The sequence below is a fragment of the Erpetoichthys calabaricus genome, chromosome 8, assembly GCF_900747795.2.
Source record: "Erpetoichthys calabaricus chromosome 8, fErpCal1.3, whole genome shotgun sequence".
Lineage (NCBI taxonomy): Eukaryota > Metazoa > Chordata > Cladistia > Polypteriformes > Polypteridae > Erpetoichthys > Erpetoichthys calabaricus.
The window spans coordinates 77,671,414-78,248,129 of NC_041401.2; the positions used below are offsets into that span (position 1 = coordinate 77,671,414).

Sequence of the window (576,716 nt, forward strand, 5' to 3'; positions counted from 1 at the left end):
CCACTTTTATAGTTATCTGTGATGTTCCCTTCTTGCTCATCACCATTAATTTAGAAAATTGTTCTGATGTTCTATAAAAATACTACAAAAGACACTTGTCACTGTACTGCATAATAAAGAAAAAAGTTTAACCTTTAACACAATCCACCTAAATAAATCCACATGAACTACACAGCCTATTAGGACATTTATCTTTGAAGCCACTTTTTCAAATACCTATTTACAGTTTCCCCACATGATGGAAAGCCCACCCCTGTTTCACTCATACTGGTCCACTTTACCGTTACCAATCCTACAATCACAGGGCCAATTCATGAACACAAATCAGTCTGACACACTATATCTGGAATGAGGGAGGAAGCGGTTGTCAATCCTAAAAGCATACTTTGCATGTATAGTCAGTCAGGAGTAGATTAGATTCTTAAATCTGTCCATTCAGACACATTCCCCTCTCTTGTGTATTTTAAGTGCTTCATTTGTTTCAAATTTATGGCTGGTATGTTACCTATCTTTTTTAATTCTTGTTTGTAAATAATCAAAAAAAATCCCATTAGTCCCTCACATATTATTACTTTTTGGTGACACAGTGGGAGTCTGTTATCATGTACAAACCTTGTTAATTATATCATTAGTTGGGCCTGTCATTTTACAGAAATTATGTGTTGGGCTGTTTTAATAATGTGGACAACACGTAAGAAACAAAGTGCACATATTCACAGGCCTCATTATTGGGACGTGTACAGTACAACTCAATTGACTGAAGTAGCATGAAGTGCAATCTGTTTGGTAATCAATTTACATTTTCAGTTTTTAAGATTTTGTTATTTGAATGTTGTCACACAAGTCTCACATTTAAGTCTTGGAATCAGCTAGCCCACTAATAAATTAGATAATTGGTGTAAAGTGCAAAGCAACCACCGTTATAAACACTGTGTCCCTACTATCATCATAAGCCATCAAACACCCAACCTTTCTATAGTTTAAAATCATAAAACATATCCTACTAAGGTAAAAAAAAATATGCACATTTTTAAAAGGAATTATTTTCTTACAATGTGTCAAAATAATGATTTGCCTAGCCAGTGGATAGGAAGGGTTATTTTGCCACTCAGCAATAATGTGAAGGAAGTTCTTGGACCTTCTTACATTATTAAAGGCAAAGTGCACAAGGATGACGGACTGCTTGGAGCAACCTGCAGTGACATGTCTGCTGCGTGATAAACGCACGCACAGCAGGCTGCTCGGCTCAAGTACTAATCTGCCTGATGCCATCTGCTTCAGTCAGAGTTGTGATTTTGTCAAAGAAGCAGCAGATTGTGGCACATAAGACAAGTCAGTAAACTCCTGCCAGTCTGACTTACTGGGAGCAGACCAATCCATAGTTTCTGCTCTCATTTGGCTCCCTCAGAGACTAATTTAACCTTCCATGAGAAATGCTTCCCAGAACACCCAAGGTTTCTTTTTTTTGCACTGCTGATATATGTGAATTTAGTACCACTTCATGAATGCACCCTAGCCTTTAAATAAAAGGGTCGTCTTCGTCAATGATCTGCATGGCAATATGCCAGTCTGCTGTACCTGCAGGAATTAGACAGCCAGATGGCTCAATGGGAAACCTATAATCTCATTACTTAAGTCTTTTGGTCTTCCACCAAATGGGGATGGGGGAGTGGGGACGCTGGCGTGCATCTTCAGTCTCACAAGCCCTTTTTACCACCAAACCAAACTGGACACCTTGAGAAATACACAATATACAGCAGCTCTATCCACAATCATTTTCTTCATCTTTCTCTAGCTTCACTATTACTTATTCTTTAGTAAGTTTTCCAAAACCATTTATCCAGATCAGGTTTATAGATCTGAAATCTAGCCTAGTAATGTACAACGCAGGAATGCATTTTAGATGTGAATTTCCCCTTGGGATTAATAAAGTATCTATCTATCTAGATGGCTTGGCACACTATTTCTGGATAGATGCAAAAAAATTCAAATTGATCCAACAAGATTCTTTGAAGTTGCTCAGGCAAATCAACAGTCACATCAGGAATATACACAAATGTAATGTGTTTGTTCTTATTTAATTCTGATTTATGTACCATAATTATATAAGATGAGTTACAAACAAAAAAAGTAGCAAAACCAACAGGTAAATTAGGTACTAACAGAAGCTCAACTGCTGTGCCATCTAGAAATTAACCACCTAAGCTCTAGTGACATCTTGTGGACAGCTTGAAAAACAACAGTAGTGCCACTGTATTTCAATGATTCTTAATGTAAGGATGTATTCTACAGGTTACTCATTATCTGCCCTATACAACCCCGTTTTGCTGGACTGGATACTGTACAAAGGTAAAATGTAATATATAATTAGGTTAATGTACTGAACAGTTCACATCCCCTTAAAGTGACTGAAAATATAGCATTTACTTACAATAAAAATCATTGACAACCACGCAGGCCAAAGGTAATTCAAAGATACTGATATGGCTGAGGTAGAGATATAAAAGCCAAGTTGTGACGACATTAAAGAAAGAAAAAAAAAAAAGACATACACACTTGTCATAAAATGTTGATTTTCTTTAAATGAATTAGTGGGAGGAAAAAAAAAAATACAGCAGTATTCTTGTCAGTTAAATATAGGAATAGACTAAATGCTGAAGAGCACATCTGCTTGACCAGGGTTGAGTCATTAATGACCGCCAACTAATCGGGATAACTTGTTTTTCAGGTAAGTGCACAGCTGGTTCATCAGATCTCTGTTCTGCCCTTCCACCCAGTGCATTTCTACTATAAAATCATTTCCTTCCTCTTTTATAGTTAAAAGACACTTGAAGAGGAAGTGTTGTCCATTACTGTTGCTTCCCACTCCCCCAGAGGTTGTTGTGCTGGACAGCTTTTCTGTCTCAGGTAAATTTGAATCCCCTACCTTCACTCGCTGATTGTCTGTATTAAGAGTTTGCTTGTTAGATTCTGTGTTGTCAAAATTGACTGAAGCTTCCTCACTACACTCCTTTGTCTGCATGTGTTCTGCAATTTCAGTTTTTGAGCTTTTATCCATTTCCACACTGTCCATCTCTGGCACAGTCAGGCAGTTTTCCTCATGAGCCTGAACATGACTTCCATTTGCATCAATGGGTGCTCTTGGAAGTTCCCTGAGTTGACGCCCTCTGTCTCTGCGTTTTTGCCGAATGTGGATCCAGCAGTTCTCAATTGCTGTAAGGAAGAGACTCACTTCTGTTTTGCCACAAGGAACCCGCTTGTGCAGAACCTAGATTGAGAGAAATAGATGATCATGGTAAGTCAAATGATCAATCAATTCAACTTTTCAAGTCAATTGGGTACAGATATTGTTAATATCTATGAGGCAACAAGAGTGAAAAAAATAGCAAAGTTCCAATGTTTAAGTTTAGCAGAAGCACTGTAGATCATCATTAAAGATCACTTATTCAAGGAGTGGCACAAATTCAGAAATATCCACTCACCCGAAGGTCAGACAAGCTCTTCTCTAACCAAGACGCAATCACATGGATGCTGGCAGTTGAGTCAATGGAGGTAATGTTAGCTGTCAACTCCTTCACAATGACACTTGGAACACAGAAGGTGATGGGCTTGCGAACTTTCTCCATCTTACGCTTCTTTGATGGTGGAGACTGTGCAAGAGAAATAGCATGCATCAGATGTCTGCCTCAAATTCCCCTCATATTATACAGTTGTGCTTGAAAGTTTGTGAACCCTTTAGAATTTTCTGTATTTCTGCATAAATATGACCTAAAGCATCATCAGATTTTCATTCAAGTCCTAAAAGTAGATAAAGAGAAACCAGTTAAACAAATGAGACAAAAATATTATACTTGGTCATTTATTTATTGAGGAAAATGATCGAATATTACATATTTGTGAGTGGCAAAAGTATATGAACCTCTAGGATTAGCAGTTAGTTTGAAGGTGAAATTAGAGTCAGGTGTTTTCAATCAATGGGATGACACTCAGGTGTGAGTGGGCACCCTGTGTTATTTAAAGAACAGGGATCTATCAAAGTCTGCTCTTCACAACACATGTTTGTGGAAGTGTATCATGGCACGAACAAAGCAGATTTCTGAGGACCTCAGAAAAACAGTTGTTGATGCTCATCAGGCTGGTAAAGGTTACAAAACCATCTCTAAAGTGTTTGGACTCCACCAATCCACAGTCAGACAGATTGTGTACAAATGGAGGAAATTCAAGACCATTGTTACCCTCCCCTGGAGTAGTCGACCAACAAAGATCACTCCAAGAGCAAGGCGTGTAATAGTCAGCGAGGTCACAACCCCAGGGTATCCTCTAAGCAACTGAAGGCCTCTCTCACATAGGCTAATGTTTATGTTCATGAGTCCACCATCAGGAGAACACTGAACAACAATGGTGTGCATGGCAGGGTTGCAAGGAGAAAGCCACTGCTCTCCACAAAAAACTTTGCTGCTCGTCTGCAGTTTGCTAAAGATCACGTGGACAAACCAGAAGGCTATTGGAAGAATGTTTTGTGGACGGATGAGACCAAAATAGAAATTTTTGTTTTAAATGAAGAGCGTTATGTTTGGTGAAAGGAAAACACTGCATTCCAGCATAAGAACCTTATCCCATCTGTGAAACGTGGTGGTGGTAGTATCATGGTTTGGGCCTGTTTTGCTGCATCTGGGCCAGGACGGCTTGCCTTCATTGATGGGACAATGAATTCTGAATTATATCAGAGAATTCTAAAGGAAAATGTCAGGACATCTGTCCATGAACTGAATCTCAAGAAAAGGTGGGTCATGCAGCAAGACAACGACCCTAAGCACACAAGTCGTTCTACCAAAGAATGGTTAAAGAAGAATAAAGTTAATGTTTTGGAATGGCCAAGTCAAAGTCCTGACCTTAATCCAATTGAAATATTGTGGAAGGACCCGAAGCGAGCAGTTAATGTGAGGAAACCCACCAACATCCCAGAGTTGAAGCTGTTCTGTACGGAGGAATGGGCTAAAATTCCTCCAAGCCGGTGTGCAGGACTGATCAACAGTTACTGGAAACGTTTAGTTGCAGTTATTGCTGTAAAGGGGGGGTCACACCAGATACTGAAGCAAAGGTTCACATACTTTTGCCACTCACAAATATGTAATATTCCATCATTTTCCTTAATAAATAAATGACCAAGTATAATATTTTTGTTTAACTGGCTTCTCTTTATCTACTTTTAGGACTTGAGTGAAAATCTGATAATGTTTTAGGTCATATATATGCAGAAATACAGAAAATTCTAAAGGGTTCACAAACTTTCAAGCACAACTGTATGTGACATCCGCCATCCCTTTTTTAACACTAAAAGAAATTGAGAGAAATTCAAGTTATCACAAAGCATGTTTCTTTTCACATAATATTCTAAAACAATCAATGATATATACTATTAAATGCTTCTTCACTTTTAGTCTCTTAGTACCTTTTTAACAAGTTCAATGGAAAATCAGAAATTTCCCCAAAACATTTGTTGTATATAAATTAAAGTTCATGAAATTAAAAAAAAAAACATTTTAGTTACATAACTATTTTTTCAAAATGTACAAAATAATTATAGACTTCTTTTGTCAAAAAGTGTCATACTGCTATTTAAAAAGGGCATTATCCTGCAAGACAAAATGTATGTACAGTATATGGTATCCAAAGTCAGATACAGCTCTCTTGGGATAACATAATATTTAAGAAAAGCAGCAAGCACTCAAAATAGATATGCTCATTAAACTGCTGGGACAGGTGGCAAGTAGGCCTAACTGTAATATATCACATCATACAAACAAAAACATTGACACACTCCGTGAATATAGTCATTGGTCTTTAAATACACTGCATTTGCACACAATCTACTTTTACGCACAGTACTTTTAAAATATGTCGGGTTTGAATTTTCAGCAAAAGTTACATTTTAATGTAGGCTTCCCTCTTCTGACCACTAGATGGACCCCTACAGCAATCCTTGCAAAGCCCAACTTACTTGCCCGATTTTCTTCCTATATTTTACTGCCCTCTGAAAACAGGCAGTGGTCTGTTTACATATACAACACCAATCATACTAAACAGTCCTAAATATTATTCTGTGGCTTTGTGTACTGAGAAAAGCGCTATATAAATGTAATGAATTATTGTTATTATTATTATTAAGAATACAGCACATATCAACTGACGGGCAACTGCATTCATTATTCAATATTCATCCCTTGCCATACAGCAGACGGGCTCCTAAAGTCTCTTGCATTTGTTACTTCCTCTGAGCTGGCAAAAAACAAACAGGCTGCTAACACGACACTTGGTAGCTTATCTCCAAACGATTTATGCTACTAGCCCCTTGATTAATTAGCACAGCTCAGCAAGGTGAACACTGTATTCTGCTGAAAACCAACTGCAAAAGACTTTGGCACCATAATGACCCCATCTCCTGCTGACTCCAACTGTGTATGTTCCAGGACACCATTGGTTCCCGTAATAACCATATTATGATCATGCCTGCACCTGGGGACATTATCTGCTTAAACTCATTAAGGGATGGATTAACTGCATGTGGGTGTTATCAGTAGTGCTCCACCCCCACTATAACCAAGCAGGGGGAGCAAAACAACCAATTCCACAGAGCTAGTATTCCTAACACTTGACTGTGTGCTGCTTTCCCAGACATAAAAGGCTTAAGCAGATTTTGGATACAAACTGAGTGAAACAGCTAATATGTTCAACAATATCCATATAAAACATAGAATTATGCACCAATAAGGACCATGTTGAGATCTATAGGTATATGGAGTACAAAGGATACATTTCATAGTTATTGCCATACACTGCTCAAGTCTGCATTAGTCACAAAGGAGTATGTTGGACACCTACTGGCTTCCAGCTAGGAGAAACCACATAAGCTTACAGCTCGCAAAGCCCTGTGCAGACACATGTAGCCCTCCTCACAAGGCATTGAGAACTCGGCATAAAAGACCCCTTCAGCATCTAGACTGAAACGAGCCAAATTTACAGCAGTGTCTGTAGCCAAAACATATAAGCAAAGATAGAACAAGAGATAGCAAAATTAGGAACCACTACCCTAATTTTTAAACCAGGTTAAGTGCTTCTGATGAACAATGGCTTGTCTATTATTTATGGACTGCAAGCAGAGCAGCAGAGGAAACTGGGACATTGCATTTACAAGTGCCGTGTGTGGAAAGTAAAAGCATATTGGCAGTTTCTCTCCAAAACACAAATCTAGTTTAGGAAATAAAAGGAAAGAATAGTTACAAAACACAAAGGAACATATGATTGATTCTATTAAGACATTATGAACTAATATAGTAGGGCCAATTACATTACGCTTGATAGGTTGTAGTATTATATTTGAATTATAGTCACAAAAGTCTTCAGTTTTTACCATCTCTGTCAGTTTAATTTCAGTGTGGTTTTCAATGCTCCACGGTAGGGCTGATGCCTTTTGTATGCTCATTTTCATTCATCTATCCAATTTTCTAAACCATCTAGTCCAACCATCTGGAAGAATAAGCCTATCCCTGACAACAACATGCACACAACAGAAACTATGTATGGAAGGGATGCCAGTTAACTGCAAGCTACGCTGAAAGAATTTGGCAATTTAAAGTATGCAGTCAACTAAAGTCTCTGGGAGTAAGAAAGGAACTTGGAATCCTTTGAGAGACCAGAGCATGTTATGTTTCCTGAAGAAACCCTGTGACTGCATATTTTCTTTGCAAAATATTTGGTAATAGGAAACCGATTTTTACAATTAATAGGGTGCCACTGCCCTCCAGTGCACTCTGCAAGATTACAAGTTAGTGTCTGTAACAATCTAACTCTCTGCAACAATCCAACAAGTATCACTCAACCATCCTCTAATAATTTTATTGTCTAAAAAATGTTGCTCTTTAACACTAGTTACTTTATTCCAAACAAAGAGTACTTTTTACTCTGTAGAATTTGAGCTCAGTATGCAGTAGATATCTCTGTGCCATCTTGCTCTGTACTCAATGTGTAACACTTACAGGAGCCGTGACATCTTCATAGTAGCTCCATGCTAGAGCCCAACGCATTGTACGTCCCTGACAAAATTCTGTGTGGGTCACTTTTGGGACCTGTAAGAAGAAACCAAGATAGTTAATGTCTAACTAACTAACTAACTGCTTCTATACAACTATGCAGTTCCTCACATTTGTTTTAGAAAGTTCAAATTACGGCCACCTTTGATGTCTGAAATATGATATTTGAGTTTGTTAATGAAAAAGAAAAGTGAGATTTGGTAATTGATGTTAACTTACAAATAGTAAAATTTAAGCAGCTAGAAAATAGATCAAATTAGGTTGCAGGTTGGGAGAATTTGAGCCTAATCCAATATGTCGATTGAGACAGTGAGCATTGCTGCTTCCCTGAATCTCTTTTACTTTTCCAGCTATTAATGTGTGATGCCAAGAAACATAAAACTGCTTTAGTGGGTGTACACTTAGTACCATGCCACTCCAAATGAGGCAGCGCATAATGATTCAGGCCTGCAGCAAAATTAGTAAATTAACTACAGAATCAGCCCCGTGGGTGTGATTTAGTGGCATTTGATTTGTTTCTCTGTCCAGTTTCAAACTAGAATATTAAGTGTACCAATCACACTCTGCATTGAAAATTGTCAATACAGGTAATTTTAGTTATGTGCACAAAAGAGACTTTATGAAAGAACCGGCAAGCAGTACTCTTGCTATAGCAAAACCATACAAAAATTGCTTCAACTCATACCAAAGATTCAAATAACAACAGACTTGACTTGGGCTGGTGAAAGATGTGAACTTCATGCACAACTGAATCAGTGACGTCATAAAAGTTGCTTGGCATTCCAATCTGTTCTTACCCCTTGCTTTCGCAGCTCTTCCTTCAGAGGTGTCAAACTGCACTTTTTTCCTAGCATGCAACTGTACCACCTGTGGTTTGTAGAAGAAATAAACAAAAATGGTAGATGCACATTTCTTTGCAACAGGCCTGGAAAATGTATTCAAACCTTCAGTAAATTTTAATATCTTTTTTGGGTTCATTATGTATCACTCAAATATTACAATAATACAAAAGTAATGAAAGATGGCCACCTCTACTAGCTATGCCACTGTCTGAAGAGATAAAAATATATTAATGTTAAAACTTACTAGCGTATGATATTTCATAAATGTTACAAAATTGTTACATTTCTTAATTGAAGTTCTACTGCATTTTGAAATTCAGGAAAGCTTTTTTGATGACACCTTATTCTAAAGGAATATTCAATCAATAACAAAGACAAAAAACAAAGCATTAAAGACAAAACATAGAAATGCTTAGGCTAAGAAGGGACCTTTAAAAGAAACAAGACAAAGTCATAAATAGAAAAAGGAACAGAATCAGAAAAAATGCCTTAAAATTAGACTTATTCAGCAATACCTTCTGATCACTTGAGCATACTGATCTCTCTCACTATCCAAAAACACCTAAAATACAAAATTCTGTGCTAATTATGTTCCATAAGATGGGGGGGAAACACTGCTGCTCTCTGGGGGATTTGCCCAAATGAGCTGCCTACAAAAGTGGCATGTCACTCAGATCCTGCTCATCACTGTTAGTGCTTTCTGTCTCATCTGGGAGGTGTCCTTGTTTAAAATGCAGGTGGGCCACCACACTTTCATCTGAGCCACCCAGCAGGAAGCCCAGGTGTGTCAACTCTAATCATGTCTAATCATAGTTGCACCCCTCCAATATACCATGTCTGTCTCACTCCACTGAGTTCCTGACAGCTTCTGGCAGCTATGACAGTAAGCACACATCTGTTCCCGTAGGGGCTCTGAATGCAATGATGGTAATTGTTTACCATGTCTGGAAATTAATTAAACAAACTTGGGTTTAGAGGAAAAAAAGCCATCTGCCTCAATGTTGGGAGGAAGCCTCTGCTCAGATGGCACATTCCTTCCCAACATGAAATGCATTGGGAAAGGTTTTGCATCTCAAAAATGCAAACCAATTTTCAGAAAACTGCTCATCTGACTAGATTTCCAAGACATTCGTTGCTGACACAGTTGTGCATATTTGCATCCATTTTAGTGGTTCCAAATCACTGCCTCCAAGCATGTGGCTGCTTTTGTGTTACTTTTTTCCCTTTATAAATATACAAAACACCTGATTGCTACAAAGTGGTTTCTTGCTGTGCTTCTAGCTGTCAGTAATCAGAATTTTTAATAGTAACAGTAGTAGTAATAGTAGTTAAATTTTCCTGACAAACAACAAGAAGTTCATAGCTCCTTATCACTGCACTAATAGCCACCTTTTGTTTTTCAAATGTGTAGATTAGCAGAACGCAGCCTGCTGCACCCCGCCTGCCCCCCCAACTCTCCCCATTCAGGAAGATGATGGCATCACCCTGCTGCAATCCTCACGGTTCAGTTTTGTGTTGAAGGGTTTATCTGGCGATGCTTTTGTTAGGTAATGAAATACAGTGATTTGAAATACATACATTTCATGTGTGTACCATGCCTACAACGATCTGTGTAAATATAGAATGATAGAGGAAATGTAAGAAAAGAAATGCTGAACACAGCATTTCACTCAGTGTAAACCACAAAAGCTTTTTTGCATGTAATTGATTATTTTAATAACCTGAAATAGATTTTCTAAAATGGTCTTACCGAAGACTCTTCTTCAGCTGCAAACTATCATGGATTATCCTCTTTACAAATTCCAACTCTCCCCCTTCAGCCATGATCTCTGTCACACCCCCAGTATTCACAGAACTGGGAGGTGGGCGTCGGGCATTGCGGGAGTTCACACCCTGTAAGAATACATTGGATGAACATTTTGACATGGTCTGAAAGGGCTCCATTAAAACACTGTGTAGGCATAGGAAGACTAAATGCAAAATCAGTTTGTTCACCAATACCTTAAAGAACCAAAGAATGATAAAAAATCTGCATACAAAAAGACTGCAAGCCTGCTTTTACTTTTTTTAATGAGTACATGGTATTGCACTATAACATCATCTCAGAAATAGAGGTCTGCAGTGGTCTTCTATACCCACACACCAACGTATATAAAAGTAAACTCATCATACATCCCTGGAAATTATGTAATTGGTCTCCAAAATGTCATGAGTTAGTAGGGGCAGCAGGTTAAAAAAAAAAAAAAAAAAGTCAGCCCAGTCTATAGCATAACAAGAGATGTTTTACCTCTTATTATAAACTTATTACCCAGTTTAGTTACCTTTGCCTCCATCTGATTTGCGAAGAATGGTGGATTACACATGCAGAAGTCATAAACAATTCCTGACTCCTCTTTCAAAGCATCCATTAGCAAAGTCTTTTGTGGGACCTTTACCACTGAAAAGAGCACATGACAATAAGCACAGAATCACTACAAGTGACTAAGTTTGGACTTCAGTATTGAGACCTAGCCAAACTTCAGTCAAATGCAGCCACAGAATAGGGTAAAAACTACAAAGAACCAAGCAGAGGCCTACCTTTCTGGAATCTAAAGCACATTCACACTAGTTGAGACTATTCCATGCTCACCTCCTCTCATCACTGAACATACATGACACAAATCATGAAGTTTCTTCTCACCCTTGATAAGGTCATACAAGTTATTCTGTTCCACATTTTTCTTAGCATAGTTATAACAAATGTTATCCACTTCTGTTGCCAGGAAATACCACCCATTCATGGTAGCCCCCAATAAGGGGTAGATGCAGGAGGCTCCTGTGCCTAAAATAATAAAAAGATAGAAGCACGGTTGTAGAAGCACGGTTTAATAATGCAACTGACCATGCAACTGAATATCAGTTTATTTTTATAGTACAGCAGATACTTTCTAAGCACATCAACAGCTTATTAGTTTTATCACCAGATATATTTGTATCATTATTCAAAGAAAAACAAAGAGCTAAGGCTCATTATTCAATTTCAGAGTGGAACTACAGGGGCTTCTTTAATATTGTGCTATACCAGTGTGAGCAAGTGGTTGTAAAATTTCTAAATTATATCATATCAGTAGCATTGCACATTACAAGATTTCCAAAAGAAACTTCAGCACTACACATGACTAAATATACTAGATCCTACACTAGTACTAGCAACATAAAATGACATTTGGCTACAGAGAATTAGTACATTCTAAGCTATTGCAAAAATTATCAATATCAACTACAAAGAAAATGAATTCACTCCACTAAAAATGTTAAAGGTATGTTTCTTTATTTAAAACAAGTTAAGCCAAGAATAAGCAATAGGATACACAACAGTTACTTTATCTGCCTCATAGGTACAGGAAGTGTTAATTTCACATTTGTAAATTCTTGTCATGTATTTTTTTCCCTGAGTACTCCAAATCCTTTCATATGCCAAAAAACAAATCATTTAACTAGCTGTCAAAATTGGCTAGGTATAAGAGTTTGTGTGTGTATGCTAGTATATCCACCAATAAACAGGCAGGTTGTGCTATTGGGATAGTTTCAGTCAAACTTCACTATTCAGTCTGCTCTGAACTAGCTTAATCAAAGACAGGATCATGGAGTGATGAGGACTGTTGTTGCAAAAGGCAGAAGCCAACCAGACAAGACAAGAGGACAGTCTATTAGAGAAGCACCCTCCCCCCAGAGCCCCCCCCCTCCCCCTCCCCACACACACACACAGCAGGCCCAGATTGATCTATCAGTGTCTTTAGTGTGCAGGAGAGGATTGGGAAAAAAGAGCAACAAACTTGAATAACTAAAATAGTCTTTGTTAGGAGTTGTCAATACTGGTCTTGGGAGGAGAACAATAGGGCTTTTATGTCAACTGTCCGTATTCAAATATAATTTGAATTAATTGAGTTTTACTTTAAAATTTTAGTCTATATTGTTTGTTAACGTAGTAGTTTCTTGAAAAACACTCATTTTGACTTTTTGAAAAAAGGCACTTGCTATAAATAATAAACATTATAATGAGTGGGAAATACAAATCATCACAATGCAAAATTTAGAACATTTCTTTGTTTCATTTGTAAAGCTGATAAAAGGCTTAGTGTATATTAATATACTCTAAGAGAAAGATGGTCAAAAAACATTCTAAATAACTACATTTAGCATATTTGGGCAATTTTAAGTGTTTTTGTCTGGATTTCAAATGTGCATTAAAGCTTGAGCGAGGCAGTCGGAATTGTTCCCCATTCTATGTTCTTTTTCATTATGTTCTTTTGTTCATCAAAAGAACATATTTTTGGTGAAAGGTTTACCAGTGTCACATTCATTTGAAAGCTCACTCCTGTGTGGGGGTTGCACGGTATACTGGTACTGAAATCAGACCAGAAACATTATAGAAATTAATGTTTTGCACATACTTCCTTATACCCAAAATTTAAGGAAAACAAACATTATAAGTCTTTGTTTTGGTGTACATTTGTGTATTTTCAAATGTCTCAAATTTTACCATGTTGTGATGGCTGTTGCTTAAAATATCAGTAACTTCTGTTCTTGTTACTCCTTTATTGATTGAAAAAAATGTGATCTAGACAGGTGTCACACCTTGTGTTGGGCTCGAGACAGACCTTTTTTTTTTTTTTTTTTAAACCATCATTTGCCATCTGCACCATTTCAGTTTTCTCTTTAGTATTCCAAATGTTTGGAAAGTTAAAGTCACCCATGACCACTACGTCCACTTTGTTGCACACGCATCTTATTTGATTAAATAATATGTTATTATCTAAGGTATCATCAAACTCCAATAACCAGATCTCTGTCTTTCTTCATTACTAGCTTAATCCACAGTAATTGTGATTTGTTTCCTTCTTCCATCTTGAAGATGTGGGCATGAATATTATTTTTCACATATAGCACCACACTGCTGACTGGTGAGTTTCTGGAGGAGTTTTTCAAGAGCAGAAAGCTTTATGGTTAGGTTATTAGGCTATTTTCACCTAGTTACCACATATGTAGTCTAATGTGGTGGGATCTTTAATAACAGTCCACGTATTACATGTATTGCAGGTGATGGGCTTGAGAACCATTTTTCTGCATCTTAACAATAGATTCATCTTTTAATCTTTTATGTTGGTCATTTTGATATTGCTATTATTTGGATTCAGTAGTACTGTGGGAAAATACTCCACACTCTTTTTGCAATGGAGCTGCTGCCCCACAACTCCTTAAATAGTCTGTTACGGATACAATGCTAAGTACCCCCAGTTAATAAGCAATCAGCTCTACTTGGCTGCTAGTCTACAAACAAAGAACCTTTGATGTGCCCCTGAATTGACCTGCAATGGACTTCAATTAAGCAACAGTACTTGCTAAAAAAAGCAAACTAAAACTCCATTAGTAACAACTGAAAACAAATTCAAACAGTTCTACCTCAACTTACTCTGTCTTGTTACTACTTCCTGGCATACCTTATTTATAAACCTCACCCTCATGAGGTCTTCTTTCGACAAATTAGACATCTTTGTTTTGGTGGACATTTGTGCAAATATGATGTCAGATTTTTTTTTTTACAATGTTAGTGATCACTGTTGCTAAAAGTATCAGTAACGTCTGTTATTACTACTCTGTCTTTATTGTTGGAAAAAATGAGATCTAGACAAGGCACCAAGTGTTGGACTTGAAACAAATTGGGTGAGGAAAAAAAGTCATGCCATTGGCACCACTTTGGTTTCCTCTTTTGTATTTCCAATACAGGAATTGACCTACGACTTACTTTAATTAAGCAGTAGTACTTAACAAAAATGCAAAATAAAACGCTTCTTGTAACAACTGAAAGCAAAAGCAAACAATCCCAACCTAACATACTCTTGCTAGTTCCTGGCATACCTTCTTTCAAACTGGACTATACTCTGCCCTACAGCTCCTTAAATACTGTGTTAGTGCTTTTATGCTAACTACCCCCAATTAGCAGGCATACCGCCCTACCTGGCCAAAAAAGCAGGAACAAAAAAAACATTGCTGTATCCCTACTCTAACATACATTTTCTCCATTTTGCATGGAAACATGAGATTAACTTTTTTTTCTGTGCCATTACATTATATTACATGGGGAAACATACAGTATAAAAAAAAATATCAGTTTTGGGTAGAACATCCCTTTAAGTAACACTTAACACAATTTAAGAATGCCACTAAAAACATATGTCTAAGCGCTCAATTGTAGCTATTAGGGTAATCGTGAAACAAAAGACGGAAGTCACTATTTGCAGGTAGAGGAGTTGCTGCAAGAAAGCAAGGATGAGGGAATAAAAAGAGGTATATATGGAAGGAGAGACGCAAATTTACATTCTGCCACAGCTGTGAACCTCAAGCACCTATCAGTGTTTCTATAGGAAATGTTTAATAACACCCAAAGAAAATTAATCTTTATACAGTAGGGTGGGAATTGCTACTACCATCATTGGAAAACATGGATGTGTCTGGTATTGAGAATGCTTCATATTACAATTCCATAATTTGTGTTGCTGGTATGAGCAGTGATGCACTGATATGGAAATTCTGGTTGATACCAATGACCAGTATGTTTTTGTCCACCTTTGCCAATACAGATAACATAACTGATATTTTTTTTTTACTTCAGGTTTGAATTAACACTTTTTTATTAAGTTGCCGACTTTTACTTTCTTCTTTACTATAGATCTAAGCAGCCAGTACTTTCTGTGGGGGAAAAAGCAAGATATGGCCCGTGTCTACAGCAAAAATATTCCAGGTCATGTACAAAAATCTGCTTAATATACACATTTGGGCAAATTAAGCACATCAAGACATCGGCAATGGATATATAAACAAAAAAAGGAATGCTTATTCTTTGTGCCACAATCAGACATATATTACTTTAAGTAAAAATAAATGAAAAGTACAATGAGGCCAGTAACCCTGGGCTTAACTTGGCTTCTTTAAAAGCGCAAATGGTAGGTTGTCTTAACAGAAAAAAACATTTCTGCCTTTTCACCAGCAAGTCTGTTTCTCTTTTCATTTAGTATATTTGACACAGCTGAAAAAAGGTATTCACTGTCTACGCTGGTACAAGGTGCTGATTGGTACTTGATCTCTGCCTTGGTCAAGGTGGGGAAATGGGCTGCATTGTTTTTCCAATACTGAAGGGCGCAGTTATTTCTGGAGATAGGGGGCTCACTGAGATAGTTATTCAGCTGAAAGAAATAAAAACAAAAATGACCTATATAATAATCAAAAAATAAATTATCAATAGGTTGACCAGATTTGTAGCACAGAAAAACAGGACAATACCCGGTACATTCCACCATCATTAATAAAACCTGGCGTTTTAAGGTTGGGAGTAAGTGCCTCACTGCTCCCACCACGACAAACCACCAGACTGGGACCTGAGTGCAGCCATGTAACGGGCGACACCTCAGCATCACATTGGAACAGTGCAAGTTTTTTTTTTTTTTTTTTGAAATGGTGGCTAGAGTACCAATCCTGCCATCGACCCCCACCTTTTCCCTGTAAACTGGAGGACCTGCTTGCAGGAACTACAAACAGATAGATCTCACACCCAGGACGAAGCAATTGCAGGTTAAGGGCCTTCCTCAAGGGCCCAATGGAGTAGAGTCACTTCTGGTGTTCCTTTCGATTGCCAGAGCAGATCCCTAGCCTCAGAGCCACCACTCTGTTTAAAGCATGAAGTATAATGATTTGAGTCATATAATGGCCATTCTGTGTAAAGTGTGATGTCGAATCACTTTTAAGAACTGCAACACAAGCTGTTTAACAATGAAACATTTGTAAGCAAATGTGCCTTGAAGTTTTGTGAGAATGTTGTATATTTCAGGGTGATTTTGTTTTAAAGTAACACTTATATTAAAACTGGAATCGATCTTGTTTAAAATCTTTTACAGTTTAGATGCGAGGGTGGGGGTACGTCTTTCACAAGGTACAAAACTTGAAGCTGTACTTACTTTTTGTTAAGTGTCCACTATATTAAAATGTTTCATTGTTTTACCACAGCGACTGACTGTCCAAAATGGAAAAACCCTGAAACAATGCCGCTGCAACACAAGTTTTGTAGGCAATCTGGCAAACAAATTGTAAAAACCTAACGAAAAGGCGAGTCAATGCCTTTAACGTGCTCCTTTTCGTCTCAGCTAATGTTTGCAGAGCAGTTTGCCCTGTGCTCTTAAGTAATGCATGATCCCAGCAGGCTGCCTCATAGAGCCAACTGTGATTTACTGGCAAATGCACAATGATACTTGCTTGGATATTTGGAAGTTGCAGTGAGTGATTTTTTTTTTTTTTTTTTAAATTTGGGATGTTTGGTCTACCACATTACTATGATTATTATTATTAATCATTTTATGATTTAGTTATTTTACCTTGGCAGCAGTTGAATGTTGTTTTACAGCCATATACAGATTTTCTTCAACTATTTATTCATACATCTCAAACAACAAAGCTGCATCATCTTTCTGAGTGTAAATCCTTTTCTCTTGTGGTTCGCCGAAGCCCTCTGCATCTACTTCACCAGCTGGTTACCTGACCAATTGTTTCTCAAGTGCTTCTTATGCTTGGTTTTTGGTATCTTGGTCAAAAAAAGCAGACAGTGGCTCAGAGAATGCGCCACTCTTAAGCGTTTTAGAACCGCCTCTAAACGTGTGTTTCTTGCTGTCTGAACTCTGGAATCTGTCTTGCCACAATTGCTGAGGAGGCATTTAAGAGCTTCAACAGACAGAATCACATCGACAGTTGTAGACGAATGTGCGCTTATGTCTTTAGCAAGTTGCTAGAATGCTTCAAGCAGAGTAATCAGGTCTTCCACAAGTCCCCACTGATGCGCCATGAGAGAGACAGGAAAGCTCTTATTCAGCACCTTACTTACACAGCAAGAGTGGGTTCTGATTAACCAGACTTTTCGGCATATTATACATACTGTTCCAATCAGTAGAGACGTCTTGCTGAAGCATTCTTGTTGGGGTACCTAGGTCTGTTTGTATTTTTCTCAGCTGCAAAATTGCGAGCTGTGAGTGCTTAAAATGACTTAGCAATTCGTCTCCCAATGGCAATGCAGCCGGTGATGCTTCTCTGGCTCAATACGCCTTCATTTACAGCAACCTGAAAAGTGTGAGCCATGCAGCCTAAACTTTTAATGCCACTTTCTTCCATAGCTTTAGCAGGTACAGCAGATAGCATCTCTGTTGTCTTCCTTTTTCATAGAAAATATGATCACTTGGCTGACATGCTACCTGCCCAACGAATAAACAACATATGCAGAGCTCCTGTCAGGAAAACTAGGAAGCCCTGTGTTTTTTGTGTGTGTGTGTGTGTGTGTGTGTGTGAGCGCAAGGGTGGTGTGTGCTTGAATGCTTGTTTTTCTGCAGCTAAACATCTGGCTTACTGAACAATGAAAAAAAATTATTTAAATTATTTAGTGAACTGACAAGGTTGGCAAGCCTGAATTACATTAGTCAGCAGTACTGGTTAAAAGTTACACATCTGACTGATTCCAATGTCATCATTTTTAATGAACATCGGCTAATAACAATACGATTCCTGATATATCTCTACTTATGAATCTCATTAAAGATGCAGTTCCTGAAGAACTTTTCTGAAAATAAATTGGAAGAAGCATTCCAAAAGCTGGATATGCAATTAGAAAACCTTCATTACAATATGTCTTATTATTGTTTTATAGCTGCAGCATGGTTACCCAACTAGCTACATGTTATAGAGCACCCTGACAGAGCTACTCACAGGCTTCACAATGTGTATTTTGAAATAGTCTGCTACACTACAGTGTAATTTCTTGTACTACTGGTGTTCAATCCGAGTGCTATTAGTAATATTATCAATGGGATAGAATGAAAGTAAAAGCACACAATTTTTTCCTTTGCATTTACATATGGACCTGTGCACTTAACCCTAATTTTAGCTGTTTTCGCTATTGTTAAATTGCTACAGATGCATACATTATTTTCAGATTACTAATGAATTCCTATAATGGAGTTTGTTATTGTTCCCAATTTTTCTTTGTTGCTATAAGCATGCTTGTGAAAAACAGAGCATTACCACTTCAAAGTTGACATATCTGGTACATTTTAAGGCTTTTGTTACTCATCTGCTCTAGGTTCTATTCGCTATGACTGTAAGCTGCTCAATGACACTAAAACTGCTCCCACGTAAAGAAGTTATTAAATCCAGAGACATTATAAATTTAACTGTGGCACATTTAAAGTTAACAGTAGTAATGATAAATATCTACAAAAGCAATGTTGTCTTCATGTGTGTTTTCTGTGCCTGTCCTTAGTGTGTTGCTTTTGGTGAAAAATTATTCCTATTGTATTGACATTTGTTAAGATTTCTGCAGTGCACACTAAGGATAGGCAGCTTTTTAAAGGTAACTCCAAGGATAGTGAGAATGATTGGTACTTACTAATCTACACGATTTGCCTTAATGATACATGACTGCGACATGACTCGTTTTGTATTTATTTATTTATTTTTGGTGACGCTTTCCAAAGACATCTGACCCCTAGCTGTAACACATTTGTCACTGTATCTGTAGGCTACCAGTGAAGAACAAAAACTTGAATCAACAGTAAAATATTCAGGGGTTTGGTACTTTTTCTTTCCTGTATAAATACAAAACTGCTCAGCAGTGTGATGGTGTGGGTCATCTCCATGCTCCCACTTCTGTTTTGGGAGTCTGTTGAACCCAACAACGTTGATAACATAACCAGATGAGCCAGCAGACAAGGATACAACATGAAGTAAGGGGTAGGTGATGAAGTGCAAAAGTGCTTTAATTAAAAAAAAAAAAACAAGTCGAAACAGTGTTCAATCATTAATAAATAAATAACCCATAAAAAAATAGAGTGCTAGTGGAGGTTAAAAGCCAATAAATAAATCCATTAAAATGAGGTCAAAACAACTGCAAGAATTGACCATTAAAACATGAGCCCTGTTACAATCCTTTCAAACTCAGCTTATCCTGACTGGACCCTGCAGCTAAGGAGATGCTTACCTGACAGAAACAGCATTCTATCCAACTACTACAGGTATGGGTCCCTGCCATTTCCATGGCTCAACTACATGGCTCCCAATCCGGACCCAGGGTCAGCTCCTTCCTGTCCATGAACATAGAAAGGCTCCCCATTACGAACCTATTTCGCCCACTCCTCCTGCTTTCCCGGACTTATGCAGTGAACAGCACACCACCTGGTCGCTCCAGCTCTCTGAATTGCTCAGCTGGAGCGATCCACCACCACAGCTCGCAGTGTCGACCATACTCTCTTCTCCATGGCTCTTTGCTTTCTCTTACACTTGAGCTCTCTCTTGTTTGCTCCTGCCTCCTTCACCCTCCTTCCTTTATCCTCCAATCTCCCTTTCATTCTTCTCCTGGTTTTCCTTTTTTCCCCCCATAACACTTGCGCTTCCCTTTTAAAGCGTGGGTGAGGCTCAGCTGCAGTAATTACGGATCCGGCACTAATTAGGTCATGGGCACTCCTGCACATGTGCACAAAGTGCAGGACCGTCCACTCCCATGTCCCGCGCTGGAACCGCTCCTGCCACGCTACCATGCTCCACCCGAAGATGTGAGTGTAAATTATTATTTAAAATGGGCTTCTGATTCTTAAGCCATGGACCAGCCCTTCCACGTACAGGTCAATCAGGAAATATACATGAGGTTTTACATTTTTTTTCTTGGTCTGCATATCCATGTACCATATATTGCAACTCATGCACTTATAAGAACGTTGGAACATTAGAACAATCTAGATGAGACCAATCAACCAAACAAAGCTCACCATTCCTATCCACATAATTGCTTCAAAACAACATCAAGTCTAGTTTTGAAAGTCCCACGGTCTACTACTTTTAACTGCTATCCTTATGTTACTGTTGCTGCTCTAACAACAGTGGATAAATCCATATATATTCTACACAGTGTCTGAGATATAGAGATATTTGCATGAAGACAGCACTATTGGTCACAGTCCTAGTGTAATTTGTGAGTACTCCCAAATATGGTCCTCATAAGAAACAGTCTTTCTTAATCAATCGTATTATCATAAAAACATTTACAAGACATAACTCAACCTTTAGGGCATCAACAGCCCATAAAGAATCAGCTACGGGTGCAAAGTGACAGTTGGGTTTTACGCATAGAAAAAATATTGATCAGCACACCTTAGAAGAATACCTTTTTTTATCTAGCTTGTATTTGGCATAAACATAGAATATTCAAGATCTGATGTATGTGCACATCATATTCATTATATATATGTGTATATATATATATATATATGTGTGTGTGTGTGTGTGTGTGTACCAACAATGGTGAAAAAAGTAGTTAAAAAGCGGGATTATCCTCTCGTAAGATGTATGCATGTACAGAAGCCATCAAGCTATTATGTGCGCTGGTGCTCGATTAGCCTGTCCACCAAACAATGATCAATTTGTACACAGTATCACTATCCTCATGACACTGCCAATAAAAACAGCAGGTCAAAAATCAATATAACCTTACAGCACCAGCCTCCAGCACAACAGCTTAGAGACCAAGCATTTCCCAGAAGGTAGAGCAGTAATACTTTGGCATGCGGCAAAAGCTGGGTGCAACACCTCCTAGTCATCCTGCTAACCCAGAATAAAGATTGCTGGCACTTCAAAGTGAGAGTCTTTTTAGACATAACATTTTCAGGTAGTAAATATAAATTTATAAAATATGTACAGGATATAACATAATATGGCTCAGCAGCAAAATAAAGCAATGCAATTAGTTTTAAAAGTTCATAAGTGTAAACACTCTATGACCAGGTTTGTCATAGTAATGGTGATTTTATAAAGATTTGTCCTCAGGGGCATGTACCTCTACTGGTTTCTTGTTGAATTTGAGGCTGTGAACTGTACATCATGTACCAATAATATATGTTATATATTATTCCTACAGTTCTGCTAAATATTATGCCATTTTATATTAAATAAATGTTAGAGATAAAGGATTAAAGTCATACATTTTATCAGTTTCTCAAATTTTGAGAGGGCTTTGAAATAAAATCACATTTTACATTTATTACAACTGTATATGACGAACTTTATAAATTTCAGCTGATTTTGAGTCTAAAGTGTAACAAAGAAGATTAAACACAAGAGTACATAAATATAGAAATATGCCTATATTAAATAAGAGTATATTGCATAGATGGTCAACCCTTCATCTCATTCTAGCTGGAAGAATTAACGTTGTTAAGATGAATATTCTTCCTAAGCTTCTCTTTTTTATTTCAAAACATTCCAATATACATCAATAAATCATTTTTTAAGCAGTTAGATTCAACAATAACCTCATTTATTTGGAACTCAAAACATCCACGTATCCAAAGAGCGACCCTACAAAGACCTAAGGCAGAAGGTGGCATGGCTCTACCTAACTTTCAGTTTTATTACTGGGCAGCAAACATACAAGCTATAAAAACCTGGACACAAATAGATGAACACACACAGGCCTGGTCCACAATATAAGTAAAATCCTGCAGTACTTCTTTATATTCCCTGCTTTGTGCCCCAATAAATGCAAGGTATCGGCAATATATGAATAACTCAATTGTGCTTCACTCACTCAGAATATGGAACCAATGTAGAAAACATTTTAAGATGGAGAAGCTTTTATCTGTGGTACCTCTGCAAGAGAACTACCTCTTTCAACCCTCACAAACATACCGTAGATACTCGCGTATTAGTCGAAAAATGTATGCCTTAAAATTCATTAAAAAAAACGGGTCGACTTATCCGCGGGGCAACACAATTTAATAATTATAAGCCAGCAATGGGTCTTTTTATTTCTGGTACATGCTTCCTCAGTTGGTTTGCCCAGTTGATTTCATACAAGGGACGCTATTGGCGGATGGCTGAGGAGCTACCCAATTAGACCAAGCAGTTAAGTTCCTGTGTGCTGAATGGCTCAGCGACGGAGCGGCAAATTCAATTCCGCTGCATTAACCAGGAAGTCTCGTTCTCGCTCATTCAGCATCAAAGTGTTTCGCTGTGTAAAGAGTTAACTTTTGTGCTCTTTTGTGTTTATCTTTGTGCATAGTTAAGCCCTTCGTTATGGCTGCAAATCGATCTGCTCCTGCTACTGCTTCAGAGGCCGTGCCCAAGCGCCAACGGAAGATGCGAACGATTGCCATAATTATCCATCCATCCATCCATTTGCCAACCCGCTGAATCCGAACACAGGGTCACGGGGGTCTGCTGGAGCCAATCCCAGCCAACACAGGGCACAAGGCAGGAACCAATCCCGGGCAGGGTGCCAACCTACCGCAGGACACACACAAACACACCCACACACCAAGCACACACTAGGGCCAATTTAGAATCGCCAATCCACCTAACCTGCATGTCTTTGGACTGTGGGAGGAAACCGGAGCGCCAGGAGGAAACCCACGCAGACACGGGGAGAACATGCAAACTCCACGCAGGGAGGACCCAGGAAGCGATCCCAGGTCCCCAGGTCTCCCAACTGCAAGGCAGCAGCGCTACCCACTGCGCCACCGTGCCGCCTGCCATAATTATAATTATTTATAATTAGTTTTACCCACGACTTATACGTGGGTCATAACAAATTTAGTAATTTTCGGCTTAAAAAATACACTCGACTTATCTGCGAGATCGACTAATACGCGAGTATCTACGGTATGCAGTTTTTTATATCTGGAAAAAATTTGGGATTAAATTGCTCAGAGATCTTTATATAGACAACATCTTTGCATCCTACGAACAGTTACATTCCAAATTTAACTTTCCAGCTACACATTTCTTTCACTATCTTCAAATTAGGAACTTTGTTAAACAGAACCTGCCTGATTTTCCTCATCTTACACCCTCATCCATGCTGGAAAAAATATTGTTCAACTTCAAGGACTTAGATACCATCTCTGCAATATATAAAATTATTTTACAGTCTCTCCCTTTCAAAGATCCGAGAGGACAATGGGAAAAAGATCTCTTAATCAATATATCAGAAAGGGAGTGGAAAATAGCAATGCAGAAACTTCACTTGAGCTCCATATGTGCAAAGCATGCAATTATTCAACTCAAAATTATATATTGAGCACATCTGTCTCACCTAAAACTGTCCATTTTAATTCTTTGGATTTTTGTTTATCATTGGCTGAGCTTTCAAAGTAGCAACTTCCTTTTAATATATATGACATGCCTTATGGAAACAGTAGTATTTCAGCAGTGACATTAAGTTTATTGGATTAACAGAAAATATGCAATATGCATCATAACAAAATTAGACAGGTGCATAAATTTGGGCACCCCAACAGAGATACTGCATCAATACTTAGTTGAGCCTCTTTTCGCAAATATAACAGCCTCTAGACGCCTCCTATAGCCTTTGATGAGTGTCTGGATTCTGGATGGAGGTATTTTTGACCATTCTTCCATACAAAATCTCTCCAGTTCAGTTAAATTTGATGGCTGCCGAGCATGGACAGCCTGCTTCAAATCATCCCATAGATTTTCAATGATATTCAAGTCAGAGGACTGTGATCGCCATTCCAGAACATTGTACTTCTCCCTCTGCATGAATGCCTTTTTATATTTCGAACTGTGTTTTGGGTCATTGTCTTGTTGGAGAATCCAACCCCTGCATAACATCAACTTTGTGACTGATTCTTGAACATTATCCTGAAGATTTTGTTGATATTGGGTTGAATTCATCGAGACCCTCGACTTTAACAAAGGCCCCAGTCCCTGAACTAGCCACACGGCCCCACAGCATGATGGAACCTCCACCAAATTTGACAATAGGTAGCAGGTGTTTTTTTCTTGGAATGCGGTGCTCTTCTTCCATCATGCAAAGCGCTTTTTGTTATGACCAAATAACTCAATTTTTGTCTCTTCAGTCCAAAGCACTTTGTTCCAAAATGAATCTGGCTTGTCTAAATGAGCATTTGCATACAACAAGCGACTCTGTTTGTGGCGTGAGTGCAGAAAGGGCTTCTTTCTCATCACCCTGCCATACAGATGTTCTTTGTGCAAATTGCGCTGAATTGTAGAACGATGTACAGATACACCATCTGCAGCAATATGTCCTTGCAGGTCTTTGCAGGTGATCTGTGGGTTGTCTGTAACCATTCTCACAATCCTGCGCATATGCCGCTCCTATATTTTTCTTGGCCTGCCAGACCTGGGTTTAACAGCAACTGTGCCTGTGGCCTTCCATTTCCTGATTACATTCCTTACAGTTGAAACTGACAGTTTAAACCTCTGAGATAGCTTTTTGTAGCCTTCCCCTATACCATGATACTGAACAATCTTTGTTTTCAGATCTTTTGAGAGTTGCTTTGCGGATCCCATGCTGTCACTCTTCAGAGAAGAGTCAAAGGGAAGCACAACTTGCAATAGACCATCTTAAATACCTTTTCTCATGATTGGACACACCTGTCTGTGAAGTTCAAGGCTTAACGAGCTAATCCAACCAATTTGGTGTTGCAAGTAATCCGTATTGAGCAGTTCCATGCATCCAAATCAGCAAAATTACAAGGGTACCCAAATTTTTGCACAGCCAGTTTTTCACATTTGATTTGATTTCATACAACTAAATACTGCTTCACTAAAAATCTTTGTTCGGAAAACACCTCAGTACTCAGATGTTCCTAGGAAATAAAAGACGTACCACTGTTATCTTTTTTGTTAAAAGTAGAGTAAATTATTATGCAGGCTGAGAAGGGTTCCCAAACTTTTTCATATAACTGTATTAGGCTTTATTAATGCTGGCAGTTTTCATAAATGTTAGCCATCTCACATCTGTACATCTCTCATGTGTCTTATGTTGGTTTCTCACATTCATGTCACAGTGATCCATACATATAACCATACTGCACATGCCATTACGATAGTTCATTTAAGAATTTATTAATCCATTTTTTATACTCTCAAATCTAGTTGAAAATGGCAGGATGCCAAGGCCTTGACTAACAATTTATCAAGCAACTGGCCGTGGCCAATGCAGCAGTAAACTGCAGTATACACTGAAATACACTCTCCCATTTAGTGATAATTAACTGTACATGTACATCTTTTGGAAATGGGAGGGGAAAAAGAAAAAAAATACTCCCCCTAGACCAGCCAGAGATTCCAACCCAATTTCCTGGAGATGTGAGGCAGCAGCATTAAGAACTTCAATATTGTATTGGCATTCAATAACTAATTGTCAAGTTCTACTTTTTGTTACAATTACTGACAACCCAATTCTATATCAACATTATCAAAAACTGATATGGCTTTACTACAAAACGTCTAACATGAAAATGTTCATTTTATACTAGGGATGTCAAGACACCAGAACTTTTGTACTCAAAACCAGTAATGGTGAAATTTTACAATATCTGACACGGACTTGAAATCCCAATCCACATGGTTTTTATTTAAATATTTCCAGTATTCAAATAAAAAATACTGTGACAGTTTCTGTATCAGAATAAAAAGAAATATAAATTCGCACAATGACACAAGATTTAAAATACTGGTAAAGCCATCAAGCTTTCATCCAACTTTTAATTAAATAAATTAGTAGTGGCATTAATAAAAATCAAAATATAATGCAGGGCTTGAACTGTAATGTGTGATGAACATGGGGATTTCCCCAGTGTAATGAGGGGTATAGGGTTTACAAAGAATGATATCATCAAGAACTACCAGATATATCTTACCTAGGGCTAGGCAATATGGCAAAAAGTAAAACCTCAATTAAAAAAAATGTGTGGATGCTTTATTTAAATATTTTAACATAGAAATCACTTTCATCTACTCTTGTAAAGAAAATAAAAGAAAACATTAGATTGTCCACATTTTGCAAATTGAAAATACAAATGTATTCTTCTAAGTAATACAAAAACATATACACCGTCATTGAGGAAAGGTGCAAAATGATAAAACTTCTTTCTGTGCAGACTTTTCTGTAAATTTTTGCATTTAAATTTTTTTTTTTATATAAACATTTGCAGTTCTCCTTCCTTCTCCTAATGGCCTCCACGCTCCTTACGCAACACTTACAATCAACTTTCCTTAAACTATGTAGTTTTCTCAACAACTTTCTCTGTTTTTGCAACCCTCACTGCTCTTCCTAACCCTCCAACTGCCCACTACAGGCAGGCTGCTTGTTCCTCTCACCAACATAGCTTCAGTGTTTTCTCCCACCGGCTGCCAGCCAAGGAGCACTCTCTTCCAAACATAATCATGCTGTCTAATGGGATATATAATAGGGAGCATAACTTGTTTGGTATATGCTGAAGCAGGGAGAAGAATACACCAAAGATGGTGGACAAGTTGTATCTTTCTTTCTATGCTTTCTCACTTTCATTTCATTCTGCTGGGTATTTTGATCTTAAGTGCTAAAATAAACAAGATGTGATGCCACTTTAAACTGCCATTGTCATTTTATAAACTTTGCATTTTACATTAGTTTGTTCGACATCCGAACTTTCATATCGGAACCAACTGCAGACGAATTAAAGTTACAGTTTTTCTTTGCAACAACCTAATTTTTTAGAGAAATAGTGTTCGTCTTTATCTTGGCACTGTTTTGTTGAGTGTGTGTACACATACTCAGCTGATCAAACTTTGGTGCATGGTAGCCTGACCTTTTTCCTTTGTTGGCATAAACATTGTTTGCTCAACTGTTTAACTGTACCAGTTGATGCTTAAAAAGAATATCTTCATTTCTGAATTTCATGGCCTCTCATGGACCCCGTGATCATCAGAGGTGACTGTGTGCAGAGGGTGCAGACCTAAAAATACCTGGGAGTGCAGCTGGATGATAAATTGGAATAGACTGCCAATACTGATGCTCTGTGCAAAAGAGGACAGAGCTGACTATACTTCCTTAGAAGGCTGCAGTCTTTCAACATCTGCAATATGATGCTGCAGATGTTCTATTTGACGGTTGTGGCGAACGCCCTCTTCTAAGCAGTGGTGTGCTGGGGAGGCAGCATAAAGAAGAGGGACTCCTCACGCCTGGACAAACTGGTGAGGAAGGCAGGCTCTACTGTAAGCACGGAGCTGAACAGTTTGATATCTGTGGCAGAGCGATGGGCGCTGAGCAGGCTCCTGTCAATCATGGAGAATCCACTCCATCCACTGAACAGTATCATCTCCAGACAGAGGAGCAGCTTCAGCGACAGACTGCTGTCAATGTCCTGCTCCACTGACAGACTGAGCAGATCGTTCCTCCCCCACACTATGCGACTCTTCAATTCCACTCGGGGGGGTAAACATTAATATTATACAAAGTTATTGTCTGTTATACCTGCAATTTTATCACTCTTTAATATTGTTTTTTTTTATCAATATGCTGCTGCTGGAATATGTGAATTTCCTCTTGGGATTAATAAAGTATCTATCTAGCTATCAATCATTTTAAATGTTCACTTGAAATAAATAATATAAAAACATTACTCAGCCATAATCTTACCATGTGTGTATCCTAAACTTATTCTTTGACATTTTCCCTAGTGGTAACTGAAAAATACTGCTTTAAAATCAATACTAAAAATAAAAATGTAAACATTATTACAGTATATTGGTACTGCTGAATTAGTGAGTTTCAAGATAATTCAGGATATTTTCATTTAAACCAACTCTCTAAAGCTGTTTTTCTAACAACATTCTTTTAAAATCTGGTTTGTCAGTGAATCACTGTGTTTGTAATATCTGTTTTTGTTAAGATTTATGTTTGCATCACTAGCAGGTTAAAAAAAACAAAAAAAAAAACAACTCACTAACAGTAATATTTAAAGGATGAGCCAAACTAATTCAAATTTCACATATCACAAACTCATGTTGCTTTAGTTATCCAAATCTATCCTTTCCTTTACATTATTGTCAAAATTTCAAGATGTCCTGTATGAAATTAAATTGTTAGTTTTACATTAACCCATTATTTTAGAACTCTTGTAAAACATTTTTGTTGTGCTTTTTTTGAAGTATCTTGAATATAAGTAAAAAGATTTTATTTCTCATGTATAAATGCAGAATGAGAACATTAACTGGACTGACGTTACCCCAGTGAAATAATCTTAACAGTTCAAATACTGTATATAAGATATGTGCTTTTATTAAGTTCAAAATATTTTAGGGCTTATAATAATGAACATTAGTTTGCTTTATATAAAAAAAAAAAAACAAAAACAAATTTAGCACTGAAGTACACCATTTTGCCCACCTCTTTGATTATGCATTGCAATTAACACAGTACATGTTGTATTAATAGCGAGATGTGCTTTGTGCTTCAAAGCACTAAAACAGTAAATTATTATTTTACTTTGGTGTCAACAAAGAGAGAGAGTAGCTTATTTCAACACTGGTGTTGACAAGCCAAATAATTACTTAGATTGAAACTTGACTCAGCAGTTGTTAGCATTGCCAGTGTATAGTTTTTCCCACATTCCACAGTCCTATATATGAAATTGCCATTTAGAAAATGGATAGATACTTAGACGGGCATGCATAGATGTGCTCATTGCAATCAAAGGAGGAATGTGAAAACTCTGTTCCTTTATTGGGACTATGCAGCACACTGTATTAAAAAGCAAATTATTTAATCAGCATTTCATCTCTTACAAATGTGATACTAGAAGTTAAAACAATCTCAACTCACATCTGATCAATCACATTAATTTTCTCGCAAAGCATGTATGAATGTACTGCTGAACTCCATGAGATAAAAGTGGCAATAAGGTGAGTTTTGAAGTTTTAATTATGTTTTAATATAATGAACACAATTCACACAATCACATACTGAAATTCATCACATGCAGTAGTCCTGTCTGGAAACTGTTTCCTTTTTCTACTTGTGTTGACGAGGTGCCATATTATCATTAAGTATTTTTATATGTAGTTTTTACTCATTCATCTTATTGTGCCTTCCAAAGTAATTTGTCTACTTGCAGTCACAAGTGCAGTACCAGCATTCATTTGGTACTACTGATACGTTAAAAAAAAAGTACCATTATGTTTTCAGAATTTTGGTATCAACTTGGTACTGAAATATTTGTTCTTGTAACATCCCTATTTCACATCATACATTTTGCACAGGAACAGTTACATTTAAAAAACGATTTATGTTGATGAGCTTCAGTTGTGCTGTCAGGAAATTATTGTTACAATATGTTGTTTAACTGAAATAAATATGCTTATTTTTAGCATGGCATCATGGCTGCATTTTTATTCAGTAAATACTATTAGCAATACTAGGTGATGATACTTGATACACAAAAGTTATGAAACAAAGTAATAATTCATTACTAATAGCATTAACTTATATTAATTTATAACTCCTTACATAACTTAATGTACAACAATGGGAGACAAAATATATGACTTAATAAATCCTTCTCTTGTATCAGATCATGTTACATGCTAAGTATACAATTTTCTCTATTATTTAGTTATTACTTGTGAGATAGCTGAATAATGTAAACAAATATGCTCTGGTTTGGATTTGTGGATAAGGCATTGAACTTAAAAAAAAATAAATAAAAAAATAAGGATGCTTATTTAATTATTGCCTCAAGTCATAGTATTACTCTGATGGAGTCACTTAACTTGCCTGTGCTCAAAATGTTAAAAAATGAAATTTGTAAACAATTTTACATAAATATGTATTTAAAAGCTAATTGGGTTTGTGTTAATTAAAGAAATCACTATGAACAGTCAAAAGTTATCTACTAATGTAAAGAATTGAAAAAACACCAAGCTCATGTTTGTCCTTAAAATGAAATTATGAACATAACATAAACAGAACTGCTTGGAGTTTTTTTTTTTTTTTTTTTATAAACAATCACATTTTGGTTCTGGTGTCCTCATGCTTCACCACAAGTGAATGTTAGAGTTTAGCTTCCTTGAAAACTGTAGGGAATATCTCTTTAATGTAGTGCAATAGGAGACTGCAGTGTAATGCAAAAGTCAAGAGATCACGAAGGGCTTTTGTTGCCTCAGGGAGGAATCTTAGAGGGAAAGGAGCAAGTGAAATGACAAGTTAACTGCAGAGGAGACTTGCAGTTAAAAAACCTGGTTGGCCACTCTTCTCTTGTTTTAAAGGACAGGGTAAACATCCAAAGTCACACAATTCCTCACTCATGTATCCAGACCAAAAAAAATTTATGCACCCTTTGTTCTCGACTACATCACAAAAATGAAATTCCAGGAACATGACATTTCTTCTGTTTACAAGTTAGGAAGGTTTCTTTTGACAAAGTTCATTACTTCCATAATCTTCCATCAATACCTATGCTTGAATATATTTTAACTAGCTGTGAACAGAATATTGATAGTATTTCTGGAGTGTATCAACAGTGTGCAATATTGGACGATTTTAGATGAGAAAGGTAACAGTCAGTCAATATTCTGACAGGAATTCATAATACAGTAATCCCTCCTCCATCGCGGGGGTTGCGTTCCAGAGCCACCCGCGAAATAGGAAAATCCGCGAAGTAGAAACCATATGTTTATATGGTTATTTTTAGAATGTCATGCTTGGGTCACAGATTTGCGCAGAAACACAGGAGGTTGTAGAGAGACAGGAACGTTATTCAAACACTGCAAACAAACATTTGTCTCTTTTTCAAAAGTTTAAACTGTGCTCCATGACAAGACAGAGATGACAGTTCTGTCTCACAATTAAAAGAATGCAAACATATCTTCCTTTTCAAAGGAGTGCAAAGCAAGCAGTCAAAAAAAAAATCAATAGGGCTTTTTGGCTTTTAAGTATGCGAAGCACCGCCGGTACAAAGCTGTTGAAGGCGGCAGCTCACACCCCCTCTGTCAGGAGCAGGAAGAGAGAGAGAGAGAGAGAGAGAGAGAGAGAGAGAAAGCCACAGAAAAACAAAGTCAAAAATCAATACGTGCCCTTTGAGCTTTTAAGTATGCGAAGCACCGGTGCAGCATGTCCTTCAGGAAGCAGCTGCACACAGCCCCCCTGCTCACACCCCCCTACGTCAGCGCAAGAGAGAGAGAGAGAGAGAGAGAGAAAGAAAGTAAGTTGGGTAGCTTCTCAGCCATCTGCCAATAGCGTCCCTTGTATGAAATCAACTGGGCAAACCAACTGAGGAAGCATGTACCAGAAATTAAAAGACCCATTGTCCGCAGAAACCCGCGAAGCAGCGAAAAATCCGCGATATATATTTAAATATGCTTACATATAAAATCCGCGATGGAGTGAAGCCGCGAAAGGCGAAGCGCGATATAGCGAGGGATCACTGTATACCCTATTCATCAGTCAAAGCACGGTGCAATTCAACTCAACACATCTTTCAAGATTAAAATTTTCCTAAATATATAATGAACTTTTAATGATGTCATCAAGTACTGGCCACACGACTTCATGTTTTCAGATTTCCCCAAATTAAAAACATTCTGGGTCAAAACTGTGAACCACCCAATCTCACTGACACTTCTGTGATCTTCACTAAGTCAATGGAAGCTCTGATTGGGGCTCTCGAGGGACTGAGCAAGGAGTCTTGAGTGTCTGGGCTTGCGAGTATCCTGGATAAAAAACCCAAGATCCAGGCCTTTAATGACCTCTTAGGCACAGCTATCAGCAGTGTATCTGTCTGCAGAGAGAGTGTCAACCTTGAGGAGAGGTTTACTTACCCCAGCAGTGACATTCATGTCTCTGGTGACTCTTTCTATGAAGTCAGCAGATGGATTGCGACAGCATGGGGGGGTCATGAGGTTGTTGGAAAGGGGTGTGTAGCACTCCCAATATCTATGCAAAAGGATGAAGGTCCAAGTCTATAGAGTCCTGGACTCTTTTGGTACTCGGTCTCTTTGGAGAATCCTTGGGTACCGCTGGATTGACTTTGTGTCGAATGAGTGGTTGCTCATGGAGTCCCGAATGAGGCACATTACCTGCATTACCTTGTGAGGAAGCTTCACTTACGGCACTACGGCCATGTGGCGTGACTCCCCAAAGGTGATCCAGCTTACAGGATGCTCATTGTTGAGGATTCGAATGGCTGGACCAGACCAAGAGGACGCCCACGTAACACCTGGCTGCAGCAGACAGAGGGTCATTTTTGGAGGATGAGACTGGACCACGTGTCTGCCTGGGGGGGTTGCCAACCAGGATCCCGAGCTGTTTCATCGTGTGATGGGTGCGGCAATGCACTATATCAGTGCGTGCTCCCCAACCTAACCTGACCTGATCGGATCTGATCTGGGTCAAAATATTCCTCTGTCAAATTCTGTTAGACTCACAATTATTCATAGTTCTTTAATAGCACAGCTCACCAATACACAATCTTATCCAATACAGTGCAACAATAAATTAACTGTGATTTCCTACAATATTCTGTTTGCTCATTTACTTATTTTTCTTAACTAAAAGAATCCTAACCCAACTTAAACAACTCAATAGGAAAGTTATGCCGTATATTACCTAAATTTGAAAGAAAATGACTTTTTTGTTTATGAAGAGAGGTGCCAAGCTTTTTCAGTATTTGGCAAGAATCTGTCAGTGCTGTTTTTTAAATGAGTCTGCAGGGCCTTTGCTCTGTTCCATTTTCCTTTGGATATTTTAATAACAACAACAGCAACATTTATTTATATGGCACATTTTCATACAAAAAAGTAGCTCAAAGTGCTTTACATAATGAAGAAAAGGAAATAAAAATAAAAGACAAAATAAGAAATTAAAATTAGACAACATTAGTTAACATAGAAAAAGAGTAAGGTCCGATGGCCAGGGGGGACAGAAAAAACAAAAAAAAAAAAACTCCAGGCGGCTGGAGAAAAAAAAAAAATCTGCAGGGGTTCCAGGCCACGAGACCGCCCAGTCCCCTCTGGGCACTCTACCTAACATAAATGATCAGTCCTCTTTGTATTTAGGGTTCTCATATATTTTATATTGTGAGCTGCGAAGCTAATCGTACCCCCAAAAGATACAGACGCCCCTGGGAAAACCCCTAGGAAACATAGACAGACTACCTTCACATTTCTCCTTTCCTTTCTGGCTGGCTCTGTCGCGTAATGTGCCTCTCGCGCGGTGCTCTGCCTTCTCAAAAAGCCTGCACGGGCTTCTTTCACTTTGTTAAATTGATTATCTGCTTCTTTCTCTCTCTCTCTCAGACCTCTCCTGCTCCTGGCTTGTATTCCTCCTCCTCCTCCGAAGTCCTTGGTTGCTTTTAAATGACAAGCGGAGGTGTTAACTCTTTTCAAGGAGCACGTTTGAAACCCTTTTAAAAGATACATGTTTGTTTGCAGTGTTTGAATAAAATTCCAGTCTCTTCAACTTCCTCTGGTCTTCTGTGCAATTTTGTAACCCAAGCGTGACAAGTGGTACCAGGAGTGGTTGCACAGATGGATGTGCAGTTGGAAGCCGAATACCTTTTTCAAGTCGCCCAGAATGTTCCACTCCCATACGATCCAGAAGACTATTTAGATTCCGAGCGTCCTCCAAGTGTTCAACCTCCGAGTGTCCGACGAAGAGATACCCAACAGTATGTTCAGCCTCCAAGAGCTACTCCAATCCCTCAACGTTATGTTCCGCCTCCACCACCACCAACTCCTGCGCAAGTTGCTAGACGAGTTGTTCCTCTGCCTCCGCTTCCGGACAATGCTAAGAATGTGCTGACGAAGATGGGTCCATCTGATGACCCGGTGATGTTTCTTTTGGCTTTTGAACAAGTGGCAACTTTGTTAGGATGGGACAAACGTCACTGGGCTGTTATCGTCACCCCGTTCTTATCTGGTGACGCCCTTCTTTCATTACGAAATGTACCTGCCGAAAAGCTTGGCGATTATGGTTTTTTGAAGGATCAAATTGTTTTGCGGAAAGCCACGACCTTTTTGTCGAAAGGTTTTGCACTTTACAACTGGAGGCTGGATATGGACAGTTCCATCCATGCACAAATACAAGATTTGATTCATAAAGTGCATTGCTGGTTTGAGGGAGATAAGATAGAGCGCATCGTGGAAAAGGTTGTTATGAACATAGTGCTGTTTGGAATACCTGCACCCATCCGAAATTAGTTTCTTCGTCACAATCCTGAATCACTGGATGTTATTTCCCAACGTTTAGAAGGCTCACAGACCGCTTTGAGAACAAGCGGTGGCTTCGGTACTCCATATCCTGTATTACAACCTATAAGGGATCACCCAGAGTATCCTCTTCAACTTGACCGTGAACCGGAACGTCATCAACCGTCAGCAACTGATTATCGGATGTCGTCGGCTAGGCCTCCAGGGAACGCAGTTGGTGCAATCACGAATGAGATGCCTGCTTCTGGAGAAAGAGGTCGTGGTCGTGGACGTCGCCGACTCAGTGGCGCTGAATGAAGATGTTTCCGGTGCGATCAACCCAGTCACTTGGTGAGAGATTGTCGCCTGTCTCCAGCTCGTTCAGTGGTAGTTGGCATAGCGGAGGTTTGTTGCTCGAATATTCCGGACCCGTCGAAAAAGAAAGATGGCTTATTTTTCTCGGTGAAGTTCGGGGGCCGAGAGGTGACAGCGTTGTTGGACTCAGGCAGTGACCTTTGTGTTGTCAGACGCGACTGTCTTGACGACAGTTACCATAGTAATACTGAGACTGTAAAAATACGCTGTGTACATGGAGATGTTAAAAACTATGAGACATTACTTCTTCCTTTAACTTATAAGGGTCGTCACTTTAAAGTGTGGTCTGCTGTTTCTGACTCATGCCCTTGGCCTTTGCTGATAGGCAGAAGGAATGCTCTTTTTCCCAGATTAATGGCTGAACATCACTCGCCAGTTGATTCGCCTGTTGAACCTATTCGGGGGGAGGGAGACAGGGAACTGGTGGCAGTTGGGAACAATTTAGATCCCCAATTACATATTGAACCAGATCTCTCTAGTGAGTCTGAGGAAGACACCCCTCACAATTTCTCAGATTGGCAAGGCCCTTCCACATCCTCTCAGATTGTAAATGTCTCGGAACCCAAACCGAGTACTAGCGAGCTGCCGGGTTTTGTGCGCTTGCAGCGTGCTGATGGCACATTGGAATATGCATTTAAACAGGCTTACACTGCTAGTGACTCCTATTACCAAGACCGCAATAGCGGGAGCTTGAAAACACCACATTTTCTGGAAAATGACGGTTGTCTTTTCAGAGTGATTACAGACCATTTGTTGGGGGAATTTATTGAGCTGTTAGTAGTACCTGAGGGACATAAGGAAATTCTTTTACAGCTGGCCCACTCTCACATCTTGGGGGGGCCACCTGGGGGCTGATAAAACCAGAGAGTGGTTATCGAAACGATTTTATTGGCTGAATATGGGAAAAGATGTTGAACGGTTCTGCAATTCATGTCCTGACTGTCAAATCGTCTCCGCTTATAAGCCTCCTCGGGCTCCCCTTTGCCCTGTGCCTATTTTGGATGTCCCCTTTCAGAGGGTGGGATTGGATATTGTAGGACCTTTGCCTAAAACTAAAAATGGTTTCCAGTATATGCTGGTGTTAGTTGACTATGCAACGCGATATCCAGAAGTAGCTGCTTTGAAAAAGGCCAACTCCTCCTCTGTAGCCAAAGCTCTCTGTGTGATGTTTACTCGTATTGGCATTCCTATGGAAATTTTAACTGACCAAGGCACACCTTTCACTTCTCGTGTGATGAAACAATTATGTAAACGGTTCGCTATTAAGAAATTGGGCACCACCATTTACGATCCACAAACTAATGGTTTGACTGAACGATTTAACAAAACCTTAAAACAAATGATCAGAAGAGTTGCTCATAATGATCCTACAACATGGGACACTGTCCTGCCTTTTGTTTTATTCGCTGTACGAGAATCGCTGCAGGCATCCACTGGTTTGAGACCCTTCGAGCTGTTATTTGGCAGGCGCCCAAGAGGCGTCCTAGATGTTGTACGAGAAGAATAGATAGGACATGAAACAACTTTGCTTGGGGAGGGTTTTGCAGAGCAAGTAGTTTCCTTACAAGAAAGAATTTCCATACTTTCCTCTTTTGCTTTGGAACATCAACAACGGGAACAGGAAACACAAAAACGTCTTTACGATAGACGCAGTCAGCTTCGCAAACTCAAACCGGGTGATCGTGTTTTAGTACTGGTACCGACTGACCCACACAAATTCCTAGCTAAATGGCAGGGCCCAGCAGTTATTGAGGAGCGTATGGGACCAGTAAATTACAAGGTTAGAATACCAGGCCGGCGAAAACCATTCCAAATTTTGCACATTAATCTCTTAAAGAAATGGCACGACCGACAAGAGGTTCACACTTCCTTGACTGCTGTTTCTCAGACTGATGTTGTCATTGGCAACGATTTGACTGATTCACAAAAGACAGAGTTATTAAACTTAATAGAACAGAGCACTGATGTTTTTTCAGACTTGCCAGGCGTCACTAGTTTAGCAGAACATAAAATCACCACTGAACCCGGTGTTCGGGTGCAGATGCAGCCATTTCGAATCCCGGAAGCACGAAGAAATATTGTGCGCGAAGAAGTCAAAAAGATGCTGGAGCTAGGTGTGATTCGTTAAAGCAAAAGTGACTGGTGTAGTCCGGTCGTGTTAGTTCCCAAGTCAGACGGTTCGGTTCGCTTTTGTATCGATTTTAGGCGCTTGAATAAGGTGTCTAAATTCGATGCTTACCCAATGCCCCAGGTAGACGAACTCTTGGAAAAACTGGGTCAGGCGACCTATATTTCCACGCTAGACCTCACAGAGGGTTATTGGCAGGTGCCTCTAGAGGCTAACAGTTGTGAGAAAATAGCATTTGCAACCACTGATGGACTTTATTAATTTACAAGACTCCCGTTTGGTCTTCATGGGGCCCCTTTAACGTTTCAGCGAATGATGGATCAGATACTGCGTCCACATTCTGAATATTCTGGGGCGTATCTTGATGACATGGTGATTTTTAGCAATGATTGGCATTCGCATTTAAAACGTCTCCAGGCTGTACTTGATAGCCTGAAACAAGCTGGATTAACTGCTAACCCTAAGAAATGTAAACTAGGTATGTCTGAGACTCATTATCTAGGTTACTCCATGGGCAGGGGTTTACTTCGTCCACAATTAAGGAAAATACAGGAGGTGCTCGCTTATCCACATCCTAAAACGCAAAAACAGGTGCGCGCTTTTCTTGGACTAGCTGGTTACTACAGAAGATTCATCCCTGACTTCGCAAATAGGGCTGCTCCTCTCTCAGAGCTTACTAAAGGAAAAAAAAAAACGCCCTATTATTTGGACAGAACCTTGCGAACGTTCCTTTTCAGATTTAAAAAAAGCTTTGTCTTCTTATCCAGTGCTACGAAATCCCGATTTCTCTAAAGATTTTATTCTACAAACAGACACTAGTGCATTCGGAGTAGGCGCGGTCCTTTCCCAGGTATTTGATGGTGAAGAACACCCTATCACATACTTGAGTAGGAAATTACTCCCCAGAGAACGCAATTATTCAACTATTGAGAAAGAATGTTTGGCGATTAAATGGGCTATAGAAGCACTACGCTATTACTTATGGGGACGAAAGTTCAGTAACTGATCATGCTCCACTTCAATGGTTATACCGTCAAAAAGATACAAACTCCTGTCTCATGAGGTGGTTCTTAGGTTTACAACCTTACAGTTTTGAAGTCAGGCATCGACCTGGCTCTGAGCACATTAATGCTGATGTCCTGTCATGTCTGTTTGAACCTGGTCTGGAGAATCGCTTGATTCACGAAAACGTGAATAAAGCTGAGGGAGGGGGTGTGAGCTGTGAAGCTAATCGTACCCCCAAAAGATACAGACGCCCCTGGGAAAACCCCTAGGAAACATAGACAGACTACCTTCACATTTCTCCTTTCCTTTCTGGCCGGCTCTGTCGCGTAATGTGCCTCTCGCGCGGTGCTCCGCCTTCTCAAAAAGCCTGCACGGGCTTCTTTCACTTTGTTAAATTGATTATCTGCTTCTTTCTCTCTCTCAGACCTCTCCTGCTCCTGGCTCTTATTCCTCCTCCTCCTCCGAAGTCCTTGGTTGCTTTTAAATGACAAGCGGAGGTGTTAACTCTTTTCAAGGAGCACGTTTGAAACCCTTTTAAAAGATAAATGTTTGTTTGCAGTGTTTGAATAAAATTCCAGTCTCTTCAACTTCCTCTGGTCTTCTGTGCAATTTTGTAACCCAAGCGTGACAATATATAGGGTTCTAATATATACATGGAACTATTTAACAATACAGTAACAATGCCTATCAAACTGTGTAGCAGTGCAGCGTTAAGTGTTGATTCACAACTGTCTGAAGAAAATGCTATATTGTTTGTATTTTTCATTGAATATAATGCAAGCTGAAGGATCATTATAGTACTGTCTGTGACTAGTCAACTGGCATTAAAAAGAAAAAGGTAGGTAAGGATTGTTGTGGCATGTCAGATACATTGCTTCTAAGAGTTGGACATGTGATTGTGGCTGTTGTAAAATAACAGCGATAGGAAGAACATAGAAGAGAACCCACTATATTTAATCCTACAATATACAGTGGTAGCAAAAACAACAACAACAACAATAATTTCAAAATGTTTCAATTTCCAACATGTTCAAGACAGCATGTGAGTTGGCACAGCTCCTGCTGGCTTCTTGTGCCTCTGTCCAGATGGCAACCAATAATAACAAATTTTGAGCCAGGCTGAGCAAGGATTAATTTATGGCAGCTTATTTCTAGGTTATCATTAAATGAGAGTTATTCACATGTCAGAGTATATAAACATCTCAGAAGTGAAAAGGGAACAAACCCCAGAAGTACAAGGTATGCATATACTGATATACTGAAACAGAAAAGACAGAATTTATGTATAGCACTTACCAATGTCAATGCCCCGACAGGGAGTCTGCCTCCCAACTAGGTCCTCCACCCAGTGGATGTAGTTGAGCCGAAGAGGTACAGTAGGAATGAGCCTTTCCAGTGGGATCTCAATCGTTAGTCCAAAATCCTCCTTAAGAAGGGTGCATGTCAAGGCCCTTACTGCCTCAGGATCTCGGAAGTTTAGGCTGGTAGATAAAACAGAAAACATGCATTACCAAAATAACCAAAATGAAGATTACACAAATCTAAGATGGGTGCCGAGACACCAAACAGCTCTGATGAAATTGTGGAAATATTTCTCATTCCAAACTTTCAAAAGCTATGGGGCTGTAGTTCCCAGCTATCATTCTGTTTTGGTTTTTCAAATCTTTAAAAAGCTGACTAAAAATAAACTGTATAATTGTATTGTACTAATACAGAAGCTGAGAAACACACTTCTACCAGAAACTCCTCTAACTGTGGTGGTGTTCTCCTGCAGAGAGGCTTCACCACTGTCTCTATAGAAACCACCTTAAACTCTGCTAAATCAGTAATGGTGCTACTGATCTGACACATGTCACAGCTGGGGAGATGTCTCAGCTTCATCTAAATGTTGGCAGTTATAAAGGACAGAGAGCAGCACACCCCCACAGGAAGATGTCTTGCTAATACTCAAAGAATTCCAATTTATTTTTGTCACTTTTGCTGTCTCCCTTGTTTGCAACTCCTCCCATCTGATTATTAATGTGGAGTACAGGCTGTAACATGTTTTTTGCAATGTGATATGAACTCACCTCAGTGATCCTACTAATTCAATACAGATCGGACTTCAGTGATTCTGACAATTCAATACAGATCAGACTTCAGCCTACAATACTACTACTACATATATTCAATGAGTATAATCAGTATCTTGCATGTGGCTGCTACATACAGTACTTAGGCCAATCCAAAGTCATGTATCCAAAGCTGTAGAAAAAATTTACTAGCTCCTCGCCCACCAAAAGAAAGAATGCTTGCAAATGGTCCAAAACACTACTGCTTCAGTTTACTCTACTTTAACCAAATTTGAGCTTGATTTAACACTGCTCCCAATCACGAAGCAGATCAAATGTAGCAGTAACAGGAGCAGAGAACTACTTGCAGTTCACCTTAACTTTCTCAGCCTAATTAGTCACCCAGCTCTCCTAAAATCTTTGCAGTCGGGTGAGGCGTTCATGTTATTTGCAATAGTACATTAATGTTTTGGCTTCTAATCGCAAGACTTTGTACCTTACTTCACAGGCCCCTGTGTTATGGACATTGCACAGATGACCCGGTCATTTTTTGAGAAGCACTAGACCAGAGACAGGCATTCTGGCATGAATGACATTTGATATTGCTACTTGGAAGGACCATAGCCACTAAAGTCTTCATCCTTGGTCCGCTGCCGATGAGAAGATCCGACAAGGGTTACAGCAGATCCCTATCTCTGAACAACTGGCTGAGACACTTGACCTTGTAGTAAAATATAATAAATATCAAATGATTTCCCTAAAGAGATACATCATCAAATTTCCCCCTGGGGACAAAGTTATATCTGTCTCACATATCAAGCCTATAATTGGGAATTAACACTAGAATCCCTGAAGCTTACGATTTTTTTTCGTTGTCTCATACCTCCTTAAATTTTCCTGACATGCGCCAAGAAGCTCACAGCTCCTTATCACTGCACTAATAGCCCGCTTTTGTTTTGCAGATGTGTAGATTTGCAGAACGCAGCTTGCTACACCCCCCCACCCCCTATTCAGTAAGATGAAGGCATTGCCCTGCTGCAATCCTCAAAGCTTAAGTCTGTGATGAAGAATTTATCTGGTATATAGCAAGGGATTACTGTACATACACTTCATGTGTGTTCTGTGTGTCACACAAGTGTGATTAGGAGGCAGCTAAAGGGCCTGAATAATTGTAGTTCCACGCCAGACCAGGGGGTGGCGAGGTGCACTGACTTTCTCTCTCAATCCTCTGCAGACCATGTATGGGAAATCCAGCACTGTTCCGGCACCATTGATGACATCACTTCCGGTCCCGATGATGTCACTAACAATCTGTGTAAATATAGAATGACAGAGAAAATGTGGGGCAAGAAATGCTGAACACAGAGCTAAAACAGAAAATGTTTTATGTTATAGTAATAACATAATTTTGAGGTGAAGTGTAGGATGTGTGAAGCTCAAATATACAAGAAACACTTTCACAAAAGGTGTAATAAAACAAATATGTTTTTATTCAAGAATAAAAATCGAAGAAAAAGAAATTGCTCAACTGACATGTTGCTAAAGCCCAACTATCATTTGGTACAAAATTAAAGAAATTCGCATACGTATGTGCACGTTTTATTTTCAACCAGTTGTCATAGTGGTGAAGCTGCTCCGTCACGAATCTGAGGAGGCGGCACAGTGGATAACCTACAGTTTAGCAATGGCGAGGTAATAGGTTCAAATCCCACAACTTCTCTGTATTTAGCGCTTTGAGTAGTGAACTGCTATTATTATTATCACATGATAAAAAACAAACATTTGATGCGAGTCTGTAACATCCGGTGTACTATTTTAAAAGATGTTACTTTTTCTCGCACATGGACATTTATATCAACATGTCATGTGAATGATTTTTTTATGCTGTTTTATTCTTGAATTCTTGAGTAGAAAAATAGTTCAAATGACATGCTGATGTGAAAGTCTGTGTGCAAGGAAAAGTAACATCCACCATAAACACTGTGGTGTCTATTTGCTTTTATCCCTTCAGCACTAACTTTTACAAGTACCATAAATTTACACTGGCTGTTATAAGACTCAAATATAATAAAAACATAGTTTTGATTATATAATAGTAACAATAATAGCAACTCACTACTCAAAACGATAAATGTGAGGACGACCCGGGATCTAACCCGCAATCTCGATTATAAGGCTGCAGTCTTTACATCTGCCCCAATCAAACGGACATGTCTATTTCATATCAATTGATAGTTAGGCTTCAGTTTTTACACATTGCCAGTAACATGTAAATAAAGTAATTTGTTTCTTTGGTTATATTCTTGAATAAAAGCACACTTGTTTTATTATACCTTTTGTGAAAGTGTTTATTTGATCTTTAGTCTTCACACATTACATGCGTCAAATATTTTGTCAATTATTACTATAACATCAAAAAAGTTTGTTTTAGTTATGTGTTCAACATTTCTTGCCTTACATTTCCTGTCATCCTACATTTACACAGATCACTGTATTCCAAATAACGATTTATGATTTACCCTATACAATTCCAGACACCTTACTCCCAGCTCTGAAAATTTTGCATCTGACTTGACTTCAGCTGCCTTGTTGGGGGATGGGATAGCACGCTGCTTGCTGCCAGTGCTGATTGACACATTTGCAAAACAAAGATGCTGCTGACTTGGTGTGGGGGAATTTAAGGTGGCCCAGCATTACGAATATTTGCGTAGGCTTCAGGGATTCTAATGTTAACGGAGTACCATATACCCTTTTCCTAGTTATTTAGCAACCAAAAAATATAGTGCCTCACTTATTTATGAAATTTTGGTTTTATTGTTTGATATAGTAACTAATTAAGACAACTTTGGAATAGTAGATGATATCAACTTTCACATAATCATTGAAATCCCAAAGCTATAAAATTTATGCATCTTTTGAATGCTTTCAATTTCAATAAACAGATCTCCTAGTCTACATGTAAGGGGGGCACACATAATAGATCGGGTCATTTTGTGAAGGCTTACATTGAAGCCACTCAGATAGTGGATACTAAGATATCCAATCATTACTGCTACATTCTTTAACATAACAATGCTTTCTAAGATTTTGTCACCACAGCTGCTTCTTTCTTTTCTATTACTCTAGTACCTACTTTAAAACAGTCACCATCATAAATGCTATGGTAGGGAATTTTAATGCAAAACTCAATTCAGTGGCCGAAATTGTAACCCCTAAATGACCCGAAAAAAGAAAAAAAATTACCACAACTGCAATACCATGAAAAACAAAAGCAGTTTGGAAACTTGAAAGAAAATGCCATATGATTAAGGTAAAAGGTGAAAATCTAAATTAACAACCCACTATAAAATACTTAAGTTACATTAATAAATGTAATATTATAATTTGATCAGAGATGGCTCTGTTTCTCCAAAATTATAAACAATAGTGCAAGAAATTCAAGAATCTTATTTTTAACCATTGACTGCCTTCTGTACCCAGCTCAGTCTGTGGAATACATGTTTAAACCACTTAGTGTGAGGCTTTTGCAGCACTATTTTCATACAAAATACAGGTAAAATTCCATTATAACAAATATCATTACAACGAAGTATTTTTATGGTCCGACAGCTTCCCCATATGACATGAGTCTATAGAAATCTCATTACTACGAAGTACATTGAGCAGATGCTTTCATTATAACGAAGTGCACAAAAGACCTTGAAATGCCTGAATGAATCATCCACAGAGCAGTTAGTTCTGTGGCCACAGCTCAGTTGTGCACAACGATCCCCAAACAGAAACACTAATTTTTTTTTTCTTTCTTTTTTTTTATTGCCTTTTTTGTTTCCTGCGGTTTTCAGTGATACCTTTTATTTATTGCTCATTAACATTTGAAAAACATCCATTGGAATTTAACTCACTGTCACCCTCCTATAGAAACGGCAGACACAGAAAAACGATAACAGTTCACATTAGAAAAAAAATCCAATTTTTTGCAGCTCTCGATTGCTGCAAAAAGAAAAAGACGTTGCCAGTGAATTCAGAATTTCGCCATCGACACTGTCAACTTTCTTGAAAGACAGAGCAAAAAAAAAAAGAAAAATCTCGGGTTGCAAACGTATGTGAACTGCTGCATTTGAAGACGTCGAAAAAGCAGTTTTTATGTGGTGCAGTGATGCTCGTTCAAGAAATATTCCTATTAATGGGGCACTCATTCAAGAAAATGTGAGGTTTGTAAACTCTCTTGGGACCGCCCCCAACTAGACAGCAAGCCAAACAGCATCCTGAAGTGCGATCTCCGCATCTGGATGGGGCAATAGCAGGATGACAGATATGCTGCATTTCTCCGCCAAAGTAAACAGGAAAGATCTCGATGGGTGATGCAAGGTTAGGAACATGTAAATTGTAAATGCAGATTCTGTAACAGGATTACTTGATCACTGACCTGGCCATGATCCTGCCTGACTGCTATGTCTGTGTATAGCAGAGTGGCAGATCACGCTACAATAAATAATTGTGCCATTCCTGTTTCAAGCTGAATAAAGCTGGTTTTGCTGAAGTACTGAGACTAAGCCTTGTGTTTTGGGGTGCAAGACAGGGACTTATAGCGACCCCGATCTTTTATGATTTGCTTCTGTGGCGCTTCACTGCAGCAATGTGAGCCTCCTATTGCCCTGCCCCAGCAACAGACAAACAATCTTCCACAGACACTGCAATCGCGCTTCAGGACGCACTGCAGCGTGTCATTCTCGTTGGGTAGGGAGTGGGGGGTCTCAAAAGAGTTCAGAAACCTCACAATATGAAGAAGAAATAATGATTCGGCTCCTGACTGATAACTGTGCTGCCCACAACATGCTTCCACATTCAGATAATGTTCGCTTTGAATACCTCCCACCCAATTGCACGGTAGCACTTCAGCTATTGGATTTGGGCATCATTCGCACCCTGAAAGGAAGGAAATGCTGAGAAAAATTCTCATCAGCATAACTTGTAGGCAGGAGGAGATTAAAAGAAACGCGAAAGAAGCTATTGAAATGACTGTAAACGCCTGGATACGAGTTAAAGAAAGCACTATAGTAACAAATACAGAATCTCATTACAACAAAATATTTTTTAGGTCCCTGGGAATTCGTTATAACGGAATTTTACCTGTATATCAATTAAGATGTTTTTTTTACCAATTATAAACAATCCTAGCTGAACTTCAAAATAGTGAGCAAACTGAATGAAACTCAGTTACTATTATACCTAACTGATATTCACAAAATAATTACTCTACTAATACTGTCAATATGTCACTGATCTAGTCCCAAACTTTTTTTTTTTTTTTTTTTTTTAAGAAGTCTCTACTTGCTTAGAGACAGTGTATTTGATATAGTTATTTGTATTCTGATTCTCTGAAAACTGCAGCAGCACTTTAGCTGCTACTAAACAGAAATAATTTTGACATTTTTTTCTGACATTTTTACTCCCACCTCTAACCTGCTTTTGTAAGAAAAATTTTATGGTGTGCCATGGGCATCTATTTTGGGCCCCTAATTATTCTCAATCTACACGCTCTCATTAAGCCTGATCATATTGAAAAAAAAGTGACTTAACCACAGCTATGTAGACAACACAGAGATGTACTGTATATTATTAATAGTACTGAATGACTATGATCCAGTATCTTACTAGCATCACCAAATGGGTAAGTAATAAATTCCATAATCTTAGCAAATTAACAAATAAGGCCAGTAAAGCCTCTGTGTGAAGTAAAGAATCTGTGTGTCATTTTAGAGTCAGAGGTAAACTTCAAAGCACACATTAAACATTACTAAGACTGTGTTCTTTCACTTAAAAAACATAACACGAGTTAAATCTCTTATATCATTGCAAAATGCTGAGAAGTAGACAGCCAAGGACAAAAGCGTGTCTCAGCACAACTAGATATCATTAAAGAATGATATTTTCATTATAATCATTTTCATTATCATTTAAGAATGATATTTGTAAAATACTTTTAACTGTATATAAGGTCCTAAACAATCTACCACCTTCTTATATTTTGGGGCACTTTGTTTTTACACACCAAAATACTCTGGAATACGAACAACTAACAATCCATTTCTTTAAATTTTTTTTTATACTTCCTCTCTGAAAAAATTACTAGCATCACTAATTGGTTCTTTGCATAAAATGTAATTGTATTTGTTGTTTTATAGACTGCTCACTAATTACAAATTTTTCATTTTTTTTCTTTTTTTGCCCCCAACACTTCAGCTCATCTTTTCTTTGATTCTAAACCTTCACTATGTTCAAACAATCCACAGATCAAAAGCCAACCACCATTTCAGCTCTTTATTCTATATCGGATATTGTGTCTGTGACTCTCACTGGTGCTGTGGGCACAAGACATCACATTCGGTGGTAGCGGTGGGCAACCAGTGTGGGGTAACTGAATTTTTTTGGGAGAATATACAGACAAAGGTAGTGCACTATGACTTCCATAGAACCTTCTTGGGGTTAATAAACAAGACTGAATTCATGATGAAGATCTACATGAAGCACATGCACAAGAAGATAACAGTTTAGGAGTTGTTTAAGCCTTGGGGTGAATATATAGACTATTTTTTTTTTTTCAGTACAAGAGATCAAAGGCCAGCACGTGGAACAGTGCTGGAAATACTTTTAACCCACAAAGCTGACTTGTAGTTTGAAATTGACAAGAGCGCCCAAGAGTCAGATCCAATTTTTCCCGGTACTAAAGGGGATGTACCGGCAGTCCTATCCAGATTTTTCTATGCACATGGGCGTAAAGAATTATGCTGGTTAATCTTTCCAACCATGTGATCTAGAATTTTAACTATTTAATCGACAGAGTGATATAGTGTAAGTAGTTAAGAGTGTGTGCAATTACCTTGAGGGTGGTGGTGTAGTGTGTTGAACCATGAGGTGCATAGTAGTGAGCTTTGGTTACCCAGCGCTAGTTTGTCACATCATGGGGGCACAGCAGCAACAGTCAGTGACAGAGAGAAAGCAGCTGGTCCAGAGTGATTTTAGAAATTCACTACAGTGTGAAGAGAGTATATGTACACAAATGCGAGTACAAGAGAGACTGTTTAGAGGTGTTGTGTACTGGTGAAAAGCACACTGGATTGCTTGCATACCAGTGTGTATGGTAACTGGAGAAGACAATAATATTGTATTAGCTGGGATGGGTTGTAATTTCATCGAGCCAGAGCCAAATACAAAAAGAGGGTTTGTAGATTTTCTTGACGTACAAATCATTGTCAGACCTGCTAAGCATATTAGAGAAAGCTATGAAGATAGAGGGTTTGGCAAATCAACGTTCGGTTGGCCTAAGTATGCAGCAGCCACATGTGATGCAGGAAAGATGAAAAAAAGGCTCCACAAAGGTATAATTTTTCATTGACTTACTCGTCTATTCCATAGTTTAAAATTCAAATCAAACAATTCAGATGAGATTAAAGTACACATTGCAGACTTCAATATAAGGCTATTTGAACACATTATGTAGAAATTACATTTTTTCTACATGATCCCCCCATTTCAGGGCATCATAATGTTTGGGACAAAGCAATGGTAGGTATATTAAAGCAGTCCTATTTAGTACTGTACTTTAACTATCCCTTGCATGCAATAACTGCTTGAAGTCCAAGATTCATTGACATCACCAGATTCCTCATGCATAACACTGTGCGTAGAATTCGCACTAAAACATGGTGTACAGACAAAAGTTGAGATGTGCTTATGCACTAAAAAAATTCAGATGCACAAAACCGTGCGTAAGCCAACTTCCACACACTTCCGCTACATAAATCCTGGTCTGCATGAAATAACGCTCGTGCACGTGCCTGCCGCCCGTCTCCTCTCAGAATTACGCCTCTTTGAATACGCAAATCAATATAAATGTTCCCTTACTGTAAGTACAGCGTTCTGTAAAAAGACCATGGCAAAAGCACGGGGGAAAAAGAAGAATTTCAGCGAATGCCAAGTGGAGGTAATGAAAAACGTACTATTTGTTGGTTTAAGCAGTTGTATAAACAACAAAATGAAGCTGATCGAAAGTTCAAGATCAGAAGGTGACCAAAATAAAAAAAAGTTGTCAGATATCAAAGTTGCCATGAAAAGGCGAATCATAGCCCACCATCTGAGTGTCATACGAAAATTTATTAGTGTACAGTGGGGAGGAAAAAAAAAAGACACACTGGGGGGAAAAAAAGCTTGAAATGTCAAATTTAATCTTGAAAATTTCCACTTTAATCACATAGTTTATTGTGTCATTAAAGTAGAACCTCATAAACTTCACCCTAAAATCTTTTGATTTACTAGTTTCTCAAATCCCATAGTAACTAAAATAGCATGTTAAATGCTTCGTATTCTATGTACTCTGTGTGTGAATCACTACTTGCTTCTTATTAAACGGGCATTCTCTTATACCAACAGGACACAGAATACATTACATTCATGATATTACAGCTCTCTCAACAATTTAAATACTAAAATGTATGCTTGATGATATTTTCATGATGAAATGAATTAAAGTATGTATTAAACATAAGGCCACAGTGGCACAGGGGTAGTGATAAGCTGGCGCCTTGTTCAGAGATTGTCCTTGCCTCCTGCAAGATGCTTGCTGTGCCGTGCTCAACTCTCGATGAAATAATTTATTGCAGCAGTACTGTCTCTTTCAAACGTACTAACCCCCAATTCCTGTCCTTCCTTTTCTTTCTCCAAGTAACCAATTGCCACACAATCAGCTCTTTAATAAAAGTCAAGCCATCTGTAACCTTAGAACACAGATTCTTCAAAACTTTTAAGGAACATCGAAATGTCTTCGCCGTACATATTGAATTATTCCATCCCTCTATTCATCCTGGGTCGCGCCAGTCTCAGTTAGCATAGAGCCTGGCGAGGCAGGAACAATCCCTGAACGGGGGCGCCAGTTCATTGCTAGTGTTTGTCCACTGTGTCCAGGCGTTTAATTATGTAAATAATGTATAATGTAGGCTACTGTTCTTAAAGTTAAAAATGTATCTGTATAATGTAGGGCTGCAACAATTAGTCAACGTAATCGATGACGTTGACTACAAAAAAAACGTTGACGCGTCATAAACAGAACCTTCAATAGAAGGTGCCGCCACTTTGCAACACTGAGCCGAAAACGTGTGCACACAATGGTTTAACTTAGCGTGAGAATGTGCGTGGCTTTACACCATATTTAGTTTTTATACATCACGATGTGAGCGTTGAAATGGGCATACGCAACATTTGTGTGCATAAGTACTGTTTATACATGAGGCCCCGGTGCCGTGTATCATATCTCTGGTGATGCTCTGCCAAACCACTAATGAAGCCAACTTCACCTTCTGTTTATTTTGGGGGCTTCACTCCATAAGTTTTGTCTTCAGTATATGAAGACATGCTCAGTTGGATTTAAATCTGTTGACTACCTTGGCCATTCAAGAATTTTCCATTTTTTAGCTTTGAAAAACTCCTGTGTTGCCTTAGCAGTATGTTTGGCATCATTATTTAGATGAAACACCATTCAATGAGTTTGTAGGCATTTACTGGAACTTGAGCAGATAAGAGATTTCTATACATGTCAGAATTGATTGTAAAACTGCTGTCAGCTGGTACATCATTACTGAAATGTGCCAGTACTTGTGGCAGCCATACATAACCAAGCCATAACATCCCCAACACCATGTTTAACAGATGAGTTGGTATGCTTTAGAACTTGGGAAGTTTCCTTTTCATCTGCACACTCTGCTCTTGCAGTCACTCTGAAACAGGTTTATCTCTGTTTCATCTGTCCACAAGATCTTTTTTCTAGAATTCTGCACACTCTTTTAAGTACTTTTTTGCAAACTCGTCAGTATTTATCTTAGCTTACTCTGTTCACAGAGTAAAACTGCACAGACTGGTTCAGAGTGCAAGTGCTTATTTTACAAAAGCACTGGTACTGCTGTATTTCTAAAAGTATGACAAGTACTTCGAAAGTGATATTACAGTCACAATAAAAGAACTATTACTTTGGCCATAAGCCTGAAAATAACAGTAATGTTCTTAAACTCATTACCACTTTGGGGACAATGTATAAATGTTTTTCTATGGCTAAAGCAGTGCAATTTGCTCTGTGCTGCTATCCTTCACTGAATCAGAAAAAAGGGGTCACCCCCTGCTGGTTCAGCATGCAAGCTATTCTCTCATTAGAACTGTTATAATCTTGATGTTCATAACATAATACTCCACAAAAATATGCAATCTTAACAAAACTACTTTCTAAAACTGAGCTAATAAAATAGACTTTATTATGCATCACATTCCTGTGAAAACAATACTTATGGAAAGGTGTAGGCTGCATCTTAAGAGTGCATCTTTTAAATTGACTTTTTATAAAATGCAATTTCAAACTAAAATACACAACTAGGCTCTAATTGGGAATGTCACAACTGGTTTAAAATAGCACACTGCACCAATAGCTACAAAAACAAATTGTGAAACCTGGAAATGATTAGTAATGGCATTTCCCTATATATTCAATAATAACAAGTGGGAATAATCCGTTATGTTGGCAAAAAACAAAAATCAAAAACTTGTGCACTGCACCCATCAAACATTTTAAAAATAATTAGCATTCTTGTCCAGGGTACAAATGCAAGATAGTAAATAATACCAATTTTCATTTAATCAGAAAATCCTATCCTAATTTCATAATTTTCTCTTCAAACTCTTACTGTTTTTGACTCAAATACAGTAGAACTGCTCCATCTGCCATTAGCACAACTTTACAAACTATGTTAATGAAATGTCCCTAAAAAGCCTCGCATCGATTAACTTTCTCCTATATTCACTTAAAGTGAGATCAAGTATTTTTAAAGATAAAACGTGCTTTCATTCTAATAAATTTGTTAAAAAGAAATGTTTAAGTTTGTACTACTACTTTGTTTTCCTAAAACATAGGTGTCAGAAATACAGGGCCAAACTAGCATTTCAAGAAAGGCAAACAAAAGTAAATTTTCAATTAAATTTTATTTATGTAAATACATGTATTTGGGTTTATCATTATATCATTGTATTTGAAAGATATTTTATAAGTTAATCCATGAAAGGAAACCTTTAATCATTCATTTCCATGGGAAAGATTAACTGCCATATCCAAAGAAAAATGTTTGATTCTCACAATCTAACCCTAACATAACCAAAAGTGGATGTATGTCAATCTTGTACCTGCACACTGTGAGGAAGAGAGAAGAAATTTGAATGTTTGCATCCTTTGGTCATAAGTATCCAAAACAATAATAAAAACAGAAAAATTATGACAATAAGCTATTTGGAAGGATTGCCAGATGACAAACATGACAACAATAGAGAACTGAAGTAGGCAGAAGTTCTCCAAATGCCACAAACACTGATTAGAACTGGGAACTATGATCAGATATGACCAAAACTGATACTTGATCACTATCTATCAATTTGGTGGCAGATGCATACACAGAAAACAACCTCATGTGGAGACACACTTCTGACACTGACCCTGTGATTCTGAATCTCTCTCTCTCTCAACATGTTTCAAATCATAACAAACATTACAGGGTAAGTAGTTTTGCTGTAACCTGTTTAATAGTAGGTCATATGCAAACCAGGAAAACCATCATCTAATAATTTTATCAGCCACATTTTTAATGATTACACTACACTCATGATACCAACATTAATAATTAATATTAAATTATAAATAAAAGGCATACAAAAAAAAAAAAAACCAAAACCAAGTTCTGAATTGGGGATGGACAGTTTGACAATCAAACACTAAGCATGCTAAAAGCTTTAACATTTTAATTTGTTTATACTTTTTGAATGAATAAAGAAAACAATTATTTCTTAACAAAACTGGCATTGTATTATGCACCAAATATTCTTTATACATTTAATACTACAGAACTTTGCATCAAATACCTTGAAGCTTTATTTGTATTCTTGAATTTTATTTTAATTTGAAAATCTGTATATTTCACACATAAAATTTATAAACATTACCTAGGCTCCATTGCCTTATATTTATTAGAATATATTTAAAATGTGGGTAAAACTTCTGTAAGATAAGGACACATTTTCTTATAAAAACAACAAGGAAATTAATAAGATTTTCATTATAAAGCATTGCTTAACTTGTCATAGATTTTTCAAGCTGTAATTCCCCCAAAGTTTGCTTTTCAATATCAATAACACAACTCCATTGTCCTCCATGTCAATTACCCAATTGGAAGAGGAGAAAAAGGAAAAACACATGCAGTAGAATATCTTATACTAAATAAACTTGTTTGAATTTGACTTTACACAGAGTGACAGTGGAATATATACAAGTAATGGAAAAAAAAAGAATGAAATTTAAATTCACACTGTGTATGGTATCCCTCTTTTCCGTTTGTACAGTGCAAAACCCACACTATGTGCTTCTGCTCTGTCTTACCATGGTGCACAATGTAGACCTGTACATAGAAGTCAAGTCACCTGCAAACATATAATAATTATGAACATTTGCATATCAATTGCTTTAAATACAATGCACATGTATTAAGTTACTTATATACTGTATATACATATTAGGCATATTGCTTTCTGTTGAACTTTTAAAGGCAATGTTGACAAAAAAAAATCTAGGAATATTTTATGCAATTTTTCACTATTATACAGTAGTAGGATAGTATCACTCTTACAAGACGACGCTCAACTGTACATCCTTTGATGCTCTGGCAGCTAACATGCTGTAAGTATACACTTAGGAATGGAGTCTAGATTTGCAGCTTCACGAATATTCACCTTTATCAGAGGTCACAAGATGAAAGCATGATTCAGCTGGCTTTCTTGTGTTGTCGAATGAAAAATGAGCATAGAAAGTGAAAAAAATCATCTTGCAAGGACGCATTATAATGTTAAACTGCCTGAATATCTTGTCATATACTCCATAGGTGTAAGTTGCTACTGAAATAGTTTTCAAATTTATTTATATTTTTTTTGTAGTTTCAATGTCATCTTCAAGGGTTCTCTTGGCTGCCTGTTACCAGATTTAAATGCGCCATGATGCACTTTGAACAGAGATAACACTTTACCATTACTGACGCCTCCTGAATAGAGTGATATTATTTCTCTGGTAAATACTAAATCATTAGCACATTTTATGATGTAAACAGTTACTGATGACGCATGATATTCTATTATTTTGTGTCTCCACTGTAGTTGGTGCTTCAAACATACTTCAGTCAATGCAACAGAAAGAGTTCCAAAGAACAGTTTGTACCCTCACCTTGCAACAGTTTCGCTCTTCTTACCGTAAATTTAATTCAGTTCAGAATGTGTCTATATGCAGGAAGTATGACAAACAAGATAAAGTCTATATCTCCAAGGAACATAGTTTTTAAGTGTCACATATGTTTGCATATATGTGATCCAAAATTTTCTCTATCTGGGAAAAACATGTTAATGAAGTTTAGAGATAACTGACATAAAATTTGTTTGATTAAATTTACAATGATAATGACTCGTAGGGGTGGGCGGTATGACCAAAATTCTATATCACGGTATTTTTCTAAATTATCCCGGTTTCACGGTATTCGACAGTATTTTTTTCCCCATGCATGAGTGGATGTTAACCACATTTTCCACTGTAATTACTGGCTAAGAATAACCTATTCCACTGTCAAGAGTATTGTACATTGTACAAAAAAAAAACATTTCAATGTGCACACAATTATTAATACAGTTTTACATTGCCCCATAAAGTGATAGTTTTCAAGGGGGTGGCACTAATGGAGAAGGTATCACATTGCATGACAGATGCAGTCAAAAAATAGAACCTTTTTATTGAACAAATTTTGCAAAAACAAACTAATTTTGACAACATATTTTCAACCATACAAAGAGGCATTTAGACTTAGTAAAATATCCGGAAGTGCTTGTCAAATATTGTATTGCACCGAATATGTCTTAGAAAAGGAATAAATAGTAAATATTTTTTGTAAACCAACTACACTTTCTGTTAATGTTAACAATCTCTGTCCACTGACACGTAAAAGTGACTTTTTAAACAACTTTATCATCATTAAACTGCATAATATTTAAACTAATAAATAATAACAATAAAATAAATAATAGTATTATTACTGATAGTTGCACTATTACTTCAAGACTTCAAGCCCAGGTGCATTACACAGTATTCACCAAATTAAAATAAAATACAACAAGTGCAACTTGGTGATGACATCTTTACCAGCTGAACCATCATTTAGGCAAACTGCATTAATATGGACCTTGCTTCAAGCTAAGCTATACAGGGAAGAAAAAAACAAACTATATGTCGAAAACAAAGTCGACATTTCCACTTTATTCTCGCCGTTTATGTTGAGATTAAAGTCGACATTTCCACTTTATTCTCATAGCTTACTTAATAATTAAAACAGAATGTCGTAAACTAAACTTCTTCCTAAAATCAATGTTTAATCAATTACTTAATTTACCCCGTCATAAATTAATGCTGCACATTAAATGCTTTGTGTTACGTTCCCCAACCCAGTGGTTAATCACTACGCTTCTTAAACTGACTTCCTCCGCACTAAGAGAAGACAGCGATCACCATACAGAATCCATTCACTTCATGATATTCCTGCTTTCTGAAAATTTAGAATGCTAAGATAAATACTTGATATCATTTTCATGATGAAATGCATTAAAGCAGGTATTACACATGCACGGTAGTGAGGTGGTAGTGCTGCTCCCTCGCAGTAAGGGGTCCCCAGGTGTATGTGCAGTGTAGAGAACTTTATGGCAGGTGTGACGAGGCTCCAAAAAACTGGATGTATGAATGGCTATCGCACAGGTTTAACTTAAATATTGTGTAAATGTTGGGTTTGTGATCTGCTGGTCGGAGACACGAACACAGAATTCAATGCATGTTCTTCTGAGCGGGCTATCTTTATTGCATGCATGCTGTCTCTATCTGACGTAGGCTACCAAAACCCCAGTTCCTATCCTTCCTTTTTCTTTCACCACATAACCAATCACCAAACGATAAACGTCTTTGTGAAATTAAAACTAGTTATAAACTTAGCCCACAGAGTGTTCAGAACTTTAAAAATATCTTCGTTATACATGTTTAATTATGCCATCCATTCAGAGTTGCGCCCATCTCTGAACGAATCACTTAACACAAAGCATTTAATGTGCTATATAACTTATGACGGGGTTTGAGAAAATCTAGTAAATTAAATATTCATTTTATGATGAAGTTTAGTTTACGATGTTCTACTTTAATGACAAATTACGAGAATAAAGTCAACATGTCGACTTTATTCTCGTCATAAGCGTCAAAATTAAAGTGGAAATGTCGAGAATAAAGTCAAAATGTCGTCACACTATTACACAGTACCCAGGTACATTACACTGTATTGAAAACAAATAAAACAAGTACAACTTGGCTTGCAGTATTATCCAGTAGTATAGAAACAGTATTTACACATCTGACCTTTTAAAACTAAAGCATCTCCAGGCGACAGACGTGACTGCTTTTTTTCGGCTCTCTGTCCATTTTCACCGCGCGGCATACCTATGCTACCGCCCACTATTTGGTGGTGTAGCAGTGAAAAAGAGCCCTAGTGCAACAAATCTGTATTTAGCGGTGTAGCAGTGAAAAAGGTCCCCACTTGAACAGTTTCCCGCTGCGCTACGTTCCGAACGTTGTTTAGGCAATTTAAACCGGTGTTGCGGTATAAGAAAAATCCATATCATAAAAAAAAATAAAAAACGTTTTTTGGTATGAACCGGTATACCGCCCAGCACTAATGACTCGTTCTGAACATGAGCACTTGTTTGCTAATTGCAAATGACAGCAGTTTCATCACCTGTTAAGCATTTGGCATGAACAGGAACGTGAAGAGCAGCAATTAAGATTATAGCAAACTGTCTAAACAGGAAGACGGGCCGGTATTTAATCATGGAAGGTTTCAACTTGGGTGAACAGCAAACTGTTGCAATTACTATTTTTGTATTTTTTCTTCTATGTTTTTACTAGACATGCAAATCGTATCAAAAAATTAGAGAAGGCGTCCAGTTGAGGAATGTAAAACAAGTGATATCTAGTTATAAATTGATAAGTACTTTGTATGTCTTTATTTCTAATGCTAAAGAGTCAAGAAGCAGGATACACAACCTGGTTTCTATACCCAATTTTATAGTTTAACTAGCAAAATACCTGCGCTTCGCAGCAGAGAAGTAGTGTGTTAAAGAGGTTATGTAAACATATATATACATATACATATAAACATATATATACATATCTACACATACACATATCTACATATAAATATATACATCCACATATCACATATACACATATCAACATATATATATACACATACATATACACACATACATAAACACACACATATACATATATACATAGTGCGTTGTAACACGGGCTGTGATTGTTACATGGGAGGGAGACGACAAATCACTGCTTCCCGCTTTCTAATTGGGCCTGTGATTGGTGGTTTGACTGATGCCTAGATCCCACAGTATGTCCCCTTAGGAGAGGCGTTAGGCAAGTGTAATTGAATAGTGGTGCTACAAGTTTAGCTTTACAGTGATCCCTCGCTATATCGCGCTTCGCCTTTCGCGGCTTCACTCCATCGCGGATTTTATATGTAAGCATATTTAAATATATATCGCGGATTTTTCGCTGCTTCGTGGGTTTCTGCGGACAATGGGTCTTTTAATTTCTGGTACATGCTTCCTCAGTTGGTTTGCCCAGTTGATTTCATACAAGGGACGCTATTGGCAGATGGCTGAGAAGCTACCCAACTTACTTTCTCTCTCTCTCTCTCTCTCTCTCTCTCTCTCTTGCGCTGACGTAGGGGGGTGTGAGCAGGGGGGATGTGTGCAGCTGCTTCCTGAAGGACATGCTGCACTGTGCTTCGCATACTTAAAAGCTCAAAGGGTACGTATTGATTTTTGACTTTTTCTGTGGCTGTCTCTCTCTCTCTTCCTGCTCCTGAGAGAGGGGGTGTGAGCTGCCGCCTTCAACAGCTTTGTACCGGCGGTGCTTCGCATACTTAAAAGCCAAAAAGCCCTATTGATTTTTTTTTTGACTGCTTGCTTTGCACTCCTTTGAAAAGGAAGATATGTTTGCATTCTTTTAATTGTGAGACAGAACTGTCATCTCTGTCTTGTCATGGAGCACAGTTTAAACTTTTGAAAAAGAGACAAATGTTTGTTTGCAGTGTTTGAATAACGTTCCTGTCTCTCTACAACCTCCTGTGTTTCTGTGACCCAAGCATGACATTCTAAAAATAACCATATAAACATATGGTTTCTACTTCGCGGATTTTCCTATTTCGCGGGTGGCTCTGGAACGCAACCCCCGCGATGGAGGAGGGATTACTGTACACCTGTTTTTAAGGCTTATTGACCTAAAGGGGCTTTCATGAAAAAACTTAGGGCTTTGCTACAGGATACACCCTCCACAAGTTAAGGAAGTAAAAATAAAGGTATATATTTCTGTTTTATTTAAACCTTTTAAGTTTGTATGCAGGCAGCATGGTGGCGCAGTGAAAGGTGCCAGTTAGGAGACCCAGGTTCACTTCCCTGCGTGGAGTTTGAATGTTCTCCCCGTGTCTGTCTGGGTTTCCTCCGGGTACTCCGGTTTCCTCCCACAGTCCAAAGACATGCAGGTTAGGTGCATTGGCGATTCTAAATTGTCTCGTGTGGGTGTGTGCGCCCTGCGGTGGGCTGGCACCTTGCCCGGGATTTGTTTCCTGCCTTGTGTCCTGTGTTGGCAGGGATTGGCTCCTGTATTTAGGATATAGCGGGTTGGATAATGGATGGATGGACATTTGTATGCATAGCCCCATTTGCCCATTTTCATTTTTTTTCTTTCTTCAGTAATATTTCAGCAAACCCGGAGCTTGTCAGTTCAAATCCTGGTACTGACACCACTGTGTGACCCTGAGGAAGTCACTTCACCTGCCTGTGCTGCAAAAAACAAAAGTAATGTAACAAATTGTACCTCAGATGTTGCAAGTTGCTGGAATAAAGGCATAAGTAAAATAGATAAATATGTATTATACACATAGGAACTATTCATTTATTTTCAGTTAAGTCATCTGCAGCAAACCTTTATAAATGAGGGTTTCTCCTTTTTAGATAGTGCAAACTGTTTCTTCTTCATTGAGGTTTTCTCTTGGAGAGCTTTTTTCATTTCATTGAAAATTAAACCAGCAGCTGACAAAATATGTAGCTTTCTTATTAATTTTTCAACATTGTGTAAAATAAATGTATAAAGTAACATAAAAGGTCTAAATACTGGTTATCCTTTTACACTAAAATATTACTAAAGAGATACAAAAAAAGTAAAATGCACATGTTCTTTTTCTTTAAGGAGATTAAATATTACTGAAGAAAGAAAAAAAAAACTAAAACAGCCAAATGGGGCTATGCATACGAACTTAAAAGGTTTAAATAAAACAGAAATATATACCTTTTATTTTTACTTCCTTAACTTGTGGAGGGTGTATCCTGTAGCAAAGCCCTAACTTTTTTCGTGAAAGCCCGTTTCAGTCAATAAGTCTTAAAAACAGGTGTAAAGATATTGACAATAAGCTACGCAAACCCACCAAGACATGGAATCGTTTAAATCAAGTATCATTACATCTTCCTTTCTTAAAGAGAAGTAAGGCAGTACTTATAAGCTTAGTAATGTTATACATTTCAAATGCTACTTTGATAAACTTTATCACTTCAAACAACTGAACTATCCAGAACATTTCAGGCATACATCCAGCATTCAAACTATGTATAAAAAGCACAACTGTTAAAGGAATTCAGCATTTCTTAATTGAAAATGTTCCTTTAATCCTCAACATGTCTCAATGAGTCGTCCTGGTGGTTTTACTTGATGTTTTGATCTTCTGGTTAATTGTGTTTGCAGTTGAGATGTTCTTTCCTGATTTATACTTGTTTTCTCGTTAATATTTGTTTCGCTGGTGTTAGTGTTCTGATTAGAGGTTATTGGTCCTTTGATGTCTTGACGGTTTCTTCTTAGAACGGCTCCTATTACGCAATTCCGTCACATACTGGTCTATTGTTTCGCCGCTTTTCTGGAAACGTAAAAAACTTGTGCCGCTCAAACGTCACATTGCGCTTTGGGTTGCAATACGCTTAGAATTTTTCAACTATTTTGTTCAATTTCATATTGTCTCCATCTTCTTCAAACTGAAAATTGTTATACACCTCTAGCGCCTCTTCGCCAATTACATGTAGAAGCATAGCCGCTTTCATTTTTTCACTTTTCCTATCTGCTTCAATTGCAGCAAGATACAACTCGAATCTCTGTTTAAATCTTTTCCAATTTTCAGCTACATTTCCCTTTAACTGGAGATTTGGTGGGGGCTATAATCCTTCCATATTTTTTTTTCTCTTTTGCTAGAACGTCTTAGCGCTTTCTGACCACGTTTTCGGGTTACTCTCAGACACGAGACTCGTTCAAAAGCTGAACCTCTTCTTCACATTCCTCTTCCAATCCACCACTTCTGACACCATGTAGTGATCTTGTTAGGTTCGTAGTTTAATCAATACACAGGATTGAAAGATATAATAACTTTTTAATAGACAGACTTTAGAGACATTTACTGTACATGTTACTACTCGTTCTTTAGTTCACGCCCATTCTCCTACTTGCATCGGCATTCACAGGCATTACTAATCATTCTGTAAGTATCCCTTAATAGACCTTACTAATCAACTATCATTACAAAATCCAACGTGGTTTGTGCCCTTCAGAATGAAAACAGTTTGCATTTACTTTTTTAATAAAAGGCGAGCTTTTAAGCCTGAGAAATCACCCCGTAAATGCACACGTTTAATTGAACATCTATCTATCTATCTATCTCTGTATATATCTCTATCTAACTATCTCCATATATATAGTGAAAATATACCAATAACAATTTGTTAAGGATCTGTTTTTTTGTGAAGCTGACTTCACACAGCCTCTTCGCTGTTTTATAAACGAACGTCATATAAGGTCTTCCTTTTTCGTTGCTTTGCCAATGGAAGCAGCCTTTTTATTTAATCCTGTTTTTACGATTGTTCTGTTTGTATATCACGTTGTCAGTTCAGCACTCCGGTTGTAATATGACCAAGGCGTGCAAGCACACTCTTGAGAATGCAACGTATAGTTGTACAGGAGAAAAGCAATCTTGCCTGAAATCAATGGCAACCTTTTGTAGGTCTATGAACTTAATTTAAACTTTAGGTTTACACGGTGCTTTCTTTCCGAAGTACCTGCACTCATGAATATGTCTGTATGCGTCGGTCGCTCAAATCTCCGCGGTTCGCACCGGCGAAGTTCTGCTTTTAAATTTTTATTAAGAAGAAAAGAAAACCTTTTAAAATTGAGGGAAAATATACCAATAACAGTTTGTTAAGGATCTGTTTTTTTTGTGAAGCTGCCTTCACTCGAGTGATCAGTTTGAGCTTTAAGCCTGAGAAATCACCCCGTAAATGCACACGTTTAATTACACATCTGTTAATATGTATGCTTACAAAGTATTAAAAGACACTCAACAATTACACAGTATTAAAAGACACTCAACAATTAACGTCATTTACCTTCGTTCCCGCGTCTGACTCGTGCTGTAAATCTCTTCCTTGTTTTCACTTCACGTGATTACATAGGAGGCGTAATACGTGATGACTCGATACGTGACTCCGCCTCCTCCATTACAGTATATGGACAAAAAACAGGTTCCAGTTATGACCATTACGCGTAGAATTTCGAAATGAAACCTGCCTAACTTTTGTAAGTAAGCTATAAGGAATGAGCCTGCCAAATTTCAGCCTTCCACCTACACGGGAAGTTGGAGAATTAGTGATGAGTGAGTCAGTCAGTGAGGGCTTTGCCTTTTATTAATTAGTAAAGATAGTTTCCTTTCTTGCTTGTTAGGAACTACAGAAAATGCTAGACTGGGGGGATTCAGCTCGCTTCATCTGTTTCATTCATGAACAGCCTAGGAACGAGGTGTGTGTGTGTGTGTGTGTGTGTGTATGTCAGGAGCTGCAGAGGGACAATAAAGAGGGAGAGTTCCAAAGGTATACTCTCTCTGAAGAGAGCAGACCAGATGATGACCTGAAAAGAACTGACTAGAAATAATCTGTTGAGAAAGAATAAAGAGTGTCTACAAGTTTATGTGCCGTCTGAAACTACAAATCTAGCATTATCAGGTGGTATGGTTTCGATTATAACCAACACTCATATTGTACTATGTTTCCTTATAATTTGGGAATAGCATCAATGATGTATACAGTGGCATGCAAAAGTTTGAACACCCTGATCAAAATTTCTGTTAATGTGAATATCTAAACAATAAAACATGACCTACTTTCCAAAAAGCATTAAGTTACAGATTACATGTTTCTTTAATATTTTCAGCAAAAGTACTTTAATTCCATCATTTACAGTTTCAAAATATCAAAAAATAGGAAATGGGTCCGAAGCAAAAGTTTGGCAATCTGCATGATCACTACTTAGTAACACCCACATTGGCAAGTATCATAGCTTATCCAGTGCCTTTCAAAGGTATTCAACCCCCTCAATGTTTGCCTTGTCGCATTATATCCCAAGATTAAAATGGATTTTTGGAGGGTTAGAACCATTTTATTTACACAACATGCCAACCACTTTGAAGGTACAAAGTATTTTTCATTGTGACACAAACAATAATTAAGACAAAAAAACAAAATTACACAGGTCTATTTATACAGACATCAAGTGAGAGATCATGTGACATTTTGATTGCACACAATTGGACCCTAATCAACTAATTATGCAACTTTAGATGATAATTATTTGGACCACATCTTATTTAAGGGTTTCATGGAAAGTGGGATGAATACATATGCACTCACAACATTTCAGCTTTTACTTGTTTTTTTTAATGTGAGGTATTTCATTTTCATTCCACTTCTACAATTTGGGTTATACCGTTAAGTCCATTACATAAAGTCCAAAAGAAAACCAATTTTAATTCAAGATTGTAATGCGACAAAACAGGACAAACACAGGGTGGTGAATACTTTTGCAAGGCACTGTGAACGTTTTTTGTAGCCAGCTAACAGTTTTTTAATTCTTGGGGTTTTTTCACCCATTTGTCCTTCCAAAACACTTCTAGTTCTGCAAGATTCTTGGGTTGTCTTGCATGCACTGTTCTTATGAGGTTTACCAACAGATTTCCAAAGATGTTTAAATCGGGAGACTGTAAAGTCCATGCCAAATGTTTTCAGCTTGCAAATCTTGAGGTATTCCATTGTCTTGGAGGTGTGCTTCATTACCCTGCTGTTAAAGCCATCTTCTTTTCAATCTTAAGCTTTTTAAAAAGAGGTTATGTTTACTTCCAGAATTTGCTGGTATTTATTTGCATCCATCCTTCCCTCTACTAGTGAAATCTTCTGAGCCACTAGCTACAATACAAACCCAAAGCATGATCGATATACCCCCATGCTTAACAATTGGAGAGGTGTTCTTTTCATTGAATTCTGTCCCCTTTTCCTCCAAACATAATGTTGCACATTGTGGCCAAAAAGTTATTTTTTGACTTCATCAGTCCACAGGAGTTGTTTCGATGCTAAATTTGACATTCATTTCAAAACTTCTGACACTGAACTTTGTGGCACGGATGCAGGTAACGTTTTCTTTTGACGAGTCTTCCAGTAGAACAATGCACCACCATTCCAGAGTCTGGTAAATCTTCCTGAAGGTCTTTTGCAATTAATTGGGGGGTCTGATTTGCCATTATAGCAACCCTATGAGCAGTTCTCTCAGAAAACTCTTTGCTGTCTTCTTATAGCCTTCTCCGGTTTTATGGGCATCTATTTTATTTTTCAGAGGCAGCTGCTTAGAAGAGTCCATCGCCACTAATTATTGGGACAAGGTTTGAGGAGTCAGAGTATTTATACAGCTTTGAAATTCGCATTAGCCGGCTTTTCCTATCAATGACTGTGAACAAGCCATAGCCCGAATGTGCTAATTAAGGTCTGACACCTCAAATCTCTTGGGGTGCACAAACATTTGCATGGCGTCCCATTTATTTTTGTCATTCTACAATTGGACAAAAAATAATGAAACACTAATCTTACATAAATGATAAAAAAATGCTCAAATGTTGATGAGCAATAAGCAAAAGTTATCACTGAAAACAAAAATAGCAAAAAAAAAAACAAAAAAAAAAAAAAACAACAGTACAAGGAAAGTTCGAAGAAAGAAAAAAAAAAAATGACAGCGTTTCTGTTTGGGGATCGTTGTGCACAACTGAGCTGCGGCCACAGAACTAACTGCTCTGTGGATGATTCATTCAGGCATTTCAAGGTCTTTTGTGCACTTCGTTGTAATGAAAGTATCTGCTGAATGTACTTCGTAGTAACAAGATTTCTATAGATTCGGTCATATGGGGAAGCTGTTGGGACCATAAACATAAAAATTTCGTTGTAATGGAATTTTACCTGTATTACTATTTCTAAGTATTTATTTGGGATTACATTTAGGAACATACATGTGAAGATTATTTATGATGCCTTACAAATACCAAGTAATGTATGAAAAATAGTTGATATGTTAGTGCTGGGCGGTATACTGGTTCATACCAAAAACAGTTTTTTATTTTTGTTACGATATGGATTTTTCTTATTCCGCAACACCAGTTTAAATTGGCTAAACAACGTTCGGAACGTGGCGCTGCGGGAAACTGTTTAAGGGGGACCTTTTCACTGCTACATGGAGGCTCTTTTTCACTGCTACACCGCTAAACAGGCGTGCAACGGAGTACATGCGGTAGTGGAGGAATTGCGCTGTGAAAATGGACAGAGAACATTCCGAAACTGAAGCTGTAGCAAACGATAAAATTGAAAATGATGACACAGAAGAACTTCTGCTGGAAAAAGGAGTCACGTCTGTTGTCTGGAGATACTTTGGATTTAAAAGGTCGGATGTGGGCCATTATGTTCAAATGTGTGAATACTGTTTCTATACTACTGCATAATACTGCAAGCCAAGCTGTACTTGTTTTATTTTTTTCAATACTGTGTAATGTACTTGGGTACTGTGTAATAGTGTGATGACATGTTGACTTTACTCTCGACATTTCCACTTTAATCTTGATGCTTATGACGATAATAAAGTCGATATGTTGACTTTATTCTCAACATTTCTACTTTGTTCTCGCCATTTGTCGAGATTAAAGTCGACATGTTGACTTTATTCTCGTAATTTGTTATTAAAGTAGAGCATCGTAAACTAAACTTCATCTTAAAATGAATATTTAACTTACTAGATTTTCTCAAACCCTGTCATAAGTTATGTAACACATTAAATGCTTTGTTTTAAGTGTCTTAAACGGACTTCCTCTTGCACTAAGAGGAGGTGCAGGCAGCACACAGAATACATTAATTTCATGATATTCCTTCTCCCTGAACATTTAGAATGCTAAGATAAATACTTGATATAATTTTCATGATGAAATGCATTAAAGCATGTATTAATCATGTGGTGGCACGGTGGCATGGAGGTTGCACTGCTGCCTTGCAGCAATGGGGTCCCGGTTGTTCCTTGCTTTGAATTTACGTGTTTTTCTGGTGGGTTTACTCGGCATGCTTCAGCTTCCTTTCAAATTCATGTAGGATGTGGGGTTTTGTTATGCTATATTAACCCTGCTATTGTATGTATTGCTCGTATTCGCCCTGCGATGTGCTGGCGCCATGTTCAGGATTTGCTCCTGCCTCACACACAATGCTTACTGGGATGGGCGCAACCCTGAATGGATGGCATAATTAAACATGTATAACGAAGATTTTTTTAAAGTTCTGAACACTCCGTGGTCTAAGTTTATAACTACGTTTAATTCCACAAAAACGTTTATCGTGTGGTGATTGGTTATGTGGAGAAAGAAAAAGGAAAGATATGAACTGCGGGTTTGGTACATCAGACCAATACTATTAGTGTAGAGGAAGTCAGTTTAAGAAGCGCATACAGTGATTAACAACTGGGTCGGGGAACACTTAACACAAAGCATTTAATGTGCTACATTAACTTATGACGGGATTTGAGAAAATCTAGTAAATTAAACATTGATTTTAGGATGAAGGTTAGTTTACAACATTCTACTTTAATTACAAAATAAACTGAGAATAAAGTGGAAATGTCGACTTTAATCTCGACATATAGTTTTTTTTCTTCACTGTGGCCCTAATACACTTCCGTAGGGCTATACCACAAATAGCATTATAAATGCAAGTTGCAGTTTTATTATTTATGTATATACCTTAAGCAAGGTCCATATTAATGCAGTTTGCCTCAGTTGGTAAAGATGTCATCACCAAGTTGCACTTGTTTTATTTTATTTTAATTTGGTGAATACTGTGTAATGCACCTGGGCTTTGAAGTCTTGGAAGTAACAGTATTACTGGAAGTTGCACTATTATTTATTGTATTGTTGTTATTTATTAGTTTAAATATTATGCAGTTTAATGATGGTAAAGTTGTTTAAAAAGTCACTTTAACGTGTCAGTGGACAGAGATTGTTAACATTAACAGAAAGTGTAGTTGGTTTACAAAAACTATTTAATATTTATTCCTTTTCTAAGACATGTTCAGTGCAATACAACTTTTGACAAGCACCTCTGGATATTTTACTAAGTCTAAATGCCTCTCTGGATGGTTGAAAATATGTTGTCAAAATTTTAGTTTAAGTTGTTTGCAAAATTTGTTCAATAAAAAGGCTCTATATTTTGACTGCATCTGTCATGCAACGTGATTCCTTCTCTTCATTAGTGCCACCATCTTGAAAATTATCACTTTATGGGGCCATGCAAACCTGTATTAATATTTGCGTGCACATTAAAATGTTTTTTTGTACAATGTACAATTCTCATGACAGTGGAATAGGTTATTCTTAGCCAGTAATTGCAGTGGAAAATGTGGTTAACATCCACTCATGCATGGGGAAAAAAATACAGCCCAATACCGTGAAACCGGTATAGTTTTGAAAAATACCGTGATATAGACTTTTGGTTATACCGCCCAGCACTAATGTAAGTAAATAAAAGTAAACAAAATTGAGAACTGTTCATTAACAATTGATAAATGATGAGTACCACGGCCACAAATATACTGTTAATACTAGTATAGGATTACCAGTTCAAAATGATAAATACCACCACATGATACATGTCTCAAAACACAAAATAAGTCACGTTCATTCATATATTTCTTTCACAATTACTCACTTTTTATTGCATTGAATACTCATCATTTCCTGAAATTTGGCATCACTAAGATTGCACCTCTCAGACCTAAATATTTTGCCAACAATACTGAACACATGTTCCACAGGAGATGATGAAGCAGGAATAGCTAGATACTGACATCTAATTTGATGAAGCAGGAATAGCTATATAATGACATCGAATTTTAGCCAAATAGGGGAACTGGTTCTCTTGTATTTCTTTTATAGGTTTGTGATTTTTATGATTCATTCTATTTAATGTACTGTAAAACTATTTAGCAAATCAAGTCAAACTATCTTTGAAAGTGGAAGTTTATTTGAATTCAATTCTGTTTCCTGACATTCCAATTTAATTTCAATTCCATTCTATTCCCTTCAAATCTAATCCCAATTCCAGGAAGTAAATCGAAATTTACCATGAATTTCAATTCAATTCACAAATGGCCCCAACCCTGGTATGCAGAAAGGTGCCAGAAATGTTATATCAATCCATAGTAGCCAGTGTGGTGTTCTATGCTGTACTATCCTGGGGAAGCAACTTCAGCTCAAAAGAAGCACAATGCCTGAATAAACTGATCAGGAAAGCCTGCGCCATCACAAGGACAAACCCTAGACACATTGGAAGCTATTGTAGAAAAGAGGATGATGGCAACATTTGATGCTATCATGAAAAATCCCCTCCATTCCCTCCAGGAGGTGCTCTCTTGGAGCGCCTCTGGGTTTCTTTTCTGCCCACTGTTATCACACATTTCAATGCTTCCTCTCAGGGCAGTCAATAAGACTTATTTACACATGTATATTTATTTTCATTTACAGACTAGCTGTCCCCCACGGCTCCACCTGCATAGTAGTGAAACAGGACAAACTTTAAAAATCAATAAACAAACAGGTAATGCTAGCTAAGCGGAGGCAAGGTACACTCCAAAATGTGGCCAGAGGCAGACCAATTTGAATGGAGACTGTCGAGTGAGTGAGTGAGTGAGGAGGGTCGCGCTCAGCTCCCTACTTCTGATGTCATGCTTCCCCCTCCACTCAGACCGCAGCCTCTGTCTTGGATTAGCAGGAATATATCGCTCCTGCTAGTGAACTATGATACTTAGCACGATGAGAGAAGTCGCAAAATCAACTGGAATGTTCAAGTAAATTTATATATAAAAAAAACAAAAAAAAAAAAAACAACAATCTAAACACATTAAGTAGTTCTCTCGTTTGCTAGCTAAGTGGTATGCTCCGAGGCTGGCGCATGACTGAGGAGGCCCCGGCCCGGCTCCCCACTTCTGACACCACGCTCCCCCCCCCCCCCCGGCTCCCCACTTCTAAAATCGTGCTTCCCCCCCCTTTCCCCTGGCCCGCAGCCTCTGTCTCGGATTTGCGCGAATATCACTCCTGCAAGCGAACTATGATACTTAGCACGATAACAGAAGTTGCACAATCAATCAGAATGTTCAAGCAAATTATATATAAAAAAAAAAAATCTAAATCTGTTAAATTGTTCTCTTGTGAGAAGTGGACAGACATATGTTAGATTTTATATTTATTAAATAAAAAAATCTTGGGTCGAGACGTGATCATCTCGGAGAGACACTTTGACATCACACAAGACTAGACATTACAAACTTAGGAAGGAAGACCCGTGAGACGGTGACTTTTGCACGTCACGCCCTATTTTAAAAAAGTTCATGGACATCTAACCTCGCAGTTGTTGGAATCCTTTTGGCAGACACACTTCATGTGCTCCCAGCTCTTAAAAATGTTATACGTTCAAGATGGCACGTGAATGACTAAGCAAAGAAGAAAGAGCAGCGCGTTGAAAAAAGACACGAAAGCGTTGGGAGAGAAAAGAAGGAAAAAAAGGATGCACAAGAGAACAATAATAATCTATGTGCAAATTCAGAAAATAAGGAGAGTAATAATCAGCCCAGACGTCCTGCGAGAGACACTTTGACGTCCCATGAGAGACACTTTAAAGTCCTGCAAGACAAAGCAGTGAGAGAAAAGGACAGCTGCTGTACAGGCTTTTAAATGATCAACGTGCAGCGTGACAAGCAGAACATGCAGCACGCCAGCAGTAGAAAGACAGCAGCTGATCCATCTGAATCTCTTTAGCGTACGTTTAGACTCGTGTGTGTATGTATAGAGAGAGAGAGATTAATAAATTGATTGGCTGTATTATTTGTCCTATGAGTGTATCCTTGTCTTTATATGTTTCTGCTGCTGTATGCATAGGAATTTCCCTACAGGATTAATAAAGTTGATCTAATCAAACATAAGGGTTCAATCAAAAACATGAAAATATCTGGGGGACCCCATATTTTGACTGGTTCTGTATAGTGATTAAATAAAAAATACATGAGTCAGAGGTACCATAAATTGACGAGTTGGAGTCCCTTCAAAATGTCAAGGTAAAAAAATGATCTGATTGGGACCAATCATGAGGTGTTTGAAGGACAGAAGCTACCAAAGCTGTTGGTAAGTGCAGCAACAAAGGTTTTTCAGGTACTCAATGCATATGCAGGACACAAGCTTTTGTAATCTTTTGCTATTAAATAAATTTTACTCTTGCACAGAAATAAAACTCTTACTCTTCTATTAACCATCTACAAGGAAAATGAAACAGAACTAGATAACTATACTCATTAACTACAGTACTTTACTTGGCTTGAGTATCAATACTAGTTAACATTTAACACACAAGCAGCAGCAAAAGGCATAGAAAACAGGGCAACATTAGATCTTGAGCCTCACATAAACTAATAAAACTACAAAACAGACACACCACTTGCTCATGCTAAATTAAATTATTCTAGCTGCCTTCAGGTGCCTTACTGTACAAACTGGACAGCAGAGGCAAATTAGGTTGCAAAAATCATGCAATGAGGCAAGATGTAGTACCTGTTTTATAACTTTGCCATTTTTATATTAAATACAAATTCATCCTGTTAAGAATTAGCAATATCACGCTAAGCACTTTCATGCTAGAAAGAGAAGTGTGTTCAAGCAAATTTCGAGCTATGAAAACTGGACCCTTGACCAATACATTTTTCAGGGACCCAGTTCTTCAATCTAAAACCTTAAATTGACCGGAATGCAATTCACTTTCATGCATTACTCTCATGTTTAACAATGTTTAAAAAAAGAAATAAAATGTATGTTTTTGCCATTGTGAGCATAAGACTGGAAAACTGACATGTAGATTATGTAACATGAATAACTTCATGGTTTTTCATTATGACACTAATCTTGTTTGTGCTTGTTCACGATTGGCTCTTGCCTGCCCCTACTGAAGTATACTGCATCAGAAATATTTTTATTTCTGTTATCTGTGAAGATATGAGATTAAATATTTTCTTTGACCATCAGTACAAACAACACATGGCAAGTAAATAAAAAAATGTTCATTTTTGGATGGAGTATTCTGTTAACATTGGATTGTGCTCTTTAAAATGTTTTTGGACTTGGCCATTCCATCAAAAGGTCTCCTATTTGACCAGAAGTTAGAGGGAACAGTGTTAAGGCCACAGAACTAAATCAAAAAAGTGTATATATTTAATGTAGGTAAGACCACATTTTTAAGTATTTACACTTGTATTAAAATTGTCCGTTAAGTCAATTCTTCTCAAAAATAAGACACTGACACACAAAAATCAAAATGTACCCAGTATTCAGGTTTCAGTGCCTACACAATGGTCTGACACACTAACATTTAAATTACTAAAAAACTGCATGCTTGCTGCATAGAATCAAAACCTACACCTTCAAGTTAAGTTGCCTTAGAAGAAAACAAATACCCAGAGCTCTAATTAAACATTCCCCAGTGAAGCAGCTTGTTATGACTTACAAAAAAGCTCTTTGCTTCATTGCACTATGGGTCATGATTGCTGTGTGACATGATGCACACAGGAGTATGCTCTGCTGCAAATAAAGCATCTTGGGACAGAAGCTCTGCAGCAAGAACAGTCAAGAACATCAACCCAAAACTACTGAGACACCATTTATATGAAAATGGCATTTCAAACACAGAGGTGTACATAAATAGGCACTTCAGCTGCACATTTAAGGTGGTCCATACGTGAGCATGCTAAAGGAGGATGGATCCATTCTGATACATTTAAAACTGACTGGTTCTCAAGTTTGATCTTTCTCCCTTAGGCAACAGTTTCGTTCAGATTCTTTTCACAGACTTAATTACCCCTCTTGAACGTATTAGTCATGAGCTTCAGTTAAGCTTTACATTTTAACTTAAATGATTTATGAGATACTTCTGCTAGCCTTTGTTTTTCAGCAATAAACAGTGGATGTACAATTGTTCTACGGTATGCTCATTCAAAGTAATGTTAAATTTAGTACCACTACAGGAGAACAACATTTATTCGTATAGCATATTTTCATTCAAAAGTGTAGCTCAAAGTGCTTTACAAATATATACAGAAAAAAAAATAAAATTAGAAAATCCAAAAAGATAGAAATGGAAGGATTAGTAACAGAAGTGAAAGTAGCTTAAATTACAATTCAACAGTCAAATATCCCAAGGCCAGCCTTATTGATTAAGTGACCCAATAAGATCATTATGGACTGATGATTATATGAAACAGAGAATAAAATATACTATTGTTATTAAAAAACAAAACAATACATTTGTTAACTTATGTATTGGTATAAAAAGTGTTAAAACTACACCTACAAATATGTCTTTCTTGCTTTCTGTTTTGCAAACTCTCTCAAAATATTCCTTGGGTTTTTTGCATCTTCATATACTAAGAATGAAATTACAAGGCTGTTACGTCTACTAGGGCTGGGCATTATGACCAAAATTCTATATCACGGTATTTTTCAAATTTATACCAGTTTCACGGTATTCAACGGTATTTTTTTCCCCATGCATGAGTGGAAGTTAACCACATTTTCCACTGCAATTACTGCAATAGACTGGCTAAGCATAACCTATTCCACTGTCATGAGAATTGTAAATTGTACAAAAAATTTTTTAATGTGCACACAAGTATTAATACAGGTTTGCATGGCCCCATAAAGTGATATTTTTCAAGATGGTGGCACTAAGAGAAGGAATCACATTGCATTACAGTCAAAATATAGAACCATTATTGAACAAATTTTGCAAACAACTTAAACTGTAATTTTGACAACATATTTTCAACCATCCAAAGAGGTATTTAGACTTAGTAAAATATTCAGAGGTGCTTGTCAAAAGTTGTATTGCACTGAACATGTCTTAGAAAAGGAATAAAGAGTAAATATTTTTTGTAAACCAACTACACTTTCTGTTAATGTTAACAATCTCTGTCCACTGACACGTTAGCTATATGGATTGTAATGGCGTTGGTTATCTTGATCCACCGCTTGCTTTTTTTGTCGTAGGCAGTGCTCTAGCAAATGCGTCTACAAGCAACGTCTGACTTGAGTGTCGTCTAGCTTTTTCAGTTTTACCCGAGGATGTGGAGGGTGCCAATCTTAGTTCCATACATTCATGGTACTCCAAAGCATGTTTGCAGCTAAGGTGGTGCAGCAAATTGCTTGTGTTACCGCCTCCGGCGACAACTTTAGCTTGACAGCATTTGCAGTAAATAGTTGTTTGGTCCACATCCGACCTTTTAAAAACAAAATCTCCAGACAACAGATGCGGCTCCTTTTTCGGCAAAAGTTCTTCTGTGTCATCATGTTAAACTTTATCGTCTGCTACAGCTTCAGTTTCAGAATGTTCTCTGTCCATTTTCACCGCTCAATACCTCCACTAATGCATGTACTCCATTGCATGCATGTTTAGCGGTGTAGAAGTGAAAAAAGTCCCCCCTTAAACAGTTTCCTGCTGTGCCACGTTCCGAATGTTGTTTACGCTATTTAAACAACGGTATTGCAGTATAAGAAAAATCCATATCATAATAAAAATAAAAAACGGTTTTTGGTATGAACCGGTGTAACTCCCAGCACTAGCGTCTACCTTGAAACATGATTGATCTCATGATAAGATCAATCAATCCTATTCTCACTGCCTCCAAAAACTCCTTATCCCTGATGTTACTTTAACTGAAAATTGTCAAAAAATATGGACAGTCATAAAAAAAAAAAATTAAAAATCTAGTAGCTTTTCCATTCAAGAGAAGCAACTCCAGGATTTTCAAAGACTAAGAAATATTAAAGAATAATAATTAGCTCTACAGACCTGACAAATATGTCATCTTGGATGAGCTTGATATCAGTTACCTTGTTGACAGACCTAGTTAGGTCCATAAATATTTGGACAGAGACAACTTTTTTCTAATTTTGGTTCTGTAAATTACCACAATGAATTTTAAATGAAACAACTCAGATGCAGTTGAAGTCCAGACTTTCAGCTTTAATTCAGTGGGGTGAACAAAACGATTGCATAAAAATGTGAGGCAACTAAAGCATTTTTTTAACACAATCCCTTCATTTCAGGGGCTCAAAAGTAATTGGACAATTGACTCAAAGGCTATTTCATGGGCGGGTGTGGGCAAGTCCGTCGTTATGTCATTATCAATTAAGCAGATAAAAGGCCTGGAGTTGATTTGAGGTGTGGTGTTTCCATGTGGAAGATTTTGCTGTGAACAGACAACATGCAGTCAAAGGAGCTCTCCATGCAGGTGAAAGAAGCCATCCTTAAGCTGCAAAAACAGAAAAAACCCATCTGAGAAATTGCTACAATATTACGAGTGGCAAAATCTACAGTTTGGTACATCCTGAGAAAGAAAGCAAGCACTGGTGAACTCAGCAACGCAAAAAGACCTGGACGTCCATGGAAGAAAACAGGTGGATGATCGCAGAATCATTTCCATGGTGAAGAGAAACCCCTTCACAACAGCCAACCAAGTGAACAACACTCTCCAGGGGGTAGGCGTATCGATATCCAAGTCTACCATAAAGAGAAGACTGCATGAAAGTAAATACAGAGGGTGCACTGCAAGTGTAGCCTCAAGAATAGAAAGGCTAGATTGGACTTTGCTAAAGAACATCTAAAAAAAAGCCAGCACAGTTCTGAAAAAACATTCTTTGGACAGATGAAACCAAAATCAACCTCTACCAGAATTATGGCAAGAAAAAAGCATGGAGAAGGCGTGGAACAGCTCATTATCCAAAGCATACCACATCATCTGTAAAACACGGTGGATGCAGTGTGATGGCTTGGGCATGCATGGCTGCCAGTGGCACTGGGACACTAGTGTTTATTGATGATGTGACACAGGACAGAAGCAGCCGAATGAATTCTGAGGTGTTCAGCGACATACTGTCTGCTCAAATCCAGCTAAATGCAGTCAAATTGATTGGGCGGCGTTTCATGATACAGATGGACAATGACCAAAACATACAGCCAAAGCAACCCAGGAGTTTATTAAAGCAAAGAAGTGGAAAATTCTTGAATGGCCAAGTCAGTCACCTGATCTTAACACAATTGAGCATGCATTTCACTTGTTGAAGACTAAACTTCAGACAGAAAGGCCCACAAACAAACAGCAACTGAAAGCCGCTGCAGTAAAGGCCTGGCAGAGCATTAAAAAGGAAGAAACCCAGCATCTGGTGATGTCCATGAGTTCAAGACTTCAGGCTGTCATTGACAGCAAAGGGTTTTCAACCAAGTATTAGAAATGAACATTTTATTTCCAGTTATTTAATTTGTCGAATTACTTTTGAGCCCCTGAAATGAAGGGATTGTATTAAAAAAATGCTTTAGTTGTCTCACATTTTTATGCAATCGTTTTGTTCACCCCACTGAATTAAAGCTGAAAGTCTGCACTTCAACTGCATCTGAGTTGTTTAATTTAAAATTCATTGTGGTAATTTACAGAACCAAAATTAGAAAAAAGTTGTCTCTGTCCAAATATTTATGGACCCAACTGTACTTTTTGATGGAAGGAAAATTGTAAAAATTGAAAGAATCTGGATACAGAAGAGAAAGTGTGTTCCAGATTTTAGAGGCCAATGTGATTTTAATGTACCTACATTGTTCTTGCTAGGAGATAGTAGAGCAATTAACTTTTTAGTTACAAAAGTATATATTTTTTTCTCTGCCCCCTTCCACATACCCATCCTTTTCAATAGTGTACAGTAATCCCTCCTCCATCGCGGGGGTTGCGTTCCAGAGCCACCCGCGAAATAAGAAAATCCGCGAAGTAGAAACCATATGTTTATATGGTTATTTTTATATTGTCATGCTTGGGTCACAGATTTGCGCAGAAACACAGGAGGTTGTAGAGAGACAGGAACGTTATTCAAACACTGCAAACAAACATTTGTCTCTTTTTCAAAAGTTTAAACTGTGCTCCATGACAAGACGGAGATGACAGTTCTGTCTCACAATTAAAAGAATGCAAACATATCTTCCTCTTCAAAGGAAACAGAGAGTAAAGCAAACAAATCAATAGGGCTGTTTGGCTCTTAAGTATGCGAAGCACCGCCGGTACAAAGCTGTTGAAGGCGGCAGCTCACACCCCCTTCGTCAGGAGCAGGGAGAGAGAGAGAGAGAGAGAGAAACAAAGTCAAAAATCAATACGTGCCCTTTGAGCTTTTAAGTATGCGAAGCACCGTACAGCATACTTAAAAGCTGCACACAGAAGGTAGCAACGTGAAGATAATCTTTCAGCATTTTTAGACGAGCGTCCATATCGTCTAGGTGTGCGAACAGCCCCCCTGCTCACACCCCCTACGTCAGGATCACAGATAGTGCAAGAGAGAGAGAAAGAAAAGTAAGTTGGGTAGCTTCTCGGCCATCTGCCAATAGCGCCCCTTGTATGAAATCAACTGGGCAAACCAACTGAGGAAGCATGTACCAGAAATTAAAAGACCTATTGTCCGCAGAAATCCGCGAACCAGCAAAAAATCCGCGATATATATTTAAATATGCTTACATATAAAATCCGCGATAGAGTGAAGCCGCGAAAGGCGAAGCGCGATATAGCGAGGGATCACTGTATTCCTTATTTTTCAAAGTTGAAAGTGCCAACTCTAGCACAAGGCCCACTCTGGGTGCAGGACCCCATCTGGTCAAAGAGGTTCACCTGCCCTGAGGCGAGCGCTGGTTCAATCCATAAACAGAAGTGAAGTCCCTGATAATTATGCCATAGCATTATAAAAACAAAGATGTATCAGCCTATAAAATAAAAATTTTTACAACTGCATTAAGTGTCCTTCCAGCTTTACACGACGCAGTTTGCAGCTAACAGCAAACTAAAAGTTAAAATTACCTTACAGCCATTTTTTTTTTTAACTGTAGAGGGTGCTCTCAAACATTTTTTTTTATATTACATATACCACTTTTACAGTAGCTTCCATGTGCAGTCCATTAGTTTGAGGCTAATAGATTTGTCTGTTGAATACTAAAATCTTTCATTGAAAGTTCTATGAAAATTGCTGTGCTATATGCACTTTGTGTAACAAAAATCAGTTTGTTAGGTGGCACAACAAAACTACCAAAGCAAAGGACAAAGCCTCAGGTTTACTTATGCAGATGTGCTTAGCAAGCACCAATGAGATTTATCTTTTCATTTTATTCTTACCGCACAGTTTTAGCAACTTAACTGGTGCAGGTAGATGCTTTATCCCTCCAACTTTAACTGTTGTGCATGCAGTTTTCCTTTCAAGACAATAACTGTTCCACTTCTAGGAATGCTTCTGCTATTACTAGTGGCACTCATGCAGCTTATGTTACGTAGTGGTGATACTAATCTAGTTTTGAAAGATTGTGTGACTAATTTATCATTGGTCATTCCATGTCAAATCAACCAATGGCCCACGCACTTCAAACTCAAAAAATTCTGGAAAAATTACCAGTTGTGCCCATGTTAATCAGGAGACACCCTGTAAACTTTTTTTGATATAAGATCAATACTTTCCAAGATACAGCCAGTTTACCGAGGGGAGGGGTGTTGATTTTATCCAGCCTCATGTTTTCATCAAATTTCACAAGTCCATAGCACAAGAACTAAACCACCAAGCAGGCTCAGACTTTGCACGCTGGTACATTAATTGATATAATATATGACAAAATTAAAACATTTGGTCCAGATCACTCAACATGGTCAAAGCATTCCCTTCAAACTGACCAAAATTTAATTTTGAATTTTTGGCTTAGCTATGTTTAGGCCTCAGAAACACATATTTGTAACCAACACAGACTTCTGAATTTTTTTTTTCTTATTCAGATAACTATATAGGCTTTCTGAAAAAGCAACAAACAGAAAAGTAACTGTATATCAGAGTTTGAACAGTAAACCTCTCAAATCCAAAAAATCATTTTGGATTTCATTTTCAGAGCACCCTAAAGGCATGTGGGAATGTGCAGATAATTTTTTAAAAAATATTTCATTTATTTTACATTGTTACTTCTTTCTTAAAACACAAACTTTTTTCTTATGCAAATGTGTCATGTTTATTTCCCATACTAAACATAGACTGAATGTGCCATGTGTCAATAATGGTAATCATTTAATTTAATATCAACTTTTTTCATATCAAATGATGATGTCCTATCTCATGTTGCTGAAAACAGCATACGATTCTCCATGGCCAAAAGAGTACCTTGTACTCGAGAATACCACTGCTACATCTCTAAGTCAGCCAGGAGTCTCGTGAAGACAGTCAACTGACTTTCCGAATATTCACCACTGAAGCAGCAGCTGAGATCCTGCCCTCTCACAATCACACTCCTGATGGGTCAAATGCATCCCTCACATTAGACCAATGTCCTACTGCAGGCTATGCTGGGTGCATGTATGATGAAAAATGTTGGATTGGTGTGATTCGTGACAAGAGTGAAGTGGAATCAGACATCCCGATATGTTTCATGCGTCCAAACTATCCTACACAGTCTTTCCATTGGCCACCTAGAGACAATATTTGTTGGGTGCCATTACAGTGTGTCAATGAACTGCTTAGTGCACCTACAATGGTCAGTGGGATGCAGTACCATCTTGATCTCATAGACAAAGACGCCCTACACTCTGCACTTCAATTGAAACTGAAATGAAATGGGTCACATTCGTGCTGCTGCAATACCAAGATGTTTTTCTATGATACATTTGGGTATGTTTTCAACATCATATTAGGATGTACATACACAAATTATTTTACATTCCTGTTCTTAGTACTGATAAATAACATGTTCATGAATCACTTACCCTATTCTGCCAGTGAGGCTGGTGTGGACGTGCTGCTGAAACTCAGGGTACTTAGAAGCAAGATAAGCAAAGTCTGGAGGCTTGTCTTTATACCGGTTTCTCGGATGCATCGACTTGTTAAGAGCCATTCTGAAAGGTGAAAAATAGTAAACATAAGACTGAATCCGCAACTACAAGAACACAAGATTAGTATTCACCCTGTTTTCAAAGGAATAATTCTCTCAAATATTAACATTGTATATTCTACACATTACCTCTATGTACAAGAGGGAAATCTATGTTTTTAATGTTGAAAAATTGATTTTCAATATTTTCTAGGTTTTTAATGATGCTTTTCAAATGTGAATCACTGGCTCTTGTTAGCACCATGCAAACAGAATAGCAACTGTCTACAAAGGACCTTTAAAACAAAGACACTCAAAAACATACATTATGAACATACAAACTGTCTTACATGTTTTCATATATTTAAATGAAAACAAATGTAAATGTTATTTTGCTCACTAATGTCTTGTATTAACTTTTTATTTGTAAATGTGCAAAATAAAAGTAGGAAAAGAAAAATGTATTTAAATAAAATTAAATCTCTACTTGTATGAAGCAGAACACTGTAGTTGTAGAAATTTTGAAACTAGGAACATTTAAATATTTTCTCAATTTACGCAAAGTGTGTCCTAAAATGCACTGTCACCCTATCCAGCACAGGTTTCTGCCTTTTGCCTGGCACTGAATTAAAAGGGTTCAGACTGAACATTTTACAAGTGGTACAGCCACTGAGGTGCCATAAAGATAAGGAAGAAGAATACTAATGATATACAGTATACGTTTGAGGTTAAATGGAGAAAAATGTAAAATCTAAACAAAGACATCTGCACAGTTCAACCTGCTGTAGGAACATGTTTTTTTAGCATTTTATAATATGTAATTAAAAAAGTGCTCAAAATAGGCTTTTGGTAGATGAAAAAGCTTTCATAGACTCCACGCTCTGACTCAAACAGATGTGAAAAATTGCATTTTTGTGCTGTTATTTTGTTAGTTGATGACTGTAGAAGGTTTAGGGCTAACTGTTGTTCATGTTTCTTAAACGTAATTTTTCACAGAAGTGCCCAGTGGAGAGTTAAAATGTATGTTGAAGTCTCAACTCAAGAGTGTTGGGTACAAATGGCCAGGGCGACTAGCAAGTCACTGTGGTTCTTTGCCAATGAACCTACACTGTCAGAAAAATATATAATCTACAGACAATGCCGCACAAAGTTTTTTTGTTTTTTTTTTTGTGTTTGTGTGTAACGTAGATGCTTAGTATACATTTGTTTGATGTATTTAAAACAACTTACAGAGCCGCAATTAGAAAGCTGCTTTCGTCTTCTATTCCTCTTTAACAATTTAAGCAAGTTTTTGCTTTACCTGCTTGAATTTTAGCTTGTATGGTTACAAAGTGACTTTATCTTATCTGTTCCACTTCACATCACAGGAGAAACATGTTGGTGTGGCAGAGATTTACACAAGCAGCTTGTATTGGCGAATAGTTTTGCCATCAGGAGCTGCTATCAGAAGCATAAAAGAGGAAGAAAAATATGCAAACTGAAATAACATCAATCAATAACTATGATCATACAGAATGTTCCTCTGCTCATAAAAATTATTCAATGTTTTATATATTTTTTTCTTTTTCCAATTTAAAATTTTTTTTTTTTGTTTTGTTTTTTTTGTTCTTTATTTCGCCTTATACAATTTCTTGTATTAGGAATTTGGTAGTTTTCACCTACCCCTTGGGGTCATAGCGCACGGTCAGCCATTGTACAGCGCCCCTGGAGCAATTACAGGTTAAGGGCCTTGCTCAAGGGCCCAGCAGAGCAGGATCTCTTTTGGCAGTGACGGGGATTCGAACCGGCAACCTTCGGGATACCAGCACAGATCCTTAGCCTCAGAGCCACCACTCCGCCCGAAAATTTGTACAGCATGCCCGATTCGGATTATCTCAATGAAAATTCACCTTCACTCATATATTTCTCTGAAGAACAAGTGTTCGAAATTTCAAACTGGTCTACTGGCAGCCAAGTTGTTTAATGTGGACACATGAATTATGCCAACACAGCGAGGAAGAAATCACACAATTTTAAATGAAACTGAAAATAACATTAATAAACAGCAAAGTGATTTTTGTTTGGTAGCACTGGATTTTTAGCTTCTCCTCAGCTAAGACCAGAAGTTCAAATCTTGGAATGGATTGGAAAAAGTATATTTAAATGTCTAGTACAAATAAATGTATGTGCTTCAGCAGGGAAAACAAGCAGCTTGAAGTGAGTAAGTTCAGTTCAGATGTCAGAATTAAAGTTGCACTAATGCTATGATTTTTCATGTTATACTTTTAAATGATTAACTATCTTTTCTGTTTAATATGAAATCGTTTTAGGCACTATCGGGGTAATTACAGTGTTATTTTTACTCAAGCAAACTGATAGCTGAATTGAAAATTCAAAAAATCTTAAGGCAAAGAAGATGAAATGCCACTTTTATGTTTTCCAAAATGAATAATGCATGTATCAGTATCTGAGAAAAATGGGACCTGGAACGCCATAATCCTTATGGAAAAATGTTTTTTTTTTTTTTTTATATAAATGTACTTGTGGAAACAGGCAGAGGGACTATATATATTTAAAAGAAAAAAAAGAGAAGACTTCACTGGAAAAACTTTTTGTAACTAGTGTGAAACTATTATTTTGAAATCACTTTCTCAGGAAATTGTCTTTTAAAGTCACCCCCACATCTCTGTAGGATTTCCTTTCCACATCCCCAAAGACATGCATATTAAATTAATTGGCACTTTCAAATCGCCCCGTGTGAGTAAGGATGTATGAGTTAGAAGTCGTGCAATGGATTGGTGTATTGTCCAGGGCTATTTCTGCCTTGTACTATATGGTGCTGGGATGGGCTCCAGACCCTGTAACTCTAAATCGATTTAAGCAGATTTGACGACATCATGATACATTTTAGAATTTAATGCGTTTTAAATTTACCTACCTTTTCTGCGGGTACACCTCACATTCAAAAGAACTTAAATGCCTTCAAGTGTTAAAAAATGTTACACATGTTGAACTACACATCACAAATGCTGAATTGAATACTTGCACTGAAAAGCTGCATCATGTTTGTTGCATTATAATTTGAATTAACAGCAACACCTCCTCTTTTTGTAACAAACTCTTATTTTAAAGGCAACAATTAACATTTGATTATACAATCTACATGCAACTCTTTTTAATGCCTAAACAAATGCTGCTTATGAAAAGATCAGTATACGTATACATTTCTTTTTGATTGCACCTTGACCTTACATGCTAAGATTTACAGTAATCATACATTTTAATTTCCCATTTCTCTTGAAGGTACATTACTCCCAAAACTGCATATTCTTCTTTCCGCGTTTAATACGCACATTAGACACAAGAAAGTTTAATGCGGTTCTCAAACTGGAGTAAGTGTCAATCATCTAGGATTTATTTCATCATTTCAATATTTTTCATTTTAACATCTACATTACACTTGTCCAAAGAAGTCTTAAAAGGAATTTAATTATTCCCTGCTATAATTTTTGTTAATTTTGTTTAGTAAAACCCTGATGGTGACCAAGAGCGGTTTTTCTACTGTTTTCACTACTTTAAGACTACACTGAATCATTCAATATATTTATTTCACTTAAAAATACATTTTGACACTAAAGATACTACACAGCCAACAGTTTATTAACTACCACTCAACACCGAGTGTTCGCATCGGTGTCACTTCATCACCAAAAAAGCCAAGTTCAAATTATTCGCTTCAAAATGAGGAAACTGAAAACAATGTTACAATCTAGAATAAAACGGCATAGCATTATTTAAGTGGTCCAAGACGGTACTCTTCCAACACTTTAAAAAAAAAATATCCAGACCTCAGATCATCAGGCTCGACGTTCGCAGGGCCAAAAAGCTCCATGCCAAACCTCTCTGATACCTAGGCAAACACTAGTTCAAGTGCTTCGGTACTTTCGGCTTTAGAGTTTAACATTAATCTGTCAATATTTAGAAAAGAAGTCCAAAGTGGCGAACGACAGACCAAAATTACAGAAACACACCTGCAAGACACAAATCGTTCACCGAACGTCTCAAAGTAGCCCACGAGTCCCGGGGGCGTGTGCGCGTCAACTTTTCGTCAGCATGTACGACAAGACGCAAAAAGTGATCATGTGCTACAACACGCAGGCGCGTCCTGCTCCTGAGTGAGGTCATCTCTTGGCGTCAGTGGTTGGCGGTGGGAGGGTCGTGCCTTGAAAGTTAATTCAGTGATTGATGGTTGCAATTATCTTGGAAAACTGTCTTTTCAACTTTAATTTTCATAAAATGCATCCAAGCAAATGTTAATTGTGTTTTTGCTGCCAGAATTCAAATATAGAAGTGACGATAATTTTACGTCTGACAAATCGTTCTGAACCAATAAATGGCAGACGTCTTTTGCTTTCAGACATCTCGGCTGAATTATAGCAAACGGTGAAGAAAAAAGGGTAGGGATGAGGGTGAAGCTCGAGATTCAGCTCATTAAATGATTGTAGGTTGCAAGAATTGGTGCTGCAGAAAAAGGACGAGCACATAGAATATTTTTTGATTGCATTCAGCAGTGGGTAGTGACTAGGCACAAATAGATTCAGACGTGAAGAATTTGGTGTGCAAGATGTGGGACGTTTACAATGTCATGGAATTAAAGAATTCAGAATAATGTAGGGAACCGGGAAATTGTTTTTAAAAAGGGTTCTTTTTTCAGAGTGTATCTAATTTAAAACAATCAGCCAACCATAAAATAAATTAGCAAAATAGTGCATTTAAGTATAATATACATTGTCCATTGCACAGTGTATGGGGAAACACCAGCCTTCACACATCAGGAAGGTGAAGCAGTAAGTGGCTTGTGTGTTACCATCACATATTGGTAAAAGAACTGGGAAACTGACATACAACTTTCTAATGATGGGTGGTTTGGAGCTGTAATACTTGTAAAAATATTCTTTTGAGGAAGTTAAATAGGGCTGATAGTACTGGATCTGGCAAAATGATGGAAGTATTGGTAGTATCTCCAAAGGACAGTTTTACTGGTTGGTGGTAAATTAGAACAGAATTGACACAACACAGGGGACAGGATGGTGCAAATGCAGTGTCCCATTTACCTCATAAGATGGATGTCAATGTCACACCCAAGTTGACAACCTTCCAGTAAAACACTCAGAAAATCAATATGGATGCATCCAGGATAACCATTGTTGTGCTTGCTCCATTGGAATAAACAGCAGTTGATAACACATTATGTGGTATTGTGCGTATCCAAACACCATAGCAATATGTACAGAGACAGAAGCTGGACAGTACTGTGTGTATAAATGATTTAATGACACTCAAATAGGCAGAAGTACTAACAATCAGTATAATACTGTAGCTTTCACTAAAGTTTACAGTGTACATCACTATTTTGGAATGAAGATATGATGTGAAGTCGGACAAACTGACCTGACAGACCAGCCCCATGTTTTGCAGTTGGAAGTCTGACTTAAGGGGTTATTCCAGTTGAAAATTCTGACTTATCATTGCAAATGGAACACCGCAAAGGTCACAAGCCAGAATTCAATAGACACAAGAGAATTATGCTGGTTGGGTGCTATGGTTCCTAACAAGGAAGGAACATATGCTTGCAAATTTTGAGGAAGTCTTTCATTAATGGTGAATGAAGAGCTAGTGCATAAAGTGTCCATTCCCTTTCTGTTGTTGACATACAGTGCAGTGAAAAAATATTTTTGCTTATTCACAAAACTTAATTGTTTCTGATCTCCAAACATTACAAACAAGATTACATCTTGTCTGAAGAAGGGGCCTGAGTTGCCTCAAAAGCTTGCATATTGTAATCTTTTTAGTTAGCCAATAAAATGTGTAATTTTGCTTGGCTTTTCTCTACATTCATAATGGCTAACATGGTACAACACCCTAGTACTCTGATCTCCAAAGAAACTTAGTATAATACAAAAGACAATCTGGGTAAGCACAACAGTTTTTAAATGATAATTTGATTTATTGAAGTAAAAAAGTTCACTAACACCTGTATCACTCATGTGACAAAGTTTCGCTCCCTTAGTCACTCAATAAAGCAATGAACCAAATTTAAATAAGTTAAACTAGACTGGACACCTCCAAGGCTGATTGCTGCCAGCCCTATTGAGTCTAAACATCATTTAAATTGAACCTTCCTAGCAAAGTGAAGTTGGCTTAAAGGTCTCAAAAAGCAGCACATAATTCCTTGATCAAAAGACATTCCAGAAGAAGTGAGAAAGTAAGTTACTGAAATGTATCAGATGGTAAAATGTTACAAAGTAATTTCTAAAACGGAACTCCAGTGAACCAGAGAGCCTTTATATCAAAATGGAGAAAATCTGGACAGTGGTAAATCTGCCTAGAAGTGAAGAGCCTAACAAAATTATTCCAAGAGTGCATTGAAACCTTATCTAATAAGTCACAGAATAACTCGGACAAATATCTAAGGAACTCCTGGCCTCCCATGTTCAGCTAATGTCAGCGTTCATGGTTCCACCATTAAAAATACACTGGTCAAAAATGGTATCGAAGGGAGAGTTGCATAGTGAAGAACACTGCTAAACAATAGGAGACTCATCTAACATTTGCCAAAAAATATCTTGATTAGCCCTAAAATGTTCGGGATAACATTCTGTGGACTGACAAATCAAAAGTGGAACGTTTTGGAAGATAGGGGTCCCATTACTTCTGGTGAAACGGTAACACAGCTTTCCAGAAGAAGAACGTAATACCCACAGTCCAACATTTTGGTGGTCTTGTTATGGTGTGGGGATGCTTTCCTGCTTCAGGCCCTGGGCAACTTGCCATAATTGAGGGAAGCATGAATCCAGCTCTCTACCAGAAAATACTAAAGGAAAATGTTTCATCATCAGTCAGTGTGATCTGAAGCTTAAGCTCAATTGTTTTATGCAGCAGGACAACGATCCAAACCACAAGAGCAAGTCCACCTTTGAATGGCTGGGGAAAATAAAACAAAACTTGAACTCCATTGAGATGTGGTGGCTGAACCTTAAATAGGCAGTTGAAAACCCTCCTATGTGGCTGAATTAAAACAATTCTGTAGGAAAGACAAGGCCAAAATTTCTCCACAGTGATTACAAAGATTCATCTTCTGTTACTAGAAATGTCTGATTGCAGTTTTTGCTACTAAAGGTGGCACAACCAAGTATTAAGTTTAGGAGAGCAATTAGTTTTTCATATGGGTGATTGGTGTGTCACTTATTGTTTGGGGAACATATCCATCCATCCATCTTCCAACCTGCTGAATCCGAACACAGGGTCACGGGGGTCTACTGGAGCCAATCACACAAGGCAAGAACCAATCCCGGGCAGAGTGCCAACCCACCGCAGGACACACACAAACACACCCACCCACACACCAAGCATACACTAGGGCCAATTTAGAATCGCCAATCCACCTAACCAGCATGTCTTTGGACTGTGGGAGGAAACCGGAGCGCCCGGAGGAAACCCACGCAGACACAGGGAGAACATGCAAACTCCACGCAGGGAGGACCCGGGAAGCGGAACCAGGTCCCCAAACTGCGAGGCAGCAGTGCTACCCGCTGCACCACCGTGCCGCCCTTGGAGAACATTTTCCTCAATAAATCAAATGATCATTATAAAAACGGGGCGGCGCAGTGGTAGTGCTGCTGCCTCACAGAAAAGGGACCCGGTTTGCTTCCCGGGTCCTCCCTGCGTAAGAGTTTGCATGTTCTCCCCATGTCTGCGTGGGTTTCCTCCGGGTGCTCTGGTTTCCTCTCACAGTCCAAAGACATGCAGGTTACGTGGATTGGCAATCCTAAATTGTCCCTATTGTGTGCTGGGTGTGTGGGTGTGTGTGTGTCCTGCTGTGGGTTGGCGCCCTGCCCGGGATTGGTTCCTACCTTGCGCCCTGTGTTAGGGTAGAGTGGGTTGGAAAATGGATGGATGGATTATAAAAACTGTTTATTGTGTTTATTCAGGATGTATTTTGTATTATACGAAATTTGTTTGCAGATCAGAAACAAGTATTACGAATTAGCAAAAGCTGAGGAAATCAGGAAATATACAGTATCATGAAAAAGAATTTGCCTATCAGATTCATTATTTTGTCACAGCCAATAACACTGTAGCTAGTAATTTTTATTTTACTAATCCTTTAATAACTTGTCACTGAATTTTATCAGGCACACTATGTAATCACAGCAACCTTCAGACATCTCTCTAATAATGTCAGGAAAAAATACATCAAACATTTCTTTCATATAAGAAAAGGATTCAGATGTAAAAATTTAAGGTCAATAAGATGACTTTCTAATTAACACTCTGTAAGCCAAATTTGTCTTCCGAAGGCAGCTGCTTCTTAATTAAAATAAGAGGAAAAAGCAGAGTTGTGGACGTGCTAATGTGAAACGTATTCAATGAATTATGCATGAATTTGACAGAATCTCTTTAAAGAGACAGCAGCACATTTGCTCGCTGTAGTGAGTGAGTGACTGAATGGGTTCAAAGGTTAGTAGGCATTCAAAAGTTCATTGCTAGTGGAAAGTGATTTAAAAACATAGTGAAATGTTTACCACTGTAATACTTTGACCTTCAATCTGCAATATGCTGACACCCTTCCAAACCAGTGTACTAATGTAAGTAGATATTTATGGTGCTAGAATGAATTGTTACACAGAATATGTGTTAGTGGATGAAAGTACTAGCTCATGTGTTTCTTGTTCACATAGGAAACTCAGCTTAGTTAATTTTACTGGAATTTTGCCATTATGTACAGTTTGTGTCTTACCTGGACATAATTTTGTGTTTAAGAGTTTCATCATTAAAATGACTGATTTTCATTCTAATTTTCCAACTGTTCTGATTACTTAACCTGTCATTTACACACTAACAGTTTGAGCTTATCTTAGCAGCATTTACCACCATTCCATCACAGATCACAATAATGCACATACCCAAACTTGAACCAGGGCAATTCAGAGTCACAAATTAACCTAACACATGTCTCTGAAACATACCCTCCAGATGCTGGGACAATGTGAAAATGGCATACAGATTGTGACCATGTCTGGGAATTCAAATTTGCTGGAGGCATAAGGAAGCATTGTACCCTCAGTGCTCTACTTGCCTTTTGACCAAAGGTATACAGTGTCTCTTTGATAACTCACTGTCAAAACTAACTTCTGAGTAGCTTCCCAATACCATTGTCACCCAACAAGGATGTATAGAAGGCAAGACAGCTCTACATAGTGGGGTAATAGATATTTGACTACATTGAGCTTCAAGAGATGTTTAATGCCTTTTAAAGGGTTTTGTATCATTCCTCACACTTAACCTTACCTAGAAGCAAATATATGACTTTCTTAAAATTATCTTATTTTATTTTATACCATATTATGAATTTTAAGTGTGACAGTGTATGCATCCTTTCAAATTAATTTAAACAGGTAATCAATTATTTCACATACAGAAAAATCCATCAACAAATTATACAAATTGTATAAATAATGTGTTGTGCAGTTACAGATTGATGAATTCTTTCTTAATATTATGATTTGCTTTTCAGTTAATGCAAACATTTAGGTTAATGACATTTTCCATTTACATGGTATTGTGTGGAAAACATTGCACATCAATACAGAAAACAATCCTGATTTCATGAATATCACATTCTATACTCCATCTATGTATATGGGTAGCTTGTGGCAAATCATATAGTGATAAAACTTCATTAGTCCCTGATTCTGTTTTGGAGTGGAGTTATCTTCTTTGTGACATTTGTGTGTTCCTACAATCCTCAAGCAAGTTTCCTCTGATAGGCTGATATTTAGGTGTCTAATGTTCTTTTTTGACATTCTTTCATGAAATAGTTTATTTCTTTAATATGTGCAGACATTGGAAACTGCACAATGTAATCAACTAAAAATAATAAACAATCCTCTTAAATATATTATATTAGTTCCACTATATTGAACTTGTTCACTGAAAGATTCTTTATCTCTTTCTGTAATACTACTTATAAACACTACCATTATAAGCATGGTACCAGCATCAGGTATGCTCCAAGCTATTCATTTGTAGTAGGTAATACATTGTTTTCCGCGTAATTGTCATATGATTAAGGATCAGAGGTCCTCATAACCAGTGCTGCTTCCAGTTAAATCCTTTGCATACAATTGTGTTTGTAAATAAATGTTTTACTCTGAGCATGCTTGCTTTCCTTTATGATAAATTTCTTCAGTTTTTTTGTAGTTGACCTGTAATTCTAAATAGAAAACTAACCATCCTCTGGTGTCTCAAAATTGGATGAGAATTATATCTTACTCTTTGCTTATACCTTTACTTTTGAAGATCCATCCATCCATCTTCTAACCTGCTTATCCTGTTCATGTTCATAGGGTACCGGTGTCTGTTCCATAAGCATTTAGCACAAAATAAAAAAACATTCTTTGGATGGAATACCAGTCCATCATTGTGCACACTTCTACACACACGTATACATATAATGCTTGGAGACGTTAACATCCAGAAACATAATCACTGAAAAATATCAGATAAACTTATATGAAAATTTTTATAAAGTATTCAGAGCATTGGCGGATGTAAAAATCGAGGACAGACATATGGTTCCATTAAAACAACATGCCTCAATATTTTAAAAGTCAAAATAAATTGCAACATATTAAACAGCTCTGAAAATATGCTGATACCAAGGGGATTAATAATCATTATATCTGAAATATTTCCTTACAGGGTTAATTACTTGAGCTTTACAATATGCAATCAGCAACTTAACTTTGATCAGCTGATAGTGTTTTTACTTTCTGGATCTGTACAATTTAACAACTAACTGACAACTAAAAGCCTTTCAGTTGCAAGTGAATTGGTGAGCTTTTATATTGTAATGTGTGAACTTATTGTGTTGTACTAACTGAATGTATTTAATGTTTCTTTCAAACAAGACATATTGGTGAACTATTTAAAATATATTGTATGTAATCATCAATAATATAGTGATCTTCTAATGATAAACCTTGCAAAATATAATTCATTTATAGTAACATTTTGAGATTGGGTGATAGTGTCCTTAGCCCAGTTACGTATGGATCCTCCTTACTGTGTTAAATCTTGCAATCTGGTTACTGTCTGTGTGGAGTTTGCATGTTCCCCCTAGATCTGTGTAGATTTTTTTTCTATGTAAACAGGTATTCCTTCACAACCCTGAAGATATGCATGCTCAATAAATTGGTTATTCCCCTGTGTTGAAGTAGTGCCTGTTATGGATTGGTACCTAGTTTAGGGTTGCTTTCTGTATTTTTGTAGGATGCTATTCGAAAAGGCTACAATCTTCTGTAATTCTGTATTCATTAAGTGGGTTTGAGAATCTTATGTATATTATATTTGGACTTTATGATTGAAATAGAATCACAGTGAGAAGTGTTTCAACCTTGAAACCAATGAGACATGTTCATTTTTGAGCTGGTGTGTCTCTTCTCTCTGCACTTTTCATGTCCCCCTGGATAAGTGTAGGTTTCCTCCATGGAATCTGTAGTATTTTCTTCTCACAGTCTAAAGTGATAATGACTCAACATGTCTGAACTGCCCCAGAGAGAATGTGTGCATGTGAAGAAATGGCATCCTATCCGATTTTTTGCCTTTTACACTAAAGTATATTTTAACTTGGTTCTGTTTAACCTTCAATTCGACAGGGAAATGATTACATTATAAGGGCACATTTTAATTTGACAATAGATCTCTTCTGAGATCTTCACTTTCATTACTGATTTTCAAATGTGAAAATTTAAATGTTGAAACTTCAGTGCAACAATATCATAAATGTTATGCATTCACATAGCGACAGAAAGTGTGGCCTAGTGATATTGCTCTATGGGCCACAAAAGCATGTTTTATCTCTCTCTCCTCTGTCCTTATTTTTTTCACAGTTTTACAGCCTCTTGCACCATTAACCACTCCCTGCTTATCTTTTCCCTTCAAAAACATGGAAATGGAATTTCTGTGTTGGATTAGTTCAAGTCCTATGTTTATGGCCATTCATTCTGTGTATCACGACCTAACTCTCTGTGATCTAAGAAACTCTCAACAGGTTCATTTTAAGGATCAGTGCTGGGCCATTTTCCTCTGTTTCTTTTTCTACATTCACTCCCTGGGCATATTGGTTTCTTCTCATTGTTTCCCCCACCACCAATATGCTGATGCATAGACTCTCCTTAAATTTCCTTCATTTATCCCATGTTCACACATAGAGCCGTAAACACTTGTAACAAGTTAACAAGTAGTGTGGTAAACAGTAGGACGTTAGGGAGTTTCAAAACTAGACTTGATGTTATTTTGGAAGAATTACGTTGACAGGATGGCGAGCTTTGTTCGGCTGAATGGCCTGTTCTCATGTTGATTGTTCCAAAGTCCTAATGTGTTTCAACCAACTTTCTCTCTGTCATATTTTCTTGGATGAATAAACATCATCCTAAACTTTGCCTACCCACATCCATTATCTTTTTCTTACCTTCTGCTTCCACAAGTATTTCTTTAAGCATGGTTCTTGATAATGTCACCATCTTAACTTTGGCTTACTGTCAGGAATCTTGATTTGATTCTGAATGATTCTCTCTTTTGCTCTCATTCCAATTAACTTATTGAATGAACCAGTTCTGTATCTTTCTTAAGAATATGACTTGACCCTTCCTCAAAACCTATGCCATTTAAACTAATTGTTCAAGCTCTTGTTCTTTCTTAACTGGGCCTCTGCAACTCCTTCCTGGCAGGGCTCCCAGCAAATGTTTTCCTGTCTGGTATACTCACTCTATCCCTTATTATACTCACCATACCCTTCAGCTTCATTCTTTTCTATTAGCTTCCAGTTGCAGCAAGGATTCAATTTAAAACTCTTCCCTTGACCTACAAGTATGTCCAATATTCTGCTTTTCTATGCCTTCAGTCTCTGATCTTCCCATTTATTCCTAAAAGAAGCCTTCATTATGCTATGGTATGACTGTGGCTGTCCCTCATTTCTCCAGACATATAAAAGCTAGACGATGTTTCTTAGTTCTCACTCAGAAAACTTTTTATGATGCATCTTTGCACTGCTTAGACCTTCCCCCTTCTACTTCCCTAATAAATCAGATGTGGTACCCACTTACTTAATTGTTAAGCAGCTTTCTTATTGTTTATATTCTTGTTTCTCATTTATCATAATGACTAGCTGTGGAATTCACTTTCTTTGCGTATCTTTGGATTTTGTTGTTTCTTTCTTGCTAACTTTTGCATCTGTTATCACTAAAATTTAATGTATTTGCTTGTGTAACTCACTTTGGCTAATAGCATCTGCTAAATAAAGAATATATAATTTAACTTGAAATAAAAAGATCAGAAGTTCACACTCCATCTCTAGGAGATAGCTTGACTAACAGCAGGTTGCATAACTTTCCCTGGCATTAATTAAAAGAATGTGTACTGTGAACATTGCCCTTTAAAGAATATGAAATAATTTCAGAATGGCATCTGTGATTAAATGAATTACAGGAAAAGCAATAAATACTGATTCATGAGTTTAACACACCCATACATTTACACTCCAGGTCTCTGTAAGCCCTGTTATGGAAAAACTAAGTTCAGAAAATGAATGGATATACTGTAAAAGACAAGACATTATACTTTTTACAATAAAAAGTTTTTCTATTTACTCACTTCCATTTCTGCTGGAAAGAAGTGAACTGACAGCCACATATCCATATTCATTGCAGTGATATTTATCACCACTTTGAAACTGAACTAATGCATTCTCTTGTGAGCATCAATAAATCTAGTAGTTCTGCTTCTGTGCATTTAGATGTTTTTAGTTATACAATTAAAAGAAAAATGAACTAAAGAATTATAGCCTTGAAGTTTCCAATGTTCTCAGGATCGATATTGCCACATGTATGGAGTACAGTGAAATTCTTATTTTAATGTGCTAATCAACATGCACTACATGGCATCCCCCAGCACCATAATTAATACATTATTATTCCCATCATAAACACCCATCTATCAATATGTACAGTATATATGCAAACTTTATAAAGGTGTCACAGACTAATATTTGCATTTTTGCAGCAAGCTTACTGGGGGAGTAATACGGTATCCAGAGTTCTAGTAATTTTTGTATTTATCTTTTCAATTCAATTCAATTTATTTTTATATAGCACTCTCTACTGGGAACAGACTTATAGTGCGGTAACAAGTTCATAGGTAAAATACAATTACAAACATGCACACACACACATAAAAATACAGATTAGTCAAAAAACACAGTAAAATAAAACATTTTCAAGCAAAATGATGTGAAAGGATCCTAACAACATGTGACCTTCAATATTATTGTTCAAATATGGTCAGTTGTCAATGGAGCAGGCAATCTGCCAACTGCACATTATGTTTCTAAAACAAATCCACTAGGGAAAAAAAATGAGAAAATGAGAGTATTATATTATATGCTGCCTTTGTTACTTCAAGTCTTACCCAAAAGATGAATACCCACTGATGCTTTGAATAATTAAAAAACACATTTGCCATAATATGAATTATTTCACATATAGAAGTAGTCTATCCAGTAATTGATTTCTGGAGGTGGGGTGACTTGTTCCATGATTCGTAGCTCTATTTTTAATGTGTGCTGATTAATTCAAGACATAAATTTAAGTGAATTCTTTTCAAGAAGCCAGCATCTATGATGCTATGAGCTTCTTCATGCAAATGATGATCTCACATGTGCAACTCCAAAGTGAGTAAACATTTCATTCTAATAATATAATGTCACTCACTGTCTGTAACATGGACTGGCAAAAGCCCCCTAATACCGAAAGATGAATATGGTTTACTTATAAAAACTACCTTACTGATAGCAAGTTATGTGAGGTCCATGAGACTAGAACAAGTATACCATTCTTCTTGATAAATTTCTACATTTAAGTCTTCTTTAAAATGCACCTTATTAGTTCTGTTCTTAACTCTGCATGCCATATGTATGGCCATGTGCCACCATTAAGGTGAATTAGGCATTTGCCTACAGAGCAGATCATTGGGTGGGGGGGGGGGGGAATCCAGATGCAAATATTCGGTTGGAGCACTAATAAGCACAGCCTAGGGTGCAAAATAACCTAGCATCAGCACTGACCACAAGAACCAACTAAGGTCAATAAAGCCTATCTTCCTGTTAAATCATTTTTTTTAACTAGGCCAATATAGAAAGTATTCTATGCCATGCCCCACTATTTCAGTGCCTTTTATAAAATGCACAGAAAAGCAAAGTGTTATTCATATACTGTACAAAATATTGATAATATATTAAAGCTTAGACAAAATATTGATAATATATTAAAGCTTAGACAACAATTCTGGGTTGCACCAGGATATTAAGTTTTATTATGTCTTGCTAATATTACACAGATTGAGACAACACATAATTGAACATGATATATATACATTTCTGCAAATTAACAGAAACATAATCTACTATTCTATCTCATATAGAAACTCCTATATTAGAAAACATATTGGGAAAGTTGATAAGTAAATTGTGGGCGCTTAGATAGTCCTAACCACTTTAAAATATTCTACTTGAACAATTTTAACATGCCTACTTAGTCCAATTCAGGGTGGCACGGATGGAGAATTTTGATGAACGCAAATATATATATTCATTTTTTTAAACGTTTATAATAATTAAAGTTATCAGAAACTGTATTGTAAACCCTGGTGTTATTTATTTTATTGATTTAAACATGATCAATATTAATTTTATACATTCAGGTAATAATTCAAAATATAGAAGTTGGAAGTAATACATTTTTTAAGAAAATTAATATATAAAACATTTTCACATACCATAATGTTACATGTTCGTTAATTAGCGGGGCAAAGAATTTATACACCAGCCTCCCTCTATATTTATTTGCATGAATTATATACTAGAAAAGTAAACGCTACCCTGCACCTGTCCAAATGCGATGACCTCAATACCTGCAGAGGAAAGGCCTCCGCCTTGCTGAAACATCAGCAGGCCTCCACGGCGCCGCGCCTCCCCACCCATCGCTACTGCGCAAGCGCGCTTCCGGAATGGCGGCACTGTTGACGTTTGATGTCATAGGTCGGTCAGCGGTGCCGCGCACACGAGCATGAATCAGGAAATAACGCCTTGCGTCACTGTTAGTAGGCTGCAAACTGATGGGTATAGACTGAAGCGTGCGCGCTCCCTTTTCTCCACAGTGTGAGAACCGGGTTGGTGACGTGCGCGAAGCCGACTCCCCGTGCGCGTTCCCAAGACCAAAGGCGAATGCGGTATTGAAAACAAGGATCGGAGGAGAGAGAGAGAGAGAGAGAGACAAGGAGATAGACTGAGAAACCTGGGACTGTCGTTTGATATTTAATATTGTAATAACTGAGGAGCTTTGTATGCGTGCCACGCCAGGCTGAGGATTCGGGAGGTATTTGTTAAAGGTAAGTCCGTTTTGCCTTGCCTTCCGGCAAACCTTTTATTGCACGAGAGCACAGCCGAGTTTGTCAGACTGACGATGTGGCTGGATTTTTTGCGCCTCCTTTTTTTCAGTCGGTGTCTCAAAATGGCGGACAGGGCCGTTGGAGTAGTGGAAGAGGCAGCGGTTAAAAGAAGGAAAAACATAAGGAACGTAAGCGAAAGAGTTGAGTAATTGGCAGGATGTGTTCTTTGGGAGGATTAGGATGTAGTCAGTCAACGGCGCACTTCACCTTCTATGTATTTTCTGTGATCGCAGCCGGCTTCGTACCTTACGGAGCCGGGTTCTTAGGTTTTAACTTGATTTATTTTTCGCGTGATAACCAAAGTCGTTTTTGAATAAGCGGGTGTAAATAAACAGATAACGCGGCGAAACGCATTTGTACATCCAAGCGAACATAACCCCTTGTGGAATATTTAGAGATGCTGACGTTTTTCTTTCCTTTTTTTGCACAATTTAGGTCAACAGCTATAAACGCTTTCTGAGTTTCAGTTGGTTGTCCAAAGTTTTTGAGTATAATTTCGGTTAATTGTCATGTTTATTTCGTAAGTTTCTCTCGTTATTTATACAGCCATGTTTCTAAAATGTGATGTTTTCTGTCATGATAGTGTGGCCAATGTTGATGCATTTATCTCGAATCTATTTGTTCATTCGTTTCTCTTAGTAAATAACGTTATTTCTGTCAACCAATTAGATCATCTTCATTCTTACTGGATGTATTGCTGGGGATAGATTGAAAGCATGACATGGGTAATAAATAATAATTCACGAATGACTTCTGCAGTGGTATGGACACATCAGGAGCGAGTCCTTTGGGGGTCACTTGTATTTTCACTCCTGTTGCAACAGCAATGCTTCTAGAGTCCCGGTGTAACGGGAACAAGGGCTTTTTGTCAGTAATTCGTCTACATTGAGACGGATGAATGTAAAAATTCCTCCCCGTAATCTCAGTAAGAAATTGTTTGTTTGCTCTCTATTTTGATTATGGCCTTTATCGGATCTGTTCTGATGTTTCGGTTTTGGGGGCCTTATTAGAAAGAGGTGAAAAAATCAGTCGACCTTGACAAGTCTTGGTCTCTGTTGTTTTTTTTTGTATTCATTTAGTGATGTCGTGCACGCGAGTATTATTTTACACATCCGTAATTGGTAAAATATTAGATGCTTCACGATATTAAAAACGTAATCCGGTTTCTCATCATTTTTGGTATTGCTTTTAAAATATTTGTATAGTCGGTACATAACAATGGTGGTGTTAAGTGTGTTTTTTTTTTTGACAACCAAAGCTTTTTGTGCAAGGCTTGTGCGTACATCAGTACGTACGCGTGAGTAAAGAAGGCCTTGCCTCCCCAACCAAAAGGCAGCAGATTAACTGTGGACGGCTTGTTGCCACATCCTCTACATCCTTTGTTGATTTCAGTTATAGCCTTCTCTATTAGGTGAGAAAAAAATAGGAATTTGTGTGTGTGTGTTCGTGTGCGCCTTATGTTAGAATCAAATATATTGGGATATTGCACTTCTACAACCTCTCTTTCTCTCATCCCCATGACAGGGTGGGACAGGGTGGAGCAAAAGTAAGCCGGAGATTGTAGGATGCGACTATCTGATGCTGCGCGCGCTGTTTTGCAGACTGCTAGTCCACATGGTCTCGCAGTAGTCTTCAGGTTCAAGTGCACTGACAAAGCTCCCATGGTAAAGGGTCCGGGGCAATGCAGCTTCCTTCCTGAAATTTGTTGGCATATGTCAGTTAGACGTTTTGGGTTGTAATCACGAGCTTCTTAACCGTTTTTACAAGTAGACCTTTCGCCGAAGATAATTAATTTCGGATGCTCTTGCTGATAGCTGGACACTGTTGCCTGTTCATTTCTGAGAGTTCATTTTATATGTTTTCGTTACTGGGATTCAGTTATGTTACGTACAAACAAATTTTATACAGGTGTCTACAAGAAATAGTTGGTTAATTTCATAATAAACGATCAAATATAGACGCACCATTTCAACGGTATCGACTTAGTCTGGCTTGTTTTTACGCATATCATTTATTTTATTTAATACTTAGACATCAAAATAATTCCTGTTGAAAATCTAGGATGGTTTCAATTCCCAATTAAGGTTTTGTTAATGCGTGGTATATCCATGTGCCATTTGTGGTTTCTGTTTTACACATGCCCAGTTAAACAGTTTAAAACGGAGGAACCTATATTTAAACAGTATTGTGGTGAAATGTATTTTTTGTTATTGGTTTTTACACACTATACAATTCCATTTTCCTTAACTTAATGTGCATTTTGTATTTTACTAGATAATGAACCCTGCCCAACTAGTTATTTGATTTAATGGTGTTGATAAAGTTATGGTAAAAATTGACACTGATTTCTAGTTGCTTATTCACTGGAAGATTTTTTTCCATACAGCACAGGCTGAATTTTGTATTTGAATGCATTTATTTCTATCACAGACAATGCAAATAATCCCATTTTATGCTGACTCTTATTTAGATTAAAATAACTTAACCTTCACATTAATGTGTGTCTGTCAGTCAGTGGTTAATAGGAATCCCTTTTTTTAATGTTAGTTTGCTTTTAGTTATCTTAATCCAAACTAGCATATACTGTATATATTTATTATATTTGTAACATTTGTGGAAGGGTTCAGTAAGCAGCATTGTGTATTGCTGGTCAGTGCTTGTGGGTTTTGATACTAATAAGCAGTTTTAGGTTTAATAATTCTTAAACATGGAGTGTTTAACAACTCTTTACTGTTTTGGGTTGGAAGTTCTTATGTACATATTGTTTATTTTTCCATATTGCCACCTTGGTTTCTGAGTATTTAAGGAAGTCAATGGTTTTTTTTTTCCCCGCCTCACTTTCTGAATTTTATACTATGGTTTTCCAGGCATGTTATGCATTTGTTTGTTTTGGAATGTTTTTCTTTATTAAACTTTATGCTTACTGATTATCGCATCTAATTTGTTTAACATGGCATTATCATTTGTACATTAACTTCTGTTCTCCATATGCATAGGTGCAAGAATATATCCTACTCTTAAGTATAAGAAACATAACAAATTTGACAAATGATGTATTTTAGATGGTAATTAATTTTTTCTGCACTCTTTTTGATTTAACAAAGCTTGTGTTTTGAACAGAAGCATAAAGTACAGTTTAAGCTCTAATTTCTGAGATAACAAAAAATGCACATGGGAGAAAATGTAATTTATTTAGTCCTATTAAAAGCAGTGTAGGGTATGACGTGTTTTTATGAGACAATTGTATCTTGTTTTTTTTTTTTAGTGCTTGGTAGCTTACAGACACTAAAGCAAATTGAGATACTGTGCAGATCCTGGTACTTTAGGCAGTCTTGCACTTTGAGCAGGCAGTATTATAATGTGTGACTAAGCCACTCCTCCTTGTTTTCAGTATTGCTGCCCACTGAATTGATGTGTGAAGACTTGACGGCATCAGTGTTACAACCTAGATTTTTGCATCTGCTGTGATGAAAGTTGGTTAGAAACTGTAAGAAGGTTAATGTGTCTGAACAGTTTTGTGCAACATATGACATTTGTAATGGCTTATGATGTTCATAGGCGTTGCTTTGCAATGTGGAAGAAGGATTCATTTGGTGCACATGTGTGCGTTATCTAAATGTCCTTAAATATTAATTCACCTTGAGTATCATCACTTCCAGAAATGTAAGTAAGTAAGGCTAAAGGAGTGTGATACTGTTTTATGATAATACGACTGGCCATTTGTTGTCTGGAATAATGGAAAGTAATTACAGACTAATTGTGCAGAGTTATATAAGTTGCATTAAATTTTTATGTATTTTAATATGTTTTACCAAGTGAGACCCCCCACCCCCTGTTTACATTGCATGATGCATTTGTGAATTGGTTTTTGCTTTACCCTTCTTGGATCGAGGCCTTGCCGTGGCAGAAGAGCTTGCACGGTCTAGTGATCCTCAGAGCTATGTTGTCAGGAGATACATGCTCCTGGTAGGGCTTCCCAAGGCAAACAGGTCTGAGGTGAGGATCCAGACTAACTCGATCCCGAGACCCCATATGGAGTTAAACCAAGGATCGGCATTTCCCTTGCCCGGGAAAGGGTACTTGGGGCACCACCCTGGAGCCAGGCCTGGGAGAGGGGCTCGCTGGCGAGCGCCTGGTGGCTGGACCTTCGACCATGGGGCCCAGCCAGGCTTAGCCTCGAAGGAGTGGTAGCCGAAGGCGGGAACTCTGGCGTTCCGACCCTCGGTTACCGAAACTGGCTCTTGGGACATGGAATGTTACCTCTCTGGCGGGGAAGGAGCCTGAACTGGTGCGAGAGGTTGAGTGGTACTGGCTAGATATAGTCCAGCTCACCTCTACGCATTGGTCTGGGCTCTGGAACCATTCCTCTTGAGAGAGGCTGGATTTGTTTCACTCTGGAGTTGCTGTGGGTGAGAGGCGTCGGGCAGGGGTGGGATTGCTTATGGCCCCCTGGCTCGAGGCCTGTACGTTGGGGTTCTCCCCGTTGGACGAGAGGGAGCCTTCGAGTTGGGGGAAGGACTCTGACTGTTGTTTGCACTTATGCGCCGAACAGCAGTTCAGAGTACCCAGCCTTCTTGGAGTCCCTGGAAGAGGCGCTGTGAGGCTCAGCTCCTGGGGACTCTATCGTCCTGCTGGGAGACTTAAACGCTCACGTCGGCAACGACAGTGAAACCTGGAGAGGTGTGATTGGGAGGAACGGCCTCCCTGATCTAAACTCGAGTGGTGTTCAGTTGTTGGACTTCTGTGCTGGCCATGGATTGTCCATAACGAACACTGTTCGAGTTTAAGGGTGTCCATAAGTGCACTTGGCGCCAGGATGCCCAAGGTCGCAGCTCAATGATCGACTTTGTAATCGTGTCATCGGATCTGTGACCTTATGTCTTGGATACTCTGGTGAAGAGAGGGGCTGAGCTGTCAACTGATCACCACCTGGTGGTAAGTTGGATCAGATGACGGGAGAGGCTGCTGGACAGACCAGGCAGACCCAAACATATAATGAGGGTCTGCTGGGAACATCTGGTGGAGGAACCGGTCAGAAAGATCTTTAACTGCCACCTCCGGCAGAACTTCAACCTCAATCCGAGGGAGGCGAAGGACATTGAGTCTGAATGGGCCATGTTCCGAGCCTCCATTGTCGAAGCAGCAGAACGGAGATGTGGCCACAAGGTTGTCGGTGCCTCTCGTGGTGGCAATCCACGAACCTGGTGGTGGACACCTAAGGTTCGAGAGGCCGTCAAGCTGAAGAGTCCTATCGGGTCTGGTTGACCAGTGGGACTTCAGAGGCAGCTGAGGGGTATCGGTGGGCCAAGCGTGTGGCGGCATCGGCTTGGGAGGAGTTTGGGAAAGCCATGGAAAACGACTTTCAGTCGGCACCAAGAAGGTTCCGGCAAACCGTCCGGCGCCTCAGGAGTGGAAAGCAGTGCTCCACCAATACTGTGTACAGTGGAAATGGGGCCCTGCTGACTTCAACTGCAGACGTCATTGACCGGTGGAAGGAATACTTCGAGGATCTTCTCAATCCCACCAGCATGTCTTCCTTAGAGGAAGCAGAGCTGGAGGACTCCCAGGGGGGCCCATCCATAACAGGGGCTGAGGTCACCGAGTAAGTTAAAAAGCTCCGAGGTGGCGGGGCCCCTGGGGTTGACGAGGTTCACCCTGGGTTCCTCAAGGCTCTGGATGTTGTGGGGTTATCCTGGTTGACACGTCTCTACAACATTGCATGGACATCGGGGGGCAGTACCTCTGGATTGGCAAACCGGTGTGGTGGTCCCCCTTTTTAAGAAGGGTGACCAGAGGATGTACTCCATCTATAGGGGATCGTACTCCTCAGCCTCCCCGGTAAGGTCTATTCAGGGGTGCTGGAGAAGAGAGTTCGGTCGATGGTCGAATCTCGGATTCAAGAAGAACAATGCAGATTCCGTCCCAGTTGTGGAACACTGGAGCAGCGCTACACCCTGGTCAGGATCCTGGAGGGGGCATGGGAGTTTGCCCAACCAGTCCATGTGTGTTTTGTGGATTTGGAGAAGGCATTCGACCGTGTCCCTCGAAGCATCCTGTGGGGTGTGCTCCAAGAGTACGGGGTACAAGGCTTGTTGTTACAAGCCATTCAGTCCCTGTACAAGAGGAGCACGAGCTTGGTCCGCATTGCCGGTAATAAGTTGGACTCGTTTCCTGTTGAGGTTGGACTCCACCAGGGCTGCCCTTTGTCACCGATTCTGTTCATAAGTTATATGGACAGAATTTCTAGGTGCAGCCAAGGGACGGAGGGGGTCTTGTTCAGTGACATCAGAATCTCGTCTCTGCTATTTGCGGATGACGTGGTTCTGTTGGCTTCATTGGACAGTGACCTCCAGCTCTCACTGGAGTGGTTCGCAGCCGAGTGTGAAGCGGCGGGGATGAGAGTCAGCACCTCTAAATCCGAGGCCATGGTTCTCAGCTGGAAGAGGGTGGAAGAATAGAGCGGGAGGTCGACAGACGGATCGGTACGGCATCCGCAGTAATGCGGGCTCTGCAACAGTCCGTCGTGGTGAAGAGAGAGCTGAGCCAAAAGGTGAGGCTGTCGATTTACCAGTCGATCTAAGTTTCTACCCCCACCTATGGCCATGGGTAGTGACCAAAAGAGCAAGATCGCGGATACAAGCGGCTGAAATGAGTTTTCTCCGCAGGGTGGCTGGACTTTCCCTTAGAGAGAGGGCGAGGAGTTCAGTTATCTGGGAGAGACTCGGAGTAGAGTCGCTGCTCCTCCGCATTGAGAAGAGTCAGTTGAGGTGGTTTGGGCATCTGGTTAGAATGCCCCCTGGACACCTCTCTGGGGGGGTGTTTCGGGCATGCCCCACTGGGAGAAGGCCGCGGTGCAGACCCAGGACATGCTGGAGGGATTATATCTCCCTGCTGGCCTTGGAACGCTTCGGGGTCCTCCCAGAGGAGCTGGAGGAGGTGGCCAGGGAGAAGGAGGTCTATGCTTCCCTGCTTAGGCTGCTGCCTCCGCGACCCAACCTCGGATTAGCGGTGAATAATGGATGGATGGTTTTTGCTTTGTGTAAAGGTTATTATGGTAACTTTTACATTATTTTTGATCTTTAATATATACCTGGAGATTTTGTCAGAACTGATTTAAGATGTCTACAACGTTTTATGTTTTTTTGTCTTCAGTTCAGATTAATATGTAATGTTTTTACATGTATATATATCATACACGTGTTTCGTAATAAGCTGGTATATTTTCAGTGGCAGCTACAATATTAAAAAACATGATTTTTTTTTTTTTTTTTGCCACAATGTAAAATGAGTAAAGGTAGGTGAAATAAAGTTGCTTGATGATTGATAAAGTTGAAGACTGGTACGAATGACTAACAAGTGAAATTAAAATTCTTCGTTAGTGAATACAGTAATCCCTCCTCCATCGCGGGGGTTGCGTTCCAGAACCCCCCGCGAAAGGTGAAAATCCGCGAAGTAGAAACCATATGTTTATATGGTTATTTTTATATTGTTATGCTTGGGTCACAGATTTGCACAGAAACACAGGAGGTTGTAGAGAGACAGGAACTTTATTCAAACACTGCAAACAAACATTTGTCTCTGTTTCAAAAGTTTAAACTGTGCTCCATGACAAGACAGAGATGACAGTTCCGTCTCACAATTAAAAGAATGCAAACATATCTTCCTCTTCAAAGGAGTGCTCGTCAGGAGCACAGAATGTCAGAAAGAGAGAGAAAAGCAAACAAATCAATAGGGCTGTTTGGCTTTTAAGTATGCGAAGCACCGTGGCACAAAGCAGTTGAAGGTGGCAGCTCACACCCCCTCTATCAGGAGCAGAGAAAGAGAGAGACAGAGAAAAACAAACAATCAAAAATCAATACGTGCCCTTCGAGCTTTTAAGTATGCGAAGCACCGTGCAGCATGTCGCTTCACGAAGCAGCTGCACAGAAGGGAGCAACATGAAGATAATCTTTCAGCATTTTTAGACGAGCGTCCGTATCGTCTAGGTGTGCGAACAGTCCCCCTGCTCAATCCCCCTACGTCAGGATCAGAGAATGTCAGCGCAAGAGAGGAAGAGAGAGAGAAAAGTAAGTTGGGTAGCTTCTCAGCCATCTGCCAATAGCGTCCCTTGTATGAAATCAACTGGGCAAACCAACTGAGGAAGCATGTACCAGAAATTAAAAGACCCAGTGTCCGCAGAAATCCGCGAACCAGCAAAAAATCCGCGATATATATTTAAATATGCTTACATATAAAATCCGCAATAGAGTGAAGCCGTGAAAGGCGAAGCACGATATAGCGAGGGATTACTGTAGGTTGATATTGGAGGTTTTGTGTTTATGCATATCTGGAAATATTGTTAAAACATTTCTTTAATGTCATCAAATGAAAACTAAAGCACTCTAATTTGTATTTTGAGTAAACAGTAAAAGTTGCAGTCTTGTTTTTCATCAGCTTTAGGTCATGTTAAATAAAATGTGTGCAGTTGATTTTCCTGTTAGTTGTGCAAGATATTTTAATCACAATGTATTTCATAGTATAGTCTGTCTTATCAGTTTATGCTTTTGTTGTTTTCATGTTTTCCATATCTCTTTACGTAATACATTTGTTATGGGTTTTAAGCAAGCTGATGACTTGTTCAAATAGTGGAAGCTGTCTTACCTATATACAAGTTTCACAGCCACTTTTTTCTGCTTGTTTTATTTATTTTATCAGTGGACTGCATTATGTGCAGACACTCCTTTTAACCTATTATATTTTATAAATTTTTTTTTTTTTTTTAACACTGCCAAGAATGTTAGTTATCATTTACAAAGTAGCTAATTAATTGAAGCCTTTTTTTTTTTTTTAAGTTGCAAATATTTTGATTATTCATGTTTGCTTTCTTTTCTAATTTATTTTTACAATTTTAGAAGTATGTCTCTATAGCTTATTTCATATACTTCTGTTTATTACATGTTTGGATGAGAAATCTTTAATATAGTATTAGTACTCTTACTGGTAGTAGTATTTTAAGAAGATTGCAAACCATGCTTATTCTGGTAATTCATATTGGTGCCTGTGATTATTATGGAGGATATGCAATTTATGAACTCACTGGTGAAATTGACCAAGCTTCAGTTCATTCTGTAAAAAGAGTTGTTCACCCCAAAAATCTAAATTACACAACCATTTTGTTACCTAGAGAAATTCCAGTGGTATGAAGAGTCAATAATGTTTTTGGTGAGGTTATGTTCTGTTTTTCCTCAACAAATAAAATTCCATGGACCATTAAATTCCACAGTAAATATTCAGCAGTGTAGTTAACGTAGGGTGGTGCAGGTTAGCAATGTACAAATGTTTTTCACATTAAAAAAATTAATAAAATGGGTTGGAGGGATTAGGTAGTGGTAATGATTTCAGTTACCAAATTTGACCAAGTATATCAAAGACCTTTTTTTTCTGAATACTGGCATTAAGTCAATCCTGCATCAGGATATTTCCATTTTTCCACTAACACTAGGAACCAGGACCAAGCTTGTGGCCTAGTTTGAGTATTTTCTATTATAAGCAAGAATGCTAAAGGAGGCACGTGTCCTATAGTGATTATGTCAGATGTAAGTGGTGATTATTTGTGCACTTGACCACACAGAAAATAAACTGGAAATCACGGTAGTGGTAATTGTTCTTTTTGCTTTTATTTCAAGTTGCCTTGAATACTCGCATTAACTCAACATGTAATAAGTGTTTCTTCTTCTGTAGTTCATTGTACTTGTGACATGATTTAGAACAAAAAAATATATCGTTTATCTTGTGAAACGCTTAAGTCAGCAAAGTGAATGTTCAAACACTATTCTCCAACAATAGCGTTTGAGGTAGTCTTGTAGTGAATGATTTAACATGGTAGAAGCAATTGATTGTTATTGCAGAGTTTTACAAGATTTTATATGCTAAATAACAGCTGAGCTGGCTGTAGAGTTTCACAATTGAAAACCTGCAGTAATCTTGAGATGTTTATTTTTTCTGGGTTTACATGGACAAACAACAGATCACACTCCGGTATAATTCAACAGGCATGCTCCAAGCCCCAAGGCCTTAATTTATAATTGAGTTGCAACTTTGCTTCAAGAAATGCTTTGACTTTCAGTCTATTTGCTTCAAATATATGTACACCAATATGATCAATGGGCATGTGTGTTTTGATTTGGAATTTACTGTCATTTTAGGTGTACTAAAGTACATATAATCATGAAGTCGAAAAATGACTGCTTCACATGCATCATTTATGTGAACCAAGAAAATGGGATTAAAAAATCTTATGAAAATTTTAATGCAGTTGTTAATTGGTTTGATGAAAATACTACGTGAAAAGTTAAATTATGTAACGACCAGTTGAGATTGTATGTGGATATTCACCATTGGATAGTAAAATACTCATTAACTCCAAGTTATTGATTTTAAAAGAACTAAGCTCTTATTAAATGCACAGATTAAAAAAAACAGTCTCAAATTATTAGTAAACTATAATAACATATATAGATTTTGTCACTAAGTTTGTGACAGTTTGTAATCTGTAATTTGGCAGGGTGGGTTGATGTTTCAGGTCTTCATATCAGAATGGAAAGAAACTACACAGTGTGGCCTATTTATTACTTGCATTTTTTCTGTTATCAGATTGCCATCTCTGGGTGTCAACTAAAATGCACTCCTCATCCTTTTGTGTAGTCTAATTCAATTTAAAATTATACCTAACACATTTACTGGATTATCCAAAATGTACCCAGGTCAAAATTGTGAACAATGTCATTGGGTACCTGCCTTGCTATATCTCACATTTTCAGTGCTTAGATTGCATTAGAATACTATTTTTGCTTATTTACCAGAGAACACTGCAAGTTTAAAACTGTCCAGCAGTCCTATTTGGGTAATTAATTCCAGATCACTACTAATTGACACTTCTTTGTAATATTGTACTCTGATGTTTTAGCATGCCACATTGTCTTGCTCATCTGGAAGAATTCTGACACATTATACCATAATCCGGTGAAAAAAGGATGTCTTGTTTTACCTAAAATTAAAAACAGAAATTCATTTTGCAAGGAACTATCCAAAACCTTGTAGAATTTGGCAGATATTTATAAATATCCTCTTTAGTTAAATGTGCCAAACTTCTGCTAACCATTAGAGTACCTCAGTAACTTTGAATACTTCATACTTAATACAGTGTGACAGATAGGGGTCACTATCGCTCCCTTGAACTCTCGGACACCACGCCAGACACCAGATAAAATCCAAAATATTTAATTTATTATTAATAGTGCACAAAGCACCCTCCTCCCCACAATACTCAAATAAATAACAACAATAAACAATCCTCCATTCTCCCAGACGCATTGCCACCCTTCCACCCAGCTCAGCTCGTCCGTCTGGGATTTCCCAGAGTCCTTTATAGACCTTGAACCGGAAGTGCTTCTGAATCCTCAGTCCATGTGATTTCCTAGCACCTCCGGGTCAGGTAAAAACTTCTCTTTTTTCTTCAGCCCGGAAGTATATCATTTCTTCCGTTCCCGTGACTTGGAAATACTTCCGGGCTATACGGAAAATATAAATCCCTGGGCCTCCCTGCAGCGACTCCTTAAAACTCCAATGTCCTTGAGGCCCTGCTGGAATTCGGGGCACCTCCATGTTGCAGGGAGGGCTCCATCTGGCGGCCAGGATGAACAGCCGGCCATATCCCACAACAGGTATAATCATATTATAAAGAAACGGGACCATAAAAATATTTAGTTATAATGGAAATTTCATTATATGAAATTTGGGGAAAATACGTATAGTATTGTGACCAGGGCCGCCGGAGATTCACGATGTCTAACAGCAGTGGCGCACAAGGGTAAAGCAATTGGTTTTCCTCTGCAGGATCAGAGTTATTGTGTACCGTGCTTGTTGACGTAATGCTTAACATTTAACACTGGGTGTTGATCTGTTCTCCTGATCTGTCTTCTCCTGACCACATCTGCCACAGCGTGATTCCAAACCGGTGGTGCTCTTCTAATCTGAAGATGGGATGTAAAGCAGGATGATCACCTAATAAAATCTACCTTTGTCTCACCAACTTGTAATTAATATATTATACCCTTTTTATATATACTTGTTTTATAAATCAAGTCTAGTCAATTTGTCCAAAAGAGGATGTGACTTAGAGTTAAATCTAAAAATAAGAGAGTTATGTGATAGGTTAGGTTATGTAAAATAAAATGTTGATTAGTTACTGGTGAAAGTAGATGAAAGGCTGTGTGTCAGTGTGCCAGCCATCTTTCTAGTGAATGTATTGTGAAAATTGAGCACGTGCCATTTTCCATGAAATGTATTGTCTGCTTTGACTTTTTGAGTAATGTTTATTTTATTATGATTCATTTGTTTGCCTTCCACTGACACACCCCTCATTTGTATATAGTGATGGCATTTCTTGCTCCAAACCTCCTTCCCCTAACACCAAAAATAAAATCCACAACCTTCTCATAATTACAGTGGGTATAGAAAAGAATCACCCCTTTGAAATATTCCTTCTTTTTTTTTTTGCTTTACAGCCTTAAATGAAAACACACAAACCAATATTTTTCCAGCTTTACTTACTCAATGCAATCTATAACAACCAAGTGAAAGATATCACAGCTACAGTTCAAAAGAATTTTAAAAAATAAACAAGAATTACTGAGATTAATAAATGATCACCAACCTCCTAAACAATATTTGTAAACTCAATCGGGTATAAGTAACCACCAATTCCATTGTAGACCATGATTACTACACCTGTGATCAATTGTAATTAGTGTGATTAGTGAAGCATAAAAGCAGCTGTTCCTGGAGCATTCCCTTGCTTGGTAGTGCAACTGACAGCAAACCACTGACAATGGGTGGCAAGCCACTTTCTAAATCGGGGATAGAGTTGTGGACACACAAGGCAGGAGATGGATACAGAAAAATCTCAAAGGCTTTATCAATCCCAAGGAGCACAGTAAAGTCCATAATAAAGACGTGGCATGTGTTTGGTACTACTAGGACCCTCCCTAGATCCAGCCATCCCTCCATACTGGATGGAAGAGCAAGGAGGAAACTGATAAGAGAGGCCACCAAGAGACCAATGGCCACTTTGAAGAAGTTACAGGATTTTATGGCAAAGAGTGGTCATTGTGTGCATGTGACATCAATTTCACAAGCACTCCACAATTGTGGCTTGTTTGGGAGGGTCTCAAGGAAATAACACTTCTCAAGAAAGGCCACATTAAGGCTCATTTGAGCTTTGCCAGAATACAACTTGTAGATTCTGATGCCAAGTGGAAAAAGGTCTTATGGTCCGATGAGACCAAAATCAAACTATTTGGCCTCCATACCAAACGGTACACATCACCTGGCAGAAATCCAATGCAGCTCACCATCCACAACACACCGTACCTACAGTAAAGCATGGAGGTGGCAGCATCCTGTTGTGGGGGTGTTTCTCTGCCGCAGGGCCTGGGGCTCTCATTAGGGTAGAAGGAAAAATGGAAGGGGGCATAATTTTTGAGGAAAGCCTGCTACTCTCTGCCAGAAAGTTGAAGATGGGCAGAATGTTCACCTTTCAACACAACAACCCGAAGCATACAGCAAAATTGACCACACAGTGGCTGAAGGAGAAAAAAGTGAATGTTCTTGTGTGACCCAGTCAGAGCCCAGACCTAAATCCCATTGAAAATCTGTGGAAAAGTTTGAAGATAGCAGTCCACCAATGCTCACCAATTTGACCGAACTTGAACAGATGATATTTATTTACCTTAATAAATGGAGGTACTTTTATAAAAAGACATGGAATGGGATTTCTGTTTTTGCAGTTGTATTGAGTATAATACATTTTCACTGGCAAATACAAAAATCCTGCCCTCATGACATCTCAAATTATATGTTTATTAGCACAACCTTTGGCTGAAAAGAATGTTTTGGAATATGTGAAATACAGATATGTCATATAAAATTCATATACTGTATATAATTTCTCTTTTAAAGCAATTTCATATGAGAGCCCTATTTAAGTATTGGTATTGGTCTGTATCTAGTTAAGGCATTATTAATGCATACTTCAAAATCAGTAAGTGCTGTTAGTAAAATAAATTTATTCAGGCTGTTTATTGTGAAATTGTAAATTTTGGTTGCTTCATGTTCAGTTATGCAAGTACATGTCATACTAGTTTATTAAAAAAAATAATTAATGTATTGTTAATTTAAAGATTCTGGTAATTTATATGAATTTTTTTACAAACATTCTTGTATGACAGACTGCAAGAATTTTTATATAATTATAGGCAAATTTTTCAGTTATATACAACTTAGTCTTTTTTTGTACCCTACAAAGGTGGTGACATCAAGGATTGTTTTTTGTTATTTATTAACCTGAATTGATTGCTTTTGTTTCTATAGTGTCTGCAAGGAATTCTTTCTTTGAATACTATATGGGGTTGTCAGATTAAGTAAAAATTATGATTTAAATATATAGATAAAATTAATATATTTGAGTGTAGTTTTAAGATTCTGTGTGTTCTATATGGGCCATTAGGGACATTTTGCAAAATGTACAAATTAATACTTTGCCTTTATTAGAATATTGTAAGTGACTATTTAATCTCATCAACAGCATAAAAATTATAAATTAAGCAATGTATACATTCAATTTCTTTTCTTTTTTATTGAATAAAGGTCAACATAAGCAATATATCGATCCAGCCAAAGGAAATCTTGCCTAATCTGTCGGGCTTAAAGTGTTTCTGACTACTGGTGAATTTTCTAAAGTCAATGTCCTTGTTACAATAACCAAATTTAATTTAATGAAATTATTTATGTAAATTCTATTTCATTGTTGCCAGATCTATATTTTAAAGCCTCTGAATTTCTGTTGTGATCTGTAAAAACCCCTGCACCAAGAAGGTGGTACAGCAATGGGCAGCCTGATAGTAGAGATGCTGCAAGCATCACTGGTAGCATAGAACAGAAAGAGCGCAGTGACCACAGTTGAACGCCTTAGGCTGATTTCAAAGTGAATTTAAAGGGAGTATTGTGTAGTTAATAGGGCTCTGCGATGCCTTAAAAGTTCACATCTTCATTTCGCAACATCAGCTATGTATGATACCATTGCCTTGGGTGGAGAGAGTGAGACATGCTAGTGTCTTATAAGTATTTAGCTGCTGTACCTTTGTACTACAGAAAGCATCTACACACAATGGTGTGTAGGCGTTTTTGGTCGTAAAGCAGTTGTTTTGTTGTCTCACAGATTGCTGCAACTCAATGCACATAGCGATTTTCGGTAATAGAGCAAATCACCTTTGAATTATTACAGTAATAAGTTCATTTAAAATTAGTACTAATTGCGATGGTGTATTGGCACTAAATTCTTTAATTCTGCCTCATTATTAAATTAATTTCAATAAATGTCTATCAATAGGATACTAGAAGATTTTGGGGTGGGGGTACAAGCTAGAAGATACTAATTACTTTTATTCACTCAAACATGATGCCCACAGTTCTCTTCCTACCATCTTCTAGAAAAAAAAAGGACTCTGTGTGTGTTATAGAAGAAAAATTGTGCTTTTGTTCTGTTTGATCATTCTTATCATGCTTTTTTTGCATTTTCTTACCATATGCGGAAATGTCATTGTGCAAAAAAAGTGCATAAAGCCAAGTGGTGTTTGGTATTCTGAGCTTGCAATGTATGATGTTTTTGCGGGAGGACAATGGCACACCCTTTAAAAGAAAAACGTAAGGCAGTACCATCCATCCATCCATTCTCTTCCGCTTATCCGAGGTCGGGTCACGGGGGCAGCAGCTTGAGCAGAGATGCCCAGACTTCCCTGTCCCCGGATAAGGCAGTGCTTTGATACATATTCTGTTTATTTCAGAATATATCATAAGTACAGTACAATTACATTCCTGTTTGCTCGCAATCAGTCCATGAAATAGAACCAAATTACTTACAGTACTGTTTAGTCAATGCCCACAGTGAGGTGGGGAAGGTCCCCCTCTTGAAGTCAGATCGCATGTATTTATATTATTGATTGGCAGTAGGGTCGTCTTGAAGCTTTGAGTGCTACTGGTACCGACCCATTTCAAGCACTGCCTACAAGACCAAACAAGCACCGCCATGCCTCCACTTTTCTGGCGCTCGAATCTCACTGGATACAAGTACCTTTGTTCTTACCATTCGATCATTCAACATGACGCACTGATCAGACTGCCTTCAACTAACAACAGGGAGATTCCATGCCTCCTACTGAGAATAAAGGTTCCTGAAAGATTTCTTGTGAGGTGTGCAAGATTTTTAAAAAGTGCAGGCATTTTGGCTCCAAGAATTTACACAAATTTCCTCAATCAGCATTGTTTATTTACATTGATGTGTTGCCGATGGGTGGTAACATCGACCGTTGGCTCAGCCCTACCGTGTAGTGTCCAATAAAGGTTAGTCTAGAGAGCGACTGAGCTTGTGGAACTATCAAACAAAAGAAGCAGAGGGGGCGATTTCAATAAGCAAACAGGAGCAGAATTTGTTTCTATAGTACTAGAATGCAGCAGGTTTCTACCTACAGTGCATCCGTAAAGTATTCACAGCTCATCACTTTTTCCACATTTTGTTATGTTACAGCCTTATTCCAAAATGGATTAAATTCATTTTTTCATAATGACAAATTCATAATGACAACGTGAAAAAAGTTTTACTTGAGGTTTTTGCAAATTTATTAAAAATAAAAAAACTGAGAAATCACATGTACATAAGTATTCACAACCTTTGCTCAATACTTTGTCGGTGCACCTTTGGCAGCAGTTCCAGCCTCAAGTCTTTTTGAATATGATGCCACAAGCTTGGCATACCTATCCTTGGCCAGTTTCGCCCATTCCTCTTTGCAGCACCTCTCAAGCTCCATCAGGTTGGATGGGAAGCGTCGGTGCACAGCCATTTTAAGATCTCTCCAGAGATGTTCAATCGGATTCAAGTCTGGGCTCTGGCTGGGCCACTCGAGGACATTCACAGAGTTGTCCCGAAGCCACTCCTTTGGTATTTTGGCTGTGTGCTTAGGGTCGTTGTCCTGCTGAAAGATGAACCGTCGCCCCAGTCTGAGGTCAAGAGTGCTCTGGAGCAGGTTTTCATCCAGGATGTCTATGTACATTGCTACAGTCATCTTTCCCTTTATCCTGACTAGTCTCCCAGTCCCTGTCGCTGAAAAACATCCCCACAGCATGATGCTGCCACCACCATGCTTCACTGTAGGGATGGTATTGGCCTGGTGATGAGCGGTGCCTGGTTTCCTCCAAACGTGACGCCTGGCATTCACACCAAAGAGTTCAATCTTTGTCTCATCAGACCAGAGAATTTTCTTTCTCATGGTCTGAGAGTCCTTCAGGTGCCTTTTGGCAAACTCCAGGCAGGCTGCCATGTGCCTTTTACTAACGAGTGGCTTTCGTCTGGCCACTCTACTATACAGGCCTGATTGGTGGATTGCTGCAGAGATGGTTGAGCTTCTGGAAGGTTCTCCTCTCTCCACAGAGGACCTCTGGAGCTCTGACAGAGTGACCATCGGGTTCTTGGTCACCTTCCTGACTAAGGCCCTTCTCCCCCGATCGCTTGGTTTAGATGGCCGGCCAGCTCTAGGAAGAGTCCTGGTGGTTTTGAACTTCTTCCACTTATAGATGATGCTCATTGGGACCTTCAAAGCAGCAGACATTTTTCTGTAACCTTCCCCAGATTTGTGCCTCGAAACAATCCTGTCTCGGAGGTCTACAGACAATTCCTTTGACTTCATGCTTGGTTTGTGCTCTGACATGAACTGTCAACTGTGGGACCTTATATAGACAGGTGTGTGCCTTTCTAGATCATGTCCAATCAACTGAATTTACCACAGGTGGACTCCAATTAAGCTGCAGAAACATCTCCAGGATAATCAAGGGAAACAGGATGCACCTGAGCTCAATTTTGAGGTTCATGGCAAAGGCTGTGAATACTTATGTACATGTGCTTTCTAGTGGTGCAACGGATCAAAAAACTCATGGTTCGGATCGGATCACGGTTTTAAGTCACGGATCGGATCAGTAAAAAAAAAAAAAAGACGACAAATTTAACTCTCCATTTATTTAGTTAAGTATTTTTTGCCCATTAAAAAACATTCAACTCAAGACTCATTCAACTCAATTATATAAATACAAATTAAGGTGCAATAATAGGGCATGATAACTATTTCCTTTAATGTGGACACAATAAAAAACAACTTTAAATGCAATTTAAGGCATCATTGCTTCTTACTTGGAACATGGACATGGAGAGAAATAAAAACTAGCTTATGTCCACATCATCAAAAAAGAAGAAAGAAAGCAAAGCAGACCTGAGCTTATAATTTCAATTTTTTTTTCAAAAACATGAGGATGTCTAAATTTTCTGGGGAAAGTGTAGATCTCTTAGCTGTAACTATGTCCCCTGCTGTTGAGAACACCCTCTCGCTAGGCACTGAAGTGCCAGGCACAGCAAGATGGTGTCTTGCCATTGTGGCAAGGTGAGGGTATTTACATTCGTTGCTTTTCCACCAAGTCAGTGGATCACCATCGACTGGAATGCCACTTGCTGCATCATAGGATACCACCTCCTCTTTGATGGTGTCAGCAAAAGCCTTGCTGACCATGTCCTTCTGTGCAAAAGACTCGCCAAAAAGCTCCGCCATTGCCGACTTGTTTTGAGGAGGAGATGTGTCTGCTCCTGTTGGTGCTGCATATTGACGCTGCAGGGAAAGTTACATTATTGATTAAAACTTTTTTTTTTCCATAGACATTAAAATGTGGCAATAACTTAATAAACTTAACTAAAAACATTAAGTTATTTATTATCATAAAAAATATATAATTTCAAAATATTTATTTTCTTTACCTCTTCACAGTCTTCAGTGCCAAGACTGCTCACAATCTCAGTAGTGAGATCACTATGTCCTCAGGCATAGGGCAAGGTCTAGGTGAGAAAGCGACTTGAACCTTGGATCAAGTGCAGTAGATCTGTGAAGGTAGTCCTGTAGGGTTGGTGGTGAAGTGTATCTGGGCTTCAGGTCCTCTCTAATGGCAGTCTTGACATCTCTTGTGATGGTGCTGTCTTCCTCACTTGGGGCCATGGATTGTAGGATCCTTGTTTTTAGAGGCAGGATCATGGACACAGATGGTGCAGTTTCAGTGCTCAACAGAGTTGTAACCATTTTGAGTGGTTTGAGCAGCTGAAGAATCTCCTCTGCCACTTTAACATCATCATCAGACAAGGTGACGATGTCTGGCATTTTTCTTCAGGGTTTTGTCTGTTAGTGCAGAGTTTATAGCTGTCCTGCTGCTCAAGATAACGCTCCAACATATTATAAGTGGAGTTCCACCTTGTTGTGACATCATGTATGAGCTTATGAGTAGGCAGCTGTAGCATTTCTTGCTTGGTCTTAAGCACATGAGCAGCTGTTGAGCTTCGGTGGAAGTAGGAAACCACCTTCCTGATCCTCCCAAGGAGGCAGTCCATCTTACGCACTTTCATTCCCTTTTGGGATGTTACATTAATTGCATGTGAAAAGCACCCTATCTGTGGGCCCAGTCCTGCTTCATTCACTGCATTTATTTGGTTTTTGGCATTATCTGTTGTGACTGGGATATTAGTATTGGGCCTCTCTATCCTCCGCTCTGCCACTGCTTCCGTCAATATGTGTGCCAGGTTTGTGCCAGTGTGACTTTCATAGAGGGGGCGAGTCTGCAGTACAGGGCTCTGTATCTCCCACTCTGCTGTGATGTAATGAGCGGTCACGGTCACATAGCTTTCTGTTGCCCTGGAGGTCCACCCTTCTGTAGTTAGGGCCACAGAAGATGCCTGGGACAGTTCAGCCATAATTTTTGACTTTTCCTGCTCATACATACTTGGGACGATATTGTCACTGAAGTGAGTGCTCGACGGAATATCATAGCATGGCTCAAGCACGTGTATCATATGTTTAAACCCCTTGTTTTGCACAACGGAATATGGTCTCATGTCTGCAGCAGTAAACACCCCAATAGCTTTTGTAATAGCTTTAGCCCAGTCTGATTGGGCAACAAAGGGCTGCTTAAATGCCGCAGATATCTTTGGTTGTTGCGCAGCCATCGTCTTGGGTCCTGTCACATAAGGGTAGTGTCGTTTTAAATGAGTGGCCATGCCCGACGTGTTGCCAGTCTCATAGGGCTTCCTCGTGCCACACAGTCAACAAACTGTGGTGGTTTTATCCACCACCCTTTTCCCATCAACATATTTAACAGGGAAGCCAAAATGCTCCCACACATGAGACTTAAATGATGCTGGAGGTTTGTCGAGCTCCTCTGCTTGAACTGCTACCGCTGGCCATGACCACGCGTATGAAGCGGCAAACCGGACAAAAGTCGAGTGAAAATGCGCGAGAGAGGTTGAGTTAGTTTGCGAGAGGTTGAATTAGTGCGTAAGAGAAGTTCAATTGCAGTTCAGTGCGCGAGAGCTACCGAGTTAGCGAGAGAGAGAGACAGAGTTAGAAGTTGAGAGAGTCCGCAAGAAGTTGAGAGAGTGCGCGAGAGACACGCGCACAATACAGTGGAACTTTTTTTTCAGATCTTCGGATCACGTGCGCACCGAACCGTGGACAGAAATCGGTTCTGATCGCGGATCAACAGTGATTCGTTGCACCACTAGTGCTTTCTCAATTTTTTTATTTTTAATAAATTTGCAAAAACCTCAAGAAAACTTTTTTCACATTGTCATTATGGGGTGTTGTGTGTAGAATTCTGAGGAAAAAAATGAATTTAATCCATTTTGGAATAAGGCTGTAACATAACAAAATATGGAAAAAGTGATGCGCTGTGAATACTTTCCGAATGCACTGTACAACCAAATTGCTTAGTTGTCAGCCAATCCTTGCAGATAATGGAACTTATTTAATTTATGGCCTGCTAGTGCTTCACTCTGTCATATCAAATCATTCTTAGGTTATAGATTTCTTTGCTGTAAAAGTATCATCCAGATGATCTGTGAACTGGATCAGATTAATAATGGCCAGTCTTTCACTTTTTTCTCTCCTGTCTTATTCCAAATATGTTATTAAATTAGACAATTAAGGATGCACTCGTGGTTGTCAATGGAACCAAGTTAGACCAGTTTTTCTTTAGTCTTGGTGGGCCCACTGCATCTCTTATAGTTGGCTTGCTCATTAGCATATAATGGCTTAAATAACCACAACACCAGGAAGAGCAGAGAGAATTACTACACTGATGATGCTGATGAAAATCTTTTCTTTTTTTTTTTTTTTTAAATCAAGATTAAAAAAATACTGCTTTATCTCCAAGTTGCATGTACAATAGTCAGCCATGACATTAAAACCACTGACTGGTTAAGAGTATAATATTGATTATCTTATTACAGGGGCACCTGTCAAGCGATGGGATATATTAAGCAGCAAGTGAACAGTCTGTTCTTGAAGGTGTTGATGTGTTGAAAGCAGTAAAAAATGGGAAAGTGTAAGGGTCTGAGTAACTTTGACAAGAGCCATATTGTGATGGATAAATAAGTCTGACCATCTCCAAAATGACAGGTCTTGTATTGTGTTCCTGGAATGGAGTAGTTAGTACTTACCAAAAGAAGCCCAAGGAAGGACAGCCACTAAATCAGCGACAGGGTCGTGGGTACCCAGAGCTCATTGATGCACGGGGGAATGAGCTCATCTGGTCTGAACCCACAGACGTTATTGTAGCACTAATGGCTGAGAAACCTGATGCTGGCCATGAGAGAAAGCCGTCAGAACACACTGTGCATTGTGACTTGCTGTGTATCCACAGACCGCTCAGATTGCCCATGCTGACCACTGACCCCAGCTAAAAGCACATACTATAAGTGGGGCATGGTGGCCTGGTTTGATGCATCACTTTTTCTTTTAAATATTATGAATGACCTCGTGTGTGTGTGAGATGTTCACCTGGGAAAAAGATTGCAGCTGGTTGCACAATGGAAAGAAGGCAAGCTGGAGGATGCAATATGATATACTGGGCATTGTTCTTCTGGGAAATCTTGGACCCTGGTATTCATGTGGATGTTACACCATCATGTACCATTTACTTTCAAGATTGCTGTAGGCCATGTACATATAAAAACCCCAGTTTTGTAATTTATGAATTTACACAAAAACAGAAATTGGGCTATAGCAGCTCACTTAATTAAGGTAGGACTCCAGTTGGAAGCATGAGTAGGTTGGTATGAAACCTATACAGTTATGCTCATAAGTTTACATACCCTTGCTGTATTTGTGAAATATTGGCCATTGTTTGGAGAATATAAGTAATCCTGCAGAAAGCTTTCCTTTTAATGAACTAGAAGGCTTTGCCTCCCGTTCACTTCGCACGCCAACCCTTATGCCTGTGCTTCACGGTAGCCTCTTTGTGGTTCTGTCACTCTTGTATGGGGATGCAGTTGTTTAAACAGATTTTCATGGGAATTTTACATTACATTGAGTAATCATATTAAAGAGTAAAATGTAATAATTTGAAAGTAAAGTATGTTTCATGTTGCATTAGAGTTATTCGTTGCATAATACGATTTCATTCTGTTTGGCTGTGAAATTAACACGCAAATAATTTTTAAACTCACACTTTTACTGTAAAACCAATAAAAACAAGTTTTTGAATTAAATTTTCATCAATATCTCATTGAATTTTGATTCTGTGTTTGGACTTTCATCGTGACGACGCAACATATAACTGGCCGTGATTGAATTTAGTTAATTGTTAATTGTCTTTGCAAAAGCTATTCTAACAGGAAACTGTTAGTTTTAATACGAATGGCATATCAAGATCTCCTTTGTTATGTAATGTTCTCCACGGAACATGTACTACATTACCTTTCTTGGATACATCATTCTTTCTACAGTAATTCGTGCGGTGGAAGACATTCTTCTGGATATTTTAAGTTGATGTTTTCATCTTCCACACAATCACCACCAACTATTTCAATATAGTCTATCGATACACATTTAACCAATTTGCCATGTGACTGATCGTCATTTTTGACTTCGTTTCTTGGTGCTAGGATTGCCCATGTACTCCTTTTTTATGTTGATAACCCTTTGTGACGAAATTCTTCAATAAGATTTGGATATAATACATCGTCTTTAATTGGGAACTTAAAGTGAGGAAAAAGTTAAAATTTATAAGAGCTGAGAGAGCAGAAACTGTGTGTCAAAAGCATTTACACGAATGATAGGTGAGATTACCGTGTGTGTGGTTGAAAATGTTTAAGAGGAGGGTGTGATTTGAAAAAATCTCATGGCCAAAGTCTCATCTCACGGGACTTGAAAAAATCTTCCAAAAAGTCTCATCACGTCGCAGGATTATTTTATACTAGTCATTTAGCCTGTTACAATAACGAGCGCTAGAACAGTAGTGCATAAACATTAGTAGGAACAGTCTATATTAAATGGCAAGGGACCTTGACCTCATTCTTTTTGTTGGTCGCATTTTTCTTTGTCTTTCAGCCTTTTTTTTGTTGATGTTTACTTGCTGAGCTGACCGTTTTCGTGGGCTGCCACCGTGTATTGTGTGTCTTTAATTTTCTGTGATAGTAATACTGTCTTGTATGTCTGCTGGCTTGTACGTCCGTAATATACCTTTAATTTTTTCTGGCGGTAATACAGGCATGCGCGTCGGTGATATGCCTTTAATTTTCTCTGACAGTAATTCTGGCTTGTATGTGACTGTAATATGCGTCACTGTATTGTGTACCTTTAATTTCCTCTCGCAGTAATACTGGTTTGTATTTCCATAAAACGCCTGTAACTTTCTCTGACAGTAATATTGTGCATCGCACCGTGCCCCGCGCATGCGCACTTCACCAGAAGACACACAGACACACACATGGACACCTGGACGCACACAGGGATTTTATTAAAGAGGATAATAGAAAGATGAGTGTGCTCAGGTGAAGAAATTTATTATCACATAATTGTGTGTGCCTTTTTTAAATCATAATGTAAACTGAAATCTCCCAAATGGGGCTGATCAAAAGTTTATATACCCTTGAATATTGGGGCTGATAATATACACACAAGTTGTCATATACAGGTTCAAATTAAGGGAGAGTGTCCACAAATGAAACTTCGATTGTAATCAATGTCTGTGTATAAAAGATAAATTATATTCATATAGTGCTACACCAACTTTGCTGGATACTGAGTCAATGGGAAAGCAAAAGAACTGTGAAAGGTCCTGTGAGAATAGGTTGTTGAATTGAATAAATCAGGAAAAGGATATGAAAAGATATCCAGAGATCTGAAAATGCCTGTCAGTAGTGTTCAAACACTGTTGAAAAAGTGGAAAGTTAGGGATTCTGTTGTTACCAAGCCATGGTCAGGTAGACCACCCAAGATTTCGGCTACAATAGCCAGGGTCATTTCTCGAGATACCAAGAGAAACACACAATCCCCTGGATTGAACTTGAGAATCACTGAGTTAAATGGTGAGCTGCTGGTTCTTTTGTTGCTTGCATTGTTAATTGGCAGGGGCGTAAGACAAAAAGAAGTAATTTAAATGCAGACGTTTAACCCTAAAAGAAGTAAAGATTTGAGGGGCTTAACAAATTAATAAAATGATGCACAATAATATTGTTTGAGCAGTAATTTGAGTCAAATTGCATTGGAACTATATCCCACCCGTTTAATCACATGGCAGATCTGATCAACTGATAATTGGGCTTAATATTTTAATAAGCATCAGCAGAAGTGACACCAAAAATGCTGCTGTTCGTCAAAACATGTACATTTCGTGCAAACACAAATGTTGTAATCTCCAAAGTGGAGGTAAGTGTAGTTGGGGAAAATTCCTAATTTCCTACATTAGGTAAGCTTTATTTGTTCCTAGGGAATAAATATATAAGTGTATCCATTGTCATTGCCAATGTCAAAAGATTGTTTTCTAATCTTAACTGGAATCTATTTCACTGTTGCCAGCAAATGTTCAGTGCTTTTGTCTTTTTTGCACAATAGTAAACCTTCAAAAGCATAAGAGCATAAATGATTAGTCTGCTTGTGACTTTTAACCATTAATTATTTAGGAAATATTAGTTTTTCTCCCAATAAGTAAATGGTGTATTAATAAGACTGTCTAAAGCTGTCAAATTTTGCAAAAACATGGTTCTGATAATTGTATTATAATAAGTAAATATTCTTCTATTTGAGTTAGTGGTGTTAGTGCGTGTCAGTGTAATCAACATAGTCGATTTAAATTCATTGCTTGGTGCAAACTTCTGAAGTATGGGAGCACTTTAAGCTAAAGCCAAATACTATAATACTGTGTTTCTGTACATGCTGCAAATGTAAAATGGTATATCATAGCAGCACAATAGTTATGCAGGATCATCTAAGACGGAAGCATTCCAGAGTTTTCTATGAAGACGCTGCCAAGACAGCGCTGTAAGTTCTAATTACTTTTGTTATTTCTCATTGGTACATTGTTGCATTCTGCAGTAATTTATTTTCCTGAGTGCTAAACTTCGTAAAGGACCCATAACCCCAGCAAGAATGCCGAAGTAGGGTAGCGCTGAGTAACACAACCTTTTTTTTTCCCCTCCATAGAGGCAGCTTATAATTAGTAATAAAAAATATGATTTAAAAGTAATACAAGGTGTAACATAAATAGTGTATAATAAGCAGAATAATATAATTGTTAGCTAGTGATTATCATGAAGTCTGATACATTACTTCTTTTTTGGTCGAGTGCTAGGGGCCATTTATCCGTCTTTTGTCAGTTATTGGAAATCAGACTCTTTATCGAAATTGGTATCTGTGGCAAAAGTCTCTTGCAGCTGCTGCTGCCTACTAAGACCACATTTGTGGACCCTTGCTGTAAGATATGGCACAGCATATATATACAGTTTACTACCTATAATAGCGATGTACATCTTTGTAAATATATTTTTGAAATGCTGAATCTTGACAGGACTAAGAGCAGGCATGCATGTGCATGCATAAAAAACAGTTAATAAAATTGTCATTTCTTCTTGTTAATTCGGTTGAGTTATTAAAAAAACTTGTATGCCCACACATGGCAAAGTTAATAATTTTCATTGAAGAAAGTCAGATTGTGTGCTGTCCGGTGGTAGTTTTGGAACTCTTCATCGATCCAAGTTCACTCCTTAATGCAAAATGTCTGGCAGTTACGATAAATGCCTATATACAGACTGATGCATCTGAGCAATTTAAAAATCTTTTTCCTGATACAACGAATGTCACCTTGCAAACCACACTTAATGATCATTGGTGTCTATGTACCCCAACTTGAAAACCTCTGAAATGTTTAAAACCTGGTTTGCTAGCATAAATGAACCCATTCATAAAAACTCATGGGACATGACCATCATTCATTGTATATAGATATGTGACACTTGATCATTGGTTTTATGCTGTCACATATGCACAAGCTACCCATACAACTTAAGACGATCATAGGCTAGTCAGAATGAGTTGCTTGGATGTCAGACAACACGAAGGGTACGGGAGTGCATCGTGATTGCCTAGACCCTCTAAGATTATGCAAATGAAGTTTGTGATTCAAAATCGCAGAAAAATTCATGTAGTGTGACAGGGCCTTAAGAGAGACTTCAAAGTAACTGTTCATGTTCTAGCCTCTGGCTGCCCAAAGAGGTACAGTATATACAGTATGTATACAACAAACATGGATTAATCAATTCCAAGTGATTTTTGTTTGGGTGTATTTTCCGCAAACGTTTTTCTGTCAATGTCCACAGTGTTTTAAGTGTCTATGATTTCCCTTGGAATGTGTGTGTGTGTGTGAAAATATCAGGTTTAAGTTGTAATTGGTACTTTTTACCACATTCAAAAATGGTAAGTCTTTTTTTTGTAGGACAAGTGGTAATTTTTACTATTTCAGATTTTTTTTTTTTCTTTAACAGACAATAAAGGTATGCATGGTTCAAAGAAGAACATCTTTGGTAAGTTTTAAGGAGCTTGTTTCTTGTTTGTGCTACTGCCTTTTGACTGCAATTGTATTTTTTTTTTTGTTTTGTTTTATTAATTTACTTTTTTAAACAAAGAAAGGACTTGGGTAAGTGGCATCATGCAATGATTACGAAAATAACCTCAAAAATAGCACATTTATCTTTAAAAAATGAAACCATTAATAAAAAGCTGAAACATTTAATTGAAATGAGTATTGATCCTTTTACAAAGCTAGGTGAAGTGTCGTTTCTATTGGATCATGTAGGGACATGACTTGCTGTCAGACACCTGCCTTGGGTGGGTTGGAGAGTTTGAATTCCTTGTTCATTAATTTGACCAGAAATAGTTGCTAGTGGAAAAATTGATAGAGCTGTTTTCCTTAATAAACTGCCCTTGTATTTCAGATATCACAGGTTGTAAGAATATTTTAAGGGAAAATATTTAAGATCCATCTTAAAAATTATATTAAGAGATACAATGAAAAAATATTAATTTGGTAAATTGTGTATAGACTAGAGGAGGAGTTTTGTTTTCACTGTCAGCCATGGTGTTTTTCTTCCGGTGTTGAATTTTTCTCTTACTTTGTTCTTTCCTGAGATGGAGAAATGGCAGACAAAATATTTTTAGAAGGACCATGAGATATTACCAAAATCCAAACTGTTCAGAAACACGGCATCCCAATATGCAAAACAAAACTCGTATTGAAGAAACATTCAAAAAAATTCTAAGCCTATCAGTTATTCACTAACTAATCACCACAAAATTGAGAATAACCAGAATCTTGGTCAACCAAGATATATTCACCTCTGACTTTATATCATTGCAATGGTGATATCATGCATTATGGCTTCATTTGTTCAGTAGCAGTTAAATTAGTAACAGTACACAAAGTTTACCCAAAAGAGAAGCACAATGAAACTGTGCAAAGATATTAAATATTTTTCAGAATGTTTCCAAAAAAAATCACAGAATAGCAGAATACAATTTGTGTCAAATCCGTAAAGGAAAAAGATGAAGAAAATACATTAAACCAAACCAGAAAGAAATGAAAAAGTATACTAAAAATAACAGTATGACAACTTTATAAAATATAGTTCATTTTTAAAGATGGGGCAGTGAACATAATTGAATAATTATTGAATCATTTGCCCTGTTTTAGGGATATATTTACAATCAAAAGCCAAAAAAATAATGTATTGCCTTAAGTCTGTTTATCTTGTGTGCCATTGTTTCAGGGTAGGTGGTGCTTCCTTTCATTTAGATTGACTCTAATCTCCCCCTCCTCAAGAGATAATTTGGGTTCTTAAGAAAACATAAGTTGAGACTGTACATGTAAACACTTCTCAAAACACCAGGATGGATTGCAGCCTACAATCCAAGCTTGGAAAACTTAAAACTGCTGTGTGATTTTTATAAATCTGAAGACTTTCTTGGAATAGCAAAACACAGTTAGAATGACTTCATCACTCATACTTATTTGATGGAAACTTTTGGTAATCCATGGTACCATTTAGCCTTGCATCAACATGCTTTAACACTAGAATCCCTGAAGCCTACGAAAAAAGTTGTGATGCCAGGCCACCTTAAATTCCTTTGCACCTCTTCATCAGCGTCTTTGTTTTACAAATATGTCAGTCGGCATAAGCATTAAGCAGCCTGCTATCCCATCCCCCACCAAGGCAGCTGAAGTCAAGTCAGACGCAAAATTCTCAGAGCTCAAGTCTGTTTATTTGGGTATGAGGTGCCTGGAGTTGTATAGAGTAAATAATAATATCGTTGTTTGAAATACATACATTTCATATGTGTTCTGTGTCTATAGTAATCTGGGTAAGTGTAGGATGACAGGAAATGCGAGGCAAGAAATGTTGAATAAATAACTAAAACAAACTTTTCATTTTATAGTAATAATCGACAAAATGTTGACATGAAGTGTATAATGTGAGAAGACTGAAGTCCAAATATCAAATAAACACTTACACAACATGTATAACAAAACAAGTCCAACTTTATTCAAGAATATAACAGAATAAAAAGGAATTCTTCAGTTTACGTGTTGCTGTCAATGTGTAAAAACCGAACCCCCGATATCAATCGACACAACCTAAACATGTCTGCTTGGCTGATGTAGAGGTACGAACGGCTGCTTCATAATCAAGAGGTTGCGTGTTTAATTCCGGGTCCTCCATGCATTTACTGTTTTGAGTAGTGAGCTGCTATTACTATTATGTAATAAAAACATACATTTGATTTGAGCCTGTAATACCAGGTGTAAATTGTAACTTGTAAAAGTTAGTGTTTTTTAAATCATTTTTATTCACTCAGGCACATTCATGTGGTACAATGAACTTGCCCCTCCCCGTCAGAGTTGTTATCTCCATTCTTTTCACAAGAGCAGAGATGACCACAGTTGGTGCTGTGGTTGATGCCTGGTCAGAACTATTTGTTGTACCAGCAATCAAAGATAGGACTGCTATCAGACTATCATACAGCATCAACAACAGACACTCATGCAGAATGTGTGAAAATGTGTGTACTGATTGATACATTTGCAATAAAACACGCTAATGAAGAGGTGAGAAGGAATTTAGCGGTGACCTGGCATTACAACTTTTTCTTAGGCTTCAGGTATTCTAGTATTAAATAGATGCCTTTATCTAGGCACTCTTAGTTGGGATTCATTTGTTGGTATTTTGCCATGCTCCAAACCCTATTTCAGTATCTGTTCATTTAGGAAAGAAATTTTAAACCTCAACACTACACAGCTTAAAGAATGCTTCCATGTGCTGGTTTATGCTTAAAGTCTACCAAGTTTATATTCTTAGGAGAAAGCCACTTTGGACCAAAACTGCTTTCAAGGTATGAGCACATCTTGTGAAGTAAGAGCTGGACACACCAGTATATAGATATTTCATTTTGATACACTATTAGAACTATGCAACTGGTGAACCAGCTGTTATTTACTCAGTGAATTTGATATGCTGGAAAGTTTCCTGCTGTTTTTGTCTTCTCTGAAAGTATAGCCTTTATACTATACTAGCATAATACCCGTGCTTTGCAGCGGCAAAATACTGCCTTAAAATTGTTATTTAGAAGAAAAGTAAACATTTTTAAACTGAGGGAAAATATACAAATAATTATTTGTTAAGGATCTCTTTGTATACCACATTGTCAGTTCGGCCCGCCGGTTGTAATATGACCAAGCTGTGCACTGAGCTTACTCTTGAGCATGCAACGTACAGTTGGTCATGTGAAAAGCAATCTTGCCTCAAATCAGTGCCAACCTTTTGTAGGGTTTGTCCCTGAGACTTAACTGTCATTGCAAAGCAGAGCCTTACTGGAAATTGGAGGCGTTTGAATTGAAATGGGAGATCAGAGGGTATAACGGGGATGCGAGGAATAAAAAGCTCTCCCCTGAGCCACTGCCAGTAAAAATATTTGCCTCTATTAGGTTCTTTTGCAGACACGTGACCTGAAGTCTCGTGCCATTACAAAGTTTCAGTGGCTGTACGCGAAGTTGTTTCTGCCTAGCTGCATCAGAAAATGTACCACGACGTCTGACACGCCTCCTTTTTACTGTTTTATCACAGCTTGGATTGCTGCTGTCATAATCGGTTTGAGTTTCATGGTTTGTTTCAATTACGTTAGTATTTGCAGGACTTGTTGTGTTGAAGTGACATTCGGCATCTGTCAAGCGTTGTAAGCATGCAACCGGTTTCATCGATAACTTAGCATCCAGCTTTTGAGAGTTGAAACATTCATTAACATCAAAGTGTCCACTACTCAAATCATCACCTGTGAATCTAAGATGTTTAAGAGGCATTGGCGGTTCTCCAAACGTGTAAAATAGGCAGGCAGCCAACTACGTGGGAGGCGTGGGGATGGGGGACGCAATACAGGCAGGCAGCCAACTACGTGGGAGGCCAGGGGATGCAGGATGCAACCCTGCCTCACACGGCGACCAAACTGCAGGCTATGGACGTATATACAGTATGTACGTAAGTAGGATTCAGTTATGACCGTTATGCGTAGAATTTCGAAACGAAACTTGCTTAACTTTTGTAAGTAAGCTGTAAGGAATGAGCCTGCCAAATTTCAGCCTTCTACCTAACACGGGAAGTTGGAGAATTAGTGATGAGTGAGTCAGTGAGGGCTTTGCCTTTCGTCGTGTCGCAAAAGTCAATGAATGACTGCTAATAAAGTGACCAAGTTAGAAGAAGTAAGGCAGGACAAAATGTCTTTGTATACAAATCTAAAAATAGCTTACCTAATCTCCAAGAACGCGCACAAAAGCAAGGGAACGATGGGAGCACCAAAACTCTGCTCGCATCGTGTCGCAAGTAGTAAGTCTGTGATAAGCAGAATACCACTACGCTTTGCACTCACGGGACGGAAGGACAATCCCGACCGCTTTTATATAGTGTCTTGATATCAAGCATTATAAAGTGGAATTTATTATAGTAGAGGGATTGTTAGACCACATTAAAAATATTTTGGCATGTGTGACACACAAACTCCTATTAGAACATTGTATTTTTGTTGGTTATTGAGATGTAAACTTTTCATCACTTTTACATAAAATCAAATGCCTTGAGTTTTTTTTTTTTTTGGCTACAAGAATGTAATACCCAATTTGTCCTACCAGTGTTGTGCCCTGTGTTGTTTACCCAAGGACCCTGTGCTACCATTTACAAAAGCAGTTTTTAGAATTGTAACCTGAGATTTATCCGTCTTGTTCATTGTTTCTCTAATCATGTTTTTTTTTTTGTGGTGATACAAACCATTTCACAGTTTCCCTTTTACAGTAAGCTACTGCATAACCAGACACAGAGGAACCTTATGTTCTATATCAAAGTGTTAACTTTGGAAGTTATAAAATTAAGCTTTATAGACTACAGGCATTGCCTGTTCTTTTTTTATTAATCAAAAATAAATTTTGTAGGCTTATTGTTAAGTGACCATAAAAATACTAAAATAAATAAAATTCACTTAAAATGCATACCTGTTTAACTAATAAAACATGTAGGGAAAATATTTATCCCTTATGCATAATAATAATAATAATAATTGCAGGTTGTCATTGTTTTTTTCTGTGATGTACTTCTCTGAAACTAAGCTTGATTTTTTTTTTTTATCATTTGTCTAACAAAAATATGTTCAAGCACATTGATTCAATTGATTGTGGCAGTTAAACACTGCTTAAATGTAAGTATGGATGGACATAACGTTTTGTTTATTTTCAATTATTAATTGCACTACAGGTTTCTTTGTTAAAGTGTACATTTACTATATTTATATCTTTTTATCTAATTCTTGTGGTGTAATTATAAATATGGATTGCCATTTGTATGCAGTACTTCATTCATACCAAAGCTTGTAATGTATGACACACACAAACAGATAATAAACATGGTACAAACCTTTAAAAAAGCCCCAAATCTAGGACCCTCTGGAATCTGTTTTATTTTTTCACAAATTCCGTTTTATTTTTTTGATTTTCAATTTTCACCGTTTTGTTTTTTTTTTTTCCTTGATTTGGAGTTTTTACATTTTTTTTTCTACTGTAAGAAAGTAGTGCCAGCTACAACAAAACAAACAATAGTGAAATGGCACTTTACATTCCTTTTAATGAAACTGCACACTAGCACAACTAAACCTTATTTTGCAGTTCCATTCATCAGGTAGAAGCCCAGATCCTCCATGATGCTGTATGCTGAGATTGCAGTAGGACAGTGAGTGCCCTCCAGAATTGTAAGAGCTGTTACTAGTTTGATGCATCCTTTTGTGATGAAGGTTAACTTCACTTTTAGAAAAAAGAAAGAGAGACCCGCTTTTAAAGGCTTGTTTCATCTGAAGAAAAGCCTGCTCTTCTGCCCAGGTTTGTAGGTGCCGAGTTTATATCAGAAAGTCAAATGTGGACCTTGTGTGCCTCGTCACCACGAGGTGAAACATCATTGTTAATTTTTTAAAGGGAACCCGTTAACAACCAGTGCCGTTCACTAATAACATTTTTCTATGGGAAAGACTGTTAATACCGGTTAAATACCTGTATAATTTAATCGGTTAAATGAGTCACAGTAAATACATCACGTACAAGTAGAACTGCCTACATAAAAGAATTACCATACAGCCAAATGTTTACTCGCCTGTCACTATGATAACTATGTGGTCTCGGCTATCAGTGGTTTCATCAACTACAACATATATTTTCTTGCCACAAATCTTTCGAAGAACGGTATCCTTATGTTGTTCAAAGATACGGGGCAAACGAGTTTGACAAAGACTGCTCTCATTTCCTGGCAGCGAACCTCCTTGTTTACAATGCTTAATAAAGAAAGGGCGCATCTTCATCATTTTTTCGAGCACTATGTCTGACTCACATGGACACAAACTGGCATCTTGCATCTGATGATTTTGTTGTTTCCTCTGTTACCTGAAGGGGAACATTTTTTGATCTTAATTTCTCCTTGTTTTTGAGATGGGTTTTAGATTTGACATGGTCATTGCAAGTATCTTTTTGTGTCTAGTCTATGGTATACTGGCAAAGCTTGCAGAAAAGTTGTCCAGATTCATAAGTTGCCGGGATATTATTGTCCCCTCAATTTTGAAGTTAAGCTTGTGTTTTAGTTTTTTCAATGAAGTTAGGCTATCTGATACTACTCGCTTTGACATTTGTCTCGTGCAGCTAATTAATTTATGTACCTTTAACGAGAAAACATACAGGAAACACACACACGGACAGAGGCATGACTGGATTTCTACAAAGAATTGCATTTGCTTCAAAAACAACAAACTAGAAAATAGTATCTAATAGAACTACAGATGATTTAATCGTTTAATTTATTGGTAAGTTTTGTAACAGTCACCCCTTCAGTCTTTAAATTCCCCACATTTCCATTTTTTAAATCTAAAATACGTTTTTAAGCATTAATTCAGTGATTCTATCCGTGTCTTTCACGTTGCAGAAATCATAGGGCCCTACAAATCTATCAAATGTTTATTAGATGTTTATGAAGAAGATACAAGGCTAACATTCTTAAGAGGTTTACAAGTAAAATAGAAAAACATTTGAAATTTAAAGCTCTTCTTTTTCTCCTACACTACTGGTCAGAAGTTTTAGAACACCTCTGTTTTTCCGGTTTTCCTTCAAATATAATCAATTGAAATGCAATAAATGACCACAAATGGTGAAAAGGGTAATTTGTAAACTGGCAGAGGTTTAAATTTAAAGTTTAGGTTAGCAAAAACTGAAAGAAAAATATAACAATATTTCAAATGGGCCGTCTTCAGAGAACCACTTGTAGGTTACAACCTTTATAGATGTTCTGCACCATTTAAAGAAAATTAAGCCTTGCAAGTTGAAGCAAACAGCATTTGCATAGGTGTCCCAACTTCTGCTGGTTACTTAAAAACTCTCTGTCCGTCGTATAGCACAGTTGGAACAGACTGGGGACTACACCTTCTGAAGTACAACTTGATCATCATCTTCTTTTTTGGCTGCTCCAGTTAGGGGTTGCCACAGTGGATCATCTTCTTCCATATCTTTCTGTCCTCTGCATCTTGTTCTGTTATACTAATCACCTGCATGTCCTCTCTCACCACATCCATAAACCTTTGCTTAGGCCTTCCTCTTTTCCTCTTCCCTGGCAGCTCTATCCTTAGCATCCTTCTCCCAATATACCCAGCATCTGTCCTCTGCACATGTCCAAACCAACGCAATCTCGCCTCTCTCACTTTGTCTCCCAACCATCCAACTTGAGCTGACCCTCTAATGTACTCATTTCTAATCCTACCCATCCTCGTCACACTCCATGCAAATCTTAGCATCTTTAACTCTGCCACCTCCAGCTCTGTCTCCTGCTTTCTGGTCAGTGCCACCTTCTCCAACCCATATAACAAAGCTGGTCTCACTACTGTCCTATAGACCTTCCGTTTCACTCTTGCTGATACCCATCTGTCACAAATTACTCCTGACACTCTTCTCCACCCATTCTACCTTACCAGCACACTCTTCTTCACCTCTCTTCCACAATCCCCATTACTTTGTACTGTCGATTCCAAGTATTTAAACTCGTCCACCTTCGCCAACTGTACTCCCTGCATCCTCGCCGTTCCACTGACCTCCCTTTCATTTACACACATGTATTCTGTCTTGTTCCTACTGACCTTCATTCCTCTCCTCTCTAGAGCATATCTCCACCTTTCCAGGGTCTCCTCAACCTGCTCCCTACTATCGCTACAGATCACAATGTCATCAGCAAACATCATAGCCCACGGGGACTCTTGTCTAATCTCATCTGTCAACCTGTCCATCACCATTGCAAATAAGAAAGGGCTCAGAGCCGATCCTTGATGTAATCCCACCTCCATGTTGAATGCATCCGTCACTCCTACCGCAGACCTCATCACTGTCACACTTCCCTCGTACATATCCTATACAACTCCTTGCGTACTTCTCTGCCACTCCTGACTTCCTCGTACAATACCACAGCTCCTCTCAAGGCACCCTGTCATATGCTTTCTCCAAGTCCACAAAGACACAATGCAACTCCTTCTGGCCTTCTCTAAACTTCTCCATCAGTATCCTCAGAGCAAACATTGCATCTGTGGTGCATTTTCTTGGCATGAAACCATACTGCTGCTCATTGATCATCACCTCACTTCTTAACCTAGCTTCCACTACTCTTTCCCATAACTTCATGCTGTGGCTCATCAATTTTAATCCCCTGTAGTTATTGCAGTCCTGCACATCCCCCTTATTCTTAAATATCGGCACCAGTACACTTCTTCTCCACTCCTCAGGCGTCCTCTCACTTTCCAACGTTCCATTAAACAATCTGGTTAAAAGCTCCACTGCCATCTCACCTAAACACCTCCATGCTTCCATAGGTATGTCATCTGGACCAGCGGCCTTTCCATTTTTCATCCTCTACATAGCTGTCCTTACTTCCTTCTTGCTAATCCGTTGCATTTCCTGATTCACTATCTCCGCATCATCCATCCTTTTCTCTCTCTCTTTCTCGTCATTCATCAGCCTCTCAAAGTACTCTTTCCATCTGCTCAACACACTCTCCTCGCTTGTGAGTACGTTTCCATCTTTATCCTTTATCACCCTAACCTGCTGCACATCTTTCCCAGCTCAGTCTCTCTGTCTAGCCAATTGGTACAGGTCCTTTTCTCCCTCCTTAGTGTCCAGCCTCTTATAAAACTCATCATACGCCTTTTCTTTAGCCTTCGCCACCTCTGTCTTCACCTTGCGCCTTATCTCCTTGTACTCTTGTCTACTTTCTGCATCTCTCTGACTATCCCACTTCATCTTTGCCATCCTCATCCTATGTATACTCTCCTGTATTTCCTCATTCCACCACCAGGTTTCCTTTTCCTCCTTCCTCTTTCCAGATGTTACTCCAAGCACCCTTCTTGCTGTCACCCTTAGTACATCTGCTGCAGTTTCCCAGCTGTCTGGTAACTCTTCACTACCACCCAGTGCCTGTCTCACCTCCTCCCTAAACTCAACCTTGCAATCTTCCTTTTTCAACTTCCACTATTTGAACCTTGGCTCTGCCCTCACTCTCTTCCTCTTCTTGATCTCCAACGTCATCCTACAGACCATTATCCTATGCTGCTTAACTACACTTTCCCCTGCCACCACTTTGCAGTCTTCAATCTCCTTTAGGTCAACTCTTCTGCATAGGATGTAAGCTACCTGTGTGCATCTTCCTTTACTCTTGTACTAAACCCTATGTTCCTCCCTCTTCTTAAAATACGTATTCACAACAGCCATGTCCATCCTTTTAGCAAAATCCACTATCCTCTGACCTTCTTCATTCCTCTCCTTGACACCATATCTACCCATCACCTCCTCGTCTCCACTGTTCCCTTCACCAACATGCCGATTGAAATCTGCTCCAATCACCACTTTCTGTTCCTTGGGTACACTATTCATCACTTCATCCAACTCACTCCAAAAATCTTCCTTCTCACCCACTGCGCACCCAACTTGCAGTGCATATGCACTAACAACATTCATCATCACACCTCCAATTTCCAGCTTCATAATCATTACTCTTCTTGACACTCTTTTCACCTCCAAAAACACTCTTGACATACTGTTCCTTCAGAATAACTCCTACCCCATTCTCTTCCCATCCACTCCATGATAGAACAATTTGAATCCACCTCCAATCCACCTGGCCTTACTCCCCTCCCATTTAGTCTCTTGCACGCACAATATATCAGCCTTCCTTCTCTCCATCATATCTGCTAACTCTCTCCCCTTACTGGTCATACAGCCAACATTCAAAGTTCCTACCCTCAGTTCCACTTTCTTTACTTTCCTCCTTCCTCCGGACACGTCTCCCCCCCAATTCTTCTCCTCCTTCGGCCAACAGTAGCCCAATTTCCGCCAGCACCCTGTTGGCAGTCATTGTTAACCCAGTGCTCGACCGATCCGGTATGGAAATTTGTATTGTTGTCCGCATATTGATTTGGCAAAATGTTACACCAGATGCCCTTCCTGACGTAACCCTCCCCATTTATCCGGGCTTGAGACCGGCACGAAGAAATACACTGGTTTGTGCATCCCCTGTGGCTGGGTTAAGTACAACTTGAAAACGTCAATTAGCAAATGAAATGAGAGAGAGCATTATTACCCTTAGAAGTATATGCTTTTTTTTTTTTTTTCCCCCATGCCTAATTTCTCTAAATGAAAGTGTCTGTGAGTGCAGTGTCCTGCACATTCCAACGGCAATTGGAAACAGGAAGAAACTCTTGATAGGAAGAGATCTGGCAGATGCAAAGTCACAACCCAATAAGACAAGTTTCTGAGGTTTGACAGATATTGTGATAGGGTAGTTTTCTTTGTCAATAAATGATTGTTAATTCAATAACATTTTCTTATCAAATTGACTGGTAGGTGTTTATTATATAAGATAACTGAATCACTCGGTCTATCAGATTAAAAAACAAAAGTAATGTTACTCTTTGTTTACTTTTTATGCAGTTAAGCCTTTCAGAGATGTCTGGCAGCCTTTGAATTTAGTTGTTAAATTAATAGGTGTTTTTTATGCACATCAAATAACTTTGCATGTTACACTTTAAGAAGCAGAGATACTTTTTCTTATATTTTAATGAAATACACTCTCGGCATGTATTATTTGTTCCTTCCTGGCCCTGTTTAAGCTGTCTTACCTGCTTGTGTGTGTAGAGGTTATTAAAGTTCATTCTTGCTGATAGTTGTAAAAGTAAGAAGGTCAGCCAAAAAGCTGACCTTTCTTTGATAAACATAGTAATTAAAGTAATTAACATGTATCATACAATTTCTTTAGGTTTGACAGTTGCATGTTAATGCTGCAACTTTTCCCATTATACCACATCCCAAAGGTAGATTCAGATCCTGGCACTGGAAAGCCAATGAAGAACACTGTGCTCAGTGTATTGTGCATGAAACCAGTTTGAGGTGATTTTTGTTTTGACATGGCACCTTATCGTGCTGGAAGTAGCCATTAGAAGATGGGAAAATTTATGGCCATAAAAGGATGCACTGTTTCAGTAGCAATACTGAAATAGGCTGTGGCATTCAAACAATGATTGATTGGTATGAACGGGCCCAAAGTGTGCTAAGAAAACATTCCATGCACCATTACACCACTAGACTAGACTGTTGACACGCGGCAAGTAGGGTGAATGGGTTTGTGTTGTTGGCACCATATTCTGATCTTACCATCTGTATAGCTCAATAGAAATCAACCAAGCTACATTTTGACAGTCTTCAGTTGTTCAATTTTGGTAAGCCTGTGACCAATACAGCCTGAACTTTCTGTTCTTGGCTGACAGGAATGGTATCCTTAATGTGATCTTCAGCCTTTCTGGTGTTTGATATGAATGTTAATGAGGCTCTTGACCTATATTTGCATAATTGTATGCATTGTGGTGCTGCAACATGGTAGGCTGATTAGGTAATTGCTTGGATAAGCAGTTACGTATGTAGGTTTTTCTGATTTGCTTAGTTAATGTTTTTTTTAAATAGTTTAAATGGAAGACAACAGGTGTGACTTGTTACTTTTATTGATAAAATTCTATAGGCTCACTGCTTAGTGACCTCAAAAATTCCAAAATAAATCAAATTCTTAACAAAACAAGTGCACAATATTTATCCTCCATATAAGTGGCATAAAAGAAAATAAAATGTAAAAAGTTAACAAACCAATCATTTGCTAAGCAGTGACATGTAATTTCTTACCTTGTGGTTTTTTGTGTTTTGTTTTTTTTTCCCCTTCTAACTCAAAATGTGAACTACTGTACTGTGTCCACGCTGAGAAAGTAGTGTTCATTTTTAATGAAAGGACAAAATTAAAAAGGTCTGAACTCAATAAAGCAGCTTCTTTTAATTTCTTCTGAAATCACACCTGTGTCCACAACTGCGTTCTTCCACTCCAAGTTAAGTTGGGCAATATTTACCCCTACCATTCCTCTCTATGCAGAGGACAACTCTTCAGATTTAATTTTTCTTAGTTTATCACTTCACTTTCTTTAATGATTATCTCTGCCTCCTGTAGTCTACCTGGATTCTTTCAGTTTACAGGAAGTTCTGGCAGCAAAATTGTACATACACTTCCTCAAGTGCTATAATACATTGCATCAATGGACAGACACTATGACTAAATTACCATAAAGTAGGGCAAATCCAATTGTGGTGTTTTTTTTTTTTTGTTTTTTTTTTCCTTTTCATTGTTTACATTTTGCTAAGATTGTATGCATAGTATGCCCTCTTCCTGCCATTGCTCTTCACCTGAACACACAAATGTGGAATATTGCAACTGGCTGTTAAGCGAAGTTCCACAACTCTGTAGTAAGAGTTCAGGACACAGGGCTTTGTTGTGCCTTTTGTTTAAACTGTGCTTTATATGTAACTCACCTAAAGTTTATCAAATTGAATGTTAACAGAAAGATAAAGTATACTGTATTTTGCATGTCAGTAATACAGAAGTTCACAAAACTGTCTTGAGACTGTTTAGTGAATTCATTTTCATGTTCAGTCTTTAAAATGTTTATAAACATTTATTATTTTTTTATATAAACATTTGGCTACCTTTCAACCTGAGTCTGAAAAGTAAAAACCAGAGGCACATATTAGAAATGATGCTTATGAAAATTGGTTTTAACAGGCTACCACCTCTCCAACTCTGAAAAAGAAATTTCACTGGACATATTAAGACTTTCCCTAGTATGCCACAATTAATTTTTACAGCCTGGAAAGGGTATCAGCCCATCACAGGGTCCACTCACGTTGACACCCACACTTGCATTCACACTGGGATCATTTAACCAAACTGGTGTACCCAAAAGAAAAATGGACATAGAGAGAACATTCAGACTTTTCATATTAAACATCAAATGTTTGTAATGTTTTATAATAGCTTAAATGTCAAAGTTATCAGCCTGTCTTTCAAGTAATGTATCTTCTCAAAATTGTATAAACTACTGTAGACAAGAGATTAAGTTGCAACATTAAATAGATGCATGTAACACAAATATCAATGTTTTTATTAACTGTGGATTTTTGAACCCCTACCCAAAAACACTTTAATCTCACACCCCTGGAGTCTGAAATCTCTCTTTGTATTAAATGTAAGGGGGGATTCTTCCCCAATTTCAAAAATTAAGACCTGCTTATCACTACTCAACTATTCACACAAGGGCTACAAAAATTAGTTTTGAATGCTCCTGTTAAAAGTATAGGTTAAAAGTTCTAAGTGCTACAATATGTAAGTTTATACTTATTGTTCCTTAGTATGCCTCATTATTATTTTTGCTTGCTTTGAGCCTGCAAAGTATGCCACACATGACTTGTGCACTGATATTTCTTCACAAAAACAGGATTTTCTTTTCATGGAAAGCGACCTGATTAAAGTGAAAATTGGAAGCAGGACTTCACTTGCCTGTAATACAAAAACACTTCTGATTATTTAAACACATTAAATGCACTTGTTACTGTAGACCCATTCAGCCAGCTCTCCACTCCTCTATGTGCCTTTCTGGTCTTTGGGTACAAAAGACCTCAAAACCCCGCCCATCTATATTTTATGAAAGTTGAGACACAGTGAGCCTATTTGTGTTTCACAAAAGGAGTTACTGAATGTTCTAAGCTAGCTGCGTGTGGTCTTCAGGACAAAAAACTACCCGAAGACACTCTAGCATCCATCCATCCATTATCCAACCCACTATATCCTAACTACAGGGTCACAGGGGCGGGGGGTCTGCTGGAGCCAATCCCACCCAACACAGGACGCAAGGTATGAAACAAACCCCGGGTAGGGCGTCAGCCCCCCACAGGGCACACACATACACCCACACACCAAGCACACACAAGGGACAATTTAGAATCGCCAGTGCACCTAACCTGCATGTCTTTGGACTGTGGGAGGAAACCCACGCAGACATGGGGAGAACATGCAAACTCCACGCAGGGAGGACCCGGGAAGCAAACCCAGGTCTCCTTACTGCGAGGCACCAGTGCTACCACTGTACCACCATGCCGCCGACTCTCTAGCAGTTTTACTATATTTGTGAACTTGGAGATGTTTTGGCTAACTCTTAAAAATTACCCAGTCCAGAGGATGTGGACCTGTGCTTGCTGCCCCACTGGCTTTCATAAGAAGACACTGGCGATACCATATCTTAGCTGTGTCACTGGTATATAAGTCCTGTTAATCTTTGTCTTGAGAGAATACCTCCAGCTCGACCATGTTTTATAGTCAAAACTTGAATCCTTTCCCTCTTTTGCTGAGGTGTTTCACTTGTACATTGTTGAACCGCGGTGTTTGCTTTGTTTCGACATTGTGTCTCTTCATCTGCATCATTAGCACGACGTTGATGTTGCATGCTGATCCCTCAAAGTAAGAAGTGAGATGCATGCAAGTTCCAAAAAATTTTAAAACTGCATGCTTGCACCATCTAGTGGTTGGGCTTGAGCAGAGCAGACTGCTCCATACACACACAGGTCTTTTGTTTATATATGTCCAATGTTGCATAGTTCGCATAGTAATGATATTAAATACTCTCTCCTAATTTTTTTTTATTATTATTATTATTATTATACTTGGCAAACACTTTCACTAATGACACCTTAAATTCTGCGTGACAACTTAAGCTTCAAAGAAAAAAAAATACACAACAGAATTTTAAAACAAATGACAAAAAGCAGAGTATGGGGCTGAACATAAGTGATATAAAGAAGGATATAAGAGATATAAAGAAAGAAATAAAGGATCTAAACATGAAAAATGAAAAACAGCTTCAGAATATAAAAGACTTCAAGAAACATTTGTGTACTAATTTTACTACAACCTTTAAAGAAATTTGAGAAAAAAAATGATGAAAAAATACAGGTAAATGCAAGCAAGTTAGAGAGTAAAATTAGAGTACTTACTGCTCGGCTTGAAGATGTTAAGTAAACATGTATGACTCATTGAAATAGTTGAACAATCAACATCTGTCGCTGATGAAAAAGCAACGGCTGCAAAATCAAAATGCAAGTGCTCTGGCACCAACTGGCTAAACTGGAAGATAGACCTAGAAGGAACAAAATCAGAATTGAAGGTCTCCCTGAAAACGTGAAAGTACAAATCCAGTGAATTTCATAGCTGAATTGTTCTATAAAATAACTGCAGAGGACTTCAAACTGGACACTGAGACCTCGGCAGCTTTTCGTATATGTAGATCTAATGTCTTAAAAGCAAGAAGCCTGATTGTCCGTTTCGACAATCTACAGGTTAAAGAAAACTTGATGTGTTTTCTTAGATTGAAAGAGATTATATTTGAAAATAACAGCATTCATATTTTCATAGATTTCTCTCCTTCAACAGCTGCTAAACACATTGTATTCTACATCATTAAATGGTGCCTATGCAGAGCTGAAATCAGATACTGCCTTTAAAGTTGTTACTGAAGGTCAGGTGAGGTTTACATTTTTAGCTCTCCAGATATTGCAGAAAAGGAGCTAAGACTGATCCCGACATCATCTTGAAATATGATCATGAGTCATATCGTGTTCTGGCATGGCAAAAACAATTCTTCTTGCAACTTGGTCTGTTTGTAATGCAGCATTTGCACTTCCTTTTCAATCACCTTTTTTTTGGGTTGAGAAAGTGAGAAATGCTATTTCCTATTTATCCTTTCTATCCCAATAACTTTTAAGTGCCAACATAACAATAGGCTCCATAGCCATAACACCCATGGAAGGTATTTTCTACAAAAATGAAAATAAAAATTAAAATCATAAAATGAAAGTGCAATCTAATCTCCCTTTTGCAATTTCATTTTCAAAGTCTGCATGTAAAATTGTTGCAGAAATTAAAATGAAACTTAAATAACCCCATTTGCAATTTCATTTTCAGCCTGAACTGCAGTGAAGCTGCAAAAATGAAAAATAAAATGCAAATAAGCACTGGCGCCATCTGCAGCTCACTAAATTTTCAATTTCCACTTTACATTTTCATTTTCAAGTTCTCAACATGATTTTCATTTTTTCAGAAAATACCCTGCATATAACACCTGGCAGTAATATGAAATCTAGGTCAAAGCTATCATATATAACATATGTAATTTAAGACTACAAAATGTCAACAAACAGTTCAGAAGTAGTGTCTCTATGACCAAACTGAAATTTGTGAGCTGGAATGTCAAAGGTCCCAAACCATGAATTAGAGACAGGAAAAAAAAAAAACTATTCTCTCACCTAACAGGTCTGTTTTGGTTGCAAAGAGATTGGGTTGGCCAGATTTTTCACTCCAACTATACAAAGAAAACTTGGGGTATGAGAATCTTAATACACAGAACTACAGTGGACCCTTGACTTACAAACTCAATTTGTTCGCGAGGGCTGGTTGTAACTCAAGTTGGTTGTAAGTCAAGACTATTTTTCCCATAAGAAATAATGGAAATGCCCTTAATGTGTTCCGAACCGCCCACAGCAACACTTAACTTTTTTTTAATAGAAAACGGTTGTATAATGTACATAATTTACCAAAAACACCAATACTTTTTCTAATGTACTAACCAAAAAGTTATAATAAGTGCCTAGCCTACCAGAAACAACAATTTCATACTGTACTCACCATTTAAGTTGACATCTTTGGCTTGCAGGAAGGAAGGAGGAGTAGAATGAAATGGAAGGTGGTTATTGTTTGGAAGGAGCTTCCTTATACAAATCTTTTCTTTGTAAAATTGTCGAGATGGTGGATTTCGACATGCTGTACATATTAGCGAGATCGGTCACACGAGCGCCACTCTCATATTTCCACACAATTTCCTTCTTTGTTTCAATTGTGATCGCTTTCTTTACCTTCGTTACCTTTGCTTCATTCCTTAGCAATTATTGAAATAAATTATATAAATCACTGCACTGACCGAAATAACATCCATAAACACATGTATCTGGGCTCCGACTGACGCTTACAAACGCTCTCGGCTGTTTGTTTACAATCGCACAAGCAGATACACGTGACCGCATTCGGGTCGTAACACAAGATGTTGGTCGTAATTCAAAACAAAAATTTTGGTCGTAAAGCAAGTTGTTTGCATGCCAGGCCGGTCGTATATCAAAGGTCGACTGTATTCCATTTGAAGTATCATGAAGTAGTATTTGTTCCTGAAGGGAGATATGTCATGGTGATGGGCAATTTATTTAATACTAAACTGATTTTGATAATACAGTATTTATGCACTTAACCTGGATCATCCAAAACGTATTTGCGTCTATTCCCATTGTGAACACTCATAAAATCATAATATCCAGAGACTCTTAATTTTGTTTTAAATCCATATCTGGGTAGGTCTTCAGCTACAGTGGCGATAACATCTAATACTGCAAAAATAATATTCTATATCAGTCCCATGGAAATTTTAAATCCAAACCTAAGAGCATATTCCTTCTTCTCACCAGTTTATCATTGTTACTTAAGAACTGATTATTTCTTCATTACCAAATCTTGTAAATATGATGCTATTGTTATCTCCAGCCATGCCCCTCTGATCATGGACCTTAAATCACTATACCCTGCACACTTCTCTCGTAGCTGGCGTCCTGCCTTCCCCCATCATTAGCTGATGAGAACTGTACATAATTCATATCCAAGCAAATTGATTTTCTTGACGAATACATCCTCGGAGGTCTCTGCTGGACTACTCTGGGAAACTCTGAAGGCATTTTTAAGAGGATAGATTATTTCATATCTTTCTCACAAAAATAAATTGGAAACCAAGAAGGCGTCTAAGTTAATTAGGAAAATTATCAGAATAGATCTAGAATACGTCAGGTCTCCAAATGAAGCACTTTTTAGGAAAAGACAGGTTTTTCAATCAGAATTTAACCTCAACTAAGGAAACGAACAGAACATCTTTAAATCACTTCATTATTATGAACACGGAGAGAAAGCTAATAAGATATTAGCTCTACAAATCAGGAAGTCCACAATGCAATAACAGTAATTACCACCGCAGATGGAGATAAAATCATGGACTATAAAAATATAACCTACACACATAGAGTATATTATGTCCTTATATTCTACTCACTCTAAAGAATACAAGAAATAATCTAATTTTTTGACCCATTATATATACTACAGCCAGATACTTTGTGCAGTGGAACTTTATAAACGTCTGGCACTCTCAGAATTACTAGACACTATAAACTCACTTCAGTGTGGGAAAGCAGCAGGCCCGCATGGCTACCCAGTGGAATTTTATAAAAAAAAAAAAAATAATAATAATAATACAAATAAGTTAACTCCACTATTATTAGCAATGTTTATAGAAGCTAGAGACAGCAAATTTTACCTGTAACTTTTCACCAAGCATTACCATCTTTCCTAAGAAAAATAAGGACTTGCTACAATGTGCATCATACAGACCAATCTCACTCCTGAATAATGTTAAGATACTCTCTAAAGTTCTAGCCAGAAAGATTGAGAAAATGCTTCCTTCTGTAATATCATAAGACCAAACCTGATTTATTAAAGGCAGACACAGCTTCTAATCTTCGATGTTAGATTTAATGGGTGAGTATATTACATTAAACAAACACCCCAGAGATCTTATCTTTGGATACAGAAAAGCATTTAATACAGTATGTTGAATGGGACTACCTATTTGCTACATTGCACAAATTTTGGTTCAGCCTAAACATATGTGCAAGGATCAAAATACTCTATACTAGTCCAGAAGCTTCAGCTTTATTATTTCAAACTAATTCAAACTAGAACGTGGTACTCGACAAGGATGCCCCCAACCACCACTGCTCTTTGCAATCGCCATTGAGCCATTGGCTGTTTACTTTTGAAGTGCATCAGAGATAAAGGGGGATTATCAGAGAAGGACCTGAACAGAAAATCTCACTATATGCAAATGATATGGTTTTGTATATATCTGACCCACAGAATTCCACAGATTTTTAGAATATATCTGGACTCAAAATCAATTTGAATAAAAGTGTGCTTTTTCCAGTGAACTCTCTATCACGCAATATTAGACTGGACACCTTCCCATTTATCTTAGCAGAGCAGTTTAAATATCTTGGGGTAAATATCACACGTAAATATAAAGCTCTTTCTTTTTCAACAAAATGTTGCAGTCTGTATGGAAAAAATTAATCAAAACATGAGTAGGTAGTCTACCCTCCATCTCACCTTTGCATCTGCTGTAATTACATCTTGCCTAAAGAATGGGCCTGAGCTGCCTCAAAAACCTGCATATTGTAATCCGTTCACTTAGCCAATAAAAGGTGTCATTTTGTTTGCAAAGGATTAGAAGGCAGCCATGCAGAGAATACACTCTAGCTCCATATGCAAATTGTCCCAAATGTATCCAGAGCAAGAGTCTACCTGTGAATGTTAGTGTAGCTCTAGCCTCACTGGGCCACATGTTTTGGACATGCACCAAATTAGTGTTTTGGATAAAAATCTTAGAATACCTATCAGAGACAGCCTTGGTGTCACAATTACTCCTAACCCATTAACACCCATGTTTGGTGTACTCCCGGATGGGTTTAAAGTGGACAAGGACAAACTGTAATTGTCTTTACCTCACTAATAGCTCATACACTTATCTTGCTCAGTTGGAAGAATCCCACCCCACCTCTTTTAACACTAGAATCCCTGAAGCCTACGAAAAAAGTCGTAATGTCGGGCCACCTTAAATTCCTTCACATCTCTTCATCAGCGTCTTTGTTTTGTAAATGTGTCAATCTGCACGAGCAGCAAACAGCCTGCTATCCCATTCTCTCAGTTCAAGTCTGTTTATCTGAGAGTTAGGTGTCTGGAATTGTATAGGGTAAATATATTATTATTTGGAACACATACATTTCATGTGTGTTCTGTGTCTACAAGCATCTGGGTAAATGTAGGATGACAAGAAATGCAAGGCAAGAAATGTAGAACACAACTAAAACAAACTTCATGTTGATAAAATTAATAAAATGTTGACATGAAATGTATACTGTATGAAGACTGAAGTTCAAAAATAAAATACTTTATAACAAAAAGTATAACAAAACAAGTGCACCTTTATTCAAGAATATAACCAAAGGAAAAGAAATTAAAGAATTCATGTTATACTAGAAAGAATAGTTATGTTAATAAGTGTTTTTAAGTTTTTAATGGGGAGGTAGATTAATACTAGGGATGTCAGATGGAACTTCACTATTCAAATATAATTAAGATTTATTTAAAAAAGATTTTGTTTAGGCATGCTCCGATCAGGTTTTTAAGGCTAATACTGATCACCAATTTCATATTACTTGATTATCCGATTCAGATACCAATTAGTCCCCCCCTCTTTTTAAAAAAACTATTTGCACAAAGCTCCTGTATAACCAGATGCATAGAAGCCTTATGTCCTATATTAAAGTGTATTTTTTGTAATCACAGGTGTTAACTCTTCCATTTTTTTTATTAACAAAGTGAAATTCCTTAGGTGTGTTTTTCAGTGAGCATAAAAATACTAAAATAACTTCCTTAAATGCATACAATTAAAATACAAAAATTATTTATCCATAATACATATTGCATAAAAGAAAATAAAACGCTTCTCATAAGTTCGGTTAAACTACCTGACCCAGCATGCATCATTTTAAGGGAGGCAAGATTACCATGATACTGTTGCTGTGCAACCAAGGTTTTATGCATTCGTCTGTCTGCAGTCAAAGCATGGTGATGCGTAAGAATTTAAAACAATAAATCCTATTTAGAAAGGAAACTAGGGGGCTTCGCCCCCTGCTTGCTTCGCTCACCAACCCCTGTGTTTGGTTAATTGGATATACAATTTTACATTTTTTTTTGGAATTGTTTCAATTTCATTATTTTCACTTTTACTTTAAAGCTTCATTAAAAACAATATTTTTTGGAGACACATTGTGACAACGCAACGTATAACTGCCCATGAGTGAATATTGTTTCTACTTCTGTAATAAATAATCCGTGTTTTTCTGTTTGTCCCTGTGATTTATTGATTGTCATAGAAAAAGCTATTCTCACGGTAAACTGTAAACATTTTACTACGAATGGCATATCACAATCTCCTTTGGTGTGTAATGTTATTCGTGGAATATATACATCACCTTTCTTTTTGCCTGTTAAAATTTGCATCGCTTCTCCGAGATCATCAATATACACCCGACCAAATTGTGTACTCTTTGAAATTTAACTTGTCGTTCCTTTAACTGTTGTGGGACCACAGATTCTCATAGCATATGGTCCATTATTGTGTAAATCCATGTTTTGTCCATTGAATGATGCGACTGCGAAAAGACTTTGTTGTCTACTCTTTTTTCAGACCTCAATTTGTCCTGGTATTTTTTCAATTACACCTCGTTCTGATGATTAATCACCTTTTGTTTGCGGTAATGCAATCGTTTCTATCTTTTCTTTGATACTGTAGTGACTGACATGATAAAGTGTCACAAAAGTTTTACTTGAACAATCGCTGACTTCCTAACCCCAAACACAACTTTCTAGCAACCTCTCCAACGCCCCCCCCCCCCACCGCATCAAATCAATACCCCGCTATCAGTCCTCCGTGCTGTACTCCGCCTTCCCTCAATCGGACCTAACAGTCACTTAAAACCAAAAAGCCCTCAACCTGGCTGGGACGCTACAATACTTTCGAATTTCACTGCTTTCATATTCTGTATCTTTGTCTGCATGTGTATCGCGCCATCGTTTGTTTGAGCTTTTCGAATTCCACTGCTTTCATACTCTCTTATCTGCCTTTTTTTCTCTCCAATGCCTTTGGGTCTCTATTCTCCGTATTGTCCTTATACGCTTTATATGCGCTGAGAGCACATGATTTGTGTGTACCATGTGCTTTTACACGATTGATTTTTTTTCGATGGGTGTGCTCTTATATATTCCGTACTATCTTTGTGGACCTTTGCGGACCCCGTAGTGTGTTACGTTTGACTCTGGGGTGCAGTGCAGAATCCTCTTTTCTGTGTGGCTATGTCGTTAGTCGTTAGCTATGGGCGCGTTGTTTATCCAGGCGGGCTCGTGTTTGTATATCCGTCAATCGAGCTCGTTCGTTTTGAACCCGTGCCTGCTTTGCTTCCGCAGTTTCAGACGCGCGTTGTAGGCGCCTGCGTTCATTGATCTTATCAAGGTGGGCTCGTGTGTGTATCGTTGAGCTGTATTGTTTGAATTTGGTGTAAAGCGTTCAGCGGTTTGTACAATCCCAAGCAGCACATTATTCCTAACTTCACTCCGCAGTAGTGCCACCACTCACAATATTTCCGTTAGTTGAGCTGTACGCGCCTGCGCAGTACGTCTCATGTTCCCATCGCCGTGTACCTGCGTCCATGCCTTCCGGTTACCTGCGTCCATGCCATCCGGTTTACCATTCTCGGTTAGTAATATGGATAGTAGTTTTTGCTTTGAGTGGATATTTTTTTTTTCTTTTATCATGGTTTAAACTATTTAGTCTCTTTTCCTTGGAAAGCTATTTTTGCTAATTTTAACTGTACTAAAAATTAGTTGGTGTGTGTGTCTTCATACCTGAAGCCACTTTATAATTATTCATAAGAGCATTAATTTTATTGTTGTTGTTCACTTCGATTGAGTTTATATGTATATGTCTATTTACCAGGTATTCAGTAGTAGTAATAAAGCTTGGTTGTAAACATCCTGTAAAAATCCTTATGAATGCATTTACATGTATTATTAATGGCCTGGGTCTCAATTATGTGGTCAGACCTGCTCAGTTGTATTGCAAGTTTACACTTTTAAAGGCATTGACATTGGAAAGTGCAAGTCCAGTTTGTTTTGTCCACAGTTCCCATCATTGTAATTTGTTCATTCTGATGTCCCTTTGGTTAAGTCAACAGGATTCTAGGGTCAGAATGATTCATAGAATATATTGGTACAGAGTAAATAATTTCTATTCATGAGTTATTTTCAATGTTTTCTGGCATTTGACAGAGGAGGGCGAGAGAAATTTGATGTTTCTGACCGGCGAGGTGTGGGGATTTTTTTTTTAAATAAGCATGTTCCTGGTTGTACAGTTTGATTTAGTAGATGCCCATCCTGACTAAAAGGAATGAGACATGTAAAATAATTGATCCTGAACTTGAAGTATCATTTAAAGAATAATCAATATAGTCATTGTTGAGAATTAGCTAGTTACATTTGTTAGTGCTGACAGTAAAACCTGCCTGTTGGTGATCTTGTAATACCAATTAATAGCACATTTTCATTCATGGAAGTAGCTCAATGTGCTTTACAATAATTGCTAAATAAAGTTATAAAAGAATGTAAAACTAGGGAGCAGTTTTTTGTAGTGATGGATCATCCTAATATCTAGCATACTACCCTATGGTCAGATGGCCAAGGAGGACAGGAAATTAAAATCTTCAGCTAGTGGGGTGCTGGACAAAAATGAACCTTTGGGAATTGCAAGGCCAACAGTCTGCCCATAGCTCCTTTGGGCATTCTGCTGTTGATGAATGTGTCACATTATCAGATTTATTAATCATTTTATACTATATTATATTGGTGGATAGTTTTGCAGGATATTGTCTTTCAAAGTGATGTAATACTGAAATTAGGTGTTAGCATTATTATGCCTCCAAATTACCAGAGCAGCATTTACATGTACAAGTATCTTCTGCTTCTGTGTTCATATCCATTCTGCTTTGTGATGTGCGCTTTTTTTTAACAGCATGCGAGTGCCGTTCAAGAGAGTGTAATTTCATTACCTTTTAACATTGTCACATTACTGCTTTGAAATTTTAGTGTATAATGTGTGTTTTGGGGGGGCAGGGGGTCACCTATCTTCTTTGGTTTTTTTTTTGTTTTGTTTTTTTTTTTTTTAACTTCAGGTTTACACTATGATATATACTTTATGCTATTCTGGGCTGAAATGTTTTTGTGTTTGTGTCAATTTTTTAGTTTGTCTTCCTTTCATGTTTGTGAATTGAGCTTTTGCAGCTTGAAAGGCAGCCCGAGAGGTATATGTTGGAGTTATTTCTATTATGCTCAGGGAACTGGAAGTGCATAAACCTGCCAAGAGTTTTTTAAAAGGCAATTGTGAATCGCAGAAAAATCTCTCCAACCATTTACACTTTGTACGAATTCCAATTAACTATCTTGGAAAGCCTTACACTATGAATTCTGATATATAAATAGTATGAGCATTTTGATTGGTGATGGCAGTGTCTCTGCCTCTTGTTAATGATGATGCCATTATATCTTGAGACTGCAGAGGGTCCTCATACGTCTGTCTTGGGTCATTTTTCTCTATTTTTTTTTTAAGTTGCTGTCTTAAGATGATTATCATCCTGATATGCAGTCTAATGAGAAAAAATCGTGGTACACAGAGGAGAGGGTGATATGTTTTTCAACACTGATGGCACCAGCAAATGAGCCTCAAAAACTGTAATGTCGGAGTCTTTTGGCATGAGAAGTGCCATTTTTTTCTGTCATCTGCTAAAACCAAGCAGAGAGCTTGCTGCTATTCTAAAAATATCTCTACCATTTCATATACTGAATCCCAGCATTTTGGTTCATCATGAATTAGTTTGTGTTTGTGTATCTAAATCATTGTCTCTTTTTCGATCGTCTGCACATTTTTGGAGACCTGCTGAAAGCAGACAGTTTTTCTGTGTTTTGTGAGGGCTACAGACACAGAATACATGTGAATACATGTGAATGCCTTTGTGAATTTCAAGGTGTAAATTGTGCCCAAAGCAATGGATCAATGTAAGATCTCCTTGATATGCTTTTTTGTTTGATGAGGCATTATCGGTTGTGATACCAGCCATTTTGTCATGGCCAATTGCCATTCATCCTGAATAACCTCCTCTGAGTCTTCCTTGTGTGCTCAGAGTTAAGCACAACAGAGTCCAAACACCAACTTTGCATGTCCTAGGATTGTGTAATAAACTGGAGTGTTACTGCCATGTCATGTTGAGACAGACCTGCTGGTCAACAGATCAGTTGTGGTTGAAAGTAAGGCTTCTGTATAGGACTATTAATTACTTTTTATCTCCTCATCTATATTACTAAACCACAGTTTAATTTATTCACGGTGGACGCACCGAAGCGTATGCGCACTGCGCGGCGGCTTCCCAGAGTCAGTAGGTGGGGCCCAAACAACACAACCTGTAAACTAAACTTGCTCTAATCCACTGTGCCAGCGGTCTGCGTCAGCAGAGGCAAAGCAGTCACGGCTCCAAATGGAAAGAGCTCAACGATTTGTAATACAAAACCGAGCCCGTAGTTCCCAGAGTCAGTGCGTGGCGCCCAAACAACGCAACCTGTAAACTGCACCTGCTCTAATCCACTGTGCCAGAAGTCAGTGTGTGTAAGTTGGAATATGCTTCCTAACAGCAAACGACTTCTACCTAACGACACAGCCACAGAACAACAAAGACGAGACCGCATGGATAAAAACAATACACGGAGGCTCCTACAACGCGCTTCAGACACACCAGAAGCAAACATGTCACGGCTTCACAATGAAAGAGCTCAACTAACGGAAATACAAAAGGAGCCCGTATGGATAAACACAATGAACGAGCGCGCCCACAACGCGCTTCTGACACAGCAGAGGCAAAGGAGGCACGGCTCCAAATGGAAGGAGCTCAACGATTAGTAATACAAACACGAGCCCGTATGGCTACGACCTGTAAACGAGCCCGTATGGATAAAAACAATGAACGAAGGCGCCCACACAAAGAAATCACTTTAGTACAAATAGGTTTATTTAATTAAATTAAAACTTTACCATGGCTATGACCTGTGAACTAAACCTGAGGTAAAGCGTGCACGACAGGTTGTACAGCCGCCCGAACGCGACCGCCCACACCACCGCATATACGACGACACAGCCATAGAAAAACAAAAAAGAGACTGCATGAATAAAAACAATAAAAGAAGCGCGTTGCAATGAACTTTCCCAGGACGCACCCACCATCTATGATATTTCATCCCTCCAAATATCGGAGGGAACAGAAAGTGATTGCCATTCTTGGATTTGCGATTCTTTTGAGAATCGCGGGCTTGCTAGTAAGGTGCAGGGATTTCAGTGTGTACATGAAATAATTTATTGAAGGAAGACAATATCTGTTATTTAGTTGTTGCACAAGCTGCTGATGTCCAGGTTTTTCAGCAGTATATACAGGTATCTTGGTCCCTGCATATACATTCTATAACTGCCCTGTTTAATCTCTCTGCCTCTGGTGATTTTTTTTGTCATACTTTTTATGTTGTTCAAATACTGCTGGTAGGGTAGTCTACAATTGATTGTGAAGAACATTTGTCCTCTTCTTTCTGGTAATAGCTCAAACCATTTCGTTGTATTTGCAACATGTTAAAGAAAAATAATGTTCCTTATATCTTAAAGTATTATGTCAGTCAAAATATAAACAATATTAAATAACATATAGGTGTTGTAATTGCATTCTTAACCATTAAATAAAACATGTTTTAATATTAAACATGATAAATTATTGCATAGCATTTTATTTTAACTCTTTGATGGCTAATTATTTTTTTTCCATTTTGGCCCAGGACAGAATATTTTTTCTAAAAAAACCTGTTTTCTGAAAAGCACACACATCAATAGTTTTCACACATAAATCAACATAAAATGTCTGCTGCTGCATGTTCTGGCCACTGTCGGTGCCTGTTCACTGTCTCTGGCAGCAGGTGTGGCGCGCTGGCATTAGAGCCATTTTCTCGCGATGTGCCCGCTGCCTGGCCATCTTTGCGTGGCTGGTGGCAGGGATCACAGTGCAGCACAGTTATTTTTTTTCTCATCTGTCTTTTATATATTGTATTAAAACCGAAAAATTCTAACAGTTGTACAACACTGTCTTCCACACCAGTCTACAAAATCTCAAAAGACTGTATGTAACTGCCAAATTAAAACAACAACCTGCAATAATTTTTACCTGCCAGTTGTATTCAAACACTTAGACACAAGAGACACATACATATATTTCCTTAATTATAAATATAACAACTACCTGTCGAAACTTTCTGTAGTATGTTGCATCCCAGTCCTTTAAATGTTTTGCCATATTGGTAGTATTTCCCTGTTGGTCTGTATTGTGTGGTAGTACAACTTTCATGCATGTTTGCATGAGTCCTTGGGTTTACCATCTTCATTTGGCATAAAGCCAAGTTATTTCCACACACCTCTGTTGCAGCAAATGTGACAGAGGGAGCTTTGTTGCCACTGAGGTAGCCATCTTCATTCTGGAAGTGGGGAATTATAAAATCGATATCATAAAAAATAAATATTGAAACTTTTATACATAATGGCATCGATACCATTAATAATTTTGATGTTTTTGACAACACTACAAACCACCGATGTAGCTGGTTCCTAATGTGATAAACTGAATAGCTTTGTGTACTTTTAAACATGTTATGTTTAAATTACAGGCATGCTTGGTATTTTAAGAGCAACATCACAAACTAAGGACAGTAATAATCAGCCCAGAGCAAGTGGAATTGAAAACCTTGCAGGTCCAATCGGGGTCAGAAGTAAAAAACAGTACAAGACACAGTAGAACATCATAAAGACGTTCAAAAACGTTGGCGCCATACACATGCAGAGCAGGTCACAGATTATGACAGCAGTGGAATTCGAAAGACTCAAAAAAAAAACAAACAACTGCTGCCATATACACACACAGAGCAAGTTCAAAAATATGACCGTACTAAAATTCAAAAGTGTCAAAAAGAAAAAGACTACAGATCGCATTCGCTCTAACAAACGGAAATTATTACTGTATAATAATGGAACGGCAAACACTGATCGAATATATGGAAATAGGTAATATGTTGGAAGTATGTAAATATTATAAGGCTTTAAAGTTTAAGTCGGTGACTTGTTGATCAGCAAATTCATGTTGCCATCTTGGACAAGTACTGCTACTTCCCACTGAAGAGGTGTCTCCGTTAGAATTAAAAGATTTGTTGTTTGGTGAACAGGAAATCCATAAACACTACAGGCAAAATATACACGTCTACAATAATCTTTTTGCGTTGGCATCATTCAATGCACAAAACATTTATTTACACAATAATGGACCATATGCTATGAGAATCTGTGGTCCTGCAACAATTAAAAGCTACGACAAGTTTACTTTTGAAAAAAAACACAATTTGGTCAGGTGTATATTTATGGTCAGGGATAAGCGCTGCAACATAGAATCGAAAGAGTTAAACTATCCGACGTATTAGAAATTATATAGCCAATAATGGATACAAATCCATACGTCCACAAGTATCGCACTTTATACAACATTGATCTAGAGAACACAAAGAAATTGTCTTGGATATCTATCTGACTCCGAAAGATCACAGTCGGATTTATAATAAACCAACATGTGACAAATTGTCAGCGATAATATCAAATACAGAGTAGATGTTCGTGTATATCCAAAGGCAAGGCATGATTCGTCATTTCTGTCAAATACATAGCCACATTCAGATCCTTTACTCTTTGCTTTTCCCAGATGGCGAAACAGGATTGTTGTATACAATATGAAATAAACGCATTCAGAAAAACGTATAACACCCACACAATATTTTGGGTCCAAATTAGCGATACGTTCCCATGTATTTAACCCACTTCTACCATCTCAACGTCTATCGCAACATTACATTATGTGTGTGTAAAAGTTGAAGCTAGCTAAACTTAGAAGGGAACATATGCAAGGTCTCATTGATCATGTTCAGAATTCAAATATTAATGACAATCAATTTGACAAATTCAAAATAGGTACAGCAGTAATATTACCTTCATCATATAAAGGTAGTCCAAGAGCATTGCAACAGTTAGATCATGATGCAATCGCAATATCCAGAACTATCAGTCAGCCATATTTATTTATTACAATGACGTGCAATCCACAATGGCCAGAAATCCACAGATTCTTGAGAACAATGCCACCGGCTACATCGGCTTTGGATAGTCCCACTTTCGTAAGTAGATTGTTTTATCAGAAAGTCTTATTTTTATTGAATGAACTTGAAACGGTGTTCGGGCAAATCATAGCATACATTTATACCATTGAATTTCAAACACGGGGTTTGACTCGCATGCATTTATTGGTTACTTTGCAAACTACATTAACTGCTGATGATATAGATCGGTTTGTCTGTGCTGAGATTCCAAACAGAGAAACCTGTCCTGAATTATGGTACAAAATCATCAAACACATGTCTCACGGACCTCATTTAAAAGATTCAGTATGTTGCAACTCAGAAGAACAAAAGTGTATAAAGAAATTTTTACGGAAGTTTTAAAATAAAAAGTGAACATAATGCATATGTAACAATTCCCATGAAACAAAATAAATTTGTATTTCCACTGGGCCAAACCCAGGGGTTTTCGATAAGAAAAACTGAAAGTTGGTGGGCATTAATGTGTGCGTAATTTGACTCTGCATATACTGTATTAACAATACCTGCTCTCCAGTTACTTGTACTTTTTAGTGAGACGATCGCATTACCAAGGAATTATTACCGTTTTAGAAGAAGAAGCATGTTGTTGTTGTTGTCATCACTCAGTTTTAAAGAAATAAATGTTTTTGGTCCTTTTGCTTCAGTGATTAAAATCATTAAAAATGGCTGGGATTTAGATGAGGAGTGAGGATTTGTGCCTCTTGGGCTGCATTTTTTATATGCTAATCTTTTATTGTCTCCAATTTATCAACTTTTTCTATGTTCATTTTCCTTTAAAACTAAATACATTCTTTATCTTTTCTTTCTAGATGAAATGAACAGGAGTTGTTGAATGACTGCAGCCTGTCTACAAATCTGCTCCTGGTGACTGGTTTGTGGATAAGCCTTTTTTTTTTTTTTTTTTTTTTTTTTTTTATATTATTATTATTATTATTGAGCCACTGAGTGGCAGATCTCCCTGCAATTGAGATTTCCATCCTCCTAAGGAGACAGCAGCCACGGTACATCCTTGATTTGACAAAGGAGGAGCGATGGTGCTGTCACAAAGACAACGAGATGAACTGTAAGTTTGTATCAATTTTTGTGGGCCTATATTTGGAAGAATTGGGGCATAATTTCAGTGTGCAATTACACTTTGACTAAAGCATTTGTGTTAAGTTGTATTTGCCAAGCTTATTTTTCCTTTGTTTTGCTTTATGCCATTTTTGTAGCACTTTCTAAATCCCTTTGTTGCCAGTTTTACTCCACCTTTTGCACAACTGCATAATACTGTTCAAAACAACTCCTCTTAACACTAGAATTACCAGAGTCTACGAAAAAACTCGTAGATCCGGCCCACCTTAAAACCATTCGCACCTCTCCGCCAGCGTCCTTTGTCCTCTGAATGTGCCGATAAAAACAAGCTGCAAGCAGCCGACTATTCCATCCCCCTACCGACTTAGAACGTGCACGAGTATCTCCCAGCTCATGCCTTGATTGATTACCGGGGAGTGAAGTGGAGTTTTAGAGTGGAGATAATAGATCATTATTTGGAACACACGCGTTTCATGTGTGTGCCGTTTCTACAGTAATCTGTGTAAACACATTGTTAAAACAGAACCTTTTTCATATTTTAGCAATAAATGTTACAAAATGTAGGCATAAACTGTAGAATGTGTGAAGCATGAAGTCCAAACATCAAATAAACACTTTCGCAAAAGGTTCAGGAACAATACAACAGTTTCTGTGGCGTAGGGGTAAGATTTGCTGTCTCAGAGCGCAGCAGGTTTACTGTCTCTCAGAGATCTGAGTTCAATTCCCCGTTGAAGAGAAAGTGTTGTTTTTTTTTTTTTCTTTTTAACCTCAAATGGACATAAGATTTATAAATTGGTATGCACTGTCAGTTAATGAGATCGTTATATTTTCATGTGGGATGCTCCTTTTAAAATATATTTTTTTAACAATTGAGACTGCAATTAACATGAACAAGTGTCCTTATAACTATTATTTTTAAGATCCATAACACACAGACAGAGCAGTGTGTCATAGAGAGACAGACAGGCAGAACAGTCACTAGATATATAAACAAGGAAGACACATGTAATGAAAGAAAAAAAAGATCAACATTTGCGTTGATCCTGCTGCACTGAATAAGCTCATGCACTCTAACATTCCGCCCCCCCCAATCTGACTCTTAAGTAACAGCGCAAGTACAGATGCAAACCAAGTGTATCTGTGTACTGTATAATATTAACAAAAAGAGCAGCTTACTACTGAAAACGGCAAATATAGGAGTGAGTGGAGATCGAACCAGGGACTCTTGATCACACTTGGTTTGTGTCTGTACTTGCGCTGTTTCTTGGGCGGGGATGGGGATGGGATGTTTATAGCGCGTGAGCTTATTCAGTGCTATTGATCTTTTTTTTTTTCTTTCAGTAATAGCGCCAGTATAAATCCACACCCGATCCGACGCTGTCCGTTTTCAAATAATATTGCATTAGTGCGATGATGTTTTCACATATATTGTCTTTCTTTCACATGTGTAATAGAAACCACAGCATAGAGAGAAGCGTGTACATTGTAACAGGTAAACACGTTGTAAATGTAGGAAAGACGATCCTTGCGTGTGTGTGTGAACAGTTAACATTTGAATCTGATGATTGCATATAGCGCTGAAGTTTATGCTCTGTACTATTCCATCCTCTGCATGTCCTGGAGTACAAAAGAAACAGCATACAGCAACATGTGGGGACTGGCAAGATCGGGGGGGATAAACACGCAGTCACTGATTACAAACCGCAAGATGTTATGCGAATGAATATGAATATTATGGATAATGTTGCATCCATGCCACAAAGTTTTCCGAAAGGTACTATACAGGTCATAAAACGAATAATTTCAAATATCATATATACCTACGTCTGTGTTTTTTTTTTTTATTTTTTTTTTTTTTTTTTGACATCATAAGGTGCACACTAATACAGCATGAGCAGAAACACTCAATAAAACTGAATAAAAAAAATCAAGTGACGGTGAGATACGAAGAAGGCAGATTCGCCAGCGTTTGTGTGTCAGCTTTAATCCCTCCAGATGAGAGAATGTCCAGTTCCATTGTCTCAAAACACCACTCACATCTCCAGTTATTCCGTTTCAAATGAAAAATAACAGCGTCAGATCCCTGGGTGTGGGGGGCGGTAGTATGTATCGTGATCGTGATTTAGATAGAATAAAAGTTAAAAAAAAAAAAAAAAAAAAAAAAAAAATGTTAACTTTCACAAGTCCACACCGTGTGTTACAGACGCAAACCAAATGTATGTGTGAACTGTATAATATTAACAAAAAGAGCAGCTCACTACTGAAAACGGCAAATATAGGAGTGAGTGGGGATCGAACCGGGGACTATTGATTACAAGTCAGCAAATCTTGCTGCGATGCCACTGAAGCTGTTGTCTCTTCCTTTAACCTTTCGTGAAAGTGTTTACTTGATCTTTGGACTTCAGGCTTCATACATTATATAGTTTATGCCTACATTTTGTCATTTACTACTAAAATATGAAAAGCGTTTCTGTTTTAAAAATGTGTGTACACAGATTACTGTAGAAACGGAACACACATGAAATGCGTGTGTTCCAAATAGCAATCTATTATTTCCACTCTAAAAATCCAGCAGTTCAGTCACTCCCAGGTAATCAAACAAGGCATGAGCTGGGAAAACTTATTGAACGTTCTGCGATGGTGGGGGATGGAATAGCCGGCTGTTTGCTGCTCGTCATAATCAGCACATTTAGAAGACAAAAGACGCTGGCGGAGAGGTGAGAACGATTTTAAGGTGGGCTGGATCTACGAGTTTTTTCGTAGACTCTGCACTTGTAGTTTAACACTAGAATTACCAAAGGTTGCTGCAGTAGCAATGTTGGCCTCTTCATTCTGTGACTTTTTTGGCTGTCCATACTTTATTTTAATTTCTATCTGTGATCTGATCATTTTTAGTGTTTACAGTATATCAATAAAAATAAGAGGTACAAGTACTTTGTACTTATCAGGTTTGACAAATTAAGCAGCAGCACGCATACTTGGTTTACTTGGTAAGCATCTGATTATGCATATTAGTTTACCTTTTTTATTGTTTCATTTCAAACAAACCTTGCTTGCTCCATGATTCTGTCTAAACAGCTGTTAAAATCAAAATAATTTCTTTAACCCATTGAGAATGTTAGTTTTATTTTACTTAATCTCACAGGGCCAGACATGATTCTCAAGTGAGCATGCACATCTGGGGTCAACCCTCTAAAAAGTTTGTAGTGAACAGCAGTGTAATCCTGCGCTGCGAAGGTCAAACCCACAGGGCTTCTTCATAAAACACCACCCTGTATTACTGCACTCCATGTGTTTTTAAACTGCCGTTGGGTTTTCAGGAATTGAGCAAAAGAAAATTTGGGGGGGGGGGGGGGGTTGACTTGACACTGAGAAAATTAAAAAGCTAAAATTGCTGTTATCCATTCAGGACTTCAGTAGCACAAGGTTACTGAAGCTTAACATTTAATTTGTACATTGCAATGAGTGCTGTGACAAAAGAGAGAGCTACTTGGCTGCACACGTTTGTGACATGCCTTTGTTTGCTAGGATATCTTTCTCTTGTTTTGACTATTCCATCATTATGTAACAGTGAACAGAGTCTAGATGAGCATTTTGGTCTATGGGTATACTACATGTTAAAATGTCACAGCTATTCTGGCAAGGCATGTTGGCAGTTTGACTGTGTGCCCAACTTAGTCAAACTTTTTTCTTAAGCTGCCCCATGATGCTTTGGCAAGTTAGACATCACAGAACTGTAGCAGCCATCTTGGATGGAGGTGCCACTACATGATCATACTTATGCAGAACTTTCACACATGCGTACCTTTAGATCATACTTTATGGCACTGCATAGTCTGCTTTGTTCATGCATGAATAATTTAAAATGTGTACATGCTTGTGTGATGTCACTACCCAATTAGTACTCTAGCCAGATTTGCACCCCGCATTTGTTTATTTTATATAAAAAGACATACAGTATTTTCATTTGAAGGGTACATTAACTGACCATAATGGGAATATTATTAAAGTAGTTGTTCTGCATTAATTCATTGTACTGGTTTAAGCATGTTATGCTCCTTGCTATACAGTATAGTCAGATCAGGTAGTGACAGGAACAGCCTGTTAAATATGCAACGCTGATTGCATTACAGGCTCTATGGATTTGCCAGTATGCATACATTTACTGCCAATGCCCTGAAGTTGAAATAGGGAGGTGCCAGTACAGAGAACTGGTGCCAATCAAGCACTTCTTGCTAGTATATAGTACTGATCCCTGTGTGCTCACTTACTCATCAAAACAAACGCCCCCTCCCAGAGTCAAAAAACATGAGACTCTGTGAAATAATTAAACTTTTGTTGTTGTTATTATTTACAAGGCATTTCTATGTTCTTGATGGAAGGAAAAAGTTTGAAGCCTCTGCATTTATAGATCAGAAGCAACAATGAGGAGCGCAACTTCAAAAAATGGAATGAGCTGGTTCCATGCCACCACTGTGTGGCATAGCCAATCTGTGCCCTGAAGATTACATCTCTGTGAACACAATGATCCATAGATACATAATTTTTTTTGTTTTTCTTCTGCTAGGTTGTGGCCATGTTCTCAATTTTGTTTGTGGTTATTATTCTGTTTGCGTCTTTTGATGTTTGAGACATAATGACATAGTGGTTAGCACTGCTGCCTCACAGCTCAGGTCACATTTTTGAAGACAGTATTTGATTAAGCCTAGTTGGAAGACACTTAAAAGACCTTTACACCATTATACTCTCCCCAAGACTAGTTCAATTCTTCCTTCCCCATTGACTTCAGTGCATGTCTGAGCTCTGAAAAGTTACCAAACATTTCTGTAATTTTACCTCTCACAAAATGAAGTGAGCTCTGTGAGGTTAATACATGGTTGATCATGGTACATGTTTAACACAGATATCCAATGTGATAACATGCTTACAGTGTTTGGGCACACCTAGGAAAAATTGTTTTGATTTTTGAAATTGAAAGTATTCAACCCCTGCAACAAATAGACATTCAAACACAAGTCTTTTGTAAACTTTTAAGGCAGTGTTACATTTTATTTCATGATCTTAAACATATTACAAAAAAAAAAAGTAATTGTGACTTCTGTAAAAGCGTGGGTTCCCTTCCATTGTAAAGTCTTAGCCCCTCATCAACTTGTTAGGCCTATATTGACTCATGAGGACTTATAAAGTAAGTAAAGAGGTGTCATTACTTTTTTTGCCATTCATCATTTGTCATAGCTGCAGATTCTGTCTTAGAAGTGATTTTCTTTTGTGAGTGGTCCTCAGTGACTCAAACCTGCTGATCCCACATTTACTACTAAATTTTGCAAGTCTTTCAACTCCACACTTGCTTGTAGATAAGACCAGAAAAAACATGTAAGCTCTGAGGGAATACTACACTAGAAAAAAAAATTTCCCTAAAAATCTTTTTCAGAGTAAGTAAAGTGCAGGAAATAGTCGAGTATCTTCTTTTACCTTGGGCACTAGAAAAGTTGAATAAGATTACAGCAACCAAAAGGAATCCTAGCTGGCTCCTTTTTTAGTTTTAATGAAATAATGATAATTAACTGTACTGCAGCTTCAATATATTATTCCATCAATCCCTTTGGATAAATATTGAAGGATTTGTAACTGTAGTGTTTTTAACATTTTAGATAAGCTAATTCATATCCCCTTATTATGCTCTTGAATTCCCCTTAATAAGGCAGGATCAGTTTCTTGTACTCCACAAATTGTCTTTTGTCCACTTAAATGAAAGGAGTAAGCCTTTTCACCCCACAAATTGACTTGTATTTACCTTATATTTCCCAAGCAGGTAATACCAATATCTGTATAATTTTCTAATCTTAAAATTATCCTTTATTTTGTATACAGTAATCCCTCACTATATCGTGCTTCGACTTTCACGGCTTCACTGTATCGCGGATTTAATATGTAAGCATATTTAAATATATATCGCAGATTTTTCGCTGGTTCGTGGGTTTCAGTGGACAAAGAGTCTTTTAATTTCTGGTACATGCTTCCTCAGTTGGTTTGCCCAGTTGATTTCATACAAGGGATGCTATTGGCAGATGGCTGAGAAGCTACTCAATCAGAGCACGTATTACGTATTAAATAAAACTCCTCAAATGTATTGTGAGCAGGGGGGCTGTTCGCATCCCCTAGAGGATACGGACGCTCCTCAAAAAACGCTGGAAGACTACCTTCACATTGCTCCCTTCCTTGTTTGGCTTACTTGTGGCTGCTTTTTTGCGCGATATGCTTCCCACATGGTGCTTCGCATACTTAAAAGCCCAAACAGCACCTATTGATTTTTGATTGTTTGCTTTTCTTTCTCTCTCTCTCTCTTGCTCTGACATTCTCTGCTCCTGACGGAGGGGGTGTGAGCAGGGGGGCTGTTCGCACCCCTAGAGGATACGGACGCTTGTCTAAAAAATGCTGAAAGACTACCTTCGTGTTGCTCCCTTCCTTGCCGGGCTTACTTGCGGCTGCATTGTCAAGCGATATGCTTCCCGCATGGTGCTTTGCATACTTCGAAGCTCGAACAGCACCTATCGCTTTTTGTTTCTCATTCTCCCTCTCCCTCTCTCTCTCTCTCGAACAGCACCTATCGCTTTTTGATTCTCATTCTCTTTCTCTCTCTCTCTCAAGCCCAAACAGCACTTTTTGATTGTTTGCTTTTCTCTCTCTCTCTGACATTCTCTGCTCCTGACGCGCACTCCTTTGAACAGGAAGATATGTTTGCATTCTTTTAATTGTGAGATGGAACTGTCATCTCTGTCTTGTCATGGAGCACATTTAAACTTCTGAAAAAGAGACAAATGTTTGTTTGCAGTTTTTGAATAAAGTTCCTGTCTCTCTACAACATCCTGTGTTTCTGTGCAAATCTGTGACCCAAGCGTGACAATATAAAAATAACCATATAAACACATGGTTTTTACTTTGCATATTAAACCTGCACTGATCCAAATTTTCCCTATGGTACAGTAGACTGAGACAGACTAGTTCTTGACTCATTAAATCCTACTGCTATAAACATGTAAGTTATTACAAATGAAACTGTGGCTAATAATATGAAAATATGAACAAACTGTATAGCTGTTATTTCTGATTACTTTTGTTTATTATGGTACATGTGTTTTCTGTTGAACAAGTTAACTTCCTTAACACCATTTTAACTTTTGTTCTGTTTTTTTCCTTCAATGTCTCCTGTGTAAGTTGTATTTTTTTATTTTAAGGTACAGTAAAGCAGAAAAAAACTGCAGCTCTTATACAATAAATAACTTAAAATCAGCCTAGAGAAATCACCAGAGAATTAGAAAAAGAAAGAAAATACTAAAAAAAAACAAATTCATCCCACACCCAAGAGAGAAGAAAGTGAAGAGGAGAGGGGGAAAACTTTTCTCCCAATATAAATTCTTATTCTATTTTTTGTGTTTCATTGCATTTCAGTCAATAAGAATGAAAATAAGCCAAGCCCACACTGTAAAGCAGATTGGTATTAAACATGGCTGTCTGATGGATAACTTTAGTGATATTTATTTTTGAGTGAATTTAGCATGTTTTTGGTGCTGAGATTTTCAAGGGTCCAGCAGCACATAGCTAGAATCAAGTCAGTCCTTTATATAAATTAGGTCTATGTAGCACATGTAGTACCTTTTCATCTCAGTTCTCAAGTGCTTTAGGTTACTGACAAATTATTTTATTCTCAGTGTTTTTAAATTGTAACTGCAATGCTATATATTTTTTTCTTATACTTCTGTGTATTTCACATTTTCCTAATCTAAAAATGGCCTGAAGTAAGCACAGATTCTGTCACATCTTGTAATTTTACTTCTTGTCAGGTATCATACTTAATTATCCATGTTTTATTATTCCCGTCTCATTTTGATCTAATAAGAATCTCCATTAATTATGTTTTCTAAAAGCCTAAGCGATGATCATCTTGCATTTGCTTTTAGCAGTCTTCTAGTACTGCCTTTTATCATTAAAATCTCTCCAACCTCCCCCAACCCACCCCACAAAAAAAAAAAATCCTGGACAATTGTAATGACCAAATTAGGTTCTCTTAATATTCTGCTGGTATCCTCTCCCATTGGGATCATCTATTGCCTTTTCTGTTACAGAATCTGTAACTGACAAAAGTGAACAAATTAGGTGCCTTTTTTAATTCTTGCAGTTATTTTTAAAACTATTATTGTTCATGTGAGTGGTAAGCACCTAAAAAAAATAAAAAAGAGCTGCCCCATATTCCTCTATCTGACTCTAGTCTTTCTACTGTGTATCTCTAGTATACATAAACAGATTTCAGTAAAGCAACACTCAAAGCAAAGAACCATTCTGCTTGCTTTATTAAATCTGATAACAAAGCTTAAGACAGAGACCATCCAAAGCTAATGTGCTATTCCTTTTGCTGGAAATTATAACTGCTAATTAAATTCATAATTAAAGGGTAATACAGTAATTTAGCGCTGAATTAAGCCCTAGATTGATGAGGCTGGTATGATTTTAACTGTTCACTTGCCATAAGCAGTTTCACTTTGCTGTTAGTGATAAAGTAGTTTTAGGATATCTGCAAAGACAATAGCTTAATGCATTTTTTAAAAAACTTTCAGTAAATACTCAAGAAACAAATACTTTTGTGTGTTTATGTAATATATGTGCAGTTAATAATTTTATTTTTAGTCTTGGTTAACTTGGCATATTGGGTCAGGCGAATATTCAACAGAACAAAGACAAATTTTAACAATTATTAATAATAAAATATATGTATTTAACATTTCAGTTTAGCATAATTAAGTAAAAGTGGAAAGTGTTTGTTTTGGGCAGAGTTGCCAATTTTTGGTAATTTATATATATAAATGCTTGTAAAACCATCGCAGCTTTTAACTCAAACTGCAACAACTCACCAAACGTGTAAAAACCATCACAGCTTTTAACTCACAAACTGCAACAACTCACCAAACAAGGACACCCTGTCTCTCGAGGCATTCACACTGCCGGAAGACAACCATGGGATACGCAAAAATAGCCATGTCAGTCAACTCGCAAAGCCTAGCCCGCCAACTCACGCCCACCAACTCGAGCACGCGTCCATCCACGCTCTCAAGACATTCACAGTGCCTGCTCATATTCCCGGACGCAACAACTCACCAACTAGCTTTCGTCTCTGCCACAGTACACATGCACCACTGAGCCACGTTGACTTTTCATTATTCTTTTCGGTTTCGGCTGCATTTCTATATATAATCCACCAAGTCATCCGACCATGGGATACAAACGACAGAGCACCACCCAACAACTTGAACCGATATAGAGACACGCCCACCAACTCTAAGAGCATGGGACGAGAATGCCTGCCCGCCTGACTGTTACCAGTGTTCACCGCAATGTACTGGAGTGTAAAACCATCACAACTGCTAACTCACAAACTGCAACAATTCACCAAACACCGCATCAGACGCTTTCTATATCTAAGAAGATATATAGATACTAATTATTCCGTAGCACGCGTCCACCCACATTCTCAAGGCATTCACAGTGCCTGCTCATGTGCCCGGACGCAACAACTCACCACACACAAATTTTGCTTAATTTGGCTCAACACAGGAAACCTCACCCGGCCCGGACATGGAGAGGATTGACAGATTGATAGCTCTTTCTCGATTCTGTGGGTGGTGGTGCATGGCCGTTCTTGGTTGGTGGAGCGATTTGTCTGGTTAATTCCGAAAACGAATGAGACTCCCTACTGCTAAATAGTTACGCGATCGCCAAGCAGTCGGCGTCCTACTTCTTAGAGGGACACATGGCTTTCAGCCACATGAGATTGAGCATTAACAGGTCTGTGATGCCCTTGGATGTCTGGTACTGCATGCGTGCAACACTGAATGGATCAACCTGCGTCTACCCGGCGCCGACAGGCGTGGGTAAACCGTTGCACCCCATTCGTGATGGGGACCGGGGCTTGAGATTGTTCCCCACGAACGAGGAATTCCCAGTAAGTGCGGGTCATACGCTCGCACTGATTACGTCCCTGCCCTTTGTACACACCAAATCTCCCCCCCCCCCCCTCCCCCCCTTCGCTACTACCATGATCGGGTAATTTGGTGGATTACATATAGAAAAGCAGCCGGAACCGCAAAGAATGATGAAAAGACAACATGGCTCAGAGGTGCATGTTGACTGTAGCAGAGACAAAAGCAACTGAGGCGGTGTTTGGAAAATGAACAGTCGACGTGACTCACAGGTGCATGTGGACTGTACACAGACGATAGCGACTCAGGTGAGGAGTTGGGGGCGGGCACATGAGCAGGCAGTGCGTACTGAACGATGATTGTATGTTGGTTCGTAGCATGCATTGTTGCAATGTTACTTTTCTTGGTGGTTTATTAAATTACGGATTTTTCAAATGTTAATTTTTTTCCCTGTGCTTAAAAATCATTAAAAAAGCGGCGTGATTATGCGACATTACGCCACGGGTTGTCTAGTATAAAATATACACCCACACAGATCAAATCCCATTTTAACAAATACTGAAATAACAAATTTTACAGAATAACGTTGTTCATGCAAAATCATGTTTAACTAATTTTATTTTAATGAAATGTACATTTCAGTATAACAGTGTTTGTTCAACTAAAAATGGCTACCAACAATGATGATGCAATGCAAAAAATACTTAATGCTATGCTTAGTTTTACGCATAGCTAAAATGGAGTATGTGCTCCACTGAGCATCCGTGAGGATAGTCGAGTCGTGTGCTGATACTGTATTGTTCAAGTTTCATAGCACTTCTCAAGTTTTCTTTGCAATGAACAAAAAGTTTACACTGAAAAATTACCAATCCTGGAAAAAGCTGTTTTTGGGTTGAAGAAAAATGACGTGGCATAATCATTTGGAATCGCACCCTCAATACTGTCAATAATTTTGAAGATCAGAAAAAAGTAGAAGACAGAGTTAAAGATCAGGGACCTCGTGTATAACGGCGTGCGTAGAATTCACACTTAAACACGGCATACAAACAAAGCGGAAATGTGCATATGCACAAAAAATCCAGATGCTCAAAACAATGAATAAGCCAACTTCCAGGCACTTCAATTTCATATTTCCTGGTTAGTGTGAAAAGTAACACGTGCTGCCCCACCCCAACTCCTCCCAGAATTTTGCATATTTTAATATGCAAATCAGTATAAATAGCCCCTCCTGTTCAGTGTTCTGTTAAAAGACAATGGCAAATGCAAAGTGGAGGCAAGGAAAAACATACTATTTGTTGGCTTACGCAGTGGTATAAGCAACAGAAGCGTGGAGGAGCTACTCAAAAATTGAAGTTTAGAAAGTCACACAGTGTCTGAAATAAAAAAAAAATGATCAGATATTATAGTCGATGTGAAAAGGCGAGTCGCAGCCCATCATCTGTATGTTCTGTTTCAGACAATATTACAAAAATTGACCCCCATGCGATGGTCTGGTGGTGATTGTGCTGCTGTGCCAAGTACGTCTTTGGGCACTGGCTGCACACGTACTTCTGCCACAGAAACTGCAGGTAGGTCTGGCTTTGTGCTGACGGACTATTCTGGAGTTGCAAAATACAATGGTTGATGCTGTAAAAGATGAGGCCAATGAACTAAGGAATTAGACGGGCTGTACTATATGATACTGACCATAATTTAAATGAATTGATTAAAAAATAAATGCTGCATCTGATTACCTGTTTTTACATTCTGCTGATTACATTCAAATGAAGTTGTAACGCTGTCTGATTTAGGTGATAATTTGGTGGGTCAGGTTTATCATACCTCATCTCTTCAAGTATGGGCAAGCAGGATGCTACATGGCCCCACAATGCGACACATTGTCTTTGGACTACAGAGAGCAGCGCATTAATAGAGTGGAAATGCATTCTATTTACATAAGCAAATTCATTCTCTGAATGTCCCTTTATAGTGTAGTATCGGTGCCGAGCGACACAACGGATCGATTCTCTTCTCTTTATCATGGATATTTGAGGTGACTCGCTTTCTTTGAAAGAACTGCTTGCCTTTTGCCACACTAGTTTGAAAAAGCACCTGCAACTGTACGGAGCTGCCATTTTTATAGGTTCTCCAGCAATATATGATGTAATGCCAGCTTATTCGTTTGATGATTAATCCCTGGCTGATATAACTTGTCCGCGCCATTGCAAAAGCAATGTGCCTGCAGCTGACATCTCAGATTACATTTGGAAAACCAGTCTTTGCTGCGAATTGCTCTTTGATGTTCAGCAGATCGACCACAGTGTAAAGAAATCTTATACATCTGGATGACAAGTGGATAACCATCCTGTATAGCTGGCCATGGTGCCCCTCGGTGATGATTGTGAAATACCCATTCGGTCAGCAAGTATATGTTGAAAAGCTCCTCTGGTTAAAAACCCGAGAGTGGACAGAACTGGCAAAGGAGCACAATTCCTCAAAGTTTGCCTTTGTGAAGCCGGTGCCAGTTCAGCCCACAGCTCCAAGGGGACAGCTCTTGGAAATCGAAATTGACTTAGAACCCAATCGTCATCATCCTCATCTATAAATAAATCTCTTCTAATTCTTATATTTGCCATGTCTTCTAACAATTCTAAAGCAGCTATGGTGGCTGGAATAGTTTAGCTATTCCATGCAGCATTATATTGTTACAAATTGATTACAGTCAAGTGAATTAAATTTGTAAATGATGTGCAATTTCGGTGAATTTTGTAAATCCCACGTCATTGATGTGAATATGAAAAAGAAAGGTAAATGACACAAATACTAGCACTGCTTTGACACTGGGTGCCTCTAGTTTGCAAAACTGAGTGGAAATGTGTGTACGCAAGGTAGAGGGCTACCGTGAAATTGTGTGTGGCTTTACGCCAAGTTTAGGTTTTATACATATTAAAGTGTGCAGGGAAATGGACATATGCAACATTTTTGTGTGTACACACCGTTTATACATGACACCACAGGAGAGTACGAGGAAGAGCAGGTCAAAGCCCGGTGTTAAATGATCTAAACATCGTTTGACAAGCACATTACCCAGTAAGACTGATCCAGCAGAGGATAAGCAATTACTTTGCCCTTAGTTTAGTGTTTATCAGATGCAGCAGAGCAACTATGCATTTGCGCCGCTACTGTCACAGATGGAGAATTGCCAGTGATGGCAGTCACAATAGTATATGTATTTTCCCCGTATTCGTTATAATTAAATATTTTTATGGTCTCATGAATTTTGTTACAGTTGGATTCCACCTATGTGTATGTGTATGTGTATGTGAGTGTGTGTGCACGTGCATGACAACCCCCCAACTGTAATTGGAAGTCATCCGATACAAGGAGCGATTCTTAACTAAAGCGCAGAGTTTTTAAACTAGGGTCTTCCCACTCTTCATAGCAACAATCATCTGCGACATGTACTTGTTCAAATATAAAATTTAAGCCACTTTTAGCTTGTTGCAATCGTATATACTCTGTCTGAGTGTCAGTGAATGTTTCCCCAGATGCTGCCATCTCCTCGTCCCTACCCAATGTTTCCTCCAAGCCCAAAGTAGCAGCCTCATTTAAGGAGGTTGAAGGTGCAAGAGCCTGTTACGAAGAGCCCTCCAGCTGTGTCTGAAAATCAGGTGAGGGATCATCACCATCCTTGAAGACCAATTGGGTTCAGTATCCAAGCTGGCTTCCTCACTTGACCCTGTTAGTGGCCAAGACCTGCAAGAATATGGCATTCCTCTTCCCAACTAAGAAAGGAAGAGTCCAGCACAACAGTCCAAAATTTAAAGTTCCTTCTGTTATATTTCAGAGGATGTAGTACAGTCTCATTCTCCTTATTCCCATGAACACAACAAATGCTTACACTTTCCATGTTTGTGCAGGGTAATTGCCAGATAAAGTCATTTCAGTTTTCTAAACCAGGGGCCCAGAGCAGCAGCAGTTAGAACTGTGTTTGGAGATTCAGGTTAAAACACAGATAATCCTTACCATCTTGCTGTGATCTGTTCTGCCACATGAGCTTAGTATAACCTTACTGGTGCAATCTCAAAAGTTAAACTCTGAGTGGACTTCTTAAGGCTTTGTACTAGCTGTGGAAGTGAAGTGAAGAGAAGGCAACATATTGTTGCCCACTCAAACACTGTAGCTCTTTGAAATGGCTTAAGGGCTGACTCAGCTCCTCAGTCAGGTTTGCACTATTCAGGCTTGAGGTCAAGGTAGTTTTCCTCTGAGTTACTGCTGTATCACATAGTGCAGCAGTCACTGTCCATCTTTGGTCCAGCAGCCTGGATAACATGTGATAAGTACTGTTCCAGTGAATACTTCTATCTTGCACCAGCATGTGTTGCGGTGCACCCATTTGTCACTGCTTTTTCTTTAGAATGGGTGCATGCCAGTTCACTTTTTTTTTTTAAAAAAATGTTCAACGAGGCATCTTGCTGCAGCCTCACACTTAGATATAGCTTGATAGCTTTTCAGAGCACTTTGCACAGGTACAGGGTTTGACCTGCACATCTTCACTGCTGCTACAACATTAGCATCCTTGTCATGGACAGCAACTTTGATTTTTTTCTCTGGTGGAAGGTTGAATTTGGCAAAGACATCTTCAAGCCAATCTGCAATTTTTTCTGCTGTGTGTGTGTCTATTCAAGGGGCATTGTTGTCAGGATGTGGGGCTCTATTTCCCAATCTTCCCCAAGAAAGTGACACGTCATCCCAATATACCCCTCTGTAGCAATGCTCATCCAAATGTCAGTTGAGAGTCTCCTTAAAGGTGTTCTTCAATTTGCCTTTGATTTCTTCATACTTTTTTTCCATCATTTTCAAAAAGTAGGGTCTTGGAGGCAGCATGTGCCTGACATTGAAAGTGGAAATTCTCTTCTGAAAGCCTTCATCCTTCAACCTGGACAGAGGGTGCATGTATTTGATAATTATTTTCAAAATGCTTTCTGTGAACTCAGCTGCCTGCTTAACTGAATGTGGTCCGGCTATCCGCACAAAGCTCTCCATACAACGCTGTGTTTTACTAAAGTAAATAAATGTTGATTCTTATTGCTTGGCCTAAATATCATACTGTAAGTACATAATACTGGTTAATGTACATTTATTTACTATATTGAAGGGTTGCCCTTCACCTGCTGACTCCACTCACTGCAAACAAACAAAAAAAAATGAATATACATGCTCTATTAGATTGGTGCATATTGCACACTTCTGATATTTTCTGTTGTTTTGTCTGGCCCGTCTCTTCACTTCACCCATCACTATTTTCTCTTTCTACATTTTGCAATCCACACTATCATATCACGTCTTCACTTCATGTACCCACATTGTAAGCATGTTGTGTGACACACATCATCGTCTGTGACAAACATGCTGAGCTTGCTGAACTGGAGTTAATGGGTTAAACAACTCTTCGATGCAAAGAATTTGCTTTGCTGAATTTCAGTAATCAAAGTACTTGAATTGTTTCAGCCCTAAAGATAGCATTTATTTTCTTTGTACACAGCACTATATAACGAAATCCCAATTCTAAGTACTTTTAGACTATTTAATGTGCTTTTTTTTTTTTTTTTTATAGAAAAATGATATGCACCTTTTTTTATTGCAAAAAGACTTAGATTTTCGGAGTGGGGGAGTGGAGAGTTCCTTTCACTATAATGAAAATTGGTTGGTAGGTGAAATTATAGGCTTGGTTGGAAGTCATATTGTCCCAGATAATACTATACATAGATAGATAGATAGATAGATACTTTATAAATACCAAGGGGAAATTCACATACTCCAGCATCACCTTACTGATACAAAAAACAATATTAAATTAAAGATTGATAATAATGCAGGTAAAAACAGACAAAATAATAATTTAAAATTATTTAATTTGTAATACTCTTTATAAATCCTATGCTGATTTATCTTGAAGGATAGGTTTGGAATTTTTCAAGTCAAAGGTATTTTTTCACAAACGTTGTATATATGCATTTCCCACACAAAATTGTGTTCTAAAGTTAAAGTGTGTACTATATGTTTAAAGAAATAGTCAGTCCCTGCATATTACAATGCATGTTTATAGGCATGAGACACCACCAGAAAGTAAAAGCCTAAAAACCTATACATAAAGCAGCAAACGTTTTGATAGGAAAACATGCCTTCCTTGTTTCTGACACGTTTGTGACAAAAAACTAAAAATAATCATTTTATCACATGTTCCTGGTATTTTTCTCAAGGTAAGGTAACATTTCCTATTCACTTGGGTGAGTTCTTGTATTAATATGGGAAAAAAATCAAAATGAAACCAACACTATTTTACTGTTTGTTTACTGTGATTTGATCTTTCCAGAGTAAGCCACGTCCTAGGAGCTGAAAGGTTATTACAGAAGAAAGTTAGTGCTGCGCTATCGTGCACAGCTGGTCGTCCTTTAAAATGGCTTAATTTAAATTTTTTTTTTATTTTGTTCAAAAATGACACATATAAGCTATTTTACTGTGTGTGTAATCTTAACATGTACAGTATATCTATCCTCAACAACTGTCTTGGCTTGAAAAATAGTATTCAGTATGTTTTTAGGCTTTTGAGTCTCCTTGTACCCACTATAAAGGCTCCACTATAAAACAATAGGACTAGTTGTGTATTTGTTTTTAATATGTAGAAAATGCTTAACTTTAGGAAATAATTTTATGTGGCAAATATGTATATATACCATGCTTGTGAAGAATTAACGACTTGGAAAAATACCAAACTTACACTTTAACATATGCATATACTAAATGTATTCACTGAGATTCTTTTCATTAACTGAAAGAGAAATACTTTTTTAAATCATTTTTTTTAAATATAAATTCTAGCTGTATGATAAGTATAGCAGCATTATTTGGGATATTTACATTTGCACAAACTCTTTAGTGCTGTGTTTGTAATGACACACTTTTCTAATCAAGTTTGTAACATTTGTTGTTTTGAGGTTAATGTCAGTATAATGAGGAAATATTAGCCTGTTAACTTTTGTAAAAACAGTATTTTTTCTGTTGCCTCATGTAACTACTCCAACCTTGTTATTGCTTATGTCTGCCTACTAATCTATCTATCTATCTATCTATCTAATGCAGAATTAGCCATTTAACTGTAGTTTTTACCAAACGTGTCTTTGGTACTGCTGACAAACAATATTGTTCCAGATGTCCTGGTTTTTGCCTAGGTGTTCATGGGCAAAATTTAGTCTTGCCATGGTGTCCTTTCTTGACAGCAAAATTTTTCTTCTTGCTATACCTTTCACATAGATCTATTTTGTGCAGCCATATTCTAATGGTGGACTCATGCATTTTGCTATGAACAGTGGCGAAAGCCACCTGTGGATCCCATGATGAAATTATAGGGTTCTTAGAGACTTCTTTGAATATCTTGTGTTCTGCTCTTGGACTGAACTTACTGGAGCAGCCTGACCTGGACAAGTTAACAGTTGTTTGAAATCTTCTCCACTTGCAAGTGATCTTCTTGATGAATGAAATGGTTGATTTCCAATTGTTAAGATATGTTTTTATATCACTTTTATGACGACCTTTCTGAAGGCCTCAGAGAGCTCTTTCAATTTAGGTATGGTGATCACGCACCCACACTAGTACATATCTGATGTTTACGACAAGTTCCACCAAGATCCCCTCTGATGTTCAAATCATTTGCATCTGCTCAGGTGCATCTGATTCTGATTTTAGGTATTTGAGGTAGTGATAACTGTATTAGTGTATTTACTTTTTCCAAGTGTGAAATTTGCATTTGTGTTTATTTAAATTATACAATGGACGACTAAAATGTAATTGATATAATGTTTGTTTTATAACCGTTATGCAAAGATAAAGTTTAAGTGAAGATTAAATTTTGAAAGGTCAACACAAAAACATTTCATGGGCCATGTGTATGTTTTCACATGACTGTATATGCTTTCACTTTGTTCGTCATATTTTAGTTGTTGTAATATTATTAGAGAGGTTTAGTTTGTGCTTCAAAGTTTTATAAGTAAAGCCACATAAATGTTTGGTAAGTGTACAGGTTTTGAAACACTGAATAAATTTTATTTTGCAATTGACATGTAGAACCACTCATTTCTTCAGTTTTAGACTACCCACAGGCACAGAAATGGTCATACCACTCAAAAACCGCAGCTAGCACTACCTGTTAAAGTTTCATCAGGATACTCTGTTTTTTTCCTTCATCCCAAATACATACAGGTTAGTTTATTCAGAGAATATTGGCCCCATATGAGTAAGTGTAAATGTGTACAAATGTACCTTGTCCAAAATTGGTTCCTGTCTCACAATCAGTGCAGTCGGGATAGGCACATGATTCCTGCAACCATGAACTGCATATGCTGGTTAGACGTACAACTGTAAACATCATTATTTTGACTCCTTTGTTCTTTATTGGGTTTGTAAATGGTGCTGTGTTAAAAAGTCATTCATCTTTTATTGCCAACTCCCTAATTCAAATGCAGAACACTACATGTTTAAAAGACAGCAGCTCTGTGAGATGATTGGCAACAAATTTTGTGAAACTGAAGCATGCAAAAGAAAAATTGATTATTTTTAGTTCTATACTAAGTCGATAATAGGACAAAAGTGTAACAAATGTTTTTCTTTTGGCCTTGGAATAGCAGTAGGATGATCCTGCTTTACCTAGTTAAACCGTGCAGGATTTTTAAATAAGATTCAATCCCTGCAATCCCAGAAAAGTTTAGTTCTATTTGGTGATGCACAGTATCCTTTGTCTCTGTTCTACAATATAGATCTAGAAACTGCAAATTAAGATCATTGTCAGCTTTAATAGTCATATGATTATTTTTTAAAAATTCTTTTTGTGTTAATTTCCATATGCAATACATTTTTTTTGCAATGATTCATCTGTACAGTGGAACCTCGGTTCACGACCATAATTCGTTCCAAACCTCTGGTCGTGAACCGAAGCAATTTCCCCCATAGGATTGTATGTAAATACAATTAATCCGTTCCAGACTGTACGAACTGTATGTAAATATATTTTTTTTAAAGATTTTTAAGCACAAATATAGTTAACTAGCAAAATACCCGCGCTTTGCAGCGGAGAAGTAGTGTGTTAAGAGGTTATGTAAACATATATATACATATATATACATATCTACATATACACATCTACATATATACATATATATATACATATACACATCCACATATATATATATATATATATATATAATATACATACACACACACACACACACACACACACACACACACACACACACATCAACATATATATACACATACATATACACACATACACACACACACACACACATATCAACATATATACATACACACACACATATACATATATACATACACACACACATATACATATATACATACACACACACATACGCAGTGCGTTGTAACACGGGCTGTGATTGTTACATGGGAGGGAGACGACAAATCACAGCTTCCCGCTTTCTAATCGGGCCTGTAATTGGTGCTTTGACGGATGCCCAGATCCCACAGTATCTCCCCTTAGGAGAGGCATTAGGCAAGTGTAATTGAATAGCGGTGCTGCAAGTTTAGCTTTACACCTGTTTTTATTGCTTATTGACTGAAAGGGGCTTTCATGAAAAAAGTTAGGGCTTTGCTACAGGATACACCCTCCACAAGTTAAGTTTGTATGTGGGCGGTATGGTGGCGCAGTGAAAGGTGCCAGTTAGGAGACCCGGGTTCGCTTCCCTGCGTGGAGTTTGAATGTTCTCCCCGTGTCTGTCTGGGTTTCCTCCAGGTACTCCGGTTTCCTCCCACAGTCCAAAGACATGCAGGTTAGGTGCAGTGGCGATTCTAAATTGTCCGTGGTGTGTGTGGGTGTGTGCGCCCTGCGGTGGGCTGGCACCTTGCCCGGGGTTTGTTTCCTGCCTTGTGCCCTGTGTTGGCAGGGATTGGCTCCTGTATTTAGGATATAGCGGGTTGGATAATGGATGGATGGACATTTGTATGCATAGCCCCATTTGCCCGTTTTCGTTTTTTTTCTTTCTTCAGTAATATTTCAGCAAACCCGGAGCTTGTCAGTTCAAATCCTGGTACTGACACCACTGTGTGACCCTGAGGAAGTCACTTCACCTGCCTGTGCTGCAAAAAACAAAAGTAATGTAACAAATGAACCTTAGATGTTGCAAGTTGCTGGAATAAAGGCATAAGTCAAATAGATAATTATGTATTATACACATAGGAACTATTCATTTATTTTCAGTTAAGTCATCTGCAGCAAACCTTTATAAAACCTTTTAGATAGTGCAAACTGTTTCTTCTTCATTGAGGTTTTCTCTTGGAGAGCTTTTTTCATTTCATTGAAAATTAAACCAGCAGCTGACAAAATATGTAGCTTTCTTATTAATTTTTCAACATTGTGTAAAATAACTTTATAAAGTAACATAAAAGGTTTAAATACTGGTTATCCTTTTACACTAAAATATTACTAAAGAGATACAAAAAAAGTAAAATGCATATGTTGTTTTTCTTTAAGGAGATTAAATATTACTGAAGAAAGAAAAAAAAAAACTAAAACAGCCAAATGGGGCTATGTATACGAACTTAAAAGGTTTAAATAAAACAGAAATATATACCTTTATTTTTACTATTTTACGTGCTGTAAATCTCTTCCTTGTTTTCAGTTCACGTGATTACGTAGGAGGCGTGATGACGCGATACGTTACTCCGCCTCCTCCATTACAGTATATGGACAAAAAAAAGGTTCCAGTTATGACCATTACGCATAGAATTTCGAAATGAAACCTGCATAACTTTTGTAAGTAAGCTGTAAGGAATGAGCCTGCCAAATTTCAGCCTTCCACCTACACGGGAAGTTGGACAATTAGTGATGAGTCAGTCAGTCAGTCAGTCAGTGAGGGCTTTGCCTTGTATTAGTATAGATTACACCATAGAATGCACAGTGTAATAGTAAACTAATGTAAAAACATCGAATAAGACTGACGCAGACATCCAGGCTCCCTGCTCAGCTGCACGCGCAGGCTCTCTCTCTCTCTCTCTCTCTCTCAGCAGCACGCGAGCCCCCCTCTCCTCCCAGCTGCACGCGCAGTCTCTCTCTCTCTCTGTCTCTCTCTCACTGTCTCTGTCTCTGTCTCTCTCTCTCTCTCTCTCTCTCTCTCTCTCTCTCAGCAGCACGTGAGCCCCCCTGTAACATTGCAGCAGTTCGCGCTGTAGCCTTACAATCTGATCGCTGTATAAACACTTTTTAAATGAGTTTTAAGCACAGGGGGGAAAAAAAGGAACATTTGAACAAATCCGAACTTTATTTAAAAGCCAACCAAGAAAGTAACATTACAGGAGTTCAAGCTAATAGCATTACAACCCGATCGCTGTAAACACTCTTTTTAAATGAGTTTTAAGCACAGGGAAAAAATTAACATTTGAAAAAAGAGAAAAGTAACATTGCAACACTTCTCATAATAAAGTTTCAATAATTCTCACCACTCTTCACTTGCTTAGAAGCCATGGTTAACTGCAAAAGCACACAAAATACTGTAGAGCACAAAGAGTTCACAGGTAAAGCACACACGTCTGATTGAGAACAAGGAGAGGCTGAACACGTGCTTAAATACAGTAATCGTCGCGTACGAACCGGAAGGGAAATGAAATAGAGCACAAAGACTTCACAGCGAAAGCACGCACGCACGTCTGACTGAGAACAATGCAACACGTGCGGAAATCATCGGTGCGCACAAACCGAAAGGGAAACTGGCTTGTTCGTATACCGAGTGTGTGGTCGTGAACCGAGGCAAAAGTTTGGCAAACTTTTTGGTCGTAAACCGAGTTGTACATGTACCGAGACGTTCATGAACCGAGGTTCCTCTGTATATTCTTTAAACCCAAGTATTTACCGTATTTTTTGCTCCATAAGACGCACCTGACCATTAGACGCACCTAGGTTTAGAGGAGGAAAACAAGACAAAAAATATTCTGAACCAAATGGTGTACTAATATGTTTAATAAAATTATAGCAGAATAATATTTCAACCATGTAAATTCAACAGCGGTATTAAGAAACATCATCACTGTCATTAACAAATAAGGAGAGACTTTAAGGTTCAAGCACTCTTGTAGTTTTATGGAAACCCCAAGAACTCCTCATCACTAGTGTCAGAAGTTATGAAGCTCAGTTGCTCACAATCACTTTGCAGGAGCACATACCTATCATCACGCACGTTTGGACCAATGCTCCCTGAAGTTATATCACCAGTCTAGTCCCATCTATATTTGTAATGCCACAAAGCCCTTCATCTCATGTTTTGTTGTGGGTTTCCAGTTTGAAAAACGAGAATGCGGTGCAAGCACAGCCCTCGATTCAAAAAATTGCTCTGCATACCTGTTTGTCTCATCTGACAGTAGTTGAAAGGCAGCTTCAGGAAAGAATAGCCTGAAGTAGTCCAGCAGCTGGTAATCTGTCGAGTCCAACAGCAAGCCATACTGTCTTGTGAAGTCCAGTAGCCAGTTTGGCTCCCACGGATCAATGTCTAGTTATTCCTCCCACACGAACCTTGCCATAGTTGTATCGGCTGCACGAATGGTGTCCCGATCAGCTGATGCCAGTTCCTCACTCTCTTGTTCGATCTCCCGATCACTCTCAACAAAATCAGATTCTGAAAATCAGAGTCCGACTCAGTGATAATGCGCAAAACATTTGTTTTCTGCATTCGCTTCACTCCCTCGTGAGATGTCGATGCCATCTTGCCTTTGTGTACATTTGTTTACATTTCGCAACTCACTCACATGCAAGGATTAGATGCCGAGTCAATGAGTCTTAACATTCCTCCAAGCACAGAGGGAATGCCTGTAACGTATCAGTGAGTTTTGTCGCCCTCTACCCCTGGATGTCGACTTTTGTCAGGTAATATGCATCATGGTCTGTGACGCAATATTCGCTCCATAAGACGCACAGACATTTCCAGCCTTCTTTTGGGGGGAAAAAAGTGCATCTTATGGTGCGAAAAATACGGTATAGATACACTAGGTCTACATACAGTTCTCTGAAAAAACTCCTAAGAGATTATGGACTTACACATGATTTGATTTATTCCTTCCAGACAAATAAATAAATACAGATAAAAAAGGGTAGGGGATTGAGTGAGGTTTAGTAGTCGTATTGTTCTGACTAGAGGTAAGAGCTAATTGTTGGTACCATTTGACCTTCTAGATTAGGCTAAAAATTTTGTGCATCTTGTCATGTGGTGTTTTATCTATATATATATAAAAATGGAATGGGTGGGTCGTCGGGTGGGCCTTTTTTTCATTCCGTCGTTTTTTCGACGTTTTGAAAATGTAGAATGATTATTTGATTTTTTTGTTTTTATTTGATCGTGTCTATGTAGCCGCCGTCGTAATAAAGTATCGCTAAAATCGTCATTTATCGTAATTTATTTTTGACGTATAACGTCGCCGTCGTCGAGGTCAGTGATACCAGTGCAAAAAATCTGCTTACGGTTGAAAGACACGCCCTACTCACTGGACAGTTAAAAACACCAATCAAACTAACGATGACATCAAGTATTACCCAATCAAAAGTAGGAAAGGAGGCATCTTCATAAAATGCGTGTGGGATGATTTGCATGAGACGCTGCTTTAAAAAAAAAATGATAATCAAAACGGGACGCGCAATTTCATTCTCAAACGCGGCACGATTCCGTATTTTAAAGGACGGGTGGCAACCCTACAGTGCCAGGTAACCACCCATACAATCACATTGTGATTCAGACTAGGAATGCAATGAATGTAATTACCCCGATCTACATACAAGGCGAAAGTCTTGCAACATTCAAAGATGATGGTTTGGGATAAGTACACCATACAACATAAAAGAGCTTATGAAGCCTTGAACCGAAAAAAGCAACATCTCAGAGATCGTAAAAAAAAAAAAATAGGAGCTAATGTCGTTTTACTCGCTGTAGATTTTAGTCAAACATTACCAGTTATTTCACGAGGGAGACCAGCACATCAACTCAACGCGTGTTTAAAATCAATGCTTCTCCCACGCTCGGTTATATGTCGCGTGTTCTCGGGTAGGTGCACCAAAAAATTTATACATTTAAGCATGTAATGGGCAAACAAAAAATGAGGTATACCCGAAGGCACAGCAGTAGTACTTAATGTAACTTTACTTCTTAAATGTTAATGTTTTACTGTTTAATAATTTATACGCTTCTTATATGTTGTTCAAATTCTTTTATCAAAATACCACTGACAGCGCAATGCACAATAACATCGAGTGAATACACCATACGCATCCGCCCACGGCTGCCCTGCTGTGCGCAGATAGGACTTGATTGTACAATAAAATAAAATAAAGATAAAAAGACTAAAACAATCATCACCCATAAAGCGGATAGTAGACGTGACGTACTATATGTGTACCACATTTCAAGTGTATAGGTGCAACGGTTTGCGAGCTACAGGTCATTTAAAATCCTGGACAGACACACAAATTGCCACGGTAGCAAATTACAGAAGAAGATTTTACTGTTTAATAATTTATATTTATATGAAACGAGCTGTATATACCCGGCGTTGCCCGGGGCAGAAGTAACGTAATCGGTCAAACACATATATACCAAAGTAAACCTAATCGGTCAAACAGTTACATATATAAAAAAACCGAACCTAATCGGACAAACAGCTTCATATATACAGAAGCGAACCTAATCGGACAAACAGCTAATCTATATACATAAGCAAACCTAATTGGTCAAACAGTTACATAAATACAAAAGCAAACCTAATCGATGAAACAGCTTCATATATACAGAAGCGAACCTAATTGGTCAAACAGTTATGCATGTGCAGAATAATTTTACAAAGATTATGCGTGTTAACAATCATTAAAAAGAAAAGATTGAGGAACTCTTCTTCTATATGTGATGAAGCTGGATAAAGCTGACTTGACGAAGACGTAGGTGGCATAGATTGGTTTTTCTAAAACAGAAGAAAAAAATGAGTATCTATTATTATTTTAAATTAGAATGAAAATGAGAACCTTGATTAGAGATAGATTATCCGTATTAAAATATGTGCATGAATAAACTTTTGCTAACTCTCTAGCAAAAGTTTATTCATACAAATTGCCATGGGATGGCTTTGTGAAAAAGTAAAAATTAGATAAAAATAAATTGACAATGCGTACTTCGATTTGACTGAGATTATCTGTAATGATGAAAAAAAAGTTTAGTATGTTTTTTTTTTCCATACGGGAAGGATGTAAAACCTTACATAGGCACCCTTCAGCCCGTACTGAAGGGTAGTGTCAGATTCTTACTGACTAAAAAACACCCTTTTTATTCCACAGCTACCCCAAAAACCACTATTAGGCATTACTTTGGGGTGGCAGTAGTTTAGTTATGAAACAGCTGGGTCCTGAAAAAAATCTGTCTTATTAGTGGCTTCATCACATATAGAAGAACAGTTCCTCAATCTTTTCTTTTTAATGATTGTTAACACGCATAATGTTTGTAAAATCATTCTGCACATGCATAACTGTTTGACCAATTAGGTTCGCTTCTGTATATATGAAGCTGTTTCATCGATTAGGTTTGCTTTTGTATTTATGTAACTGTTTGACCAATTAGGTTTGCTTATGTATATAGATTAGCTGTTTGTCCGATTAGGTTCGCTTCTGTATATATGAAGCTGTTTGTCCGATTAGGTTCGGTTTTTTTATATATGTAACTGTTTGACCGATTAGGTTTACTTTGGTATATATGTAAGTGTTTGACCGATTACGTTACTTCTGCCCCGGGCAACGCCGGGTATATACAGCTCGTTAATTATATTTCTTAATCCTATTGTTTCCCTACCATTTTTTGTTCCAAAAATATTTGAATGCTTTTTGCTGTTTTAAAATGTTTTAGGTGATGTGCATTAAAATAACCCACTATAGAGCATGGTATCTGATATAAATACAAATCTTTATTCTGAATATTGTATTTTATAAAATGACAAATTAATTGAGAGAGAAGCTGTTAAACTATAAAGGTCAAAATGGTGTAAAGTTGAGCCCAAACTAAAATCCTCACTCCACTTTTTTTATTATCCTTACATATACTATTTTTTTCTTGTTTATTACTGAAAATATGTTTTAGTTGTTTGTGGTTCAGTGTTAGTGACTGACATTTTTGAAGAAAGTTTATGAACTTGGTTCGTATGAAACCTATCTATTTATAGTTAAAATGTCACATTTACAACAAGAAACTAATTCACGCCACTACCGTTACTAGGGAAATATCAATATTTACTATATGAATTTAATTCTTTGTGCATAGTATAAACTAGATAAAATATCACTCAAAATGCATCTTAAGAATTGTTCGTGTCATTCTGAGCTATAGCATTCTTTGCAAGCTTGTTTTAACCCAATTTATCACTTTTTTTATATGTAAATGACTGCAAGTAAGTGTTTTTATTTACTTTTTTTTTTTTTAAATATATTTAAAATTGGTGACATGGTAAAATAGTATGATTCCTCTGTTAACTGTGGTATGTCAAACTAGTAATATGCTAGGTATTGAATGATTGTAATATTAAACGCAAAAAATATTAAACATTATACAATTATTATGCAAGTATTGTTGTCAAAGATCTTTATGGAATTTTACTACCAGGAAAATGTTTGAAGGTTCCTGTAGCAGCTAATAGCCTCTTATCTTAAGCTGCAGGTCAGGTGCTGGCTCTGTATTATGGTAGTCTTATGGTTTTTCTTCTAACATGTCATTAAACAGATTGGAATCAGTTCCTTTTCGGTATTGAAGAAAAATGGTAATTTTCATTGAGTACTGTCAGCTGTGGCTGAAAGGGTGAAGGCAAGTCAGCAGCTCATTGTATTTTCAATGTGCAGCAGGCGCACAGCTGTCTGCAAATCTCAGACTATTGACAGATATCTGGCAGTTTTAAATTGTACAGACTGACTTAATAGTGATGCTGTATTGTGCTTTAAGAATTACCCCTGCTTTCTGTTTTGGATTATTTTATGTTTTTTGTAGTCTCAAGTCTTTCTGTATCTGTCCCTGTATTGTTTGCAAGCTCCTAAGTCATGCAGAATTTGAGAGGGCTCTGGTCATAAGTTTAGTAATTAAATTGTGTCACACCCTCCCTACTAAATTTGTACTTCATGTACTTGGCATTCCATTTGGCTTTTGTTGCTGTGAGTCGTCTATTGCAGTTCTTGAGTGACCAGATTAGTATCATTAATATTAGTATTTTACCACATTTTTACCAAGTCATGTTTACTATGTACATTGATTTTCTTATTCGGTTAAATCTTTATATTTTAGTATGAACAGATAAATGATAAAAATTAAGTGCTGTAGTGAAGCAAATGAGGTTTGATTCTAGCAGTCAAAACAGCAATTTGCTGTGAATTATTTAGTAAAAAGACATGTATTCAGGGTGTGTAGAGGCTGCAATATCCCTGCAGTTTGGGATTTTAATGGAGGCTCCAGCTGTTTCCTGTCTGCAGTCTGACACTTATTACTACTTGTTCAGCAGTAATTATTTCTGTTGTATGCTTAACACAATACTTGCTGCCTCTTAGTATGCAAGCCATGTTTTCAAATATTGTTGGAGAAATTTAAAACCGCTGGGCAGTGTCCTTTTTATGCAAGGTCAAATATTTATTTGTATTTCTGAATAAAATTTACTTTTTTCAGCTTTATTGATTTGTTGTGGTTTTGTCACTTGTGGTTACATGGTCATAAAATGTGTGTTTGGGGTTTGGAAAGCTTCATTGTAGTTACTATAGCACAATTAATATAGTTCAGATTATTAATAATGGGTATTTGAACTACTGCCTTTACCAAAAATAGAATAGTTAGAACTATATTATCAGTTTATACGTAGAGTATTTCAAGAATTTCAAACATTTAGCCTGAGCAGATAGGTAATTTAACCCCTGTTTTTCAGATATGAACTGTTGTACTAGTGGCTAAAATTAATTTGCTAACCATTGCAACATATTTTATTGAAAATATCATCTAATACTTCAAAGAATATTCTACTTTTTAGCAGTGTGCTTTAGTTGCTGTAATGACACATGCCTGTTTACAAATGTGCGAAGTGTATTTGTTCTGCTGTTAGTACTTGACAGAAGTGGTACTTTTCTTTTTGTAGGTAAAATATAAAAGCACATTTTCTATAACAGCACATTTAACCTTTGATAAAAATGAGGCACCAGCTGACAAATTGCATTTCTGTAGCTTCAAATAAATGCCAAATAGTAGTTACTGGACAGACAACATTTTGTGTCTTTTATTTTATATGGAAGTTTGAAAAATGAGTGTGTGCAGTCTGAAATGAAAGATATTCAGAAAAATATCTGCTGGACATGATGTTGAGTAGTATTAAAAAAATCCTCTTTGAAATGTGTCATATAATTTGTAAGTTATGGTAATAAGTAGCAATTTCAGTTTATCAGCTTAGCCAAATGAGAACAGTTTATTAACATATGATCCTTCAAGCATTATCCAGACTGTGCATAACTTTGCATGTACAATCTCTTTAAGTTAGTGTCTTAGACAGACGTTATTAGCTGGAGCTTTCTACCAAGAAAAGCTGTCATTTTCTATGTGTAGAGTTGTGCGATAATAAACAAAACTTAGTTTTGTGTGTGTTTCATCATTTCAAGTTGTATACACGTGGTATAATCAGTCTGTATGTGCATCAATTTGTTTTGTATATGTGCATATTATATGTTAGTTGTCACCTTTTATGACATTTTATTGTATGTAATAGCATTATTTTGTTTCTATAGTATGCTATACCAGCTGCTGCTGGTTGGTTCACCACCTGTTTATATCTCAAAGACAATTTCCTCTAAAAAAGTAATAAAGTATAGCAAATCAAATTATCTAATTTTTATAGCTCTTTGAAATCCATTTTCCCCATTTTGTTTTGAATTTGTTGTTTAATCATTAATTTTTTACTGTAAGAAGATATGTATAACCAACTACAATAACACAAAACATAGAAAAATAGGAACTTTGCATTTTTTAATTGAAATTGTATATTTGTGCAAATTGCATATAGACTTAAGTTACAGCAAGAATTTCAGGTGTAAATTTATATGCGAATGTACAGTATATTCAATGAAGTCCATTGCTTTATTGCAAATAAATTTAACAGTAAGTAAAGGTGCAATTTACATCTTAAAGCATGTGAATTCGCTAAACTATAAGCCCTTACATTGTAATGCCCATAACACTATAATCCCTGAAACCTACGGAAAAACTTGTAATCCCAGCCTACCTTAAATTGCTTCGCACCTCTCCATTGGCGGCTTTTGTTTTGTAAATGTGTCAATCATCCCATCCTCGCCTTGATGGAGCTCAGCTCGGGCAAAAAGTTCTCCCAGCTCAAGCCAAGTCTCCTTTTCTGCGTTTGAGGTGCCTGAAGTTTCTTAGGGTAAATAATACAGTATATAGTTATTTGGAATACATGCATTTCATGAGTGTTCCATGTCTACAACGATATGTGTAAATGTATAGTGAAATGCGAGGCAGGAATTGTTGAACACGTAACTAAAAAAAGAAAAGTTTTTCATATTTAGTAATTGACAAAATGTAGACATGAAGTGTACAATATGTGAAGACTGAAGTCAAAATATCAAACGCTTTCGCAAAAGGTACTTATATAACAAAACAAGTGCACTTGTATTCAAGAATATAACCATAGAAAAATAAATCCGGTTAGGGTACGACGCTGACATGACATTTTGGTAGTGCAGTGGAAAGAATTGCTGACTCGTAATCAAGAGGTCGCCAGTTCGAATCCAAGTGCGATCTTTTTGAGTAGTGAGCTGCTCTTATTGTTACTATTGTTAACAAGTTTTTTGTAGGCTTCAAGGATTCTAGTGTTAATCAGTGCAGCTGAGTTGAACTTGGATCAGTGTTTATTTGGCATATTTTCACTTGGTGATTAGCTTACTAAGTGAGTATCTTGAGTGTCTTGTATTTGAAGAAGCCCCTCTCACAGTCAGCTAAGATGACTGAGGGCTCTGCAACCCTCGAACAAAGTTGTCTTACACGTTTCATGTAATCATTAAGCTCAATGGAGGAGAGACCCAGGTTTGATTTTCTTTAGAAAATGTGTAAAAATCATTAAGATATTACTTGTGCCCTAATTTTGCAATTAAAATGAAGCTTCTTCCAGGTGGAAAGCTACCAGTAGGCAAATTTGTAGGTAATTTGGTTTCTTAATTTTAAAGAATTATGACATAACCCTGGGAAGTCCGTGTTGTAGTTAAGCAAGATGCAGCAAGGAACAATTTAATTACCAGGAGTAAGGGTGGAATTTCCCCTTGGGTTTATCTGTATATGTGGGTTTAACCCAACATCAGGCCCCCCCGATCCATTGCAAAATCAGCTAGTTTTTAATTAATGTTCATTATTGGAGCTGTGCATGCTGAAGGAGCTTAAAAGGTGATGTGATGAAACAGCGTGGCAGAGCAGACTGTCTTACTTGGACCAGCAAAGGAAAGAAGGTAGCTAGTGCTACGTGAATAGTTGTGAGAGTGGCAGCCCCCCTGGAAAATGAAACAAAACATTAGGAAAACTTAAAGTACTACAAAACGAATGACAGGTATTCTGTGCTGCCCACAGAAAATAAATTTTGTAATTTAATGTATGCATGCAGATTTTTTCTAGTCTGTGATAATAATTAGTCTTATATTAACTATTAAGCAAAATAGGCACAAGTTTTGGGTTCCACTAAGTTTTTAGTAAAGCAGGGGAAAACCTATAAATTAAGTTATCCATATTACTAACTGAGAATGGTAAACCGGATGGACGCAGGGACATCCGGCCATGGGCCGTGAACGCAAAAGATGTACTGCGCAGGCGCCCCACAAACACCCCCCCCCGCCAACATCCCCCCCCCCCCAAGCAACGGAAACCGGCCGGATGGAATGCAACGTAAACTCACGAAGCCATTGCACACGAAACGGGACACACACAAAGAAGAGGATTGAAACCCACGACACCCAAAGCCCCCCTCCAGTAACTGAAATAAGAAATGAGGCCACGCGCCCCTAGAACACCAAAAACAAAGGAGTCACACGCAGCCGCCACATAGCACACGAAACGGTTCGCACACAAAAAGGACGATTCAGCCCCACGACACACAAACACCCCCTCCACTAACAGAAATAAAAGCTCAGGCAACAACCCCCAGCACACAAAAAAAAAAAGCAGCGAGCGCCACACAAAGCCCATTGGACACGAAACGGGACAGACTACGGACATAGCACGCGAAACTTACACAAAAAGGACGATTCAGACCCACGACCACACTAACACACATACAAAAACGGGCAAGGCTCAATACAAACAATGAACGCCGTAAACTGCAACGGGCTTCTCACACACCACAGGCAAATCGATTACAGCTCCAGAATAGCATGTCCCAAATCCTGCACATACAACGACGCGCCTCTCAAACGGCACAAGCAAAAGATACACGTCAAGGACATCAACGACAGACTCCTGCTAAACGATTGCGCCAGTTAGCTGACAACGCGTTCAATAATAAGTCCACTATTCATGAAAATTCATTGGGATTAATTAATGTCATTTGCAATCATTGTCATTCACTTAACTTCCCTGAAGAAACAAATGGCAATACAAGTAATGATTTTACACGTCGTTGTCAAAAGGGTCAGATTACACTGCCTCCTTTACATTCATTTCCTGCATTTCTACAGAAGCTTCTAACTAACGAAGTACCTGAAAGTAAAAACTTTATGAACTGCATTACATCCTACAATAGTTCATTTGATTTTGCATCTACCGGAGTAAATATCAGGTCACCAAAAGGCAATGGCCCATACTGCTTTCGCATATGTGGACAAATATTACATCGCATTGGAACAGTGCACCCTGAAACAAATCAAGAACGCAAATATGCACAAATCACGTCTGCACCTACAACGCGCTTCTGAAACCGCGGAAGAAAAAATGTCTCGGCTCCAAAAAAACATGTCACTCCTTATTCAAAATATCAGTCCCAATCACAGAAACATCGGTATCCACTATGAAAATGAACAGTAACAATGCACGTGACATCCGTCTTGCCACACTATTAATTATAAATGAATGTACAATGGCATCCAGTCACTTACTCAACACCATTGATAAACTTCTACAAACGTTGATGAATAATAATATTCCCTTTGCAGGAAAGGTACTTTTATTAGGAACAGATTTTAGACGGTGCTTAACTATTGCTCCACTTGCAATGCGCTCAGCTATTGTTCAGTCCACCTTAAAATACACGGACAATTGGCATTGCGTTGATGAATAATTATATTCCCTTTGGAGGAAAGGTACTTTTATTAGCAGTAGATTTTAGACAGTGCTTAGCTATTGCTCCACATGCCATGCGCTCAGCTATTGTTCAGTCCACCTTAAAATATGCGACGACGTCATACATAAACAAGAGACCGAACTACAATACATATACAGGCGCGAGACCTGATTGGTGATAATACAAAGAAACGAACAGTCCACATATTAACAGTGAGTTCAATCCTCCTTATTACTTATCCATATTCCTAACTATACAGATCAAACAAGTCATCAATTCACGATCACGGGTACAAAACTAGACGGCTCAAGTAACGGGACCACAAACACGAACCCGCATCAAAAAAAAAAATTCACGTCGTTGCCTAGAACGTGCTTCGAAAACCGCGGAACAAAAAATGTTACGAGGACAATTGGCATTGCTTTCAAAAGATACACTTGGTACAAAACATGCGATGTCCAGATCCCGAATATAACAATTGGTTATTTCAACTAGGACATTGTACACTCACCAATACAGATGGACTTCACCCAGATATTATTACAATTCCTCAACCCTTTATCTGCGACGACTTACTTACGGAAATATTTGTAACATCGGTCTCATTAGACCAAATACCCCTTTTAACACAACGAACTATATTATGTCCAAAAAATATTACTGTTTATCACATTAATAACCAGGTCATTTCATTACTTCCTGGAGAGTCACACCTCTTTCTAAGCTCTGACAAAGTTGACTCTGATGACGACAATGACCATCTTAATTTCCCCTTTGAATATTTGAACACTATTAACCCAGCCGGATTACCACAACACAGTCTTAGCCTTAAAAACGGAACAATAATCATGCTATTAAAAAACCTTAACACTAAACAGGGTTTATGCAATGGTACACGTTTAGTCGTCTACACCATGACACACAATGTTATTCAAGCAACAGTTCTTACAGGATCACATGCTAACAATACTGTTCTAATTCCTAGATTTGACCTTACAAGTTCTGACCTGGAATTACCTTTTACACTTAAACGGAAACAATTCCCCATTTAACCTGCCTTTGCCATAACCATCAACAAATCACAAGGACAAACCATGTACAAGGTTGGCATCTACCTATCTGAGCCCGTTTTTGTACATGGACGACTTTATGTGGCCTTCTCACAAGTTCGACGTTCATCTGACGTTAAAGTTAAGGTCATAATAAAATAAAAATATTAAAAAAAAATAAAAAAAAGTTAAGGTCATAAATGCTCCATGCCAAGGAAAACTCATTCAAGGACAAGACACCATCTTTACTACTAATATTGTTTACAAAGAAATTTTCCAATACACCTTTACACTGTGCCAAACACTTTATTGTTTGCTTCCTATCTGCGTCATCTACACCTTCACACTATGCTATATCTCATTCATACATCACGCTCTTTGTAATTTCCCAACACCAGGGGTTGGCGAGCGAAGCGAGCAGGGGGTCCGCCCCCTAGTAAGTAATAAACGAGAAGCATTATTTTTACTTTTTATTTTTTTGATTCATGTATTTTGAAATGCTATCTCTTCAGTGTTACAAAGCAATGGAATGAAAGACAATTTTATCATAAATTTTTGTTTACTTGTGCCATAATCAAGTGGTTACTTACTTGTATCAGTCAGTCTGCCTATAGCTTATTAATTGGGTATTGCATATCTGATCCAGAATGCCACTGCAAGATACCAAAAAGAGAAAGAAAATATTAATTACCAAGAAACTGCTCCTTTTAAGAAGCCCTCTAAATAACAAAGTCCTAGCAGTAGTTTTAACAAATATGTTGTACTGAAATGAGCATTTAGGATTGTTTTAATTGTTTAGAGTGAAGTTGTTTATATTCGTGGATTTTATTTATTTTTGGAATTTGAATGCATCTATATGCTCTAGAGCAGAGGTCTCCAACATGTCGCTTGTGCAACCTCTTTCCATGTAGCTCACCAAAGGGTTAATGAATTCTAAATAAATTTGAAAACTTGATTAGTCAAATTAGGGGTGGGCAATCTTTCCAAAAAATCATATCACAATCCTATTAACACAAAATCACAATCCACAATCTGAATTGCAATCTATCTTTTCAATTATTTTAAATATCAAAGTTGAATTCAATTGTTCTCTCGTTCGTTAGCTAAGCATAGTTAAGGAACATGCCCCGAATCTGCCGAGTGAGTGAGGAAGGCCCCTCCCCTCCACTCGCTGCATGTTTCTTGGGTTCCCGCAAATAAATCGGTACAGCAAGCGAACTATGATACATAGCGAAATGAGAGAATTCGCAAAATCAACCGGAATGTTCAAGCAAATTATAGAAAAAAACCCAGTCTAAATCCGTTAAGTATTTCACCCGTGAAAGAGGACATACAGACAGAGGATTTTATATATTATATATTAGTAAACCTTCAAAATAATGTGCAGTTAGTCTCAACAGCATTCTCCGCATTTCTGGAGCTTAGTAGAGCAAGATAAGAATCTTCACCAAGCAGCGCTGAAAATGTCTGCTTTGTTTGAGTCTACTTACCTCTGTGAGTCTGCCTTTTCTGACATGAAAGTCATGAAATCAAAGTTCAGAACAAGACTAACAGATGAACATGTAAATGACTCCATAAGAGTGAACTTAAGTGGCTACATTGCACCATACACCTCTCTTGTTGACTCCATACAGTGCCGGTCATCTGACTAACTAAAAAAACACATCACACATGCAACTGGACATGTGAATACTCTTGTGAAGTGAAACAGTGACATATAATAAAGTGACAATAAGTGATATCTCTGTATTTGTAATTGCATTGTTTTGACAGCATTCATGTTTTAATTCAGTAGTGTGAGATACACTAGAAAATGCATATAGACATACAAAATGCACTTGCAGGTGAACTAAATATTTTTTATGTGTTAATGCAAAATGTGAATTGAGGACACCAACAGTTTGTAAATGTTCAGGCAAAACAAGTTTATTCAGTTTGTTTGGGGTGAAATAAGCTATGAGAATAAAAGTTAGAAAATTTGAGTAGCTCTCTGCCATTTTCATTTTGTATAAGTAGCTCTTAGGGGAAGAAAGGTTGGAGACTTCTGGTCTAGAGTATGGGGAGAATACATGCTGTTATGTGACCTTATTTATTGTACATGCAAATTTAACAGGATGTATTGAACATCTGAATGCCGGATGCAGTAATATGACCTTTGTATTAGTTTGTATTTGCTGCATTAGTTTTATAAAATTAAGTCTCTGTTTAACTGAGTACTAAAGATTTGTTGCTAGTAAGAATAATGTACTAAAAACTTTGTGACTTTTGGAGTCCTTAGTGTCACAAAAACTATTTTAAAAATAAATCGAAATTAATGTTTAGAAATTTAGTCCATATTTTTGTGTAGCAGTATTAACTGAGCACTGTGACATGTTTAAACACAGGAAAACAAAGCAGTTTAACACTGATTAACACGTAATGAGAAGTCAAGCAAAATGACACCTTTTATTGGCTAACTAAAAAAAATTTCAATATGCAAGCTTTCAAGGCAGCTCGTGCCCCTTCTTCAGGCAAGACATAGTACAGAAACTGGAAATCCCTGTGTTTATATGACACTAAGACAGATACAGCATTTGAAAACCTTTTAACACTACCCCTGAAGCTACAAAAATATTTGTAATTCCAGGCCACTTCAAATTCCTTCGCACCTCCTTATCAGTGTCATTGTTTTGCAAATGTGTCAGTCAGCACAAGCAGCTTGCTCATTCATCCCCCATTGAGGCAGCTGAAGTCTCTTTATTTGGGAGTTAGATGTTTGGAGTTGTATAAATGTGTAAATAATACATCATTTGGAATACATACATTTTGTGTGTTTTGTGTCTACAACGATCTGTGTAAATGTAGGATGGTAGGAAATGTGAGGCAAGAAATGTTGAACACATAGCTAAAACAAACTTTTTTACATGTTATAGTAATAGACAAAATGTTGACGTGAAGTGTATAATGTGTGAAGACAGAAGTCCAAATATCAAATAAACACTTTCACAAAAGGTATAACAAGTGTGCTTTTATTCAAGAATTTAACCGAAGAAAAGGAAATTCTTCAATTTACATGTTGCTGTCAATGTGTAAAAACGGAAGTCCAAATATAAATTGATACAGAGTAGACATGAACAGATGTTTAGTAACAGTTAACAGTTATTGTATTACTTATATTTTTATTCAGATCACTAACAAACAGAAATCTAATATGAAGAGCTAATCAGCAACTTTAATCAGGGTATGGTAAACCAAAGTAGTGCATCTTCAGCCTGGATCTAAAAGCTGAGACCAAAGGGGTACCTCTTACATAATCAGGCAGAAATTATTAGCAATACCTTTGACAGTGCTTAGTTTTGTTTGTTTTCAGTATATTTAATGAGATCGTTTGAATCCATGTAATCTATTCAAATAGTTATTATTAAGATTCAGATTACAGTCAAAAATTTAAACAAGATAATTAAATGGTTTAATATATAACACATTGTATTTTCATTGTGTTTACATTCTGTATAAATTATAACAAGCATACTAGATTTTTGTAAAATTATAGCAAAACTGAAATGGTAAAATGAATGAGATAATGAAGTCGTGCTAACTTTCATGAGTAATTTATCACACATTTACATTTGACAAAAAAAAAAACTAATGTGTTTTGGATGTAGTATAAAAATGTAAAGAGATGTAGAGTATCCATTTGTATTACTTAATACTGGGTCACTGAAATGATATGTACACACTTTAAGCCAAATATATCCATGGCGTTTGTCCTTAATTTTATCTACAAATTACTACCCTCTGTGGCAACATTCCCATCCTATGGGCTTTACATGTATTGTAGATGGGCTGTGTAATTATTATCTCAAAAAATAAGAATACATTTTGCAAGTACAGCAGATAGATAAAATGATATAATATTGTCCTGTTTTTTAGTCAAACAAGTAAAAAATGTCAGACGTGATCAAACGGAATGTAATGACCTGACAAGCACAGTCTCATTATTCACTGAATGAAGTTTGATGGGATTCAGGAGGCAAGGTGCTTGAGCCTTTTTTGAGTTACAGAATAAGAATAAACTATTTTTACTTACTCTGTATTTCTCCTCATTTTTATTTGTGGGATAATGTAGCATATTTGGCCAATATCCCACTACTGACACTGTGACCATGAGCAAGTCACTTCACATGCCTGTTCTACAATTGGGGAAACAATCTGTTCTTCAGTTGGATGATGAGCCCCATCGTAGTGAGGACATGTGGCTTCGCCTGGAAAATATTGGGGAAAGAGGTTTTATTTTAGGAGTGTGTTATAGACCACCCAGTTCAGACAGTAATTTCAACTAGTGCTGGGCGGTATGACCAAAATTCTATATCACGGTATTTTTCAAAATTATACCGGTTTCACAGTATTCAACGGTATTTTTTTCCCCATGCATGAGTGGATGTTAACCACATTTTCCACTGCAATTACTGCATTAGACTGGCTAAGAATAACCTATTCCACTGTCATGAGATTTGTACATTTTACAAAAAAAAACATTTTAATGTGCACACAAGTATTAATACAGGTTTGCATGGCCCGATAAAGTGATAGTTTTCAAGGGGGTGGCACTAATGAAGAGAAGGAATCACATTGCATGACAGTTGCAGTCAAAATTTAGAACCTTTTTATTGAACACATTTTGCAAACAACTTAAACTAAAATTTTGACAACATATTTTCAACCATCCAAAGATGCATTTAGACTTAATAAAATATCCACAGGTGCTTGTCAAAAGTTGTATTGCACTGAACATGTCTTAGAAAAGGAATAATTAGTAAATATTTTTTGTAAACCAACTATACTTTCTGTTAATGTTAACAATCTCTGTCCACTGACACGTTAGTGAATTTTTAAACAACTTTACTATCATTAAACTGCATAATATTTAAAATAATAAATAATAGTCAACTTCCAGTAATAATACTATTACTTCAAGACTTCAAGCCCAGGTGCATTACACAGTATTCACCAAATTAAAATAAAATAAAACAAGTGCAACTTGGTGATAACATCTTTATCAACTGAACCATCATTTAGGCAAATTGTATTAATATGGACCTTGCTTAAGGTATATACATAAATAATAAAACTGCAACTTGCATTTATAATGCTATTTGTGGTATAGCCCTACGGAATCGTATAAGGGCCACGGTGAAGAAAAAAAAAAAACTATATGTCGAGAATGAAGTCGACATGTTGACTTTATTCTCAACATTTCCACTTTAATCTTGACGCTTATGTCGAGATTAAAGTTGACATTTCCACTTTATTCTCATAGTTTTTTATAATTAAAGTAGAATGTTGTAAACAAAACTTCATCCTAAAATCAATGTTTAATTTACTAGATTTTCTCAAACAGTATTTATCTTAGCATTCTAAATGTTCAGGGAGCAGGAATATCATGAAGTGAATGTATTCTGTGCGGTGATCGCTGCTGGCGCCTCCTCTTAGTGCAGAGGAAGTCAGTTTAAGAAGCGCGAAGTGATTAACAACTGGGTTGGGGAACACAACACAAAACATTTAATATGCTACATTAACTTATGACAGTGTTTGAGAAAATCTAGTAAATTAAATATTCATTTTACGATGAAGTTTAGTTTCCAATGTTCTACTTTAATGACAAATTACGAGAATAAAGTCAACATGTCGACCTTATTCTCGCCGTTTTATGTCAAGATTAAAGTCAACATGTTGTCACACTATTACACAGCACCCAGGTACATTACACTGTATTGAAAAAAAATAAAACAAGTACAACTTGGTTTGCAGTATTATCCAGAAGTATAGAAACAGTATTCACAGATTTGAACATAATGGTCCACATCCAACCTTTTAAAACCAAAGTATCTCCTGGCAACGGATGGGACTCCTTTTTTTTTGGCAAAAGTTCTGTGTCATCATGTTCAACTTTATCGTCTGCTACAGCTTCAGTTTCAGAATGTTCTCTGTCCATTTTCACCGCTCAATACCTCCACTACCGCATGTACTCTGTTGCATGCCTATTTAGCGGTGTAGCAGTGAAAAAGAGCCCTTGCGCAACACTTCCACTAACGCATGTACTCCATGGAATCCATAGACATAGAATTAGTAGACGCCTCATTACCAGCCACATCGTATGTCAACGTCGCCACCTTATTGCGAGTGGCACTTCTGTGGAGTGAAGTAATAGATAAAGATGCCTCACACATGTGCTGCTTGGGATTGTACAAACTGCAGTACGCTCCAAATCAGATCACAGGGATTACATTTTATAGGTAAAGCTGAACAATTGTTTAGGTTATATTTGGCCATTAGAAAATCCCGTTTTATAATTTAACTTTAGCTGCGCCAGGCTAAGTTAGCAAATCTATGCATTTATGTGCTCAAGTGAGCCTCCAAACAACGTTTTGGCTAAACGTATTTAGTCACTAACTATGTAGATTGTTGTTAGCTGTTAACATCTGTCCAACTTTGAAGGTTTCCCAAAGAAATCCACCTCTGGAAGCAATGGGGAGGTAGCCCTTAGACGGGATTTTGAGAAAGCTGTCCTGTGATGTGTGCAGTGCTAGTTTGGTAACAGATGCTGTACCGGCATCATATGATCAAAGCGACCACTTGCTCACATTAAAAAAAACAAAGGAGGTTAGATGATTCCTTCTGAGGATACAGTCAAGGTGGTCAAAGTAGCTGAGTGTGTTATCCGACAAACGACACTGGGGCAAGCTGTCAGTGTATCTTTGATCAATCAGTTTGTTCGGGCTGAGATTGGTTCAGATGATGTGTTTTTTTCTCAAGGAGCACATTGATGGTTGTCAATTTCAAACTGCTTCCTCATTTTATGCTCATGTCTTTAGTTGTGTCTGTCTTCCACAAACTAAGGCTGCACCATATTGCCAGACTGAATACAGTAATCCCTCCTCCATCGCGGGGGTTGCGTTCCAGAGCCACCCGCGAAATAGGAAAATCCGCGAAGTAGAAACCATATGTTTATATGGTTATTTTTAGAATGTCATGCTTGGGTCACAGATTTGCGCAGAAACACAGGAGGTTGTAGAGAGACAGGAACGTTATTCAAACACTGCAAACAAACATTTGTCTCTTTTTCAAAAGTTTAAACTGTGCTCCATGACAAGACAGAGATGACAGTTCTGTCTCACAATTAAAAGAATGCAAACATATGTTCCTTTTCAAAGGAGTGCAAAGCAAGCAGTCAAAAAAAAAAATCAATAGGGCTTTTTGGCTTTTAAGTATGCGAAGCACCGCCGGTACAAAGCTGTTGAAGGCGGCAGCTCACACCCCCTCTGTCAGGAGCAGGAAGAGACAGAGAGAGAAACACAGAAAAACAAAGTCAAAAATCAATACGTGCCCTTTGAGCTTTTAAGTATGCGAAGCACTGTGCAGCATGTCCTTCAGGAAGCAGCTGCACACAGCCCCCCTGCTCACACCCCCCTACGTCAGCGCAAGAGAGAGAGAAAGTAAGTTGGGTAGTTTCTCAGCCATCTGCCAATAGCGTCCCTTGTATGAAATCAACTGGGCAAACCAACTGAGGAAGCATGTGCCAGAAATTAAAAGACCCATTGTCCGCAGAAACCCGCGAAGCAGCGAAAAATCCGCGATATATATTTAAATATGCTTACATATAAAATCCGCAATGGAGTGAAGCCGCGAAAGGCGAAGCGCGATATAGCGAGGGATCACTGTACTCTCAAATTACAGAGTGGCAACACACCGAAAAAGCTATGTAAGACAGTTCTGTTTCAAGGATTTTAGATCCTATCCTGTATATATTTAAGTAACCACATTGTGTGTGTGTGTGAGAGAGACTGAGAGAGGAATGAGTGAAATGTTTTCAGAAATTAAGCTAATTTTTATACAATAAAATTTTTATTTTTGTCATTGAGTGTATCATTTCACTGTTAAAAGAAAGACAAAGATAACTGTCAGTAACAGTGCAAATTCACAATTGGTATGCCAGTTTGAAAAGATAAGCTTTGAGGGTAGTTTTAAAATGTGCTATTGAATCGAGCTGGTGTATATGAGAGGGAAGAGAATTCCAGAGTTGAGGAGCACTATGAGAGAAACTCGAGCTCCCATAGAATAGAGTTTGATGTGTGGTACAGAAAGTAGAGCTGCAGATGAGGATCTGAGTGAGCGAGAAGAGTGTAAGTCTGTAGATCAGTGAGGTAGGGGGGGAGCAAGACTATGGAGAGCTTTAAATGTTAAGAGCAGTATTTTGTATTGTATTCTGTAGTTAACAGGAAGCCAGTGAAGTTGAGAGAGAATAGGTGTAATATGTTCAGCGGATTTAGAACAGCAGGTTATTATCCTGGCAGCAGAATTTTGAAGAAGTTGTAAGCGATGGATAAGTTTTTGTGGGATGCCAGATAGAATAGCATTTCAGTAATCTATATGTGAGGTGACTAGGGCATTAACCAATACTTCAGTACTGTGTTGCATAAGAACAGGAAAATGTCTAGAAATGTTTCGGAGATGGAAGAAGGCAGTCCGAGAAATGTTACTTATATGGGAGGAATTATTTAATAATAATTATAATAATTATTATTTAATAATTCTCATTATTAGTGTATAAATGGATATAAATAATTGCATTTAAACGATTCGCCAAAATCTGTTGTGTGTAAATGATACCGTTTTAAACGTTATTGTTTTTTCATCAGAAAACCCGGTTTCCACGTTTACCTGTATTAGTTTAAATAGCACTTTTACCACTTGCAATATGGCATACGCGCTGACGTAGCGTGTCGACTGGGCAACATAGTGAATGCTGCGTCTTATCTATATATGTCTGTGGTTGTATCTGTTTAGCAGTGTAGCAGTGAAAAAGGTCTCCCCTTAAACAGTTTCCTGCTGCGCCACATTCCAAACGTTGTTTAGACAATTTAAACCGGTGTTGCAGTATAAGAAAAATCCATATCATAACAAAAATAAAAAACGGTTTTTGGTATGAACCGGTATACCGCCCAGCGCTAATTTCAACACACATCTTTATTAATATCAAAAAGGCAAGTTTACAGGGAGATATTAAAGTCATGGGGGACTTTAATTATCCAAATATTAACTGGGATAACCTTGCAGATGGAGGAGCACAAGAGCAGGAGTTTTTTAGAAGTAATCAGTGACTGTTTTTTAACACAGCATGTTAAAGCACCAACACGGGGTGAAGCCTGTCCTGTGGCCATAACTGAATAATTTATCGCTAAACAAACATGCTAATTATCAAGCTTTATTCTCATTATTGGTGCGAGTGTCTCGGTCTTTCCATCCCTGTACTCCTAGTAGTAGTCTAGATGTAGAAAGAAAAGCACTGTATAAATGTAAAAGAATTTTAAAATAAGTTGTTAAAAGTGGCAACAATTATGTGCAGCTTTGTGGAATATCCTACCTTTTTTTTTCTTTAAAATTTTGTCATGATTTCTAAGGAAGCTACAAAATTCCTTCATTAGTGCCACTTGCAGCTAGGGGTGCTATAAAATTGGGACATAATTCTCAAATGTGAACTTCCACTCTTCACTGGGAGTGGGTGTACAATGTTTCATAACTACTTCTCATGTCCATTTCTAGCGTAGGACAAATTCCTGTCTTAAAAAATACTTTTAGTGCAATTCCTAGGAGTACTACTAAGATGCTTGATAAATATGGGCACAGACCTTTGATTAAAGCTGTCGTCCCCACAGCCTCAAACTGAGTATTTTTGACACTTGACAGACATCATAAGGCATCACATTAGATGTGTGACAATACTTGTTCATAGACTATATTTACCACAGTATATTAAGTGACATGCATATGGTAGGTATATGTACTTTTGGCTGACAAACAGCAAGACTGTCAGATTTTGTTTTAAAATCTTAACTGTACACATGCTATGATGGCCAAGATATGCAACATGAAAATTGGTGTTACTTGTAAAAATCAGGTGCAGTTGAGTATGTAATAAATTCTTTTGAGTTGCTAAGTTTTGTAGCCATTGTATCAAATATTTCTGGCATTCTTTTTCATCTTGCTAACAACCTTGCACTTTATAATCCTGCCTACTCATGTCCTCTGGAGAGCTGCCTCTGCTGCTAATGTGGGCAGGTTACCATGGAAAATCAGTACAGTGTATCTGGCTGATTCATTTTGACAAGAGTTGAAGCAATATCAATGAATATACAGTGTGATACATTGTTCATCTGCAATGAACAGTTTCATTAGTAGATCTATAACAGGTAAATTGACAAATGTATATAGTTCTGTAGGAAATGTTGCATATGTATGTGTGCGTGTGTGTGTGTGTGTATATATATATATATATATATATATATATATATATATATATATATATTGGGTGAGCCAGAAACAATTACCACATTTTAAATGTTTATTCTACAAAACACTACAAGATAAAAAAAATTTCATTACAACACAAGAAAAGATACACAAAATAAGATTTTTTTCACTGTGTTTTAAAAATGATGTCTTCACGGTGGTGGCCATCATTAGCGATACACTCTTTGAGATGATTTCTGAACGCTCGCATGACTCATTCGACCATTTCAAGGGGAATAGTAGTGATTTTGTGGCAAGTCGCTTCTTTGAGGTCGGTGTGTATATACCTTCGACTTGAGAGAGCCCCAAAAGAAGAAATCTCAGAGCAAGATCAGGCAAATGTGAAGGCCACTTGACCTCGATGCACAGGGAGATCAACTTCCCCAGAAACATCTCCCTCAAAACTTGCATGGATATTTGCGCCATATGAGCTTTTGCTTCATCCTGTTGAAACCAGGCATCCACCACATCCATTTCTTCCTGTAGGGGCCGGCAAAAGTTCTTTAGCATTTCAATGTAACATTCTGAAGTGACGGTGACTGTTGTTCCTCCTTCCTCAAATAGGTGAGGGCCTGCAATTTCAAGTTCTGCAACGGCGCACCAAACTGTAACACGCTCGCTTTGCATGGGTCTCTGATGAAGTTCCCGAGGGTTGGTTTCAGCCCAGTAGCAAAAGTTTTGCTTATTTACACAACCATTCAAATGGAAATGTGCCTCGTCACTGCACATGACGAAGAAATCTTGATGAACAGTTTGCAGACTGTTCACACACAACTCTCTGCGCCTCTCCCTCTCTCTGTGAGTTCCTTCATTACCATCATTTTGTATGGATGGAAATTAAGGTCCTCGTTCCAAATCCTCCTCAAAGACATGTTGGAAATGCCTAAGGCAGAGTCATGTTTGTGCGATGAAGTCTAGGAGACTGTAAAATTGATGCCCTTACAGCTTGGATGTTTTCAGGCGTTCATATAGTCCGAGGATGAAATTGTTTTCCGAACTGGGATGTCACCGTTAGGAGGAATGCTGAAGTGTGTTCGGAAGGCGTGTTGCGTAGTGATGATGGATTCATTGTTTTTGAAGAACACGTCGACAGTGAAAGCATGGTCCACACCGGACCAGGGCATGTTGCCGACTGAAAACTATTTATTAAAGGACCCCCAACCCACTCAGCTGCCTGTGCCTCGTGCAATAATCTTGAGAAATTTGGTACTTTATTTTGCCTGATATATAATGTATAATGGCACAGTGGTTCAGTGGGGTAGGACTTCTGTCACTTGGATCCAGAGTCCTGATTTAAATCATGCATTCTTACGTTGTCCAAATGGAGTTTGCACATTCTCCTAGTCTGTGTTAATTTTCTGGACTGAACTGAATTTTCTGAACTGGATAATCAGGGGATGTTGTAGCAAAATCGGAGATGTGCAGGTTAGGTTAACTGCCCATTTTAAAGGCAATCAGGTAGTGTGCTGGCCCCCTGTTCATGGCTGTTTTCCTGCCTTTATATATAGTGTTGTTGGATTTGAGAATGTTATTTTTTCCTAGGTATGTGATATTTATTGGGACTTACTTTTCTTCCTGCCTGCAGTCCTTTCCTTTGCATTCCATTTTTCATTTACAGAGCTGCATATGTGACTTCAAGCACCTCCTTCAGTGTCTTGATATGCCAGGAAACCTTTACGAACTTTAATTTGAAAAATTGAGTTTGTTTTTTAAACCTCTCGTCTGTAGTCTTGTCTAGATTGTTTTTCCTTACATGAACTGGCATACTCATTATCAGCAACTAATCTGATGTAATAACATCTTTCTCTGCACTTGTCTAAATTTGTACCACTAAAGGAATGGGAGGTCACTGAATACGGCACTAATTTGTGTATTCATTAAATATTTATAAAATAAAATAACACCTCTCACTTAGCTAACTGTTCACACATCTACTTAACAATTTGTGTAACTTGCATTTCACCTTAGTGTACAATATAAAAGTATACACTGATCAGCCACAAAGGTATCCTGAAGTATATGACTCCCAAGACAGCAGATCCTTTTTCTAGCATATTCCACTGATGCACAATCAGATTAAATCTGGGGAATTGGAAGGCCTAGCCAATAAATTAAAATTCATTATTTTTTTTCAAACCATTCCTGAACAGTCATTGTCGCGTAGCAAAGTGCATTATCTTCCTTAAAGAGACCACTGCCATCAGGGAACACAATTGCCATAATGGGGTGTACATGGTCTGCAACAACCTTTAGGTACGTGGTACATGTCAAAAGTAACCTCCACATGAGTAGCGGGACCCAAGGTTTTCCAGTAGAACATTGCCCAGAGCATCAAACTGCCAGCACTGGTATACCTCCTTCCCACAGTCCTTCCTGCTGCCATTTCTTCTCCAGCTGCCATGTCTTCTCCAGGTAAACAACATGCACACACCTGACCGACCACTTTAATCTAAAAGAAAAGTTGTTTCATCAGACCTGGCCACCTTTTCCCATTGCTCCATGGTCCAGTTCTGATGCTCATGTAGCCATTGTAAGTGCTTTTGGTGGTGGATAGTGGTCAGCATGGGCACTCTGACCGGTCTGTGGCTATGTTGCCACATACTGTATGCAGCAAGTTGCAGTACAATTAAAAAAAACCTTCTGCATGTTGAAAGGTTTAAAAATGGAGCATTCAGGAGCTATACACCCAAGATTAACAAAACCTCTTATATTTCATGGACATTTACCAGCATTTCTTAAAAAAAAATAAATAAATAAAATTAGTTGAGGTTAATCAATGCCTGATTCTACTTCTAGGTTTGCATGTAAATTACGATCTTTCATTACACATTACTTGTACTGGGTATGACGTTAGACTGCATCCGGCCCTGTAAGCTTGCAGGGATATCATGGGGGTTGGTGGCAGTATTGACACTTTCACACAGCTCTTAGACAATAGACAGGACTCCTTTCTGCTTTCCGCTGGAGTAGCTTTCCTGGTGGCTGCACGCATTATGAAGATAATGGGAGAAAGCCTTTGGGAACCTCATCCCAGGAAGAGTCAAAATTGTCGGACAGCCAATGGGGTCAGGTCGGTTGAGGATCGGAACTGGTGTGGTGCTGAGGCACCACCCGCTGCATGGCAGTATTCAAGCCCCAATTTGAGATGACCCTTCCAGGTAGGCACGTGGAATGTATTGTCTCGCCGGCATGATGATCATCTTCCTCTGCTGTTGGAGGAGCTTCGTAAACGCCGTATTTCAGTGGAAGCACTCTCAAAGGTGTGCAGACCGGGGACTGGCCAGATCTCTGTAGGTGGGTACACTTTTTATTGGTCTAGTCTCTCTGATGGCTATCATACTCTGGGAGTAGCTGTTGCTTTGGTGGATTTGGTGAAACTCTGATTAAGGCACTATCAGGGTGCCTTTTCTGTTGTCTCAATGTATGCGCTGACCATATTGAGTGATGTCTCGCTGAGGGATGCATTTTATTCGCAACTTTCCTCGGTAGTTGATGGGTGCCAGCGAAGTGACACTCCTTTTGTCATGAGTGACTTCAGTGCAACCACTGGCACTGACAGTGCTGGCTATGAGGATTGTGTCAGTCCCCATGAGTCTGGCAACTGTGGTGAAAGTGGCTCCATGTTCGTGACTTTGCAAAAGATCAGGAGCTGCAGATCACTGGATCCTGGTTCTTACGCATTGTTGGACTTGGTACTCTAATACTGGTGATACAGTGAAGGAGATTGATCACATCATTGTGAGCAGATGAAGGAGACTTTTACAAAACTGCAGGGTTTTCAGAAGTTCCCTGTTTGTGAATTCTGACCATAGACTTGATGCTACTCTGAAGATCCAGCTTAGGTCCATTAGGTTACCAACTACTAGGAAAATGAGGCTGGACCTGGCCAGACTATAAGATTGGGCTGTTTCTAACAGGTTTGCACGCAGTTTGTCTTAGGAACGTACAGACTTTGGTGTGACTGCTGGGCCTAATGTAATGTGGGAGACCTTCCATGACAAGAACTTGAAGGTTGCTAAGGGTTTTGTTGGAGTTACAAGTGTTACCAGAAGGAGATGTTTCATCTTGCAAGGCACCCTGGATATCGTCAAGAGGAGTCTCAATGCACAGCTTGATGGCAACTCTGGTCTGTACTGGGAACTGAGAAGGATGGCTGCGAGGGCTCTGAAGGCAGATAAGGAGGCATTTGTTAGAGGAATATGTGAGCAAGTGACACACCATTTATGGTCTAGTGAACCCACGTCATGCTTACAGAGGAATCGAAGCATACTCATTGGAGTCTTTTCCTCGGAAAATCGCAGACAGGGCAGCTGATGGAACAGTCCTTACGGATGACATTGTAGTTGCGACCCACTTTAACCCACTCAGTTTAAAACTGATCCTCTGGATATCTCTAGGTCCACAGTTGTTGAGATTGATCTGTGTGAGCCACCCACTCTCACTGAGATTGCACAGAGGGTAGGGAAGGCTGCTGTGATCTGTGGTATCCAGGGTGAACTTCTCCAGGCTGGTGGTAAGGCTGTTCTCCTGGGATTGCAAACAGTCTTTTCTTTTATTTGGGAGATGAGTGTCATCCCGACTGATTGGAAAAACGGGTTTGTCGTCCCTGGCAAGGGAAAGGTTATCCGCTGGATTGCGGTAACTACAGGGGGATAACATTGCTTTTGATTTCTGGGTAAGGTCCTTGCTAGGGTCATCCTCAACAGGATATGTGATCACTTGCTCACCTATCGGCAACCATAGCAGTCTGGTTTTACGTCTAAGAAATCTACTATTGACCATATCCTGGCACCGAAGGTTCTCATGGATTGCAAACAAGAATATCGGCAAGAGTTTCTTTGCAGCCTTTGTAGATTTTCGTACAGCGTTTGACTTAGTTGAATGACCTGTCCTGTGGGAAATGCTGAGACTTTGCGGGAAGCCCTCAAAATTGTTGGATATCATAGCGGGCCTGTACACTGGTACTGTGAGTGCTGTGCAGAGTTAAAGCAGAATCTATGTTTTTGCCAATAGACTCTGGTGTTCATCAGGGGTGTTTTGTTTCTCTGACTTTGTTCAATGCTTGCATGGACTAGGTTGGGCAGGCTCCCAAAGATGCAACTGCCGGAGCACTTAATGGATTAATGAGTTCTGTTTGTGCATGCCATTTGAGCACACAAAATGGGGAGGATCAGCAAGGAAGGTCTTCAGAACCCATGTTAACTATGGTCTGTCAGAAGTTCCTTTGTTGTTACTCTTGATTTGATGCAATTTTGATGAATCATCTTGGAATCATCTTTATGACATTATCAAATGCTGCAACTGGTTCTTTTTCCTGTAATGCAGAGACCTGCAATAATGTCTGAACCTGAGCAATTTTGATGAACCAGCTTTGAATCAACTTTATAACATTATCAAATGTTGCAGCTGGTTCTGTTTCCTGTAATGCGGAGACCTGCAATAATATCTGTGAACCTGAGTCTTCATGTGGATGCTTTGAGTGGTCTATGGATTAAATTATTCAACAGTGCATTCCAGTTTATTAATGTGAGATTAAAGAGCTAATTGTGAAGTATTGTGCTTGGTTTCAACTCAGCAACAAGTTACAATTATGGAATCCAATTATACACAAAAAGTCAAATTCTCATCTCATGGGAGAAGAGAAATTGACCAGTTATCAGAAGAGGTGGTGTTGAGGATGAATGAGACACATTAATTAAAAGGTCAACATTTAAAAAAAAAAAAAAAATTGCTTTCTTAACTCATACAAATATAACCAGGCATTGCCATTTACTTGCGCTAGTTTTACATAACAATAAATGTTCTACTCAAAGTACTTTACTGTCATTACATTACATAAGAAAATCTGATACTTGAATTCATGTTCTCAAACCCACTGTATTAAATAAAAATCAACTGGTTTTATCAAATCTAATCTAGAATAAGTTCTTGGGTATTAGAGTATAAATCTTTTGACATTTTGCTAGTGAAAATTAGATTGTTCAGTAGCCTATAGGGTTCCACAACTTTTTGTTCACTCGGTTGAAAAAAGGGGGTCTCGGCTTCATCAGTCGATAGCCATTCATGCTTCGGCACATTACTGTGATACACACCCTAAATTGTTGACCCAGTCAAAAAGTCAGTTATGATTGTAATCTTACGCTGTGTTTTCAAGCTTTTGGACAGATGGAATCTGTGACCTTCCCAGAAAATTCTTACATGAAAGCACTTCAAAGAGGTAGCTCATAATAACAAATAACCATCTTCCTCTAGAAATGCATGTGGTGCACTGTGATGATGCTTAATGTGTTTAGTTTTCTTTTTATGTATGCTAATTAATTTTTTTGGATCAAGTAACAAATCATTAGCGACCTATTTCTCCCAAAAATGCTTATTGGAAATTCACATGATCAAAATGTAGTAGAAATTTCACTGGTGGCAACACAAAATACTCCTAAAGTATTTAAATCTCTTGCACTTTTTATTTTGGTTCACGACAACTGATAGCTGCATAAATCCTTTGTTGTAAACCATTTGATTTTTGGAGTATATTATTCGATTATTGTGCACATCTAAGAGTCTTCCTTTGACTACTGTTTAGTATAGCTGCTCCTGCTGCCGTGGTACATTGCTAGTCTTATCTTGCAAGTAGCATATTTGTTTTGTTCATGGTAATGCATTGTAAATGTCATTATTTTGCATCTCAACAGTTTTTTGGCGAACTTTATACACACTGGCTTAATTTTCCTAAACCAGGCCATGTTTCTTTTTTTTCTCTGAATGCATATTTTACTTAACGTAAGATGATACTACTTGTAGCTTGAATAATGTCATCATTTGTCTATTTTAATGAACACTATGTTTCAATAAGTGTTTCACTTATTAAAAAGCATCAAGTGGAATTTAAATTCTCATTACTTTCTCATGTCATAAGGCTTGATCTTAAAAGGTACTTCGTTTTAGTTAAGTGTTATTGCATTGACAGCCAATGCAAATATTCAATGCAAGTCAAAGTATTTATCGTACCAACAGACTTTCTACTCAAATTTTTAAAAGTAGGTATTTCTAAATTGGTTTATGGCAAAGCTTAATTTAAAGATAGTTGAAAAAGACTTATTGGGGGAAAATTGTTTCATGTCTGACTGGAAAAATAGTGAATAATGTTATATGGAAATTTTAGTTTTCCTGCCCAAGTTAATTTCTGGCCATTTTCTTAACTGCAAAATTTGCTGAATGAGTTGAGTCTTAACCTGAAGTTGGTATTGTACTGATCATTATCAGTCACAAAAGATTTGTACTTAAACTATGTAAATTTCAAATTTCTAGCATTTGTTTTTCAAATGCTAAAGAAGAATACACCTTTGGAGATTCGTTTCACCTCCACTGGCTCCAGTATCAGTCCCCTTCATGTGCAACAGTAAGTGATGAGCTGTAGAATTCTATTTTGGCATGATATCTTTCAAGGTGATCCCAGGTCTAGCTGGCCATCAACACTGAAGCACAAGAAAGTGTTGCCATCATGGGGCAAATCATATTGGAGAATCAGAGTGAGAGTGTGTGCAACCACATATGCTTTAAGGATTAGTTATTGATCAGTGATTAAATATTTACAGCAAGTCTTATTATACACCATGCTCCTGTTTGAAGGATGCCAAATAAAAGGTGGCAAGACTTCACTATTTTAGCATTTTCATTTTTCATCTGCTGTGGTGTCTTGTACCTGCTGTTCTTGGATGTTTCATGGGTGATTAATTTTTCCAAAGTTCTCAGTTACTGGGTGTCTAGAATTTAATGTATAGAAATGGCAGAAATGTTTTTTCCAGATTCTAAACAGGAATGCTGTCTTTTTTTCTCTTGTGCAATTGACAGTGGCCTACCTATTTGGGTATATCAAAGTATCTAGCATGTTGTACCCTACCATCATATTTTAACTATATTACTAATACCATCAAATTCTTTTCTGCCCCCCACCTCAGCAATCGAGCGATAGCAGATTACCTTCGCTCCAATGGATATGAAGAAGCATATTCAGTTTTTAAAAAGGAAGCAGAATTAGATATGGTAAGTATGATCTCATTTGATTTTTTGTTTTGTTCATGAAGGCTGAGATGCAGGTCTACTTATTTTCATATATATTCTCTGAAATATAAATACTAAACAAAACATTAAAATTTATTTTTTTAATTGAATCAGATTTTGTCATTTTGCATTATTTGTGAAGTAGACATGAAGTCAGTATTCAAATCTTCATTGAATAGATTTTAGTGATCCACATAGGTGTTTTGTCAAAAGAATGGCCGTATATTTAAACAGACTGGAGAATCAAAACAGATACAGTGCCTTGAAAATTATTTAGCAGCCAGTACCTTTCAATATTTATATCTTAGATTTTTACATTTTAAATAATTTCATGTTTCTTTGCTTAGAGAGAGAAATCAAATTAAATGTCAGACTTTCTCCAGTTTATGCAAAATTAAAAGTAAAATTTTCAGTTTAAAGTATTAATCCCCTTTGTAGTCTACAAATGTCTCAAGTAATGTTTGAAAATTAATTGATCAGCTGTTTTAATTTGTGAGCATAAATACACTAAGTATATTAGGATTTCAAAAGAAAGCTTTACTGTGAATGAAAAAATAATTCAGAGCAAGTCAGATACTATTCGGAAGAAGCACCAGTTTGGAGGCAACTGTAAAACCTTGTTACAGGGATGAACTTTTCTTATAACTCTGCAGTCCATTGTAGAAAAATTTAAAAGCTACCATTTTTGTTTAAATGTTTGTGAACAAGTTGTAGATGCCATTGCAAGAGCAATTGTTTCTCTGATTCTGATGTAAATGTAATAAGGTAAATTTAAAATCAAAAATGCTTTATGTATAAAGTTTATGGAAGATGTAAGGTTGAAGTTATGACTGAGAAATCCATAAATGTTCCTGTAAAGCATTTGCAAAACATCAGTAGAGGATATTGGTGATACAGTATGTGATGAAAGTTCTTGTTGTCCGATATGTTTGTGATCTGAATATTAAGTAGTAATAGTAGTAAAAATCAAATGCTACTTACCAACTAGGTCTTCCTGTCTTCACCATGAAGTACAATGGTAATAGGACTATATTATTGCAATGACTTTTACCATGTGCAATGACAGATATTAATTAATGATAATTGAAAGAATTACTGGATAAAGTCTTCTACATATCTTCCATAAAAATGAATTTCACTAACTGAATGATATTTCAGCACTGCCTTTATTAAAGAGCAATCATGTCCTTGAATTTCCCAATCAAGGTCCTGTTGTTAATCCCACATGAAAATGTATGGTGTGACCTTAAGTCTTCTGTCCACTATTTCTGACTACCTTGACAAAAGTAAAACAAATTTTCAAGAAGAAATGGGCAAATATTACTTTTTATGATAGGTAAAATAGTGATTATCCAATAAAATTGGCTGAATCGTTTAATTACCTTTTAATTTTTATCATATTTTGTGCAAGATGCTATGACTGAAATTTAATAAATCAATGTTCCCAAACTGTGAGACTCTTAAAATATGATGTGTTGGGATCAGCTCTTCTCCCACCACTCCATTTAAGAATAGAAAATATGTTTTAGATTTATTTTTTTACTAGCAAAATACCCGCGCTTCGCAGCGGAGAAGTAGTGTGTTAAAGAGGTTATGAAAAAGTAAAGGAAACATTTTAAAAATAACGTAACATGATTGTCGATGTAATTGTGTTGTCATTGTTATGAGTGTTGCTGTCATATATATATACATATACACATATACACACATATACAGATATATTATATATACATATACACATATATTTTTTATATATATATTTTTTATATATATATATATATATATATATATATACAGATACATACATACATACATATACACACATAGATGCACTTACAATAACATAGAAATCAATATAAACAACATTAACATCATTATCATATGAGAATATGAAGTAATATATAAGAAGCACATTTCATATAAATATAAATTATTAAACAGTAAAATCTTCTTCTATAATTTGCTACCGTGGCTTTTCGTTGGTCTGTCCATGATTTTAAATCACCTGTAGCTTGCAAACCGTTTCACCTATTGACTTGAAATCTGGTAGACATATAATACGTCACGTCTGCTATCCGCTTTATGGGTGATGATTGTATTACTCTTTTTATGTTTATTTTATTTTAGAATCAACTCCTATCTGCGCACACCAGGGCGGCCGTGGGCAGATGCGTATGGTGTATTCAGTCCATGTTATCGTGCATTGCGCTGTCACTGGTATTTTGATAAAAGAATTTGAACAATATATAAGAAGCGTATAAATTATTAAACAGTAAAACATTAACATTTAAGAAGTAAAGTTACATTGAGTACTACTGCAGTGCCTTCGGGTATACCTCATTTTTTGTTTGCCCATTACATGCTTAAATGTATACATTTTTTGGTGTACCTACCCGAGAACACGCGACATATAACCGAGCGTGGGAGAAGCATGGATTTTAAACACGCGTTGAGTTCATGTGCTGGTCTCCCTCGTGGAATAACTGGTAATGTTTGACTAAAATGTACAGCGAGTAAAACGACATCACCTCCTTTTTTTTTTTTTTTTTCGATCTCTGAGATCTTGCTTTTTTCGGTTCAAGGCTTCATAAGCTCTTTTATGTGCCATGGTGTACTTAATAAGTACTAATTATCCCAAACCATCATCTTTGAATGTTGCAAGACTTTCGCCTTGTATGTAGATCGGGGTAATTACATTCATTGCATTCCTAGTCTGAATCACAATCTGATTGTATGGGTGGTTACCTGGCACTGTAGGGTTGCCACCCGTCCTTTAAAATACGGAATCGTGCCGCGTTTGAGAATGAAATTGCGCGTCCCGTTTTGAATCAATACTGGACGGGATTTATCCCGTATTTTTTTTATCATTTTTTTTTTTAAAGCAGCGTGTCATGCAAATCATCCCACACGCATTTTATGAAGATGCCTCCTTTCCTACTTTTGATTGGGTAATACTTGATGTCATCGTTAGTTTGATTGGTCTTTTTAACTGTCCAGTGAGGAGGGCGTGTCTTTTAAGTACAGTCTGCAAAGTGTTGGCACTGAGATGTGGCGTCAGTGCCAAAGTTGAAGCCCCTAACGTTGCGGTCAGCAAGTCAGCTAACATCCGCCATGTGCCGTCTTTCAGTTGCGAGAAGCAGATCATAGAATGGTTGAAACTGTTGCCCTTAACGTTGCGCCACGGCGTGTGGTTCGTTTATACCTCGTGTGTTCTCATTAAACTTTTATCTCGCGAATATATTATTGCAATCCGCAGCGGGAGCGTTTGTATAAACTTAATTTAAACTTACGTTTTACACCGTGCTTTGTTTCCCTTATGAACATGCTTGTATGCTTCACTCGCTCCGTTCTCAATTGTTTAATTAATTTTTTGCTCTTCGCTGTTTCCGGCTGTTCCTCCATTTCCCCCTACTTCGTTCTTTTATCTCGCGAATATGTTATTGCAATCCTTAACGGGAGCGTTTCAATAAACTGATTGAAAATAGTTTTGCATTTACCTTTTTAGTAAAAGGCGAGCTTTTAAGCCTGAGAAATCACCCCGTAAATGCACACGTTTAATTGCACATGTGTTAATATGTATGGTTACACAGTATTAAAAGACAGTGAACAACGTCAGTTACCTTTGTTCCCGCGTTTGATAAAAGGTGAGCTTTTAAGCCTGAGAAATCACCCCGTAAATGCACACGTTTAATTGCACATGTGTTAATATGTATGCTTACACAGTATTAAAAGACAGTCAAAAATTAACGTCATTTACCTTCGTTCCCGCGTGTGACTCGTGCTGTAAATCTCTTCCTTGTTTTTAGTTCACGTGATTACGTAGGAGGCGTGATGACGCGATACGTGACTCCGCCTCCTCCATTACAGTGTATGGACAAAAAATATGTTCCAGTTATGACCATTACGCTTTGAATTTCGAAATGAAACCTGCCTAACTTTTGTAAGTAAGCTGTAAGGAATGAGCCTGCCAAATTTCAGCCTTCCACCTACACGGGAAGTTGGAGAATTAGTGATGAGTCAGTCAGTCAGTCAGTCAGTGAGTGAGTCAGTCAGTGAGGGCTTTGCCTTTTATTATTATAGATACATTACTCCACCTTCCATTAAATGGCAACCTAATACTTGTTTTCTTGTGAGTTTAAGGAATTTAGCTCCTGGAAGTGACTGACCTTAAATTACTCTAATGCAACAGACAGTATGTCCTTGCCTGTTATGGACAAAGACATCGCCTTCTGTTTAAAGAAGATTTCCACAATCACAATGAGATGATAGGGAAGAAAAATACATGTAGCAAATCTACCCGACCGTCCACAGTTTGCATTTATTGTTAGGAACATGATCATACAATACATGCAAAGATCACATCAGTTTCTGAACTGGCATCCACAGATTTATATGTCGGAAAGTCAGTTTCAGTTTTTTTTCCTGTTCTGATCAATTTGCCTTCGGGAGCTGAAACGTGTCTGTGCAGGACTTAGGAGGATCTTTTTTATTCTCCATTAACAGGTTTTAAACTCTGCTCTCTCTGGATTTCTATTATCTTGCCCTTGCATTTCAGTATTTATTATTTCTCTGATTGACAGTATAATAATATCAATCTTTTTCCCCCTCGTGGAGGTTCAATACATATTTTTTTATTTTATAAGTCACTTTAATAAATAATATACACATCTAGCATACAGTTATAAACAACTGATGTACAATTTATACATGAATACTTTTGTATTCAATCAATGTCGGCACCCCTTTTCTGTCAAGAATAATGTTTCTGAGAATCTGAGTCATGCGCATCAATGTGTACCTGAATGAATTTCTCTAATAGAGAAAAAAAATGTTTTAAGGAAAATCTTATTCAATGACAAAAATTCACAACATTTATATTTGGTTGAATTAATTTGAGTAAATTCTGTACTCTATGTGATACATTTTAACATTTCAGGATTGTTCTTGTCAATATCTAGTATTTGAATCACACATCCAGGAAGAGACTTTTCCTGTTTTTAGTTTTTATTGGACAGTCTCTCTTGTATTTAATGAAAATGCCAGCCCTCATTCAATGAGAGTGTTCAGAGGTTGGCTACAGTTCGTGAAAGCTGTAAAGGCTGTTCCGAATATATTTCATATCTCTAAACTCTATCCCCATGCAGACACTGGGAAAATCTGCAAACTCCAGATATGTAATGACCAAATGCCAAATTTGAACCCAGGATACTGAATCTGAGAGGCAACAGCACTAACCACTGCCCCAATGTGGCACCCTTAGCACATGAATTAATCTTATTAGATGTCCAAAAAAATAAAAAGGTCGAAGAAAGGTACAAGATTCAGCTTTAGTTTAGTGACACAGGTCATAGATAACACAAAATATCTGTCAAACAGCTGTTTACTTGCCTAGATGTATTAAAAACATAGCAGTCCCATTAAGCAGAAACATGGTCATCCATGTGAGTAAATACTACACCATAACACAGTGCCATCTGAATTTTAGAAATAGAGTGCACCAAGAATGGAATTACTGAACACTGTACAAGATGGTGTTCAGAAAATTCATTAGGCTTCAGACTAAAGTTTGATCAGTACGAAAATGTTGACTTCATTATCGATCCAAGCTTTCAGACCTCAGTACCAAAAAAGTTCCAAAGCAAATAACGGATAGCTCTAAAACTCCCTCTTTTACTCCAGCTTCCCTAGCAACGGGGGTTGGGGGGGGGGGGGGTAATGCAGTTCAAAGTGTGTGGCGGCTTCTTATGATATCTATGAAATGGACGTTTTTCCACAACTGCAACAGGAAGTGTCAAGGGAGGTGGGTATGGGAATTGAGTGGAAAGTTGAAATTTACTTCTGGTACCAAAAATCCAGAAATGCTGGTACCGTAATGTTTTAAAATTTGGATTTTTTGGTACTTTTGTACTACCAATATACCATGGAACCGTACTTTAGACATGGTTCTAAATGTGTTTCTGACATGGACCTTCTCTATCTCCCAAGTCCTGTCTTTATAGCTAGATGTAATTTTAGTAATTTCACATAGATTCCCTGCTGAAAGTTAATTTTTGTGTGCCAGTTGAGTTGAGTTGAGTTGAAGTATAACTTGTATTGCTGAATTGCAGACAGTTTTGGTTTTTACCACGGGTCACAACTTTAGGACCTAGAAAAATGGTGCTCAACAGGCAGCCCACGGATCAAATCTGACCCATCAGAAATATTTTACTGACTTGTCTCAACTCACATTATTTAAATTAAACTGAAGAATATGTGTCATTTTTTAAAAAACCTTTGTTAGGATATTTAATAACAGCTGGTTAATAGATCGTTTGGAGGCAATGCTGCAAAATTAGAACGGTCTTTGGCTGAAACATACTTCCCTTGCTGCATAGACAGCTGGCAGAAATTGCTTTATTCAAGTATGAGTGTTAAACATCAGAAAACAGAATAAAAATCAGACATACAGTAAATTTTTACCATATTTAACAAGTTCACATTGACCTTTTCCAGCACTTTGTGACAGGTAAACAATTGCAAGTGTAGTCTCGATGTTTATATTTAAAAAAAAAAAAAAAAAAAACCTGACCAAAAACTTCCACGACCATTTTTATGACTTCAACACTTCTATAAGTGGACCTCTGTATATCAAAGATCTGTTGTCTATCCATATTACTAACCGAGAATGGTAAACCGGATGGACGCAGGGACATCCGGCCATGGGCCGTGGACGCAAAAGACGTACTGCGCAGGCGCCCCCACAAAACCCCCCTTCCAAGCAACGGAAACCGGATGCAAAGCAACGTAAAATAAGAAATGAGGCGCCCATAGCACACAGAAAAAAGGAGTCAGACGCCGGCGCCGCACGAAGCCCATGGCACATGAAACGGAACACACACAAAGAAGAGAATTGAGACCCACGACACACAAACACCCCCTCCACTAACAGAGATAAAATAAAGTGAGGCAACGCCCCCTAGCACACAAAAAAAAAAAAAGAAGTCAGACGCGAGCGCCACACAAACCCATTGGACACAAAACGGGACAGACTACGGACATAGCACACGAAACATACACAAAAAGCAGGATTCGGACCCACGACCACACTAACATAAATAAGAAATGAGACACAAAGCCCCATTACTGAACGAACCGTCCGTATTAAATATACGTCATCTGAACACATTCAAACGATCTCATTACACTGATGCACTATTAACCGTTCAACCACAGAAAAGGCTCCATATTAACAGTGAGTGCGTTCCTCCTTATTACTTATCCATATTTCTAACGCTGAAGAACAAACAAGTCATGAATTCACGCTCACGGGTACAAAACGATACGGCTCGAGTGACGGGACCAAACACACGAACCCGCATGAAAAAAAACAATACATGCCGGTCGACTAACCGACATACAAAAACGGGCAAGGCTCAATACAAACAATGAACGCCGTAAACTGTAACGGGCTTCTCACACAGCACAGTCAAATCGATTACAGCTCCAGAATAGCACGTCCCAAATCCTGCACATACAACGACGCGCCTCTCATACGGCACAGACAAAACATACACGTCAAGGACATCAACGACAGACACCTGCTAAACGATTGCGCCAGTTAGCTGACAACGCGTTCAATAATGAGTCCACTATTCATGAAAATTCATTGGGATTAATGAATGTCATTTACAATCATTGTCATTCACTTAACTTCCCTGAAGAAACAACTGGCAATACAAGTAATGAATTTACACGTTATTGTCAAAAGGGTCAAATTTGACTGCCTCCTTTACATTCATATCCTGCATATCTACAGAAGCTTCTAACTAACGAAGTACCTGAAAGTAAAAACTTTATGAACTGCATTAGATCCTACAATAGTTCATTTGCTTTTGCATCTAATAGCATCCAGTCACTTACTCAACACCATTGATAAACTTATACAAACGTTGATGAATAATAATATTCCCTTTGGAGGAAAGGTACTTTTATTAGGAGGAGATTTTACACAGTGCTTAGCTATTGTTCCAAATGCCATGCGCTCGGCTATTCTTCAGTCCACCTTAAAATACGCAGACAATTGGCATTGCTTTCAAAACAGTTACGGAGATATTTGGAACAACAATCTCATTACACCAAATACCCCTTTTAACACAACGAACTATATTATGTCCAAAAAATATTAAATGTTGATCACATCAATAACCAGGTCATTTCATTACTTCCTGGAGTGGCACAGCTCTTTCTAAGCTCTGACAAGTTGACTCTGTGACGACAATGACCATCTTAATTTCCCCTTAGAATATTTGAACACTATTAACCCAGCCGGATTACCACAACACAATCTTAGCCTTAAAAACGGAACAATAATCATGCTATTAAGAAACCTTAACACTAAACAGGGTTTATGCAATGGTACACGTTTAGTCGTCAACACCATGCCACACAATGTTATTAAAGCAAAACCTCTTACAGAATCACATGCTAACAATACTGTTCTAATTCCTAAAATTACCTTACAACTTCTGACCTGGAATTACCTTTTACACTTAAACGGCGACAGTTCCCCATTAAACCTGCCTTGACCATGACCATCAACAAATCACAAGGACAAACCATAGACAAAGTTAACATCTACCTCTCTGAGCCCGTTTTTGGACATGGACAACTTTATTTGCTTCCTATATGCGTCATCTACACCTTCACACTATGCTATATCTCATTCATACATCACGCTCTTTGTAATTTCACAACACCAGGGGTTGGCGAGCGAAGCGAGCAGGGGGCGGAGCCCCCTAGTTAAACCTAAGAGACTTCTGCATGCTATCAACACATCTACCTTTCATGTAGAGGTGGCATAAATCCAGAGCTTACAATGTTTTCAAAAATGAAATTGAGAAAGTTGATCTTTAAGAAGTTCAAAAAGAGTCCTAGATTTGCACTGTATTGAGCAGCCAGCATTGTCATTTTTTAGATACTGTGTCTCATACAATTGCCTGTATGTAGTCATGACCTTTACTACTCCCACATACAGCAAAGTGGCCATGGATTATAAAGCCCAGTTATTTCACAAGAAGTTAAATTAGGTAGGTCTCAACTTAAACATTTTTTTGTTCAGTTTAAATTAAACCGTTTTTCATTTTAGGCTATTCATGATCTCACACTTTATCTGTTCTCCTTTGATTTGTAATGTATGCCTGAGGGATGGGACTGTGGTAGAGTGTGGGAAACACTCATGCAAATACATGAGGAGTAATTTTCGGCCTCGTCTTTTCAGGAAAAAAATTACTTTAATTTACAACTGGTTGCCATTTTCATTTTAATTGTTTACACTTTTTAGTCCTGTTATGGAACTGAAAAATACTTTTGCTGTGGTCTGTCATTTAATATAAGACAAAACCTAAAAAATGGTTGCATTGAAAAACTATTACAAAAATACATTTAGCTATGCCAATGTACAATAAAGGTTAATTGAACTAAAAAGGAAATTTTTGTCAAAAACAAATACAAAATAGTAGGCTTTGATTACATTTTAAAACCAACCACCAAAGCGTTCTGTTCAAGTGGCCTTTTTCCTTATCAACTAGACTGCTGCAAATCTATTATTGTTTATCAAAGTGTTGGACAAGGTCAGGTTAGTTTTTTTTTTTTTTTTTTTTGTAGAATATTGTCTTTGTTTTGAAATGCTTACTTGTATGCTTTAGCATGGCTGATTCTGTGCATTTATTTGTATTGTTTGACATACATATTTATTTCTAATCTTCACTACAGTGTATGGTAATAATACTAGTTCATTACATTTTATATAGCACTTTTCTAACTACTCAAAGCGCAGTGTACCACACTACGGGGAACCCGGGACGCAAACCCATGATCTTTTCTTTACTGTGAGGCAGTAGCACTACCACTGCTTCACCTGGCCGTAGTAGTGAAGGTTTTAATGTGAAAGTGTAGAAATTGCTACAGAACAGTTAGAGATGCAATATATGTCACAAAACACATCTTTATGCACCAGTTTGTTTACAAAGTGATTCATTCCTATGCTTTAGTGTTTACTTTTTTCATTTGCTGAAATTAATATTTTCATTGGATATTAAAGTTACTGTGTTCTGGACCTGTTGTGCTCTCTCCTAAACCCCCGTTTAATTTTTTCTTGTTTCTGTCTTCTGCCTAGAATGAAGAATTAGACAAGAAGTATGCAGGTCTTTTGGAAAAGAAATGGACTTCTGTAATCAGATTACAAAAAAAGGTTGAGTGTATATTTTATATCTTAATCTCTGAAATCACTGCTTATGGTTAATTTTATTTCCTGTCATTTGTAGAAAGATGAGAGATGATGCTTTTAGCTCTCTTTTCAAAATGTTTCTGAAGAAAAGGCAAATGTTAATAGTGTGTGCGTCACTGAAATAACAGTATCATTTTATTTCAGGTTATGGAGCTGGAATCGAAATTAAATGAAGCAAAAGAGGAAATCACTTCAGTAGGGCCACTTGGACAAAAGCGTGATCCTAAAGAGTGGATACCACGCCCCCCTGAGAAATATGCCCTGAGTGGCCACAGAAGTCCAGTAACCAGGGTTATTTTCCATCCTGTTTTCAGTGTTATGGTTTCTGCTTCAGAAGATGCTACAATTAAGGTTAGTCAAGTGAGGTGGGGTTAAGTGATGGACTCCACAGGAAAAACAGTTCACAATTTCATTGTAGCCATAAAGTGAAGCATTTTATAACTTCTTATTTGGTTCAGATCTTAAAACTTTAAAAGTTATCTTTTGAGAAATTTTAAAAATAATGTCAGGTTTGGTAAGATGTTAATTTAAGTGTGAATATTATAATTACAGGCAAATAGGGTTATTTGGCTTGACTTCCATTATTTTAGACAGTGGCTCTTATATTTTTGTTCATTTTCCCAAGCGCAACATTTTGTCTAGATTTAAATTTAAGTTGCCAGCAGAATTATATTTAAGTCTTAGTCATCTCAGAAGCCACGGTATTTGAAGTAAGAGTTAAAAATTAAATTGATTATTGTAAAGATGAGTTCTGTGTAATATAAAATGTCTGACTTGCAGACCTATCAGGTTTATCTCCACATCGGTTGTTTTTGTTTCCTGATTTGCTGCTGCTGTTCACATTTTAAACAAATTGTAACCTTTCTGATTTAAATCATCATTTGTCTGTGAATCAGGGTACAATTATAAACACAAGATTTCTTAAAATATCCATGCCGATGAACTATTTTTACCTCAGCTCTTTCCTATATTTGTGAAGAAGCAAAAAGATATATGGGTAATAATTTTGAGATAGTAAAGCAGTGAGCTTAGCACTCAGTTCCATGAAGTATGAGTTTATCTAGCTGTCCCAGCCATAGTGATATTTGAGGGAACTCGTCATTTTTATCTATATGAGAGACAAGGCAACCCAGCTTGTTACATTCTATGGGTTATGTCCTATGTGGAGAAAATGAAGTAGTGTTAGGTTGACCTTAAGGAAACCACTTTTACCTATTATTGGTCTCGAGGATGAAAGTGGGTTCAAGATAGGGAAGCCACTATTTGCTAAGTGTCTTTTTTTTTTTTTTTAAGGTATGGGATTATGAGACGGGAGACTTTGAGAGGACTCTGAAGGGCCACACAGACTCTGTACAAGACATTTCCTTTGACCAGACTGGCAAGTTGTTGGCATCCTGTTCTGCTGATATGACCATCAAGCTTTGGGATTTCCAGGGCTTTGAGTGCATTAGAACGATGCATGGTAAGCACAAAGCAGTTTGGCTTTCAGAATTGAGTTATTTTGGTACTCAAGGGATTATCTGTGTATATTGCATTGTGATATGTAAAACAGATAATGGGATTTTGTTGTCTTGTAGTATGCTGGATGAGCTTTTCACTGTTGCCCTTGTTAACTTCATATTTTGTTTAATTTATAATGCTGTGGAGTATTTATTAAAAAAAACACATATGGAATAATGTATCCAGAGTTCTGTGTTATGGTGCATATATGATTTTCTTGTGCTGGACTTCAAGGACATTTGATTAAGCATGTTCTGGTAACAAGGTATCTGGTGAATAAATTAAAACAGGTAAGAACAGGTTTAATATTGTAGGATATGTTTGATTACTCAGTAAATATGACAGAGGGTAATAGTGCTCTATTCAGAGGATCGTTGTCCTTTCCATAGCTGGCCAAATAGTTATTTCCCAAACTTACTTCCCTAGTTCTAGAAAAGTATGCCATATTGAACAATTGATTTCCTGGAAAATTGTATTGAGTTTGGCAAAATACAAAAGTTTTACTGTTGAAATAAATCGGACCAACTCAAAGTTGTATATTCAAAGTACTTTAAAATTAAACATCTGGCAACTGTTGATGTCATATACACACAACAAGACTTATGGAGAGACAGCCTTCATCAGTTCTTAATAAGGCTAGCTTCAAACTACATGACTTACAGTGTTCAGTCATAGCTTTCATTTACATAATCTTAAAATAGTATGAGTTGTAAACAGTCATAGCATGCCCTTGTTACATCAGTTGTGGTGTGAAACCCACAGTGACTCAGTCATAGTACTCTTTAATATCCCTACAACTCCCTGCTGTTGATTTTCTAATAGCAAGCCATAGGAGTGACCTTTTGTGTCTGCTAGAGTTAACAGACTGAGTGCCCAGCCAGAAGTACATTGCCCACAAACACAGGAGACCAGTGGCTTTTGCAAGGAAAGGAAGAATCTGACTTTTTTGGACTATAAATGTAGAGACTTGGAGAACTATGGAAACTGCAAAGATGTCTTTTCAAATGCTGCATTTGCTTCTGTGCAGTGCTTCCCTTCTTCTGGTGTGGTTCCCATTGATTGGCTGCTAAAATGAGGCAGCCTTTTAGAACTTTACCTGTGAAATAGATACTGTGATCAACGTACAGTCATATGAAAAAGTTTGGGAACCCCTCTCAGCCTGCATAATAATTTACTTTCAACAAAAAAGATAACAGTGGTATGTCTTTCATTTCCTAGGAACATCTGAGTACTGGGGTGTTTTCTGAACAAAGATTTTTAGTGAAGCAGTATTTAGATGTATGAAATTAAATCAAATGTGAAAAACTGGCTGTGCAAAAATTTGGGTACCCTTGTAATTTTGCTGATTTGAATGCATGTAACTGCTCAATACGGATTACTTGCAACACCAAATTGGTTGGATTAGCTTGTTAAGCCTTGAACTTCACAGACAGGTGTGTCCAATCATGGGAAAAGGTATTTAAGGTGTTCAATTGCAAGTTGCGCTTCCCTTTGACTCTCCTCTGAACAGTGACAGCATGGGATCCTCAAAGCAACTCTCAAAAGATCCAATCATGGTATAGAAGGCTACAAAAAGCTGTGAGTTTTAAACTGTCGGTTTCAACTGTAAGGAATGTAATCAGGAAATGGAAGGCCACAAGCGCAGTTGCTGTTAATTCCAGGTCTGGCAGGCCAAGAAAAATACAGGAGTGGCATATGCGCAGGATTGTGAGAATGGTTACAGACAACCCTATAGATCACCTCCAAAGACCTGCAAGAGTGTCTTGCTGCACATGGTGTATCTGTACATCATTCTTTGTGCAAATTGCACTGAATTGTAGAACATCTGCATGGCAGGGTGATGAGAAAGAAGCCCTTTCTGTACTCACACAACAAACAAAGTCACTTGTATGCAAATGCTCATTCAGACAAGCCAGATTCATTTTGGAACAAACTGCTTTGGACTGATGAGACAAAAATTGTGTTATTTGGTTATAACAAAAAGCGCTTTGCATGGCGGAAGAAGAACACCTCATTCCAAGAAAAACACCTGCTACCTACTGTCAAATTTGGTGGAGGCTCCATCATGCTGTGTGGCTAGTTCAGGGACTGGGGCCCTTGTTAAAATTGAGGGTTGGATGAATTCAACCCAATATCAACAGATTCTTAATGATAATGTTCAAGCATCAGTCACAAAGTTGAAGTTACACAGGGGTTGGTTATTCCAACAAGACAATGACCCAAAACACAGTTCAAAATCTACAAAGGCATTCATGCAGAGGGAGAAGTACAATGTTTTGGAATGGCCGTCACAGTCCCCTGACTTTAATATCCTCAAATCTTTGGGATGATTTGAAGCAGGCTGTCCATGCTCGGCAGCCATCAAATTTAACTGAACTATAGAGATTTTGTACCTAAGAATGGTCAAAAATACCTCCATCCAGAATCCAGACACTCATCAAAGGTTATAGGAGGCATCTAGAGGCTGTTATATTTGCAAAAGGAGGCTGAACTAAGTATTGATGTAATATCTCTGTTGGGGTGCCCAAATTTATGCACCTGTCTAATTTTGTCATGATGTATATTGCATCTTTTCTGTTAATCCAATAAACTTCAATGTCACTGCTGAAATACTACTGTTTCCATAAGGCATGTCATATATTAAAAGGAAGTTGCTTCTTTGAAAGCTCAGCCAATGATAAATAAAAATACAAAGAATTAAGATGGGTTCCCAGACTTTTTCATATGACTGTATGTGAGAGAATAGCTTAAACATTCATCTCCAGTGATTCCTAGTCATATAGGATTCCTTCAGTGGCAACGAGATTCAGCAAAAGCAAGGGTGAAGTTTAAGATGTTTCTGCGTAAAGGTCATATCAAGTCCTGTAGTGCAGGAGAAAGAAACACAGTTTCTACTGCAGTGTAAATTGTCATGTGTAGATGGTACAGCTCAGAAAAATCCAGGTTTTAATTTTAAAAAGGTTTTGCATGTCTTAAGTATATGATACAGACCAACTCGCTGCCCTACTCTTGCCAGAAGTAAGCGCTCTAGGAGGGTTATACTGAATTTCCGCCTGTTAAGTGCTCTTCAGTATAAAGATTTTCTCCTACTTTATTTTATTTTTTAGCAGAAAAAAACGTTCTGAGTGAATTAATTTGTGTGTGTTACACAAAAGTTTTCCACAGGATTTTAATACACACGTACTGCATGGAGTAACCTACTGATTAAGATATTGTAGATATTGCTTTTGAAAAAGTGAAAAATTGTTTAAAACTGATGATGGCAATAACAAGCAACAGGAATTTAAAAAATGCTTGCTGTGCGGGTTTTGCACCCTTTAGAACAAAACAAAGTTGTACTGAGTGCAGAAACTGTTAGTGAAAAGTTTAATACAGTATATACTGTTTATCATTTAATGCTTTGAAGCTACATAAGTATAGAATATTGATCTTAACTCAGTATTCTCTTCAAGAGACATAATTTGCCCCTCTCCTGCAATATGACTTCAGTTTATATGATTTATACTCTATAAACATTATCAACTTGCTTTAAGCCAAATTTGTCAATCAGCTATATTCATGATATCTATGAATAGCATCTATCCCACAAGAGGGAACTTGTTGCTTCTTTCTTGGCCTTTCTTCATTGGCCACCTGTGAAGCTCAGGAATAATGTTTAAAGTGCTTCTTTTTGTTTTTAAAGCAGTAAATAATCTAACAGCCCCATGTATTTCATATTTCCTTATCCAATATTCTTCCTTCAGGGCATTGACATCAGCTTCCCAAATACCTCTTATCAGTGCAACGCTCTCACCTCATAAAGAAAACATCATGCTTTTTTAGTGGCTGCTCTAAAACACTGGAAGGAGATAACTTTAATTTGTCAGAACTGCTTCATGGTCCTGATATTTAAATCCAATTTAAAGACTCGTCTTTTTTCAGGCTTTTGAAGACACTGAATGATGTATTTGCTTTGCTATGGCTTGGAAGTCCTTGTGTTCTTTCAACATTACAATCTCTGAAGCCCACGAAAATATTCATATTGCCAGGTCACCTTAAATTCCCTTGCACCTCCTCATCTTTGTCTTTGTTTTGCAAATGTGTCAATCAGCACTGGCAGCAGGCAGTCTGCTCACTCATCCCCCACTGAGGCAGCTGAAGTCGGATACAAAATTCTCATAGTTGAAGTCTTTTTATCTGGGAGTTACATGTCTGATTGTATAGGGTAAATAATATATCATTATTTGGAAGACATACATTTCATGAGTATTCCATGTCTACAACAATCTGTGTAAATGTAGGATGACAGGAAATGCGAGGCAAGAAATGTTGAGCATATAACTAAAACAGAAACCTTTTTCATGTTTTAGTAATAATGACAAAATGTTGATGTGAAGTATATAATGTGTGAAAACTGAAGTCCAAATATCAAATAAACACTTTCACAAAAGGTATAACAGAACAAGAGTGCTTTTATTCAAGAATCTCTCAATTATATAAAAAAAAAAAAGTCCTGGAGAGAAACAGTACAGGGCGTCGAGACGTGATCTTTACGTTAAGATCACAGAAGATAGTTAAAAGACCTGCGAGGACCTTAAACACGAGACATTGTGCCAAGAAATTGACCCAGGACCGTCTCGCGATGACGTAGAACATGAGATTTTTACAAGACACGCCCCACTTGCAATCTATCAAATAAGACAACGGGGCAGCAAAACATTCAGTCTTGTGAAGGATTTGAGCACACACAGATCCAGGGTCTCAGCGCATATAAAGCGTATACAATACAATACAATACAACACAGTTTATTTTTGTATAGCCCAAAATCACACAGGAAGTGCCACAATGGGCTTTAACAGGCCCTGCCTCTTGACAGCCCCCCAGCCTTGACTCTCTAAGAAGACAAGGAAAAACTCCCAAAACATCCTAGTAGGGAAAAATGGAAGAAACCCTGGGAAAGGCAGTTCAAAGAGAGACCCCTTTCCAGGTAGGTTGGGCATGCAGTGGGTGTCAAAAGAAGGGGGTCAATACAATACAATACACAGAACAGAACAAATCCTCAATAAAAAATTAAACATTTTTTTAGAAGTATGGAGCAGAATTTAACAGTAGATGATATCACATAATAAGATTTGGATAATTTTAGACTCCTGGAGACCTTATCCATCCAGCTGCCTTCCCCATTTGGCCATTCCACAGCTGAAACAGTGTTGGGCCCAATCCGATGAAAGGACCACTCTTTCTCACGATTCCTGCGATCCTCCATCAGGGATGACTTTACCTTAGGCAGACAAAACAACTTGGCAGGTGGGCCGTAGCACCAAGTGCCACATTTGAGTACCGAGAAGAGAAACCGAATAGGTGAGGGTTAGTATCCAATTCTAACTATCATGTTACTTATGTTTTAGTGCTAATGACTAACAACAGAGATGCAGTCTGTACAGTTAATCAGCAGCTCTAGTCAGGATATGCTAAACTGAAGTAGTGAGTCTTCAGCTGGGATTTAAAAGCTGAGACCGAAGGGGCTTCTCTTATAGTAGCAGGCAGACCATTCCACAGTTTAGGGGCCCTGTAACTAAAAGCTCGACCTCCCATTGTTATTTTATTAATCCTTGGAACCATAAGCAGACCGGCATCTTGAGATATCTTAATGTGCGCTCTGGTTTGTAAGTCATGATAAGCTCAGACAAGTAAGCCGGATCTCGGCCATTTAATGCTTTATATGTTAAAAGAAGGATTTTGAAATCTGCCCTAAACTTAACCGGGAGCCAGTGTAAGGATTTAAGAACTGGAGTTATGTGTTCGTATTTTCTTGTTGTAATAATTCTTGCAGCTGCATTTTGTATTAACTGGAGGCTGTATAAAGAACAGTTTGAACATCCAGTGAACACTGCATTGCAGTAGTCAATCCTACTAGAGATAAATGCATGAATTAATTTCTCAGAATCCTGTTTATTTAGAAAGCGCCTTAATTTCCTAACATTTTTAAGATGGAAGAAACATGTTTTGGACAACTTTGTAATATGCACTTTAAATGACATGCTAGATAGAGTCAAAGAGAACTCCTAGATTGCGGGCTGATTCAGTAAAATTAATTGGGATTCCAACTGAGTTAAATGATGACAAAATATTGTTATGATCAGCGTCATTCCCTCCAACAAATAACATCTGTTTTATCTGTATTTAAAGACAAGTAGTTCTCATTCATCCACTCCTTTAATTCGCTAACACAACTAATTAAAGACAACATCGGAGAAACTTCATCTGATTTAAATGAAAGGTATAACTGGGTGTCATCTGCATACGAGTGAAAATTTACATTGTTTCCTAATGATAGATCCCAGTGGAAGCATGTAAAGTGAAAACAGTAAAGGTCCCAGTACTGAGCCCTGCAGGACACCAAATTGAACTTCTGTGTATAATGATGGAGTACTGTCAGCACATTTCTGTACATATTGGAATCGATTTGATAAATAAGAACTAAACCAAGCGAGCATGGTGCCTGTAAGCCCAACATCATTTTCTAGCCTGTGTAGTAAAATAGAATGGTCGATGGTGTCAAATGCTGCACTTAAGTTCAACAACATAATTACAGTTGGACTCGTTTAAGGACATTACGTTATAAATAAAACGTCGACTAAGCAAAGAAGAAAGCAGCGTGGAGAAAAGAGACTCAAAAGCGTTGGAGAGGAAAAAAGAACAAAAAAGAAAAAATAATCTATGTGCAAATTCAGAAAATAAGGAAAGTAATTATCAGCCCGTAACAAGTGAAAATGAAACGAAGCACATCCAATCAGGCTCAGAATTAGTAAAAGACAAAGTAGAACTTCATAAACATGTTCACAAACGGCGCTATACATATGCAGAGCAGATTATGAAAGCAGTGGAATTCGAAAGGCTCAAAAAAAAAAATGTATGCGCGATACAAATGTGGAGAAAGTTAAAGAATATGAAAGTAGGAAAATTAGAAAGTATAAAAAAAAAATAAAGTAAAGATCACAGTAGCGCAAACAAACGGAAATGATTTCTCGTAAAAGGGAAAATAATCACCACAGACCAGGTGTCATTGGGAAAAAAAAAAAAAAAGCAGGACAAAGCGAGGTCAGAAGTAAAAGGCAGAGTAGAAAACAGAGTAAAACGTCATAAAGAGGTTAAAAAACAAGGGGGCCAAACACATGCAGAGCAGGTTAGAGATAATGAAAACTGCAATTCAAAAGACTCAACAACAAAAAAAAAAAAACACATGCAGAGCAAGATACAGAATATGAAAGCAGAAAAAAACGACTGTCAAAAAAAGAAAGTAAACATCGCATTAGCGCAAAAAAAAGAGAAGTTATTACTCGGAGAAATAACTTATAGGTGAATAGAGATCGAATATACAGTGCATAATGAAAGTATTCACAGCGCATCACTTTTTCCACATTTTATGTTACAGCCTTATTCCAAAATGGATTAAATTCATTTTTTTCCTCAGAATTCTACACACAACACCCCATAGTGACAACGTGAAAAAAGTTTTTTTGCAAATTTATTAAAAATAAAAAAATTGAGAAAGCACATGTACATAAGTATTCACAGCCTTTGCCATGAAGCTCAAAATTGAGCTCAGGTGCATCCTGTTTCCCCTGATCATCCTTGAGATATTTCTGCAGCTCAATTGGAGACCACCTGTGGTAAATTCAGTTGGTTGGACATGATTTGGAAAGGCACACACCTGTCTATATAAGGTCCCACAGTTGACAGTTCATGTCAGAGCACAAACCAAGCATGAAGTCAAAGGAATTGTCTGTAGACCTCCGAGACAGGATTGTCTCAAGGCACAAATGATGCGCTGTGAATACTTTCCGGATGCACTGTATGGACACAGGTGATATGTCAAAAGTATGTAAATTTTGTAAGGCTTTGAAGTTTAAGTCAGAGAATTTAAAAATTGTGTTTTACCTCACATGCAGTTACTTTGCAAAAAAAATAATTATTAACTGCTGATGATGTAGATGGCTTTGTCTGTGCTGAAATTCCAAACAGAGAAACCTATCCTGAATTATGGTACAAAGTCATTAAACACAAGTCTCACTGACCTCATTTAAAAGATTCAGCATATTGGGACTCGAAAGATTCCAAATATTGTTTTTACATAAGTTATGAAATATAAGTGAAACTAATGTAGAGAAAAGCCAAGCAAAATGACACCTTTTATTGGCTAACTAGAAAGATTACAATATGCAAGCTTTCGAGGCAACTCAGGCCCCTTCTTCAGGCAAGATGTTGCCTGAAGAAGGGGCCTGAGTTGCCTCGAAAGCTTGCATATTGTAATCTTTCTAGTTAGCCAATAAAAGGTGTCATTTTGCTTGGCTTTTCTCTACATTCATAATGGCTAACACGGTACAACACCCTAGTACTAAGTGAAACTAATGAAATTGCAACAATTCAAAGGGAAAAAAAAAATCTTAAAAATGTGTATCCGGAAACCAAACACAGGGGTTGGCGAGCGAAGCCCCCTAGTGTAACTGAAGAAAAATATACTACTCAGTAAGCATGTTGCTGTCAATGTTTAAAGACCGAATCCCAAATATCAATCAACGCAAAGTAGATGTGTCCACTTGTTTGGTGCAGAGGTAAGAACTGCTGCCTCATAATCAAGAGTCATGGCAAATGCAGGTTTACTGGGAAATTGGCGTCGCCCAAGTGTAAATGGCAATTTAAGGGCAGAACTTGTAAGGTGAATTCTAGGAATTAAAACAGTATTGTCAGTATGTGATCCTGTAAGTATTTTTGCTTCACTAACATTCTCTGTCATGGTGTTGATGACTAAACGTGTACCATTGCATAAACCCTGTTTAGTATTAAGGTTTCTTAATAGCGTGACAATTGTTCCGATTTTAAGGTTAAGATTGTGTTGTGGCAATCCGGCTGGGTTAATAGTGTTCAGATATTGTAAAGGGAAATTAAGATGTTGCATTTCATAGTAAATTAAAAACTGTAATTTTTTTTGTCACTGACTCTCTCTCTCTCTCTCTCTCTCTCTCTCTCTCTCTCTCTCTCTCTTCAGGCCACGACCACAATGTTTCATCTGTAGCAATTATGCCCAATGGAGATCATATAGTGTCTGCATCCAGGGATAAAACTATTAAAATGTGGGAGGTTGCTACTGGGTACGTGCATTTATTGTCAGTGTTTTCCTGTACTTCAAATTTGACTCTTGGTACATCTGAGTTTACAGTGAATTCATTCCTTTCCTGAAAATTTGATTGAGAGCTGCCGAATTTGCCAAATACACTTTAGTTTTGGAACCTGAGTGGTGACTCTCAAGCATTATGTGTTTCCTTTGATATCGGCAGATTTGTCAGTTGTCATTAAGGCAACCAAAAGAGCCTTGTTTTTCCATTTTTATTACATTCTGGAAGTTGACTTGGTAGAGAAGAGCTGTAGGCACCCTTGTTCCTTTTGTTTTTTATTGTCTCTTCTTACGTTACTCAGTTCACAGTGCTTCATGTGATATCCATATAGAAATGTACAACCTTTGAAGTTATGAACAAATATAAAGGGAAGCAAATTCATTCATTCATTTTCTGAAAATGTTACTGTTGGTATATTCTTACTTTAATGTAGAAAAAACATTTTTACTTTTTTTTTTTTTTTTGTCACTGCTGCATTTGTATACGCTTCCATTTTAATCAGATCACTCCTTTGTGTAAGGTTCCTATAAAATAGAATTTCTAATATGCACAAACACCGAGTACGAAGGTTAAGGTACAGTGCATCCGGAAGGTATTCACAGCGCCTCACTTTTTCCACATTTTGTTATGTTACAGCCTTATTCCAAAATGGATTAAATTCATTTTTTTCCTCAGAATTCTACACACAACACCCCATAAGGACAACGTGAAAAAAGTTTACTTGAGGTTTTTGCAAATTTATTAAAAATAAAAAAAATTGAGAAAGCACATGTACATAAGTATTCACAGCCTTTGCCATGAAGCTCAAAAATGAGCTCAGGTACATCCTGCTTCCCCTGATCAGTTGACAGTTCATGTCAGAGCACAAACCAAGCATGAAGTCAAAGGAATTGTCTCTAGACCTCCGAGACAGGATTGTCTTGAGGCACAAATCTGGGGAAAGTTACAGAAAAATTTCTGCTGATTTGAAGGTCCCAATGAGCACAGTGGCCTCCATCATCCGTAAGTGGAAGAAGTTCGAAACCACCAGGACTCTTCCTAGAGCTGGCCGGCCGGCCATCTAAACTGAGCGATCGGGGGAGAAGGGCCTTAGTCAGGCAGGTGACCAAGAACCCGATGGTCACTCTGTCAGAGCTCCAGAGGTCCTCTGTGGAGAGGGGAGAACCTTCCAGAAGGACAACCATCTCTGCAGCAATCCACCAATCAGGCCTGTATGGTAGAGTGGCCAGACGGAAGCCACTCCTTAGTAAAAGGCACATGGCAGCCCGCCTGGAGTTTGCCAAAAGGCACCTGAAGGACTCTCAGACCATGAGAAAGAAAATTCACTGGTGTGATGAGACAAAGATTGAACTCTTTGCTGTGAATGCCAGGCGTCACATTTGGAGGAAACCTGGCACCGCTCATCACCAGGCCAATACCATCCCTACAGTGAAGCATGGTGGTGGCAGCATCATGCTGTGGGGATGTTTTTCAGCGGCAGGAACTGGGAGACTAGTCAGGATAAAGGGAAAGATGACTGCAGCAATGTACAGAGACATGCTGGATGAAAACCTACTCCAGAGCGCTCTTGACCTCAGACTGGGGTGACGGTTCATCTTTCAGCAGGACAACGACCCTAAGCACACAGCCAAGATATCAAAGGAGTGGCTTCAGGACAACTCTGTGAATGTCCTTGAGTGGCCCAGCCAGAGCCCAGACTTGAATCCTATTGAACATCTCTGGAGAGATCTTAAAATGGCTGTGCACCGACGCTTCCCATCCAACCTGATGGAGCTTGAGAGGTGCTGCAAAGAGGAATGGGCGAAACTGGCCAAGGATAGGTGTGCCAAGCTTGTGGCATCATATTCAAAAAGACTTGAGGCTGTAATTGCTGCCAAAGGTACATCAACAAAGTACTGAGCAAAGGCTGTGAATACTTATGTACATGTGATTTCTCAATTATTTTATTTTTAATAAATTTGCAAAAACCTCAAACTTTTTTCACGTTGTCATTATGGGGTGTTGTGTGTAGAATTCTGAGGAAAAAAATGAATGTAATCCATTTTGGAATAAGGCTGTAACATAACAAAATGTGGAAAAAGTGATGCGCTGTGAATACTTTCTGGATGCACTGTATGAGGTATAAGGCCTGCCTTATAGGAAATAAGTGTTCTGACCAAAATGGAGTGGAATAAATAAAGCCCATTGATACATCCCCAGTGCTGAACTACAGTGATATTTTGGATAAAGCCAAAGTTCACACTGTAGGGGTGGGTGTGTAAGCTAGACATTTTATTGCAGGCTTTCCAACACAGTGCCAAGATTGCCCCTCTGTAGTTAAGATATTTCATTAATATTCTAGAAAGCAATATTTTCCTTAATATTCCCCAGTATTGTTAAAGTGTTGCTACATTTTTGTTTTAGGTACTGTGTGAAGACCTTCACTGGCCACAGAGAATGGGTCCGTATGGTGCGACCCAACCAGGATGGCACACTGATAGCCAGCAGCTCTAATGATCAGACGGTTAGAGTGTGGGTAGTTGCGACAAAAGAGTGTAAAGCAGAGCTTCGAGAACACGAGCATGTTGTTGAGTGCATCTCTTGGGCCCCTGAGAATTCCTACTCCAATATACTTGACGCTACAGGTTCAGAGGTGAGTTTGTCTGTTTATGCCAGCTCAGTTTATTCACTGCACTCCTACTGGTGGAAGAATCCTCTTCTGCTGACTCCACAACTTGTGCAAATGAAAATGTGGCCAGTTGCTTGTGCTTTCTTTCTGGGATTTGCATTATCAAGGCAGCTTACTTTAACCTTTTGAGGTTACTTTTGTGGGCTTGACATCACTGGGGTTCATCAAAATGAAAAGATAATATTTGAATAAGGATTATGAATGAATTTTAAAGTGTATATGAAATATAGCCAAACTTTCCATACCGGCCATCAAGGACAATGTACACTGGCACATAATGAATGTGAAACTTTTTTACCAAAAACTTCACTATCATAAATAAGATACTTTTTACCTCAGAAATGATTCTTCTTGAATGTTATGTTAATATATAAATGATGCTACGCAAGCTTCGGTCATTCATGGTCCATAAATACCTGGCTGTACATGCCAAACCACCCCCCTACCCCCAGTATTATAGCATTCTTACTGATCTGGAACCATTTAACAAAACTAGCCCCATAATTCATTATATTTTTTAATTAGTTAGTTCCCAGTGCACATCGTGGTGATGGCAAGAAAACCATTTAATTTCATGTTTTTGTGGAGAATGTAGATAACATTTCTGATAGAACTGGAGCCTATGGTGACCAAGGCCAGACAACAGCAAGCAATATCAAAATTCTCCCTTAAAAAATTCCCCATAATCCACATGTCCACAAATCATTGTTCAAAGGGCATTCATTTTTTTTTTTGCAAAAATATGGAAAAATAAATACCTGTGGGAAATGAAAGTAGTCTACAAACAGGATGTTTCTTCACATAGAGTCATGCTTTTGAGGTGAATACAGGACTCTTGACCAATGAATCAGGGAGGCAGTAGGGCAGGTAAAGTGTGCCTTCAATTTAAATGGAGGTCCCTGTTTATGGACTGCTTTCATTTTCAGGAGGGGTCTTGCTGATGGTTTAGTAATAAATGCATGACTGGATGACTTGACACGTGGATAATGGCTAATGCGATGTGAGGATGATTGTGGTATTGTTTGCTGCTGTTCAGCACTGGTCACTGTCGGTTCTAATTCTATCAAACGTGATACCCATTCTTGATCACTACTTTTTTTTTTTTCCTGCCGATCACTACAAACTACAGTAGGATAAGTAACGTAAGAAAAAAAAAAAATCACTTTTAAGTGCAATATTCCTGTAAGTGTGTCTGGTGCGCTGGTTCATTTGGACTCGTAACCATTTAAAATGATTTAATTTTCAGTCTGTGAAGGTAAGATGAGAAGACCAAGAAGCCCGATGTTTGATAGTAATTAGAAGTAGCAAACCTGAACATCACTGCAATCCAACCAGGCACATTATTGGTGTTACAAATGACGAGTATTTTATTTGTCAGTGTTAACAATGCTCATAGTCTTGGTTTTGTCAGTGCTGCTCAAAATTCAGTGTGATTTTAATTAATTTGACAACCCTTGGTGCATACTGTACATGTTTAAATAGACCAGTAAAGCTATGAATCTTTAATTGCCTGATTGGTGTTTGTACCCAACATAAGAAAGCAAAAGTAAAATAACTGAGGTATACATTCATGCAAAGACCACAAATGTAATGTCATATTTTACTCGGATAACAGGTATGCAAATTTATTTTAGACTAAAGTTAACACCCCATCAATATTTCTAACTCTGCAGAGCAAGAAGAGTGGCAAGCCCGGCCCTTTCCTCCTGTCAGGTTCCAGAGATAAGACCATCAAGATGTGGGATGTTAGCATCGGCGTGTGCCTTATGACACTGGTGAGCTTTATCCCACATACTGGCTTTTTTGTGTGGTTTTGCTCATTGAGGAGCCTGAACCGTTTGAATTTGCTGATCTGCTGCCAGCCTTGGTGTTCTTCCCAGCAATAAGAATGCGCCTCTTTCTCTTCAGGTGGGTCATGATAACTGGGTGCGAGGAGTAATGGTGCATCCTGGAGGCAAGTTTATTGTGAGCTGTGCAGATGATAAGACTTTGCGGATCTGGGATTACAAGAACAAGCGGTGCATGAAGACTCTTAGTGCCCATGAACATTTTGTAACCTCTCTTGGTACGTAATTATTTCAGTGCTTTAATAATAATTGCAAATTTTGCCTGAAAAATGTGTGTGGATGGATAGATAGATAGATACATACATACAGCAAGGTTTACCAATATGCAGGATTATTTAGGCAGATTCCACATTCTTTCTTGAGTGAAGCTGATAACTGTGGGGATTATTTATTTTTTGGTGGCACGTGTTCATATGCTCTCTTAGAAACGTGTCTCTAATATTCTGATTTTAGCCTTCTAGTCTTGTTTGCAATAAGCAGACTTGTCTACTACAGCTTGTTGTCTCTCACAGCAGAGACTGCACAGGGTGCTCTTGGGTTGTCCTCCAAGGATCGGGATGTGGACAGGTTTAGTGTGTCACACGTTGGGTTATCTGTAGTGGTATGAATGTGCAAGCACCTTTTAAGTGTTTGTAGCAAACTAATTTTGCCTTTTTTTGTATTTTCCTGCAGATTTCCATAAGACAGCTCCTTATGTCGTAACTGGAAGTGTAGATCAAACAGTAAAAGTGTGGGAGTGTCGCTGATGAGAGCAACAGGCCTTGTCCCTACACCCCTCCCTGCCACACCCCATCCCACCATCCTGCTCCTCTGGATGCACTCAGATACCATCAAGCTCTGTTTAAATAACTATTGTCCTTTTATGTAAATTATTCTGGATGTAGATTGAGCTATTAAATGTTACACAAAAAGTATTCTTGCATGGTGAATCCAAAATTGTATACTGTAAATTTACATAACGTTGTCTAGAAGTACCATAGTTTTAAGAACTTGGGCTGGCGTCACATCAGCCCTAAAGGAGGCAGAAGTTGGGTAACTTAAGACAGAAACCTGTAGGGCACTAAACTGATAATTTAATGACAGTGTCGTTCTTACGTGTCAGATTACTCTGTCTTTCTTTTAATTTTTTCCACTGTCGTAGTCTGCTGGTGCCTAGATCGGTGACCTCGTTGAGAAAAAAAAAAAAAAACAAAAAAAAAAATATCCTATAATCCCGCCGTGGAACTTTGATTGTCTGTTGGGCTCGTTTTTTGGAATAATGTGTAGCTCTGTAACATCACTTCTGAAGTGTGCTTACCATTCTCTTCTTGTGAAACTAGATAATATATTAATGACTGCATCTAAGAATGTGTTGCAAACTGTTCTGTTCTAAACCTGCGGGGTCAACCTTTGAACTCTTGTCATGTTGCATGGATGCTGTGGTGAGGGGCTGGGTGGGGATGGCAGCAAGCGAGAATGTAACTTCTCTTAATCTGGCCAAAAGTAAACTTACAGCCGAATGAGAGCTGTCAGATCGGGCTGTGAAAGTGCGGCTTGTTTATGTCAGTGTGTTGCACTCATTTGGTTCTTTCTATCCAGCCAGCTTTGGGTGGGAGGGATATATATATATATATATATATATATATATATATATATATATATATATATATATATATATATATAAAATATAAAAATCTGGAGTACAGGCTGGCTTGCTGCCTGACAAGGGTTCCAAGTGCCCCTTTAACAGCTATTTGTCAGGGGATGTGCAACATTCTCCCCATGGAGAATCGAGATTTATCTGCATTAAAGTGCACTTGTTCCTGCAGTTAATGCCTATGGATATGTGGAAGTATGTCATGTTGGTGGAGAGCAGCTCTATAGTTGTGAGCATGCGATCCGCGTCTTTCAGGGGCCCACTCAGACTCGGTCTAATAACTATCTTTAACGACTGGCACTTTTTTTCCTTTTAATTTTTTTTCCCATTTTCATTCATTGGTCTTTTTCCAAGGGAAAAAAAATGGCAAAAATAAGCCTCAGAGAGCCACTGGGGCAGTAGTTGAATCCAAGCTTCATTCCCCCTCAGACATGCACAAGCTGTCAAGTAGGCAGCGCTGGTAATTACATCCCAAAAAACTTGCACACCCCTGTCCTTTTGATCTCTGGTCTTACCTGACTGAAGATTTAAATGAAAAATGCATACGCAGATTATCATTTTAATTAGCCTTTTCATGAAATGCAATTATATAATAAAGAATTCCACTGCTTAACCAATCCAATACTCTGCTTCTTGTTTTGTTTAAATTCCTAAAACAAGGAAATTGCTGAGAGGGTCTTCACTGTAAGGACTTGGAACCTGTTGGTTGGCAATAGCACAGATGTGTAAGTGGGCATACAGTTCTGCGAGCGTTCGTCATTTTGGGCTCCTTCCACCAGTAAGGACCACACCACTCCTGTGCAGTGGGAATTGGAGCAGGTAGAGTTGGTCACTTTTAAAAAGATTTGTAAATACGGAGTGTGTGACTGGAGCGGGTGCAGAATGTACGCCAGTCAGCGAGACACTTCTCATTTCATGTTTGACCCTCACTACTTTTAGCTGTCTAGACTCTGGGATTTTATTTTTTATTTTAACCACTGGAGTCAGTCTCTCATTTAAAGCTGACATTATTATTTCATTTACCCCTCTTCTTCTCCCCCCCCTAAGAATGACTGAAGTCTTCAGGCTAAATGGTCTTTGAGTTGTTTGGAGAATTTTGAGGGCACACGCGCCCCCTGCTGGCTTTGAAGTGTTGCGGCTGACAGTCTACCATTTCTTTGCCACTGACCTAGTGAAGTGTCCGTTGTTTAAGGACTGGGAAAATGTGGGCAGAGCTTGTGGCCACGTCACTGCTGCACTGCCTTTTATTAACAGGTCTCAAAATGGCAGAGAAGCTCAAGTAGGAATCTTAAAAGTTTGTTAAATGTCAATTTTAAAAATGCATGCTTGATACCGAGAGAGTGCCCAGTTATGTTTCAGTCCCTCATGTACACTGAATATTGGCAGTGTGGAGTCGACTGTGCCTGGTGGTCTGTGTGCTTACTGTGGGGGGGGGGGGGGGGGTACAAATGGCATCCTTTAATGTGGGTGATTGCCAAGGCCACAACTTTTCTCTTTTTCACATGGCTTATGAACTTGTTCAGCCTCTTAAGAAATCACGATGGCAGCATGGCATAGTGGTCAATGCTTCAGCCTTTGAGCCCTGAGGTGGTGCTGCTGCCACTGTAGCCATGAGCAAGTCGCTTCACCTGCCCGTTAGGCTGACCTCTGTATTTAAGGCAACTTCTAAGAATGGTCCCTGTTGAAGAATTTCTATTTCTAGAAAGTGAATTCGCCAACACAAAGTGAACATATTGGAAGGTGTGGTGACCTTGTTAAATGACAATGCATACAAATTCTGAACATTCTCTCAATTTTATTTTGCATATTTTAAAGACAGTTTTCCCAGTTCTTCAAGCAATGTGTTCCAATACTATTTGGGAGACGGCAGAACAACCCCGTCTGCTACTGGGAAGGGCCTGCTGCAGGACTAGGGGGGCATCTAGGACCTTCCTCACATACTGCAAGGAAATGAAGCCTACAGCATTTGAGATGGCCTCCACGCTTCATGGTGAAATCAGCTGTTCTGGCCCCTTTCACACATACACCCCATGAGTGGCTGGGTATTTGTTTGAACACACAACGGGACCCCCAAGATCGTGCGTCAAAGTCGGAGAGGGTACTGATCCCACGAGGAAACCTCACAATACAGACGTCCATCACCCCTGCTTGTCAAGGGGAGAACTGCGCGTGCGTGCGGCCCTCAGTCAATATGAACACACGAGTGACGAGGCTCAGACGAAGCACATTTACTGTTCTACAAAGCTGGATGGACTTGCAGGGGCCATTGTGGCAGTGCCATGTTCCTAATGGTTTAGATCAGGGGTAGGCAACGTCGGTCCTGGAGTGCCACAGTATGTGCAGGTTTTTGTTCCAACCCAGTTCCTTAACGAGAACTCAATTATTGCTGATGAAGCACATATTGCTTAAGTGACATTTTGATGCTTCATTTTAGTGGTCTCGCTTGTTACGGTTCTCCAACCTTAATTGCTTATTTCAATCTTAAACTGCTGCATTCAGTGTTTTAATTGCTCCTTATTAGCAATAAGATGTAAAAGACAAAGCAGCCAGCAGTTCTCCAGCTAGCTTTTTTCCAATTACATCTGTGTGTGTTCATCATGCACGGTTTGATTTAATAAAACACTTAATAGAAAAATGTGACAGACTGAAAATGATCTGTTTTAGGCTTCAAATCATTTGGATGATATCCTTGGAAAGGAAAAAAATCTACGATATAAAAGCCTTACATTGCACAGACTAACAAGCCATAAAATTAAATAAGGTCTGAGATTGGCAATGATTGGTTTCTAATTAAGCAATTGGGTTGGAATGAAAACCTGTAGCCACTGCAGCTCACCAGGACCGACATTGCCTACCCCTGTTTTACATCTTATTGCTAATAAGGAGCAATTAAAACACTGAATGCAGCAGTTTAAGATTGAAATAAGCAATTAAGGTTGGAGAACCTTAACAAGCGAGACCACTAAAATGAAGCATCAAAATGTCACTTAAGCAATATGTGCTTCATCAGCAATAATTGAGTTCTCGTTAAGGAACTGGGTTGGAACAAAAACCTGCACATACTGTGGCTCACCAGGACCGACGTTGCCTACCCCTGGTTTAGATCATAAGCAAACCACTACACCCATCAACTCTTCTTTTGTCAACTCCTGAGCCTCCTGGTTAGTTAGCATCAGTGTGCCATCTAGTCCATGCCGTTGTGGATGTATGAAAGGGGGTCGTCAGTAATTTGTAAAGGCTTCTGGTATTCATCATTAAGAAAAAGAACAGCCACATAGCAGATCAGCCTGCACTGGTTACATTCACTGAATGGCGCAGAACGAGAGCCGAGACTGTAAACAGCAAGTGGACGGTTATGGCCGACACCTGCTCTACTGCCAGGTTTGGTTGTGGAGCGCAGGTTCCTGTCGGTGTTCAAATCCGTGCCACCAATGCAAGACAGACAGCAGGCTACAGGCAAAAACAGAACTGAGAAACGCAAAGAGAACAGAGAGTGGTAGTGACCTACTTATAAAACGACATGCAAAGAGCACGCCAGGTGGCCCACCGCCTCATTAAAAACATCAGGTCCTCATCCAACTGGATCGATGGCGTTTGAGGTGTTCATTTGTTAAATAGAAAAGTCAACAAATTTGTATTTACAGGCCTTACACCAATGAACCTTTTTTGGTAACAAGAATCTACACTCCACTGTTATTGCCCATTGAGCCAAAACGAGCACAGGAAGCGGGCGCTTGACCGGGGGGTTGTGGGTAATGGGGGGGGTGGACTTGTCACATGGACAGAATTCCACTGTGTCCTCAAACACAAAACATGAAGAACGGGTGAGGCAAGAGTCGTAACATTGCAATGGCCGGCTACGATTTTACAGACCAGGGGACCAAAACAGAAGATGGCAGGCAAACAGTCGCCAGTAGGAAATGACATAACAAAGAAGGCCCCTCAGCTCGTGTAATTTCTGCAAGTGTTTAACAAATCCCACAACTTTTAATATTTAATATTAGTAGTCAAATTTACTGAACACAACTGGAACGACACTAAGCTCTACATTTTGGACCAACTTTTCTGTAATGCAAGGGCCACAGCAAGACTCTGGGAGCAAACATTAATCAAGAAACAAATCATCTTGAGAAGACGCCAGAAAGGGCACAAAAAAAACTTAGCGATGGGTGCAACCAAATCCACAGATGATCAAGGCAGACATCTTGTAAACTAAGCTGAACCCTCACCATGACCCAGAGACCACCAAACCTCCTTTTCAGTATGGCTTAAATAAAAAGAGGACGGTTTTAATGCATAGTTTAGACTGACAAACACTCAAATACAGCTCAAAAGAAAAGATGGCCCTTTACCATCTTTTATAGGAGAGGGTGCCCGGATGGTTAAAAAAAAAAAAAAAGCACCACTTTTCTCCTGGCAGGACCACCTTCAAGAGGACTGAAGATATGGCAGCCAGTGTCACAGAAAGGTGTGTGGCTGAAGGAGGGGATTGTGATGGGCAGCTCCAAGGCTCTGGTCACGCTACGAGTGGACTCGGCCTCTCACCTCTGCTCCTCAAGGACCAGTATGAGCAGGAAAGGTGGCGGTGCAGCTGGCACAGCAGTTCAGATTCAAGGGGTCCAGCGCAGGCCCAGCTGGCTGGCACAGGCAAGGTTATTTTTCAAGTCACCCTATTAATCTGTTACACATAGAAATTTGACATTCTGTGTCCCTTGGGTTTACGCTAACATTCTAATCCAGCTGCGGTCCTTGACTAGGGTCCTCCTGTTCCTTTTCTGTGACGGACTGGCATTCGTCCTCCTGGTCACCACTGTGTGCCGCTTCTTGGAGCTGCTGACGTCGCTGCACTTCAGCCTTCAGATTTTCTAGGTCTTTCTGGCTGGAAGGGGACAAAGAAAATATCTGCGCTTTATCAAGAATCATTGAAGACAGCCTTGGCGTTTGATCTACATGGCACCACTGATCTCTGTCAATGACGGTTATGCCCTGCTAAAATGACTGGGCCCATCCACTTGGCCACATACAATTCTGAAGCAACAATAAAAAGACTTCTTCACATTGGAGACCACCTGCATGGCAGTAGGTGGAACAACAGGATGCAGTTAAGTACTCGGCCCTCGGGTGGTGAAACAAGAAAAAAAGGCTTTTAAAAAAAATGAAGATAATGATACAATAATGAGTACGAAAATAATGCAAACTTGTAGACTGTGGTGTTGTCTTTACAACAAAGAGTGGGCATTGCCCTTTTTGTTAGGTTTCAGTGGCACGCAGGGCCTGTTACGACAGCAGATTTCACTGCGATGCAGAAAGCCATTTGCACCCAAACATCCGCACTCCTCAATGAATGGCTGAGCAGTGGGCCCTGAAGACGTTCACCTGATAACAAGCGGACATCTCTGGCAGACAAAAAGGCACCCAAATGGTCATTCATTTTAGGCTTATGACCGCAGGCTGAACCTGGAAGGGACTTTAATCCCATCGCCAGCTGGTTAGACCTCCTTTCAAAACTAGCTGACAATCCCATCGCTTTGGGGACCTGAAGACTTGAGCTCTGATCTGTGTGTGAGAAGCCTACCGCTCTCTGTGGAGCCAACAGCGAGCACTTTGTTTGGCTTGGAAGCAACTTCTCCAGACAGCCTTGGAGCTGGACGCCCAAGCTAGGTCGAAAGATCCCCTCTGCCAAGCAGACAGCTCTGTACACCAGTGACTGTGCCCAGTCTGAGAAGCAGCCACCTTCACTCTTACACTGCGTTTGTGTGTATCTGTGCTTGCTTGTGAGAGCTTAAAACACACTGAAAAGAAAGACATCCCTCCCTCTCTCCATTTGTCTCATAAAAGGAAAAAGCGACAGCAAAATGCAGAGTTAGCATGAGGGAGCACAGGGACTGTGGGCCAAGCACCAAGGTGGATTCTGCATGAATGTGCCTACTAGAAAAGTAACGTTAAGTCAGATAATGAAGGTCAAGTCAAGTTGGAGAGCATGCACTGGTACAGTGTGTTGCTGCACCCACTACACAACAAAACAGCTCCGGATCCCGGTTTGCAACCCCCCAGGCAGACACGCGGTCCAGTCCCACCCTCTGGAAATGCCAGGTATTACATGCGTGACCCCTTGGCCTGGTCCAGCCACTCGGGTCCCCAACAATGAGGATCTTACGAGCCGGATCACCCTCAGGGAAACGCGCCACATGGCCGTAGTGCCGTAACTGACGCTCCCTCACAATGCAGGTGATGTGCCTCATTTGGGACTCCATGAGCAGCCGCTCATTCGACACAAAGTCAAACCAACGGTACCCAAGGATTTTCCGGAGAGACACAGTGCCAAAGGAGTCCAGTCTTTGTCTCAGGTCAGTGGATAGCGTCCATGTCTCGCAACCATATAGCAAGACAGGAAGCACCAGGACTCTAAAGACTTGGACCTTCGTCCTTATGCATAGGATGTATGAAGGGCTGGACAAATAATCAACAATGACATATTTTATATTTGTTCATGTTATGGGGATTTATTTTTTTTAATGCCTAGAGATATTTAAACTGTTTTTTGTCAAGCTGAAATTTTGGCTTTACATAAAATCGAACCTGCTCCAAACTCACCAGGGGAACTGAACCCTAAAAATGCTATATTGGGCAAACAATGCCCCCCTGAAAAGTCAATCTGAATCAAATACTACACTCCGATAGAAAAGGACCCCTACTATGTTCATACCTGAGGGGGATGAAGATGATGCCATTGATTACGTTGAGCTGCTCCAGGACACTTGCCATGCTGGGGGCTGTAAACTGCAGAAAGAGAAAAAGAAACCTGAAACCGTAACTATGAACTACAAAAGGGTTAATTTTGTCTGCGATTTTCCTCCAAACGCAACATGAAAGTTGGCTTGAATTTCAAACTGACACATTCACTCATCACAGCCGAGAGCGCAGACTCAAGCAGGTACAGTTTTTTGGGTGGGGGATCATCCGCAGAGTGGACATTATGTGCTGTGGATGTCCAAAGCTGGGACTGTGCCGTCTACAAAGAATGCAAAGCGTCAACTTGAATTCTATTAACTCTAGGGATGCACCGATACCGAAACGGGTATCTGGTATCGGCCTCGATACCACATTTTCTAAAGTACTCGTACTCGTTAAAAGTCCCCCGATACCAGGGACCGATACCACGGTCTGAGAAATGTCTATGTTTGAGCGGCGTGTAAGGGGTTACTCACAGGCACCGAGTGCCCGCCCCCAGGCCCCGGCTGCAGCTCAGAGCGGGGAGAAGGCGAGGCGAGACATGTCAGCCGTGTGGAACTATTTCAAAGTGAATGAAGACGACAAAACAAAGGTGGACTGCAAATTGTGCTCAGCGAAATTGTCCAGAGGAGGCTCAAAAGGTAGCGCATTTAACACAAGTAATTTAATCAAGCACCTAAAATCCCAACACGACAACGAGTACAAAGACGCTTCTAAACCAACACAACCCACGCTGCAGCAAACTCTTGCAAGACGAGAGAAAATGTCCAGAGACAATCCACGTGCTGTGAAAATAACACAGGCAATTATCGAGTACATTGCATTGAGTGACCAGCCACTCTCGGAGGTAGAAAATGTGGGATTCCTGCGTCTCCTCCATGTTCTGGAGCCCAGATATGATGTCCCAAGCCGCCGCTACATGACTGACACGGAGCTGCCTAAACTACACGACTCCGTGAAAAAACATATCCACAGCCTACTGCAAGCCTCCTCTGCGTTTAGTTTCAACACGGATATTTGGACAAGCAGTGTTAGCCCCGTGTCGCTAATTAGCCTAACCTCCCAGTGGATAGACGAGAGTTTCTTGTTTTTTTTTGTTAAATTATATGACTAAAGCTGTTACATGTAAATTTAAATCATGTTTTTATTAAGTACTCGGTATCGGCAAGTACTGAAATGCAAGTACTCGTACTCGTTTTCCAAAAAAGTGGTATCGGTTCATCCCTAATTAACTCTGAACTCATCCTTGGGAGCCTGCATCTGAGGTGTCTGCTGTAAATGTGGCACTGCATGGCTCAAGGTTCAAGTCCGGCGTACTGCTGATTCACCAATTAAAACGCAGCACTCGCTAGAGCCCGCCCCCTCAGCCTTGATGAGTGAAAGTGACGGTTTGAAATTCAAGGTGGAGGAATAGCACAGACAGAATGAAATAAACAAGCAACACAATAGATATTCCCTGGACAAACTTACACTTTTTTCTTTATTTGTTGTCACATTTCATTTTACTTTTATTTGAGACATAATAATATTTTAATTTTGTCCAATATATTGCCCCATACTCAAGTAGCTTATAAAACATTCAACAGTAGTCCGGCATCTGTAGCACCAGAAATGTTCCAAGTTTAAACTAACAAACACATTTCAGTTCAGTGTGATTAAAATTAAATCTGGACCCTGGATTATCAGTTATCTCTTTCTGAATATGAAGTAGTGAGGATGGTTTATATTTTGTCAATTACAAATGCTGCAGCCAGACTCTTTTGAATGTTAAGTTCGGTATAAACATAATTTTTGTTAATGTTACGGACATGGCTTCAAAAGACTACTCAAGACCACCCCAAGCATCCCACCCAAATACCTCCATTTTGACGCTAGGATAACCAATTTCTTAAAAATCCCAACACTAGACCAAAAAATAAGAGCATCACCTTTGCCTTGCTGCTTTTTATTTCTATACAACTCACTTTGAGAGGCACAATGTTCGCACTGGAGCCATTTTTGTAGATTTCATTCATAGTCCGCTGCAGTGCCACAGCTTGCTGGGTCAGGTACTTCAGATACTCGGAGCTCTCCCGGGTCTTCTCATGGCTCTCACCCACCTGCCAGTCAACATAAAACAGTTAAACCGGACTCACCCTCAAGAGGTCTCTGTATGCGTCAAGTCACTTCACACAAACTACAGGAGCTTAAAACAAACCCAGCACAGGAGGCTGCTTTAGGAGCTGCCACATCTGACAGAAAAATGAATCACTGGATGCAAAAACAAGAGGAGACCTCTCATTATGTACCCAGAAAGGCCTTCCCACCCACTGAGCTCAGTCCAAGTCTAAACCCTTCATGTGCTCTCTTTTCCCTTACCTGGTTTTTATAGATGGTGTAGCCTTCTTTCTCGTGCTGTAAGGCAGACCGGAACTCTGCTTTGCTTTCATACACTCGAGCGACGAGATGGTGACTGCCAGAGACATGGCGGAGCAGGAAAGTTAGATGTTCCCCCAAACAGCCAGACTACATTAACAACTTGGTTGTGTGTTAACTCTTGTCCTTCAAACCCCAATTAAATGGATTCTCCACGTCAAACTATGACCTACCTGAGTGCAACCTTAAGGGAGCGAGCTCCATGATACTTTGAATTTATGGCTAGAGCACTTTCCAGGAAGCGTAGCGCCAGATCATATTCCATGACACCATGAAGGACGAGACCAATGTTGCTCTGCAAAAACAAAACGAATGAATGTTCCCCACAAAACTATCATCAAAAATCACCACAGCCTTAAGAGACTGCAGTCACTGCAAAAGCCAACTACCTCTAAAGTTGGGCTGGACATACCTGACTGTGAAGGGCCATAATGGCTGCAGATTTCCTTGCCAGGTCATTAGATGCTATGATCTACTAATAACATGAACTAAAACCAGCCTCAATAGAGAAGAGTCTTCCACAGCATCCAAAGATGCAAAAAGAGCCTTGACTTAGGCATTGAATATCGTCAATATCCATCTGTGTACTTACACTGAAGACATGGCGGACACTGTTCTCCAAAAAAGATCAGCAACTTTGGGCATTGTGGACCTGCTTTAACAGTCACTCCCATTATAATCCCAATTTTTTTTTTATTTTTTAAATATTTCCTTCTCACGGCACTCTTTTGCACTACACATGTCCATTTCTTTGTGGTTACTCACCTGTTGTGTTTACATTTTCTTTCCAAGTTACACTGAACGCTGGCCTTAGCCTGCTTTTTTCTAATGTCCACTGCATTTGACTTCATTTTACACAAAGACACCAAATCACTGAACCGACCAAATCCGAGGCAGCAAGGACTTAAAAACTGAGCAGGTGAGAAAGAGAGTCGTGTTGCCTGCCTGATGACACAAGCGACAACCAAACAGTGAATATCTCACCAGTATGGTCTCACTCAAGCAAGTCAGACTGAGGAGCCAATGGAGTGGTTTTAAAAACGTTTTGTAAAAATTGTGAAGGTCCAAGGGGAGTAAAGCCTTGTTCTAAGCTACAATAAGAAACAAGAAGCTGTACCTATTAACCTCCAGCATGCTATGAGCTGGAATTCTACGCTATTACAGTTAAGCCCAAGGCAGACTCTAGGTGAGTGTCATGATTCGCTTTAGGTTATGCTGCCATCTAGTGGATAAAATCATGAATATTTATATTCATTCTGCCACTTTACGGTAACTCCATCAATATTCATGAGAGCGATGGAGCATGCAGCCAAAAACACAACGGCAAAGAAAAAGCCATAAAGTCTGTTTTAGATCTAACTGAAACTGAACCACTGCCAGAATTTGTCACTAATGATGACGACTGTCACTGATGGATATGGCACGGTACAACTGAACCGTCGTGATATGCTGGGTGCCTTTGGTCATCTGAAGATGGTGCGACAGTAGCTGTGTGGCAAAAAGGCAAAATGTCTGCAATCAAGTGCAAGGACCAAACAGACATTAGCCCCCTAAGCACAGTTCACAATGCAGCAACCGTCGATGTTCAAGCCAGGGGAAATGTGGAAGTCACTAAGCCTTAGGCAGTGGTAGCCTATAAAAAGGCAGTATGTGCGTAAATCATGCAGAGAAGGCACTGACATTCTACCATTTTATGTGCAGGCAACAGTAAAAAATATTATAGGAAAAGTGAGCAAAGAACCAGACTTCTATTGTCCCAACTGCGGCATCAGGCTGTGTGCATTGGCGACTGTACAAAAACGTATCAAAAGGTGATGTACGAATGCTGCATTCCATTTCAACTAGGAAGTTAAGAGTTTCCAGGTCCCGAGTAAGACGTTTTAACTGGAATGTCGCTACAAGTCAAATTATCAACTTGGAAAGTTGGGAGAGCCTCATCAAGCAAAATCCAAGACGCTTTCACCTCTCATCAACAGTTCGTGAACGCTGTGCTATTCTACTGTTCATTAGTACTTCTTTCTATTTGTGTCTCATTAGATTAGTTGTATACAGTACATAATACTGGCCACCTTCTATACGTGGACATGTTGCTGCAATGTTTGGATGTGCAAAATACATACAATATATGTGACGTTATGAACTTGTTCAGTAGTTATCTGGGTTCCAAAAGAGCAAGCACAACAAAAGCTCTCCTGATAGCGACCATGTTGGGTTTCCAAGCGTTTTACTGGAACACGGTCAACTCAGGCGTGAAGTACAATCTCAATCACTACAGCAGACTACCCCAGACATACCTTTCCTAATGTATTTAATGTTGATATTTTGGTATTTACATGTTTCTTCTTGTTTATCTAGGGATAAACTTAGGCTAATAAACCCAATGCTAAAAAAGATTTTGTTTTTTGTGATTTTTGTTAACAAATATTAACATAGATTATCTGGTTGACATCACTGGAGCGATTTTATTGTCTCCAGTCTTAATCAGGCCTCCTCTTTTCCCAAATTGTTTTCATGAAGTTGTGACTTTCACATAAGCAGACATCTATATAAATAAAAGCATTTGTGACATTTATTCATGTAGATGTGCATAAACTGTCAGACACAATATAAAAACTAAAAGCCCAATCATTCTACTTGTGTAAATTTGTGAGCTCAACTTATGTAAAGTATACTCACAAAATAGGGAAACAACACAAGCATTTACAGATCTCAATGCAGAGAAGCTCCGATTAATTTATTACCAAAATACAACTAAAGCAACTAACCATAATAAAAAACACTGAGATACATCAGTGTTTTCTACTCATAGGCCGAGATGCATCAACGTCCTCACAGACACTGAATGAGGCTCCTTATGGTCTCAACAAATATGAGTCATGAGGGGAAAACTAATTAGGTATATGCAAGCAGCAAGTCATAACTATAATTACAGAACCACGCTCCATAGTACAAGAAAGGTATCAGCTCTGTAAAAATGTCTAGAATTTTTTTTATAATAGCGCTCATCAGGTTTTGAAGTCAAGAGATCTCTCAACCAGGTCCAAACCAGTAAGGCAATGAGACATTTCAGGGTCTCCTGAAGTCCTGGACAAACAGGTCTCTCCAGTTTTTTTATTTACTCGGTAACTGGTCCTTCAGCTATGGAAACAGTCAGTCATTAACCCAAGGTTTCCAAATCAGGTAGTATTGGTGCCAATGCCCCCCCACCCCCCCCATATCCCTTTCCAAATTAGTGCTTTGAACATTTGGTGAGCTGCACCTTAATGACACAAACTGAGCTTTCCACAGTTATCAACCATTTATTGTACAAACATAAGTGCAGAATACAAACTTTCTGTTAATTTTAAATAATTTCTTTTCTTGCAAAGCTCGGTACTTATGCCAGAGTGCTATTTAGAAATTTTCGTAAGCTTTTAATATTGTCTCATACTGAATGATACATTGGATAATATAAATATGAATTAATTAATGCATCATACCACAGAACTAGAGTATAAACATGACACAATTACAAAGGCATTTTATAAAGCCAGTGGACTGCAGTATGTAATGGCACATAATTAATATCTTTCTTTAAAGAAACTGTATGGTCACTTCTCATGGTCCTGGAAGAGGAGCTGGGAATAGTGCCTGAATAGAATATCTGAGTATCTACACTAGTAAGAATCTAAATAGGTACTTTAGTGCAATACATCTCTTTATTGCCATATGATTAAGTCAACCAGAAACAACAGGTAAGGACAAAGTATCCTGACAAATCTAAATTTAACAAAGTCCACCAGGTAGGCAGACAGGCCGTTAAACTGCTATAAATGATGGAGAAACCCCAATTGACATGTACCAGAAGGCGATATAAAGGGAGCTCACACGATGCTAGCTATCCATTACATGTAATACAGAGCTTACAGACAGTAAACCATAAACAAAGATCTACACAGATCACTTTTTTTTGTTTTTTTAACAAAATCATTGCCATTAAAAAATTTTTGTAGCATAAAGTAAGATCCATAAGTTGAACTTACAAATTAACCTTAAATGCTATTTTTAAAGTTTGAGTTGTTCCTGAAAGGTTTAGTTTTTAGCCTGCCATTTTTTTTGTTCTTCTCTTTGTGTTTGCAGCCTAGAACCAAAATTTGACAAAGGCAAAGTAGCTGTCATTTGTCAGCCTGCCATCAACTAAAACCTACGGACACCATAGACCTGCAGCAGAACACAGGTTGCTCTCCACAGCTCTATGAATCCACACTTAACACCCACAAAAGGAGAATTTCTAAATGAACCTCATATGTCCCAAAAGACAATTCAGATAGCAATTAACGAAAGATACGTACATCTAATAGGGCCATCTCTGGGTGGTCTTCGCCAAATACCAAGAGCATGAGATAACGAGCACGATACAGCAATCTGAGGGCAGTTGAAAGCTGGCCGTTGGCAAAGCAGTACAGAGCCAAATGCATCTGGAAAAGAAAGACGACTTGTTGGGCTATGTTACGTGCTAATGCACTTTAGACAGGATAGAAACAGCACTTACATATTCCTGTATGGTGTTTGGGTGTTCAATGCCAAGCACTCTTTCACTCATCAGCACAGCCTTTTGTTGATTACTAAGAGCCTAAAGACGGAGAAGGGAAATAGTTAAAGGGCTCCAACATAAAACAGCTAACCAACTTCAACTGCTTTCAAATCCCTAAGAAACAGTAACTTGGACAGAGAGTCAAATATGATAGATAATATGATATTGGGTTTGCAGTGTCTGACATTACAATTTCCATGTGTATGCTTGTACCTCAGGGTATTCTCCCATGATGTAATTGAGACGTGCCAGTAGTCGCAAACAAGCGCATATCTCCACATGCATGGCTCCATAAACATTGTTAAATAGATTTAGAGCCTCATTGATTAGTTCACAACCCTCTTTCAGGAAACCTAGCAAATATAAAAGAGAGCTGGTCAAAGAGAGAATAGTTTTGCAAAAAAGCACTAATTGAAAGAAAATCAAAAACATAATAAGACACTGTCAAGAGAGTTATGAATACTTACACAAACAAGTTTATAATTATTACTGTTCTTTACGGAGATACTATACCTTGCTGGACTTTGGCTTGACCACTTTGAAAGAAGTGAAATGCATCCGAAGCCTTGGGGTTTACATGCTTCACTACAGGAAAGATATTCAATATATCCTCTTCTACAAAGGTGGGCTTGTGACGGCCATCAAAATTGAACTCCTTAATTAGAATCTGCAAAGCACAAAGATTGATGAAGGGCAAAATGTGGCCCCTGTACCCAAAACCTAACAATATGAAGTGATGGGGATAATCTGCTTGGATCTAGACAAACAAAAGCAATAATCAAAATCATCCATGATTCGCATGTAACTAACTTAACATGAATGAGATGTCACTACATTTGTTGTTGTTTTTTAAGACACTTAGATATTTATCAATCATAAATATATTGTTCATGCAACTTGTAACCACTAATGGAAAAAAGTTATTTTTATAATATGAGCAGTGTCAGATACTATTTCACAACCCTGGTATCTTTCTCTGTAAAGTACACAGAACCAGAGTAAAAATTTTATCCATATGGAAAGTAAAACGTACAGCAGTTTGTGAGAAGAGTTTTATCTTACCATGACTTTTTCTCTTAACAAAACTAAAAGGCTCCCACATGCCCAACCCCAAACACTTCTAGACTGCAAATCTTGCTTGAAAACGCAAAACATTACTATGCTGGGCAAAACGTTTTCATGCTTTCCTGAAGTCAGATGATGCACCAAACATAAAATGTAATCTTTACATTAATGTGATGCACAGATTTCAACCAAATCCAAAACTAAAACACCCAGCATAAATAGTGTCTCTTAAATAAAATGGGATTTTCAATATGAGCAAGAACATACAAGATATTTACTGATGGATGCAACTATAAAAATGCTTTGTTTGTCATTCTGTAAAGGCGACATCTTAAAGATGAATGCCATTCATCTCTCTACACATCCACTTTTCCCTAATGCTGCCTTATATTGGCTCTAATGACCATATTCTCTGTAGATGGAAAAAAGTGACTTTGGCAGCTTACTGAGAGGTAAATGTTAAATTTTTGAAAATTAATTTGCATTCATTCTAAATGCATTTACATGATTGTATTTTTATGGAAAACAGACAGGTTGAAGGACAGCTTTTAGAAAATGTAAAACGTATTTCTAATACTGAATGTTTCATACACAAGAACCTGATTAATACATGTATTTGCCCATTTTCCACAAATAAAGGAATGCTTTGCAAAGATCACTAATTTCTAATTTACTTCATACTGAACAAAGGAGAGATTCTTAAGCTAGGATGCATCTCTAGCTCACTGCTATTCATTCTTACCAAGGGCAGAAGGAAAACCAAAATGTTAAAGTTACTAACCTGAATACCAGTCTTCAGTGAAATCTCTCTGAGAAGGCTGATTTTTTGTAGCCCATATTTCTCCACAGCTTGATCCACAGTCTCACTGTGAGAAAGTGAAGATTTAAGTGAGAAGCAGGCCTTGCCACACTGAACAAGATAAGGCCTCTGTGACCTCTGTTGGATCTGCCCTGTAACTACACGACACAGCTACTCCCAAAGACAGAGCGGCAAGATTACCTGTGTATAGTAAAGTGAAAATAGCTCTGTGCCTCTGAGCTGATGCTCCTCCAGAGGTCAGAGGGTGACAGACTGGTCCAAGCGGTGTTATCAGCCCCACCACTCCCAGGAGCTCTGTTTCGCCGTCGCCGATTTTTTCTCTTGGATACTAGCTCATCTGTTGGAAGGTGACCAACTGTGTCAGTGAATGAGCTCAAAAAGCAGTTCAGAAAGTGGCTTATGGCAGCTGATAATGCAGACAGTTCAACACCCTGCCAAAAAACAAAAAACAAAAAAAAAAACATACAAAGCAATAATGGACCACTTGAACAGGAGTGCCAGAACAATACAAATCAGTCTAGGATTCATTTGATGCACTGTATAAACATTCATAAAAGCATGCAACAGAGGCACAGGCAGACAATATATACACAGAAAGAGAGAGACAAGTCAGCATATCAAGCCCAGCATTCACACTTTCAAACGAGAAGGCAAGCAGTCTAACCTGGAGATATGTCTTAAATATGTGTTTTGCAGAACGAGTGATCACTTCGCCGACTCCTATTTTCTGCAGGAGGTAAAAAAAAAAAAAAAGCAGCTTCTTACATATTTTAAGGACAATAAGTGGGCTTCCATGTCTAATGAATTTATTTAAAGCTACATTTTCAAGCAGGCATCAGCTCACAACTTGTCAGGTATAACCTGAAGAACCACCTCTTTCAGAGAAAATGTAAATAGGTATTTGGTCAGTGCAACTGGACACCATCTTTAAGGAAGAAAGTACAAGGAGATGACTCACATAAACATGATCAAGCTGTCCCCCAGACGGTGTTTTAGTAATGAAGTCCAGCACTGTACCCAGATAGCGCATATTAATCCCACGCTGGTGCAAAGCTTCAGACAGAGTTGCTCCATCCATTGGCAGGGCATTGTGGTCAAGACAGTCTTTGATCTACAAATATGAGATCAGCATTAAAAATAAGGAACTGGGTGTGTGTTCGTATTACACTTTTATTCAACTGGTAACTCCAAATTTCTACTCACTAGAGCAGGAACCTGGCACGACACCAGGAAAGTAGCGGCATCCTTCAACAACTGCTTCTGCTTGTTAATCTCCTCTGAACTACTTTCTGGAAAACGTACTCCTGTAAAGAAAAGACAGTGTATTACACAGAGCAGAAAACAACAATAAGGGATCTAGCTAGCCGCTAAAGTTTCAGTCTTAACTCCGTCCATAATGGGTGGAGAGACTACCTCCTGCAAGTTAAGTAAAACATTTTTAAAGAGGTTATCTTTCTCACCTGCAACAAATTAAGTCTCTTCATTATGAAACTGTGAAACATTTACACCACAAAGTTTACAGTGCTTTCCTTTATATATATATTAAAAAAAAAAAAAAAAAAAAAAAAAAAAAAACACACCTGGAGAAAAAATATCTGGATTAAAGCGGATATCAAAGGAAGTGCTGCTGATGGAGCCAACTGCTTTACATGCATTCTGGACAACTTCACAACCTTTGGGGTCTGCTGGGGAGGAGCACAGACAAGTCAGAGTGATCCAGAAACACACACATTCCACTTAAATGGAAATTACAAACCCAACTCCATATCAACACACGATATCTTTGAGAATAAAATTGCTAAAAATGAAAACGATTTTGTAAAGTTGTAAAAATCAAATAATAAGCCACCACCAACACCCAATCATCTTTAATTCATGCCTTTTTTCTATGCATACTCAACCAATTAGCACAAGCCAGAAATAAAGGGTAAATTGGGGTGCATCTGCAGATGAAATTAATCCAAGCCAATTAAGAGACATGCAACATTCAAGGGTAGAAGGGACTAGGGCCTCTGAGAGATCAAGAGGGATTAAAAAAAAAAAAAAAAAAAAAAAAGTATAGAAAATTTAACGAAACACTAAAAAAAAAAAAAAAATTAAACTGCAATACAAAATATGTAAGAGCATCTGGATGACCAGAAACACACTTTGTCCAGAAGAAAACTTGAATTACGATAGTATTGACGATTCTGTAACCAGCTTATCTGAGCTTCCAATACAGTCAGCATAAAATATAAATCAGCATGCTGACACAAGCAGGTCTCGATCTGAAGTGAGTCAACGCTGCTCATTAGCTCTTGTAGCCACGTAAGTTTTCCATGGATTGCTAAACTGGTTTTGCAGACCATTTTGAACAAAGTACAATCTGACACCCTTAACAAACCTCTCTCTCTCAAGATCCTACTCCCCACTCTCTCTGCTACTGCCTACGAGTCACATATACCTGTTCCATCCTGTGCAGCTACAGCTGTGGCCAGTTCTTTAACCTCAGCCAAACCTGGGATATTCTCGTCTCCATCCTTACCCTCCGAGGATTCCAGACCCTTGCAGTCCCCATTATCTGTGACAGAGATAGATGACGCAGCAGAAATGGTGTCAAGCATTGATGGATCTTGATCCTCTTCTTTATTTGCTGATTGAGTTATGGAAACAGATGTGCCATTTTCAAGTTTCTTGTTTTCCTGATTAGCTTTCTGTTTCATCAGTTGCAAAGCAGCCATCTTCATGAAGAGAAGGTACCTTAATGAGGAAAACAAACTAGATCTACATGGAAGCTCATATAAAATGTAGTCATTTGCAAGTTTCTGCATTACAAAAAGTACATCTTTCCATTACTAGCATATAAATGTATGTAGACAACCAAGTCTCTTTGAATGATATAGCACCAAATCTAAACCAAAACTGGTTTAGCAAAGCCAGTTACTTAAAAGTTTACAGCACATTATTTGCAAACACAAAAACTAGTGCTTTGCCTTTGCATGAATGGGCACATTTATCGCAATTTTTTTTTTTCCTTTTCATGGCGTTAATACAAATTTTGTCTGTATGTGTGAAGAGACCATCAGTGTGTTGTCTTCCAAATCAAGTTATTTACAGTATTAAATTTTCATATTTTTAGTTTGTTCTACTCTTCTTAAACATTTGGAACATATCTGGGATCTCAGTACCAAGGAAGGCCAAGTTTGTTATTTTTTTCTTATTCTCCTGGAAACTTCACTTCCTGTTCTATTAAGTGAGAAAGAGGAAAAAACAAACAAAAAAAAAAATAGGAAAAAGAAACAGACTCTCACTGACATTTGCTGTAGCTTAAGAGGAAGCTTACAAAACCATGTGTCCCATTCTGCCAACTGGCTCCTTCAAATGACAGGGCAAGAGGTACCTGACCTCAACCAACTTGCTCTCTCTCACTTGACAGAAGTCTTACATTTCACAAGGAATAAAAAGAGCAACCCAAACGAAGATACAAATAAGCTATTCAAGAAAGAGATATACAAATATGTCCAAATCAGATGGCAAGTTATTTAAATTAAAATGTATAAGTTGGTCTATTTGTCTACGACAAATGTTATAGAGTGACCAGCGTTGGGTTCTACACCAACAATGATCCACTGCAAAAACTAACAATTACTTGGAAAAATCTGAAGTACAAAGGGAAAAGATGCAAAATGCATATATACATACTAGCTTATCTGTCTATTATTATGCGTCACCTTGTACATGTGTGCAAGTGAATTTTCAGCATGTTTTAAACAGAGTCTCTACACCACAACTTAGAAGCTTCAACATATTTGTTTCAAAAAAGAGAACATCACAACTGTCAAACAATACCACTGTGAACCCTACCTGTGTTCCACAAAAGCTTCTATCAGCTCCTGGCGCAGACATGCCAGCCTGTGGCGGTGCATACGTGGAAATCCTAATGCAGTGCATTCTTCCAGAAGCTCTTCCCCTTCCACTGGCAAAAAGTTGAGGTCTGGAGGAAAGGTGCGCAGTAAATCCAATATGTAGTGGCGGCCATCATTGCCAATAATACCCTTACACTCCACAGAGGAGCACAGTTCAACTGTCTCTCCTTTATCATTCAAAACCAAATGCTTCTGCACTTTGAGAGGCCGGCTTGTTTTTTCTAGTAGCTCAAGATATTTGGGGTGAGAGACAACAGTCTTGCCAAAGTCAATGGAGCCATAGATAACACTCTGTTCCTGTTCTCGTTCCAGTATACCAGGGATAATGGACTGAGCAGTAACACGGTATCCTCTGTAATCTACTACTACTGTACCCAGTGTATACAGCCCCTCCACATCCACTGCTCCATAAGCGCGCACCCCATTCAAGTCATTGGTAGGTGCAGTATGTGCAGCATAATCTCCACCTAGCTCTCGATAATGATCTCGCACATCAAAGCCCAGGCTGAAGAAAATGTTGTTCCAAATGAACATCTGCATTCGTGTCTCCTCCCCAGGATTAATGGCCATCACATTCCCATCAATGACTGCCATTGCTCCTCGTGTAGCTGCTGCAGCAAAATCACTATGAACCTGTAAAAGCAGAGAGAGGAGGAACAAAAAACAGTGGTAAAACTGTGAAAATGCCCACTAGAACACAAGCAGTCACTTTTTGGAGTGGGTAAGTGCAAAAATTCTACTGAATACACATTTAGCAATCTTTTGTGCTAAACTGAAAAGGTGAAAACTACAAAGAAAAAACATGGGGGCTCTAACAGTTGCCACAAAGACAAAGGCTTTAGAGGAGGGGAATGCACAATAAAAAAAATAATATACTATATACGTAAAAGGAATACTTTACACATGTCAAAAGTGTACTTGTTGCAAAAAAATTGAGCTACTGTGGTTCATAAACCATTTATACATCATTTTCCAGTGCTCAGTTATCCTTCATTACATACGGTTTGCAAAAGCCATTTTGCTAGTGTGGTTATGTTAAACTGAAAGAAGTATTTTCTTAGTTATGTTACAATATTTGCCTATATATTAGTGCATATTTAATGGAATGTTGTACAGGGTGGTCCACATCTAATTATGCAACTCTTTGATGACAACCATCTACCCGCCATTTTGGAATGCAGGGCAGGTGCTGCCATCTATCGGCAACAAAAAGAATTTTAAGTGAAATCTCTATGTGCAGGGCAGGTGCTGTGAATTCTCTATGTAATAAACTTAAGTTATAGCGTAATGAAAATTGCATAATTAGATCTGGACCACCCTATATTATAACCCCTACAAGCTAAATTGTGAATGGAATATTCTGATTATTTCAGCATTCTAACTACAGACAAGTTCAGTTTAGGATCTGCCTTGCACTTGGTAAAGTATGGAAGGGAAGCAGTTTCAAACCGTTCTGAATGTATTGAACATACTGATGCAGCCTACGTAAGTTCGCCATAGAAAAGTAACAATTTTCAAGTATAGAAAGTAATTGAAGGTTGACAGGAGAAAGCTAAGATTGTAATGAAACCTTTTTCATGTTTTATTATGCTTGATATATAATTTTTTCTTAATTTTTGTAATTTATTCCTTTATTTTTTTTCACTAAATCTTTTTAAAACAAACTTTATTAGAGCGAGAAGTTTCTTTTGTTACGAGTTTGACTCATGCTGGATCCTTACCTTACAAATTTAGTAGCCGCTTGATTTTGGGAAACCTACAAAAGACGCAGCTACACTGTTTACATTACAGAACTTTGAGAACAGTAGTACAAATAATTCCCCTGAACTACCTCAGTCTCCAGCAAAAACACCTTACAAGAAACCTTGCTTTCAACTCAACTTGAAGTAAATAGCAGGCCCTAGATGACAAATGACTTCTGTCACAGTCCTCTTTTAAGGCATATTAAAGAACTCTTACCTTGAAAACTGCCCTCTCTCTTAGCAGGCGCTCCGGCAGGTTCTTGCGTGGCAACTCTCTCGTTGTCTGCAACTCTTCATTCCAGTCTCTTGTCTGAAACGGATTTTATGTTACACATAGTTTTGACACAAAACATAACAGCTCCCAAGTTCACATTGCCAAGATGCAACAAAGTTAAAAAGTGAATATGAGACACTCGTAAAGAACTACAGAAAACTTTCTTCTCAATAACAGGCTGCAAGAAACTAGCTGCACAAACCAAAACATAGCAAAATTCTACAAATGTAAACAATAAGACTTGATATAATACAGCAAAGGCATTCTAATTTGATTAGAAATTGTTTTTAGGAAGAGATGTTTAATTATAGTAAAATTCTGAGTGATCCCAAACAAAAATTGGTTTTGTCAACTAAAAATTGGGTTCATCAATAAGGGCTTCATTATAGAACTTTTGGACAACGAGAGAAACAGTTTCCCGTATTGTAAAGTTGTTTTGGTGCATTCTCAGCAGTATGTTATATTAATGTATTAAGGGCTGTAAACCACAAGAGGAATACACACTAAAAATGGAGATTAATTAAAGGGGGGGGGATCATCTCAGTACTTCCTGGATAGCAACAAGTCCATCTCTCCATTTTCAACCAGCTGCCAATTAATAAGGCCAGCAAATGACAACAGAACCTCCAGCTAAGCAATGAACTTTATACTGTTTGCACTAATGGTATGTTCATCATCTGTTGCAATAAAATATTCTGAAAGATATAAAACAAAAGTGACAGAATAAAAATCACTAATTTTCTCCAATTCATTAAATTTTAGATGTTGCTCTCAGGAAATCAAAATCTACAATGCCATAAATATCAGACATAACCCTTCACCCATAAATCAGACTTCCTTCACCTGGCCCGGTATATGTTCCTCATAGCCAAGTCGGGAAGTGTAAGCATCTTCAGCACGCACACAGTCCATGGCATGATCCACCTGTGGAGCTGTCCAGCTGTATACTTGGAAAGGTGTGGCAATTCTTTCAAATGGGTGCCTCTGAACTCTGAAACAAAAGCAAACCAAAGATGAAATTTTAAATGCAATCTTTAAATTGCTTATGTAGCAATTTACCAGATCTTGTATAAAAGAGATCAAAACCTTTTCTTTTGTAAAGCAGCAAAGTGTTTCTTAAAGGCTGGGCTGATTTGGCCAAGTAGCTCTACCAAGGAGTGGCTCAAGAAACTGGGATTGGCTGGTTTTGGGTTGAATGTATAAGTAGTTGATCTGTAAAAAAGAAAAAAGAAGAAATGACCAAGAATAAAAAACAGTGAAAATTAACAGAATTACTCAGGAAGCATGGATTTGGATAAAGAAATGGGTTGAAAGTATTTTATTACAAACAAAGAATGTCAAGTCCTTTATGCCAACATTGTCACATAAACACATACTTACTGGTTGAGGTAGAATCCACGAGCTGAAGCTGTGATGCTCACATTTCTTTCTTCCATTGTCACTACATACAAGTACATTAAGTCTCCATGCATTTTCCGATTTCCTGGAGGAGGGTTCCAACCACTCATTGTCAGGACCCTCAGGCACTGAAGAGGCTAAAATTATGAAATGGCAAATGAATCAAGAAAATCCATCCATTTCCAATTTAGCAATAACAAGTGAAACATAGGACCCTATTCTAGCATAGGTCAGATTGAACCAGTCTCACAAACACACACAAAGACAACTGGAGTAGCCAATGAACTCAAATATTGTAAGAAATCTAGTTAAACATGAAGATAATATGTTAGCTCCATTTATTAAAGGTATTTTTATACATAGGGCCCAAAGTCTTGTGAGAAGCAAACCCAAACAGGAAAAAACACACACACCTAGAACTTCAATAAAGCTTTTTAAGAGAGAAAAAAAAAAAAAAAGACTACTGTACTACTCACCTTCAAGTCTTTATTCTGTGGCTGAAGTGGAGTCAAAGGACGGTCTTTACTGCCAGGAAGAATGTGCTCAGGAGGGGTACAGTCAATCTGTTCCAATTCACTACTTTTCCTCTTACGTTTACCGCTGTCTATAACAACAAGTAACTGCACTTGAATCAGCCAGATTTCTAACACACAGCTCACGAACTTTCACAAAATGACCTCTTTTTACAACTAAAATTGCATCAGGCTCAGACTTCGCATTACTGTAAGCATCTTATAAAATATAAGTGATCTTCTTCTTTCAACTGCTCCGATTACGGGTTGCCATAGCGGATTATCTTTTTCCATATCTTCCTGTCCTCTGCATCTTGCTCTATTACACCCACCACCTACATGTCCTCTCTCACCACATCCCTAAACCTCCTCTTAGGCCTTCCTCTTTTCCACTTACCTAGCAGCTCCCTCCTGAACATCCTTTTCCCATTATACCCAGGTTTTCTCCTCAGCACATGTCCAAACCAACGCAGACTTCACATCACCATAAATATCTTATAAAATATACATCATAAAGTATATCAATATTTACTAGGGTGTTCTATCTATCACACCTACCTCCAAGGTCTCCTTCAGTAAAGACATTCAGGAAGGACAGTGAGTTGCAGTCAACACCATTATAGGCATCAGAGGGATCAAGGCTCTTGAGCAGGTCCCGGATGTGACGCACATGGATTCGGGCTTCACGAACAGTATATGGTTCTGAGGAAATATTTTAGAATACGTATTTGAGACATATATTGGTAAACAAGACAATGAAACATTTGGGAACTATCCTCTGGCTGTGTGAACTTACTGTAACACGGAGGAAACAACTTTGTGGATTAACTCAGCTACATCTATAATTTTATAAAATCAAGCAAAATGGACCGGGAGCTCAGTGGTCCCATTTGTAAAGCAATTAAGCTTAAACTCTTCCACTTTTTGCTGGAAAAGGAAAAATTGTTAATTCAAAAAAAAAAGACAGACAAACCTTCAACTACTTTAAGTAAAGAGCCTTCTTGTAGCCCCTCAATTGATTTAAGCTCTGCAAAATTGTCAAGTACGTTGCCATCGAGCTGCAGGGAGAAGCAAGTCCGGTGGCATGTGTCTTCCCGGTCCATCAGTACCTGGTGGATCTCTTGGACCATCTCCTGAGGTGAAACCTGGATTCACCATATAAATGTCAAGTTTTCATACCAGTATAGTCATAAACTAGAAGCCAAAATAGCAATTAATAACAGCAGAGATAACGTGAACTACATGACAACTTCATACAGCTCTCATAAAAATCTCATAAGCATCTCATAAAAAGAGCCATAAATCTTAATATGCATGAACATAAGGCAATTTGATACGAATTTCAGCAGATTATGGCAGAGGTTCCTAAGCTTTTTTTGGTTTATAACCCCATTTGAAATCTGAGCTTTTTCATGACTCACCACCTGTTTCAAATATTTACATTAACTACCTATTCAATACATTAATGTTTTTTTTTTTTTTTTTATAAATATTTTCTTGCGACCTCATTAGCATATCAGGTGCCCACATTTGTGGTCACAACCCCAAGGTTGAGAAATGCTGGATTATGGTGGTTTAATCTAAAATACAACAATAAACCTTTGCTGGTACACAGGTCTAACTTTACACTACATTAAAGTTCAAGACATTTTTCTATCCATTCATTAAGTTTCAAACCCAGTTAATCCAAACAAGGATACTGAGGCAACATCTGCTAAAATTGAGGAAAGTTGTTAAGAATCTTCCGAAATGTCATTCCTTGCAATTTCTTGTCGCGTGTTCAGACATCCTTTACACAATGAAAATTAGCAACTGCAGTTGTAAAGTATAACATACACCCTGACTTGCATAACGTGACACCTGCTTCAGTAGCTCTACTAGCTTTTTGCTTCTTTAACAAACCCTTTCACATTACATTTTAGGGCAATTTTTTCCTGCCTCACTGGTTTGCTCTTGGAATTGTACCAAAAACTTATTGTTAAATAATTCCACAGCACCTTAAAAGTAACATTCTCATGCTTATTATGATCCAATTCACTCCTGAAAATGAGATGCCCAAGTTACTGCTTGGTAAGTGATTTGTAAACACTTAATACTTCATGAACACGCCATAGAGAAAATAGAAATAATAATAGTATCAATAGCTCTTAGAATATTAATTACACCTGTAATACATTTTTGCGGTAAGTTTAAAGGAGAAAGAAGTAAGCAAAGATGAGCTTAATCCTGTCTGTTATTCACTGATCACCTGCTTCAGTCTGCAAAAACTCAACTTTGTGTTGCATGTTGAGAAGTATCATGTCAGACCTGGTCCTGCACTTCTAATCTGTATTTGTTTTTTTAGATTGTATTTAACTTCATTGAGCAATAATGAGTGATTATCTGTATTTTTGTGTATGGATTGTACTGTATCTTTCATTACATCACTTTGTACCCACAATCCTATTTTAGTGAAAGGCAGTGTTTCAATATGTTGCCCTCATTTGAAGGATGTACTTTTCACTGGCCTAATTTAGGCAGCTGTGCACAAATCATAGACATGACATTCTTTGCAGATGCACTGTAAGCAAAACGTAAAGACGAATAACAAGAAATATTAAAAAAGCACATAAAATATTTAAGCCACATTTGAAACCTTATTAGTGAATATCCCCATTTCAGATTAATAGGATCAATAAGCACTGTTGTGCTGAATGGTCTGTCAAACACTGTTCTAATGCATATATTATTTATTTATCTGAGGTAAGGAAAACAGAAATTCAGAGAGGAGGTTGTTATACTCGCTGATCACTGCACTGTTGGCTAACACATTCATGTAAGAAACATGTACTCTGTACATGTGGCAATACTGACCATATGAATCTACAGTTACTTTAATATGAATATTGAAATTACTTTTTGTCTTATCTGACTCCCCCTGGGTACTTAAGTGTAAAAATCACACCCACATATATAGGGCCAATTTAAAGGCATCAGTTGATCTTTGGAATGTGCAAACAGTCACTGGCACTCCACGAAGGTAGTGTGGATAGGATTCAAATAGAGACACCTGCAGACACAAGACAGCAGCTCTAAGCACAGCGGTACTGAATTTGAGACAGGAGCTCTAAATAGTTTAATACAACACTACTTTGAAGAGATTGATCTGATTTAGTCTTAACCAAAGAAGTGTGTGGAAACACATCATGCCAGGTTCAGCAGAAGCCCTTAAAAGAAACTCTGATAACACTTGCGCCCCTGGGAGTGGTTGCAAGGTCACTGCAAATTAATGTAATCATTCTGTATATGCAGTACTATACATTATGTACAAAAAGAGAACATTTAAGATCAACAGCAACCTAACAAAGACAGGTTCAAAGAAATCTCTCAAGAACCCAAAGTTAAAATTGAAGAATTAAAGGCATCTCTTGCTGCAATCAAGGACAACAGACAAGAGACAATGGTCAGAAATAGATTAGTGTTTTTTGTGTTACTAAGAAAAAAAATGCAAATTTCTGAGAGAATTACCAATCTGCCTTGATCTTCCAACAATTATCAAACACATTTTGATAACTGAAAAGTGTGACCTAATTTCTGACATTTTGCTAAACCTCTGATGTCTCCATGTCTGACCATGCAGATATACTCATAATTTCCATGCATACTGTATAATGCTCATAAAAATGTGGTACTGGGTCGGTCATGTTAGGTGACCAATCTGTGTGTGTTTACCTCAGAAATGTTTTGTAACTTATACCTGCAAATCAAAGGGCTCAGCTCCTGGGGCTTGAATCTTAACAGTGAAGCCAGTGTCCTGGATGACGATTACTTCCTGTTCATTCCCATCATCGCCTTGCTCTGTGCCACCACCTCCATTCTCCTTATGCTCATCCCCTTCACTGTGGTGAACACTGTCGCCATTCATCACTGGCATGACCTCGGAGTGTCCTGAAGAGAAGGGAGGATAAAGTGTAAAAACTTGCACTGACAAGTTTTATACACTATTTCAACTTCATAAATTAAACAAGAACCAGAGGGACTGTACCATACCAAAAAGAATACAGACAATTCACCATTTACCAGTATATTATAAGACCCAAAAGAATATACCTAAAAATCGCTGATGTACTATCATGTGAAGCCCAGAGATGGGGATTTCAGCTACCATCAGCCATTTTCTCCACCTTGCACTTAAAACAACCTAAAATAACTAATGAACATTAAAGAAAAAATATCTTAAAGAGGCAAGGCCGTTAAGACATAATCAGGGATTTTACCAAATCCTTAGATTGGATTAAGGCCATGTCTCCAATATAGGATATGTAAAGATCCAGCACCCCCATGTGTGAATACCAGAAACATTTTTTCTTCTACCATCTTTAAAGGATAAAAAGAAAATGTGTTCATTTTTTTGACAATATGTAAATAAAACCATACTGCAAAGTACACAGGCAACAGACAGCCACTCATAACATTCAACTTTACCCAGGGCATTTATTATTATTATTATTTTTTTTAAACAGTTAGTCCTGATATACTAGTTGTGGTGTCTCAAAACACAGAAAAGAAAAAAAAATCTTTCACCTGTCGGTTGGAATATTGGGGTCTGCTTGATATAAAAAAAATGTTCTCACTGTCTTAACAACAACTCAGTAACCTCTGTAGACCTGCAGAACACCACAGTGAAACCACTAATTTGAACTACCAATGTCTGTTCCATATACCTAACATCTGACTACACACCTGTTTCTTCTGTAAATGAATAAATCAATGCCATAGAGATCCATTAAAGCTGGTAGCACTATTCTGGCTGAAATATTGCCTCAAAGCATGTTGATTATCTCATTTAAGAGGATTACACTGTATCGACAACAGCTCTAAACAAATATAGGCAGTTTTGTCTACTGGGAAAACTGAAATACCTAAGAGGTATGAGTATGAAAACAGAAAAATGAGATGTGGCCTTTCACACTTCTTCCTTCCAGATACAGCCCACACAAAGCAAAGTTTTTTCCAGCTCCATGAATATAAAGTGCTTCAGTTTATTAAGCTTGATGGGGAATGAGATCAAATGAATTAGCTACACAGACACTATCAGCATCTACCCAACTGGGCTGTTTCTTCCATTGGTGTTATCTCTGAACAACAGAATGTGATCAGGGTTCCCAGATAGGTTGATTCTTAGGGTCACAGAGAGTTCAGTATGCCAAGATAGCATGCCATTGTCGACAAGCAGTTTGTAAGGACAACTCATGAAGCAATACGACAAAGCAGCTTATAAGAGTTAAACAAAGTAATCTTTTGTGATCGATGATGAACTACTTGAGGAAAAAACAGCACTCTCTATGTCACAGAGCAAGAGTGAACAAACATCTAACCTGAAGGGCCAATCTGAATCCAAAGTGACAGACAGTACCAACTATCATACTCCTCAAATAAAGCCTTGTCTGCTTATACTCCTTGTTTATTGGAGTAATTAAAAGTGAATTTAAAATGTATTTATCTTATTCAATTTGGTCATAGTGAGAAGTCAAGCAACATTACAGGTACTAATACCTCTCAGCCATAGAAAAAACAAATAAAGGCTAAAAAGGTGAAAATAAGAAGACGGTTTGCTGAAGAGACTGAGTCACTTCAGGATTGTGCTGATTAACATTGACAGGGATATTTTTATTAACAGAACCAATAACAAGGCAGTTTCAATATAAGAAAACAGCAAGCACTGTGATAGGTGATGGTCAAATATCTTAAGAGCTACAAAATGCAAACAGTCCTAAAATACTTGAATCCTTAATGATCACACTCATACTCTACATTACAAATTCAGCTTCAGCAGTTTCACAAGTATTTAATCCTGCAAAGCAAGATAAAAACAATATGATAAAGGGAATCATTTCAGGGTATCCACCTTAATAAAAGAACAAGTAACTGTGCGAGTGTCTGTGTATACATCAAGGGCTAGGAAGAGGAAGCAAGTCAGCTGCAAGATGTAATTTTTCCCAAAATTTAACTTTTTTCAAAATGCCAAACAATTACAATATATCAGAAGGCTAAAGTGGAAAATGGCTCTTCTTCTAGTGGCTCCAGCTAATTAATAATAAAGGCAACTAAGAGGAGAACAGATTTTTTACATGCTTGATCCGTGGATGCCAACTTTATTAAAAAAAATTAACGAAATTGGCACTCAGTGCCAGCACTCATAATAAACTCCGGAAATAAATTTACAAATCTGGAACTGCAAAGGAATGCAAATTGGAAATGTATTTTTATTCTTGACAGACATGCAAAGATCTGCACATAGAACGACTCCAGTTGCAGTTTTGAACTGCAAGCCTTAAAAGGCTGAAAAAAATCACTTCCAAGGATGAAGTCAACCACGATTTCTCAGCATAAATGTTTAGATAGTGTAAAGCTTTCATACAAGTTAGCATACTTGCATCCAATAACCGTAAGAGTCAGTGATTCAGTAACCAGTGGCTAAGAACTCAGTTTAACTGTAACATATTCTTTGCTGGAAAGGGCTAAGCTAGTAACCACAGTCCATCAGGATTAAATTTAGAAGAAAAGAGCACAATCACTGCATGCCACCTATACATTAAGGTAAACAATTGCTTCTACGATTTAATGATTACGACACACCATTATCTCATTATCCTTTCATTTACAGGATCACGAAATGATATGGTGATAGATCCAGTGCAGAGCTGCACTAGATTTGAATAGACCTACGGATATTGTAAAAACAAGATGGAGCTTGTAGTTTTCAATTGCCCAACCTGCAGCATGACTAGACATGCAAACAAAAGAGAATGCAAGGCCGTTCCTACCGAGTGAATGACCTTTCCACAATGCCTGCAACATGTCAACAGAATACGTTTTACTGGCTAGGACTAAATCAGCAGCAGTGTGCTCCGAAATGTGTAGAAACGCTAGAAACTGATCATCTTAGCAGGGCCTTTCATACGGAGTGGACGACTAGATCAATAGTTTGAGCTCAACTGTAAAGTCTGTAAAGAAAAATCACATCTCTTTTGTAAAAGCGAAACATGCCGCTGCTTCAGCAACAGAATAGCTGACTTCTATGTTAAGTCTGAGGAAAATGTATGCCCAAGAATCGCTACTTATTTTTTAATTGCCTCTCCCACGCTGCAACATCACCACCTGCACTACACATCACAGAAACGTTAACAATGGAAAGAGACGCTTTATCCAACAGCGACACCGAACCACTTTTATCAAGCTTAAATGAACTCCAGTCTGAACATGATACAGTAAAATGCTCACATTTCTACTACACTAGTGAGATCTGTGCAATACAATCAAGAGATAATGAATACAGTCACAAGGGTGAATACAACTTAAATAAAATGTAGCATTGGTTTCATAAAAACGGCTTCCTCCTCCTCACGTTTACCTTAAAAAGAACCAGCTTTCCCCAATTCAGAGAAGCGCTGAGGAGAACAGGAGTTGTAAAACGAGAATTTTCAGCACTCCTACATTCAGAGATCTACATTCAAGATTCGCGAGCATGCCAGTATCTTTATCAACTTCTTACATTTTCCTTTCTTGTAAAGGCTTAGACAACAACGGCTTATCTGATCGAGGCTAGCTTATAACACCTTTCTAGAAATGAAGGAGACGAAGTTTGACAAAGTACTCGTTAAGTTTTTATCACTAGCTTAATAACAGAGCACGCCCCCATATTCAAAGCAATGAACCAGCGTCACATACTCGTACAAAGCCAACATTCACGTGTTTACAGACACTTAAAATTCCCATCTAGACTCATACACTGTAGTCGACAGAGGGACACGTTACTGAATAAATGTTGGAAAAGGACCTACTCAAACTTTTGAGACTCACATTCGGTTTGTGGTGTCGTGGGATTGCTCTCTGGAGGGACCCTAGAACTTTTTGTAACCACACCCCCACCCCTTCAAGTCCTACGCGTGCGCACTTCGTCACCTTGAGACTACTTCCAGGCCGCTGAATATCTCCGGCGCAGCCAGTGAGGTGGGGGCGGACAGCGAGGAAGCGAAAGATCACAATGCGTCCACTGCCATTCGTAGGCGCACGCTCTGTTTGGGTTCCTTGGCGGCAGCGTTGTCAGTGAACTTTGCTCCATGCTTCTCTCTCCGCCCCCGGCCCATGAAGGTCACCTTCAGTCGGGAGACGCTTTCTCTTCCGGCAACTGTTCCGCAGCCCGGAAACAAGACACACGCGGCCCGTTTCTATGGTGCTGCTCTCGTGAGAATCCCGAACTGCGAGCGACCCAATCTGTCCCGCGAAATACCAGACGAAATGTTTCATGTTGTTAGGTACCGTGATATCTTTATATGGGGACTGTTTGACAACAGCTATGATATTAAGGGTACATACTGTTTTAACCAAAATTCGTTTTAGATGTAACTTATCAGAAGTCTTCTGATATGTCTTAAGTATGTGAAAGCGAACATTTAATACTGTACTATGCTACAAAAATACACGTTCATTCGGAATTATAACGTTAAATATATCCGAAACGAGTTTCACTCGTCAGATTAAATAAGCCGAGAATTACATTGGAGCTGTTAATTGTATCACTGATCTGAAAAAACGTCGGGGCTATGCTATTAACATAGGGTTTGCGTATTAACATAGTGTTCAACTTATTAAAGTTCCTTTCAAATCCCTTCAAAATACCCGCTTCACCCTAATCACGGTCATGCCCAGCAAGCATTGGGTATAAGGCAGAAACAATCGCTGTACCAGGCCATCACAAGTTGAACACACACTGCACCCACACAATAAGGTCAATTTAGTATCGCCAATGCACCTAAACGTCTCTTCTTTGCACTGTGGAAGGAAACCCACGTGAACAAGGGGAGACTATGCAAACCCCACGCAAGAAGGACATGCGAGGTGAACTCTTAATTCCTTACTGCTAGGAAGCAGCGTTACCACTGCGCGACCCCCCCTACAAATAAAGTATAACTTCCACTTTCCAATATGAAGCCCTGTCACCGTGTGCTGGATGTACTTCTTAATTAATTGGTGCTACGTGGCTAAATTGATTTTTATACTTCTGGATTTTTACAGCAGCTTGTAAGAAAGAAGGTCATTTGGTTTAATTCAACCCTATATGCAGGTAGTGTGGCATAGTGGTTAAGGCTTTTAACCTATGACTTTTAAACCCTGAGGTTCTGAGTTTAAATCCTGCTACTGACACTGTGTGACCATGAGCAAGTCACTTCATCTGCTTATGCTCCAACTGGAAAAATACAAGAAATGTAGGCTATTGTATCTCAAGTGTTGTAAATCGCCTTGGATCGACTAAGATTACAGAAAACTGGTTTGTACAACATGGACAATTTAAAATTGTCTGGGATAGAACCAACAGAATGATGCAAATGAAAATCCGCTTTAACATTCTGAGCCTTTTTAAATTGAATTTTTGCACCAGTGTGATTTATTGTGCGTGACCCGCAAGCATCCAGCGTCCATTTCAGGTTTGGGTAATACTTTGGCCTCGATTATGCCAGAATGTGACACTGGTTCATAACACCCATGAAATGGACAAAAGTGTTCTCGGAAAACGGGCGAATGCGTTTTTAGAAAGACAGTGTTTTAAAACCTGACTTTGGACGAGCACAGGGAGAATGAGGCGAGTGCTGCACGATATGACAAGCCAAAAGGCGGACTGACGCATTACACTCACCTGTTGTTTATCAGCTTCGCACAAGTTCTACTGGGAAAGGATGTTCTTTGTACGAAAATATGGGGATTCTAAAACTTTACACTCTTAAAACTTTCAAAGTGGTGCTTCGTTATCTTAAAATGCGCCGTGGGCTAAGAAAAGGATATATGCAGTTTGGAGCAACCCCAAATAAATTGTGTCCGGTTCAGTAAATCTGGGGGCATGTTACTTCAGAGACCGTGATTATTACGCCTATGTAAAATCGAAACAAGTGTACCTCATTATTCCCATGCGAAAAAATGCCATAAACTCTGATCTTTGTCTTCATGTGATGGCTAGCATACAGGAACAGCAACTTGGATTATTTCGAGGACACAGTGTCCCCCTCGTTTAGTCTTATCCCAGGCCTGGGTACTACTGCGCCTATTTGACAGTCGCTGCGCAGATGTGAGCCAGTGACTCTGCCAGAACATCAACCCTGATTGAATTTATTTATGCTGATCAGACAAACACTTTTTTCTTACCCGTCACATCAACGACTTCAGCTCGAACGGCCCTCACCTCTACCAGTTCCTTACCAACGTGCGCACCGGTGTCCTTCTTCGTTGGCGTTCCAGCATTCTGCTTTCCGATGTCTAGTGGCTCTGAAGCAGCAATTTCGTCCGTCTTACTGACCATGATGCGAGACTCAAAACTGTACGCTGCTCGTCAGTGCTATTGAACAGCTCCCCCAGGAAGGACAGCGCAGGACTCAGGAGCCACACGTGCTTTCTCCTCCTCCTGACCTCGAACCGATCCCTGACCCCTAAGAATCGACACTACGGAGGCGTGCTGGAGACAAACTGCACGCGCTCACGGAGTATGCGCACAAGTGACATTGCAAGTAAACTAGGCAAACAAATTACCCGCCAGGCGAGTACAGTACAGGCTTTACAGATTACAACGAGTTCTTCTGTATAATTTTTGCCTTAGGTGTACATTATATAACATACCAATTTCAACTATAATTCATATCTCAGTAAGACATCATATGAACAAATTGTTTATCTTGTATTATTTTTATTTAAAACGTACTGGTAAGTAGCCATTTACCTCATTTATAAGTTATCTGTGACTTTTTATGACTGGATCATGGTGTATGGAGGTTTATAATGCCGTTTAAGTGTCAAGCACAGCTAAAAGGTTTGTGGCTACTTGGTAGTGACTTCCAATTTGCACGTTCTGAGAGGTTTGTGATTGCCTCTTGCCTCGTGCACAATCTCACTGTGTCCGAATGGACGGATAAAACATTTTTGCTCGTGTTCATATTGGTGTGGGTTAACAGTTTCATTGAATTTTAAAATGTGTGATAATAGCCACTTTGCCTTAAATGTTATATATTTTTATGTGAAGTGTGTTGGTTTAGTCAGTTTCCTTCATTTTTAAAATATGGATTGGATGCAATACAAAGTTTAAATGATGGAAATGTGAAGCATCTGTATTGAAATGGTGTTTATTAAGTCCACAATTACAATGAAAGCAGAGGATATGGTTCTGAGACATAAAGCAATAGCAAACTACAGTAAACTTTATAAATAAGACAATAAAATAAAAAAGTGAAAAGTTTTTTAAAAAGTAACCTGAAACAAGTCTATAAATTTACATCTGCTATGGCAACTAAAGACTGTTCTCTGGCATAATAAATTCTAGTATAAACTTGAATAAAATGTTCAGGATATAGAAACTAAACTAAATGTCAGCCCATATTGTTTGACTGTTATTTTTTCTGTGCAGTTATGGCTGATCTCTAAAGTAAGCTCAAATGGCTTCAATAGATAGTATAAGCCCCCCTTCCCCCTACATTTTCAACATGTTTCGATTCTTTTCTACTTTTTAAACAATCAAGAGGATTATCATTTTCAGCCAATGAATGATTGTGAGGATTAATGAGCTTAATACTGAACATTATCGAGTATGTGTGTAAAGATCTCCCTTAAAAATGAAAATTATATAAAAAATGCCTCTCATTTTGGCATGCAGTTGATTTGTCCTGAGCTCTGCTTGTCTCATGTTGTATAGTTTACTGTGCATTCCAGTCAGACTGGGTAGATGGATTATATTTTTTTTTTTTTCAAATGTTTGTTGGAGAGTCTTCTTTTGAATTTCTAACTAAAACAAGCTTCAAGTTAGGTATGGATAAGCTACTCTTAGGTACAACCAAAGTTTATAGATTATGTGTTAAAACATTTTGCCTTAAGTGGCACACTTGTGAGCGCAGTCAGAAAATAACAGTACTAGAGCATGCTTGCTGCCTTCCAAAGGTGTTCTACAATGATATGCTCTATCTTTTTAGATCATACAAGTCCAGTCAATCATAACTGATCTAATGTGCTACACTTGGCTGGGAAAGCAAAGTGCAAGTTGCAAATCAATAAAGCGGAAATCGCAGAATAAATATGTACTTGCATTATAAACAGAAATTATGACAAAGACTTGTTTCACAAGAAAAATAGAATTACCAGTAGATGGCATAATGAAGTCACACAAGGCTGTAGAAATTAAGGAAAGCAGCCACAAATTGACTCAACCTTCATATCCTGCCTGGGGAAGGAGAGGTTTGCACCCCAATATTATTGCTTTAGTTTACACCAGGCCTTGAGACAATAGGATGAATAGCAAAAGTCAGACAGTCTCATTTTTGACTCATGGAGTTTTCAATGGCTGCTGGTTTTCATTCCAATACATTTGTTATTAATGGGCCATGTCCAGCCTTTAACTGAATACCTTGTTTAATCACAACCTTATTTGCATTATTAATTCTTAAGATTTCAAAAATGAGGGTGTATTTTACATTACTTGTCTGAGAATGTTGGAAAGCTGTTTGTCTAATTATGCTGCTTGTTAAGATGCGTAACTTAAGTGTTGCTTTGGAATAGCTAAAGATTAGTAGAACTGTGTGCAAATATAAATTATTCTCCAACAAGGAGTGACTAATTAATTATTGCTCAAACATTTGCATACTTACAATGAAGATTCTTTTATAATTGAAGCAGCAAGGTGAAAGTGAGAGTACAATCCTAAGTCGTTTAAAGTACTATCATGCCTGTGTATAGAATATTCTGTCTTTTCCTAATTTCTTTAGAAATTCAAAATGCCTACTGTTAGTTATTTTGGACTTTACCAAAAGGACAAAAATAAAGCAGATTGAATAAATAAGAATATTTATTAAATTTTAATTAGGAATTTGGCTGAAATGAAACCCAGCAGCCATAGGGATCCTCCATAATAGAACTAGAAAGCCACAGGAGTAAGGCAAAGCCTGTGTAGCCACTCACCCCTTGGCGTAAACAACACAGACCCATCTCATCTCTTCCTCCACGCATGCACATGTATATACACACACATTCTGTGCTCCTAGGTGATCTAGCTCGAAGACATTTTACCCCTCCCCCGCCCTTAACTGGTATTCTGCATCCAGGATATATTTAATGAACGCATATTCTAGAAGGCAACACAATATTTAAGCAGAAGAATTTGCCTGCCCACTTCTTGCATTTGATTTAATTTTAGTTTCAATAATACTACCTGAGGGATCTAAGTATGTAAGTATAATACAAATTAAACTTATTTATAACTATGCCTATCTTGTAATTACATATTACCATAAATTAAAAAAAATACTCCTCCTCTAGTATAAACAAGGTTAAGAGCACAGACTAGTTTACACCCACAGGCCACAATCCTACTGATAGCCAATAACAAAACAAAGGTGTCATGAGGCTGTTGTGTGCTAGCTAGAAATGTGGTCATGTCTGCTTGGGCTTTTCTTAGACACCTTCAAATAAAATTGTAAAAAATACATGTATCCATGATAGCCAAGCATTCCAAAAACTCTGCCTTTTCATTCCAACAGATATTAAAAAGTGTAACGTTCCCATGGTACAATGCACTCATATCCACTGGAGTGGAGTTATCTGTAGTAGTCTCTGCCCTTATAATAAAAGACTACAGTGACTACAGTGCTCTATTTAAACTACAGCCAAGAAGGAGTGTCTCCAAAAATCCACTACTATCTGATTTACTGCTCTCTTTCTGCAGGTGCAGCCCTTGAAGGATTCCCCTGAAAAGTCTCCTCTTCCTTTGCCCCTTGGCCATTAAAACCTGCTTCTTCCATAACCCCATTGTTCTTAATTTCTACCATATTCATGATGCCACCATTGGCTGTTGAGGTTTGTCTACATCTGCTATCCTCCCTCGTTAGGACATGTGGCCTCTGCCGATCTCTGGGATGTAGGAACAGGGAAGGGTCAGGCATAGGAGCAGGTTCTTCTGGGCCCATCACTTTCTCCCTGGGAATGCAGTCTCTAATCCTCTCTAAACGACGCTCACTTGCAGTCAGCATGCAGCTGGGAGGTTGGTAGGTTCGTTTTTTTGGCTTCAGGTTGATACTGGTTACTAGAGAGGGTCCAGGAACAAGACGTCTGTCACTGACCCGACTGGGAGGGTGCTGGTGATGCTGTTGGTGCAGTTTTTGGCGAGCAGCATGCAGCTGAAAGGAAAGGTAAGCAGCTGCTTCAGATTGCTTTTGCAGCTCAGTGTTGAGCACTGTAATCTTGTGGCTGCGTCTCTTCAGCTCTTCCAAGAAGTGACGCTCTTTGTTTTTAAGACTAGCCCGTAATGCTCCCACTAGTGCACCCTTGTGGCTAAGCTCCTTGCCGAGCTCTCTGTGGTAGCATTCTTGCTCCCAGAGTCTAGCCTCGGCCTGCTGGCAACACCGATTCAGTTCTGTCTCTTCTGCTACCTCTGTTTAAAAAAAAAAGAAAAAAAATATGAGAACATGTGAATTCATCCAACCTAAAAACTAAGGATCAATTACAGCATGTTTTTTTTCTATCCTGCCTTAAAAAAAACAACATTAAGAATCAACACAATATACATTATTTGTAAGTAAAATTGTGTTTAGTTTGTAATTTAGTTGGTTTCTTAATAAACAAAGACCCCTATTTACCATTAAGTTTTAAATTGTAAATATAACATAAAAAGCTGAATGTGTGTGTGTTCAGTATGCAGATCCACACTGTCGAACCTGTCTCTGCCACATTTTTCACAGATTTCGTGTTTGTACAGGGCAAGATCATATGTTTCATTCCAAAAATTTTCATCATGTGGAACTTTATTTAGTGACCACACTTGTACTTTACTAGGGAAGTGCCCCAGGGGCCTGTTTGTGGGGCCTGGAAAAGTTGCTCCCCACATTGGGTTTTGTCAGTAAAAGTTTGGTTTAGGGTGTAATTTACTTCCCCTCTGAGGAAGTTATTTAGGGATCACAGTTGTACTTTATTTCAGCCCAGGCAGTGTCGGCCACCCCTGCTAGTTTTACATAAAATTGCATTTATTTAATTATTTATTGATTGACTGATTGCCTGCTGAAAATTTAGTGCCAGAATTACATTTACTTATGCTTAGCAGAATTTTAGTAACACTTCAGTGTTTAACAGTACACTGTAGATGTAAGTACAATCACCGTTCAGTTGTCTATTATAATAAAAAAAATCCTAGGACGACAAGAGACTTTTTAGCCTGGGACGAGATGTGACTTTTTCAGAAAGATACTTTCATGTCCCGCAAGACGAGACTTTGTGCCAAGAGATTTAACCACGCCCAGGCCCAGAAATAAAAGACAAAGAGTTGATGACAAAATAGAACATTGTAAAGAATTCAAAAACTTTGGCGCGATACACATGCAGAGCAGGTTAGAGATAATGGAAGTACTAAATTCAAAAGTCTCAAAAAAATGATAGTAAAGATCGCATTAGCGCAAACAAACAAATTATTACTCGGTGAAATAACGAAACAGCGAAAAGAGACTGAATATATTGTTAAACTTTAAGTCGGTGACGTGTAGATGATCTAATTCGTGTTGCCATCAGGGAAAAGTATTATTTCTTCTCAACGAAGAGGCGTATCTACGAGAATTAAAAGATTTGTTGCTTGGTGAAAGTGAAATCCACATACATGAGTGGCAGAGATGTGAAGTGGCTGGCGCGTAGCGCAGGCCGGGGGGGTTGGCGAGCGAAGCGAACAGGGGGCAAAGCCCCCCAGTTATTATTAAAGAACAAACAGGCCGGGGGGGGTTGGCGAGCGAAGCGAACAGGGGGCAAAGCCCCTAGTTATTATTAAAGAACAAACAAACGATTTAGAAAATTTCCATAAAGACACCTTCATAGTTTTTGAAAAGACTGCTTGCTGCATGGAGGTGCTGTAAATTTGTGTTTGAAATAAAAGTAGACTCTTTTTAATTTTATAAACTGTAAGTTGATACTTTATACATTTTTAAATATTCACTGGTTTCTTTAGTTATTCGTGTCTGCTGTGTCATTCTTTCTGCTCTGTATGTATTGTTCTTGTACATTGCTGTACTACTGGGACTAGCAACACATTTTCTACTGTACTATAAGGAATAATTAAATTAATTTAACTGAATTTAAAAAGGTTAGTGGAAGTGGACAATCTAGTGGATGTACTCCTTGAGAACTGTCTGAAACCTACTTTCTTATTTAGTGTTAGAGACACTAGAGTTTTTTTGTCTTGGCCCGGTACTGACATTCAGACAATCTTTTTTGATTTAATCTCTACTATTGGCTAAATTCATATTTGGGCTGTAATGCCTTTTCACACCAATCTACAAAGCATTCATTTTTGTGAATTACCAGATTGTGATTTTTTTTTTCCAGACAGGCTTTATCTATTGTGTAGCTATACTTTTATAATAAAATGCCATAATCAAATTTTCAAAAACAAATGAAACTACATCATTAGTTATAAACAAGGGCATATATTTTAATTGGTTTCACACTGGGCCATAAATCACAGAAGCACCTCGTAATTAAGCCTGGCCTTGATTATTACTCATAACGCTTAATTGTTTCTGGATTCTCAAACAAGTTTAGTGAAAATCAAGACAACAGAAGTATCGTACACAGTGTTTAAATAATAAGTTGATTTATTGAGGAAAAAGTTCACCAACACTAATCACCCATGTAAAAAAATCGGGAGTGGTCTCCCCTAGACTTTCTTGCATACTTAGATATGGGGATGGATATTTGAAGAGTAAACCGCAAGACAATGATTATATTTTTATATTATGTACATTAAAGAACCATCAACAACAAATCAAATCAATTTAATAATATATTGAACAATTATTATAAAAGTAAAGTTGAATAAATCGGACTCTGCAGATGCAGGAAATAGCCCAAACGTTGATAGAAATATACGTTTTGTACCTAATATTTTTATGCAAAATTTGGTTGACCTAACTGAAAGGGTATTCATGTTATTGTGTTTACATACACACACAGACAGACAGACACACAGACATAATTCCAAAAATAGTATTTTTGGACTCAGGGAAGTCTAAAACATAGAGATTCATCAAAATCTTAAAATGGAATTTTTGGAGGATTCCAATACTTTTTCTATACTTTACATACGAGAAAGTCAGGGAGGTCTGAAATGTCTAGATTCATCAAAATCTCATTCATCAAAATTTCGACATTGAATCTTTGGACGATTACAATACTTTCCCTATACTTCGTATAGGAGAAAATAAAAAGTAATTGCCCCTTTCAATCAATTAAGCAATACACCAAATTTGAATGACAACGCCCAAAAACTCATCCAAGCTTGATTGCTGACAGTCATATTAAATCTAAATTTCACTTAAATAGAATCTTTCCAGCTGTGTAAAGTTGGCTAATAGGTCTCAATGCACACCACACATTGAGAAAAACAAAGTTACTGAAATAGTCTATCAGGAAAAGATTACAAAGCAACCTCTAAAACCCTGGGAGACTCCAGTGAACCACTGTGAGAGCCATCACCTCCAAGTGATGAAAACTTAAAACAGTGGTAAATCTGCCCAGGAGCAGCTGGCCTAGGAAACTTACTCCAAGAGCACATTGAAAATTAATCCAGGAATTCACAGAAGAATCCAGACAAACATTTCAAGTACTGCAGGCCTGTATCACCTCAGTTAATGTTAGCGCTCATGATTCCACTATAGAAAAACACTGGGAGTAAAAAGGTATACATGGGAGAGCTGCATTGCAAAAACCTTTGCTAAACAAGAGGAACATAAAGGCTCATCTAATATTTGCCAAAACCACTCTGATTACCCTCAGATCATTCTGGATAATTTTCTGTGGACTGAAGAGTCAAAAGTGGAACTTTATGGAAGAAATGGGTCCCATTATATCTACCATAAAGCTACCACAGCTTTCCACAATAAGAATATCAAGCCCATAGTCAAACTGGGTAGTTGGTGGTAGAGTGATGGTGTGGAAATGCTTTATTGCTTGAGGGCCTGGGCAACTTGCCACAACTAAGGGAAGCATCAATTCAGCTATCTACCAGAAAGTACTGAAGGAGAATATCCGGTCATCAGTCCCTGATCTGAAGCTCAAGCGAAGTGGGTTATGTAGCTGGACAACAATCCAGACCACAATGGAAAGCCCACCTGTGAATGGTTGAAAAAAAAGATAAATAAATTAGTTTTGTAATGGCTTAGTAAAGGTCCTGACTTGAACCCCATTAAGATGTTATGATGGAACCTTAAATAACCAGTTCATACTTGACCCTCCAGTATTGCCAAGTTAAAAGCAATTCTGTGAAGAGTGTGCCATAATTTCCCCACAGTGATGCCAAAGACTGATCTCCTATATATCGGGTGCATTTGATGGCAGTTGTTGCTTCTAAAGGTGACACCACCTAAGTATTAAGTTTAGGGGGTAATTTTTCACATGTCTGTATAGGTGTTGGGGAACTTTCTTTTTCAATAAACCAATGATCATATAAATTACTGTGTTTTGTGTCTACTCTGAATGTCTTTTGTATTATGCTAAATTTGTTTGGAGATCAGAAACAATTAAGTGTTATGAATAGACAAAAACAGTAGAAGAAGGGGCAAATACATTTTTACATCACTGCACATTATATTGTATTTGTTATGTTAACACAATGAGCGAGTTACTTTAATTATAGTACACTGACAGGCAAAATATAACAAAATAAATCACAAATCCTCTACCCCATCCTTGTAGCAACATAAAGACAAATACAAGAGATCTTAAGAAGTTCTAAGTTCTTTAAATACCTAAAATAAAGTACAGTTATAAATATAAATAAACCCAAGTGGCTATCCACTTTTGATACCCTTAAAAGGAACTGTATAATTTTATCAACAGCTGATTCCTCTGACTGTACACTACCAGTGTTAATAAGATGCTGTTATGCAGCTGAGGTGCATACTGTAATGCGCCCCATAGTCTTGTTATTGCAGCTTTGAACTAAGATGATCATGTGTGGAGTGCTCACAGCAATTCACCCTAAGGGTTTATTGAAGCCATTATCAACTCCCATGGGCTGGACAACAGATTAGCCACCTCAAATAACAGGCTTACAAAGAATATTAGCTGCTCTCTGCCCTTCCAGGATGCACAGGCCGCTGGAGCTGTGACTTCAGTTTGACATGCTCTAGCTTTATCTTGCATTAAATAGCTATCATCAGAATTATCCAAACTACAGTAGATTCAATAAGAAAGCAGGCTCATTTACTGTTCAAATGTCTTGTGATCATAAATCAATGTTTTACATAATATGCCAAGTTAGTCACAATCTACTCAAATGGGACCATTATAAAAAAACTTTTGTAGTCAGAAGTCACTATAAGCAGCACGATTTTTGCTAAGTGACCCATTAACTGGAGTGGGAAGGCAGGGAATTCTACCATTAAGCATACCACAGTTGAGCAAAACCCTACTAAACACAGTCATATGAAAAAGTTTGCAGCCTGCATAATAATTTACTTTCAACAAAAAAAATAACAGTGGTATGTCTTTCATTTCCGAGGAACATCTGAGTGCTGGGGTGTTTTCCGAACAAAGATTTTTAGAGAAGCAGTATTTAGTTGTATGAAATTAAATCAAATGTGAAAAACTGGCTGTGCAAGATTAATGCACAACCTGTGGTCAATTGCAAGTTGTGCTTCCCTTTGACTCTCCTCTGAACAGTGATAGCATGGGATCCTCAAAGGAACTCTTAAAAGATCTGAAAACAAAGATTGTTCAGTATCATGGTTTAGGGAAGGCTACAAAAAGCTATCTCAGAGGTTTAAACTGTCAGTTTCAACTGTAAGGAATGTAATCAAGGAATGGAAGGCCACAGGCACAGTTGCTGTTAAAACCAGGTCTGGCAGGCCAAGAAAAATACAGGAGCGGCATAGGCACAGGATTGTGAGAATGGTTGCAGACAACCCACAGATCACCTCCAAAGACCTGCAAGAACATCTTGCTGCAGATGGTGTATCTGTACATCGTTCTACAGTTCAGCGCAATTTGCACAAAGAACATCTGTACGGCACGGTGATGAGAAAGAAGCCCTTTCTGCACTTGCGTCACAAACAGAGTCGCTTGTTGTATGCAAATGCTCATTTAGATAAGCCAGATTCATTTTGGAACAAAGTACTTTGGACTGAACAGTCAAAAATTGAGTTATTTTGTCATAACAAAAAGCGCTTTGCATGGCGGAAGAAGAACATTGCATTCCAAGAAAAACACCTGCTACCTACTGTCAAATTTGGCAGAGGTTCCATCATGCTGTGGGGCTGTGTGGCTAGTTCAGGGACTGGGGCCCTTGTTAAAGTCGAGGGTCAGATGAATTCAACCCAATATCAACAAATTCTTCAGGATAATATTCAAGCATCAGTCACAAAGTTGAGGTTACGCAGGGGTTGAATATTCCAACAAGACAATGACCCAAAATACAGTTTGATACCTACAAAGCTATATAAATGCAAAGAATTATTATTATTATTATTAAAGGCATTCATGCAGAGGAAGAAGTACAATGTTCTGGAATGGCTGCCACAGTCCCCTGACTTGATTATTATCGAAAACCTATGGGATGATTTGAAGCAGGATGTCCATGCTTGGTAGCCATCAAATTTAACTGAACTGGAGAGATTTTGTATGGAAGAATGGTCAAAAAATACCTCCATCCAGAATCCAGACACTCATCAAAGGCTACAGGAGGCGTCTAGAGGCTGTTATATTTGCAAAAGGAGGCTCAACTAAGTATTGATGTAATATCCTCTGTTGGGGTGCCCACATTTATGCACCTGTCTAATTTTGTTATGATGCATATTGCATATTTTCTGTTAATCCAATAATCTTAATGGCACTGCTGAAATACTACTGTTTCCTTAAGGTATGTAATATATTAAAGGAAGTTTGCTACTTTGAAAGCTCAGCCAATGATACACAAAAATCCAAAGAATTAAGAGGGGTTCCCAAACTTTTGCATATGACTGTATATTCCATGCGATTTTGAAACCCTTATTAAATACTTATTTTAAAGAATTGTTATTAAAGAAGCTACATCACACTAGTCTGAATATATTAATATAGAACATCTACACATTTTAGATCCATCACTTATGAATCTTTGTTTTTACTTAACTATAAACCTAATGTATGAATATGCATGTTTAACTGCAAGACGTGCTGCTTTTTATCATTAACATCCTGCTGCCACAGCCCCATCTTACAACGCCTACCTGTCTTTTTTTCCATCCCCTCAGTGAGGTCACCATCTAAAAATAGAAAGCACTGCCAACCTGACCTTCAGCCCCCCTTCCTCTGCTAACACAGCACAACTCAATCTTCCCAGCTGGGGCACTAAAGTGAACAAGAGAAATTTGAGACTCGGATCAATGGTACAGGAAGGTCTGGCGCCCAGCTTCTCTTCTAAGAAGCCAAACATGTAACAGGCCATCATATTAGTGGCAGCACAAATGAAACATGAAAAAAACCAGCATCAGGCAAAAAAGGCTTATTTAATTAACTCCTTATATCCATCACTGAAAAGGAATCAGTAAGACAATGAAGTGTTACTGATAAATGGTGACACTCAAAAGTCATTTCATGGTCAGTAATTCTGTATTTGGGTCAGTTCTAATTTCTGAAAGCCTTCGTCTTGCATTCACAGCACTGTTTCTTACTGACATGGTACGTTAGTGGATATAATATTAATGTTATGATAATAGCACTGGCTAGAAACATGAAAATGAAAAATATAGATAAGAGACTCAAACGAAAGCCAACATGTGCATCTTGTAATTGAAGAATACTTCAAATGGTGACATTGTAACAAAGAGCTAAAGTTTATTCTTTTACATTTCAGTTAATACATTTCTACAAAGGACTAAAACTACATCACAGGGTAGGACCACTACAACAAGGACAACATAACACCCAGCCACATCTCATAATTATTGCACTCCTGCATGAGAACAACAACTTCACATTCTCTAGTTGTGATGTTACTAATTTTTTAGCAGCACTGTGGCACTAAGTCCTGAATCTGATTCATTGTTAATTTCCATCTGTGTGAAGTGTACATATTTTCCCAATACCTGGGATAACCTGGCCTTTGGCTAGACATGGGAGCAGCTGAATTGTATGGTCTCCACTTGCTTGCAGTATTTGTTATGTTCATATATTTGTGCAAGTTACTCAGTTTTTTTAGATTAGGTTAAGCAACAACACTATCCTGGCCTTCTACTTATGACTATGCCATTCAAATTAGAGCTGGTTTCTGCCATAACTCCACTGCAGCCAAGATATGCTCTGACTCCCAAAGATGCTATAATGTAGTATATTCATCTGACTGTGTGACATCAATGGCAATTAATGGGCAGATATATTCTGAGATTTTGACAGCACCTGTTTATTGAAAGTTCTTAGGTTACACTGAGCCAACTATAAACAGGTACATTGAAAATATCACTGGCTCAACTACTTCACTTCCAGTGTCAATTCTCGTGACATTCTTCTCTGAGCAAATATAGTCAGTGCTATGGACAGATAACAGCAATTTTAACTTTTTAACAAAGCACCACTCCTGGCTGTCAATTAGATAATTCAAAACATGATTAAAGAAAAAAAACTGCATATGGAGTCTCCCTTGAGCCCATCACTCAGTCTGGCAATGCATATTTCAGTTCTGTTGATCTGAGTAGCAGCTGCCTCTGTGACCCTTGACCCCAAAGGGGAAAACAACAGGGTCATAAGCATCTGTACTAAGAAACTAAAAGAGAGGAATTAGCAAGCAAGGAGTCCAAGGACAAAGAGCACTGCTTTAAACTGAGGCCTAGCCAATTGAGTCTATGAGTACTAGAGGCAGGCATTTTCCTAGGACTTCTTTCCAGCTAGTTGCATAATTTTTGTTCCAGAATTTTTAATCCTGCACTAGAAAAGAAGACTGCCTCAATAAGGTGGAGAGGTTATATTAAAAGGCATACATTTCACCAGCTAAGCTCCACAGCAAGGTCACACTTCTAAGGTTGCAATAAATAATCTAAATGCCATATATATGACTAGGTCATTGAATTTACTGTAGGTCTTGCATCCTATAGTGAACATTCATTTAATAACATCAAACATAGAAAATACACTGAACAACATGTATATGAAGGTCATTAAAAACAATTCTGCAGACTCTACCTCTTTGACTTTCCTCAGGCACTTTCATGCTGAGCTCACAGGTTAGCTCTGGAACAGAAACAGAATATTCTGATCATTTCACATAAAGTGACAGAAAAGAGCATAAGAAGAAAAGACAGACTCTTGTCACTTGTTCCCACATGTGGAGGTACAGAGTGGAGATGAAAATGGCAAGTTATGTTTGTAATAAGTTTAGGCATTATTTACTAAAGTCATAAGATTTGAGTGTTTCTATGTTTTTTTCCCTCTTTTTTTAAATGGGCTTCACAGAGTTCAGTATTTTCTTATTTCATGAGATGATATAGTAAATTCTGTAATGCTGCAGATTTTCCTCAGAGCCAAACTAGTAAAATATCTTGTTCATGCCACTCTTGCATAGTCCTCCCATGACACTGGCTTCGAGCGAATGTCTCCTGGATGCTTCCCTGTGGAGGTTTTATAAGCACGACCAGTAGGGAGGACACCCTAGGAAACACCCAGGCCCTGTTAGGAGGATTAAATCTCCTAAATGGTTTTGGGATCCAACATTATGAGTTGCCAAGTGTGGCTGGGGTAATAGGCATCTGGGCCTCACTACTAACACTGTTGCTCCCATGAATTGGTCTGAGATAGGTGGTAGAAAATACACAAATGAAGACCACCCTTTTGTACCTGAAATTGCAAGTTAATTGTAAGAATCTGAGCATCAAGTATGCTATTTCAAAAAAACTCTTGTTATACTTCCACTGTTTGGTACATTCTGCCACTTTAGATGCAAAAGTAAATGATTCAATATTGAATTTATACACTGCCTGGCCAAAAAAAAAAGTCGCCACCTGGATTTAACTAAGCAAATAGGTACGAGCCTCCTATTGGGTAATTACTGCATGGGCGATTATCTTTCAGCTGGCAACAAGTTATTTAACCCCAACTGGTACAATGAGTTGCTTCTCATTTCTTAAACAACCATGTCGAAAGACACATCTCGTGGTCGTGGAAAAAATGTTAGTCTGTTTTGAGAAGGGTCAAATCATTGGCATGCATCAAGCAGAGAAAACATCCAAGGAGATTGCAGAAACTACTAAAACTGGGTTAAGAACTGTCCAAAGCATTATTAAAAACTGGAAGGATAGTGGGGACCCATCGTCTTCGAGGAAGAAATGTGGCCGGAAAAAAATCCTGAATGATCGTGATCGGTGATCACTTAAACGTTTGGTGAAATCAAATCGAAGAAAAACAACAGTAGAACTCAGGTCTATGTTTAATAGTGAAAGTAAGAGCATTTCCACCTGAATATACTGAATGACCAGGTCATTCCATCAATGGATTTTTTCTTCCCTGATGGCACGGGCATATTCCAAGATGACAATGCCAGGATTCATCGGGCTCAAATTGTGAAAGAGTGGTTCAGGGAGCACGAGACATCATTTTCACACATGGATTGGCCACCACAGAGTCCAGACCTTAACCCCATTGAGAATCTTTGGGATGTGCTGGAGAAGGCTTTGCGCAGCGGTCAGACTCTATCTACCATCATCAATGCAAGATCTTGGTGAAAAATTAATGCAACACTGGATGGAACTAAATCTTGTGACATTGCAGTAGCTTATCGAAACAATGCCACAGCGAATGCGTGCCGTACTCAAAGCTAAAGGCGGTCCAACGAAATATTAGAGTGTGTGACCTTTTTTTTTTTTGGCCAGGCAGTGTATATTACTACCCATTTCACACATATTTGAAATAGAATTGTTACCCCGTCACTGTGAAGTTACTTTCTCTACATATACTTTATATATATTTGGAATATAATGTGAAGGGAACAAAATTTCAGCTGCAGTTTTTCAACAGATTTATGTAAGGTCCACTCCAACTCTTAGGCCCTTCTCATTGTGTATTCAAATCTAACATTCTTACTTTCTGTGTATAATAATTTTACTTACATTAAATTTCACCCATCACAAATTTGCCCACATGGAATTTTGTTAATTTTTAATAAATTTGTATGATTCTAGATTACCTGCCATACCACCCAGTTTGTTATCATGTGTAAACTTTACCAGCTTGTTATGTATATTGTAGTCTGCCTATGATCAGTGATTTTTCAGTAAAAAGTAGTTACACTCAGTAAGCAAGGCGCCAGAGAGTGGTGATGTGTTGAATGTCGATTCTCATGGTACCGTTTATGTTACATGCGACAATAATGACCCTATAAATCTATTATTTTAGGCATCCCTGACCACTTCAAGAGTGACATCTGTCATTGTGTACATGTGTGTATAAATGTATCAGGATATGATTCTGCAGACATGATAACTCAAAAACAAAATGTAACTTAGCACCATTATTAGGACTAAGAAATGTTAAAAGACTATTGAATGTAAATGCACACTGACAGACTTATATATACAGGAAAGGTATTGTAATGGGGGTCATAATTTCAGAATTACTGCTTTATATGCATAAAATCATTTATTGAACATGTCACACTTTTATGTTAAGTTGTAGCCATAACAAATATTGGACCCCCTCCTACTCCACAGTAAGCATTTTAAGTATTACTTAGGTTCTGTTGCATTTCTTTGGTGGGTCTCGGCTATTCTGACAAGTTGGTTTGGGCAATCCATTGACACTTGTGGCTTTTAACACACTATTCTCCATCTCCATTACTTCATCAGAGGTATTTTATTTGTATGTTTCACATTCTCTAATTGGTTTCTCCATGTTAGTCAAGGCAACATTTACTAACCAGCACATCGCTTCTGAAGACTTAGAACTTCTAAGTGAAGGTCACGTAGTAGAGTCATCTGCTCTTTGCGTAGAAAGGCAATGCTCCTCTCCACACTTTCAACTTGTAGCTCCAGAGATACAGTCTCCATGGTGTTTAGGAATCTAGGCCTACAAACAGAAAGGAAGGGAGGGTGATAGCATAGAAAGAAGTCACATATACACACCTTAAAGATAATCATGCATGTAATTCATGGCATATTACTGTAATGCAGATGGGAACATAATACCTGCTGGAAAGTCATCTGATATGTCTACTGCAAAATAATTTTAAAGCTTCCATAAAACAAAAAAATGGAGGAAACAAAGATATACTTGCATATGCTTTTTTCTAAATCTACTTCTGACCACATATTTTAAATACTTTCATCCATTCAATTCCAAACTTGCCTAATCCAGTTGAGGATCAATGGCCAGAGCCTATACTAGCAACAATGTCTGCAAAGGAGGAACAAGCCATGTTATGCATGGCATACTCATTCTCACACCATTGCACACTGATATTGTGCCATTTTGGAGTTGCCCAATAAAAAACAAAAGGTTTTGATAAAAAACTAGCCCAAGAACTGGGAATATGTGCAAACTCCTCAAAGGCATTGACTGGGCTATGATTCAAACCATACTGGTCCATATTTTTTTAATGAATATCTTTCACTATACACCTTTACATATTAAATAATAAAATATTATATTGTACTGTCTTCACCATGCAGCTTTACCCAGCAGCATTCAGACACAGTATAGTTGCCCTTTGTTGGAAAGTATTGCCCTTCTAGTACATGTAAAGAATTGATGGAGAATAATTCCTAACATAGCATGTCCAGCCACACCCAATAAAGTGTATCTGACCCAAAAATGTGTGCACAAATTCAGAGACTTTAAAAAAAAAAAAGAACAGTTCCCCAAAGGTTCATATACATTGGAGACATCCCAAACAAGCACACCCGATTTGCTTGTTGACAGCCTGTACATTCAATTATTTGAAACGTAGCATATCTGAAAAGTCGTTATATACAAAATACTCTTGAAAATAAAATTGGTAATTTAGAAGAAATCTGCATTCTGGAAGCAAAGGGACAGAATAAATGCCAATATCATTAAAAAGGTAATAAAATTAATTTCCTTTCTGTTCTTCATTACAAATGTTTATTTTCCGATCCGATTTTGATACAGCTCCCTGTCTTATTTTAATCGAAGGCCAACCCTCAATAAACAACCTCTCCATCCTTGGTATCCCCAGCTAACCCGGACACCATAAACATTATTCAGCCCATCCACCCTCATTCCTTGTGATCCATCACCGCCAACGAAATTACTCCCCCTTACTCGTGTGAAAACATTCATTATAAAATGACGTAGTCAAATTACTCCCCCCCCCCCCCCCAAGTTTTCCCTTCAATCACATTTCCATACGCATGCGCCAGCTGCACTGTAAGCTACTGTTTATGTCGTTTTGACCGTCTTTCAACCGACTCGTATTACCGCATATGGCTAAACATTGGGCCTCTGACAAGCAACCCACAGCATCCTCCATCAGGCAGCTTCGAGACAGGATCAGCGCAACACAAACGTCCGCTTACATAATAGTGCCAAACTTGTATCATTATGCTGCGTGAAAGTCGTTGGGCGGTAACAACAAATCCCAAAGGTTGTAAATGAAAATTAGTAACCGCAAAGCTAAATGCGCATTAGTTAAAGTGGCGACTGCTCGTTATGTGACACTACGGAGGCTGGCCTACCTGGGGCGACTTTAAATTTCCACTTGCAGTGCGTCTCGGAGGCAAGAAAGAAACATCACTCCGACGAGGAGGTCCTGCTGGACCTTCAGATTGCTGGTCACCGAGTTTACTGCGGTCATTCCTTGTGCGCCCAGCACATCACCGGCCACCACATTGATTGTGAAAGCGATGCGAATAAAAACAAGCGACGGCGCGAGACGCAGAGGGTGGGGCCTTAATGCTAATGATGGGCGGGCGCACGAACACTGGTACACATAAAACAACGACTTTTAGCTGTGATGAATAACTAGGGATGTGCGGATTATCCCTTTGCCTCGAGTACAGCTCCTCAAAGAAAAAATTGTACTCCTACAGATACTTTATATACGCGTGAGTTTGTATTGTTATTAAGAAATGCTACATAAACCAGAATGAATTGCTAATAATACACCGAGATAAATGGCAAATAAAGTAAGTAGAGAGACAATCTGTTATCAAATTCAAAGCTGCACCACCACTTAAGCGAAACATTCTCAACATAATTTATATGTACGCAATTGTGTCCTGCGATGATTTGGCTCCCCGTTCAGGGTTTGCTCCTGCCTTTATGGGGCCAAAATGTGAACCGGTCATCAACTGAATAAGTGAGTTAGAAAACTGGTGCATGGATATGCACACCGAATTTTTAAGCTGCAGCTTGAACTGATTTAGCCTCATATTGAGCCAGGGCATTATACAGTATAAATATTTTTTTCCAAATTCCAATTTATTGTCCTGTGCACATTGTAATTATTACTTATATGTCTCATTGGAGGCAGCGACTATATGCATTGGATATATATATAGGCTATATATACTAGTCATTTAGCCCGTTACAATAACGGGCGCTAGAACAGTAGTGCATAAACAGTAGGAACAGTCTATATTAAATTTCAAGGGACTTTGTCCTCATTCTTGTTGGTCGTATTTTTCTTTCTTTCAGCCTTTCTTTTGTTGATGTTTACTTGCTGAGCTGACCGTTCTTCGTGGGCTGCCGCCGTGTATTGTGTGTCTTTAATTTTCTGTGACAGTAATACTGTCTTGTACGTCCGCTGGCTTGAACGTCCGTAATATACCTTTACTTTTTTTCTGGCGGTAATACAGGCGTGCGCGTCGGTAATATGCCTTTAATCTCCTCTGACAATAATACTGGCTTGTATGTGGCTGTAATATGAGTCACCGTATTGTGTACCTTTAATTTCCTCTCGCTGTAATACTGGTTTGTATTTCCGTAAAACGCTTGTAACTTTCTCTTGACAGTAATATCGCGCATCGCACCGTGCCCCGCGCATGCGCACTTCACCAGAAGACACATGCGGAGACCTGGATGCACACAGGGATTTTTATTGAAGAGGATACACACACACAAAATATTTTATATTTCTAATTTTTTTTTATGTCTGGCTAGTAAAGTGACTCTTTAGTAATACTACCTTCACTTCAGAACAGGTAATCCAGCTGAAGCTAAGCATGTTAGGGCCTGACCAGTGCTTGGATGAGAGGCCATCTAGGAAAAGCTTGCATTACTGCTAGAAGAGGTGTTGAGCCCTTCATGAGGCACGTACCCTGTGGTCTGTGCATGCATTATAATGCCCCAGTGCAATGACGGGGATGCTGTGTTGTAAAAAGTGGAGATTTCCTTTGGTTTGGAGGAGATGTAAAACTGAGGCCCAGACTCTCTGATTACAACAGATCCCTGGGTATCACTACCACAGCCTGGTCATTGTGTCCCATTAATCATCCCATCAATTACTGGCTAACTATCTCTGTAAGTCCTTCATCAAATAATAGCTAGTGTGTAGTGAGTGTACTGCCACAAGAATGGCTGCAGTTGCATTATAAAGATGGGTCCTGTACATTGGTGGTGGCTGAAATAGTTTCTCACTGTCTAAGTGAAAAGTGCTATATACTGTAAAAGTAATTTATTACTGTCATCACTATTATTATTGTTTGTCTTTGTAAGGCAGCAAGTGCTGTACATGTCCTGACCAGATGGTAGCTGGATGTCGCTAACATTCTGTGCCATCTTCACCACCCTCTGCTGGGCTTTTTACAATTATGAGCTGAGCAGATGCTGCATCATGATTTGATGGAGCTAGTGAGGATGGATTCTTCTGTAAACATACCAGAAAAAAAGAATAAATGTTCTGACAGGATACCTATCTTCAGTAAGTCAAATTACTCATGAAAAGTGCAAAAAATACGCATACTAAACACTACAGATCTGTCCTGTCAAGGGTGAAGCTAAAGCATTGTAAAACACAGATGTTACTTACATGTGTGCTAGAGAGCATCTCGCCAGTGTTCCAACTGTAGCAGTATGTACTTTTTTCTTCAGATAAATAAATCACTTGGAATAAATGTAATGTTATAAAGCCCAAGGAAATATTAATTATAAATACATTATGAATGTTAATGAACTGCATAAAAGAGTACTCATATTTAAGGATTTAGGTTAATGCAACAATCTCATTCAGGCAATATATTAAGACATAATAAAACAGCAAATAAAACTTCAAATGAATACAATACAAAAAATGGTATACCCAAACTCTATAATGCTCTTAAGAGCCAGCTCTTTGGGCAACTGCGCACAGCTCTGGTCACCAGTGTATTACAAGACAAAAGAAAACTGCAGTTCAAGCCGTAACCAAGTTCATCCCGGGGCTGAAAACTAAGTGAATCAAAAAAGGTCAACTTGAAACAGTGAAGGTCATGTTGAGATTCAGCCCAGGTCTTTTAAAATACATCCAACATTTTAATAACCATGAGCCAGATAAATTCATCCAGCTGAATGCTGACATACTGGAAGACACCTGTGCAAGTGCATTCAAAGCAGAAATAAGCAAACACTTCTTCATGTGAAAGATCGTGGTAATCAGGAAGAAACTGAGGATTTGCAAAGTTGAAATGAACAACCCAATAGCCTTTAACACAAAACCTAAGATACTGGTTATGTTCAAAGGCTTCCATGTTTGATAAGGCCATCTTGTTAGCAGCAGAAAACCTATTCAGACAAAATGCATAATGGCCTGATGAGCAAGAATAATGATTCTTAAAAATGTGTTTCTTACGACTTCGCCACAGACTCCATGCAAGCCTTCATAAAAGACTTTAAAAGAAAATGAGCCATTGCATATTAAAACATGTAGGCCTACTGTAATTAGTATTTTTTTTATTTAGTAAATATGTGAGGAGCCACTTGTGTCACTTTATAGAATTTATTTTTCAGTCATACCCTTGTTGACTCTAAGATAAAGATTCTGTGTCACAAATTAAAAGTAAATAAGAATTATAACACAATAAAATATATTTACATATTCAAAATATCAAATAATTACAAAAGGCATATTATTGGCTTTTCAGTGACTAATTTATACACCAAACTTTAATATTTAAAAGTACAAAAGTATTACTACATGTGCACTCGTAAATACTGCTATGCCTGCCAGAAGTCGAAAGACAGATTCAAGACAATAGCTGTCAAAGCATTCTCTTAACTCGAGCAATTATTATCTACCAATTCCTGAATTCATCTGTATGGCCTATGGGTGAAAGAGGTAAAATTTTCTGTGATGATTGGAGTGTAGTTAAAAGGAAGATATCTCATTACAAATCAAACTGTATAAAACAAATGCAATACAGTCATGTTTTTTATCCTTGACTGAAGAAAAATATTCAATTTGGACAATGAACAGTATGAATGCCAAAAGGCTTTAGGACAGATAAAGAAAATCCTGTGGCCAGACACAATAAAATGTAAGGAGTTACCATGTGGAAGCTTTGAGCAAAACCAGGCACGTGGGGCCACATGTCTTCACAGTGTTTAGGCCAGGAAGCAGAGTTTTTAGTGCAGTTCACAGGCTCCCATTACAAGTAGCACCAAAAGATGAATGCTTTGTAGGTGAGATAAGGGCCACAGTTAAACCTCATACTTAATTACAAGTAGTTTATCAAACAAGCAACACTGGTGACCAGTTACAGCTCAGTGAATTAAGAATTGCATACAAAAGTGGTTTCTGTCTATTGCCTCAGTCACAAACCCCTTTAATAGTTCTGGAAAGTCTACTTGTCTTTTTCCCTTTTCACTTCCCTGCTGGCTTTGAGAAAGTCGCTGCGGAGGAGACGACCAAAAAGCACAATGTTCATGACAGTGATGATGGCCATGCCAAGGCTACCAATGGTATAGCTGAGTAGAGGCACATTGTCACGATTCAGTACAAGCCAACGGGTCATCCAGGCCAGTGTTAGAATGCGGAAGACCACATAAGTCCCAAGGTTCACCATACTGTTCAGTCTGTAGATTGTGGTTTGGGATAAACTGGCCAAAAGCAGAACTTGGCGAAGGTGCAAGAATATCGAGTTGATCTCTACCAGCAAAGCCACTACAGCAAAACCCACATAGCGGCACAGAAAAACAGAAATCCCAAAGCATGTCATCACCTGAAATTATAAAAGGAAAAAACAGAATATTTAGTTAATGTGTTGATATAGTTTAATCACACCTAATTTTGCCAGGCGGGGATACCTGAATCAGTGAATTAATCAAGGAAAAGTGACAGACAGAGCTGGGAGAGGGAATCAAGATGCATGGGTAATAAAATCTGTTTCATGCTGTATGTAGCAATATGAAAGTCTTTCTGTAAGATCTCATATTGAAAAGTAAGCTCTATAAACATGTCAAAAGGGCTCGGAACCAAATATCTGGCAAAGTTCATCTGCCATAGTAAATGCAGCCCACGTTTACAAAAAATGTTTAAAAGCAACATTCCAGCTCCCACAGACTTGCACCAGTTCCTCTGTTTTAATCCTGTTATTTACAAATGAGTAGGTGCAAGAATTTAAACTGTTACTTGAAATTTAATTGTAATTTTTGGTTTGGCAAAGATTTGTCATAATATTTACAACTTCTAATATTTGCACAAAAAATAATAACATAGGCAGACAGACTTGTACCCAGGGATTGTTTGTGTAGTAGCAACATAGAGATTTGCACAACAGGGTATTAGTCACAGAAAACACTCTTCACACACACTCATAGGTTTTGAATGCCTTTGTGGCCAAGGCATTGGAACATATACTACCAGGTACCAAATGCCATCCTCAAAACTGACGCTGTCTTTGACCCTGAACAAGTCGCTTTAACTGGCAGTGCCATGGCTGCCTAAAAAACAGATCTACATAATGATGATGATAGCAATGGCACTAACTGCTTTCAAGGAACTTAAAACAGCTGGATGCAGAATTCTGTCTGCTCCAGCAGGTAGAGCTCTTTACCAATATATTACTCAATAGAGTTCACAAAGGATAAGCTGCCAGCTCAACCATAACTCCCATGGAAAGTTTGATTCTTCTGTTCCACGTCAAAGCCACACCATTTCCTGGTAGAAGGAGACATGTACATATATACATTTTAGCCTTGCACAAGAAAATTGGTAAACACTGGCCATTGTGGTTTTACATACAACAATGCTTTTTGATCATTCAGAGCCCTTGTAACAAAATATGAATCAATCTGAATAGAACTTTTAATCCATTACTCCACTAAACCAGGAATACAATATACTAACAACCCAATTGTGCTTCACTCACTCAGAATATGGAACCAATGTAGGAAGCATTTTAAGATAGAGCAGCTTTTGTCTGTGGCACCTCTTCACGAGAACCACCTTTTTCAACCCTCGCAAACATATGCAGTTTTTAATATCTGGAAAACATTTGTGATTAAATCACTTAGAGATCTGTACATAGACAACGTATTTGCATCCTACGAACAATTACATTCCAAATTTAACTTTTCAGCAACACATTTCTTTCACTATCTTCAAATTGGAAACTTTGTTAAACAGAACCTGCCCGATTTTCCTCATCTCCCACCTTCCTCTATGCTAGAAAAAATATTGCTCACTTTCGAGGACTCAGACAGCATTTCTGCAATATATAAAACCATTTTACAGTCCCTCCCTTTCAAAGATCCAAGAGGACAATGGGAAAAGGATCTCTCACTCAACATATCAGAAAAGGAGAAGAAGGTAGCAATGCAGAGAATTCACTCGAGCTCCATATGCGCAAAGCATACAATTATTCAACTCAAAATTACGTATATATCGAGCACATCTGTCTCGTTTTAAATTGTCCAAAATGTTTCCAGGGCAAGATCCAACCTGCAAACGCTGGAATCAAGTTCCAGCCACACTGGGTCACATGTTTTGGACCTGCACCAAATTAACATCATTCTGGACCAAAATCTTTAAAAGCCTTTCAGACAGCCTTGGTGTCACAATCGCTCCTAATCCACTAGCAGCTGTGTTTGGTGACTCCCAGATGGGCTTACAGGTGCTGGTCATAAAATTAGAATATCATGACAAAGTTGATTTATTTCAGTAATTCCATTCAAAAAGTGAAACTTGTATATTAGATTCATTCATTACACACAGACTGATGTTTAATCAAATGTTTATTTCTTTTAATTTTGATGATTATAACTGACAACTAATGAAAGTCCCAAATTCAGTATCTCGGAAAATTAGAATATTGTGAAAAGGTTCAATATTGAAGACACCTGGTGCCACACTCTAATCAGCTAATTAACTCAAAACACCTGCAAAAGCCTTTAAATGGTCTCTCAGTCTAGTTCTGTAGGCTACACAATCATGGGGAAGACTGCTGACTTGACAGTTGTCCAAAAGACAACCATTGACACCTTGCACAAGGAGGGCAAGACACAAAAGGTCACTGCTAAAGAGGCTGGCTGTTCACAGAGCTCTGTGTCCAAGCACATTAATAGAGAGGCGAAGGGAAGGACAAGATGTGGTAGAAAAAAGTGTAGAAGCAATAGGGATAACCGCACCCTGGAGAGGATTGTGAAACAAAACCCATTCAAAAATGTGGGGGAGATTCACAAAGAGTGGACTGCAGCTGGAGTCAGTGCTTCAAGAACCACCACGCACAGACGTATGCAAGACATGGGTTTCAGCTGTCGCATTCCTTGTGTCAAGCGACTCTTGAACAAGAGACAGCGCCAGAAGCGTCTCGCCTGGGCTAAAGACAAAAAGGACTGGACTGCTGCTGAGTGGTCCAAAGTTATGTTCTCTGATGAAAGTAAATTTTGCATTTCCTTTGGAAATCAAGGTCCCAGAGTCTGGAGGAAGAGAGGAGAGGCACAGAATCCATGTTGCATGAAGTCCAGTGTAAAGTTTCCACAGTCAGTGATGGTTTGGGGTGCCATGTCATCTGCTGGTGTTGGTCCATTGTGTTTTCTGAGGTCCAAGGTCAATGCAGCCGTCTACCAGGAAGTTTTAGAGCACTTCATGCTTCCTGCTGCTGACGAACTTTATGGAGATGCAGATTTCATTTTCCAACAGGACCTGGCACCTGCACACAGTGCCAAAGCTACCAGTACCTGGTGTAAGGACCATGGTATCCCTGTTAAGCAAACTCGCCTGACCTTAACCCCATAGAAAATCTATGGGGTATTGTGAAGAGGAAGATGCAATACGCCAGACCCAACAATTCAGAAGAGCTGAAGGCCACTATCAGAGCAACATGGGCTCTCATAACACCTGAGCAGTGCCACAGACTGATCGACTCCATGCCACGCCGCATTGCTGCAGTAATCCAGGCCAAAGGAGCCCCAACTAAATATTGAGTGCTGTACATGCTCATACTTTTCATGTTCATACCTTTCAGTTGGCCTGCATTTCTAAAAATCCTTTTTTTGCATTGGTCTTAATTGATATTCTAATTTTCCGAGATACTGAATTTGGGACTTTCATTATTTGTCAGTTATAATCATCAACATTAAAAGAAATAAACATTTGAAATACATCAGTCTGTGTGTAATGAATGAATCTAATATACAAGTTTCACTTTTTGAATGGAATTACTGAAATAAATCAACTTTGTCATGATATTCTAATTTTATGACCAGCACCTGTAAAGTGGAGAAGGACAAACAAACTGTCATTGCCTTTACTACACTATTGGCACATAGACTTATCTTGCTCAACTGGAAGAATCCTAACTCTCCTTTTTAAGTCAATGGGTAACTGATGTTATCTACTATTTGAAATTGGAAAAAATCAAATTCTCACTTAGAGGATCTGTGCAAAACTTTTTCAAAACCTGGCAGGATCTAATCAATAACATTTTAGATTAAGCTCTTAAAGCACCGAGGAAGCAGATTCTCTTCCCATTTCTTTTTCTTCTCCATTTATCTTTATCCGCTTATTAAACTTATCAATTTACTTATTTTTACTAGTTTTAAGTTTTACTCTGTTGGCCATGCACTCTTTCTCAGGGGTGGGGGTTGATTTGTTTTCAATCCTATTTTTGTAAAAACTGATCTATTTGTATGGAATGATTACAATAAAATCAATAAAATAAAAAAAAATAAAATAAACCAGGAATGGAAGGCAAGAACCACACTAGAGTCCATGTCTATTTTGTGTTATGAAATAATTTCAGAAATTGGTTTGGCATGCACAGATGACATTTTTAACACAGATTTTCTCTGACTTGGTCTTGTTGGTCTCCATATGGCCACTGAGTGTTGTTCCTCCTAGTTGTATAATCAGATACCAGTTCTTCTGTTTCCAGTGATCCAGATATACTGTATGTACTTTTTTAATCTTTCTGAGACCACAGCAGATGCCACTTGTACAAACACACATACATATACACAAGTACACAAATTCACATAGTCAAATTAGGTCAGTCTGTTATTACTAATTAACCTAACTTGCACACCTTTGGGATATGAGAGGAAAATCCTACTAACTTGCCGAAAAAACCTGCCAGACATGTGCCTGCCAGTGACTGGGCAGAGAATGCCAGTGACTGGGCAGAGAATGCAAACCCAAAATATTAGATCCATGAAGCAACAGTACTAACCACTGCTCTGTCATGCCACCCTAAAATAAATTTTTGAAAGTGTTAAAATATTTAGTAGTCTGTAGTAGACTGACTAAATGGAATAACTGCATGCAGGTCAATTAAATAAAATTATTGACAGAGGAAAGATATGTGCTTTACAACTGTGCTGCCCTCAAAAGTTAAAGAGGAGTTTTATGTAAAACACGCAGAAAACAGGAGTATGTTTGTCATATCCTAATATACAGCAAGTGTGTCAAACTCAGTGAGAAAACAACTTCAAGACACACAGTAAAATGGGAAGATGCTATGGTCCAGATCAGCTGATCAACTCGCAATTACTTGCTACAAGTAAGACTTGTGCGAGAATATGACTTAAATATATCCAAATAACCATGAAGGCCAAGTCCTATTGGATGAGGACCAGATAACTATACGTAGTAAGTGTCTCTTTTTTTTTCCTCTTTATTTGATCAGACTCCAAACATTGTCAAAGCAGATGCCAATTATTTCCACCTTTAACTATTGTTTTTTTGTTGTTGTTTTGCTTTGTTACCGTCAGGTACAGGCACTGGCTCTTGGCAACTCCAAATTGGACAAACCTGTTAGAAGACGTATTCATTAAAATGCAAATTTGTATTTGACCATCGGCTGCTATTTCTCTGTTGGGCTTTTCCTACTCCAGGAGATTACCATGACATGTCCTTCCCATTGTCGGTGGTTTAGGCTATTCTGTAACAGTCATCACCAACAAGAATGCAGTTTTTAGTCTTGCTCTTTCACTATTTGATCAAACCAGTTTAACATCTTTTGCAGAATTATAACACATAACAGCAAGAATGCACTTTTCTAGACAAACCTTTCTTGAAAATGTAAGACGACTTGGATTATGTCAACAGACTAGGCCTAAATATGTATATGCACATATATTATGTATGAAAAACCTAAGAGAATTAAGAACAGTATGTTGAAAGAATACAATGAAAGTTAAAAGATTTTAGAAGTACAGAGATGAATAAATAAAGGAAAATAGTGTAAATAAGACAAGTGGCGATATGGAGCTATAGGGAGGAAGAAGATATGAATTAGAGAAGGAGGTGAAACGAAATTGGCACTGGGACTGCTGTGAGGAAGAAAAAGTTAGGGCCATGTCATTTTCTAACCCATTTAATCCAGACCAGGATCGTGGGTGGTGCTGGAGCCTATCCCAGCCAATATAAGAAGCAAAGTAGAATAAACCTTGGATAGGGCACAAGTACATAACAGGGAAAATACACATACCCATCCACCAAACACACACAAGGTCCAATTTAGTTTTGACAATTCACCAAACCTGCATGTCTTTGGACAGTGGGAGGAAACCGGGAGTACCCAGTAGAAATCCTCGCAGACACAGGAAGAACATGCAAACATCATGCAGGGAGGACATGAACTCTGGTGTCTTTACTGAGAGGCAGCAATGTTAACACTGTACCACTGTGCCACCCCAAGATTCCAGCATTCGAGGTCTGAATCCTGTGTCTGGTCATTCCATGTGAAATTTGCAAATTCTGCCTGTTCTTCTGACATGTCCTGACTGGCGGTTCCAGATTGCAATGGTATGGAACTCTGTCCATAGCTGTTTCATGCTTTGTGCCCAGTGCTGCCAAAATGGGCACTAGTTAACCATGACTCTGTATTCAGTTAAGTAGGATTTTGCAAGTTATTTTGCAGTACATTAGAACCTAATCCAAACAGAAATATTTCACCTGTATTAAGAAAAGAGCTATCTCTGTGATTTATGCTTCAAATGACTTGGTCGGCATACTGTATATGCTCAATTTGTGCTATATATACATTTATATATAGATTTAGTTTACATCTGGCTTGTACTAAAAAAGTATAATATATTAATGCCACACACTACATCAGAATGACTTTATTCATTCATTTTAATGTATAACACAAGGTTGTATCAGGCGTCAACATCCTTACAATCATGACGTCAAAAAAAACAGAAAATGCCCAAGGTCAGATGCAAGAATTCTTTTTAAGCAGTTTTATTTAAACCAGAATCCTCCAGGATATCCACATGATAAGCCGGACTACAAATCTGAAAACACGTCCTATGTGCATCCTTCCATATACTGCCATGCAAGTGTGGCTACTACATGTAAGAAATTATGCTTTTATATTTCTAAGCAGAATTAGCTTTCTTTTTTATTATTATTTTGTGACAGTGTCAAATTATAATCATCTCATATAGTTAAAATGACCTTGACAAACCCCAGAAAAAGACAAAAGGACGTGCATCCTGGCCTTTGCTCCCCATGTGCATCAATGAGCCTTGGGTGCCCACGACCTTGTTGCCACTTCACTGGCTGTCCTTTCTTGGACTGCGTTTGGTAGGTACTAACCACTGCATACTGGGAACACCCCACAAGACCTCCCATTTTGGACATACTCTGACCCAGTTGTCTAGCCATCATAATTTGACCCTTGTCATGGTCGCTCATACCCTTATATTTGCCCATTTTTCCTGCTTCCAACACATCACACTCAAGAACTGACTAATATATATCCCACCTCTTTACAGGTGCCACTGTAACAAAATATTTAGGTGTTATTTAGGTGATTGGGGATTTTACAGCCTTTTAGAGACCTAAAGGTTTGAGGACTGATTGAGGTCATTTCTGTTAGGTAGAATACCTAGAGGAGGCTGGGTGGTCTCGTGGCCTTGGAACCCCTGCAGATTTTATTTTTTCTCCAGCCGTCTGGAGTTTTTTTTTTTGTTTTTTTCTGTCCTCCCTGGCCATTGGACCTTATTTTTATTTTATGTTAATTAGTGTTCCCTAATTTTAATTATTTATTTTGTCTTTTTTCTCTTTCTTCATCATGTAAAGTTCTTTGAGCTACATTGTTGGTATGAAAATGTGCTATATAAATAAATGTTGTTGTAAGAAAGTTGAAAATTTTCTTGTTCTGTAGGAAGCAGACTTATGTATGTATCAGAATGGCATGAAATCTGCAAAACTATTTTGTAATACAAAAATGACATGTCAAAATAATGTGTGGCTAGATAAGGCAAAAAGCTGGGCATTTTTTTCTGGATGTAAAAAGTTAAGTCTGGCTCAAACTTTGCCCAGCTCATCACCTGTTTTAAAGACATAGCTGCCATACCCTTTGTCATTCATTATCCTAAAATAAAAATTACAGTGAAAAAATTTTTTTTTTTTTAAACCAAGTTTTTTTTTAAATGGCCAGGAGTTTTTTTTAATAAATACAAAACCCAGTGCTAGTGATGTCCACTGACAAATTCTTTCCAGAAATAATTAAACCAACAGAGATAAAAACCAATTTGCTGAGAATAATTCATAACTGGCACCACCCAAATGTGCAGAGCTGGACTTTTAGGCTTATTCTAAAATGAACTTTCACTAATTACTTGGGACAATAAGTAGGCATTGGATATGTTTTAGTGGTAACAGTTTACAAAACAGTTTTTAAATGCTTGCACTTATTAGTTACTTACTTATGAGGTTTTGTTATGTCATTCAACATGTCATTCTAATCAGTACTTTCATTACTTTTTCCCGGCAAATATAGCAATGTGATATATCAAAATTTTTTGATAAATAAAGCTTAGAACAGATATATATATACTATAAAGTAATCCACTGTCAGCAAGATATGGGCGACACTAAACAGTAAGGATTTTGTTGTGTAGACAGATTTAACACTTTCTGATGTTTGATGTGTCTTGATGTGTGAAATCAACTTAAGATGAATACTAAATGATACAAGCGAGTAGCAAACATGTCATTCAGTCTGATAAAGTTTTTATACAATGAACAATTAACTCCTCCCACATATTAAATTTACCAAACTGAATTCCTCTGGCTTCCACGCTATCAAAATTTTTAAATCTGAGAATTAATGTGGTACTTTAAGGTTGAATTCCTCTTGCGTATCTTCTGTGCATTTGACATACAAGAAAGAAAGCTGCTAATCTTAAAACTACAAGGTACTTGACTAACACTCGGCATACAATTGGGTGTCAGAAAGTAAATGAATTGTATGTGAAGTGACAAAATGCTTAAATTACATTGTTAGAAGTAGCAGAAACACATTCCTGACCATTCCTTTTGACTTCAAATGATGATGTAGCTTGTTCTGCTACTTTTCATACTTTCTCTTTAAAGTATATTGGTTTTATTTCCAAGATCCCCTGGCAAATGAGGCTTTGGAAAACATCTTGTATCACCCCAATCCCAAAGGTATCACATCCTAGTGAGCCGAATGACTTTCGGCCTGTTGCTCTGACATCACATGTGATGAAGACCATGGAGAGGCTGCTGCTTCACCACCTTAGGCCACAGGTTCAACACGCCCTTGACCCTCTGCAGTTTGCATATCAGGAGAAGGTGGGAGCAGAGGATGCCATCATCTATATGCTACACCGATCCTTCTCTCACTTGGACAGAGGTAGTGGTGCTGTAAGAATTATGTTTCTAGACTTCTCTAGCGCCTTCAACACAATCCAACCTCTGCTCCTTAGGGACAAGCTGACAGAGATGGGATTAGATTCATACCTAGTGGCATGGATCGTGGACTATCTTAAAGACAGACCTCAGTATGTGCGTCTTGGGAACTGCACGTCTGACATTGTGGTCAGCAACACAGGAGCGCCACAGGGGGACTGTACTTTCTCCCGGTCCTGTTCAGCCTATATACATCGGACTTCCAATACAACTCGGAGTCCTGCCATGTGCAAAAGTTCGCTGATGACACTGCTATCGTGGGCTGCATCAGGAATGGGCTGGAGGAGGAGTATAGGACCTAATCAATGACTTTGTTAAATGGTGCGACTCAAACCACCTACACCTGAACACCAGCAAAACCAAAGAGCTGGTGGTGGATTTTAGGAGGCCCAGACCCCTCATAGACCCAGTGATCATCAAAGGTGACTGTGTGCAGATGGTGCAGACCTATAAATATCTGGGAGTGCAGCTGGATGATATATTAGACTGGACTGCCAATACTGATGCGCTGTGCAAGAAAGGACAGAGTCGGTTATACTACCTTAGAAGGCTGGCGTCCTTCAACATCTGCAATAAGATGATGCAGATGTTCTATCAGACAGTTGTGGCGAGCGCCCTCTTCTACGCAGTGGTGTGCTGGGGAGGCAGCATTAAGAGGAAAGACGCCTCACGTCTGGACAAACTGGTGAGGAAGGCAAGCTCTATTGTTGGCATGGAGCTGGACAGTTTAACATCTGTGGCAGAGCGAAGGGCGCTCAGCAGGCTCCTATCAATTATGGAGAATCCACTGCATCCACTTAATAGTATCATCTCCAGACAGAAGAGCAGCTTCAGCGACAGACTGCTGTCACTGTCCTGCTCCACTGACAGATTGAGGAGATCGTTTCTCCCCCAAACTATGCGACTCTTTAATACCACCCGGGGGGGTAAACGTTAACATTCAACATTATACATAGTTATTGTCTGTTTTTCACCTGCATTATTATCATTCTTTAATTTAATATTATTTATTGTATCAGTATGCTGCTGCTGAAGAATGTGAATTTCCCATTGGGATTAATAAAGTATCTATCTATCTATCTATCTATCTATCTATCTATCTATCTATCTATCTATCTATCTATCTATCTATCTATCTATCAAATTGTTTTGTATTTTTGTAATACTGTTTAATTTTTACATTCAACACCATATTGCAACTTCACAGTATCACATGATGGTACATGGCACTGTGGTACTGTATAAAGTGTACATTGATTCATTTATTGATTTAAGTTAGTTAGGAACACAAAAAGATCAGGTTAAGGTACTAAATTTGAAACCTGAGATATGAAATCCAACAAATGTGTGTCCCTCGCCTAAAGTATACTCAAAACATAAAATGGTATATGTAATGCATTTTTGGGATGGTATGTAAGATGTAATGCATTATATACACTAAAATATTAACACATCTTTTATGTATTTTAAAGCCGGAAAATAATATTTAAAAAATCACTACTTAGTAGAAAATGGCATCATGTTAAGTGGCCAGTTCGCAGTCTACTCCATAGCCACCATAGTAGTTAGCATCATCCCAGATTGTTCACAAATGTATCTCATCCACTTGGAAGAATAATTAATTTCCAGAATTAAACAAATCGATCACATTGCTTTTCTCAACAACTTTAGAACAATTACTAGAAATCATTTATGGACAAACACACTCAAATATTTCCAGCTATTCAGAATCACCTCATTGGTAACAGAACTGATTTAATATAGCATCTCCCACTGCCTAAGTCACTGGGGGAGGAGGACAGGACATAAATTGTGTGCTGAACTAGGTCCCTCAAAAGAATAACTGTTCTTCTGCACTAAAGTTCTTAACTTGAAAGCATGAAAGGCCCCGAGGATTTTCATGTGATTTGAAGACTCACGATATGACTGACCCACCCTGAGATCAGCCTTGAACAACTAGAGCTACTACCCACCTTTGCACCTGATGTGCAGCCATAAATTCTAGTGGATTTTTAACTTCTTTGGTACAATGAAATTAATATAGTATACAAGGTGCTAGAGACTGTACATTTTCTGCAGCAACTGCAGTGTTTGTGAAAACCAACATACTATTTTGTCATGTTCTGGTTCTTCATGTTTGATGCATTTGTTGTTTGGCCATGGACCAAAATACTGTTTTCAGGTTTTTATAAGTGCTAAAAACATTTGTACTTATTACCATTGCTGTGGCTTGTGCACCTTTTATATTAGTGAGTTAATGAAAAAATCATGTACAGCTAGGTTAAGCTTCCTTCATTTATTTAGGGTAGACCACTGACATGTAATTGATGGAAATTACTGTTATTGATTCATCTGGTCTGTGTAGAGTAGGAGGCATGTCTGAGGTGGGGTATGCATACTAGTTGTGTTACAAAGAATGCAAATTTTCATTTTCCTTGGAAACTTCTCAGAGTGGTAATAAACATAATGGTGAATTCACAAGTACATGCTACACTTAACAGATAAAACTATAAAAGTGTGCAAAGTTTGCTGGAGCTTTCAAATAGCATAATTAAGCGAACAGTGTGTACCTTGACAATGTGCCAGTACCCTGTCAAGGTTTGGTTCCTGTCTTTTGCCTAAAGATGCAGAGTTTAGGCTATGGCTACACCCCAAATCCATATAACTCTGATAAACCAGCCTATAAAATAAATAAAAGAATGAATTAATTTCACACTAAGTAAAGTATCAGAAATCCTGGTGTTACTTTCTATGCTATATTATGGAATTAAAAAGGAAAGACAACTTACCCTTTAATACTGGTAGATGTGAGAAGATGGAACATAACATTTATATTTCTTCCCCACACAGTCTCCTGGCAGGTCAATCCACTTCTTGTATTGTTCTACTAATTTCTTCATTCCTTAGGAGAGGAAACTTTTTTGCTGCTCCCAAATCCTGGTCTGCATCACTTCCTTAACCTCCTCATCATAGGTGAACCCACAACCGCATAAAGCCAAATCACAATTTCTTGAAGAGGGCTGTCATTTGAATTTCTTCTTTTTTGGAGAAGATGGGTATTTCTACTTCATGCTTTCCGTCTCTTGCATTCTGGCTTACAATGATGAACCCATATCTCATCATCAGTGACATTCTGCTCCAAAACAGTCAGATCTTCTTAATAACGTTTCTGAAATTGGTTCGAAACCTCCACACACTGTTGCTTGTGCAGATCAGTAACCTGTTAGGGTATCCATCTTGTGCAAACTTTATGGTACGCCAAGTCATCATGCAGCATGGCATATACAGATCCATAGCTGACATCCAAATGTGTAGCAACAGCAGACAGTGTAATCCATCGGCCTTCTACAATTAAAGCATTTGCCATGTCAATGTGGGCTTGTGTGTGCAATGTTGATGATCAACCAGATCGAGCTTCGTTGATCACACTTGTTTTTCCCGCTTTAAACCTATCTACTCATTAACAAACTTTTCGTTGAGTCATGCAGTTTTCACTTAGGTACTGAGCCAACGTCCTTCATTGAATTTCAGTAGCTTTCACTACCTCTGTCCAAAGACGCCTCACTGTGGCATGTTGTTCAACAACGGTGCAATTCAGCATTGGAGCATACATGTTCATTTGGCATTGGATTCAACTAGACTAACGGCAGAGCACTGGACTGTGAATGTTTGAACCATTCATAAGCCACTGCAAACATGTTGGACTCCATCAGGTTCTATCTGTTGTGGTTACTACGTAACTTCAAATTGTCTTTACTTTTTGAGTTGCCTTATATATATATATGTATATATATATATATATATATCTGCGGTGGGTTGGCACCCTGCCCAAGATTGTTTCCTGCCTTGTGCCCTGTGTTGGCTGGGATTGGCTCCAGCAGACCCCCGTGACCCTGTGTTCGGATTCAACGGGTTGGAAAATGGATGGATGGATGGATATATATATATGTATGTGTGTATATATGTATATATATATTCATTTGTCTCATATATATATCTAATTAATCATGGTTAATCCCATATAACATTAAAACGTAATTATAAAGTTATATATGGTTATAAATCATGACATAAATATACACTGAATCATAAATTTAATGTGAAATCAACAAAAATGAATAAAAAAAAAGTAATGGCATTGTTTAAACTTAAACAATGACAGTAAATTTGAACTTTTAACAAAATACTACTTGAGCAAGTGCAACCTGAATTTGAATGCCTTCCTAAAACGAAAGTTATAAAGAAGGCAATAAAAAAACAAGGCCAATTTATTAATTATCAAGTTGGCATAGCATATGAGACACAGACGTGTTGAAGTAAAAATTAAATGATCGAAATGACTGTTGACTTTGAATGCACTGCTAAAGACTGATTTAACTGAAAGAACAGGCAACTCTTAAATGGGCAAACATTCAAACTTGTGTTAAAACTCTGTAAATACTACCCTCAATTTTTCATCACCATCAACAACTTAATAATTATACACTACACAAGTGTTTATCAACTGGTGCACCACAGAAATAACGGTGTAACACCCCTGGGTCCAGACCTGAGAGAGAAATGCTCCTTAAGTGGTCGAGACCTGTCTGAGGAAGATGGGACTACCTGGAGACATGTTGGGTGTTCATCTGCCAGGGTCTGTGTTCGCTAGAAACTCTCGTAGAGCCAAAGGGACAGTGGGCATATAAATTGCCTCTGACCCCGGGTCAGTGGAATGAGGCAGAGGGACAAAGCAGCTGGAAAATGAGTCCAAAGTGCTCACTAAGTGCTGTGTCTGTGAACAGCAATCTCCAAGCTGCCTTTTTTTTTTTTTTTGCCGCCCCCGTTCCACCCCTACGGACAGTTTAGCACATATATAGATTTAATGCTTTTGTGGTTGGTAGACTCATGGTGTGCTGGATTTTTTGGGTTACAAAAAGTGCGCTACCACAGAAAAACGATTGGAAAACACTATTCTGCCTACACCTTTGCTCCTGGCACCCTAAAAAGATCTCTGTAGCTGCTGCCTCACTTAAAAACTGACACTGTGCATTACTTGGGTGATTATGTTGTGTTCGTTGCATAAATTAGTGAAGATACTGCAAACATGAATCATGGGTAGGGCAGTCAGCACTGTAAGCTGGATGGCAGACCAGCGAGGTACTAGAGAGTGCCACTCAAAGATAACTTATTTAGCACAAGGACAACAAGGTCAAGGTATTGGAGTGGCCATCACAAACCACTGACCTCAGTCTAATTGAAAATTTGTGGGCAGAAATTAAAAAGTTTGTGTGAGCAAGGAAGCCTACAAACCTGTCCCAGTTACACTGGTTCTGTCTGGAGGAATGTGCCAAAATTCCAGCAACTAATTGTAAGAAGCTTGTGGAAGGCTGCCCAAAATGTTGGGTTCAAGTTAAACAATTTCAAGGCAATGATATCAAATATTAACAAAGTGTACAGTGGTGTGAAAAACTATTTGCCCCCTTCCTGATTTCTTATTCTTTTGCATGTTTGTCACACAAAATGTTTCTGATCATCAAACACATTTAACCATTAGTCAAATATAACACAAGTAAACACAAAATGCAGTTTTTAAATGATGGTGTTTATTATTTAGGGAGAAAAAAAATCCAAACCTACATGGCCCTGTGTGAAAAAGTAATTGCCCCCTTGTTAAAAAATAACCTAACTGTGGTGTATCACACCTGAGTTCAATTTCCGTAGCCACCCCCAGGCCTGATTACTGCCACACCTGTTTCAATCAAGAAATCACTTAAATAGGAGCTGCCTGACACAGAGAAGTAGACCAAAAGCACCTCAAAAGCTAGACATCATGCCAAGATCCAAAGAAATTCAGGAACAAATGAGAACAGAAGTAACTGAGATCTATCAGTCTGGTAAAGGTTATAAAGCCATTTCTAAAGCTTTGGGACTCCAGCGAACCACAGTGAGAGCCATTATCCACAAATGGCAAAAACATGGAACAGTGGTGAACCTTCCCAGGAGTGGCCGGCCGACCAAAATTACCCCAAGAGCGCAGAGACGACTCATCCGAGAGGTCACAAAAGACCCCAGGACAACGTCTAAAGAACTGCAGGCCTCACTTGCCTCAATTAAGGTCAGTGTTCACGACTCCACCATAAGAAAGAGACTGGGCAAAAACGGCCTGCATGGCAGATTTCCAAGACGCAAACCACTGTTAAGCAAAAAGAACATTAGGGCTCGTCTCAATTTTGCTAAGAAACATCTCAATGATTGCCAAGACTTTTGGGAAAATACCTTGTGGACTGATGAGTCAAAAGTTGAACTTTTTGGAAGGCAAATGTCCCGTTACATCTGGCGTAAAAGGAACACAGCATTTCAGAAAAAGAACATCATACCAACAGTAAAAATATGGTGGTGGTAGTGTGATGGTCTGGGGTTGTTTTGCTGCTTCAGGACCTGGAAGGCTTGCTGTGATAGATGGAACCATGAATTCTACTGTCTACCAAAAATCCTGAAGGAGAATGTCCGGCCATCTGTTCGTCAACTCAAGCTGAAGCGATCTTGGGTGCTGCAACAGGACAATGACCCAAAACACACCAGCAAATCCACCTCTGAATGGCTGAAGAAAAACAAAATGAAGACTTTGGAGTGGCCTAGTCAAAGTCTGACCTGAATCCAATTGAGATGCTATGGCATGACCTTAAAAAGGCGGTTCATGCTAGAAAACCCTCAAATAAAGCTGAATTACAACAATTTTGCAAAGATGAGTGGGCCAAAATTCCTCCAGAGCGCTGTAAAAGACTCATTGCAAGTTAATGCAAACGCTTGATTGCAGTTATTGCTGCTAAGGGTGGCCCAACCAGTTATTAGGTTCAGGGGGCAATTACTTTTTCACACAGGGCCATGTAAGTTTGGATTTTTTTTTCTCCCTAAATAATAAAAACCACCATTTACAGACTGCATTTTGTGTTTACTTGTGTTATATTTGACTAATGGTTAAATGTGTTTGATGATCAGAAACATTTTGTGTGACAAACATGCAAAAGAATAAGAAATCAGGAAGGGGGCAAATAGTTTTTCACACCACTGTATGTAAACTTGTTACCCACTGGAATTGTGTGAAAAAGTGAAATAATCTGTCTGTGAACATTGTTGGCAAAAATTACTTTTGTCCTACACAAAGCAGATGTCTTAAATGATATGCCAAATTTATAGTTTGTTAGTATAAACTCTGTTGACAGATTATAAAGTGAGTTTAAAGAATTCACCGTAAGTGTATGCAAACTTCTTACTTCAACTGTAAATGCAACCAACTAGTACATGTAATTAACAATTCTGAAATGATCTCACAAAAAAAAAATGTATTAATTAGCCCAGCATTAAACTGGTTATTTTCCAATATGTAGCTTGACTTTTCTAATATTGTCCAGCTAAGTCATTTTAAGGCAGAACTATAATTTTGATTATGATCTTGCATGCGAGAAAACAATTATAAAAGAACTCTGTAAAAGTGTTTAATCAGGTGAACAAATGTAAAGTAGGAGGCAATGGAATGATTTTGGTAAAGTGACCTTCTGTTTCCTTAGACTGATGGACTAGTAAGGCATGATTGTCAGAGAAGGAAAGATTCCAGGTGACTGGAAAAAGTAAGTTCATCTTCCAGTAAATAATGGATAATTTGTATTATTTAATATTAATAATTAAATTGTATTATTAATTAGTTTAATGATATTAAATGAGTAGGCATAATTGGGCAATCTAACTTTAGAAGCAGAAAATAAAGGTAGGTGAGAAATTTTTGCAAAAAAAAAAAAGGAATCAGGTGTAAGTAAACTAAAATGCAATTTAGTTTTATGATTTGAGTGGGATCAATGAACACAATGTTTATTGTAAGATATGTGAAGCAAATGCACCAAAACATAGGAAAGAAGATGTACACATCTGAAAAGACATGCAGTGTAGGCAGTAGAAGGACATTATGAAAATAGGGAGTGCATGCTGAACAAAGATTTTAATAATATTATAGTACTTTTATTATTGTATTACATTTGACAAAAATAACTTTTACTATGCTGTAAGAAATATATAATCATTTTTTTAGTAGTGCATTCATTTTGTGTGTTTAATTTATTACATCCGCTGTAAAATATCATTTCAATACATGCTAACCAACAAGTGAGTTGACTTTCACTATACAAAAAGAACCCAGCTCTAGAACAATGCGTAAAGCAACATATATTTTATCTAGTTTCACATTTGCAGCGCAAGGAGATACAAGTCAAAATAAACCAGTTGCTACTCTAGCTGCAACAGGAGGAAGAAACCTGCCTTTAAGCCACTGCTTCTAAATGTCCAATGCAGACCCTTTTATATTTACATACACTAGGGCCAATTTATTGTCACCAATTCTATTTTTAGACAGTGGGAGGAAACCGGAGCACCCAGAGGAAAGCCATACAGACATGGGGAGAACATGCAAATTCTATGTAAGGAAGAGCCAGGATGTGAACCCCGGTCTCTTCACTGCAAGGCAGCAGTACTAATGGTGCCCCACCATGTGCCCTATGTGTATATCTATATGCATATATCTACAGTTAGGTCCATAAATATTTGGACAGAGACAACTTTTTTCTAATTTTAGTTAGTTGAAGTGCAGACTTTCTGCTTTAATTCAGTGGAGTGAACAAAACGATTGCATAAACATGTGAGGCAACTAAAGCATTTTTTTAACACAATCCCTTCATTTCAGGGGCTCAAAAGTAATTGGACAATTGACTCAAAGGCTATTTCATGGGCAGGTGTGGGCAAGTCCGTCGTTATGTCATTATCAATTAAGCAGATAAAAGGCCTGGAGTTGATTTGAGGTGTGGTACTTGCATGTGGAAGATTTTGCTGTGAACAGACAACATGCAGTCAAAGGAGCTCTCCATGCAGGTGAAAGAAGCCATCCTTAAGCTGCGAAAACAGAAAAAACCCATCCGAGAAATTGCTACAATATTATGAGTGGCAAAATCTACAGTTTGGTACATCCTGAGAAAGAAAGCAAGCACTGGTGAACTCAGCAACGTAAAAAGACCTGGACGTCCACGGAAGACAACAGTGGTGGATGATCGCAGAATCATTTCCATGGTGAAGAAAAACCCCTTCACAACAGCCAACCAAGTGAACAACACTCTCCAGGGGGTAGGCGTATCGATATCCAAGTCTACCATAAAGAGAAGACTGCATGAAAGTAAATACAGAGGGTGCACTGCAAGGTGCAAGCCACTCATAAGCCTCAAGAAGAGAAAGGCTAGATTGGACTTTGCTAAAGAACATCTAAAAAAGCCAGCACAGTTCTGGAAAAACATTCTTTGGACAGATGAAACCAAGATCAACCTCTACCAGAATGATGGCAAGAAAAAAGTATGGAGAAGACGTGGAACAGCTCATTATCCAAAGCATACCACATCATCTGTAAAAGACGGTGGAGGCAGTGTGATGGCTTGGGCATGCATGGATGCCAGTGGCACTGGGACACTAGTGTTTATTGATGATGTGACACAGGACAGAAGCAGCCGAATGAATTCTGAGGTGTTCAGAAACATACTGTCTGCTCAAATCCAGCTAAATGCAGTCAAATTGATTGGGCGGCTTTTCATGATACAGATGGACAATGACCAAAACATACAGCCAAAGCAACCCAGGAGTTTATCAAAGCAAAGAAGTGGAAAATTCTTGAATGGCCAAGTCAGTCACATGATCTTAACCCAATTGAGCATGCATTTCACTTGTTGAAAACTAAACTTCAGATAGGAAGGCCCACAAACAAACAGCAACTGAAAGCCACTGCAGTAAAGGCCTGGCAGGGCATTAAAAAGGAGGAAACCCAGCATATGGTGATGTCCATGAGTTCAAGACTTCAGGCTGTCATTGCCAGCAAAGGGTTTTCAACCAAGTATTAGAAATGAACATTTTATTTCTAGTTATTTAATTTGTCCAATTACTTTTGAGCCCCTGAAATGAAGGGATTGTGTTAAGAAATGCTTTAGTTGCCTCACATTTTTATGCAATCGTTTTGTTCACCCCACTGAATTAAAGCGGAAAGTCTGCACTTCAACTGCATCTGAGTTGTTTCATTTAAAATTCATTGTGGTAATGTGCAGAACCAAAATTAGAAAAAAGTTGTCTCTGTCCAAATATTTATGGATCTAACTGTATATCTATATCTATATATCTATCATATATATTAAAGCATACAGGCATAACACTCAAACAGGGTGTAGTCCAAATTCCTGAATCATTCTGTAGGCAAACAATGACAAAATAACAATGCTTTCTGTTTCCTATTGCCATTTTGCAACCAACAAATATTTTGTAAAAGTCTGTTTTGTTCAGCTCAGATGACTTCACCTTTACAATTATGTGGTGTCCGATTTGCACATGCTTATTACATCACATTACACAGGTAAGTGTGTGGACTATCTTCTTCCAATTTCATAGACTGTACACTTCAATGAATAAGGTGCAATACAGCATTTCCAATAAAAATGAAAGTACAATTTTTAAGATGATAGATTTTTTCTTTACCTGTGTTTTGCCTGAATCTTTGTTTAAAATTAAGATTAGAAAATATTATTGCTCCCTTATAAACACTTTTTTGATGGTGACTAATATAATTCCATTTTTCACAGTACTCCTTACTTGCTGAAGAAAAAAATGGACCTTGAGTTTTGCATTGACAATGTTCACTTTGTACTACCTGAAGAAAACAACACTAGCAGTGGGCAGCATTTCTTTGCTCACTGGAATGTTTTTTTGAATTGCAGTATGTTAAAAATATCTGAAAAAAATTTGCTTGCAGTGTCCAGTATTAACTTTGAATTTCTGTTTTAGAAGTAATGCAGTACAATTAAACTAACCACCTCACAGATTACACAATTAAAATACGTAGAAGTTGCAAGTCTGTGTTTTATAGGTTTAGTTATTCCCATTTTTGTCAGATATCCTGCCATATATCTGTTGCTGGTAGGATCACGAAGAGCTTCTTGTAGTTCCATTAAAATAAATGTGGGTTGGACAAGGATAGATATACAGTACATTGCCCCCAATAATGTTTGGGACAAAGACACATTTTTGCTTGATTTACCCCTCTGCCCCACTGTTTAAAATTACAAATCAAACAATTCAGAAGTGATTAAAGTGCACAGTGCAGACTTTAATTTAAGGGTATTTGCATACATTTCAGTCACACCATGTAGAAATTACAACACTTTTTATACATGGTCCCCCCATTTCAGGGCACCATAATGTTTTTTGACAATTGGCGTCACAGATGTTCGTGATAACTGAGGTGCATTTCATTGCTTCATTAGTGCAGCCATAGGATACCTCACCTTGCTTCTACCCTTTGGAGTCTGTAGTTGCCATTGTTCAACATGAGAAAAAGAACTGTGCCAAAGTCAAAGAAGCCACTATGAAGCTGAAAATCAAGAATAAAACTATTACAGACATTGGTAAAACCTAAATCAACTGGCTACAATATCATTTAGAAGAAAGAATGTGCCAGTGAACTCAGTAGTCACAAGAGACTGGTAGGCCAAGGAAGACATCCACTGCTGATGACAGAAGAATCCTCACTATGGTAAAGAAAAAAAGTCCCAAACGCCCATCTGACTGATCAGAAACAGTCTTCAAGAGACAGCTTTGTATGTGTCAGGAGACTACTGTCTGCGGAAGACTTTGTGAACAAAAATACAGAGGTCACACTGCAAGATGTAAACCACTAGTTAGCCACAAAAATAAAATGGCCAGATTAGAGTTTGAGAAAAAGATCCTGTAGAATTCTGGAAAAAGGTCTTATGGACAGACAAGACAAAGATGAACTTATATCAGAGTGGTGAGAAGCGCAAAGTATGAAGATGAAAAGAAACTGCCCAAATCCAAAACATATAACCTCATCTATTAAACATGGTGGAGGGGGTATTATGGTTTAGTCATGTATGACTGCCACAGGTACTGACACTCTTATCCTCATTGATGATGTAACTGCTGACAGCATTTGCACAATGAATTCTGGGGTGCAAAGAAACATCTTAGCTACTCAAGTTCCATTAAATGCCTCCAAACTCCTTGGACTACACATCATCCTACAATAGGATGATTCCAAACATACTGCTAAGGTAACACAGGAGTTTTTCAAGGCTGAAAAATTGAAAAAACTATCGAATGACCAAACCATTCACCTGATTTAAATTCAATTGAGCATGCTTTCCATATGCTGAAGAAAAACCTTATGGGGATAAGTCATGAAACATACAAGAGATGAAGATGGCTGCATTAGTGGATTGGCAGAGCATCACCAGAGAAGATACTCATCACTTGGTGATGTATCTATGAATCGCAGACTTCAAGCAGTCATTACATGCAAGAAATATGCAACAAATTTGACTACTTTAATACCATTGCTATGTCACAAACATTATGATGCCCTGACGTGGAGGGACCATGCAGAAAAAGTGTTGTAATTTCTATACATTGTGACCGAAATGTAGGCAAATACCCTTACATTAAAGTCTGCAATGTGCACTTAAATCACTTCTGAATTGTTTGATTTGTTATTTTATACTGTGGAGAAGAGGGGTAAAACTAGGAAAAATGTGTCTTTATCCCAAACATTCTGAATGGCAGTGTATATCTTGGATCACGTATATGTAAATATTAATTTCTATTTACATATTTATATGTCTTTCTGGTTTTTGTAATGAAGTGCTTATTTTTATTCAGCAAGTAAAACTTCTCTGCCTACTCAGTCTATGTCATAGATCTTCTGAACTCTGTTTGAAAATCCATTTGCAAATCTGCAAATGCAAGATTGAATGTGTTTAACATAAGAGTTTCCTGGTATCAAACTGCAACTTTCTATCTGTGATAATAACAATGCTTACCACAACATGATGGAAAAGCAGTTCCCAGGACTTTTGCAATTTCTGGTGAGTGATCATGTCCACAATGTCATGAAGGAAGTACCCTGGGGATCAGGAAAGGATGTATTAGTTCCACAATCAAAACGGGGTAACAGAACAATACTCTTTGGAAGACAAGGCCTGAGAGGAGCAACAATGACATTCTTAGTTTGAAGCAATGGCATGAATATCGTTTGCATCACACAGCTTCAGCATGAGTCCAGAGTAGCCAAATAATTTCATGTTAACTCCACAAAATAAAAGCAGACACCCATGTCTCATTGTGCAATCTATTACATGCAAAAGCAAACATACAACTAAAGTAACTATATAGGTCCTGTTGCATTTCTGTCTTCACAGACATACAGTACCCAGTTACAAAAAGATAAGAGCCAGTAATTTTGTGAGCTGTGTTACAGGAAGGGTCTTAGAGCATTGTGACTATACATTTGGCCCTCTGAGTGTTAGGCCAGGTTTTGGCTTTTGCATTCGCTGATATTAAATTAAACAGAACCCAGTTCTTTAAGTTTAAGGAGAACTGCATCAAAATTTGATATTCTCGTTCCTGTACCTTTATTCATTCTACTGTGTCTGAAACTCCTTCCAGACCCCTGTTTTACTTTTCTGGTTCATTTTGTAAATTATACATGTGAGGATTAGAATTCTTCAATCCTTCCTATTAAAAGCAGTTATTTAATAATAAAAATACATAAAAATAAAAATTCAAACATGTGATAAGAAAGGAAATTAAAAAAAGAAGTCAAGAAAAGGCTACATTCTCAAAACCATTTCATTAAATTCAAGATCAAGTGTGACTGGAGGCTATTCCAACAGCACTGTGTGCAAAGAAAAAAACAGTCCTGGACTGGGCCCCATTTAGTCTCAGGGCAGCAATAAGGAACTCTCCGAAATTCACACCAAAGTATAAGCCCCATTATTATTAACTTATGAAACAGCAGACAAAGAACTAGAATAATCCGTTGGATTATACTAGAAGTTTGATTTCCATCAAGAATAACTTCAAAGTCCTGCAGCTCACCAAAACCTGGAATGCCACCCCACTTGAGGCACATCTTTTGTGAAGCCCCACTATCTTATTCATTTAAAGAAATGAGCAAACTAATTTATACACATCTTAAAAGTTTTTAAACTCAGTTAAACTTCTTCCCTCTACATTGCTTTGAGTAAAACCAACTGCTTGCTAACTGTTATTTGTTCACAATAACAGAGGGTCTAAAACTTAGTACTGGGACTCCCTTTAGTAGAATTTATTTTGTTCCAAAAAATGCCTGCTTTTAAATCGACTCTCATCTTATTTAAATAATAAATTAGAAGAAAATGTTTACTGAATCTTGCCTGTTCACATTCTGTTCTTTGATTTCATTTGCACTATTTATGCTATTTAAACCAATGCTTTTTTTTTGAACACACACATGGAAGTAATGGTCAAGACAAAGATTTCTTGTCTTCTGCACCTTGCTATTTATTTGGATACAAAGAAAAGTGTAAACTCTACAGAAAAAAAGTGTTAACATGGTTAAGCAATACAAGACATGGCAACAACAAAAAAATCTTTTGTAGAGTGGCAGAGGTTGGAGGGGTGTTGTAGTTAATGCTGCTGTCTCACAGCTCCAGAGTAATGAGTTTGAAATCTAGCTTTCAAAGACTTGATAAGTTCTTTTTGTGCCTGTTTTTTCCCTAGATACTATATTATTTCTCCCACATCTTAATAATATGCAAGTTATATAACAGGTAACTGTCAACTCTAAATTGGCAGATTGAGGGTGTGTGTTCCCTGTAATTGGTTAGCTTTGCTTTCAAGGAAGATTTCCATCTTTCGAGAATGATTTCCATCATCCGCCCCAGTGCTTATAGGATAGACACATATAATGTGAAATATTTATTCTCCGAGACAATTCTTAAAATTGTCTTTTGGTATAGAAGCGGTACAGAAAAAAAAAATCAGGCTGGGTATTCCAAGCCATTAATTTATAAATGGAAATAATATAGCAAATTTGCCAACATTTACAATATAATAATTCTCTATAAACAATCTCTTCTCACCAGTAAAGGCATTCAGCCACTTCTTTTTCATATAGAGCATTGTTCTATCAAAGGGCACACTCACATCATTACTTGGTCAATCTGGTTTGATTCTTAAAACACCCTTTTATGTATTAATGTTTATAGATTATTCCTTGTTTCAGTTCAGATTTTTAGTGCAGGTAATATCAACAATCTTCATTAAGAAAAAGAGAAAATGAGATTAGCTATTAACCTCTGCTTGAATTTATTTAAAGTCTAGACTGAAACAGAGACTCATCCCCAGCACAGACTATTTCCAGTGTAATCTGTATGAATGAGGTAGTACTGAAACCACTACTTTAAATCTCATCCATATAATACACAGACTGCCAATTCTGGAGATATTAATTAGTAAGAATTTTACACTGTATAATTTGAAGACAAAGTGAACTAATAAAATAGCAATAATTTGATAGTTACTTTAAATAAAATCATGTTGCTTGTAGTTTCTGCACTTGTTCAACTGCATTCAGGCACTCTAGGGATCTCTAACTTCTTAGGAAAGCTATAAGCCTGACCTGAAAGCTTGTGAATTCTAAAAAAAATCTATTTTTTATATTGTTATTCCGAGATTTTTGCTGCATTGGGCAAAGGTTTTGTTTGTTTGATTATATTAATATCCAGAACAAAAATTGAAAAGGTCAGTTCTTGTATAATTAAATTCCTTTGTAAGTCAGTAAAAAGCTAAGATTTTGCAAAATACCAAGTTATACCTGCTGGCTTTTATTTTCCCTAATGCATTATACTCTTGGTATAAGTAAAGCTGAGACTCAAAATTTTTGTTTTCTTTTTCATCCAAAAAAAAAATTGTACAACTCTGAAATAGCCAAATCATAACTACATAAAATCATAACTATATAAATATACTTAGTTACAAGCTGGTCAAAAATGATAAAACCACACTAATTTAATGCAGCTGACAGATGTAGAAAGTATTTTTTGGCCGAGTCTGAAAAAATTACTGACATAACTGTGCAGAGTTGAGGCAGAACCTCTGCGTTTTTCCCCAGTTGATTCTGGGGTTCATCAGGGGTGTGTTCTTGATCCTACTCTGTTCAATGCTTGCATGGACTGGGTACTGGGCAAGGTCATGGGGTCCAGCAGCTGTGGGGCATCTGTTGATGAAGAAAGAGTCACTGATGTTGACTTTGCTGAAGACGCTGTGATCTTCGCAGAGTCAATGGAGGCTCTGATCGGGGCTCTCAAGAGACTGAGAGGAGTCATCTGTGTGTTTCTGGGCTTGCAAATGTCCTGGGTAAAAACCAAGATTCAAGCCTTTAATGACCTCTTGGGCACAGCCATTGGCAGTGTGTTTGTTTGCAGAACGAGTGTCAACCTTGTCAAGAGGTTTACTTACCTCTGCAGTGACATTCATATCTCTGGTGACTCTTCCTATGAAGTCAGGGAGAGCATGGGGGTCATTAGGTTGCTGAAAAGGGGAATGTGGCACTCTCGATATCTATACAAAAGGACAAAGGTCTAAGTTTTTAGAGTCCTAATACTTCCTGTCTTGCTATATGTTTGCTAGACATGGACGTTATCAAGTGACTTGAGACAAAGACTGGACTCCTTCGGTACTGTGTCTCTTCTGAGAATCCTTGGGTAATAGTGGTTTCATTTTGTGTCAAACGAGCGGCTGCTCAAGGTGTCCTGAATGAGGCACAATACCTGCATTGTGAGGTAGTGTCAGTTACAGCACTACGACCATGTGGAGTGATTCCCTTAGGGTGATCCGGCTCGCAGGATCCTCATTGTTGAGGACCCTAATGGCTGGACCAAGCCAAGGAGACCCCCACGTAACACCTGGCTGCAGCAGACAGATGATCATTTCCAGAAGGAGGGACTGGACCACATGTCTGCCTGGGGGATCCCGAGCGGTTTCATTGTGTGGTGGGTGAGGTAACTCGCTGTACCAGTGCATGCTCCCCAACCTGACCTGACCTGACCTAACTGGCTCAATTGATATTATGATTTATGGTAGAAGATTACAACTACATACTAAAAACAGTTTTCTGACATCAGTATATTACTGAAAAATATGTTGCGTATTATTCCTGTTCTGACCTTCAATAAGCTTCTTTGATAACAAGTAAATGACTGGACAAAAAGATCAGTTTATATTAACTGATTGTCCAAAAATTGACTTAGTTTTATTGCTTAAATCAACAGATTCTAACAGATAAGGCAATGTGAAGTTTTAAGGACTATAACCAGTGTTACTTCTAGCATGTTGGCAGGCATTTCCTTCAAATCCATTTCTTACAATGGAGCAAGCTAGAGAGTGACAGAATAATAAAGTAATTTATTTTCTTTCAAGGGCGGCACGGTGGCGCAGTGGGTAGCGCTGCTGCCTCGCAGTTGGGAGACCTGGGGACCTGGGTTTGCTTCCTGGGTCCTCCCTGCGTGGAGTTTGCATGTTCTCCCCGTGTCTGCGTGGGTTTCCTCCGGGCACTCCGGTTTCCTCCCACAGTCCAAAGACATGCTGGTTAGGTGGATTGGCGTTTCTAAATTGGCTCTAGTATGTGCTTGGTGTGTGGGTGTGTTTGTGTGTGTCCTGTGGTGGGTTGGCACCCTGCCCAGGATTGTTTCCTGCCTTGTGCCCTGTGTTGGCTGGGATTGGCTCCAGCAGACCCCCGTGACCCTGTGTTCAGATTCAGCGGGTTGGAAAATGGATGGATGGATTTTCTTTCAACTAGCCATAGAGGGCCATAATGAAGGAGTCAGGGCCAAAAGTGTTTTTTTCTTAAGTTTCTATGGCACACAATATTAATTGAATTTTATTTAACCAAGTACATATAGAATATCGGGCAGAGTAAATGCCAGAAGTGATTCCACTCCGTTGGACACTTGAGCAAGGCCCTTAAGTTGCAACTGCTCCATACTGGATAAACTTGGGGGTTGGGTAAACTGCAGGGGAAAACTTGGTAGTTTGTGGCAGGATTGGCACTCCAGCCACAGTCAAAACCTCACACTGTTCCATTCCATTCAAACTAGTGTGGTTCTGAGGTGTCACACATTGCAAAACTACACTCGGATTCTAATTTGGTATCCTGAGGTGGTTCATCATGTGGTGAGTGCAGCAACACACTATCAGTGCATGCTCCCAATCTCAATATAGAGGTACATCTCAATAAATTAGAATATCATTAAAAAGTTAATTTATTTCAGTAATTCAATTCAAAAAGTGACACTCATATATTATATAGATTCATTACACACAGAGTGATATATTTCAAGTGTTTATTTCTTTTCATTTTGCTGATTATGGCCTACAGGTAATGAAAACTCAAAATTCAGTATCTCAGAAAATTAGAATATTACATAAGACCAATACAAAAAATATTTTTAATACAGAAATGTTGGCCTGCTAAAAAGTATGTCCATGTATGCACTCAATACTTAGTTGATGCTCCTTTTGCATGAATTACTTCATCAATGTGGCGTGGCATGGAGGCGATCAGCCTGTGGCACTGCGGAGGTGTTATGGAAGCCCAGGATGCTTTGATACAGTAGCAGCCTTCAGCTCATCTGCATTGTTGGGTCTGGTGTCTCTCATCTTCCTCTTGACAATACCCCTTTAGGTCAGGCAAGTTTATTGACCAATCAAGCACCGTAATACCATTGTCATTAAACTAGGTATTGGTACTTTTGGCAGTGTGGGAGGTGCCAAGTCCTCCTGGAAAAAAAAATCAGCATCTCCATAAAGCTTGTCAGCAGAGGGAAGCATGAAGTACTCTAAAATTTCCTGGTAGACGGCTGCGCTGACTTTGGACTTCATAAAACACAGTGGACCAACACCAGCAGATGAAATGGCTCCCCAAATCATCACTGACTATGGAAACGTCACACTGGACCTCAAGCAATTTGGGATTCTGTGCCTCTCCACTCTTCCTCCAGACTCTGGGACCTTGATTTCCAAATGAAATGCAAAATTTTCTTTCATCTGAAAAGAGGATTTTGGACCACTGGGCAACAGTCCAGTCCATTTTCTCCTTACCCCAGGTAAGACGCTTCTCATGTTGCCTCTGGTTCAGGAATGGCTTGACACAAGGAATGCGACAGTTGTAGCCCATGTCCTGGATACGTCTGTGTGGTGGCTTTTGAAGCACTGACTCCTCTCAAGGTGCTTGTGCACCTTTTTATGCCACATTTTTTCCTTCCACTCATATTTCCATTAATATGCTTGGATACAGCACTCTGTGAACAGCCAGCTTCTTTAGCAATAACTTCTGAGGCTTAGCCTCCTTGTGGAGGGTGTCAATGACTGTCGTCTGGACAACTGTCAAGTCAGTAGTTTTCCCCATGATTGTGTGGCCTACTGAACCAAACTGAAACTATGAGCCATAATCAGCAAAATGAAAAGAAATAAACACTTGAAATATATCACTCTGTGTGTAGTGAATCTACAGTATATGAGTTTCACTTTTTGAATTTAATTACTGAAATAATTAACTTTTCAAAGACATTCTAAGTTATTGAGATGCACCTGTAGAACTTCAAAAATACATAAAAAATATTAGGTATTGAGAACTGTGTTACAGGGTTGAAGCATGCATTTCTTTAGTAAATGAAGGCTTAGTCTTGTAAAATAAACAGTGCATCTTTTCCGTAACTCTTATTTTTTTATGTTGTAGCATTTGGAAAGGATGACAAAATGTAGTGCAAATCACTCGACACTTCCATGACAACAGAGCCTACAAAATGTCAAACTCAGATTTCTATTTATAACTGCCGCCTTCTTTGCACGTATTGCCATGGAGACAGGAATGTTTGATAGAAACATGCGCATTTCAAAATAAGGAATGATTAAGTGTGAAAAAGCAACAAGGACTTTATGTAAGCTTTGATGCACAAAGAAAGAAGGAAAAATGAGGAAAGGAAAGAAAGATGACGTATACAGTTTGAACTTAATATCCCTATATTGAGTATACTATATACTATATTGTATAGAGTATAAATTTGTGTATTGTATGTTACAGGATGATGCTTTGTCAATGTTTCAGCATTATGTCTTAGTATTTAAGTTGCATTTCTTACTACATGTATATAAGAATAAACTGAATCAAATATACTCTTGTGGCTACATTATACAACTAACAGTCAGACATAAAACTGTTTCCATTATATAACTGGGAGACATTACCAACCCCAGTTTGCAGCAACTCAGGTCAAAGGTCTGCCCAGGCATTACCTAGCAGACATCTCCTTTAGAGTTAGTTTCCCTATAGATGAGCTATCAAGTCTGTCCAAGCTGAGACAAACTTAAGTTCCTGTTCTTCACTTTTATGAGCTCTCTTTATGCCTGTAGTGGAATTATATAATCTTCTGTTTATTCTGCTGCTCCCTATAGCTGATCTGGATGAGGTATGCAGACAGTAGATTACTTTTTTGTAGTTCAGGATCAGGCAAACAATGAAACTCACACAAATACATAATGTAAATGATAAAGATTAGGCTTTGATCAGTTTCCACAAGAATAAGTCCTATATTAAGAGAAAAATAAACACACATACATTGGACAAACAACAGAAATCTTTAAACACTCAGGGGAAAAAAAACGCAAAAGAAGAACTTGACCAGCTATATATCTGTACTGGAATGCATGCTAGTGACTACACAGTTTAGTACACTATCTATATGAGATAACAGTAACACATAAAGAAAAAACTGAAATGAATAAAAGAGTAGACAGCTAGAGCCATAATATGAAAACAGATGTTTATATGCAGCAAGCACATAATTTCATTCATCATTACCAAACCTGTTTCCATATTCAAGAAAGTGGTTACCTCTTGACATCAGAAAATGCTGAGAACACAAAATGGAATAAAAGAAAAATCATTTACTGCTGACTGGAGAGTAAGAAAATGCTTAGATAAAGAAGTGGCATTGTGTCTAGGACATAGAAATACACACACACTATTGTCCAAGTAAGCATCCCAGAGCCCATGCAGATTTTGTACTTAGTAAATTGCAGTCAGTTTTGAAGGTGGAGACAGATCTATGAAAAAGAGAAAGCAAAGCTTGTTGTGTGGTCATATGACATGTGGGGATGACCTTGTGCCTGGTGCAAGTCATAATGGCCTTCATTCAGCAGGCCCTGATAGGCCATGGGCCAACGTGAGGGGCAGCACTGGCAAACAGGAGAAAAATTCCTCTGATATGAACCCTGCACTGCTTGGTACCATTCCAGACACAAGAGGGCTGTCTTTTAATACAGAAAGCTCTTGTCAAAAACAGGAAAGTATATAGTATCAAAGGAGTATGCTAATGATAATTGTGAAAAAAACAATATAGGTGTGTCTAAAAGCACAGCCTGACCACACCTACAAATATGTGTGTAGGCTCATTTGTACGTGTAGAAAAGTCAGTGAGATGTGTTACATCTATTTAACATGTGCCTGCTTAACACTCACCTACAGACACAGCTACCAATGCATGGGAAAAATCCGAATGTGTTGAAATTAGGTCTTCAGCCATCTGGGGATGGAGGTAGAAACTAGGAATAAAGGGAAAAAGAGTGCAGAAACTAAGAATCATTTGTGATCATAAAGTAACTTGTTAAAACTATGCGATTTAAGTGAAGCAACACCTTGTACACTGAATACATTATTAAATACACCAAGCAGGAAAAAAGGGAAACTTCATTAAAGACAATCACTGGCATATGATATTCTCAATTTCAATCTGATGTATGAATGAAAAGATCACAAAGGAAAGGTGCCATATTTTCTTCCAATAAATACAAAATCCTTTTTTGCCACTAACAACAGAAAATGACTGTGTAAAACACACCTAAAGTACTTGGAACAACTCATTGTTCAATTTTTAAGTATCATGATGTGCAGGTTTGATCTGAATATTGTTAAGTGAAATGCATTGATGCAGCAGCATTGAGGAAAGTCCAAAGAAATACTGTACTACTAAATTAATTCAGGACTGCAGAAGCTGATTAAATTAGGTTTCTGCTTAACCAAATGGATGGTAGGTTGAGGACAGGTTAGAGGCATGAACTGATACAGTGTGGTGCCGCACCAACACAATTAGTGTTTTCAGGCTTGAAAAACACTGTTTGGAAAATCTGCAGCCTTTGGAAAAAAATGTGGATATACTTTAACTAACTTTTAATAATAATGCAACAGTTCACATTTTCTAGCTGTAAAAATACTCATGGGACCTTACAAATTATAACGTAAGTAAATAAAGATGCCAACTTTTTTGTGTTATTAAGTTAAATTTAAACCTCCTGAAGACCTAGTTTTAATTGTGGCCCACTACATATGAGAAACATGCAATTTATAATGGTTGGCAACCCCAAATTAGTACTTGCCTATTTGAAGTAGGCAAGTATACACTCCAAATCTCTGGGACATTTGGACTGGATTATGCCGGGTCTGTAACCAGATGAATAGTTAACAAAAAAAACACAGGGACACAGATGGTTGGTTAAAGATTGAGGAGTTTAATTAGTAATGCATCACACTGGACCTTTCAGGGGGTCAATCCTATCAGCACAATCAGCAAGGCAGGAATCAGTTTTGGGCAGGATGCGACTCCAGCACATTGCATACACACTAGACCAATTTAGTCTCACCAGAAAAGTTGCATATCTGAAGAAAAAACAGCACGTGGACACTGTGAGAATGTCACAACCCCACACAAAGAGTGAACAGACCATCATTAAAACACAGATCTGAAATGTTAGGCTGTAGCAGTAGCAGTGACCACTGAGCCATGTACAGTACAGAGCGTAAGTGAAATACCCATTTATGAGTTTCCTGTCACGCATTTGGCGATCACCTGTACGTGAATCTCAACTAAAACGTAATGTTCTGTTTGTGCGTTAAACTATCTGCTAACTGTATGGTTATTTCACTGAGGCGTGTGTGCAATAGAATGTGGAGCGACTGTGAAAATATGCGAGATTAATTACTGTGTCAACAAGTCTTTTTGCGCGAACTGCTGTGTGAGAAGACTCACAGTTTCTTTAGCAATGGACTCACGTCGGAACCCATCAAGTGAAAAAAAATGTAACGATCAAAGAGCACTCACCAGGACACAGCCCAAGTCGCCGTAATGCAGCTGTGTACAAAGGAAGTCGAGATGTTTTTCCATTTCCATGTGTTTCTTAGCGCAGATTCAGGGATGGGAAGTCGGTCCAGAATTCTGTTTACCAGACCGAAAAAAACGAAGGAAAGCACCGTTATAATGAAGGCGAAAATGATATCCATTTGAGATGTAAGGTGTAACCACGCGAGTCTATCTCTGGCTCTCTCGTTCTCCCTCCGTGGGTTTCCAATCCGATTTGTCTTCTGCTCCGTGGGTCTCTCTTCAGGATCCACCCCTTCTCCTCTCCTGTGGTTTTTTGTGAATGAGTTTACGTTGAACTTTACCAATCACCGTTACTCTGCTGTGCTCCTCCACACTCTGTTTAAATCTAAGATTTAAAGACAATGACAGACTAGAGCCACTGAACACCAGCCCGGCGTGAATAATACACTCACACGCGCCCGCTCAAACCAGCTTGTGTAACTTTATTTTTTTTTTTTGCATCTCGGTACCAAACAAGCGTTCCCGCCCCTTATTTACCGTGAAAAGGGCGTGTCTAAAGAACTTTCTGTAGAACAGGACGGAGGGACATGGGGGCGGGGTTATTCGATGGGTGTTGGGAATTGAAGTTTTTGTTTCGTTTGATTCTGTTTTTATTGGTCAGCAAAGACTTTCTTAGAATAATTTTAATACTTGTTTATAATAACACTTGCCAATAGTTGGGTAAAATAATTTGAAATATTTTGCTCAAAATTGTATTCATCCTTTAGTCCGTTCTATACACACACTTTCATAGTAATCAAAGTCGTGATTCGTCGGGAACATAGCAGGGAAGAGTTGGAACTTAGCGCCAACAGAAAATGCAGAACTTTTCGCATTTATGGGAAATAAGAAATAAATTCGAGAATGACATCTCCAGGATAGCAGACTGACAGTAAGCATCGAAGCGTCGAAGGCAATATGTACTTGTCTGTTTGATGTTGACCACATTATAAGGCTATATTGGAATCCAGTGGCCAAGACCAGATGAAGCTGTGCGCAGAAGATGTAAATCCAGGTAAACAGGAAAAGCCACATTATTGACTGATTGCAGCCGTGCAAGCATTTCTCAGTTCTGGTCAAACATTCCGAACTGTGTGTAAAATGTTAATTTCTTTAAATGAGTGATACCGTGATACTGTGGTTGAACATATTTGACGACAAAACTACATGTTCCAGCATATATTTCTCTTTGTTTAAATAGCTTGTGTAACGCTGTTACCATAGTAACCATTTTACTCGAGTGTAGACGCAAAGCAGAGAACGTGACCCCGAACTGGAAAATATAGGTGAATGGATAGTCCGCTCGTCAACGGAGTCAGTATTGTTAAAATTAAAGATCTCAAAGCACATTGCAGAGCAGACTTTAGAATTACAAATACATAAACGCATTCTTAATTATAAAAAGCACGGCACAACGTTGTAACGCAAGGAAAAGGTTTTTTATTAGACCAAATTTACTGCTTAAAATTGACATTGCCACATTTTAAAGCTGGAGAGTGCACGCCCATGTTTATTTTTGTGTTTGTTTTGTGTTATCATTACATGTCATTTCTTTTTTTAAATGATACCTTATTTTAAAATATACCGTATTTTCAATAGTGTATAGAGGGCTTGGCATGTAGGTAGAAGCGTGCTTTGTAAAAATAAAAATTGGCACAGATTTGTTAACACTACAAAATTCAACATGTTACGAAAAATGATAAGTTTCATCCATCCTTTATCCAACCCGCTATATCCCAACTACAGGGTCACGGGGGTCTGCTGGAAACAAACCTCGGGCAGGGCACACACTAGGGTACTGTGGAATATTGTGGGTTCGCTTCCCGGTTCCTCCCTGTGTGAATAGCGCTTTGAGTACTGAGAAAAGCGCTATATAAATGTAATGAATTATTATTATTATTATTAGGGACAATTTACAGTGCATCCGGAAAGTACAGTATTCACAGCGCATCACTTTTTTCACATTTTATTATGTTACAGCCTTATTCCAAAATGGATTAAATTCATTTTTTTCCTCAGAATTCTACACATAACACCCCATAATGACAACGTGAAAAAAGTTTACTTGAGATTTTTTCAAATTTATTAAAAATAAAAAAATTGAGAAAGAACATGTACATAAGTATTCACAGCCTTTGCAATGAAGCTCAAAATTGAGCTCAGGTGCATCCTGTTTCCCCTGATCATCCTTGAGATGTTTCTGCAGCTTAATTGGAGTCCACCTGTGGTAAATTCAGTTGATTGGACATGATTTGGAAAGGCACACACCTGTCTATATAAGGTTCCACAGTTGACAGTTCATGTCAGAGCACAAACCAAGCATGAAGTCAAAGAAATTGTCTGTAGACCTCCGAGATAGGATTGTCTCGAGGCACAAATCTGGGGAAGTTTACAGAAAAATTTCTGCTGCTTTGAAGGTCCCAATGAGCACAGTGGCCTCCAACATCTGTAAGTGGAAGAAGTTCGAACCCACCAGGACTCTTCCTAGAGCTGGCCGGTCATCTAAACTGAGCAATCGGGGGAGAAAGGCCTTAGTCAGGGAGGTGACCAAGAACCCGATGGTCACTCTGTCAGAGCTCCAGAGGTCCTCTGTGGAAAGAGGAGAACCTTCCAGAAGGACAACCATCTCTGCAGCAATCCACTAATCAGGCCTGTATGGTAGAGTGGCCAGACGGAAGCCACTCATTAGTAAAAGGCACATGGCAGCCCGCCTGGAGTTTGCCAAAAGGCACCTGAAGGACTCTCAGACCATAAGAAAGAAAATTCTCTGGTCTGATGAGACAAAGATTGAACTCTTTGGTGTGAATGCCAGGCGTCACGTTTGGAGGAAACCAGGCACCGCTCATCACCATGCCAATACCATCCCTACAGTGAGGCATGGTGGTGGCAGCATCATGCTGTGGGGATGTTTTTCAGCGGCAGGGACTGGGAGACTAGTCGGGATAAAGGGAAAGATGACTGCAGCAATGTACAGAGACATCCTGGATGAAAACTTGCTCCAGAGTGCTCTTGACCTCAGAGTGGGGCGACGGTTCATCTTTCAACAGGACAACGACCCTAAGCACACAGCCAAGATATCAAAGGAGTGGCTTCAGGACAATTCTGTGAATGTCCTTGAGTGGGCCCAGCCAGAGCCCAGACTTGAATCCTATTGAACATCTCTGGAGAGATCTTAAAATAGCTGTGCACCAACGCTTCCCATTCAACCTGATGGAGCTTGAGAGGTGCAGCAAAGAGGAATGGGCGAAACTGGCCAAGGATAGGTGTGCCAAGCTTGTGCAATCATATTCAAAAAGACTTGAGGCTGTAATTGCTGCCAAAGGTGCATCGACAAATATCGAGCAAAGGCTGTGAATACTTATGTACATGTGATTTCTCAGTTTTTTTATTTTAATAAATTTGCAAAAAACCTCAAGTAAACCCTTTTTCACGTTGTCATTATGGGGTGTTGTGTGTAGAATTCTGAGGAAAAAAATGAATTTAATCAATTTTGGAATAAGGCTGTAACATAACAAAATGTGGAAAAAGTGATGTGCTGTGAATACTTTCCGGATGCACTGTAGAATCGTCAATGCATTTAACCTGCATGTCTTTGGACAGTGGAAAAAACCGGAGGAGACATGGGGAGAACATCCAAACTCCACGCAGAGAGGACCTGGGAAGCGAACCCTGGTCTGCTAACTGCGAGGCAGCAGCGCTACCCACTGCGCCACCGTGCCGAAAATTACTAAATGTGGACGTTGCCTCAAGGAATCCTCAAAGACACGTTTCCTTTCATGTTACAGAAAAATGACATAGTTTATTGGACAAATGGACTCACTATTATAGGTAAATCTTAAAGAAATGATTAATGGACTTTAACTGTACATAATATAACGCACAATACAATACAAGTTATTTTTATATAGCCCAAAATCGCACAAGGCCCTGCCTTTTGACAGCCCCCCAGCCTTGACTCTCTAGAAGACAAGGAAAAACTCCCAAAAAACCCTAGTAGGGGAAAAAAATGGAAGAAACCATGGCAAAGGCAGTTCAAAGAAAGCTCCCTTTCTAGGTAGATTGGGTGTGCAGTGGGTGTCTAAAAGAAGGGGGTAAATACAACACAATACACAGAAGAGGACACAAGTAATCCTCAATACAATATAATAGTAAAATAAAAATATTACAAGTACAGAGAAGAATTTAACAGTAGATTAAATCACATAATACAATTTGGATTTGTTCAGAGTCCTGGAAACCTCAGCCATCAAGCTGCTTCCCCATATTGGCCATTCCACAGCTGAGACAGCACTGGGCCGGCCAATCCGATGAAAGGATCCGTCTACCTGATAATTCCTGCAATCCTCCATCACCGATGACTTTACCTTTGGCAGGCAAAACAACTTGGCAGATGGGCAGTGGCACCAAGTGCCACATTTGAGTACCAAAAAGAGAAACAGAGTTAGTAACAAATTATAACTATCATATTACTTATGTTTTAGTGCTAATGACCAACAACAGAGATGCAGTCTGTACAGTTAATTAGCAGCTCTAGTCGGGATATGCTAAACTGAAGTAGTGATTCTTCAGCTGGGATTTGAAAGCTGAGACTGAAGGGGCATCTCTTAAAGTAGCAGTCAGACCATTCCACAGTCCCACTGTTATTTTATTAATCTTGGAATCATAAGCAGACCGGCATCTTGATATCTTAATGGTTTGTAAGTCATGATAAGTTCAGACAAGTAGCCAGACCTTGGCCATTTAATGCTTTATATGTTAAAAGGAGGATTTTTAAAATCTGCCCTAAACTTAACTGGGAGCCAGTATAAGCATTTAAGAACTGGAGTTATGTGTTCGTATTTTGTTGTTCTTCTAATAATTCTTGCAGCAGCATTTTGGATTAACTGGAAGCTATACAGTATAAAGAACAGTTTGAACATCCAGTGAACACCACATTGCAGTAGTCAATCCTACTAGAAATAAATGCATGAACTGAAGAGAAAAACATTAACATTATAACCTCCTACCAAATAAGGGGGGTACTTCAGGTGGATTTTTAATCTTTCTTACAATATGTGTTTAGGTCTAAGTATTTTTCAATTTTAGAAGTCAGTCTTTCTATGCATCGCTAAATACTCTCAGAAAGACCGACTGAGTAAGCTTTAACTTTGCCGTATTCATGCTGTAAATAACTGTATACAGTGAAGTCAAAATCTACTAGTACTTTGATTCTCAATATTGAAGTCATTCGTGCCAGTATCGCAAAAAGAGGGAACCTCCCAAGACAAGCACAATAGAATGCGATGATGTTACAAAGTAGATGCATCCCAACATTTAACCATGTATTTATTTTAAAGTTTTTTTTTTAAATCAGATCAGTGCTTTAAGAAAAGGAAAATGTCATTTGAGATGCAAACTACAAAAGTAAGTAAAATGCTAAAAAACGTTATTTAGGAGTATAATTTATGCATTAACCTTTAAACTGTGGGGGGGTAACTTCATTTAATACATCTTTTCGTTGCAGTCATACATAACACGCCAAGACGAACACCAGTGAGGCACGCTGTGTATGTATCGTGTTAAAGGACACATGCAGTAGGCATGCAACCCAGAACATTCATACAGTATTTACTTTATTGTATAATATCTATTCCTGGTAACAAACAGGCAATTTTTATCCTATACAATATAGCGCCTTTAATTAACACGGAAAATACAAAACTATTTGGGTCCCAGGAGCATTAAATTACAGAGACACTTTAACTAATTAATCATATATTTGGGAATTGCTCTGGTTAGCCCTTCTGTTTCACAGCCATTGAATCAAATGCGTCCAGTTGTACGTGAGGCATACTCTCGTGGCTTCTTCACCGAGTGTTAGTTTTTACTTATGGTAGTTGACAGCTCGAAACTAATCTCGTGCTTGGTAGTGTACATAAATGCTTTCGGGATTAAACTTGAGCCACACCATGTTAGATCCCGTTTTATTTCCAGTTCCGAGTAGTCTAGTTCTTTGGACAGCTTTTCTTCTTCTTTTGGCTGCTCCCGTTAGGGTTTGCCACAGTGGATCATCTTCTTCCATATCTTTCTGTCCTCTGCACCTTGTTCTGTTACACCCATCACCTGCATGTCCTCTCTCACCACATCCATAAACCTTCACTTAGGCCTTCCTCTTTTCCTCTTCCCTGGCAGCTCTATCCTTAGCATCCTTCTCCCAATATACCCAGCATCTTTCCTCTGCACATATCCAAACCAATGCAATCTCACCTCTCTGACTTTGTCTCCCAACCGTCCAACTTGAGCTGACCCTCTAATGTCCTCGCTTCTAATCCAATCCATCCTTGTCACACCCAGTGCAAATCTCAGCATCTTTAACTCTACTACATCCAGCTCTGTCTCCTGCTTTCTGGTCAGTGCCACCATCTCCAACCCATATAATATAGCTGGTCTCACTACTGTCCTGTAGACCTTCCCTTTCACTCTTGCTGATACCTGTCTGTCACAAATTACTCCTGACACTTTTCTCCACCCATTCCACCCTGCCTGCACTCTCTTTTTCACCTCTCTTCCACAGTCCCCATTACTCTGTACTGTTGATCCCAAGTATTTAAAACTCATCCACCTTCGCCAACTCTACTCCCTGCATCCTCACCATTCCACTGACCTCCCTCTCATTTACACACATGTATTCTGTCTTGTTCCCACTGACCTTCATTCCTCTCCTCTCTAGAGCATATCTCCACCTCTCCAGGGTCTCCTCAACCTGCTCCCTACTATCGCTACAGATCACAATGTCATCAGCAAACATCATAGTCCACGTGGGACTCCTGTCTAATCTCATCTGTCAACCTGTCCAGATGATTCATTGCAAATAAGAAAAGGGCTCAGAGCTGATCCCTGATGTAATCCCACCTCCGACTTGAATGCATCCGTCGCTCCTACCACAGACCTCACCACTGTCACACTTCCCTCGTACATATCCTGTACAACTCTTAAGTACCTCTCTGCCACTCCCGACTTCCTCATACAATACCACAGCTCCTCTCGAGGCACCCTGTCATATGCTTTCTCCAGGTCCACAAAGACGCAATGCAACTCCTTCTGGCCTTCTCTAAACTTCTCCATCAACATCCTCAGAGCAAATATTGCATCTGTGGTGCTCTTTCTTAGCATGAAACCATACTGCTGCTCACTAATCATCACCTCACTTCTTAACCTAGCTTCCACTACTCTTTCCCATAACTACATGCTGTGGCTCATCAATTTTATTCCCCTGTTGTTACTGCAGTCCTGCACATCCCCCTTATTCTTAAATATTGGCACCAGTACACTTCTTCTCCACTCCTCAGGCATCCTCTCACTCTCCAATATTCCATTAAACAATCTGGTTAAAAACTCTACTGCCATCTTTCCTGAACACCTCCATGCTTCCATAGGTATGTCATCTGAACCAACGGCCTTTCCATTTTTCATCCTATTCATAGCTGTCCTTACTTCCTCCTTGCTAATCCGTTGCACTTCCTGATTCACTATCTCCACATCATCCAACCTCTTCTCTCTCTCGTTCTCTTCATTCATCATCCTCTCAAGGTACTCTTTCCATCTGCTCAACACACTCTCCTCGCTTGTGAGTACGTTTCCATCTTTATCCTTTATCACCCTAACCTGCTGCACATCTTTCCCAGCTCGGTCCATCTGTCTAGCTAATCAGTACAGGCCCTTTTCTCCCTCCTTAGTGTCCAACCTCTCATACAACTCATCATACGCCTTTTCTTTAGCCTTCGTCACCTCTCTCTTCACCTTGCATCTTATCTCTTGTACTCTTGTCTACTTTCTGCATCTCTCTGACTATCCCACTTCTTCTTTGCCATCCTCTTCCACTGTATACTCTCCTGTATTTCCTCATTCCACCACCAGGTTTCCTTTTCCTCCTTCCTCTTTCCAGATGTCACGCCAAGCACCGTTCTTGCTGTCACCATTACTACATCTGAGGTAGTTCCCCAGCTGTCTGGTAACTCTTCACTGCCACCCAGTGCCTGTCTCACCTCCTCCCTAAACTCAGCCTTGCAGTCTTGCGTAGATAAAATACCATCTAAATTGTTATTTCGATACAGTGGCAGTGACACGTAGTCAAAATGACATATAGGTCAAAAGAACCCGTGTCCAGTACTTTTGTTTTGGTTTGCAGTCAATGTCACAGCACGCATCTCCTCACTTCTCCCTGGGCCAATAAAACGCTGTGATTACAGGAGAATTACAACCATAGACGGTGACATGTTAATAGTTTTAGCAAAGCAGTTAACCTATTTCTGTGAATCGATTCGTTTTTCCATTCCCTCATTTGTATTAAACTATGCTACCGACTCACCGAAAATATATAAATTAACCTTATAGCACAACCGCGTTCACTCATAGGTCAGATGACATGATAATCAGGAGCTTAACCGAGAAAATTTCCTGAATGAGGTGTGTCGAACTGCGTTGCCATTGGAAGCTATACTTCCTGGGCAGGGTCAGCTTTACTTGGCTGACTGCCTATCTTCTCAAATTGGATATTGGTTTTTGGTTTCCTGATTGAGGTGCAGTCAAAATATTACAGATCAGCGTGCAGCTGGTGAGTATGTCGCGAACTTGGTGTAATTAAGCGGATATCTAAACTTCAGAAATAAACCGTTTCGGGGAGAATTAGAAATAAAGAGAATGAGCCGCTTAAACTAGTCCGTAAAGAGCTGCTAAGGCTAAACGAGTGAGAAAACAACGCAAAAGGCTCTTCCCGGTTCAATTTCTTGTTTTAAATAGTGAAAACCTCTTTTTCCTTTCGCTGACTTAGAAAATATGGGGGAGACAGGATGCTGTTTCGTCTAAGTGGGAGGAATAGTTTGAATTCCTCTTTGCACAGTCCATGAGATGCATAAATGCGCCGTTTCAGTCTGATGCATTTTGTCTTTTTCTATTTAGTTTATTTATTTATGTGCATCACAAGTTGCCGAGACACACAAAAACACAAATCAGACTTTCTTTCAACCCGTTTACACTGGTATGTACTGTATATGTATGTATTTGTGGATCTATTGGTGTCCTTTAATCTAGATATATACTTTATTTGCCATTAGACGTACCGTGAAAGTGAGCCCCTGGTGTGTAAAGCACACTTTTCAAATGGGATTTGAAGCTGCTTCTAAAGTCCCGAGGGAAGCAAATCAATTATTTTCTACATTCATGTTGCTAAGGTATTAGAAACCTTGTTTTCTCCCTTTGGAGTAGGAAAATAAGTTTTGCTGACTCACTCCTAGAGAACAAAGGAGACCTAGCGTCAGTTTACCTGGTCTATTATAACTGGTTTGAAATCATCTTTTTTTCAGGGACACAAGCTTTCATTTCTCACCATCAAGTGTGCGCATTGCCACACCAACAATACACATTTTCTTTGTTGCTTTGCTAAGCAACTTAACAGCAGTTGCTTGACAGTATCCATATTTTAGGATTTTTTTACTTTATTTCCAGTGTGTGTGTGTTTTTTTTTATTCTTTATTAGATTGTCACAGTACCCTGAAGGTTTGTCATCGGGTCACAAACTTATATTTGACCATTTAATATTAGAAACAAGTTTTTGAACAAATATATTAAATACTCATTTTAAATTTTGGTGGCCACATTTGCATTTTTAAGTACCGTTTAGTACATAATAAGTAGGAAAGAAACAGTATATCATTTTTTAAAAATGTTTATTAAACTTTTATGTATTTGGTAATATTGTTAACACTAATTCAGTGATTCAAGGATTCACATTCCCCCTCATTCTTTAAGAACTTTCTTTTTTCTATTTTTTTATTTTGCTCAATGAACTTCTTTGAGAATTAGATGCCACTATCCCTGACAGATAAAGAGAAAGGAAATAGACTGTGCACACCAATGATATTCAAGGAAAAATTAAAAAGAGAAAGGAGGATTTGTTCAAAATGTCATATACAATATTATTATTATTATTAATATGGGTCATTATTGTCACAGACTACAATGAAATTTGTTTCTTGCATGTGCTAATCAACACGCAACACAGCTCCATGATTAGTATATACAACAATCTTATCCAAGACAAAACCTTTGTCTTCCTTACTTGAAAACTTTCAAAATATATTTACAGTTAATGTAAATCTATACAGCATATTGAGGAGTGTCAGTTTCCTAAAATTAAAAATCTGACAGATATTGAATTGTAGACGTTTACTTGATCCAGGCCAAATAATCAAAAGCCTACTTGCATTAGTGATACCAGTGACACTGGGCCAAGCAAATGTACTTCAGAGCAAAATGAAACAACATTGTTTGTGCATGGTCATCAGTGGGAGGGTGAACCCTCAAATAATACTTCTTCATAACTGGTCAAACATGTTATGCACAGTCATTAACTCTGTGTGTTTCTAGAGGCTAGAACAAGTAGTGTCACTGACAGTCTCTCTTTAACATAAACTGGCATACTGTGAGTGATTTGCAAATTGAGAATAATATAAATAGCTGTAGCGTAGTGATCATCTATGACACAGGCGTTTACAGAGTATTGCTGTATGTGATGGATTGACACAAATCGAATGTACATATTCATCATCCATGTTACAGACAACATGTATGAGCACTGGCGACTTGCAGACCCCAGGGTTCAGCTTCTCTTAGATGTACCCAAGTTCATCTTCAAATGAGCCTTTAAAAATCAATATGCTTCACTGTATGAGCTGGTCCAGATTAGGTTGATCTAACAGTGAGAATAATACCAGCCCAAATGGAGATGCACAGGGTAACCTATTTTCAAAAATGAGAAGTCTGTTCTTACTCAGTGGGGAGGAACTTGTCTTTGTCATCAATGGTAAGAGAAGTTATCCAATATCCATATAAAAATGGCTGCTCTTGGAAGTGATCTGTGGATGTGGCCAAGCTAGATGGCAAGGAGAATAATTCCACAGTGTGCAGTGTCTAAAGAAATAAGCTGAGTTTGATATTTGAAGTTTTCTGTTAAAGTAGACTGAGGACATTTTAACTCTTTGTAATGGACCGCTGCCCCATCCAACACAGGCTCCTTCCTTGTGGCCTTAACTGAATTCTGCAACTTTGACCGTTAATGGAATTTCATGGCTTAGTCACTGAATTCTGCGTGTTTCTTGTTTCTGTGCTGTTTATTTGTTGATTTTATTGATTTCTTTTGCCCTTTCTGTGACTCTTGAATATAGATTGTGTATTGAATTTACCAGAATTTTGCTTGCAATGTTTGTTGTTTTGTTTGCCTGTTTTACAACCACTGTTTGTTTTACATGTACTTGACTCACAGCCTATTTCTTCAAAAAGCATAAGCAGAACTGTGGGCTAAGAAAGATCATTCTATTCTAGAGGATAATGCATTATATAATTATTCACAATATAGCTAGATACATTACAGCTTACAGTGTGAGATATTCAGTTATTCAGATCCTTATTAGTAATGTGGAAAAGAGTCTTCTCTCTGCCCTAAGAAATGCCAGTGCTTCATCAGTTAATTGTTGGCCTGAGTGTTGCTGTCCTCATTTTTGCTACCTCTTTTGCAGTTATCTCACATATACTGCATCTGCACATCCCCTGTACACTGAAAACTGAGCTACAGAATGGAAAATCAAGGTGTGGTCAAGCAGGAGGTGTGTTTAGAGTCTGACATTAAGGATGGAGAGTAAGTCTATTCAGATTTTATATACCTTCTGTTTGTATGCAGTGAAGGGTCTTGTTGAATGAAAATTCTCTTTCAGTAGGTATTATTTTCAATAAACCAGTTTTGGGGATGTGAGTCTTGTATGCACGTAATTTAAGAAGCAAGCAGCTGTTCAATATTTCTTCTTTGTCAGGATGCGTGAAGTAGAAGTCGGTGGCCAGAAGGTGCTTCTGCTAAAGAGTGAAGGGGAATACAGTGCAATTGGACACCTGTGCACCCATTATGGCGCACCCCTAATCAAAGGTATTTTATTTTATTCTCTTCAGCAAAAATATATTTTTTTAAGGCTAAAATGTCAGCAGATTGCATACCTAGTTACACACTTGTGTTGTAGCACATGTAGCTCTTGTCTAAATAGAAAGAGTGTCACTATCATATTGTACAAAATAATTTTTGTGTACACTTACACATTTTTCACCCAGTTCACCAAATGGCCAAGAAGAACCAAATGGTGTATACAGTGTATGTGATATCACATATGTTTTAAGCAACTGTGATCAAAACATGGTAAAATTTGTGTATTTGTAAAGATGGTCTCAAATGTATACCAAAACAAAGACTTTTAATCTGAGGAAAGAAGGCTTAATGGGGATATGCAGCTGTGCGCAACCTGCGTAGTACGGCCGCATGCGGCCGTGGGCAAGGACTTTGGCGGCCGTGGACGTGTATATTAAAGTGTACGTAATGGCGGCCGTGCAGGTGTAGGGTCTCTGGACTCCAGCGAGTAAGGGGTCTCAACGCCGCGGAATCTTTGTCGGCCGGGTCGGTATGGTGACGCCGAAAGCCGATTTGGACTCTGGGGTCAGGAACATTCTCGTTCTTTTCGGAAGCACTTATTTGTGCGAAGCAGCGTTTTCCAGAATGAAATATCTGAAAAACAAGTACCGAACCCGATTGGTAGACAGCAATCTAGAGTCTGGAATACGGCTAATGGTCTCCAGCGAGTCCCCTGACTTTGCAAGTCTGTCTGCAAACATGCAAGAGCAAGGAAGCCATTAATGGCGATGTTTTCCAAACTTCCTGAAACAATTGCTGTAAAGGTTTTTTGTCCTATATGACGTTTCGTAGACATTTTTTTACATATGTAGACCAGTAAATTGAATATTGTCAGATATATCATACTCTGTTTTAATGTGTAATCTGTAAATTTTTACATAAATCATAAAACATTAAGTTTACTTGGACTTACTGGCGGCCGTTATTAAAGTAAAAAGTCTGTAGTGCGGCCGTTATTAAAGTAAAAAGTCTGTAGTGCGGCCGTCAATAGCGGAAAGGTTGCGCATGCCTGGGGATATGGAAGTATCTAGAAAATCTAGAACAAGAAAGTAAAAACTATGAAACTATAAATGATAATGTCATTTCATAGACCTTCTGATCTAGGCTTATGTAAATAGTGTGTCACTTACTCACAGATTCCTCTAACAAATGCCTCCTTATCTGCCCTCAGAGCCCTTGTAGCTGTCCTTCTCAGTTCCCGGTACATACCGAGTTGCCATCCTCTCGGTGATATCCAGGGTGCTCTGTGAGATAAAACAGTTCCTACTTCCTCACACAAACTGCATGCAAACTCATTAGAAACAGCCTGATCTTGAAGTCTGGCTGGGCCCAGCCTCACTCTGCTAGTTAGGAGGTAGCCTATTGCACCTATACTGGATCTTCAGAGTAGCAACAATGAGTCCATGGTCAGAATTCACAAACTGGGCACTTTGGTAGACCCTGTGGTTCTGTAGGAGCCTCCAGCGTCTGCCCACAAGGATGTGATCAATCTCCTTCGCTACACTACCAGTATTGGAGTACCAAGTCCAATGATACATCTGAGGGCGCTAAAACCAGGATCCTGCTATCCGCAGATCCTGACCTTTTCGCAAAGTCAGGGCACTTGGAGCCACTTTCACCACGGTTGCCAGACCCACAGGGACAAACACAATCTTCATAGTCGGCTCTGTCAGTGCCAGTGGTTGCTTTGAAGTGCCCCATGACCAGAGGAATGTCACATTGCGGGAACCCATCAACCACCAAACGCAGTGGTGAATAAAATGACTCCCTCACCAGAGAAACACCATTGTCAGAGCATGCACTGAGACAACAGACAAGATGCCCAGAGAGTGCCTTAATCTGAGTCTCATAATGTGCTCATTGAAAGGAGTGACATTGGAAACCATCGGGAGGAGCCGATCCCCCAGCTACTTCCTGAGTATGACAGCCATCAGAACAACCAGAATAATAAAAGGTGTACCCAGCTACAGAGATCTGGCCAGTCCCAGGTCTTCGCATCTCAGAGAGTGCTGCCACTGAAACGCGGAGTTTATGAAGCACCAGAGGAAGATAATCATCATGCCGGAGAGACAAGACATTCCATGTGCCTACATGGATGAGCTGCCTCAAATTGGGACCCGAGTGCTGCAGTGCAGCGGCAGCACCTCAGCACCACACCAGTTCCAATCCCCAACAGGCCTGACCCCATTGGCTTTCTGGCAGTTTTGATTCTTCCGGGGATGAGGCTCCCGAGGGCTTTCCCCCGTCCCCTTTCATAATGCGAGTAGCCTTCCGGTGGGCTGCTTCAGCAGAGCTACTCACACAGAGAACTGAAGGGAGTCTTGTCATGTGTTTGGGAGCTGCATTAAGTTTTTACTGTGGCTGGAGTGCTAATCCTGCCACCAACCCCCAAGGTTTCCCTGCAAGTTGGAGGACCACTTGCAGGGCCGAATGCAGTATGTGAACATAGCAAATGGTATTTATGGGTTTAAAACAACAGTAAGTCAACATTCTGAAGTGCCATAGGTTTCCAATCAGAGCTCTACATTAGATAGGGCTCAAAAGTGTTTTAGGATAGCAAGAGAGGTAAAGTTTTAGAAGACATTAAGGATGGGCTAAGTCTTAACACAAAATCTAAACATTGGTCAAGAACAAAGCAAAAATGGAGGAGGAACCCTGTCTGAGACCTTTATAGAAAAGGGGTCCTTTAGATCTGTCCTCCTTTTGAATCATCATCTAAACAAATTGGCAGGAAGAACAGATATGTTTGAACCGAAGGTTCAGTTCTGGGAAGCATACAAACAGATAAGAACACTGGGGAAAATATGCAAATATTAAAAATAACTGTTATTATTTATTGGAATGTTTATATTTTAGGTCAGCTAAACTAACCAGTGTGTATTTGCTTGTAAGAAGATGTGAAATAGGGGTTTTCAGAACTTTATTGTTTTAACTTGTATCTCATTATTATCTTAAAATAACATCAGACTGAGAGGAAGAAAGATGAGTTGTATCACTTACTAAAAATAGCAATCAAGTCACAGCATAAAAAAAAGCACCTCCATTTGCTTAACATAGACCCTATACAGAATTTGAGAGAGGCAGATGACATATGGCTTGTAAGACGGAGAGATGACACATAGCTTTTAATATGAGATAAGTAAAATAAGTGTTTGTTTGGTTTGATAAAGAGAGCTCATAGGCAGTTCTGAAGATGCACCAAAACAACATGCTATCAGAGGATGAATGTGCAGAGCCACCTACAAAATGAAAATGTGCCCCAATGAAGAGGAGGACAAAGGCTGCAGTGTGAAGGGGCATACTTTTAAAGAATGCCTTAGTTGGTTATACTGAAGTGCAGCTTTATGGTTGTATGTTTTTGTTTACTTTTGACTTCAGATATTTAATACTTGGGGTCTTTACAAATAGACATAAGCAGGGCTGGCTCAAGGGTGTATGGAACCCCTAAACCATATTGTCTAATGGTGTCTCCTCTGAGAAATTTGCCTCTCTATAATAATTTTACAAAATATATTACAGTGGAAAAATATCACTGGTACTATGTTGTCGCCATCTTGTTCCTTCTTGAAGGTAGGCGCATGTTGATATTAGTATTAATATGGCATATAAGAATGGGTGAGTGCTTCCCTCTTGGAGGTATTTGCACATTAATATTAGTACTAGATGGCATCTAAGACCAGTCCCAGGGGGTTTTCTGATGAAAGAGAGGGGGAGGGAGATCTTGGCTATGCCTTGGCACTCCCCAAGTCATAGTGGAGCATGGCCAGTGCCTGAACATAAGTAATAATTAAAATTAAAGTTAAATTTTAAATTACATTAAACAGTCACAGCCATAAGTGTGCTTAAGAAAGACATCCAGAAAAATATGAAGAACAAGGATATGAAGGATAATAAAGACTTGGAAATGAATATGAAGGATAATAAAGACTTGGAAATGCGTTTATATAATCGTTTTGATGCGACCATTAAAGGTATGCTGGGGAAAATTGAGGAACACATTCAAGAAAATACGTCTAAACTGAGGAAACTTGCCGATCAGCTGGATGACATTAAGCAGACATTCACAACTCGAATTGAAACAGCGGAACAATTGGCATCTAATACCGATGGAAAAACTACAGCTGCAAATTCCGAATGCAAAAAACTCGGAGACAGACTTGCGGCTCTGGAAGATGGATACAGAAGGAATAACATTAGAATCGAAGGTCTACCTGAGAATCGTGAAAGTCCAAACCCAGTAAAGTTCACAGTTGAACTATTCTCTAAAATAATTAGAGAGGACTTTAAATCAGATACCGATATAGCAGCAGCTTACCGCATACGCGGATCAAATACGTTTAAACCTAGGTCTTTTATTGTCCGCTTTGAGAGGTTACTATGTAAGCTAGATGTGATGGCACTCCTCAGACACAAGCAAGAGATTATATTTGAAAATAACCACATTCATATTTTCCTTGATTTCTCTCCCGCAACAGCTGCTAAACGTGCAGCCTTCTACAACATTAAACAGCGGTTACAGCAAGCCGATATCAAATACAGCCTCTTGTATCCTGCCAAACTGAAAGTGGATGCGCAAGGCCAATACTATGTCTGCTCCAGCAAGGAGGAAGCAGAAAAGGAATTAAGAAAGCTGATCCCGACACTATTTTGAAACACAATAGTGAGTCGCATCCTGTCATGGCATGGCAAGGAGACATCACTGGCTGTCTGATCCACTTGAAATGATACGGGTACCATAATTATACATCCTTTTCATTACTTGGGCGCCTTCTGTTTATGTTTTAATTACAGTTATAGACGTGTGTGTTGAAGAAATTAATTTTTTTTTTTTTAACTACCCTAAAGGAGACTGTTTAACATCATACCCTTGGTTTATTGTTATTGTTATTATTGTATTAGTATTTACTATGCTTATCCAAGATCACTTTTCACCATTCCCTGGGTTTATTATCTTAATACTTTAAGATTGCTGAAGATTATACTTTATGCTTATAGTTTAATGATTATATTTTAGGCATTCTATTTTAGGCATATAGTATTTAGACTTTATTGGTAATAGATATCTCTACTTTTTAATACTCAAACGCAGCTGCGTGGGAGCTTGTTTTGTTTTGGACGTGCTCTGTCTCTAGGTATGTCAGAGGACCGGGACTTTGTGAAGTGGGGTTCAGCATCACGTGGGGAGACAGAAGGGGGGGTGGGGGAATAAGGAGGGGAGAGAAAGAGAGCAGGCTATATCTAATCTATACTTTTAATTCTTATAATTATAACTACCAATGTATCAATAGGCTGCATGGTAATATCTCGTGGGGAAATTGGAAATTAAGGTTAAAGCTCTCTGACTTCCAGTTAAGACTATACAATGGCATCAAAAATTCACAATCAATGATGGAACAGTCTCCATGATGGGACAGTTAACTTTGTGAGCTGAAATGTTAAAGGCCTGAATCACGAATTAAAAAGAGAAAGAAAGTATTCTCTCACCTAACAGGTTTAAACGCTAAAATAGTATTTTTACAGGAGACCCACATACTAAGCAAGGAACAGTTCCGGCTGCAAAAAGACTGGACTGGCCAAATGTTCCATTCTAGCTTTACAAAGAAAACTAGAGCTGTGGGAATTCTCATACATAGAACAGTCTCATTTGTAGCATCAGATGTAGTATCTGATCCTGAAGGGAGATATGTGATTGTCATGGGCAACTTATTTAACTGTAAGATGATTTTGATAAATGTTTATGCACCTAATGTAGATGACAAGGAATTCATGCAAAATGTATTTGCATCCATTCCCAATGTGAATACTGTACTCAAAAATTATAATGGCTGGGGACTTTAATTGTGTTTTAAATCCACTCTTAGATAGGACTCGTGTTACACGGGTGATGATATCTAACACTGCAAAGACAATTACACAGTTTGTAACTGACCACAACTTATCAGACCCCTGGAGGTTTTTAAACCCAAACTCAAGAACATATTCGTTCTACTCACCAGTACATCATTGCTACTCAAGAATGGACTATTTCTTTATAGATAACAATTTCTTGCCTACGATTAAATCTTGCAAGTACAACGCTATTGTTATTTCCAACCATGCACCTCTGATCTTGGAGCTAAAGTCATTATGCCCCACACACTCACCTCACAGATGGCACCTTAACCTTCTATTACCAGACGAGAACTGTACAGAATTTATATCCAAACAAATCAGTTTCTTCCTAGAGACAAATACATCCTCAGAGGTTTCTGCAGGAATACTCTGGGAAACTCTAAAGGCCTTCTTAAGAGGACAGATTATTTCATATCTTTCCCACAGGAATAAATTAGAAACCAAGAAAGTATTAGAGCTAAGAAGCGAAATTACTAGAATAGATGAAGAACATGCCAGGCGTTCAAGCGAGGCTCTGCATAGGAAAAGGCAGGCTCTGCATTCAGAACTCAACGTCTTGACGACTAAAGAAACTGAACAACTAATTTATAAATCAAGACATCATTACTATGAACATGGAGAGAAAGCTAATAAGCTTTTAGCTCAACAAATCCATAAGCAAGAAGTTCTCAATGCAATCCCAGTAATCACCAACACAAATGGAGATGAAATCATTGACCATAAAAATATAATGCACACATTTATAGACTACTATAAATCCTTATATTCTACTGAGTTTAAAGAAGACAACGTACAATCTAATGCATTTCTGAATACATTACAGATACCACAAATAGATACTTTCAGTGCAGAGGAACTGGATAAACCTCTGGCACTATCAGAATTACTAGATGCTATAAAGTTACTTCAAGGTGGGAAAGCAGCAGGCCCTGATGGCTACCCTGCAGAATTTTATAAGAAATTCTCCACTCAGCTAGCTCCCCTCCTATTAGCAACATTTACAGAAGCTAGAGACAATCAAATTCTACCCCAAACTTTTCACCAAGCATTAATCACCGTCTTTCCTAAACAAAATAAGGAGTTATTACAATGTGCATCATACAGACCAATTTCGCTTCTGAATAATGATGTTAAGATACTCTCAAAAACCATAGAAAGATTGAGAAAGTGCTGCCTTCGGTAATATCACAAAATCAAACTGGATTTATCAAGGGTTGACACTTATCTTCCAATCTTCGACGCCTGTTTAATGTAATATATTCACCAGCAAAGTCAAACACCCCAGAAATATTATTATCATTGGATGCAGAAAAAGAATTTGACATGATTGAATGGAAATACCTTTTCATTACATTAGAGAAATTTGGGTTTGGCCCGAACATTTGTGCATGGATAAAACTACTGTATACCAATCCAGAAGTTTCGGTTGGTATTAACAACATTTGTTCAGACTACTTTAAACTAGAACGTGGTACCAGACAAGGATGACCCTTGTCACCACTGCTATTTGCAATCGCCATTGAACCACTGGTGGTTCACTGTCGAAATGCTTATCAGATGAAGGGGATTATCAGAGAAGGACTGGAACAGAAAATTTCTCTGTATGCAGATGATATGGTACTGTATATATCAGACCCACAAAATTCTGTGCCTGCAGTCTTAACAGCATTTACAGAATTTCTAAAGATCTCTGGTCTCAGAATTAATCTGAATAAAAGTATACTCTTTCCAATGAATTCTCAAGCATATAATATTAGATTGGACACCCTACCTTTTATCATGGCAGACCAGTTTAAATACCTAGGGGTAAATATCACAAGTAAACACAAAGCTCTTTATCAACAAAATTTCAACTGTCTGTATGGAAAAAATTAAGCAAGACTTGCATAGATGGTCAACACTTTATCTCACTTTAGCTGGAAGAATTAACGTTGTTAAGATGAATATTCTTCCTAAGCTTCTTTTATTTCCAAACATCCCAATATACAGTACATCAATAAATCATTTTTAAGCAATTAGATTCAACAATAACCTCATTTATTTGGAACTCAAAACATCCACGTATCCAAAGAACGACCGTACAAACATACAAGCTATAAAAACCTGGACACAAATAGATGAACATACACAGGCTTGGTCCGCAATAGAAGTAAAATCCTGCAGTACTTCTTTATATTCCCTGCTTTGTGCCCCAATAAATGCAAGTTATCGCCAATATACTAATAACCCAATTGTGCTCCACTCACTCAGGACATGGAACCAATGTAGAAAGCATTTTAAGATGGAGAAGCTTTTATCTGTGGCACCCCTGCAAGAGAACCACCTCTTTCAACCCTCGCAAATATATGCAATTTTTAATATCTGGAAAAGATTTGGGATTAAATTGCTTAGAGATCTTTATATAGACAAAATCTTTGCATCCTATGAACAATTACATTCCAAATTTAACTTTCCAGCTACACATTTCTTTCACTATCTTCAAATTAGGAACTTTGTTAAACAAAACCTGCCCGATTTTCCCCATCTTGCACCCTCCTCCATGCCAGAAAAAATATTGCTCAATTTCGAGGACTTAAACACCATCTCTGCAACATATAAAATTATTTTACAGTCCCTCCCTTTCAACGATCCAAGAGGACAATGGGAAAAAGATCTCTTAATTAATATAAGTGGAAAGTAGCAATACAGAGAATTTACTCGACCTCCATATGTGCAAAGTATACTGTACAATTATTCAATTCAAAATTATATATCGAGCACATCTGTCTCGCTTAAAACTCGCTCCAAAATGTTTCCAGGGCAAGATCCAACTTGCGAATGCTGCAATCAAGTCCCAGCCTCACTGGGTCACATGTTTTGGACCTGCACCAAATTAACATTTTGGACCAAAATTTTTAAGTTCCTTCTTAGACAGCCTTTGTGTCACAATCCCTCCTAACCCATTAACAACTGTGTTTGGTGTTCTTCCAGATGGGTTTAAAGTGGAGAAGGACAAACAAACTGTGATTGCATTCACTACACTTTTGGCACGCAGACTTATTTTGTTAAACTGGAAGAATCCTAATTCTCCTCTTTTAAGTCAGTGGGAAACCGATGTTTTATACTATTTGAAATTAGAAAAAATCAAATTCTCAGTTAGAGGATCTGTACAGAACTTTTTCAAAACCTGGCAGGATCTAATCAATAATATTTTAGAATAAGCTCTTAAAGCATCGAGAAAGCAATTCTCTCTGTTTTTTTTTTCTTCTCCATTCATCTCTATTGCCCTATTAAACTAATCAATCGAGGTATGTTTACAAGCTTTTAAGGTTCACCCCATTGGCCATGCTGTCTTTCTCAGGGGTGGGGGTCGATCTGTTTTCAATCCTATTTTTTGTAAAAACTGATCTATTTGTATGGAATGATAAAAATTAATAAAATTAAAGAAATTAAAGAAAAAAATTTTTTAATTACATTAAAATCAATTGAATATTACCACTCTGATTCTTGCCTTGTTTATTGATATCAACTGCCCCAAGAGATAAATGTAATAGCTAGATGTGCTTGTTCAAGGTGAAGGTGAAGTATCAATAATGCATACATTACTGGGGTATGTAACCCAAACTACTTAATGAATATATTTGCTCAACTGACATTCATATACATTTTTACATATTTAGCTTTGCATATTGTCGCACATGTGTCCCTGAGGATCGTCTTCCCGGCTCAGCTAAGGTAAATGATACCACACCAGGACAAGTAGGGGTGCTATTGTTAATTATCGGTTCTCTGTTACTTGTAGCTTTAAAAAGACACCAAATTAGGGCATCTAACCCCGCCCACAGTGTCCAGAATAGGTCCTGCCCACCCAGTAAGTGCTCTATAAAAATGGACGGTCCTGTAATGTGGCATCTCATTCTTGACCAAGTTCTCAAAACAGACAGAGCTCCTACGATATTTTTGGCAACTGATTCCAGACAGAGAGTTTTATTTGGGCTGTTTTTTTGTCTCATGTCTTTTACGTTTTGTCACAGTGCACCCTTTGCATTCTTTTGTTACTCATTAAACAGGGATACCCAGTTGGTGCCCCAATATACATATTGCTGAATCTCTGTGGTATGACCACTTAGTCACAATATACATAAAAGCATGTATGTTAATTGAACCCAGATGTCTATGCACGATAAAGTCAGGATGAAATTACACAGACGTCTTTGCTCTGTTCATTTTATTATTTCTGTCCATGCCACACAACAGAGAAATAAAAATATAATTCAAAAGAGAAATTTATTTTGGAAGTTGAGAAGTTCAGAGAAAATTGAAAATATTTGCAAGGTGAGCTAGGATGGCTGCACTGCTGTGGCTGAACCTTTTCCCTGAACCCTTAGATGCTTTCGGCATACTATTCACTCAGTTTGGCAGTCTTCATATTTTCTAATGGTTGTCCTTTTCTGTTCAAAAATCACATATTGGTTTTTGTTTTTGTATTTTTATGAACTATTACATCACATTTCATCACACTGTGTGTCATACTGTTCCAACGACTTTTTCTTACACTGAAACTGAGCATCTACTCTTAAGGTCATTTTTTCTGGCTGTAAAGTATATGTGGTGTTCTTTTAGAATGGTCCCTTTATTATAAAAAAAAACAAAAACACAGAGCATTACTTGAAGATTGCAACCTAAAAAGCCAGGTGGTATTCATGTGCAAATTACTTTCCAGGTTTTTTAAGTATCAATAGTTGGTGATTTTATAATACATTTCACAAAATATCATTATTGGTATGGAAAAGCTAGTCGGGCTCTCTTAAAAATATATACTGTAATTTTCAATGTACCTTTCTCTTCAGGGACTTTATCAGGAAGCCGAGTGCGCTGCCCCTGGCATGGTGCCTGTTTCAATATCAAAACTGGGGACATTGAGGAATATCCAGGTCTGGACAGCTTGCCATGCTTTAAGGTAAAGAAATAAATGAGAAGGCTAAGGATGACTGTTTAAATTTAGGCTTTGCTGGTCTTTGGGTTCCATAAGGTAATGAGGCTTTGCTCCTGCAAGAACCTGCCATGTCACACAGTGTATGCGTTCTTTGTGAAGACCCACAAAGAGAAAAGGAACATTAAGCTCTCCACCTTATGTAACTCCCAATATCTCTTCTCAGCATTTGATCCTACTAGCTTTGTTGTTTTCCAAGGATTCTACTGGATGACTCTGGAGAAAAATGCATTTAACCCAGTGGGTTCCAAAAATAGGTACATGCTGATTATGTTATACCAGGAAGCCCGCGATTCTCGAAAGAATCGCAAATCCAAGAATGGCAATCACTTTCTGTTCCCTCCGATACTTGGAGGGATGAAATATCATGGAGGGTGGGTGCATCCTGGGAAAGTTCATTTAATTAAATAAACATATTTGTACTAAAGCGGTTTGTTTTTGGAGCTGTGACTCATCTGGTTCTGGTGTTTCAGAAGCGCGTTGTAGGTGCCTTCGTTTATTGTTTTTAGCCATGCAGTCTCGTTTTTGTTTTTCTATGGCTGTGTCGTCAGCGAGAAGTCGTTTGCTGATGGCGGCGGATTCGCGTGCTGAAGTGGCCATGGCGGCGGATCCGGGCATGGAGGACTACATTACTAAACGAACATGGTATATGCGGTGGTGTGGGCGGTCGCATTCGGGCGGCTGTACAACCTGGCGTGCACGCTTTACCTCAGGTTTAGTTTACAGGTTGTAGCCATGGTAAAGTAGTCATTTAATTAAATAAACATATTTGTACTAAAGCGGTTTCTTTGTGTGGGCACCTTCATTCATTCTTTTTATCCATACGGGCTCATTTATAGGTTGTAGCCATATGGGCTTGTGTTTGTATTTAGTTGAGCTCTTTCATTGTGGAGCCGTGACGTCTTTGCTTCTGGTGTGTCTGAACCGTGTCGTAGGAGCCTCCGTGTATGGTGTTTATCTATGCGGTCTCGTCTTTGTTGTTCTGTGGCTGTGTCATTAGGTAGAAGTCATTTACTGTTAGGAAGCATACTCCAACTTACACACACTGACTGCTGGCACAGTGGATTAGAGCAGGTGTAGTTTACAGGTTGTGGTGTTTGGGCGCCACGCACTGACTCTGGGAACTACGGGCTCGGTTTTGTATTACAAATCGTTGAGCTCTTTCGTTAATCCCAATGAATCCTCATGAATAGTGGACTCAATATAGAATGCGTTCTCAGCTAATTGTCAGAATTGTTCAGCGTCTGTCCGTCGTTCCTGTGTTTGGCGGGGTCTTTGTTGGAATACTGTACAACTTTGTAGCCCTTGTGCAGTTTCGTTTTGGATCTGTGCCTCTCTTGCATGTAGTGTTTCAGAAACGCGTTGTAGGCGCCTTTGAGCTCTGTGTTGTTGGAGCCGTGACTCCTTTGCGTCCGCTATTTCAGAGGCGCGTTGTAGGCGCCTTCGTTGATTTTGTTTATCCATACGGGCTCGTTGTTGTATTTCCATTACTTGAGGTGTTTCGTTTTGGAGCCGTGACTTCTTTGCTTGTGGTGTTTGTGAAGCGCGTGGTAGGTGCCTCCGTTTATTGTTTGTATCCATGCGGTCTCGTTTTTGTTTCTCTGTTACTGAATTACCGTTATGTGATTCAAACATGCCACACGGACTGCTGGCACATACATACTACTGACTCTGGGAGGCCGCTGCGTTTGACTGTGGGTTGTGGTGTTTGGGTGGTGTTTGGGCGCCACCTACTGACTCTGGGAAGCCGCTGCGTTTGACTCTGGGGCGCCGCAGCACACTGCGCATGTGTTTTGGTGCGTCCGTGCATAAATTAATACTGTGGTTTAGTAATATAGATTCTTGATCACACATTGTAGCTGGAATCTTTTTTTTTTTTTTTTTCTCTTTGTGCTTCAGGTCACAGTTGAGAATAGCAAGATTTACATCACAGCAGACAGGAAGGTAATGGTTCTTTGTGTAAAACTCATTACATTACGCACCAGGCTCAAGGTAAATATATATCTAAGAGGAAAGTGTTTGTCTTAACAGTTTCTGGAGTCAGGCAAGAGAGTGAAATTGATGGCACAGCGACAAGCTGAGGATCCCCACATTCTTTTGATCATTGGAGGGGGTAAGCAAGAAATGACTACCTAGATGTGTCCTGAATGTTCATCCCCTGAGGTCACATAATTTTCCATGAACCCCTGCTTTCAGGAAACAATCCCAGATGTTCTTTATGTATCTGAAGCTTAACTGTAAATCATTGTTTTCAGGTCCTGCTGCACTGGTTTGTGCAGAGACTCTTCGGCAGGAAAGCTGTAAGGGGAGAATCATCATGGCAACACAAGAGGAACTGCCACCCTATGACAGAACAAAGCTCAGCAAGGTTAGTATTAGAGTGAGTCAGGACATTAGAATTGAGGACCTTCTCATGTGAGGATTATGCCATAAAGCTAAATGAGAGGGTGGATGGTGACAAACTGTAAGTCCTTCTAAACACATGTGACACATGTATATTTAGTCTGGTTTTTTTCTTACATATAAATGTTGCATCTTTTTTTTTTCAGGCAATGGATGCAAATGCAGAGAGCCTTTTGCTAAGGCAAATGGATTTCTACCTGCAGTATGACATTGAAGTGTGGACAAACAAAGAGGTGAGATCAGCTGACCATAATGTTGTGGTTATGACACTAGTGTGAATGTTGGCTTCCACTTAGGGGGAAATAAAGATTCCTGCATATATTTCTCTTCTCTTTTCTTAGGCTGTGTCTGTGAATACGGATGCAAAAGAGGTCACTTTTCAGGATGGGACAGTTCAGCATTATGACCAACTGTTGATTGCTACTGGCTGCAGGTCAGTATTTGCATATTTATGATTACAATTATCTTTTTAAAACCATCATTGCTTCAATGATTCTCACATTATTGTCAGCTATAACAATAATTCTAAATATTTGGGGTTAAAAGGTGGAATGGGAAATGCAATAACATTTTTCAGAGATATTGGTTTGACAATACCAATCCCTGGCGGGATTTCCCTCGGGTGTTCTTCAAGAGAAAGAGAGAAAGGGTTAGTGCACACTGCCATCCCTGATCTGGCATGGAATTGCCATCTTTCGAGCCCTGTAATTGCCTCTCTTCCGCACGTATGTGACAATGTATGGTAAGAATTAATGGATAAATAAGTAGAATACACAAGTTAGGCTATTCCAGGTTTGTCAGTTTTTGACATAGTGTCTTGCAAAGTTATTGCAAGCTTTGAATGTTCTTTGAGATTTATACCAACATTATTCCTAAATACAACCCGCCCCAAATGTTTGCTAACAAAACTATACGTTGTTGTTAAAATTAAATTGCAATGGAAATATTTTGATTGCTTATGAAATCCCTCCTTTTTGTTTTTTTACCTCAGTTAATTTAGGTGCAAAGCAGCTTTATTATCTGTTGGTCCTCATGACCTTTGTGTTCTAAAAGTAAATGTTATAATTTAGGATTACAAATATGAATCTTTATGAGAGTTTTTAGTTGAGTAATATACTTTAAAGAAGGCAAAAAAAGTAAATGCTTTTGCATGTAGTTAAGGAAGAAATCATCAGAAGACGTAGGTTTGGATATGTCAGTGAGTGTTTTTGGCTTGATCAAATGGGAGAATATAGTATACTAACCATTGATCTGAACTTGACAAATGAACAATGAGATCAATAATAGCTTTAAGAGATCCTTAGAGTGGGGTATAACTGCTCAAGTCAAGAATATGAAAGGCACTGTGTAATACTGGCTTGTATAATATGATGTCAAGAAAGAGGCCATTTCTCAGTAAAGATCTCTGAGCCTACAAGTATATGGTAAAGAGCATGTGACTGAAGAAACATACAGTAAGTTGTGGGAAGATCCTGTGTGTAGTTAAATGACACTAAAATAAAGGTGTCTGGGTAAAATTGTCTATGTTCCAAATGGTACTAACATTATACTGCCCTGCTACACATAATGAGGTATTTGTGTGACAGTATCATGCAATAGTGATATCACGGCAGGAATGCTAAGTAACATGGATGGAGCAAAGTACATACCAATTTAATGTAACAAACAGAGAACAGTTGTCTTTTGGTAAGTGGGGTGAAAATTCATCCTTCAGCTAAATAACTGTCCAAAGCACAGGGACAAAGATGAATCTATTTTATTTCTTAGCCCTCCAAATGTATGTACTTTAGTGGCCCAAATTAATTGGTGATGTTACGTCTGAAAATCAGTTGCACAGGCTGAAGTGTACTTAAGCAATATTCAAGCAAACTGAGAGGATTGAGGTAAATCTGCCCAGACGAATATGTGCCAATCACATCCAATCAGTGTTCCTAAATGACAGACGATAATAGCCCCTAAAAAGATTAAGCTCTTATTTTAGTAAATCAAATATTTATTTAAGCAACATAATTCTCTTTTTTCTTTATCTTTATTCTGACTCTCCACAGACAGTCTTTGGACCTAGGGTTCAAGCTCAGAACTAACCATATTCTCCCTATTAAAGACGCACATGCTAGGATTATTGACTAGGTGTGATTAAATACCAATGTATGTGCTAGTGCCCTGTTAAGAGCTGGTTCTTGCCTTGTGCATTGATGTCTATATTCTTTTTGCCTTGCTTGGCCTTGATTCCTGTATTTGGTTAGTATCATTATATTTTCTGAGCTTACATCGTCCTGTGTTGAAATTTATTTCTCTGGATCACATCACAGTAATAAATACCATAAATTTTCAGACCCAGGAAGCTGAAATGTCCTGGATCTGACCTGGGTAATGTGAGACTGCTGAGAACACCTAGTGATGCCAGTGCTATTTTCCAGGCAGCAGTGGGGAAAAATGTGGTGGTGCTTGGTACTTCCTTCATAGGTAAGTTTTCCATAAAGTAAACTTTAAACTGAAAAATAAAAGTGTAAAAAATATAGCATGATGATGCAGTAGCTTGCTTAGGGCCTCAAAGTTCTAGAGCCCAAGGGTCTGATCCTGGCTGGGTGCAATTTGTTTGGAGCTTGCATGTTGCCCTTTTGTTTTCTTTTGGGTTTATTGTCACCCAGTTTCAGTAAATTACCTGTAAGAAACTGAGTGAATGCGTGAGTGTGACCTGTTCAAAGTTAATTCCTGCCTTGCAGCCTGCAGCTGTTGCTTCATGCAACCATCTATTAGCATAAGAAGGTTGGAAAATTAAAGAAAGTATAGAAGATCTATATAATACAAACCATTTTAACATATTCTACCCCAGTCAGGATCAGACACAGAGAGAGAGGGAGTTTAAACTGTACATTACACCCATGCAACTCTTAACCCCTAGGTTTCGTATGCCAGTTAATCTGTGATCCTTTACTTAAAATGCCTTAAACCACTAAAACTTTTCACTCAGTGTTTTATGAACTGCCAAGTCTCCCAAGGCAGAAGTATTATCTCTGCACAATTCATTTGTATAAAGTATGTAGCAAGTTGGCAGCTGGAAAGTTTATGAACAACTGTTATTTTTATGTACAAAAATACTGGCACCAATTGATCCTGTGACCAGCAGATCATAATATGCATTGAAAGTTTATATAAAAACATGGCTGAAATGTATTAGGAGAGATTGAATTCTCTGATTAACTTTTGTTAATGCACCATGCAGTAGTACTTTTATAGACTGAACAGTTTTATTTAGATCAAAATATATTTCTGGCTTATGGAAACCATACATTTCTTAAAACATTAACTTTGCGCACAGTGTAAAAATAATAAAAGAGTGTTAGCTTAACACATTCAGATTTGTTACAACATTTGATTTGGTTAACTTCAAGAATATTGCTTGCTTAAGTGTGGTGTGTAACAGAGCTGAGAAAATGGTAGCATTCAATTTATCCTGAAAAATCCATACTGCACTATTAGCCAATTCCTGCACTTCAACTTGCTGCATCTCAAAGTTTCGTAAAACTAAGCATATGAAAAAAAGAGCAAAGTTCACCAACAGGGCAAAAAGGGTGTTTCATAATTTATTTTAGAATTGTTCAAAGAGATGTGCTACACAATCCTAACACTCTGTTTCTTTTTGTAAACAAACCTCAGGGTCACAAATTCCAGCAATAGGAAATATAAGACTCTAGTGAGGATGACCTCTGCTGTAACAATGTTTAAGTCAAAGTTAGATAGACAGAGGGAGAAATTTAGCCTTTGCAGAATTAAATGAATGGAAATGTTATTATCATTAGATATAAACAAAATTTGCCCAAACATTATACCCCCTTTGTTAACAACATTATGTGGTTAGTGATAAGCTGTGTGCTGGCATTTGCTCAACATTTTGCCAGTATTAGATGGTAATGTAAAAGCATCAATACTGATTCATTGCTTATAGGCTACCTGTATTTTGTATTTGAAAGTAACTTCTAAACTGCACCACTTATAGAGTAACAGTTGGGCATCTAATTCCATAGGCTGAATATACCTTTTCTATTTTGGGCCTTCTCTAACTGGAAAAAGGGTAAACATTCTTAGTCCTGAGGTGGTATCTTATGATTTCACTTCTACATCAGTCTCTTGATCTCATAAGGTTTGTGTTTTGTTTTTCAGGAATGGAGATGGCATCATATCTGTCTGAGAAAGCCTCCAGTGTGTCTGTGGTTGGGAGCAGCAGAGCCCCCTTTCTGAATACCTTTGGCAAGGAGGTTGGCCAGCTGGCCAGGAAGGTTTGCAATGGCGCTGTTTGCCATAGATGTGACTAAGCATGCTGGTTTGGAAACTGCATCTATGACTCACTTGGAAGTTCAGCAACAAAAATGATATAAATAGATGGCACACATGTGTTGATGAAAAAGATCACACTTTGATGGCCAGTAAAAATTCCATCATGGTGCATTTCATAATTAGCATGCTGCTCTTAAAGATAAAGACCAGCATTATGCACAGCCAAAATTTGAATTATTCAGTTTGTTTATTTTACACAGAGTTCTGTACGTCCAGGGTGGTACAGTGATTAATGCTAATGAAATTCAAATGTATTGTTGTGGACTTCAATCCTATACCTTGTAGCTCTTTGTGTGGAGTACACACATTTTCTCTATATCTACTGGGCATCTATGACACACTTGGAAGTTCAGCAACAAAAATGATATAAATAGATGGCACACATGTGTTGATGAAAAAGATCACACTTTGATGGCCAGTAAAAATTCCATCATGGTGCATTTCATAATTAGCATGCTACTCTAAAAGTTATTTCTTTACTTGTTTATTTTTAACATTCATACAAGCTTACACAAATATCATTTTTAATAGATAAAGGCCAGCATTATGCACAGCCAAAATTTGAATTATTCAGTTTGTTTATTTTACACAGAGCTCTGTACGTCCAGGGTGGTACATTGATTAATGCTAATGAAATTCAAATGTATTGTTGTGGACTTCAATCCTATACCTTGTAGCTCTTTGTGTGGAGTACACACATTTTCTCTATATCTACTGGATTTCTCTTCATGTACTCTTGTTTCCTCCTACATCCCAAAGACTTGTGTGTGTGTGATTCTAAATTGGCGAAATGTATGTGCATATGTGTTAATATGCCCTTTCATTTGCCTGGCACCCAATCCAACTGCCTGTAATTGAGGGTTAGATTCTATATGGTGCCTGTTGCTGCTGTGTTAGGCTCCAGGCCTCTGTGAATGTGAATTGGATTAAGCAGACTTTTTTAATGTTATGTTAAATTCATTCCCTCTGTACCATTAGTGTAGTTTTATTTAATGTTACAATCAGTATTATTTGTTAGTTAAATCAATTGGTATTATTTTGATCAAATAATATTTTCAGATCGTCTCCATTTATTGGCGACATTCCTTACCATCTTTAGAACCTCCAAATTTTATTAAGCAGGTTAGACAATGAAAATAAATTTTCATAACCTAAAAATTTAAATAGCACAGTATGTCCTCGCATTAGTGATGCAATAATTTTTACTGTTGACTCGCAGCTTTAGAGTCCTGGTTCAGATTCCAGATGATCACAGTCTGTATAGTTTACATGCTCTCCTTGTGTCTTTGTGAGATTTTTCCTGGCAGTATAGAGTCTTCCCACATCCCAAAGACATGCAGCCACTCTGAATTGGCATTGTATGTAAGTGTGTAAAAATGTATTCTGGGATGCTTTCTACCTTGCACCTATTGCTGTTAGAAGAGGTTAGTCTCCTCAATGATCCTATATTGTAATAAGGGGATTCAAAATAAATGGAGGAGGGGATTCAATAGATCACTTGCACTAAATCAGTTTCACAGCAAAGTAATTATAATCATATGAAATATTATTGAGCATTACCTGGTGAGCACTAAAATTGAAATGAGCTGTCGATTGAGTTAACTGTCCTGTGCAAGCTAAAGTCATCTTCCAAGAAATGTGATACATTTTGTCCAGGACAGATTTACTATTGCAACACTGTGGTCTCCATTTTGAATTTAGTGCAAGCTGAGCATAACTTGCATAAATCTGTTCTAGCACATCAATTACATTAACATATTTCAAGCTCGGGGGTACCCAAGCAGCCAAAGGAAAACTCACCACATTCAAAACCTAACATTCACATTCAAGCCAGGATTTATCACCTTCAAATCCTACTTGCCATACTTTCTTTCATTAAGATGTCTGCCAGTCCAATAGTCCTGGCATTATAATTTGATTTTTACAATAATCTTCCTCTATGGCATGATTTATATTTTTGCTTCTTCTTGCAATGTAGAGAGCCTACAATTATATGTGCGTAGAGTAGTGACATCCTCAGAAACCCCACAAACCCACTGGATCATTTTCTTTTTAACACAAATAATATAGTGAATGACAAGCAGGCTAATATGCAGGTCTGTCCAGATCAGACTTTTTAAAGTGTGTACTTGTGACACTTGGCTCATAATCTTATTACCTGGTGTCTCTTTTTGCTGTGTTTCCTAGATGCTGGAAAGCAAGGGTGTGAAGTTCTATTTGCAGGATGGTGTTAAAGAACTGAAAGGTGACAATGGCCAGGTAAAGGGGAAATACATCAACAATTCTATCATGCCATAAAATTTGTAGGTGACAGTTACAAACCAGCATTTATTATCTTTCAGGTGACACATGTTGTACTGAAGAGTGGAACTGTTCTGCCAGCAGATGTGTTTGTGGCAGGAATAGGTGTGTTAAATTTCCACATGCACTTTTTTTTAATACTTAAAACTGTAGTGGCCTGTGTTTTACTCTATTAGCCTCTTGTTCTTGCTGCTTTAAGAAACAAAAGGCCTCTTTTGTGGCCATAGCTAATTGTCTTTCTCGTCTTTCTTAGGTGTCCTGCCAAATTCTGGCTTCCTGGAAAGCAGCTCTATAGCACTGGATTCAAACAAATTTGTCATTGTAAACAAGGTAAAATATTACAGAAATTGAGAACAAATATACAGGGTTGCTGTAGAATTTTGTACTTGTCATTCGACTATATTTTTAGTGTTCCCCATATTCTTGCCATACTGTGTTTTACATACAGTATTTATTTATTTTCATCTGACAAGTCTTCTCTGTTAAACTTAAAAAAAGGTACTTTTTTAACTAGTTATCTTGCAGTATAGTAAAGTAAAGTCTGGGCCTGCAGCCTCAGTTTAAAAGATGATTCTTTCCATAATTTGCTAATTCTAGCTATGTCTAAAAATCTCTTCTGGCTCCACACTGGTTTCCAGAATAGGATCACCTGATAGGCAATGATAAAGTGAAACGCTAGATACCAAGTTATGTAAGTAAAATTAAAGTGGCATGTGAATGGTTCATGTGAGGCCAAAGAGTTATCCATGCTGAAAACTTCTATGAAGGGTGTAGAAATAGAATGGTCATGGTTTCTCATGAATATTTCTATGTCTTTTTGTTTTAGTTCATGCAGACCAATATCCCAGATGTTTTTGCTGCAGGAGATATAACTTCTTTTCCTCTGTTCCTGGCAAGAAACAAACGGGTCAGTATTGGCCACTGGCAGATTGCCCAAGCCCAAGGTAATACTTTTATTGCAATTAAAACTGTCTAGTTTTCACTTTTGTTTGTATCCCAGGGTTTGTGTGTGTATTTCTAGTGTATATTATATACTTTGGCTGTCCTTAAACAAAGACTAAGCTATTTTCATTTTTAGGTTTGTTCATATATAATGTGGAAAGCACCTACTGCTATAGCCATGTCCGTCTGTCTGCATGAAACAACTCAGGCTCCCAGTAGACCAATATTGCTGAAATGTGGCACACTTATTCTTCAAGGAAATTTGTTGAGACAGTTCAGTTTTCATTGAGATACAGTGCATCCAGAAAGTATTCACAGCGCATCACTTTTTCCACATTTTGTTATGTTACAGCCTTATTCCAAAATGGATTAAATTAATTTTTTTCCTCAGAATTCTACACACAACACCCCATAATGACAACATGAAAAAGGTTTACTTGAGGTTTTTGCAAATTTATAAAAAATAAAAAAATTGAGAAATCCCATGTACATAAGTATTCACAGCCTTTGCTCAATACTTTGTTAAAGCACCTTTGGCAGCAATTACAGCCTCAAGTCTTTTTGAATATGATGCCACAAGCTTGGCACACCTATCCTTGGCCAGTTTCACCCATTCCTCTTTGCAGCACCTCTCAAGCTCCATCAGGTTGGATGGGAAGCGTCGGTGCACAGCCATTTTAAGATCTCTCCAGAGATGTTCAATCGGATTCAAGTCTGGGCTCTGGCTGGGCCACTCAAGGACATTCACAGAGTTGTCCTGAAGCCACTCCTTTGATATCTTGACTGTGTGCTTAGAGTTGTTGTCCTGCTGAAAGATGAACCGTCGCCCCCGTCTGAGGTCAAGAGCGCTCTGGAGCAGGTTTTCATCCAGGATGTCTCTGTACATTGCTGCAGTCATCTTCCCCTTTATCCTGTCTAGTCTCCCAGTCCCTGCCGCTGAAAAACATCCCCACAGCATGATGCTGCCACCACCATGCTTCACTGTAGGGATGGTGCCAGATTTCCACCAAACGTGACGTCTGGCATTCACACCAAAGAGTTCAATCTTTGTCTCATCAGACCAGAGAATTTTCTTTCTCATGGTCTGAGAGTCCTTAAGGTGCCTTTTGGCAAACTCCAGGCGGGCTGCCATGTGCCTTTTACTAAGGAGTGGCTTCCGTCTGGCCACTCTACCATACAGGCCTGATTGGTGGATTGCTGCAGAGATGGTTGTCCTTTTGGAAGGTTCTCCCCTCTCCACAGAGGACCTCTTGAGCTCTGACAGAGTGACCATCGGGTTCTTGGACACCTGCCCTTCTCCCCCAATCACTCAGTTTAGATGGCTGGCCAGCTCTAGGAAGAGTCCTAGTGGTTTCGAACTTCTTCCACTTATGTATGATGGAGGCCACTGTGCTCATTGGGACCATCAAAGCAGCAGAAATTTTTCTGTAACATTCCCCAGATTTGTGCCTCGAGACAATCCTGTCTCGGAGGTCTACAGACAATTCCTTTGACTTCATGCTTGGTTTGTGCTCTGACATGAACTGTCAGCTGTGAGACCTTATATAGACAGGTGTGTGCCTTTCCAAATCATGTCCAGTCAACTGAATTTACCACAGGTGGACTCCAATTAAGCTGCAGAAACATCTCAAGGATGATCAGGGGAAACAGGATGCACCTGAGCTCAATTTCGAGCTTCATGGCAAAGGCTGTGAATACTTATGTACATGTGCTTTCTCAATTTTTTTATTTTTAATAAATTTGCAAAAATCTCAAGTAAACTTTTTTCACATTGTCCTTATGGGGTGTTGTGTGTAGAATTCTGAGGAAAAAAATTAATTTAATCCATTTTGGAATAAGGCTGTAACATAACAAAATGTGGAAAAAGTGATGTGCTGTGAATACTTTCTGGATGCACTGTATCTTGAACACATCGCGCTGCACACATTTTTATAATTTTGAATTCTCCCATTGAAAAGCATTGGCAAATTTGTGTACTTGTCTCTCTTGAAACAAAGAAACATTCTATATGACTTCAACTACGATTTAGCTTACTTATTCAAATTTACCTTGACAATGGATAAATCAACTTATATATTTTGTACATTTTCCTCTTTTTCACATCCAATAACCGCTACTGATGGCAAACAGATCCTCTGTACAAGTTAATGACACACGAGCAGACTGTATGCACAGGGTAGGAAGTTGCTGTCACTGGCTGCTTGTGTGCACACAGGACTGCAATCTTCTTATCAGCAAGTCCGGCTCGTCATGAGCAGAAACCGCTGCCTGCATCAGCATCCTCCTGATGCTTTAATTAGTATAAGTAAGCTAAATCATCTTTCTAACCATAAAAATATAAAATACAAGCATGGAAAGCAAAGGGTTATCTTTAAGAATGAAGTACCCTGTGGTGTGAAAGCTGTTGTGCACAGACCAAACAAACATTTAGTCAGTGCAAGCCCACAGTTCTATTATCTGTACCTTATAATGATTCGGTATTTCACTGTCACTATAATAGAGTGGCCAGACGTCCAGGTGACAGGGACAGTCCCTATTACAGGCTGTGCGTCCTGATAAATAACTGAAGAATATCAAAATGTTTTAACAGTTTTGCTCTGCCAAAAGAAACATCCTCACAATATATTTAGAGCAACACATAAAATACGCCAAGGGTGACCAACCCCATACCCCAGTTTAATGTAAGATACACATAAAAGCATGGTCAACACTCTGATGGGGAAAGCATAATTAAGAATTTTTGTTAAATTTGCACAGCATTGCCAGGTTGATTAAGAAGCAGACAAAAACAGACAGTGCTTCAATTTATTTGGTCCCATTTCAAGCACTGTGTGGAATCCTATGTGTTCATTTGTGAAAGTGCTGTTTTTATTTTTGTTTATGCCCAGAACGCTTGCTGTTGATGATAAGATAAACCAGACATTAAACAGATGAGGATGTTTGCATATATGCTACACTAGTGTCCCAGTTTGGGACTTGGTCACCCTATAATTTACCATCAGAGTACCACATAAGCCTGATATCCATAATGGTCAGTCACTCTTATAAAGTTTGCCTGTCAGTTTTGCTATTCCATAACATTTGTCAGAACTGAATTGCTTTGCAAGTCCCATTTCATGAAAATGACTATGGCCAGTCATGTTCAATAAAATAAGAAGTCAGTTATAAAGATTTATATTTATTCATTTTATTTAGGTTTTGTTAATTGTCAACTGCAAATTGTCACTGTGTGTGAATTTGGGGCCTGCGTGTTAGTGTGAGTGGTCTTTGTTATTATGAATTACAGTCATATCCAGGCCTGTTCTTACTCTTTAGCCCAGTCCTGTTGACTGTCTTTGGCTCCCACAACCCTGAAATGGACTGAGAAAGTCATAGAACCTCAGTCCATTGAAGGCCATATGATGTTAAAACACCATGCATACATTTTCTAACTTGTCTTGTTTTGCAAAATTTCTGACTTCGTTCTTCTTTTCACAAAGTAAAATATATACACATTTGGATTTAAAATGACTAATCTAAAATATTATTTTTTTCTTCTATGCTTTTAGTCTTTTGTTGTGCAGGCAGTGTGTTTTTGAGTCACTTGCTCACTGTATGAAAAAGCCCCATGTAATGATTCATTCTCATATAAAGGTTTTAAGCTTCCTTTCTCAATACTTTCACCTTTTCTATCATTTTACCTAAACATTTCTTTGTTTCATCAATCCATGGTTTGTTCTAGTAGTCTCATCTCTGTAGTTGTCATCTCCTTGCATCTCTGAGCTGTTCATCTTTGTATTGTTCCTTCTAATTTTTGTGCTGTCGGAGGTTTCCACCATCTGATGTGAACCTTATAGTAATGCCATTGAAGGCTTCTGTGAGCTGCAGATTGTAATAAATTTACCCTGCACTGTGAAGGTTATTCAGGAATTCAGAGACAAATTGCTCACCCCTGTACAGCCCTGAACATTTTTCTGTCATCTGATATAGGATTTCTCCTCATTTCACATAGTTATTGCTATTTTCTAGGCATAGCTTAAGTGTTATACTTTTTCACAGGATTCTAAATTATTGATTCTGCTAAGCCCAATTTCTGTAAACTGGATTAAGTTTTTATTTTATTTCAGCATTTAATTGCTTACTTGTCTTTTGTGGACTGTTCTTTAATCTTCGTATTTGTTTTGAAATGTTGAGTCCAATAGCAGATACCACAGGGGAATGAAAAGGCTCAATCCAATGCTTCACATTCAGCACTCTTATATAATATGTGTACTCAATCAACAGAGCAGGAAACACCAGAGCAGTTAGAGATACATAGCAGACAGTTGTCTCAGGAGTTTAAGGTGTTGGGTGTATAAAAATGCTTTAACGTTTCTGATTATTACCACTTTTTCATTCCAAGTAGGCAGGAGTGACACAGTGGCACTGTGATTAGTGTTGCTGCTACCTCCTCACATATTCAGGCATTCACCATTTTGTGAATCAGCAAATGGGATTTCCCAGAATACTCAACTTTTCTAGTACTTCCCAAAGATCTCTGTGTTAAATTAATTTTCAACTTGGAATTGACCCAGAATAAATCTGTGTACTGTATGTCTGTGTGTGATGCAGTAAACGGATATCTGTCCAGGACAACTTTCAACCTCATACCCCATACCACCAGAATAAGCTCCTGATAACTCTGTTGTAGAAGAGGAAGGTTAAAAATGATTAATCTTTGTATACATGTGCATGGTATTTAATAATCCTCCTTTGCTTTGTTTTACTTGACAGGGAGAATTGCTGCCCTAAATATGCTGAAAAAAGATGTGCAGATAAACTCTGTTCCCTTTTTCTGGTCAGCACTGGCAGGGAAAAGCTTTCGCTATACAGGTGAGATGAGTATGCGGTATCATACTTGAATTTTTGTATTGCTGGTGACAGAGAGGGGCATTAGTAACAACTAATGTACTTGGAAATACTGCATGAGAAGCTATTCTTGGCCTGGGCTTTTTATGTATGGATTTTCCATGCTCTTTGTTTGCCCACACAGAGGTTCTGTTGCTATACTGCTTTTTTCCCTACATCCCAAGGATATGCATATTAAGTTTTAATTTGTGGCTCTTAAGTCGCTTGTTTTGAGTATACTCATGTGAAAAAGAAGGGACCACCCATTTCAGTTGTGGTGTTTTACAATATATATCAAGGCATAACAATCAATCATCTAGTTCTCGCCAAGTCCTGAAATGAAGTAATGAAACCTCAGGTGACAAACAACACTAACATTATCTATGCAACAAAAAAGCCATGGTTAATGGATTAAATTATTTATTGTATTTTAGTTTAGTTAGGCCCTTTGACACATTTCACCATTACAGAACACATTACTAGACCATACAAATATTATATACACATAAAGGCAGATGATACAGAAACAAGAGACTTTCTATCTGTGTGTAAGGAACTACTGAACATCCCAATTAAACATATGAAGGGCCTTAGTGCAGTGGATCTGAGCAATTACTCCAAAATAAGTTTGTCAGCAACCTAGCACAACAATAGGTCACAGATAGAAACTTAAGGGTAACTTTCACACAAATGATAGAAAGCTTTTCTTCACATCGAGAATCATCGACATATGAAATATGAAATCAACTAGTGTGGTAGTCAGAAATACTTTGGGGACTTTCAAAACTCGACCTGATGCTATTTTGGAGAAATTTGGTAAGTAGATTTGATAAGTTTTATTGGAATGAATGGCTTGTTCTTATCATAATTGTTGTAATGTTCTGAAAAAAATCATTATATTAAAAAAAATATGTGGCCAGCACAGTCCAAAATAAGCAAAATCAAAGTAATGCTAAAAATATATTTTTTTAGAGAGAGAGCATTACAATATTCACCACAGTTATTGGTTAGAATGCTATCCATCCATCCATTATCCAACCCGCTATATCCTAACACAGGGTCACGAAGGTCTGGTGGAGCCAATCCCAACTAACACAGGGCACAAGACAGGTACAAATCCCTGGGCAGGGCACACACACACCCACGCGCTAAGCACACATAGGGACAATTTAGGATCACCAATGCACCTAACCTGCATGTCTTTGGAGTGTAGGAGGAAACCAGAGCACCCAGAGGAAACCCACGCAGACTTGGGGAGAACATGCAAACTCCATGCAGGGAGGACCCGGGAGGTGAACTCAGGTCTCCTTACTGCGAGGCAGCAGTGCTACCACTGCACCACTGTGCCACCCTGGTTAGAATGTGACAAGTTTATTTGGACATTTTGTATTTCATCAAACAATAGGCATTTGTATATGAATAACAGATGTTTAGTTTTTAAATCTGTTCAGGTAATACAACTTGCATCTATAGGGGGAAAAAGGAAAGTTTATGGTTTTGGTATGTTTATTTCTTGAACGAAGTATACATAAAATCAGTGCCAAACTATAAATGAGGTGGGAAAAGGGATGCTGAATCAGTGCTTCTCTAATGGATAACTGGATATGTACAGGTTGCTTCAGAGTAGGGAATAAAAGTAATTTATATATTGTATGTCAGAATGGACAGGCAATATTTTAGTTTTGAAAAAGCTTTTTGAGGTTTTGTACTTTGATTGGTTAAATGAGCAGATTCTCAAGTACCAGATTTGCTGCTTTGTTTTATTTATATCTTTCTTAATGGCAAAAGGGAATCATAGCTTTAATTGTAGGCAGTGAAGTTTACCTCTATTAGCAGATATATAAAAGCAACAAAAAAAAGTGTCCAATACTACAGAACACTGTAAGGAGAAGAGGAATTGTTACAGCTTACAAAGTCAGGAATAGAATGCAAGACAAACCATGTGAATCTGCATTGGTATTTTTGAAGTGGAAGGATCTTCTTAAACACCCTGACAGACATTAGACAGCTGGATTAATAATTGCAAGCAGTAGTGTGGTGGACCTTTTCATATAAAATAAAATCAAAATAGTGCAATCAAATGAAAAGTTTTATGATTTAATTATTTTGTACTATGTGGTGGCAGTTTGTTCATTGCAATTTGAACCATTGTACAGAACATGACATTTTATCTGTAAGCATCATGCTGACATCATCAAACTGCTTATTTATTTATTTTAACAGTCTCACACTAGAATTGAAATAAAAATATTGTAATTGGAAAGATCCATGGTGTAATGATAATTCCAACAGTTTTAAATCTGTTTTTGTTAAATATGTATTTCTCTGTGATTTTATTTAAATTTTGCAAATAATCTTTACCTGTGGGTCTGTGGAGATTTCCACAGGCTTTACATAGTTAAACTTTCTGAACTGTTTTTTTACAGGCTATGGAGAAGGCTATACTGAGGTTGTCTTCAAAGGCAGTATAGAAGAAATGAAATTTCTAGCTTTTTACATCAAGTAAGTGAGGTAGTTTATTATCCATGATTTCCATGTACCAAGTCTGAGGCCCTGTACTTGACGGGGTTCATATTAGAGTTGAAAATGTCTGAAGTGAATTACAACATTTTGAAATTTTAATCGTTGGAACTTATTTACAGCTTGTGTGAAGGCTGGAAAGATTAGAAATAGTCTTCTTTACAGCCAAACTAGAACAGAATCACAAAATACTTTACAAATGAAAGGGATATGACTGAAAAAAGAAAATATTTCACAATGTAATATCAGTTAAAGGGGCAACAATCTCCAATTTGTTTAGCTATTTTTTACAGAAGATTGCACTAAATCACCCCAGTTAATAATAAGACATCACAATGGAAAGTTGTCAATTTGGCTTCACATTTTTGAGGAGCTAAAGAATGGAACCTCTCATTAGGAATATAGCTTGTAATTTGTTATTCCTTATGATTTTAGTGCTCTTTTTTTATGCTGAGGCCACTGATCCACATGCCACCTGTTGAAATTCTTGAAGAGTTAGTCAAACCAGTCTGCTTCTAGATTTCTCAATAAATACTAGGAAATTGTTCCACTTGATCATATCATTCAGTTGATATCCACTTACATGTCTTCTCACATTGTTCTCAACATTTGTTATGATACATTTTAGAGTACATTTTCCATGTAAAGAGTTTTGATTCACCATGGGTTGAATTTTAGGTGTTGTTATTTACATTGAGAGCAGACTAATAATTTTCCTATGTGTGGACTAAGCCTGTATAACTGATCAGTAAACATTTGTCTCAGAATTTCATTATGGTCCTCTCCTTTGGCTTACAATTTGCAACTAATTGCTATGGCGGACACTGTATTTTTCATAACAGTACGAAGCAACACTAATGTATTCATTATTGCAGCTTGTATCAGATTAGCAAAGTTACAATTTCATGAAATAAACTAATAACTAAACTTTTTCTATATTCAAACGTAATTAACGTATTCCTTTGTGCTAGGCAGTTTTGTAGCAGTGCAGGTAGTGACGCTCTCTCACACTTCCTGGTTAAGATTCAATATTGGCATAGCTGTTGTCTGTGTGGAATCTATATGCTCACCCGGTTTCTGTGTACATGTTCCTCTGGGTACTTTGGCCGATGCCCTTATCTAAAGTGACTTGCAACATTTGAGATACAATTGGTTACATTTCTTTTATTTTTCCAACTGGAGCACAGGTGGGTGCAGTGAATAGCTGGTGGGATTTGAACCCACAGCTCCAGGGTTGAAAGTCCAAAGCCTTAAACCACTGTACCACACTGCCCTCTTCAATGCTTGTGTCAGAGAGAGCCATGGCTTAAACCAGCCAACCCTAGACATGGTGCCAGACCACAGCAAAGCACTCTCATTCACAAACTCAGTAAGACCACAGCAAAGCACTCTCATTCACAAACTCAGTGACTCATACTGAGCCAATTGCTTGATAATGTGTTAATTACTTTGTTCTATGGCATGGTCATAAAGATGGATTCCTTATGTGGACTAGCATGTTACTGACAGTGATGTCCCTTCTTATAGTCAAAGTCCTATCAAGCTGTTTTGGCAGACGGAATACTCTTCTAATCCTCCTGCCAAACAGCTTTAATTTTCGCCTTCTTTGGACAGTGTAGCACTTGAGTTTTCTGCATTTAGTTATTCTGTATTATGGAAGCAGAGGTGCAATCCATTCAGAAATGGCTTATTATAAACTTACCTGCTTCAAGCTGCCACCTGTATGGCTTTAGATAGTTGTATGCAGGCACATAGATAACAATTTTTAATGACATGCACTGCAAATACTGAACCACTTTTGATACTGAAGTGCTTTTCTTTTCTTTTGTGAGCCTTGCATTTTCTTTAATAACTTTCAGGCCAACTGTACTCTGCCATTCAAACTTAACATTTATGTTACACTATGTGAAAGCTGATGTATGAAGCTCAGTATTGTGACACAGCTGACAAATACATTTTTATGTGATGGTTCCTAAGATCTCTCTATTTCCTAAAGAATTGATTCTGCTCTCTTAAAAATGTTTACTGCAATTTATCAGACAGAAAGGTGTGACGCAAGGAAAATAAAATTGAACTTTAGATTTGCTGAAATAAAACTTCTCTTTGGATAAGTTTGCTTTTATGAAACTATATTATTGTTGTTGTCTGAAGCACGTCTAAAGGCTTCATAAACAAGTGAGCCAGTCTAATGTGCTTTGCATGTTGTAACTCGAGCAGAAGTCCTTTGGTGCTCTTAAAGTTATTGTTGTTCAGCATTAATTAAATTTATTGTTGGAAATTTCTCTAATAACCCTTCAATAAAGAAACTACAGTGTATTCCATAGCAGGTTTTTACTTACGTAAGGTTTACCATATGAAGCAGTCAGTCAGCCATACTACTCCCAGTCTTAGCTTTTTAAATTTTTTTCCTATTTCAAGGTTATATAGCTCATCCAATCATACTTCTGTTATTGTTAACTCTCAGAACTTAAGAACAATATTCTGGAGGATTATGTACTATTTCTGTATTGTCTCCATTTAGGGAGGATGCTGTTGTTGCTGTGGCTAGCCTTAACTTTGACCCTGCTGTGTCCCGAGTGGCAGAAATCTTGTCTTCTGGTGAAACCATCTCCAAAGAAAAAGCCCTGTAAGTGTGCCATCATATACAAAAATGATAATAAACTAGAAGTGTTACAAATAACCAATGCACAATTTAAGCTAGATCCTTCTAGTAATTCTACAATAGTAGAAATGTATTTTGTTTAATGTAATTTTATTAAGTACTAACAAAAATGAAAGAACCTCATGCTTTACTGTACACAAATGCCCTTAAAATCTTAGCCGTAAGTCTTCTGACCTATTTCCAACAGAAATGTTATGTTAACCATTTTGTCCTATTTCAGTCTAGACATGCTCTTACCTTATCATTCTGTATAAATTTCAGTGTTCTACTGTCAAACATCTTGTGGAACTGCCATTTAAAATTGTTTTTACAAATCATTTATTTGAGTTAATATCTTTAACAAATTCACATTCCAAATGCAGCAAGTATATCCTCATCTCCTGGGCTGAATGAGCTCAAAAACATGGTTTTCCACCCTCTGTATACCTCTAAATTTAAGGACAAGTGTGATAATGTTACCTTATTCATTTGGTGTTGCTTTAATTTTGTTAACATCCAGCACATGGGTATTGCCAAAGCCATTGTATAAAGAGGTTGTGAACAGCACAATTATTCAGTAAATGGAATAGAAAAGGCAATGGTAGATAATTGAGCATTTCTAATTAGCCCTAATTTTATAATTAATTTGTGCCTGTTCTGAATACTGGAGGGATTATGATGATAAATTGAAGTTTTTACATTTTTGAATGCTGGATATGTGCTTGCCTATGGAGACACCTTGTGGGAAAACTGCTGTAAAGATGATCACGTAGTGAAGCAATAATCCAGGGTTCAGTTGAATATTGCATTTTTCTCTTTTTTTTATCAAACCAACTGATTTGTGCTTGGGTGGCACTGCAGTACAGTGGTTGGCACTGTTGCCTCACAGATCCAGTGTTGGAGTGTTGTACTTATGGAGTTTGCACATTCTCATGTGTCTGCATGTGTTTTCCTCTGGGTATTTGAGTTTTCCACCCAAATTCCCCAAAAGTGTACAGATTAGGTTGATTGTCTGACTGTCCCCAGTACAGCCTTGTATCAGATTAGGTGCGTTTAGGGATTATGATGATAAATTGAAGTTTTTACATTTTTGTGTGTTGGATACGTGCTGCAATTTATAGAAATGAAATTGTAAAAAAAAAAACAAAAAAAACAAAATGCTCTTCTTGAGGACTAAAGAAAAAGCTAATTCAGACACATTGCAAAATGGAATTCTTGGTCTAACAAGGTTTAGTCCTCCAGAGCCTCAGGTTGGTTGGGGTGGGAGGCATATAACAAAATATACTTTTTCATTTTCTGCATAATTCATATTAAATCTATGGAATCTTTAGAAGGATATTAGCTGATGTATGTGAGTTAATTTTTTTGATCCCCCTCAGGCGTTTTGTTTAATACATTCAAACACACCACAGTCACTTATCATGTGGCTTCCAATATCTGAAGTCTGACATCTGTTATTATATCTGCTTAATTTGAGGTCTAATTAAAACTACAAAGCACATCTCCGTTGTATTTGAAATCTAAAATGTCTTTATTAAGGCAATATGATTACTACAGTCATGTTTTATGTAGTGCTATATTGGTCTGTGTATATTTGCCTGTATGCATATTCATCATTTCAGTATAAAGCAATTTTTATAAAGCACTTACTGGATTTTATAAGTGATAAGTGATACTTAATTGAACTGTATTCTTACAAACTCTTGCCTTTTTTTTTATTATTTTTGAAGGTCTGAAGACTTGAGCTGGCTCAAGCTCCCTTGATGTGATGTCCAGCTATCCCCCATATCCGCAGTGAACAGCTCACATGCATCATTTGGATTATTCACTTGTTTATCTCTGTAGTATCTGTATTGGTAGCATTTGCATTATCAAGTTTACTTTTACTTTTTTCAAACTATATAAACCTTAAAACATGCCTTCCCAAAAGACAATACTCTGAACAATGAATTGCTTAGTTAGGAATGAAAAGGTGCCAATGTTGCGCACCTACGTAGACTCAAATCTATGTCTAGTATGAAAAATTATTACAAAAATCTTACTGAACTGAGGTAATTTGCACTGGATTTCTTATTTTTACTGATCGCACATTTAGTCACCAGCATTATCAGATTGTGGTTATATACAGCTTGATAATAATTACCTGCTGTCAGTCTACAGGTTACTGTTTTAACAATAGAATTAAAAATCAAGAAACATGTAGGTAGAAACAAAGTAGAATATAGGTTTACCAAACTAGAAGAGCAGCTGAGATCACAAGGACAGATGAAAAATTCCTGCATCTGTTAGGTTCAGAGTAGTTCCTTGTTGTCATTTTACTTAATAATTAAAAACTAAGATAATACAAAAACTAAAAGTAGCAAAGTAAAAGTTTAATATCAGACCTTAGCTTATCTCAGTGTTTACAAAATGATGCCTTAAATAATTGTTTTATTCTGCAGATAGAATATAATCTTCTAAAACGGGTAAAATTGTGCCCAAAAGGGTAGCATTATCACCTCACTGCATGCAAGCCCCTGGGTATAAGATTTGTAATAGAATCTAATTTCCTTACAAATTCCAAAGGAAATGGTATTTAATACAACTGTTGGTAGATTTGGTTGATATTGTTTAATATATTGTGCTTTTTTGTTTATTTATTTGTTTGTTTGTTTTTAGCCTCACCTCATTTTGAGTGAATCATGATTGTGTATACTGAAATGGCTCAGTAGTATTTTAAAAATAAAGAATTATTTGCATTGTCTCAGCCCTTGTTCCCATAGCCTTACCTTTATTAGATTAAATTAAAATGTTAATGCATTATCAAAACACTATTCACTACAGTTTTGTGAATTTTATTATATAGTTAAATAAAAATGTAAAACATGCACTTAAAAATGTATGCATTTGTACAAAATGTAGACTTTTTAAAAAAAAAAGTGATGGAATCTCGTTTTTTTGCTAAGGTATTTAGTATGTTGTGGACCACCAGGGGGCGTACAGCTCCCCAAACCCCGGACACAACAGACATAGAACCCAGTCTTGCCACAAGCACACCTTTATTTTAAGTGGGGAGGCACTTTTCTTTTGCTCCCCCCAACTTTACACAGTATAAGCACCAAATAACACACTCCTTTCTTCTCCCTTGTCTCTTCTTCTTTCTCTTTCTCTGCATCCACTCCTCCTCCAGCAAGCTTTTTCTCCACCTCCTCCTGACTCTGGCTCCTCGACTGCAGTGAGGTGGCCCCTTTTATAACCCGGATGTGCTCCAGGTGCACCTTGACCGTCTTCCGGCAGCACCTCTGGGTGTGGTGGAAACGCTGCCTCAAAGGGCTCCACTATCCCAACAGGGCTGCTTCAATCTCCAACTCCCAGCATGCCCTGCAGGGAATCCATGGGGCTGCCCTCTAGTGTCCCGGGGAGATAATATCCCAACCGTGCTCTCACCCTCAGTCCTTCTACCCAGCTGGCATCCCAGCCATTTAATGGTCAAGACCATCTATCACAATGTACAGACAGATGTACATAGATGTAAATGAAAATCAAAGATGATAAACATGAAATTGTGACGCTACAGCCATGACCACTGTTCAGCCGTAAGACTGGGCCTAACTGTCATCATGTATAGTTTACACAATTCTCTCATTTCTGTAGGGGGGGATTCACCTGGGTGCTCCAGTTTTTCTTCTACATCACAGAAACTTTCAGCTGAGGCATTTGGTTTATTCTAAATAGGTATTTTATGATTCTGATGCCTTTTCCAGAGTTGCTTCCTTTCTTATGTTTGAGGTTACTAGAATACAGTAGGTTCCAGCATTTTGTGACCATATGCTATAACTGGATTCTTTATGTTAAAAGCAAATAAAAAGATTTTGTACATTTTATAAAAATGGTTTCCCTCCACATGCCAAAGTCCCAGCATATTAGATTAATTGTATGTAAAGCTCTCCAAATATCCTTTGCTGCCCCTGTATTGGAATGTGTGGCTTTATAAAATGAATAAATGAGCCTTCTAATTTTGCTGAGAGTACCTTTAATTTTGCTTTGGACAAAGTTGACTTTGTTTGCAAATTATTGTGAGAGCTGGAAAAATTTTATCCACCTGGTCGTTCAATATTTCTCAAAACTACAATATTTTGTAACAAACTATAAACAGACTATTTCTTTTCTGAAGAAAGTGATTGCATAATATGGAAACAAATATTCCATACAACAGTTCTGTCAGTGGAATTCTACTAATCATTTGCTTTATCACATCAGATAACATGTTTTACATTAATTAATTAAAAAACTCTTTTCAATGAAAAAAAAAGGTTTAAGGATAAACTGGTCTTAGATTTCACACTCTAATGTGAGTCTAATTGTAAGCCATAAAGATGGCAAACTCCCAGATTTTCCATTACTGGAAAAAATATTAAGCCTTGGGTAGACTATAATATTTTACCTGTGATTTGCTTTGAAAATGTCAGGAGTTATTTTTGGCTTTTATAGTAATTCATTTCTACTTAATCTTTGTCTCCATTCTAGACACATTGGTCTGAATTAATTTGTGGAATGGAACTTTATTTCTGTAATTTATTTATATAATAATGCTAGTAGATCTGGTTTGTAGCATCATAATAAATTGTTCTAAAATTATTTTCCTCAGGACCAAAATATATATCATAAAACAGATGGGTTGTTAGGATCTTTGGAACCAAGCCACATGAATCAAAAGAGGGTCTTAATTATTTACAATAATTAAGCTTTTTGCAAAACACATCTGTATACACAGATTTTACTTTGTTTCATATCTAGACAATAAAATGTTCCCAAGGCAGACCTAATGTTGCTTTTTGTTGCTGTAATCAGTAATTTACCATACATGGAAAAGCATTGATTAACGGAGTAGTGTGCAGATGGTTACAGGAAAAACTTAAACATGGAAAAAATTAGTTATGGTGAGATTCTAATTTTGTTTGCAAGATATTAAAGCTGGGATAAATGCTTCTGCCTTTCATTCATGTAAATGATTTAGATAAATATTTCAGAGACATTAAAAATGGATGACACTAAATTAAGTGGATTAGCAGATACCCTGAAGGCAACTAAATCACAACACATTGACTTTGACATAATTAAAAATTGTTCAGAAAATATAGCAAATTACATTTAATGTAAATAAAGTTTATTATGGAAGAAAATATTGCAGACATCTATAGTGCTAGAATGTGCAATATTTGTAAAAGATTTAGGAGCCATAGCAGATAACACCATTGACTATGTCCAAACTTTATACAAAAGTATATGAAAAGAAAAGAGAACCTGGCTTCTTACTGTATTTCAGTGTGTTGGGAAGCCACCTGTAACGAGTGTGCTTAGGCTACTTAATGCAACTTTGAGGTTGCATGCGCTGATAGTGCGTTTCCACACCATCACACAACAAACCACCTAGAATGGGACCCGAGTGCAGCGGGTGACACCTTAGTACCACACTGGAACAGTGTGAGGCTTTGTAATGCAATTAGTAAAGAAGAAATTCACTTCCATTGTGAGAAATAATAAAAGCAGCATGAAACCATCACTCAAGTGAGAGACCCATAAGTATACACAATTTACCCACATTAAATTTACTGTAGTGTTACTAAGGAAATATTGGTTCTGCACCAATATGTCTGTTTTATCTACCTAGGCCAAAGGCTGATTATTGTAGGAAAAAAAGAGCCTCAGTAGTGTCTCTTACCACAACATGGTAGAATTAGCCGGTGGCTATGCAGAATAACATGTTATGCATAGGATAGTCAGCATTAGGTAGCACTTTCCATGTGTCTGTGATTGTAGTCCTGATGGCCTTTAGCTTTGTAAGTTAGTTTTTGTGTTAGTTTTTCTGTCACTGTATGCAGTGAGCCCAGTGTTACTCATTTATCCTTTACCAGAAATCGTCTCATTCTCAGGTCCGCCTAATCTTATTTAGATTTGAGGGTGACCTAGAGCCTATCATGGGAACACTGGGTGCAAGGCAGGAGACAACTCTAGAAAAGGACACAAGCTAAAGTTGTCAGTCTAACGTACTGTACATGTCTTTGGAAATTCAGGAAGAGGGAAACCCATACAAACACAGGGAGAATGTGCAAACTCCACAAGAACAACATCCAGGCTTCCAAAATAAACCCAGAATGCTGGATGAATGAAGGAGCAGCGCTATCCACTTTGCACTAGGCATTATATATAGTAAAGTCACAAAAATTAGGCACTTCTTGTGTAAGAGGTAATGAATACTTTAGATACTACCCCAGTATGAATACCATCCTAAAACAGCTGTGCTGAGTGCTGCAGGACTCATAGAGTGATGAGGAGTAAGGGTGTGCCACGTGTGTTTGGTCCTATTAATGAAAAATGGTTCTCATGATAGATATGAATGATTGGCAAAAGAGTTATTGCTTTTGGCCATGCCAAAGGACATACTGTACGAGAAGTTTCCGAGTTCAAGGGTGTGTCAAAGTGTACTGTCCATTGGGTTTCCCAGCAGTGGTGTACATCACAGCATTTGAAATCCACATGTACTCTTCTCCAGATATTTAACTAAAGCCCTCTATGATGCAATCCACACAATATCTTTTGTTACATAAAAAAAGTATTTTACAATAATCACCTCTAGAGAGTGTTTGTTTCTTCTGTCCCATATTCTAGTTTCTTCCTACATGTGAAAACAGGAGTAAGAAGTACATCAGGTAAGAAGATTTGTGTCTCTCTATTATATAAAAAATTCCCGGGACAAGGCGAGACTTTTTCAGAGAGATAATTTCATGTCCCGCTGGATGAGACTTTGTGCCAAGAGATTTAACCACAACCGGGCTGGAAATAAAAGACAAAGAGTAGATGACAAAGTAGAACGTCATAAAGAGGTTCAAAAACATTGGTGTGATACACATGCAGAGCATATTAGAGATTATGAAAGTACTAAAATTTCAAAAGTCTCAAAAAACTGATAATAAAGATCGCCTTAGTGCTAACATAAGGAAATTATTACTCTGTGAAATAACGCAACAGCGAAAAGAGATTAAATGTACTGTATGGACATAGGTGAAATGTCAGAAGAATGTAGATATTGTTCAGATTTAAAGTTTAAGTTGAAGACTTATAGTCTAATTTGTGTTGTTATCAGGCCAAAGTAGTGTTTCTTCCCAATGAAGAGGCATATCCGCAAGAATTAAAAGATTTTATTGTTTGGTGAAAGTGAAATCCACATACGCGAGTGGCAGAGATGCAAAGTGGCTGGCGTGTAGCACAGGTTGGGGGGTTGGTGAATGAAGCGAGCAGGGGGCAAAGCCCCCTAGTTTTCTATATGGAAGAATTGTCTATCTTGGCACTGGAGAGTGGCAACATGCTTACTGTACATCACAGTATGGCTCCTTCCCCTACATGTAGAGGCTATTTTGGTTGATGATTCTTCATTTACCTGGCATAAATTAATGTGTATAAGTAAGACCCTCTGATGGACTAGCCTCTTCTCATTAGTCAATTGGCTCTTTATGCCCAGTAGTGCTGAAGAATAATTCATGCATAAACAAGCACAGTGTGCCAGGGATGGGATTTGAGCCTAGTCTTCTATTGCTGTGAGACATCAGCACTAACCTCTATGTCACTGTTTTACCCAACCTTTATTTTACAGTGTTATTAATTAGCACCTACAGAATTATCTCCTGCTTTGCACCAAATCTCTGAAGTATTCAAGTTTGGAAAATGAATGAAACCATTCGGAGGCTGCTGATAGAAAGCTGACTTAGTCATATAATTAAATGATAAAGTACGAACAACAATTATATTATAATTAAGGAACTGAGATAAAAATTAGAGGTCCCCAAAGGGATAGAGAGTCCTAATCTGGAAATTGGCAAGCTATGGAGTATTCTCCTTAAACAGGTGGCATTAAGGTGCAATGATTAACGCAACTGGGACCTAGTTCTGATTACCATTCCAGTCTTTGTTTAAAGTTTATGTGTTCTTCACTCTACTTTCCTCTGTGTGCTCTTCCGCATCACAATGAGAATGCTTATATGATTAACTCCACAAATTGTCCAAAAAAAGCCTTAGTTGAGAATAACAATCTTCTTTAGTAGAGTACAAAAAGTTATTTTTGCAATTATCAAATGGACATCAACTAAAGAAGACCACAATAAATTAAAGTCCTGTCAGGAAATTTAAAGTATGGTCAAGTGGTGGAACAGTCCCAAGATGTTTCTTAAAATGGTGAGTTCTCAAAATGTGTCTGAAGATAAGTAAACTAGTTATAGTTCTGGTAGGAAAGTGAAACTTAAAATACAACTTGGAAAAAAAATGCTGATAATATGAGGTAATAGAGGAAACAGAAAAAAGATTTAACTAATCAAAGCAGTAAAAAAAGAGTACAAATGGAGTTTAGTCATAGACACAGTAAAGAAACTTGGTAAGATGTAAGAGATTTTGTTGTCATTTTTAGGACAGCTAATAGAGAAAAAAAGTAATTCCTGTAAATTAGTATCCTGGATTAGAAGTTCTGTATGGGAAGTGCAAATTTAAAGACAACTAAATGAGAAGTTAATGATTTTTATAATCAAAAGTACAAAATGATAAGGCATTTTCATTTAGTGGGGCAGCAGAGTGGTACAGCTGTCTTACAGCTCAAGGAGACTGGGCTTGAACCTCATACCTGTAACTGTGTGGAATCTGCATGGTCTCTACATTTCTGTCGGTTTTTCTCTGGGTACTTCTGTTTTCTTTCTACATCTTAGAAGCTGAATTAATTGGAAATTCTTAACTGGCCATTTGTGTTTGATTGTGTAAAGGAGCACATTGTGTACTATCTGCAGGCGCAGTGGGGAACTGGCTTCGAAAGTTCAAAAATGAAAAAGTCACAAATTGTACCAAAATATTTCACAAAGGAGAGAGAAACCATAAAACTCTGGCTTGTGAACAAAAGAGCAATGTTGAATTTTATTAATGAATAATGTGCTTAACAAAAAGAAAACAATAGTGCAGAAATGCACAAAAGAGCAAAAAAGTATTTGCCAAAAAGTAAATCCAGGCAACTAAGTCACAATATACAAATTCCAAAGACAAATTCAATACTCAGGCAAGAAAATCCAGAAATCATTAAAACAAGAAATAATAATACATGCAAAAAGGCTTCAGGACTAACACCAAGCTCCATTGCAGAGTGTTGCTCCTGACCAAAAATATAAGCCAGAAAGAAGAACCAGCATCACGCTGCACACAAAATGACAGCACATTTGAAGTTACAGTAGATCATTATCAAATTGTAAACAAAACTAGCAGAAATTACATAAAAACATGAAAAGTAATAATTTAAACATAGCAAAAAGAACAACATAAAGGAAAATAAAACACAAGCTACAGAAATAAACCTTGGCTTTGACATTACATGTTTGCTCATTGTATTATGTTTATGATATACAGTATATATAAAATCCAACGTTTGTCTGTCTGTCTGTATGTATGTCTGTCCTCTTTTCACGAGAGAACTAATTAATGGATTTAGATCGTTTTTTTTCTATAATTTGCTTAAACATTCCATTGATTTTGTGACTTTGTCATCATGCTAAGCATCACAGTTTGCTTGCAATACGATTTATTTGCGCGAATCCGAGAGAGATGCAGCGGGCCAAGGGGAGCGGGGCCCTCCTCACTCATGCACCAGCCTCGGGACGTATCTTGCATCTTCTTAGCTAACGGACAAAGGAAACTACTTAATGGATTTAGATCGGGCTTTTTTCTAGAATTTGCTTGAACATCCTGGTTGATTTTGTGACTTCTGTCACAGCGCTAAGAATCATAGTTCGTTTGCAGGAGCGATATATTTGCACTAATCTGAGACTGAGGCTGCAGGCCAAGGGGAGGGGGAAGCATGACATCAGGCCTAGGGAGGGCGGGCCATCCTCGCTGTCTTGCTTCACTTGTACCTGGGCGAAACCGCGGGGGATGGCTAGTTCATAATAAAAATAAATACAGATCTTCAAGGCCATTCTCTGTCTCTCTCTTTCTCTTTCTCTGTCTCTGCTCTCTGGTTAAAGGGTTTGGCACCTTCAGTAGATGAACTGCCTGCTTTGTAGAGTTTTAGCAAAATTTTGACAGATACTCTCATAGTCCTATTGCATTATGCCCTGGTTCTCTTGGGAAATCCCTCTGTCAAAGTTTACAAAAAACAACACAACAGCCATCCTCCAGGTAATAATTTATTAAAACTTGCCATGAAACCGTCCACAGACAAATCCTTTGAAGACTGCCAAACATCATTCTTACACAGTTTAGCAGTCATTCGTTTTGAAGTATATGGCTTGTGAAATTCGGCCTAATGACCAAATATTTCAACAAACAACCCAAATGTGAAAAATTAAGCTCTAATGTCCTGGAGTTTGTACATCTGGAGCAGTATACTTGACAGGACTTAATGCCATTTAACAGACAGTCTATGCATAGTGGAGCCCTGATCATGGAAAACTGGTTTGGAGCTGGTCACTCCTATGGAATGCATGAATACATTCTACTTCATAGTACAAACATTTTACAATTGTGGAGCCATCAAAGCAAACAAGGGGCGTATGGCAGAAATAATCCCTGGATGGGGCAACAGTCCATCACAGGGTGAACATACACACACATCAGGGCCAATATAGCATTGTCAATCCACCTAACCTGCATGTCTCTGTCATATTGTTCTGTTCTAATTTCGGTCTAAGTCAATACTGAGTAAAATGGGCTAAAAATATTCTGTCTATATAAAGTTAATAAAAACAAATTTATTACGATCATGAGACCTGAAAATATGTTTGTGTTTAATGATAGATTCATTATATTAAATAATTTTGGTTAGAGAATAAATAGGTAACATATTCTCAATTTATGTTTTTTTTTTTTGGAACAATTGTCATTCACAAATTTTGATTTATGAAGAGTAGACTAGTCATTTCTAAATAACTAAGAGTAGACTAGTCATTTCTGATTGGAGTGGATTTCAATGGGCATGTTGGTGAAGGGAACAGTGGAGACGAGGAGGTGATGGGTGGGTATGGTGTCAAGGAGAGGAATGAAGAAGGTCAGAGGATAGTGGATTTTGCCAAAACGATGGACATGGCTGTGGTGAATACGTATTTTAAGAAGAGGGCGGAACATAGGGTTATGTACAAGAGTGGAGGAAGATGCACACAGGTAGCTTATATCCTATGCAGAAGAGTTGATCTGAAGGAGATTGAAGACTGCAAAGTGGTGGCAGGGGAAAGTGTAGTTAAGCAGCATAGGATGGTGGTTTGTAGGATGACATTGGAGATCAAGAAGAGGAAGAGAGTGAGGGCAGAGCCAAGGATCAAATGGTGGAAGTTGAAAAAGGAAGACTGCAAGGTTGAGTTTAAGGAGGAGGTGACACAGGCACTGGGTGGCAGTGAAGAGTTACCAGACAGCTGGGAAACTACAGCAGATGTAGTTAGGGTGAAAGCAAGAAGGGTGCTTGGCATGACATCTGGAAAGAGGAAGGAGGAAAAGGAAACCTGGTGGTGGAATGAGGAAATACAGGAGAGTATACAGAGGAAGAGGATGGCAAAGAAGAAGTGGGATAATCAGAGAGATGCAGAAAGTAGACAAGAGTACAAAGAAATAAGGCGCAAGGTGAAAAGAGAGGTGATGAAAGCTAAAGAAAAGGCGTATGATCAGTTGTATGAAAGGCTGGACACTAAGGAGGGAGAAAAGTACCTGTACCGATTGGCTAGACAGAGGAACCGAGCTGGGAAAGATGTGCAGCAGGTTAGGGTGATAAATGATGAAGATGGAAACGTACTCACAAGCAGGGAGAGTGTGTTGAGCAGATGGAAAGAGTACTTTGAGAGATGAATGAAGAGAATGAGAGAGAGAAGAGGTTGGATGATGTGGAGATAGTGAATCAGGAAGTGCAACGGATTAGCAAGGAGGAAGTAAGGACGGCTATGAATAGGATGAAAAATGGAAAGGCCGTTGGTCCAGATGACATACCTGTGGAAGCATGGAGGTGTTTAGGAGAGATGGCAGTGGAGTTTTTAACCAGATTGTTTAATGGAATGTTGGAAAGTGAGAGGATGCCTGAGGAGTGTAGAAGAAGTGTACTGGTGCCGATATTTAAGAATAAGGGGGATGTGCAGGACTGCAGTAACTACAGGGGAATAAGATTGATGAGCCACAGCATGAAGTAATGGGAAAGAGTAGTGGAAGCTAGGTTAAGAAGTGAGGTGATGATTAGTGAGCAGCAGTATGGTTTCATGCCCAGAAAGAGCACCATCTGAGGATGCTGATGGAGAAGTTTAGAGAAGGCCATAAGGAGTTGCATTGCGTCTTTGTGGTCCTGGAGAAAGCATATGACAGGGTGCCTCAAGAGGAGCTGTGGTATTGTAATAATAATAATAATAATAATAATAATAATAATAATTCTTTACATTTATATAGCACTTTCTCACTACTCAAAGCGCTTAGCAATTGCAGGTTAAGGGCCTTGCTCAAGGGCCCAACAGTATGAGGAAGTCGGGAGTGGCAGAGAAGTATGCAAGAGTTGTACAGGATATGTACGAGGGAAGTGTGACAGTGGTGAGGTCTGCGGTAGGAGTGACGGATGCATTCAAGTTGGAGGTGGGATTACATCAGGGATCAGCTCTGAGCCCATTCTTATTTGCAATGGTGATGGACAGGTTGACAGATGAGATTAGACAGGAGTCCCCGTGGACTATGATGTTTGCTGATGACATTGTGATCTGTAGCAATAGTAGGGAGCAGGTTGAGGAGACCCTGGAAAGGTGGATATATACTCTAGAGAGGAGAGGAATGAAGGTCAGTAGGAACAAGACAGAATACATGTGTGTAAATGAGAGGGAGGTCAGTGGAATGGTGAGGATGCAGGGAGTAGAGTTGGCGAAGGTGGATGAGTTTAAATACTTGGGATCAACAGTACAGAGTAATGGGGATTGTGGAAGAGAGGTGAAAAAGAGAGTGCAGGCAGGGTGGAATGGGTGGAGAAAAGTGTCAGGAGTAATTTGTGACAGACGGGTATCAGCAAGAGTGAAAGGGAAGGTCTACAGGACAGTAGTGAGGCCAGCTACAGTATGTTATATGGGTTGGAGATGGTGGCACTGACCAGAAAGTAGGAGACAGAGCTGGAGGTAGCAGAGTTAAAGATACTAAGATTTGCACTGGGTGTGACGAGGATGGATAGGATTAGACATGAGTACATTAGAGGGTCAGCTCAAGTTGGACGGTTTGGGAGGCAAAGTCAGAGAGGCAAGATTGAGTTGGTTTGGACATGTGCAGAGGAGAGATGCTGGGTATATTGGGAGAAGGATGCTAAGGATAGAGCTGCCAGGGAAGAGGAAACCAGGAAGGCCTAAGCGAAGGTTTATGGATGTGGTGAGAGAGGACATGCAGGTGATGGGTGTGACAGAGCAAAATGCAGAGGACAGAAACATATGGAAGAAGATGATCTGCTGTGGCGATCCCTAATGGGAGCAGCTGAAAGAAGAAGACTAGTCATTTCTAAAGAATCTTACTCTGCATGCTAAAATATCCATCCATCCATCCAGTATCCAACCCACTATATCCTAACTACAGGGTCACGGGGGTCTGCTGGAGCCAATCCCAGCCAACACAGGGTGCAAGGCAGGAAACAAACCCCAGGCAGGGCACCAACCCACCGCAGGGCACACACACACACACACACACACAAAGGACAATTTAGGATCACCAATGCACCTAACCTGCATGTCTTTGGACTGTGGGAGGAAACTGGAGTACCCGGAGGAAACCCACGCAGAAACGGGGAGAACATGCAAACTCCACGCAGAGAGGACCGGGTCTCCTAACTGCGAGGCATGCTAAAATATAATTATATAATAATAATTTGGATTAATGTTAATGTTCTGTTACGATCCCAAACCAAAACCATTATATCTGTATTCTTATTTTCATATATCTTCTGTAATTTGCAGTGTTCTGAAATGTAATTTTATTACATTTATGGGAATGGAAAATGGACCCAAGAAAAGGGAAATTAAATAACAAAAGGGTGATTTAATTTCATTTTGAAAAATTTTACAGATGACACTTAAGTGTGTCGAAAATGAATCTGAAAATGGTGTAATTTCATTTTATTTTTAAATTTTGCAGCACCCCAGCGCATATACGTTGAAAAATAAATGGCAAAAGAGAGACCGCATTTTCAATATATAATTCTAATTTTCATTTCCCTTTTTTGCTGAAAATACCTCCCCTATACATTGACCCATTTTAGAGATGTTAATGTGCTGTACTTCGAAAAAGTCCACGCTCATTAGATAGTAGTAACACCGCTCTGTTCCACCGCCAGCACTTTGGAAAAAAAAATACATTTAAAAGAACGCCTCCTCCCAGAAGCCATTGCGCGTTTGCGGAAGTGTGGCTCCGGCTTCCTTTGGTACCAGGAAGGGAGCGTTCAGAATGGAAGAGGAGGAATTAGAATTTGTGGATGAGTTGGAAGCTGTACTACACTTGTCGCCCGAAGTTCAGCAAGCAATAGAACAGGTGACAAGAAGGGCAAGGGAAGGGATATGAAAAGTATGCCATGCAGTACTGCCTGTTCAAGCGTGTGGCCCGAATTGCGATTGCTGTGCTGAAAGTACCACCGTTTAGCAGGTGGTACTGAGGTGATGTCGTTATTTTGTGTGATAGGTACTGGAATACAACAAAACCATTTTACAGTTACACAGTTCTTAAGTTGCGTTTTTGTTTTCACATTTTGTTGAATTTGAGTATTGTAATAAATAACGTTGGAAGTGTTCTGTTCATTTTTAAAGGAGAGCTGTGTTAACCTTATATTTGAGTTCTAAATAGGTGAGGTATTGATTTGACAATATACTTCATAATGAATCACGATCTCAGTAAATTTTATGTTTCAGAACTTCTCATTAGAATATGCATGTTGTATGTTTTTATGGTACAGTGTTTGGGTAGTTCAATTTTCTCAATGAATGGGATTATTTACGTTACTCAGATGGTTAGTGAATCAAGAAGATACGAGGACCTGTGTAGAGAAATGCTGTCAAAGATCAATAAAACATAACGGTTGTGGTATTTCTAAAACTCGGAACCTCTGGAAAGAATGCAGATGTCCACATTAAATGCAATCCTAAATTTCTTGCTTAGTCATAACTATGAAAACCAAATCCAAGCAAATGCAGAAGGTTTGGGGGCAGAAACCTGCAAGAAGGAAAACAAAATTTCACATTCTGTCAAAGGCAAGTCTAGGGGAAATCCAGTAGAAATGTTCTGGACTAACGAAAGATAAACTGGAACAAATAACTAAGACTGCACTGGTACTAGTATGACAGAAAGGCAGTAGGGTAGAAAAGTTCAAAGGAGTATAGTTTAAATATGCATGGTGAATAACAATGCACGTTTTCAGTTTGTAAAATAAATTGATTCAATTATCTGATAATTTTATTTTTTCTTAAGTGATTATGAATATTTTCAGAAAAAGCGCAGTCTATTTTCTGAAATATTTAACAGTTATCTTGTATTTCTTCAAAAACAAAATATTATTTTTGATCCAATAAGAGTTAATCTTTCCTTACTGCAATCTTCAAAATAGGAATTTATAGCTAATAGTTGAATTTCTTGTTTATAAACTTCTGTGGTCCTGCTCAAGGTATTATTCTGGTTTTAACTGGTACTGTACTGTGGTTACAACCCATCCATGTACAATCAGTATTGTTTTTAGTGTGTCACTGAATTTAGTGGCATGAAAAGTGTTAAGCCCTCTTTGTTCTTTTTATTCTTTTTGTTATGTATAAGTCTTGATGCCTGGAGTTTTAGATTAGAAATTTTTAGAAGTCATGTTGGTGTTTTTTTTTTGTGACACGGTCACAAGGATAAAAAAGTAAATAATAAGAATCATAAATGAAGTAAAATGTCACCTTATTTTAACCTTTGACTGGGTTAGTGCCCTTTGAACTACACTGTATCACCAGATGTTTGTAGAGACCTGATCATCACACCTGTATGAACTTGTTGGACATCCCATACCAACACCATGGGCATTAATATGGAATTGGCCCACCCTTTGCGGCCATAACAGCCTCCACTCTTCCGGGGAGGCTTTCCATAAGTTTTTGGGGTGTGCCTTTGGGAACTTGTGCCCATTCAGCCAAAATGAGCATTTGTGAAGTTAGGTAATGATTTTGGATAAGAAGACCTGACTCATAATCGGCTTTCCACTTCATCCTAAAGGTGTTTATTGGGGCTAAGGCCAGGATTCTGTGCATAGCACTCGAGTTCCTTCACACCTAACCCATCAAATGTTGTCTTTATGGACCTGGCTTTGTACACAGGAGAACAGTCATGCTGGAATAGAAAAGGGACTTCACTAAAGTGTTGTTACAAATGTTACAAAGTACAATCATCTCAAATGTCTTTGTATGATTGCTGTAGCATTAACAGAACTCTTCACTGGAACCAAGTGGCCTAGTCCCAGACCATTTTTCCACCTCCACCACACTTTTCAGCAGGCATTATGCAATCCAGGAGATAGAATTCTCCTGGCATCCACCAAACACCGATTTATTCACTGCCAGATAGTGAAGTATGATTCCTCACTTTAGAGATTATATTTCTACTACTCCAGAGTCGACTGGCAGTGTGCTTTACGCCACTTGGTATTGTGCATAGTGATCTTAGGCCTGTGTGCAGCTGCTTGGTCATGGAAACTCATTTCATGAAACTCTTGGCACACAATTCTTGTGGTCATGTTGCTTGCTTAAGCAGTTTGGAAGTCTGTTGGAAGTGATGCAACAAAGGGTAGGTGAATTTTATGTACTAGACACTTCCACACCACAATGGTAGCACTTGAAATTGACCTGTGTAGATCTAGTGGAGCAGAATTTCACATACTGACTTGTGGCAAAGGTGGCATTCTCTGACAATGCCATGTTTTATTTCACTGAGCTCTTCAGTGTAACACATTCTGCTGCTAATGTTTGTCAATAGGGATTGCATGGCTATGTGCTACATTTTACGCACTTATTAACAATGGGTACAGCTGAAACACCTGAATTCACCAATAGAGGGGTGTCCACATACGTTTGTCCTTATAATGTATCTTTGGCTGCCAGTCTATTACCATTTTACATTACATACAACTGTTAGTCTGGTAAAATTGTTGTTGCTATGTTGAATTAGTTTTGGTATGATGGTTGACTGCAGTTTTTAGGTCATATATGTTTAATAAAGTTAAATTCAGGACTCTAGTCGAGGACAGTGTTCCTGGTACAGTATGCCTTGGATCATGAGGTATACAGTATAATGTCTGCTAAGTGATGGTGCTCTCTCTTTTTTTTTTTTCTATCCTGAGTGATACCTTCCTTAGCTGTATTTCCTTTGAATTTTAGTACAGGTGAAGTATATAGACTTTACCTGAAAAATGTTAATTTTACCAAGCATGCAATATTGTTTACCTACTTAACTCTTAAATCATTTTCTATCTTTGTATGAAGGTTTTTCCAAGTCAGGATCCATTAGACAGAGCAGACTTCAATGCAGTGGAGTACATCAACACCCTTTTTCCCACTGAGCAAGTAAGAAATGAAACATTATAACATTAGAGAATCAAAATTGGGTATATATATTAAGGGTTTAGTGTTTTCAAAGGATGATACAACAGGACTTATGAAATATAAAGTAACGATTACATTTTGAGATGCATTTATTGTTTTTGTCAAAGATACAATTTATTAATGTATTTTTAGATATACCACCTAAACCTAATAGTTTAATCAAAGTCTGTTACAGGACTATATTTTTCCTTTTCTGTCTGCTAAACTCAGATGCTTTTTGTATAATGTTGGCAACTTGGCCTAGCTGATTCATTGCTTATTGCATCGGACCAATAGAAATATTAATAGCAATGTACAGTTCTTTAAAGAGCAAATATTCTCATATGATTATTTTGAACCTTGTATACAGAATCATGTTGGTAACTGCTATATTGATACTGAATGTCTCTGCCAAAAAAATCTGTAGCTGGCCCGTTTAAACGTTTAACATTAAGTTTAATATATGAATGTGAATATAATCACTGGTATTGTGGATGATTAAATTATTATATATACAGTGGAGCATACACATTGAAATATTGAATGAAACTAGTAATAGTTTGAATCAAATCTTTCACTAAATCACTAGTTATTTTTAAGATGAATAAAAGAACAGACAGATTAAAATGTAGGATTTTAGCAGTATACACATTAAGTCAATATTCCATATACACAACTGGGTAAATGAGATTGGAGTCTACTCAGTTTAGATATGAATGGTGACAAATCCAAAAAGAATTAGATTACTGAGATCACACAAACAGCAAGCGAAAATTCAAAACATCTTACACAATGAGATACTGAAAATGTAAATGATAATTTACAGTAACTAAAGCTTATAAAGGCTTCATACATGTACACTAAGATGATCTCCTTTATGAAATGCTACTTATAAATACTTTTTCTATTAGCTTTAACTGCAGAATTAGTAAAATGTGTATTATCATTAGTGGTAGTTAAAATAATTTTTTTAAAAGATTATATTTTTACCCCAATAAAAATAACATGTTTTAATATTACTAGAGCCTTCTGTGTTTGTTTTCAACTACTAACCAGAACTTGTAACTAAGTTGGTGTATTTCTTTTGCTTAATAAATCTTGAGTTGTAGACTCAGGAGTTCTTTGTTTCAGTTTGAATTGGAATTCACATCTCCACAGGCCAGTAATCAAGGTAGTTCCCCAACAAGCAGCATCAATAGCTTCTACAGCAGGTGTTCAATATAGGTAAAGTAAACTGTGTACTAAGGACCCAAAGAAAAGATTTTGCTGTTGACCATCCTAAAAATAAATAAGTATTGGTAACAATCCCAGCAAATGCCACTCACTAATTTTTAGTACATTTACCTCCATAGAACCCCTCCTGTTGTGACCAAAATAAAGTAAGACAGTCGATACAGAGAGAAAAGAAACCACTTCAACATAAAGCAGAATTCATCCTAAAAATACCAGAATCTGCCAAAAACAGAACCAAAGCAAAATGAGACCTAAATCCCACAGATACAACTCCAATACACTTTCAGGGGTACAGGGCTAGTAAGTTATTTTGAGCTGCAGACTTCATCACCTGTGGTGTAGACTGAAGTTCTTGAAGGGCACGAAGATCCTGAAACTAAGTTTGAAGATTTAATCCAGTGGTTTTCAGGTTAATTTCTTGCAGGACCCCTGTGGCTGCAGATTTTTATTCCAACCAATTGCTCAATCCATGTGCCATTCTTTCATTTAATCAATCAATCTGAATGTTTAGCTATCTGACATACAAATATTTGTAATAAGCATTTTGTACCTGTATTGTTTAAGCATGTGATCAAGTGGAATAAGTACCTGACATTTTTGGTAGACTGAGTCAAGGGAGATGAGTGTGTGATGCACAATCAGGAGCTATGAGACCGTTTTGTACAATATATTGAGGGCATGCATATTATTAATTAGACGCTACTTAATAATTAGTATTAATTGCATTAGTAAAATAATTATTAAATTTTATTCTGATGGTTAATATAAGATGAATACAGGGTGATTGTTTAATGTATTTGATAGACATTAAAGTTAAATTTGAATAGATAATTACATTTTTGTGCAATTAATAATTCTTGGGTATGTAAACTATTGTGGGACAGTTAATGCTAACTGATCAAATTTATGATAACATGCATGGCTATAGACAAGGATTAATATGCTGTTGCTCAAATTAATCTTGAATGCTGCAGTTTTACAAAATTCTGCAGTACATTTAATATTGAACCCTATAGCGATGAGAATGGGTTCATATTCTAATGCACCATGTCATCTGTATAAAGAGACATTTTTGTTTTAAGACTTTAACTTACAATTCCTTTAGTCTCAATGTTTTTTTATTTTAAACTAAACCATTTAAAAAATATAGCTATCTAATTGCAAATCTTATTGTGACTAATTTCTATTAACAGCATTTTTAATGCTCAAATGACTTTAATTTTCATTTAAAACATTTTTGTTGCATTTTATTGTGTTCTTTATCTATTTTGTATTTGATAGAATTAATTACATATACAAAATAATCACCAATGTTGTTCTTTACTTATTGGTGCTGTGGATTCTGTATTGTATAAATAAATTACTTCTAAATCTCCGCTGTGCAGTTTAGGTGTATTTAATATTGAATAAGTCATTGTTTGAATAGGGAGATGCTTTGATGCGTTTTTTTATATGAGCAAACAAATTAGTTTATACATATCTTCTTATATAATATGCTACAGTGGCTGTCCATTTGTCTGTCCAGGAATTTAAATCACCTGTAGCTCGCAAACCATTTGACCTATTGACATGAAATTTGGTACACATATACCACGTGACCTCTACTGTCTGCTTTCGGGGAGTTGATTTTTATTACTATTTTTTTATTTTTATTTTGTTTTATTGTAGAATCAACTCTCTGCAGTGTGCAGCATGGCAGCCGTGCGGCGCATGTGTACGGGTGCCGTTCTCATCCTTGCCACCTTCGCCGTCACTTCCTCTACCTCTCTATATCTTAAATCATTCTTGAGGCAGATTGAACACTTAAGTGCCAGTATAAGTGAAAAATTAAGAAAAACGTATTAAGTAATTGCAACACAAAAACTGACTTAATCAGTTTTAACATGAAAAGATGCCAATGGAAGAAAAGAAGAAGCGGGCCACTAGAGTGGAGAAAATGAGCTGCTCGCAAAGCATCAAGCGCATCAACCTCTGAGCAAACGAATGCTAAACATACAGAAAATGAAAACTATAAGTCAAGTGTATTCCCTGCACATTATCGTGCAGTACACCATTACTGGTTACAGTATAATACAGCTCAAATTACCTTTAACTTCAAACATGAATATTGTTGCACACACTATATATTAATTAGTATGAACATTAATTATAGTGTTGCCTCACTATGTATTATGAAATAGTAGAATTTTGGATATTTATCTTTACTGTTGAATAATATGAACTTGGTATTGATCAAATAATGTGCATACCTTGCACTGTATGAGGTATATCTTCTCCTTAGATGATAATTCTTCTTTATCCCACTAAACATATACTGTAAACACACGTTACAGCATTATAGGCTTGTAGAACAAGAACATACTGGAAGGTAATAAGCACAAACAAGCCTACTCCACTGTCTTGCATTCAGCTCCCCAAAGTACCTGGTTGATATGAAAATGGACTTTTATATTCAGGAGGAAAGGATTTTGTTTAGGTTATATACTGTTAAAAATTTAATTTTTTGTCAAAATAAGATATGAAAGTTTACATTATATTGCAGTAAGTTTCTACTTGTGTAATATTCGATGCATAAAAACTGAAGATTGCAGCCTTGTAATTCTAAGTGAATGACAATGACTGCAACATTTGCCATTATGTAACATTTATTTATTTGTAAATATCTATCAAAAATGAAAAATATATTTGTAAAATATGCAAAAGTATTTATTATGAATTTCAAAAATGCTGTATCTTGAGAGGAAATATATTTTTGTAACACGCCATTATTCGTAATAGTGACAAAAGAATGGAGACAGTGTTTTAGATGACTGCTTCATTAGTCATTTTGGTAGCTCAAGCAATGTCACAAATAGATTGTTAATATTCACATCTAATAAACTGTCCTCTAGTTTGAGGATTTTTCTTTCTTGCTCTTTAAAAGCATTACAGATATAATTAATTGGATATTAATTGCAGCTGATTACAATTGAAGCTGTCGCAATATACTAACTGTGCATTCTGTTTAGTACTCCTGCTCAGCCAGACATTGAGCCTTCCATGTTAAAGGCTGCTCTAAACAGCAAATGAGTGCGGCAGCCAGTCAAATAGACAGTCGGCTCATATCATATGACTATAGAGGCGACTATGCTAAATGCATTTTTAGGAGTCTGATCCTCAACATCTTTCAAAATGTGTGAATTTCTTTTCTCTGCTATTTGCAGGGCCTCCAGGAAAAAAAAGAGAAGTAATGTTGAATCTAGATCACCTGATATTTTTAAGTACCAAACTGAAGAAAATAATTTGTAATACAGAATTATTTTGTTTTAGTGGCAATGTCATTGATCAGAAAAACATACTGTACAAAATATTGGAGCACTGTATTCAAACTAAACAAAAACAATCTCTAATTCAACCACATGGTGTTACATTTTTAACTTTCATGCATTAAGCCCTAGTAACATTAGGTCCATGACACAGGTAACCGTTAATTACTTGTTTATACCATAATAGATGTCTGAATTGAGCATTATATTTATGAAAATACAAGGCTCCAATTAAAATTGTGCCCAACAAAGGTTTTCAAAAGTGAACAACGCCCAGAGCAAGAAAGATGTTGTCCCCCACAAATTACTGTTCCGAAGTTGTGTTACCGTTGCTTTATTCCAGATGATGGAGAGAAAGTGAAATGGTGCTTTATGCAACTGCCACTGATTTGTAGTTTAATATATCTGCAGAAGCATCCCTCATCATAGCAGTATATAATATTGATGAAGGTTTTATGGTTGCAAATAGTATACTCTCTTCAAGAATGGAAATGCAACTGCTTAAGGACTAAGAGCTGCACTGGCCACTTGGGGCTTGAAGGAGAAGCAGCAAGTTTGTATGATTGATTACGGATAACAGTGCGATGTAATGAATGCTGTTAATGATTGGACCAGACTATAGAGCTTTGGTATAATATCGTATGATATCGTTTGGTATAATATCGTATATTAATTCTAACCCTAATCCTTGTGCATAGCATGGTACCTATGCATTTGCGATAGTTCCCTGTCTTTTATAGGTAACACCTAATAATGTGCAAATATAGTTGTAAGCATGCAATTAAACGTAAAAGTATTTAGACAGAGATTGTGTTTTTTCAACTGACTGTGCTGTATGACTAGCACATTTTATAAAGGACACAAGGGCAGCAGCATTCATATAACAGTATGTCACCAAATAAATACTTCTTGAGCTTGCTGTGTATTACATTTAATAATTTTACATACTTGTGCAATAGAGCTATAAGGTTGTGTTTACATTAACTTCTTAATTTTACATTAGTCTCATGTAAAATTCAAGATCTTATCTGGTTTGATTTTGCATACACATGAAAGTTTTGTTTCTTAATACAGCAGATCCCTAATTTAACATTCTTATGTTTAACATATTTCCCACGTTTTACATTTTGGTGAGTGGTGGTGGTGACTTTTTTTTCTTTTTTTTTATAAATAATCTTTACTTATAAGAAACAGTGTTATTTTTATTTCCTAATTATTTGAATATCTGTTATTTACTGTATTTCAAAAACGGTGACAAATACTTTTAGTAAGAATCTTGCATATTTATTTTAGTGTGATTGAAATTAATAGTTGCAATTACCATATCAAGGGCAATAATAATTAGTTATGAATTTTGTGGTAATCATGCACAACTAGTTACAAGGTTTAATCTATATGTTTTGAAACCTTGCTAATAGTGTTTTTTTTTTCTCTCTGCCTATCAACAGTCCCTGGCAAATATTGATGATGTCGTTAACAAAATACGGTTAAAAATAAGGTATGCAGAATTCAGTACATTTTTTTTCCTTTGTGCATGTTTATTAATTAATACTTTCTTTAAAATGACATATATGCAAATCTTCTTTTAAGGCGGTTAGACGACAATATCAGGACAGTTGTGAGAGGACAAACAAATGTGGGACAAGATGGGAGACAGGTTTGTATTCAGTATTGTATTTACTTTCTTTGAGATTTAAGTGTTTTCTCTGTCAAATAATTACATGTTGCCATAGTCTGTCAAGCAGTCACTTCTGAGATTCTTGATAGTTGTCTTTTTTATCTTTTCAAATTGCCAATATCAGCTAATTATACTGGCCTTTTTCAGTCTTGCATTTTGTAAATCTAAGGATTTTGGTGATTGAACTTATGGTATTATTAGGCAGATAATTTTTTTTTTTGGTTCAATGTGTCTTTTTTTTGGTTCCTTAAAGTATTTTTTGCTAGTAGTGCTCCATTAACCCACTTGAATTACACTGCTTTCTATAAAATTGCCTGAATGTGTGTCTGGATGTGTGCTGTACAATGCAGTGCCCCAGGTTTGTTTCCAACCTTTATGCCCAGTGCTGCTGAAGAAGGTCTTGTCCACCGAAAATCCTGTAGTGAATTATACAGGTTTGGCTGATATAGAGGGTACACCTCTTATATATGCATTTTTTTAGTGCTTGTTATAAATCTCTTTAATTATCAATATATAAGCTAAGATTTTGTGGTGTTGTGTAGCCACACCAATTTCTCTTTGGATATTTATAAGTAAATTAATTCCTGGGTGGCACAACGGTACTGCTGCTGCCTAACTTTACGGAGTCGGAGGTTCCTGTTCTTTGTGCTCCCTGTGTGTAGTTTGCATGTTCTCCTCGTTTGTGTTTTTCTTCAGGTGCTCCGGTTTCCTCCCAGTTTCCAAAGATGTACACACCAGGTGAACTGGCATTGCTAAATTGTTGGGTGTGTGTTTTCCCCTGTGATGGACTGGTGCCCTGTCTAGGTGGTGTACCTGCTTTGTGCTTGATGATTACTGGGAAAGGCTTTGGATATGTGGGTTAGTATAAAGGATGGATGGAGGAATATTTAAGGTGCTAACTAATCCAGTTTGCAAAGATTTTAATATGGTTTTCATGGTTACACATATGGAAACAGTAATTTTCTGTTCATGTAGTTTGACCCTAACCCCATATGGGTTAAATCTCCACTACCCTAGCCTAACCCTAACCTTTGAACACTCCAATAAGAAATCATTTTATAATATTGTTTTATTTAAATTGTCATAGTACTCCAGTTAATATTCTGTTTTATATTCCAGGCCCTTGAAGAAGCACAGAAAGCCATTAGACAGCTCTTTGGAAAAATTAAAGATATTAAAGATAAAGCAGAGAAATCTGAACAAATGGTATGTACAATTTTGTATTGCTTATCCAGTACACTGGTAGGAAAAATAAGGAGCAAGAAGTCACCATTTAATATAACATTGATTCTTCTCATTATTCCCACACACACTCAAAATGTATATAGTTACCATGGTAAGCATACTTTGTTATTAGATGCCAATCCCAGCAGTGGTAAATTAATGTGACTTTCCTAATCATTCTGCACTGTACAGTATGCATCTTTTCTCATTGCAGGTTAAGGAAATCACACGAGATATCAAGCAGCTGGACCATGCTAAGCGGCACTTGACCACATCTATCACATCTCTGAATCATCTGCACATGCTAGTTGGTGGTGTTGACTCACTAGAGTAAGTTTTCATCAGCATGGATGTTAATAATATGTTGTTCTGCTTAGCAAGAGATTTTACAGCAAGTTACTGTTTTGACAGATCAGGTGTCATTAAAATAAAGGTAGCCAGTCTCTCTTGGATTGACCCAAGGTGTTTTGTGTGGACTAAGTCGGATTATATTCTAAAACATTCTTTATCCTATTCTTGTTGTGCTTTGATGGGTTTAACATATGGTGTTTCTGTTAGTAAACTGCATATTTAAAATATTTCCTGCTTATAGAGCAATGACTCGACGGCGCCAGTATGGAGAAGTTGCAAATCTTCTCCAGGGGGTGGTAAATGTGTTGGAGCACTTCCAGAAATACATGGGAATTCCTCAGATCCGTCAGCTCTCTGAAAGGTATAAGCTTAAACTTTTTTTCTTTATTATGAATTTTCAGTCTGCGTGACCTATTACTCCTCAATAATTTGTTTTATCTTACTGAATATTTTACTTATTCCAGGTACTTAAGTATCCTTTATTTAAAAATAAATACACTTTTTTGCCCTTCTTACATTTGCTATTTTCATTTATATATATATATATATATATATGTGTGTGTGTAGACACACATACATACTATATAAAGCAAAGTTTACTCACTTGCTCACTCATCAACAAAAAACACTTTCCTGTTTATTTAAGAACCTGACATTTGGCAGGATGGTACATCTCAGTCAGTAGGTATCTGGTAAGAAGCGACATTTCAGTATACAGTAATCCCTCCTCCATCGCGGGGGTTGCGTTCCAGAGCCACCCGCGAAATAAGAAAATCCGCGAAGTAGAAACCATATGTTTATATGGTTATTTTTATATTGTCATGCTTGGGTCACAGATTTGCACAGAAACACAGGAGGTTGTAGAGAGACAGGAACGTTATTCAAACACTGCAAACAAACATTTGTCTCTTTTTCAAAAGTTTAAACTGTGCTCCATGACAAGACAGAGATGACAGTTCTGTCTCACAATTAAAAGAATGCAAACATATCTTCCTCTTCAAAGGAGTGCGCATCAGGAGCACAGACTGTCAGAAAGAGAGAGGAAAGCAAACAAATCAATAGGGCTGTTTTGGCTTTTAAGTATGCGAAGCACCGCCCGGTACAAAGCTGTTGAAGGCGGCAGCTCACACCCCCTCCGTCAGGAGCAGGGAGAGAGAGAGAGAGAGACAGAGAAAAACAAACAGTCAAAAATCAATACGTGCCCTTCGAGCTTTTAAGTATGCGAAGCACCGTGCAGCATGTTGCTTCACGAAGCAGCTGCACAGAAGGTAGCAACGTGAAGATAATCTTTCAGCATTTTTAGACGAGCGTCCGTATTGTCTAGGTGTGCAAACAGCCCCCCTGCTCACACCCCCTACGTCAGGATCAGAGAAAGTCAGCGCAAGAGAGAGAGAGAGAAAAGTAAGTTGGGTAGCTTCTCAGCCATCTGCCAATAGCGTCCCTTGTATGAAATCAACTGGGCAAACCAACTGAGGAAGCATGTACCAGAAATTAAAAGACCCATTGTCCTCAGAAATCCGCGAACCAGCAAAAAATCCGCGATATATATATTTAAATATGCTTACATATAAAATCCGCGATACAGTGAAGCCGCGAAAGGCGAAGCGTGATATAGCGAGGGATCACTGTATCAATATCTAGGAGTACAACCCCACCCCATTAGAAAAACTAAATAACCCAAATCTCAAAAATGCCATGATGGATTTGATTGACATTTGGTGACGTTATAGAAAAAAGAAAATTAGTCAACACGTGGTGTGTGTTTTTTTTTTTTTTTATTTCTCAGTATTTGTCAATAGTAAAGCGGTAATGAGTGACTTATTCTTAGGCAGCATGTTGTTTTTTGCTTTAGCTGTGATGGGGCAGAGAAATGTGCATGTAGATCATGTAAATCAACACTGCAAGCAGAACAGCTCCACTGTACAAACTAACAGAGAAGTAGGGCTGGCGGTGAATGAAAAATTGCAGCTGCATAGAATACAAGATGTGAAGTGGACAAGAAAAGTTAGACAAAACCAAAAGAAGAATTGGTTAGCTTTTCACCTCCTTGGGTACAAACAGACTACCTATTCTCAACTTCTTATTCCTTATAATGAAGTCATTAAAACATTTGTGCATTCAGATTCAGGCTGTATTGAATTGTTGAGCACTCTTGTATACATAAACTTCAAAGAATGGGGGGGGGGGGTTGGCGTGGTAAAATACATGTAATACCGTGGAGAGACCGCCATGTGCTGTTACGCAAAACACAAATGGAGAACTGCCAGTCCACTGCATCTGCCCACCACAAGCAGTTTTCTACAACACAAAGCAGACATGACTGCATGCCTTGATTAGTTTAAATGCTTACACAGTTCAGTAAAGGGGTCACCCACAGACAGAACATAGAGGAGGTATACATTGCACATAGATCATCGTATTATTACTTTCGTCTATTCTTATTTACCCCATGCTTAAAATGTTGACTTCATTCCACGGAACACATAAATGTGCAGCCTGTAATCGTCCGTGCTGTATGTAAAAAGTTAAAGGGAACCATGGTTCAATATATATTGCTTTTGATCTGACACCTCTAAGACTTTGTAATGGTACAAGATTACAGACATTCAAATCTGATTAAAGCATCCACTTTTACAGGATCTGCTACAGGGTGAAATTATATTTAAATCCAAAATTCCCATTTTTCTACAAATTACTTGCTTGAATTCAAAAGAAAACAATTTCCTCTAAAATTGTGTTTTGCAGTGACCACCAACAAAAACCAAGTCACTAGCAAGAGCAAGAATTGATCCATTGCAGGAATGTTTTACTTGTGCACTCGTATGTAACATGTTCAAGAGTGGGTGGTGCATGGTTGCACAGTGGTAGCGATGTTGCTTTGTAGTAAGGAGTCCAGGATTCACGTCTTAGGTCCTCCCTGTAAAGTATGCTTGGCTTCTGTCTGCTGGGCTTCCACCGTGTGCTCTGGTTTCCTCCCACATTCCAAAGACATGCAGGTTAGATAGATTGGTGATGCTAAATTGGCCATACCGTGTGCGTGCATGTGTGTGTTCACCCTGTGATGGACTGGCACCCTGTCCAGGTATTGTTCCTGCATTGCACCCTATACTTAATGAGTTAGGCTCTTCCATGATCCTGCTCAGGATTGACCCGGATTAGAACAGAAAATGGTGTAGAATGTTCAAGAGTAAGGAGCTCTAGTGAACTAATAATATTAAGCCCTGGGTGGAGAGAAAAAAAAATATTGTATACGGAAAAGTACTCAGCTACTTAAATAATACTTATAATACATCCAATTAATCCTCAGCACTATAACCAAGGCCCATTGTCTTAGGAAATTTCCCAGGTGAAGCCGGGTAACATCTAGTGTAAAAAATACATAATTGCAAAGTCCAGCCACTCATCAATGATAACACTATTTGCTGTTTATTTAAAAAGCTGAAATTTAGCTGGGTTGTACAAATAGGACATTAGGCATCCACCAAGAAAGAACATTTCAGCATATCAATATTTAGAGGTTAACCCAACCCCACGGCAATAGAAAAAATAAATTCCCTAAAATCTCAATTGAAATTTGGCTCTGTTGTAGAAAAAAAATTACCCAACCCTTGTTTTTTATTTTTAATTTGTCAATAATAATGCTGAACAGAGAGATTTATGTCAACGCACCACATTCTTTGTCGGGTCAGTGCTGACAATTGATCGCACAGAGAAATAAGATTGCCAGTTTATGTAAATGAACACCACTAGTAGATCAGCGTCAATGGGGAATAGGGGAGATGGATGAGGGAAGAAGGAGGCATGTCCAGCACAGCAAAAAGAGGCTAGCTGGTATGGACAATGAAAAAATATAAAAAATGCTTTGACTGATTTGATTTAAATTTGGTGACATTCTAAAAAAAGTACTTTAGTTGATGACCTTTTTTTTTATTATGGATAATAAAGTTATAACAAGGTATCCTGCATAGGATAAAGAGGCTAGGAAAATGTGCTGCTTGGAAAATGAGCTGTGAAGCGAAGCTCAAGTAAAATATGGTTACCACTGCTCTGTAACTCCTGACTGCGTATCAGGTGCTGTGCCAGTGAGTGACTGTAGCTGTGGCTTTGCTACAAGTAAAAGTTTAAACGCTAGCTAAGCTCAGCTACACAACCTCAAAAGAGAGGAGCTCGACACTGTATATAGTTCATGAAATTATTTCTTTTCACCTGTTCTTTTCTGTACAATCCTTACTTTTCCAGTTTTGAACCTCACTTCTTAATAAAAAGGCGCTTCCCTGGGTTGTCTACATTTGAAACTGACACGTCTTTTTCCTTTTCTCATATAAAGATTACTACAATACAATTACATGGAGAAAACCAAACGGTTACTGATATTTACTTTTTTTTCGCCTTCGGAGTACCAGCATATTTCACAAAGCCGTGTGTCCTACTGTAAGATAAAATATACTCGATTACTGTTAGAACTTTGTTTGGCTCTGGGAATATGACCAAAAAAAAAAAAAAACAAAGTTGAACATACAGCTGACGAAAAACAATAAAAGGAAATGCATATATATGTATGCTGGGACTCTTCCACACTGGGAGGATTGAGGTAACAAGTGTGGTCAGAGCGTTACCTTTCCCGGAGCGCTAGATGGCAGCCCCCTTGGGTTGCAGTGGTGCCTAGGACTCCCGCAGGGCTCCATGGAAGTTGGAGTTTCGTACAGCCCTTTTGGGGTCTGTGGGCACCGCCAGGGGGTGCTGCAGCAACTGCTGAGCCCTCATGGGCAGTTCTTCCGCCACACCTGGAAGTGCTGCTGGAAGTGGGTCATCAAACACCTGGAGCATTTCCGGGTGCCTTATATAAGGGGCCAGCAGACACTACTCGTTGAGCCAGAGTTGAGAGGAGGGAGACATAGCTTGCCGGGAGGAGAAAATGAAAAGAATTGTATTGTGCTTGTGGGAAACAGGGAAGACTTTTCCCACAAGGGAAAAGAAAAATAAAAAGTCCTATATGCTTTAGAGTTGTGCCTCTGCGTCTGTCTGTGTCAGGTTGGGTCTGTGGTATAGTACGTCTGATGCCTCTGATTAACTGGCTGCACTAAAACTGAGGCCTGTTGTCTATCAAATTTTCCAAGGCGAAGCATGGTAACACAGCTAGTTCTATTATATTGATATGCTTTGGCATTAAGTGGTCTTTCAGATCTTCTCTTACTTGTGTGTGTCTGTGTGTGGGTGAGTTGTGCCCACTTTTCACTGCACAGGGTTACATAGGCCCAGATTGTTTGAATATATATGGATAGCAGTACCTCCAATATGATCCCATTTTTTTTTTTTTTTTTTTTTTTTTTACTATGACAATTGCAGAATTTTTTCTGAAGAATGGATTCAAAGTTTAGCTCCAATTGCAAGTATCTAATGTAGGTTTTTGAGAATTGGAATACTGTGCTTTCTTTAAAACAAAGACGGTTGTCTTTGAATACACAGTTACTTTTGTTTAAACTACAACTGGTCAGGAATTTACTGTGTATAATAAATTACAAGATGTTCTGAAACTATTTTTTCTGTTAACAATGTAGCTTCTCACCATATTTGACCTTATTATTTTTCCAGGCATATGTTAGGGTGTTAGCTATTTTTTTTTGGATACCATTTTAATTAGCCTCACTAATTTCTGAATTTAACCAATTAGCAGTGTAAAAACATAGGACTAGTTTAATACTAAATGCTATTTGAAATGAACAGTGACATGCAGTAAACTCTCTACTATGAAGTTGAATATGCAAGAAAGCAAACAACTGAAAAGACTTGTGTCTAGATATTCAAATTGCCTAAGATGTGCATATTTAAAAGAGGATCATTCTGAATGCCCTTTTGCCAAGCTGACTTTGATTCAGTCATTCTGGTAGCTGTAAACTGGAAATGTGTACATCATGAGAAACATGCATATTGTACTTAATTAGTCCTCTAGAGCATTGCTCCTTTTTCATCTGCATTAAGCAGAAATCAGAGACCAAATTAGCAGGTGGAGGTTACATTAAACTCTAAATGACCGCTGGATTCTGTATCATTGACTAGGTAATATGAATTTTGCAGATCCTTCACAATTATTTGTATTCTTGCAGTAATACAACCTAAGATATATTCTGATCTCCATTATAGAATGTACTTAAAATCAAAACAATTAAAATATTAGATAAAAATGAACAAATGGAACAATACTGTAAGTGATGCTTTCTCAAGACCTTATTTATTATCTTTCTGGAAAAGGTATGCTGTATGAACCTCCATCTTATAAGTTAATTTTTTGCCAGACTAAGCAATAACCTAGTTTTTGTTTTAGTTCAATCTACATTTTATGAAAGCTCATTGGCACCATTTGTTGTTGTGATTGGACTGCACTCTGCATAATGCCAAAAGTAGTTAATGGACAGAAATGGTTAGTCATTCCAGCCCAAGCTGATTCATAACCCTAGATGGATTGGCTCTTGTCAAATGTTAAGCCTGATTAGGGAATTTCACCATTTACAGTGCCACATTCTAATGTGAAACTCTCCTTAATTCAAACCAGACTGGATTGTTGGTGTAAATGTGCTTAGGATGATCTACTTTGTTAAAGCTGTAAGTTGGTAAGGGAGTTCTTGAAGTAAGTTGTAGTCAACAAAGTGCAGATCACATGTGCAAGAACACAAGAAGGCATGGTATGAGATGCAGCTGCCTGATGTATAGATTATTGTCTTGCTGCAGACTCTGTTCCAACCTTTCACTTGTATTATCAAAAATAACTTAAGTGTACTTGAATATTAGCTATAGTAAACTCTGCACGTTAGTAGTGTAGCTTGTAGCTGTGATAATATAGAGAGGAGTGTGAAATTGGACAGTCTAAGATCTGTTTTTGCAATAGTGATCTTAAATTTTAAACCTTTGGCATTTCTAATGATTTTGCTTTGATCTTTCAGAGTGAAAGCAGCCCAAACAGAACTGGGACAGCAGATTTTAGCAGACTTTGAGGAAGCTTTTCCATCCCAAGGATCAAAAGTATTGTTAAGTATTAGTATAGTCATTTATCAAGTTTGAAAGAAAAATTGTGGCATAATTGCTGTATGTTAGTTATGTGTGTATTTACCCTCTCCCAGAGACCCGGAGGCCCCAGCAATGTCTTACGAGATGCTTGTCTTGTTGCAAATGTCCTTGACCCCAGGATCAAACAGGAAATTATTAAGAAGTTCATAAAACAACACCTCTCAGAATATCTTGTTTTGTTTCAAGAAAACCAAGATGTGAGTGTGTCATTCTAGACCTGTCTTTAACACTTATGTCAAGTCTTCTATGAGCAGAGTGGGGAAGATGTCTGCTGGTTGTCTTTTCTTTAATTCTCTTATATATTTAAGGTGGCTTGGTTGGACAAAATTGATCGTCGTTATGCTTGGATCAAGAGGCAGCTTGTGGATTATGAAGAAAAGTATGGTCACATGTTCCCATCTGAGTGGTTCATGACTGAGCGAATTGCGGTGGAGTTCTGCCACATAACCAGGTAATACATGATCATATATGTGTGTGTATATATTTTTTTTTTTTTGGAATTGATAGCTTCAATTTGCTCCTCATTTTATATTCATAAATTCCAATTTATTTTACTTTAACTATTTTACTTTTTTCTCTTGTGTATATCATCCGGGTGCATGGTCTCTGGTGGTATATCTTTGACTGTCCAGTAAAGTTTCCATCCTTAGGAATTAATAACCTAATAGAAAATTCATGATAGATAGATAGATACTTTATTAATCCCAAGGGGAAATTCACATACTCCAGCAGCAGCATACTGATACAAAAAACAATGTTAAATTTAAGAGTAATAAAAATGCAGGTAAAAACAGACAATAACTTTGAATAATGTTAACGTTTCCCCCACCCCCCCAGGTGGAATCGAAGAGTCGCATAGTTTGGGGGAGGAACGATCTCCTCAGTCTCAGTGGAGCAGGACAGTGACAGCAGTCTGTCGCTGAAGCTGCTCCTCTGTCTGGAGATGACACTGTTTAGTGGATGCAGTGGATTCTCCATAATTGATAGGAGCCTGCTGAGTGCCCGTCGCTCTGCCACAGATGTCAAACTGTCCAGCTCCATGCCTACAATAGAGCCTGCTTTCCTCACCAGTTTGTCCAGGCGTGAGGCGTCCTTCTTAATGCTGCCTCCCTGGTATCTGAATTTTGTTTGTTTTGGAAAACCATAGACATCAGTCTGAGTTGATTATAGTTGTGTTTTCCAAATAAAATCCATTCATCCGTGTTTGAAACCTTCTTGTACAGAGCAGGGTAACTGAGAAGTTGAAGCTTATCCAACCAGGCATTGGATGCAAGGCAGAAACAGTCCCTGGACAGGACACCAGCCCATCATAGGGTGAACACATGCGCACACACACCATGAGCCAATTTAGTACCCCCAATCCACCTAACCTACATGTCTTTGAACTGTGGGAAGAAACCAGAGCACCTGGAAGAAACCTATGTGGCCATGGGGAGAACATGCAAACTCCACTGCTGCCCTACAAATGAGATGTTAGTAATAGTTAAATTCTTTGATTCTAACATTTTATTTAATTAGGTTTGGAATGAGATTTTCCACTTTAAATACCAGTTTTCTTTATATTTATAATTATATAAACCTGATATGTCCTTGTGGATGAAATTACATTTATATTTGCTGGAATAATTTTTTTGTCCTCTTAGACAAGTACAAAATGTTACCTGAAGGTGAAAATAATGTGCAGTGAAAATAAACGATGACTGATACTGACCTAGAAAATTTTGAATAGGATTTAGTATTTTACATTGGGGCTTTCCCTTAAAGATAGGGTGAGAAGCTCAGTCATCCGGGAGGGGCTCAGAGTAGAGCCGCTGCTCCTCCGCATCGAGAGGAGTCAGATGAGGTGGCTCGGGCATCTGATCAGGATGCCTCCTGGACGCCTCCCTGGTGAGGTGTTCCGGGCACGTCCAACCGGGAGGAGGCCCCGGGGAAGACCCAGGACACGCTGGAGGGACTATGTCTCTCGACTGGCCTGGGAACGCCTTGGGATTCTCCCGGAAGAGCTAGAAGAAGTGGCCGGGGAGAGGGAAGTCTGGGCATCTCTGCTCAAGCTGCTGCCCCCGCGACCCGACCTCGGATAAGCGGGAGACAATGGATGGATGGATTTTACATTGGCATGACATTGTTATCCTCTCAGTAATGCAGAAAAGCAATTTAAACGACAAAATAGTGTGTTTATGTTGTTAAACAAATTGTATACATTAAGGGATGTTATACTGAAAATATATATTGCGTTAGTGAGACAGCCTCTAAAGGAGTATGTGCAGTTATGGGTCACCATGCTACAAAACACATATATCCTCACTAGAAAAGGTCTTGAAAAGAGTAACAAAATGTACCCATAGACCACTGAACATGTCCAGATTTATGAGGCTAAGGCATCTGAATCTGTTCAGTCTTCAAAAGAAACTTAAGCCAATTATTCTGAACTCTCAAATACACCTGAGTTAGAATATGAGTCAGGTATTTAAGGACTAAAATAGAAATGACAGGTGTGGTAATACACCTTCGGGTCTATGGTAATGTACAATTTATAATAAATAAAACAGTGTGCTTGTGTTCTGAGCAGGAGCCCATGGAAGAACACATGAATGGCTCTGGAGTGATGATGGGGAAATTGGCTGGGTCATCCTACTGCATGGGGAGCCAGTTTCCTCGTTAGCTCACTGGGGTTCATAATTGAGGCACCTATGCCTGGTTAAAGTATAAAGTAGCATGGGCAGGAAACTGAGAGAGAACAAAATTGAAACAGAAGGCAATCACACAGTCTAGAAAGGTGAATGGGGGAGGATGTGGTGCATAGCACCGGACTGATGATCATTTGATGGAGAGTAGAATGAAGAGCTGGAGGAGCTCTGGATGTTGGCTGCGCTCACGGCAGCTGCAAAGCTCAAAGACAGAGGTAGCGAGAAAGGGAACAAGTAGACAGTTGGGGTACTGACATGGTGGCATCAAAAGGATGGCATGTCACCCAAGGGAGCTGCAAGTACTGACAGAGGTGGCAGCTCTATGGATTGCAAGGGCCAGACACTGTGGTAGTTTGGGTTGATAGATAATGGAGAAGGTAGGGGATTATAGGATAGCAGGCACATCCGGCCATGGGCCATAGCTGCAAAAAGACGTACTGCGCAGGCGCAAAAAGAGTCCGCGAGAGTCGGCTGAGGAGCCGAGAAAGGCGGACAAAAGAGGGCGAGAGAGGCGGATGAGGGGCCGCGAGAGGCGCAGGCGCAAAAAGAGTCCGCGAGAGTCGGAGAAAGGCGGAGAAAAGAGGGCGACAAAGGCGGATGAGGGGCCGCGAGTGGCGGACAAGACCACAGAAAAAAGGAGTGAGCACATACAAAAAGGAGAAATGAGGCGCAAAGTCAAACGCAGGAAAAGCACGAAACACATTGCACACGAAACTAGACCCGAAAAAAAAAAAAAAAAAAAAAAAGATTCAACAAGACACAGGAACACAAAGAAAGAAGACGCTCGCGCAACAACAATCCTCAACAACCCCCCCCACCCACATCCATAAGAAGTCACACCCAAAGCCACATATTCTAAAGTGAACGTCAGCACCTTCACACTAGACAGCATAGGTGTCAGCATTGGTGGATCTCCTTACAATAAAGCACTATTAACCGTTCAACTGCAGAAAAGGAAACATATTGAAACAAGTCATGAATACTCGGTCACGGGTACAAAACGAAAAGGAAAGGATAACAGGAACAAACACACGAACACGAAAGAAACAACAAAATAGACGGCTATGCAGCATAGGTGGATCTCATTACAATAAGGCACTATTAACCGTTCAACCGCAGAAAAGGCTCCATATTAACAGTGAGTGCAATACTCCTTATTACTTATCCATATTTCTAAAAGAAAAAATGTCTCGACTCCAAAAATGCAAAGCTCAACTAAAGCTTCTAACTAACGATGTACCTAAAAGTAAAAACTTTATGAACTGCGTTAGATCCTACAATAGTTCATTTGCTTTTAGTAAATATCAGGCCACCAAAAGGCAATGGCCCATACTGCTTTCGCATATGTGCACAAATACTGCATCGCATTGGAACAGTGCACCCTGAAACAAATCAACAACGCAAATATGCACAAATCTACATCCTGGATCCACATGACGCAAACTATCAATCAAAGTGCTGCATCGCAACAGGCACGGATTCAAAACGAAACACCTCCCGTCTCAGACATACGTTAACGGCAAGGAAGGCTACAACGGGCGTCTCACACAGCACAGGCAAATCGATTACAGCTCCAAAACAACACGTCCCAAATACTACATATGCAACAACGCGCCTCTCAAACGGCACAAGCAAAACATACCCCGGAAAAATTCATTCCGATTAATGAATGTCATTTGCAATCATTGTCATTCAGTTCACTTCCCTGAAGAAACAACTGGCAATACAAGTAATACATTTAGACGTTGTTGTCAAAAGGGTCAAATTAGACTGCCTTCTTTACATTCATATACTGAATATCTACAGAAGATTCTAACTGACGATGTACCTGAAAGTGAAATCTTTATCAACTGCATTAGATCCTACAAATCGGTATCCACTATGAACATTAACGGTGGCACTGCACGTGACATCCGTCTTCAAAAAATGTTGTTTATTGATGAATGTACAATGGCATGAAGTCACTTACTCAACACCATTCATAAACTTCTACAAACGTTTATGAATAAAAATATTCGATTTGGAGGAAAGGTACTTTTATTAGGAGGAGATTTTAAACAGTGATTAGCTATTCTTCCAGATGCCATGCACTCAGCTATTGTTCAGTGCACCTTAAAATACGCAAACAATTGCCATTGCTTTCAAAAGATACAGTTAGTAAAAAAGATACGATGTCCAGAACCAGATCATAACAATTGCTTATTACAACTGAGAGATGGTACACTCACCAATACAGATGGACTTCAGCCACATATTATTACAATTCCTCAAGCCTTTATCTGCGACGACTTAGTTACAGAGAGATTTGGAACAGCAATCTCATTAGACCAAATGCCCCTTTTAACACAACGCACTATATTATGTCCAAAAAATATTAATGTGGAAAACATAAATACCCAAGTCATTCCATTACTTCCTGGAGAGACACAACTCTTTCTAAGCTCTGACAAAGTTGACTCTGATCACGATAATGACCATCTTCATTGACCTTACAAGTTCTGACCTGGAATTACCTTTTACACTTAAACGGCGTGTACAAAGAAATTTTCCAATAAACCTTTACACTGTGCCACACACTTTATTGTTTGCTTTCTATTTGCATCATCTACACCTTCACACTATTCTATATCTCATTCATACATCACGCTCTTTGTCATTCCCAACACCAGGGGTTGGCGAGCGAAGCGAGCAGGGGGCGGAGCCCCCTAGTAATGGAGAAGGTAGGGGATTATAGGATATGGTGGGCCATGTCAGTGGCACATCCTCCTCTTTCCTGGCACCTCATTAGGATAGACGGAAGAAGATAGTGATTTTACCTTCCTGGGTGGATTTTAACCGGTTAGATTTATTTATTAGATGTTTTAATTGTACACAGGAGAACACCTGTTTTTATTGGAATTATTTATTTATTAGAGGAAGCACTTTGCAACATTGTTAAGTGTCCTCATTGCCCGGCTTATTTTGGTACATGACTGTCAACAGTGCCGGCTTCATGGAGTACGGTAGCTGCAGCCAACCCGGACTGTTACATTTCAGGTGGAAATCACAAAGTACTTCACACAAGAGTTGTGAGGCTTCATAATATTTTAAGCAAAGTCTGCCTCAACATGGGAGCCAGGGTTTTTTGTTTTTCTTCCTTCAAAAACAAACACAATTTGGCTATTGGTTAACCAAAAAAGCCTAATAGACTCAATGTTTTTGATTTTTTTTTTTTGTAAAGTTTTTTTAATTAAATATTTGTTCTTAGTAAAGAATTGGATTTTGTTATTTTGACTTTGCATCACTTAGTAAACAAGATATTATCTACCATGGAATAGTGCATGTACATGGGTTTTTGGAGCAAAATGAATAAACTTTAAATATAAACAATAGTATTAATGAAGAACTATGATACATAAATCAAGTTCAAAAATCTTTAGCACATTCTTTACATAATACATAGTGTACATGATTTTAAAATGCATACTTGTTTAACAAAATATGCAGTAGCTTAAAAAAAAAAACATTGTAAGGCTATTATTGTTTCTGATGTAAGCATAAATCTCAGTTTTTTAATTTCACAACATTGAGTAAATTTCTTTTACAGTATTTAGTTTATAGGCTTGTAAGCCACACATTTGTTTTGCCCTTCATGTGTTTTAAATTCATATAGAATGAATTCTGGCATGTATTTTTCTCATAAGACTGAGAACCAGTTTTCTGTTGTTTTGATTTGAATACCAGCTTACAACAGGCATCTGGTTTGACAACTAATTTATTCTGGAGGCAGCTAAAATGTGATAAACATATCCATTCATACATGTGATTCTGTAGGACAGAACTTGCCAAGATTATGCGAACAAGGGCCAAGGAGATTGAAGTGAAGCTGCTACTTTTTGCAATCCAGAGGACAACTAACTTCGAAGGGCTGCTGGCCAAGCGCTTCTCCGGAAGCACTCTGGGTGATAGTCCTGGGGTAAGATAATAATTTTCATGATTTGCTAACAGTTGCCAAAACTACTGTGATACAAAAGAACTGAAAATGAAGAGATGAACTTAAAAACAGGTTGTATAAATTAATATTTTGTGTCATTTTGAGTTTAAATTTTATTAGTGTTTGATTTCTTGTGTTTTAATGTATATTATTAAGAATGTTTTCTTGAATGTTTTATCCCTTTTTGTGATTTTTTTTTTTATGCAGACTTCTTTTACAGCAACTGATTGAATATATTATTCATATAGTTTGTCATATTTTCAATTTTATTCATTGAAACCTTTTACTTTCTATAATTTGTACAGTATGTGCAATATACTTTAAAGCAGCAGAAGCTATTTCACACTTCACATTTCTTCATTTGTTTTACTTGAAATATGGTGTTCATCATGGAAGTGAATCTGGCTGTAAAATATTTACAAAATATCAGTCTTAATGTGTAGGGTTGTCTCAGAAGCCACTGACCACTGTAAAATTTAACTGCAGTCCTGCTTTGTACACACAGAAGAAGCCTGAGCTGCCGCCTGCTTCAACAAACCCTTTTTTGGATGATGAGAATGGAAATGAGGAGCCAGCAGAGAAGGAGGAAGATATCGATAAGGCCAGTTTGTATATGCCTTCTATAAACACAAGACACCTTTCTATGATGGCTTTTATTTTTTTTAATAACCACTTTATTATTTTCTCTTTAAGCAGCCTCGGAAACCAAAGGCACAGGACAACCCTTTTCACGGCATAATCTCCAAGTGCTTTGAGCCGCACCTCTATGTTTACATTGAGTCTCAGGACAAGTGAGTAGCTAGCTGTGTTCAGGAGAATACATGTGATGTATTTTGTTGCCTTCAAAGAATGGTTTGTTAGCATATATAATAAGACATTAGATTTGATTTTCATGGCACCAATAGAAAAGTAAGTTTTATCAACAGTTTTTGTTATTACTTGACATTCTGTATGCCATTTGCTTGCTTGTAGAGCAAGCAGAAAAATGGTAGGGGTAAAACTAAAAGCATTTTTTCTGTTGTTCAAAGATCACATTTGAAAGTTAATGTTAGTTTTGACATTGAACTGTTTAATGTTTTTGTGAATTTTCTGTCTCTTTGAAACAGGCATTTTTTTTCTTCAATATTTACTAATAAATGATTACTTTTATTTTGCTGCTGCTAATGACCTTTACTTTTTTGATCATTTTTTCATCTGTATTGACAGAAACCTAGGAGAGCTCATTGATCGTTTTGTAGCTGACTTTAAAGCACAGGGCCCACCAAAGTCCAACACAGAAGATGGGGGTGCAGTGCTGCCTAGTTGCGCAGATCTGTTTGTGTATTATAAAAAGTGCATGGTCCAGTGTTCCCAGCTCAGCACAGGAGAACCTATGATAGCATTATCCACCATCTTTCAGAAATACCTTCGTGAATATGCTTGGAAAATTCTCTCTGGAAATTTACCCAAGTAAGTGCCCCTTGGGGAAAATATTTTACATAAGCATCTAAACCTTGGATGTCACCTTACCCTGGATGACAAAGTGAAAAGCAACAGTGTTAGTGGTGTGTTTTTTTTTTTTTTTGTATTTATATTTATTTATTTATTTTTGCTTCTGCATATACAAAAGGCTAGAAAGGGAACAAAGCTGTTTGTTTTCAAGATAATTTTGCATTCTGTTGTTTATGCATTTTATAGTACCATTCACTCATATAATCTTTGTTAGTCTTAAAAACTCATTTTAAAAAGAGGTTTATAACATTGTACAAGTTTGTATGTACTGTATGTTTTTACCTACTGTGCAGAATTGGTATTTTCTGTTTTTAGTTTAGCTATGCAGTATTTATTCAGTTGTTTACAATGTTCTGAGAGTGTTAATGAAAAGTATTTTGTATGAAAATAAATTTCAATAAATTGATTAGTCAGGAAACTGCTTAATTTTCTTATATTAAATGTAGGATTTTATTTTGCGAGTTTGGGAATTCACGTGTCTTTTTCTGTAAATTCCAGTGGTCTATATTTATTGAAAAATGGTTTTGTTTTTCAAACTCCGAATTAAACATGAGATAGTCAATGAGCGTTCTATTTGTTGTTGAGATAAAGCTTGTGTGTGTGTTTTTTTTTTTTTTCTCTCTGCTGCACAGTTTCGCAGTGTTATACTGTAACAATCAGATCAAGGCCAGTAGCAATGTACAGTAGCTAGTAATAGCTAGACTGTTGAATTTTTATTGTCTGAATTCTCCTTTATACTGCAAGTAAGCTCTAAATTCTCCACAGCTGTGCCTGTGTGAATTTAAAGAGTAAATATGTTTGCTTTACCACAGGCTGATTTTTTTTTTTTAAAATCTGTTTATCGCTAAATATAAAATGTGTTGTGAGCACACTGCATTCATAAATGACTTATTTGTAAGTATTATTTCTGTAAGTGATAAAAGTTTTGTTCAAGTATTTCCTGAACATTTCTCTCTTTTTTTTTTTTTTTTTTTTTTTTTTTTTTTTTAGGACCACAAGTAGCAGTGGGGGGTTGACAATTAGTAGTCTGTTAAAGGAAAAAGAAGGTTCAGAAGTTGCCAAATTCACCCATGATGAGCTTTGTCTGATTTGCAGTATCCTCAGCACAGCTGAATACTGTCTGGCCACCACACAACAGGTTTGAGTCTTCCAGTTTCTATGATTTTATGAAAGATATTTGCTAAGCATGATCTGTGAGATGAGTACTGTATACAGAATAATTTCTGTGAACCTTTATACATTTTTATAATTAGTTTTTCATTTGAGCGTTGAGATGATAAAATGTTCCGCAATTAGGGAGTTTTATTTACCCTAGGTAGCCCTTCTGATAATTTAATGTGTATATGCCAATATTACAAATACAATACATACAAAACTAACCAAATTACCTTTTTGATGATCTTTTTCTTGTTTTTTTATTACAATGTGTATGCAATCCAATGGTTGCAATCCCAAGAATGGAGATGTTTCTTTTATAAATTGAACTGTACGAATAACTTGATAAATCATAGATGCAAAATGGAAAATATAGCATATTGGTTTCTTTTGTCTCACTTACCTATTGGAAAACTCATTTGATTCAGTTTTTTTACATAAATTCAATGTTATGAACTTTCACTTAATGGTGTAAATAGACTATTCACATGCTTCTGTAGCTCTTATAGAAAGTGGCATGATAGCATATTAATTTTAATTTTTTTTTTTTTTTTTTTTTAAATTTTTTGTGGTGTTTCAGTTGTGAACAACATTCCAAGACACTTTACAAGTTAAGAGCTAAAGTACAGTTTCCATTTTCTTTTAAATAACTGGAAATCTGACAGTTTATATGACTCATTAAGAATGCTGCCCTGAGTCATAAGAAGGGATTTACTTTGTAAATAAATGTCATTCACTCTCAGCATTGTTAAAAATTAAGTTAACTTTAAATCTATGGGTGTTTTTTGGAACTTGGTTAAAGTATAAATGTCTTATAATGAAAAACAACTCCCAAGCCCTCACATTTGGCTATTGCATTTACTTATCAATTTTATTCATTCATTCTTTTTTTGTGGTGCACAGCTTGAAGAGAAATTGAAGGAGAAAGTGGACAAAGTTTTAATGGAAAGGATAAACTTGACAGGAGAGATGGACACTTTCAGCACGTAAGATTTCTCTTTTCAAACTGATTTTAGTAAAGCTATTTTTCTGCTTTGTAGTCAGTGTTCTCAGATTATGCCGCTTACTTGTCACCCTGCTCCTGTGTGGTGTCACAGGAGGCTGGGGGACAGACCCAGCTGGGACGCCTGGAAGGACCGGGAGGTGGCTTATATGTCCCCCGGGCCATGAGGGGGCAACCGCCCTGGATCTTGAGGGGACCACGAGAGAGGAGCAAGGAGGCTCAAGCCCATTGGGGCCCGTGGCCACCACCAGGGGGCGCCCCGAGCCTCAGAGAGCCCGGGAAACATTCACTTCCGCCATACCCGGGAAGATGGAGAAGGATCCTTCATGGGATGCCCGGAGTGCTTCTGGGTGCAAGAGCAGCACTTATGCCACACCAGGACGTCATCAGGCACCTGGAGCACATCCGGGTGGAAATAAAAGGTGCCGCCTCCCTACAATCGGGGAGCTAGAGTTGGGAGTGGGAGCAGGATGAAGCTCCCGTGGAGAGAGGAAAGGCGGCCCACGGACAGTGAGAGAAAGGCCCGTATTGGGGGTGATTGGTGCTGGGAGCACTGTGTGCTGTGTGGGACTGTGTTTAGTGAACAATAAACGTGTGTGTGCTTTTATAAAGATGTGGTCTCTGTCTGGTGGTGTCCCGGGCGTATCTCACAGTGGTTTCTTCCCCATAAAATTAGCAAAAACACTAGTTCTTAATTTATGATAACAGTTTTGAATCAGCCCACACCTCCCACCCCCAATAAGTAGTACTGAAATGAAGATAATGTGTACCTTGCACAAGTGCATAGAATACAGTGGTAAATTATAGTTAATAAAAATAATTCAAGAAGATATTTCATTTGTATGATTAATGTAGTACTTTACACAAGGCAGCAACAGGTCTCCCAGCTGCTCTGAGTTGTTGTATTAGGGTGTAATGTGCATCTGTTAGGTAACAGCCATACAAATAACTGAAGTGTTAGTTATAAAGAAACTGCCTCCCTATTCATGTTTCCCTTTTCCCTACAGTGTCATATCTAATAGCATCCAGTTGTTGGTTCAGGACCTAGATGCAGCCTGTGATCCAGCATTAACTGCTATGAGTAAGGTAAACAGTTCTGTAATTTGTTGTCACATCTGTTAATTTAAATTGCCAGAACGTCCTGCAAAGCAGTTTTAGATAGCAGGACTCCTCAATTGTAGGGCAGTATAGTTCGTATTGTAATGCATTCAATATAAATCCTGTACTTTATGCATGTGTTTTTAAGATGGGCACTAAAACAGATGCAGAAACTAATGAGATTACCCATTTGATAAAATGGCTGAGAATATGCATTTCTTTAAGCTTGTAATCTTTTTTTTTTTTTTTTTTTATTTTGCCAATAAAAGGTGTCATTTTGCTTGACTTTTCATTTAAGCTTACCAGAATTTACATATTTCAGTTTACAGAGATTCTCATAGGACTGTAGCTGCCAGGATATACCCTAAGTTCTTGTCTATAAGCCGGACTCATGTATTAGCCGGAGACCAAAAATCATACGAATTTTTAAAATAAAATCGTATCATAGATAAGCCGGACTCATGGATAAGCCGAACGTACTATAACCTATAACTAATAGAAGGGAGGGAGGTCAGTGGTCTCACTCGCGCCCATTTAATTTCTTTAAGGGGGGAGAGAGTGTGAGATATTGCCGTCTCTCTCACTCCCCGCATGGCGCGGTTGGAGCGGCCGGAGCGCGTTCTTTCTGCTCTGGGCGTCGCCGAGTCAACACGAGCGCGTAGCGGTCATTTAAATTGTGATTTTATATGTAAGCATATTTAAATATATATCGCGGATTTCTGCGGACAATGGGTCTTTTAATTTCTGGTACATGCTTCCTCAGTTGGTTTGCCCAGTTGATTTCATACAAGGGACACTATTGGCAGATGGCTGAGAAGCTATCCAGCTTACTTTCTCTCTCTCTCTCTCTCTCTTTCGCTGACGTAGGGGGGTGTGAGCAGGGGGGCTGTGTGCAGCTGCTTCCTGAAAGAAATGCTGCACGGAGCTTCGCATACTTAAAAGCTCAAAGGGCACGTATTGATTTTTTTTATCTGTATCTCTCTCTCTCTCTCTCTCTCTCCCTGCTCCTGACAGAGGGGGTGTGAGCTGCCGCCTTCAACAGCTTTGTACCGGCGGTGCTTCGCATACTTAAAAGCCAAAAAACCCTATTGATTTTTTTTTTGACTGCTTGCTTTGCACTCCTTTGAAAAGGAAGATATGTTTGCATTCTTTTAATTGTGAGACAGAACTGTCATCTCTGTCTTGTCATGGAGCACAGTTTAAACTTTTGAAAAAGAGACAAATGTTTGTTTGCAGTGTTTGAATAACGTTCCTGTCTCTCTACAACCTCCTGTGTTTCTGCGCAAATCTGTGACCCAAGCATGACAATATAAAAATAACCATATAAACATATGGTTTCTACTTCGCGGATATTCTTATTTCGCGGGTGGCTCTGGAACGCAACCCCCGCGATGGATGTATAAGCCGGACTTATGTATAAGCCGATATTCTATTTTTTCATTTTCACAACTTTTTTCCTTAGATAAGCCGCGGCTTATTGACAAGAACTTAGGGTACTAACACATAAAAATGAAATTAAAGCATAAATTAATGAGACAAGCAGACAGCTTGCCACACCAGTTGGCGCCATCTTGACTATAAAATGCTATGAATTAGTGAAATTCCAGACATGCTTTCTTTCAGTTAAAATCTTAGCAAATATTAACCGTTTTGTTTTATTTCTGATTCTGTTTGGTGATCAATCAGTGATTGTTAAATAAACAAGTAAAAGGATTTTTAAAGAATGAGATTCTCTATGTAACTGCTACGTATGGCTGTTGACAACACCCTGACAGGCATATTCTTCTTAATTAAATGGGACAGTGTAATTTTAGAAGGGTACTCTTCATTGAAAGCTAGACACGTGCTTTAAATTGCTTTTGTAAGGTGGTAGATTTAACTATTCTGAGCAGTGAATTCTTACAAGAGCATGTACACACATATGGAAGATGGAGATTCAAAGGTACTTCCATTCCCTCTGAGATGTTGTGGCCAATATAGGATGAGGTGGCAGTCGTGATTAACAATTGTATCTAATTAAAACTAAGAGAGAACCTAAGACCTTGATGGAATGATTAAAAAATTATCATTTATAGCAAATGTGCCATGACCCAGATCAATCATGTTGCTAAAGTTATATTTCACTGTGGGTATACCTCCATGTTGTATTCAAAAGAGTACACTTTTGCATTTCATTTTAATGTTCTTTATTAAATGTCTTTCATGTTAATTGTGTACTTTTTAAATAGAACACTGATATGTCATGCTGCTATGGGTGTTAATCCTTAGCGTTTTTGTGAAATTAATGAGATATTGTGTAAAATTCTGCCTTTTATTTTTCATGCTTTAAGTGTGCCAATGGGCTAGACAATATGTATATTAAGGAGCAGTAGTAATCTTATTTATTTAACAGTCTTTGAGTATAGTGCTTTTTTTTTATATAAAGTTTTTCTCAGGTATAGGTGTGTTTTCATCAATAAGCACAATTTAGAATGTGTCGGTTGTTTTAGGCAAGTGGTACAAAAACACAAATTCTGCTGTTCTTTGCAAGTATCTTACTATCCTTCCTTGTTTCATATAATGTGTTCATTACCTTGGTAGTTTACTTACAAAGTAGATAGATAGATAGATACTTTATTAATCCCCAAGGGGAAATTCACAATATTCAAAGTATAATACTGTCAATTTACAGAGGTTAACATCACACCTTGTTCACTGGCTTTGGATCTTATCTCATTTCCTAGATGCCTTGGCAGAGTGTTGAGCATGTGGGAGACCAGAGTCCATATGTCACCTCAATTATAATGCACATTAAGCAGAATGTGCCTATCATCCGGGATAACCTGGCATCAACACGAAAATACTTTACACAGTTTTGTATCAAGTTTGCCAAGTAGGTGTCCTTGTCCAGCAATTTCACTATAGAGTTGAAACAATGTTTTCTTGTTAGACCTTACAGTGAGAACATGTGTGCATCAATGTATAATCTCTTGTCTGTCTTTGCATTTCTAGCTCTTTCATTCCAAAGTTCATAAATCACCTCTTCAGGTGTAAACCCATCAGTATGGTTGGAGCAGAGCAGGTAAGGAAGAGGTACTATAGAAGCATGGAAACAGTGGGAGGAGGGAATCATTTTAAATATCCCTAAAAATTAAAATTGCATCCAAAAATATTTTTTGTAGCTTCTATTGGATACTCATTCTCTGAAGACAGTCCTGTTGGACCTTCCTTCTATAGGATCTCAAGTGGTTCGTAAGGCACCTGCCAGCTACACAAAGATTGTTGTGAAGGGTATGACTCGTGCTGAGATGATACTTAAGGTGTGACATTTCCGTCCTACTGTTTTTTATAAATTTATTTAAAATAAAAACTAAAAAAAAAAAGGTTCCTTTTGTGCAGTAATTCCAATACGTTAATTTTTTAAGTTTACAAAAAACTTTATAAGTGTCTGAACTGAAAATATATGTCAATGGAAAAACTGGCAAAAATAAAGTTTTATTGCTTATTTTACAGAAGAAGTTTCAAAATTATTAATAAAATGAAATGGAAGCACTACTACTGTGCTTTAAGTCATAAAACAAATGGTTAAAAATAGACCCATAGGTATGTATAGTATGTTGAACTAATGCTTAATTATCCTACCGTGTTTGATAAAACCACAGTGCCTCATAAACATCACCACCTTTCATTGCAATATTTTCCAAGTGGTGTACTGGTGATATTTTAATGAGTAAGGATTTTTTTTTCACCAAGTGCTTCTTTTTAGCCACTCTTCCATAAAAACATGGAGATTATTGAGCTGAACATCCTCTTTATTCCCAGCAACTAAGCAAGAATGGCACTTCTCAGAGAGACTACTGTGAAGCCAATTGACAGAGTTTAGAGGGGTGGCTTGACCTAGGCATTGTGGCTGTAGTTTAATATTTTTCCACTTCCTTGTGATAGACTGCACTGAATTCAGTCTTAAAACCTTCCCCCAATCTGTACTCATCTATAACGATGCCCCTGACTTCTTTTGATTTCGTTTTTGTCCTCCATTTTGTTTCGTTGTGTGTAAAATCTCAACCATACTATTGGACCACTGCATGATAGGGGGTGTTTGCCCTCCTAAATTGAGAGCAGGTGATTGACCCATTTCCCACAAACCGTGAGAGTTGGTAAAGTAATATACTGCACCTAAACAAAGCTAGCTTTCTATTTAGAATGTGTATGAAAACTTTATAAATCTCACAAGTTTGATTGATTTTCAGTCTAGCAAAATATTGAAAGGTTTTCCTTTGCTTATTTCCTTGCAGGTGGTTATGGCACCTCATGAACCTCCAGTCGTCTTTGTGGATAATTACATTAAACTCCTTGCTGATGGAAACCCAGAAACATTCCAAAAGATACTTGATATGAAGGTGTGTAGTTGAAGTGTGTGTGTGTGTGTGTGTGTGTGTGTGTGTGTGTGTGTGTAGTTTGTGTGAGAATGTACAGGTGCTGGTCATAAAATTAGAATATCATGACAAAGTTGATTTATTTCAGTAATTCCATTCAAAAAGTGAAACTTGTATATTAGATTCATTCATTACACACAGACTGATGTATTTCAAATGTTTATTTCTTTTAATGTTGATGATTATAACTGACAACTAATGAAAGTCCCAAATTCAGTATCTCGGAAAATTAGAATATCAATTAAGACCAATGCAAAAAAAGGATTTTTAGAAATGTTGGCCAACTGAAAGGTATGAACATGAAAAGTATGAGCATGTACAGCACTCAATATTTAGTTGGGGCTCCTTTGGCCTGGAATACTGCAGCAATGCGGCATGGCATGGAGTCGATCAGTCTGTGGCACTGCTCAGGTGTTATGAGAGCCCATGTTGCTCTGATAGTGGCCTTCAGCTCTTCTGAATTGTTGGGTCTGGCGTATTGCATCTTCCTCTTCACAATACCGCATAGATTTTCTATGGGGTTAAGGTCAGGTGAGTTTACTGGCCAATCAAGAACAGGGATACCATGGTCCTTAAACCAGGTACTGGTAGCTTTGGCACTGTGTGCAGGTGCCAGGTCCTGTTGGAAAATGAAATCTGCATCTCCATAAAGTTCGTCAGCAGCAGGAAGCATGAAGTGCTCTAAAACTTCCTGGTAGACGGCTGCGTTGACCTTGGACCTCAGAAAACGCAATGGACCAACACCAGCAGATGACATGGCACCCCAAACCATCACTGACTGTGGAAACTTTACACTGGACCTCACACAACATGGATTCTGTGCCTCTCCTCTCTTCCTCCAGACTCTGGGACCTTGATTTCCAAAGGAAATGCAAAGTTTACTTTCATCAGAGAACATAACTTTGGACCACTCAGCAGCAGTCCAGTCCTTTTTGTCTTTAGCCCAGGCGAGACGCTTCTGACGCTGTCTCTTGTTCAAGAGTGGCTTGACACAAGGAATGCGACAGCTGAAAACCATGTCTTGCATACGTCTGTGCGTGGTGGTTCTTGAAGCACTGACTCCAGCTGCAGTCCACTCTTTGTGAATCTCCCCCACATTTTTGAATGGGTTTTGTTTCACAATCCTCTCCAGGGTGCAGTTATCTCTATTGCTTGTACACTTTTTTTCTACCACATCTTGTCCTTCCCTTCGCCTCTCTATTAATGTGCTTGGACACAGAGCTCTGTGAACAGACAGCCTCTTTAGCAATGACCTTTTGTGTGTTGCCCTCCTTGTGCAAGGTGTCAATGGTCGTCTTTTGGACAACTGTCAAGTCAGCAGTCTTCCCCATGATTGTGTAGCCTACAGAATTAGACTGAGAGACCATTTAAAGGCTTTTGCAGGTGTTTTGAGTTAATTAGCTGATTAGAGTGTGGCACCAGGTGTCTTCAATAATGAACCTTTTCACAATATTCTAATTTTCCGAGATACTGAATTTGGGACTTTCATTAGTTGTTCGTTATAATCATCAACATTAAAAGAAATAAACATTTGAAATACATCAGTCTGTGTGTAATGAATGAATCTAATATATGTTTCACTTTTTGAATGGAATTACTGAAATAAATCAACTTTGTCATGATATTCTAATTTTGTGACCAGCACCTGTATATGTATACTTTGAAGTGAATGTTATTTCTAGGTTGTATGCTAACTTGTGTCTGTCATTCTTTTTCTCCACCAATAAGGGTCTGAAACGCAGTGAACAGAGCAGCATGCTTGACCTCTTCCGACAGAGGCTTCCGACACCACCCTCGGGGGGAGACGGCATGCCTTCTTTATCCTTCAGCACCCCTACTCCTGAGCAAGAATCATCAAGGATTCGTAAACTAGAGAAACTCATCAAAAAGAGACTGTGACATGGACATCAAAATTTTCACCCTCAAGGGACACATCCATTCAAGAAGTATAAGGATCTTCATCTTGCAGCCCTATTGCTTCATTATTCAAAAGCTCCTCAAACAGTGAGGACTAGCTTTGAGTCATGTCATTCCAGTAAACATATGAAACACTATAACCCCATTAAATATAACTTACTTTATGTTGTCTAAGGTGCAATACACAATGGTCTAAATTTGTGCACTGGACTTAGCCACGATCTCAGCTGTTTAGAGGTCATGCCTTTGCCTTTTTTGTGGATTGGTGGGTGGCAGCTATTTTCTTTGGTGGATGCTGCAGACAACAGAAATCACAGTAGGCTATTGGCTTATGGTTTATTTTGTTAGAACAAGAGGTACAGTTTTAAAAATTAACTGTCTGTTTTATAGTAAATACACGGTCATTGGTACCACAATGTCTGGAATCAGAATTCACATTTAAAATGTGGTTAAATGTTAGATAAAGAAATGTTGAGCAAGAAGGAATTATGACTATGCCTGGAAATGCTTGTTTAAAATTTGTTGTTTTGTTCTTTAGTGGTTAAATTGCTTCTTCAGACAATGCTTACTGTCATTAAATAGTGACATTCAGGTAATGGAAGCAGAGAAACCTATCTAATGACAAGGATGAAGGAACAGAGATGGGGGAGGTGTGGGGCTCGACAGGTGTCTGTGTTTTTTGGAATAAACCTTGGCAGGTCCTAGAACCACAAGATTCTTTGGGGTTCCTGTCTTGTTCTTCACATTGACCAAATGGCTCTTTTTAGTATAAAACAAGATGGAGACATTTCTCACTGTAGTGTTTTGATGGTTGCAATGAACGAGAAACCAGTCCATTTAGCAGGTGCATACACTTCAGCATGCTTGACTTTGCTCTTTCTCTTGCTATAATATAAGCACCAGTTGAATTTTTAATTTAAATAGCATGTTCAAAGCTGACGGATGCTACTGTAAATCAAGTGGTTATGAGAATGCTGATAAATTTGTTAGAAGAACATTTATATTGGGAGTTTTACCAGCTTGCACAAAGCCAGACAGAAGATGCAGGCTCCCAGAAGAGGTCTCCAAAGTTGTGTTTCAGCTAGAATTGAGAGCAAAGCTATTCACTACTTAACCAATGTTTCCAGAAAGTAACCAATTTTAAAGACATGAAAGCAAAACAAACTTTTATTTGCAAAAAAAAAAATCTCAATCAGATATTACAACACCTTTTGATTCCAAGCAACACAAACTGGACTGTTGTCCGACTATTCATTTGCATGTAAAGTGTAAAGGTTTACTTGGCATTTTTTACCATAAAGTATCTTCAAGATACTGTAGTTTGTTCCTTTATGGCTGAGTATGAAAATGACACATGCTTTGGTTTCTTAAGTTACTACAGACTTGTAATTGACTCCCCCTTTTGGGTATTTGTATGTATCTTGCAAGGTTTTCTTTTGACTCTTACAAGTAGCGAATGGAATACTCCAGTGCTCCACTTCTCTTTACTGGAAAGAGAAGATCCTTGAGAGCCGCTAAAGTTTAATTTTATACTTTCACTTATTGAAAACATTTTTGAAGTTTATTCAAAGCTACGCTAACACTCAACATTCCATGGGAATAAGCTATTGATGGAATTGAGACTTCCACATGAAAGTATTGTTGAAAAAAAAAAAAAAAACAGTATCTTGTAACTGCCTTACTGACCGTCCAATCACTTGGGATTGTCCAGGGCAGCATTTTACGTGTTGAATAGTTAATACTACTTTGGGCCAACATTCTCCTTCAAGGCCCTGCCATGCCCAGCTTTACTGAATAAACTCGCATATTTCTCCTGTTTACTAAGATGTTGGTGGCTGCTCTTGCTGGCTGAGAACTGTGTATCTAGAACTGCTAATTACGTAAGGATTCCCCTTTCCAAGAATTGATTTTGCATTCTGTGTGTTCAAATCTCCACAGAGGTGCTTCTGGGCTTCCAAGTAGCGCTTTCTCCGGTTCATCTTATAATGATCTATTCTCTCTCTTTCTGCAACAGGGTCCTGAAGAGCACCTTCCCACCTGAGACTCTCCTTCATCTGATCTGTAAGGACGACTTCATCAACAGGCCGTTCCATCTGAGGACCACTTGATTTCCTGTGGATGTAGGTCTCTGTTGATGCTCTGCCTTGGTTTTTGATTTTGGATAATTTGCCATTTAGTGATTTAGTTGAAGGCATGATGTGTGAGTGGCCGAACTTTACATTTCGCCCCATTGCTTTATCTGTCAACAAAGAAAAGAAGAATTATCTTTTTTTTTTATTGGTGTTTGCTTCCTCTATCATAATATTTTATCTGGAACATACAGTATGTCCACACTAACACGGATATATCCAAAGATGCATAATTTTTTATTAGCTTTGACCTTCCATCTGTACTGAAATTGTGTTTTGAGTATCAGACACTTTCCAAAGTGTATTTATTTGAAAATGCTAGGCTTGTATGGATGAGGAATACTGAATTTTTCTAAAACGTGAACATGATCAGACACTGACTATTCTAAAAATAGTTATTATCTGTGTCATCTCATTTTCACTGTGGGGATTGTCCTTCATTAAGTTCTTTGTATCAGGCAACAGAGACTGTGACTTGAAATGCTTAAATATTGTGCTCTATTTATTTTGGGAGGACTCAGTCCATATTTTCCAAAGCTTTCACTACTTTGCAGTTTTTGAAGTGGGCAGGAACAGAGCGGTTTCCAGTTTGTGGGCCCCTAGGCCCTAATGGACACCAGGACCCATTCTTTAATTCTTCCTGACATTTAAGACCAAGCAGCCACAACACATTAAGAGTGCGTTGTAATTCAAATTCTGATACTTGTGTGTGTGTTACACACTTCAACAACTTTGCTGTACTAGCTGAATTGATGGCACATACCACATAATTCACACAACAATCATCTTCATTAAGATTCACAGGAATTGGGGAAAACTCAAAAACATACACATTGGATTCAATAATAAAACATAATGCTGTAAAACCCTGTGATAACACATCCAGCAACTGGCCAAATTGTGCTGCCTTCCTTCCCCACAAGTGATCACAAAAGTCGCCATCAATAGTTCGCTTGAACTGAGGCTACCCTCACTAAAGCTGACAGAGTGGTATGGCTGCTGATGCCGAGGCTCATGAACCACACACCGATGTCGGCATGACGTGTAGCTGAGTGACAAACTGGTTATGTGGAAATCAACAATAAGACACATAATAAGAAGGTTAAAAACATCTATTGATCTGTCCATCTGTACATTTTCTAAACCCACTTATTCTGAACAGGATTGTGGGAAGCTTGTCATATCCAAGCAAGTATAGGGTACAAGGTAGGAAGAGTCCCTGAACTGGGCACCAGCACTTCACTGGGTGAAAATACACACATACACAAGCTACATCAGGGGCCATCATTTAGCATTGCCAAGCCTTCTAACCTGCATGTCACTGGAGTGAGGGAGAAAAACACAGAACATGCAAATGTTGCAAGTGGGACATGAACCCCAGTCTCCCAGCCAATTAAATTGTTCACAGGTTTTCTCCAGTTTGATCTATAGGGACAGCTTAGCTGTTAGCTAAACAAATGGGCTTGATGGACTGAATGTTCTTCTCTCATTATTATTCTCATTATAACCATGAGCAGGCTCATCCGCGTTCTTTCTTGTACTCCAGAAGGAGTCTGTGGAGCATCTGTTTCTTCACTGTATGTTTGCACTGATTTGCAATGTTTTGTTTTTATAGATTTGAAGCTAACTTAAGTTTAATTCTTTTTTTATGTTATTGCATTGTGTAAAGTAAAACTTAGTGGAAAAGAATATTTATTATTATTATTATTATTATTATATTGGAGGCAAACTGCAACAATACTGCAAACCTCAGAGATCTCTCAGTAAACACTCCATTCTTGCAGAAAATTCTGAGGGAGCAATTGCAATGCTGGACAAAAATATAGTTGGATTACTTTAAAAAAAAAAAAAATCAATAACTGGCTGCTCGTTCATAATGGTAATATGGGATGCTGCCTATGCCAGACACTGGATTTACTGGACCCGTCTACTGAAGAATGGAGTCGAGTGTGCAGAGAAGACAGAGCTGGTCAGCAAACATCACTAAGACATGATGAATATTTACAAAATACAATACAAAAGTGCACGAAAAAGCCTTATCAATTCTCCACCGACGGGAACATGAAGAAGAATTATATATAAACATGAGAATGTTTCTGCAATACCTACCTACGTGTTTAGTGAAATTTTCAAGTGGTTTCAGTTTCGAAGAAACGAGGTGGTGGAGGCGAATATAAATTGTAGCATCTCTTAATTTTCCCACCATTTCAAACGCTGCCAACTTTCGTTTATGGGCAGTTGGACCAGATTTTCTAGACAAATTCCATTTTGCTTTCGTCATTTTGATTTACTCGGTAAAGTAAACGGATCAGCGCGCTTGACCACCTGCGCCTGCCCAATAGAACGGATTTTGGGGTTTTGTGGTCGGACAAACATTTAGAAAACAATTTACAACGGCGGCTGTGGACTAAGAGTTTTGAAACAGAAGCGGCTCTTTCATTTTTATTCGTCTGATTGTGGACTAGCCTGGGAGAAAAGGTTATCTTTTTGTTTTTTTATATTATGAGAATAAATAAACCTGGCAAACGAAACTGTCATGTCTCCAAAGTACATACAATGGTGACAAATATGACGCAGATAACAAATGAATGTTACGTTCGTAAAATCGGGTAACGTCGACAGTTTCCTTGACTGACCTTCTTTTAACCGAGGTATATTAACAGTTTAAAAGCACAGGAATACAAATGGTTATGTGAGCTTTGTATTTTGGGGGTGGTTGTTTTGCAGTATCGTGCTAATTGGACAGTGGTCGTCGTACTTCGATATAAGCAGGTTCTAAATGATGGTGCTTTCAGAGTATAACGTGGTATGTTCCGCAACTCATGCCCCGTCCACTAAACACATTGATTCGGTCGTTTTTTTAAGTAGTCACTACTCTAGGCTTAATTGTATCATGCATGTGCAAGACGATACAGGGAAGGCGCTATATAAATATAAATTACGGTACTCATGTTTGCTGTATACAGTGGCAGCCTGCAAAAGGATCGCAATCTCGAATGCCGTGATTAATTTATAACGCTGCTCTGGAGGTCAGGCAGACCCACCTGGATCGTCCGAGGACGACGGGGTGCTGGAGTGGCCCCGCTTCTTCTGCTTCTTTTCCTCTTTAATTTTGCTCATTTTTTTAATCATGGACTTCTTTTTCTTTTGTTCTGTGCTCGGGATACCCGTGAGGAGCGACCCTTCCATGGCGAGAGGTAAGCTACCTTCCCGTCGTGTTTTTACCGACGTCACTGTTGAATTACCACAATCCCAAATTCCACGAAAGACTCACAGTGGTGCTGGCTAGACTAATGCACCCCTGAGATTCAATGTGCAAGTCTCAAGCGGACTCTCCAGTTCTCTTACAACAAGACGCGTTACCATAGCAGCAACCCTACTAGGAAATGACGTCTTGTTGGTAAACGGCTTCTCTCGTGAGAAGAGCTTGTGCCGAGAAGCGGGATTTAATAAACAGTTCCAGCGATGCTTCAAATTAAAGTGATTAAATGGTGAGCAATTTCAAACATACTGAATTAACTAATTCATGTACATATTTTTCTGTATATGGATTGATGCCCATCAACCCGGCTGACCGAGGAGTGAGAGGAGCGACCTACCCAGCGAAGCGCGTAACTGGCAAGTCAAGCGCATTTTAACTGCGTTATCTGTACAAAGTGTCAATTTGAAATTAGCTGATTTAATAGGAGCGCACACAGCGCACTGTATCACTTTAAACATCCGAAAAACTTTAGCATTCTGCATTCGAATCAATACTCTGGTGATGGGAGATCAGTGATCAATGTAACGGATTTTGATTTCTGTTCAAAATATTTCTTTTCATATATTTTGTCTTGCAGGATTCATCAAAATGCTGTTCATATTTTTTTTTTTTTGTTATCATAAGTAATTTTACAAATCTTTACAGAAACAAAAGGAGAAAGAGAATGCATTACTTTCAGTTCTTCACAATTGCCAAGATACATTTCTTGAAACCTTCCAGCCTTTTCCCAAAACTAAACACAAAACCCATTTTTTAAATTACATTTACAAAACCTCTAACAATTGTGGTAAAATCAAACTTAAAACCCATTTAACTGGCAACAACATCAAATAATCCTTTCAGATCATACACCAACAGCCAGTCAAAATAAAAACACTTCTGAGCATTCATTACACACTATGTCAAAAAATGGAAAACACAGGGTTCAGGGCATTTAGCTGCAGATAGATTATAGCAGATAATACAGTAAACACATTTTGCATTTTCCAAAAAAATATATATACACACAATATATAAGCAGAAAATAGTAACAGAGTTTAGATATGGTATACTGTTTTGAATGTGTGTGGTACTAATCACTTGCATACAGTACTGCAAAAGGACAAAGAAAAATGTAAATGAAAAGCACATTACAGTACACTGTAAAATGTTGCGTAACTGAAAAATCAAAGGTGACGAGTGATTCATTCTGCCACAGCATCATATTTCTGTCCCAGTCAGGCCAGAGGTCTTTACCCACTTTACACACAATGGGAGAAGAACCCTGTGGTGTTCCTGCTCCAGCCTTGACAGGAGTCCGCACCTCTGTCACTACGGGACAGTTCCATTGCCAGGAGATTTGCCCTGGCATAAGGTTTTCAGTCAAAGACCTTGCACCATCCTGCAGAGAAAAACCACTTCTCTTGGCTTGAGAAAAGGGGAGTATGGTGGAAATTAAACATTTTGGAATCTGTGGTTGATGTTGATGAACCACTCCCATATTTTCACCACGTGAAAAATGACATCCCAAACTATGACATAGGCAGGTTGCTTTGTCTGCTCATTGTCCCAATGCTCGTGCTCAAATAGATGGCATGGGGCGGAGTAAAATTTTAAAAAATCCATGCAATGACTTCCAGGTCCCAGTTTTTTTTTCTTTTTTCCTTTTTGTTCCTTTCTTTTGATTATTAGCCTTTTGGATGAAACCTGTAACCTTCAAAAAAGCAAACAAAATAATCCAAATATTTCTAAAGATGTTTGGGATATTGACAAAGACTTAGATATATGTCCGTATGAGGCAGTTTGTCAAATGGGAGCTCCACATTTGGAAAGGGGGACTTTGGTTCTGGCTGTGTCTTTATTATATTTCATGTACTGTGTGTGAGTGTGTGTGTGTATATGTGTATATATACTGTATATATAAATTGCTCAAAAAAATTAAAGGAACACTTTGAAAACATATCAGATCTCAATGGGGAAAAAAAAATCTTGCTGGATATCTATACTGATATGGACTGGGTAATGTGTTAGGAACATCATTTGATGGAAATGAAAATTATCAACCTACAGAGGGCTGAATTCAAAGATACCTTGAAAATCAAAGTGATAAAATGATGCGGCAGGCTAGTCCATTTTGCCGAATTTTCATCGCAGAAACTCAAAATCATACTCAGTAGTTTGTATGGCCCTCATGTGCCTCTATGCATGCCTGACAATGTCAGGGGAGGGGGGAGGGCATGCTCCTAATAAGAAGAAAAATGGTGTCCTGGTGGATCTCCTCCCAGATCTGGACCAGAGCATTACTGAGCTCCTGGAAAGTCTGAGGTGCAACCTGGCGGCATGGATGGACCCAAGTGTAATGTCCCAGAGGTGTTCTATTGAATTTAGGTCAGGGGAGTATGGGGGCCAGTCAATGGTATCAATTCCTTCATCCACCAGGAACTGCCTGCAGCCTCTCGCCACATGAGGCCAGGCATTGTCATGCACCAGGAGGAACCCAGGACCCACCGCACCAGCAAAGGGTCTGACAATGGGTCCAAGGATTTTATCCTGATACCTAATTGTAGTCAAGGTGCCATTGTGTAGCCTGTAGAGGTCTGTGTGTCCCTCCATGGATATTCTGGACATGCTGAATGATGTTACAGGCAGCATAATGTTCTCCACAGCTTCTCCAGACTCTTTCACATCTGTCACATGTGTTCAGGGTGAACCTGCTCTCATCTGTGAAAAGCACAGGGCGCCAGTGGTGGATCTGCCAATTCTGGTATTCTGTGGCAAATGCCAATCAAGCTCCATGGTGCCAGGCAGTGAGCACAGGGCCCATTAGAGGACGTCCAGCCCTCGGGTAACCCTCATGAAGTCTGTTTTTGATAGTTTGATCAGAGACATGCACACCAGTGACCTGCTGGAGGTCATTTTGTAGGGTTGTGGCAGTGCTCATCCTGTTCCTCCTTGCCCGAGGGGCCCTGTCCAGCTCTCCTAGAGTAACTGCCCATCTCCTGGAATCTCCTTCATGCACTTGAGACTGTGCTGGGAGACACGGCAAACCTCCTGGCAATGGCACATATTAATGTACCATCCTGGAGAAGATGGACTACCTGTGCAACCTCAGTAGGGTCCAGGTATCGCCTCATGCTAACAGTAGTGACACTGACCGTAGCCAAATGCAAAACTAGTGAAAAACAGTCAAAAAAGATGAGGGAAAAATGTTAGTGGCCTCCACCTGTTAAACCATTCCTGTTTTGGGGGTCTCTCATTGTTGACCCTCTAGTGCACCTGTTACTAATTTTATTAACACCAAAGCAGCTGAAACAGATTAACAACCCCCTCTGCTACTTAACTGACCAGTTCAATAGCCCAGAAGTTTAATTGATTTGATGCTATACTCTGATTAAAAAGTGTTCCTTTAATTTTTTTTAAGCAGTATATATAATAATATAGGTGTGAATCACAATCTCATTATTTTAGTGGTCACGTACCAGATAATGGTTGTGGTTGTTAGGCCAGACGGTAAACATACGCCAAACCCTCTCAGTTTCGAGAAGCAGCTTAATATAGATATGTGATACAGTACCTGGCAAATAATACAAAGAGTACATGACACACGTTTTGCCCTAACTCGCACTCATCAGGTGTATGCACATTTATTTTCCTTTGTGAGTATATATATATATATATATATATATATATATATATATATATATATATATATACATACATACACACACTAGCTGAAATACTCAGCGTTGCCCAGGAGGAAAATAAAGTGTTTTTTTTTATTGTTTGAGAAAAATATAATTAAAAAAACCCCCACAACTTTAAAAATAAAAATAAATCGACAAACAATGAAGACTCACTAATGTGCTTGTCTTAAAGTCTTGTGTGTATGTTATCATCCAATTGACGCTCATAACCGGCCATATTTAATTTCAAAAGCAACAGGGGCGCGGTGGTGCTCAAACATAAAGAATGCTGGGAGTCGCATCCAGTTCGCCCTCTGGTGGTCATTCCGAGTGTCAACTGGATGATAACATGCATACAAGACCGCAAGATCACCCCCACCCTATCCAGAAGGGGGTGGGTTATGATTGATTTCACCCTACAGTATTTTTAGTTGACCAATGAGAAACATGTGTACCAAGTTTCATGAAAATCGCTCCAGCCATTCAGAAATGATGCTAGAACATACATACATACACACATTGACTTTTATATGCATAGATATATACATACACACAGGAGTGTGCAGGAGTAGGTGTACAGTTGTTCGTATGAAAAAAGACATGCAAATTATGATTATTACAATAGCTTTATTAACCCAAAAATTTCACAGTGGCACAAATTAATAATACAGCAGTTGAAAATTAAATAATTTTGCAAGAATAAACTCTGTGTTTCGCATACTAACATCTGTAAACCTGCATTTGCCCACTCCATCTGTGTGTGTGTGTCTGTCCCGCCCAGGAGTGAGAGGTGGAGTCGGGGTAAGAGCTACGCCTCTGAGGAAACACAAGCGAGGCCAGCACGCCAGCAATGTGAAACCTCAGAAGAAAGACAAAGTTGCTTGGCTGCCAACATCAGCAAAATGGTATCCCTTTTACTTTTCCTCCCGCCACTAATGCACAAGCGAGCACATCGGCAAAACGAATCCTCCTAGGAGAGAGATGCCCAGAGTAGTTCCTTTCCATTACCTGACATCGCTATATTTCAGTTTATTTTCTGACAATTTCAAGTTTCTAGGACCCCAGGCTTTTTATAGCACGGGCTTACATAGCTAGTATGTGTATGTATGTATGTGTGTGTATATATCTTTAATGCTAAAAACAAGAAATCGACAGCAGAAACAATAAACGCAGTTTATAGCATTCCATGCAGTTCTTGCTCAGCGGTATACATAGGACAAACTTCAAAAAGAATCGCAACACATATACAGGAACATCGCAATGCCGTCAGAAGAAAGGACTCACTTTCATTGATCTACACGCATTCTAAATCAGCAGGACATACATTTAACTGGGACAATGTACAAGTAAAATATAAGGCCAGTACTAAAAGTGCCAGAGAGCTGGCCGAATCTTGGCAATCAAATGAGAACGCCATCAACAGACACTTGGACATAAATCCAGCTTATGCAAACTTAAGAAGAACATGTTCATAATAAATAAACTGTACACCCAATACCCCCACCCGATCACACTGACTTAGCCACCCCCCACGTAATGTTTTGCTATATATTGCCTTTGATTCTTGTAAGTCTAAGCATTATGCTCTGATGAAGACCCCTGGCAGGGGTTGAAAGCTCAGGAATAAAAACTACTTTATGATACGTGATTCATTTTTTCTCCCTTTGTGGATCTTCAGCTGCAAATATATATATATATATATATATATATATATATATATATATATATCTGGCTGTGGGCTGTGCCCAGCTGGGACGCCTGGAAGAACCGGGGGAAGGACTATACCTCCCCCGGACCACGAGAGGGCAGCCTCCCTGGTTTGTATGGGGTCCACGGGAACTGAGCGTGGAAGCTCAACCCTACAGGGGCCCGTGGCCACCACCAGGGGGCGCCCGGAGGATTGAGGAGCCCTGGATGTCAGCACTTCCGCCACACCCGGAAGTGCTGCCGGAAGGAATACCAGGGACACCCAGAGTGCTTCCGGGTGCTCGTGCGGCACTTCCGCCACACCAGGAAGTGCAGCAGAAAGTTAATCAGAGGGCACCTGGAGCACACCCGGGTGGGGATAAAAGAGGCCGCCTCCCTCCAGTCCTGGGCCGGATGTGGGAAGAGGAAGACGGAGCTTGTTGGGAGAGGAGTAGAGGCAGCAGAAGGATTCAAGGAGAGAAAGAATAAAAAGGACTGAGTTTGGGCTGAATAAGGCATTGTGGTGCTGTTATATAAATAAAACGTGTGTGTCTGTAGTTTGGATATAGCGGGTTGGATAATGGATGGATGGATGGTTTTATATATATGTATATATATATACACACTAGCTGTTTAAGCGTGTGCTGTAAAAAGCCTGGGCTCCTAGAAACTATTGAAATAGTCAGAAAAAAATTAGTTTCGTTTCGTGGTTTCATTTTACAGACGTGCTTGGCTCCCTTGTCTATTAGCGGCTAAGCGAGTTTCTGTCTCCTCGGAGGTTTCGTTTTGCTGATATGCTCGCCTTGTTTGTGTATTAGCGGTTAAGCAAGTTTGTCTTTCCTCAGCGGTCTCATTTTGGTGACAGTCGCTTTCTTTCAGTTTCATGCTGTAGCCTCGTACTTCTTTCTTCTTCCGACTAGTTAACTTAGGGCCACCTTGCCAGCTCTTTGAGCTTCATTGCTGTAGCTTTGCACATCCGGGCCAGACAAACATACTTCCACACATAGACGATAATATATATATATATATATATATATATATATATATATATATATATATATACACACACAGTATATAATAGGTTTATCTATGAGTCAATAGTTGTATCATTTGGTCTGTCTGTGTTAACCTGCCTGTCAATGTCTTCTTGTATAAACTTTCCCATAATTTAAATTTTTTTTTTTTTTGCCAGGTTGATACTGTATGTAAGGAAAAGCATATGCATAATAAGCAGTAATGGCAAAGCAAGGAGTCAACGAGGAAATAAGCGATTCTGAGCTCCTGGAGGTTGACCTGGAGGCTTTCACTGCTGGTGAACCACTACTGGGCGACCAATTGGGGGGTTTGGAGTAGGCATGTAGGCATGGGAGTTTAGGTCTTGGTGGATCTGCAGATGAATGGGTTGTATATATATATATATAGTGATCACTGGCAGAGTCCTCAACTAGATAATTTATTTTTTAGGTAATGCGTTTTAGTGAATCAAGAATTGCACTTGAAGTCTCAGGATTAGCAAACCTGGGTAAAGTAAACCGGTTACAAGATGGTAATCTTGTGTACTTCAGGGTGATATTTAGAGTGGGTGCCAGGATAGCCATGTCTTCCTTATTCAGTAAAGAGAATGGTGGACTTACAACACATACATTACTTATTTATTTTATTTAGCAAAGCTTTCAAGAAATTCATTATTTATAATTTTCAAAGGTTTCTGGACACAGATTTAAAAGATTAAATGCCATTGCTTGAGTTTTGTTAAAGTCTGTTGAAGGAAAAAAATAATTTGCATGTCATTTAAATAAAATAAAATGAATACAGTGATGTAGATCAGCAGAGGCCAAGTAGCACACTTTGTGTAAAAACTCCACACATTGCCCTGTGAACGGGAGTCATGTTCCTGTTTTTAGCAAACTGGTGGTAATGGAGGAGCTGTCAGCATAGCACAGTGTGAATGGCTCAAGTTTAGAGCTTCCTGCTGGGATTTCAGTAATTAAAAGTGACTTCTGTCTGAGTTCAGATGGAGCAAAATACTTTGGCTGTGAGACCACTTTGAATTGCTTTTAAGAAAATGTCCAAATCAGCTGACTCTGTGTTTACAAAGCAGTAATCTGTAAGGTAGGCCACTCTTGATTTTGTCCTGGGCTGGATGGGTCTTGCTTAGTGGGCTTCTGTTATGAAGCAACTGTGAGACCAGGATGCCACCATGTCTAAATGCATTGCTCTGCGATTGCACAAATGAGTTAATCTGTACAAGCCCAAAGCAGCATCAGATTTTGAACATGTTATGCTATTAAAAATTATTTTTGCAAACACCACAGGGATTAAATGTGGGAGCAAGTTTCAATATACATCCACTTTTAAGACACAGACTAACTTTGTGTAGAATTCAGAAATGAATTAAAAGATTTCATTTTTGTCTGTGACTGACAGAACTGAAATGTACAGTATTTCTAAATAATTGTTTTATCTTTTCAGGTGTGATGGAATGAAGCAGCTTTTTATTTTATTTATTCGTTTGCATTATAGAGAGTCTGGATGTGGGAAATTCTCAAAGCAGCTCAATGCAAGGTTGCAGTCTTGGAAGGAATGACACTGGGAGTGAAGGAGACATCGGATCTGGGAATGTTGTGTCCCTGGATGGGTGTGTTACCTTGCTGTTACTGCTGAAATTGAAAATTAGTTGGACAACAGGAAGGGTGGCAGTCTGTTTTTATTTATTTCAGTTTTGTGTGCCACCTTTTTGACGTTCAGCTGAGAAATGTGTACCAGAATTAAAAAGATTTGCTAGGACATCAGAGTAAGACTTTTTGAAGTTGTAAACAATGGCACTTCTGTTTGGGCAAGTGTGCCCTCACTAGGATGTGTGTCTGGGATCTTCCAAACAGGACCCTAGCTTTAAATGGCATGCTGGCATATGCTTACATCCCTGTATACCCAGACTGTTCTTTCTTAATGTTTCAGGTCTGTGGAGGCTAGCTGTTCTACCCAGAAACCTTTGCTCTGTGGAAGTAGTGATTTGATGGTTCCGCTCAAAAGGAAAAGAAATGTGGCCAACAAAAATCCCATGCAGCACTTTCACCTGCGGCATTTGAGGGTGACTGATGTGTCCCATCAAAGCTGGTGTGAACTGCAGGTTGTTCATGGATTTGAAAAACCAGATGTGAGAAAGACCATCAATGATGACCCTGTTGTGTTGGCTGGGTCCAGTGTCCATCTGGCTAGAGGTGAGCAGTCCCTCACTTGAAACTAACACCCCAAAGCAATGATTCTTTATATTGAAGGGCATCTTTACTATTCCTAGGAGAGTAATACCCTTTTAGTGTTGTAATTGTTCCATTTTGAAAATAAATATTAAAAATGCACAACAGGCAAGCTAAAAATGCTAAACAAGATGCAGGGTACTATAAAGCACTGCAGGCGGAATTTTCTTCAGTTGTTTCAGAAGATGGACGGTGAAGGAACTTTGAGAATTTCGGTAGTAGGGTGAATGTTGTGGTCTTCTCCAGGCACTTTCATATTGAGCAGTTACGGTCAATTTAATTTATACTTTGCTCAGATTATGGCAAACAAGATTTTACTGCGTTTTAGACTCCGGTCTTGACCGCCACTCTGTTTGGGTTTTGTTGCAGAGCTAGAAGAACACGACGTGGTATCAGTGAGTACTGAAAGCCGAGAGGACCATTGGGCTGTCAAGTTTCTCAACGTGCTTACTGGCCTTACGATGCTGAAGGAAAGTAAGTTCAAAGATGTGCCCCTACAGATGTTTTTGAGCATCATCAGGGGATTTTCCGGTTAATCCTGGCTTTCCTTAAAGCCAAAGAGTAAAATAAGGCCTGTTTTGACTCATTTTGGGAACTGCTTGTTCTCTCAATCCATGTGGTGAAGGAATGGAGTAGATCAAGTGTGTCTAGCATTTCCACTATAAGCTGTTTTGTTTTCATTGTAGTCAAGTTTCTAAGTTTAGTAGTAGAAGTAGTTGTGGTTAAGGCTTTGGACTTCAAACCCTGAGGTTGTGGCTTCAGATCCCACCACTGACCCTGTGTGACCCCAAGCAAGTTACTTCACCTGCCTGTGCTCCGATTGGAAAACCAAAAGAAATGTAACCAGTTGTCTCTCAAATGTTGTACGGTCAAATAATAATCATTTTTAAAAATTTAGTAGTCTTATCACATACACAGTGTAAGGTAAAATTCTTACTTGCATATCCGACCGACATCAAATACTCGGATGAAACTTTGTCTTTAGTTGCGATTCTTGCATACTTATTTGTCATTTTGTGTATGAGATTTGTGGATTTAAAATAGTTGTTGCTATTTTGTTTGCACAAAATCTCATGAAAAAATGGATGTCTTTTTTAGCCCTCAAAATTGTATCTAGTATTTCTTAAGGGTGAATAGAGCTGCTCTCTTGTTTCTGCGATTTATTACAAAGCTGACATTTTTTCATAGTCACAGATGTTTGTAGTAATGGCTCCTTGTTCACATATTGTCATTTCTACATATGTCTCCCCCTTACGGAGCGTGAATTCAATCGCAACAACATCCAATTAGTCCTTCTTGTAGGCACACATTTGTGACATCTGAGCTGACATGTGATAAGGAGCTCACTGTTATTACACAGAATTATGAAAATAATGAGGTATTTCCAAACCAGCAAGAATGGGGTTGGACCTTTTTTTTAATATAGAAGCTTTGTTGATCCTACTTCCTCTGGTATCACAGGATTAAAAAGGAAAAAGCGATTTGAACATTCTAGATCTTAATTTTTTTAGGTGGCCGGGTTCGAGAACTGCCAGTTTTTGGGCAGGTGGAGGGAATCTTCCTGGTGGGAGTGATTGATGAGCTGCATTACAGCCCCAAGGGAGAGTTGACATTGAGTGAGCTGAAAACCCGTCTTCGGAAGTCTCTGCCAACTGCGGCCCAGAGGAGGACTCATGACTTACAAGTAAGCAGAATGTCTCTCTATTATAAAAGAAAATCTTGAGACGAGACAAGACAATTGCCAAGAGATTTTTTCAAGTTCTGCCCTCCTCTCAACCATTTACTATTAACGGCCCACATCCACGGTCCTCTTACCTCTCATTGGTGTGAATGCTTTTGTCAGGTACAATTCCTGCGCTCTCGGCTCTTATAAATTTTTACATTTTCCTCACTTTAAGTTCCCAATAAAAGAAGATTTATTATGTTCAAATCTTATCGAAGAACTTCATCCTGAAGGGTCATTAATAGAAGAAATGAGTACACGGGCAATCCTAGCACCGAGAAACAATGTCAAACGAATTGATGCTAAAATTGGCGATCGGTTACACACCAGATTGGTTAAATGCGTATCAATAGACTATGCTGGGACAGTTGGTGGTGATGGTGCGGAAGATGAAAACATCAACTTACAATATCCCGTAGAATATCTACAACTGTTAAAACCATCCGGTCTTCCACCGGCCGAAATACTGTTGAAAGAAAGATGTATCGTAATGTTAAAAAGGTCTAACAAAGATGCATGTTTTTGTACAGAATACAACAATTTGATACCACATTTTTATTAATCACCAGCGTTTATGTAGCGTACCATGATTCACTATGCTCCACCACAACAATTAAACTACTGTAGTAAAAGTACTAACTCACAGCCAGAGTTCAATTAAATTTGTACCTTAAACAGAAACTATACTGTAAAGACTCATTTCTATTCACTTGCTTTCCGTGACCTTCAGTAATACTGAGGGTTTCTTCATTGTGATTATGTAATCTTACTTCTATTTATTATTTATGTTCATTGATTTTATTTCTATTTATGTTAATTGTATGTTTTTTTCTTCTTTTATTGTAAAGCACTTTGGCCACAGCATTCCTATGTTGTTTTAAATGTGCTATATAAATAAATTGACATTATTGCATGTATGAGTGATGGGCTATGCAACAGGACAAGATTAGTTGTATTCAAAACTGGTCGAACAATTCTGATATGTAAATTTTTAACAGGCGACAAGAAAGGTAATGTAGTACATCTTCCGCGGATAACATTAGACACCAAAGACGATCTTGATATGCCATTCGTATTAAAAAGTTTACAGTTTCCCATTAGAATAGCTTTTGCCATGACAATTAACAAATCACAGGGACAAACTTTCGAAAAAGTCGGTTTATTTGTTAGAGAGAAAGAAACGATATTCACTCATGAGCAGTTAAACGTTGCATTGTCACAATGCAAGTCCAAACACGGAATCAACATTCAATGCGATATTGACAAAGTTAATTCCAAATATTGTTTTTACTGAAGTTTTACAGTAAAAGTGTAAGTTTAAAAAGTATGTGTGTGTTAATTTCAAAGCCAAACAGAACAAAAAAGTGTAACGCAATGAATACCTGTAACGCAACATGAAACATAATTTTCTTTCAATTTATTATGTTTTACTATTTTGTATTATGGTTTATTACTTGCTGTAATGTAAAATAGTTCTATTATGCATATGTAACAATTCCCATGAAAATAACAATCTGTTTAAATTGTACATCGGCTTCCCCATATGCGAGCGGCAGAACCGGGGGGTTGGAGAAGGAAGCGAGCAGGGGGCAGAGCTCCCTAGTAATTTAAAGAATGATCGCCCAGATCTGCAGCTGCTTGGGGTTCTTGTCATAACACTGTGTTAGCAGACCAATTCAGTCCATGGAATAACATAAAGGCAGATTGTTACTTTGCATTAAATAACATATACACAGGTCTAAGTGGACTGAGATTAACCTCTTTACACTTTCCAAGCCTGATAATATGGTGGCACAGTGATTAGCACTGCTGCGTCACAGATATAGCATCCTAGGATTGATGCCATGCCCAGGTATTGTCTGTGCGGAGTCGGCACATTCTCCTTGCGCTTGCATTAACTTTTAAACTGGATACTCTTATTTTTTTCTCTCCCAACCCTACATGTTGGCTAAATCAGTGATTCGGAACTGACTCTGTGTGTGTTTCACTACGTGTGCATGTGTGAGTGGGCCTTGCAGTTGGACAGCACGTGCCTTGGGTCCAGTCCTGCTGGGATGTCATGTTAACTTCCATCCATCCATCCATTTTCCAACCCGCTGAATCCGAACACAGGGTCACGGGGGTCTGCTGGAGCCAATCCCAGCCAACACAGGGCACAAGGCAGGAACCAATCCCGGGCAGGGTGCCCACCCACCGCAGGACACACACAAACACACCAAGCACACACTAGGGCCAATTTAGAATCGCCAATCCACCAAACCAGCATGTCTTTGGACTGTGGGAGGAAACCGGAGCGCCCGGAGGAAACCCACGCAGACACGGGGAGAACATGCAAACTCCACGCAGGGAGGACCCGGGAAGCGAACCCGGGTCCCCAGGTCTCCCAACTGCGAGGCAGCAGCACTACTCACTGCGCCACCGTGCCGCCCTCATGTTAACTTTCCAAGTCAAAAAAAAAAAAAAAACAAATGGAATTTATTGGCATGCAAATTTAAACAGACAAAGAAATCCTCATTCTCTTTTTTTATTCCAGAAGACTGAACAAACTGTGTTTCCAGACTTCGTGGGATGAAAAAAGTTGGGAATGTCAGTGTAAAAGTTTAAAACAAGACGTGGGCGGAATAAACATGCATGCTAATTAGTTTTTTTTCTTATCCCACTTATATATCATTTCTTTTGTATTTCAGCCTAGGCAGTGTGCTGCAGTGCATGTCCATCACACAATGAGTAGTTCTGTTTTTGTTATGTTTTTTATTTTTCTCCTCTTATGTTTTGGTGCCTTCTTATATAGGAGGGTATGTAGGTTTGATGTCAATGCAATCAAACATCAGTTTTTGTGTTTTGTGTAAACCATTTACCACCTCATGCTTTGTGGCTTACCACTCTGTAGGGGGCAGCGCTGAGCCAAAAAAAACAAACAATTCCATAATATTCTGGCACCTCTGTCTTAGGCAAAAATGTAGCCAGCACAATGGCTTATCTCTAATATAGCATTGCATGATTTTTACATTTAAAATGTAAATGGATAAGTTTCATATGTTTCAAGTCCAAGTTATTTCTTCACAACAAAGGTTCTGAAATAGCAAAACACGCCTTCCGTGTTTTTGACGCATGTTTGTGTGTGGCATACATGGTATATACGCATTTACCAAGCGAATTTGTGTTCTACAGTTAAGCATTTTCTACAAATTAAAAAAAAATATCTTGCCCTCCCTGATGCTTTACAATCGATGCTAATAGGGTATTGCTGTAAAATGAAAGCTTAAAAACTTACTGAATACAACCAAAACAGTTGTTGAGTTTTGATCCACGTCTTACCATTACACACACATTGTAAAACAGTTAGTGTGTCCCATTTTTGTACAAAAAACACCAATACTATCACATTCAGCTATTTTAAAAGAAGACCAACTGTACACACCATCTCAGCATTTGTCTTCTTCTGCAAAAATCCTTCAGCCCCCCCAGGGCATGGTTTCCTCTTGAAAGACCAAATCACTGTAAGCTTTTCTTACTACGTGGTCGGTTTTATTTTGATTTACTTCCATATTTAAGTGAGAACTCACACAAGCAAATAGGAAATGTATACTTTCCACAAAAAAAGTTATACCAGGAATATGCGACAAAATGGTTATTTGCAGATCCCTTTTGTTGTCACAAACATGCGTCAAAAACACGGAAGGCATGTTTTCTTATTTCAAAACCTTTGCTGCTTCATCAGTAAGTTTTTAAGCTTTTATTTTCTGGTGGTGCCCCATGCCCCATTATCCTCTATTATGAACTGCAATTGAGGGTAAGATATTTTTTTTAAATGTATTAGAAAATGCTTAACTTTAGAACACAATGTTATCTGGCAAATTCATTTATACCATATTTGTGAAGAAGTAACTTCGACTTCAAAAATACCGAACTTTAAAAACTATGGAAGAAAATTTATGAATATATTTCCCATCTCTGGTTAATCTATTTCCCATGTGTTTCTTACTGGTAGAATTCTTACCAAGATGGAGTGAGAAGTCAAGCAAAATGACACCTTTTATTGGCTAACTAAGAAGATTACAATATGCACGCTTTTGAGGCAACTCAGGCCCCTTGATGTGCTGTAATATGTAAGATGTAATATATCTAGTTTGTAAGATGTAATATATCTTGCCTGAAGAAGGGGCCTGAGTTGCCTCGAAAGCTTGCATATTGTGATCTTTTTAGTTAGCCAATAAAAGGTGTCATTTTGCTTGACTTGTCACTCCATCCATAATGGCTAACATGGTACAACACCCCAGTACTACCAAGATGGATAAACTGTAAGCTGAGCTGTAGAAGCTACGTTTCTTCCACAGCCATTTTGTAGAAAGCAAAGTGATGGATTATTAGATGACCACCACACTTTGCAGTTTTGCATTCTTTTTTATGAAGCCAGTTTTTCTGATAGCACAATGTTAATCAATTTTGATTTGACCCGAGGCTCTGTATGGGCTGTATAAACCTGCCAGATATAATCTATAACCTGATTCACAAATTTTATTCTACCTGCGACTCTGTGGAGGACATTTTGTATTTTAAACAGGTGTTTGTTATGTGTTTGTGGTGTACATGGGGGTATGTAGTACTCTGCATTTGAAGGAGTATATTATTTAACAAAACTCTTTTGACATCAGCATTTAGCTCAGGAACGTCAAACTGTTCTTTGCTGTTAATGAAACATTATTTTAAATTCTGTGGTTTGCTATTGTTCTCAATCTGCCGTATCAAATGTTTCTGGTATTGCAAATTTTCCTTTTTAGAAAACATTTACATTTTTTGTGGACTGAAGCAAATCATCATTTCATAGTCCCTTACTTGATTTTTTTAAACAAATAGTGATGAATACAAAGAGATATAAAATGGACTGTTTGCTGTACGGCTCCCAATGCATCTCATTGTTCAGGGTGAAAAAGAGTTGTAAATTCTTCATTAGGTCTTATTCCAAGTCTGTTAAAATATGAGCAAAAAGCATATTGTGTTTGCAGTAGTAATAGGAGACTAATTAAGAAAAATGTTGTCATCCTTCTGGGTCAGAGTTTGAGACCCCAATGCAGTTGATGGTCTTCTTGTGAATGCGTTAAGCCCCCTGCAAAGTGCAACTGGGCTTAGATCAGTGCTGTGGGGCTAAATTAGTAATAAACCGTTGCATCCACACAGTGTCTTTTTACATTAGCTAAAAGTCTTAGTTCATTAGAAATAAGCCAGAAATGTAGTGGACTGATGTGATCCACTAGATATAAAAATTAAAACGGATATCTCAGTTTTTAGCTTTTTAAAACTAGCAGTGGTATGCCATGATGTCATGTACAGTGTGCTGATGTATTCTTTCAGTCTATCAACTGTGTGATCGCACGCTGGCTGTCACTGTTATTAGTATGTTGTTATGGGTATGCCATCCAGATGTGTTCTTTATTCAAGGGACGCTGCTTTCTCTGCACTTTTCCATACTGCTTCACATTTAGGGTTAGAGGGAGGGAACACACGATCGCTTGTTTTGCTCCTTTTTCTGTATTTTCTTTCCTGAAGACTCTGTATCTGTACCTCTCTATTGTTCATACAGGCAGGCATTTACAAGCTCCTGTTTGACAGGATGGTCCAAGGGAAGTTGGAGAGTGAAACATTTGTGCAGAGACTTCAATTGAGACTGGACAAGCAGTTGGCACCAGGGGTTTGTGACCATGCCCAAGCTGTTGGCTTTCATGTATGCACCTTCAGTGATGCCCTGGAATTGCTTCTTTTAAACCTGACCCACATGGATACCCCTAATATTGATAATTTGAAAATTGAGTATGTCCACCAAAGCACAGGGGCCCCGCTTGGCATTAAAGAGGTGCAATTCAGTGAGCCCCGTTTATTGGCTGAGCTACACTACTTGCTGTCTTATTGGACTGGCCAGAGAGAACCCCAGGGTGTGGATATTGAAGATTCATGGAAATGTGGCTGGTGTGTTTTTACTGAGCATTGTGAATGGAGGAAAGCATCTGTGAAAAATACAGAGCAATCAGTTTGGAACAAGAGACGTAGATGATGTGCTTATGAAATGTGCAAATGATGTCCAGCATCCTGATCATGAGAAAAGGCTGATCACTGCGATTGTTCCTGGGCTGAAAACCATCCTGCATGAAACAATTTGTTACGTTGAATCAAAAAGACAGATGACGGCAAAATTCTCTTAAGCATAACGACTTTACTGCTTAACAAGATTCAAATACGACGCAAGAATTAACTGATAATTTTTCCTTTGTTATTGATAATTCCTCTGTCTCGCCTTCCCCACAGGTTAAGAGTCTGGGTGTCATCCTTAACAGTACTTCTTCTCAGTCCCACATCAATAACATCTCCCGGTCTGCATATTTCCACTTGCGTAACATTAATTGTATTCACCCCTCCCTCACTCCCCATACCACTGCTATCCTTGTTCATAGCCTTGTCACTTCTTGTGTCGCTTATTGCAATTCCCTTTTCTTTGGTCTTTCTCGCAAATCTCTCTATAAGCATCAACTGGTCCAGAATTACTAGAACCTCCTCTATTCACCATATCACTCCCATTTTGCAGCAGCTTCACTGGCTTCCAGTTAAATTCCACATTCAATTAAAAATTCTTCTGTTAACTTTTAAAGCTATCCACAACCTTGCCCCTCCATATCTGTCTGACCTCCTCCATGTTGCCATTCCCTCCCATACCCTTAGATCCTCTTCCTCCATCCACTTGACTGTCCCCTTCGTCCGTCTTACCACTACAGGGAGCACAGCATTCAATTGTTCTGCTCCCCAGCTCTGGAACTCATTACCATCTAAGCTTAGAAATATTGAATCATTTTCACTTTTCAAATCTAAACTTAAAACTCATTTGTTTAAGACTGCTTTTTCTCTTTGACTACAATTGTTCTGTCTGATTTTAAATTTTGTATTTTAGTTTTGTTTGTGTGTTTCATCTGTTGTTCGGTGCCCTGGAGTGTTTTGAAAGGCACCTACAAATAAATAAAATCTATTATTATTATTATTACTTAACTGTCCCGACTTGCGTTCGCTTCCTGGGTCCTCCCTGTGTGGAGTTTGCATGTTCTCCCCGTGTCTGCGTGGGTTTCCTCCGGGCCCTCCAGTTTCCTTCCACAGTCCAAAGACATACAGGTTAGGTACATTGGCGATCCTAAATTGTCCCTAGTGTGTGCTTGGTGTGTGTGTGCCCTGCAGTGGGCTGGCACCCTGCCCGGGATTTGTTCCTGCCTTGCACCCTGTGCTGGCTGGGATCAACTCCAGCAGACCCCCGTGACCCTGTGTTAGGATATAGCAGGTTGGATGATGACTGACTGACATAACTGTCCCATGTGGGGCGGAGTGGTGGCTCTGAGGCTATGGATTTGCACTGGTATCGGAAGGTTGCCAGTTCAAATCCTGTAAACGCCGAAAGTGACTCTACTTCGTTGGGCCGTTAAGCAAGGCCCTTAACCTGCAATTGCTCTGTCCTGGGTATGATGTTAATCTGCATCCAGCACTGCATGTAGGCCCTCCAACCTGCATGGAAAAACATGGGGGTTGGTGGCAGAATTGGCACTCTGGCCACCATAAAAAATCTCACACTGTTCTATTCCATCTGAACTTGTGTGGTGCTGAGGTGTCATCCGTCGCGTGGCTACACTTGGGTCCCAATGTGGGATCCAGAGTTTGTTTGTTATGTGGTGGGTGCAGCAATGTTCTCTATCAGCGTGTGCTCCTAACCTCCTCCTCCTCCTCCTCCTCCTCAACTGTCCCATGCAGTGGTTTGAGCAAAATTTCAAAGGCAGTTACTATATATAATTGCATTTGAGAAAAAAAAATGACATTTGCAGGCTTCTGCTTCACAAAGACATATTTTCTGTGATGGACACGATTTTCTAAATCCTTTAGAGTGAATTTGTACTGCTGTTTTTATATAAGCCGGCCTAACTTGCTCAAATTTGCAATCACAGGTGTTAAAGAGTGGACTGCACTGAAATGTGTTGAAACCAAAGCTTGGCTGGCATCTTTGTAAATATCATGTGAGAACTGCTGCTTCAGAAGCCGACATATTTCTTGGTAATCTATTACAAAATGTATATTTTTATATTTTCCTTTTTTACTTTTGTAGCATTCACTGTAAAAGCCACTATATATACATTACGCTACTTTGTACTATACGATGTAGGTTCAATAAATCAATCTTTTATCTTTTCCTTTAATTTGATTTCTTACCCTCCCCAAGTATCCTCCTCCATTTCTCCTGTTTAAATTGTGACTATATGATGGTGACATACATCTCTCCTCTTTTTGCCCTGACTTGGATAAATTGCTTTGGTGAAGGGGTCTAATGTAATAGCAAAAAGGCAGGAAAAGAAATGCAGTCTCCCTGCATTGCCTCATTTTGTGACCATGTCTAGGTAATTTTGCCTGTTTGTTCCGACTCTGTATATGGAAGCAGCTCCAGGATGGCATCCTCATGAAACCACCAAAATGAATAAAAGGTTGTTTTCATTTTCTGCAATTGTCCACTAGAGGCCCCCCATCCTCTCATTCTGCACATGTCTGCTGCACCCTTGGCAATGCAGTTTCTGTCTCTGTTATTATGAAACATTTGGTAGTTACACAGTGGAGCTAACTTATTATGTCTCAAATTTAGAATAAGTAAAATCAGAAGGTATTTATTAGCTTCTGGCTGGGACCCTTCAAAACACCACATCCTGATTTTGTTTTTTAGTGGCATCCTTCTGAATATTTCAGAGTGGTGTTAAGATCTTGCTCAGCTGTCTGAATGCGCTGCCAAAGGTTTGGGTAAAAAGAGTCATTGTGTTAGGACAGGCCAGGAGCACTCAATTGCATTTTGTGTCACTTGTGTTGCTCAAGACCATAGTGCCCCCCCCCCCCCCCGCCTGCCATTTACTAGGACATACTCATCCATAGAAGTCAATCATTTATTATCTAGCAAACAGAAAAATGTTCTTTCCTAAAATGGATGTTTGAAAAAGAGGGCACTATATGCCTAATTGAGCTATTAGGTGGTCAGGATTAGTACCAGCTTCACTTTCTATACCTGATTGTTACAGCCATTGCACTCATTTAATGCTGCAATCACCATCATCATCAGAACAGTTTAAGTTTTTTTGACCATCTGCTAACAGGAAGATGACATGTTAAGTGTCAATGCAGCTCCACTGAAGCTCACAGAGATAATTCATTTTCAGCAACATAAAGTGTTGTATTTTCTCTCCGATGCCTTTAATGTTTGGCAGCTAAAGGACAAGGTAACTTGATAGGTGTCAGCAGTGGCACGGATATCAGATGAATGCTGACTTTGACATTTCTGGAACAAGAGCCCCTTCTGCAATGGATTTAAAAGATGGCAGGCCAGAGCATCTGCTAGAAGAGATGTGGTAGGAACACACAAAGTGACAGTCCAGCCTGCCTGCTCATCTTGCTTATCCTCCGGTAGGCCAGAATATTACTACTAGCTGCTATTCTGTAAGCTTAGTCAGTAAATGAGACCCTGCCGAAACCCCAAGCACACTAGTTCTCCTTAACAACATACCATATGACATATCAAGCCGTAAAGCTCAGTGTTTCTTGGCCCAGATCTTGATGGAACAATAATGGCTGCTGTTTTTCTTTTTTTGTTATGTAAAATGTGCTTAGGGACCCCCAGTGAGACTGTGGTGGTAGTTGAAACAACAAAAGGTTCTGGATTAGGCACAGCCTATCTGGTAACTGTAAGATGATCATCATTAATGATTGTAGGGTGTTACCTGTAGAACACCAAACTACATACTTTTGGATATTTCTTACAAACAATGTAATGCAGTGAGAAGTCAAATAAAATAACACTGTTTATTGGCTAACTGAACAGATTACAATATGCAAGCTTTTGTGGCAACTCAGGCCCCTTCTTGCCTGAAGAAGACATATTGCATATTGTTATCTTTTTTAGTTAGCCAATAAAAGGTGTCATTTTGCTTGACTTCTCATTGCATCCATAATGGCTAACACGGTACAACACTCTGGTACTACAGACAATGGAATAAGAAGAATTAGATAGATAGATAGATAGATAGATAGATACGTACTTTATTAATCCCAAGGGGAAATTCACATTATTATTATACAGAAATCTTGAGCTTTGTTGATCATATTTCCTCCCAAATTGCAGTATTTTTCTAGCAGGCTCCGTTTGGATGAAAAGTGGCAAGATACGTGGGTTCAATAGTTAAATACCTTTGCATTTTGTTAATTAGAATGACAGCAATACAGATAATGTAAATCAGGGGTGTTGAACTCTGGGCCTGGAGGGCCGCAGTGGCTGCAGGTTTTCTTTCTAACCTTTTTTCTAATCAGTGACCAGGTTTCACTGCTAATTAAATCCTTGTCCCTATATTTTAATAAATGAATAAATGTAATAATTTGTTAATGAGAAGCTGATTCTTGATGTTAATTAAACTTGTTATTTAATTCCATGGCTTGTTGCTGCTCTCATTCTGACACAGCAGACTGTTGATTTTCTGTTTTTCCTAAGACCACCTTCAAGATGTTTTGGTGACCTGAGCAGATCAACCTTACTGAGACCATCACCTTTCTTTATTTTCAGGTGAGCTGGTCATGTGGCAGCTCATTTTGGGGCTCATCATTATTTGGCTGCTAATTAAGGAAAAAGAAACAACTAAGGAGCCTGAGTCAAGTTAATTAAAACTAAGGCAAAAGAAGTTAACTAGTAGCAAAAACTGGTCACTAATGAAGAAGATGGTTAGAATGAAAACCTGCAGCCACTGCGGCCCTCCAGGACCAGAGTTTAACACCCATCATCTAAATTAATAGACTTATACCATAATGACAAGTCATTTGAAATCATGCACTCTGGTACATTTTACCGACATCAGAGCAAAAAAATAGAAGAGTGGCATCTGCATAAGAAGCTCAAATAAAACTGCCCTCGTTTTAAAAAGCTGGTAACTTTGAAAGGGTGTGGAGAACCATTGGTGTCCTGGCGGGGGTGGCCTTGACTGCACAGGGGATTTATGTAGTGTTGCTCTGCACTGCAGTTTCATCTCTGATCATTACACTGGTGATGCCCCTCTCGATAAAATCTACATTTTTTTTGTGATTATTAAACCTCCTCACCCATGCCCTTGCCATCATAGACAACAGTGTAGTTCAATATTAAGCCCTACCTAGTATTGGTGGTAACAAAAAGAATAAAAGGGGTTGTTAAAGTTGATGAGGTAGCATTAAATGGTTGTGTGGTACCAGGACCAGGCCAGTTGGGATAAACAGCACACTGCATGGCACACATAAAGTAATTTCGGGCCAGTTTAGAATTACCAGTTAACCTATGACACCCGTGTTTATGATGCTGATGGAAATGGGACTCACCAGGGCAAAATCCAACACAGCAGATTTACAATTCAATTCAGAGAGTGACCAGGCCAAGATTTGAACTTGGGTTCCTGGAGCTATAAAGTAACAATGTCAAGCTTTTCACCACCATTCCCACTAAAAAGTAGCCAGTTCTACAGACTACATGGATGTTGATTAAGTTTCCATTAGAATTGCTACCAGCTTTCAGATTTGTCTTTGCATACTCATAACTCTTGTGGACTGTCGTGGTTGTTGAGCAGTTGCTTACTATCAATCGCACAAGTGGAAATGCCTTTCAAAATACTGATTATCTTCAGCATTCATTAATGTTTATTTCTTCATCTTCTTCTTAATTGTCACTGTTTGGATACAGTCAAAGTAAAAAAAAAAATACAAAAAGTGAATTCCCATGTGCTAACATTTAAATAATTTTAAAAACTATTGCACTGTCTTTCTGATAACAGAATAAGAACAGAAAAAAATCAGCAAATGAAAGAAGGATTTCAAGCAGAAGCACTCATTGTTCATTTATTCCAAACAGTGGTGGGTAACGAGGCTGACGTAGTTCCGAGTGACAACATTTGTGGAAGAGGAACAACTAATTTAATCCCATTTCATTTCCACTTGAATGATGATTAGCAAGCAAAACTAGAAAATCTTAGTCATACTTGTTAAATTCCCCTAAAGACCTGAAGGAAACATATTGGGGATTTCTGGATTGACACAATAAACACAGAAATTGGGGTAACAACTATGTGTTTAATTGTGACAGGAGTTTGTCTAAGAACTGGAATAGAAACCTACTGTAGAGCCTTCTTTCTCATCACTATATTAATTAATCAGCTTGTTTCAATTCACCGAACTAAAAGCTAACAACAATGTGTTTTTATTGAAGTTCAGTTCAGTAAGAAAAAGCCATGAAAATCAATTCAAGCCAACCTCCAGCACTTCAATTAAGCAGTAACAACTCTTCCATAGTGCCCAGTTCCCATCTTGCCAACCACTGCCCTGTAAATGCTGTCCTGAAAACATCAAAAGTCATTCAAGCCCATGCAGACCAGTGAGTGTGGGGCATGACAGGCACAGGGAGCCCAAAAGCAGCGGACAGACACAGAAAAGACAAATCAAGACTGTGGACACAGTGCTGACTACTGGTGAGTAATCCTGTCTGATAAAAGAAACTGCCTCCCCAGTTGGTCACTGATTGTGTGCTAAGATCCTGAGCTAGAACGTGTTCTGTCTTTGTGCTCATGTGATTTCAGGTATGCCTGTGTTTGGGTGGCACACGTGGTCACAAAACTACATGCATGTGTATACAGAACATTTGTGAATATGTAAGGGCAGCAAAGCAAAGCTGTGCTTGGTAGTTTATTAGTTTTTGTTCTGTAAGCTTTCTCAAAATCAGCAGTCCACAAAATCCAATAAAACAGATGGCACATTTCAGAAAACTGAGATGCACATGACTTGTAATGGCCACATGCATGTGAAATCTCCTGACTGCGAGCAGTGTGCGTATGTCTTATTTTTTTAGAGCTGCCATAAACACATGGACTAACCTATCTTTCACCAGCAGCTGCCTGTTTTATTTGAAGAGATCAAAGTAGTGATTACTGGAGATTGAACTACACCGAGACGCCTCCATAATGAAAGTACTGGGAGAGGAAAGTTGCTCAGGGCATTATCTCCTTCAGATCGCTAGATGGCAGTCCCATTGGGTGGTCACACCACCATGGATTCCACACCACAGGGCATGCTGGGAGTTAGAGTTTGGTGGCTCAGCCCTGTTGGGTTCTGGGAGTGCCGCCAGGGGGTGCTGCAGACACTGTGGAACTCTAATTTGTCGGGCTCCCACCTCACCCGGAAGTGCTTTTGGACCACAAATAAAAGGAGCCAGCTGCTACTGCTCCAGGAGCCAGAGTCAGGAGGGAGAAGGTAACGCTTGTGAGCAGGAGTGGACAAAGAGAGAGAGACAGAACACAATGGGCTGCATTGTACTTTAGTGCATTTGTGTTGCTGCAGTGGGAAACACTTAGGGAAGAGTTTCCCACAAATAAAAAACCTTTTTGTGTTGCTGTGTCTGTGTGGGGAAGTTGGAGTGCCCCCTTCAAGCCACAGGATGCACCAGGCAGGTTTTTTTAGGACCGATCACCAATTTCATGTCAATAGAACTGGTTGTTTTTGATACAGATTTTTTTTTGTCCTTTAATTTTTTTTTTGCATTAAACTTCTGCATAACCAGTTTCGTAAAAGCCTTATGTTCTACTGTATATTAATGTGTTTACAATTAAAATAAACTGAAGAACTGCAGGAGTTACCTGTTTTCACTAAGAAAATGAAGTTCTGTAGGTTTATTGTTCAGTGACCACGAAAAATGTTATATATAAAGTGGACTATAATAGTCTTGCTGTCTTGTATGTATGTTATCATCCAGTTGACACTTTGTAACCACAAGGGGGCGCCAGAGAGCCCCAGACACAGCAATACAGTCCACAATATAAGAATATAAATACAGTACAATAAACAGATTTTATTCCACAAAGCACCTTCCAATGAACACCTCTCTAACAATTATCCACAATCGTATATATTTAAAGCAGACTGTAACAATCTTGCAGTGTTGTATGTATGTTATCATCCAGTTGACGGTCCGAACGTTTCTGGTGTGCTCCATAAAAGCAAGAGACAGTTTTATCATGAAAAATCCGTAGTACTTATTTGTTCTTTAATATTTGTTATTGTTAACTATATTTTCATCTTGCATTATTCTTATTGTAACAATGTTGTAGTGGTAATAGAATTAAATCAACCTAATAATAATTATTTATTTAATTGACTTTTTTTTCTTTGTCAAAAATTCTGCATGTAAAAACTTATTACTACAACACACAGCAAAAATTAATCTGTCAAGTTGTGTTTTTTACTTATATTTTTCTCAAACAATTTAAATAAAAAACCTTTATTTTCTTCCTGGGCAACGCCAGGTATTTCAGCTAGTACTAGAATAAATAAAATTCCCTTAAAATACATACTTTTTAAACTAATAAGACATGTGCACAAAAACACTTATCCATGGTACATATGGCATAGAACAAAATAAAATGATGTTCATAATTACAAGCCTCAATTCTAATAAAATAAGACATTCATAATATGTTTGTCAAGAAGATACAAGGCTAACTTTCGTAAAAAGTAAACAAGTAAAGTCAACCAGTTTGGCTCTTAAGCTAATAAACCAATCACTTGCTAAGCAGTCAGGGCGCTTTCTTTTTTCTCTGTTCTTTTTCTGATTCTTCTAAGCTGCTGCACTAAACACAAGCTCACTCACTACCCATGCTCAGATGAGGAGTGTACTTTTTAATTACAGGACAAAATGAAAAGGTCTGAACTCATGAGAGCAGCTTCCCTTTTAATTTCTACCAATGTCACACATCCCTACTGGCAGAGCCCCTTTCTTCTATTCCTTTCCATGCACAGTACGACTCCTCAGATATCCTTTTTCTCAGTTTATTACTCCAATTTCCTCACTGCAAAAGTCAAAATGTCATTCTTCTATTTCCTAAAGTCTTCATGTCTTACCTCAAAGCACATTGCAACAACAAAATGACACATGCAATTTCTTGAGTACCGCATTATTTGGATAAAATAGCACTCCAGCGTAATTACCATAAAGTTTAGAATAGAAGATGCTGAGAAAAGCAGGCAGTGAAATCAGTCAGTTTACAAATACTAATCGAGTCTTTGGGATTGAAAATTGGCTGATTTAGATTGGTGGCCAGTTGTTTGGAGAATCACTATGTTGGATAGCTGCTCAATTGGTCAGACTGCCTCTGTTTTTCTGCTTTCAGAGGTGGATGGGGAGAAGATGCACATTTGAATGTCATGTAACATCTAACTGAAGTTAAGAAACACATGAGCATCCAATGAGAAACAAAAAGACCAGGAGCCTTGTTAATAAAGCTTTGAGTGGATTTGAACATGGAAATATGCACATGCCCATAAAACAGAAAAATGCATATGCTAAAAAGAAGCCTACCGCATGCACATTTCTATGCAATGTACCCTGTACAAAATACAATGACCTTGTAAATGTGCGTACATGAAAGCGCCTCGAACACCGCCCCAGAACATCCATATATGGAACATGCTAATCAGCCTCATACATATGCAGTCAAGATGCTGCAGAACTTCATCGGCTGGTAAAGCAGCTCCCACCTGACACGTCGAGACTCTGTCATCTGCATTCTGGAGTATCAGGCTGTGCTCCACAAGAGAGAGTGTAAAATCCTGTGCCTCTCCTCTGCGCTCTGTGGGTCCAGGAGAGGTGTAGGGCACCGTCATCTGAGTGGGCAGCAGCTATCACTTGGGACATGTAATGACATGATTGCAGTTACAATGAATTGTATAGGTCATATGAAACACTAAGGGTTCAGCCAGTTACCTTAACAACAAACCAGCCACCATGTAAAGCACCATCATGTCTGTCAAAGCTACTTTGCCTCAAAGTAAATGAATCACAGGTTAACCCAGGCCATTAAGACACGATGACTGTCAGTCTCATGTTGGCATCACGGGCGACTTGTGTGTTAATGGAATTTCACTGCTGACGGTTACCAAAAGCACCTTCATTCTCGCTAGGTGCCCTTATTGCAATAGGAGTTCAGTAAATTGCTTCAGTTATGTTTGGAGAACCGGACACTGCTGCAAATTGCCTTTTTATGTTGGAAAAAACTGTTTTTTATGTATGTGTTGAATTCTATGGATGTAGTGCCTTGTCGATTGGTTAATAACTTCCAGCACAGCAAGCACGATGGAGTGAAGCTTGGCTGAAATATTCTAGACATATTGCCCACTTCCCTGAGAAGTGACAACAGGTAGTCTTTATAAACTGACGAAAAACTAAAAAGATTGTTTAGTGCAAGAGCGCAGCATTGGTCCTCTTATAAAGAAACTAAAATACAGACTGTACATCGTAATTATCGCTTTTGAGGTGTAATAAGTTTGTCACACATTCTAATAACAGCTTGGTGATATGAATTGTTAGGCCTGTGAGTTGTCATTTTACTGGTCTGACAGCATTTCCCTGCTTGATCAGCAGTGTCGTCATTTCTCAGTTTCTCTGAAATGTTCCATATGGATGGGACAGAGTTGCCATAAATGTACACATATTCCCTTGTCAAGTTTTCTTTTAGAAATCCCAACGTTTTCATGGAAAGTTGCATACGCACATCTCAAGCCTTTTTTTGTGTATACGTAAACTTTATAAATGAGGTCCCAGGAGATGATTTTTTTGACAAAGTCGTAGTCAAGATTACAACCAGAGGATTAAAAAATGACCAGGCAACTAGGCATCAAAATGCAAGATGTTAAAAAAAAAATCGAAAGGAAATAGAAAATCAGAAACTAGAAAACAATCCTAGTGCTAGGGTTCACTTGGTAAATAATCTAACTGGACTAAGGAGAATTAAGATTAGCGTGTCTTCTGAATAACTAACAGTAAAGCAGTCAATTATGTATATGGCCATTTCCATGATGTCACGACTATGACAAACAAGGTCACATGACAGGTAGTGACAGCGGTGCATAAACAATGAAATCAAAACGGTAACAAAATTGAACTGTTTTAGATTAAGTCTAAATTACAGATAAACCTCAAAAGACGAATCTAAGTGTCAAAACAGCTTACAGTACATGAAAATATTTTTATAATATGTGGGGTGAAAGGTGCTTAGGCAAGTCATTTGAGTATAAGGAGCAAACTCTGAAGCTTTGACACTGCCCATTGTGAGTTCACACTGCTTTCATAAAAAATCAGAGGGACGGTACAGAGAAAAGACCTCACTAATAGGGTCATAGAAATGAGGTCTGTTAGATAAGTAATAGAACAATTATCTAACTTGGTTGTTGTATTTGTCTTTGTGATGCCCTCTAAGAATGCTGGCTTTAGGCAATTCAATATTTGAGAAGACAGCTGACTAATATTCAAGGGAGCTCACTGTGTCCTTGGGAATTAGTTCACAAAGTTACACCAGAGGCTAATAACGTTGTGGTGTTGCCAACTCTACACTTTATTCACCCCATCTAATGGGTTTGCACAGAGAGAAAGGGATAGATGCCTGCCCTGCCACTCTCTACAATGTACCACCGTACCGGACATGAACTCTCCCTGACTCAGGCAGGTTGCTTCGGTTTGCCTTGATTGTATCTGGGCCTCCCGCTAATGAGAAGCCGAGCATACTGTAGAAAACAGAACAATTATCCAATTAGCACCTCTCCTGCAGACTGAGTCCTGCCATCTTTCTGCAGCGTGGGGATCGGTCTCCTTGTCCACAAACTCAGCATCTGCAAGTGCCGTTCAGCATCAAAGGCACTTCTGTCTCTTGATATGAAGGGCTTCTTTTTGTAGAGCTTCCTCTTGTCTCTTAATAAATTGTTTCCCCTCCTCTGCCAGGTCAGCTAGTCCGGAGTCCTGCCAAGAACGCTTCATTAGGCTGTAACAGACTGTCAGAATGACTTGCGCTTGAAAGGCCAGATGACTTTAATCAGACTAATCAGACAAGGGAAGAATGGACCACGGGGTGACAAGCAATTTGAAATTCCATTTTCTAAAAGAGTGCCATCTGAGTTTGACAGCAGAAGCAGTGGCATAGTAATCATCAAACTGGGGTTCAAAAGGACAGGGCTTGTCCAGAAAATGAGAAGAGCATTCACAATGGTACTCGTGAAGTAGTACTTCTCATAGAAGGGGTGGGTGTCTGATACAGACTAGCTGGTCATGTCTCAAAGCTGATATCCTACCAACTATACCAGAATGCAACCTGGTTCTTAACTAATCATGAGAGCCAGATTAATTCAGTATCTTCGTATCATTCTAGTGGCTCATTATTGTTTGACATTATTTGTAAATCTGTGATGAATAAATTTTGTGGAGGTGTGAGGTATGTGAAGTCCCACATGCCTTTTCACTCACTCAACCCTGAGCCAGAAGATGATTTAAATGAGATCAGGCCAAATAAGAAACACAAAATCTAAAAACTGTCCAGGCTGACAAAAATCAGATTCCCATATACATCCACATTGTACTTAACAGTAGATTTACACAAATATGAGGTAATACTATTTCTGTAGGAATAGTGATGTTGTTAGAAATGACCCCATAATAGGATATGTTTGCACTGTTCTTGTCTCCAGTAAATGTTCACTTTTAACACATACAGATCCTTCAGACATTACCTCTACCTTCTGCCTTCATCAGTCTCTTAATGTTTGGGCATCCATCAATTTTATGATCCCATTCATTCCAGTTAAGATGGAAAGTCCTGGAGCATAAGTTTAAAACTAGAAGCAGAAAAATACTTCTTGGCAAGTACAGGCCTGTACATCTCACCCATTCCCAGGGGAGTAAAATAAAACTGACATTACTAAGATGATCCTTCACCTGCACTACTATGCAACTTATTCTGTGCAATTACTGATTTCTGTGTGAAAAAAAATGTTTCCTAACGTGAAAAATTTTACATGACAGTAAATTTGAACATGATATTGAAGTACACCCATGTATTCTTGCTGATAAACTAGTTTTTCTTACAGATTCAGTTCATAACTGTAAGCATTAGGGTCTCGTCACTTCTCAGTCTTTGATTGCTTAGACTGATCCTCCTGCTATCTTTTGTCATCGGTCACTCCTAGACACTCTGGATGATGTTCACTAGAACTTCACTGGACTTACTCCAGCACCTTTAATGTTGTCTTGTTATACTGAGACCAGAATTACACAAGGGATTCCAGATGTGGTCTCACGAGTGAGTTATATAACTTAACACTAGAATCCTTGAAGCCTGCAAAAATATTCTTAATGCTGTGCATCCTTAATGTTACTCCATATCCTCTTTTCAGTTGTACTGTACAAAATGATGCTCTATATATGCCAGCATGCAATTTACCGTTTTAACTGATTATGTACACTGCCTGGTTAAAAACAGCAATTAATCCACACTACTTTGTTTTCATTTCAAAAAGGGCATTTTAAATGAAAATGAACTCCATCAATATTAGCGTTTTCACGTTGTTTACAAAAGTATCTTCATCAACACTAAAATGACTGACAATGCAGGTGACATTTATTTTTGTCTACACTGAGCATGTGCAAATCTGCGAAAAAAATCCTTCAAGGGGTGGTAACACCGTCAACCACAGAATTTATCACAAAACTGGAGTGACCAGTGAATTATTTGTCTTTAGCACATTTATGTATTTAAAATATATAAAATGCAATTAAAGTGCATACAGGTTAGCAACACAACAAGCACCATAGACAGCGACTCTTCTCATCCCACTATGTTGGAATATGGCTTTCTTCTGTAAAGAGTGACCAATAGGGAATGGGATATTGTGATGAGAGGAATCCAGTCAGGGAAGGACCACAAAATAAGCATGAACCAATCAGAGCACAATTAGAGTATCGTTTCCAAAAAATTGCATTTTTACCCATCGACATTATAGTGCTGAGGTTGCATTTTCAAAAGTCTCCATTTTCAAGAGATAAACACACTGGGGTTAGAGTGGATGTGAGGCGAAAACAGAGACTACTGTCTGCATTTATAAATGAAAATGTACTGGTGTGGATGGGAACTAAGACATCCAAGTCGTTCTCAGGTGTCCTCCAGGAGCTTAATTATCTAATTAGAATGAAAAGTTAAACTTTTTACAAATAGCAATTTACAGTTATTTATATTAAAGTCATTTATTACATAGAGCGTTATGCAGTGTGCCGTGTATTAGCCATTTTAATCACTTCTGTATGCTTGTGCGCTGTGATGACTTCGATAGCATTTAAATGCATTCAGCCAGGTTATTCAGTTGGTTAATTGAACATTGGAGGCTTTTCACATGCATGTAAGCCACACTCGCTCTCCTAGTCCTTGGCAGCAACATGCTGTCCGAATGTATCTTCAGAAGCAGTTACCCTCTCAGGGCAACCTCCTGGCGGCAACCTCTGGATAGACAGAAATTAAGATGTGAGGATATCACGATTTATAGGGAGTGCGTACCACGTCTGAATGCAAACTTGAATGAGCAGCAAGAGATCATAGAGCATGCATTTTGTAATAAGGTTTTGTATTCAGTATTTGTTGACCTTCCCATCATGTTTTCTTTCATTTTGTGTTGCCCATTTAGAGTTTTGAGTTATTGAGAATTTATATTTAGTTCTGGGTCCTTACCTTGGTATTCAATTAACATTATAACATTTGGTTTTATACAGGAGCTGTCACTTGCTGTCATGTTATTTTGAAAATGACCCAGAGTGTGACACATGACATCATAATTGGGGTAGGATAAAAGATTCCCTCGTTATCTGATATTGTGGATACATTCCTTAAAACTTATGAAAAAGGTTTTTGTTTTGATCTGGCAGTTCACAGCTTTATAGGCCTGTGTCTTTGATTCTGATTTTCAGTTCACGTATAGGGTTTGACGACAGTGGTTTTGACTTCCCAATTTCAATGATTGCTTTGTTTTTTTGTCTATGTCTCTTCTCTTGATCACAGCTTTTTCCACTGCTCATTTTCCATATCCTAGTAATACAATAAGTAAAAGACAAATCATATATACAGTATATCTATCTATTATATAAAAAATTCTTGGATTGAGACGCGATCATCTTGGAGAGACATTTTGAAGTCCCACGAGACTACTTGCACGTCACGCCCTACTTACAAACAATTTCTCTGAGACACTTTAACGTCCCACGTGACAAGGAAGTGAGACAAAAGGACAGCTGCTGTACAGGCTTTTAAATGATCGACGCACAGCGCAACATGCAGATCATGCAGCACGTCACAAGCAGCAGCAGCTGCTGTACAGGCTTTTAAATGATTGACGTGCAGTGCAACATGCAGATCACATAGCACGGCAGTAGCAGCTGCTGTACAGGCTTTTAAATGATCGACAAGCAGCACAACATGCAGATCACACAGCAAGGCACAAGCAGCAGCAGGCTTAAAGGACAGCTGCAATGCGGGCTTTTAAATGATTGTCGCGCAGCGCAACATGAAGATCATGCAGCACAAAGAACAGCTGCTGTACAGGCTTTTAAATGATTGACGAGCAGCGCGATATGCAGAACATGCAGCTCGGTAGCAGCAGCTGCAAGCCAGCAGCTGATCCATCCGCATCTCCTTAGCGTGCATTCAGCCCACCCCCTTCACAACGTGAGTGGTAGGGGAGTAGGCGAGCGAAGTGAATAGGGGGCAAAGCCCCCTAGTGTATATATATATATATATATATATATATATATATATATATATATATATATATATATATATATATATATATATATATATATATATATATATATAAAAGTGTGTGGTCCAAAATAGTATCCAAAACCTGGCAGGAGGTCAAAAACATGAGCAGGAATGCAGTAGTAAAGAACAAGAACAAATCCAAAAAACAAACAACAACTATCAGGCTAAGGTATCCAAAATACAAAATGGAATCTAAAAATCATATGAATTCAAAACACAAGAAAACAATAGAAGGGCAAATGGAACAAACGTTTTCACAAAGGCACAAACTTAGAGTGAAGGTTGAAAGAGATTTTCAAGTTATAGGTTTTCAAGTTTTTAGTTTAAGCACACTGGAGATTAAGTGGTGACATGACTGAAATGTTTATGCCATGGAGATGGAGTTTGAGGTACTAAAGAGTTCCAAAATCATTTCCAAAAATAACTATTGCACGGGAGGTATACCACCAAACCCCAGCTAAAAAAAGAACAAGAACAGAATCTTTATAAATAAAAGAGATTCATTTCACAAAATGTTCTTTAACAAAAAGCCAGCTCTGGAGAGCACAAGAAGCAGAGGCAGTTTGTTTTGTTTTATTGCCCAAAAATACTAAGAAAGTCCAATGCAAACAAATCCCAAAACATTAGTCCAGAAACGTAGTCAAACATAAAACATGAAGGTCAAAATTCCAATGGCACAAGCCCAGCACAAAACTGAAGTAAATTCACCACTCCCAAGTATGTTTGAAATGAACCGCCAGGAACTCCGGATTTATAGGCAGAGGGCAGTTTCTGGTGGTGATTAGCAGGTAGCCCTGCCTTTTGGGGGACCACCCAGAAAACACAAGGGAGCTTACATGCATAAACAAAATCAAAATCACGTTAAGTATGCACATAAACAACAACTACAGGAGGATACCACTGCACTCAATGCCTGGTTAGGTCCTTGCTAGGGTCATCCTCTTAGAATTCATGAGCACTTGCTCACCTACCAGTGACCACAGCGGTCTGGTTTTACACTTAAGAAGTCTACCATTGACTGCATCCTGGCACTGAGGGTTCTCATGGAGTGCAAGCGCAAATATCGGTACAGTTTCTTTGCAGCCTATGTTGATTTTCATAAAGTGTTCAACTCAGTTGATCGAGCTGCCCTGTGGGACATCATGAGACTTTGCATGATTCCCTCTGAAGTTGCTGGATATCAATGCCAGCCTGTACAGTGGTACTGTGAGTGCTGTGCAGAGTGGAGGTAGAACTTTTGTGTTTTTCTCCAGTTGATTCACTGATCTTGACTTTACCAACGATGCTTTGATCTTCGCGGAGTTAATGGAGGCTCTGTTTGGGGCTCTCGAGAGATTGAGCAAGGAGTCTGAGCGTCTGGTCTTGTGAGTGTCCTGGATAAAAGCCAAGATCCACGCCTTTAATGACCTCTTGGGCACAGCCATCAGCAGTTTGTCTGTCTGCGGAGAGAGTGTCGACCTTGTTGAGAGGTTTACTTACCTCTCATGAGGTCACTGCGTTGCGCTCCTGACATCTCTGCAAAAGGATGAAACTCCAAGTCTTCAGAGTCCTAGTGCTTCCAGTGACCTGAGACAAAGACTGGACTCCTTCAGCACTGTGTCTCTTAGGAGAATCCTTGAGTACTGCTGGTTTGACTTTGTGTCGAATAAGTGGTTGCTCATGGAGTCCCGAATGAGGCACATTACCTGCATTGTGAGGGAGTGTCAGTTATGGCACTACAATCATGTTCCGTAATTTCCTGAGGGTGATCTGGCTCGCAGGATCCTTATTGAGGACCTGAGTGGCTGGACCAGGTCAAGGGGTCGCCCACGAAACACTTGACTGCAGCAGATAGATGGTCATTTCTTGGCGGTGGGATTGGACTGCATGAATGCCTGGGCTGTTTTGTCATGTGGTGGGTAAGACAACATGCTGTACCAATACATGCTCCCCAACCTGACCTTGACCTAAACAACATAAATTAAAGAATCAAAAATTAACAAAAGAGACATAAAACATGAATCTGAATCCCAGGCGTGATAGTTTAAGATTACAAATGGTACTGGCATGGTGTATCCTGGTTGTTACTTTAAAATTAGTAAACATGGGGACACATATGGAAACTGGTTAATGTGGTAAATCATGCTATGGTGACTGTGTTTGCCTGTGTGTATCAGGTGTGAATGTAACTATTCAGATTTTATTTTGGAGTTTAACTAGTTACATGGTGGCACTTACATTAATGGAATGGTAGGTGATGTCATGAGAACTCTGGTAGAGAGAGAGAAATGGTGAGGCAGCTACACAGATGCACATGTCTGTTGTGGTTCGGAAGGGGGGTGGGGCTTGTGGCATGCAATGCGAGTCTACTCAGTCAGGATGTGCGGAGGCATCTAGGAGGTACTGAGCTACAAGGGAAAGGATTAATGTTAGCAAAGCCATTTTGAGAGAAGGGCCTGAGAGAGAGGAGAGAAAGTGATTACTTGCTGGAGGTTAGTCTACAGTTGGAGAGTCCATGACAGATTTGTATGCTTCCTTCAGGGGTTACAACATGTAGAACAAACTGTGTAAAGCATGCTTGGTAATTGGTAGAAGTTGGATGAGACGTCCTTCAGGACTGAGTGAAGGAATCCTTTGTTTTTTGAAGCAACCTGAAAGAAGGTGGAAGTAAAAGAATTGGGATTTTTGAAGTTGTTGAAGATTCAAGCAGCCTTGACAAGAAAGGAAGGAATGGCACCATTGTTTTTTTTTTGTCCATTTTTGAATTTATTTTAATTTCATCATAATAATTCACATATTTGAACTGTGCATTTTGACAGACTTACTAGTGTGATTGTTTACAGAACTCACTTTATTTCAACTTTTGAAAAGACTTTGTTTTTAGTAAAGAAATGTTTATTTTGTAACATCTGGTCTGTGTCTATCTCACTCACCATGGTTTATCATTGGTATGACTACTCGATGCCCCTTGGTTGAACCGTTGATTTTGCACAAATGTTTTAGAAAGCTTGTTGTTCATATAGGGACACGTGGAATAAGTCACCATGCAGTGTAGAAGGCAGTAGAACTTTGAGGACCTTCACAAGTCCTCCTGATGTTATTTTGGATAAATTAGGTAAATATGATTGATTAGCTTTGTTGGGCTGAATGACCTGTTACCATCCATTATCTTGCCTGAATGATTAATCTGTTATTATGCAGCATAATTAATTCTGCTTTGTAACAGATTGAGATGGACAGAGCCAGGGATAAAGCCCATTTATTTCCCATCCTGCACCCCCCTAATTGGTGCTTGCAGCTCAGAAGGTCCTGGCCATTCACCTGCCCAGCTGCCAAATCTCACCTCTCAGTAAACAATGCATAGAGATTGTTCAACATTCAAAACTTTAACTGTGATCTTTAGTTGGAGGCTGGAGGTTTTGAAAATGAATGAATATAGTAAATGTCTATCAAAGACCTGTGAAGTCAGTCTAGGGCTATGTCCATACTACTACGTTTTCATTTTAAAATGGTGTTTTTAAACAAAAACAATCTCCGTCTACCCTGGCATTTTTAAATCACTTCCGAAAGCATTTTCATCCATACTAAGAATTATTGAACATACATATGATGTAATCGTCCACCTACACTAGGTGTGTATGCAGCACAGACATCTTTAACTGGGCCATACTCTGTGCAGTTTTGGGATGATTTTAAACTCAATTTGCAGTTCCCAACTGATTTTCTGTGATGGCCTGAATTTCACTGTCAACGGTCATCGTTTCACATGCAGTATGAGAGTGGCTGTGATGTCCGATTGCATCTTACAATTACACTGTCACACAATCAGATACATTTCTGTCATGTCAGAAATTTCAGTCGGCTGTCTTGCAGAGGCAATTTTCTGATGTCACCATCAAATTTCCCAGAGTTTTCAAAAGTATCCGGCTCTGGGGTGTGTTTTGAGAAGTATTCGTTTTCATGGGTTCCAGGTATCGACAGAAAATAGCGCAATTGCAAAACGAACAAAAAAAAAGCAGGTGTGACGTGGTACCCCCTGATTTCTGGTACAGTCTGTTAGACTCTCTGATTAGTGGTGGTTTTTAATCTCATGAAACCTAAATTGGGTCAGGTGCATGTAGGAAAAAAGCACACACACACATATATATATGTGACATTGACACGAAAAAGATGACCTTGCGAGCTGTAAGAGTGACACATTCAGAGCTCCAAGTTTCTCTCTTCCAGACCCCCTCTGCTGACCTGATGAACAGCTGGTGTACCATTGTCTTATCCGAGACCAACACAAGTAGACCCCACAGGTTGTCGTTAGGTGTGTATCTCTCCATTTGTATGCATTGTTGTGTATAGGCAAGAGAAAGACATCAGCTGGCAGTCTGAGTGGTCAGCCTCCATTCTGTGGTTTTCAAGGCATGCCTTTGATGAGCACTAGACTGTTCAAATATAAAAAGTAAACAGTAAGCAGGCACTTCACTGCGGTGTGAGATGGCTGTGGAAAGCACCGAAAGCTCACAGAGACCCATTGTTCTGTTTTGCCACATGCAGTGAAGGTAACTGATTTTTCCAGTAGCCCTCTGGACAGGAGATAGTGCTGCACATGTTGGTCTTTCAGTTTCTATGGAGATTCTGATTTCCTCAGTTCTATTCTTGGGCTACTGAATGCTTTCCGATATATAATAAGCTTTTCTCATTGTGCCAACTAATGAAAGAAACAGCTTTCTTTCGTGTAGCACCTTTTAGAATGAGAAGCATCCCAGGGCTATTAACAAGTGCAGAGCTGTAGTTCAATTGTTTAAATGAATTTCCTAGAATTGCATCAGAGTTCGTGATGTGCTCAGTACTGTGCAGTAATTATGACTTATGGATTGAACAATTAACTTCTAGTTTAAAGCTTAGTACTAAACATACAGTACTGTACTAGGCCACATTGCCCGAGTGTGAGACATTAAATCGAAGCAGCTACTCTCTAGAAGGAATCTTTATCTGTCAACAGTGATCATATTCCCAGAGCGGCCTAAAATTCCACAGGGTGCTGTCTTTTTTAGAGTAACTGTCCCTGAGGTCAGCTCATGTGCACAGTTTGATTGGTATGCTGAATGACTCTGGTGTGTCATCATTATGCATTACAAAATAGTGAAAAAGGATTGAGAGGCAACAGGGCACTGTATAAATAATGGAGTCCGGTTGCCTCTAGTTTTTGTCCTTTAAATTGCTCTATTTCAGGGGCTTATATGTACAGTTAGGTCCATAAGTATTTGGACAGTGACACAATTTTCATCATGGTGGTTTCATACACCACCACAGTGGATTTGAAATGAAGAAATAATTACATGATTGAGGTGTAGGCTTTCAGCACTAATTCAAAGGGTTTAACAGAAATATCATATGAGCCATTTAGGAATGATAGCCATTTTTATACATGGTCCCCTCATTTTCAGAGACTCGAAAGTATTTGGACAATTGACTGACAAGCTGTTCTATAGCTAGCTGTGAGTAGGTCCCTCATTATTTCATTAACTATTAAGCAGGCAGAAGGTATCGAGTTGATTCCTATTGTCGAATTTGCATTTGGAAGCTGTTGCTGTTAACTCTCAATGTGAGGTCCAAAGAGTTGTCCATGCAAGTAAAAGCAGGCCATCATTAAGCTGAGAAAACAAACCAAATCCTTTAGAGAGATGGCAGAAACACCAGAAGTGGTCAAATCAACCATCTGGTACATTAGTAAAGAGAAGGAACACACTGATGAGCTCAGCAACTCTAGAAGGCCTGGACAATCATGAAAGACAACTGTGCTAGATGATTACAGAATTCTTTCCTTGGTGAATAAAAACCCCTTCACAACATTTAGCCAAACCAAGATTACTCTCTGAGAAGTGGGCCTTTCATTGCCAAAGTCTACAATCAAGAGAAGACTTCATTAAAGTAAATATAGAGGCTGTACCACAAGGTGCAAACTACTGGTAATCCTCAAGCATTAAAAGGACAGATTAGACATTTTTAAAGACCAGTTCAGTTTTGGAACAGTTTCCTTTGAACAAATGAAATTAATATTATTATGTACCAGAATGATGGATAGAGAAGAGAAGGAACAGCTCATAATATGCAGCATACCACATCATCTGTGAAACATGGTGGAGGAACTGTTATGACATAGGCATGCGGGACTGCCAAATGAAATGGGTCACTGTTGTTTATTAATGACATGATTTCTGAAGTGTGCAGGGCTATAATATCCTCTCAGATTCAGACAAATGCTGCAAAACTAATAGGACAACGCTTCACAGTACTGATGGACAATGAGCCAAAACATACTGTGACCGCAAATCAAATGCTTTACAAGTAGAATAATCTTCAATGACCAAGTCAATCAGCTGACCTCAACCCAACTGGACATGCATTTCACAAGACAAAACTGAAGGCAGAAAGTCCAACAAACAAGCAGCACCAGAAAATAGCTGCAGTAAAAGCCTGGCAAAGCATCAGTAGGTTTGAAACCCAGCACTTGGTGAAGACCAACGATTCTAGAGTTCAGGCAGTCATTGACTGCAAAGATTTTTCAACCAAGAAATGAAAATGATCATTATATTTATGATTATGTTAGTTTGTCCAAATATTTTTGAGCCCCTGAAAATGAATAGAAATTACATCATAACTAAATTGAAAAAAAAAAAGTAAAATACGTCATTAAGTAAATAATATATGAACAGAACAATATTGTAAAAAGCAATAAAAAATTAATGGTAATGAAAACAAAACAAAGAAGCACTTTAAACATGAGCAGGAAGAGGAGCCCTGGCTTGTCCATAACACTAACAGTACAATGTTTAGAAGGATCTGTTTCATCCCTTATGATTTTGACTAGTGTCTTCTTTTTGATTAAACCTTGTCCTGCCCCTTTTGTGACTTCATCTCGCAATATTTTTTCTTCCTCACAATAATTTATGGACTTCTCTCATTCTACCCATAACACTCACATTTTCATGACTTAGATATAGTGTTGAATGCCAAATCTCCATGACCAATTGTTTAAAATAACCAGTTAGCACTGGCATGCGCCACTTGCCAAAGCACCACATTTTTACTGAACTGCTTTGAAGACACCCCTATATCCAGTTCTGCTGTAAACCACCCTGCTTCTAACTTCCATTTTTTTAAATATAATCAGCCTCAGGAGTATGCCACCTTTCAGATTAGTAAGTACCCAAATGCCCAGCCATTCAGCAAGTCTATACACTGTAATGTGTGCCCAGTTCTCTTGCAGCTGTTTCTTTAAGATGTCCTGTTCTTTACCAATACACCTAGCACCACTCTTTGCCAACTCTTCATAGAGTTTGCACAGAACACATAGGCATAATTCCTCCTTCCCTGTCTCTCTTCATATCAGTATGCTTGTTTTTTCCGGTATGCCCTGCTGCCCATGCAATGGCCCCTCTGCTCAGTTCAGACGTGTGCTCTTACAGCCAATGACTCTACTTATTTTTATTAAGGCATTTTATTTCTCAGGGGGAGGACCCATTAAGGGCAAATGTTTCACACCACCGTTATGAATGTCTGACTAGGCCCCCCTTTAATGTTCATGCAGTCCATTTAAATAAGCATGACTTCATCCTCCGTTTAACTCCTACTATCACTCCCTGCTCTCTTGGCCTCATGTCCATCCAGCTGCATATGAAAAGGAAATCAGAGTTTTCTTCACTCTTGGCTAATTGGATACTGGTTATTCATAGTAACTGCCCAGCCCATCTTTTAAGAACACGGCTTAATGAGGGAACCATTATGGGAGAGCCGTACTCTCACTTTTAATTGTGGCTTGACAAGCTGTGAAAGCTGAACCAGCCGGCATCTGCCTCTAATTGGCTTGTTGCAGCATGGAGGGCCTCGAGAGGACCAGTCTGGCAGATTGTGTCCCCCATATATCAGTACTCCATACTACTTGTGCACCTAAGGTTGTACTTCACATGACCCAGCTGATAAAAGAACATGTTTTTCTATGTGCTGCCAAAGCTCAGTTATGGCTGGTAACATGATAATGTGCATACGCACATTCTTACTCAGCAGTGGCTCTCAGTCTCCGCAAGGGAGATAAATTGATTCTGCTGAGGCACATTAGCCTTTTGGATGTCAAGCCGTGTTGTGTTTGCTTTTTCTCACAGATATTTGCTTTCCAGATTCCAAGAAGCCAAGGGTGTGTCCTCATAAAAATGACCTTCTACACCACCTACAGATTAAAGCTGAAACTGCAATAATACGCAAAGTGTGCATTACAAAAATGGGACCGGACTTGGGAAACTGGGATCCATGGAATGAAAGCGGGGCAACATTCTTGGATCAGTATGGTTATATTCCACAGTTTTCTCAATGATAGCCAGAGGACTGTGCCACTGGGAGCCAGGATGTCTATTTTAAAATAGATTTCACTCTCTAACCATAGACACCATCAGCCAAACATGGCAAAGAGCTCTTTTGACATCAGCCGCTCGTGTTGTCAGTTTCCTTAAGTAGGTTCAGAACTGCTGTTTTTTCTTTTGAATTAACTAGATTTCAGTTTTTCAGTTTTATATGAATGTAGATTTTACACAAATGTTGGAAAGTTTTTCTTCACACAGAGAACCTACAGAATAACATACAGAATAAATTATCAGGTATTGTGATAGATAGTAGGACTTTGTGGACCCTTAAAACTTGACATATTAGTTGAATAGGATTGACGGGCCTACATAACCTTTTCTTGTTGTAACTCCACAAATCTTCTAAATGTATCTGGTCATGTAGACTCAGATTAAGTTGGTCAGTTTTCCATGACTTTGTTGGATTACTAGGGCGTAACTTATGTTTAGCTAATCAGCTTTTCTTTCAGATAATAGGAGTTGGACGGGTCAGTTGCATCGCTGATTTAACAGAGACACAGCCAGTCTGTACGCTTGGCGTGGTCACTTGTCTATTATTCCATCTATTTTGTGAACTCAGTTTTTCCAGTACAGGCATGCAAGGAGTCATAGGCTATACTGAAGCAATGGGTGCAAGACAGAAGGTTAACCTAGACAGATTGCCAGTTCATCACAGGGCCCACCCATACTGAGAGAAAAATATTTGCTCGCATGTGTATATGTTGTGGTAGGAAATTAAATTGACTACACAAAAAATAAAGGATCAAAGGGAGAACGCACATGCTGCAGTTTCAGTTTAAAGCATCATTGGTCTCAGTCCCATCGTGGTGGCGTAGAAATGAAGCATTTGATGAACCAGTTCTTTTGTTTAACATCCTAGCTAAGATGCCTTCACATAGATTTCCGCACAGAATTTAAAGATACACACTTAGGTGAACTAGTGTTTCTAAATCAGCCTCATGTGAATGAATATAACATTTAATCCAAGGACACAGGCTCATAAACTATGAGGAGAGAGGTGTTAATGGAGATTTCAGTTCTTAGTTTTTGCATTGGCTGCTAATCTCTGCTAAATTCTTCATCATGAGAGAACTAGTCTTTTTTGCAATAGGATAAATTGTTTACGTACTTTAAATGCATTAAGACAAACCTTCAGTTGGCATCATGCCACAAATAACCTTACATCCACATTTTAGTTTTGGTTGGACGCAGTGTACTGCTGCCAGCACAAAGAGACAAGAATCACTAGTAGCATTGTTTAGAGATTGATTGAGTAAAGTAAGAATGGTGGCTGAAGGACAAAAAGACATGGCCAACAGGCAAATAACATGAGCATGTGAGGATGGAGTCAGGAGTGATCAAGTTGTGGATGCATGTGAGGCACCTTCTTGAGTATGTTTGTGATTAGTGAGCACGTAAGTGTGAACATTAATTGCTTTGATTCTTCCGTCCAAATTGTGACTGATCCTTGGAAGCAAGGAAGTGCAGATAAACCATAATAACAGTCAATCGAAGGTGTGAAAGAATGGAGTGCTCTGGAGCAGACCCTGTACTCAGAATAACACAATGGAAGTCCACATAATTGTTAGGATGATCATTTATCAAGTAACTTAAAACTTGCAAGGTAGGGTAAAACAAAACACATAAATATAACAAAGATTATGCCACTCAAAGTCTTGCTACATTTCTCTAATTTATCTACTAGACAATGGGTGCCTTGACTACAACTACAAGCAATCAAATCATTTACCAGCTCCTTCATACCTCCCAGCCTTTTACCAAATCCACTGGCTTTCTCTGCATCCTCACCAGGTCAGCCCTCACCTCTGCTCCTCTCTTCACTCTAAGCCCACCTGACTATGGAGGTGGGGGGCCTTATAAGACTAGCAGGCTGCACCAGTCCGGTCTGCTGGGAAGCACATCCTGGTCACCTCTGATTCTCCTGAGAGCCCTGCAAATAGTAGTAGTAGTATTAATATTGTCATGTGAGCAGAGTAAAGTGAAGCTCTTACTTGCATGTGTGGAAAACATGCAACAAATTGCCACTTTCCAGCACCATAATAAAAAAAGAACATCCTAAAACACAGAAGTCCATTTCAGGAGTAGAACACAAATCAGTTTCCACGTTGTACTCCTTACTCATGTTTCTGCACTCCTACTGCCTAATACCTTGTGAAAAACTCCTTGACCTCTAAACAATATTTTCAGCAGTGTAAAGTGATACTGTGTACTGTATCTACTACAGTTCCCAGGAGCCTTGGTGACTTCCATTAACCATTACAGCATGATAATGCCGGTGCCCACTAGAAGCCTAAAGAATTATTGATTTTGCATAGTTCATCCCCAGCCAGACAGTGCCATCTTAACACATGGGCATGCTGGGCAGTTGCCCAGAGGCCCCATGCTAATCTATGTATGTTGTGACGTGCTGTGTGGTTGTGTAGGTAGGGGCCCCAGTGCACTGCTTTGCCCAGGGGCCTATAATGCTGTTAAGACAGCCTTGCAGTTAGACACCACTTGGTGTGACATCCCATCCATGTAAGGGTATCCAGCATGTATACTATTCCCCCAGTTCCCACTGCCATCTGGCTCCCTGGTACAAAGTGTATCCCGGAGTAGAAGGAAGAACAAAATGCCAATATTGTGATATTCATTAGAGACAAACACTCTAGAACAGTTAGCTGGTTTCAATCATAGCATAAATAACATCCATCCATCCATTTTCCAACCCGCTGAATCTGAACACAGGGTCACGGGGGTCTGCTGGAGCCAATCCCAGCCAACACAGGGCACGAGGCAGGAAACAATCCCGGGTAGGGTGCCAACCCACCGCAGGACACACACAAACAAACCCACACACCAAGTACACACTAGGGCCAATTTAGAATCGCCAATCCACCTAACCAGCATGTCTTTGGACTGTGGGAGGAAACCGGAGCGCCCGGAGGAAACCCACGCAGACACGGGGAGAACATGCAAACTCCACGCAGGGTGGACCCGGGAAGCGAACCCAGGTCTCCTAACTGCGAGGCAGCAGCGCTACCACTGCGCCACCGTGCCGCCCCATAAATAACATTTGTAAACTAATTTGATCCAATTCAGGATCACTTGGGTGTTTTGAGCCTATCCTGGCAGCACTGGGTACAAAGCAGATGCCAACCCAGTCCATCACAGGACCCACTCATATACACATTTAGAAGGGGCCAGTGTAGAATAGTCAATTCGTTTTTGAGGATGTGAAAGGAAACTCACACAAATACAGGGAGAATATGCAACCTCCATGTGGACAATGGCCTGGTGCATGATTTCAACTCAGGATTCTAGAGCTGTGAGGCAGCAGTGCTAACTAGATTGTCATTTGTTTGCTTCACATAATCCAATTCTGAGTCAAGATGAACAGACATCTGTCTTTACTGCCGTGGGTGTAATGTAATAACCTGAAAATCGATTAAATCTATTCTTACTAAGCTCACTTCTACTTATGAACCCAGTGCAGTAATCAATAATTACAAATACGAGCAATTTAAAATCACTGATGGGCCTGACAACTTGTCCTTGGACCCTAAGAAGATCTATGAGTAACTGCGGAAAACAACTTTGAGAATATCACCCAGAAGGCTTCAATCATGGAATTGAACCTAACAAGTTCTTTGAGGTGGTAGTGCTATATCACTGTGCCATTGCACCACCCATGATGATAAAATACAGACACTAAACTGACAGTACCCAACAGGACCACTCAGTTCAGATTAAACCACTGCTCAAATTTTCCAAAACAAAGCAAAAAAGATATTAATATTAACAAGGAAATATTCAGATTCATAATCAATAGGTAGGTAGATAGATCGAAGTGCAAACAGCACTTAAGGACAAAATCCTCACTTTTTTACAAATTAAAAAATGTCTTGATTATTTTAAACATGTGTAGACAGCATTGATCAACCATGTATAAATTTAGATAGGGAAACAGAACTTTATTTGTCCCTAAGGGAAACTTTGGCTTTTTAGAGAAGTTCATTAGATAGATAGATAGATAGATAGATAGATAGATAGATAGATAGATAGATAGATAGATAGATAGATAGATAGATAGATAGATAGATAGATAGATAGATAGATAGATAGACAATAAGGTCTGAACACACACCAGAATGAAAATTAAAAAGACATACAGACATATTGCCGCTGGTATAAAAGACCACCAGTAGAATTTCTTGACACAATTCTACTGAATAATTTGTTGGTTGAAAGTCCTCAGTATTAATGTGTCTTAGAGAGGATGTGCAGCGTTGTTCATAATGTCACTCAGTTTTGTTTTAGTTCTCTCCTTTGCTACTTCCTCCAGGGGTTCCAGAGTACGCCCCATAACGAAGCCTGCCTTTTGAATAAGATGTTGACATGCTGGGCCTCTCTTGAAGTGATGTTACAGGGCTGTACAGTGATCTGGGATTCTGCCTTTCATCTCCAGAGTGCTGGGTATGAAGCCCTGCCTTAGCACTGTCTGTGTGAAATTTGCATGTTCTTCTTGCACCTGTGTAGGTTTTTTAGGCACTCAAGTTTAATTTCCACATGTCAAAGATGTATATGCATGTTAGCTTCACTGTAGACTCTATGCTGGCCCAGTGGGAGTATGAATTTGGCACAGTTTCTTGGGTTGCGTCCCACCTTACCCCACTGAGGCCAGGATGAGTACTGGCACCACATCTTCCCAGACTAAGCAGGTTAGAAAATGAAATCATTCATATATAGCATCATATGTCACCAGTGTAATATATGTAATATCAAATGTCAGACAAGTCCCCATTATTTTTTGACACCGGGGTCACTCTCAGCAGTGCTGGGTTCAAGACAGGAGCCAGCCTTGGATAGGATAAAGATTCATGGCATTGTGCAACAAACTATAGCTGAAGTAGAAAACTAGACATGTTTAAATAGTGTATGGATAGGATATTGTAACCAACTTATCTATTTGCTAACCAAAACAGCTTGATGGGTTGAACGTTTTCTTCTTCTTTGTCTGACTTCATATTTTCTTATATTGTTATACCAGGTCATCACACAGCACACTTAAGCAAACCTCCCTATTCATTCATCCATCAATTTCTAAACACTAGCAGATCATTTTAGCCACACCAATCAACCCAACAGACATGTCTTTCAGATGTGAAAGTAAACCAGCATACTAAGAGACAACCCACATGGACACAGACAAGCTTTGAAAATTTTATTGACAGAGCAGCAAGTCAAGAAACTGAGTTCAGGTCCTTGGAGCTGTGATGAAGTAGCATTTACCTCTGTGTCCTATTCTAATCATCAAAGGAGTGTGGGATAACACAAAATCCACTGTCATTCCATTTTGTAGAAAAAAAAATGTTTGGGTGCATGCTCGACTTATAACATTACATAATATTCTCGAGCCTGCCCAATCAGACACAGGGTAAAGGAGGGGGCATTGGCCTACCTGCACGTAGTACTGGGTGCAAGGCTGTAAACAGCTCTGGAGACATTGCCAGTTGACATCACACAGGGGCCAGTTTGGAATTAACAATCAAACTAACTTGCATGTCTTTTTTGTACATGTGCCGAAAACCCGGAAAAACTCAGAGAGAATGGTGCCCCTTGAAGAAGCTAATAATCACACTCTTGTAATACTTTTCTGAAGAACCAGTCTTCGTGTTGACTGCTGGTTTGTTCAGAGTTGGAAGTGTTTTCACTAAGTATCATTAGGTACTGAAAACGTGATAAGAGCCACTTACTAAAAAGAGACTCACTTGGCTGTGAAGCAATAGTAAACTGCTGTCTGGCTGATATATAACTCAAGTTTATATTGAAGAAAAACATACTAAAGAACTTCACACAGTTTTGGATTAAGATGTGTGTCTTGAGCATGTGTTATGGCAGCTGAAGATTAAATTCCTTCAAACTGAAATGTCTTGGCTCAGGGCCATAGCTGGACTTAGAATTATGAAAAATAGGCTTTCAAATAATTTCCCCAGTGATCTATGCAGCTAACACATACTTGTAACTGAGAGGAAGAAAATGAGGGTACACATGGAGATGAGAAGACAGATGGATAACCACAGGCTGAGAAAGGATCTAAATTGAGAACACCCCAAATCCACAAACTTGAGTAACAGGCTTTACTGTTTCAGGTGATATATAAAATGGAAAATCTCTGCCTTCTGCAGATGCTGTCCACATTACTCACGGCTGTTTTTATACATTTAAGGAGCCAGAGGGGTGTCTATCTATTCTCATCTTCCTGACCAGTCTATATTGCTGTCACTCTCAACTTTAGAAGCTCTTAAATCCTCATTTCCACAGACCTTAAAACCTATATAAGCATTTTTTATATTAACTGCAGTCTTAACAATGACTGCAGTGAACAGGACAATGGAATGTGATAACGACAATTTGGCCAGCATCCCAGAGTTGAGGGGCAATAGACTGTTGACATGTTCATCGGCCGCTTTGTCAGCCTTTCCTTGAACTTATCCTGCAATTTATTCATAATGAATCAAGGACTGACAGGCAAACTCCCTTTATTGCCCTCGACAGGTTCTTACACAATGAACTACCAAAGCAATGTCTTTTGGGGGGGGGCGGGGGGGGGGGGGGGGGGCTGCTGCTGTAATTTGATTGTCCTTGGATGGAGTTGTTTCAACAGACCCAATCTATCTGGACTATTCAGAGATCTACCCAACTGCATGATAAAATTCAGCATAGACAGTGATACAGATATGTCCACACAAGCCAGGGAGTGGCTCACTGCTGATTTTCCATATACAGGAGCATATGGGTTAATTATCTGAAACACATGACATGACTCTCCATAGGAAGGGAGGAAGTAGGACATACCTGGACCACAGATCAGTTTACAAGGACAAATATGTATGCATATAGTAGCAGGCAGTGTGGTGCAGAGCTTAAGGCTTTGGACTTCAAACCCTAAGGTTTGAACTGACACTGTCATCCTGAGTAAGTCACTTCACCTGCTTGTGCTCTAATCAGAAAAAGAAATGTAAGTTCCTTTGGGTAAAAGCGTCGGCCAAATAAATGTAACTGTGGTGAGATCAAGTCCAAATCAATTAAGAAATGAGTGGGCACAATCTAGAGTCCCTAAAAATAGTGAAATACTAATCCTACAGTACAGAAAAGGATGAAATAATCACAGCACAACATGACTGCTGGTAAATCCTGTCTTTGTTGTTAATGGAAAAGTAATTTAAAAAAAAGGTCTATCTAACATAATCCAGTTTAGATTCGCTAGCACTGTAAATCTTACATGCATGCCATTTAAAATTCACATGAACAGTTTGTTCCACGATTATATATATATATATATATATATATATATATATATATATATATAATTGTAAACATATCACCGCCACTTTCACAACATCTACAGACGTCGACGTGTTTTATGCATGTACATGTGTTGTTTTCAATCTGCAGTTGTACCAGGTTGTGGCTGCGTTACACTTTTTGGATTGTAATCCTTACAGATCCCATTAAACACCCCATTTCTTTGCCGCCACTGTTTCATTTGGCATGCATTGGCAGCCCGTGGCACACCCATGGCTGAGTCACCATGGTTATCTCATAAACAAGTTTAAAAGACACGTCCCAGGCTGATTTAAAACAAACTTGGACAGCGTGTAACACACACGGGCGCGCGCACACACACACACACACACACACACACACACACCCTCCACTGTTCGCTCTCTCTCTCTCGTGCGCTACTTTTGCATAGCAATGCACGTATCTCTCTCTCTGATGTATCGAGTTTGCTCTGCGGTGTTTCGCGTCTTCGTCATTTCGTGCACCACGGCCAGATTTCCTGTCAGTACAAATGTGTAATTCGGCGCCCCGTTCTTCTTTGTACGCGCGTTCCGACGACTACTTCGCCTTCTGCCCTGACCGCAGCGCCTTGACGTAACGAGTAGCTCGAGGCCAGTCCCAGTGGCTCCGCCCACCCTCGCCCCTCCTCTATCTTACTGGTGCGTCTCGTTGTCACTCCAGCGCGCGGCTGTTCGAAGCGGCAGGACTTCTCACCTTTCTGCCTGCGGAGCCGCGACAGTCGGCGTCCAGTCAGGATCCCGGTGACCACTTGGACGTTAGCTTTACCTGTCCTGGACGGTAACATCAAATGACAGTTATCGATACCAGTCTACCTTACGACGGGCGCTGCATTTTGGGAATTGCAGAGATAAAGTGCGTCTGAGGGACGCGTTTTTATTTATTTATTTAATTTGCTCTTGAGCGTTTCTCGTCGTGTGAAGATGCAGCTGCTGAGAGCGCGCGCGAAGCACTTCGATGTTTCGATTGAAACAGATCAGGCGTGACCTAAAGAGAATGGTGTCAGACTAATTATCACCTTCATTTACTGATGTTTGAAGAAAGGTCCTCTGTTTTCCAGATCTGCATACCTGCTCAGTTGTACTGCATTTTTCTGAAACATGAGGACTTCAGGACAAGGAACTGCTGAGCACCCGCACAATTTTATGTGGTAATGGCCCACTTGTGATTTAGGACACTGTGTTTTTGTTTGCTTCTACTTAAGGCATTTTACAAAGCTGGCCGTATGGTATGTACCAAGTGCTGTGGTTCTGATTTGGGTCATTCTGATTGTGGTGCTAATTCACACCTATGATCATGATTAGGACACATACAGTATATGGCTCCTTCAGAATACTGTTTATGATTTAGGACAGTTTCTTCTACCTCCACTACATATAATGTCACTCTGAATACTATTTTTCTGGTGGCTCCTGCACACTAAGTGTGATTTAGGACGCTACACTCCTCTTCTGCTGTACAATGCTCGAATTGTTGTGTGTTTTGTGCATACTGATCTTCATTGGTTGCTTTTGGTCTGTTAAACAGCACCTTGCATTTGGGAAAGCTAGGGGAGCTTTACAGGACCACTTAGGGGGCCATCCAAGTTGCAGTTTAAATGATGACTCTAAGGATGCCATCTTACTCATCTGCAAACCTTCAGCTCTGGCCAACTACCTCATCAAGCACTGCACTACCTTCCACGGCTTTTGGACCAGCCTAAGTTGGACATGGAACTGGACTTCTAGCCCCTTCCTACAAACTATATTCAATACCTGCTGGCCAGTTGACGGTAAAATTCACTTCATAAGAGACTGTCTACAAATGAGCGATGAAGGTCTGGTAGCATTAGACTGGGCTGTGCCAGGGGCAGCCTTGCACAGGAGGAGGAGGGCATCCAGTAACTCAACTGCTCCAGTTCTAGTGATCATCCCCAACTCATTTGGAAGACTTACCAGGAACACAGTCAAGGTAAGACAATTTAGGGGATGGAGTGTTGAAATTAGAACTATTCTTGGGAACCACTAATAAATAGTAACAAAAGGACATCAAATATCTGTGTTATTAGTGCCAACCAGATGTTACAAAAATATGCATATCCATAATGAACCTAGAAAAGTCAAATGACCTTCTCAGGATCAGGCAGCCAGGGGTGAACTTCTATCTTTGAGTCGTGTCTTCGTCAATATACCCACAGTACAATACTTGCGGTTATTTTGAAAGATAAGGAATGTAGTGCCATTGAGGCTCCTGAGTGCAAAACATCCATCAGTTTTCTGAGCTGGTATAATCTGGTTTTAGGGTCCCAGAGAACAGGAGCCTATTTTGGCACCACTGGACACAAGGCAGAGCCAGTCCACTTTAGTAGCAGGCTCACCAACTCCTGGGCAGTTTTCAGTTTCCAGTTAATTCAGCATGCACTTCTTTGGGATGTTAAAGGGAAACCCACATGACAAAGAAAGGTGCAAACTCCATAAAGAAGATTTCTGGTGTTAAATGTGAAAATAACTCTGACCACTGTGCTATTCCTGGTGCCACAACAGAGCAATTTCAGGAAACATGGCTGAATGCGTCTGCGACATGTTCACATATAAGCACACACACACACACACAAGCACACATAGAAAACACAGAAAATACTGTTGGTAAATGTACAGAATAGTGTGTCAGACACTTAAGTACAGAATCTAAGGACAAATACAGTAAAGGAAATACATCTTACAAACAGATAAGGGCATTACAACAGCAGTCCACTATAAAGGGGAGAATGAAACCCGAAGAGTCAGAGCCGGACAGCTCCCCTGGCTTTGCTGTTAGCCAGATCGCATGAGTATTCCACCTGCCTTTCCTGTGCGTTTAAGTTCTTGTAATGTCTACCAAATGCTGCTGATAATGGCTTGAAGCGCATTAACATTTTTGGAGATTTGCTTGTCGTCTTTGTAAAACTAAAGAAGCAAGTCGTGTGGGATTAGTCGCACAATTAGAAGCCGTATCCAGCTGCTACAGCTATTTCACAAGACAGTGGGGAGGATGGTGTAGGGAGGGGTTTGTAAACTCTGTCCTGGAGTAGCCTGCTTTGGGGTCTTGTTTTCATTTTGTGAAAAGGTAATTATACTTTAAATAAAGGATATACTGTGGATTGGCTGGCGCCTTGCCACGGGGTTTCTTTCCTGCCTTGTGCTCTGTGTTGGCTGGGATTGGCTCCAGCAGACCCCTGTGACCCTGTAGTTAGGATATAGCGGGTTGGATAATGGATGGATGGATAAAGGATATATTTTTTATTTTTCAGCACCATCTTTTTAGCCATTTATTCATTCAGCCTTTATTACTTTTATTATAATGAGTCAAACAACACATGTAAATTCATTCACAGTATAACAAGATAGAAAAACAGAGACACACCCCCTTTCCATTTTACAATGGGAAATTGAACATTGCTGTTAAAATTAAAAAAGAAAAAGAACAATGAATTTCAGATCTAAGCAAGAGTTAGTCTGGATCCCACTTGCACCCTACTTTATTAAAGAAGTTAACAAAGAGTTTATGTTTAATTTACAGGAATGAAGTAGATGTACTCGATACTTATTAAGGATTATTTTTCACTTCTTTCACAATGGTGTTTATTAAAGCACCATGGTGATGGTGTTCAGCACATACGATGTACACAGAAGAGGATTAACAGCACCCATTAGGAACATAGGTGCCTACCTTCTGTTAAGTGTTCTTTTTGGTAAAGGACAATATTTAATAGAAACTAGTGAAGCACACCGTTACCTGTAACATGAGTTCTTAAAAGGAAAAGGAAATAAGTAAAGGGTGTAAATGTGTTAAATGTGCTGTCCTTTTTTTATAGCTCTGCATCCTAGCCAGAATGGCATTAAAGCAGTGCTCATGTTTACTGAGTTTCTTGCAAAACAAAATTAAACTCTTAGGAATGATACAAGCAATAAATTAGATAATTGAATACTAAGATGAAGTGGCACACTAAGATGAAGTGGCACAACATTGTAGTTTAGTTAATCTGCTGCCTTACAACTCCAGGTTTTGGGTTTGGGGTCCAGGCTTGATCATTGTTTACATGTCCTGTTTACTGGCCTGTTTATTTCAGTTTTCCTCACACATCCTAAATATGTATGGTTAATTGGTAAATCTACACTAGCCATTTATGAGTGAGTGTTAATGTATGTGGAGGTTAGCTCAGTTATAGATTGACAGCCTGCCAAGGGTTCGTTTCTACAGGACAGGCTTCTAGCCTTACAACCCTGAAACCAAATTAAATGGATTAAGATAATGAATTGGTGGAGGCTAGAATGTCTTCTACTGGCCTCTGGTGTTCCTCTACCACTAAACTCTGTGTTAAAAGGCCAATTCTCACAAGCCACTTATGGGCTACTGGTTACTGTCAAAATGGACAGCCACAGTAGTGCTCCAAGACCACATTTGAAAACCACTGGTATGGTGCAGGGTGAGTTCAAATGTCATCTGCACTTCTCTCTGCATGTGCTGCTAAACTGAAGTAGCTCTATGGTTTGTATAACTTTGTCTGCCTCTGATGTTGTATACTAAGGAGTGTCTTGACTGGTAGAAAGTCTATATTTACTCAAAAATGATTTTAAAATAGTTTGCAAACAAGATGAATAGCACGTATCCTGATGCTGTTTTTCCTGTTATTGTTGTGACTTCGGAAGCTGACCCTTTTAAAATTCTAAATTAGTCTGGCAGGCAATTGTCCTCTAAAGTAAAAGGATGTATAACGTGGGTGTGTGAGTGTGTATACATACACACCCTCAAACACACACACATCTATATTTAAATATTATATATATAACACTATGTGTACTATATATATTATTATTATTATTAGAGAGAGGGAGAGCAAGAAAGGAAGACAGAGAGAGATAAGATTTTTTTTCTGTCTAACAAATTGGGACATGCATATTCTGGATTATGTTTAATAGATGGTTTGTCATGTGATGGGTGTGGCAGTGCTCCCAACCTCACTATAACATCTTCATACACACTCTCTGTATATTTGTATTTAAATTACATATTTTTTTTCAAAAAAGGTACTCAAGTTTTACTCTTTATCTGAAAGAGTTGCATGTTGTGTTGATTAAAGGCTCAAACCTTCACCACATGAATGTTTTGAAGTGCACCCTGTCATGCACTGGTATTTACTTCTTGTGATTCTGTAATGGGTTAACTGTGTTCTGAAAATGGATGGATAGATTATGCCATTTTTATATTTTTAACATTAGCTGTAGAGATTTATTTCTCTCTTCTATATCAGATTATCAATTAGAGTAGTAATTACTAAACTAAAAAAAGGATGTCAGATATTTTAGGGATAGTGAGCAATTCCTGTAACTACTCCCTCGCAATAAAAAAACAAATGAAAGTAACATTACACTGCTACACGTTTGTTTGTTATCAAAACAGGAGGAAAGAGTTAGATGTCCCTTTAACATTTGATTAGTGAAAAGGAAATTATAGAAAAAAAGTTTTTTCTAGTTGTCAAAGTTTACTGTTATTCCACATTTATTTAAAATAAATTAAAATAGATTATTCATACTGCCTGTTTGCCAGTCTTGGAGAACTGTATATTGTGCAATACAGAGTCTCCAAAATTATGGACAGTCTACATAAATGTTCTGGAAAGATCACATTTAGTGCGCAATTAATGTGCAATTATGGTCACAGCAATGCTGGATATAAAATATAAAGTGCTATAAGCTGTGTCTAGAAGAGAAAATGAAATTGACTAAAGTACCTGCCCTACTCTAAAAAGCTTCTTCTTCTTCTTTTGGCTGCTCCCGTTAGGGGTTGCCACAGCAGATCATCTTCCATATCTTTCTGTCCTCTGCATCTTGTTCTGTTACACCCATCACCTGCATGTCCTCTCTCACCACATCCATAAACCTTCACTTAGGCCTTCCTCTTTTCCTCTTTCCTGGCAGCTCTAGCCTTAGCATCCTTCTCCCAATATACCCAGCATCTTTCCTCTGCACATGTCCAAACCAACGCAATCTCGCCTCTCTGACTTTGTCTCCCAACCGTCCAACTTGAGCTCACCCTCTAATGTCCTCGTTTCTAATCCAATCCATCCTCGTCACACCCAGTGCAAATCTCAGCATCTTTAACTCTGCTACCTCCAGCTCTGTCTCCTGCTTTCTGGTCAGTGCCACCGTCTCCAACCCATATAACATAGCTGGTCTCACTACTGTCCTGTAGACCTTCCCTTTCACTCTTGCTGATACCCATCTGTCACAAATTACTCCTGACATTCTTCTCCACCCATTCCACCCTGCCTGCACTCTCTTTTTCACATCTCTTCCACAATCCCCATTACTCTGTACTATTGATCCCAAGTATTTAAACTCATCCACCTTCGCCAACTCTACTCCCTGCATCCTCACCATTCCACTGACCTCCCTGTCATTTACACACATGTATTCTGTCTTGTTCCTACTGACCTTCATTCCTCTCCTCTCTAGAGCATATCTCCATTTCTCCAGGGTCTCCTCAACCTGCTCCCTACTATCACTACAGATCACAATGTCATCAGCAAACATCATAGTCCACGGGGACTCCTGCCTAATCTCGTCTGTCAATCTGTCCATCACCATTGCAAATAAGAAAGGGCTCAGAGCCAATCCCTGATGTAATCCCACCTCCACGTTGAATGCATCCATCTCTCCTACCACAGACCTCACCACAGTCACACTTCCCTCGTACATATCCTGTACAACTCTTAAGTACTTCTCTACCACTCCCGACTTCCTCATACAATACCACAGCTTCTCTCGAGGCACTCTGTCATATGCTTTCTCCAGGTCCACAAAGACGCAATGCAACTCCTTCTGGCCTTCTCTAAACTTCTCTATCAACATCCTCAGAGCAAACATTGCATCTGTGGTGCTCTTTCTTGGCATGAAACCATACTGCTGTTCACTAATCATCACCTCATTTCTTAACCTAGCTTCCACTACTCTTTCCCATTACTTCATGCTGTGGCTTATCAATTTCATTCCCCTGTAGTTACTGCAGTCCTGCACCTCCCCCTTATTCTTAAATATTGGCAGCAGTACACTTCTTCTCCATTCCTCAGGCATCCTCTCACTTTCCAAGATTCCATTAAACAATCTGGTTAAAAACTCCACTGCCATCTCTCCTAAACACCTCCATGCTTCCACAGGTATGTCATCTGGACCAACAGCCTTTCCATTTTTTATCCTCTTTATAGCTGTCCTTCCTCCTAATCTGTTGCACTTCCTGATTCACTATCTCTACATCATCCAACCTCTTCTCTCTCTCGTTCTCTTCATTCATCAGCCTTTCAAAGTACTCTTTCCATCTGCTCAACACACTCTCCTCGCTTGTGAGTATGTTTCCATCTTTATCCTTTATCACCCTAACCTGCTGCACATCTTTCCCAGCTCGGTTCCTCTGTCTAGCCAATTGGTACAGGTCCTTTTCTCCCTCCTTAGTGTCCATCCTCTCATACAACTGATCATACACCTTTTCCTTAGCCTTCGCCACCTCTGTCTTCACCTTGCGCCTTATCTCCTTATACTCTTGTCTACTTTCTGCATCTCTCTGACTATCCCACTTCTTCTTTGCCATCCTCTTCCTCTGTATACTCTCCTGTATTTCCTCATTCCACCACCAGGTTTCCTTTTTCTCCTTCCTCTTTCCAGATGTTACTCCAAGCACCCTTCTTGCTGTCACCCTTACAACATCTGCTGTAGTTTCCCAGCTGTCTAGTAACTATTCACTGCCACCCAGTGCCTGTCTCACCTCCTCCCTAAACTCAACCTTGCAGTCTTCCTTTTTCAACTTCCACCATTTGAACCTTGGCTCTGCCTTCACTCTTATCCTCTTCTTGATCTTCAACGTCATCCTACAGACCACCATCCTATGCTGCTTAACTACACTTTCCCCTGCCACCACTTTGCAGTCTTCAATCTCCTTCAGATCAACTCTTCTGCATAGGATGTAATCTACCTGTGTGCATCTTCCTCCACTCTTGTATGTAACCCTATGTTCCTCCCTCTTCTTAAAATATGTATTCACCACAGCCATGTTCAACCTTTTTGCAAAATCCACTATCCTCTGACCTTCTTCATTCCTCTCCTTGACACCATACCTACCCATCACCTCCTCGTCTCCACTGTTCCTTCACCAACATGCCCATTGAAATCTGTTCCAATCGCCACTTTCTGTCCCTTGGGTACACTGTTTATCACTTCATCCAACTCACTCCAAAAATCTTCTTTCTCATCCATCACACACCCAACTTGCGGTGCATATGCACTAACAACATTCATCATCACACCTCCAATTTCCAGCTTCATAATCATTACTCTGCCTGACACTCTTTTCACCTCCAAAACACTCTTGACATACTGTTCCTTCAGAATAACTCCTACCCCATTTCTCCTGCCATCCACACCATGATAGAACAATTTGAATCCACCTCCGATCCACCTGGCCTTACTTCCCTTCCATTTAGTCTCTTGCACGCACAATATATCAACCTTCCTTCTCTCCATCATATCTGCTAAGTCTCTCCCCTTACCAGTCATACTGCCAGTGTTCAAAGTTCCTGCCCTCAGTTCAACTGTCTTTACTTTCCTCCTCTCCTCCTGCCACCGGACACGTCTCCCCCCTCTTCTTCTCCTTCTTCTTCTTTGGCCAACAGTAGCCCAATTTCTGCCAGCACCCTGTTGGCTAACAGTACTGGTGGCAGTCGTTGTTAACCCGGGGCTCGACCGATCCGGTATGGAAATTTGTATTGTTGTCCGCATATTGATTTGGCAAAATTTTACACCGGATGCCCTTCCTGATGTAACCCTCCCCATTTATCCGGGCTTGGGACCAGCACGAAGAAACACACTGGTTTGTGCATCCCCTGTGGCTGGGTTTCCTACTTTAAAAAGCTAAGGACAGTTAATTTTTAACTATATGAAATAGCTATGTGAAGACTAAATCTAAGCTTTCTAAATTCATAAAAAGGCATTAGATCATATATGTTGTGTGGCATAACAGCTCAATGGTTAGCGCTGCTGGCTGAAAGCTTCAGAATTCTGAAAATTATTTGGAGTTTACATGTTCTCCATATGTCTGTGTGGATATTCTCTGGCTGCTTTTGTTTTTCTCACATACCTCAAATATATGTGCCAGGTTAATTTCAGGCACTAATTTGGACTGCTGTGAAAGTGCGTGTGTGTGTGTGTGTGTGTGTGTTGCTCTGCCACTGTCAGTCCATTCATTGTTGTTTCTGGCTCTGCTCTTAGTGCTATAGGCATAAGCACTACCTCCTCGTGACGATGAACTGGAATTGATGAATTTGATAGTGAGGAATCAGTAAAGTTGATCTACAGTGCATCTGGAAAGTATTCACAGCACATCACTTTTTCCACATTTTGTTATGTTACAGCCTTATTCCAAAATGGATTATATTCATTTTTTTCCTCAGAATTCTACACACAACACCCCATAATGACAATGTGAAAAAAGTTTACTTGAGGTTTTTGCAAATTTATTAAAAATAAAAAAATTGAGAAAGCACATGTACATAAGTATTCACAGCCTTTGCCGTGAAGCTCGAAATTGAGCTCAGGTGCATCCTGTTTCCCCTGATCATCCTTGAGATGCTTCTGCAGCTTAATTGGAGTCCACCTGTGGTAAATTCAGTTGACTGGTCATGATTTGGAAAGGCACACAAATGTCTATATAAGGTCCCATAGTTGACAGTTCATGTCAGAGCACAAACCAAGCATGAAGTCAAAGGAATTGTCTGTAGACCTCCGAGACAGGATTGTCTCGAGGCACATATCTGGGGAAGGTTACAGAAAAATTTCTGCTGCTTTGAAGGTCCCAATGAGCACAGTGGCTTCCATCATCCGGAAGCGGAAGAAGTTCGAAACCACCAGGACTCTTCCTAGAGCTGGCCAGCCATCTAAACTGAGCGATTGGGGGAGAAGGGCCTTAGTCAGGGAGGTGACCAAGAACCCGATGGTCACTCTGTCAGAGCTCCAGAGGTCCTCTGTGGAGAGAGGAGAACCTTCCAGAAGGACAACCATCTCTGCAGCAATCCACCAATCAGGCCTGTATGGTAGAGTGGCCAGACGGAAGCCACTCCTTAGTAAAAGGCACATGGCAGCCTGCCTGGAGTTTGCCAAAAGGCACCTAAAGGACTCTCAGACCATGAGAAAGAAAATTCTCTGGTCTGATGAGACAAAGATTGAACTCTTTGGTGTGAATGCCAGGTGTCACGTTTGGAGGAAACCTGGCACCATCCCTACAGTGAAGCATGGTGGTGGCAGCATCATGCTGTGGGGATGTTTTTCAGTGGCAGGGACTGGGAGACTAGTCAGGATAAAGGGAAAGATGACTGCAGCAATGTACAGAGACATCCTGGATGAAAACCTGCTCCAGAGCGCTCTTGACCTCAGACTGGGGCGACGGTTCATCTTTCAGCAGGACAATGACCCTAAGCACACAGCCAAGATATCAAAAGAGTGGCTTCAGGACAACTCTGTGAATGTCCTTGAGTGGCCCAGCCAGAGCCTAGACTTGAATCCGATTGAACATCTCTGGAGAGATCTTAAAATGGCTGTGCACTGACACTTCCCATCCAACCTGCTGGAGCTTGAGAGGTGCTGCAAAGAGGAATGGGCAAAACTGGCCAAGGATAGGTGTGCCAAGCTTGTGGCATCATATTCAACAAGACTTGATGCTGTAATTTCTGCCAAAGGTGCATCAACAAAGTATTGAGCAAAGGCTGTGAATACTTATGTACATGTGATTTCTCAGTTTTTTTATTTTTAATAAATTTGCTAAAACCTCAAGTAAACTTTTTTCATGTTGTCATTATGGGGTGTTGTGTGTAGAATTCTGAGGAAAAAAATTAATCCATTTTGGAATAAGGCTGTAACATAACAAAAGGTGGAAAAAGTGATGTGCTGTGAATACTTTCTGGATGCACTGTATTACAATTCTTCCTGTTACATTATGAATTATATACTTAAGCACACAGATGAAGCCAGGAGGCACTTGTGTACAAAATGTATTGTGGGAATGTGAAATAAACTACCATGCTATGTAGTTGAATAAGAGACTGTGATAGCTTTTAAAACCTACATGGATAAAATATTGGGACAACGTTCGTTGTTAGGTAAGAAAACAAGCCTCAAAGACTGAATCATGGCTTTAGTTTATCTCCTTATGTTCTAAATGTGCATAAAGTCTAGTGTAATCTAGATTCAGATATTGGATATATATTTGTTGTGTTTGCAAGGAGGACTTTACCAAATGAGGGAAGACTCTCACCTTTTGCCAGTGAAAGCCTAAAGGAAGCCTGCTTCTAGATTCTCCCCAACTCCCAATTAAGGTCTTGTGGAAGGTAATAATCCAGTCTATCTGTCAGTGAGGGAACAAGGTGAACAATTATTTTTTTTTTATTATATTCAGAATTTCATTTTATGTATAGTTACACCAGGCCATAAATTGTTATCCAAGTGCCTGAACATTTCAGAAGACAAATAAGCCATAGAAATGAGGCCCGCATCATTTTCAGCTTTTGGTTCACATAGCAGGTGAAACTGTATGATGCCTCAAGTTGGCCCACAGAAAGGCAAATAGAAAAGCCTTCCGCTTTGCTGAAATAAGAACTTCCGTCTCTTTATTAACTGCATTGATTTTTTTTTTTCAATCTACGGCACAAACACTTAGCTTTTAAAACCACAAGGGTGCACATTTTCAAGGGAAATCATTAATTTCTGGAGTTCCAGCTCTGTCAGTAGAGGCTTTGTAGACTCTGAAGCAGGCTATGGTTTAGAACCACTCCTCTTGAATACCACCTTAAGTTGGTTGATAGTGCGAGTAAATTAAAAGACAATTGTTGCATAGAGAGGAAGTATGGTTTTACAAACCTTGCAGCCTGTGTTTTCAAAGAAGAGAGCCCTCATGCAAAAACAAAAGACGACCTCTCTTCACAATTACTCACTGCATAGTTTGACTGCACTCACAGTAGGTTCTTAAGTGGTAGTTTTATTGCCCTGTTGTTTCCTTGCATTTGAGTACTTTCACCTTTTGCTTTACTTGACAGAAATGTGCATTTTCAAATACAAAGAGCATGGTGCTAAGATGAGATTTCAACTCAGGCTTAGCTACAGGAAAACAATGAAATGAAATGGCTTGTTTAATCTAAGACTGCTTTGGCTGTTCATACAGTTTGTTGCCTGCTTTAGACCAGTCTATCAGATAGACAATTGGAGCTATAGTTTTCCACAGTATATTCAGGTAGGAGAAGTAAAAGAATATGTAATCTTGTTAAAGTTCACAACAGTGGATATTGTTTTTCATCATAATTAATTCAAAGCACCCATGCATAAAGAATAACCTGTTTATGTTTATCCTATGCATAGCTTCATACACAAGATCATTTTGAAGAGCAGGAAAATGTACGGTTTGTCTAATTTTACCATAGAAGTGACATGAGTTAGAGTGGCTGCGTTCACCCTATTGGTTTTGAAATAGTTTTGATTTATTTTCATCTGCTGTCTTTTACCATTAACTTTGTAAAGAAAATTAAATATTTTGTTGTCAGATTTACCAGTTAATCACAGTAATTAATTGGTAAGCTCCTTTATCCATACAGATTATTTCCTGATTAAGATTGTTTTTGGATGATTTCATAAAGGTATTTGTGCTGTTTCTGGGACAGGTTGATACACATTTTATTTTTGGAAAATTGTTGTTATAATTTTTTGGCATAAACCATAGCAACGCTTTTCTGATATATTACATTAGGGACAGTGTTCTTGTGTTTTGCTTGATGGTTTATGTAGATTATGACCTCAGTAAAGTTTTATGATAGAATCAATCACTTCTGTGACATTTCCAATATGCAAGCCTGTCATTGTACCGTGGTAGGATTTTCCCTCCAAATTTCTGAGTTAGAGATGTTTTCTAACTCAGCTCCTTGTGTTAGCGTGCTTGTATGTCCAGCCTGCATTTGAGTCAGGAGCACAACTGACAGGTTGGAATTCTGGCAAAGAGATGAGCAATATATAGAGCTTACAGCAGACCCCATCTCTGCCACAGTGTTGTTGGAAACAGATATCCCCTTTACTGTTACGGGGAAATTCAAGTTGGAGAAGTCTGTGTTCAGAATGAGAATATGTTACAATACTGTAACAATGTGCAGCCTGTAACTCTGTGATAATACAAAGTCACAGGTGAATATAAAGTCATTGATTTTGTACTAAATGTCTTAAAATATTGCCAGCAATGTATTATGGCTAACAGTAAATCAGTATTCTATACAAGGCCTTTAATAAAATAATATATCTTTCTCAAATCTGCTTAATCCAATTCAGGGTCAGTTTGGCCTGTGGTGGCAGCATATAGTAGGTATGAGACAGGAACCAAACCTAGACAGAGTGCCATTCCAACACAGGTTAACCTCATATACAAATGCAGTACATACTTACACTGGGCCAGTAGTCAATCAATAATCATTTTAACCTGGATGTTTTTTGGGGAAGAAGGTGGAAAACCAGAGTACTCTAGAATAAAAAAATAGACACAAGTGCAGGGAGAATGTGCATATCTCACACAGATAGTGACATGTGCTGCACACAGCCCATTTGGTCCTTAGTACACATACTGTGCACCCAATCAGTTAAGCGGTTCTTTGTAGTACAGATTTTCACTGTGATTAACATCATAATTAAAGGACAAAAGCAGCTGCCAGTGCAGTTACAGGTTATTAACAAAGAATCAGACAACAAATGTAAGAAATGTCTAGTTGTCAACTAGTCAGCCAAACCGCCAAGACATATATACAAAATAATCTGGTATGGGGCATTTCTGCATTGCTTTGTTCAGTTCTGCATCCCCAGGTTGTAGACAGACATACATGAATAAGCAGGCAGTGAACCTGTTACTTCCTGTTGTTATATTTTCTAAAAGAATGTAGCCCCCTTAATATATACTGTATATACTGTATTTATATTGTTTGCTTAATTTACAAAGTGTATTATTCTATGTCTCAATAAATCTACAGTATTTAGTTTATTTGTATAAACAAAGGTTTTATATAGACTACTTATATTTATGTCTTTAGTAATAATTTCTTTTCTTCAATATTCAGAGTTGCTGAATTTTAGGTAGCAACTATCATTAAGATTCAGCACTTGTTAATGGATGACTGACAATCTGTTCAAAATTAACTTTAAAGCACAAGGCCCACCACTTAAATGTTTTATTAGGGCTTTACTAATGATCAAGTTTTAAATGTACAGGATTGAAAATAGAGTCACAGGATGACAAGTACAGTATAGTAGATTACCCTTGTTAGTAGCTTTAAAGTACTGTTTACAGTTATGTAAGTTCAAGGCCAGAAACTTGCATGTTTTCTCTGAGACTTAATTTCATACCCTGTGCTTAGGTTTTTAAGCCATAAAAATTAAGTAAACAATCATTGTAGGAACATAAGCAAAAAAGCAAATCTTTGTACCCTTTAGATTTCCCTTTTAACAAACTACCTTTTAAATCTGTTGGGTGTACTATCCAGTTGGTTCTCATCAGAAACCCTACACTTTTATCTGTCTCAAGCTCCTTGTACCAGAAAAATAAAAAAGAAAACACTTACATCACATCATACATATAAAATGAGCCATTTTGTTACAGCAGCAAAGTGGTTTCCATTGCTATGGGAGGTATTTTATGCAGAAAAGGAAATTAAAATTATAAAATGAAAATGCGATTTCTCTTTTGCAAGTGTAGTTGCAAGAATACTGCAAAAATTAAAAATAAAATGAAATAACACCATTTGCATTTGCATTTTCAAAGTCTATGCACAAGAAGGCTGCAAAAATTAAAAATACAATGAAATAACACCATTCGCAATTTTATTTTCAGGCTAAGCAGCAATAGGTCTGCAAAAATGAAAAGTAAAATGCAAATAAGCACTGGTGCCGCCTGATGCTCATTGAATTTTCATTTTCCACTTTGCATTTTCATTTTCAAGTTCTTAACATGCAGGTTCAGTAGCGTGTGTCAATAGGCAGGGCTTTGCACCTCGATTTCCCACAATTCTTTGTCCTCCGTAGCTGTACAGTGAAGTATTCTATTGATTCTCACTTTGAATGTGTTTAAGTCGCGTGATTTTAATCTTTTCACCTCCGTACTGTGAGTATCACAGTGAAACCATCTCACAAAATCCAAATTGTAGTTCTGAAATAACTAATGTGCTATTTAATTACAATATTTAACATGACAAAAATTAGTCTTTACTACGTCATAATTTACATTTATTTATAATGAAGTGAAAGTGGGATTCTTTGTATTTTTGTTTTATTTTTTGTAGTATTATATAATTTTCCCAGCCTTTTTTTCAGTGGTGGTATACGTTTTGTAACCAAAAACATCCCAAGACACACCACAAATTTTTACTAACCACAAATTCATTATATCTCATACACGTGCTCAACTGTCTGAAGGGGTGGGACTACCGGAGAAGACAGTAAAAAAAGCAGCGTTCACAGACATAGCACTTAGTGAGCACTTTCGTGGCATCTCGCACCTGCTTCATCCCTTTGCATGCCCTTTTCTGCCTCAGAGGCAACTCTTATGCCCACTATCCGCCGACCCTGTGAGACTCACTGGCAATCCTACACCTAGCTGGATGGATTCTAGCAGCCAGCAGACATGTCCGAAGTGCTCTATGTGCTGCGTCTGTAACATAGTAATCACGGAGCTGCTTTTATGCCATCTTCTCCAGGCAGTTCTGTCCTCCTCAGACAATTCTCGACCTCCTGCGGAGCTTGTCGCTCTCAGGTTCAGACCCAGGTACACTACACTGTTATTTCCATGGTACACCTTGGTAGCTCTCATGGTGCACCAGTAGGCCGCAACACACTGGTTGAAGAACACTGATTTACAGTTTTCACCACCTCCTCCTCCGTTTCATTCTCTTGAGTGATTTTGAGTCAGAAATGTAACTTTGAACTCATTTCACAGAACCAATAAAATTTACAGAAAAGAGGCAAGTTCCCCTTTGACTAAAAAAAGAAATGAGAAAAGACAGAATAAAATGTTTGTGCTCCTTTTTTCTTGCTATTTAATTCTTTCAGGTGAAAACTACCTGACAGTGGTTGGCTTGGGAAAGTAAGGTTGATTCCCATGGTGAAAGCACAAACACCGTTGGGCAAGAGATAGTGCAAAAAAGAAAACAATTAATAAGATGTCTCTCATTTATCACATTACTTGTCAGTTACTACAGGGCCTCAGGCATTCAGAAAGTGAAAAGCAAAAACACACCTGTCAAATTAAAGCAAAATGGCATCATTTATTATTTTCAAAAACCTATTAATTTTAATTCTTTATTTGCATGAAGCTGTAGCTTATTCCAGGAGACTTGGGACAAGTCAGAAACCAACCCTAAATAGCAAACTACTTTAGCACATGCTTCGTTCACACACACAGACAGACTGACTTATGTTGGAGTCTCCAGTCAACTTAACATGCACCTTAAAGCAGTAGGGGAATGACACATATTCTTTGATGTGACACATCTTTGTTTCCTGTTAGCTGTGGCCCATTTAGAACATGAACTGTTTCCTCTTTTTAAGCCCTCTGATGTTTGTTCTCTCCTTCTCTCTCTCTCCATTTCTCTCTGTCTGTAGCTATGTGAGACTGCTCTGGACCATGGTTACCTGCCAGTGGTGTTTAACCGACGCAGCCAGAATGGAACACCTCTCAGCACACCTCGACTACAGCAGTTCGGAGACCCTTCTGACCTCAGAGAGGCTGTACGCTACATCCGCTACAGACATCCTTCAGGGCGCTTATATGCTGTTAGTGAAAGCACAGGGTCTGGTCTTCTTCTGTCCTATCTGGGCGAGTGTGGCTCCTCCAGCTATATGACTGCTGCCGCCTGCATCTCACCCATATTCCGCTGCCAGGACTGGTTTGAGAGTGGACCACCTTGGATATACCACTGGCCCTTGTTGCTTTACCAAAAAATCTGCCTCAGCAGGTTGTATATTTATTGTGTGTACTGCATGACTGAACATCAGGTGTAATTTTTATTATTAGTAGAGTTACTAAGGGTCAAAAACCACAGCCAACTATCATTGTTCTTAAACAGAAGAAGCTAAACACATTTTCAGCCTGGGATTGTGTATTTCTCCAGGTCTCCATAACCAACTAAATTCTCTTGCCTTCATCTCATCTAGTGGCAGCTTTTTCTCACCTATTTTCATCATTTTTGCTTTCATCTGAATGGACTTTATTCTCTCCTTCCCCTCCTATACAGGTATATGTTAACTGCTCTTTCCATTTTCAGTTACACACCTGATGACGGCTATACACCCAAAATGGTGTGTCTCTAACCTCCTTTTCTTTTTGGCGTGGAAATAACCTTTAACTTTTTTTTTTACCATTTAAAGATATCCAAATATCAGCAATCCATTCAAACACAAAAACAAAAGTTGCAGGCTGAGTTACACTACATAGAAAATATAAATATTTTTAAAATAACTAATATGCAATATGAAAAATATTGCTTTTCATATATAGCTCCTTTAAGAAATTAAGGAGATCTGCTAATAAATTGACAAAATTAATATAGTTTATTAGAACACACACCATCTGCTATAGTGTAGCACAGTAATGTTTTTAACGTGTGTTAAGAAGCATGTATCAATTAAAGCATTATGAGGACACAAGTTTGCATGTGGCACACCTCTGTTAAAGAAGGCAGATCCTACTGCAGTAAGTGAGCAGATGATTATCCAAGAATGGAAGATATCAGGGATGATTATACACATAGGCTTCAGTGTGTTTTTCTAATGTTTATCTGCTGTACTTATATCAGTCATCTGTGCTGACACTGGCAGTGCATGACTTTAACCTCCTCCACTATAAGTTAGTACACACTAATTGTATTATTCTAAATAATATTGTGCTTTTTATTTATACTAGATACACTAGAGTGTTGGAGCTAAAAAATTCCAAACTCCTCAGCCATCTTGCCCTTACTGTATCCGTTGCCCCTTCTGTTACCTTTTCTTTGCAAGCTACCAACTTTAGTTAATTTTTTTGATTTTATCTCATTAAAATCCCAGATTTGTATGTCTGTCCTTTTAATGGCAATGTTGTGGACTTGTTGAAAGGAGCCAGAAAGCATGTGCATGTTGAAATGACGAAGTGACTGGATCTCAGATGCACATTAAAGTGACTAAGTGAATGGATCTCAATTGGTCGTGCGACCCAAGTGTATATCTTATAAGCTTTAACTTTTGTCTTCCCCAAGTGTAAGTGACATTATTTAAGAAAGGTTTCTCAGCTATCTTAGTGGTAAATCACTGCAGAAGTGGTTCTCAGTAGTTCCTGTGTAGGAGACAACCTTGCTGTGTCCAGCATAGGATGATTTGTATAGCAGATTCATGCTATAGTGTACAAACCCCAACCTCTGTGTGAAGCCTCGGTTTAGGACCCATATCATTCCCACTTCTGGATGCTCAAAACCTGACCTCCTTGTCCAGTGTATCTCACCAGCTGTTCCCTATTATTTTATTTTGTCTGGAGCCCTCCCTTTTGTTTTGCCTAATGTGCAATGCATTAAAATTTATATTAATCGAACTGTGTCACAAAGTGACTGAGTAAAAGATAAAGAGAGGTCTACATTTAATTCTTTGTATAAATAAGTCCACTCATCCCTCCATCTATGTTTGCAAAATACATGATTAAGTAACTTTCAAACATCTGTTCTGATTTTGTTCTTCTTTTTGCTTCCCATCACTTGGCAGAAAGTAAACTAATGATGATATAATTATTTTAAAATTATTCCATTACAGCAGTAAAAGGTAAATAATAATATTGTTATTATTTGATGGCCACCTTCTTTTCTGTTTTAAAACTGAATTGTGTAGTGTTCATTTTTGATGCCTAAACAGTAAAACGGCAATTTATTTTAATATATTGAAAATGTAACTGAAAAATATCAAGGTATGTCACCAACTTAATATTCAATAGTGGAATCCATACCTCTAGTACAGAAAGGCATGTAGGTCTTCTTGTAACCAAAAAAACTAATTTTTTTTGTGGCTGGTCGGTCCACTTTTTAATGATTAGTAAAATGTGTTATATTTGAATAAGAGAGAGCATTGGGACATTTCCATATATGAATATTCTTAAGATACCCACTGGTGGCTCTGGCTTACAGTTTAGGAAGGCCAGTGTCAGTTTTCACTACCCCCCCCCCCCCTTTTGGTTCATTACACATAACAAACAGAACATTTTAACTGTATTTTCCGAAAAGTGGTACTTGCTTTAATTTTTATGAAATGGCTTGAAAGTAAGATGTTAACAAGGCTCATCTGTAATGGTGACAGCATAAAGGACATAATTTGTACACTCCACATGAGCCTGAGGAAAAATGTGTAATCTAGGTGTAAAACACAGTACAAAATATAAGTTATGTCATCTAAAAAGACTACCAAATTAATACACTTGAAACCTTAAAAAAGTCTTGTTAGTAATGATCACAGTATCACATACTGTATATCCCCACGAAGACAACACAATCAGAAAAATACATGGTGTTTAACTACAACAGAACCAAGTGGTAGGCTTCCAAACCTTTTGTAGCTTATATCTGATATGAACATAAATATCTGATATATCTAATTGATCCTTTCTTAGAAAGATTCAGTAGTAGGATAACGTACTGCCAATTAGCATGTTAAGAAATAGCTACATTTCGATGCCTAGGTAAACCCTTCCCTTCTGATCATGAATTTTTCTGTCCCTTATCCAGCCCCTTCTCCACCTGGGTAACAGCTGGTTTTCAGTATTATTGGGAACTGGGAAGGACATTGAAAGTGTTGTCCGTGGTGATTTCCTTTTAATAAATTGATAGGGCTTATTAAGTTAAATCCATACCAAGTACTTTGAAATAGTAAATGAAATAAAATACATAGAATAATAAAAAAAAATCAATTTAAATATTTACCCTTTGATAGTCTAATAACCATTCATAGCCCTGAATTCAAATAACAAGGTATAGGAAAGGATGAAATAATATTTGTCATAACAAAGTCCATATAATAATCAAAAAGAAAACATTCATCTTCCCTAGCTATCTGTACAAATCTAATAAAATATTAGAAATAACTACTTAATCTAGTGTCACACCAGTCCAATGAAACTGAATGTGCCTGACTTGATAATAATGGTAATCCATTTATTTACCACATCTGTTCGTCCCATTAAGAATATGTTTGGAAACTTAAATTTAATTAGAAATCACTCCACATTTTGCAACACCCAAACCCATATGGGATGCCAATTTGTTTGATATTCACACCAAGATAAATGACCCTATCAAGTCAGGATAAGCACCGGGACTTTGTGTAGACACCACACTGATAGTATGTCATCCAGGTTATGCACCTCCTTTAAGATAATGGTGCCATTTAACACTGATTTGCAGTGGTAAAGCATGCAGATTAGACAACAGACCTTCAGAGGAAGAGTGCTCCTTAATGGTACTTTGCAGGGCCCAAGTGGTTCTCTCCTTAGTTTTAAATCCTTTTAACTTCTGGCTGTCTTAAAGGAAATAGTTTGGCAGTTGAATCCCACTCCTTACTCTTCCAAGAACCGCTCAGATTAACTTCCTTATAATATATGTAACTAATACAGAAGGGTTTCACCACCATTAAAATAAACTCTCTGGAGGTTGGTAGTATAACCAGTTTAAATGGTACACACACTCCTGAAAGCATATAGCCATGTCTCAATTCCATCATTAACACTACCGTCTGTTACTTGGTGTGACAGAGCTGCAGTCTGCCATTATGGTTTTTGCTCATTGGTCATTGCCTTTATCCCACTTTATTATCAGTTGTTATCTATTTCTCTTCATAATTATACCACCTCTTCTCATTCTTGTCATTTATTTTACTTGAATGTCATTTCTAGCACTCCCTTACTGACAATGATATGCACTAAACATGTATTTAGGCATAATTTATTTGTGCCACTCACTCTCCATGTCCTTAATATAATGGAGAGTAAAACTTAAAATTACTTTTCTAGGTGATGAGATGGCTTCTTGTGGGTTGTCATTATATGCATTTAGAATATTTAAGTGCCTTTGTGCTTCTTTCAGATCTAGTACAGTCCTACATAAAAAACACTCTCGCTCCTAGGGGAAAGACTTTACATCCCTGCAGTTTAGATAATTATTCAGCACTTCACTTCAAAAGAATATGTATGTCACCCAGGATTATTTATAGATTCAAATGCATTGTGGGTGATCAGGCTACTGACAATACTGCCAGCCTTCAAATATTTTTGTAGCCTTTTGCTGCTGGTGCTTTAGTGAAATAAGACTACATGCTGTGTGAAATGGTAGAATCTGCATATAGACATTTCGTGTGGTGCTCCCATAGCTGGCAATTAGGGCATAAGGAAAGTGCAACATAAATTTAAACTAAATAGAAATAATCAGGTCTGAAAAATTAATGAACAGAGGGCAGATTGGTCAGGAATTTACAGAAAAATGCATTTTTAATGGGTTTAGAAGAAAGCAACCTTTACAATTAAGAGGTAATTAACATGCATTGATGTGACAAGTGATGGTTTAACAGGATTTCCCATTTGTGCCATTTGTTTTTATTATAGTTTAGGAGTGAGTCATTAAAAGCTTGTGCAATGCTTGGCATATATTAGTAGACTGGACATCAGCCCAGAGCAGGCTTTCACAATCGTAGTGGCCCATTGGGGTGCTGCTTTTTTCACACGGTCGCTGATTTTCCACTGACCATGCAATTGCCTGAAACCCTAGCTATCAATCAAACTGGTAAACATGCAACAAGATAGCAATACCTTTTTCTTCCAACATGACAAAGATTGATGCAATATCATTAACTCCATGCTGCTGCATGTGCAACATATATGTGCAGAGAGAGGTAAAATAGAAAAATTTCAGAGCAGAATATGGCTGAGCCTGAGGAAATCTCCTTGTCAATTCAATGGAACAGCACCTAACATTCAGTCACTGTTTTTTCTTGTGAAATTATGCCGATTCAGGTTGTAGTCTTCTCTGCAAATACTGCAGCTGCTCTCTAATGCTTTTTTGTATATCATCATGCAGTTCTAAGGCATATTGATGAAGATGACATCTGTGATTACAGTGATGTTAGGGACTGGCAATATTGTTGTAGCAAAAAACAAGAAACACATTGCTTCAGTGGGATTATAGAAAGCAAGTGAGCCTTTGGCAATAGAAATGTTATAGACTGAAACAAATGGCAGTATACAGTAGTAATGTATGTTATTCCACTTCAGAGTATGTATACACTTAGTTTTGTAATTCATTTTAGCTTTTCTTATAGAAAATCTGACTTTTCCAAGGGTGAAGTACAGTAATCCAAGTAGTGTCCTACAAAATATAAAATGTTTTTTACAGGGCCTGAATGAAGCTCAAAGCAAAGGTCACTTGTTATCTATGAATGCAGTCCTCAATATAGCAAAACATATCTCTAGCTGAGAAAAGCACACTGATCTATCACTAGTAAAATTGAAATAACATGCTATATATTACCATTATATTGGTATTACAAGTATACTAATGTTATCAAGGCTGTGCCGAGGTAGGGAAAGGTACTCGGTATTTTGAAAAAAGAATGTCCCGGATAATCGAGCTATAAATGGTGCCATTGAATCTTTAAAAATTGTTTACATAGTCAAATGTATCTAATGCATAAATCCACTTTTTCTATATCTAAATTACAGTTTTCTAGGACTTTGAGCCCATCTTGTCATCATTTAACACAAGTGTGGAAACAGACCTAGAAAGAATGCCCGTCCATCACATTGCACATCTGTTCACAAAAGGGCATTTTTGGAGGTCAATGATCAGTTGATTAACGCGTGTTTGGACTGCGGGAGGAGACTCACATGAACACGGCAAAACAAATGAAAAACTGCAGACATCCACGCTATGAACTGAGCCAGGGTCAAAAACCTGCCACGTGGCAAAGTCAACATTCTGGATGATACTCAAACAGAATTCACTAAATAATTGTATAAGTGCAGCTTTCTATTTGCTATGTGATTTTACGGTATAGACACTGAAACCTCAAAATTTTCCCTACTATTAAGATGCCACATAAAGTTTGAGCAGCTATTTTAAATATGTTTACATTTTCCAACATTCTGGCCAAAATTCATTTTGCCGCTCAAAAAATATATTTGTGTTTGAAAAATGTGCTTATATAGTAAATTAAAAATACAAGCACTAATAAACTGACCTACCCAAATGTGACTTCTCAATGTGAAAACAAATTTCTTGAAATCTGCTGACCAGTACAAAAACGACTTATTCTGTGTTGTGGTGTTTTCGCCCCCATGTTTGGCTCTGTTGGTGTCTTGCACACTCATACCCATAATGGCCTGTGTACAAAGTAGACTCCAGAAGGTGATGAGAGAGCCTACTTACAGTACTGTGATCAGTAATTCAATCTACAGAGCAGCTTTCAACAAGCAGGCTTGGACTAGCAACACTAGACTGACCTGATTTAAGGATGCTCAGAAGTGGACTGGTATGCTTTTCAGAACTAATTAATGCCATGTGCCCATTGCTGCCAGGACAGGCCCTGCTTTTCCTTTCATGGATTAGGGAGAGTTGGGAATGTTAATGAATGATTGCTGTACATAGTGGTTCTGAACCATCATTTCAGTTGTCAGAAATGTCAGTTGTAATCAAAGTTATAAGACTTTTTAGAGGCTGGTAGCAAAAAATAAGGTGCTTGTGTGCCTTTTACACTGTTCAGATACATACATGTAAGTGCTCCAGTGAAGATTTCATTCTCACAAAAAAAAAAAATAAAAAACAATTGCAGGTACTGTAACATGCTGATTACCATATAATTAAGAGCGAGACAGGAGATGAACAAAAGCCAGAAAAAGGGTGAAAACCAGCAGATCAGTAAAAAAACAAGCATCTAAGCCAAAATGTGCGACAAAAATTTGTGGTCAAAACAAGACGTGCAAAGGTCAAAAATACCAGGAATCAAAGATAGAGAAGTTAGCAGAAGTGTTTTGAATTTGCAGCTTGGACGAGAAAATGTTTTCATGGGTGAACTTTCATATGGTTGTGCCATAATCAAAGGTCACAACCTGCAAGGACACGTCACTAACAACTGGTGTGTTAGCCCTAAGAACAGGAAATCAAAATAGCAGTGACCATGAAATTACAAAATAGTGGATGAAATGTTCCATTTTTCAAATTTAAAGGACTATAGAAATTTGGACATAAGAATTAGATTCAGAGACATCTAAAAAGAGCGTAAAAATACCTGAATTGATACAGCGGTTCATATAACATTAAGTAAAAGGAACAAACTTCTAACAATAATTATGTTCTTACCTCATTAAAAGAGTTTCTAAACATGTGGAAAAACTATGTACAGCTTAATCTTCCATTACACGATGTCATAGTGGTTATCTGGGAGGGATGGTGGTGTGGTGAGCTCTAGAGTCCTGGGATTGGGTGCTGGCACTGCCCCTGTAGGGTCTGCACGGGCTTTCCTGTGTGCTTTGATATTTCTTCTTACATCCCAAAGACTTGCCCATTAGATTAACTGTCGATTCTAAACTGGCCCAGCATAAGTGAATGTCGTGGCATGTGGGAGTGTTTCAGGAGATGGCCTGGCATCCAACTTCATGGTTGTTTTTCTGCTTCCAGGATAGGTACAACCCTGAAGTAGATGAGTGGTTAAAAAGTGGATGGATTTTGGTATGAGCAGTGTGTATGCAAAGCTCAGTATCAAACATTTATCATTATTATGATTTTCTGCTATGTTCTGTTTGCTCATTTCATTTTTAATCACTATCATCTGAAGTGAAGTTTTCTTGGCTCCTCTGTGTTGCTCAGACAAACCTCCTCCAAAGTCCTCCCTAATGAGGTTTATTTGGTCTGCTCCCTTCTGACATAGCTGTACATCTCATTGCAGATACACGACGGCCCTGAGTGAGATCATCCACATGGAAGAGCTGTTCTCCAGCTGTTCACTGCGGGTCTCGGAGGAGGCCATGTTCTGCCACTCTGGAGCAAAGGAGGCAGAAGGGAGCTATAGCAGCTCTCCCTGGGAGTCATACTGGGAGCGCAACGATCCTTTGCGGGATGTGGATGAGGTGGCCATTCCTGTGTTGTGTTTGTGCAGTCGGGATGACCCGATCCGTGGTGACCCTTCAACTACTGTGCCCTTTGAACTCTTTGAAACCAACCCTCATTTCTTCTTGCTTCTCACCAGCACTGGGGGGCATTGTGGTTTCATTTCCAGTGGAAGCAACAGAGACATCTCCTCTTCAAGCTACAAGTGGAGCCACCAGGCATTGCTGGAGTTTTTCCATGCTACTAGTGAGTTTTTTGCGGCAGAAGAAAGGACCAAACTAGCTGTCAGGCGCCGAGGATTAGGGGTTGGGTCGAATGTTAAAGGCTTCCCCTGCCGCAGTGTGAGCATTTGCAAAAAGGAAGCAGTCTGCTCTCACAACATTCATGAAATTTACAATTGGCAAAGGTCCTACACAAGGTAACAGTGAGAGGGCAGCCCTGTGTAAAGTGTGTGGCACAGACTTGCCATGGGACAACGTGAGGTTAAAATCGGTGGGGCTCCAGCTGCAGTATGTTTCTCTGCTTTCACTCTCAGGTTTGCTAAACAGTAGGTCTTTAGAAGATGATGTTACTTCATTATCTCATGTGGGTCGCATTACAGCACATATAACATTAAAAGCGCGGTTAAATGATGTTTAAATTTTAAATATTAAATGAAATAAGCAGATATAGAATATCAAATGGGCAAGGACAAAGACCAAGGAATGGAGGTAGCTGAATAGGAGAATGGCAACACATTAAAGACTGAAGGCGAAGGACAGAGAGAGGATAACACAGAACTGTGACTATCTGCTGACAAGAGTGCTTTGAGGTTTTGATGCAGTGACCACACTGGCTTCAGAAGACCACGGTCAAGTTGTACAGGACAAGTGATTTAGGCCTGTACTGATTGTAGAGCTTAGTCAGTATGGCAGTCTTTACAAATATTCTACAAGCCAGTGTGACTTGTCCTCCTGGGAGGTTATGTAGTCGTGATATATGTTGTCTACAGCAGTAGCATTTTGTCTCACTTGGGGGCACATAATAATACTTTTGGGATTTTTTAGAGAGACGTCTAAGGAGTAAATGTTAGTAGGCCAGCCAAGAGGCAATAAAAACACAGAAAAATGTTCAGCATCTGAGATATGTTTAGACTTTGGAGACATTACTCAGTAGAAGAAGACCGCAGGATCCCAATTTTAGTGGGAAAGAAAATAATGCGTTATAACCTATAAAAATGTGTGGCAGATCAGAGGGGATGGCTTGGGTAATAATAAAGGAAATATGAACTAGGACACACTGTACGTCACTTTGAACCGTCCCAGCCAAGCTTCTATGAAATGCCAAAAGGATACCAGTTGGCTTTGCTGGCAAGTTCTTAGATAGCTAGTACTTTATTTGTCCAAAGGGAAATTTAGAAAGTTATTGTATAATTAACAAGGAGTGTGGTATCATTGCAATATGAAATGAAAAGCACAGATCAAGTCATTCTGATGTTTTTGTTGGTTATCTTAAATGAATATGTATACTTTTCATTCTTTGTGATGGATTGGAGTCGTTTCCAGTTTGGGCTTCTGTCTTAATAAACTTGCTAGAGGGACAGAGTCCAGATGATGGATGAATGGATGGATAGCAAGACATGGAAAATGAGGTTAATTTCAGGAACAAATATTGGTATCAATTCAAGGAAAATACACAAGAAGTAATAAATACAAACTGTCAAGAGACAGAAACAAAGCCATAGGAGATGTCATTGAATTGAAGTTGAGTTTTGGGCAACAGAGGTGCTGGAAAAATACCAAAGTATTTGTCTTTTTATTTCCATCCATGCATTCTTGGTTGATACTAAGCACCTGGTGACACTCTTTTTAGGTTACATGTAGGTGGTAAATCCAGTTTACTATCTAACATTAAGAAAAGAAGCTTTAAAATTATTTTGATATACTTTGTGAAATGCAGCCACTTGTAAGTGAATGTCTAATGTTTCTATGTTGTTTCTTGACATTTGTATACGTGTTTGTATGTTTTTAGCGTCTCTTGAAATAAAAAATGCAAAACCAGGAATGTGTGTTTGTCTTAGCTGAGGTATCAAAGACTTTTTGAAGAGGAAGGTTTAAGGAAGTTTTTAGGTGTAGAGGTGATTGCTAACGCATGACAAGAACAGAAGTTTTACTGAATAGTCAGCTTGGGAACAGAAGAGGGAGGTCGTGTTTTACTAACATGCTGGAATTCTATGAGGAAGCCACACAAGGATATGATCAAAGTGGAGCATATGGTATTATTTATCTTGATGTTCAGAAAGAATTTGAACCTTATCAGAATTGGCTGATGTTAAGAGTAGTGTTCCACAGGGGTTAGTGCTGGGGCCACCGCTATTTTTAATATATATAAATGATTTAGATAGGAATATGAGTAACAAGCTGGTTAAGTTTGCAGATGATACCAAGATAGGTGGAACAGCAGATTTAATGTAGAATCCATAGAATCACTACAGAGGGACCTGGACAGCATACAGGCTTGTACAGATTTGTGGCCTATGAAATTTAATGTAAGTACTGTATTTGATGTAAAGTATTAAATGTAGGAATTAAAATATTAGATCACAATGGGACATCTGAAAATCAAAAGTATGCCTTATGAGAAGGATTTAGGATTTGTGGTGGACATGAGAAACTTCCAGACTGTTCAGAAGCCATTAAGAAGGCTAACAGAATGTTAGGTTATATAGCACGGTGTGTGGAGTACAAGTCCAAGGAGGTTATGCTCAGGCTTTATAATGCACTGGTGAGGCCTCATCTGGAATACTGTTTGGAGGTTTAGACTCCAAAGTCCAGGCTACAAAAAGGACATAGCAGCACTAGAAAAGGTCCAGAGAAAAGCGACTAGGCTGATTCCAGGGCTGCAGGGGACAAATTATAAGGAAAGTTTAAAAGGGAACAACAGAATGATGATTCTATTCATCCCTGAGCCTTTACAGTTTAATCAAAAGAAAATTAAACGGTGACATGATTGAAGTGTTTAAAATTATGAAGGGAATTAGTACCGTGGATCAAGATTGTTATTTTAAAATGAGTTCAGCAAGAACTCAGGGACACAGTTGGCAACTTATCAAGTGTACATTTTGTATGTATTTTAGGATGTGTTTCTTCAAGCAGAGAACCATAGAGAACTTATGGAATAAGTTACCAAGTAGTGTTGCAGAAGGGACATTCAAAACTTGACTTGATGTTGTTTTGGAGGAATTAAGTGGTAGGACTCGTGAGCTTTGTTGGTCTGAATAACCTGCACTCATCAAAATGTTTCTTCTAAGTGTACATGTAAAAGTATATGTGTACAGTAACATAAACAGGTTAATCCTGAAACATGATGATTTGGACAGGAAAAGAATGATTAATGACTTGGACTGGGGAGAATTCAAGGATGCAGGGGTGCTAAAAGCTACCCATTCATTCATTCATTCACAGGTATCTGCCCCTTCAGAAAGATGCACCCATGTGGTTCAATGGCATATAATGCTGTTTAGTGTATACTATCATTTACCAAAGACACAGTGGTCCATGCTGCTGCCTTATAGCTCCAGAGGCCTGGACTCAAAGCATATCCCAATCACCAGCTGGGTGAAGTTGGCACATTCTTCCATGTCTCTGTGGGTTTCCTTCAGGAACTCCCAATTTCCATATCTATCCCAAAGATGTACAAGTTAAGTTTGTTGGGGACTGTCACGTGCCCCGGTACAAATGAGTGTGCACATGAACATGACCGTTAGAGCCCATTCTGGCTTGGTTCCTGATGCTGTCTGGATTGGCTCTGGCTCTCCACGATAAATAGGAATACGCTAGTTACCGTATATGTGCGGAATATTATTGGCTCAATACATGCTGCTTTGTAGGAGTACACTCCACGGAGACATTTAATAAAATAACCAAATAATGTGCTGGCTGTCAAACAGATAATAAAGACACTGTGGGCCCTTCCCCCTGCCTTGTTCTTGTAATGTCAATCTTTTTGAGTTTCTTTTCCTCTGAATTGCTATGTAGGTGAACAGGAAAGCTCAGCGGTTATGTGGCTGGGTGTTTGCCATAAATCTATTTCAGTGCATGTGCTGGCAAATGGTACTTCAGAGCACTCATCTGACCTTAGCTTCATATTGTGGTGGTTTGGTTTGAAGTGTCAAGTTGTACCACATCAGTTGTGCAAAACACAAATCCTGAAAAGTTGTGGCAATTGGTGCTCAGGATTTGGAGCTGTACCTCCTGAAGAATCTGCTGGATCCATAGCTAAAGTTATCCTTGGTAGAAAACAGAAAGAGCGTGAACAAGTTCTGCAACAACACTTCCGGGACTGTGACAGTCAGTCAGTCTAAGACGGAAACCAACTACAGCCAAGGCAAGATTGTAATTCCCAGAATAGCCGCACGATACTTATAAAAAAAATTCAGTTGCTTAATGCTTTGTGACTGTTTCTGTAGAAGGGTCCAGCAGTGATTAATGAACCTGCAAAACAACGGAAAAACCTGCCAGAAGTTCACTCAGCCCTCAGCCAGGGCCGGATTTTCCTATAGGCTAACTAGGCTTCAGCCTAGGGCCTCAAGATCAAGAGGGGCCTACATTCAAATTGTTAGCAAAATTTTATTATCTCTCATGTAATTTACAAACTTAAAAATGGAAGGTGAAAGGGCCTCATAAGTGGAATAGCCTAGGGCCTCTTTTCATATAAATCCGGCCCTGCCCTCAGCTTATCTTATCCATGCTGCACTTGTCTGCAGTTCACTATCAGGTGTGGTGAATATGTGAGGAAGATGAAATCACATTCACCGATCTTTTGCTGTGCTGTTTTTGGAAGTGTTTCCTGGGCTCAGGCACGCACACTGCAGAACTGTCAATAGTGGCCATGTGTGTGAGCCTATGAATGCAAATCGCAAAGCCAACATTTCTCAAAAAAAGGTACAAATAACACCCCCATGAGCCGATGATAAGCTCCTGTTCTTGTGTGGTCACAAATCACTACAAACAAACTCACGAACAAAAATAAAGACATTCATTAATACCAGCTTATCTTCAAAATTCAGTTAACTGTTTGGCTTTAAGAATTGAGTCCAGATGCAATGTTTGCATTGTAGGAAAAAAAAGCAGACAACAAGGCTCCAGGCTTATTGCAGCAGCAAAACAATTGGTTTATTACACCCAGACACACAGTTAGCCTCCGAAGAAAACTTTTTTGGCTAAAAGAAGTTTTATAAAATAAACACAACAGCCACACGCTGGCCCTGCGTCAACAAAACTGAAGAGGTCCATTAAAGACTTGTGGCTGCTTTGAAAACACCGCCATCTACCGGTCAGCACCGTCACTGCGCTCGCTTACTACTCTTGGGCCAGATAACGGGGTTAGTTAGGGACGAATGGATGGGTTTCCAGTATGGTAAGGAAGACCAGACGTCTCGTTTCATGCATTTAAAAAAATGTCCAGAAACTCCAACCCCTCTTCGATTTATTCTATTTTTGCCACATTTCCTGGAAATATGACTTGTTTCCCTTTCTGGAACAATGAAAATCTGGTAAGCTTAACTATGGAGGAACATTTCTAATAACATTAAATAAAAGAACTTTGAAACGTGACAATAAATAATAACAACGTGAACGGTGCGCATAAATAATTAAGTGTATCATGAAATATATTTGTTGTTGCTGATTTCTTTATAGAGTTACTTAATTATTTATTCATTTATTTATTTCAGTGACAAAGTTATAAGTCCTGAAAATGAAAACTGTCACTTACACTCGTCAGGAAGACGAAGTTCTTGCGAGTACAGTCGTTGGCCATCGAGTGCTACGTTTACTTCAGGCATTTCAAATGCGGACTCCTAAAGATATATTCGAAATTTCTTAAATTAAAATATCCGCTTTGCACAGTACTTTTTGGCAACTCTTTCTTGTTACTCGTATCCGACATGCGCAGACTACATCCAGACAGGCTTCACCCCACGTCATAGTCACTGTTTACTTCTAAAAACTCCTGCTCTTGTGCTCCACCATTTGCAAGGTTATCACAGTTAATATTCACATAGTTAAAGTTCCCCTTGAACATAAAATTCCCCTGTAAACTTGCCTTTTTTAATATTACTAAAAAGTTGCGTGTTGAAATTACCGTCTGCATTGGGTGGTCTATGTAACTCACTCATAGAATAAGGGACTTTCCCTAATGTTTTCCAGGCGAAGCCACAGGTCATCACTAAGATTGGGCTCATCAGCTGGAAAGGACTTGTGTTTAAATTCTTTTTGACATAAACAGAAACCCCTCCTCCTTTTCTGTTCTGTCTATCCTTCCTAAAATGTATATCCCTCTATGTTATACTCGTCCCCATCTTTGTTATTTAGCCAGGTTTCTGTAATTGCTATGACATCATAATTATGCTCTGCTATATACAACTCCAACTTGCTTGTTCCTCCATGTATAGTTCTAAACCTAGCCTGTCCTAAACTCCCTGTCCCCCTCATTCCCTAAACAATCCTCATCTAACTTGCTCATATGCCTCCCCAATATATTGTTGCTCCTCCGGTAAAATGGTCCCATCTGTTCCAAAAGGAGTCCCAATGCCCCATAAACCTATGCCCTTATACCCTGCACCAAGCAGCTATGCATTAAGCCTTCTAATCTAATTAGTCTTACATGGACTAGTGCGTGGCATAGGCTGAACTTCAGAGAAGACTTACCTACTCAGTTCTGCTCCTCAGCCTGGCACGTAACTCTTTAAATTTGGATTGCAGAACTGACAGATTACCCTTATATATGTCATTTGTTACAACATAGACAATGACAACTGGATCCACCCCTGCTCTGGCCAAGAGCTAATCCACACTTCGAGGGAGGTCTCCCACCTGTGCACGTGGAAGGCAAAACACCATGTGAGACTCTCTGTGCTTCAATCCCCCTAATGATCAAGTCCCTAACTATCACCACCTCTCTCTTTCTTGGAAGTGGTCTTGAGATGGCCCGTTGGGGCTCCTCATCCCTGCCTACCACCTCAGAATCATCAGAGACACTTTCCAAAATGGACAAGTAATATAAATAAAAACTAATTTATTAATCCAGATAACAGATTCAGAATACTCAAAAATAAACTTAAATACCTTAAAATCAGTTCAAAGGCCTTTCCAGACACCCCAGCTATCCATCATCCATTCATCTTTCAAAGCTACATATCCAGAGCAGGGTTACGGGGAAGGTGAAGCCCATCCTAATAATTATTGGGCACAAGACAGGAACATCCTTTGGACAGGGTGCCATCCCATTGCAGGGTAAACATAAACGCATACACAGAGATGACTCAGGCGCCGCCACGCGTGGCAGCTATTCCAGCAGCTCCGTGTATGACTTTATTTTTCTACCTTTTTCTCTATTTCACTGTTAATTTAATATTTTCTTTATCAGTATGCTGCTGCTGTAGTATGGGGAAAGAGCTCATATTTGTTCACCTTAGGCTTGACTGTCGTTCTTCCCATTTAAAAACACAGTTTTTATTAAATTTTACACTTTATTGTTACTTAATAGACATTTTCATAAACCAAACACTTTGCTGATTAGATAATGTGTGCTGCAATGCTGAATCACCTTTTTCATTTTCCCTATTTTTATTCTTATTTACTGCTGTTATTTATTTCAAACTAGCTGTCCTTCATGGCTCCGCCCACATAGCAGTGAAACAGGACAAACTTTAAAAATTAATTAAAAAAATTTTAAAAATGTAATTCTTGCCAAGCAGAAGGTAGGTACGCTCCAACGTCAAATGTTGCCACTGTATCTGATCAGGTTAACCTCTGATGGGAGAGCGTCACCCGTGTGAGGAGAAAAGCACGTGGCCGTGATATCTGTGGCAATTAGCAGCTACACTCTAAAACATACGTAGCTCTGATCTCCCTGTCAAAAACGTCAAACATTACTCCTTAACAATCTGTAGACGATAATGTCTGTTGAACAAACAGGTATCTCTAGCTAAGCAGAGGCAAGGTATGCTCCAACACGTGGCGAGAGGTAGACTGACTCGAACGGAGGCTGGCATGTGAGTGAGAAAGGCCCCGCCCCCCTCTCCTCGGCCCTCAGCAGCTCTCTCTGATTCACACAAATAAATCGGTAACACAAGTGAACTGTGATACATAGTGGGATTAGAGAAGTTGCAAGATCAACTGGAATGTTCAAGCAAATTCTAGAAAAAATCCCAATCTAAATCCATTAAGTAGTTCTCTTGTGAAAAAAGTAGACAGACATACAGACAGACAGATGTTGGATTATATATATATATATATATATATATATATATATATATATATATATATATATATATATATATATATATATATATATATATATTGTCACACACGTGTGTTTAGGAGACAACTAAAGGGCTTGAATACATGTGATTCCACGCCAGACCAGGAGGTGGCGAAGTGCACTAATTTTCCTTCTCGATCTTTTTTTAAAATGTCCAATATGCCCCGGGGTTGTCATCCATATAATAATTCAAAGGGTGAGAACCCCGTTGAGGCTTGAGGGACTTCCCTGTAGGCAAAGAGTACGAGGGGGAGGAGTTGATCCCAATTCCTCCCATTCCCACTGGCCACCTTGTGAAGCATCTGTTTGAGAGTCTGGTTAAACCTCTCTACTAGATCGTCGATTTGATGATGATACACCACGGCCTTCAAGTGCTTTATTTTAAGTAACTTGGCTGTTTCCCTGAACGTCTCAGAGGTAAACGGCGTCCCTTGGTCTGTAAGGACTTCTTTAGGAACCCCAACTCGTGCAAAGACCCCCACTAGTTCCTGTGCGATTGCTTTAGAATTAGTTGAGTGCAAAGGAAAAGCTTCTGGATATTGGGTCGCATAATCCATGAGGACTAATATATATTTATGTCCTCGGGCCGAGGGTTCTGGGGGTCCCACTATGTCAACCCCTATCCTTTCAAACAGGACATCAATTAAGGGAAGGGGAACAAGAGGAGCAAGGTCCCTTCTAGGAATTTGCCACAGCTGACATTCTGGACACGAGATACAGAAGCAGCAAACCTCCTCGTTAATTCCCGGCCAATAGAAACGGAGCTTAATACTCTCTGATGTTTTCTTGGTGCCCAGGTGGCCCCCTAGGAGGTGGGCGTGTGCTAACTCACATTGTTCCCTTTTAAATGAGGCCGGTGTTTGTCTAAATTGGAAGCTTAGATCTGAAAGAGGGTCCGGTCTGACCTCAAGGGGCGGAGAGTCATCCCGTTCTGGTGAGACGTGGACAGATGACGTAGTGGTCCGTGACAGTCCAGTGTGGCTCTGGGGCCTTAGCCGCGGTGGGGAGGACAGCTCTCTCCTCTGTGAGGGCATAATAAGTCCACATTGCTTCCCCCATAGAGACCAGCCCACGTCTGTGTGTCCCATCAACACTTTCCCTATTTGATTTAGGTGGCCCAGAATTAGACAAAGGTAGCACAGTGTGATCATGATCTGGGGCCTGCAAAGCAAACTTGGTTTTGTCACCTTATGTAGGAAGGGGTGTTTTTTATGTTAAGGAATAAAAATTTGTATCCTCAGAAAAGTACCTTGTTAGGGTGGACTGTTTGAAGCACACTATATATTTTCATTATGCATTTTTTCTGGTTATCCACTGTCACACATGTTCAATTGGGAGGCAGCAAAAGGGCCTGAGTAATAGTAGTACCACGCCAGACCAGGGGGTGGTGAGCTGCACTGACTTTCTCTCTCAATCCTCTGCGGACCATCCATGGGAAACGCGCTAGGTCTTGGCGCCACTGATGACATCACTTCCAGTACCGGCACTATTGATGACGTCACTTTCTGTCCTGAAAACGTCACTTCCAGTTCCGGCGCTATTGAAGGTCACGTCTGGTCCAGATGACATCACTTCCTGTCCTGGATTTTAAAGCCACCATATTTGCAGTCTAAAATCAGTTCTGCTTTGGACTCCAACCTCTTAACAACTCAACCAAAAAAATTCCCATTGCATCCAAGGCATACAGTAATATAGGGGTGGCTGCCCCAAACCTTTTTGATGTCTGTGGTCTATTATTGTGACACCACTTTAACACATGAATATGTGGCAGTGTGTGTCTGTCTGGATGCTGACTCTGTCACTCCAAAAGATGTCACATCACAAACATTTTTATAAAATGCACTGCATTTTTCAATCCAACAGATGGTGCATCATAAAGATTAACACTGCTTTTACGTATTCCATACCAAATGGCATATAAGAGTCATTCAAATTGCATAGTGCACAGCAAACGTAATCACAGAGGTCTACCTTGATTATTTAGATAGCAACCTGTCTAATGGGTAGCACAGCTAGTTATATTGTAAAAGGACAACAGACTTAATTGGCAACAAAGCGCAACATCTAGCAGAGCTTCTTTAAATTAAACTGTAACATTTCATTTCTTTTGAGTTTTTAACAGTCTACCTTCTTTTGTAAATCAGGATGGCATTATAGTAACAGGTATGTCAGTATCCTAATTGCTACTGGGTAAACTTTATGCTGTTATAGGCAGTTTATACATACAACAAGCCTTTCTCGTTCTTTCTGAATAATTTTCTGTCCTGCAAATCATGTTAATGTAACACAGATGAAGAGTTACCTGTTTCATTATATGGGATGGTAAAAGAAATTGTCTGAAATTGTATATCGAAATATCATTCTCAAATACAATTAATGCTATCTATCTATCTATCTATCTATCTATCTATCTATCTATCTATCTATCTATCTATCTATCTATCTATCTATCTATCTATCTATCTAATGTATTAGCAGATATCTAGAAAAAACTTAGTGTTCATGTGGAGATATTTTAAATAGAAAGGAAATCTGAAAAAAATTAAACCTTTGCACGAAGTGATTTTTGAAATATCTGACAATTAATTTCAGGTATCTTAAAATGTATATATATTTGATATATCTTAAAAGGTACAGAAAGTTTTTCAAAATATCTGAAAGTATATTTGAGATATTTTGGAATGCCTGTGACCCTGAAATAGTTTGAGAATTTTTATTTTATCTTGAAATGCATTTTCATATACCTCACAATGTATTGTACGTATCTTAAAACATAGAGGAACATTCTGAAGTACCTTAAAATGAGTTTTAGATATCTGGAAAATTGAACTGCATTTAATTAATTTTGAGATATCTTTAAATGTTAGTTTGGCTTGCCATATTAGTATACTATAATTTCACACTGTGACTTAATGAAATAAAACAATAGATTAAATAAATAATAACAACAGGTACACTTTATTGTTTACATATCTCACCTTGCATGGAGCAAATGGCAAAACAATGGTCTGCATCCAAATATGTGTTTTTATTAGAAATCAAATAATGTATGACAGGAATAAACAGCAGGAGAAATTAAATTTGAAAAATGAACAGACAGGAAAAAGTCCACGGCCACAACTAAGTTTACTACAGGCTTGGAAGCCTCTTGTTGAGGTGAAGTTGCTTGTCACAAGCACAAAAGCAGAGCTCATTCACCTTCCGAAACCCTAGTAAGCCTACCTGCCTGCCTTTGTGGACCATCGAATTCTAAAATCAAAAGCTCTCTGCCTAAAAGGTGTTGTTTTACTTCACCAAGGAACTCCCCACCCCAACCCCCAGAAACCCAAGCTTCCTAGGTTTGGCTTAGATGTCCCTGCATCCCCGTGCCCTTTCTAGTCCCTTAGTGCCCAGCGAACTCTAACTGAAGAGTGAGAATCCATTCTAATGGATGCCAACTGTGGGTATCGCATTCAGAGTGAGGCAGCACCAAGCAGATGTTGACTAGTCTAACACAAACTGCAGATCCTCCGTTTAAACATTGGAGCCACACCGCCCTCTAGTGGCTATTTCTATAGGCTCATGTTGAGGGATATTCTGGCAGAACGCACATTATGCTGTAGTTTTCCCGTTTTCTGACACTTCTCTCATTGCTACCCCCGGTGTCCTGTTGCATTATATATTAATGCGCTGCCTCACAGTAGGCTCGTGGGCTTGGAGTTTACATATCCTCGCTATGTCTGCGGGCTTCTTTTAAACTGGACGAAATGAGCAAAAAGTCAAAAATAGGCAGGGGTGTATGAACGTGCCCTGCGATGTATTGGTACCTAGTCCAGGACTGAACCATGTGCTCAGTGCCATCCAGTAATTGTGTTCGTTGAGTACATATAAATAAATAATTACAACTGCGTTCAAGTAAACACTTGACAAATCTTCACACAATATGTGGTCATAATGTGTCCCATTAAGTCAAGCTCCTTAAGTGAGTTAATGAAGAGTAACGAAAAAATGATACTTAGCAAACTATTTGTATTTGGGATATCTGAAATTGTGACAAGAGGTGGAATTAAAATAGAGAGATGACTACTACTATACCCACATATCATAGTTATCAGAAAGAAGTCGAACAGAAGATCTAGAAAATAAACTAAGAAATTAAGAAAACGTACAAATAAAACACAAAAGAGAAAACAAGGTTTCAGCCAGTCTTGCTGATATCAAATAAAAAAGAGCAAATACTGCTTTGGTCACTGAATACGTTAATGTGTTCAATGTCAGCTAAATTCATATATTTTTTCAAACTCCAGTTGGTCATTTACAGAAACCGGTTATTTAATTTAGGATCGTGAGAGGCAGCAATGGACACAAGAATTGGCTGCCATGGGGCAGCAGTCCATCGTAGAATACACTCACTCAGTCGTACGAAACCAGTTTAGGGGTTTAATATATTTTAATATATATAGAATCCCTTCCATATTTTTTAATCCTGCACTGTTACAACTTAATAATAATCCATCAAATTGCAAACCTGATGCTTTTCGCGATTTGTCTTATTTCTGAATGTAATCTGTTTTCTTTAAGCCCTGAATAAATTGGTAACAGCTAAGAGATGAACTAAAATAAAAAGTTCTAAAATGATTGTACGTCATTCCGAGTTCATTTTGTTTTAGTTTATCCTTCATATGACCACGCTTAGAAACCAAGCCAATTCATTTCTCTCTTTCCCAGGTCTAATGAGGTGGACATGACATCAATGCTACCCACCTGACACACGACTGACTCATCGCGTGTGTCATTAGGGCGGAGGGCACAATTTCAGCGCTTGCCTAGAGAACAGCCTTGTGCATAAAATCGGTATGATGTCAGTGGATTATCAGAGTTATGCCTTCGTGGGTTTAATAATAATTATTATTATTATTATTATTATTATTATTAGGATGGGCTCCAGTATCCAGTAGCGACCCTGGTCTGGACTAATCGGGTTGGAAAATGACGATTCCATTGTCTTTGCATGTTCCCTTCATTTTCCAACCCGCATAATCCAGTCCAATAATAGGAGGAACTGGTGCATAACCCCAGTTGAACTGGGTAAAAGACGTAATAAGAGCTCTGGACGGGGTGCCAGCCTCGCAAACACAAACGCAAGGGCAGATTAGTGCTGCCATATTTCCTAACATGCACGTTTTGATATGTGGCATGAGAAAAAATTATTATTAACAAGCCTATTTCTAATTCACAGATAGTATATGGGAGAGAAGAGTGGCGCACACTAGTTAGCAACACCAGAGTTAAGCTCCTTGCCAGGTCGCTAACTATAGGGTTTCTGCATCCATCTAAGGTTATTCCTAAAGATACGCGTGTTAGGATAATTGGTTTCTGCAAAAAACCCACATTCCAATAAGTTTCTTATATTTTATATAACATAGTTATATCACAGGATGACCGAGGAAAGACTCAAACGTATTCATGCATAAAGTACCGTCTTTGTAAGTAATGCACGCCTCGGGGTGAGGATGGTCGTGGTCTCCACCCATGGATTTTGCGAACTTCTGTGTAAACAAACGAGATTTGGAGTTTCTTGGTAACGGCGTGCTGTGGTTGCCATAGCTACTAAATTGACCAGCCCGTTGCTTTTTTTTTTTAGATACAACCAAATATGTGTATATTACGTTTAGAAATGTCAGAGCGTTTAAAGGACACAAAATAGCACTGTATATAAATGTTAAGACTTGATTTGTGTTAGACAATTTAATATGTAGCACGCAGATTTTTCTAAAGCTTTGAGAAATATACTATGACAAATGAATAGCCTCTATTCGTTTGAAAAAGCGGATTAGACATTTAATTAATGGAATGCAGTATTATTCATGGAGGTGGTTCAATAGACGTAGTGTTTTCAAATCAGTTTTCATTCATCTAAACCGGAACTAACGTCACTGGCGTCGCTCATGGCTGCTTATTTTTTTCCTAACCAACTTGTTACATCTCAGTTCCTTCCCCGTTCTTGTGTTGGATGTAAGACAAGTCGTAGGTGTTAAGGCAAACATGATTTGTTTTCCTTCAATTTCCATTCGTTAAGAATGAACTAGAATAGGGCGTGTCGGCACATTCGGTATACAGTACTGTAGTGATAACGGTAGTGTCTTTTTAAAATTAGCCACCTGCCACTTTTCCGCTTACAGATGAAAACTGCAAAGTCAGAAGAACAATTCAGGCCAATAAACAAGAGAAACTGAACATGAGAAAGCAAACAGTCAGTCATGACGGACTCAAAAAAGGAATCAGTGGTTTCTACCCTCAATTTTAAGCAAGATCGGCAGGGCAGCTTTTTTTTTTAATCTAATCGTGAAATTGACATAAAAATTGAACTTGAAAACGTCTTTAAATTATAAAAGCGAATGGAAATATTATACCATTTAAAATACTGATAGTTGCTGCCGCCTCACGGGTGTATTACCCTTGGTTGAAATACTAAGCCCGGTCTCTAGCAGTTCAGCTCATGCATGTTCTTCCACAGCAGATTTCTGACTTGCTTTCTGGAGCCGATTAATTTTATTAATAGATCGTACTATATATATATATATACACACACACACACACACACACACACGCACACACACACACACACACACACACACACACACACACGCATGCGCTATGACACTTTTTTCTTGTAGCTGCAACAATCAATGCTGACACCGGGGTGCGCCCTAACAACCGTCCTGGATTTGAAAGCCATGCTCCATGTTAGGATGACCTGCTTTTGGTCACAGGGTTGATTTATAAAGGTTATGCAACTATTAATAGAAGACAGTAAACCGGATCAGACTAACACCTTGAAACGCAGCACTAGTCCACACAGGCTCTCTCCCTACCTCACCATTGTCATGATTTATTTGTCTACTATACTGTGTTCAAATTCAAACTACAAGTAAAATATTAAGAGATAACTATCTTCATTTTAATTTGACATGTTACAAAATAAAAGAAAAATTGTAATAAAGAAAGAAAGAAAGAAAGAAAGAAAGAAAGAAAGAAAGAAATTGCATCCCCCCTATTATAAGAATAAATCCTCTGATAAAATTAACTCAGAAAATTGGGTCATACAGTATTTATGTGGACTTGTGCCAAGGGATACTTTATATCATTAAGTAATGTGGAACAAGGGGACAAATGCCTTGAGAAAATCTTAAGAGGCCCAGTTTGGATGTTATCATGCAGCTTTCCTGTTTACTACCTTTACTATTCCCCATGTTTGTCAGTTTAACTGCCAACATAGACTGCCATCTTCCCCTCCTCTTTGACAAGGAGATATCTCAAAATCTTTGTCAGCAACATCTCTCTTGCTCAAGAAACCCTGAGGCCCTCACCCAAGAAGCTGAAAGGCTATATTATTTATTTTTTTTTTTGAGTTTATCATGTACTGCAGGACCGCTTCAGGTCTGCGTCATTCCTGTCATTGATCATATCCTGACCTGCATTTCAAAACCTGCTCACTGTGACACATTTATTTAGTACATCAGAAGAGTGAGAATACTGCAAAAAACACAATGCTAATAAAGTCAAGCTTTAAATTTACCATACAAGTCTAACGTGTCGTTTCAGTAAGAACCATGCATTTTCTATCACCTTCCTTTCCATGACCCTGACTGCCCATAATTTAATGACAGAACCTCTCCAGCTCACAATCCTGCTCAGGATAAAACCGACTTAAAAAATAATATTTTATGGTATGGTAGAGCTTTGGCACTGTCAGAACATGAGCTTCCATACCTCATGAGCAATTCACATTATCCATCCATCCATTTTCCTATTTCATTTATCCAGGGCTATGTTGTGGAGAAGCTGGAGCCTATCCCAGTAAGCACAGATTGCAAGGCAGGAGCAATCCCTGGAGGGGGTGCCATGTTGCTGTAATCCTGTGGCGATTCATTTTGAATTCTCAGATTTGAATACTTTCCATTGACTTCAGCAGCATCTTGAGGAGAAACAGATAATGCAGCCTGTGACAAATCTCATCCCCCCGGAGTTATTTCAAATGTTAGTCAGCCTAAAAACCCTTTTATACCCAAATCATCCAGAAAGGGTCATCCACTATTAATGCGATGCTTTATTATCTTTTTGCATCAGTTTGTATTTTATTCAACCGTATATTGATTGTCACTGGTGGACACACTCAGGAAATATATCTAAAAACTGGAAAGAGAACCTCTCATCCCCTAAAAACTAGATTTCCCACAGAAAGAGTGAGGTGAGCTAAGGAAAAAAAATATTTAGTAAAAGGTCTGAGATAAATAGAAATAAAAATCTTTGTTTTTGATGTTTCAATAAGTATGTTGCAGTATTTAATGCTATTTCCCCATTTTCACACATTACTTTAATACAAACATGCCTGCTTTACCTACACCTACACAGTGCAGGATTTACGTATAAGCTACACAAGCTATAGCTTAGGGCCCCCGCCTTCTTGGGGGCCCCCAAAACAAATTGTCTGAGTGAGCAATTGTCATATATACTTAAATATACTACAGCATTATTTGTCCCAATCAGGCCCGGCCTTAGGCATAGGCGAAGTAGGCGACTGCCTAGGGCCCCGGCGACCGGGGGGCCCCGGATCGACTCCTTGGTCTAATTTTCACACATTTCACAGAGCTTCCAAGGGGGCTCCACCCCCCCTCAGGGGGCCCCTGGACCCCCCTTTCGCCTAGGGCCCTATAATACCTAAGACCGGGCCTGCACCTACACCTGAACACCAGCAAAACCAAGGAGCTGGTGGTGGATTTTAGGAGGCCCAGACCCCTCATGGACCCCGTGATCATCAAAGGTGACTGTGTGCAGAGGGTGCAGACCTATAAATATCTGGGAGTGCAGCTGGATGATAAATTAGACTGGACTGCCAATACTGATGCTCTGTGTAAGAAAGGACAGAGCCGGTTATACTTCCTTACAAGGCTGGCGTCTTTCAACATCTGCAATAAGATGCTGCAGATGTTCTATCAGACGGCTGTGGCGAGTGCCCTCTTCTACGTGGTGGTGTGCTGGGGAGGCAGCATTAAGAAGAAAGACGCCTCACGCCTGGACAAACTGGTGAGGAAGGCAGGCTCTATTGTTGGCATGGAGCTGGACAGTTTGACATCTGTGGCAGAGCGACGGGCGCTAAGCAGGCTCCTGTCAATAATGGAGAATCCACTGCATCCACTAAACAGTGTCATCTCTAGACAGAGGAGCAGCTTCAGCGACAGACTGCTGTCACTGTCCTGCTCCACTGACAGACTGAGAAGATCGTTCCTCCCCCAAACTATGCGACTCTTCGAATCCACCCGGGGGGCGGGGGCATGGTAAACGTTAACATTATAAAAAGTTATTGTCTGTTTTTACCTGCATTATTATCAATCTTTAATTTAATAGTTTTTTTGTATCAGTATGCTGCTGCTGGAGAATGTGAATTTCACCTTGGGATTAATAAAGTATCTATCTATCTATCTATCTATCTATCTATCTATCTATCTATCTATCTATCTATCTATCTATCTATCTATCTATCTATCTATCTATCTATCTATCTATCTATCTATCTATCTATCTATCTATCTATCTACCTACTCTTGGCTGGGTACTGCATGGAGGCAGCATTCCAGAACAGGTCATTCACCCGAAGCTAAGTGTGTTTGGGTCCAGACAGTTGTTGGATAGGAGACCATCTAGGAAAAGCTTGGGTTGCTGCTGGAAGACGTGTTGGAAAAGGCAGCAGGGGTCCATACCCTGTGGTCTAAATGTGTATCCCAATGCTCCAGTGCAGTAATGGGGTAATGCTGTAAAAATGGTGATGTCCTTCGGATGAGATGCAAAACTGAGGCCCTGATTGTCTGTTGTCATAAAAGATCCCTGAGCATCCTCCATAAAAAGTTGGGTATATCCTGATGTCCAGGCTATATTGACTACCATGGCCTAGTCATTCTGGCCCCGTAATCATCCCCTGTCTAATTGGCTATCTCTCTCACCACTTCATCACCTAATAGCTAATGTGTGGTGAACGTACTGGTGCAAAAAATGGCTGCCGTCGCATCATCCAGGTGGATACTGAACATTAGTGGTGGTTGAAGTGGCTCCCCACTCACAGAAGCACTTTGAATAGTAGAAAAAAGTACTAAATAAATGTAAAGAACTCTTCTTCCTCTTCTTCTTCTTATTATTATGTGATGGGTCTCAGTTAATCCACATTCTCAGTTATCACAGCAGGAGGCGTTTCTTGTGTAGAGGTGTTGCTGGTCATTTTAAACTCATTTAGTGTTGTGGTCACAATGTACATAGAATAAAAATCTTTGAAACAGTTTTCATCATGAAAAGTTATACTGGCCAATATATGTATGTGTCAAAATGGACCAAAAATTTCAAAACAGCAAAGGAAACATAAAGACGGAAGAGCTGGAGAGTTGTGCAGCTTTCTGTATTGTGCAAATGTTTGACATTATAGAACCAGAGGCCAGGAGAGTTTGCAAGACAGCAGGCCTAAAGCCACCTGTCACTAGAAATAAAGCTGTAGCCTCCTTTGCAACCTCTTGAACAAAAAATGCTACAGTATAGTTAGACTTGACTTTTCTAGCAATGTCTTCAGTTTCTAAGTTTTCAACATGTACACATACATTTACTGTACAATTAGAGTCATGTGAAAAAGTCAGTACACTTCATGAAATGTTTTTTACATTTTTTAACATGTGGACATATCAAGATTTGATCTTCGTGTAAACAGTATATACAGATAAATGAAATATCATTTAATAAATGTCATGTCACATTTACATTTTTAGTTGGCTATATAAATTCATTAAACATAAATATAATTTTTGCATTTGGAAAAAGTAAGTACACCTCTACAGTTGTCACTACTTCAAATACCTAAATTTAGAATTAGATGCAAATGATGAGAACATCATTATAGAGGATCTTGTATGAACCAGTCTTATTTAAATCACAGACACTTAGCTTGGTTTGCTCTTTGTTGTTGAAGTCTGTGTTATCACCATGCCTAGTCTGAGACTTTCATAAAGAAGGATATAGACGCCTATGAGGGACTTTAAGGATCTCCAAACAATTGAAAAATCAAGCATTACAGTGTCCAGAAGATCAATTATCAACTTGACCAGATCAGGCCAAACCCAGCAAATTCAGGCTCAGAGGAAAACTCAAGACGTTAAAATATATCTCTACAAACTCCAGTATTTCATCAAGAGACTTACAAGTAGCTTTTCCCACTTTTGATGTCAAACTTCATCAGTCCACCATTAGAAAGAGGGTGCTAAAACTAGATCTACAGAGGAGGTGTCAACAGGAAACCTTTGCTGACCAGAAAGAACATCAGGACAAGACTAAAGTTTGCCCATTAATACCTAGGCTGACTAGGACTTCTGGAACAGAGTACTCTGGAGAGATGAGGCAAAGACAGGGTTATTGTATTTGATCCCTTTACCAGAAGACATGCTTCACAAAAACCAAAGGCAGCAGTTGACCAGAAGAACCTGATATAAACTATAAAGCATGGTGGTATAAATGTTATAGATAGTGCTTCTTCGATGTATCAGGGCCTGGGCTGCACACCATCACAGAATCCACAATGAATTCTTTATTATATCAAAGGTTGCTCAAGGATAATTTGAGACCATGCAACATGACAGTGACACTAAGCATACCGGTAAATCCACCAATTAATTGTTGAAAAGAAAGAAAGGGAGGGTTCTGGAATGTCCAAGTCAAGGCCCAGATCTAAAATACCATCAAGATGCTGTGGGAGGGATTTGAAATGGGCTGTGCATGCAAAACACCCCTTGAACATTTCACGGCGGAAATAATTCTGCATGGAGGATGATGTCAGTGACTGGTAGACAGCTTTAGGAAAAGCCTACTTGAAGTTGTTTCTGTCAAGGGTGTACTTACATTTTCCACAGATGGAGATGGCATATCTGTTCATTTTTCATGAATAAATTGTCTCAACATCAAATTTTCATTGTTTTTTTCCCCAATTACATCAGTCTTATGTAAAAATCGTGTTTAATTAAGATGAAATCGTAAACTGTCCATAATGTTAACAACGAAAATACATTTTGTGGGGTGTACTTACTTTTTCACATGGCTGTATGTATAGTAGAGTGCGAGTGTGTATACAATAACAGTACATTTCCATCCATCCATCCATTTACTGAGCCCATCTAATCTATCTTTGGGTCACAGGAGCCAGACATAATTCTGGCATTAAAGGGTACAAGCTTAAAACCAACCTTGTATGGGGTGTCCATCTATTGTGGGACACTCTGTGGCACACAACCACCCACAGTCATGCTGGTCAGCTACCAATTAATCTAACACATACAACTTTGGGATGTAAGAGCAAAACCCACAGAGACATGGGAAAAACACTCAATCCCACACAGAAAGTGATCAAGCAAGAACTTAAGTCCAGTCTCTTGTAGCTGTAAAGCAACAGCATTAACAGCTGTCACTTTGTCAGCCTCAACCACACTACATATTAAAGAATAATACTTTTAGAAAATATCTGTCAAGTTGCATGACAGTGTAATTGCACATGCTATTCTAGCAAAGTCTGCCGATTTATTTATTTATTTTTTGAATAGCCCATCAGTGTCACAGTAAATGTGCTTCAAGCCCTGAGTGTTGTGTAGTTCCACTGGCTGTCTTTCGGCTCTTGTGCATTTCTCTTGCAAGCATAGTGCATTGTGACTGGCGATTATGCCAGCTCAGTAGTATTCAGTTGGCTTGCAGAGTGGTTATTAAGTTGCCACTTCAGCTTCTATAGTCTCTTTAACGAACTACGCAATTCTTCTGACTAGTTGAGTCATTAATATTGTATGAAAATAGAAGCAATCTGTAAATACAAAAGTTATAATAAAGAACATTTCCTGTAAGCAGGTTAATGGAATCTTCTTCAAGATTAACTGGATGTTCACAACCAAAAGGCTGTTATAAAATAACATGACGCTGGGGTGGTCTGTTGTGCACCAGTCTTTGTTTATAGTTTATCTGCTCTGCTTCTGCCATCCATCACAACGTATGTTACTGTCGTGTTCCATGTTGCCTTGACTGTGACCCTTGCCAATTCCAAATGCCGTGCTCACTTCACTTGCCATTTGAATTACAGCCTTTTTCACTGTGATTGTCAAGGCAGGACTATGGGCATCCCTAGCAAATTGGAGACATTCTCTTCTGTTAAGCAGGTGGGTATAAATAGGATGCAGCTGCTGACTCTCTGTGTTCCTGTAAACAACAGACCTTATGACTATGAGAGTATATGCCCTCAACCATACACCAATTCTAAATCAGACTTCTGTCCTTTGGCCCACCATTCATTGCTTGACGTTCCTTTAGGCTAAAGAGCATTTGTTTCTTAGTTTTATGATATGATAACACAAAACAATAAGCACAGTGAATTCTTCCAATCTTCAGCTGTATGTAATATAAATTAATTATATCCAAAATGTACATTGTGTCTATAATTATAGAAAATCACAAATTCAACTATTTTCTTTTTGCTAGTAGTCATCTTCTGCTTAATAATAAAGACCAAAATGCTAAATAGTATTAGAATGCATTCTCTAGCATTGTTTCTATGCCTGTTTAGAGAAGGTCAGAAGCTACAGTAAAAACTGATTTCCTCTCTATGACATTAAAAATCAGTATTCTTGCCCACGATCTGTTTCATGTAATTCTACTTAACTTTGGACCTTACTAAAATGTGACCTTGTTTATTTCAGTCAACTTGTCAATTTATTTGGCCTATATTTACATATTTGTTTAGTTTGTGGTAAGAAACAAATTATAATTACTTTACTAGGGGGCTTTGCCCCCTGCTCGCTTCGCTTGCCCACCCCCCCAGAGCACGCTAAGTGCCAGCCACTTCACATCTCCCCCGCTCACAATAAGGAGATGCGCTTGCTCCTCAGAAACCCCCTCTTAAACGGTGATACAATGGGAAACAAATACATTTTTTTACCTCCTCTTTGCTCAATCAGCTGCTGGATTTCTGCTGCTGCTGCTGCTGCCTTGCTGTGTGATCTGCATGTCGCACAGCGCTTCGAACATTTAAAAGCCTGAACAGCAGCTGTCCTTTTGTCTCACTGCCTTGTCTCACGGGACGTTAAAGTGTCTCTGAGAAAATCACGTCTCGTCTCCTTCCAAGATTTTTTCTTATAATAGAGAGATAAGGTGTGTGATACAGTGACACAGTGTTAATTGCTACATTTCTGCATATATTCTATCAGTCTGTGGGTGCATATACACTCTTTTACAAAGAGATAATGTACATTGGAACAGCAGCATGAGAACAGGGGATACCAACAGACTTTATCAGGAAGAAATGGCTCTGATCTGGACAGTGGAGTCACCAGCAAAAGACGAATGTTGGCTGTTATCAACAATGCCTCACACCTTTTGAATGGCACCTTGGTCAACATATTGGGCACCTTCTGCACAAGATTAATTCTGCCATGGTGCACAGTCACAAAATAATTTTTAATTTGAGTATATTTTTTGCAGTTGCTGTATATGACTTTTATTATTTTTGTTTGTTGTTCAACTGTTTCATCTTGAGTGTACTCCATCCAGTTTTTGTTAACTGGCTGCTGTAACTAAGAAATGTCACCAGCAAAATATCAGAATAACAACTAACATGCTCCTGACACACACATGTACCATTAGGAAGAGGACATTTATTTTCAATCCTCATGTGGGTGTCAATTATTCTATGTAACCACACGCTCAGTGCAGTTCCTATTTCAAGCACTGTTCATCTTGTGGTTGCACTTTCACAACTTCCTCCAGCCTGGAGTCTTACATTGTGACAAGAGACCATTTCCCACAGAATGAAGGAGGCTTCTTGGTTTATAGCCTTCCATTTACTTTGCAAGTTAATTCATCATACTCTCTAATCACTGGCTAACATCATGGACTGAGCCATTGATATGACGGATCTGGTCATCGGTGTGTAGTTTTGTGGGAGTGTAAGCCAATTCTGGATTTGCAGGTTTTGCTGCAGACGTCACAGGTAAAAACACCACTGGCTAGCTGTCTTGCTGCTTCTTTCCTTTGCATCCTCCTTGCTTGTGCAAGTCTGCTTATCTCAAAGTGCTGGACACCTTCATGACAGATTCGTCACCAGGTGGACCTGTTCAGAGCGAGTTGATAAAATTGTATTGTAAGACCACACGTCTTCAGGTTGGCTTTGAGAGTGTCCTTATATCGGAGTAAAGGACGCCCGACTGAGCGATGGCCATTTGACAACTGCCCACAGAAGATTTGTTTTGGGATCTGAGTATCTGTCATGCGCACCACATGTCCTGCCCACAGCAGCTGTGCGGCTTTGATGACTGCCTCGATGCCATGCATACCACTTTTACGCAGCACCTCTGTATTTGGGACCATGTCTTGCCACTTCACATGAATGATTCTGCGGAGACAGCGTAGATGGAACTGGTCTAGCTTCTTCAGATTGCGGTGATACAGTGTCCACGTTTCACATCCATATAATAAAGTCATTAGGACAAAAGCTCTATATACTGCCAGTTTCGTGGACAATGTAACTCCATGTTCATTCCAGAGGAAGTTTACCAAAAGATGCGCTGGCTTTGGTGAGTCTTGCAGAAATATCGTGGTCATTGCCCGCAGAACTGCTCAGGACACTGCCTAAGTAAGTAAACTTGTCTACATATACAAGTGCTGTCCCATCAACAGTCACTGATTGTTGTTGGAGGTGACTACTGGAAGATGCCTGAACCATGACTTCTGTCTTCTTGAGACTGACAGTGAGACCAAAACGTTTGGCTGCACTGGCAAAGCGATTCATCAAGCCCTATAGGTCATCATGAGAATAAGCTATGAGAACACAATCATCGGCAAATAAGAGGTCACGTACGATAGCATTATGGACTTTGGACTTGGCCTGTAAGCAGCTAAGATTGAAGATGTCACCGTCTGTTCTGAACTGTACTGGAATACCAATGTTGCAATCTTTGAAAGCTATATACAACATAAATGAGAAGAAGATGCTGAACAGGAGTGGGGCAAGCACGCAGCCCTGCTTTGTGCCATTGGAGACCATGAATTCCTGTGACATTTTGCCATCCTCAGTGATGCAAGCTTTCATGCCATAATGAAATGAACAGACAATATTCACCAGATTTGTGGGACAGCCAATTTTATGCAGATTGAGCCAAACTCCTTTTCTATTTACAGAATCAAAGGCTTTGGTGAGATCAATAAACACAGCCATCAGATCTTTGTTTTGTTCGTGGCACTTCTCCTGAAGCTGTCTTGCAGCAAATATCATGTCAACGGTGCTATGCACAGGACGGAAGCCACACTGACTCTCAGGCAGTATGCCATTTTCGGACACGTGCGTGTATAATCTGTTCATGATCACGCATGCAAGTATTTTGCCAGGGATAGATAATAGGGCTATGCCTCGATGATCATCACATACTGAGCGATCCCCTTTACGTTTGAACATGTGAACTCTCTGTGCATCCTTGAAATCTTGTGGTACTGTCTCCTGTCCCCAGGTCTGCACAAACAGTTGTGTTAGTTTGCTTGTTAGCTGGTGGCCCCCATACTTAAACAATTCTTGAATGAGACCATCTACACCTGGCGTTTTTGATGGCATGTAAGACTTCATGCTCAGACGGCGGTATACCAAGGTTGTCAGATATCTGCCACTGTGGTATTTCAGTTAGCACACTCTCATCAAACGAGGATTCTTGGTTTAATACTGCTTTAAAGTGTTCGGCCCAACGTTCCAAGATCTTGTTCCAATCTGTGATCAGTGAACTGCCATCTTTGGATCATACAGGTACACTGCCAGAGTCACATGGTCCATACACAGCTTTCAGGCTATCGTAGAATGCCTTCATGTCATGACGATTTGCTACTGCTTGAAGTTCCATAGCTTTAGCTGCCAACCACCATTCCTTCATTGCATGAAGCTGGGCTTGGGCCTCTTTTCTTGCAGCAGCATATGCCTGTCTTTTGTCAGTGCAATGTTTGTTGTTGATCAAGAATAGATATGTGGCATGCATTCTATCTAACAGCACACAGGCTTCAGAATCCTGTTCATCAAACCAGTCTTTGTTGCCCGTTTTACGGAAACCGACCACGTCTGCAGCACAGCTATACACCGTGTTCTTAAACTGGTCCCAGTCACCACATCCTTCACCAGTGTCAGCCAACTTGGACGTAAGTTCAAATTGTAGCTTCACCTGTGTTTCTGGGTTCTTAAGTGAAGCCACGTTTAGTTTCCTCACTGCTGTTACACGATGCTGTCTGCACGGTAGGTGAATCGACAAAAAGACAGAACAACGTACTAGTCTATGGTCTGACCAGCATGATGTACCACGCATGACCTGTGTCAAACAAACTTCTGTGGCATCATGATTCCTTACTAATACATAATCAAGCATGTGCCAGTGTTTCGAGTGAGGGTGCATCCATGTTGTTTTATGCTTGTTTGCTTGCTGGAAGACTGTGTTCGTAACCACCAGTTCATGTTTGGCACACAACTCCAGTAACAGGGTGCCGTTTGAGTCCTCGTTACCAACACCATGGCGCCCAAGTACTCTTTTCCAGGTCTTATAGTCATGGCCTACACGTGCATTGAAGTCTCCAAGCACAAACAGCTTGTTCTTAAATGGGACAGAAGAAATGGTTTTGGTCAGCTCTGCGTAGAATACGTCTTTGTCTTCATTAATTGCTGTCATTGTTGGTGCATAAATGGACAGCAATGTGGCTTGCCCCCTTTGAGGCAGATCGATTGTCATGGACATCAGGCGAGTTGAGATGACAACTGGTGATGCAGACAGCTTCATAGCTATGGACTGTTTAATAGCAAAACCAACTCCACCCTGTCTAGGTATGCCTTCTGGTTGTCCAATGCAGTAAAACGTATATCCACCTCCAGCTTCTGTGAACTGTGAGTAACCACAAATATGTGTTTCGCTGAGTGCTGTCCTTCGCTCATGACTATCTGTGCTGTCAAGAAGGGTACGGACATTCCATGTGGCCAAACGAAGTGTTGGACGTTCTTGGCAATTATTCTTACTCTTGCTCAGGTTTCGACCGCAAACTGGATATCCAACTGGTAGCGGTCTACCAGTAGGAGGAGATGGAACTAGCATTTGTTTGACGAATCTTTTCTATCCTCGCCTTCTTCTCGAAGAGAGCAGTGCTATTCCTAAATAGGGCTGCTCTGCCACCCAAGCAGGACACGGACGTTGCAGTAGTTCCAGGTCTACAACAAGCGGCCATCACACTTGAGCCACCTACATGCAGGTTTGCGACTAGACACTCCCAGTGGTATACTCCACCTGTGCTCGTCGCCACGCTCCCATCGTCGCAGGACTTGGAAAAGACGCACCACACCACCAATAATAAACCTTCACTTGGATTGGATTATAGTGAGAGATGCTTATGCAACAAATCCCACTCTCTTGGCACACGAACCAATGTCCACAGGCACAAAGATCGCAACATGTGGTCTAATAAGTGTGCCCGCAGCAGCCTGACCAAAACTGCAGTCGAGTTGACGTGCCGAATTGCCCTTCTGACCATGTATTCTGTCAAAGCTGCCTGCATTTACTGGCTAACATATACGGCCCATAATGGGTGTAAAATGATGGTGTTAGTATACTGGACAATATTATGAACTTCCAGACCATGGTAAAACCATACTTACTATACTCATAAGGTGTATACAGACGCCTTTTAGCAGCTGGTGACTTTAGCATATGATGTAATAGCTAAGGCACTGGACTTAAAATCATAAGGTTGTTGGTTCAGTTCCTGCCTGTGAACCTGAGCAAAACAATAAACCTTTAACTCATTACAGCTGTGTTCTAGTTGTAAACAGATATAATGTGTTGCAAACTTGAAAGACGCTTTGGATAGAAATGGAAGCCAAATGTAACAAAAAAAATTCCTGCTGCTTTACTGCCCTGGCTCCACAGTCGTGACAAATTACCCCTATGTAGTCAATAAAATGGTTGATATATGTTTCATTTTTAAAATGACTTAAAACTCACTTCCTTCTAATTTATTTAACAATTGTGGCTTGGCATAGTTCTGTTCAGTTGTACCTTTGTGGCATCAGGATCAAGGCTGGAAAAAACCTTCAACAAGACGCCAGTCCATTACAGGGTACACTTTCTGGACTTGTGTGATTACATGATTTGGTGACTTAACCTAAAGCAGCTCTTATGTAACTTCTTGTAATTTCAACCATTAGTCATCCTCATTGCATTTGAGACTTTAATGCATTTTTACTTAGGATTTCTGCTTCGTAAAATACTTTTTTCCAGGTAACATTGGAATATTTTCAGTACTGTGATTTACGGCCTGTCTGTTTCCCTCATTTTGTCCTCATGCACTTAATATCATTAAATCACTCAATATAAACTTCCACCAAATAAATAAATGAATATATTAATTCACAAAAAACATCTGATGGATTGAGGGTTAGCATTGAATATTATAGACATCATACTATTCAATAAACTAAAACTGACATTAAATAAAATCATACTAATCCCAGTAATCTTTATTTCTGCAAATGTGATTCATAATGCACATGTAAGCATGCACACTTGCTAATGTATTAAACAAAGGAGAAAATACAAAAGAACAATACTACACTTAACACACAGTAACAATAAGGTTTGTTTTCTTACTTTAAAGTGAGGTTCCTAGTCTTTGCTGGACAACATAACCCCCTCCAAACGCTCTAGGATTCATTATTCGCTATTGATCACAATCTTGTTCACGCTGACAGCTGCTAGGCTATGTCTGATGTTAATATTTCATCTTTCAGTAGGAAAACAATCCTAAGAATCTGTAAAATAAGAAAAAACTACTGAAGCTGCCTTGAAGAGTCAATGGGGTGGATGGCTTTCATTGTGATCTAGACGAATGGTATTGCTGCCAGAACTGTTTGGTGTGAAGCAAACAATATCATGGTTTTAATGTAAAGAATTTTGTATTTTTATTAAATACCTTCCTTAACATTCTTAATGATTATAGAAATGGATAAATTAATTTTCAATATGGTAGCAGAGTGGCACAGTGCTTAGCCTTGTTTAGCCCAGGATATTCACAGCATTCTGGGTTCAAAGCCCAGATTGGACGCAAACATCATAAAGTTAGTATGTTGTCCATATATGTTTCCTCTCATATTGAAAAGACGTCCAGGTTTGGGAGAGTGGCAACTTAATTGTTTTGCTCTGTGAAGTACTGGTTTGTCACTTGTGCTCTTGCTCCCATTGCTATCATGATAGTTTCTAGCTGGTTTTGAAAATGAACAACGATTTGTGATAAGATATTATCACAGGCTCTGGCTCACTGTAACCTTGTATCAGAACAAGCCATTACTAAAAACAAATTAATGAACAATCTTCACTAAAATTGTAAATTGACTTTACTTATTGAAAGGACTTTTATTAAAGGAAACCCACCTGCCACTCCACCCCAGGACACAAACCTACAGACTTCCAGTGCATGTAATTTATTTATTTGTCACTGTGCTTTCATTTAATGGTTGGTTACTGGCAGTTCCAGTTCATCTCCAGACTTACCACTGTTTAGTTTATTTGCTCTGTACTGTAAAAGTGAATCTGACTTGAAATACAATAATATAGGACATATCTGACCAGCCTGCAGTTGTATAACTTCTGTGTTTTTCTGTTCTTTTCCAATCACGTCTTTCTTTTGTCCCATTTTCTTGTGTACTGACTGATGATTTTGCATGGCGGGTTAAACGAGTATTGTGAACTCCTTCAACTTGATATCTGCTATTAGGCTCTCACCCTATTCTGTTCTACAGAATGATCCTAGTTTTCTAATTCTACCCCCCCCCCCCCCATTAAAAAGAAAGATGTGACATTGCTCTCAATGACTGGGTGATTATAAGCTTCTTCCTTGTGTTGAATCAAATCCGACCTCCCCACCTCTTGCAAAGAGGGGCCCTTTGCGTTATCTAAAGCTCCACATGCTGATGAGAGCAGGCATTGCTATAGATGGAAAGTGAGCAACTATTTCAGGCACAGAGCTGCATCAGCTCAGCAAGGGCCAGCAATCAGCTGAAAATACCAGTGAGCGTCAGCATGACATCACAGGAGGGGGTGGGGGAGGTGGGTGGATAGTGCATTCAGGGCTTTAATGTGAGTTGTCATATGTGTGTGTGTGTGTGTGTGTGTGTGTATGTGCATGTGTACGTTCACACGCTGAATATTCTGACTGAGATAAATCTACAATAAATGTCCTTACCTTCTGACTAAAGGATGTTCTGAACACTTTGTTCTTTGTCAAGCACCACATTTCCACAGTGGCAAAACAATCATGACTGATTTTTCCTAAGAGACCTTTTACTTTATTGTTACATACACACAGTGTTTTACATGTGACACAGGTCTTGTTTTACCCATAAAATAATATGTTTTATAAAAATGTCTGAAATTCATGAACGTCTTGCTTAAAAATGCTTTGAGTAAATACAGATTTTAAACATTTCAGTGTCTTTTATTATCATTCTCTCTACCTCAATTAGGTTCAGCACATGGTGCAAGACTGAGATGTGCATGTGGACACAACATATCACAAGGCAACATAAGGTGGTTCATTTTGCACAGTTAATGTCTGGATTAGATGCTCCATAATGTTACTGATGGCTGGGGTGAATTGAGGCTTCAACTGATGCTGCATGTTGTGCAATGCCACTGAGAAATCACACTGTTGGTCATGCTATAACTAAACCTTACTAGATGAATGTCATAAAAAAAATGACTGTTGCACACTTCTCCGTCCATCCATTTGGTGAACTCATTTTTTCAATTAAAGAGCACTCAGGATGTCAGGGATGGACTGGCAATTAGGACTACTGGGACATTCCCCAGTTGGCTGCTCTCTCTGTGGGCCTTGCTATTGGACCACAAACTGTAAGTGTGATGTCCATGACACACACACAACATCCTCTGTGCAGCTGTCCAATCGCATGGCTGCACTAACCCCTCACCCTTTTCCCACCACCTTACCTAACTGCCAAACTGAATAAAACAGCAGGTGAGATTGAGAAATACATTCTTCAAAAAAATGGAAGAGGCAGGTTGCTGCAAACTAAAGGGAAAAAGGATGGCAACATGCAAGAAGGTCATCAATTTATAAGTGGGGGATTGCAACAGGGTCAGAGAGTAGAAGTGCCACTTACCATGGCACAATGGCACGCAAGCCAAGACAGCTCATCAGAGAATTCAAATAAATAAAACATTTAAATGATTTGTTGACCAGCAACCACACTGTTGAAGGGAAAGTTGAAAGTTTTGGAAGAAAGTGTCAATGTGTGGTATTAAAAAAGACAGTGTCACAGTTAGATAGATAGATAGATAGATAGATAGATAGATAGATAGATAGATAGATAGATAGATAGATAGATAGATAGATAGATAGATAGATAGATACTTTATTAATCCCAAGGGGAAATTCGCATACTCCAGCAGCACCTTACTGATACAAAAAACAATATTAAATTAAAGAGTAATAAAAATACAGGTAAAAACAGACAATAACTTTGAATAATGTTAACGTTTACCCCCCTGGGTGGAACTGAAGAGTCGCATAGTTTGGGGGAGGAACGATCTCCTCAGTCTCAGTGGAGCAGAACAGTGACAGCAGTCTGTCACTGAAGCTGCTCTTCTATCTGGAGATGACACTGTTTAGTGGATGCAGTGGATTCTCCATAATTGATAGGAGCCTGCTGAGCGCCCGTCGCTCTGCCACAGATGTCAAACTGTCCAGCTCCATGCCTACAATAGTGCCTGCTTTCCTCACCAGTTTGTCCAGGCGTGAGGTGTCCTTCTTAATGCTGCCTCCCCAGCACACCACCGTGCAGAAGAGGGCGCTTGCCACAACCATCTGATAGAACATCCACGATCCATGCCACCAGGTATGAATCTACTCACATCTCTGTCAGCTTGTCCCTAAGGAGCAGAGGTTGGATGGTGCTGAAGGCGCTAGAGAAGTCTAGAAACATAATTCTTACAGCACCACTGCCTCTGTCCAAGTGGGAGAGTGATGGGTGTAGCATATAGATGATGGCATCCTCCGCTCCCACCTTCTCCTGGTATGCGAACTGCAGAGGGTCGAGGGTTTGGTGTACCTGTGGCCTCAGGTGGTGAATGACCCTGTAGTTAGGATATAGCAGGTTGGATAATGGATGGATGGATGAAATGTTTTTATATGTATATGCACTTAAGGATGTGTAAAGATGGATGGTGTCCAACCGCTTGTATAGGCTCAATTTGGATAAAAGTCCAGGGCCAATTTTGAATTTCAGTCCATCTCTGCAGAGAGTGCAGTTTATCTTGACTGCAAAGAGATCCAAGGAAGGAACCAATGTTAGCTAGTCTACTGCAGGGCTGGTTTATTATCATCCCCTTACCTACATTTACATTGTCAGGAGGTGAGAGAAAACTGTAGTTCATGGTGGAAACTGGCAGCTTGTGCAAACTTCACACTGGCCGTGTCCAGGCTGGGAATCAATCCCATGTTCATGAGATATGACAGAGCAGCATTCCCCACTACACCAACATCCTTCCACTGTTACAAATAGAGGATTATAAAAATCACAAAATAAAACAAACATGCATTGTGTGATGAGCAACAGGCACTGGATTACAAATAACCACCAAAGAGTGGCTTCCTGGAAAGTATTACTTTGTAGTCTTGTGATTTATTGCACAAACTAAACCATCAAGATCTCTGAAAAAAGTAACAGAAAAAGTCAACTGGCAGAGTAGCTCATGCTGCATTCAGGCATTTACACGTACAATAACTGTTATGCTAAGCAGCTCCAAAATTGCACCAACATGGACAATTTTGTTACTTTCATGAGTTCTGTAAAGATTTTGAAGTTCAGTACACCAAAGTACTACTAAAGCAAAGGATGTGAAACCCACTTGCTAAAGACTTCTGTGTGCCAATCAGCAAGCCAGCAGTACTGTACTTTGTTAATATATTGTTACTATGGGGCTTTGCCCCCTGCTCGCTTCATTTGCCAGCCACTTCATGTCTTTGCCGCTTGCGTATGTGGATTTCACTTTCACCAAACAACAAATTCTTGCGGATACGCCTCTTCATTGGGAAGAAACACTACTTTTCCCTGATGGCAACACGAATTAGACGATCTACAAGTCTCCAACTTAAAGTTTAAAGCCAAACAATATCTACACACTTCTGTCATATCACCTATGTCCATATATTCAATCTCTTTTCACTTTTATCTTTTCATCAATATCGCATTGAATTTTGATTCCATGTTTGGAATTACATTGTGACAACGTAACGTATAACTGGCCATGAGTGAATATCGTTTCTTTCTCTCTACAAGAACTGCATCTGACAATAGCATTCACACAAGTGAGAAATGATTGAACCGTGTGTGTGGTTGTAAATGTTTTAGATGTGGGCAGGACTTTTCCAAATCTCTTTGCATAAAGTCTTGTCTCGCGGGGCTTGAAATATTCCTGTGCGGGATTTCACTTTCACCAAACAACAAATCTTCTCATTCTCGCAGACATGCCTCTTCATTGGGAAGAAACACCACTTTTCCCTGATGGCAACACGAATTAGATGATCTACAAGTCTCCGACTTAAAGTTTAAAACTGAACAATATATTTGATCTCTTTTTGCTGTTCCGTTATTTCATGAGTAATAATTTCCATTTGTTTGTGCTAATGCGATCTGTACTATCCTTTTTTTGAGACTTTCAAATTTTCATACTTCCCTTATCTCTAACCTGCTCTGCATGTGTACCGCACCAACGTTTTTGAATTCTTTACGACGTTCTACTTTGTCATCTACTCTTTGCCTTTTATTTCCGGCCCCAGGCGTGGTTAAATCTCCTGGCACAAAGTTTCATCTCGCGGGATGTGAAAGAGTCTCTCTGAGAAAGTCATGTCTCATCTCTCTGAAAAAGATTTTTTATTATAATAGAGAGACTTGATGTGCTGTTGGGCTCCCAACAACACCATGGTGAAAGTAACAAAAGGCAGTTCACCATACAGCACTAATGAAATGCACAAATGTTAGTATTTATGGGCTCAAAAACGTGGCACTAAATGCAATTTCCAGACCAATGGCTCACACATACTGTATAGTATCTTGCAGGAAACGGAAATGGAGATTCAACACAGTGTGGGAATTCACAGAATCACACAAGATGATGGCAGTTTTACCATAGTGACGTTCATTCTAAATCTGAAACTGTTCTGTTAGTGTTGTCATATGACACACTCAAATGAAAGGGCAAGCAAATTACTAAATTGCAATGAAAATGTAATTTAAGACTGTAGTGTAGACTACTAATTCTGGAAAACCATCCACATGGTTTTCTCACAACTAATCCTTGCTTTGAGGGATGTGCGGCTCTTGCACAATACAATGTTGAAAATACAGTTGAAAAATTGTGTTGTTTATTTGAACACTTCATAAGGAAATGTATTGATAACTTTGAAAGTGTTCAAATATAGATCATGGAAGATCCCTGAATCAAATGGGTAAAACTATGACAAAGTTGTAGAATTTGAATCTATATAGCTTGGAATGAGGGATAAACAGAGCTGATGAATCTGGTTACATTTCTAATATTACAAGCAACACAAATGATTTGCTTTCAGGACATGAGAAGATACACAAGAAACAGTGGGATGATGCCAACAAAGTCAGATTCAAGATGGAGAAATTTAAGAAACTGCCAACTTGTGGAAATCACTATTGGTACAATTTGGAAGAAGAGGTTTGACTTGACTTGACTTTGACTTTCCTGCGACAAGTGACGTTATTTTCCTTTACTTTGTTTCTGTGATAACCACAAGTACAAAATCAGGACTTAACTGTGTAAGCTGACAAAAGCCAAATTACCTCTGTTTCTGTATAGTTTTTTATCCCCCATTAAAATGTGTCATTTTGCTTGACTTCTCACTACTATCCCCATAAGAAAAAATTATTATCAATAAATTAAATCCATGGCCTAATTACACTTATAATTTACCTTTTTACTCTTTAAGCTTTTGAACGTGTAAAATGTAAAAAATAAAAAAATGAATTAATATACATTAGAAAAGATAATCTTACACATTGAGAGAAAACTTTAAAGGCAGAATTTTTAAATAAGAAATTCAATGTAGAAAATAATTAAACTTAAGTAGATTGCCCTTTGTTGAAAGAAAAATAGAAACTCTAATAGAGGATGTATCTTGATTTTCTAAGTCTTGCTGGATAGATATTTTTGCCAAATAATACTATTGTTAATAATAGAACCCAGTTTTTTTTTCATTACTTTTTTTTATATCCATTGCAGAGTGTTTAATAATCATCAGCTCTGTGTTTGCATGTCAAATTTGTTACTGGTGGCCTTGGTAAGCATACTCTTTCAAGGATACACTTGCCTCAACTTAAACAGAACGTGTAACAAATGACAAGATTATTGTGTGCTTTGAAGATTAGGAATTGCAGGCCTTCAAACCACAGAATGAAGGTGGTCACACTCTTGTATTCATGAGTACTGAGCAACATTTCTTCAGACTGTGTGCTTCCTCTTAAAATAGCATCTTCGGTTGCCTCAATGCACTGATATTAGGCCTAATGTTAATTGAAGTGTCTAAACAACCCTGAATTAAAATCACTCTAATTTTCCTCTCCAAGGAGGAAAAAAATCTTCATCTATCCAACCATTTTTCAATCAGCTTATCCTAATGCCACTGAGTACAAGGTATGAACAAATTCAGGTCAGGGCACCGGTTCACTGAATATGACAAATTCACTTACACAATCATACTAGACCAATTCAGTAGTTCCATATCACCTGACATATATCTTTAAATGCAGAGGAAGAATCCAGAGAGACACTGAGACAACCTGCAAACTCAAAGATAAGGCTAGGTTGGCATTTAAACCTGAGATTCTGTAGCAGTGGGTTGGCAGTGCTTATCCCCCCCCCCCCCCCCCCCCCACATTTCAAAGTCATGCTTGGTTAAATGGCGAGTCTATACTGGCTTGGGGTGAGCATGAATTGTGAGTGGTAGTATATGCATTTCTGCATTTCTCATAGCTCCTGGGTTCAAATCCCACCCCAACCGCAGTATGTGGGTTATCTTCTGTTTTCGATATATTGTAGCATAATGGTTTCCATATATTTTATTACAATGGGAGCACAAAATGGTTTAGAAGTTTTCTCAGGGTCACAAGTGGGTCAGATGCAGAGTATGAACTAAAAGCCTAATGGTTCATTGTACAACACGTTACGCTGTTTGCAAGGGATTCTCCATTTTGATTCTGAGGCCCTAGTGACTACAAGCTTTTCATTCCAACTAGTTTTTGATTTTAACAGGGCATCCATTTTAATTAAGCTGTTTTCTGCCTTGTTTTTAAGTGGTTACAGAATTTTAAGCTTGCTATTTAGCACTGAGGTGACAAAGCAATAGCTCTTTCTAAGCAGAATTTACTGTCATGTGCATATGAGTCTGTTCTTCTCATATTCAATTATGAATATTTGTTCAGAATTAAATTAGCATATACTATAGAAAATATTGCACTGGGGCGGCACGGTGGCACAGTGGTAGCACTGCTGCCTCGTAGTTAGGAGACCCGGGTTCGCTTCCCAGGTCCTCCCTGCGTGGAGTTTGCATGTTCTCCCCGTGTCTGCATGGGTTTCCTCCGGGTGTTCCGGCTTCCTCCCACAGTCCAAAGACATGCAGGTTAGGTGGATTGGCGATTCTAAATTGGCCCTAGTGTGTGCTTGGTGTGTGGGTGTGTTTGTGTGTGTCCTGCGGTGGGTTGGCACCCTGCCCGGGATTGGTTCCTGCCTTGTGCCCTGTGTTGGCTGGGATTGGCTCCAGCAGACCCCCGTGACCCTGTGTTTGGATTCAGCGGGTTGGAAAATGGATGGATGGGTGGATGGAAAGAAAGTTTGTCACTGTAGGGCCCCCCCCAGGATTAGTAGATAGATAGATAGATAGATAGATAGATAGATAGATAGATAGATAGATCTTTATTGTCATTGTCACTTTTACAAAGGAACAACGAAATTGAAGGTGCAGTCGACTCAGTGTGAGGAATAAGAGTTAAAAAGACAAAAAGACAAGAACAGAGAAAATAATAACAAACCGAATAGTAATAAATATACAAATTGCACTTGTTGACTTAAGGTCTATATTGCACATTGGTAGAATGATATGGAGCAGTTTTATTCTGAGTTCAGGGCCGTGATTGCTTTCGGATAAAAGCTGTTTTTATGGCGGTTTGTCCTGGTTTTCATTGCTCTGTATGTCTTGCCCGATGGCAAAAGCTGGAAGAGGCAATGACCAGGATGTGATGAATCCTGTGAAATGTCTATTGCTTTTTTGCGGCATCGGGAGGTGTAGATTTGTTCCAGAGTGGGGAAGGTACAACCAATTGTTCTCTCCGCTGTCCTGACGACCCTGTGGAGCGCTTTCTTTTCTGAGGAAGTGCAGCTGCCGTACCACACACACAGTCCGTACGTGAGCACACTCCCAATGGAACAGTGATAAAAAGCAAGGAGCAGATTTTTTGGGAGATGGTTCTTTCTGAGAATTCTCAGAAAATACAGTCTCTGCTACGCCTTCTTCAGCAGCTCCTTGGTGTTGGCGCTCCAGGTCAGGTCATCCTCCAGCTCAATACCCAGAAACCTGAACACCGGGACCCTCTCCACACAGGCCCCGCCAATGATGAGTGGCTGGATGTCAGTTTTGTTTTTCCTAAAGTCAATAACAAGCTCCTTCGTTTTTTGGTGTTGAGGAGCAGGTTATTGACTGTGCACCACTCTGACAGTCGCTCCACCTCGTCCCTGTATGCCAGCTCACCCTCCTTGCCCAAGATGAGTCCGACCACCATCGTGTCATCCGCGAACTTTATAATCTTGTTGCTATGGTGAGTGGGGACACAGTCATATGTGTAGAGGGTGTAGAGGAGCGGGCTGAGCACACAACCCTGCGGCATCCCGGTGTTGAGGCTGAGAGCAGTGGATGTGTGGAGACCCAGCCTGACCCTCTGGGAGCGACCAGACAGGAAGTCCAGTATCCAATTGCAGGTGAGTAATGGAAGTCCCAGATCTGCCAGTTTGGACACCAGTCGTTGTGGGAGGATGGTGTTAAACGCTGAGCTGAAGTCTACAAAAAGCAGTCTGGCGTAACACCCCTGCTGCTCCAGGTGGGTCAGGGCAGCATGAAGGGCTGTGGCCACAGCATCCTCCGTTGATCTCTTTGCTTTGTAAGCAAATTGAAATGGAAGGACCAAACTAATGAAGACAACTTTCTCTACTTTTATCTCCTTTTAGGTCATTTCATAGAATACTTCTACTTTTTATCCGATCACTGGAATGATCTACCTGCTGAAGCAAGTAATGGATGTCCCATTATCCTTTGCATTTAAAAGAAGACTAAACACATAATGGTTTAGCATGGCCTACTCTGAAAAGGTTCCCAAGTTTCATGTGGTTAGTGGTAATCATAGTAATTGGATGTTACTAGGCAAACTATTGACTTTAAGAACACAGTGAATTGAGAAAAGGAATTGATTAATTAGAATATCTATATCCTGTGTTTCACAGAATACTACAGTACATTACATTTGCAGCTGTGTACTGTGTTGACTTATTATTGGTCAACTCCCTATATAAAAATCAATCCAATCATTTCCTAAAATTGAATCTTTAATCTTAAGTATTTGCCTTTTGTGATCTTCAGCATAAGAAACAATACATATTGACGAAACTAAATTACAATCGCCGGTATATTGTTTTGAATGGGGCGACACGATGAAGCAGTGGTTAGCGTGGAGGTTTTCAAAGGTGCATCTGTTAATTTAAATGTCAGCTGTGAACTGGCCTTGTATAACTAAGTGTGGGTGTGGACTGGCGACCCGTCCTGCGTGACTGGAAAAATCATTTAATTGCACGGATAATCTTTTGACAGTGTCGCATGAGCCTAGGAGATGGATGAATTCGTTATTTAATTGTGTATATTTGTCCAACACATTATTAACTGACACCACAGGAAACTTCCAATTAATTTCTAATAGCAAAGTCAATTGGGGACATTTGCTGTACTTACTGTACGAGAGGCGATTTGCCTGCACCTTTAAAGTCTTCGTCTGACAAAGGCTTTTGCGTCGGCGGAAGCATGCCTAATTTGGCGTTCTTTTGCGTCATTTCCGGCTTGTCCGTGGGAAGTCTCGTGGTTGCCTGACAGCTCAGCTGTTTGTGAGCTTTAAGTTGCGCCACATTGCTGGCGGCTCGTGTCTTAGAAACGTGTTACTTAGCAAGGCTAAGGGGCACCGCTGGAGGAGGAGGAGGAGGAGGAGGAGGAGGAGGAGGCTGTTGGTCTGACCGACTGCACAATCCCCAGCGGCCAGCTTTAGGGTTGTCCGACAAGAAGAAAACTGTCTGTGGGCGCCGCCCTGCTTGTTCGGCCGATTCCCGCAATGTCTGCGGGCACCGCCCTGGCTTTCCGGTCCGCTGCCACAGTCACTGCGGGTACCGCTTCGACTCTCCATTCAGTTCATGGACACAGATACTGTCTATAGGTCATCTTTGTCTGCTGCTGCATGGCACCAGGAATTCCCCATATTCGCATTTGTTGTAGTACACGTACAGATCCCAACACCTCATAATGCAGCTATAAGACAACTGTGTACAGTTGTATATATTTATCATTGTTTTACAGTGCAAGAGGAAATGCCAAATTAAGTTCCTAAATTGCATTAATAGAATGAAAAGGTATGCACAAGTGATGAAAAATTGTTAAAAGTGTAAATTCAGTGCTCTTAAAAAAAAAAAAAAAGAATTGGAAAGCTGCATAAAACGGTCGATGGGGGTATATAATTAGAAAAACGCAGAGGTAAGAGGCACAAATGGTAATCAAGAATATGCATTCTGTTCACAGTGGATTTGTTATCTGCATGAGATCTTCCCATGCAGGAAATAAGTGGGTTGTAAAATAAAGGCAAAAGAAAAAAAAAAGCTCTGTTCACAAGACAACACTCAACATAATGTTGCACCTTCATACCTGGTGGTGCATAGATGACATCTAAAATGCATGTTTAAGTGAATTGACCGGAAAGGCATTAACAGTATTCTGGGCTGTAAAGGCAGGACTGAAAGAGTCACAGTCGGACCATGGGAGGGGCGTAGCAGTCGACTGCAGCTACCCTGATAGAAGTGGTCAGCGGAGGCCTGCCTTCATCCTCTGCATTTCCAGGAAGAAACATGAGTGCGCAGTGAGAGGCAAGACACAGCAGACAAAATATAACAATACAGATGATCAAAGAGCCTAAATATTGGTCTTCTCAAGAAACGTTTCAAGACACTGTGTCTAAACATTTTGAAAGCTAATTGAAAATTACCAGCAGGATTGTAATAAGATAAACAGCGAATTAGCATTAGAAGAATTATATCAAATTCATCCAGTGTGAACAAAAGTCAGAGTACATACAATATATCAATGTACACATTTAGTCAGGGTATTATGTAGGATGCTAGAGAGTTCAACATATTTATATTCATCTTGATTAGCTAGAGTTTTTACATTTTTTAATATGAAACCAACCAGAAAAGCACAAACCACGTAAATGCTGCATAGTTTGACCATAGAAATACATAGTACAAGTATAATGTTGTCAGTGGCCCTTCCCTGATTAAGTTGAAGGCTCGTACTGCACATGCACCATCTCAAATACTACCTCACAAACTGGAAGGTTTGTAAACTCAATATAATCTCAAACACATTTCAGAAAATATTCAATTCTGCATTAGTCTCTCCAAGAATACACAGACTTACTAAATGATAAAATGCATCATTCCCCTTATAGAGTATTAAGAATATTATTACCAAGTACATGCCATCTTTATCACAAGCTGTAGTCTCTAACCTGGGGGTGTCAAACTCATATCCTGGAGGGCCACAGTGCCTGCAGGTTTTCATCTTAGCAAGTTTCTTACTTAGTCGATAGACAGACAGAACTTTATTTGTCCCCAGGGAGAAATGTGGCTTTTTACAGAAGCTCATTAAATACATACATACATATATATATATATATATATATATATATATATATATATATATATATATATATATATATATATATATAATTACTCCGGACCTACAGGCTGTCAAATAAACAAACCACACGCCATGGCACAGTGTAAAGGGGCTTCATCTCTGATGCTGACGTCCGAGGTTCGATCCCCAAGAGGGGAGCAGTAGAGTGTGTACGGCTGATTAGCCCAAATGAGGGCGAAACACGTGTCGCGTACCCTTTTAATTATTTGACAGTAAACTATGCAACATTCCATGATCTGCTTCTTGTAACTGAAGAGGGCACCGTGGGCAGAACAGTGAAGAGGGCAGACCAACCACAAGCGTTACAGTATATATATATATATATATATAAAAACCAGAATGATTATGAAGAAAGAAAACTTCTAACTTGGAAGTTATGGTCCCAGTGAGACATTATGTAGGTGTTTGGCCATTGGTATGAAGGAGCACTAGTATTTTTTCTTGACACGCTTCTTGTGAATAATTCATTGGCTGAAAGTAAGCAGTGTTAATGTGTCAGAGAGATGATGTGTAGCATTGTTCATAATAGCACAGTTTTGTTTATTCTCTCCTTCACTACCTCCAGGGGGTCCAAATTGCATCCTATAACTGAGCTTGCCCTTTAAATTAGCTTGGTGGGCCTCTGATGAAATGATGTTACCAGCCCAGCACACCACAGTTTAGAAAAATCTCACTGGCCATTACAGAGTTATAGAAGATGTAAAAGTTGTCATTACCCACATTAAAGGAATACAGTCTCTTAAGGAAAAAGATTCTGCCATTTGTTATACAGTTCCACTGTGTTACATGACCAGTCCAAACTGTCATTACTTGTACTTGTAGCAATAAACCACCTTTACATCCACTCCCTGAATAGTGACAAAGTGCAGATATGCTTTGGTGTGGCAAAAGTCAATAACCAGTTCCTTAGACTTGCTGATGTTAAACTGCAGACAATTCTTTCTGCCCCAAGATACAAAGTTCTCCACCTGACTGTTATACTCTGTCTCATCCCCCTTATTACAGTATGCAGCCTATAAGTGCAGAATCATCAGAACATTTCTGCAGGTGACATGACCTAACATTATATTTATAGGCTGAGGTGTACAGAGTGAAGAGGAAAGGAGACAGGACTGTCCTTGTGATGTCCAGTGTTGCTCACCTCCACATCACAGTCCTTAAGTCTCACAAACTGTGGTCTGCCAGACAGATAGTTCATTGTCCAGGACACCATAGGCTCATCCACATGCAAATCTCTGAGTTTACCCCTTAATCGGGATGATTGGAAGGTACTGAAGGCATTGGAGAAATCAAAAACATAATCCTCAAAGTGCTGCCAGTTTTGTCCATGTGAGAAGAAGCTTCATGGAGCAGATAGACACAATTGTAAGGAGTTACTGTTGCTAAATGGACATAATGACTATGCCTTAATTATGATTGATTTGCTTAATTGTTTTTGTTAAATGGCAGTCAATCAATAAAGAAATAGAATGCAAGTGAGCAACTAACTCAGGGTTCTCAGACAGTCCTTAAGGACCACAATTTTCACTCCAGCCATTTTCATATTTATCTGTTAATAAATACATTATTTAATTATATGGCTTGCTAGTTCAGATTAGTCATTTCCAAAACTGATTCTCTTTTTCCTGAGATTACCATCCAAATGTTCTGTGAACCAGAGCAGAGGTTTTATTGAGACAGATATTGTACAATGTGGTAAATGCTGCAAATGAGGTTTAAGTTAGCCCAGTCATCTTTTGGCTTGCTTTGATTCTCATCTGGCTGCTCATTACAGAAGACATGAAACAATTATAATGGAAGTCATTTAAATGAAGACAATTTAGTATGTTCCATTATTATTAGTAATTGGAATAAAAATCTGCAGCCACTGTGGCCCTCCAGGAACTGCATTTGACATCCCTGCTCTAGCTGTTCCTGGAAAATTCTATGTACTTCCAGGCCATCTGAGAGATATAACTCATCCAGACAGTGATCCATGTCCCATACAATTTCGATAAAAAGACACCATGGGAGCAGGTGAAGTGGATGCTCCAAACACCTGAATTAGATCCTCTCAATCCAAGCCAGCTACTCTGATATCTTCCAAGATTTGCAAACTCACTTCCTATCATGGAGAATAAGCCCATATAACCCAGCAGAGAAATATGATTTAAATTATTTGTGCCTATGTTCTCCTTCTTCAGCTCATTACCCATATGTCATCACCGCAAATAAAGATATGTATTTTGATTGATTCATAAACTGAGAGCTTTGTTTGTTAATTTAGTTTCCACTTCACTACCACCACCATTCAAAAGAACTGCCACAGTACTGCCACTGCAGTACCAATCCACTGATCGATTTGATATCCCCCTATCTTAAACTTATGAAAAGGACATAGAGGTACTTAAACCCTCAGTTTTAGTGGACAACTCTTTCCTAACCTGTAGAAAGGTACAATCAGCTCTTCCCTGAGAAGACCATGTCTCTAGATTTGGAGGTCTGTGAACTGCTTTAAGTACTTATCAGATATCAATATCAGATTAGACCCAAAATGACGGCAATAGAAACTGCAGTGATGCAACTCTCAAAATGAAGAGAGTTCCTTGATATCATGTCCATGAAAACAATTTTAAACGTACTCGATATAACTCAAAAATTTTGGCACAACTTTTATTCCACCAATTTAGTGACTGAATATCATTCACCATTAGCCCCATACCTTGATACACTTACTTCATCCATCATGACACACGGTGGACTATAAATGCAAAAGGCTTCAACTCTTCAAATATCTTCAAAGAACAAAGAGTTTGCTTCACATCAAGATGGAATTGTCTTTGCGCTTTCTCCTGACTGGAATACCTAAACACTGGCATTCCTGGGTGATTTATGAGGTAAGTTGGGAATTAGAGCTCAATTCCAGCCTTCAGACTAATTCTGAAGATGTGGTTTAACCAAGACACTCCAACAACATCTAATGTAGTCAGCTTCTCCACTGCACAGTGATCTTAAGCACAGTTAAGGGCCCAAACCTATCTTCTGGATTTTTTAGGAGTTTCCTAAATGATCTTTCTCTCTTATCAGATTGTCACTAGTCACTGTCAGTTTTGCTTATCTTTGCTGAAAGTAACTTGAGCTACATCTTGCCCACCTTCCTTTATCAAGATATCCAAATGTCATACTCTATGACGTCAAGTCTTCCATGGCCGAGCTTTTGCTGCAGCTACTGCTTCTCTCTTGTCTTATTTTTTATGAGAGTTCATATTTTAATGCAAAGATAAAAATAATGAACTGACACAACCTGCTTGTTTAGTTCCTGTCAGGAAGAAGTTTTTATTTTATTAAATTTTATTCCAGTTACAATGGCATTCTATTGGGCAGGTTTAGGATCTCTGAACATCTCACAATTCTGACGGGCCGAGCAGGCCCCACCTTGCCTGTCCTGGCCTCTGGCAAGTGCAGAGGCAACTCCCTGGTTCAGGCAGTGACACGTTGCTTCCTGATGAGCATAACATAGTATTTTTGGAAACCTCAGATTTTGATCCTGAACTGAAGACCCATAGGCAACGTATTGTTTTTATTGTTATTGTGAAGAAGATCTACAGGACTGGACAGAAGGAGAATCTTATTTTTCTTGTGTGTCATTGTACCCATCTATTATTTGTCATGCCTGCTTTTTCTGGTCAGAGTTGTTTTGAGTCAGAGCCTAACCCTACCTTAAAGAATCCAATGCAGGCACCAATCCTGAATGCATGCACATACCCCGACTACCTCATTTTTTCAGTATCTAATAGCCTTCCATTTAAATGTTAGGGGGCATGCATTTCAAATTCTGACTTATTTTTTCCTGCTCAGAACATCATTCTTCACTATACCCCACTACCACCCATCTATATTTGCCTTTGAGTTGGGCATTGAGGCCTCATTGTGATCACATGAAGTATTGCAAGAGGAAGAAATGCTAATCAAGTATTTAAGGGTAAAGTAGAATGGAGTTAACTGGAGCTAAGATTGATGGACAACAAAAGAACAACCAGAGTGCCAAAACCAAAAGTCAAAAGGAAACACAGCAAAGACCAAAGCCTTTGCCATGGTGTTATGTGTCTACCAGTTCCTGTTTTCCATTTCTTGTTTATGCTTCTTCTTATATTAATAGTTATTTATTTTAAATTTGTGATTTTAACTTTTTTTGTAATTATGTTTCTCTGTGGAAGTCTGTATTATGTTATGTTTCTTGTGTTTTGTGATTGGTTCCCCAAGAGCCAGGGCCATCTGTCAATCTCCACTTAGGACCTGCCCCAGTTCTATAAAGACAGTTCAATAGGAATCATTTGTGATTGTGAGTTGGATCTGGATTTGGAGTTGTGAGTATTACAGTTTATACTTGGATTTTCTGGATTTCTGATTATTTTCGCTCTGTCTTAGGATATTGATTTCTGTACTGCCTTTTTGGGACTTCTTCGCTGTAGACTACCTTTCTGGCAAGTCCTTTAATGCCACTTTTTTCTCTGTAAAGCATTTACTGCATTTGTTTTGCTGTTTTGCAATTACAGTTAAATCTTGTTTTTTAATGAATGTTCTTTCATTTCCCCATTTCTGCACAAGTTGAGGTTTACGGCTACCCTCCTCTTTTGAGATACTTAGAGACATGCAAGGTTATTTTGGGGCTAACATCCCTTTTAGGCCTGCTAAGCCTGAGACAAGCCACTTGAGTAGATATTGGCCCAACTGAGTGAAGCTTATTCCAGGTTGTCAGTGAAGGCCTGGCGCCTGGCCAGTGAAGCTTTAGTGGAGCATTTTTGAGGCCTCACACCATTTTATATTCATGGAGACCCCAATTCATGACACCTGAAAGATTGTTTTACATGAAGTCTTTCTCGTTTATGTTTAAATGTACAGTATGGACATTAGGTTATGCATGTTGCCATGATTTACAGTGGCAATGTTATGTCATCACAGGTCGTGTACAATGTGATTAGAATTGGAGGTCATTTCTATAAACAAGATTATGTCAGTCATGCAAACCTACACGTGAAATGCCTGTGGAAATGGAAAAAAAAGGCAAACAAGATGTCAGAATGGTGATGTCAGCTCAAAAATGATAAAATATTTTAAACATAAATTTTGGTTGTCATTTTGACTTCTGACAGGCAGGTTAGGATTCCTGGTTGGGACCCTTGCTTTGTATCTTCTGGTTCTTGTAGAACTTGTTGTTAGCCGATTTCTTCCAAATGGCTGTAATATTAATGGATTTGTGACAGACGTAACTAAGGTGCAGTTGCAGTGAAATGTGAGATAAACGGGTGGCCATGATTAAAGAAGGATTCAAAAGCCCACATGTTATTTCTACGGTTTCCTGTTGAATGTCCAGTTTGAAGGCATGTTTAAAAGTTGACCCTGTTATTTCCCTAGTCAAGATCTAGTGTAAATTTCTCATATTAGTATATGTGTGAACAAATCCAGAAATTTAGACGGTTAAAGTACACAAAACATATCAGGTTACTTACATAAAGTATGAATCACTGACATTTGTACAAGTGAACTTTTTATAAGAGACACAAGCAAGCTGTTTGATTGTTTTGTTTTCAAATAATAGCTTTTTGGAAGATGTCTGAATTTTGGACCATTTTTGAAATATGAAAACTACTTTTCCTTAAAGCCACATTGGAAATGGGCGAGCTGGTATATCAGTGGAGCAGTGACTGATGGAGCTGGGCACACAGCACTCCTCTGAGTTTTACGCAGCTTTCAGGAGCAGTAACAGTGCCGTAGTGTACATCTTCAGATCCTTGCTGCTTTGCATTTGGATCTACTGGTTTTCAGTTTCTCCTCCATAGTACTGGTAATATCTTGAATGTATCATTATGATTTAAGTGCATCATGCAGATAATAACGAAATAAATTAATTATAAGCAATGCTTGCCCGTTGCTCCTCATGAAAGTATCCTGCAAAGTTTAAACCAGGAATTTTTCCTGGTCAAATGTATGAAAGGGGCTAATGTTGCAGGCAAAAGGAAAGAAGTAGTGAAAGGATCCTAAGGTCACTAAGCCAACTGAGAGTAAACAGCAACAAAATATAAAAGAATGAGAACATACAGCAGTCAAAAAGTCGATTAAAAGGCTGAGGTATAAAAATGGCAACAAATAAGCAAAGGGGGATACCAGAAGAAGAAGATACAAGACCAAAGGTTAAAAAAATGAAAAAGAAAATATAATCAGGACAAGAAAGATCATCCCTGGAAAAGAAACACAAGTAGGACAGGCTGCTTTAATACAAGTGAAAATCGTGCTTGGTTTTGTTTTGTTTGTTTACACTTTTACCGTTATTATATGTTGCAGCATTTGTCGCCATTTTGTGTGTTTGTTTTCATGGGTGCCACCTCGTTGTGTTTGTTTTCATGGGTGCCACCTCGTTGTGTTTCTAGGTTTCATTAGCGCCTCTGTTTAGTGTCTTGTAGTTATCAAGCTGCATGGTTGTTGTACCCTCGATGCTCTTACTAACTGATTCGTGCCACGTTGTAAGAAAGGCCTCTTGCAATTAAATGTACTGAAACTCTATTGCAAAATAAGAGTATGCAAAATAAGAGTAATTGACATAATAAGAAAAGTTACATTTTGAACACATTTTTGGTTTGGCTTTGTTAGTACCTTTCAATTTATCAGTCTTCCTTAAAACTTGACAATCTATTTACTTTTACTGATTTCATCTTAGTTATGTTTGACTATCCTTTCATAAAATTCCTAAACTTCTTGCAACTTAGTTAACAACTTCAGTCCATTTGGAATTTAAAGGAAAGCTCCAGGTGGTCACCATAACTAGAGCTGAAGAGTTACATTTTTCTATATTACAGAAATATGTATATGTCTCTCTATTATAATAAAAAAAATCCTGGGATGAGACGTGACTTTTTCAGAGAGATATTTTCATGTCCCACAAGATGAGACTTTGTGCCAAGAGATTTAACCACGCCCAGGGCTGGAAATAAAAGACAAAGAGTAGATGACAAAGTAGAACATCATAAAGAATTCAAAAACGTTGGCGCGATACACATGCAGAGCAGGTTAGAGATAAGGGAAGTACGAAAATTCGAAAGTCTCAAAAAAATGATAGTAAAGATCGCATTAGCGCAAACAAATGGAAATTATTACTCAGTGAAATAATGGAACAGCGAAAAGAGATCGAATATATTGTTCGAATTTAAACTTTAAGTCGGAGACTTGTAGATCATCTAATTCATGTTGCCATCAGGGAAAAGTAGTGTTTCTTCCCAATGAAGAGGCATATCTGCGAGAATTAAAAGATTTGTTGTTTGGTGAAAGTGAAATCCACATACGCAAGTGGCAGAGACGTGAAGTGGCTGGCATGTAGCATAGGCTGGGGGGGGGTGGCGAGTGAAGTCCCCTAGTTGTAAATATAATAAAAGGATACATGTCTGTGTGTCTGTCTGTGTGTCCATCCGGTTGCTATGTGTCTGTCACTCCAAAAGACCGAGCATCATAAACATTTGTAGTAATGCATTTTACTACTACATCCATTGGAAAACACATTCCAATAGGTGATGTGCTACAAACATTAACACGGAGATCTACGTTGATTACTTACGTTTTAGCCCATCTTAGACAGGTTGCACAGCTACTTGTAAATAAATCAGTGCTGGTGGCCCACACGATGGATAGGCATCCTGGCAAGGAGTTGATAAGATCCCTTACCTGGACAGGAGGACTCAAGAGGACAGAAAGGCATCCTGGCCTGAGAGCAAAGGATGTCATACCCAGACAAAACTCCCCAAATGGACAGATGGACATCCCCAATAAATAGAGAAGATGGTTCCTTACCCAGGTGGGAAGCCCCAGATAAATGGACAGGCATCCTGAATGGTACTATGTATAGCACCATCCCTGACCAGGATAGAACAGGAGGTCAGAGAAGGACTGTCAGTGGGGGAAGTTTATTCAGTTGCTAGATGGCAGTGGCCCATTCTAGAACCAGCAGAGAATGCTGGTAATTGTAGTCCAGCAGTGTAGCCCTGCTGGAGTCTATGAGTGTCACAAGAGATTGATGCAGGGAGAGGTACTCCCTGTTATGTGCGACTTCCGTGTGACCCAGAAGTACTTCCAACAGGCAACAGCCCTGGCACCAGAGGTCCAGGCTGAGTGGAGCTTTGAGGAAAGAAGGCAACAATCAACTGGAGGAGGGCAGTCTGGTGGAGAGAGGTGAAGTGATTGAAGGAGAGACGCCTTGTGTTTGTCTTTGTGTATACAATGTATTTTGCAATAAAACACCCATTGGGACTGTTTGGCATCCCCTTGCCTTCACATCAGAAAGAAACAAAAGAAGAAATGGGGCTCTGGGGGACACCCTATTTATGTCCTATTTGTAGTAGGGGAAAAAAACAAGTTGAGAAATTGTGAAGAGGATGAACGTCACATCTGATGTATACAGCCTACAGCAGCCACAGAGGAGCACCTGTGAGAGATGTGTCCTCTTCTGAAGCTAGATCTGAAATGAGCCTGTCAGACAAGCCATTAAATAGTGGGGGCAGTAGAAGGGTGAGGTTTAAGGATGCCGAAAGTAGAAGTGATGTCAGACGTTTTCCAGGCTGTTCTTCTCCACGCTAAAGGAAATAAAAATTGTGTTAGTAGTGCTTTTGCCCCAAAAGCCTTTCTCATGCAAGTAATACCATTCAACACCACACCCTTGTGTGTGTGACAATATATACATCCCTATGTAGCATTGAAATAAAATCATATTTTTTTACAAGTAAAACAAAAACGTTATTCTCTACATCTTGGAGTGTTAGGAAGGTGATAATAGTCTAATCCTGTTTTCAAAGCTGCATGACCCAAGCTAACTTTCTAGTTTGATTTTATTATTATCAATTATATTCTGTCATTTGTAATAGTAGCGTACCACCAGGCTGTTAGGAACTCATTTTGCATAACATTTATATACGTAAATAATTAAATTTCAATATGTTTTGTGGCACCATTGTGCCATTTTGTTGTTATTTTTTCCATTCCATGCAGGTGGTGCAGTGCTGGCGCTGCTGCTTTGCAGTAAGGAGATTGTGGGTTTGCTTCCTGGGTCCTCCCTGTGTGGAGAGTGCTTTATGTAATGAAAAAAGTGCTATATAAATGTAAATAATTATTATTAAAGAATTATTTTAAGGGTTTTTTTATGTGGGTTGCCACCATGTTGTCCACTGTAATGCCATTCACTGCTGACCATGTGGTTCGAATATGGAGCTTTGCGTGATGTCGTCATGTTGTCATTATGTAAGATGGAGCTGCGCTTAACAGAATGTCTGACCTTTATTTAATAAAGGGAAGACTTGTGCATGAGAATCTCTAAAATTTAAAAGGATTGAGAGACTTTTGGTTTGGCTTTTGGTAAGACTCTGATTTCTGGTATCTGCTTTTGCTTTGGCATTTTGGTTATTCTGGCTCATATTAGTGACTGTTGTCAGCAATAGTTTGCATCTCTGCCTCTGTGAACTCGAATCTTAACAAAAAAATGTGGTAGTAACAAGGTTCTACATATACTGAAGAACTGAGCTCAAGTTTAATGCTCAAAGTGCATTGCCAGCAGTCACCGCTAAATTCTCCTTTCTATCATGTCTGCCTCCTTTTTCTCTCCTTCTCTTTTCTGTTGTATCTACTCCTGTTATATTTGGGGTCATCAAATTACCGTTCTGATGACAGGGAAGCTTATTTTCGGTGCACCAGTGGATGGAGTCATGGTGGTTAATCTTCTGTTGTGACAATGTAACTGATTCACAGAGACCTAACAGACGCATTTCCCTTCTGGTCTGATGCTCTGATCCTTCCTGTGTTGGCTTTAACTCCTTCCCTGTAAATGTGGCCTAATAACCAAAATCTCAATAAGAGCCCAAAACAGAAGAGAATTCCCTTCTAACAACCCCAATTACTTTATATGATACAAATCAAACAAAATAAATTGCTCTTTTATTAAAAAGTAAACACACAATGGTGGGGCTAGACAAAATGGAAAGTACAAAGTGCCAAAATAAATGACAAAAACAACTCCTGCTGTCTCTCTGGGACTTCCAACAAAGGTCTCCAGTACAGGCTTATCTGGTGGGATGGCTGACAAACGTGGCCACCTGTCGAATACCATCAAGCACTCAATGGCACCTGCCATCTCTTTCTCTCTCTCACACTCCCTCTTTCTCTTCCATGCCCAGGTCTTTTGTTCTTACCAGTGAGTTTTGCCATAAACACTTCTCAGCTCTCTGGGTTCAATACAGACATCTGTCAGGTGATCACTGTAAACACCCCCCCCAGAATTCACCTCTGGCCAAGCCTTGCAATCACTGCTGTGAAGAACAACTATTTCAATTTTGCCACAAGAACGCCAGGCCTGAGCACTTTCTATCGACTTCTGGTGTCTATGTACATTGTCTTAAGTTACCTAATTGAAGGATAAGAAGTATTTGAGTTTATGGATTAAATGATCTTATACAGATACCTATAATGTCAGTCAATCATTGAATCAATCAGTCATTGTCCAACCCGCTATATCCTAACACAGGGTCACGGGGGTCTGCTGGAGCCAATCCCAGCCAGCACAGGGCGCAATGCAGGAACAAACCCTGGGCAGGGCGCACACACACACACACACACACACACACGCACCCACACACCAAGCACACACTAGGGACAATTTAGGATCGCCAATGCACCTAACCTGAATGTCTTTGGACTGTGGAAGGAAACCAGAGCACCTGGAGGAAACCCACACAGACACGGGGAGAACATCCATCCAGTTTCCAATCCGCTGAATCCGAACACAGGGTCACGGGGGTCTGCTGGAGCCAATCCCAGCCAACACAGGGCACAAGGCAGGAACCAGTCCCGGGCAAGGTGCCAACCCACTGCAGCGGGGAGAACATGCAAACCTATAATGTCATTTTGTCAATTTAGATATGAACTTTTTTGGAGTAGGTTTTGCAAATTTGAACATGTATGTAACTACTATTATAGTTTTCTTCTGGTTCCACTACTGGCATGACATTTTTGCAAAGCAAGTCCTGAATATAGAGTGGCATGGTTGTGCAGTGGTAGCACTGCTGCCTTAGACCAGGCTGCATGTCTTGGGTCCTCTCTGTGCAGAGCTTGCATGTTCTCCCCATGTCTGTGTGGGCTTCCTACCGTTGCCCAAAGACATTCAGGTTAGGTGAACTGGCAACGCTAAATTGATCCTGTTGTAAGTCTGTGTGCTCACCCTAAAAGCTGGCGGCCTATGCTAGCTGGGATAGGCTCCTGCAACTCTGGTCTGGATTAAGGGGCTTAGAAAATGACATGACAAGGACAGAATTTCTGGAAGGAAAAAATCTGAGTTGCCCAGTATTAACCAGTGGTAATGTTGCTGTTCATACACAATAAGTTAGTTCCCTGTTCATTTCACGTTGCTTGGATGGGTCTCTTGATTTGTTGGTTAAGAAATGATTTCTCTTTGGCTTTGTGTCTCAAGCTTGTTTATACAGTCATTTTGGAAACTTTAAAAAACAGATAAGCTAAACACTTGTTGATAGGACATGCAGGTGATGGGTGTAACAGAGCAAGATACAGAGGACAAGAAGATCTGGAAAAAGATGATCGGCTGTGACAACCCCTAATGGAAGCAGCCAAGAGAAGAAGAAGAAGAAGATAACGCAGAGACAGTCAGTTCACAACGTTCAGTTTCCTCACTTAACTGGTTTACTAGTTTTACAAGATTGTGCGAAATGTAGCTCCTTGAATCTCTACTTAAGAAAAGACACTTTGACCAAAATGTAAAATTTTCACAACTACACAACCTTCAGCAGGATAGCTGAGGCTCTGTTAGTGTGCTCAACCCCTATGGCAGTTTTCTGGGTCTGCATCACTTTACTCGGATTGAGGAGTAAAAATGTAACAGTAAGAGACATCTGTCTTGAGAGGCACCGTGAAACTGCAATGGCAGCTTTTATGAATCAAGTCACATCCTCTTGGTTTTTTCATCATTTCAAGGCAATCTTTAAAAAAAAAACTTTAAACGATTGAAAACACTGCTGTTTTTCCCTTTTATGTCAAGTGTTTTTTCACAACTGGTAGAATTCAGAAATGCTTAGTCATACTGCTTTGAATTCAAGGAACAAAGGTCGTATCTTTACACAGATGACAGGCCTCAGGGCTGGTTATGCTGCATTCATATCAGCATCAAGTGCTCAAGGCAGCTCCCCTGTAGATACGCATGCTCCAGTGACCATATCCTTTGAAAAGGGACTCTGAGTTGCCAAATTGCAGCGTGTCCCTTTAAATGGCAATACAGTGTCATGTAACTGGCATTTGACTTTGCTGAGTCATCCAGATCAGTCTGCCTTTGTAACCTCCACCCACTGGCTTGCTCTGATTGGTACAGGTGCATTCAAACTCATCCAGTGATTGGCTGTCATGAGCACAGGTCACCTGGCTTTTTCCTGTATGCCCTCCAACAATGGTGCTCTTACGAATTCCAGTCTCCAGTTCTGTAATTCAATACTAATGTTGCGCTTAGTAACTGCAGAGCTGCTGGGGGTTTTTACCAAGGAAGTGGTGTGAATCTCCAGCCTGACGTTGGGCCATTTAATTCCTGCCTGTTGCTATGGGGACAGGATGTGTAAGAAATTAGGATTTTTGTCTATTTTAATGGCAAAAGTATCACAAATGAGTATTAACTGAAGCAAAAAAAAACGCTTTATAATTTAAAAATCAGAAAATCGGAAGCTCAGGGTCCCTTGAGCAGCTATCCCTATCTTAGAACTGGATGGCTGTAGGTTGTTACTGCATTGACATTTTTACCCAGAAAAGGTATTTGTTTCAGTTATTCATTTGAATTTAATTAATGAAGTTTTATTTCATTTTAGAATAAAACAGAAGCACAATTATGCCTACAGCTACCTCACAATTTCAGGAGACTAACTGTGTGGAGTTTGCGTGTTCTCCCTGTGTCATTGTTTCCTTCCAATTTTCAAAGATGTGCAGTTTAGGCTAATTGGAAATTGTAAATTCATTGAATAAATGTGGATGAGTGTGTAAATGCAGCTTATGCTGGACTGGTAAGCTGTCTAGAACTGCCCATGATCCTGTTGGGCAGACTCGAGCTGGAGTAACCGGGTTCAAAATATACATGGATGACTATTTGTCTTTATTGTTGGCAAGTGTTTGCACTTTACACTAGTGGTCCCAACCTGGTCATCTCTGTTTACTTTAGAACAAAAATAACAAATATAAAAGTGGCCAATGGTGCAGAGGCCCATGAAATAAACGAAAATAAAAGACAGCTAAAATCGGGCTTTTTTTGCTTTACGGCGGGTCAGTCAGGCAGGAGCTCTGTCCTGTGTTGTGCTCTATTCACAGAGTGACGCCTCCTTCTGTTGATGCCGTGACTTACAGGTGGGAGACAGGAAGGGGCAGAGTCAGGTGCCCTCACTGGGCGTCTTCTCGTGCTGTGGGTGTAATAGGAGAGCACATGACTAGTGAAAGCGCCCCCTCTCGACCCGGGGTGGTATCACATACCTTAGAGGAACCCTGAGGGATATCCACTGACGTGTATGCGTGACACTCTATGTGACTACTTTATTTGGTACACTTACTCAGTAGTGAGGTGCTCGTCCATTTGCCCCCAAAACTCCTGATAACTAATAGACCAGTGATACCTGTTCAGCATGACTTGATGACAGCTACTGGAGAGGCCCTGACATTATACTGTATTTCTGCTGAGCACTGGTACTGGCCCATCATGTACTTATTTCAAACATTTAGTAAGAGAACACTAAAACACGACACATGTTTTGTTTTTTTATACCATGTGCCTTTGACAAAAATAAATGGTAAGAAGTGAGTGATTATTCTGTTATGTTGTAGATGGCTGGCATTCCATGCTGAGCAAGTGGGGTGATCAATATATCACAAGCAAACACACATACCACAATCACGTTAAGTGTCTGTGACATTTGATTGTATTAGTGGTATTTATTTTTCCACATTTGGGTTGTGTGTTTATTACAAATCAGGCTGCAAGTATTTTACTGTCAAAGCCTTGCATTTTGTAAAGGAGCTGAGGCACATGGGCCTGTGAGCCTTACCACTACAATATTATTACAACTACTACTGTGCCACCATGTCTGATCACTCTTACTTTTGTGAAGTAATTTATATAGTTATCACCATAGGAAAATGTATTACATGACAATACTGCACTGAAGATTCGCTTTAAAATGCTTAGATGTATATAACTGTTGATTTATACAATAAGATAAAGTCAGTTAGACTTTTCCGCAAGAAGTGTTTGGACATCTGAAGAAAAGTCATAGAGCGAGAGTGAACTATCAGGCTCAAGAATGGTACAGTTGACATGCAAAGAAAAGTGCTACCAGAGGGCACACTCAGGCTAGGGGTGGACCTCAGAACAAGTGGATATGGGCATTTTTAGGAGACAGCAGAGTTATGGGCAACTTGAGGCAAACTGTGGGTACTCGATGGGCTTTGGCCTAAAAGCAGAATAAACTGAGATTATGAAATGGATGGATGAATGGAGAGGTGGATGGATATATGGGTACGTTGTTAATATGCTTGAAATGTTGCCTGCTGGTCATGCTTAGCGGTTGTAACTCCAGATCTGACAAGAGGATTGACTTTGTGACAGGTTATAAATGGCCCAGTTGTGTTCATTTTGGACATGGATTGGATATGCAGTGGACTTTGTCACTTTGGAGCATTATGGGAATTAATTGGCACATTGTGAAACCATAACTCTAAAAACTGGATTAAGCAGGATTATGAAATGCATGGGTAGAGGCACAGTTTACAGAGAAGTACTACCTGATGGCTATAAATGTTTGCTGTAGATATAAAATATCTACGTGACTGGCAGAGTATGGCTACTTCCTGTTAGGAACAGGAAGACTAAAAGTGGATGGCAGAAGTGACAGTTTCTTAACTGGAGGAAGAGCAATGAGAAGCAAGACAGAGGTAAGAGGCAGATGATGTGATGGAAGATAGCTGCCGCTGTCTTATAACAGTTATAATGAACATTGATTATTTTGTTATATTGCTTCTCCCCATTGGACCCTCATTTTCTGTCTGTTCTGTATATTTTTGTTGGTCTGATTTAATTGGGCCCACATTCCCATGTGGTTCCAACACCAGCCATCATAAGAACTCATAACATCATAACAACACTTTAGAAGGGAAAAGGTAAGAAAGAGAAAGATTTGGCAGATTCATCAGACTGTAAGAATTTCACTTGCATAGTGTAATTTGTTAAATGTGTCTCTTTAGCCAGGATTAGGAGGATTTATGGAGCCTCCTAAACAAACATATGCAGAGAGGGAAAATGGCATCACGTGAGAGCAAGATTTCAAAATTTCCCCAGTTAGATGTGTTGAAGTATTTTACAGATAAAACAGAGACAGAATTCAAATCTGTCATTGACCCCAAGGGGATACGATCCCCTTATCCTTCTCCACCTAAATCTCAGTTGCTATCTAATGCACTGTGTAGCTCGTCCTATTACTAAAATCCCAAATTGGCAGTACGTGACATTTGCATGTGTGAATAAGATGGTCAAGGTGGACAGTGAAGTAGTGGCCTTCATGCTGTAAAGAAGGTTAAGCAGCCCCATCAGAATGCAGACCTGATAGAAAAATGAAAATCTTTCTAACTCATGTTTAATTTTAAGTACAAACCTTAAAGGTAAATATTTAGCAAACAGAAGGTGAAGCATTAAGTTCAATAAGATAACAGTATGCAAAAAGGTAAGCCAGGTATGAAGACTACTACCTATTTACAATTTGACTGAATGCAGACTTTGTAAATAGTTTTTAAAAGTTATGACTGAACTGAGTCAGAGCTTAATCTGCTTTTGGTAGATGAATGTAGAGTCAAGTCCAAGAAGGGATGCCAGATTGTCGCAGATTGTGGAAAAAAAAATAGATGCTGAATAACCCAGTGATAAAAATCAACCTGACAGTGCGTAAGAGAGATGCAGAAAGAGAGAGGAGCACTCATGGAGAGCATTATGACAAGACACATGGCACCACCAGCAATCCAGATTTAAACCTCTGGTGCCAGCCATGTGAAGTGCAATAGCAACAACATTATGAGACATTTATTCTCAATTTATTGTGGGATGTTTTCCATAATGAACATCATGTATTAACAGCAAAAACAGCCTTATTTGGCACATATATTTTTCACCAAATATACTGTTATGACATTTTTGAAACTAAATACAGAAAATGTCATTATGTAATTCAATCATATATTTTTTTTTAAATACTACATATAATCAATTACATTTAGTCAGTCAGTCAGTCATTATCCAACCCGCTATATCCTAACACAGGGTCACAGGGGTCTGCTGGAGCCAATCCCAGCCAACACAAGGCACAATGCAGGAACAAATCCCAGGCAGGGCGCCAGCCCACCGTAGTCAATTACATTTAATTAACCCAATAAAGCAATGTTTTGCACTAGTATGTAATATTTTCTGAAAATAATAACCCAAAAATAAGTACTAATTGAATGCCTAATGATTGATTCCCCATCCACATAAACCTTAACTCAAATATATGGATGCATGGGGGTCAGCATTACATACAAGGCGCCAGCTAAACCTGGATTGGGTGCCAGTCCATCACGGACACATTTCCACCTACTTCCATCAAATCAAGTCAAGTTGGGGAGCATGCACTGGTACAGTGCGTTGCTGCACCCACCACACAACGAAACAGCTCGGGATCCCGGTTGGAAGCCCCCCAGGCAGACACGTGGTCCAGTCCCACCCTCTGCAAGTGACCCTCTATCTGCTGCAGCCAGTTACTACGTGGGCAACCCCTTGGCCTGGTGCAGCCACTCGAGTCCCCAGCAATGAGGATCTTACCAGCTGAATCACCCTCTGGGAAACGCGCCACATGCCGTAACTGATGCTCCCTCTCAATACAGGTAATGTGCCTCATTCGGGACTCCATGAGGAACCGCTCATTCGACACAAAGTCAAACCAACTGTACCCAAGGATTCTCCAAAGAGACACAGTACCAAAGGAGTCCAGTCTTCATCTCAGGTCACTGGACAGTGTCCATGTCTCACAACCATATAGCAAGACAGGAAGCAGCAGGACTCTAAAGATCTGGACCTTCGTCCTTTTGCATAGATATCAATAGTGCCACACACCCCGTTCCAGTGACCTCATGACCCTCCATGCTCTCCCAGTCCGTCTACTGACTTAATAGGAAGAGTCACCAAAGACATGAATGTCACTGCCAAGGTAAATAAACCTCTCGACAAGGTCGACATTCTCTCTGCAGTACCTACTTCCATGAGGTGACTTTAACCTAAGATGGTTTAATATGAGTAAGGAAGCCTACAAAGACTTAAATACAACATGCAAGCTCCAGGTTGACAATGACCCGGGCAGCCTGGTCACCTTGCGCTGTGAACCAACAGCTACACTAACCTCTGTAACCTCTGTAAAGCCACTCTCCACCTAAACAATGCAGTCCTTATTCAGAAGCTTTTGTGTGATAAAATGTAGTCATTGTCATCCTGCTGACTGATATGCTGATTCTGTGGAGTTTCTTTAGAATGTGTTGAAACCAAATAGTTGTTAAATAATGAAGGCACCACATACAGTATTCCTTGAATGTACTCATCAGTTTTAATCGCCTGATATAATACATTTCCAGAGGAACTAATTTGGGTTAAGACCCAAGAGGTAGGCACTCTAGCACGCCTTCAGTCCACTAGGCCAGCATTTAAGATTTGCTTAGTACTTTTTAATAAGTTTCTGACAAAAGAAAAGTTGAGTATGGAGTATGGATTGAAAGCTGTAGCACTAAATATTGATTCAGATAGGCCAAGACCTGCATTTTCCTTGAGGGCTCTCCATGGTATGGTCCAATATGTCTTGTCAACTGCCTGCACTTTCCTTTCAGTTCCTATGACTACCTTTGTGCAAACCTACCACTTTTGGCTATAGAGTGAAAGGGCTTGCAGGTATGTTAATTCATTCACTGTGTTAGTGGTTGTTGTTTTGAGCTAAACATGGTGCATGCTGGGATGTGATTGAGTAGAGCATCTACACCAGGGGTGTTGAACTCTGATCCTGGAGGGCCGCAGGTATTCATTCTAACAATCTTCTTTTTTAGTGACCATTTTTGGCTTCTAATTAACTTATTTTGCCTTAGTTTTAATTAACTTGACTTTTCTTTTTCCTTAATTAGCAGCCAAACAGTAATGAGCCACAAAACGAGCTGCCACATGACCAGCTCACCTGTGCCCATCACACAGTATCAGAAAATAAAGAAAGGTGGAGGTCTCAGTAATGTTAATGTGTTCTTAGAAAAAAACAGAAAATCAACAGTTTTGGAAATGTCTGCTGGAGCTAAAATAGAGTAGCAACAAGTTATGGAATTAAATAATGGGCTTAATTACCATATATACTCTCGTATAAGTCGGGTCTTGAAACCCAAAACCGCCTAAAATCAGACCCCGACTTATACGCCCGTTCAAATATACGACACTTAATTTTTTTTTACATCTTCTTGCTTCCTCCAATCTCGCACCAGTTTCTCAGACACATTGAATTTTGTTGCAGCAGCACAGTTACCAATTTCTTTCTCTATCTCAACGACTTTTAATTTAAAACCAGCTTCATATTTTCTTCTGGTCGAATGCTCTATTGTAGATAAGGGATGCTCTTACGATAAAGGTGAGGGTGTGAAACACAAAAAAACACAAAACAGTGCAAACATTGCTTCGGAATAGTTTGGATATTACCGTGTGGACACGTAGGCACAATACATAGAAAAAAAGGGTATCCGTCAATAAGGGCACGCACATAAAGGCGACCTTCAAAAGGGCGATCTCAATTGGGCGCGGCGAATAAAAGCGCACAGAAATAAAAGCGATCTTCAAAAGGGTGACCTCAATTGAGCGCCGAATAAAGGCGCACATAAATAAAAGCGATCTTCAAAAGGGCGACCTCAATTGAGCGCCGAATAAATGCGGGCATAAATAAAGGAGTGCTTCAAAAGGGTGACATCAATTGAGCGCAGCGAATAAAGGCAAACGCAACAAAATTATTACAGAAAATTAGATAAAGGCAATGATTGAACGTATAAAAAGGTGAAAGCAAGAATATTAAAACATCTAATTAATTAATGCATGAACTTCTAATGAACTATTTCTAAAGCTCTCTATATTTCGTTGTTTTCAAAATTACAGAAAATTAGATTAAGGCAATGACTGAATGTATAAAAAGGTGAAAGCAAGTTACACTTGAAGCTGTAGATTATGTGCAATGCCACGTAGATATTCGAGATGCTGATGACAGACCTTGGGTTGCTGTAGCCACGAGTTCCTGCGGTCCGTCAGTTGCTTGTTGTTTCATGTCCACTATTGCTTTCCTTGTTTCGATCTTCGCCACATCTGGAACATGGTTGTGCGTAGATGGTCTCTTGACGAATAATCCATTTTTGGTATGACAGCGAAAGGAACATTTTCCAATCCTATATTCAGTGCATTTCCAGATGTGTTTCCCGTTGATAGTTTTCTTCTTTCTGAATGTATAGCCTTCGACTACGAGTAGATCTGCACCTTTGTTGCTCTTCACATACTCCAGAGCCATTTCAACTAAATTATCTACGAACGCCTTTATTTGCCGTGCTCAATTGAAGTCACCGTTTTGAAGCGCACCTTTATTTACGCGCGCATTTATTCGGCGCTCAATTGAGGTTGTCCTTTTGAAGCTCGCTTTTATTTATGCGCGCTTTTATTCAGCACTCAATTGAGGTCGCCCTTTTGAAGATCGCTTTTATTTATGTGCGCTTTTATTCTCCGCGCCCAATTGAGGTCGCCCTTTTGAAGGTCGCCTTTTTGTGCGTGCCCTTATTGAATAGAACCGAAAAAAAAGGCAGTGTGCTCTGTGGTTACTCTCTTAGGTACGGAAGCGTATTAGGGCCACGGAAAAAAAAGTATATGTCGACAATAAAGTTGAGGAGAGGAAGTCAGTTTAAGAACCATGTACCGAGTAACATGAGTCAGGGAACACTTAACACAAAGCATTTAATGTGCTACATTACTTATGACGGGGTTTGAGAAAATCTAGTAAATTAAAAATTGATTTTAAAATGACGTTCACAACGTTCTACTTTAATGACAAAATAAACTACGAGAATAAAGTCAACATGTCGACTTTAATCTCGACATAAACTTTGGGATTAAAGTGGAAATGCCGAGAATAAAGTCAACATGTCGACTTTATTCTCAACATACACTTTTTCTTTTCTTCACTGTGTCTGTATTTTTTTTTTCTTCTTTGTGGCCCTAATGCGCTTCCGTACTCAGTTGGGTGTTAGCGTATCATAAACTTTTGGACCAATAGCGTGAGTTTTCTGCATTTGACTGACATTATAAAATACCAGAAATCATACGGTAAAATCAAGCCCCAACCTATCTGCGGGAGAATTTAAATCCAAGTATATATAGTAACAGCAAGAATTGGCTTCTCATTAAGAAACTGGTTGGAGTTTGAAGCCCCACTTTAGCTAGTCATCTGTCAGCTCATGTCATGTCTCATTTCTGTTTGGCTCCCATTTAATGATGGAAAGAATCAATTCAGAGGACTAAATCCTTAAAAACAGGGCTATTAAACTGAAGGGAAAGGGGGTTAATTAGTAGTGAAACCTGGTCACTGATTAGGAAAAGGGTTAGAAAGAAAACCTGCAGCCACTGCGGCCCTCCAGGCCTGGAGTTCGGCATTCATGATCTACACGATGCTATCAATACTATTGTATCAGACTGATTTGAACTGGGTGGCTAGTATTTACTCTCAGAAATAATTTACAGTATACAATTCTACTGGTGGGATATAAACTAAAGAAGAACTTCTAATGTAAACGACAAAACATAGGATCTAAGAACTAGGAAACATGCCGTATCCTCTGCTGATGTCAGAAAAAAAGACAAGTTTCCAAGTTAGCTTAACAAAGTCCTCCCAACTTGGCTGATGGCAGTGGTCAAGTGGTCTTTGTATCACGTTCTCACTGACACATCATCTCTACGCAGCTCCAGCTTAGTAAGTCGATTGTACAAGCTGCAGGCCATGATCCCTTCCCAAGTCCTTTTCCCAACAGGCTTTGTATCTGTCTGCCTACCGTGTCATTAAATAATAATGAATCAGAAAGTGCTCTTTTCTTGCTTCCTGTTCTGTCCCCTTTTGATTTGCTGTGTTGTGAGCCGTTACCTTCAATTATGCATTATACAGGCAGTGCTGTCTGAGGCGTGGAGACAGAGATTTAATTACCATTTGGTCAGAGTGCATGTGGCGCGGGGGGACTGGCTAATTACTATAACATTGCCACCTTTCCCAGACTCAAGTTTCCATGTTATATGCTCTTCACAAACCTTTTAGAAAACAAAGTTAACTGAAATTATTTTTGTATGACTCCTGTACTCCTTTTCATATTAGCTGAGCTCAGCATATGCCTTTTTGGGTGTATAATATTTGTAGAGATACCCCATGCTGCATTGCACCAATGTGAAGACATTCAGCTTTGGGTACAAAGTCCTGCGGTAAAGCTACTGTGGACTTTCATTGGCTGGGAGTGGCAGCCAGAGGCCCCATGAGGGAGTGTGAACAGCTCTGAGTTCTTTGCATACTTGATGCAAAGGTTGTTCTGAAATGGAATGCATTATACAGATTGGCAGTGAATTAGATTAGAATTAGAAGAATGTATAGAAAATGTGTTAAAGAAAAGAAGAGGAGAAACACACACACACACACACACACACACACGCACACACAATGAACCCAATGACCTGGGATGTCACATGACAGGCCTGACCAGGAATAGCAAGACTAAGAGTTGCTGAGTGCTGAAACTTGAATGGTATGTGAAGAAGAAAAATATGTGCTAAACGCTGGAGGTGCTTTCAGGCCAATTTGTGAAGGCAGGGATGACAAAGCATAGCAAGAGGAAGCTTGGTGGGAACATGACAGGCCATGCTCACTAAGGAGAGATTCTGACTGCAGTCAGAAAAACAGAATCATTAATCACTCAATTTCCTAGACCCACATCTTACTTTATGCTACCAGAGTGAACTCCAAAGTCACCACTGACGTTGTAGCCTTTTTATTAAGAAAAAGTTAAATTTCTCCTGATTCTTTAAATTTGTTTTGCCTGACTCCATCTTTTTTCCAGCATTAATTAAGAAAAGCTTTATCTGGTTGGTAGATAAGCATCCAGATGAGAGGGCCAACAGCCATGTTTAGTTTGACTCAGAAGCAGAAACATAACTAACTTTCACATGACATATACAACATGTTGGCATTTATTTTTTCCTAATGCCCCCTGACAGTATATTGACATTATTTTAATGTAAGACATGACAGTTTTGTTCCACTTGAAAGTTTCTGGTCTTCTTCCCAATTTCCCATAAATGGTTATTGATATCCCAATCAGATATATTTTGTTAGCAACATTAAATTCAATTAAGTTGTACCAACTCATTGCATTCCTCTCTGTTCCTTATTTCAGAGTTTTAGTAGACCGAATCCTCAACATGAAACTTTCCATCTCATATTTCCAGAGTGGGACTCAAATTATTCATCTCTAAAGGAGAAATATGTTTATTACCTCTGGAACAAATCGCTGAAACTAATTTTCCAATTGTTTGCCTTCATAAAATATTGATATAATGCAAGAGGTCCAATTGCTGGTGCCATAGTGAACCTATCACCCCAAAACTGGCTTCACTGCCCTGGCGTCCTGTCCAATTTTTAATTGTCTTCAAATCTGTGCTACTAGTTTTACTAAGCTGTATATCACAACCCAGAATGCATATTATGATTTCATTAACTGGTACAGGCGTTAACGCCATTGATTGCACTACATGGAGCAAAGCTCACTTGAAGTAGCTAAACACATGAAGACATTGAGGAAGACAAATGTGTGAAGTACAAAGAAACAAAAAAGACCAAGAGAGGTGCATGTGAAGGGGCCGACTACTCAGTACTAAAGCCTGGCCGCCTTGTATGGTAGGATGTTTTGAAGCTCTCACTGGGCGTATGCATTTCCTCCTTGAGGAGCTCTGTGTCCTTAATTTAGATATTCACATTTGAAACAGTATGGAGTTGTCCTCTGGGACAACATGCTGTTGTATGCAAATAAAAATCTGTTTAGCTCATTGCTTCTAGAAAAACAAAAAAAATATCTCCAAAATCCATGAAATGAAAATTGAGTTTTGGCAAACAAAACATCTCAGGAAATCTTACAAACATTCAACTGCAAAAAAACATCTCTTTCATTTTCCTGCATAAGTATTTCTCTTCTTTTTCTTTTGATATTCAACATTTTGAGGCTCTTTTCCTGAATATGTAATTTTAAAAATAACTGGACCTACCCATCCATGCATTGTCAAGACATGCTTAATCCAATTCAGGGTAATGAAACCAACCCTGGACTGGGCACCTGTAGCCAGTTAAACTGACATGCATGTCTTTCAGATGTGGAAAGGAAACCCGAGCATCTGGAGAAAGCCTCAAGCAGACATGGAGTAGATATGCAAACTCCACACAGGCCATGATGTTAGGAACAGCAGCACTAAGTGCTGCACCACTGTGCTGCTCTGTAATTAGGTTCCTTTCTCCCAAAGGTAAATTCAAATGTGATTCACTAAACAAAAATTAAAGCTGAATACTAGCATGCATTATGGGTCTTGCAATATACTTAAAGACCTTTGAACGTTTTTCATTTTAATGCGTACAATTGGTTACTATGGAAAAAAGGCCCTAGCATACTGTGTGTAGGTGGAACTTAAATATTCTACTGCATGCTCCCAGTGGGTTAGTGTATTATTTAGGTATGAAATCACCAAGAACTGCTATTTTAAATATCTTTACTCATTAAAGAAATTTTAACAACGTCAGTATAAATAGAACATCCAGACAAATTCAGAAAACGGTCATTGTGACTGAGCAACTACATGCTCTGAATACGTCATCATGAGATTTTATGATCACTTGCAGGGGCCCGTTTTAGATATTGATTTACATTTTACATCTTTCACATAATATTCTTTTTATGTGTTTCATTCATATTTAAAATACTAGCGAGCAACATTGTAAACCAACAAGTAGCATTGCCTCCTTTTCTCTTAGTATTTTGATCCTGGTTCAATTATCCTCCACATGGCAGTCTGAATTCTTACAACACACCAAGTACTTACTGTTAGGTTCATAGGTACCACTAAACTGGCCCAGTATGGGTGAGTTCAATAGATTGGTGTTGGCTTTTGTCTTGTACCTGGGCTTTAGCGCTCAACCTTCCTACATGGCTGCACAAGACTCTAACAACATAGCTAAGTTTGCTGAAGACACTTACCACCCCACCCCAGAATTAAAAGTACTCAGATGGAGAGGGTGGACAGCTTTCGATATCTCAGTGACGACATCACAGAGGACCTGACCTGATCCAAGCACATCGATACCTTGGTGAAGAAGGCACAACAACATCTTTACCACCTCAGGTGCCTCAGGGATTTTAGGTTGCCCTCACAGATATTGTGTAAACCAGTGGTTCTCAAACTGTGGGGTGGGCCCCCCTAGGGGGGCACGAAGTAACAAAAAGGGGGGCGCGAAGATGTGAAAAAAAGAAAACAAGAATCGAAAATATGAAAAATACATCTATTGAAACCAAAACAAATTAACTTAAACTACATTCTGATACTAGAAAAATAAATATAGAGTTAGATAAATGTTGATAAAAGTTAAGAGATAAATGTTGATAAAAGTTAAGTAGGTATAATAAAATATGCATCTATGATATATCATTAATTAAAAAAGAACAAATTGGTATTAGTGGGCTCCTTTCAAAAAATACGTTAGGGGGGCGCGATTAAAACTGTTATGCAAATACTTAAAGGTTGAGAAACGCTGGTGTAAACCAAGGGTGCTCTAGGCGCCCCAACCCTGACACAGACAGACACAGACACAAGCCCAGCAGCGCACATTTATTTATGGTGGGGAAGTGCTGTTCCCTTGCTCCCCACAACAGCACAGTACAAGCACCATATACTCAAGTAAACACAGTCCTTTTTTTCTTCTTGTCTCTCTTTCTCTTCTTTGTCTCATTCCTTCTCGCAAGCTTTGTCTACCTCCTTCTGACTCTGGCTCCTTGAGTAGTGGTGGCTAGCTCCTCTTATAGGACACCTAGAAGTGCTCCACATGCTCCACAACCTTCTTCCAGCAGCACTTCCGAATGTGGAGGAAGCGGTGCCACAAAGGGCTCAGCCGTACCTTGCGGCACCCATGGAACCCATTGGGGCTTCTCCAAATTCCAACTCCCAGTGTTTCCTGCGGGAGTCTGTGGTGCTACAGCAACCCAGGAGGTCTGCTCTGTAGTGTCCTGGGGAAAGATAATGCCCCAAACGTGCTCTCTCCCTCAGTTCTTCCACCCAGCTGCCGCCCTGGCCAGGTAATGGCCCTGGCCATACATCACAATATCCACCATCAAAACCATTCTGACAGGAAGTACTAGTGCCTGGTTTAGGAACAGAACGCAGTGGGGACGTTAGGTACTACAGTCAGCTGAACACATCACTGGGTGTGCACTTTCTACATCTACACCATTTACACCAAATCAGGACAAAGAAAATCATCAGACATACCAGCCATCCCAACAATGGCCTCTTCTCTGTGCTGCGGTCAGGTAAACACTACTGCTGCCTAAAGCCCACTTCAGAGACTGGCAAGGAGCTTCTTCCCACTGTCCATTTACATGTTGAATAAAGATAGTGCCTAGATCTACATGATGACCTGTTTCTAATTCTCTTATATTAAATTTAATTTATGAAGTTATTCATTTCATACATACATTTCATAATTTTAAAATAAGGCTTACAGTTGCTGTCAATTAGCATAATGATATTTATAAAGTTGTGTATTATTGTTTATCATCTTTTTATATTCTTTAATGCATAGTCTTGCAGTTAGCTACTAAGCATTCCCCTACATATTGCATTTTGTTTATAATTGCATGTGACAAATAGAGTCTGATTTGATTTTGACCTATAATGACAGGGAATGACAGATGAATGAAATACAAGTAAGGAGAAACTGTCATCTTCCTATTTTCAAAACTCCCTGCCCACTTCTGCCACCCAACTCATACTATCCTCCACACTTAATTTAATTAATTACTTGAGTATTTCTACTGTATTTCACCCCCCAAACTCACCAATAGTCTTGTTGAGAGCATGCTTGATGCTGCCAAGAAGGGGAATATGGAAGTTGTCAGCATCGGGCAAGCATCTCCTTAGCAGCAGCAATTCTGGCTCCTCAGCCCCACCTCTGCTGTGCTCTTACTTCTCGGGCTGAGTCATCATTGAGTAGGAGAGAATATGGAGTAGAAGTTCATGGTTTATTTGCAATATGTCTATGCTGCATTGGAATTTGTATGCATGCTTGTTCTAAAAAAAAAAAAAAAAGGAAATAACTAAAAGGAAATCTGTGGGGACCCAGAATACCAAGCAGCAAAGACTATAGAAGAGCAATACAGCATCAGGCGTCAGGCGATCAGGACATTCTTGCTATTTGTGACACATGCCATTCAGAGGTAGAAGATGTTTCTAAATGTTTTGGCCTATGCTCTGACATTTAAATGCTGACCGCCTGATTGCAAAGGTTTGCGCCTAGAGTTGTTGAAATTCTGTGATGTGCCAAGGCTTTATTCCTGTGGCATTTTTGATAGGTTTGTGCCTGGGGTAAGTCATTTCTTAAGATATTTATTTCTGCAGGTATCACAACCCTCTGAATGGCTTAGTAGTTGTCTTAATATAGCATCATTCAAGACCCTTTGTATAGCAAAAATTCCATAGCAGTGTTTTCTTTATCTCACATATTCTTATGTGCTTTGTGGCAGGCGGCCGGAGTTCATGCCCGGCTGGGACACCCCTGCACTCTATATTCAGGGAGAGCAGCCCTGGACAGTGCAATACATCTCCCCCTGGACGCTAGATGGCTGCCTCCCTAGGTTGGAGCGGTGCCTCAGTTTCCCGCAGGGCTCCATGGGAATTGGAGTTGGGTGCAGCCCTGTTGGGTCCCGCAGGCACCGCCAGGGGGTGCTGCAGCTGGGACTCATGAGCCCGTATGGGCAGCGTATTCATCACACCCGGAAGTGCAGCCGGTACTCGGCAATCAAGCACCTGGAGCACTTCCGGTGAACTATAAAAGGGGCCAGCAGCCATCACTCCTCCCAGACAACCTTGTCCTCGTCCTCCAGATTCTGGCTCCCGGAGTAGTGGCTGCAGTATTTTGGTGTACTTGTACCCTAATAAATGTTAAGTAGCCAGCATTTTTCTTTTCTTTCCCTTTGGTTATAACTTCTTTCTGCAGGATTCTCTTTGCATTGATGTCCACAATGAATTATTTAGTCTGGGGGTTGGGCAGGACCAGGGGGATGTTGCAGTATTACCTTACTAATCATTGTGCCATAGAGTGGTGACATGTTGCATGCTAATGAGCGCATGCTAGCAAGAAATTTACCAAGCTCTGTACACGTGACAGTAGTGACTCTATAAATCTAAACACTTTGTGGGATCTGCCACCTCATTCCTATACATCTGTTTAGTTTCAAGTAATTAAGTGTAAGAAGGGAAAAGACAAACAGAAAAGGTTTGGGGAATCCACACTCTATATTGTGAAGCAATACAGCAAAAAAATAAAGTCACCAGAGTAGTCACAAAGGACAGAGTCTGAACAGAACTAAACTATAGAGGTGAGGTGCCGGGCTTTTATAAGTGGTGGGCAGGAAGAGGCGGGTCCATAAGGGAAGTGGCGAAAGTGAGGTCAGTAGGAGGGCGTGGTCTGGACAGGGATGCAGAAGTTGCTGTTGGTTTAGTTGGGTTTCCCTTCTGATGATCTGTAGAAGAGGGAGAAAAGACATGAATGCACTTCATCATCCGGCTTGGCGTCTACCCTCAGTTAAGCCCTTTGACTGCCTCCTATGTGCATGTGTGTGACATAAGGAACTTTATACAGATACTTTTCCTTAACAATGTAGTTAAAGTAAATGTGAGTAATTGCATATCATTAATGTAACAGTGTTTAACATGCTTTCCACCGTGATGGCGCTGACTCCATGGCTACAAGAGTTATTTTTTTAGGCCAGCCAGTTTGGTTGTTGTGTTTCTGGTCATCAGTCGGTCGAGAGGGTGACAGGCCGAGCTCAGTCTCATCTGAGAGATGTGCCACACCTGGCCCTCCTGGTGAACGATATTTTACATAAAATATACCGACAGAAGCATAAGAAAATAATGCACAAGTAGGAGTGTTATCGGGAACCATGAGTTCTCCAATTATCACTGAATTGTATCAGATAGCCCCTGGGAATTTATGAGCCCAGAAATGCATTTGTCCATATATTCTCAAAGTCTTACTTACTTCTGCAAAATATACATACACTATATATATAGTTTATATTGCAACACACCTATAAGGACATTTGTATATCAGCTTGCAGCTGCTCAACCTTCTGTAACTTTCATGAACAAAAACAACATTTATTTAAATGGCAAATTTTCATCCAAAATGTGCTTTACAAAAGTTAAACAATTACAATGACAAAAAAAACTGAAACATGAAGATTACCAGCACTAGGACTACAAGTTACAATTACATGTCCAAGACTTAATGCTGCATTCCTGTGACATCGGACAGACGGTTAACACGAGTTTCCGAGTCACAAATTCGTGAACGCCCTACCAGCTCAGCTACAAGTCAGACAATCTGGAGATAACAAAGTTACCTGAATTCTCTGAGTTGTGATGTAATGCTGACCTTTCACCTTAGTCAACTGTATAATAAGAAAAACTAGACCCTGGTCACACAGAAATGCTGTTTTTGTGGTTGAATTGCATTTGGACTGAAAGTGATACACATTTAATGTGTTTCGTTTGCTCTTAATTTTCACAAATAAAACACTATTTACCTTTAATTGTGTTTTTGCCGACCACATAACAGAATCAACAGCAACCTCATGTTTCTCCGAATGGTCTGACTAGAAATTCATGTGAATGGACTGCGAAGCATCACAAGTCGCAGCTCTCTCTGCGAACTCTAAAATTAGAAGAACGCAAATTCAGGAGGGCCCACTAATCAACCCAAGTATAAAACAAATAAAGGGCTGTCTCACAATTTTGTGCTTACTATGGAGATTGGTAAGGTATTGTGTGAAATTCTTGCTATGTGATAATCCATATTACTAACCGAGAATGGTAAACCGGAAGGCATGAATGCAGGTACATGGCGATGGGACCATGAGACATACTGCGCAGGTGCCTACAGTGCGCGTCTCATAAACCGCAAGCGAAGTCTTATCCACCGCGAACGAAGGAGTCACGGCCCAAAAACGAAAGAGCTCAACTAACGTGGATGAGAAATGAAGCAACAACGCGTCCATAGCTAACGACTAACGACACAGCCACAAAAAAAAGAGGATTCTGCGCTGCACCCCAGAGTCAAACAGAAGAGGCTACGGAGGCCCCACAGGTCCACAAAGATAGTACGGAAGGCGCGGGAAAGTACGAAAGGCGAAGGCGCCTACAACGCACTTCTGAATAGGACATGAAGCAACAACATGCCCATAGCTAACGACTAACGACACAGCCACACAGAACAGAGGATTCTGCACTGCACCCCAGAGTCACACGTAAGACACTGCGGCGTCCGCAAAGGTCCACAAAGATAGTATGGAAGGCGCGAGAAAGTACGAAAGGCCCAGGCGCCTACAACGCGCTTCTGAACTAAACGTCCACACTACACAGCATGGTCCAGGTAATGAGAATAAACGAACTCTCCGTATTAAACGTACGGCATCCTCACACGTCCAAACCATATAGCATATGTGAATCACATTACAGTGATGCATTATTAACGGTACAACCACAGAAAACGCTCCGTATTAACAGTAAGTGCAATTATCCATATTACTAACGATAGACAACGGATAACTAATGGAATCACGGTTATGGCTCCAAAACGATACGATCCAGCTCAACTAACGGAGCTACAAAAGCGAGCCCGCATGGATAAAAACAATAGACGTGGGCGCCTACAACGCGCGTCTGAAACCACGGAAGCAAAACTGTCTTGGCTCCAAAACCAAACAGCTCCGCATGGACAAATACAATGTACATAGACGCCTACAACGTGTGTCAGAAACTGCGGAAGCAAAGCAGGCACGGGTTCAAAACAAAAGACCACAACTGACGGAGATACAAACACGAGCCCGCCTGGATATAATCAATGAACGCAGGTGCCTACAGCGCGCGTCTGAAATGCCACAAGCAAAGCAGGCACATATCGCATACATTCATCAATGTATTTCGGGTTACCCAACACTGGGGGTAGGCAAGCGAAGCGAGCAGGGGGCGAAGCCCCCTTGTACAAAAGAAAGGAAATAAAGAGGGGAAAAAGGAATCAACTAGGTTAAGATCTGACTTAACAACAATGCATCCTTTTACACTGGTAGAAAATGTGGATGAGACCATTTTTATGAATAGGATAACAAAAGACTTTTTGATGTAATTAAAGGGGTTATCTCAGATCACTATTTACATAAAAATGAAAGAAAACTCTCAATATACATAGTTCAGCCACAACTGATCAGTTATTTCAATTAATATTATACTATTCATGCTGGTTTATATAATGTATAATAACACAGGAAGGAACTTCATAAGAAGCAGATATGCATAGTTCAGGTCAATGACGTGTTGAGAGGGGAGCCACTAGACGAGGCAAAACACAAAAGAGACAAAGCTTGGCTTAAACTAATAATGTTCTAGCATCACTGAGTGGGCAGTTTATCTGGAAGAATGTCGATGCTTTCTGTGTGCGGTACGAAAACACCGCTTTGTAGTTACGAAATTTCCTAACGTTATTTTGTGGTTTGACTTTAATTTTGGAATTGAGATTTTTTATTGTTATTTTTAAGTCACTATTTTTTATATCTCCATTCCTTTATCTGAGCAATCCTTTTTCTGTATTTGTTAATGTATCTGGAAATTGTGTTGTATGATGTCAGCAGGTCACCACTGTTTAAGATGGCGGTAAATCTATTCACACTATCCAAGATTCTGGACAAACAATATTAATTTTTCTTTGTGGTTACTGTTTTTCTGAAGAACAAAAGGATCTAATTTTAGGTATATTTTTTTTAATACAAGCATTGGTTTTTGTATTGAGTTTTGGTCATTTCAGTTCTATTGATTTTGAGGTATTGACCTCTCCGCCCATTTTAGACAAAGCATCTATCTTCTTCTTCTGATCCATTTGTCATTATTTTCTCCCTGCCATTTTCCAACACTAGTAGAACAGTAAGGATGTATGTGAACTGATGCAAAGAGCAGAAATGAGCAAATGCTGTTTGACTTCTTGGAGGTGGGTGCAGAGGAGTTTGTGTGCACATAAATAAACATAAATGGTGTTTGATTGGAGGCCTTACTCAATTCAGACAATCCAATGACATTGATTAAAATGGAGCACACATTGGAAGGAGGTGGAAACAGTACAAATCCATCAGTTTACAAAAAACAATTAGCCATACAAAAATAAGCATCTACAGGGAACAAAACATGTTCTACACCTCAGTAAAAGAAATATTTTATGTAGTTTTGGGGAGAACAAGGGTGATCAAATGTGATATTACTTTTACTATTAATCCATGGATAGTGCTTGGTCTGGTCTATTAGTTTTAGTATTTAATCCAGATGTTATTGTTTATTTATCAAGGAAGCTGAATAAATTCTTGAAAGATGATCCCTTTTGAAGTTTCATGTCTATCCATTGCCTCAGGTGAACCGGTTAATCAAAACTTTGAAAGATGTTATCGAAGGATTGTGCCAGGAGCCTATCATAGCAGAGGCATGGTAGAATACCAATTTATTTTTCTACTCCAGATGGCTTGTTGATTTTTCAGGTAAAGAAGACGGATGTTTCGAAGTAATGTAGTCATACTCTGGATGTGGAACCGGAGAGTGCTGACATGGTACATGTTGATTATCAGATACATCCATTCATCCATCCATTATCCATCCATCCATCCATTATCCAACCTGCTATATCCTAACGCAGGGTGACGGGGGTCTGCTGGAGCCAATCCCAGCCAACACAGGACGCAAGGCAGGAAACAAACCCCAGGCAGGGCGCCAGCCCACCGCATTATCAGATACAAGAAAAAAATTCACTCTAATTTGTACATGTGACAATAATGTATAAACCTATTTTAGTATGGAGACCTGTCATTTATACTGCATGGAGCTCCTGAGTTCTGCAGCATTTCAGTGTTTACTGGATTGGATGCAGAAGTCATGTTCACTATATACAGACACTTGTTTAAATCATGTGACAATACACATATATGCAGTGGTTGAGACTAGTGTTATAGGTGATGAGGAGGGCGAATGTATGACTCAATGAAACAAATCTATTTAATGAATGAGAAGGAGATATTTTTCTGCCAGCTATTCTTATGAAATATTACCAGGGGAGCCATGAAAACAATTGGAGGATTTGGTTATTAAATGAGAGAGCCAAATTTTTGTGCTTTCCATTATTCAGAGGTTGTCAATTGGAAAACTCTATGATTGTCGTGATGCTGCCACTTCATAGGTTCGGAAAAGGGTGTAATAATAATAATAATAATTTTTATTTATGTAGCGCCTTTCATACACTCAAGGACACTTTACAATTCAATACACACATTAACAAGACAGTAGAAATTAAATACACAAAAAAGAATAATACTCATTGAAAAGATGTGCTTTTAACAGAAGTTTGAAATTAATAATAGATTTTTCCTTGTGAAGGCTGTGAGGGAGAGAATTCCAAATTTTAGGGGCTATCACTCTGAAAGCTCTGCCACCCATAGTTACTAACCTGTATTTAGGTACAGTGAGTAACTTAGCGTCCGATGATTGTAATGCATGGGCAGGAGTGTAAGGAAGAAGCAGCTCAGACAGATAAAGAGGGGCTAACCCATGAAGGGCTTTAAAGGTGAGAAGAATAATTTTATATTTGATTCTTGAAGAAACTGGCAGCCAATGTAAATCATAGAGGACAGGAGTGATGTGAACAGATTTTTTAGTGTGTGTAAGTAAATGAGCAGCAGAGTTCTGAACATATTGTAATCTATTGCTATATGTAGTCGGGAGGCCATAAAACAAAGCATTGCAATAGTCCAGACGGGTAGTGATGAAAGTGTGAATGAGTGTTTCAGTATCTTTCACACTGAGGAAAGAATGCAGATGAGCAATGTTGTGAAGATGAAAAAAGGCTGTCTGTACTATTGAGCTAATGTGTGATTGAAAAGTAAGAAGCTGATCAAAGACAACACCCAAATTATGGACTGATGCTGAGGGTTGAACCAGAATCCCATCAATGTCAATGTTTAGCTCACGAAGGGACAGATTTGGTACCAACTAATAAGATTTCTGTTTTATCAGGATTGACTTGTAAAAAAATATCTTTCATCCAATGATTGATTTCCCATATGCAGTCAGTCAGTGCAACAGGTGAAGATGTTGCAGTTGCATTAACACTAGCAGTGGAAGCTCAGACCATACCGACGAATACTCTCACCTAATGGGAGCATATAGATGTTGAAGAGGATTGGACCGAGAACTGACCCTTGAGGGATACCTTGTGTGAATGGAGTAGTGGCAGATTTGTATTCCCTAATGAAGACGTAATACTGGCGATCACTGAGGTATGATATGAACCAAGAAAGAGCAGCACCAGAGATACCAATAGCTGAAAGTCGGGACAGTAAAATGTTATGGTTAACTGTATCAAACGCTGAGCTCAAGTCAAGAAGAACTAGAATAGCGGCCATCCCAGAATCTGCGGTTATAAGTAAGTCATTGGCTACCTTAAGTAAAGATAGGCCTTAAATAACCAAAACCCACATCTGCTCTTCATTCCACAAGTCTGCACTAATTTACTAGGCCTCACCTCCTCATTTAGCCTGGCCCCAAACATTAACACTAAAACCTATGGCCTGCATAGGCTCAAAAATAGGGTGCCATATTAACTGCTGCTTATGCTTAAATACCAGTGGCCTCAAATACCAAAACCAACACCTGTTTTTCACACCACAGCTCTGCACCAAACTAGTAGGCCTCAAAGCCTCAGTTAGTCAGGCCTAAACTCAACACTAAGGCCTATGGCCTGCACAGGCTCAGAAAATGGGGCACTCTATTAACTGCTGCTTCTTCTTGTAAACCAGTGGGGCGGATATCTAGCTGCAGTAACAAGTGGCTCTGCCTACCTAGGTTCAACATAGAGTTTACAAGTAACATAAGTTTAAGAACTACACAACACAAATTAACATTGCACAGAAACATAAAATTATCGATAACCAAAGTATTAATCAAAATACAAAATCAATAACATTTACAAAATACTATTTAAAAGACAAACAAAAAAAGTTAAATAAATAGAAAACACATCTGAGCCAGGGATAAAACAGTGGCTGCACCAGGACAATCATGAATTCAGCAGAGGCCTTTGGTTTTCATAAAGTTGCCATGTCCTACCTGGATTCTTTCATTTTAGTGCAGTTTTAATGTCATACCACAAAATGAGTGCAACCATGACCACCTTCAGAAATGCATACTTCTCTTAGCTACCACAAATAGCACACGATTGCTTGGGCTTCACATACACCAAAGAGATTTGTTCTTCACCTAAAAGCAGGAATGTTATATAGTTTCAAAGAAGAATCCATTAATAGAAGACAGGCAGTTTGAAAGAAGATGCACAGCCAGACAAACCATAGTGAAAACATGAAAAGGGAGTGCAGCATTCTAACTGACTGTCGGTGAAGCTGATTATAACAGTCTAGCCAAATAATATAGCCAAGATCTAGCAAGGATTCTGATGGAGATATTGGAAAACCACAAAAAGCAAATTTTTTTTTCAGTTGTTTCTGCTTGCCACATAATGTAGCTGTGAGTGATGCCAGCTCCATAACGTTCCTCACTACACATTATAAAGCTTCAAGAAGTCTGACACAACCATTTATCTTGCCACTCTGTGGTAGACAGATTTCCTCTAGTACATTTTCCTCTATTTATTTTCTTCTATTTCGATTTATGTGTGCCATCTTTCACCTTATTAGACATACATAGACCTAAGGGGAAGGACCTATTCAAGTGAAGTAATGGATGAGTACAAGGAAACACTCCTTTTTGGCTCCCACTCTGCACTCTGCGGTTTCTATTATCTTTGTGAATTATGTAAAAGTTAGAGCCATTTAGCCTCACCTAATAATCGATTAATATTCAGAATGCATATCAGTGGCCAGCTATCCTTATCTTGCAAACCAAATTTTAACCAGAATTATTTGTGCCCAGCACCCCTGGCCAACCAATCTCCACTGTATCATCTAAGTGTGTGATTTATGATCTCATGATTGATGGCCCTTCTTGACAGCTAGCTGTGACAGGAGATAAAAAATCCAACCATCCATTATGTTACCTCAATTCCTGGATTAAGCATTTCTGATGCGTCTCTGTTCTGGCACTACTGGGGCAGCACCAGCTTCAATGCCCTATCAGGGTAAATGTACTTTGCTTCATGGCTTATGGTCTTTCCATTGTAAGTGACCTCTTCACTGGCTGCAACAAATTAGTGACACTACTGCCTATTGTTTATCATCATCTGCTTCATTTGGGGTACCTTTAGCTGTAAGACATCCAAACGATCTGATACTCATGTCCTCATAGCAACATTTGACACCTTTACTTACCAGCATAAGATGTCTGAGACTATGAGATCCTTCCGCTGAGGAAAATGTCAGACCCTTATCCTGCCCTGTTTCATCAGATGTTGGTAGTTTGTCTCACAAACGAGTGTAGCCTCTTTGGATCCTTAAGCATAGCCAGCATTGCCAGTCTGCTATAAATCTCCACCAAGTACACAGCCTGTCTTGCTGCAGCACCCTGACCCTTTCCACTCATGCAGGCACAAGATCACTTTCCTGCAGCTATGACATGATGTCCAGACACATTTTTCATCAGTTGTGAGATGCTACACTTTTCTTCACCTAGAACCATCACCTCTTGCCCATCTGATTATAGAATCCTGTTTTCTTCTTTGACCAGGATGGCAGCATCTTAACGTTGAAGCAGAAAATGACCTCTCTTCTTGTGCTGTATGTTTTTCTACCTCTCATTTTCAGTCAGAACGGTATGTGCCGTATTACTTCTGAGGGCGTAACATTATTAAATTTGGAGTCCACACGACTCTCTCTGAACTGCACAATCTCACAGACGTCTTCATGCTCTCTTGCTCAACACTTAGTCCTCAGGCCACTCTAACTCATCTCGGTAGCTCTTTATTTTCTCCTTGACCTGCTTTGCCTTTTCCCACACTCTGCATCTAGACACTTAAAAGCTATAAGGACTGAATGATTCCTTATTATTTTTCGACGCTCTTATCCTCTATGCCTGCCTGACTTAAATAGGTTGACGGGAAGACACAAAGTTAGGACAATTAGCTCTGCCCCTTCCATCAGGAGCCCTAAAAAAGAGTGGACACCCCAGAGGAAGGGACCTCATTTTGGAACTGAACTTCCACGAGAACAGAGCTTTGAAGACGACAGGCTCTATCAAGCTACTGCGCTTGAAAGAAAAGTCACAAAGACTGTTTTTATTTTTTGTTTTCATTTAAATGCCATTAGTGCCTTTGAGTTTCTTTTTATTTAATGTTATTTGTGATAGGATTAAAAAAGGGGATCCTCCTGGCACCCCAACACTTCCTGATATCCATGAGTGTCCTTCCAGCTATCCTCAACATGTTTATTGTACTCATGTCTGTGATTGTATTAACTTTTCCATGAAGAATGTCTGCTGCATGCTGGTTTGTGTTTCATGATTGTGTGGCTGTTAGAACAATTATTAAGGATTAACTCTGAAGTGCTCTACGGACTTGATCTCTGACGTCTAAAAATTGCTTATTGCTCATTTTAGACACTGACAAGCATGAACCTAGACAGACCAGTCTACATGTTTCACACAATCTTAAATGGTGAATTATTGCTCATTGGAGTTAGCTGCATTTTACCAGATTATTGGACATGTTCAAAAGGCAAAAAATGGCATTGCTCTCTGTTGAGAGAGGCCATTTAATATAAACAGAAAGAGGCTCAGTTCCAGTCCTGTAATATTGGCTTCAGGGAGTTACATCTGGGTCCACAGACCACCACGTTACAATACCCAGCCAGCACCCTGCAGTTCCTCCATAATACATATAAGTAGCCAGACTAGGGACAATGCATCAGCATTACAAAAAGAAGTAACTGATCTGATATAATATGATATGATATGACTTTGTACGTCAGTTGAGATTCTTTTTGCATTATTTTGCTATATTTGATCGCTTACTTCTTTACTCCTTTCTTTTTTACTTTGTAATGTTTGGCTGGCAATGTTGCATTGGTCCAGGCATCCAAGGCAGTTGCTGCACCTTGATGACTCGGGCGATGTGGCCACTTGGCACAATGAGCTTTTTCATATGTTGGTGTATGACGTCATCATTTCATTGTACATACCCTTACTAATCTAATCTAATTGAAGCAGGCCTGCACCAGTGTCTGTCCACAAAGGAAAATGTACTGCCATCGTCAGCAACAACTACATCTCCAACAAACGCCATGATTCTAAAAAGATCAATGGTGTCACAGATGCACAACACAGCCAAAGCAAAACAAAACAAAAGATGGGAAAAATTAATATCCTAATATATCACAAACAAAATGAACAATGCAAAAAGCAGTAACTCTGTGCAAACGTTGAATCTGACAAGTAAAGTCATCAGATCTTCTGACTCTTGCTTGAAACTGCCACACTCTGTGTTTTTAATACGTAATTTGCAATCTGATTTAAAAGGGAAAAAGTTAAAAATTATGCCCACACTGAAATAAAAACATATGAGAAGGCAGAAGGCTCAACGTTTTGGCTATATAGCCATTATTAGCTGTGTTTTTTTCCTTTGACAGATGCACGCTGACGAAACCCTTCTCTAACAATGTTGCTTAAATAAATCTTTTCATCTCGGCCAGTGCATTTTGCCTTTTTATTCCTTTCGGATTTTTGAACATTGTCATGCGTGTGCGTCTGAGGATCATCTTCCAGGTTTTTCAGAGGTAAGCAATACAACCCTGGGATGACAGGGGGCACTCTCGTTAACATTGTCATTTCTTTTTCTACCCAGACAGTCGAGAAGATGCCCAGTGAGAGCAATTGACTCGACCCCTTCCAGGTGGGGGCCTATAAAAGAGCAGGTGCCCCAGAGAAAGGCATCTCATTTCAGGCCCAAATTGCCACCGCAAAGGAGCTCCTGAGGAAGACCTACTCTATCAAGCCACTGCACTTGAAACAAAAGTCACAAAGACTGCTTTTTTGCTTTCATCTAATTGCCATTAGTGCCATCAAGCGTTCTTTTTGTACAATATTAATTATGACCACGCTGGCACCCCAACACTTTCTGACATCCTTCTGCCCATCCACAATGTGTTTATTGGGCTCCTATTTCATCTTAGCCATTTTTTCAGCCTGGTGGTGTCTTTTTTGTTTGCTCTTAAGATGCTAGTTGTTACGAATCTCAAGGGTGCCAAAGCCTGTATATCCCAAAAACTTCCAAAAATGTCCACTAGAGAGGGATATTACCATCAAATACTGGCTATAATATGGGCAACCACAGGGTCTTTATAAAATAAAATAATTTGTTTTTCACAAGAATGCTCTGATCAAAAAGCAAGCTTGGCAGAGCACAAAAGGCAAAAAGGAGTTGCTAGCTAAGGCAGTCCAAGATGAACAAAGTTCCAATACGAAATTCGAAGAATGGTCAAGAACAGATGAAAAAGGTCAAAAATCCAATAAACCACAAATAAGCACTCACCAACTCCCAAGCGCCTTTCAAAAGAACCACAAGGAACTGTGGGTTGTCTCCGCCTTTATAGGACTGAGGTCAGTTCCTTTTGGTGGTGGCGGTGGTGGCCCCACCTCTTGGGGAACCAACCACAAAACACAAAGAACACAACACATACATTGAGAATAAAGCAAATAATTAGGATTTGAACCCAAGCCAGGGGTGTAACCCTGGCTGAAATACAACACTAGTCTACTTCAAGTATTACACTTTCATCTTTTACACATGAGGACTGCAAAAATAATTCTTGCGGATTCATCCATAAGAACTTTTATCTCCTAAATTGCTGGAGTTAATAATAGGGTCCATCAGGGGGTTTAGCTGTACAAGACATTTTGTTTATATTTCCAACTGTTACTACTACTGATGGCAGGATTGGCACCCCAGCCACCATAAAAACCTCTTACTGTTCCAGTGTGCTGCTGTGGTGTCACCTGTTACACGGCTGCACTCGGGTCCAAATCCAGGGGGTTCATTGTGTGGTGGGTGTGACAATGCACTGTATCAGCGTATGCCAGCCAACCCCTAAGTCACTACTACAGTCCTTGATGGCTCTGTAAGACATTTATACATATACATATATATACTGTATATATATATAGGCCTATATATATATATTTTTTTACATGCCACTTGATTATGGTCAAGTTACACTGAAGATTAGGCTATGGCCATATTTATCCATCTAAACATTTTACTAACTGTATGTATGCTTTTTTAATCTATTGCAAGTTTTTACACTTGAAAATCAGGTCACCTTAACATTACATAACCAATCATTTTTCTGAACCTGCAATTTCCATGAATAATTTCACGAGCAACTGTTTGTGAGAAAGGATTCATTGAACATAACTGATATTTAATGATCGCTTGTACTAACGTTTTGTCTCTTCTCTTTTACTTTATTTTGATCGCCTAACTGTAATGTACAGAAGCAGCGAACACTATAAACTACATGAATAGATTAGAACAGGCTTTAAACTTCAAGTAATAGCAAGACATAACCAACAAGGGCGTATTAATTAGCAAAGCTTTGCGGCTGGAAGTCTTATATAACCTGTTGCTTTAGTAAAAAATGACAAAAAAAAATCAGCGTTGCTAGAACGTTTGCTAAATAATGTACAAATATGCGATCTCTCTTTAACATTTAACTTCATATGCAATATTGCCAACTCATAGAGTACAGGGCTCACAGGGAATTGTAGTCGATATTGACGCATCAAAAAAGCAGCAAACTACAAGTCCCACAAAGGGGCACGCGCACGTCTGTTCAATTTATTGGTTTTTTGAGTTGTCAATCAGCCAGGCAGAGGTTCTGTAATAAAACTGAACGACCCACTAGAGGAAATTTTACATGCTCTGGACGTGTTCGATGCTTTGATTGGCAAAAACTCTGCTGGCCCCACCGGGTGATTACGACGCTATGGTGATCGAGCAGACATGAGCGCGTGCATTGGCTGCCGACCCTGTTTCTTCACGCATTCCGGGAAGCGGGCGTCATAGTTGTTGTTTTGACGTTGGCATTTGATTGGCTGCCTGTCGAGTGTCGCGTCATTGCGCTGCCAGCTGATCGGAATGAGAAGCCGGTTTGAAGGGAGTTGGGAGCGAGCCGGCGAGCAGAAAGCAGGGCTTGGGAGAGGAGTTTACTGGCAGAGGGGGGTAAAAACGAGGGGAGGGGGGTTTGAAATCCGGAAGTTTGAGGTGCTTTCTTTTTGAGGGATCGGTGAGCTATAGTGGCAAAGATACGATTTAGAAAAGTTGAAAGTAAGTTGACGGCTTTTGAAAGCTGTACTACTGGAGGTGAGGAAGGGCTTTAGGTGGGGCGCTTTAAGTCCGTGGAACAGGAGATGAAAACGGGGGGAGGCGTACGCAGTTTTGTTCGGGTTCCCTGGAAGCTTTTGAAGGGCGTTGTTCTCCCGCGAAGTGAGGAGCGTATCATTATTTTGGAGGACAAATAAGTCAAATTACCTACAGGTAAAAGAGAAGTCTAAGGCAAGAGGCAAATTAAAGCCAAGAATAGAGTGACTCTGGGAGGAGCACCCCGGGGCAGGGAGCAGCAGTCGGTTGGGACTCAAGAAAAGGGCGCCGGCTCGGGCGGAGGGAGACTCGGCAGGACTCGCTCCAGGTAAGGAAGTTTAGCGTTTATGTAAGAGGGGGGGCTGCTGGACAGCCCGTCTCACCTTGAGACCTCCTTATGTAACATACTCTTCTCGAAAATGAATTTTTGGGGTCAAAAGACGCACAGCGGTCTTTTAGAGGAAGCGCGAGTAGGGTGCAAATCTCTCCATTTTATTTGCCGACAGAACGGGAAACGAAACCACTGCTCAGAGAGAAGTGAGGCGAGTTTGGGTATCGCCGGGCGGCGTCTTGCCTGCTGCCTCATTAGCATAGAGGCCCGGACTCGGGTGAGAGAAGTTACGCAGAGTGACGTGCAGCGCCCCTCCGGGCTTGTCCTCCTGCGGGCGCCCCCACCTACGCCACTGCGTGAACGGGATCGGCGTAGTTCGTCTTTGAAAATGAGGGAGACGCCCAGTGAAACGGGGGGAGAAGAAGGGGGTGAATTCCAGCGGGCCACACCCTTGGCACAGACTGAGGGGACCAACCGGGGGAACCTCGATGTTTTCAGCATCGGGATTAGTGATAGCGGTGAAGTTGCCTCGGTTGGATCCGAGGTCTTGACGGATAACCGCAAGTCGGACCTGTCCCGCAGTTATATCGTGCCCGTTAAACAGGATCAGTTTCGATTCTTGTATTTCGTTTTTTTTTTTTTTTTTTTTGTTTTTTACCATTTCTGGTGTACATAGCTTATGCTAAAGGAATATACTGGACTTGTGTGTCCTGGGGTGGACCTGAACAGGCTACAGCTGAGGTAACCTCACGTGAGAGAAGCCCATGGGAAGGGTTAGGAGTTGTCAGCTCTGCTTTTTAAACTCCGTGGGACCTTGAATTATGGAACCTGGCATTGGGCCCCAGTGTCCTATCCGGTCCTACCTAGACCAAACCTTGGTTAGCTTGTTCTTCATGTTTCTTGAAACCGGTATTGTGCTAGATTAAGCATCTTTGCTGATCATAGCATGCTTAGATCCCAGTTGGAGTTGGTTCGTAGTGACCCAGGCCAAAGTAACGTTCCTTGTCTTGGTGGGGATGCGCATTTCTGTGCCTGTGTTGACCCCGCTTGGTAATCTGGGGCCATGATCCTCTTTCATTTGAGGAATTTGCCCCACTTAACTGCACACATCTTGTCTGTGACCGCACAGACTGAGTTCTACCTGCTGTTAAAGTGACACTTTGTTTCCAGGTTTGCCTCCCTCCATTAATGGTTTAAAGCAACTGCTTTGTAATATTAGAACTACGATCTGTAACTTTTGTCTCTTTGCTCTTATATAAGTTTCAGAAATTTTTTAACCGCTCTTAGCAATTCATGCTTACGCAACTGGATTGCAACACAGAAGGGGGATGGCTAGTTGCACTTTTGGAAAAGAGTTTTATGTAAACTGTTGAGCCTTGTGTTTCTGTCGAAATGACCTTATGTAAGCAGAATTGTGTTTCAGCTTTCATGTAGAGGCCTTCATTGTCTTTACTTGGGTACACTAAGGACAGCCGGCCCCGGTCACATTTATTTATTTTTTTCCCTGGCTGACACTCCTATTTGGTGGTACTGTCGCTTAACAGAGCCTCTCCAAATAGCAGATTAAGGGTGCTACAGTCTGGAGGGCTGATTGTGCATAATAAGGGGTGCACAATGTGAGAAACATGAGTAACAGGTTTTTAAAGTCTGTAGTCTGTCTCTATCCATATTGGTGACTGGTTCAGTGAGAATGCTTAGTCACCTAGCTTACTGCAGTTCTGTGCGAGTTTCACAGGAAAGAAGGCCTAGCAGGGGCTGCTTCTATGCGGCTTTACACAGATTTCTGCACTCTTTTCCTCATTCTTAAATCCTACATTGGGGGGAAAACTGCTACTTTTTTTTTTTTTTTCTCCCATTTTCAGCACTGATTGATTGTTTTTCTTTTTCCTCTTCAGGAAATTCAGAGTAGAAGGAAACCTTTGAGGTTTTGCTGGCATTTGTAATCCTGAAAGCACATAAAGGTAAGACACTGGCCTAGGCTGTCAGTGATACTATTGGGCTTAGCCATGGATTCGGCCCATACTCATTTAAAGCAATGAATGTGATTGGGGAGAATTGTATGTGTGAAACATTTTTGCTGTGACAAAGTGATTTGGCAAAGGCTTCTTGTTCTGTAAACCCGTTTTCTGTATTATGTAGAATTTTGTTACTCATTGAGTTTTATAGCATTTGTCTTTTAAGCTAAGTTTTAGTTCTGGTTCAATATATGACAAGTGTAGATGTGTGAAAATCTGCACTCAGGTTTCTCAACCCACAGCTGTCCTGACTGCAACATAAATTGGCAGTGTTCCTGGCCATTGCAGTAATCATCTGGTGAGTTATGAAGTTTTCTTCACAGTTACTGTGTGTTTGCTGTACACAAGTGTTGACTTCTGTTGCCTGCCTTCCTGAAGGCCCTCTGTGTTGATAAATCCACATTAGTTTGATCCATACATGAAAAGTTCTTAAAACGTGTTGATGACCTATGCAGATTAAAATTCTGCATCTCCTTTACTTGTTGGCATTGTCTTATCCATGAAGGGGGGGGGGGTGAAGGGGTAAGGATTGTTGGAGAAAGATCACCAAATCTTTAGGGTTGTGTGCTTGTAGATTTGTGTTGCTAGTCCACTTTCCCTGACGTTTATGTCCGAATTGTACTCTAGTAGGTAGTGATTTCTATTAGCAGGTGAGCTTTTCTGGTGGCACCTTTTGACAGCTCCTTTATAGTATCTCTAGTCAGTGGAGTGGCGAGCACAACAGAAATAATATACGCCGTTTGTAAACCTTTGAAGCCATCTGTTTTGTAGCTCACTTCCTGCATGAGGCAGGAGCCAAGCCTGGTTGGCATGTTGTTAGAGTACCCTTGTGTGCAGACACATGCCCATACAGGACCATGAATTGGCCTTGTGTGTTTTTGGAATGTTTGAGGAAAACCAATGCATGCATGGGGCCAAGGGTTGTGAGGCAGCAGCACTAACCTCCCTGCCACGGTGCTGTCCTTGCCATGACACTACTTGGTGTATAGCACATGTCTGTTGACAAGCCTGGAGTACTGCATGTATTTAGAAATATGCTGTAGTTAAAAATCGGGGTAAGACGATGAACAGACAGCCATGCAAGCTGTCTTGGCAATTACCAACTGTGCCTGAACAGATTTTTGTAGATCTAAAAGTTTTATCAATAAATACAATGACAATGTATTTTATGCATTTGGCTACTTGTTTTTTCCAAAAAAAAAAAATCAAAAATGATTTAAAATGTAATCTTTACCTCAAGCTTGCCACTCCTTGAACACTTGGGTGTTTAAAAATGAAATTACTTGCTATATGGATTTTAAGAATTCATCGACTGACTTTGTCATCATAAGGACATTAAAAATCAAAAATGATTTAAAATGTAATCTTTACCTCAAGCTTGCCACTCCTTGAACACTTGGGTGTTTAAAAATGAAATTACTTGCTATATGGATTTTAAGAATTCATCGACTGACTTTGTCATCATAAGGACATTCCCATTTTTGTCCTTTCAGTGTGAGCAGGCTAGTTGTTGGCACTGCTGCCTTAAAAGTTCCATCTTCTTGTCAGTGAAGCTTGCCTTTTCTTCCTGGGTTTCTTTGGGGTTTTCTCTGGGTAATTCAGTTTTCCTCCCGTACCTTCAAAGCTCTGCATATTAGATTGATCTACAATTATAAATTTGTCCCATATAAAAACATGAGTGGCTCCTGCCTTGTTCTTTGTGCTCCTAGAATAGGCTGTTGCGCCCTGCAGCCGTACATATGATTAATCAGGATTTGACAATGTTTGTATTTATTTTCATATTTTATTTGTTTTATGCACCTTGATGTGTATATTTTGACACTTTTTATATTATAACTCTATACCATGCGTGTTTCGAGAGCTATTTAACTTCTGCATATTTGCTTTGTTTTGATCCACCCTAATGTTTGCTGTGTTTCTTGAACTCCTGTTCCTTGCTACAGAATATTACAGTGACTCCTGCCATAAAGGTTTACCGTTTCAAAGTCTAAATTGGTGGAGCTTGACCTGTTTAAGGGGGTCTGTGTGAGCTGTACGGTAAATCAGTGATTTTTGTGCGAGTAAGTTTTTGATATCTCGGGTTCAAGTGTGTGGTTTATGTTCTCGATGCATTTATGTAAAGAGAGGGCAATCATGGACTTGTCATTTTTATTGTGGTCATTTGTTCTAGAAAATGTGCCCATCTAAAAAAAGAAGCTGTCTATTGATAACTTGTCTAGAGTTTTCAGTGAGCTGCAATATTTAAATATTCAAGGATTAAGTTTTAGTGGTACAGAATACTGAGTTTGAATCCCACATTAGGGCCATTGTCAATGTGGAATCTATATATTTACTCCCAGAACTGCATTTGCTTTTCCCCCAGGTGGTACCACATCCATAGATCATGTGTTAGTTGAATGGGCAATTTCGTAAGCCCAGTGTGTGCATATATGAGAGTACGAATGTGTCTGGAGATACAATCATTCAGTCCAAGGTTGGTTTCTTGCACTATGCCCATTGCTACATGGAAAGGCCCTGACCCTGCAATCCTGAATTTGCTTATGTGACCCTCAAAATGGAAAGAATATAAAGATGAAAGGTTTAATTTGACTTGGAAGTGTACAAATATTTTTTTTTAAAAAAGGAAAAAAAAAATCTGACTTTATGCAACTTGTTTTAGCATTTAAAAAGGTACCGCTATGAGGCCTGCCCACTTTTTTTGGACTTTTTAAAGCACTTGAATGGTGCTCTTCATCTAGTCATGCACATCAGAATTTTGAATTTAAGATGACTGGTCCTTAATCCCATTGCCGATTCATTTTTCCAATTGGAGTCTGAGCGGAAAGGAGGAGTTCAGACACCCTCTGAGGCCTTGCAGACTTGAAGGAATTTGTACCATATGTAGTAGGAATGTTGGGAATGTATGGTATGAAGACTTGACCAGCACAAGGAGCCGGAGCAGGAACAAGCTTGCAGAGGGAGAGACTTTCCTTTTCTGTCATGGCTGAGCTCTTTCCTCAATTGCTTGCTTACCTGTAAGCACACTATGACAGCAGTTTTTCTTGAAATAGAAAAAGGCAGCACATTATACTAAGTGAAGAGTAACATTCTGTGACCAGATATTGGTTGC

The 576,716-nt window shown here is 38.8% G+C and overlaps 10 protein-coding genes across 24 annotated transcripts; 5 read left to right on the forward strand and 5 right to left on the reverse strand.

Annotated features, from left to right (window-relative positions):
- Positions 1–2,556: 2,556 nt before the first annotated feature.
- Positions 2,557–94,117, reverse strand: mettl16 (methyltransferase 16, N6-methyladenosin). 2 transcript variants are annotated; one of them, XM_051931178.1, is made up of 10 exons: positions 93,983–94,117; positions 78,006–78,134; positions 39,792–39,976; positions 11,613–11,753; positions 11,254–11,369; positions 10,683–10,825; positions 8,888–8,957; positions 8,037–8,126; positions 3,483–3,650; positions 2,557–3,268 (listed from the first exon to the last, which is right to left on the reverse strand). In XM_051931178.1, exons 2-10 carry the CDS (start codon positions 78,131–78,133, stop codon positions 2,690–2,692), a joined length of 1,620 nt encoding a protein of 539 aa, XP_051787138.1. In that variant the 5' UTR covers position 78,134; positions 93,983–94,117; the 3' UTR covers positions 2,557–2,689. The 2 variants fall into 2 exon arrangements, with proteins under 2 accessions (XP_051787138.1, XP_051787137.1); XM_051931177.1 differs by lacking the exon at positions 93,983–94,117 and adding an exon at positions 82,120–82,242.
- Positions 94,118–94,343: 226 nt separating this feature from the next.
- Positions 94,344–231,646, forward strand: pafah1b1a (platelet-activating factor acetylhydrolase 1b, regulatory subunit 1a). Of its 2 annotated transcripts, none has more exons than XM_028806892.2 (11): positions 94,344–94,594; positions 151,910–152,163; positions 203,856–203,940; positions 214,112–214,186; positions 214,367–214,573; positions 215,516–215,684; positions 224,752–224,854; positions 227,282–227,510; positions 229,220–229,321; positions 229,455–229,611; positions 230,066–231,646. In XM_028806892.2, exons 2-11 carry the CDS (start codon positions 152,132–152,134, stop codon positions 230,137–230,139), a joined length of 1,233 nt encoding a protein of 410 aa, XP_028662725.1. In that variant the 5' UTR covers positions 94,344–94,594; positions 151,910–152,131; the 3' UTR covers positions 230,140–231,646. The 2 variants fall into 2 exon arrangements, with proteins under 2 accessions (XP_028662725.1, XP_051787142.1); XM_051931182.1 differs by lacking the exon at positions 94,344–94,594 and adding an exon at positions 121,584–121,628.
- A 1,158-nt stretch (positions 231,647–232,804) lies between these two features.
- Positions 232,805–264,909, reverse strand: cluha (clustered mitochondria (cluA/CLU1) homolog a). 8 transcript variants are annotated; one of them, XR_007935681.1, is made up of 27 exons: positions 264,699–264,909; positions 258,202–258,392; positions 255,439–255,610; positions 255,024–255,167; positions 254,430–254,557; positions 253,936–254,090; positions 253,642–253,767; positions 253,399–253,546; positions 252,499–252,591; positions 250,478–251,172; positions 249,078–249,373; positions 248,215–248,319; positions 247,838–247,938; positions 247,593–247,745; positions 247,299–247,361; positions 246,815–247,065; positions 246,596–246,680; positions 245,263–245,416; positions 244,963–245,102; positions 244,708–244,788; positions 244,508–244,633; positions 240,350–240,471; positions 240,120–240,213; positions 239,726–239,860; positions 237,736–237,809; positions 233,229–235,908; positions 232,805–233,192 (listed from the first exon to the last, which is right to left on the reverse strand). XR_007935681.1 is itself a non-coding variant. In XM_051931176.1 (26 exons), exons 1-26 carry the CDS (start codon positions 264,796–264,798, stop codon positions 235,761–235,763), a joined length of 3,996 nt encoding a protein of 1,331 aa, XP_051787136.1. In that variant the 5' UTR covers positions 264,799–264,909; the 3' UTR covers positions 232,805–235,760. The 8 variants fall into 8 exon arrangements, 7 of the variants coding, with proteins under 7 accessions (XP_051787136.1, XP_051787135.1, XP_051787134.1 ...); XM_051931176.1 differs by having other exon boundaries at positions 232,805–235,908; positions 248,215–248,316; positions 249,159–249,373; XM_051931175.1 differs by having other exon boundaries at positions 232,805–235,908; positions 249,159–249,373.
- A 967-nt stretch (positions 264,910–265,876) lies between these two features.
- On the reverse strand, positions 265,877–282,373 carry ccdc92ba (coiled-coil domain containing 92Ba). 3 transcript variants are annotated; one of them, XM_028806893.2, is made up of 4 exons: positions 282,164–282,373; positions 280,387–280,535; positions 277,662–277,709; positions 265,877–268,902 (listed from the first exon to the last, which is right to left on the reverse strand). In XM_028806893.2, the coding sequence occupies exons 2-4, from the start codon at positions 280,514–280,516 to the stop codon at positions 268,178–268,180; spliced, it is 903 nt and encodes a 300-aa protein (XP_028662726.2). In that variant the 5' UTR covers positions 280,517–280,535; positions 282,164–282,373; the 3' UTR covers positions 265,877–268,177. The 3 variants fall into 3 exon arrangements, with proteins under 3 accessions (XP_028662726.2, XP_051787145.1, XP_051787146.1); XM_051931185.1 differs by lacking the exon at positions 282,164–282,373 and adding an exon at positions 281,907–282,092; XM_051931186.1 differs by lacking the exons at positions 277,662–277,709; positions 282,164–282,373 and adding an exon at positions 281,907–282,095.
- A 3,447-nt stretch (positions 282,374–285,820) lies between these two features.
- On the reverse strand, positions 285,821–319,104 carry tlcd2 (TLC domain containing 2). The gene is made up of 4 exons (XM_028806894.2): positions 318,618–319,104; positions 316,982–317,064; positions 308,463–308,545; positions 285,821–286,624 (listed from the first exon to the last, which is right to left on the reverse strand). Exons 1-4 carry the CDS (start codon positions 318,794–318,796, stop codon positions 286,247–286,249), a joined length of 723 nt encoding a protein of 240 aa, XP_028662727.1. The 5' UTR covers positions 318,797–319,104; the 3' UTR covers positions 285,821–286,246.
- A 490-nt stretch (positions 319,105–319,594) lies between these two features.
- Positions 319,595–364,263, forward strand: aifm4 (apoptosis inducing factor mitochondria associated 4). Of its 2 annotated transcripts, none has more exons than XM_028806896.2 (19): positions 319,595–319,671; positions 330,209–330,327; positions 330,500–330,609; positions 341,364–341,473; positions 343,406–343,450; positions 343,538–343,619; positions 343,762–343,874; positions 344,056–344,142; positions 344,251–344,342; positions 346,245–346,375; positions 348,074–348,189; positions 350,435–350,506; positions 350,590–350,653; positions 350,802–350,878; positions 351,375–351,492; positions 356,243–356,341; positions 358,783–358,858; positions 361,398–361,502; positions 363,248–364,263. In XM_028806896.2, the coding sequence occupies exons 2-19, from the start codon at positions 330,266–330,268 to the stop codon at positions 363,279–363,281; spliced, it is 1,593 nt and encodes a 530-aa protein (XP_028662729.1). In that variant the 5' UTR covers positions 319,595–319,671; positions 330,209–330,265; the 3' UTR covers positions 363,282–364,263. The 2 variants fall into 2 exon arrangements, with proteins under 2 accessions (XP_028662729.1, XP_028662728.1); XM_028806895.2 differs by lacking the exon at positions 319,595–319,671 and adding an exon at positions 327,154–327,249.
- Positions 364,264–375,904: 11,641 nt separating this feature from the next.
- Positions 375,905–413,011, forward strand: vps53 (VPS53 subunit of GARP complex). Of its 2 annotated transcripts, none has more exons than XM_028806897.2 (22): positions 375,905–376,040; positions 379,007–379,087; positions 385,092–385,141; positions 385,234–385,300; positions 386,441–386,527; positions 386,760–386,875; positions 387,138–387,257; positions 393,835–393,913; positions 394,012–394,155; positions 394,267–394,409; positions 400,459–400,600; positions 401,124–401,219; positions 401,315–401,409; positions 401,825–402,067; positions 403,100–403,247; positions 404,168–404,250; positions 405,275–405,353; positions 408,089–408,237; positions 408,357–408,426; positions 408,527–408,664; positions 409,640–409,744; positions 411,509–413,011. In XM_028806897.2, exons 1-22 carry the CDS (start codon positions 375,957–375,959, stop codon positions 411,677–411,679), a joined length of 2,490 nt encoding a protein of 829 aa, XP_028662730.1. In that variant the 5' UTR covers positions 375,905–375,956; the 3' UTR covers positions 411,680–413,011. The 2 variants fall into 2 exon arrangements, with proteins under 2 accessions (XP_028662730.1, XP_028662731.1); XM_028806898.2 differs by having other exon boundaries at positions 401,127–401,219.
- An 18-nt stretch (positions 413,012–413,029) lies between these two features.
- Positions 413,030–417,201, reverse strand: c8h17orf97 (chromosome 8 C17orf97 homolog). Of its 2 annotated transcripts, none has more exons than XM_028806901.2 (2): positions 416,871–417,201; positions 413,030–413,936 (listed from the first exon to the last, which is right to left on the reverse strand). In XM_028806901.2, the coding sequence occupies exons 1-2, from the start codon at positions 417,013–417,015 to the stop codon at positions 413,518–413,520; spliced, it is 564 nt and encodes a 187-aa protein (XP_028662734.1). In that variant the 5' UTR covers positions 417,016–417,201; the 3' UTR covers positions 413,030–413,517. The 2 variants fall into 2 exon arrangements, with proteins under 2 accessions (XP_028662734.1, XP_051787147.1); XM_051931187.1 differs by lacking the exon at positions 416,871–417,201 and adding an exon at positions 415,936–416,174.
- exo5 (exonuclease 5) lies at positions 416,175–434,323 on the forward strand. Its single transcript, XM_028806900.2, has 7 exons — positions 416,175–416,304; positions 423,629–423,748; positions 424,960–425,074; positions 425,395–425,657; positions 426,063–426,167; positions 427,205–427,377; positions 432,998–434,323. The coding sequence occupies exons 2-7, from the start codon at positions 423,673–423,675 to the stop codon at positions 433,463–433,465; spliced, it is 1,200 nt and encodes a 399-aa protein (XP_028662733.1). The 5' UTR covers positions 416,175–416,304; positions 423,629–423,672; the 3' UTR covers positions 433,466–434,323.
- Positions 434,324–465,356: 31,033 nt separating this feature from the next.
- abhd15a (abhydrolase domain containing 15a) lies at positions 465,357–492,046 on the forward strand. The gene is made up of 3 exons (XM_028806902.2): positions 465,357–466,780; positions 481,507–481,859; positions 489,847–492,046. Exons 1-3 carry the CDS (start codon positions 466,292–466,294, stop codon positions 490,427–490,429), a joined length of 1,425 nt encoding a protein of 474 aa, XP_028662735.1. The 5' UTR covers positions 465,357–466,291; the 3' UTR covers positions 490,430–492,046.
- Positions 492,047–576,716: the final 84,670 nt, after the last annotated feature.

Bases quoted from the DNA above. Each gene is read 5' to 3' on its own strand.
- mettl16 (XM_051931178.1), bottom strand. From the start codon at position 78,133: ATGGCTCTTAACAAGTCGATGCATCCGAGAAACCGGTATAAAGACAAG. The intron at 10,826-11,253 runs GTAACTAAACTG...GTATTCTTACAG, and splicing joins CAAATCAGATGGAGGCAAAG to GGTGTGAACTCCCGCAATGC. The intron at 8,958-10,682 runs GTAAGACCATTT...TACAAACCACAG, and splicing joins CAGCTGAAGAAGAGTCTTCG to GTGGTACAGTTGCATGCTAG.
- pafah1b1a (XM_028806892.2), top strand. From the start codon at position 152,132: ATGGTGCTGTCACAAAGACAACGAGATGAACT. The intron at 214,187-214,366 runs GTTGAGTGTATA...ATTTTATTTCAG, and splicing joins TAATCAGATTACAAAAAAAG to GTTATGGAGCTGGAATCGAA. The intron at 229,612-230,065 runs GTACGTAATTAT...ATTTTCCTGCAG, and splicing joins ACATTTTGTAACCTCTCTTG to ATTTCCATAAGACAGCTCCT.
- cluha (XM_028806880.2), bottom strand. From the start codon at position 264,798: ATGGTCAGTAAGACGGACGAAATTGCTGCTTCAGAGCCACTAGACATC. The intron at 252,592-253,398 runs GTGAAGGAAGTC...AATCCGTTTCAG, and splicing joins AGGAACATATACCGGGCCAG to ACAAGAGACTGGAATGAAGA. The intron at 239,861-240,119 runs GTAAGGGAAAAG...GTTGACTGGCAG, and splicing joins ACACCATCTATAAAAACCAG to GTGGGTGAGAGCCATGAGAA.
- ccdc92ba (XM_051931185.1), bottom strand. From the start codon at position 282,028: ATGATACAAGTTTGGCACTATTATGTAAGCGGACGTTTGTGTTGCGCT. The intron at 277,710-280,386 runs GTTAGTAAATGT...TTTCTGTTCCAG, and splicing joins TCTTCAGAAGCGATGTGCTG to AGCTAACCTGTGAGCTCAGC. The intron at 268,903-277,661 runs GTAGAGTCTGCA...TTTTTTAAACAG, and splicing joins GCCTGAGGAAAGTCAAAGAG to AGGTAGCAGAAGAGACAGAA.
- tlcd2 (XM_028806894.2), bottom strand. From the start codon at position 318,796: ATGGATATCATTTTCGCCTTCATTATAACGGTGCTTTCCTTCGTTTTT. The intron at 317,065-318,617 runs GTGAGTGCTCTT...CTTTATTCCTAG, and splicing joins GCGACTTGGGCTGTGTCCTG to TTTCTACCTCCATCCCCAGA. The intron at 308,546-316,981 runs GTGAGTGTTAAG...CCTGATCCCCAG, and splicing joins ATTGGTAGCTGTGTCTGTAG to GGTACTTCCTTCATGACATT.
- aifm4 (XM_028806896.2), top strand. From the start codon at position 330,266: ATGGAAAATCAAGGTGTGGTCAAGCAGGAGGTGTGTTTAGAGTCTGAC. The intron at 341,474-343,405 runs GTAAAGAAATAA...TTTGTGCTTCAG, and splicing joins ACAGCTTGCCATGCTTTAAG to GTCACAGTTGAGAATAGCAA. The intron at 350,654-350,801 runs GTGTGTTAAATT...CGTCTTTCTTAG, and splicing joins TGTGTTTGTGGCAGGAATAG to GTGTCCTGCCAAATTCTGGC.
- vps53 (XM_028806897.2), top strand. From the start codon at position 375,957: ATGGAAGAGGAGGAATTAGAATTTGTGGATGAGTTGGAAGCTGTACTA. The intron at 401,220-401,314 runs GCCAGTTTGTAT...CTCTTTAAGCAG, and splicing joins AGGAGGAAGATATCGATAAG to CCTCGGAAACCAAAGGCACA. The intron at 401,410-401,824 runs GTGAGTAGCTAG...CTGTATTGACAG, and splicing joins TACATTGAGTCTCAGGACAA to AAACCTAGGAGAGCTCATTG.
- c8h17orf97 (XM_051931187.1), bottom strand. From the start codon at position 416,107: ATGACGAAAGCAAAATGGAATTTGTCTAGAAAATCTGGTCCAACTGCC. The intron at 413,937-415,935 runs GTAGGTATTGCA...CTTTGTTGACAG, and splicing joins AAATTTCACTAAACACGTAG to ATAAAGCAATGGGGCGAAAT.
- exo5 (XM_028806900.2), top strand. From the start codon at position 423,673: ATGGCAAAGCAAGGAGTCAACGAGGAAATAAGCGATTCTGAGCTCCTG. The intron at 425,658-426,062 runs GTGAGCAGTCCC...GTTTTGTTGCAG, and splicing joins CAGTGTCCATCTGGCTAGAG to AGCTAGAAGAACACGACGTG. The intron at 426,168-427,204 runs GTAAGTTCAAAG...TAATTTTTTTAG, and splicing joins CCTTACGATGCTGAAGGAAA to GTGGCCGGGTTCGAGAACTG.
- abhd15a (XM_028806902.2), top strand. From the start codon at position 466,292: ATGCTCGAATTGTTGTGTGTTTTGTGCATACTGATCTTCATTGGTTGC. The intron at 466,781-481,506 runs GTAAGACAATTT...CTCTGTCTGTAG, and splicing joins TTACCAGGAACACAGTCAAG to CTATGTGAGACTGCTCTGGA. The intron at 481,860-489,846 runs GTTGTATATTTA...ATCTCATTGCAG, and splicing joins CAAAAAATCTGCCTCAGCAG to ATACACGACGGCCCTGAGTG.